This window comes from Pseudophryne corroboree, chromosome 3 (genome assembly GCF_028390025.1).
Source record: "Pseudophryne corroboree isolate aPseCor3 chromosome 3, aPseCor3.hap2, whole genome shotgun sequence".
Taxonomy (NCBI): Eukaryota; Metazoa; Chordata; class Amphibia; order Anura; family Myobatrachidae; genus Pseudophryne; species Pseudophryne corroboree.
The window spans coordinates 56,921,542-57,498,257 of record NC_086446.1 but is presented as its reverse complement, the minus strand read 5'-3'; the positions used below and the strand labels follow the sequence as shown (position 1 = coordinate 57,498,257).

The following is a 576,716-nucleotide window of genomic DNA, read 5'->3' as shown; positions in this document are numbered from 1 at the left end:
GTAGGGCTTCATAGTTAGGTAATAGGTACAGATGTGCACATACCCCCATGTATTGGTTTCGGTTTTGCCAAAACTACCCTCATTGGGGGGGGGGGTTCTGGTTTTGGATATGGATTTTTTATTTCGAAAATCAACTATAATCCTGTTTTTGTTACTACAATATTATTAACCTCAATAACATGAATGTCCAGTAATTTCTAGTTCATTTTGACCAGCTCATAATATTGTTAATCAATATTGGCCAAAGGCTGGCTAAACGAAGTGACAGAGCAGTTGTACAATCACACATCAATTACTTTAAGACTCTAGCACTTGATCTATTAAACATTGCAATATAACAGTGGCAGGCAGGATGACAGCTTTATAAAGTAACTATATGACCCCATAGAAAGAATGTTTTCAGTAGAAGAGGACCCAGGGCAGTGGGGGTGGAGAATGTATTGGCAGACAGGTAAAGCATTGATTGATTGATCAATTGATTAAAATGTACTTATTTAAATTAATTATTTTAATTTAAATAATGTATTACAAGGGAAAAGGCCATAAAATAATAAAATGTTAAATAGCCAAGAATTCTTCAGAATGGTAGAAACTGGTTTATTTATTGATTTATTTAATTGATTCATTTAGAATTAAGTAAAATCAGAATGTGTTTTTCAGGAACTAAGAAGAGAAAAGGGCATGAAATAATACAATGTTAAATGCGAAGGATGCCTGACAAGGGTTGAAACAGGAAGCCAAGAAAATGGTGGCCATACTACCCCAGCTCTTCCTAATTGTGTAAGACACCCATGTAGCACATTTATTTGGTGCACCAGAGAGTATTATATGTTTAACTACAGGGTCGTACTAGAAAACCATATTATACATATTAATTTGCCAGTGGTTATGATTAAAATGGATAGAAATTTATTAACAAATTCATATACACGTATTACACTTAAAAAATCGAAACTATAAACATAAACAGCACCAAATTGATACATACATATGTAACAATTAAATCATAGCAATCAGCCAACATTGATTGTTGCTAGAATGTTGCAAATCATTATTGCATGTATCTAAAAGCTTAACTAAGCATATAGCTGTCCCAAAATGTAGGAATCAAATGGGTTACAGGTGTTAATGGTGTTAATTGACCGTTTAGAGACTGGAGTCTACTGTAGAATATAGAAAGTATTGTCACTTGTAGTTAATTATATATCCGAACTTGAGCTTTGCTGAATTGTACTCCCTAGTGATACCTTATCAATTGCAAAATGCTAGATGACAATGAACTATACACCGTGCTGCTACTCACTCTAACCCGGTATACTGGACCTGTTCGAAAGGTGAGAGGAGGTAGTCACTCCCGAGCAGCCTCGGCAGTGGCGGAACTAGCGAGCGGTGGGCCCAGGTGCAACAAAATGCTTTGCCCCCCCCCCCCTCATCCTATCCAAGTCCACCCCCTCACCCCTGGAGAGACAGCGTCCCCTTTTTACACATAATGGCAGACAGCGTCCCCCTATTTACACATAACGGCAGACAGCGTCCCCCTTTTTACACATAACGACAGACAGCGTGCACTTTTTACACATAACAGCAGACAGCATGCCCTTGTTACACATAATGGCAGACAGTGTGCGCTTTTTACACATAACGGCAGACAGCGTGCCCTTGTTACACATAACGGCAGACAGTGTTCCCCTTTTTACACATAACGACAGACAGCATGCACTTTTTACACATAACGGCAGACAGCGTGCCCTTGTTACACATAACGGCAGACAGCGTGCGCTTTTTACACATAACAGCAGACAGCGTCCTCTTTTTACACATAACGGCAGACAGCGTCCCATTTTTACACATTACGGCAGACAGCGTCCCCCGTTTTACACATTACGGCATACAGTGTGCCCTTGTTACACATTACGGCAGGCAGATTCCCCCATTTTACACATTTCAGCAGACAGTCCCCTTTTTTGCACATGAAGGAAGAAAGAAAGAAAGAAAGAAAGAAAGAAAGAAAGAAAGAAAGAAAGAAAGAAAGAAAGAAAGAAAGAAAGAAAGAAAGAAAGAAAGAACGAATGAAAGAATGAATTATACTTACTGTCTCCGCTGGCTCAGGCTCCTCGGTGCAGCTTCCGGCAGAGATCACGATTCCTGGGCAGGAGAGAAGGAGGAAGAGGGAGGTGGAGGAGAGAGCCGCAGCAGCTCTGTGTTATTGGTGGAGGCGCTGCTGCTGCTGTCCCAGTCCTTCACCATAGGCTGTTCTCCGCCGCTGTGAATGCTGGGATGCGCTTCACAGCGGCAGAAGACAGCCTATAGTGAAGCAGAGGGACAGCAGCAGCGCCTCAACCAATTACACAGCACTGCTGCCGCTCCCTCCTCCACCTCCCTCCTCCTCGTTCCCCCAGTGTCCGCTGCACTCCTCTCCGGGCGGCTGTGTGCTGCGGGCAGTGGTTGCCCGCAGCACACAGCGGCATGTAATGGGTCAGTTTGACTCATTACATGCTTTGGGCCCCTGGACAGTGGCGGGCCCCAGTGCAATGCACTGGTCGCACTGGCAGTAGTTCCGCCTCTGATCCTCGGGTTCAGCTGTGTGAAGGTGTGTGGCAGCTCTTGCAGTTGGCAGCGGAGTCAGCTGCTGTATTAGGGATTACCAGCTGGAGACTTTGTAGTTAGCTCACGGCAAGAGTGTCCAGGGCTCGTTGTCCTAGGGTGCAGCGGCTCAGATGTTTGTGACGGCCCGTACTGCTACCCGCAGGATCAACAGCTATGTTCAAAGTGAGCGGGATTTGCTTAGTGGTTAGCTCACAGTGGGATATGCCCGTGCTCACCGGTCCAGACAGGGAGTCCTAGACACGTTTTGACACTTCCTATGACTTTATCTCTAGGTGATACCAGAGAGAATGAGGGATAATACCATGTTTATTCTCCTAAATCTAGTCCACAAGTGGTGCAAGATAAAATTGTCCTTGGGCTCTCCCACCCAGCCTTATGTTGTATATTAAGAAGAACATGCACAGTCTAACAAACCAAACACTCCAGTGACAAGTATTTGAATTGTTAGGGCCCCACAAAACATTTGTTTTGGAAGGTGTACCACCAATCAGTACTGAGAAGGTTTATGATGAGGGTGCTGGTGGTGGAAATTGCATGTGCTGGTCCAAACTGCTGGCAGCTGATACTGGACGGCTTGTTATTATTTTGCAGGATTTTTTCAGATTTTGATAAATAACTTGAATTATCTCGCTGCAAATGACATAAGAGCGAGGAGGTGCCTAGCTGGTTAACACCCCTAACTCTAATAACTTTGGCTTCACAAATAATACAGATACCTTAAAAATGTTATCAGGATTTGGGCATAAATAATTACACACGTGAGGTGGATTTTTTAGTTTTATGCTCAAGCTTGACATTGGCCTTCTTTTTATCACAAGCAAGAACTGCTGCCACTGGAGTCTGATTTACTTTAACACAAACAACATCCTCACCATTAACATCCTCATCATCACCATCCTCAATAGCATCAGATACACAAATATCCCCCCCCCATCCTGTTGCATTTCTTCCTTGCTAGCATCATCGATTTCTATTTCACCCTCTTTACTTCTACTGCTCAGCCACACATATCAGAATTTGCAGAAATTGTGGATGGAGGCTTTTCTACGAGTCCAATGTCAGAACTGTCAGACTCAAACATAGCTAACGTGGAAACTCCTGGACTTCCCTCGTGGACTTGTAAACACACAATTTGTTCTTCAGCCTTAGTGTTCCCTGGCACCTACCTGTTTGTTTTAAAGGTGACACCTCTACTAGACTCAGAGCAAGAAGATGTTGCATCATTGTCACAACCGGCCGGCTAATTTCCCAGATACTTCAATCTGAAATCGCCACCAGTGACTTATAGTTAACTCAGCATGTGTGGTTTATAAAATCCAGGTAACTGCCTCCAGAAAAAGAGTCTTTAGTGATGCCACACTAGAAGGTCAAAAAAGGAAGAAAAAGGGGATTCCCTATATTGGGCACACTCGGACTGTATTATTTTCATAAAGTCAAATATCTATCATGATAGATGACCACTAATCTAAAATATAACTTTTATTGAGATCTTTAAAACATAGGCGAAATATAGTGCATGTGAATAAATTGTGAAAACATAATAAAGTGAATTAAAAAGCTTAGTCACTGTAATTGTTGTGTTTCTTCACTGTCTCCAGTATCTAAACAATGTCACAATATCTGTAGCAATGCTAGTTGCCTTATGTCTGATAATGATACCTTTGTATCTAGGAGTGAAATACTCCTGTTACAATTTCAATATACCACCACTATTATGATTTTTATCCCATACTTGCAGTGTGCGCATCACTGACTAGTTATACTTGGGTGGTGGATTGTACTTTAGGTGCCTCCTGTTGTTAGGAATTTGCTGCTCCTAGGAGAATTCCCTGTGCTGCTGCTCTCTACATATGAAGCCTGAATTTGTAAATTTATTCAGGATGTTTTGCTCTATATGTCATTAAACTTTATTCATGATTTGTGTATCACCACCAAATATACATATATGTGACGTATGGGGAAGTTTTATATATCACATCCCACATAAAGTTTTTTAATATACTGCTGACATTAGAGCACTTGTTTTTTTATAAAATAATTTTTATTGTTAGAATTGCAACGCTCTTTTTCTGTGTGGTTATAATCCACACTTATTGATTTACCTGTCAGCACCTATCGCACACACGTGTGTAATATGTATGTGATATATAAAACTTCCCCATACGTGTGACCCATAGTGTGACCAAGGTTAGATGTTTGAAGATGAATGATGCAGTTTTCCACCCTGAAACTTTAATAACTGGTACAAGATAAGAGATTATTATCTGTTCCATGAACATACATTTATCCTTCTCCCCTATCCCTGGATAAAGCTAGGTCAATTTCAGGACAGAGCTTAGCAGTGATGTTGTTCCATGTTGTTTTCATGCAATAAGATACATTTCTGATACTGCTGTCTGTGTGTGAATGTAACATTCCCGTCAAAAACATCATAGGAGGTTACAGAAGATGATGCCTGACTAGGTTTGGCCCTGGATTCCACATTCCACAATAGGCATTTCTCTAATTCAAGAAACAGCAGTAGTACTGGCAGGAACATCACTCACAATCAAAAAACCCTGAACCCACACAAGTTTTATTATTTTCCTTTTTATATCAAACAACACACCGCGACTCTAGTAATGGTGGTTGCACAGCACCTACTGAACAATATTTTTTATCACAGTACCTGCACACACACACACATAGGTTTTACACACTGCCACTCACAGCACTTCTAATAATGGTGGCACGACACCTTCTGAACATTATTTTTAAACATAGTGGGGGTAATTCCAAGTTGATCGCAGCAGCAAATTTGTTAGCAGATGGGCAAAACCATGTGCACTGCAGGGGGGACAGATATAACATGTGCAGAGAGAGTTAGATTTGGATGGGTTATATTGTTTCTGTGCAGGGTAAATACTGGCTGGGTTTTTTAACACTGCAATTTAGATTTCAGATTGAACACACTCCACCCAACTCTAACTCTCTCTGCACATGTTATATCTGCCCCCCCCCCCCTGCAGTGCACATGGTTTTGCCCAACTGCTAACAAATTTGCTGCTGCGATCATCTCTGAATTACCCCCAGTGCCAGAACCAGAATATATGCAAGATTTCCCCCAAAAAAATATTATGCTTCTAATGGCATATTTTAAATGACACAGACAGTGCTTCGGCTTTACTAGAACAGCAACACATTGCTCCAGCACAAGAATGACTAGTCCGCCTCTGTGGCCGAACACAAGGGAGGGACTTTTATTTACAATCCAAAACATGTGAGATCCTGTGCCGGCAGATTATGTATTGCCTTGTTTTGAGATCCAAACCCAGGAGAAAAGGGCCCTACTCACTGGCCGACCCGCCGCCGAGCTGCCCGACGGCGGATACGGCCGACGAGCGACCCGGCGGTGGGGGGGCAGTGACGGGGGGAGTGAAGTTTCTTCACTCCCCCCGTCACGCAGCTGCATTGAAGTGCAGGCAAATATGGACGAGATCGTCCATATTGGCCTGCATGCACAGCCGACTGGAGACCAGCGATGAACGAGCGCGGGGACGCGCATCGTTCATCGCTTAGGTCTCCACACTGAAAGATATGAACGAGTTCTCGTTCATTTATGAACGAGATCGTTCATATCTTTCTAAAAATCGGCCAGTGTGTAGGGCCTAAAAGAGCCGAGCATTGACTTGTCACAACTCAGAAACATTAAGTACGAGTGGGTTTAGTTTCCAAGAGAAGGAGCCCAGTCATCTCTAGTAATAGGTAGCTGGCAAAGTGACATGGCCTCACACATTATTAGTATCGGGCATGGCCTGGTTATTTTATGGCTAATATTATGATACTGCAGTAAAATTCTGCAATATGACCACTGGTCAGTAAGTATTACATATCAGCACATCAGTTACGGCAGTGATGTATTGGGAGGTTAGACTATGTTGTCTTCTCCAGTAGATGTGCTGCCTCCAAGCATCATACAGGTCATTTTCTGTCATTCGGCTCCTGTTTGGCAATGTTATCCAGATTCAGTCCAGAGAAGAGTCATCAAAGGCTGTATATAAGAGATGTGGAAGATTAATTAATACAACAACCTGGTCTGAGATTCTCAGTGTCTGCAAACAGTTTCTTAGACAGTGGTGTCTTACATTGGTAGTATGGGGATACGATCAAAGCATGGAAAGTAGCATTTGGAACATACCATGCTGCAATACAGTAGGGGGGCAAACACAATTACATTATTTTTAGATGCAGGGTAAATACTGTCTGGTTTTGAAAGTAGCCTACAAATGCTGCACAGCTTTATTTTTAGACTGCAAATTAGATTTGAGTTTGTATATACCCCACCCACATCTGTCTCTGCACATGTTACATCTGACCCTGCAGTGCAGCATGGTTTTCTTACTTTGCTCACATCTCAGAATCCGTCCTTTTATGTCAAGTCTGACATTGGAGAATTCAGTCCCTGGTATGTATAGAGTACATGCCGGGAGATCCCTGATTACTGAAGACTTCGTCCAGACTTCCAGTGGAGCAGGACACTCCCAGATCACTACACTTCCCTATTAAAGTAGCCGGTGCAGGGGTTTATGATGCTGTTTGCACAGTGGACAGTGCTTGTGACTCTCATTATTTCGTCACCTAGGGGAGGTCTCGGAAGCAGGCAAGTATGAGCTACAGTTAGAACCATGCTTTTTGTGGCTCCGTCTGTGCCGCAGTGTGCCCGCCGAGTCCTACCGTAGTGTCTGGGACGCACGTGTGTGTGTGAGATGCGCACGAGCCCCATTCACTGCAATGGGAACGTCTCTGTGCACTCCCATAGCGCAGCCAGGTGCCGGATCACCTAGCCACGCTGGGAGTGCACATTTGCGATGGAGCTGCATTAGATGAGAGCGACTCCATCTGTATATGCAGACAGGCAGTACATTATTGTGGGGGCTATCACAAACCAAATTTAGTATGAGGGTGCTGCTATTGTGATCCTTAGAGCCGGAATCTTCCAGCGGAATCCTAGTACAGAGCTTCCAGTGTCACTATTACAGAATGTGTAAGACCTGAGAGCAGCAGTAGATAGGGGTGGAATCGGGGCAGACCTGATATACACCTCACAGTGCTGTCATACAGAGGCCAGGTAACAGTAAGAGGAAGGGGAGAGATCCTGCTCACATGTATCCGCTCAGTGTAACGCTGACATTACACCACACGCTCAGGGCTGATTCTTAGCGGTACACTAATATTACCACACATGTGATTTGTGTCTCAGAGGATGTGTATAAATATATTAATGTAACAGCCTCCGGGATTTGTAGTGAGATGCCCCCCGGAGCCCTCACAGCTGCCCGCTCCTGTATACACATTTACATCATCAACGCAGATCTGGAAAACATTGACTTCCCGAGTCTGTCTGTGGTTACTTAGAAAGTCCGTCGCAACTGAGACGCTGGAGAGGTGAGTCCTGGGTAATAGATCACAGTTGTCGGCTGATACAAAAAATCTGGACATGCCATGTTTTTGCCACCACTCCCCATTATCGCCCACAAGATGGCTGCTTCCTGTTAGTCTATTGCCAATGAATCATACTGCAACCGCAATCGCAATTCTATCGCAGTGTGTGCGCATAATTACAGTGACACACATGCAGTTTAACAATAGTCATTCAATTGCAAAAACTTCGGCATAGTGAATCACATTGGGGTGACTTAGAGCTACACTTGAGCACTGTGCATCAGTCCATGCTGAGCAGCACAACTAAGGGCGAATCATGTGTCATGAATGTGGGGGCATCGTGGGCATAGAGGAGGAATTGCAGCAATTCAGAGGTGGGTGTATACAGAGATCCGTCTCTTGCACTGAGGATAGAGCTGGTGTGAATGTGCGCTGATAGTGATGGTGGCTGCTCTCACAGACGTATGTATGAGTGGTGCAGCCACAGAGGTGCCCATCTCTGATTACCGGCTGAGACCTATAATTATCCCTTAGATCCCAGTATGGCTGACTTGTGAGCAAATCTGTATCATCCCCAATAAATGCTAATGCACTTTTCAAATTTCAGTATAACACAATCTTGTGGATGTAACTCAATAATCTTACACCAGAAGCTGCAGAGGCGGCCTCACACACTCCCGAAGTTTTATTCCAGAGTCCCCCAGAACATTCCCTATCAGCTCCAGTCTGGTCAGAGAGCGGTTTGTAGTAAGAACAGAGCGGAGATCATCACAGCAGGAGGAGGTCAGACCACAGCTCCATAACCTGATGAGAGAAGAGGGATCTGTATTAGGTCATTTCTTATCACTTACAGCCTCACATTCAGCATGACGCCATCACTGACAGAATAATACAGAGTACAGTAGATATAATTGTTGGTGTGCTGTGTATATCAGCTATTAGGCTATAGTTACTTATGTGCCAGTGAAAATGTTCTTGATTTACTGTATATAGATGATGGACAGTTATATGTGAGGCCAAAGAATGTTTCCATAAAGCAGAGGCAGCCAAATGTGCCCCCCCACCCCTCCTTACTGCAGATAAAGTCCAGCCCCACTCCCTGTCTGGGATTCTTCCAGAGATCCAGACTCCTCTACCTGGACTCTGGGGAGGGGGGAGGGGGGGTGGTGTAATAGGGGCTTGGTTTGCTGAGGTCTGGGATTTTGGCCAAAATTGCCCATATCTTTAAAGTAGCAATCATTTACAAGGCAAAGTTGTTCGCTCATTGCCGACTTTCGCAGTGCAGCGATCAAGTGAAAAAAACGTCAAAAAATGCACATGTGCATGGTACGCAGCGTGCATGCCCTAAGTACTTTCACACAAAACTTTTTAGATTTCCACAAGCTCAAGCGATTTTTTTTCATCGCTCCAGTGATCGTAATGTGATTGACAGGAAGTGGGTGTTTCTGGGCGGAAACTGGACGTTTTCAGGGAGTGTGCTAAAAAATGCAGGCGTGCCAGGTAAAAACGTGGGAGTGTCTAGAGAAACAGGGGAGTGGCTGGCCGAACGCAGGGCGGGTTTGTGATGTCAAACCAGGAACTAAATGGACTGAGGTGATCGCAGCCTAGGAGTAGGTCTGGAGCTACTCAGAAACTGCAGGGAATTATTTAGTAGCATTTCTGCTAATCTTTCGTTCGCTATTCTGCTAAACTAAGATACGCTCCCAGAGGGCGGCGGCCTAGCGTGTGCACTGCTGCTAAAAGCAGCTAGCGAGCAAATAACTTGGAATGAGGGCCAAAACCAGGTTGGTTTTACCTTGTAAATGATTGCCGCTTAAAAAATACGGGCAATCTCTGCCGAAATCCTGGATCTTGGCAAACTCGGCCCCTATTACATTTCCCCCCGGATGTGGTAAATGCTTTGCACAACTCAGCAATGTCACTGCTGGGCCGGCCCTCTCTACAGCTGCATGTGCCTAAGGGGGACATTTACTAAGCAGTGATAAGAGCGGAGAAGTGATCCAGTGGAGAAGTTGCCCCATCAACCAATCAGCTACTCTGTATAATTTGATAGTATGCAAATGATAGGTGTTACTTGCTGATTGGTTGCCATGGGCAATTTCTCCACTGGCTCACGTCTCTGCTCTTATCACTGCTTATTAAATGTCCTCCTAAGGGGTCTTATTTACTAAGCCTTGGGTGGAGATAAAGTGGACCCAGATAAAATACCAGCCAATCAGCTCCTAGCTGTCATTTTTTAAACCCAGCTAGTGACATGACAGTTAGGATCTGATTGGCTGGTACTTTATCTCCATCCAAGGCTTAGTAAATAGACCCCAAAATGACTGCAGTGCTGGGGACATGTAGTGGCAATGGAGGGGAAGACTATAGGAAGCTCTTCCAGACAAGAGACTGACCAGTGACATTCGGCAGGATGACATTTCTGAAAATGTAAGTAATATGAGGGGGCCTCTGGGCTGGCATATAGATACAAAGATGGGGGGGGGGGGGGGGGCACAGAGCCCTTAATTGCTTGGAGGCAAATTGAAAAATAAAATGTTGTCCCTCCAGTCAAAGTAATTTTCATAATATGACAGTCCAAGAAAAAGTTTGGAAGCCCCAATAATACATCTTGTGGCCATCGAATGGCTTTCCATAGACTACAGGGTCTTTTTTATTGCTCAGAAAACCAAATAAAGCCTATGGGAAATTACCCGCAGTATAATATCGCAGTCATTGATTCAGCCCACATTATCAGAGATTTTGTATCACCTGCCCAAAGGCAGGTGAAACAAAATGCCCAACAAATGACTTTTTTTGCATCCACAACATCAGGGATCGGGATAAATTCCTGGATCTCAGTATTTTCATGCGACAACAGATATTTTTTAGTCGTGAAAAAATGGGGGGTAATTGAATTGCCAAATAATGAGCATCGGGCAAAAATCGAGAATCCACCACTGACTGCGTCAAAAATACCACAATTAATTTAATTCATCTTTATATCTAAATTAAGCAGAGCTTTCTTAAATGATTCAATACACAAATATTAATCATATAAACATATTAATAATGGGTGATTTATAAATTAACATTTGAATAATAAAGATATCTATGGGCCTTTTTATCAAGCCTTAAATGATACAAAAATGGCTGTTGTCACATGATTAAGGCAAAAATGTAAGTGACAAAGCTATTTGACAGCAGCCTAACTCAGGAGATTTCCTGCATTTTTCAAGCTCACGCAGAATACTGCAGATCCCCAAATTCCCAATACGAACTTCAAAGTGGAGCTATTTATTAAGCTATATCTCCCCTCTCTTCCCCTCAAACATGGGAATCGGCAGCAGCAGGGTGTGAGCACTATACTAGGGGGCATTGTTTAACTGGCACTGCTGAGGGCATTGTGTATCTGGCACTGCTGGGGGCATTGTATAACTGGCACTTCTGGGGGCATTGTGTATCTGGCACTGCTGGGGCATTGTGTAACTGGCAATGCTGGGGGCATTGTGTAACTAGCACTGATGGGGCATTGCGTAACTGGAACTGCTGGAGGCATTGTTTATCTGGCAGTGCTGGGGGCATTGTGTATCTGACACTACTTTTAGCATTGTGTAACTGGCACTACTGGGGACATTATGTGTATCTGTCACTACTGGGGGCATAATGTGTATATATGGCACTCCTGGGGGCAGTATGTATTTAAATCGCACTACTCTGGGCATTATGTGTTTAAAAAAAAGTGTATGCACTAATTGATGCCCCTCCCCTTTGGTAGCTCCGCCAAAATCGCCACCCACATCTACCTCACCTACCTGAACCAATTTTCCTACTAAAATAACACTGGGCTTAGATGTAGAAATGTAGGTTTTGTGTACACACTGGTTCAGTGACTTGATAAGTTACCTGAAGAGGAGAATTTCCAGCTGGAATGTTATGAGACTAGAAGAAAGTCTTGAGTGTAGGAGGGCATTCCACAGAGCGTGTGCAGCCTGAAAACAGTCCTGTAACCGTGTATGGAATCAGATAATGAGTGTGGATGTGTTTCTGGGAAAAATGCATCTGGAAGGAGCAAAATATGTCAAATGGACAGTATAAGGCCCGATATCCACCACATTTAATTTCCCATATATATGAAGTTCTTATGAAAGGGGAAAACAGTGATGTGTCTTCCTTCAAATCATGCCCTTCTCTTCTCTGCCAAAAAAAAAATATTATACCCTCTCTTGCCCCATTATCTGAAATAATCTCATGCTATGGGACAATTTCAAGTTTTGGTAAATAAGTGTGAAAGTAGGTTGTTAAGGTAGTGAAAGCAGTTATATGTCTCTTTCCTATTCAGAACAGAACACTACCAATACACCCAGGTCCTTTTATTGGATGTACACTTGTTCAGCCATGCAAAGCATGTGACATTGAGCACAGACGTGAGATCAAAAATCTGAATTTGTGCTGTGGTTCTCCATGTGTGTGGTTCTACAATATATAAATAAAAATAAAAAAGAAGAATAAGATCATCACCCATCTGTCTTTGTGTCTCCAAACATCTGACCAGAGTAGAAATGTCCAGAGTTATAAAATAACTGGTAATAATTACAGATGTGTGGTTCAGTTTTGCTGAAAACCAAACACACAAGCACTTGGGGTTTCTGAGGAGAACTAATCATGGATTGTCTCATCCCCCCTAGTAAGGATCTCAAAGCAAAAAAAAATCATTTTACAAGAAATGTTTGACTCTTGTGTTTTGGAATTTATACTAGAACCTGATTCAGAGATGGATGATAATTCAAAGCTGCTTGTAAGTGGCTTTGAATTACTGTACCATCCAATTGTAGGAGATGTCTCAGTAGAAGAGATTGCAACCGACATCACAAGCTAGGATCCAACAGTTCATGCAGATGCAGCTGACCAATAGAAGGGGGGTCTGCGAGGCCAGGAAATCCGTGTGGTGACATGCAGACCCTGTACTCTCCCCTCCCAGAAAAATGGGGATGACACGCCCCCGCTTCCGGGAATGCAGGCCACCCCTGCCCCCTCAATGAGGGGAAGTACAGGTGACATTGCAAGCAAGGCCCATACTGCACATGCGCAGCTGCAGATTACCGATAATCAGGAATATTGAAGTATCAGGTCTTTGCATCCATCTCTGAATCAGGCCCTTAGTCCCTCCCTTGTGATCAGGTGACATGTCACACTGGATGGCAGAGGGAGAGGGTGTGGACTGTAGTTCTTCAACAGACACCATTATAGAGAGTTGTAGGTAGAAATAGTTGGCGGGAAGAGTGACTGCCGGTATGTTTGCACTGTGTATGTGTATGTCAGACATACTAGATTGTAACTGCAATCCAATGCACTCTGCAAACAGGCTACCGTCACTATGGGCCTTATTCAGATCTGATCACAGCAGCAAATTTGTTCTCTAATGGGCAAAACCATAGAGGTCATTCCGACCTGATTGTAGCTGTGCTAAATTTACACTTACACTGACATGCAGGGGGACGCCAAGCACAGGGCTAGTCTGCTCCACATGTCAGGCCGTCCCCCCCTCCCCACACAAGTACAAAAGCATTGCACAGCAGCGATGCTTTTGTACTTGAACAGTAGCTCCCAGCCAGAGCAGCTCCTGCGGCTGGTCGGGAGTTACTCCTCACTGCCCGGGACGCAGCGGCTGCGTGTGATGTTATGCAGCTGCTGTGGCCCGCCCCCTGCACAGCCCGGCAACGCCTGCATTGGCTGGACTGCGCCCACAAAACGGCAGCCAAATGCCGCCGTGCCACCCCCTCCCGCCCAGTGACCGCCTCTGCCTGATTGCCGTCGGCTGTTAGCCATGCGCCGGCGCATGCGCAGTTCTGACCTGAACTCTGCGCTGCTAAGAACAGCAGCGAGCAATCAGGTCAGAATGACCCCCATATGCACTGCAGGGGGGGCAGATATAACATGTGCAGAGAGAGTTAGATTTGGGTGGGTTATTATTTAGATTTCAGTTTGAACACGCCACACCCAAATCTAACTCTCTCTGCACATGTTATATCTGCCCCCCCCCCCCTCCCTGCAGTGCACATGGTTTTGCGCATCTGCTGCGTTAAGATCTGAATCTGAATCAGGCCCTATTTGTTTATCAGACACTAATAGCACCAGCAAACCAGTGCAGACAGGCTCTTGTGTATGTTTGATAGAACATAACAGTGACGTGCGGTGGGGTGAGGCAGGTGAGGCAGAACCTTTCCTGTCATACTAACGCATATGAGCCAGAGTTTTGACTATGTAAAGTATATGAAAAATACAAATAATTTATTTGAAATATCTTCTTTGCATTATTCTAATAATTTTTATAGCCAAAACTCTGGAGTAAAAAGTCTAATGTATTGCGTCACCTGCATATCTTTTCTGCACATATCTGACCAAAACTCTGGGAGTTTATAATATTGTACCTATGTATAATGCCCACATGTATATCAGGGACGTGCACTGAGGTAAATGGCTCAGGAGACACTGGCTAGCCGCAGAGCCAGATTTACATGCAATATATGAGCCAAAGCGTCCATCTGGGCATCATACACAGGTGCAGCAGTATATATATCTGTGCATTATACACAGGTGCAGCAGTATAAACTTCTGAAAATTTGATGAGTTTTGATCATAGATGTGCTGAAAAGATAGCCTGCCTCACCTGCCATAGACTTTTTACTCCAGAGTTTTGGCTATAAAAATGATTAGAATAATGCAAAGAAGATATTTCTAACATATTCTTTGTATTTTTCATATACTTTATACAATAAAAACTCTGGCACAAATGCTAGTATGACAGGAAAGGCTCTGCCTCACCCCACCGCACGTCACTGATGTATATACTACTGCATTTGCGTATAATGCCCACATGTATATACTGCTGCACCTGTGTATAAAGCCCACATGTATATACTGCTGCACCTGTGTATAATGCCCACATGTATATACTGCTGAACCTGTGTATAATGCCCACATGTATATACTGCTGCACCTGTGTATAATGCCCACGTGTATATACTGCTGCACTGGTGTAAAATGCCCAGATGTATATATTGCTGCACCTGTGCATAATGCCCAGATGTATATACTGCTGCACCTGTGTATAATGCCCACATGTATATACTGCTGCACCTGTGTATAATGCCCACATGTATATACTGCCGCACCTGTGTATAATGCCCAGATGTATATACTGCTGCACCTGTGTACAATGCCTAGATGTATATACTGCTACACCTGTGTATAATGCCCACATGTATATACTGCTGCACCTGTGCATAATGCCCACATGTATATACTGCTACATTTGAGTATAATGCCCACATGTATATACCCACATGTATAAGTTGGTTAAGGAGATATTTTGTAAGATCGAAATGTCCTCCATAGAGGCTACAAAATAGACACAAACACAAAGGGCAGGCATAGATGGTGCAGCCAAGGACTTCCAGTTCTTGGCGATCAAGGATTTAGCAGCATTACATGTGTGTACTATTAATTTATATTGTTTTTTATTGACCGTATGAACTGAGGCATTCAATAGTACCACTGTGACATCGCTCAATATGGGTGCACTCATAATCCTTGGTAGCAGTGTCTACACCTGCTTCCAAAAACCTTGTATTATTGGGCACATCCACCATGTGTGATAAAATGTGATAAACACAGTTTCTCCAGCATAGGTTTGAGGATGAAGAAACATGGTATGAAGTCTAGACGTTGGCAAATACCACCTGGTGTATACCTTACAGCATGTCTTTCTAATGGCCACGCTGAAGCTTTAACTATCCTAGATCTAATAACTGACCATTCCTCATCATCAAATGGAGTTGGGAGGTCTGCCTCCCATGCTATCTCATGAATTTCTCGGTTAGGGGGAGTTGGGGCTAAACTAGAACGATAAATGACAGACATGTTGCCTTTTCGGCCTATTGCGAATGAGCACAGGCGTTCAAATGGAGAGAGTATTCAGCGTTTACTGGTGGGAAACTGAGAGTCTTAGGTCCTCTGCTGTTCTCAATCTATACCTCCTCTCTTGGTAAACTAATCAGCTCCTTTGGATTTCAGTATCATTTGTACGCTGATGATACTCAAATCTACCTATCCTCCCCAGATTTATCACCATCTGTATTGGCTCGTGTGACTGGATGCCTGTCTGCCATTTCATCATGGATGTCCTCTCGCCACCTCAAACACAACATTTCCAAAACAGAATTATTTTCCCACTAGCCAAGAGTTGTTACCAACCTGATATATCCATAACTGTTGACAATGCAACTATCCACCATATCCCATAAGCTCGCTGCCTAGGTGTCACCCTTGACTCTGAACTGTCCTTTGTTCAACACATTCAATTTGACTCTAAATCATGTTACAAGCACCTTAAAAACATATCCAAAATATGCCCTTATCTTACACAAGACAATGCAAAAACTCTAATCCAGGCCTGGCCAACCTGTGGCTCTCCAGCTGTTGTAAAACTACAAGTCCCATCATGCTTTGCCACAGTTTTGCCATTAGGGAATGCTAAAACTGTGGTAGGGCATGCTGGGATGTGTAGTTTCACAACATCTGGAGAGCCACAGGTTAGCCAGTTAGTGTTCACTCTAGGAGTGAACTGGGGCAGGGCGCCGGGCTCAGCGGGGGCACACGTGTGCGCGCGGCGAAGCCGCGCGCGTGCCCGAAATGGGGGCGTGACCACGCAAATTAGGGGGCGTGGTCACGCCTCCGTCATTTTAGGGGGCGGTGCGGCCCACAGACGCTACTATAGAGAGCGTCTGTGGCCGGCGACGTCACTGTTGGGGGCGTGCCCAGCACCTCCGTCGGTGCTGGGCTTCCCCCAGCCCTCTCCCAATGCGTAAATGGATGCCGCGCGCATGCGCACGGCATCTATACACGCCGGGAGGGCAGGGAGCGGGCAGCTGTTATAGCAGGGCGCCGCAAAAGGGCAGGGCGGGTTTTGCCTGTTAAAAAACGGGCAGGGCGCGGCGCCCTGCTAAAACAGCCTAGAGGGAACACTACCAGTCCTGCTCTAATCCATGCTCTCATTATCTCCCGCATTGATTATTGTAATAGTCTCCTTACTGGTCTTCCCAAACATAGACTCTCACCACTACAATACATTTTAAATGCAGCTGCGAGGCTAATCTTCCTTGCCAGACGTTCTTCATCCGCTGATCCGCTCTGTCGGTCCCTCCGTTGGTTACCGGTATTCTACCATGTTAAATATAAAATACTTTTACTTACATACAAGGCTATTAACCAAACTGCACAATCATACATTTCCTCACTCATCTCAAAATATCTCCCTACCAGACCTCTCCGCTCTGCACAAGATCTGCCTCTCTCATCCATTTACCTGTTCCCACTCAAAATTACAGGACTTTACCCGGGCTTCACCCACTCTGTGGAATGCCCTCCCACGCACAATAAGACTCTCCTCTAGTCTCCAAACCTTTAAACGTTCCCTGAAAACTCATCCCTTCAGACAAGCCTACCAAATTCCAGACCCATCCACATAACCTTCAATGCTTCCCTATCCAGTTACATCCTCTCTGTACAGTCCACATAACCTCACATTTTGTCTTCCAACATTGCTGGGTGATCATATCATACAACCCATTAAGAACCTAGCAATCTGGGGGACCATTATGTAATGGGTAACATCTATCCTTCTGTCAATGCCTATTTCCCTATAGAGTGTAAGCTTGCAAGCAGGGCCTTCCTACCTGTATGTCTGTCTGTCTTTGCCCAGTTTTGTTCTATAACTGTTGTTCTAATTGTAAAGCGCAACGGAATATGGGCCCTCATTCCGAGTTGTTCGCTCGTTAGCTGCTTTTAGCAGCATTGCACATGCTAAGCCGCCGCCTACTGGGAGTGAATCTTAGCATAGCAGAATTGCGAACGTAAGATTAGCAGAATTGCGAATAGACACTTCTTTGCAGTTTTTGAGTAGCTCCACACTTACTCTGCCACTGCGATCAGTTCAGTCAGTTTCGTTCCTGGTTTGACGTCACAAACACACCCAGCGTTCGCACAGACACTCCCTCGTGTCTTCACACTCCCGCGTTTTTCCCAGAAACGGCAGCGTTTTTTCGCACACACCCATAAAACGTCCAGTTTCCGCCAAGAAACACCCACTTCCTGTCAATCACACTCCGATCACCAAAACGAAGAAATTTCTTTGTTAAGCCGTGAGTAAAATACCAAACTTATTAGCAAATTTACTTGGCGCAGACGCACTGCGAACATTGCACATGCGCATTAGCGACTAATCGCTCCGTTGTGAAAAAAAAATAACGAGCGAACAACTCTGAATGAGGGCAATGCTGCGCTATATAAGACACTGCTAATAATAAATAAATTTGAGTATATTGATATTGGCAAGAGGCGGGGATCAAGTACTTTGTTTGAAAGTAATCAAAAGTGGCCGAGGTAAATTGGCCTTTTACATGTTTAAACCGGCTGATTTGTAGGTTTCGCCAGTAAGAGGACTTGTGCTAATCACAACCTGGGGGGAAAAGAGGGTGATTCCAGTTAGGGGACATGGGAGAAGGAAACTGAGCAAAATCTATAGATGAGCAAAGTTTGTCGCATAGTCTGAGGGTAAAATGCACAGTCAGAATTTTAGTAGGCCGAGGCTGGTCTATGTGATTTAGGGAGCCACATTAACTTGTCTACTCGTCCACCTTGAATCATATCGTTTTCAAGATCTACCCATCTCCTGCATCCGTATTCGGAGTGCCACAAAATTACTTTATTGAGTTGGGCTGAATAGTAATATGAAGGGAGCACTGGGAGACGAAGGCCTCCATCAGGTACAGGTTTAGCTGAAACCATTTTACGGATACGAGGCTTACCTCATGCCCAAAAAAAACAATTACAAATCACTTGTGCTGAAATTGGGACAGGTATGGGCAGAGTTTGAAACAAATACAGTAGTCTTGAAAGAAGATTCATTTTAATTTAATTTATCCTGCCAAACCATGAGATGTAAAGGGATTGCCAACTTGCTCAGTATTTAGCTAATGTTTGAAACATAGGGGTATAATTATAAACAAACAAGAATATAGCGCGAATAGGTCAACAATGAGAAAGTTAGGTCATAAAAGCAACACAGTTTAATTTCATGTTAAAAGCAGAGAATAATAAACAACATGGGCCCTCATTCCGAGTTGTTAGCTCGTTATTTTTTTCTCGCAACGGAGCGATTAGTCGCTAATGCGCATGCGCAATGTCCGCAGTGCGACTGCGCCAAGTAAATTTGCTATGCAGTTAGGTATTTTACTCACGGCATTACAAGGTTTTTTCTTCGTTCTGGTGATCGTAATGTGATTGACAGGAAGTGGGTGTTTCTGGGCGGAAACAGGCCGTTTTATGGGCGTGTGCGAAAAAACGCTACCGTATCTGGGTAAAACGTGGGAGTGACTGGAGAAACGGAGGAGTGTCTGGCCGAACGCTGATTGTGTTAGTGACGTCAAACCAGGAACGACAAGCACTGAACTGATCGCAGTTGCCGAGTAAGTGTGGAGCTACTCAGAAACTGCTAAGAAGTGTCTATTCGCAATTTTGCTAATCTTTCGTTCGCAATTTTGATCAGCTAAGATTCACTCCCAGTAGGCGGCGGCTTAGCGTGTGCAACACGCGAGCGAACAACTCGGAATGAGGGCCATGGTGTACACTTAATACAAATTAAGGAATAAAATCTTCAAAATAAGTAAAAGAAAGTGCTACTCCCACTCGTATTTATGGAGATCAAAAAGGGATAGTTCAATCGACCTGTTCCATTTGAAATAGTCCCAATATCCACAGAGAGGACAATGCAAATCACACCTTTTTAATTACCACCAGTGTCTTTCAAGGTGTTTAAGCGAAATGGCGTCTGCAGGTGGCAGTTCCTTGTTCGGTGGTACGATGCAAAGTGAACGGTGTGAGAAGTGCTTTAAGGCACCGTGTGAGTGAGAAAAGCAGAAAGGAGTAATTAGCAGAAATTACTGCTCCAGGTCCTATATGCTGAGAAGAAGATAAAACACCCCCTACCGCCGATGGGACATCAAAGCTGCTGATAACACCCCCCAGCTATACTGCTGGAGGATGGGTAACGGCCCCAGTGCATTTCTTCACCCAGGGGCCTACACTGCTGTTAAGATGGCCCTGCTCCCTGTCGCCCTCTCACCATCACCCACTGTCTCTCCCTGTTACCTATCCCTATTACCCGCTGCTCCCTGTAACCCTTTCCCTGTTACCCTCTCCAGTGCCGTAACTAGGCATTTTAGCGCTGTGTGCAAGAAATGACATTGGCGCCCCCCCCATGCAAGATAGGGACAGTGCCCGTCGTAGGCGCGCAAAAAATATATAGGGGCATGGCTTCATGGGGAAGGGGCATGGCCACAAAATAATAGCAATTCATACTACGGTGCACAGTAGTCTCCATTATTCAAATTACGCTGCACAGTAGCGCCACTACACCAGGTAGAGCCCCTTTTATACATTACAGCAGACAACGTCCCCCTTTTTACACATTACAGCAGACAGTCCCCCTTTTTACACACTGCGGCAGCCAGTCCATCTGTTTTACACATTGCGGCAGCCAGGTCCCCTTTTTACACATTGCAGCAGCCAGGCCCCCTTTTTACACATTGCAGCAGCCAGGACCCCTTTTTACACATTGCGGCAGCCAGGCCCCCTTTTTACACATTGCGGCAGCCAGGCCCCCTTTTTACACATTGCAGCAGCCAGGCCCCCTTTTTACACATTGCAGCAGCCAGGACCCCTTTTTACACATTGCGGCAGCCAGGACCCCTTTTTACACATTGCGGCAGCCAGGCCCCCTTTTTACACATTGCAGCAGCCAGGACCCCTTTTTACACATTGCGGCAGCCAGGCCCCCTTTTTACACATTGCAGCAGCCAGGACCCCTTTTTACACATTGCGGCAGCCAGGCCAACTTTTTACACATTGCGGCAGCTAGGCCCCCTTTTTACACATTATGGCAGATGGTGTCCTCCAGAGAGAGCGAGAGAGAGAGAGAGAGAGAGAGAGAGAAAGAGAGAGAAAGAGAGAGAGATACATACTTACCTTCTCCCTGCTGACAGGCTCCTCGTGCTGGCATCTCCCTCGGTGCAGGCAGGTGAGAAGGAGGAGGAGGGAGGGGGACTGGAGCTGCAGCAGCGCTATGTCATTGGTAGTAAGCACCGCTGCAGCTGTCCCCTCTCCTTCCGAATTGGCTGCCCGGCGCTGCTGTGGATGCTGGGATGGAGGAACCGCATCCCAGCATCCACAGCAGCGCCGGGCAGCCTATACGGAAGGAGAGGGGGATGCTGCAGCGGCGCTTACTACCAATGAAATAGCGCTGCTGCGGCTCCCTGCTCCCCCTCCCTCCTCCTCCTTCTCACCTGCCCGGCGCTAGCCTGTAGCTCTCCTCCCTGCACAGCACGGCGGCGGCGCACGGCGCAGACTTAGAGGCGGCATGTAATGAGTCAATTTGACTCATTGCATGCCGCTGGCCGTGCGCCCTCAGGGCAACTGCGCTGTGTGCCAAGCCCATTTGGCACACACGTAGTTACGGCCCTGACCCTCTCCCTGTCAGCCACTACTTCTCCATCACACCTTTCTTGTCACCCTCTCTTTTTCCCCATCACTCTCTCTCTCTCTTCCAATCACCCACTGCCTGCTACAAAAATTGGGTTACCCAAAATAATTTTTTTCCTCTTTACACTCAAATTTTAACAAGTTGCATTTGTGGCCCACAAGCAGCACATCCAGTAAAGCCATGCCCCTTCTAGTGGGACCAGGCCCCCTTCTGGGATGCCTTCAGCACGTACAAATGTACCTCTCACTGCTGCTCAACACTTCCTCTATCATAGTGCCCCTCTGTCATTTTCTTCTGACTCCGCCCCTTTATGTGTGTCAGTGTTTTGTCAGTGCATAGTTGCTGACTTCTGGGCAGCCCGTCGGCTCAGCGGGGGGGGGGGGGGGCAGTGAGCTGACGTGACAGGGGGGCGGGCCAGAGGCGGAATGAAGGTGGAACAGGGCGTGGCTTCTGGACCGCATCATTTAAGCCACGCCCGCTGTGTAATGCCGCGATTACCGGCATTATACAGCAGGGGGCGTGGTTACGATGACGCGATTCAACAAGAATCACGTCATCGTCTGCGCGGACCGCCCACTTTACTCGTTAAGTAGACGGCGGGCAGGGGGTGACCCGCGGATATCGGGAGACTTGCCTGCACTTCCGGGGGGCCGGGAGGGTCACCCGTTATTCGGGAGCCTCCCGGCCATTCCGGGAGGGTAGGCAAGTATGTGTCAGTGTTATTGTCAATAGTTACTGTATGCTGTTTAGAACTTGTAATGTGTATAAGGGTATCTACCATGGCACTATATGTAAAAGGCAGTGACATGCAGTAACATCAGTGGCTGGGGAGGCACACATGGGATGGGTCTGAGGCAGTGGTCGAAGTGGAAATTTTGAAGTGGGGGTATGGAAAAGTGAAGGTTGTAATTATGCTCCAGAAAAGCGGGCATGGCCTACAGTGTAGTTTACCACACCATAGACCCCTTTTATACACAATAGTAGGACCCCCTTACTGGTGCCCCTTTCACATTATACCACACAGTATGAGCCGAAATTCACATTATACCACACAGTATGAGCCGAAATTCACATTATACCACACAGTATGAGCCAAAATTCTCATTAAAGCACACGGAATGAGCCGCTATTCACATTATACCACACAGTATGAGCCAAAATTCTCATTAAAGCACACGGAATGAGCCGCTATTCACATTATAGCACACGGTATGAGCCGAAATTCACATTATAGCACAAAGTATGAGCCGAAATTCACATTATAGCACACGGAATGAGACAAAATTGAGGGAGAGTGACAGCATGGACCTGGAGAGTGACAGAGAGACAGGGAAAGTGACAGCAGAGACAGGGAGAGTGACAGTAGGGACATGGAAAGTGACAGCAGGGACATAGGAACAGAGTGACAGAGAATGGGACAGCAGGGGCATACAGTAGGGACTAGGGAGAGAGAAAGGCAGCAGGGTAAGATTACCTGTTTAGTAGCCGCGGTGGTCTGCGGTGCGGTGAAGGAGGGGGCTGTGGTAGGCGCAGGGTGGAGGAGGTTGAGGGCCTCGGCGATAGTGCGGAGGAGGTGCCACAATTGGGTGGAGTTAGGAAGTGTGAGGTGACAGAGCAGGAGAGGGAACCTGTGTGGGGGAGGGTGGAAGGGGTCGGGGTGCAGAGAATAGGGGGAGGAGTTAGGAAATGTGAGGTGACAGAACAGGAGAGGGAACCTGTGTGGGGGAGGGGCTGCCAGGAATGGGGGTAGGAGTTAGGAAGTGTGAGGTTACAGAGCAGGAGAGGGAACATGTGTGGTGGAGGAGGGAGGGGTTGGGGGTGCCACGAATGGGGGGAGGAGTTAGGAAGTGTGAGGTGATAGGGCAGGAGAGAGAACCTAAGAGAGAGGGGAAGGGAGCCTGTGTTAGGGCTATCTTGAAGAAACAGCCACTCACCACTGTTTGTCACAAGGAGCTGCTATAGAAGGACTCTCACACATTCCCAGATGCTGTGGTTCTGCTGTATGTGCTCTGCAGTAGTTCTGTGCTCAGCTGCTGCCTGTGTGCCGGGAACTGGAAGAGCTCACCTCTGACACAGCACAGCAGCCTAAGCTCCTCCTAACTGGTGGCAGTGTGATCCAGCTGGCCAATCACATCTGCCTCGTTGACAGGGGGCGTGCTTTGTTGTGGCCTGCAGGCACGGCTATGTCAATGAGGCAGATGTACAGGTGCCACTTCTCCACATTTTTTTCAATGGGCTTTCCTGCCCGTGGCTTGGCCCCACACCCCGCTTCAGCCAGTTTACTATAGTCAGCAGGAGGCACCCGTTCTCCCTGCCTCATATTTGGCTGCAGTTTCACAGCATAAATTATTCAAATACCATAAAGAATATATTTATGACACAGAATATGTTACAAATATCTTCTTTGTATTATTTTAATCCTTACGACAGGGAAGGCACTGCCTCCCCTGCCTCACCTGACTGCACGTCCCTGGTAAAAGGAGCTTTACTGTGGTGTAACATATATAAGCATCTCTACTGTGGTGTGACATGCATAAGTGCTCTTCCATGGCATAATGTGTAAAAGGGGCTCTACTGTAGCGTAACATGTTTAAGAGGATTTACACTCTGTGGTGTAATGTGAATTGGTACTTTTCTGGGGTCACGCCCCTTCCCCATGAAACCAAGCCCCTAAATATTACACTGAGGAGCACCAAAATATATATTCGCTTATCCAAAAATGAGTTTTCAGCTGGCCCTGGTTGCACCCCAAAGTTGACATATTTTCCTGTTTAAAAATAATCTCCAGTCTTTTACAAATTAATTTAAATTGTAATTCAATAGTGTATGGTTTCAGGAGGCAGTGTATAGTACTGTATTGGGTGTCCCTATCAGCTGCAAGCAAAATAATAATTGCAAAATAAACTTTTTTTTCTGGTGTCTAAAAAATCTTTTATAATTCAATTGAAATTGTATTTCAAATGTGTGTGTTTTTGAGAGGTAATGAATATTACTGGATGTAGCTGTGTCCCTGTCAGCTGCACCTCAAAAAGTATAAGTGCAAAAAATACCTTTTTTATAATTCAATTTAAATCAAATTTCAAGGTAATATTGTATTTTTGAGATGCAGCGTATATTGTTAATGGTGTGGTAATGTCCATGTCAGCCGCACCCCAAAATAAAAAAGTGTAAAAAATACAGTTTTTATGGTGTCTAAAAAAATCAGAAGTCTTTTAAAATTCAATTAAAATCATATTTCAAGAGAATATTATGTGTTTTTGAGAGGCCACATATATTACTGTACTTACTGGGTGCGGTGACTCCATCAGCTGCACCCCAAATTAAGAAAAGTGTAAAAAAAGATTTTATATTTTTTTTACCGATGTAAAAAAAAAATCTCCAATCTTTTAATAAAACTGCATGGTAAAGGTAAAAGGCCCTCATTTCCCTATCACATTGTACACTCACTTGGTGTGGTGCCTACTAATTTCAACTTCAGTAGCTGTAGCTTTAATCCTGTCCTAGGCCAATATTTACTAAGAATTCGAGTTTGTCCGTTTTTTGTTTTTTTTCGAAGTCCCAATCCGGGAATTAACTAAGCACCAATCTCGGCAGTGTTTGGACTATTTGTAATGGTTTGATTATCAAAGTTCAGAAATACGAATGAATAGACCATCGGTCAAACGCAGCTGTTATTTCATAGAATACGGGCATTCACTATTCATTCGTATTTGGGTGTTAGTCTCTGAGTGCTCAAGTGCGGGTCTGTTTTTTTGCGATTCGTTAAAAAAAAGCAACAAAAAAATAGACCTGCTTTTTTCAGGCGAGTTTGGATAATCATGCACGGATCAGTGAGATCTGTGCATGGTTATCTATGGGAAAGGGTCTGTTTACTCTAAAAACGTGGGGAAAAAATTGCGTGGGGTCCCCCTCCTAAGCATAACCAGCCTCGGGCTCTTTGAGCCGGTCCTGGTTGATAAAAATATGGGTAAAGAATTGACAGGGGTTTCCCCATATTTGATCAACCAGCACCGGGCTCTGTGCCTGGTCCTGGTGCAAAAAATACGGGGGACAAAAAGAGTAGGGGTCCCCCGTATTTTTTGTACCAGCACCGGGCTCCACTAGCTGGACAGATAATGCCACAGCCGGGGGTCACTTTTATACAGCGCCCTGCGGCCGTGGCAATAAATACCCAACTAGTCACCCCTGGCCAAGGTACCCTGAAGGAGTGGGGACCCCTTCAATTAAGGGGTGTCCCCCCAGCCACCCAAGGGCCAGGGGTGAAGCCCAAGGCTGTCCCCCCCATCCAAGGGCTGCGGATGGGGGGCTGATAGCCTTGTAGAAAATGTCAGAATATTGTTTTTTGCACAAGAACTACAAGTCCCAGCAAGCCTCCCCCACAAGCTGGTACTTGGAGAACCACAAGTACCAGCATGCGGGGGGAAACGGGCCCGCTGGTACCTGTAGTTCTACTGCAAAAAAAATACCCAAAGAAAAACAGGACACAGACACCGTGAAAGTACAACTTTATTACATTCATTCCGACACACACATACTTACCTATGTTGACACGCCGACTCTGGCCACGTCTTCATCTGTCGACGTCTCCAAGTTGAATCCGGGGCACCTGAAAATAAAATGATACACACCTAAATCCAGTGTGTCCTGTTCTTTTTTTTGTAATCCACGTACTTGGCAAAAAAAAATACGGAAACCCGACCACGCACTGAAAGGGGTTCATGTTTTCACATGGGACCGCTTTCCCCGACTGCCAGGACCCCCCCCTGACTACTGTTAAAGAGGGTCCCTTCAGCCAATCAGGGAGCGCCACGTCGTGGCACTCTCCTGATTGGCTGTGTGCTCCTGTAGTGTCTGTCAGGCAGCACACGGCAGAGAAACAATGTATCGCCTATGTGCTACATTGTATCCAATGGTGGGAACTTTGCGGTCACCGCTGTTTCCTGTTTGATTCTTGTATTTACTTCTTCACCAGTTCAGGTTATCCCTCTGTTATTATTTCTGGACATTTCATTCCTCTTTCATACCTCCCAACTTTAGCCTACCTGAAAAGGGGCCTGGCCTCAATCATGGCCTTGTCCAACTTGGCGTGGCTTTACCAAATGGACCTTTTTTCAGCCTTTTGGGGGCGTGCCCAGCGCTCTCCTAGCGATGAATACATGCTGTGCGCACTCACTATTCAGTGATCGCCGGCTGCTTTGCAGGGCAGAGCAGCGGGTGATCAAAGCCTCCCCCAACTGCCACCCCGCCCGCGGGACACTGCTGCCCGCGGGTGCGACAGCTGGACAGGGTCTGAACAGCGGGACTGTCCTGCTGAAAACGGGACAGTTGGGAGGTATGCTTTTTATTCACATCAGGACTCCTGTTTATCAGTATGTCATCCCTGCATACTGTATACCAGCTTGTTTGCTTTCTGCCTTAATTCTTGACTTTAGTTTGCTACTAATTCATACCAGTTACCTGTCCTATCAGTTATTCATTTCAGATATCCCTGCTCCTGGGACCGTCTGTTTGTCAAGCATTATTTAGTATTACTGGTTTATCCACATACCCCTTTCTTGGAGTGTAGTAAATTATGCCAGTGCTTGGAATTCAGGTGCCCAGCATACAGGTGCCGGAATCCTGACCGTCGGCATGCAGGCAACGGGTTGAGTGCAAAAGAGCCCCTTGTGAGCTCGCTGCGCTCGCCATGCTGTGCTCGTTTATTCTCCCTCCAGGGGTGTCGTGGACACCCCAAGAGGGAAAATAGTTGTTGGTATGCCGGCTGTCTGTATGCTGGCTGTCGGGATTCCGGCACCGGTATACTGAGTGCCGGGATCCCGACAGCCGGCATATAAAATGCCTCTCCTTTCTTGTGAGTACCTGTAATAAACTGAATTTTGTGTTCACCGCCATTGCCAGTCAATTGTGGTTTCTCAGTTACCCAGGGGAGTTCGTAACAATATGGTACAGAACAGTGGAAATATTTAGCAGTTACTGGTACTGTTTGGGCTGACAGTACAATCACAAGCATCCAAGTACCACCTGCAAACAAGTACCGCCCTAGGCATATGCCTTATATGCCTAATGGGAAATTCACTACTGCTGACAGCCCACTGAGTGAATATATCACCTTCAACAGCAGGAGTATCTAATACCACAGCTCACTAACAGGCAGGCTTTGCTTAGAAGCATACCATGTTAATCTTGGAAACACTCAAGGATGTGATAGCAAATTGCCTTACCCTGCTAAGACTCTCCTCAGGATTTATAATTTCCGATAATTTCCGATAATATTGTACGGGCATTACAACTGGGTAAATTTCTACATGTACCATGTTTTGTGCACACAATAAACTTGGTGGTTCAGAATTTATTAAAATATGATAGCACTGTGCAGGATATGCTGATGGTGGACAAAATATTTCTGCCCATTTGGCAACCGCATATAGAAATTTACAGCAGCAACAAGAACAGTACAATTTGCCATGCCACCAACTGAAGCAAGAGGTCGTAACCAGGTTGACTTTCACCCCTTACAGTATATGCTTCAGTGATTGGAGGAATAGCTATAAGCCAACATATCAAGCCATGAGATAATGAGAGGGGGGTCGGGGACATGTTGCCCAACTGCAGCACACTGGAGAATATTCTTGGTTTTATGCAAGCTACTTGAACTATTTGAAATTGTATCCAATGTAGTGAGTTCAGGTAATGCCAGCCTAAGTCAAGTAATATCCTTAATAAAACTACTGGAAAATCAGCTAGAGAAGCTGAAGGAGGAAATTACATGATTCCTCAAACTACATTGCACTTGTAGATCAAATTCTTTATTCACTTTGAAAGGACAAAAGGATTTTACATATTTTGCAACTGGATCAGTACATTTTGGCAACAATGCTTGATCCTAGGTTTAAGTCCTATGTAATATTTTCTTTCCAAATGTCACAGGACTTAAGAGATGCAAAGAACTCCTTGCGAGCAAGTTGTCACCTCAAGTGGCACATATCATGACATCTTCTACAAATTGTCAGGAACCAGAGTTCTGTACCCCATGCCTTACCAGTCCGCAGCCTCTTCTGGCTTCAGGAATCCCGTGGGCATTATACCACTCGCCATTCTGCTCCCCAGTGTGCTTGCTACGGCACCCCAAGACGCTGCACAGGCTCTTAGCTATCTTTCCATTCAGCCGCATCTACTAGGTGCAGCCATATTGCTGCCGGTGTTATGCACACCAGTGCCTGCAGGAAAGTACTGGTGTCAGAACTGTTATGCACTCCAGTGTCTGCAGGAATGTACTGGTGTTTGAACTGTTATGCAAAACAGATGGACTCACAGACAAACTGGGGAATATGACATAATGTACACAGAAGGTGATAGGGTAACAAAATACACACAAAGTGAACAGAGAAGCCCAGAGGCTAAGGAACTGGGTATCTCCCTTGTATTAGAACTGCTCAGATGGAAAAGCAAGATGTTGTGTTTTAATACGTAGAGAACCCGAAATGCTGTTGCTAAGGGCAACAGCAAAACCCTAAAGGGTTACCAACGGGTGTGGCAGTAAACTCCTTGGTCAGAGATGGAATGATAGACACAAGGAGAATCTCCACAATCCTAATTCTCACTTGCAGTGCACAGGTTCAGCTTACTGCCACTAAACTGACCCCCGACACCTAGCACAGTGAGACAGGATTAGACAGGCAAGTCTTAGAATACAGCCGCAAACTTGCTAAGTTCACAGAGTAGTAACAGAACCCCAGCAAGCTAAACGACTGACTCCAGTCTTACTGCTAGGTCTGGATTGGCAGAGTGTAATACCAAATCCCCAGGCCTATTTGCAGTAAGCAACAAACAAATACAAAGCTACACAGTACTGGCTAACTTTCATGAACTGACTAACCAACAAAGATTCAGCAGCATCTGCTTACCCTGAAAAGAGGCCTTATAAAGCAGGTGCTGTCCACGCCCCACTCAGACCTCACAGACTGTGAGCACAAAAACCAGCACCGGATCCCCTGCCGTGCACAGAGCCTATAACCACTGCACAGCAAAAGACCCGAACCGGAGTATCTGCTGCGCTCAGGTTACTCCACTAGCACTTGTCTTCCGGTTGCCATGACGACGTGGCAGCACAGGGCAGGAGACCCTAACAGTACCCCCCTCTGACGAGGGGTCAAAGAACCCCTACCACCGGGTTTATCGGGGAACTGCGAGAAGAAAGAGCGTATCAGTCTGGGGGCATGAAGATCACAACTGCGCACCCACGACCGCTCCTCCGGGCTATACCCCTTCCAGTGCACCAAAAATGACAGCCGACCCCGAACCGCCTTGGAGTCAAGAATCCTTTCAACAACAAACTCCCTCTGGCCACGTATCAGAAGAGGGGAAGGTCTTCCACTGGAAGAAGGATTACTAATCGCCCGTTTTAAAAGGGAACAATGAAATGTTTTATTGATACCCAAAGAACGCGCAGATCTAACTGAAATGCCACCGGATTGATAACCCTGGTGATCTTATAAGGGCCGATGAACCGGGGCCCTAACTTATGAGATGGCTGTCTCAACTTCAAATTCTTGGTAGACAACCAGACAAAGTCTCCTAATTTGAAGCTGCAGGGTCTTTTCCGCTTATCAAAAACCCTTTTGGTCACTAATGACACAGACACAAGGGCTTTCTTCACTTTCCGCCAAATACCTCTAAGGACCGAAACCACAGAGGAACCACCAGGCGTGGAGTCCAGGGGGTCAAAAGAATTGGCCTTAGGATGATGCCCATACACACAAAGGAAGGGAGAGATCCCTGTAGCAGAGTGAGCCGCGTTGTTATAGGCAAACTCCGCCATGGACAGATGAGCAACCCAGTCAGTCTGACACTTGGAGACATAACACCTGAGGAACTGCTCCAAGGACTGGTTCACCCTTTCAGTCTGCCCATTAGACTGCGGATGGTAGCCTGACGACAAGCTGACAGAAATCTGGAGATCGGAACAAAATGCCCTCCAGAATTTGGCCACAAACTGGGATCCGCGGTCAGAGACCACATCAAGTGGCAACCCGTGGAGACGCACAACATGCAGCATAAATAATTCAGACAGGCGTCTGGCTGATGGCAGCCCAACCAGTGGAACGAAGTGCGCCATCTTCGAAAACCTGTCAACGACAACCCAGATGGCTGTCATCCCCGAGGATTTGGGCAAGTCCACCACAAAATCCATTGAAATGTGGGTCCATGGCTTAGATGGGATAGAGAGTGGATTCAATGGGCCAACAGGAACCCCTCTAGGAGTCTTATTTCGGGCACAGATGTCACATGCCCGAACCCACTGATCCACATCCTTAGCCACCGAGGGCCACCACACCGCCCTAGATAGCAACTCCCGAGTTCTGGCAATACCCGGGTGACCTGCCGACTTCTTGGCATGGAATTCCAGGAACACTCGCTGTTTTAACCTAGGAGGCACAAACAAAAGACCTACCGGAAGGTCTGGAGGAGCCTGCTCCTGTGCTCTAAGGACTAATGATAAGAGGTCCTGGGTAATGCCCACTTTAATACATGATGGGGAAACAATGGGCAACGGCTCCTCGGTGGTCTCCTGGATTGGAGCAAAACTCAGCGAGAGCGCATCAGCCTTGATGTTTTTTGACCCAGGGCGATATGTTATCAAAAAATTAAAGCGAGCAAAAAACAAAGCCCATCGTGCCTGCCTGGCATTGAGACGCTTCGCTGACTCTAAATATGCCAGATTCTTATGGTCAGTGAGAATTGAGACCACAAACTTAGCCCCCTCAAGCCAGTGTCTCCACTCCTCGAGTGCATCCTTAATAGCCAACAATTCCCGGTTACCCACGTCACAATTCATCTCGGCAGGCGAAAATTTACGGGAAAAGTAAGCACAGGTATGAAGGCGATTATCAGACACTCCCATCTGAGAAAGCACTGCCCCAATACCCATCTCAGAGGCATCCACCTCCACCACAAAAGGACGCTCTGGATCTGGGTGTCGCAGCACCTTGGCCGAAACAAATGCCCTTTTGAGACGGGCAAAAGCCGCTTTAGCCTCACAAGACCAGTGAGCAACATCCGCCCCTTTCTTAGTGAGTGCCACCAAGGGCGCCACTATAGACGAAAATCCAGCGATAAATCGTCTATAAAAATTCGCAAAGCCCAGGAAACGCTGAAGCGCCTTCAAACTAGTGGGCTGCACCCAATCCAGGACTGCCTGTACCTTGGAACCCTCCATTTGGAAACCTTCTGGGGAGATAATATATCCTAGAAATGCGATTTGCTGAACTTCAAATTCGCACTTCTCCAGCTTCGCCCCAAGCCGGTGGTCTCTGAGTTTCTGGAGGACTAAGCGTACATGCTTCTGATGTTCCTCCAGGGAATGGGAGAAGATTAGGATGTCATCTAAGTATACAACTAAGAATCTATCCAAATATTCCCTGAGCACATCATTCATGAAATCCTGGAAGACTGCCGGGGCATTACAGAGCCCAAAAGGCATCACCAAATATTCATAATGCCCTGAGTGGGTATTAAAGGCAGTCTTCCATTCATCCCCCTCTCTTATTCGGATTAGATTGTACGCACCGCGTAGGTCAATCTTAGAAAAAATGGTGGCAGTACGAAGCTGGTCAAACAAGACCGAAATGAGAGGCAGTGGGTATGAGTTTTTAATCGTGATACGGTTCAATTCCCTGAAGTCGATGCAGGGTCGCAACGAACCGTCCTTTTTACCCACGAAGAAGAACCCCGACCCAACTGGAGACTGTGAAGGTCTGATAAATCCCTTAGCCAAGTTCTCCTGAATGTACTCTGCCATAGCCTGAGTCTCAGGACGTGACAGGGAGTACAACCTGCTCTTGGGAAGCTTAGCATTTGGCAACAAATCAATGGCACAGTCATAGGGGCGATGGGGAGGTAGTACCTCTGCAACTTTTTTGGAGAACACGTCCGCAAAATCTGCATAACACCCTGGCAATCCTGGCAAACTTAGCTGCGAGAGCCTGACTGGAAGGCTCAAGCAACTCCTGAAACAATTAGTACCCCAACTAAGAATCTCCCCAGAGACCCAGTCAAATTGAGGATTGTGGGCCCTTAACCAGGGTAACCCCAACACCAATGGGGCAAAAGTACAGACAGTCACATAAAAGGACAATTTTTCAGAGTGTGTGGCTCCAATAAACAAAGAAATCTGGCTAGTGCAAGAGGTAATTTTACCTTGGGATAATGGTTCCCCGTTTAACCCACAAATCTCAATTTCCAATGCCAAGGGTACTAAGGGAACAGAGTGTTTCAGGGCGAATTGGCGGTCCATAAAAACCCCGTCGGCCCCACTGTCCACAAAGGCCTCAGTCTTGACAGTTTGACCGAGGATCTTCAAGGTCACCGGAATGATAAAAGTCTTCTTGGGAAATTCTGACTTCTGGCCTGACAGGATATTTCCCATCACCCTCAGGCCCTGAAGTTTTCCGGCTTTTCTGGGCATGATACTACCACATGACCTTTATTCCCACAGTACAAACACAACCCCTGCTGTCTCCTCCGCGTCTTCTCACGCGAGGAGAGGCGGGTAGCCCCAATCTGCATAGGCTCCTCAGAAAATTCCTCAGAGTCTGAGGTTCCCTTGGGAAGGAAGGAAATCTCTGTCTCCCTTTCAAGCCTACGCTCTCTCAGCCGTCTATCCACCCGGATGGATAACTGCATGAGCTGATCCAAGCTATCAGGCAAGGGATATTGTACCAGTTGGTCCTTTATCTGGTTAGAAAGACCTCTTCGGTACTGGTGTCTCAGGGCTGGGTCATTCCACTGGGTATCATGGGCCAACCTCCGAAACTCCGTACAGTAAACCTCAACTGGCCTTCGCCCTTGCTTAAGGATCGAAATCTGAGCCTCGGCTGAGGCCGTCTTGTCAGGGTCATCATACAACATGCCCAGTGCCGTAAAAAAAGCATCAACACTTTTAAGCGACGGACAGTCAGGCTGCAACCCATATGCCCAGACCTGTGGGTCTCCTTGTAGCAAGGAAATCACTATGCCCACCCGCTGAATCTCCGACCCAGAAGACTGAGGCCTAAGCCGGAAGTATAGCTTGCAGCTCTCCTTGAAACAAAAGAACTGCGAGCGATCTCCAGAAAAACGATCCGGGAGATTTACTTTCGGCTCCTTAACCCCTGCAGGTGCTGCTGCTGCGGGAGCTCCGCCAGCAGCCTGGGAGGTGTGCATTTTAATGGACAAATCATTAAATTGTCAAGTCAGGACCTGCACCTGATCGACCACCTGTTGCAACGTGTTTGAACTGTTATGCAAAACAGATGGACTCACAGACAAACTGGGGAATATGACATAATGTACACAGAAGGTGATAGGGTAACAAAATACACACAAAGTGAACAGAGAAGCCCAGAGGCTAAGGAACTGGGTATCTCCCTTGTATTAGAACTGCTCAGATGGAAAAGCAAGATGTTGTGTTTTAATACGTAGAGAACCCGAAATGCTGTTGCTAAGGGCAACAGCAAAACCCTAAAGGGTTACCAACGGGTGTGGCAGTAAACTCCTTGGTCAGAGATGGAATGATAGACACAAGGAGAATCTCCACAATCCTAATTCTCACTTGCAGTGCACAGGTTTTAGCTTACTGCCACTAAACTGACCCCTGACACCTAGCACAGTGAGACAGGATTAGACAGGCAAGTCTTAGAATACAGCCGCAAACTTGCTAAGTTCACAGAGTAGTAACAGAACCCCAGCAAGCTAAACAACTGACTCCAGTCTTACTGCTAGGTCTGGATTGGCAGAGTGTAATACCAAATCCCCAGGCCTATTTGCAGTAAGCAACAAACAAATACAAAGCTACACAGTACTGGCTAACTTTCATGAACTGACTAACCAACAAAGATTCAGCAGCATCTGCTTACCCTGAAAAGAGGCCTTATAAAGCAGGTGCTGTCCACGCCCCACTCAGACCTCACAGACTGTGAGCACAAAAACCAGCACCGGATCCCCTGCCGTGCACAGAGCCTATAACCACTGCACAGCAAAAGACCCGAACCGGAGTATCAGCTGCGCTCAGGTTACTCCACTAGCACTTGTCTCCCGGTTACCATGACGACGTGGCAGCACAGGGCAGGAGACCCTAACAGCCGGTCATCTGATCGCTACTCCACCATTCGCAAGCATAGGTCTGTTACCTGACTTTGCTGTATAAATCACTGACTGGCAAGGGGCTAAAAGGGATGCTGGGAGCACTAGCAAATGACCCAGAACAACATCACTGTCTCAGCTACGTCTAGGTTCCAGACTCCTGAGTTGAGTACCTGTTCCAGAAGCTCTGCCTTTCTCTCCAGTGATACTTAGGTGTTTGCTCCAGCGCTGAGCAGTATAACTAGCACTGTGCTCTAGCAAATGAACAACAAAATCCAGTGTGCTAATCTTGTGTGCTGCTGACACCAGACTCCTGTTCCAGTCCACTGGTTCCAGTCCAGCCCAAGTGCAAGTCTGCTTCCAAGTGGACTGCTGTTCCAGCTCGGCCCAAGTGCAAGTCAGATTCTAAGGTGACTCCTGTTCCATTTCCCACAGGTTCCAGTGTGGCCCAAATTCTAGTCAGTTCCTGCAAACTCTTTTTCCAGTACTCACCTGTCTAGTCAAGTTGAATCTAATTCCAGTCTCAGTAGCCCACAAACACAGTCTAATAATGTAAGAGCCATAACTAGACTTTTTGGTGCCCTGTGCCAGAGAGAGAATTCCCCCACCCCCCTCATTTTTTCCAATAGGGACATAAGGCGCATACCTCGTGGGGAAGGGGCATGACACGATTGATCCCAGAGAAAGCCCATGCTATGATGAACCTTCCCACATTTTTATAATACACACACATTTATAGACCACTGCAAGAAAATGGATTTGGACACAAATCCTCTTTTTACCACATTCATGCACTTAACTTGAGAGTTTGTTGTTATTCAGTTACAATACCCTTTATTAAATAACCCATTTCAATATACTGCCATACCCAGGATTCAAACCTATATTCTGTTGACTTCTAATCAAACACCCTACTGATTGTGCTATTTGATCCTGCATAAAAAATAAGAATTTACTCACCGGTAATTCTATTTCTCTAAGTCCGTAGTGGATGCTGGGAACTCCGAAAGGACCATGGGGAATAGCGGGCTCCGAAGGAGGCTGGGCACTCTAGAAAGATCTTAGACTACCTGGTGTGCACTGGCTCCTCCCACTATGACCCTCCTCCAAGCCTCAGTTAGGACACTGTGCCCGGACGAGCGTACACCATAAGGAAGGATTTTGAATCCCGGGTAAGACTCATACCAGCCACACCAATCACACCGTATAACTCGTGATATTATACCCAGTTAACAGTATGAAACAAGTGAGCCTCTCAACGGATGGCTCAACAATAACCCGATTTAGTTAACAATAACTATGTACAAGTATTGCAGATAAAACCGCACTTGGGATGGGCGCCCAGCATCCACTACGGACTACGAGAAATAGAATTACCGGTGAGTAAATTCTTATTTTCTCTGACATCCTAGTGGATGCTGGGAACTCCGAAAGGACCATGGGGATTATACCAAAGCTCCCAAACGGGCGGGAGAGTGCGGATGACTCTGCAGCACCGAATGAGAGAACTCCAGGTCCTCCTCAGCCAGGGTATCAAATTTGTAGAATTTTTGCAAACGTGTTTGCCCCTGACCAAGTAGCTGCTCGGCAAAGTTGTAAAGCCGAGACCCCTCGGGCAGCCGCCCAAGATGAGCCCACCTTCCTTGTGGAATGGGCATTAACAGATTTTGGCTGTGGCAGGCCTGCCACAGAATGTGCAAGTTGGATTGTACTACAAATCCAACGAGCAATAGTCTGCTTAGAAGCAGGAGCACCCAGCTTGTTGGGTGCATATAGGATAAACAGCGAGTCAGATTTTCTGACTCTAGCCGTCCTGGAAACATATATTTTCAGGGCCCTGACCACGTCTAGCAACTTGGAGTCCTCCAAGTCCCTAGTAGCCGCAGGCACCACAATAGGCTGGTTCAGGTGAAACGCTGACACCACCTTAGGGAGAAACTGGGGACGAGTCCTCAATTCTGCCCTATCCATATGGAAAATCAGATAAGGGCTTTTACAAGACAAAGCCGCCAATTCTGATACTCGCCTGGCAGAAGCCAAGGCCAATAACATGACCACCTTCCACGTGAGATATTTCAGATCCACGGTTTTTAGTGGCTCAAACCAATGTGATTTTAAGAAACTCAACACCACGTTGAGATCCCAAGGTGCCACAGGGGGCACAAACGGGGGCTGAATATGCAGCACTCCTTTAACAAATGTCTGAACTTCAGGTACTGAAGCTAGTTCTTTTTGAAAGAAAATCGACAGAGCCGAGATCTGTACCTTAATGGAGCCCAATTTTAGGCCCATATTAACTCCTGCTTGCAGGAAATGCAGAAATCGACCTAGTTGAAATTCCTCAGTTGGGGCCTTTTCGGCCTCACACCATGCAACATACTTCCGCCATATGCGGTGATAATGATTTGCTGTAACATCCTTCCTAGCTTTAATAAGCGTAGGAATGACTTCCTCCGGAATGCCCTTTTCCTTCAGGATCCGGCGTTCAACCGCCATGCCGTCAAACGCAGCCGCGGTAAGTCTTGGAACAGACAGGGCCCCTGCTGTAGCAGGTCTTGTCTGAGCGGCAGAGACCACGGGTCCTCTGATATCATCTCTTGAAGTTCCGGATACCATGCTCTCCTTGGCCAATCCGGAACCACGAGAATTGTGTTTACTCCTCGCTTTCTTATTATTCTCAATACCTTTGGTATGAGAGGAAGAGGAGGAAACACATAAACTGACTGGTACACCCACGGTGTCACTAGAGCGTCCACAGCTATCGCCTGAGGGTCTCTTGACCTGGCGCAATACCTCTCTAGTTTTTTGTTTAGGCGGGACGCCATCATGTCCACCTGTGGACGACCCCACTGATTTACAATCATTTGGAAGACTTCTGGATGAAGTCCCCACTCTCCCGGGTGGAGGTCGTGCCTGCTGAGAAAGTCTGCTTCCCAGTTGTCCACTCCCGGGATGAACACTGCTGACAGTGCTAGTACATGATTTTCCGCCCATCGGAGAATTCTTGTGGCTTCTGCCATTGCCATCCTGCTTCTTGTGCCGCCCTGTCGATTCACATGGGCGACTGCCGTGATGTTGTCTGACTGGATCAGCACCGGCTGGTGTAGAAGCAGGGATATTGCTTGACTTAGGGCATTGTAAATGGCCCTTAGTTCCAGAATATTTATGTGAAGGGAAGTCTCCTGACTCGACCATAGCCCTTGGAAGTTTCTTCCCTTTGTGACTGCCCCCAGCCTCGTAGGCTGGCATCCGTAGTCACCAGGACCCAGTCCTGTATGCCGAATCTGCGGCCCTCCAGAAGATGAGCCGACTGCAGCCACCACAGAAGAGACACCCTGGTTCTTGGGGACAGGGTTATCAAACGATGCATCTGAAGATGCGATCCGGACCACTTGTCCAACAGGTACCACTGAAAGATTCTGGCATGGAACCTGCCGAATGGAATTGCTTCGTAAGAAGCTACCATCTTTCCCAGGACCCGCGTGCAGTGATGCACCGATACCTGTTTTGGTTTTAGGAGGTCTCTGACTAGAGACGACAACTCCCTGGCTTTCTCCTCTGGGAGAAACACTTTCTTCTGGACCGTGTCCAGAATCATTCCCAGGAACATTAGACGTGTCGTCGGGACCAGCTGTGACTTTGGGATATTCAGAATCCAGCCATGCTGGCGCAGCACTTCCTGAGATAGTGCTACTGCCACTAACAATTGTTCCTTGGATCGTGCCTTTATTAGGAGATCGTCCAAGTACGGGATAATTAAAACTCCCTTTTTTCGAAGGAGTATCATCATTTCCGCCATAACCTTGGTAAATACCCTCGGTGCGGTGGAAAGTCCAAACGGCAGTGTCTGGAATTGGTAATGGCAATCCTGTACCACAAATCTGAGGTACTCCTGGTGAGGATGGTAAATGGGGACATGCAGGTAAGCATCCTTGATGTCCAGGGATACCATGTAATCCCCCTCGTCCAGGCTTGCAATAACCGCCCTGAGCGATTCCATCTTGAACTTGAATTTTTTTTATGTATGTGTTCAAGGATTTCAAATTTAAAATGGGTCTCACCGAACCGTCCGGTTTCGGCACCACAAATAGTGTGGAATAGTAACCCCAGCCTTGTTGAAGTAGGGGTACCTTGATTATCACCTGCTGGGAATACAGCTTGTGAATTGCCGCTAGCACTGCCTCCCTGTCTGAGGGAGCAATCGGCAATGCGGATTTTAGGAACCGGTGGGGTGGAGCCGCCTCGAATTCCAGCTTGTACCCCTGAGATACTATTTGAAGGATCCAGGAATCCACCTGTGAGCGAGCCCACTGATCGCTGAAATTCTTGAGGCGGGCCCCCACCGTACCTGGCTCCGCCTGGGGAGCCCCACCGTCATGCGGCAGACTTGGAAGAGGAAGCGGGGGAGGACTTTTGCTCCTGGGAACCTGCTGTCTGTTGCAGCCTTTTTCCCCTGCCTCTGCCTCTAGACAGAAAAGACCCTCCTTTTCCACGCTTGTTTTTCTGGGTCCGAAAGGACTGTACCTGATAAAATGGCGCCTTCTTAGGCTGTGAGGGGACATGGGGTAAAAATGCTGACTTCCCAGACGTTGCTGTGGAAACTAGGTCGGAGAGACCATCCCCAAATAATTCCTCCCCTTTATAAGGCAAAACTTCCATGTGCCTTTTGGAATCTGCATCACCAGTCCACTGGCGAGTCCATAAACCTCTCCTAGCAGAGATGGACAATGCACTTACTTTAGATGCCAGCCGGCAGATTTTCCTCTGTGCATCTCTCATATATAAGACTGAATCTTTGATATGTTCAATTGTCAGCAGAATTGTGTCTATGTCTAGTGTGTCAATATTTTCTGACAGTTTATCTGACCATGCAGCGGCAGCACTGCACATCCATGCTGACGCAATAGCTGGCCTAAGAATAATGCCTGAGTGTGTATATACAGACTTCAGGATCGCCTCCTGCTTTCTATCAGCAGGTTCCTTAAGGGCGGCCGTATCCTGAGACGGTAGTGCCACCTTTTTAGACAAACGTGTGAGCGCTTTATCCACCCTAGGAGGTGTTTCCCAACGTGACCTATCCTCTGGCGGGAAAGGGAACGCCATTAGTACCTTCTTAGGAATTACCAATTTCTTATCAGGGGAAGCCCATGCTTCTTCACACACTTCATTTAATTCATCTGACGGGGGAAAAACTACGGGTAGTTTTTTCTCCCCAAACATAATACCCTTTTTTGTGGTACCTGGATGTAAATCAGAAATATTTAACACCTCTTTCATTGCCTCAATCATGCAGTGAATGGCCCTAACAGGCATTAAATTTGACTCATCGTCGTCGACACTGGTATCAGTATCCGTGTCGACATCTACTTGTGTCATCTGAGAAAGCGGGCGTTTCAGAGCCCCTGATGACTTTTGAGACACCTGGACCGGCACGAGCTGAGAACTCGGCTGGCCCACAGTCGGCATGTCGTCAAATTTTTTATGTAATGAGTCTATACGTGCACTCATTTCCTTCCATAAGCTCATCCACTCAGGTGTCTGCCCCCCAGGGGGTGACATCCCTTCTAAAGGCATCTGCTCCGCCTCCACATCATTATCCTCATCAAACATGTCGACACAGCCGTACCGACACACTCCACACACACAGGGAATGCTCTATTAGAGGACAGGACCCACAAAAGCCCTTTGGCGGGACAGAGTGAGAGTATGCCAGCACACACCAGAGCGCTATATAATGCAGGGACTAACTGAATTATGTCCCTTATAGCTGCTTTTTATATATATATATTATATCCTGCGCCCAAATAAATGCCCCCCCTCTCTCTTTTTTACCCTTTTCTGTAGTGTAGTCTGCAGGGGAGAGCCAGGGAGCTTCCTTCCAGCGGAGCTGTGAGGGAAAAATGGCGCCAGTGTGCTGAGGGAGATAGCTCCGCCCCTTTTCCGCAGCCTATTCTCCCGCTTTTTTTTAGGATTCTGGCAGGGGTATTTACCTCATATATAGCCCCTGGGGCTATATATTGAGGTATTTTAGCCAGCCAAGGTGTTTTTATTGCTGCCTCATTTGTGATCGCAATATTGCGCATACATCGGTCGCACATTTAAGAACCTAGGCCCTCATTCCGAGTTGATCGCTCGCAAGGCGAATGTAGCAGAGTTACACACGCTAAGCCTACGCCTACTGGGAGTGTATCTTAGGTTCTTAAATGTGCGACCGATGTATGCGCAATATTGCGATCACAAACGAGTTAGCAGTTTCTGAGTAGCTTCAGACTTACTCTGCCTGTGCGATCAGTTCAGTGCTTTTCGTTCCTGGTTGACGTCATAAACACACCCAGCGTTCGCCCAGGCACTCCCACCGTTTCCCCGGCCACTCCTGCGTTTTTTCCGGAAACGGTAGCGTTTTCAGCCACACGCCCATAAAACGCCGTGTTTCCGCCCAGTAACACCCATTTCCTGTCAATCACAATGCGAACGTCGGAGCGATGAAAAAGCCGTGAGTAAACTTACTTTCTTCATAGTAAAGTTACTTGGCGCAGTCGCAGTGCGAACATTGCGCATGCGCACTTAGAGAATTCTCACTGCGATGCGATGAAAATCTCCGAGCGAACAACTCGGAATGAGGGCCCTAAGATACACTCCCAGTAGGCGTAGGCTTAGCGTGTGTAACTCTGCTACATTCGCCTTGCGAGCGATCAACTCGGAATGAGGGCCATTGTAAATAACTAATCAGCACTGCAATTGGGCAGATCTATGTAGTGTGCAGTGCAGCCCCACATCCAATCTCTTGCAGAGACACCCTACATAGATCTGCTCAGCCACAATGCTGATAATTTATTCACAAAGTACAAGGTAAGCTTCAAATAGTTAGAATTATATAGCTTAGAATTATCTACCTTTCTATATAAAGACAGATTTGCTCAATGAATAACTTGTCTGCCTGCAATGCCACAGGTAAAGGGTTCGTATCCAAGGTATGTTAGCAGTGTCGGACTGGGGCATGAAGGGCCCACCGGGGGAATGCAGTGATAGGGGCCCATACTTAGGGGTGTGGCCAACCTACAAAGGGGGTGTATCCTGCCTCCACAGAGGTTTGAAATACACAATTGTCTTGTGCAGTGTAATGCAACATATCTACCATGTATAATACAAGTGCACAGTCTGGAACCTGATCCCTAAAGGAAGGAGTGGGCCCTCAGGCAGTGGGGCCCACCGGAGGTTTCCCCTGTAACCCTGTATGTCAGCATCTTGAAATGAAATAAAGGACAATGTGACTGAATAAAAAAGAAATCTCAAGTTGAGTTCATGAATGTTGTATAGGTATTAGCGACAGATGGGGTCAGGGTAGGAGACACGGTCAGGAGATGCTGGTCTTCAAAAAGGAAGGAAGCTGCAAGTGAAAGTAATTAAAACAGATAACTGACAAGTGCTGCCAATAGCGCCCCCTACCCTGCAGCGCTGTGTGCGGTGCCCCCTCCGCACACACCTAGTTACGGCCCTGAATAATGTTATACTGAGTTTTATTCCTCCCTGTGCCATGTGCACCTCATACGCAAGAATTACTTTTGTCCACCCAGGTTCCTGCACAGAGCATCCCCTACAGAACTAACAGTAGCATTGAGCTTGAATTCACAAAAAAACAGAGTTTTGACACAAATGCTGCAGTTATGAAAAAGCTGACCTTTTCCAAGAGACCCACTAGTGATGATGATGACTCAATTCAGAGCGCCAGAGTGAAACATGACATCTGGTCAGGCTTAAAAAAGAAATTGCCCACATATACTGATACCATACAGCCAGAGCCAGCAGAACAGGCTCAGCAAAGGGATGCAAAGCAGGTAGGTACTGGGCTGGAGAGGCACTCTCCCTGCTCTGCATCTCTGCTGCTGTCCAGCCCAGTGTTGCTGCCGGCTGCCACTGCACCTGTCACACGGTATGTTGACAGGCAGCGGTGCTGGCAGTGTGAAGCTGGGGTGGGTAAGAATATCCCTACTTGGCCTTACACTGTAATCCTGGGAGCTGCTGTCTTGTGGTGCAGGGAAAGGGTCCATCTCGCTCATCCCATCTCCCAGCAGCAGCAGGCGTCCTAACTAAGGTCATTGTGGAAGACCTATGTTTCCAGAAAAACAGTAGCCCTGCCCCCCCAGGTCACCAGGCTCCACCAGGCAGAGACACCATAAGTGCCAAATGAGTGGCACAAGAGTTTTGTCCCTGGCTTTGCAGTCACGCAGCAGCTGATAACGAACTGCTCATCTCTCACTGCCACCAATGGGCTGCAGAGTGTATGCCTCTACTCCGTCCCAGCTCAGGCTGCATGAAGCCCCGCCCCTTTCTCTCCTCTACCCTATTTCTCAGCTTATCCTACTCTAGTCTCCACCCCTTCCTCTCCCCTCCTTACCCTGTCTGTGGCTGTCTCTCCTCGGCTTCTCCCCCTGAGCTCCAGCTCCGCAGTCTGCTGAGATGTTAAGAGGATGGGGTTGCAGTAACATATGGGGGGATATTATTGGTATCGAGTATCTGTAATGGTGGAGTCCAGTGGGGATGAGCTAATATTGTGTGCTGAAAATATTAACAAGAAATGAGGATAATTGTGTAATCTTCCAACTGGTAGCCTTAAGCCCGAGGGAGAAATTTAGACCTGATCGCTAGGCCGCGATTTTGGCACTGCTGTGATCAGATAGTCATCGCCTACAGGGGGAGTGTATTTTAGCTGTGCAAGTGTGCGATCACGTGTAGCAGAGCTGCACAAACTGATTTTGTGCAGTCTCTGCACAGACCAGGACTTACTCAGCCGCTGCGATCACATCAGCCTGTCTGGGAACAGAATTGACATCGGGAACCCTACCTACAAACGCTTGGACACGGCTGGGTTTTTCCAAATACTCCCAGAAAACGGTCAGTTGTAAGTTGCCACCCACAATCCTTGCGATTGCCCGTGCGATCAGAAATTTTGCACCATCCAGTCGCTGAATGGCGATCCCCATTGCTTTGGTCCATCGTGCTTGCGCATTGCAGTTCATACGCATGCACAGTTCAGATCTGATCGCAGGCTGTGAGAAAACGCAGCCTAGCAATCAGAGGCCTAATTCAGAGTTGATTGTAGCCATGCAAAATTTTGCACGGCTACTATCAACTTCCCTGACATGCGGGAAGCACAGGGCTAGTCCGCCCCGCATGTCAGGCCCTACCCCGCAGCACAAGTACAAAAGCATTGCACAGTGGCGATGCTTTTGTACTTGAGGAGTAGATCACTACCAGTGCAGCTCCTGTGCGCTGGCAGGGAACTACTCGTTACTGTCTGGGTCGCAGCACGCAGCTGTGCGGCCCGCCCCCAGCACGGTGCGGGAGCATGCGTTGCCCAGACCTCGCCCCTAAAATGGTGGCCAAATGCCGCCGGCCCTCTCCCTCCCATCCAGCGACCACTTCTGCCTATCAATCAGGTAGAGGCGATCTCAGGGCTGAGATGGCCGTCGGCTGTCGGGCATGCGCTGGCATTGGAACATGCACAGTTCAGACCTGATCGACTGCTGTGCGAAAACACACAGCAGCGATCAGGTCTGAATTGGCCCCCAAATCAAAAAGATGTTTTCTTTTGTGGGGGCCCAAAAGAACCAAGCACTTCAGCCCCTACTGCTGAAGTGCTTGGTTTGTTAAACTGTGCTTTTTTTTTATATAGAACAGTGGTGGCCAACGCGTGGCTCTAGAGCCACATGCGGCTCTTTCTTTATTGAAATGTGGCTCCCAACAGTCAAAGTCACGTGACCACAAGAGATCTGTAAACCGCTGCACTCCAGCCAGACATGCAGCAGCACTACGTAGACTGAGGGAGCCAAATACACACGGGGGAGCTGGCTGGAGTGACACAGGCGGGTGCTGGCTGGAGTGACACATAGGGGAACTGAAGTGTATTATGTGAATCTGGCTTTTCAACATATTTTTATACAAATCTGGCTTTTTCAATTATTTGATGTAGAAGTGGCTTTTTCATTGTATTTTATGTTGGATCTGGCTTTTTCAATGTATTTTATACCACGGGCGTGGTATAGCAGGCACAAGGACACACCCCTTTTTTGCAAGTGCTCCTTCGGCTCGAAGTCGGCTCTTTGATGTACCTAACAAGATTTCTTGGCTCTTTGGGGTATATTTACTAAGGTCCCGATTCTGACCGAGATGCCGTTTTTTCTTCAAAGTGTCATCTCGGTAATTTACTAAGCAAAAATCACGGAAGTGATGAGGGCATTCGTAATATTTTGGAAGTCCTAGGAAAAAACACGAATCAATACACCATCGGTCAAATACGCCTGCAATTTGGTAGAAATCGGTCATTTACTAAAAAGTGCAAAACACAAACACTGCCGACAATAGCGAAACACTGCCGTGATGAAATACAAATCGTGAAAAAGTGCTAAAAAAAAACAGACCTGCTTTTTTATCTCGTGTTTGTATATGCATGCACGGATCCATGAGATCCGTGCATGTTTTTCAGTGGGAAGGGGTGGGAAATGTTTTAATTTTCCCAAAAAATATGCGTGGGGTCCCCCCTCCTAAGCCAAACCAGCCTCGGGCTCTTTGAGCCGGCCCTGGTTGCAAAAATATGGGGGAAAAATTGACAGGGGTTCCCCCATATTTAAACAACCAGCACCGGGCTCTGCGCCTGGTCCTGGTTCCAAAAATACAGGGGACAAAAAGCATATTTTTGAAACCAGCACCGGGCTCCACTAGCTGGACAGATAATGCCACAGCCGGGGGTCACTTTTATACAGTGCCCTGCGGCCGTGTCATTAAATACCCAACTAGTCACCCCTGGCCGGGGTACCCTGGAGGAGTGGGAACCCCTTAAATCAAGGGGTCCCCCCCTCCAGCCACCCAAGGGCCAGGGGTGAAGCCCGAGGCTGTCCCCCCCATCCATGGGCTGCGGATGGGGGGCTGATAGCCTTTGTTGAAAGTTATGAATATTGTTTTTAGTAGCAGTACTACAAGTCCCAGCAAGCCTCCCCTGCAAGCTGGTACTTGGAGAACCACAAGTACCAGCATGCGGAGGAAAACCTGGTACCTGTAGTACTACTACTAAAAAAATACCCCAATAAAGACATAACACACACACACCCTGAAAGTATAACTTTAATGCATACATACACACCACCATATACACATACTTACCTTATGTTCACACGAGGGTCGGTCCTCTTCTCCATGTAGAATCCATGGTGTACCTATTGAAAAAATTCTACTCACCAAATCCAGTGTAGAGGGCTCCTCGGGTAATCCATTTGTAATCCACGCACTTGTAAAAATAAAAAAACGGACACCCGACCACGAACTGAAAGGGGACCCATGTTTTCACATGGGACCCGTTTCCCCGAATGCCAGAAACACCCTCTGACTGATGTCTAAGAGGGTTCCATCAGCCAATCAGGGTGCGCCACATTGTGGCACCCTCCTGATTGGCTGTGTGCTCCTGTACTGTATGACAGGCGGCACACGGCAGTGTTACAATGTAGCGCCTATGCGCTCCATTATAACCAATGGTGGGAACTTTGTGGTCAGCGGTTGACCGAATGTTAGTAAATTTACCCCTTTGTCTCTGACTGGTTGGCCACCCCTGATATAGAACATAAATGTGGGTGGGAGCACCCAAGGACAATTCCATCATACCCCACATTTCAGTACTAGCTTTGCAAAGACAGTGTGTGTGTGTGTGTGTGTGTGTGTGTGTGTGTGTGTGTGTGTGTGTGTGTGTGTGTGTGTGTGTGTGTGTGTGTGTGTGTGTGTGTGTGTGTGTGTGTGTGTGTGTGTAGTACTTGTTGGAGGTTTTAGCCCTATTTTAAGTGATATAGCTAGTAAAATTCTGATCACATGAAAACAAGGTTACAAGTCTCTATGCAAATATGTAACAAAAAGAATAAATAGAAAAATGGTTTCATAATAATGTACTCAGATAAAATAAAGGAAACAGGATGTAGTCATAATATTGATATAGTTGAAATGTTGACATTGAACCTATCAGCATGTGCAGAAGGTCGACATATTCACAATTTTGACATTATGCATGGATCAGCAGTGGAGAGTTATGCTGGCTATACACTTGTACAATTGCTTTCGACGCGAGATCGGGCCCGATTCCCCTTGAAGCTCACCTTGAGACAAATCTCATCGAAAGTGCATTTTTACTGCATTCGATGCGCATAGAATCCTGAGATTTATCTCATGCCCCTCACGACCGGAAATCGACTGGTATCATATGATCGAATTCGTCCTCATCTCATGCTGCCCAAAAGCACACCAGATTTATCTGCCAGATTTAGAAAAATTTAAATTGTGGGCTGGCCTATATGGGGATATAGATTGAAAGGCAGAGGCGGTTGATGGGCGGGAGGGGGCGGGACGGCGGCGTTTGGCCGCCATTATGAGGGCACGGTCCGGCCAACGCAGGTGTGGCCGGACCGTGTGGGGGCCAGGCTGCAGCGGCTGGGTGACATCACACGTACAAGTACAAAAGCATCGCCGCTGTGTGTCTGGGCGGCCAGACATGCAGGGCGGACTAGCCCTGTGCTGGGCATCCCACCGCATGTCTGAGAACATGATCGTAGCTGTGCTAAATTTAGCACAGCTACGAACAATTCGGATTGACCCACATTGCTTGTACACACCTGCAGATCAGCAAAAGATATATTGGACAACCAACTGATTGGCCAATAGATCTGCCAGTGTGTACCTAGCATTAGACTATGGGAAGAGGTGGGTTAGGGTTAGGCTATGGGAGGGGGAGGGCTGTGGTTATGCTATTGGAGGTTTAGGGTTAGGCTATGGGAGGGGGGGGGGTTAGGCTATGGAATGGGGGGTTAGGCTATGGGAGGGGGAGGGTCATGCCACAGGAGGGGATGTTAGCCACTAGGGGGAGGGTTAGGCCTAGCAATACTCACTGCTGGAAGCCATGCAGGATCCACCGGAAGTCATCATGATATCACTACCAGACCCAGAAAATGTTACGATTCCTGTACTCCAGACTGGAGAAGATCTTATGGCAGAGATCTGAGTACAGGAATGAAATACAGGTTGTGGGAGCTGGAAAGCCTAGTAACCCCTGGCACCCTAACTCCGTTGTCTCGCCCGTGTTATCAGAAATCCCCTGCGAGACTATGGTTGCTTGAGCCCATGGCAGCCGCGTTCGAAGGGCGGATTATGTCTGCCCAACCCCGATGCCCCCGCAGGTCTTAATGGGAGACAAGGGGAAGTCCGAGACAGGGTGATAACAAGGGGCCCTCTGACTAAGCAACCAAGCCAGGGGTTACAAGCTAACTTAACTAAATCAAAAGGTATGTGCGGACTAGCCGCCAGGGAAAAGGACAACCAAAGATCCACTGATCCGACACTCCTATCCGGCACCGCTGGACACCAGAGTGGATCTTGTGGAAGCGGAATCCTCCGCAAAGCTCCAGAACACAATATAAACAAAATAATAAATAATAGCGGACAAGCCGCAACACACGGCTGCGCCGCGACTCACGAACACCACCAGATGTTAAAGGTGCTCGATCAGACTCCAGGAACAGATGGTAACTTCCGAGTACAGGATCACTGAGAACAGGAACAAACGAACAGACCGGGACTGGGAACTCTCTCTGCAGCAGAATCAGGCAAACAGGAAGCTATCACCGGCGTCTGTGAGGAGTCCTGGGAGTGCTTTTAACAGAGAGTCCTAATTAAACAATCCAGAGCAGCTGGCCCACTGCATGATTCCAACTGACAAAATGCAATCAGCAGCCAGGTGAGGCTGAACACATGGAACAAGCTGCAATTACACAGACTAACCAGCGGCAGCAGACAAGAGCATACTAAAACAGAGCAACAGGAAATCCTGGCATGCAAGACAACTAATAAACATGAAATACCTAACAAAAATGCAGAAACAGGAATGAGCCACAGCCGTGGCTCATAACATTACCCCCCCCTTGAGGAGGGGTCAAAAGACCCCAAAATTCAGACTATCCAGAACAAGGGATACAACAAAAAAAAAACCTGACACATTGGTCTAACAGACCAGAAAACAAAAAACAAGCTGTAGCAACAACTTGTAACAGTGCCCTCCCCTTGATGGTGGCCACTGGACACAAGACAAGGAAAAAAAAAAAAATCTCTCTTTTTTTTTTTATCAAGGCAAGAGTCAAAAATTATTTCTTTTTCTTCTTCTTCTTTTTACAAAGCTCTTTAGGTCTGACCAAGGTAATTCCCCAAACATTGTCTGAACTGATGGTACCACCCAGCAAGGCTGCGTTCAAATCAGAGACAGGTCTCTTACCCTTGGGAGCTGAACTTTCTGGTAAAGTACTATTATTAGAAGAAGAAGTCAGAAAAGCACATCCTGCAGTCAAAGCAACGGGCTGGGACTCTTGTGCCGAGTTTACAGTATTTGGTGGACTCTCAGCAGACAAGACGGGTGACTTAGAGGAACCTGAACCAATTTCTTTGAAACCGTATCTTTTAACAATTGCATCACAGAATGCTTGGGGATCCTGAAGAATGGGATCTTCAGCTTTCATTAGGCTGGTTGCCCACTCAGAAGGCTCTCCTCTAAAAGAATAAATCAGATAGAGCCCAAGGTTTTCTGAAGTGATGCCCAGAAATGGTCTAGACAACATAATAGTGTAATAGTGTTTGAAAAGCGCCATAAATTGGGCGAAGTCCCCATCAAAGGTTATGGATGTTGAAATATCAGAGTCAGGATCTGTTTCCTTTTCATCTGACTGACTGGAGTGCTTTGCTAGGACCTGGTCACTATTGACCTTACTCGAGGCTGAGACTCTCTGAACCCCACCCGGGGCTGAGACTTTCTGAACCCCACCCGGGGCAGTGACTTTCTGAACCCCACACGGGGCAGTGACTTTCTGAACCCCACACGGGGCAGTGACTTTCTGAACCCCACCCGGGGCAGTGACTTTCTGAACCCCACCCGGGGCAGTGACTTTCTGAACCCCACCCGGGGCAGTGACTTTCTGAACCCCACCCGGGGCAGTGACTTTCTGAACCCCACCCGGGGCAGTGACTTTCTGAACCCCACCCGGGGCAGTGACTTCCTGAACCCCACCCGGGGCAGTGACTTCCTGAACCCCACCCGGGGCAGTGGCCTCCGGGAACCCCGCTAGGGCAGTGGCCTCCGGGAACCCCGCTAGGGCAGTGGCCTCCGGGAACCCCGCTAGGGCAGTGGCCTCCGGGAACCCCGCTGGGGCAGTGGCCTCCGGGAACCCCGCTGGGGCAGTGGCCTCCGGGAACCCCGCTGGGGCAGTGGCCTCCGGGAACCCCGCTGGGGCAGTGGCCTCCGGGAACCCCGCTGGGGCAGTGGCCTCCGGGAACCCCGCTGGGGTCAGCACCTCGGATTCTTTTACTGGGACCGGGCCGTTGGCCTCCCTGACTGGGATCGGGCCACCGGCCTCCCTCTCTGAGTCGATAATTATCGAAAGTTCTTCCGTGACTATGACTTCCGGGACTTTTGCTGAAGCAATAACGTTCAGATCCTCCACTAATGCTATGCTTCTTAAGTTCTTTCCTGGGGAAGCGACTTCTAGACCCTTCTTTGGGGCTGCGTCTCTCGAGACCCCACTTGGGGATATTACTTCAAAGATCCCTTCTGGGGTTTTGCTTCTCGAGTTCCCTTCAAGAACTATGGTTTTAGATACCCTTTCTGGGGTTGCGCTCCTCAAGTCCCTACCTGGGGTAACAGCTTCTGAGACCCCTTCTGGTATGGAAACCTGAGCTACAATATTTGATTTCCCTCTATAAGCTTGGGTATCGGGTACCGCTCCAGCACTCTGGACATCGGGTACCGCTCCAGCACTCTGGACATCGGGTACCGCTCCAGCACTCTGGGCATCGGGTACCGCTCCAGGACCCTGGGCTACGGGCACCACTCCAGGACCCTGGGCTACGGGCACCACTCCAGGACCCTGGGCTACGGGCACCACTCCAGGACCCTGGGCTACGGGCACCACTCCAGGACCCTGGGCTACGGGCACCACTCCAGGAACTTGCAACTCCGCTTCCACAGGAACCTCAAGAGAGGAGAGAAACATTCTCTTTTGATTCCTGAATCTATAATGGGGCTCCCTTGCCCAAGGACCCCAATTATAGGACAGAGAGCTTTTTTGTGTGGGTTGTGTGACAAGTACCTCTGCCACAGTAGAGACAGGAGTAGGTCTTGTATCATGACTCAACTTGGACAGAGGGCAAGACTCGTCACCACACTTTGGCTTGCGCAACTCACAGGTCTGCAGATAATGGCCTAAACCCCCACAATATAGGCATAAGTTTAAGTTTCTGCGACGCAGACGCTCCTCTTCTGAGAGCCTGGGCCGCAGAAAACTTTTAAACTTTTTCTCTTCAATTAAACCAGAGGATTCTCTTGTCACCATACTGTGAACAAGAGTCTCTTTAGAGATAGATGTACTCTCAACGACTTCTGGCAAAATAAGCAAGATTTTAGTCAGAAGGTTTTGCAGTTGCTTTAGGGATTGCTGAAAAGCTTCTAGTCGCTCTGGTCTCAAAGCACTGAATACAGAGTTCAGGGCTGCGAGAGATGCCTGCAGGGCTTGCATAGTAGACATAGGAGGATTTAAAACTAGACAAGACAAGACAAGGCAAGACAAGGCTAGGCAAGGCAAGGCAAGGCAAGGCAAGACTAAATTTTGCTAAACAAATCAAGACTTTTTTTTTTGTATTTTTTTTTTTTAAAACACCGGACTGGATTCTAAACTCCGGACTGGATTCTAAACTCCGGACTGGATTCTAAACTCCGGACTGGATTCTAAACACCGGACTGGATTCTAAACACCGGACTGGATTCTAAACACCGGACTGGAGTCTGCACACTGAATTCTATACAGGACTGGATTCTAAACACCGGATTGGATTCTGCACACTGAATTCTAGACAGGACTGGATTCTAGACTAGACACTGGACTGGGCCAAAAAAGAAAAAAAAGTTTTATTTCTTTTTTGTGGTAGGGCCGGTGATAATGTTACGATTCCTGTACTCCAGACTGGAGAAGATCTTATGGCAGAGATCTGAGTACAGGAATGAAATACAGGTTGTGGGAGCTGGAAAGCCTAGTAACCCCTGGCACCCTAACTCCGTTGTCTCGCCCGTGTTATCAGAAATCCCCTGCGAGACTATGGTTGCTTGAGCCCATGGCAGCCGCGTTCGAAGGGCGGATTATGTCTGCCCAACCCCGATGCCCCCGCAGGTCTTAATGGGAGACAAGGGGAAGTCCGAGACAGGGTGATAACAAGGGGCCCTCTGACTAAGCAACCAAGCCAGGGGTTACAAGCTAACTTAACTAAATCAAAAGGTATGTGCGGACTAGCCGCCAGGGAAAAGGACAACCAAAGATCCACTGATCCGACACTCCTATCCGGCACCGCTGGACACCAGAGTGGATCTTGTGGAAGCGGAATCCTCCGCAAAGCTCCAGAACACAATATAAACAAAATAATAAATAATAGCGGACAAGCCGCAACACACGGCTGCGCCGCGACTCACGAACACCACCAGATGTTAAAGGTGCTCGATCAGACTCCAGGAACAGATGGTAACTTCCGAGTACAGGATCACTGAGAACAGGAACAAACGAACAGACCGGGACTGGGAACTCTCTCTGCAGCAGAATCAGGCAAACAGGAAGCTATCACCGGCGTCTGTGAGGAGTCCTGGGAGTGCTTTTAACAGAGAGTCCTAATTAAACAATCCAGAGCAGCTGGCCCACTGCATGATTCCAACTGACAAAATGCAATCAGCAGCCAGGTGAGGCTGAACACATGGAACAAGCTGCAATTACACAGACTAACCAGCGGCAGCAGACAAGAGCATACTAAAACAGAGCAACAGGAAATCCTGGCATGCAAGACAACTAATAAACATGAAATACCTAACAAAAATGCAAAAACAGGAATGAGCCACAGCCGTGGCTCATAACAGAAAACAGCTGGAGCCACTGGACAAAGTGTACCAGGGAAGTTACCAATAGACCACCAGGGAGGTTTGGTCAACATCCTAATCATGTTGACATTATTGTTGACGTGATTTATGTCGACATGCCGACATTATGAATATCAATAAAACAAATGCTGATAATAGAAACTCCATTAGTTATGTTCCTTTGTCTGTGCCTTGTGAGGTCTATGACTTGTGCTGAGAGATAAAAAACATTAACAGAGAAAGGGATTACCTAAGACCCTGCAGGGTACAGGCCGGGTGTCTCAGTCCCTCACACAGAATCTTTATTCCAGAGTCCTGCAGAGCATTTTGTGACAGGTCCAGTCTGGTCAGAGAGCGGTTTGTAGTAATAACAGAGCGGAGATCATCACAGCAAGAGGAGGTCAGATTACAGTTCCATAACCTGATTAGAGATGAGGGATCTGCATTAGGTAATTTCTTACAAGCCAATGAGCAGTAAGCCAAATTGAAATGTTAACGTGGATACCACTATTTATATGTACTGTATATACTGTATATCAGCTATTAAGCTGTAGGTGTATGTCATGGAGAATGTTGTTATTGAGTAACTGATATAGATGTGGCCTCACAAATACTTCCAAATGTCATTGGTGCAAGTTTCTATGGTGCAACCCATAGTGGCATCTAAAGACCAGGTGATATTACAGTGTCTGAAAATGCTCAAAGTGGGCACCTCAGTCAGACGCACATTTGTACACCAGTGGAAGGGCTGATACAGGCATTAGCACATAGGTGGTCATTCCCAGTTGTTCGCTCGTTGCCGATTTTCGCTATGCTGCAATTTGCTGCTAACTGCGCATGCGCATGGTACGCAGAGCGCATGCGCTTAGTTATTTAAGTAAAAATTTACACAAGCTCGAGCTAAGTTGTTTCAACGCTCGAGTGATCGTAGTGTGATTGACAGGAAGTGGGTGTTTCTGGGTGACAACTCAGCGTTTTCACGGCGTTTGCTAAAAAACACAGGCATGCCAGGGAAAAACGCAGTAGTGGCTGGTGAAACGGGGGAGTGGCTGGCCAAACGCAGGGCTTGTTTGTGATGTCAAACCAGGAACTAAACGGACTGAGTTGATCGCAATCTAGGAGTAGGTCTGGAGCTACTCAGAAACTGGTAAGAATTATTTCGTAGCAGTTCTGCTAATTTTTCAATCGCTATTCTGCTAAACGAAGATTTACTCCCAGAGGGCGGCGGACTAGCGTGTGCAATGCCGCTAAAAGCAGCTAGCGAGCGAACAACTCGGAATGAGGGCCATAGTCACAGACACACGGCTGTACACCAGGGGAAGGGATGATACTGGCATTAGCACATAGTCATAGACACATGGCTGTACACCAGGGGAAGGGCTGATACCAGCATTAGCACATAGTCACAGACACACAGCTGTACACCAGGGGAAGGGCTGATACCGGCATTAGCACATAGTCACAGACACACTGCTGTACACCAGGGGAAGGGCTGATACCAGTATTAGTACATAGTCACAGACACATGGCTGTACACCAGGGGAAGGGCTGATACCGGCATTAGCACATAGTCACAGACACACTGCTGTACACCAGGGGAAGGGCTGATACCAGCATTAGCACATAGTCACAGACACACGGCTGTACACCAGGGGAAGGGCTGATACCGGCATTAGCACATAGTCACAGACACACTGCTGTACACCAGGGGAAGGGCTGATACCAGTATTAGTACATAGTCACAGACACATGGCTGTACACCAGGGGAAGGGCTGATACTGGCATTAGCACATAGTCACTGACACACAGCTGTACACCAGGGGAAGGGCTGATACTGGCATTAGCACATAGTCACAGACACATGGCTGTACACCAGGGGAAGGGCTGATACTAGCATTAGCACATAGTCACAGACACACGGCTGTACACCAGGGGAAGGTCTGATACTGGCATTAGCACATAGTCACAGACACACAGCTGTACACCAGGGGAAGGGCTGATACCGGCATTAGCACATAGTCACAGACACACGGCTGTACACCAGGGGAAGGGCTGATACTGGCATTAGCACATAGTCACAGACACACAGCTGTACACCAGGGGAAGGGCTGATACTGGCATTATCACATAGTCACAGACACACTGCTGTACACCAGGGGAAGTGCTGATACCGGCATTAGCACATAGTCACAGACATACAGCTGTACACCAGGGGAAGGGCTGATACTGGCATTATCACATAGTCACAGACACACTGCTGTACACCAGGGGAAGTGCTGATCCTGGCATTAGCACATAGTCACAGACACACAGCTGTACACCAGGGGAAGGGCTGATACTGGCATTAGTACATAGTCACAGACACATGGCTGTACACCAGGGGAAGGGCTGATACTGGCATTAGCACATAGTCACAGACACACGGCTGTACACCAGGGGAAGAGCTGATACCAGCATTAGCACATAATCACAGACACACGGCTGTACACCAGGGGAAGAGCTGATACCAGCATTAGCACATAGTCACAGACACACAGCTGTACACCAGGGGAAGGGCTGATACTGGCATTAGCACATAGTCACAGACACACGGCTGTACACCAGGGGAAGGGCTGATACCGGCATTAGCACATAGTCATAGACACATGGCTGTACACCAGGGGAAGGGCTGATACATGCATTAGCACATAGTCATAGACACATGGCTGTACACCAGGGGAAGGGCTGATACATGCATTAGCACATAGTCACAGACACACTGCTGTACACCAGGGGAAGGTCTGATACTGGCATTAGCACATAGTCACAGACACACGGCTGTACACCAGGGGAAGGGCTGATACTGGCATTAGCACATAGTCACAGACACACAGCTGTACACCAGGGGAAGGGCTGATACTGGCATTATCACATAGTCACAGACACACTGCTGTACACCAGGGGAAGTGCTGATACCGGCATTAGCACATAGTCACAGACACACAGCTGTACACCAGCGGAAGGGCTGATTCTGGCATTATCACATAGTCACAGACACACTGCTGTACACCAGGGGAAGTGCTGATCCTGGCATTAGCACATAGTCACAGACGCACAGCTGTACACCAGGGGAAGGGCTGATACTGGCATTAGCACATAGTCACAGACGCACAGCTGTACACCAGGAGAAGGGATGATACCAGTATTAGTACATAGTCACCGACACACGGCTGCACACCAGGGGAAGGGCTGATACCGGCATTAGCATATAGTCACAGACACACTGCTGTACACCAGGGGAAGTGCTGATACCGGCATTAGCACATAGTCACAGACACACAGCTGTACACCAGGGGAAGGGCTGATACTGGCATTAGCACATAGTCACAGACGCACAGCTGTACACCAGGGGAAGGGCTGATACTAGCATTAGCACATAGTCACAGACACACGGCTGCACACCAGGGGAAGGGCTGATACCGGCATTAGCATATAGTCACAGACACACTGCTGTACACCAGGGGAAGTGCTGATACCGGCATTAGCACATAGTCACAGACACACAGCTGTACACCAGGGGAAGGGCTGATACTGGCATTAGCACATAGTCACAGACGCACAGCTGTACACCAGGAGAAGGGATGATACCAGTATTAGTACATAGTCACCGACACATGGCTGTACACCAGGGGAAGGGCTGATACTGGCATTAGCACATAGTCACAGACACACAGCTGCACACCAGGGGAAGGGCTGATACCGGCATTAGTACATAGTCACAGACACATGGCTGTACACCAGGGGAAGTGCTGATATCGGCATTAGCACATAGTCACAGACGCACAGCTGTACACCAGGGGAAGGGCTGATACTGGCATTAGCACATAGTCATAGACACATGGCTGTACACCAGGGGAAGGGCTGATACTGGCATTAGCACATAGTCACAGACACACTGCTGTACACCAGGGGAAGGTCTGATACTGGCATTAGCACATAGTCACAGACACACGGCTGTACACCAGGGGAAGGGCTGATACTGGCATTAGCACATAGTCACAGACACACAGCTGTACACCAGGCGAAGGGCTGATACTGGCATTATCACATAGTCACAGACACACTGCTGTACACCAGGGGAAGTGCTGATACCGGCATTAGCATATAGTCACAGACACACAGCTGTACACCAGGGGAAGGGCTGATACTGGCATTATCACATAGTCACAGACACACTGCTGTACACCAGGGGAAGTGCTGATCCTGGCATTAGCACATAGTCACAGACACACTGCTGTACACCAGGGGAAGGGCTGATACTGGCATTATCACATAGTCACAGACACACTGCTGTACACCAGGGGAAGTGCTGATACCGGCATTAGCATATAGTCACAGACACACAGCTGTACACCAGGGGAAGGGCTGATACTGGCATTATCACATAGTCACAGACACACTGCTGTACACCAGGGGAAGTGCTGATCCTGGCATTAGCACATAGTCACAGACGCACAGCTGTACACCAGGAGAAGGGATGATACCAGTATTAGTACATAGTCACAGACACATGGCTGTACACCAGGGGAAGGGCTGATACTGGCATTAGCACATAGTCACAGACACACAGCTGTACACCAGGGGAATGGCTGATACCTGCATTAGCACATATAGGGCCTAATTCAGACTTGATCGCTAGGGTGCATTTTTTGCATCCCTGCGGTCTGGTAGTCGCCGCCTACAGGGTGAGGGGGAATTCGCTGTGCAGGGGTGCGATTGCATGTGCAGAGAGCTGCACATACAGAAGTTTGTATAGTCTCTGCACAAGTTAGGACTTACTCTTCCAGTGTGATTATCGCGGCCGGAGCCGACGTCAGAAACCCTTCCTTCAAACACCTGATCCTTCTTGCGTTTCTCTGGACACGCCTTAAAAATGGTCAGTTGCCACCCACAAATGGCCTCTTTCTGTCAGTCACCTTGCGATCGTCCATGCGATTGCTTTTCTCGCACCATCCCGTCGCTGCCCAATGCTCCCGTCGCTGCGTACCGATGCGCCTGAACATTGCGGTGCATATGCATGCACAGTTCAGATCTGAAAGCAGGCTGTATGAAAATGCAGCCTAGCGATCAGGTCTAAATTAGGCCCATAGATGGAGCAGCGCTCATCTAATGAGGCTCCATCGTAAACGTACACTCCCGGCGTGGATAGGAGATTTGACTCTACTGGAGTTCACAGAGTTGCTCCCATTGCAGTGAATCCCAGATGCTGCAATAGGTGGGACTTGGTTGGCGCACTGCGGCGGTGACAGAGCCACGATTAGCGTGGCTCTATCTGTAGTCACAGATGCATGACTGTACACCAGGGAAACGGCTGATACCAGCATTAGCACATAGTAACAGGCACACAGTCAGGGCCAGTGATAGGGTGTTCGGCGCCCCCTTGCAAACTATAAATTTATGCCCTCCCATACTTCACAAAGGGTCAGCTTGTGTCAGGAACAGGAATTTGGTCTTACAAGGAAGGGGCGTGGCCACACAATAGTACCCCATTTTAAATTATGCCACACAGTCGCACTATCTTATTCACATTACACAGCACATTGTAGTGCTGCTCATTCACATAATGCCCCCAGTAGTAATGAAGCTTATACACATAATGCCCACAGTAGTGCAACTTATACATACTATATATTGCTGACAGTAGTAATGCCCCTTATACATAATGCTCACAGTATGCTGTTTATACACATAATGTCCCGAGTAGTAGTGCCCCTTATACACATAATGCCCCCAGTAGAAGTGCTGCTTATACATAATGCCCACAGTAGAAGTGCTGCTTATACATAATGCCCACAGTAGTTGTGCAGCTTATACACAGAATTCCCATAGTGGTAATGCCGCTTATACACATGCTGTAATACCCACAGTAGTAGTGCCGCTTATACACATAGTGCCCACAGTAGTAGTACCGCTTATATACAGAATGCCCACAGTAGTAATGCCACTTATACACATAATGCCCACAGTAGTAGTGCCGCTTATACACATAATGCCCGCAGAAGTGCTTCTTATACATAATGCCCCCAATATGCCATTTATACGCATAGTGCCCCGGTAGTATTGTCCTTATACATTATGCCCACAGAATTGCCGCTTACACATTATGCTCCCAGTAGTAGTGTGCTTTTACATAATTTTCCCCAGTAGTAGTGTGCTTTTACATAATGCTCCCCAGTAGTAGTGTCCTTATACATAATGCCCCAAAGTATTAGTTTCATTATATATAATGCCCCAGTAGTAGCATCCTTATACATAATGCTCCCCAGTAGTAGCGTTCTTATACATAATGCCCCCCAGTAGTAGCATCCTTTTATGTATTGCCCCCCAGTAGTAGCATCCTTAAACATAATGCACCTCCAGTAGTAGCATCCATAAAGCGCACACACACACACACACACACATACCCCACACAACACACACACCCACCATACACAAACACACCACATACTGTATTTCTCTCTCACCCTCCATTTACCTGAGTGTGGCTGGCCGCCACTGTTTTCTCTCCCTCTGTACAGTAGCCTGGTAGTGTGTAGCTCTGCCACCTCAATCCCACGTGGCTCCGCCCCTCCTTGGGATCCGCACACTGCCGCTGTCACTAGTGAGGGAGGAGTAGGCTTTTCATGCTGCTGGCACCGCTCTCTGTCATACAGTGACAGGCGCAGCAGCCGGCAGCTGCAGGGGAGACAGGTGCAGCAGCAGGGATGCAGAGCATGGCGAGCGCCTCTCCAGCCTGGCACCTCCCTGCTATGCATCCCTTCGCTGATCGGGTAGCGGCAGGCCTGCACACAGCTGTACACCAGGGGAAGGACTGATACCGGCATTAGCATAATGTAACATATATACCTGCGACAACAGAAGCTAAAGCAGTTGCCACAGCATCAGAAAATTTATTGTAATCCCTTTCCTTCATTTACACTCCTAATATACTGCTCGGTATATCTAACACTAATCATGAGAGTGAGGGGACATGTTGGGTCAGTATCTAGCACAGTCTTGTTATGGGTAACTTCTCCTCTTCTCCATCTCCCACACTACCCTGACAGTAAATAATGGTGATACCAGGTATACTAGAAATGAGACATCAACATAGAATGATAAGAGTCATCAGATACAGGGGGAGGTGTAGCAAGCCTTGGAAAGAGATAAAGTGGAGGAGATGCTCTAGCAGAGTCTTTGAAATGAGAGAAGTTGATTTATGCACCTTCTCCACTTTATCTCTCTTAAAGGCTTGATACATCTCCCGACCATCCAACATCAAGACGGACACTTACAGAATAGTCTCTGCAGAGGTCAGGGGCTGGCACCAGAGCCACCTGTGTCATGGGCTTGTGTGAGCTGCACACCCCACACCCAGGGAGGATACACCACTAACACCAGTTACATAAAGTAAGTAGTTCCTGATATTTATACTTGGATGACCTAATAAGGAAATGATAATGAGAAATGTTTCTGTGATTTTGTCTCATGTGCCCCATGTCTGTACTGAGATGACAGATATATTACTGTGCTTACCATAGAACCTGCAGGGCACAGGTCGGGTGTCTCAGTCCCTCACACAGAAGCTTTATTCCAGAGTCCCCCAGAGCATTCTCTGATAGACCCAGTGTGGTCAGAGAGTGGAGTGTAGTAATAATGGAGCGGAGATCATCACAGCAGGAGGAGGTCAGACCACAGCTATGTAAACTGATAAGAGATGAGGGATCTGCATTAGGTCATTTCTTATTGCTAATTGAGCATTTACCAATCTATATGTCTGTTGTGAAAGGCAGAGAGGTTCCTGCATTAGGAGGAGGTGCAGGCCCTGACATGCCACATGGAGCATTATGGGGTTGCTCCAAGGTAGGTAGCTCTTAGCTTAGACATATTGTAGTAAGGAGCCATTATCATGTGGCTCCTTGCTGGTTAATATTAGAGGAAAAGAAAAGAAGACTCTTGTTTGGGGGCACTCATTAGATGTATTTACACCTGGACAGGGAAATAATATTGTCTTTAAAATATAACTTTTATTAGGTATTAATTTAAAATATTGTTTATATAGAAGATTTTTTCAAGATTGTATATCTGAATTGTGTATAGTCCACAAAAAATGCGGCAGTGAAATCATGCCTAGCAATTAAACCGGGTGAGAATTTATTTATTTTTCATCCCCATAGTGGGTATTTTCTAGGCTATGGGAGCCCACAAATACTAATTCACACTCATATTACGTTGTATCCACTCTAAAAATGAAATCTCTTCCTAGCTGTAAGAATTTCTTTCTTCCTTATAACCTGGTTCCTACTGTACTTCTACTCCTTTTGGTATGGGAGACCGGTGGCTAGTGATTATTACTCCATCCTAGTCACATGTAGGGAATTCTGAAGTTTTAAATAGGGCTGTATTGCGGGACATAAGTAGTTATGTTACACCTCCTATTTAATAAACAAAAAAGGGTCTTCTACTCAGTTGCTCCTACAAATTTTCAATAAAGGGGATAAGCAGATGGTCTAACTACTAAAATTAAACTCCATCCCCCAACAGATATCCAATCCGAGCCCGGAAGGGCCTATGATGGATAATCTCAAGATAATCAATCTGTCTGATCATGAGCTGACAACACTAGAGGAGAATGTTCTTGGTAGAGGTTTATCTTTCTCACCAACTGTCAATTTTGATCGTTTTTCCTTAGAAAAAGATCTAAAGCTTTTTGAGCGTAAACTTCTCCTTAAAAAGTTTTTTACAACCAGAAAGGAAAATTCCGAGACTGCAGTTGGTGAGGACCTTACGGAAGAGGAATCTATAGCACTATCCGCATTGGAGGAATTGAATGAGGAATCGGAAGACGTGACACCAACCAATTCAGGTAAAAATAAACCCATTTGCAGAAAGAAATCAACATTTTTTCCACCAGAGACTATTTGTCCAGAGATCAAAGTGTTTACCAACTTAGTATCCAAAGAATTTGACACCTTATATGCAAATCGGCATTTACACAGAGTGGATAGAAACCTTAGTAGAGAAGAGTGGGAGTGTTTAAAAAACATCAAAAGTTGGAATGATGTAACCATCAAACCATCAGACAAGGGTGGTAATGTGGTCATCTGGCCCAAAGAACAATACATGAAGGAGGCCTATCGGCAACTCCATGACGATAACTGTTATAAACATCTATTATTAAATCCTTTGGACTATATAAAAAGCAAATATAAAAGAATTTTGGAAGACTCTCTTGCTAATGGAACTATATCCAAACACGAGTACGAGTATCTTTGGACTGAGAATCCCACAATCTCTACCCTATACTTACTACCAAAAGTACACAAAGATCCGGGTACGCCTCCTGGAAGGCCAATAGTCTCCGGAATAAACAGTGTCTCTGAAAAACCAAGTCGATTTCTTGACCTCCATTTAAGAGATCTGGTAATAGGTCTTCCCTCCTACATACAGGATACAAGGGATATTCTCAAAAAGATACATGACATCAATTTGGGAGAGGGTTATCTGCTGGTTGGTTTGGATGTGGAGGCTCTATATACTAGCATCGATCACAATGCAGGTATTTCTGCAGTGAAATACTTTTTGAATATGGGTGAATTTGGTGACTTTCAGGAATTTCTTCTGGAGTTATTACATTTTGTTTTGAACCACAACTTTTTCACCTTTGACGACAAGTTTTTCCTGCAAATAAGGGGGACGGCGATGGGCGCGGCGTGCGCGCCAACCTACGCCAACTTATACTTAGGATGGTGGGAAAAAGAGAAAGTGTTTAGTGGCGATAATGAACAGTTTACGAAACATGTGGTCATGTGGTATCGATGACAAATTTATAATTTGGGATGCAGAGCAAGAACTTCTACTTCAGTTCATTGATAAACTCAACTGTAACAACCTAAACTTTTTCGAAAAACTACAGCCACTAATACACTACTCCACCAGATGAGTCATCATTTTCCACCAACTGTGGAAAATATACCAAAAGGCGAATTCCTGCGATTACGCAGAAACTGCTCTGATACTGGTATTTTCCAACAACAGAGTGAGGAACTTACACGGAGGCTCATAGAAAGGGGATATAGCCATAATTCTATCAAGAGAGCTAAACACTCTCTGAGAAATGTCAACAGGGAAACGCTAATTTTTGGGAGTAACAACACTGCAGTAAAACACAAAGAGGAAGTGAGATTCATTAGTAATTTCAATAGTGAATGGAGACTAATCAAGAACAGTCTCCAAAAACATTGGCACATCCTTTTGGCCGATACAGATCTCTCAGGACAACTTGGACCAAGGGTATCTATGAGCTGGCGTAGAGCTCCAAATTTACGCGATCACCTTGTCAAGAGCCACTTTACTCGTACCAAGCCCAGAAATCCCACCCTAGTAGGTTCCTTTGCATGTGGATCATGCAAGGCTTGCCAATTTATGACTAGAAAAAAGGAAATCATGGACAGATATGGCAATAACATCAAAATTAAGGATTATATCAATTGTAGAACAACTGGGGTGGTGTACTGTATCTTATGTGAATGTGGTGCCAAATACGTTGGAATGACCACAAGGATGCTAAAGCAACGCATCCTTGAACACATTGGAACAGTGAGGAATGCAATGTTGGATATGAGTAGAGGAAGACAACTAACCACTGTGGCCAGACATTTTCACTTTAAACACAAAGGTGATCTGAAGACTTTTAAGGCATTTGGCCTAGAGACAGTACACCTTGGCATCAGGGGGGGAGACCTTACCAGAGAATTACTCAAACGTGAAAGTCGTTGGACATTCGAACTGGATGCATTAACTCCGGGTGGACTCAATGAACACATTAATTATAGTCCCTTTTTGTAATAATACTCATACCCATTATCTGAATCCCCTCTTTTCTCCCCTATGACAAAAATTATTTATTCCTCTTCTTAACCACCCTTCCCCTCTCCAATAGTCCACCATCTATGAACCCTTGCTCCAACTTCTATTTGATTCAACCTTTAGCCTTTGAAATTTGGGTCCGTATCAATGTGGGAGTTATTTATGTACACACATTAAGAGGGATGTGTGGATGTGCACATATGGGTTTATACATGTGTGCACATTTAATACATTTTCAGACATCCGTGTGAACATACATAACTCTAACTCCCCTTATTATCATAGCAAATTTTTACATAAAGAAAAGGAAAATATGGTTTTATACATATTTACTGTCCTCCTTTATCCTCTTTATATAAATTCAACAATAAAAAAGAAAAAAGAAGAAAAAATAGTTAAAGAAAAATAATTTAAAAAATTAAAAATTAAAAAATATAAAATAAAAATATAAAAGTAAGGAAATATAGTCTTCTTCCTCATTTTTTAGAACAATTTTAAACAAGGAAAAGAAATGAGCACATGCACGTTTTTGTTCATGTATATGTGCATATGCTTGCATATATGTAACTCTATACATGTGTGCTCATAAAGAGAGAGTGAGATAAATATGTGTATATATACATTACCGATGTAGCTAGAAATACCTATTCACCTATATGCTTCATTTGTCTGCTACGGGCAGTTCGCCTATATGTGTAATTTATATCATGTGGGGGGCTGTCCCGGGGTCAAAAAAAGCATACAGCCATTTATATGTACGATATGGCCACAATGACTTCTGTCTAATATAGTAATAATTAAAGTATTAACAGCTACTTTATTATAAGATAAATCGGGATTTATAGGAGCAGATGCAATTATGCATACATAGAGTTATATTTCTTTCTTTCTATACTTCCATTGCTCTCTCTCTCTGGGCAAAATAACATTATAACAATTTCACAGGTGTTACTATTGCCCCAATGGCCTTTGTTTAATATTAATTGGTTTTGAACACACAAACCTTGTAACAGTTCACAGGTGTGAGTTGTTGATCTAATGATCCAGGTAATATTTGTTTTCTAGTGGTTCATATATCTGTCAATCTAATCTTCTTGACCATTGACCGTTAAGTACTCGCTATATAATGGTAGTGATAGTGGTGTGCTGTGGATGCTGCATGTGACAGGATGTGAACAAGCTTATGAGTGAAACGCGTTATCCATTCCACAGCTGAATCGGAGCTGATGCCGCTGCCAGTGGGAGGCTTGTGAGCCCACATACCCGCGATACGGTTTTTTCAAAATTTACTCCACACTCCTGTAATAAGTACTTGTTATTCCACTCGGTTAACTCTCATTCCTGATTGCGCTGCGGCTCCCTGCAATGTCTTTGAACACCAGGCAGCCGCATGCGCTCTAACAGGTACAGCAGAACGGCCGCTCTCTTCCTTCCTAACAGGTGGATTACCCGGCAACTCTCTCATCTTCCATCCGCTGATTACCATAGGCGCAGGTAAATCAAGATGGAAAGACAGCAGAAGTGGCAGGAATAATCCCCTGTTTGCTTTTACTTTCTCTCATACAAAGTTACCCTAAAAACCTGGGGAATTTTACAAACAATGATACATGCCAATAGAATGATACAGTTTGTTTAAATGATATGCTGTGATATCTGCTACTTATATTCATTCAAATTTATGGGTGTGTATGTTTGATGAGATATAATTAACACACTGTATCTAATATTATGTTTATCATGGGAATGTGAATGAAAAATCTACTGACCTGTGTCACAATTGAGATACATTGTAAATGTATCTCTGTTTTGTTTTTTCAGTCTGGGGCTGCGAGACATCCGCAGTGAATAATGTATATGGAGATTTAAGTAACACACTGTCTTTCTGATGTGTGATAACCTTAATCGAACGCTATCTATGTTATACACAGGTCTTTCACACTTTAGTATGAATCAATTGATCAATTAAGGCGGTCAATTTGCTACACCGTTTTTTTGATATGAGAGCACATTGTACCTTCTTATAAAGTAGAGTTCAACTTTTGCTCCTTTCTTTCTAGCTTGGTGTGCTAACATATTTGTATAGCATATGTATGATCTCTGCACACATTTTTATGTACTCTTTCTGAATATACTGGTTAGGATGCATTAATTGTTAAGTGCGGACAATAGGGCTAATTGGCTCTCAATACTATGTTTATCATGGGAAGGTGAATGAAAAATCTGTTGATTTATGTGACATTTGAGACACAATATATAGTGTGTCTTTGTTTGTTTTGTTTTTCTGGGGTTGCGAGACATCTGCAGGGAACAATGTGTGAACCTGTATGAAAGTATTAATACACATCTACCATTTAAGCATATAGATCATATGTTATTTTTCCAACGGTTAAATTTAAAGTCTTGTGGTGTAAACTGCTAACAGGCATAACGTTAAAAACCAGACAGAAGGTTTACATGGTATAAAGTTTAATTTTAGTAGTTAGACCATCTGCTTATCCCCTTTATTGAAAATTTGTAGGAGCAACTGAGTAGAAGACCCTTTTTTGTTTATTAAATAGGAGGTGTAACATAACTACTTATGTCCCGCAATACAGCCCTATTTAAAACTTCAGAATTCCCTACATGTGACTAGGATGGAGTAATAATCACTCGCCACCGGTCTCCCATACCAAAAGGAGTAGAAGTACAGTAGGAACCAGGTTATAAGGAAGAAAGAAATTCTTACAGCTAGGAAGAGATTTCATTTTTAGAGTGGATACAACGTAATATGAGTGTGAATTAGTATTTGTGGGCTCCCATAGCCTAGAAAATACCCACTATGGGGATGAAAAATAAATAAATTCTCACCCGGTTTAATTGCTAGGCATGATTTCACTGCCGCATTTTTTGTGGACTATACACAATTCAGATATACAATCTTGAAAAAAATCTTCTATATAAACAATATTTTAAATTAATACCTAATAAAAGTTATATTTTAAAGACAATATTATTTCCCTGTCCAGGTGTAAATACATCTAATGAGTGCCCCCAAACAAGAGTCTTCTTTTCTTTTCCTATACTATGTATTTCTGACTCTGGGGAGCACCACCAACAAATGAAATTTATCCAGGGTTATTTTCCTGTATTAAATGTTTTTGCAGTTGGTTATAATCTTTGAATTAGTCTCCTTTTGAAACATACCTCCTCTCTTAGGAGGTTTCTTTAGAGACGGGAGCGATCTAGTGCGGTTTGTCTCGCCACTCTTTTCCCTTTTTGGTTAATATTAGACCCAGATTGGGGTAATGGAGGTGTGAGGTGTGGTGCCTCTGGACTGGCTGAGCTGGATGGCTTTAGTGTGGCATACCTTTACATTCTATTAACACTTTTCACTTTTTAATTTTCTAACACTATTTCTCTATTTTAATTACATTTCATGTTTGTATCACCCCCTCTATAGCTTCGGCTTCCTAAATACTAATTTATTAACACTATAGTTTTTTACTCTGGTATGCCACGCTGGGCTTTCTGGCTCATTCTGGTGTTTTGGGGTGCCACACCTTGCACCTAGATATAGCGCTAGGGACCCCAAATATACAGAGAGGCCTTGATGCGGCTTTGGGGCTTAACCACACATTTGCGCAAATATGTGTAACGCAGATCTCTGAATTCTATTATCATGTGGGATTTATATCTGGTTACTGTTATCATTCAGGGTGCTGGGGAAACAATTGCTTTTTTTCTTGCTCAGAAATACCCCTTCCTTTCGAGCACCTGAATGATATCACTAGGCTAATTGAGCATTTACCAATCTATATGCTTATTGTCATAAACCAATGAGCATTAATTCAGAACTCCAGATGAAAAAAATCAAAACATGTAGATTATGGGGGGTATTCAATTGTTTGAAAAGTCGTTGGGTGTCTTTTTTTCCTATCTAACAGACAGGAAAAAAATAGACACCCAAACGACTTTTCAAACAATTAAATATCCCCCATGTGTATATCAGTGATGTGCGGTGTGGTAAATGGCTGGTGAGGCACACATGGTGATAGGTCTGAGTGCTGGGAGCCTGTCTTACCCCTACTCACTGTCACTCTCCCCTTACTACGCTAAGCTTCAGTGTCCATTGATTCTCTTACCTGCATCCCTGTGTCTTCTCTTCCTCTCCCTGCTGTTGCTGCTGACTGAGCTCTGGTCTCTATACACTACATTGCACTCCCTGGTCACGTGACACATTGCAGGTGTCCATCAGCGCTCATGGCACATCCCCACACTGAGGCGCGCCTCTATTAGCTCTGTTTCTGTGCAGCATGGTGTGGCTCTGCTCCCAGCTCCAGTCTGACTACACAGAAGCGAGGCAGAGCTGCTGCTGCTTCATCACTCTTTCTCCCAGCAGCTCCAGGGATCTCACACTACAAAGCTGGTTTTAACTATAAAAAGGATTGCAATAGACAAAGATGTTTATAAGTATATCTTCTTTGTTGTGTTATAATCATTTTTATATCAAATCTCAGTCAGGAGTAATACAGAGGTATGACATCCCCTGGCTGCACATCCCTGGTATATAAGTACCTGTGTTTGAAGACAGATGGCGCCACTGACGTCAAACCTGTAAATCATTGTTTAATGTCATCTGTCATACAACAACTGTCAGAATTTCAGATAAATTCATTGTGTATTTTTGTTTTGATAGCTGTTGGAAGTGAGCAAGTTTGAGATTTTTCTAACTATGGAGAAAGTGCAGTACCTATCGTTGATTAGATTCTTGTTTTTGGATGGGAAGATGTGTGAGAAAATCAAAGAAAGGTTGGAAGCCGTTTATGCGGACCTTTCTCCTTCGATGAAACCATCAGATAATGGTTCAATGAAGTCAAGAGTGGTCGTACATCCGTCCTCGATGAAGAGCATCCAGGTCGCCCAATTGAGGTGACTATGGATGAAATGATCAACAAAATCCATAATATCGTATTGGCAGACCGGTGAGTGAAGATCAGAGAGATTGTTGAGATCGTAGGCATCTCATATGAACACGTGCAGAACATCCTACATGAACATTTGGGCATGACAAAGCTATTGGTAAGATGGGTGCCGCGTTTGCTTACTGTGGACAACTAGCGGAATCGAATGACCACTTTGAAGCAGTGTTTGTACCTGTTTAAGCGCAATCCAAAGGAGTTTATGCACCGTTTCATGACTATTGATGAAACAGGGATCCATCACTACATGCCAGAAATGAAGGAACAGTCAAAACAGTGGACTTCACCCGGCAAACGTGCACCAAAGAAGGTAAAGACTGTTCCATTGGCTGGAAAGGTCATAGCCACCATTTTCTGGGATTCGAAAGGGATCTTCATCAACTATTTGTAAAATGGAAGAACGATCAAAAGGCAGTATTATGCTCAATTATTGGGCAGATTCGATGATGCATTGAAAAGAAAATGGCCCCGCTTAGCGAAGAAAAAATTGCTGTTCCACCACGACAATGCGCCGGCACACTCGTTCTACTTTGCCACAGCGAAATTAGTGGAAGGAATTGGGCTACAAATTGCTGCCTCATCCACCATATTCTCCAGACTTGGCCCCCTGCAACTTCTCCCTGTTTCCAAACATGAAAAAATGTCTTGGCGGAAAGAGATTTGCATCGAACGAGGAGGTCATCACCAAAACTGAAGACTATTTCACAGAGTTCAACAAATCCTATTTTTTGGAGGGCTTTAAAAAGTTGAAATATCGTTGGGCCAAGTGTATCGAGCTAAAAGGCGACTATGTTGAAAAATAAATCAATTTTCCCAGTATTTTTTTCTTTTCTTGCCTAACACATGTACTTATCAATCACCCTGTATATCAGCTATTAGGCTGCAGGTATAATGACTGATAATGTGATGCATTTTCTGAACACAGGAGGGAAGGTGGATATACAGCTATATATGTATTGTTTGTGAGTCACACACATGGGACGCTGATTTGAGTATAAGCATGTTTTATGAGCATACAGGAGCCTCCTACTGTTTCTCCATCTGCAATCACAGCCATCATCAATAACATTGGCACTTACACCCTCCCCATATTGGGTGTCAGGGCCATCTTAATGTATAGGCACAATGGGCAGCTTCCCATGGCCTCACTAGGGGCCTTCAAGTAAATGGCTATCAGCATGCTGATTGGTGGAAGGCTGGAGCTATCAGCCAATCGGAGTCCTGATAGCCAAATACTGTATGGAACCATGTGGAGAGATGGTGTGGGACCACAAGAGAGGCAAATTATTATTTAATTTATTTATGCACATGAATGGGTGTGTATGGGCCCCAGTGCATTGCTTTGCCCAGGGCCTACAATGATGTTAAGACAGTCCTGCTGAGTACAAGTGATAGACAGCATACACATTTGGTACCCTTGTCTTGGATACCCCTGTTGTATGCTATTGCAGCCATAATTGTAGCCAGTACTGCCTGAAGAGACCTACATTAATTTGTTCTGACAGGGTTATCTCCCTCCCTGGGAGTCGGACAACAGCTGGGACACTGGGACCCAGGGCAGTCTGGCCATCTTTCCTCAGAGCGTGAAGTCCTGGAGAGATGGGATTGGTCAAGAGGCGTGCGAGGAAAAGAGAGGAGAAGCAGGCCTGGTGAACAGGACAAGAGAGAGCGGCATCTGGAAAGAGGAGGTGTGACCGCTGCATGTGAGGAGAGTAAGCCGTTTCAGGGAGTACCTGGATGGAGCTTGCCTGCAGGAGAGGCAGAAGACCGGTGGTTTTGCTCCGTATGCGATGGTAAGTGTTCAGGAGGACGTCTGCGCAACTGAGAGGAAGAGAGATGCAGCTAGTGGCAGTGCAAAAGCCACCTGTTACCGCCGCACACAAGGACATAAGAGCCGGAGCCTCCTGGTGCATCACCACCATGCTGCAGAGGCGCTACAGTGAGAGGGTAAGCGCATTCAGCCAGGGCCGGTGGAGGGAATCAGTGGAGCGGGCTCCCAGCAGCGCTGTTATACAGGTACCTGATCACCCCTTTCCCCAGTCACCTTACACATGGCGTGGGGTCTGTTATTACCTGAGTTCCCGCCAGAAGTGAAGAGTAATCCGCCCTTACTCCTATTTTAGCAGTTAGAGACTCCTTATGAACTGGGTAACTGTGCAAAACCAGAGCCTTCCTATACTTGAGGTGCCTTACTTATGTTTCTCTTACATCCTACAGGATGCTGGGGACTCCGTAAGGACCATGGGGATAGACGGGCTCCGCAGGAGTCATGGGCACAAAGAAAAACTTTAGGTATGGGTGTGCACTGGTTTCTCCCTCCATGCCCCTCCTCCAGACGTCAGTTTATTACTGTGCCCAGAAGAGACAGGGTGCATTACAGGGAGCTCTCCTGAGTTTCCTGAAAATAAAGTATTTTGTTAGTTTTTTTATTTTCAGGGAGCCTGCTGGCAACAGACTCCCTACATCAAGGGACTGAGGGGAGAGAAACAGACCTGCTTTAATTAGAGATGAGCGGGTTCGGTTCCTCGGAATCCGAACCCGCCCGAACTTCAGCTTTTTTTACACGGATCCGAGCGACTCGGATCTTCCCGCCTTGCTCGGTTAACCCGAGCGCGCCCGAACGTCATCATGACGCTGTCGGATTCTCGCGAGGCTCGGATTCTATCGCGAAACTCGGATTCTATATAAGGAGCCGCGCGTCGCCGCCATTTTCACACGTGCATTGAGATTGATAGGGAGAGGACGTGGCTGGCGTCCTCTCCATTTAGATTAGAAGAGAGAGAGTGAGATTGAGACAGAGACACTTGATTTACTGGAGCTTAGGAGTACTAGAGAGTGCAGAGTTTACTAGTGACTGACCACTGACCAGTGACCACCAGTGCAGTTTTATTTAATATAATCCATTCTCTGCCTGAAAAAAAACGATACACAGTGACTCAGTCACATACCATATCTGTGTGCTCAGCCCAGTGTGCTGCATCATCTATGTATAATATCTGACTGTGCTCACACAGCTTAATTGTGGGGGAGACTGGGGAGCAGTTATAGGTTATAGCAGGAGCCAGGAGTACATATTATTAAAATTAAACAGTGCACACTTTTGCTGCAGGAGTGCCACTGCCAGTGTGACTGACCAGTGACCTGACCACACTGACCACCAGTATAGTATACTATATTGTGATTGCCTGAAAAGGTTAAACACTCGTCGTGTGACTTGTGTGGTGTTTTTTTTTTTTATTCTATAAAAAACTCATTCTGCTGACAGACAGTGTCCAGCAGGTCCGTCATTATATAATATATACCTGTCCGGCTGCAGTAGTGATATATATATAATTTTTATAACATTATTTATCATCCAGTCGCAGCAGACACAGTACGGTAGTTCACGGCTGTAGCTACCTCTGTGTCGGCACTCGGCAGTCCATCCATAATTGTATACCACCTACCCGTGGTTTTTTTTTCTTTCTTCTTTATACATACTACATCTCATTATCATCCAGTCTATATTAGCAGCAGACACAGTACAGTACGGTAGTCCACGGCTGTAGCTACCTCTGTGTCGGCACTCGGCAGTCTGTCCATAATTGTATACCACCTACCCGTGGTTTTTTTTTCTTTCTTCTTTATACATACATACTACATCTCATTATCAACCAGTCTATATTAGCAGCAGACACAGTACAGTACGGTAGTCCACGGCTGTAGCTACCTCTGTGTCGGCACTCGGCAGTCCGTCCATAATTGTATACCACCTACCCGTGGTTTTTTTTTCTTTCTTCTTTATACATACATACTACATCTCATTATCAACCAGTCTATATTAGCAGCAGACACAGTACAGTACGGTAGTCCACGGCTGTAGCTACCTCTGTGTCGGCACTCGGCAGTCCGTCCATAATTGTATACCACCTACCCGTGGTTTTTTTTTCTTTCTACTTTATACATACATACTACATCTCATTATCAACCAGTCTATATTAGCAGCAGACACAGTACAGTACGGTAGTCCACGTCTGTAGCTACCTCTGTGTCGGCACTCGGCAGTCCATCCATAATTGTATACCACCTACCCGTGGTTTTTTTTTCTTCTTTATACATACTACATCTCATTATCATCCAGTCTATATTAGCAGCAGACACAGTACAGTACGGTAGTCCATGGCTGTAGCTACCTCTGTGTCGGCACTCGGCAGTCCATCCATAATTGTATACCACCTACCCGTGGTTTTTTTTTCTTTCTTCTTTATACATACTACATTTCATTATCATCCAGTCTATATTAGCAGCAGACACAGTACAGTACGGTAGTCCACGGCTGTAGCTACCTCTGTGTCGGCACTCGGCAGTCCATCCATAATTGTATACCACCTACCCGTGGTTTTTTTTTCTTTCTTCTTTATACATACATACTACATCTCATTATCATCCAGTCTATATTAGCAGCAGACACAGTACAGTACGGTAGTCCACGGCTGTAGCTACCTCTGTGTCGGCACTCGGCAGTCCATCCATAATTGTATACTAGTATCCATCCATCTCCATTGTTTACCTGAGGTGCCTTTTAGTTGTGCCTATTAAAATATGGAGAACAAAAACGTTGAGGTTCCAAAATTAGGGAAAGATCAAGATCCACTTCCACCTCGTGCTGAAGCTGCTGCCACTAGTCATGGCCGAGACGATGAAATGCCAGCAACGTCGTCTGCCAAGGCCGATGCCCAATGTCATAGTACAGAGCATGTCAAATCCAAAACACCAAATATCAGTAAAAAAAGGACTCCAAAACCTAAAATAAAATTGTCGGAGGAGAAGCGTAAACTTGCCAATATGCCATTTACCACACGGAGTGGCAAGGAACGGCTGAGGCCCTGGCCTATGTTCATGGCTAGTGGTTCAGCTTCACATGAGGATGGAAGCACTCAGCCTCTCGCTAGAAAAATGAAAAGACTCAAGCTGGAAAAAGCACAGCAAAGAACTGTGTGTTCTTCGAAATCCCAAATCCACAAGGAGAGTCCAATTGTGTCGGTTGCGATGCCTGACCTTCCCAACACTGGACGTGAAGAGCATGCGCCTTCCACCATTTGCACGCCCCCTGCAAGTGCTGGAAGGAGCACCCGCAGTCCAGTTCCTGATAGTCAGATTGAAGATGTCAGTGTTGAAGTACACCAGGATGAGGAGGATATGGGTGTTGCTGGCGCTGGGGAGGAAATTGACCAGGAGGATTCTGATGGTGAGGTGGTTTATTTAAGTCAGGCACCCGGGGAGACACCTGTTGTCCGTGGGAGGAATATGGCCGTTGACATGCCTGGTGAAAATACCAAAAAATCAGCTCTTCGGTGTGGAAGTATTTCACCAGAAATGCGGACAACATTTGTCAAGCCGTGTGTTCCCTTTGTCAAGCTGTAATAAGTAGGGGTAAGGACGTTAACCACCTCGGAACATCCTCCCTTATACGTCACCTGCAGCGCATTCATAATAAGTCAGTGACAAGTTCAAAAACTTTGTCCGACAGCGGAAGCAGTCCACTGACCAGTAAATCCCTTCCTCTTGTAACCAAGCTCACGCAAACCACCCCAACAACTCCCTCAGTGTCAATTTCCTCCTTCCCCAGGAATGCCAATAGTCCTGCAGGCCATGTCACTGGCAATTCTGATGATTCCTCTCCTGCCTGGGATTCCTCCGATGCATCCTTGCGTGTAACGCCTACTGCTGCTGGCGCTGCTGTTGTTGCTGCTGGGAGTCGATGGTCATCCCAGAGGGGAAGTCGTAAGCCCACTTGTACTACTTCCAGTTAGCAATTGCCTGTTCAACAGTCCTTTGCGAGGAAGATGAAATATCACAGCAGTCATCCTGCTGCAAAGCGGATAACTGAGGCCTTGACAACTATGTTGGTGTTAGACGTGCGTCCGGTATCCGCCGTTAGTTCACAGGGAACTAGACAATTTATTGAGGCAGTGTGCCCCCGTTACCAAATACCATCTAGGTTCCACTTCTCTAGGCAGGCGATACCGAGAATGTACACGGACGTCAGAAAAAGACTCACCAGTGTCCTAAAAAATGCAGTTGTACCCAATGTCCACTTAACCACGGACATGTGGACAAGTGGAGCAGGGCAGGGTCAGGACTATATGACTGTGACAGCCCACTGGGTAGATGAATGGACTCCCGCCGCAAGAACAGCAGCGGCGGCACCAGTAGCAGCATCTCGCAAACGCCAACTCTTTCCTAGGCAGGCTACGCTTTGTATCACCGGTTTCCAGAATACGCACACAGCTGAAAACCTCTTACGGCAACTGAGGAAGATCATCGCGGAATGGCTTACCCCAATTGGACTCTCCTGTGGATTTGTGGCATCGGACAACGCCAGCAATATTGTGTGTGCATTAAATATGGGCAAATTCCAGCACGTCCCATGTTTTGCACATACCTTGAATTTGGTGGTGCAGAATTTTTTAAAAAACAACAGGGGCGTGCAAGAGATGCTGTCGGTGGCCAGAAGAATTGCGGGACACTTTCGGCGTACAGGCACCACGTACAGAAGACTGGAGCACCACCAAAAACTACTGAACCTGCCCTGCCATCATCTGAAGCAAGAAGTGGTAACGAGGTGGAATTCAACCCTCTATATGCTTCAGAGGTTGGAGGAGCAGCAAAAGGCCATTCAAGCCTATACAATTGAGCACGATATAGGAGGTGGAATGCACCTGTCTCAAGCGCAGTGGAGAAAGATTTCAACGTTGTGCAAGGTTCTGATGCCCTTTGAACTTGCCACACGTGAAGTCAGTTCAGACAATGCCAGCCTGAGTCATGTCATTCCCCTCATCAGGCTTTTGCAGAAGAAGCTGGAGACATTGAAGGAGGAGCTAACACGGAGCGATTCCGCTAGGCATGTGGGACTTGTGGATGGAGCCCTTAATTCGCTTAACAAGGATTCACGGGTGGTCAATCTGTTGTGATCAGAGCACTACATTTTGGCCACCATGCTCGATCCTAGATTTAAAGCCTACCTTGGATCTCTCTTTCCGGCAGACACAAGTCTGCTGGGGTTGAAAGACCTGCTGGTGAGAAAATTGTCAAGTCAAGCGGAACGCGACCTGTCAACATCTCCTCCTTCACATTCTCCCGCAACTGGGGGTGCGAGGAAAAGGCTCAGAATTCCGAGCCCACCCGCTGGCGGTGATGCAGGGCAGTCTGGAGCGACTGCTGATGCTGACATCTGGTCCGGACTGAAGGACCTGACAACGATTACGGACATGTCGTCTACTGTCACTGCATATGATTCTCTCACCATTGAAAGAATGGTGGAGGATTATATGAGTGACCGCATCCAAGTAGGCACGTCACACAGTCCATACTTATACTGGCAGGAAAAAGAGGCAATTTGGAGGCCCTTGCACAAACTGGCTTTATTCTACCTAAGTTGCCCTCCCACAAGTGTGTACTCCGAAAGAGTGTTTAGTGCCGTCGCTCACCTTGTCAGCAATCGGCGTACGAGGTTACATCCAGAAAATGTGGAGAAGATGATGTTCATTAAAATGAATTATAATCAATTCCTCCGCGGAGACATTGACCAGCAGCAATTGCCTCCACAAAGTACACAGGGAGCTGAGATGGTGGATTCCAGTGGGGACGAATTGATAATCTGTGAGGAGGGGTATGTACACGGTGATATATCGGAGGGTGATGATGAGGTGGACATCTTGCCTCTGTAGAGCCAGTTTGTGCAAGGAGAGATTAATTGCTTCTTTTTTTGGGGGGGTCCAAACCAACCCGTCATATCAGTCACAGTCGTGTGGCAGACCCTGTCACTGAAATGATGGGTTGGTTAAAGTGTGCATGTACTGTTTTGTTTATACAACATAAGGGTGGGTGGGAGGGCCCAAGGACAATTCCATCTTGCACCTCTTTTTTCTTTTATTTTTCTTTGCGTCATGTGCTGTTTGGGGAGGGTTTTTTGGAAGGGCCATCCTGCGTGACACTGCAGTGCCACTCCTAGATGGGCCCGGTGTTTGTGTCGGCCACTAGGGTCGCTTATCTTACTCACACAGTCAGCTACCTCATTGCGCCTCTTTTTTTCTTTGCGTCATGTGCTGTTTGGGGAGGGTTTTTTGGAAGGGCCATCCTGCGTGACACTGCAGTGCAACTCCTAGATGGGCCCGGTGTTTGTGTCGGCCACTAGGGTCGCTTATCTTACTCACACAGTCAGCTACCTCATTGCGCCTCTTTTTTTCTTTGCGTGATGTGCTGTTTGGGGAGGGTTTTTTGGAAGGGACATCCTGCGTGAACTGCAGTGCCACTCCTAGATGGGCCCGGTGTTTGTGTCGGCCACTAGGGTCGCTTATCTTACTCACACAGTCAGCTACCTCATTGCGCCTCTTTTTTTCTTTGCGTCATGTGCTGTTTGGGGAGGGTTTTTTGGAAGGGACATCCTGCGTGACACTGCAGTGCCACTCCTAGATGGGCCCGGTGTTTGTGTCGGCCACTAGGGTCGCTTATCTTACTCACACAGTCAGCTACCTCATTGCGCCTCTTTTTTTCTTTGCGTCATGTGCTGTTTGGGGAGGGTTTTTTGGAAGAGCCATCCTGCGTGACACTGCAGTGCCACTCCTAGATGGGCCCGGTGTGTGTGTCGGCCACTAGGGTCGCTTATCTTACTCACACAGTCAGCTACCTCATTGCGCCTCTTTTTTTCTTTGCGTCATGTGCTGTTTGGGGAGGGTTTTTTGGAAGGGCCATCCTGCGTGACACTGCAGTGCCACTCCTAGATGGGCCCGGTGTTTGTGTCGGCCACTAGGGTCGCTTATCTTACTCACACAGTCAGCTACCTCATTGCGCCTCTTTTTTTCTTTGCGTGATGTGCTGTTTGGGGAGGGTTTTTTGGAAGGGCCATCCTGCGTGACACTGCAGTGCCACTCCTAGATGGGCCCGGTGTTTGTGTCGGCCACTAGGGTCGCTTATCTTACTCACACAGTCAGCTACCTCATTGCGCCTCTTTTTTTCTTTGCGTGATGTGCTGTTTGGGGAGGGTTTTTTGGAAGGGACATCCTGCGTGAACTGCAGTGCCACTCCTAGATGGGCCCGGTGTTTGTGTCGGCCACTAGGGTCGCTTATCTTACTCACACAGTCAGCTACCTCATTGCGCCTCTTTTTTTCTTTGCGTCATGTGCTGTTTGGGGAGGGTTTTTTGGAAGGGCCATCCTGCGTGACACTGCAGTGCCACTCCTAGATGGGCCCGGTGTTTGTGTCGGCCACTAGGGTCGCTTATCTTACTCACACAGTCAGCTACCTCATTGCGCCTCTTTTTTTCTTTGCGTCATGTGCTGTTTGGGGAGGGTTTTTTGGAAGGGCCATCCTGCGTGACACTGCAGTGCCACTCCTAGATGGGCCCGGTGTTTGTGTCGGCCACTAGGGTCGCTTATCTTACTCACACAGTCAGCTACCTCATTGCGCCTCTTTTTTTCTTTGCGTCATGTGCTGTTTGGGGAGGGTTTTTTGGAAGGGACATCCTGCGTGACACTACAGTGCCACTCCTAGATGGGCCCGGTGTTTGTGTCGGCCACTAGGGTCGCTAATCTTACTCACACAGCTACCTCATTGCGCCTCTTTTTTTCTTTGCGTCATGTGCTGTTTGGGGAGGGTTTTTTGGAAGGGACATCCTGCGTGACACTGCAGTGCCACTCCTAGATGGGCCCGGTGTTTGTGTCGGCCACTAGGGTCGCTTATCTTACTCACACAGCGACCTCGGTGCAAATTTTAGGACTAAAAATAATATTGTGAGGTGTGAGGTATTCAGAATAGACTGAAAATGAGTGGAAATTATGGTTTTTGAGGTTAATAATACTTTGGGATCAAAATGACCCCCAAATTCTATGATTTAAGCTGTTTTTTAGGGTTTTTTGAAAAAAACACCCGGATCCAAAACACACCCGAATCCGACAAAAAAAATTCGGTGAGGTTTTGCCAAAACGCGGTCGAACCCAAAACACGACCGCGGAACCGAACCCAAAACCAAAACACAAAACCCGAAAAATGTCAGGCGCTCATCCCTAGCTTTAATGTTAGGCTCTGTTTCTTAAGCTACTGGACACCATTAGCTCCAGAGGGAACGGAACACAGGTCTCACCCTCGCCGTCCGTCCCAGAGCCGCGCCGCTTTCCTCCTCGCAGAAGATAGAAGCCGGGTGAGTATGAGAAGAAAGAAGACTTCAGAGGCGGCAGAAGACTTCAGATCTTCATAGAGGTAACGTACAGCGGTAACGCTGTGCGCCATTGCTCCCACACAGCTCACACACGGCAGTCACTGTAAGGGTGCAGGGCGCAGGGGGGGCGCCCTGGGCTGCAATATAAACCTCCATATCTGGCAAAAGTACATATATACAGGCTGGGCACTGTATATAAAAGAGCCCCCAACAGGTTTTTTTATATTTTAGCGAGACCGAAGCCCGCTGCTGAGTGGGCGGAGCTTGTTCCTCAGCACTCACCGGCGCCATTCTCTCCACAGCACAGCGCTGAGAGGAAGCTCCCCGGACTCTCCCCTGCTTACACGGTGAAAGATGGTTTAAAGAAGGGGGGGGGGCACATAAATTGGCGCAAAAATACATAATCACAGCGCTATCTGGGTAAACATATTGTGTGTTTTTTCCTGGGTCATTGGCGCTGGGTGTGTGCTGGCATACTCTCTCTCTCTGTCTCTCCAAAGGGCCTTGTGGGGGAACTGTCTCCAGATAAGAGAATTCCCTGAGTGTGTGGTGTGTCGGTACGCGTGTGTCAGCATGTCTGAGGTGGAAGGCTCTCCTAGGGAGGAGGTGGAGCAAATGATTGTGGTGTCTCCGTCGGCAACACCGACACCTGACTGGGTGGATATGTGGAATGTTTTAAGTGCTAATGTAAATTTATTGCACAAAAGATTGGATAAAGTTGAGCAAAGGAACAGGCAGGGAGTCAAACCCTGCTGGCCCCTATGTCGCAGAGACCTTCGGGGTCTCAAAAGCGCCCACTATCCCAACTAGTAGATACTAATACTGACACGGATTATGACTCCAGTGTCGACTACGATGATGCAAAGTTACAGCCAAGATTGGCCAAAAGTATTCAATATATGATTATTGCAATAAAATATGTTTTGCATATCACAGAGGAACCCCCTGTCCCTGACACGAGGGTACACATGTATAAGGTAAAGAAACCTGAGGTAACCTTTCCCCCATCTCATGAGCTGAATGAGTTATTTGAAAAGGCTTGGGACTCTCCAGACAAGAAACTGCAGATTCCCAAAAGGATTCTTATGGCGCATCATTTCCCAGCTAAGGACAGGATACGGTGGGAATCCTCCCCACGGGTGGACAAAGTGTTAACACGTTTATCCAAAAAGGTAGCGCTGCCATCCCAAGATACGGCTACCCTCAGGGATCCTGCTGATCGCAAGCAGAAGGCTACCTTGAAGTCCATTTACACACATTCTGGTACCTTACTCAGACTGGCGATAGCGTCGGCTTGGGTTTGTAGCGCTGTAGCAGCGTGGACAGATACCTTATCGACGGAGCTTGATACCCTGGAAAAGGATACCATTTTATTGACCCTAGGACATATTAAAGATGCTGTCTTATATATGAGAGATGCTCAAAGAGACATTGGAAGAAGAAAAAAGATTGGCTGCGCTTATAATGTTGTTAAAATACCGTGTTATTGGAGAGCTGACAAACACAATAATATGTAAAGGAATTTTTTATTAAAATGTTAATACACCAATAAAAATGTAAACTCAATATATAACAAGGTTATACGTTTATATATACTCTGAAAGGACAATAGTTGTCAATAAACAAATAACAGTATCCACAAGGTGAGTTAGTTGGTAATAATGTTAAAAAAATTTAACATCCATGTAACATTCGTATGGCTGCTCACTAGAATTGTATCATTCACATAAATCGTGAAACTGCAAGCTATCTATAAGTACAGAGGCAACATGCACTTTAAGATTGATGGAAGTCCCGGCAACAGGTGACTTAATTCAGGAAAATTGTATAGTTACCTCTCCTGGGCTATTAACACCGAGCGTCCCCGATGCAGTCCACTATAGCCCTCTCTTTGAGTTAATAAAAGATGGTAATTTGAGCAAATTGCTCTGATGAGGGCTGTTCCCGTGTAGTGAGAGGTATCTTTATATCAAGAAGATTTTTCCTGAAATCTCCAGGGGGCTGGTAGAAATCATTTGATGTGCCCACTCACATGCGGAGAAAGGTATGCCGTCCGGTGCCGTCAATTATGCTGCGTCAATTATGCTGCTATCAAGGTAGCTGTAAGCGCCGTGCATCGGCTTTAGCCAGGGCTGCCAGGTGTAGCGGGACAAGTCCTCTGGCTGAGGCAGGAGTCTCCTTAAGCGGTAACGGCCGCTAGCAGCAGAGAGGAGGCGCTGAATGAAAGCGCTGGCTGGAGCAGTCTCTGGTAAGTTGGAGCAGTACCAATATGAACGGGTCAGCGATCAGAGTATAGTGGGAGGAGACTAACGCATTTCGTGATCTACTATTATTATGCACAGTGCTATACAGGCTTCAGAGTAATGACATGTATATTGTACTTTATGCCCCCCACCCCAGGGTACACACTCACCCAGCATCAGCCTAGTCACATTGGATGGGAGAATCATGATGGCACCGTCTATCTGACATCCAGATCAGCCACTGCACAAAGCTCCTGCTGCCCTCCCGCACTGTCTGCTGCTTCTGTGTCAGAACATAATGCTTCCCCAGCGGACTCCACCAGCATACATACACTACATAGCTACCCGCCGTGGCTCAGGCTTGAGCAGCGGCAGTTGTAGTTAGTCCACATTGCGGGGGAGCACTGCAACGAAAGAAAGCAAGGGGGACCGGCCCACCAGCAAACAGTTCCAGAGTCCCGACAGACCAAACTGCCCCTGCAATTGCACAGTACATTGAGGCGGGGCACCCGTGATTAACCTGTGCTGAAACCAGTTGGGCAATAATGCAGTCCTGACAGGCGGAGGCAGGGGGGTGTGGGCAGTAGTCGGCAACCGGCGTGTCTCAGTAGGGGCTGCCAGACATTAGGAGCCCCGTGCGCAAGCCTATGACTGTTGCTGTGTTATATTTCAAATTACCCACCCTGCACGTCTTCCAACAAATACAAACCTGGTGTTCGTTGATTATATCTCAGGAATTTAGTGTTCATGTGCAGGTTGTACTAATCAGAGTCACTGATACAGGTGGAAGCCCAAGCACAGGAACTGAACATTATTATTTGGTATACAGCGCACCCCTGTGGACAGTTTAGATATTGTGCCATTTTGTGCCAGGTTAGAACTTGCCTTAGAATTACCTGAAGTGGGTAATCATACCTCAACGTTTGATGTTGCATGTGATTTATGTGATTGTTTGACTAAACCATCTCTGTGCCTTTCAAGTTTGTAAAATGTGATTGCTGCTATAAACTCTATTTTAACTGTATTGCAATAATGAGTAATATATGCAATTAATGTACAGCGGTGACTAGTATTTTGCTTTTCAATAAATGGTTGTCACCGTCCTCATGCACTTAGGTGTGCGCAGGGGGGGTGCCTGGTGTGCACAGGCACCCCCTAATGTCTGACACCTCAATCTCACATGCCTGATGCAGCAATCGCCGAGCAAGCTGATTACTGTCCCCTCTGCGCTGCACCCTGACAGGACCGCATTACTGACCAGACGCCTGGGTAAATCAAGGATGCCACCGCCCACCCGCCACATGCCCACCTCTCTCCTTCTATGCTATGCCTACAGCAGCCACTGATGAGGAGCAGCATGCAGCCAGTGTTCCTCTTAGGAAGACAAATTCAATACTGGCAGGCGGTCTGCAGCAGCATTGACACGTCACTCGTTTTTTCCAGCAGCAACAGCAGCAGTACTAGTCTGCGGCTGCAGCTTGCAGGGGAAAGAGAGGGGGAGCCAGACCAGGCTGAGGAGAAGCAGTGTAATAGCAGTGAGTGCCATCATGGGTGTTTGTTTGGTGCACACCACAACATCTGAAAATGTATCTGCTTTATTAGGATTGGCACAAGGGTGGATATTTTATATTGCGTTGACGTCAATAGATGGTGCTAGACACGCCCAAAAGGCTTTGCTAGTCACACCCCTCCAACGGTGCACCCCCTTATAAAATGTGCTGCGCACGCCTATGCTCATGCATGGTGATCCTTGAGTGTACAATGTTTGCGTTTTGTCTTCCCGGGGTTCTCCTTGCCCTTCTGCCTCAGTTATACAGGTGAGGAGAACAGTTACTGGCCTCAACATCGTTGAGAAGTGGATTCAGCTGACAACGAGCACAACCGAGCTCCAGATACTCATACCCTTCACCCACATTACCGATTTATCACACACAACTCAGACTAGGACGCAAATCTAGCTACAAGCTCAAAACACACCCACGGAGCAGTTCTTTTGCATGTTTTCACATTGTTGCCAACTTAATACCACTAAGAAACACCTGTTTATCAGACATAGGGCGGAATTCATATGTTTTGCAAGCCTGATCTCCTGTCTAAAGTGATGGGAGATTATGGGGCGCAATTTAATTAGTTTTTTTTGTCTAATCACCCCAAGAAAGGTTGGGTTTAGATGCGTAAAGCGGCTAAACCCAACCAAACTAATGGGCATAATGCAAATAGTCCAATTTGGGTGCCCAAATGGGTCCCCTTTGCGCATTTTTGCTCGCCAGCATGGGAGGCTGTGAGCAGAAATGTCAGTGCTAGCGGCCGTTCATGCCCAAGAAGAGCAACATTTGAATCTAGCCCATAGAGAACTGGCCAAGATCTGTCTGCCCCTTATTCACACAGAGATATATAGATGTATGTATTCACTACAGTGCCTGAGCAATTTGCTAAAATTAGCTAGATGCCGCCTTATACAGAGCTGCATGTGAATCAGGCCCATAATATCTCAGGAAAGTGCTCAGAGACAGATCATGTGACCTCAGAATATCTCAGACTGACTTTCTATGGACCAAAGACACTTTCAGTTTTATTGAAATTGGCATGAAAATAAAACATATTTAACAAAGACTAAATATTAATTACTAAAAGAATCAAACAAGAAATATAAAAGATATCAAAACATTATTTACAGATGCTATAAAAAGTCAAGAATACATGATAGACTAGCAGAATACATAGATAGAATACATGATAGACTAGCAGAATACATAGCTTACATGATAGACTAGCCATTGTACCGGATAGCTGGAAAAAAAGAACAAAAAGTAAATGATGGGAGGTATTCAATTACTGGCGAAAATGCACTTTCGCAGTAAAAAGCCGTGAAATTACCACAATTTGCGGTAATTTCACCAGACTTCTATTCAATTGACCACAAAAACGTTTTTGTGGTAATTTTACCACAGATTTCAAATTCACAACTCTGAGCAGGTGATAAACTTGGGGACAGTCCCTATTTTCATTTAAAAATGTCAGGATTTGGTTCTGAACCCCTGGAACAACCCGCTGAATGACTAATTACACACTTAGAAGTTGTTAATTATTTTTAATTGGACAATAATGACATTTCATTATGGGATGAAAAAATGCTAAATGATGGAAATTGGGGTACAATCTATAGGACAGGAATATTGAGGTGCTTTATGAGTGGGACAAGTGTTTTTAGATTTGCAGATGGCAGTAATTGTCTGTATCCACTTTTTTTTTAAAGTCCCTTAAAATGACCAAATATATACTCATACCTATTTTTATGTAGCCCAAGTTTCATTTTAGCTCTTATTTTGCTAGAAAAAAAATTGCTACATTTTTTTTTACATTTAAAAAAAATGCATTTTACCCAATTTAAGTACCAGAAATACTTTTATTATATCAATAATAAACTTTTATATTGTTATCTGATGTTAGTTTAGCTTTTTGGGGGGTTATGGGGGTTATGGACAGATTTACCCATTTTTGACTATTCACTGTTTGGCACCAATTTTCGCGGCAATCCCATTTTAGCTAATTTGCATATGAATAGGGCATAAACTTACTGCAAAAACGCAAAAATTGCAAAAGTGGAAATCGTGATTTCGGTGCTAATTGATTATCCCCCATAAACCACTACTTAAACTCCTGGTGGTTTAAAATAAATGTAATTAAAGTTAAGATGCGTCGTCAGCGACATCATCTGTCATCCTCCATGAAGGTCCGATGGACGACATTGACAATTGGGCTGATGGAGCTGCACCTCAAGACCCACTGTCCAAATAGGCCCACAGCATCAGCGCATTTTTGTTCTGCAGCACACAGGAAATAAAAATTCCTTCTACTGCAGTCTCTAGCGACAGTCTGAGGTCCCGTAACTCCAGCCGCAACACCCGCAACCCTTCCACCAGGCTGGGTGCCTCAGCACACTTGCAGGGGTGCCCTGGGTTGAAGGTCCAGGAACAATTACAATTATTTATAACTGAATCTAAGGATGACATAAAAACACAATTTACTTAATTTAATATTTATTTTTAAATTTCTCAAAAAAACTTTTGGCCTAGGGGTGTTGTGAGAAAAATTCTGATACTTTAGGGCGCCGTGATTCAAAATAGTTTGAGAAACTCTGGTTTAATCCTTATGGCCATTGTATTGTCACTTAGCGAAGGTGTAGGGCAATCAGCCTCTCAGATGAATTGCTGTTTATCAGCTTAATGGGGCAGTGAGGGTAAAACTCCAGTTTTTCTTTATTCACTGCTTATGATAGGTATACCCTAGACCAGGGCTGGCCAAACCGGTCCTCAAGATCTACCAACAGTTCACATTTTCCAGACCACCTAGCTAGTACACAGGTGTAGTCATTACTAATTAAGATGTGCTGCATTCATTCCTAACTGACAATTCTACAGATCTCCAGGAGGCCTGGAAAACGTGACCTGTTGGTAGATCTCGAGGACCGGTTTGGCCAGCCCTACCCTAGACAATATATAATGTAAGAAATGGACAATATTGGCTGGATCGTACTAAATATATAGTCCACATCGTGTAGTGCAGCGGTGGCCAACCTGTGGCTCTTGAGCCACATGCGGCTCTTTCTTTCTTCAAATGTGGCTCCTAACACACAAAGTCACATGACCACAACAGATCCGGTAACCACTGCTCTCCAGAAAAACACGCAGCAGCATTACGGGGACTTAGAACTGAGGGAGTCAGATGCTAGAGATGAGACACCCACCAGCAAACAGAAGACACATAAGGGGCTGCTGCAGTGGCATGATTTGGGGGAAGCTGAAGTGACACAGGAGGGTGCTGGCTGAAGTGACAGGAGGGTGCTGGCTGAAGTGACACAGGAGGGTGCTGGCTGAAGTGACAGGAGGGTGCTGGCTGAAGTGACAGGAGGGTGCTGGCTGAAGGGACAGGAGGGTGCTGAGTGACAGGAGGATGCTGGCTGGAGTGACAGGAGGGTGCTGGCTGGAGTGACAGGAGGGTGCTGGCTGAAGTGACAGGAGGGTGCTGGCTGGAGTGACATGAGGGTGCTGGCTGGAGTGACAGGAGGGTGCTGGCTGGAGTGACAGGAGGATGCTGTCTGAAGTGACAGGAGGGTGCTGGCTGGAATGACAAGAGGGTGCTGGTTGGAGTGACACATGGGGGAGCTGAAGTGTATTATGTGAATCTGAATTTTTCAATATATTTTATGTGGATCTGGCGTTTTCAATGTATTTTATACCAGGGGCGTGGCCTAGAAGGCACAAAGCCACACCCCATTTTTGCATGTGCGCCTTCGGCTCGATGTCGGCTCTTTGACGTACCTAACACATTTTTTGGGGCTCTTTGTCTCTGACTGGTTGGCCACCCCTGGTGTAGTGTGTAGTGTGTAGGCATGTGTGTTCAATATGTGCTAACGCGCTGTCGTCCTCCATGCAGGTCCGATGGACAACATCGCCAGTAGGGACTATGCTTCTGAATGCAGCATGGGCCTATTCCCTTCTCCCACCGCTCCGTTGTTGCCGACATTGGCAGGTGTGTACGGTATGTACCCTGCCACTGCCGCCGGGTTCCAATATCGGCAGGTACACACATCGTGTAGTGTGTACTCTGCTTTAGTGTATGTCGCTGATTAGGATTCGTGGGTCTGATTCAGATGTGGATGGAGGTTCTATCTCATATGCTTCCTTGGTAGCAGGAGAGACACGCTAAATTATAATTCAGGAGGAGGCGTCTTATGTAAGTAGATGCCTCCTGCTGATCCATGATCCATGCTGTGTCCTAGGATGCAACATTAGATAACCTGCAACACCATTGGCTGGCTGCATGACCAATGGGGTTGTGCGAGTGTGCTGCTGCAGTTCCTACAAAGAGGCATCTTCCAACGGAGATCCTGGCCTTGTCACTACCAAAACAGGCAACATTTCTGCAGCCATAATGCATCCAACCATGCAGGACCCTTACTGCACAAGCAAGTATGGGTCCAGCGCATGCACAAAGTACAGAAATTGGTACTTTGCAGCACGTGCCATAGATACAACGGGACCTGAATCACACCCTGTGTCCAGAGAATATCAGCCAGGAGGTTATCTGGTCTCTTCTTACCGGCAGCAGATGTAGGTTACACAGCCCTACAATGAATTGTTGTTAATGGTTGCCTGTGGAAACATGATGATGCATTTGGGACAGCACCCAGCTTTCCCTGCACACACCATGGTAGAATGCACACTATGTGGTAAATGCCTTAGAGCAGGGGTGGCCAACCAGTCAGAGGCAAAGAGCAAGAAAAGATCTGTAGTCAAGGGTAAGAGCCACTATCATGCATGTGACTAAGGCACACATGTAAAAATGGGGGCATGGCCTAATTGTCACAAAGCCACACCCCATTTTTGTGCACACACCTTTTGGTATGACATTTGTAGGAGTATGACCTTGTGTCATAACCCCGTTTTTAGTCATGTTGTACAGTGCCAAATACATATAATGCCCCAGTACAGTGCCACATACATATAACAACACCAAAGAATGGGTGCCTCCACAGGGCCAGATACATATATGCCCCACAGTGCCAGATACACATATGTCCCCACAGTGCCAGATACACATATGTCCTCACAGTGCCAAACACATATATTCTCTACAGTGCCAAATACATCTATGCCCCAAAGTGCCAGATACACATGTCCCCACAGTATCAGATACATATATGCCCCACAGTGCCAGATAAATATATGCCCCCAGTGACAAATACACATATACCCCCAGTGCCAGATACATATATGTCCACAGTGCCAGATACATATATGCCCCCAGTGCCAGATACATATATGCCCCCAGTGCCAGATACACATGTCCCCACAGTGCCAGATACACATGTCCCCAGTGCCAGATACATATATGCCCCCAGTGCCAGATACACATGTCCCCACAGTGTCAGATACACATATGCCCCACAGTGCCAGATACATATATGTCCCACAGTGCCAGATACATATATGCCACTACAGTGCCAGGTACACATATGCCCCAGTGCCAGATACACATGTCCCCACAGTGCCAGATATGCCCCTAGTGCCAGATACACATGTCCCTACAGTGCATGATATTCCCCAAGTGCCAGATACACTTGTCCCCACAGTGCCCCCCCAGGTGCGGCCCACCAAAATGCTGCTGTTTGTGAGGGAAGGAGAGCGCAGCGTGCACCTCTCCTGCCCCTCAATCTCCAGCGGTGTGTCTATTTTCAACTAAATGTAAATACAACTTCATAATTTATATATCATAAGAAGTAGGTTTGTCTTCTACTTATATTATGATACTTTGTTTGATTTTTTCTTTGATTACCATGCAACAATGTTACCAGGTGCTAATCAGCCACCATATTGGAAGGGGTATATAAACCCCACATACCCAAACAACTGACACCTTTGAAAAAGCTGCTGGTTGAACGCAGCGAAATGCGTCAGGTTTACAAGGGACCCAGAGCTGAAGATTATCTACTGGAAGACCGAACCATCCCCCACCTAAAATCCGGAATACTATATAAAGTCGGAGGATACAAATAGCAGATTGGACCGATTGATCTGATCATCCGCATCGCATGAGGAGCTCGCCATTTAAGATCTAGGAGCACCAATTCCTCTAGCGGACACTTCCACCCTACGGGACACTGCTTATCTCCTACTAAATATCTACACCGGATACAGAACCATTTGGGGGAATAATCTGGAACGGACACTTCCACTAATCATATTTACAGCTCTGACCATTGGGTAACCCTTTTTCAACAATATCCATATTGTATGGTTTTACATATTTTGTTTTATGTTGCATGCATTTTATGATCTAATGATCACAAAAGTACAGTGATACTATATATTTTATAATAAATTGTATTAACTACATACAGAGATTACATTGTCCAGTTCATCAAAACAGCGCAGCCTTCCTTCTCTTTTTTTGTATTTTCTTGTGGGGGTGACTCCCCGTATTTAAGGCAGCAGCTTGGTGAAACACCTTGTCCCCTAAGCGCCCGAATACCCTTGGGTAACCATTTTTCACATTTACACATAGTCTCCTTTGGGCTGCTGGGATATGAGTTGTTTCACCAAATTTGATGAACGAATCAATAGAAGACAAACCTACTTCTCTAGATGGGATACAGGCAATGAAGACAGGGGTGAAAAGTCTGAACCTGATTGTAGATTGACAGAAGAATTCTTTAAATTAGAGAATTTGTTAAAATCTGAAATGAAACAATGGTTAGATGGTGTAAACCTACAAAAATATATTGACAAAAAAATGATCCCGAGAGGTCTCAGACTATTCAAACCCTCGATCTTCCAGGAAAATAAAATTTTCCAAGAACAGTGGGAGAATACATTGGATAAATGTTCCTTCTCCCTTATGGAGTTGGTAATTTCATATCGAATAGAAAAAGCCAAAGAATTAGAGGTAGAAATTGAGGGAATCAAAAAAAGACTAGAATCATTTACAAATACATTGGAGTTTAAGGAGAGAGACAGAATAACCACTGAAAAAGTAGATAAATTTGAACAGACAATTTTAGATATGAAATGTAAAAAATTCAAACGTGACTTTGAAGATTATAGAAGAGGGACTGTAAGAACATATCGTACAAAAAACAAAGAAGAATCTAGAGACCCAAGAGGTAGACCCCATGATAGAAATAGAGGTCGCTTATTTTCTAAGACCCAATCAATCTCTCAAAGACGCAGAAACACCTCATACAGAATAACTCAGTTCTCCCCCCAGAAGGATGACACCACCACTAGGAATGGAGGGAGGTCTACTACTAGAGATGATCAGCGTACCAGTACACCCCCATCTAGAAAATCTAAAGATGATGGGGATAACACTCGGTTCTACTTGAACCAACATCCATCACCAAGATCTAAGATACAAGAAAGAAATACAGTAACTAGCCCCCAGGAAAACCAGCACAGGGGAGCAAGACCAAAAGAGAGAGATATAAGAAACCAGAAACAAGAGAACACCTCAGAGGTTTTTTTAGACAAACGCATAAACAAATCCCACCAAGAGCCATTCCACAATCCAAACGACCATCAGGGGGCATCAAAAAGAGGGAGAAGAAGTACAGACTCAGAGGGGGAAGAGGGGGCAAGAAGGAAAAACTTAAGAAATTAAGCAGAAATAGAACTAGATCAAGAAAAAACAATATGGCCATATTCAATCTGTCCTCTAAAGTTTTGACAGATGCAGAGGTCACAATCTTAAATAAGGGTCTCAAATTTTCACCCTCCGCACCCCCCAATATTTTTACATTATTTGTTGAGCTCAATAGATACATTAGAACACTCTGTCGCAAGAGATTTTTTGCTAAACAGAGCATTAAACGTAATGATGAGGAAGCAATTCCAATAGTACTCGATCAGAGTGACCAATTGGCCCTCAATATATTGGAGGAATTGAGTAAAGACAATCCATCCAACACACAGACTGAAAAAATATATGATGTTTCTAGAAAAAAGTTTAAACAAAAATCTGAATTTTTCCCCATTAAGTCTAAGGGTGCCAGTATAGAGACATTCTATAAGGTAACCCTAGAAGATCTTAAAAGAATGTGCTTAAACATCGATATTACTTCACAGAATAAAAAATCTAATCTTTCCAAATATGAGAAAAGAGCTATAAAGAACTTAACAAAGGATACCTCCATTATAATCAAGGAGGCAGATAAGGGAGGGGGACTAGTGATACAAGATAAAAATGAGTATATTTCTGAGGCTATGAGACAGCTGGGCAACTCTAAATTTTACACCAAACTATCAGGTGATCCCACACAAAAATTCCTGGGGGAACTTGCGATTCTACTAGGAGAAGGGATAGACACAGGTGTCATCTCTAAGGAGGAATATTCATTTCTATATTCACCACACCCTGTCACACCTGTATATTATCACTTACCTAAAATACACAAATCCCTCACCTCACCCCCTGGACGCCCTATAATTTCAGGTATTCACTCCCTCACATCTAATTTATCATTTTATGTAGATTCTCACTTACAACCACGGGTGTCCACACTCAGGTCCCACATCAGGGATACTACCCATTTTCTGTCTCTCATTAAGGATCTAGAATGGAGGGATTCCTATATATTCCTTACTCTAGATGTACAAAGTTTGTACTCCAATATACCCCACAAAAAGGGTATACAAACTATATCAAATAGACTAGACCTGGATGGAGACCTGAGTGTGGCACACAGAAAATTCCTTATAAATTCTATCACCTATATCCTACGACACAACTACTTTTTATTTTTGGATGATTATTACCTACAAATCAATGGGACTGCCATGGGGACCAGGTTCGCGCCCAGTTATGCCAACCTATATATGGGGGAGTTGGAGGACCATCTTATTTGGGGGGGCGGCTGGGGCGCGAGCCTGGTCCTCTATGGCAGGTACATTGATGACCTATTTATTGTTTGGGATGGGGATTCACTTTCTGCACAAAGATTTGTTGATAGCCTTAATTCTAACACATATGATTTAACCTTCACTCACCAACATCACCCTCACTGTATCAACTTCTTAGATATAACCTTACAGGTTAAAAACAACAAAATATATACTATGAATTATACCAAGGAAGTTGATACTAGTGCATATCTACACTATTCCAGTGCACACTACCCCCCCTGGAAGAAAAGCATCCCCCGGGGACAACTTATACGCCTAAGACGGAACTGTTCCGATCTAGAGTCCTTTGAGCTACAAGCACAAGGGATGATTGAGTCTCTTAAACAGAGGGGCTATCCAGAAGCCCTCCTGGAGAAGGCATTCGAAGACACCAAAAAGATGGAAAGAAAAACACTACTATCCAAAAGGATAAAAGAAAACAAAGAAGAGTCAGATATTTCCAATAACAAACAGATAGCTTTCATCTCTACGTACAATAACCATTGTCCCCAAATTAAACAAATCATAAAGAAGAATTATAATATACTTAAACAGGATTATTTACTAGCACCAATATTACCCCCTGATCCCACTTTTATTTTTAGAAAAAATAGATCCCTTAAAAACACACTTGCACCAAGTTTTTTGAAATCAGAACCAAAGGAACAGAATCATACCAATTCTTGGCTCAAAATGGAAACCAAAGGGTTTTTTAAATGTGGAGCTAGTAGATGTATTACGTGCAACTATGTAGACAAAACCAAATACATCAAAACAGAAAATAATGACGAATCATATGAAATTAAACATCTTATTAATTGCAACTCCACGTATGTCATATACATCTTAATATGCGAGTGTGGTCTCAAATATGTAGGACGAACAACTAGGAGACTAAAAGTCAGATTCCTTGAACACCGCAGAAACATCATTAAGAAGTTGGAGTCCCACAGTGTCTCCCAGCATTTCCATATGGTCCACAATGGAAACCCCAAAAATATTAGACTAATTGGCGTGGAACACATCCCCCTGACCAATAGAGGAGGGGATAGATACAAAAGATTATGCCAACAAGAAGCCTATTGGATGTTCCGGATGGGAACAATCTATCCGAGTGGTCTAAACGAAGCCATAGAACTCAATACTATAATCTAGCGTAATATATACACATTTTTTTCCCTTATTATATCATGAGCTAAATTTATAGACATGATTATTCAACTCGATTTGCATACAATATAACAGAAAATAATAATAATAATAAAAAATAATAAAAAATAAAAAATAATAAAAAATAAAAATAAGAATTTACTTACCGATAATTCTATTTCTCGTAGTCCGTAGTGAAACATAGAAACATAGAATTTGTCGGCAGATAAGAACCACTTGGCCCATCTAGTCTGCCCCTTTTTTTTTTTTTTATATATTATTTTTTTTTATCACTAACCTTATTTGATCCTTATTTCTTTGTAAGGATATCCTTATGTCTATCCCATGCATGTTTAAATTGCTCTACTGTCTTAGCCTCTACCACCTCTGATGGGAGGCTATTCCACTTGTCCACTACCCTTTCTGTGAAATAATTTTTCCGCAAATTTCCCCTGAACCTCCCCCCCTCCAGTCTCAGTGCATGTCCTCGTGTCCTATTGCTTCTCTTCATTTGGAGAATGTTTCCCTCCTGGACTTTGTTAAAACCCTTCATATATTTGAAAGTTTCTATCATGTCGCCCCTTTCTCTTCTCTGCTCCAAACTATACATATTGAGATTTCTTAGTCTTTCTGGGTATGTTTTGTGATGTAGGCCATGCACCATTTTAGTTGCCCTCCTTTGTACAGTTTCTAATGTATTAATATCCTTTTGAAGATATGGCCTCCAGAACTGAATACAGTATTCTAGATGAGGCCGTACCAATGACCTATACAGTGGCATTATTACTTCTTTCTTTCTGCTGCTGATTCCTCTCCCAATGCAGCCAAGCATCTGACTAGCCTTCCTCATTGCCTTGTTACATTGCTTACCTGCCTTTAAGTCATCTGAAATAGTGACTCCTAGATCCCTTTCCTCCTCAGTAGTTTCCAGTATAGTGCCATTAATACTGTATTTAGCTTTAGGATTTTTGAGACCCAAGTGCATGATTTTGCATTTTTTGGCATTAAACTGTAATTGCCAGACTCTTGACCATTCCTCTAGTCTACCTAGATCCTCAATCATTTGTTTTACCCCACTTGGTGTGTCTACCCTGTTGCATACCTTTGTGTCATCTGCAAAAAGGCATACTTTCCCTTTAATCCCATTTGCAATGTCACCAATAAAGATATTGAAAAGCACTGGTCCAAGTACAGATCCCTGGGGTACTCCACTGGTAACATTTCCCTCCTGTGAATGCACTCCATTTACCACAACTCTCTGTTTTCTATCCTTCAACCAAGATCTTATCCATTCAATAATCCTAATATCCAATCCCAAACTTTCAAGTTTATTTAGCAGTCTGCGATGTGGAACTGTGTCAAAAGCCTTACTAAAGTCAAGATAAGCTATATCCATGGCTCCACCTTTATCCATCACTTTAGTCACACAATCAAAAAAGTCAATAAGATTTGTTTGACATGATCTTCCCCCAGTGAATCCATGCTGTTTGGGATCCAGTAAATTGCCGGATTTGAGATGATCTACAACTCTTTCTTTTAAGAGTGTTTCCATCAATTTCCCTACTACTGATGTAAGACTCACTGGTCTGTAGTTGTTTGTCTCTTCCTTGCTTCCACTTTTGTGCAGTGGGACTACGTTTGCTCTTTTCCAGTCCCCTGGAATTTCTCCTGTAGCTAATGACTGGTTGAATAATTCTGTCAATGGTGCTACCAGCACCTCTTTAAGTTCTTTTAGTATCCTTGGATGTATCCCATCTGGCCCCATAGATTTGTCCACTTTCAGCTGGACAAATCTATGGGGCCAGATGGGATACATCCAAGGATACTAAAAGAACTTAAAGATGCTGGGGACTCCGTCAGGACCATGGGGAATAGCGGGCTCCGCAGGAGACAGGGCACATCTAAAAAGCTTTTTAGGTCACATGGTGTGTTCTGGGTCCTCCCCCTATGACCCTCCTCCAAGCCTCAGTTAGGTACTGTGCCCGGACGAGCGTACACAATAAGGAAGGATCTTGAATCCCGGGTAAGACTCATACCAGCCACACCAATCACACCGTACAACTTGTGATCTGAACCCAGTTAACAGTATGATAACAAAACGAAGTAGCCTCTGAAAAAAATGGCTCACAACAATAGTAATAACCCGATTTTTGTAACAATAACTATGTACAAGCATTGCAGACAATCCGCACTTGGGATGGGCGCCCAGCATCCACTACGGACTACGAGAAATAGAATTATCGGTAAGTAAATTCTTATTTTCTCTAACGTCCTAGTGAATGCTGGGGACTCCGTCAGGACCATGGGGATTATACCAAAGCTCCCAAACGGGCGGGAGAGTGCGGATGACTCTGCAGCACCGAATGAGAGAACTCCAGGTCCTCTTTAGCCAGAGTATCAAATTTGTAAAATTTTACAAACGTGTTCTCCCCTGACCACGTAGCTGCTCGGCAAAGTTATAATGCCGAGACTCCTCGGGCAGCCGCCCAGGATGAGGCCACCTTCCTTGTGGAATGGGCATCTACATATTTCGGCTGTGGCAGGCCTGCCACAGAATGTGCAAGCTGAATTGTACTACAAATCTAGCGTGCAATAGACTGCTTAGAAGCAGGAGCACCCAGCTTGTTGGGTGCATACAATATAAACAGCAAGTCAGACTTTCTGACTCCAGCCGTCCTAACTATATATATATATATATATATATATATATATATATATATATATATATATATATATATTTTTAGGGCCCTGACAACGTCTAGTAACTTGGAGTCCTCCAAGTCCCCAGTAGCCGCAGGCACCACAATAGGTTGTTTCAGGTGACAACGCTGACACCCCTTTAGGAAGAAACTGGAGACGAGTCCCAGTTCTGCCCTGTTCAAATGGAAAATTCTAATATGGGCTTTTGTAAAACAAAACCGCCCATTCTTTTTGACAATCGCCTGGCCGAGGCCAGGACTAACAACATGGTCACTTTCCATGTGAGATATTGGTCAACAGCATGGTCACTTTCCATGTGAGATATTTCAAATCCACAGATTTGAGCGGTTCAAACCAATATGATTTTAAGGAATCCCAACACTATGTTGAGATCTCACGGTGCCCCTAGAGGCACAAAAGAACTGTATATGGAATACACCCTTTACAATCTGGACTTCAGGAACTGAAGTCAATTTTTTCTGGAAGAAAATCTACAGGGCCGAAATTTAAATCTTAATGAACCCCAATTTGAGACTCAAAACACTCCTGTTTTCAGGAAGTGCAGAATCGACCTAGTTGAATTTCCTTCGTGGAGCCTTCCTGGCCTTACCCACGCAACATATTTTCACCACATGTGGTGATGACGTTGTGCGGTCACCTCCTTCCTGGCTTTGACCAAGGTAGGTATGACCTCTTATGGAATGCCTTTTTCCCTTCAGAATCCGGTATTCAACCGCCATGCCGTCAAACGCAGCCGCGGTAATTCTTGGAAAAGACATGGTACTTGCTGAAGCAAGTCCCTTCTTAGCTCCCCAGGCCCTTAGTCCTCTGTGAGCATCTCTTGAAGCTCCGGGTACCAAGTCCCTCTTGGCCCATCCGGAGCCACTAGTATAGTTCATACTCCTCTATGTCTTATAATTCTCAATACCTTGGTTATGAGAAACAGAGGAGGGAACCCATACACTGACTGGTACACCCACGGTGTTACCAGAACATCCACAGCTATCGCCTGAAGGTCTCATGACCTGGCGGAATACCTGTCCCGTTTTTCGGGCGGGACGCTATCATGTCCACCTTTGGTCTTTGCCAACGGTCCACAATCATGCTGAAAAACTTCCCTATGAAGTTTCCACTCTCCCGGGTGGAGGTCATGCCTGCTGAGGAAGTCTGCTTCCCAGTCGTCCACTCCCGGAAAGAACACTGCTGACAGTGCTATCACATGATTTTCCGCCTAGCGAAAAATCCTTGCAGTTTTGTCACTGCCCTCCTGCTTCTTGTGCCGCCCTTTCTGTTTACGTGGGCGACTGCCGTGATGTTATCCCACTGGATCAATACCGGCTGACCTTGAAGCAGAGGTCTTGCTAAGTTTAGAGCCTTATAAATTTGCTCTAAGCTTATTTATGCAGAGAGAATTCTCCAGACTTAATCACACTTCCCTGGAAATTTTTTTTTCCTGTGTGACTGTTCTCCAGCCTCTCTGGCTGGCCTCCGTGGTCACCGGCATCCAATCCTGAATGCCAAATCTGCGGCCCTCTAGAAGATGAGCACTCTGTAATCACCACAGGAGAGACACCCTTGTCCTTGGATATAGGGTTATCCGCTGATGCATCTGAGGATGCGATCCGGACCATTTGTCCAGCAGATCCCACCGAAGAGTTCTTGCGGGAAATCTGCCGAATGGAATTGCTTCGTAATAAGCCACCATTTTTACCAGGACTCTTGTGCAATGATGCACTGACACTTTTCCTGGTTTTAGGAGGATCCCGATTAGCTCGGAGAACTCCCTGGCTTTCTCCACTGGGAGAAACACGTTTTTCTGGACTGTGTCCAGAATCATCCCTATGAACAGTAGACGTGTCATCGGAAAAAGCTGCGATTTTGGAATATTTAGAATCCACTCGTGCTGACGTAGAACTACTTAAGATAGTGCTACTCCGACCTCCAACTGTTCTCTGGACCTTGCCCTTATCAGGAAAGCGTCCATGTTTCCTTTTAAGAAAAATCATCATTCCGGCCATTACCTTGGTAAAGACCCGGGGCGCCGTGGACAACCCAAACGGCAGCGTCTGAACTGATAGTGACAGTTCTGTACCAGGAACCTGAAGTACCCTTGGTGAGAAGGGCAAATTTGGACCTGTAGGTAAGCGTCCCTGATATCCAGTGACACCATATCGTCCCCTTCTTCCTGGTTCGCTATCACTGCTCTGAGTGACTCCATCTTGATTTGAACGCTTGTATGTAAGTGTTCAAATATTTCAGATCTCACCGAGCCGGTTGGCTTCAGTACCACAATATAGTGTGGAATACTACCCCCTTCCATGTTGTAAGAGGGGTACTTTGATTATCACCTGCTGGGAATACAGCCTGTGAATTGTGTGAGGGGGAGATGTCTCGAATTTCCAATGTACACCTGGGATACTACATGTAGGATCCCGGAGTTCCCTTGCGAGTGAGCCCCCTGCGTACTGAAACTCTTGAGATGACCCCCTACCGCACCTGAGTCCGCTTGTACGGCCCCAGCGTTATGCTGCGGACTTGGCAGAAGCTGTGAGGGGCTTCTGTTCCTGGGAATGGGCTGCTTGCTGCAGTCTTCTTCCCTTTCCTCTACCCCTGGGCAGATATGACTGGCCTTTGCCCGCCTGCCCCTATGGGGACGAAAGGACTGAGACTGAAAAGACTGTGTCCTTTTTTGCCGATATGTGATTCGGGGTAACAAAAAGTGGATTTTTCAGCTGTTGCCATGGCCACCAGGTCCGATGGACCGCCCCTTTATACGGCAATACTTCCACATGCCGTCTGGAATCTGCCTCACCTGACCACTGTCGTGTCTTCGTCTGGCAGATATGTAAATCACATTTACTCTTGATGCCAGAATGCAAATATCCCTCTGCGCATCACGCATATATAGAAATGCATCCTTAAAATGCTCTATAGTCAATAAAATCTTGTCCCTGTCAAGGGTATCAAAATTTTCAGTCAGGAAATCCGACCAAGCCCCCTCAGCGCTGCACATCCAGGCTGAGGCGATTGCTGGTCGTAGTATAACACCAGTATGTGTGTATATACTGTCATGATATTTTTCAGCTTCCTATCAGCTGGCTTCTTGAGGGCGGCCGTATCTAGAGACGGTAACGCCATGTTTTTATAAGCGTGTGAGCGCCTTATCCACCCTAAGGTGTGTTTCCCAACTCGCCCTTACTTCTGGCGGGAAAGGGTATACCGCCCATAACTTTCTATCGGAGGAACCCCACGTATCATCACACACTTCATTTAATTTATCTGATTCAGGCAAAACTACAAGTAGTTTATTCACACCCTACAAAATACCCTTATTTGTGGTACTTGTAGTATCAGAAATATGTAACAGCTCCTTCATTGCCCTTAACATGTAACTCGTGGCCCTAAAGGAAAATTACGTATGTTTCTTCACCGTCGACACTGGGGTCAGTGTCCATGTCTGTGTCTGTCGACCGACTGAGGTAAATGGGCGTTTTTACAAGCCCCTGACGGTGTCTGAGACGCCTGGACCGGTACTAATTTGTCCGCCGGCCATCTCATGTCGTCAACCGTCTTGCAGCGTGTTGACATTATCACGTAATTCCATAAGTAGACCATCCATTACAGGCAATTTGCTCCGCCTCCTCACCAACATTTTCCTCATACATGTCGACACACACGTACCGACATACAGCACACACACAGGGAATGCTCTGATAGAGGACAGGACCCACTAGCCCTTTGGGGAGACAGAGGGAGAGTTTGCCAGCACACACCAAAAGCGCTATAATGTATATAACAACCCTAGAAGGTGTTGTTTCTATATATGCGCTCTTAATATATCATTATATCGCCAATTTATGCCCCCCTTCTCTTTTAACCCTGTTTCTGTAGTGCAGTGCAGGGGAGAGTGGGAGCCTTCCTCACCAGCGGAGCTGATCAGGAAAATGGCGCTGAGTGCTGAGGAGAATAAGCTCCGCCCCCTTTTCGGCGGGCTTTTCCTCCCGGTTTTTTAATAACTGGCCTGGGTTAAAATACATACATATAGCCTTAATGGCTATATGTGATGTATTTATTTGCCAAATAGGTATTTATATTGCTGCCCAGGGCGCCCCCAGCAGCGCCCTGCACCCTCCGTGACCGTGTCAGTGAGCCGTGTGACAACAATGGCGCACAGCTGCAGTGCTGTGCGCTACCTCTCTGAAGACTGTGAAGTCTTCTGCCGCCTGTTTCCGGACCTCCGTTCCGCCGTCTTTCTTCAGCGTCTGTAAGGGGGATCGGCGGCGCGGCTCCGGGACGAACCCCAGGCTGACCTGTGTTCCGACTCCCTCTGGAGCTCAGTGTCCAGTAGCCTAAGACTTCAATCCTCCTGCACGCAGGTGAGTTGCCAGTCTCTCCCCTAAGTCCCTCGTTGCAGTGATCCTGTCGCCAGCAGGAATCACTGATTAGAAACCTAAAAAAAACTTTACTAAATAGCTCCTTAAGAGAGCCATCCAGTTTGCACCCTTCTCGGACGGGCACAAAAACCTAACTAAGGCTTGGAGGAGGGTCATAGGGGGAGGAGCCAGAACACACCATGTGACCTAAAAAGCTTTTTAGATGTGCCCTGTCTCCTGCGGAGCCCGCTATTCCCCATGGTCCTGACGGAGTCCCCAGCATCCACTAGGACGTTAGAGAAAAACAATGATGAAGATAGAGATGGGTATATATTGCGCTAGATTACATATTTATAACATAATCTTCCCCCTCTTAGACTATACATCAAGAGTCAACCAACAGTCAAAAGAATGACTGAAATACCAAAGTTTTCTAAATTGCTGTGGATATGCTAAAAATAGATACTAAGTGCTACAATTTATTAATATCACTATAGAACTCTAGCTATATTGTTACATTATTACATGATCTCACCTAAGGAATACACCAACCTTCCATATATGTATATCGATTTATATCCATGTACTATATAGATTTGTTTAATTTATCACTAATAATATTATTTGGCACCTCTCTCTCTATATTTTAAGTCAGGATTTATATTTAATATTATTGATACTATCCCATATCAATTTTTCAAAGTAACAGAAAACTTCTAATATCCATATTCACCTCTGACTATCTAACTAAGTGTATACTAGACTTCTTATTTAAAGAAAGACGCAGGATGAATGAGAAGATTCCGAGTCTAGATATTGCATTTAAGGTTTCCAGTGGTTGGCGGAAGTGCTGGGATTATACTACTTGCAATAAACCATTGGTTGGCGGAAGCTCTATTGCCGGCGCTTCCGTCCAGGGAAATAAAACCTCTACTTGAGTGTATCGTCAGCGGTCACATGGTTTTATCACATGACCATGCGATCGTGACGATACTCCTGCCACACACGTTCTGCCCTCATCAGCGCCGAATAGAGCTCCGATCACGTGACGCAAGACAGTCACGTGATCGGACTAGCAAGATCTCCTCCCTCTTCCTCCTTACCTTCACTACTTTAGCTACGTAAGAATTATATGACTGACAGCTTAGGGGGCGGTCAGTGTGCTACCTCCATCTCTGCTCCCCCCCAATAACAATCCTACAATTGGATAACCATAGTAACAACACAGAAAAACAAACAAAATGATTGGCTAGTCATCACACACACACTTCCTGTCTCCTCCCTCTAACTACAGAATAAACAAAATTGATTCCACCCTGAAATGGGAATATTAATATAAAAAATAAAAATGTAAATACAACTTCATAATTTATATATCATAAGAAGTAGGTTTGTCTTCTACTTATATTATGATACTTTGTTTGATTTTTTCTTTGATTACCATGCAACAATGTTACCAGGTGCTAATCAGCCACCATATTGGAAGGGGTATATAAACCCCACATACCCAAACAACTGACACCTTTGAAAAAGCTGCTGGTTGAACGCAGCAAAACGCGTCAGGTTTACAAGGGACCCAGAGCTGAAGATTATCTACTGGAAGACCGAACCATCCCCCACCTAAAATCCGGAATACTATATAAAGTCGGAGGATACAAATAGCAGATTGGACCGATTGATCTGATCATCCGCATCGCATGAGGAGCTCGCCATTTAAGATCTAGGAGCACCAATTCCTCTAGCGGACACTTCCACCCTACGGGACACTGCTTATCTCCTACTAAATATCTACACCGGATACAGAACCATTTGGGGGAATAATCTGGAACGGACACTTCCACTAATCATATTTACAGCTCTGACCATTGGGTAACCCTTTTTCAATAATATCCATATTGTATGGTTTTACATATTTTGTTTTATGTTGCATGCATTTTATGATCTAATGATCACAAAAGTACAGTGATACTATATATTTTATAATAAATTGTATTAACTACATACAGTGATTACATTGTCCAGTTCATCAAAACAGCGCAGCCTTCCTTCTCTTTTTTTGTATTTTCTTGTGGGGGTGACTCCCCGTATTTAAGGCAGCAGCTTGGTGAAACACCTTGTCCCCTAAGCGCCCGAATACCCTTGGGTAACCATTTTTCACATTTTCAACTAGGTGCCTGCCCATAAGCCAATCAAAGCTCACGGTCCGGCAGCCAATCAGGAGCTTTAGCTGCTGGTCCATGAGCACTTATTGGCTCATGGGCCAGTGCTGAATTGAAGATGGACACCGCCGCTGGAGTCCTAAAAGTATGTATGGCGGGCAGCGGTGGCCAGGAGCCGACCGAGCCGCATGTGTGGGTTGGCCACCGCTGCCTTACAGAGACAACAAGGCTTCTTGTGATGGATAAGTTTGTGTATATCCAGAGCCATGTAGCTGTGGTAATATAAGCAGGTAATGCTGCTGATGAAGGTGACACACACCCAGTGGGCTGCCACAGTCATGTAATCTTTAGTTTCCCCAGTAACACTTGTCCACATATCTGTAGGTAAGTGGGAAGCCTGTACAATAGCATTTCCTAGGGAAAGAATATTTGTGTTTAACATTCCTGTACCAGGTGAGGAATTGCTGTTCTTATTAAACAGAATCAAGATGGAATTTGGTAGCAGGGGCACATGACCTCAACTAGTAATCTAAAACCAGATGCATTTATGGTGGATATTGGATGCAGATCTAATGCTAGCATGCTAACATATCTGTCATTGCTTTACTATACCATTGCCAAGAAGACTAAGGGGTCTATTTATGAAGCAGTGAAAACAGTGGAGAAGTGAGCCAGTGGAGAAGAGCCAATCAGCACTGGAGTAACATTTAGAATTAGCATACTGTAAAATTATACAGAGAAGCTGATTGGTTGCCATGGGCAACTTCCCCAGTGGCTCACTTCTCCACTCTTTTCACTGCTTCGTGAATAAAACCCTAAATGTGTTGATGTCTAGTACCTTACTAAACTGCCTGCACCTGCTCTGCTCCTATACAACAGCTCATTCACAGGCAAGCTACTCTCTGTATCACTGCCATCACTAAGAAGCATTCTGGTGTCAATCTATTGGAAAAACTCAAGGATGGGTTAACAAATTGGCTTACCCTGCTAAGACGCTCCTCAGGATTGGTAATTTCCAATAATGCAAGTAACACTGTACAAGCATTCTGACTGGGGGGATTTTAACACATACGATGTTTTGTGCACACATTAAATGTGGTTGTTCATTTTTTATTTTATTTTTATTATAGGTATATGCAGGAGTTTGTGGCTGTGGCTCAAATAATGTCTGGGTATTTGACAACCGCATGTAGAAAATTGCAGCAGCAGCAAGAACAGTTCAGTTTGCCATGCCACCAACTGAAGCAAGAGATTGTAACCAGGATCACTTCCACACTTTATATGCTTCAGTGATTGGAGGAACAGCCATGAGCCATCATGACATACATATCAAGCCATAAGATCAGGACATATTGCCCTACTGCAGTACACTGGAGAATACTCTTGGACAGAAACTATTTGAGATTTTAACCAAATGAGTTCAGGCAATGCCAGCCTGAGTCAAGCCATAACCTTTATTAAACTACTGGAAAATCAGCTAGAGAAGCTGTAGAAGGAAATTAAACTAAGTGATTCCTCTAAGTACATTGCACTTGTAGATCAAGTTCTTTATTCACTTTGGAAGGACTAAAGGGGTTGTCCAATCTTGCAATTGGATCAGTACATTTTGGAAACCATGCTTGATCTTAGGTTTAAGTACTATGTAATATGTTCTTTACGAATGTCAGAGAACTTAAGAGATGCAAAGAGCTCCTTGTGAGCAAGTTGTCATCTCAAGTTGTACATAACATGACGTCTTCTGCAAATTGTCATGAACTGGAGTTCGGTGCCCCATGCCTTACCAGTCTGCAGTCTTGTCCAGCTTCAGGTATACATGGGTGTTATATAGCTTGTCATTCCGTTTCCCAGTGTGCTTGCTCTGGCACTCCAAGATGCTATCCAGGCTCCCCGCTATCTTTCCAGCCCGACGTGTGTAGTGGGTGCTGTCATATTGCTGCTGGTCATCTGATCGCAACCCTACCAATTGCAAGCATTGGTCTGGTCAGCTGACTTTGCTGTCCAATCACTGACTGTGCAAAAAAATGGTGAACTGCTCAATCAGATAGTGATGTCACTCAGGTGCTAAAAGGGAGGGGTAATTCTGTGAAGGAAAAAACAATGGTTCCCTAATGCACACTGAGTGAATAATATTCCTACATAATAGTCAGATAATACGGAGATCTTGGTTGCGTATATCTGCAGATATAGGGTTAAGCCCCCAGGCCGATCGACAAGGCCTCTCCGTCACTGGGGGTCCCTAATATTAGGTATGGGTCCGGGGTGCAGGACCCCATAATGTCGGCACAGGTCGGCTACCCCAGGTCAGCACACAGGTGAGAGTTAATAGGGTTAATAAGAAGCACAGAAGTGCTATGTGAGTGGTGTGATTAAAATAATACAAAAATATATACAAAGTGATAGGGAAACTCATAAGTGTTAATAAAGTGTTAGGGTGTGCCGACCTGAAGCAGCCCAGCGATACCGACACAGGGGCCACCACACCCCACACCCACCCCATAAATAATTCCAAATATGTCTGGGTTGAATTCCCAGTGTAAGGCCACATGGTAATGGCTCCTACAGCATCTGAGAGCCAGCTTACCTGGGGATACCCCTGACTTCCCCCTATGGCAGTCTAGAGTCAGCAATCCCTCCTAATGCTGACCCGTTCATGCCTCTCAATACAATGCAAAAAAATGGTGAACTGCTCAATCAGATAGTGATGTCACTCAGGTGCTAAAAGGGAGGGGTAATTCTGTGAAGGAAAAAACAATGGTTCCCTAATGCACACTGAGTGAATAATATTCCTACATAATAGTCAGATAATACGGAGATCTTGGTTGCGTATATCTGCAGATATAGGGTTAAGCCCCCAGGCCGATCGACAAGGCCTCTCCGTCACTGGGGGTCCCTAATATTAGGTATGGGTCCGGGGTGCAGGACCCCATAATGTCGGCACAGGTCGGCTACCCCAGGTCAGCACACAGGTGAGAGTTAATAGGGTTAATAAGAAGCACAGAAGTGCTATGTGAGTGGTGTGATTAAAATAATACAAAAATATATACAAAGTGATAGGGAAACTCATAAGTGTTAATAAAGTGTTAGGGTGTGCCGACCTGAAGCAGCCCAGCGATACCGACACAGGGGCCACCACACCCCACACCCACCCCATAAATAATTCCAAATATGTCTGGGTTGAATTCCCAGTGTAAGGCCACATGGTAATGGCTCCTACAGCATCTGAGAGCCAGCTTACCTGGGGATACCCCTGACTTCCCCCTATGGCAGTCTAGAGTCAGCAATCCCTCCTAATGCTGACCCGTTCATGCCTCTCAATACAATGCAAAAAAATGGTGAACTGCTCAATCAGATAGTGATGTCACTCAGGTGCTAAAAGGGAGGGGTAATTCTGTGAAGGAAAAAACAATGGTTCCCTAATGCACACTGAGTGAATAATATTCCTACATAATAGTCAGATAATACGGAGATCTTGGTTGCGTATATCTGCAGATATAGGGTTAAGCCCCCAGGCCGATCGACAAGGCCTCTCCGTCACTGGGGGTCCCTAATATTAGGTATGGGTCCGGGGTGCAGGACCCCATAATGTCGGCACAGGTCGGCTACCCCAGGTCAGCACACAGGTGAGAGTTAATAGGGTTAATAAGAAGCACAGAAGTGCTATGTGAGTGGTGTGATTAAAATAATACAAAAATATATACAAAGTGATAGGGAAACTCATAAGTGTTAATAAAGTGTTAGGGTGTGCCGACCTGAAGCAGCCCAGCGATACCGACACAGGGGCCACCACACCCCACACCCACCCCATAAATAATTCCAAATATGTCTGGGTTGAATTCCCAGTGTAAGGCCACATGGTAATGGCTCCTACAGCATCTGAGAGCCAGCTTACCTGGGGATACCCCTGACTTCCCCCTATGGCAGTCTAGAGTCAGCAATCCCTCCTAATGCTGACCCGTTCATGCCTCTCAATACAATGCAAAAAAATGGTGAACTGCTCAATCAGATAGTGATGTCACTCAGGTGCTAAAAGGGAGGGGTAATTCTGTGAAGGAAAAAACAATGGTTCCCTAATGCACACTGAGTGAATAATATTCCTACATAATAGTCAGATAATACGGAGATCTTGGTTGCGTATATCTGCAGATATAGGGTTAAGCCCCCAGGCCGATCGACAAGGCCTCTCCGTCACTGGGGGTCCCTAATATTAGGTATGGGTCCGGGGTGCAGGACCCCATAATGTCGGCACAGGTCGGCTACCCCAGGTCAGCACACAGGTGAGAGTTAATAGGGTTAATAAGAAGCACAGAAGTGCTATGTGAGTGGTGTGATTAAAATAATACAAAAATATATACAAAGTGATAGGGAAACTCATAAGTGTTAATAAAGTGTTAGGGTGTGCCGACCTGAAGCAGCCCAGCGATACCGACACAGGGGCCACCACACCCCACACCCACCCCATAAATAATTCCAAATATGTCTGGGTTGAATTCCCAGTGTAAGGCCACATGGTAATGGCTCCTACAGCATCTGAGAGCCAGCTTACCTGGGGATACCCCTGACTTCCCCCTATGGCAGTCTAGAGTCAGCAATCCCTCCTAATGCTGACCCGTTCATGCCTCTCAATACAATGCAAAAAAATGGTGAACTGCTCAATCAGATAGTGATGTCACTCAGGTGCTAAAAGGGAGGGGTAATTCTGTGAAGGAAAAAACAATGGTTCCCTAATGCACACTGAGTGAATAATATTCCTACATAATAGTCAGATAATACGGAGATCTTGGTTGCGTATATCTGCAGATATAGGGTTAAGCCCCCAGGCCGATCGACAAGGCCTCTCCGTCACTGGGGGTCCCTAATATTAGGTATGGGTCCGGGGTGCAGGACCCCATAATGTCGGCACAGGTCGGCTACCCCAGGTCAGCACACAGGTGAGAGTTAATAGGGTTAATAAGAAGCACAGAAGTGCTATGTGAGTGGTGTGATTAAAATAATACAAAAATATATACAAAGTGATAGGGAAACTCATAAGTGTTAATAAAGTGTTAGGGTGTGCCGACCTGAAGCAGCCCAGCGATACCGACACAGGGGCCACCACACCCCACACCCACCCCATAAATAATTCCAAATATGTCTGGGTTGAATTCCCAGTGTAAGGCCACATGGTAATGGCTCCTACAGCATCTGAGAGCCAGCTTACCTGGGGATACCCCTGACTTCCCCCTATGGCAGTCTAGAGTCAGCAATCCCTCCTAATGCTGACCCGTTCATGCCTCTCAATACAATGCAAAAAAATGGTGAACTGCTCAATCAGATAGTGATGTCACTCAGGTGCTAAAAGGGAGGGGTAATTCTGTGAAGGAAAAAACAATGGTTCCCTAATGCACACTGAGTGAATAATATTCCTACATAATAGTCAGATAATACGGAGATCTTGGTTGCGTATATCTGCAGATATAGGGTTAAGCCCCCAGGCCGATCGACAAGGCCTCTCCGTCACTGGGGGTCCCTAATATTAGGTATGGGTCCGGGGTGCAGGACCCCATAATGTCGGCACAGGTCGGCTACCCCAGGTCAGCACACAGGTGAGAGTTAATAGGGTTAATAAGAAGCACAGAAGTGCTATGTGAGTGGTGTGATTAAAATAATACAAAAATATATACAAAGTGATAGGGAAACTCATAAGTGTTAATAAAGTGTTAGGGTGTGCCGACCTGAAGCAGCCCAGCGATACCGACACAGGGGCCACCACACCCCACACCCACCCCATAAATAATTCCAAATATGTCTGGGTTGAATTCCCAGTGTAAGGCCACATGGTAATGGCTCCTACAGCATCTGAGAGCCAGCTTACCTGGGGATACCCCTGACTTCCCCCTATGGCAGTCTAGAGTCAGCAATCCCTCCTAATGCTGACCCGTTCATGCCTCTCAATACAATGCAAAAAAATGGTGAACTGCTCAATCAGATAGTGATGTCACTCAGGTGCTAAAAGGGAGGGGTAATTCTGTGAAGGAAAAAACAATGGTTCCCTAATGCACACTGAGTGAATAATATTTCTACATAATAGTCAGATAATACGGAGATCTTGGTTGCGTATATCTGCAGATATAGGGTTAAGCCCCCAGGCCGATCGACAAGGCCTCTCCGTCACTGGGGGTCCCTAATATTAGGTATGGGTCCGGGGTGCAGGACCCCATAATGTCGGCACAGGTCGGCTACCCCAGGTCAGCACACAGGTGAGAGTTAATAGGGTTAATAAGAAGCACAGAAGTGCTATGTGAGTGGTGTGATTAAAATAATACAAAAATATATACAAAGTGATAGGGAAACTCATAAGTGTTAATAAAGTGTTAGGGTGTGCCGACCTGAAGCAGCCCAGCGATACCGACACAGGGGCCACCACACCCCACACCCACCCCATAAATAATTCCAAATATGTCTGGGTTGAATTCCCAGTGTAAGGCCACATGGTAATGGCTCCTACAGCATCTGAGAGCCAGCTTACCTGGGGATACCCCTGACTTCCCCCTATGGCAGTCTAGAGTCAGCAATCCCTCCTAATGCTGACCCGTTCATGCCTCTCAATACAATGCAAAAAAATGGTGAACTGCTCAATCAGATAGTGATGTCACTCAGGTGCTAAAAGGGAGGGGTAATTCTGTGAAGGAAAAAACAATGGTTCCCTAATGCACACTGAGTGAATAATATTCCTACATAATAGTCAGATAATACGGAGATCTTGGTTGCGTATATCTGCAGATATAGGGTTAAGCCCCCAGGCCGATCGACAAGGCCTCTCCGTCACTGGGGGTCCCTAATATTAGGTATGGGTCCGGGGTGCAGGACCCCATAATGTCGGCACAGGTCGGCTACCCCAGGTCAGCACACAGGTGAGAGTTAATAGGGTTAATAAGAAGCACAGAAGTGCTATGTGAGTGGTGTGATTAAAATAATACAAAAATATATACAAAGTGATAGGGAAACTCATAAGTGTTAATAAAGTGTTAGGGTGTGCCGACCTGAAGCAGCCCAGCGATACCGACACAGGGGCCACCACACCCCACACCCACCCCATAAATAATTCCAAATATGTCTGGGTTGAATTCCCAGTGTAAGGCCACATGGTAATGGCTCCTACAGCATCTGAGAGCCAGCTTACCTGGGGATACCACTGACTTCCCCCTATGGCAGTCTAGAGTCAGCAATCCCTCCTAATGCTGACCCGTTCATGCCTCTCAATACAATGCAAAAAAATGGTGAACTGCTCAATCAGATAGTGATGTCACTCAGGTGCTAAAAGGGAGGGGTAATTCTGTGAAGGAAAAAACAATGGTTCCCTAATGCACACTGAGTGAATAATATTCCTACATAATAGTCAGATAATACGGAGATCTTGGTTGCGTATATCTGCAGATATAGGGTTAAGCCCCCAGGCCGATCGACAAGGCCTCTCCGTCACTGGGGGTCCCTAATATTAGGTATGGGTCCGGGGTGCAGGACCCCATAATGTCGGCACAGGTCGGCTACCCCAGGTCAGCACACAGGTGAGAGTTAATAGGGTTAATAAGAAGCACAGAAGTGCTATGTGAGTGGTGTGATTAAAATAATACAAAAATATATACAAAGTGATAGGGAAACTCATAAGTGTTAATAAAGTGTTAGGGTGTGCCGACCTGAAGCAGCCCAGCGATACCGACACAGGGGCCACCACACCCCACACCCACCCCATAAATAATTCCAAATATGTCTGGGTTGAATTCCCAGTGTAAGGCCACATGGTAATGGCTCCTACAGCATCTGAGAGCCAGCTTACCTGGGGATACCCCTGACTTCCCCCTATGGCAGTCTAGAGTCAGCAATCCCTCCTAATGCTGACCCGTTCATGCCTCTCAATACAATGCAAAAAAATGGTGAACTGCTCAATCAGATAGTGATGTCACTCAGGTGCTAAAAGGGAGGGGTAATTCTGTGAAGGAAAAAACAATGGTTCCCTAATGCACACTGAGTGAATAATATTCCTACATAATAGTCAGATAATACGGAGATCTTGGTTGCGTATATCTGCAGATATAGGGTTAAGCCCCCAGGCCGATCGACAAGGCCTCTCCGTCACTGGGGGTCCCTAATATTAGGTATGGGTCCGGGGTGCAGGACCCCATAATGTCGGCACAGGTCGGCTACCCCAGGTCAGCACACAGGTGAGAGTTAATAGGGTTAATAAGAAGCACAGAAGTGCTATGTGAGTGGTGTGATTAAAATAATACAAAAATATATACAAAGTGATAGGGAAACTCATAAGTGTTAATAAAGTGTTAGGGTGTGCCGACCTGAAGCAGCCCAGCGATACCGACACAGGGGCCACCACACCCCACACCCACCCCATAAATAATTCCAAATATGTCTGGGTTGAATTCCCAGTGTAAGGCCACATGGTAATGGCTCCTACAGCATCTGAGAGCCAGCTTACCTGGGGATACCCCTGACTTCCCCCTATGGCAGTCTAGAGTCAGCAATCCCTCCTAATGCTGACCCGTTCATGCCTCTCAATACAATGCAAAAAAATGGTGAACTGCTCAATCAGATAGTGATGTCACTCAGGTGCTAAAAGGGAGGGGTAATTCTGTGAAGGAAAAAACAATGGTTCCCTAATGCACACTGAGTGAATAATATTCCTACATAATAGTCAGATAATACGGAGATCTTGGTTGCGTATATCTGCAGATATAGGGTTAAGCCCCCAGGCCGATCGACAAGGCCTCTCCGTCACTGGGGGTCCCTAATATTAGGTATGGGTCCGGGGTGCAGGACTGACAAGAGGATAAAAGGGCTGCTCAGAGCACTAGCAAGTGGCCAGAACAACGTCACTCTCTCAGCTGTGTCTTGCTGAGTTAAGTACCTGTTCAAGAAGCTCTGCCTTTCTGTCCAGCGATACTTAGCTATTTGTTCCAGTGTTCAGCAGTATAACCAGCACTGCATAACAACAAAGGAGGTCATTCCGAGTTGATCGCTAGCTGCATTTGTTCGCAGCGCAGCGATTAGGCTAAAAAATGGCAGTTCACATGAAATCAAGGTTACAAGTTTCCATGCAAATATCACCACTATGCTCCTATAACTTATTAATTACCAACCTCTTGTACTAGCCTGTTACTCTGGCTTGAAACACTTCTATTGGCCTGAGGACTGTGATTTGAAATTTGGAATGGATTCAATTTCCTGGTTAGAGATGTTTGCTATTATTTATCAATGTATTAATTTATTATCAATTTTTAATGTACCATCTGTTACTCTGCTATTACTCTGTCTTGAATCACATGTATTTACCTGTGATTTCTGAATTGCTGGTTTGAGAAGTGTTTTAGTAATATATTTTTATTTTCTACTGCTCTTTTCATTTTAGGCTATTAGCATACCCTCCAACATTTTACACAGAAAAATCGGTACAAATCCGGAAAAGGGGCGTGACCGCGGGTAAAGGGGGCGTGGCCACACCCATTTTCCTATACTTTCAATGGAAGTTTGGAGAGCCAAAAATCGGTACAGACCATGAAAAAAAGGTAATGTACCTATTAAAAAGGTATGTATTAGTTCTTGACTAATGAAGGCATTGTGTTGGGTCATAAAGTTTATTGAACTGCCATCTTGTCTGCCACTTTTGTGCCACTGTTTCATAGATGTGCTGCAGGGATCAGTATGTGATACCACCGCACGGGATGCCGAATGTCAGTATACCAACATTGGCATCCCATGCACCAGAATGCCTGGTATGGGGGTGAGCACAATGAAACCCCTTGTGGGCTCACAATTCTCGCCATGCTGCAGGCCTGGTGGCGAGCTTTGCACGCCACAGGTTCCATTCTCCCTCTGTGGGTGTCATGAACACCCATAGAAGAGGAATCTCCTACCTAACCGGTATACCGGAGGAGGTATCGTACCCCCGTCGTGATCCCGGCATTGGTATGAAGACAGCCAGGATTCCGATGGGCAGTATGTTAACCGCATACCATGCTACAGTGTATTCTTTTAAACTGCCATGTGTTTATGCTCCTGCTCTGTTGCTTAGCTTGGCAGTTTTGGGCCAATATTGATAAAAACAAATTTGTGAGCTGTGACGTGGCCAAAATTAACTGGAAAATATTATTATTGATGTTAATACTATAGATAAAAAAACAGGACCAAATTATATGATTTTAGCTGTTTTTATACATGTTTACAGATATCATAAAGCAAAACATTTGGGGGTAGTTTTGCCAAAACAAAGATTTAGAACAAAAAACAAAACATGGGGATCTGCGCACATCTCCAGTAATAATAGGCTAATAACGAATGCAAAAAACTTGTTCTCATGGGGAAAATATTATAACAGAGCAAAGCAACAGGTGTAACACAACAATAGATTGAATAATAGTTCCATAAAAATGTACTCAGATAACATAAGAGAAATAGGATGTAGTCATAATATTGATATTGTTGAAATGTTGACATTGAACCTGTCAGCATGTGAGAAGGTCAACAAAATTTTTACATTGTGCACAGATCAGCAGTATATAACCAAAGAGGGGTCTTACGTAAGATCCTGAAGGGCACAGGCCGGATGTCTCAGTCCCTCACACAGAAGTTTTATTCCAGAGTCCCCCAGAGCGTTGTATGACAGGGCCAGTCTGGTCAGAGAGCGGTTTGTAGTAATAACAGAGCGGAGATCATCACAGCAGGAGGAGGTCAGATCACAGACCAGTAACCTGGTGAGAGATGAGGGATCTGCATTATGTCATAAACCAATGAGCAGTAAGTCAAATTGAAATGTTAAAAGTGGATACCATTATTATTACATACTGTATATTAGTGATGAGCGGGTTCGGACCCTCGGGATCCGAACCCGCCCGAACCTCACATTTTTCTGAGCGCCTCGGATCCTCCCGCCTTGCTCGGTTAACTCGAGCGCGCCCGAATGTCATCATCCCGCTGTCGGATTCTCGCGAGATTCGGATTCTATATAAGGAGCCGCGCGTCGCCACCATTTTCACACGTGCATTGAGATTGATAGGGAGAGGACGTGGCTGGCGTCCTCTCCGTTATATTAGAAAAGAAAATGGTAAACTGACTCAGTGACTTAGTTATAATTGTGGGGAGGATTGGGGACGGGGAGCAGCTGTTAGGGACTCGGAGTACAGTGCAGTGAGTTTAATCCTTTGTTTCTCTGCCTGAAAAAAACGCTCCACCACATCTGTGCTCAGTGTGCTGCACTGCTGCATGATATATCTGTGCTGAGTGCACTGCTCACACTGCCTAATTGTGGGTACTGGGGAGCAGTTATAGCAGGAGTACAGTGCACAGTTTTGCTGACAGTGACCACCAGTCCAGTATACGTTTGTCTGCCTGAAAAACACTCCTGTGGTGGCTTTTTTTTTCTTCATACTAGTTTAGCAGTTTGCTGACAGTGTCCACCAGGTCCGTTATATACAGTATATATTATATATATATAAGCAGTACGGTAGGCCACGGCTGTACCTACCTCTGTGTCGTCAGTGCACTCGTCGTCCATAAGTAATATAATACTATACTATCCATCCATCTACATTGTATACTTGTGGTGTTTTTTTTTCTCTTCATACTAGTTTAGCAGTCTGCTGACAGGGTCCGCCAGGTCCGTTATACAGTATATTATATTTATAAGCAGTACGGTAGGCCACGCCTGTACCTACCTCTGTGTCGTCAGTGCACTCGTCGTCCATAAGTAATATATAATACTATACTATCCATCCATCTACATTGTATACCTGTGGTGGTTTTTTGTTTTCTTCACACTAGTTTAGCAGTCTGCTGACAGTGTCCACCAGGTCCGTTATACAGTATATTATATATATAAGCACTGCAGTACGGTAGGCCACGGCTGTACCTACCTCTGTGTCGTAAGTGCACTCGTCGTCCATAAGTAATATATAATACTATACTATCCATCCATCTACATTGTATACCTGTGGTGTTTTTTTTTTTTCCTTCATACTAGTTTAGCAGTCTGCTGACAGTGTCCACCAGGTCCGTTATACAGTATATTATATATATAAGCACTGCAGTACGGTAGGCCACGGCTGTACCTACCTCTGTGTCGTCAGTGCATTCGTCGTCCATAAGTAATATATAATACTATACTATCCATCCATCTACATTGTATACCTGTGGTGGCTTTTAGTTGTGTGCATTAAAATGTGGAGGTTAAAAAAAACAGGGAAAGATCAAGATCCACTTCCACCTCGTGCTGAAGCTGCTGCCACTAGTCATGGCCGAGACGATGAAATGCCATCAACGTCGTCTGCCAAGGCCGATGCCCAATGTCATAGTACAGAGCATGTAAAATCCAAAACACAAAAGATCAGTAAAAAAATGACCCAAAAATCAAAATTAAAAGCGTCTGAGGAGAAGCGTAAACTTGCCAATATGCCATTTACGACACAGAGTGGCAAGGAACGGCTGAGGCCCTGGCCTATGTTCATGGCTAGTGGTTCAGCTTCACATGAGGATGGAAGCACTCATCCTCTCGCTAGAAAAAAGAAAAGACTTAAGCTGGCAAAAGCACAGCAAAGAACTGTGCATTCTTCGAAATCCCAAATCCCAAAGGAGAGTCCAATTGTGTCGGTTGCGATGCCTGACCTTCCCAACACTGGACGGGAAGAGCTTGCGCTTTCCACCATTTGCACGCCCCCTGCAAGTGTTGAAAGGAGCACCTGCAGTCCAGTTCCTGATAGTGAAATTGAAGATGTCAGTGTTGAAGTACACCAGGATGAGGATATGGGTGTTGCTGGCGCTGGGGAGGAAATTGACAAGGAGGATTCTGATGGTGAGGTGGTTTGTTTAAGTCAGGCACCCGGGGAGACAGCTGTTGTCCATGGGAGGAATATGGCCATTGACATGCCTGGTGAAAATACAAAAAAAAAAAAATCAGCTCTGGGGATTTGTGGCATCGGACAACGCCAGCAATATTGTGCGTGCATTACATCTGGGCAAATTCCAGCACGTCCCATGTTTTGCACATACCTTGAATTTGGTGGTGCAGAATTATTTAAAAAACGACAGGGGCGTGCAAGAGATGCTGTTGGTGGCCAGAAGAATTGCGGGCCACTTTCGGCGTACAGGCACCGTGTACAGAAGACTGGAGCACCACCAAAAACACCTGAACCTGCCCTGCCATCATCTGAAGCAAGAGGTGTTAACGAGGTGGAATTCAACCCTCTATATGCTTCAGAGGATGGAGGAGCAGCAAAAGGCCATTCAAGCCTATATATCTGCTCACTATATAGGCAAAGGAGGTGGAATGCATCTGTCTCAAGCGCAGTGGAGAATGATTTCAACGTTGTGCAAGGTTCTGCAACCCTTTGAACTTGCCACACGTGAAGTCAGTTCAGACACTGCCAGCCTGAGTCAGGTCATTCCCCTCATCAGGGTTTTGCAGAAGAAGCTGGAGGCATTGAAGGAGGAGCTAAAACAGAGCGATTCCGCTAGGCATGTGGGACTTGTGGATGGAGCCCTTCATTCGCTTAACCAGGATTCATGTGTGGTCAATCTGTTGAAATCAGAGCACTACTTTTTGGCCACCGTGCTCGATCCTAGATTTAAAACCTACGTTCGATCTCTCTTTCTGGCAGACACAAGTCTGCAGAGGTTCAAAGAACTGCTGGTGAGAAAATTGTCAAGTCAAGCGGAACGCGACCCGTCAACATCTCCTCCTTCACATTCTCCCGCAACTGGGGTGCGAGGAAAAGGCTACGAATTCCAAGCCTACCCGCTGGCGGTGATGCAGGGCAGTCTGGAGCAACTGCTGATGCTGACATCTGGTCCGGACTGAAGGACCTGCCAACGATTACTGACATGTTGTCTACTGTCACTGCATATGATTCTCTCACCATTGAAAGAATGGTGGAGGATTATATGAGTGACCGCATCCAAGTAGGCACGTCAGACAATCCGTACGTATACTGGCAGGAAAAAGAGGCAATTTGGAGGCCCTTTCAGAAACTGGCTTTATTCTACCTAAATTGCCCTCCCTCCAGTGTGTACTCCGAAAGAGTGTTTAGTGCCGCCGCTCACCTTGTCAGCAATCGGCGTACGAGGTTACTTCCAGAAAATGTGGAGAAGATGATGTTCATTAAAATGAATTATAATCAATTCCTCCATGGAGACATTCACCAGCAGCAATTGCCTCCAGAAATTACACGGGGATCTGAGATGGTGGATTCAAGTGGGGACGAATTAATAATCTGTGAGGAGGGGGATGTACACAGTGAAAGGGGTGATGAATCGGAGGATGATGATGAGGTGGACATCTTGCCTCCGTAGAGCCAGTTTGTGCAAGGAGAGATTGATTGCTTCTTTTTTGGTGGGGGCCCAAACCAACCAGTCATTTCAGTCACAGTCGTGTGGCAGACCCTGTCGCTGAAATGATGGGTTCGTTAAAGTGTGCATGTCCTGTTTTTACAACATAAGGGTGTGTGGGAGGGCCCAAGGACAATTCCATCTTGCACCTCTTTTTTCTTTCATTTTTATTTGCATCATGTGCTGTTTTTGGAGTACTTTTTGGAAGGGCCATCCTGCGTGAGATGGGCCAGGTGTTTGTGGCGGCCACTAGGGTCGCTTAGCTTACTCACACAGCTACCTCATTGTGCCTCTTTTTTTCTTTGCGTCATGTGCTGTTTGGGGAGTATTTTTTGGAAGGGCCATCCTGCGTGACACTGCAGTACCACTCCTAGATGGGCCAGGTGTTTGTGTCGGCCACTAGGGTCGCTTAGCTTACTCACACAGCTACCTCATTGCACCTCTTTTTTTCTTTGCGTCATGTGCTGTTTGGGGAGTATTTTTTGGAAGGGCCATCCTGCGTGACACTGCAGTGCCACTCCTAGATGGGCCAGGTGTTTGTGTCGGCCACTAGGGTCGCTTAGCTTACTCACTATTATGCACACCAGTGCCTGCAGGAATGTACTGGTGTCTGAACGGAGAGGGATGCAAAACAAATGAACTCACAGACAGACTGGGGAATATGACATTACGTACACAGAAGGTGATAGGGTAACAAAATAAACACAAAGTGAACAGAGAAGCCCAGAGGCTAAGAAACTGGGTGTCTCCCTAGTATTAGGAATGCTCAGATGGAAAGAAGCAAGATGTTGTGATTTAATACGCAGAGAACCCGAAATGCTGTTGCTAAGGGCAACAGCAAAACCCTAAAGGGTTACCAACGGGTGTGGCAGTAAACTCCTTGGTCAGAGATGGAATAATAGACACAAGGAGAGTCTCCACAATCCTAGTCCTCACTTGCAGTGCACAGGTTCAGCTTACTGCCACTAAACTGACACCTGAACACCTTGCACAGTGAGAAAGGATTTTGGCAGGCAAGTCTGAGAATACAGCCGCAAACTTGCAAAGTTCACAGAGTAGCAAAAGAACCCCAGCAAGTTAAACGACTGACTCCAGTCTTACTGCTAGGTCTGGATTGGCAGAGTGTAGTACCAAATCCCAAGGCCTATTTGCCGTAAGCAACAAACAAATACAAAGTTACACAGTACTAGCTAACTTTCAGGAACTAACTAACCAACAAAGATTCAGCAGCATCTGCTTAACCTGAGAAGATGGTTTATAAAGCAGGTGCTGTCCACGCCCCACTCAGAACTCACAGACTGTGAGCACAAAAACCAGCACCGGATCCCCTGCCGTGCAGAGAGCCTGTAACCACTGCACAGCAAAAGACCCGAACCGGAGTATCAGCTGCGCTCAGGTTACTCCGCTAGCACTTGTCTCCCGGTTGCCATGACGACGTGGCAGCACAGGGCAGGAGACCCTAACAGTACCCCCCCTCTGACGAGGGGTCAAAGAACCCCTACCACCGGGTTTATCGGGGAACTGCGAGAAGAAAGAGCGTATCAGTCTGGGGGCATGAAAATCACAACTGCGCACCCACGACCGCTCCTCCGGACCTTACCCCTTCCAGTGCACCAAAAATGACAGCCGACCCCGAACCATCTTGGAGTCAAGAATCCTTTCAACAACAAACTCCCTCTGGCCACGTATTAGAAGAGGAGAAGGTCTCCCACTGGAAGAAGGATTACTAATTGCCCGTTTTAAAAGGGAACAATGAAATGTTTTATTGATACCCAAAGAACGGGGCAGATCTAACTGAAATGCCACCAGATTGATAACCCTGGTGATCTTATAAGGGCTGATGAACCGGGGCCCTAACTTATGAGATGGCTGTCTCAACTTCAAATTCTTGGTAGATAACCAGACGAAGTCTCCTAATTTGAAGCTGCAGGGTCTTTTCCGCTTATCAAAAACCCTTTTGGTCACTAATGACACAGACACCAGGGCTTTATTCACTTTCCTCCAAATACATCTAAGGACCGAAACCCCAGAGGAACCACCAGGCGTGGAATCCAGGGGGTCAAAAGAATTGGCCTTAGGATGATGCCCATACACACAAAGGAAGGGAGAGATCCCTGTAGCAGAGTGAGCCGCGTTATTATAGGCAAACTCTGCCATGGACAGATGAGCAACAAAGTCAGTCTGACACTTGGAGACATAACACCTGAGGAACTGCTCCAAGGACTGGTTCACCCTTTCAGTCTGCCCATTAGACTGCGGATGGTAGCCTGACGACAAGCTGACAGAAATCTGGAGATCGGAACAAAATGCCCTCCAGAATTTGGCCACAAACTGGGATCCGCGGTCAGAGACCACATCAAATGGCAACCCGTGGAGGCGCACAACATGCAGCATAAATAATTCAGACAGGCGTCTGGCCGATGGCAGCCCAACCAGTGGAACGAAGTGCGCCATCTTCGAAAACCTGTCAACGACAACCCAGATGGCTGTCATCCCCGAGGATTTGGGCAAGTCCACCACAAAATCCATTGAAATGTGGGTCCATGGCTTAGATGGAATAGAGAGTGGATGTAATGGGCCAACAGGAACCCCTCTAGGAGTCTTATTTCGGGCACAGATGTCAAATGCCTGAACCCACTGATCCACATCCTTAGCCACCGAGGGCCACCACACCGCCCTAGAGAGCAACTCCCGAGTCGGCAGTTCTGGGTGACTTCTTGACATGGAATTCCAGGAACACTCGCTGTCTTAACCTAGGAGGCACAAACAAAAGACCTACCGGAAGGTCTGGAGGAGCCTACTCCTGTGCTCTAAGGACTAATGACAAGAGGTCCTGGGTAATGCCCACTTTAATACATGATGGGGACACAATGGGCAACGGCTCCTCGGTGGTCTCCTGGATTGGAGCAAAACTCAGCGAGAGCGCATCAGCCTTGATGTTTTTTGACCCAGGGCGATATGTTATCAAAAAATTAAAGCGAGCAAAAAACAAAGCCCATCGTGCCTGCCTGGCATTGAGATGCTTCGCTGACTCTAAATATGCCAAATTCTTATGGTCGGTGAGAATTGAGACCACAAACTTAGCCCCCTCAAGCCAGTGTCTCCACTCCTCGAGTGCATCCTTAATAGCCAACAATTCCCGGTTACCCACGTCATAATTCATCTCGGCAGGCGAAAATTTACGGGAAAAGTAAGCACAGGGATGAAGGCGATTATCAGACACTCCCATCTGAGAGAGCACTGCCCCAATACCCATCTCAGAGGCATCCACCTCCACCACAAAAGGACGCTCTGGATCTGGGTGTCGCAGCACCTTGGCCGAGACAAATGCCCTTTTGAGACGGGCAAAAGCCGCTTTGGCCTCACAAGACCAGTGAGCAACATCCGCCCCTTTCTTAGTGAGTGCCACCAAGGGCGCCACTATAGACGAAAATCCAGCGATAAATCGTCTATAAAAATTTGCAAAGCCCAGGAAACGCTGAAGCGCCTTCAAACTAGTGGGCTGCACCCAATCCAGGACTGCCTGTACCTTGTAACCCTCCATTTGGAAACCTTCTGGGGAGATAATATATCCTAGAAATGCGATTTGCTGAACTTCAAATTCGCACTTCTCCAGCTTCGCCCCAAGCCGGTGGTCTCTGAGTTTCTGGAGGACTAAGCGTACATGCTTCCGATGTTCCTCCAGGGAATGGGAGAAGATTAGGATGTCATCTTAGTATACAACTAAGAATCTATCCAAATATTCCCTGAGCACATCGTTCATGAAATCCTGGAAGACTGCCGGGGCATTACAGAGCCCAAAAGGCATCACCAAATATTCATAATGCCCTGAGTGGGTATTAAAGACAGTCTTCCATTCATCCCCCTCTCTTATTCGGATTAAATTGTACGCACCGCGTAGGTCAATCTTAGAAAAAATGGTGGCAGTACGAAGCTGGTCAAACAAGACCGAAATGAGAGGCAGTGGGTATGAGTTTTTAATCGTGATACGGTTCAATTCCCTGAAGTCGATGCAGGGTCGCAACGAACCCTCCTTTTTACACACGAAGAAGAACCCAACTGGAGACTGTGAAGGTCTGATAAATCCCTTAGCCAAGTTCTCCTGAATGTACTCTGCCATAGCCTGAGTCTCAGGACGTGACAGGGAGTACAACCTGCTCTTGGGAAGCTTAGCATTCGGCAACAAATCAATGGCACAGTCATAGGGGCGATGGGGAGGTAGTACCTCTGCAACTTTTTTGGAGAACACGTCCGCAAAATCTGCATAACATCCTGGCAATCCTGGCAAACTTAGCTGCGAAAGCCTGACTGGAAGGCTCAAGCAACTCCTGAAACAATCAGTACCCCAACTAAGAATCTCCCCAGAGACCCAGTCAAATTGAGGATTGTGGGCCCTTAACCAGGGTAACCCCAACACCAATGGGGCAAAAGTACAGACAGTCACATAAAAGGACAATTTTTCAGAGTGTGTGGCTCCAATAAACAAAGAAATCTGGCTAGTGCAAGAGGTAATTTTACCCTGGGATAATGGTTCCCCGTTTAACCCACAAATCTCAATTTCCGATGCCAAGGGTACTAAGGGAACAGAGTGTTTCAAGGCGAATTGGCGGTCCATAAAAACCCCGTCGGCCCCAATGTCCACAAAGGCCTCAGTCTTGACAGTTTGACCGAGGATCTTCAAGGTCACCGGAATGATAAAAGTCTTCTTGGGAAATTCTGACTTCTGGACTGACAGGATATTTCCCATCATCCACAGGACCTGAAGCTTTCCGTCTTTTCTGGGCATGACCTTTATTCCCACAGTACAAACACAACCCCTGCTGTCTCCTCCGCGTCTTCTTACGCGAGGAGAGGCGGGTAGCCCCAATCTGCATAGGCTCCTCGGAAAATTCCTCAGAGTCTGAGGTTCCCTTGGGAAAGAAGGAAACCTCGGTCTCCCTTTCAAGCCTACGCTCTCTCAGCCGTCTATCCACCCGGATGGATAACTGCATGAGCTGATCCAAGCTATCAGGCAAGTGATATTGTACCAGTTGGTCTTTTATCTGGTTAGAAAGACCTCTTCGGTACTGGTGTCTCAGGGCTGGGTCATTCCACTGGGTATCATGGGCCAACCTCTGAAACTCCGTACAGTAAACCTCAACTGGCCTTTGCCCTTGCTTAAGGATCGAAATCTGAGCCTCGGCTGAGGCCGTCTTGTCAGGGTCATCATACAACATGCCCAGTGCCGTAAAAAAACATCAACACTTTTAAGCGACGGACAGTCAGGCTGCAACCCATATGCCCAGACCTGTGGGTCTCCTTGTTGCAAGGAAATCACTATGCCCACCCGCTGAATCTCCGACCCAGAAGACTGAGGCCTAAGCTGGAAATATAGCTTGCAGCTCTCTTTAAAACAAAAGAACTGCGAGCAATCTCCAGAAAATCTATCTGGGAGATTTACTTTCGGCTCCTTAACCCCTGAAGGTGCTGCTGCTGCGGGAGCTCCGCCAGCGGCCTGGGAGGTAAGCATTTTAATGGACAAATCATTAAATTGTCGAGTCAGGACATGCACCTGTTCGACCGCCTGTTGCAAAGTATTTTGAGGGGTATGCTCCATATTCCCACAAAATTTCAACAGGAGTATTAGGCTGCTGAATATGTTATGCACACCAGTGCCTGCAGGAATGTACTGGTGTCTGAACGGAGAGGGCCACTAGGGTCACTTAGCTTACTCACACAGCTACATCATTGCGCCTCTTTTTTTCTTTGCGTCATGTGCTGTTTGGGGAGTATTTTTTGGAAGGGCCATCCTGCGTGACACTGCAGTGTCACTCCTAGATGGGCCAGGTGTTTGTGTAGGCCACTAGGGTCACTTAGCTTACTCACACAGCTACCTCATTGCGGCTCTTTTTTTCTTTGCGTCATGTGCTGTTTGGGGAGTATTTTTTGGTAGGGCCATCCTGCGTGACACTGCAGTGCCACTCCTAGATGGGCCAGGTGTTTGTGTCGTCCAGTAGGGTCGCTTAGCTTACTCACACAGCTACCTCATTGCGCCTCTTTTTTTCTTTGCGTCATGTGCTGTTTGGGGAGTATTTTTTGGAAGGGCCATCCTGCGTGACACTGCAGTGCCACTCCTAGATGGGCCAGGTGTTTGTGTCGGCCACTAGGGTCGCTTAGCTTACTCACACAGCTACCTCATTGCGCCTCTTTTTTTCTTTGCGTCATGTGCTGTTTGTGGAGTATTTTTTGGAAGGGTCATCCTGCGTGAGATGGGCCAGGTGTTTGTGTCGGCCACTAGGGTCGCTTAGCTTACTCACACAGCTGCCTCATTGCGCCTCTTTTTTTCTTTGCATCATGTGCTGTTTGGGGAGTATTTTTTGGAAGGGCCATCCTGCGTGACACTGCAGTGCCACTCCTAGATGGGCCAGGTGTTTGTGTCGGCCACTGGGTCGCTTAGCTTACTTACACAGCTACCTCATTGCACCTCTTTTTTTCTTTGCATCATGTACTGTTTGGGGAGTATTTTTTGGAAGGGCCATCCTGCGTGACACTGCAGTGCCACTCCTAGATATTAAAAATAATATTGTGAGGTGTGAGGTGTTCAGAATAGACTGGAAATTAGTCTAAATTATGGTTATTGAGGTTAATAATACTATGGGATCAAAATGACCCCCAAATTCTATGATTTAAGCTGTTTTATAGGGTTTTTGAAAAAAACACCCGAATCCAAAACACAACCGAATCCGATAAAAAAAAATTTGGTGAGGTTTTGCCAAAACGCGTTCCAACCCAAAACACGGCCGCGGAACCGATCCCAAAACCAAAACACAAAACCCGAAAAATTTCCGGTGCATATCACTACTGTATATACTGTATATCAGCTATTAAGCTGTAGGTGTATGTCATGGAGAATATTGATTAACTGATCTACATGTAGCCTCAGAAATACTTCCAAATATCATTGGTACAAGTTTCTAGGGTTAATTAGTAATGACAAAAGCAATAAAATGTTAATTGGAGCACTTGTTGTATTGAACGCACATACCTGTAAAAAAAGAGGTTAGTATTTAATGTTACAGCTCTTTTATGAATGTAATAAATAGGAGATGGTTGAGGGTATTTTTCCAATCCGGGTAAAGTTCACAGTTTAGGTGTGGATAACTATCCCTGCTGTCCCTAGGGTCCTAGTTAAAGGGTGTGAAGCACAAAACGCGTTGGGGAAGTCACGGAGAGTAATGGAGGAGTTATGCCAGTGTGTGCTATCGCTGGTGCTCTGAAGCCAGAAGCCGTATGAGGAGATTTAACCGGGGCAACAGTAAGACGGGACCTGTTGAATCCGCGGCAGCCGTTCAGGCTGAACTGACATCGAGCCGCGAGAGGTACAGGTAGGGACAGCAGGGATAGTTACCCGCACCTAAACTGTGAACTTTACCCGGATTGGAAAAATACCCTCAACCATCTCCTATTTATTACATTCATAAAAGAGCTGCAACATTAAATACATACCTCTTTTTTTACAGGTATGTGCGTTCAATACAACAAGCTTCTCCAATTAACATTTTATCAAGTTTCTATGGTGACCGATAATGGCACCTAAAGACCAGGTGGTACTACAGTGTCTGCAGATGCTCTAAGTGGGCACCTCAGTCAGATGCTCACTTTTACACCAGTTGAAGGGCTGATACAGTCATTAGCGCATAGTCACAGACACACAGCTGTACACCAGGGGAAGGGCTGATACCGGCATTAGCGCATAGTCACAGACACACGGCTGTACACCAGGGGAAGGGCTGATACTGGCATTAGCACATAGTCACAGACTCACGGCTGTACACCAGGGGAAGGGCTGATACTGGCATTAGCACATAGTCACAGACACACGGCTGTACACCAGGGAAAGGGCTGATACTAGCATTAGCACATAGTCACAGACACATGGCTGTACACCAGGGGAAGGGCTGATACAGGCATTAGCACATAGTCACAGACACACAGCTGTACACCAGGGGAAGGGCTGATACTGGCATTAGCACATAGTCACAGACACACCGCTGTACACCAGGGGAAGGGCTGATACCGGCATTAGCACATAGTCACAGATGCATGGTTGTACACCAGGAGAAGGGCTGATACTGGCATTAGCACATATTCACAGTGTACGGCTGTACACCAGGGAAGGGCTGATACTGGCATTAGCACATAGTCACTGACACACGGCTGTACACCAAGGGAAGGGCTGATACTGGCATTAGCACATAGTCACAGACACACCGCTGTACACCAGGGGAAGGGCTGATACCGGCATTAGCACATAGTCACAGATGCATGGTTGTACACCAGGAGAAGGGCTGATACTGGCATTAGCACATATTCACAGTGTACGGCTGTACACCAGGGAAGGGCTGATACTGGCATTAGCACATAGTCACAGACACACAGCTGTACACCAGGGGAAGGGCTGATACCGGCATTAGCACATAGTCACATACACACAGCTGTACACCAGGGGAAGGGCTGATACCGGCATTAGCACATAGTCACAGACACACGGCTGTACACCAGGGGAAGGGCTGATACCGGCATTAGCACATAGTCACAGATGCATGGCTGCACACCAGGGGAAGGGCTGATACCGGCATTAGCACATAGTCACAGACACACGGCTGTACACCAGGGGAAGGGCTGATACTGGCATTAGCACATAGTCACAGACACATGGTGGTACACCAGGAGAAGGGCTGATACTGGCATTAGTACATAGTCATCACAGATGCACGGCTGTACACCAGGGGAAGGGCTGATACCGGCATTAGCACATAGTCACAGACACACGGCTGTACACCAGGGGAAAGGCTGATACCAGCATTAGCACATAGTCACAGGCACATGGTGGTACACCAGGGGAAGCGCTGATACTGGCAATAGCACATAGTCACAGATGCACGGCTGTACACCAGGGGAAGGGCTGATACCGGCATTAGCACATAGTCAAAGATGCATGGCTGCACACCAGGGGAAGTGCTGATTCCGGCATTAGCACGTAGTCACAGACACACGGCTGCACACCAGGGGAAGGGCTGATACCGGCAATAGCACATAGTCACAGACACACGGCTGTACACCAGGGGAAGGGCTGATACTGGCAGTAGCACATAGTCACAGACGCACGGCTATACACCAGGGAAGGACTGATACCGGCATTAGCACATAGTCACAGATGCATGGCTGTACAACAGAGGAAGGACTGATACCAGCATTAGCACATAGTCACAGACACACAGCTGTACACCAGGGGAAGGACTGATACCGGCATTAGCACATAGTCACAGATGCATGGCTGTACACCAGGGGAAGGACTGATACCGGCATTAGCACATAGTCACAGACACATGGTTGTACACCAGGGGAAGAAATGATACCGGCATTAGCACATAGTCACAGACACATGGTTGTACACCAGGGGAAGAAATGATACCGGCATTTGCCCATAGTCACAGACACATGGCTGTACACCAGGGGAAGGGCTGATACTGGCATTAGCACATAGTCACAGACACATGGTTGTACACCAGGGGAAGAAATGATACTGGCATTAGCATATAGTAACAGATGGAGTTATGTCAACAGAAGCTAAAGCAGTCGCCGTAGAATCAATCAATCTATTATAATTCCTTCCTTCATTTACACTCCTAATATACTGCTCGGTATATGTAACACTAATTGTGACAGTGAGGGGACATCTTGTTTGGGTCCATATAAGTTTTGCTGTGGACACACCCGTACAGATATATGCATTGATTCATTTACAGAATCTACATTTGAATATGGCCTCAATAGCCGTGCAGCCTTGGTACTGTCTGAACCTGATATATTGATTTGGTCGAGTAAGTGTGCTGAGTTATAGGAATTATGCTTGATGCACTTTACTTAGGGTCTTGAACACAGTATATCGGAATCTAGTGAGTCACATGTCTGGTGTAGGTGTCCACCTTTAGTGATTACCTATAGAGAACTGGTGTTTTGAGCTTGAAACACACTTGGTGACAAAGAAATTGGAGGGACGTGGTGGTCTTCGCATATGTTTATATATATTTATATATTTTTTTTGTTTTTTTGTTTTGAGTCTTAGTATGTGTTCTGATTTTATTTATTTATTGTTCATTGTTTTGTAGAAATCAATATATGATGCTTTCAAAGTATTGTCTATAACTGGAAGCTTGTCTTGATAAAGATCCTAAAACTGAGGATCGAAACGTCGACTGAATAAGCCGAATCTCTACCAATAAAGTCATTGTGAATAAGAAAAATTGTTGGAAAATTATTGAACCGGAAAAAATACATAGGGGTGTGGCATCATGGGGAAGGGGTGTGGCCACAAAATAATATTAATTCATAAAACAGTGCACAGTAGTCTCCATTATTCAAATTATGCCGCACAGTAGCACCACTACACCAGGTAGAGACCCTTTTACACCTTACGGTGGCCAGATTCCCCTTTTTACACATTACGGCAGACAGCGTCCCCTTTTTACACATTACGGCAGACAGCATCCCCCTTTTTACACATAACGGCAGACAACATCGCCTTTTTACACATAGCGGCAGACAGCGTGCACTTTTTACACATCATGGCAGGCAGCGTCCCTTTTTTACACATCACGGCAGGCAGATTCCCTCTTTTTACACATTACGTCAGGCAGATTCACCCTTTTTACACATTGCAGCAGACAGCATCCCCTTTTTACACATCACGGCTGGCAGATTCCTCCTTTTTTACACATTACGGCAGACAGTCCCCCATTTTGCACATGAAGGAAGGAAGGAAGGAAGGAAGGAAGGAAGGAAGGAAGGAAGGGAGGGAGGGAGGGAGGGAGAGAGAGAGAGAGAGAGAGAGAGAGAGAGAGAGAGAGAGAGAGAGAGAGAGAGAGAGAGAGAGAGAGAGAGAGAGAGAGAGAGAGAGAGAAAGAGAAAGAGAGAGAAAGAGAAAGAGAAAGAAAGAAAGAAAGAAAGAAAGAAAGAAAGAAAGAAAGAAAGAAAGAAAGAAAGAAAGAAAGAAAGAAAGAGAAAGAAAGAAAGAGAAAAAGAAAGAAAGAAAGAAAGAAAGAATTATACTTACCCTCTCCACTGGCTCAGGCTCCTTGGTGCAGCTTCTGGCAAAGATCCCGGGCAGGAGAGAAGGAGGAGGAGGGAGCCGCAGCAGCGCTGTGTTATTGGTGGAGGCGGCGCTGCTGCTGTCCCTCTGCTTCACTATAGGCTGTTCGCCACTGTGAATGCTGGGTTGCGCTTCACAGCGGTGGAAGACAGCCTATAGTGAAGCAGAGGGACAGCAGCAGCAGCGCCTCAGACAAAGTAACAAACCGCTGCTGCGGCTCCCTCCTCCACCTCCCTCCTCCACCTCCATCCTCCTCCTTCCCCCGTACCGCTGCACTCCTCTCCTCTCCGGGCGGCTGTGTGCTGTGAGCAGCGTTTGCCCGCTGCACACAGCTGCATGTAATGAGTCAGTTTGACTCATTACAGGCTTTGGGCCCCTGGACAGTGGTGGGCCTCAGTGCAACGCACTGGTTGCACTGGCGATAGTTCCGCCTCTGTATATATATCGAAATTACCAGAACACACACAAAAACAAACATGCAAAAAGTTAAAAATCTATAAAAATAATAACTGGGAAACCCAGTACAGGATAATGACTAATTTAGCTAGCTGCTAATAGAACCATAAGCAATGAGGACTTTGTTGACTATATTGGAGCACCCCCATACCAACATTTCATACATCCACCCCAGAGTTGCTACAAGAGCACATTATTGACCTTCTGATCATATACACACACAGACATATGAATCCCACCTCGCTCTGACACTATGATACTACACCTGTGATAACAATTGACAGCACAAGGAGACGGTCACGGACTACATGAGATACTAGCTGCGGCGGCTGCTGCCCCTATAAACATACATGTCAAGTTGTATGTAACATATGTGCTGGCTTCCTTACCTGGGGATTAGCATCCACCACAGCACGGGAGACAGGCACACACTGCTCATCCTTTCTATCTTCAATAAGCCCGCCAACAAACTCCTGTGAAACCAGCCAATGGGAGTTTGGGGGCAGACTTATTAAAGATAGACAGGCTGACCCAGGGGCAAAACTAGAGCTATGAGGGACACATAGCAAAATCTTGAAAAGACCCCCATCCCCTGCCATTGTCACTACAATGCCCCTTAAGGGAGCAGGAAAGAGTGAGGGGAGTGTGAGAGAGTACATAAAGGTGTCGGGGAAAAACAGGGAGAAAGAGGGGTCAGACAGAGAGAGAGGGTGTTTCATGGAAATAGATGGAAAGAGATAAATGAGCGAGAGAGGGGGTTCAGGGAGAAAGAGAGAAAAAGGAGTGAGAGGGGAAGAGAGAGGGACAGAGGGAGTGAGTATGTCAGGGAGGGAGAGTGAAAGAGAAGGGGAGCAAAAGAGAGTGAGAATGTCAGAAAGAGACAGACAGGGACAAGAAGAGGGTGTCAGAGAGTGAGAGTCATGGAGAGAGACACACACAGTCACTATCAGGGAGGGAGAGACAGTTCAAAGGAGAAAGACAGTGTCGGGGAGAGAGAGGGAGAGAGAGACATTGTCAGGAAGAGAGGGAGGGGTAGACAAACAGTGTCAGGGGGAGAGAGGGAGTGCCAGAGAGAGAGAGAGAGAGAGACAGTATCAGGGAAAGAGAGACTGTCAGGGGGAGACAGAGTGTCATTGAGAAGGAGAGACAGTTCCAGGGAGAAAGACAGTGTCAGGCCATGAGAGATGGAGAGACAGTGCCAGAGAGAGAGAGAGATAGTATCAGGGAGAGAGAGTGACAGTGGGAGAAAGGGAGACAGAGATAGTGTCAGGGAGAAAGAGAGACAGTACCAGAGAGAAAGACAGTGACATGGCATGAAAGAGGGAGAGTCCAGAGAGAAAGAGAGAGAGAGACAGAGAGAGAGAGAGAGAGAGAGAGAGAGGGAGACAGTGTCAGAGAGAGATTGTCAGGGAGAGTGTCCGGAAAGGGGAGATGAAGAGAGAGAAAGTGTCAGGGAAAGAGCGAGGATAGAGAGAGAGGGAGAGCGAGCAGGAGATACATTACCTGCTACAGCAGAGGTCTCTGATGGGGTGGGCAATTCACGGCATTAGGCTTTGCCAACCCTAAATTCTCATGAATCGTGGTACTACACTGCTCTGCTGCTCAGAGCCTGCCAGGTAGGGCCACTCACCCCAATGCCACATACAGTACTCCACACGGCATTCAGCATCCTGGCAGACGAGATGACGGCGGTCATGTAACCAGCGCCGGAATTCTAACACCACTCAGGAGACCCATCCCCCAAGAGTTAGGGTGAGGGTAGGGCGCAGGAGAAGGATAAAATACTTACCCCTGCCAAGTGTTGGGATCCTCATTGCCGGGATGCCGTGGTCAGTCATGTGACAGCTGGCATCCCGACCATCTGTATTTCATACCGAACCACAGTGGAGCACTGTGTATAGAATGGTGTCTCTCTAGGAGTAATGGGGGGTTCACATTCAGAATTTTCCTCTGGGTTCTACAAAGTTCTAGTTACTCTACTGCCTTAATCAGGGACTTGCAGTCAGGGGAGGCAGTGCCTCCCCTGTGAATAATTCTTAAAATAATATAAAGAAGATACTTATGACACTGTCCAATCACCCACACACGACGCTGGAGGTGGCGGGTCCCGGTGGTGAGTGGCGTTGGAGGTAGCCGGGAGCAGCAGTGGCCCTGCGGTGTGTGCGGCTCTCCCCCTGTCCTCCTCCGCTGGCTTCGTCCTCCCGCTGACAGGAGCAGAGGTGTGTAGCTCTCTTCCGACCTCCTCTGCCGGCTCCGTCCTCTTGCTGACAGGAGCAGCGGTGTGCGGCTCTCCCCTGTGCGGCTCTCCCCTGTCCTCCTCCACCGGCTACGTCCTCCCACTGACAGCCAGCAGCAGCAGCAGGTTAGTGTGTGTGTGTGTCCTTCTCTCTGTCTGTCTCTCTCTCTCTCTCTCTCTCTCTCTCTCTTCCCCCCTTGTGGATTGAAGTTTGTAAGTATAATGTACATTTTTACAGGTACAACTATTGGATTCTACTGGACAGGTGAACGTGATCGGCGTGGGATGTAGGTAAGTATGTGTGAGTGTGTTTTAATAAATGTTTACTTTCACGGTGTCTGAGTTGTGTTTTTATTTGGGTATTTTTGTTGTTGTAGAGCTACAGGTACCAGCGGGCCCATTATTTCCCCGCATGCTGGTACTTGTGGTTCTCCAAGTACCAGCAAGCCGGGGAGGCATTGTAATTCCACAACAAAAAACAATATTCTTTTTTTTTTACACACATGGCTATCAGCCTGGCACCCACTGCCCAGGGGTGCTGGGGACAACCTCGGGATCCACCCCTGGCCCTTGGGTGCCTGGAGGGGGGGATCCTTGATTTAAGGGGTCCCCACTCCTCCAGGGAACCCGGTCCAGGGTTGACTAGTTGGGGGGGGGGGGGTAATGCCATGGCCGCAGGGACCTACATAAATGTGTCCCCCGGCTGTGGCATTATGTCCCTGACTAGTGGAGCCCGGTGCTGGTTTTAAAAATACGGGGGACCCCTACATCTATTGTTCCCAATATATTTAGAACCAGGACCGGACTAAGAGCCCGGTGCAGGTTGTCTAAATACAGATAACACCTGTCCAATTTTTTCCCCAGTATTTAAACAACCAGGAATGGCTCAAAGAGCCCAAGGCTGGTTATACTTAGGAGGGGGACCTCACGCATTTTTCCCTCCCGTTTTTTAACCCATTCAGACCTTTCTCCATTAAGTTAATGGAAGCCCTGGACAACAAAATTGCATTCATGTCCTCCGCCTACTCCCTTCCCAGTCCCAAACACTAAGTTTTTTTTTTTTTCTATAAAAATGTACAATATATCACAAGTATGATGAGCAGGCAGGCAGTGGGCATTGGCGGCATCAGACTGAGATGCAAATTAGTGGCTGGGTCAGTTGATGGTGGGCGAATTTGTAAGCAATTGGCGGTGGCAGCAGGCATCGGCTCAGAGGCAGTAGCGTACATTGGCTCAGTGGCGGTAGGAGTCATCGGCAGGATTCGGCGGACATTATGGCTGTAGTGCCTCACCAGCCACTGACCTCACCGCACGCCACTGGCCTTAATGTGTCTCCACATTTTTAATGGACTGGGCCTGCTGTGAATGATTTTGTTGTTTGCCGTGTCTTGCACTATAACTACTTACTCTAGTTCCTCAATATGACATTGTCCAAATAGTCCAAATAAACTGGATCCATCCTGAGTCACGTCCTCTGTAACAGGGAACCTGCAGTCCTCGAACCTGCACAAAATACAGGCACAATGCTTACTGTAAGTAATGAAATGAAGACTTAAAGCATATGGCAAGATAATACATCATATAAACCACTGACACATAGATGAATGTGACCTGTAATCTATAGGTGAGATACAACAGGGCAACTCCCTGACGGTTCCTTGGTGAGAAATAGCTTTACATAAAAGCCTTTGCCCTTATCATCTATGGAAACTATGGCAATTGCATTACGTAGCTCTAATTAAGTTGTATAAATGGACCTTCAGTTCTGCTGCATGTGTAGTAGTACCTCTTGGGTGCTGGGGCCAGTAGCCATTTGTTATAATACCTAGAACTAAGGAAGATAGGGTTCAGATCTCCGAGATCCACACCTCCCCCCGGACTTCAGAATCCGAGCCCAGATGTGAGTCCGGCTCAGGACTTCCTGCCAGACTCGGACTCCAGAACAAGGCAAAACATCATCAACCCACTATCGGATTCTTGTGGGTTTTGGATTCCATATAAGGTGCCGTTGCCATTTTCAGTCCGGACTTGGAGAGTGAGGGAGACATACCTCTGTCTCACGGTGGGTGGTGGCGTCGGGTGGGGTCAGTGTGTTCTCATGTGGGGTGCTTTCCTGTGTGCTGTTAGGGGTGCAGTACAGGGGTGTTATCCTGTTCTGTTAGGGGTGCTGTACAGGGTTGCTGTCCTGGGGTGTCTTGTGCAGTTTGGAAAGCTGTACAGGGATGTTGCTGTTCTGTGCTGTACAGGGGTGCTTTCCTGTGCTGTTAGGTGTGATGTCTTGTGTGATGTAAAATAAAAGGGCACTGTCCTGTAAAAATAAAGGAAAGCTGTTGCCCTGTCCTGTATGTTGTAAAAATATAGGGATGCTGTAAAAATAAAAGAACGCTGTGGCCCTGTCCTGTATGCTGTAAAAACATAGGGGTACTTTAAATATAACACAATGCTTTGGCCCTGTCCTGTATGCTGTAAAAATATAAGGGTGCTGTAAAAATAAAGGAACACGGTGGCCCTGTCAGGTGCTGAAAAAATAAAGGAACACTGTGGCCCTGTCGGGTGCTGTAAAAATAAAGTAATGCGGTGGCCCTGTCGGGTGCTGTAAAAACAAAGGAATGCTGTGACCCTGTCGGGTGCTGTAAAAATAAAGATGCATTGTGGCTCTGTCATGTATGCTGTAAAAATATTTGGGTGGTGTAAATATAAAGGAACACTGTGGCCCTGTCGGGTGCTGTAAAAATAAAGGAATGCTGTCGCCCTGTCCTGTATGCTGTAAAAATATAGGGGTGCTGTAAATATAAAGGAATGCTGTGGCCCTGTCCTGTATGTTGTAAAAATATAGGGGTGCTGTAAAAATAAAAGAACAATGTGGTCCTGTCCTGTATGCTGTAAAAACATAGGGGTACTTTAAATATAACACAATGCTTTGGCCCTGTCCTGTATGCTGTAAAAATATAGGGGTGCTGTAAAAATAAAGGAACACTGTGGCCCTGTCGGGTGCTAAAAAATAAAGGAACACTGTGGCCCTGTCGGGTGCTATAAAAATAAAGTAATGCTGTGGCCCTGTCGGGTGCTGTAAAAACAATGGAATGCTGTGACCCTGTTGGGTGCTGTAAAAATAAAGATGCATGTGGGCACAGCAATGCACTGTGGCCAATACCCATCCTCCAGCAGTAGGGGTGGGGGGTGCTATCAGCGGCAGCTTTGATGACCCGCGAGCGGTAGTGGGTGTTCTATCTTCTAATTACTCTTTTACTGCACAGACGGTGGGAGATACGGTGAGAGGGAGAACACTAAACTGTAGAAGTGGGCAATGCACTGAATTAAAGGGCCCCAGTACTTGACTTGCAGGGTGGTAGGGGTTGTTTAATACGCAGGGGAGGGGTAGATAGTGGAGGGGGCTTAATATTCATAATTTTCTGGTGAGAGGGCAGCTTACTTGATTGCAGATATCTCAAATTTCTGGAAAAGATTTCTGAGCTTTTAATGGGATATAAAAGTAGAGAGTCCCACCTTTCAGGAGGTACTGGGGACTTGGGGATCAGAGATCAGGAGCCAGAGCAATCCACCAACGAAAATTATAAAACTGCATACCAGGCAGGGACCAGCTGCTGGAAGGCTGATATCTCTGGTTCTGGGCCTAGTAGAGACAAGCTGCCAGTGTCCAGTGAAAGGGGAGAGTCCCAGCTTTTGGAGTATACCAAAAGAACTACTCTAAGTCAGACAGAGCCCGAGATATCTGGGGGGGGGGTCAATTAACAGGCTTGGATGGGGACCACTGCTTTGAAGATGGATATCTCTGGCTCACCAGGGCCGATTTTCAAAAATCTGGTACCCTTGTAAAGAGCGGACCCTCAGCTATCAGCAAAGGGCCCTAATACTACTGGGGCCCTTGGGAAAGTGCCCATACGAAAAGACGGCCCTGAACATCCTCCATTATGCGTCACCTACTGCATATTCATCATAAGTCAGTGTCAAGTTCAGAAACTTTGGGTAAGAGCATAAGCAGTCCACTGACACCTAAATTCCTTTTTCCTGTTATATCCAAGTGTATGCAATCCACAGCACTGACTCCCTCATCAATAATTTCCTCCTCAGTCAGGATCGGAAGAAGTTCTGCAGGCCATGTCACTGGCATGACTGAGTCCTCTCCTAACCGGGATTCCTCTGGAGGATCCTTGAGTGCTATGATAACTGCTGCCGCTGCTGTTGTTGCTGCTGGGAGTCGATCGTAATCCCAGAGAGGAAGTCGGAAGACCACTTGTACTACTTTAACTAAGCAATTGACTGTCCAACAGTCCTTTGAGAGGAACATGAAATATGACAGCATTCACCATGTTGCAAAGCAGATTACTGAGGCCATAACAAACATGCTGGTGTTAGATGTGCGTCCGGTATCCGCCATTAGTGCAGTGGGATTTAGATAGTTGAGTGGAATCTAGACGGGATTTAATACCGGGGACACAGTACGTGTCCCCGGTACCAAATCCCGTCTAGATTCCACTTCACTAGGAAAGCGATTCCCGGACTGTACAGGGACATTAAGAAAAGTGTCCTCAGGGTCCTGAAAAATGCGGTTGTACCCAATGTCCAGTTAACCACGGACATGTGGACAAGTGGAGCAGAGCAAACTGAGGACTACATAACTGTGACAGCCCACTGGGTAGATGTATTGCCTCCCGCAACAACAACAGCAGCGGTACCAGCAGCAGCATTTCACAAATGCAAATCGTTCCTAGGCAGGCTGCACTGTGTATAACCGGTTTCCAGAAGAAACATACCACTGAGAACCTCTTACAGAAACTGATGGACATCATCGCACAATCGGCACTGATGAGGGCAGTGCTGAGCTAATTGCATTTTAGGACCCCGCCCACTCGCTGGGAAAAGTCCGCAATTGGGTAATATTTTCATAGGGGAGGAGCTAAAATGATGTGATTAGCATATTATCGAATCATTAGTCTACACCCGCTCTACCGGGTCCGCGATTTTACTGTATTTTTCTTCCCATTCTGCCCACTTCACTAGGAAGTGGGCAGAATGCTGTAGGGGAGCCCACTCTACCGTGGGTGCGGGGGGACTACTCAAGAAACTGGGGGTCTCCCACAGAATATGGGAGAGTAGGCAAGTATGTATTGGGCTTGGTGATGTGAGGCTTGAATACAGCTGCTCGGCCATAAAAACCCATTCAATTAAGCTCCTGCAGCACAGTTTTTGTGCTTACATTAATGCCAGTGGAAGTTCAGAACTCTTCAGCTATGGAATCAGTAGAGCGTTGGTGACTTTTACACACCATGCACCTTAGCAGTCGTTGACTCCACTCCGTGATTTTATGTGATCCATTGCTTTGTGACTGAGTTGCTCTTGTTCCTAAACACTACCACTTCAGAATGATACATTTTGTATCACAAATGTTTGCAGTTGGAGAATGGATGGCTAGATGCTTGATCTGGATACACCTGTGGCAACGGATCTTATTGAAACACCTGAATTCAATAATTGACAGATGTGACCAAATACATTAGTCCATATAGTGAGTATATATATATATATTATATATATATATATATATATATATATATATATATTTCTCCAAAAGCGGCATAAACGGCACTCACAGGGTTTGTATATATGCAGAAAAAGCTGGTATATTTTATTGATGTGACGTTTCGGAGCTGCTGCTCCTTCTTCCAAACACCAGACAGAATAAACACATGGAAAGCACTTACCCCCTCTCTTAACACACCCGAATCAGACGCCGCTCATCTGCACCTGGGCTCACCTGCAGATCGGTTCCTAACGATGACGAACTTCCTGGCCACGGCTTCCGGCCATTGCCATGGCAACAGCCGGCTTGCGTTGCAGCCTCGGTTGTCACCATGGAGACGCAACCACCGGCTCCCTGTTCTTACAGACAGGCGGCGCTGGAAATAAAAAGAATAAAAAGAATATGAAAAAGAATATAACAATGCTTGCAGTGATTACAATTAAAACATAAATGAGCATAATGGACATACACTCCAGATTTGTTGAGAGCAATCCAACATTAATAGCTCCAAACAAAAATACAAAATTAAATAAAATTAATAAACAATAACACAGTGGTATATTACATGATAGTATTCCAGTTAATCTTCTCGTTTAAGCCAAGTGGAGTCATGGTGTTTAACCTGAATATCCACCTGGCTTCAGACAACAATAATGTTCTATTCCGGTCTCCCCCACGTGGAGATTCCGGAACATGGTCAATGATGAAATAACGCAATTGAGATAATACATGTCCCTTATGCTTGAAGTGCCTAGCTACAGGCTGATCAATACTTCTCCCAGCCAATGATAGATCGATGTTGGACCTGTGTAGGGCCATTCGTTCTCTAAAGCTGCGGATAGTTTGCCCCACGTAATATAAGCCACAAGGGCAATATATTACATACACCACATGTGTGCTTTTACATGTCAACACGTGGCGAATATCAAATATTTTATCATTATGGGGGTGCTTGAAATTTTTGCAAGGAGACATATATTTGCAGGTAACACAGCTGTAACAGCTGTAGCAGCCGGGTTTCTTAAAGGATACATTAGGGGGTCTAGGAATCCCTCTACCCGAGATATCTGTTTTTACTAACCTATCTCTAAGGTTACGGCCCCGTTTAAATGCAGCCATGGGTCTATGTTCTTTAAAGCAACCCAGATCCTCGTCTGTTTTTACAATTGGCCAGAGTGCTTTGGTGGCCTGATTAATTACTGGGCTTGCTACCGTAAAGGTACTGACCCATGGAATAACCTTTTTAGCTCTACGATTTGAAGGTTCAAGCAATTGAGACCTCGGCATTGTTAATACCTGTCTTTTTTGTTGTTGAAGTAAATCCTGATCATAACCACGAGATTTAAATTTATCAATTAGCAGATCCAACTGCTGTGGAATCATAGATTTTTCACTCGTCACCCTGGCTACCCTCATCATCTGAGACAAGGGTAGTCCCTGTTTTAATGGAATAGGATGATGGCTTCCGGCCAAGAGGAATGAATTGCGCTCAACATCCTTAAAATGGACATTGGTCACAATCCTGCCCTCATTGACCCGAATGTTTACATCCAAAAAATGAATTTCACTTTCACTCACTAAATGGGTGAACTTAATCGTGGTATCCATTTGATTTACCTCCAGCATTAACTTTTCAAAAGCATCAATACCCCCAGTCCATAACATAAAAATATCATCGATATAGCGGGTATATGTAAGTATTTTACAATTAACTTCAGGTCTATTAAGGAACATTTGTTCTTCTATGTCAAACATATATATGTTTGCATACGCTGGGGCTACTGCTGACCCCATTGCGCAGCCACGGAGTTGTAAATAATACTGGCTATCATGTAAAAAATAGTTATTCAGCAATGTTAGCTCAAGAAGTTGCAAAAACAAATCATGATTAAACACAGAAGTATCTAAATGATTGACCAAAAATTGCTTCATAGACGCCAGCCCCCCAATGTGGGGGATTGACGTGTATAAGCTGGTCACATCAAGGCAACACATCAATGTCCCGTCAGGTATTGTATCAATCCCCATTAATAATTTAATAAAACTCGTCGTATCCTTAAGAAAGGATTTTTTCAGGGGTAACAATGGTTGAAGTATAGAGTCTAATAGTTGAGCAGTAGTTTGGAAGAGTGAATCACGAGCAGAAATTATTGGTCGACCTGGTGGGTCAACCTTGTTCTTATGAAGCTTTGGCAGCGTATACAGAACCGGTATTTTTGGAAGTTCTTTGCATAAAACTTTCTGAAGAGCTGATGAAATGAGTCCACTTTGGACTGCCTCATTCAGTAGTGATCGCAATTGTAGCTGAAATATTTTTGTCGGATCACCCGGGAGCTTTTTATATACCTCTGTATCTGCCAGCTGTCTCTCAATTTCCCGTCGATATTCATTGATACCTTGAATAACTATGGCCCCGCCTTTATCGGCGGGCCGAATAGTTATATCTTCATAACTGGCAAGATCTTTTAGTGCCATAGTTTCCGCTCTAGAAAGATTCTTCTGCACTTTACCTGCTGCTGATGTGTATCTGGTTACAGAATCATCCAGGAGTCTGTTAAATGTCTTTAACGAGGGGTTGGTTGAAGGTGGATCATAGGTAGACTTTGCAACCGCTTGAATAAATTTCTCCACCGGAGTTTTCTCCTTGATGGGAGATTTATGCTGAAAATGTTCTTTTAAGCGCAATTTCCGTGCAAATTGATGATGTTCTCTCTTCCATTCGAACTCATTGTGGAGATTGGTTGGCACAAATGAAAGGCCTTTTTGCAATACCTCCATTTCTATTGCTGTCAACACCCTCGATGAAAGATTCACTATGGCTGTTTGTTCTTTGCTGCTTTCCTGGTGGTGGCCCCTTTTGTTTTGTCCGCCCCTGCGGGTGGTCGTTCTTTTATAACTTTTGAAGGTTCTGGTGGATTCCCTAAAGGGACACCAGCTGATGTACTGGGATCATCTGATTCTGATATACCAAAATCACTATCACTATGACTCGCTGAGGTATCAGTTTGATTCTGGGTTCGTGATGGATCTTTTTGCCATGGTCTGCGTCTGCGTCCTTTATCGTTGCCGCGAGTAACTGTTTCACTGCCAGATAGCCAGCGATAGACTTTATTATCCTCATAGTCATTGTCTACTGCATGCTTTTTATTCCTTTTAAACTTGAGAAGATCACGTTTGTATTGTTCACATTTTTGATCTAATTTAGTGATCCAGCTTGCATTTATCGGATCCTCAAGTAGTACTTTGGCATCATGCTGAAGTTTGTCAATCTTTTGACGGGTCAGATCTAATTCACGGCGTGACTCTTCGATTACTAGAACCATCAAGTCCAATGCGCATCTATTTAAGATGCCCACCCACTTACGGACAAACTCAGGATTATTACGGCCAATAGTAGGAATGTTTCTGGACCGGAAACCTCGCGGAATTTTTCTCTCCCTGTAGTACTCTGAGAGAGAAGAAGCATGTAAAAGGTAATCTGTTTCACGTCGTCTCAGCTTAAACAGCTGAAAATAGATGTCCTCCATAATTAGTGTGGTCTCTTTACCACCTGTGTTTTCCTGAAGCAAGATTGCCTCAATTTGTTCTGGAGTGAATCCAAATGTCTCACATGGTGGAAAAATAAAATTAAGACATCCCGTTGCCTCCTGCGAGGTCAGTGTTCCCCTCGGTGCCTCCATTATAAAAGCTTTCTAATATACAATGCTGTCCTGGCATATAAGCAGTAAAAGCGATTGGGCACAGGAACACACTTGGTGATGTCTTGTTAGAGAGATTAAGAGACTGGTAATAGTTAAAAAGTTTTAGGTGCCATACCACAAGCTGCTTGCAGGCAGCAAATATATTCCTCCAATTCAGTCGGCACTCAGGTCCTAAATGTTGAGCAGCTTCCCCCGGTGCCAGAATCCTTAGATAAATATTTCTCCAAAAGCGGCATAAACGGCACTCACAGGGTTTGTATATATGCAGAAAAAGCTGGTATATTTTATTGATGTGACGTTTCGGAGCTGCTGCTCCTTCTTCCAAACACCAGACAGAATAAACACATGGAAAGCACTTACCCCCTCTCTTAACACACCCGAATCAGACGCCGCTCATCTGCACCTGGGCTCACCTGCAGATCGGTTCCTAACGATGACGAACTTCCTGGCCACGGCTTCCGGCCATTGCCATGGCAACAGCCGGCTTGCGTTGCAGCCTCGGTTGTCACCATGGAGACGCGACCACCGGCTCCCTGTTCTTACAGACAGGCGGCGCTGGAAATAAAAAGAATAAAAAGAATATGAAAAAGAATATAACAATGCTTGCAGTGATTACAATTAAAACATAAATGAGCATAATGGACATACACTCCAGATTTGTTGAGAGCAATCCATAATGTTGGATTGCTCTCAACAAATCTGGAGTGTATGTCCATTATGCTCATTTATGTTTTAATTGTAATCACTGCAAGCATTGTTATATTCTTTTTCATATTCTTTTTATTCTTTTTATTTCCAGCGCCGCCTGTCTGTAAGAACAGGGAGCCGGTGGTCGCGTCTCCATGGTGACAACCGAGGCTGCAACGCAAGCCGGCTGTTGCCATGGCAATGGCCGGAAGCCGTGGCCAGGAAGTTCGTCATCGTTAGGAACCGATCTGCAGGTGAGCCCAGGTGCAGATGAGCGGCGTCTGATTCGGGTGTGTTAAGAGAGGGGGTAAGTGCTTTCCATGTGTTTATTCTGTCTGGTGTTTGGAAGAAGGAGCAGCAGCTCCGAAACGTCACATCAATAAAATATACCAGCTTTTTCTGCATATATACAAACCCTGTGAGTGCCGTTTATGCCGCTTTTGGAGAAATATTTATCTAAGGATTCTGGCACCGGGGGAAGCTGCTCAACATTTAGGACCTGAGTGCCGACTGAATTGGAGGAATATATTTGCTGCCTGCAAGCAGCTTGTGGTATGGCACCTAAAACTTTTTAACTATTACCAGTCTCTTAATCTCTCTAACAAGACATCACCAAGTGTGTTCCTGTGCCCAATCGCTTTTACTGCTTATATGCCAGGACAGCATTGTATATTAGAAAGCTTTTATAATGGAGGCACCGAGGGGAACACTGACCTCGCAGGAGGCAACGGGATGTCTTAATTTTATTTTTCCACCATGTGAGACATTTGGATTCACTCCAGAACAAATTGAGGCAATCTTGCTTCAGGAAAACACAGGTGGTAAAGAGACCACACTAATTATGGAGGACATCTATTTTCAGCTGTTTAAGCTGAGACGACGTGAAACAGATTACCTTTTACATGCTTCTTCTCTCTCAGAGTACTACAGGGAGAGAAAAATTCCGCGAGGTTTCCGGTCCAGAAACATTCCTACTATTGGCCGTAATAATCCTGAGTTTGTCCGTAAGTGGGTGGGCATCTTAAATAGATGCGCATTGGACTTGATGGTTCTAGTAATCGAAGAGTCACGCCGTGAATTAGATCTGACCCGTCAAAAGATTGACAAACTTCAGCATGATGCCAAAGTACTACTTGAGGATCCGATAAATGCAAGCTGGATCACTAAATTAGATCAAAAATGTGAACAATACAAACGTGATCTTCTCAAGTTTAAAAGGAATAAAAAGCATGCAGTAGACAATGACTATGAGGATAATAAAGTCTATCGCTGGCTATCTGGCAGTGAAACAGTTACTCGCGGCAACGATAAAGGACGCAGACGCAGACCATGGCAAAAAGATCCATCACGAACCCAGAATCAAACTGATACCTCAGCGAGTCATAGTGATAGTGATTTTGGTATATCAGAATCAGATGATCCCAGTACATCAGCTGGTGTCCCTTTAGGGAATCCACCAGAACCTTCAAAAGTTATAAAAGAACGACCACCCGCAGGGGCGGACAAAACAAAAGGGGCCACCACCAGGAAAGCAGCAAAGAACAAACAGCCATAGTGAATCTTTCATCGAGGGTGTTGACAGCAATAGAAATGGAGGTATTGCAAAAAGGCCTTTCATTTGTGCCAACCAATCTCCACAATGAGTTCGAATGGAAGAGAGAACATCATCAATTTGCACGGAAATTGCGCTTAAAAGAACATTTTCAGCATAAATCTCCCATCAAGGAGAAAACTCCGGTGGAGAAATTTATTCAAGCGGTTGCAAAGTCTACCTATGATCCACCTTCAACCAACCCCTCGTTAAAGACATTTAACAGACTCCTGGATGATTCTGTAACCAGATACACATCAGCAGCAGGTAAAGTGCAGAAGAATCTTTCTAGAGCGGAAACTATGGCACTAAAAGATCTTGCCAGTTATGAAGATATAACTATTCGGCCCGCCGATAAAGGCGGGGCCATAGTTATTCAAGGTATCAATGAATATCGACGGGAAATTGAGAGACAGCTGGCAGATACAGAGGTATATAAAAAGCTCCCGGGTGATCCGACAAAAATATTTCAGCTACAATTGCGATCACTACTGAATGAGGCAGTCCAAAGTGGACTCATTTCATCAGCTCTTCAGAAAGTTTTATGCAAAGAACTTCCAAAAATACCGGTTCTGTATACGCTGCCAAAGCTTCATAAGAACAAGGTTGACCCACCAGGTCGACCAATAATTTCTGCTCGTGATTCACTCTTCCAAACTACTGCTCAACTATTAGACTCTATACTTCAACCATTGTTACCCCTGAAAAAATCCTTTCTTAAGGATACGACGAGTTTTATTAAATTATTAATGGGGATTGATACAATACCTGACGGGACATTGATGTGTTGCCTTGATGTGACCAGCTTATACACGTCAATCCCCCACATTGGGGGGCTGGCGTCTATGAAGCAATTTTTGGTCAATCATTTAGATACTTCTGTGTTTAATCATGATTTGTTTTTGCAACTTCTTGAGCTAACATTGCTGAATAACTATTTTTTACATGATAGCCAGTATTATTTACAACTCCGTGGCTGCGCAATGGGGTCAGCAGTAGCCCCAGCGTATGCAAACATATATATGTTTGACATAGAAGAACAAATGTTCCTTAATAGACCTGAAGTTAATTGTAAAATACTTACATATACCCGCTATATCGATGATATTTTTATGTTATGGACTGGGGGTATTGATGCTTTTGAAAAGTTAATGCTGGAGGTAAATCAAATGGATACCACGATTAAGTTCACCCATTTAGTGAGTGAAAGTGAAATTCATTTTTTGGATGTAAACATTCGGGTCAATGAGGGCAGGATTGTGACCAATGTCCATTTTAAGGATGTTGAGCGCAATTCATTCCTCTTGGCCGGAAGCCATCATCCTATTCCATTAAAACAGGGACTACCCTTGTCTCAGATGATGAGGGTAGCCAGGGTGACGAGTGAAAAATCTATGATTCCACAGCAGTTGGATCTGCTAATTGATAAATTTAAATCTCGTGGTTATGATCAGGATTTACTTCAACAACAAAAAAGACAGGTATTAACAATGCCGAGGTCTCAATTGCTTGAACCTTCAAATCGTAGAGCTAAAAAGGTTATTCCATGGGTCAGTACCTTTACGGTAGCAAGCCCAGTAATTAATCAGGCCACCAAAGCACTCTGGCCAATTGTAAAAACAGACGAGGATCTGGGTTGCTTTAAAGAACATAGACCCATGGCTGCATTTAAACGGGGCCGTAACCTTAGAGATAGGTTAGTAAAAACAGATATCTCGGGTAGAGGGATTCCTAGACCCCCTAATGTATCCTTTAAGAAACCCGGCTGCTACAGCTGTTACAGCTGTGTTACCTGCAAATATATGTCTCCTTGCAAAAATTTCAAGCACCCCCATAATGATAAAATATTTGATATTCGCCACGTGTTGACATGTAAAAGCACACATGTGGTGTATGTAATATATTGCCCTTGTGGCTTATATTACGTGGGGCAAACTATCCGCAGCTTTAGAGAACGAATGGCCCTACACAGGTCCAACATCGATCTATCATTGGCTGGGAGAAGTATTGATCAGCCTGTAGCTAGGCACTTCAAGCATAAGGGACATGTATTATCTCAATTGCGTTATTTCATCATTGACCATGTTCCGGAATCTCCACGTGGGGGAGACCGGAATAGAACATTATTGTTGTCTGAAGCCAGGTGGATATTCAGGTTAAACACCATGACTCCACTTGGCTTAAACGAGAAGATTAACTGGAATACTATCATGTAATATACCACTGTGTTATTGTTTATTAATTTTATTTAATTTTGTATTTTTGTTTGGAGCTATTAATGTTGGATTGCTCTCAACAAATCTGGAGTGTATGTCCATTATGCTCATTTATGTTTTAATTGTAATCACTGCAAGCATTGTTATATTCTTTTTCATATTCTTTTTATTCTTTTTATTTCCAGCGCCGCCTGTCTGTAAGAACAGGGAGCCGGTGGTCGCGTCTCCATGGTGACAACCGAGGCTGCAACGCAAGCCGGCTGTTGCCATGGCAATGGCCGGAAGCCGTGGCCAGGAAGTTCGTCATCGTTAGGAACCGATCTGCAGGTGAGCCCAGGTGCAGATGAGCGGCGTCTGATTCGGGTGTGTTAAGAGAGGGGGTAAGTGCTTTCCATGTGTTTATTCTGTCTGGTGTTTGGAAGAAGGAGCAGCAGCTCCGAAACGTCACATCAATAAAATATACCAGCTTTTTCTGCATATATACAAACCCTGTGAGTGCCGTTTATGCCGCTTTTGGAGAAATATTTATCTAAGGATTCTGGCACCGGGGGAAGCTGCTCAACATTTAGGACCTGAGTGCCGACTGAATTGGAGGAATATATATATATATATATATATATATATATATATATATATAAAACAATTTCCCAAGTGCGCTAAATAAAAACGTATTTACAATGGTTCTTCCAGTGTTATTTCCATAGGTATGAATTGGATACTGGAGAAAGTTTGTATCTGGGGACCTGTAACAGACACCCCTCACCAAATAGTCACCCAAACAAGAGGCCCAAGGCCAATTAGTAAAAAAATATTTTAATAACATACATTTGAACAAATGGAATTTTTACACAAAGTTCATTATGTAATGTTCACAAAGATGTGTTTTAAAAAATAATGTCAGTAAAATACACCCAATATGTTTGTTATATAGTATTAACTCTAGATACTCCCTCACCTTTTACTGTCACTTCCACACACAGCCAAGATCCTCCAGGATCCATGTGAGATTTATTGAGGAAGTTACATTGCGTTGTGATTGTCAAACCAGCTATATACTTTTTGAGTTATATGGGCTAACACCTGAATCGGAAACAGTCTTGATTACAAGATCTGGATATCTTATTCAGGCAGTTTGCCAAAACATCGACATATGACTGCCAGTATTCCTAAAGGGAACTTCAACCAATAGTTCCTGACAAGGAACCTCATAAAGGAGTTTTTATTATTATTTTTAAGGCAGCCTGTAGAAACATCGATCTAGGATTACCAGTATTCCTAAGAGGAACCACCAATAAAGCTCCTATCAGGAGCCAGCATAAGAGATTCAATTATTCTTATTTCTAAGGTTGTGATCCTCCACATATAAATCTACTAATGGCAAATAAGCCTGTTTTTTTATATTTGTTACCCCTGATGCAGTCGACAAGACGAAACGTGTTAGGTTTGTCAATCAGAAGTCTCCAACCTAGTTTGTGATGATACTCCCTCTCGAGCTCGCACCTTGTAAAAGGTGAGGGAGTATCTAGAGTTAATACTATATAACAAACGTATTTGTTGTATTTTACTGACATTATTTTTTAAAACACATCTTTGTGAACATTACATGATGAACTTTGTGTAAAATTCCATTTGTTCAAATGTATGCTATTAAAATATTTTTTTACTATTTGGCCTTTGGCCTCTTGTTTGGGTGACTATTTGGTGAGGGGTGTCTGTTACAGGTCCCCAGATACAAACTTTCTCCAGTATACAATTCATACCTATGAAAATAACGCTGGAAGAACCATTGTAAATACGTTTTTATTTAGCGCACTTGGGAAATTGTTTTTTATCTTGTATGTAATTTAGGTCTTTCAACAGGAACCTCTCCCGTTGTGCTGCTCCCAGCTTGGCGCAAGATAAGGATACTGTTGTGTTATATATATATATATATATATATATATATATATACGCTTTCAGGCAGCACACCTTTCCATAAGCAAAATTTCATAATGACACATTAAATCTAAACATTAAAAAATAATAATTGGTCAAAATGTTATTGATCAAAAAATGCATTTTGCATTGGCTGGGCATTCTATTGCCAGCCTCAAGCGTATGTTAATTGATCACATGCCACCCAATGTCAGAGGGGGTGATCGGCTTCATGAATTGAAGAAACGCGAATCGAGATGGATTTATGGTCTTAACACAATTTCCCCACGTGCATTAAATGAGAATAATCCGCTTAATATCTTTTTGATATAATTGAATTATTTTTTCTCCAGGGGTGACCAGCCTTTTTGATCTTTTTTGATCAATAACTTTTTGATCATTTATTATTTTTTAATGTTTATATTTAATGTGTTATTATGATATGTCCTTGGATTATGTATTTCTATGTACATTGTATAAGTTTTATAACTGTATGGGTTTTTTTTGTAACATGTCTATGTCTTAATATTTTATTTGTCACATCTGTCCCTGGGCTTCCCTGTCTTTTAACTGTAATTATTTTACTACCGATACACTCTATAATATTTGAGTGTATAAAGTTTTGATTACGATTCATAGTGTTGCCGCTGATGTGCACGGGAGGTCCAGGCTAATGCCGCTTGTACCAGTGATTAAGTACAGGCTTTGTTTAGTGTGGAATGCAAGGTATTTCCGGATGCGTTCCACCTTGTTGCTAGGATACACTGATACTAACACAGATCCATTTCCTATAATCTATCTATTGCTGTAAACTCCACTCTCTATCCTTTGGTGCACTCTCATTAGTGCGTCAGAGACACAATATATGCCATTTTTATCTACTACCATACCCCACCGCCTGTGTCCAATCTCGTCTGATCTTGGAAGCTAAACGGTGGTGGGCTAGGTCAGTACCTGGAAGGGTGACCCCCAGGGAATACCCAGTGTTAGTAGTATGGCAATTTGTCAATTCTGACAAAAGCACTAACAGCAGGATTACCAACATCTTTCCTTCCTTCATCCTGGTATATCCATATGTCTTGAAAACAGGATTATTATCAATGTGAGAAATCTTCAATATCTCAGTGATAATTATCCATAAGAGAATATATTTATATGCAAATCAGGCTCACATATTGTGACTATGAAATAAATCTGCATGATCAATTTAGATATTCATTAATATACAGGGCAAGCTTGTACTGGTGTGCTGGAATATGGATGTGATACTGTCAGTGTGCACATTCTTCCACCAATCTATGTGGATATAGATAAACCAGAACACAATATACATTTTAAACATATATATATTTTCTTTATATAAACTTTATTTTTCTCGGCAAAGTAAAGTAAAGTTTGGTTATTAACAAGGTTTGGCTCAAACTATTTATGTACATCTACTCATCTTAGTAATGGGATACAAAAAGGAAAATTCATTTTATTTAATATAACAACAAAAGTTATGTCTTAATCACCTAATATATACACACACATTTCTATTATTTATAAATATAAAGAGTGCGCCCACCCAAGAGTCTTCTTTCCCTTTTCCCATCCTCTGCCATAGATTAATACTGACTGTGTGTGCACCACTAGATCAAGTCAATTAGGAATAATCCCTATAGATATTTGTTATTTCTGGTATACACAAATTAAAAAAAATAAAATACTTTGATTGTCCGGAAGATTGTTGATTCTGAACTAGTCACAAAACATCAGATCCTGGTGACAACTGCAGAGTTAGAGGACCCATTAAGAGGCGGCACTATGGGGGAGTAATAATGGACTGACTCCTCCCCTTTATTATGGCCTGTGGTTGCCAGTCTAGCTCATTATTAGTACCTAGTTGGTACAGCCGGCTGCAGATGCCTTTATAAGGAGGGGCGAGGCTGGTGCAATGCATGGGCTGCACCTCTGCTAGTCCAACCTCTGGACAGAGAGAGAACAGGGTAGGGGAACCTTCACCAAATGCCTCATCTTGCAATTTAGTGATAGCATAACCAGTTTGTTTGTGCAAGAAAACGCAGCATTACTGGTTCTACCAAATGTTACCCGCATCATTCTTCTTTATGGTTTTGATTAGAGCCATTTGTAGCCAATCTACGTGGAAGAGATTGCTGAAAATCACTCATTATACATGGAAAATACTTTAAAAAAAAATTAAATTGTAAAACCAAACCGCATAATAGGACAATTCTACTATAAATGTATATTTATTCAGCATTCCCGCTACAGAAAACAAACACAAGTAGCAAAACACTGTGGTACCTCCTTATTGACAACCAGTGCCAGACTGGGGCATGAGGGGCTTATCTGGAAATGCAGAAATAGGTGCCCAGGCTTAAGGTATGTGGTCAGCAACTAAAGGGCAACTATTAGAGAGTACATGCAAAAAATACTGTAGGGCTTTCTAAGGCAGGAGAGTCCACCAGGGATTTCCCTTGTATACCTGGTCCAGTTTGACCCTGTTGACAACAATCAGGAGTGATGTGAAAGTGGCTTTCTCACAGTACCAATAACTGGACAGAACTTTGTCTCTCTCAGTTCATATTGGTTTAAATGATTTCTAATTGGGAAAGAGTGAAAACTTCTTCCCTATTATTCTGCCAACTCTCAATTAATTAAATTATATTCCTATAGACCTACAGAATGGTCTGTTCCCACCGTGTCCTCTCATATACAAATAAGTACTGTAACATAAATAGTATCTCACAACAGAATCAGTATGATTTACCGGCAGGCAGGATGCCGGCTGTCCATATCCCGACAGCGGCAGCCGGCTGGCAACAAAGTGAGCACAAAGAGTCCACTTGTGGGCTCGCTACGCTCACCATGCTGTGGACTCGGTGGCTCACTGTGCTCGCTACAGGATCTATTCCCACTCTATGGGTGTTGTGGACACCCACGAGTGGGAATAGTCCTGTTTTGCCGGGATTACGACTGGTGGCATTATCGGCTGTCAGGATTCCAGCATCGGTTTCCTGACCACCAGGATCCCTACAGCCTCACAACTTATATTAGGTTTAAACCTTTGATTTGCTTACTGAACATTCATAGGCCACAAGACAACATTGTCAGTAATGTGTCAAATACGTACCTAAGCTGTGAGCACTTAGAAAGTGGTTTAGACAGAACACTCCGAACCTTTGGTCCGATTACGCAACCAATAAAAGTAACACCATGTTGTATTGTGCTTCTCTCCAAGCAGTAGGCCACAGCCTGGTAACCAATGTTCTCCTGGTTTTCGTTTTTATAATATTTATTGTTAATTGCAACGTGAAGTAAGTGAGACATCATTCTCTCCACAAAGTCCTCGTCCTGTGTCTCATACAGGCAGCAGAGTATCTCATTATGGCAGACTAATGACTTCCTCTTCAGCCATTCCTCCAAGACAGATTTTTCTCTGAAGGAAATGGGACAAACAATGGTTCTCTGAGTCTCCAGGATTTGTTTTTCTCTTGAAAGACCAAATAGAAATCGTACAGTTAATGTTAAATGTAGTTGGTCTTTTGATGCCTTCAGTAATTTTTCCACTTCCCAAGTCTTCAGGAAAAGAAAGTATTTTTTCCATGATTTCTCATCCAGGACATAGTAGAGAGCAGCAAAGAACTCCTGCACACTCAGATGGATGAAGCTGTAGCAGGTTCGGGTGTCAACATCCCTGTGGAAGATGTTCTCATTCAGAAACACAGACTCCACCTCTGACATAGAGAGTCCATGTCTTACAAGATCTGATTCTTCAAACAGAATTCTCTGGTCCCACACTCCTTCATTGGCCAAAGCACTCAGCTTCTGTATACATGTGCTTATATGCTGGGCAGAGTCTCTTCCATGATACATTATTAAACTTTTTACGTAAAGCAGGTAAATGGATGTGGATGTCTTGCAACTGATTGTGTGTAATCCCTCTTGTAATTGCTGTTTCATTACAGTACAGACAATCCAGCAAATTACAGGAACAGCGCACATGGTGTACAGAGTGTCATTGTCCTTTATTGTACTAATGACCAGGTCTGCTTGTTCTTTGGTTTGAAAGAAATTATAGAAATATTCCTCACGCTGATCTCCTGTAAACCCCAGAATCTCCACATATCGAGTACATTTTGCAAAGTCCTTTAGTACCATTAATGACAATGGCCGTGTGGTGATGATTAGGGAACTTTTGAGAATTTTTTCTTTAAATAAACTATTTAGAAGGATTTCTTTGGAGACCTCCTGAAATGGGTCATCACAAACCTTAGCATCTCTTTTTGGTGACCATTTCAATTCATCAAAACCATCAACAATGAAAAGTATTTCTTCAGAGTGATGGAAGATTGTCTGCAACAGATCAGATGGACAGGTCAGGCCACAAAACCTGGATAAATATCCAGCCAGGCTTATGTTACCAGTGATGGTGTTGACTTCTCTACAGTTTATATAGAACACAAACTGAAACTTGTCCTTATACAGATTCCCAGAGGCCCAGTCCAGCATGATCTTCTGGGATGTCATAGTCTTTCCTATCCCAGCTGGTCCCTGTAACACCACAGTCTTGGGAATAATTCCATTATCAGCAGGATCAAACAGAGCCTGTATAGTGGTTGGGGAATACTTATCTGATGATCTGTCTTCCATAATCTGTAGATGCCTCTGTCCTGAAGCTGTTAACTCATGTTGTCTCTCCGCTTCTTCCCGATAATTATGTATCAGTAAAAGTGTTACGTATCTCTTCCCCAGTTTGATATACTCCCCTAACCTTGCGTTATGATCTTCAAAAACTTCATATTTCTCTCTAATGTATTTCAGATATTTTATCCTGTAGCCTGTAGAGGATTTAAACATATGTAATTAAAACATTATAATAGATATATTGATCAGGTTTACAGTCTCAGTACAGTTCTATAGATATAATTGAGCTGTGGGCGACATTATAATAAAACAGTGCATACAGTAAACTGAGAAGAGCTCTCAGGATACGTTAAAAACTTTTCAAGAATTCAGAAATAAAATATATACACTTATTAAACGGCTTTTACCAACAGGAACCAGGGGTTCTTTAAGAAAGTAGGAGGTCCATGCACAGTCTCCTCCATCCAGGGCCCCTCCTCTCTAGCAGGTGTAGATTCTGAGCACTAGGGGCTGAGACTTTAATACTCATGTGCATATCTCCACTTACCCAGTGATTTTTCTACTGAGCATGTGCAAAACTCTGGAAAAATGGCCACTGTGCCATTTTCCCATGACTTCTCCAGTGCTGCAGAGATTGCCGCAGGACTCCAGAAAGGTAAGTGTTCAAGAAATGGGAGCAGTGTTTGTGATATGTGTCCCGCTGGACACACTGCACCTATTATAAATATGACAGACATACACTGTACGCCTTGTGTAAGATGCATCTCATACAGTTATATTAGAGATGTAAAGACCACGGCTGCCATAGTATCTCCACTATTCTGGCGTGTGGGTGGGTGGAGAATTCACTGACATTTAACAACAGAAATGCTTAGGCTATGTTTCAGATAGATCTACATAAAACCTGGATACTTATTCTTAATTAATGTAACTTTGTACCTTAGCAAATCCCTGCTGCACTGCAGGGCGTGCAGATCTAAAATGGGCAGAGAGAGTCAAGTGAAGTAAAGAGCAATATCATTGTTGGCCCGAACACCTGATATTGGGCGATCGGATGATGATTGTACAGGGGTGTATGAAGTACCATTGCAGAAACTTTAGACGATAAGCGAGAGTTATAATGCTCCTGCAATAATCAGGATTGGGAGGTCGCATCTTATGTTCTGCATAGGTGAGATCCCAAGCACAGAGAGGAGCCGTGTGAGACAGTCTCACCCTCATTCCCGGCTCTGCTGCTGCCGCCTCCTATCAGATGGGGTCATGCTGGGTGATCGGTGGACCGGGAGAGTTTAACCTAATCAGCCGAGGATCGGGAATGTGTGTACCCAGCTTTAGGTGTGAGAGACGCGTGTCCAAACTCAGATCTAAACTGCAATGTAAAAATAAAGCTGCCCAGCGTTTGTGGGCGACATGCAAAAGCAGCCAGTATTTACCCTGCATGCATTATCAATAATGTGTTTGAACCCCTGTTACAGAGCATTTCCTCATATCCAACAAACATTACTTATATATAGTAATTGGCAAATTTTCTGATGTTTGTTAAGAAAACCATACTTTACATAGGAAGGCATTTAGCACCAATGTGAAGCATGATTTCAGCTTACTGCACCTTCTGTTGTTTTGCTCAAAGTTTTAGCACCAACAGAAAGGTAGGGATTGTTTACAGTACACAAGATCCAAGAAAACAGGGATCTGTAGCATACTGTACAGCAGCACAGAGCACACACTACACTCACTCAGTATCGATCTGCCCTCCAGACTAGAAAGATGGACCTCTCATCATCAGAACCTGAAAGCGTTTCCTCACTATGGCTTAGTATTGAACACACATGGCTAGAAAAGGAAATATAACAATAGAATAGCTAAATATGTGTTTGTGGTAGTTCTAGTTTGTTACAAGTTTGTTGTAGATCTGGGAATCTGAAATGGTAGCTGGGACATTAGACAGCCTGTAGCATAGCATTTGTGGTATTCATTTGTGGATGGTGATTTACAGATGGAGCCTCGCTCATCTATACCATTTATGGTGTTTGTCTTGATCATGGAGTCGTAGTGTGCCTGGTTGCAGGGTGGTGCATAGAGCTTAGCGTGGCATATGGCATTACCAGTGAGTGTAATACCAGCGATCATCCACCAGATGTCACTTTTGAAAATCACCATTGTGCATGCTTGAGGTATCCAATAAAATACTACAGTGCAAGAATCACCATTGCACATGAGTGAGGTCTCCATTGAAATACACTATAGTGCAATAACTACTTTACTGTACATATCTGTGGCTATGTTGGCCTAGTGGTATCACCAAAGGTTACCATGCACTTCACCATTTTGTGTGTAATAGCGGCTCAATCTGCATCAGAAATGAAACGTTAGTGTTTTCCAGGAAAACACTATCGCAGAGCATTTTGTATGCAAATACAGTCGCAGTCACACACAGAATAAAGGCTTGCTGCATGTCATTTTAATCAGTAGAAGCTGCTTGTGTGTCCTATTATATTACTTTGAGTATAAGACACATTTCTGCAGAACAAATGCAAACAAACATGATCGGCGCTACTGAATCCCGTAGCGGATGGTGTGACTTCAAGGGCTGTTTAGAATAACTGCAGCAAGGATGTAGGAGGACACATCTGTAGATTGGCTCAGCGTCTCCAATGCACAAAAAGAAAAGCATAGTTCAGAGTTCTACACAGCTTGGCATAGTGGTATCAGCGATGGTTGCCATGCCCGTGAGCTAGAGTTTGATAGCTGCAAAGGACACACTTGTATTGTATACCTGTGTAAAGTTTAGCACCCACAGTTTTTTTTATTTTGCCAAAACAAGTCCCGTCATACTTTGAATACAGCCTCAGACTTGCACACAGATATACAGTCAAAATTAGAAAAAAACGTAGGTGCTACTTATTATTACACAAATATACAAGTGTGACTTTTCAAATTATGAGAGTCTAATCTTTATGAGACTAAGGGGTATATGCAATTGCGGTTGAATTGCCGAAAATGTAGAAAAACGGGTCATATTCCACACAAAAAACCTGTCGAATTTGATTCGACAATGCAATACAGTACTTTTCGACAAAAAAACTGCCGTTTCATTTTCAACTTTTGGCAATTCGAAATTTTTTCAATTCGACATTTCTGCAATGCTAAAATGCGGCTTTTCGGCAAAAGTATATTCAGTTGAAGAATGTCGATTCGACAACAGTGCTTTTCGACAGTCATTTCGTCAATTTCATTCTGCCTCATTTTCCTGTCGTGATCTAATAACATTTTTTAAAAACATGAATTTTTTGGTGCTTTTTTTATTGCTAATAGCATATCTATTTATATTAGAATATGGATGCAACCACACCATGAGGCTCCAGCTGGGGCTATGTTGTAGATGAGACCAGCACTCCAAATATAGTCAAACGTTTTTATGCCATTTAATAACACATCACAAACTGGTTCTCTGTGCAAATTCAGCAATTTGTACCATCACAAACGGGTTCATTGTGCAAATTCAGCAATTTATGAACATGACTTTAGTAGTATCAGGTATCAAGTATCTCACACGTCCTGTGTATACTGGGGATGTGCATCCTACCCAGCCGAGTCTCCCAACAGCTGTTTCGGCTACCGCCGTCGTCAGGGGAGCTGTTACCATCAGTCTGCTAATCTTGTCACTTTTATAACCCATAAACACTTAAAAACCGTGCTCACCTGTCTCTTCGTTCTTAATCATCCCCGCCAACTGGAGTTGAAAGGCGCGCTCGCCCTTCCGCCCGGATACCGCGGCGCCTAGCTCTGACGTCATCCGGCTCAGTCCCCTGCTAGCGGGCCACTCCCAGCATTTTCCTCCGTCGCCTAGGTAACGGAGGACACCATCTCCCTGCGTCACATGATCGTGACGCGAGTCCAGTATTCCCCGCCCTGTTAGCGAATGGAGGTAAGCTGGTTGGTCCGTCCCCGCAAGGGATCCGCCTGTCATGACGTCTACCGCCGGCCTCCTCGTCTCCCAGCAACCGAGCTGCATCGCCTTCCCACACCTGTAGCAGGGAATCAAAAGAAACATAGTGTATCTACATATGAAAACCTATTCTATCATTAAACTATATGCCCCCCCAAAAAACTGTCCAACTCTGACATATAACGGGTATTCATAAATTATTTATATTAGAAGGGATTATCTACTTGGTTTGTCCTTAGGAGCCACAAGTATTATTTAATCGATTTTTTAAAAGAATATTTTTTTTTTTTTTACTAACTACAATAATATGGAGAGATCAGTGCATGTTTTTAGGTTGGAAGGGGTGTGAAAGTGTTAAAATTCCTGAAAAAAAATGCGTGGGGTTCCCCCTCCTCAGCATAACCAGCCTCAGGCTCTTTGAGCCGGTCCTGGTTGTAAAAATACGGGGGAGGGAAATGACAGGGGTTCCCCGTATTTTAACAATCAGCACTGGGCTCTGCGCCTGATCCTGGTGCCAAAAATATGGGGGACAAAACACGTAGGGGTCCCCCCTATTTTTCACACCAGCACCGGGCTCCACTAGCCAGAGAGATAATGCCACAGCCGGGTGACACTTTTATATTGGTCCCTGCAGCCGTGGCATTAAATCCCCAACTAGCCACCCCTTAAATCAAGGGGTCCCCTCCTCCAGCCACCCAAGGGCCAGGGGTGAAGTCCGAGGCTGTCCCCCCATCCAAGGGCGGAATATTGTTTTTTTGTTGCAGAACTCCAAGTCCCAGCAAGCCTCCCCCGCAAGCTGGTGATGTCAATCAGGCAGAGGCGATCGCAGCCCAGCTATGGCCTTCGGCCGTCTGGCATGCGCCGGCGCACTACAGCATTGGCGCATGCACAGTGGGTACCCGTTTGCTCGGCTGCAATAAAAAGCAGCGAGCGAACGGGTCAGAATGACCCCTATATTCTGTGTGTAATAGCGTCTCTATCTGCATCCAAATTAAACGTTATGCAAATGTTGTATTCAAATACAGTCGCAGTCATATACAGACTATAGGCATGCTGCATATATTTTTAATCAGCAGAAGCTGCTTGTGCGTCCTAGTACATTACTTTGCACATAAGATGCATTATTGCAGAAAAAATGCAAAGAGTTTCATCGCTACTGCGTCCCGCTGCAGCATGATGTTACTTCAAGGGCTGGTTAGCATTCCTGCAGCAAAGATATAAAAGAGAACATCTGCAGATTGTCTTAGAATCTCCAATGCACACAAAAAAAGCACAGTTCAGATTTCTACACAGCTTGGCATAGTGGTATCAGCGATGGTTGCCATGCCCGTGAGCTAGGGTTTGATAGCTGCAAAGGACACACTTGTATTTTATATCTGTGTAAAGTTTAGCACCTGCAGTTTTTTTTTATTTTGCCAAAACAAGTCCCGTCATACTTTGTATACAGTCTCAGACTTGCACACAGATATACAGTCAAAATTAGAAAAAAAACTGTAGATGCTACTTATTACACAAATATACAAGTGTGACTTTTCAAATTATGATAGTCTTATCTTTATGAGACTGAGCAATGGACCATTGCTTTAACGCGTAAGTTTGCATCTGTATACACTAGTTTTATTTATTGTTTAATGGGGGGGGGGGGTTTGGTCCCCACAGAGAATAAATATTTACTACAGCGTCCCTTTATTTACAATACACTATACACTTCAAGTTTCTGATTGACTCTCTCTGTCTGACCATTGGTCTGTGTGTATAACATTACAGTGATCACTGTCCTTTTGCCAGGGCTTGCTAAGAGTACACTATTACAGTTTGTTTACTGTACAGTATATCCATCCGCTGCTATTCACACTACAGTACTGGATTAGTGGAGCATTAGCCACCCAGTGGTGAAGATGTGTATTGCATGCTGTGTATGTTGTCGCACCTCAACAAGCCTCTCCGTGCAACACCTCAACAACCTGAGCTATAGGAAAGGTGTTAAAAATACTCTGTTTAGGTGGAGAAACTGCAATGATGAGGGAGGCTCCATCTGTATAATAGATTGTACTGGTTTGTTATAGTATATCTTGTTAAGCATTAATACCACCATGCTGTTACTTGAGAATGTGTGTTTTGTAGCAATGGCATGCTGGGATGTGTGGTTACATTGCAATCTGGTTTTGTCATGGTTCGTATAACATGGACAGCATGCAATACACTGTGTTGGTTTTTGAAAGGCTGGAATAAATTGATTCTAGGCCTGAATAAGTTAGTATAATGGAGGATGTGTTTATTTTCAATGGTACAGACTGAGATTGGTATATAATTACTGGCTACATTATTTAGCATAGCCAGCATACAATATGTTCTGGTTATTGAGGTACGGTATTGTAATTTAATTGTGGATACATGTGTTAGAGATGGATAGTGAAATCAGTGTATATGTATTTTACACTGTTTCTGTAAATTTATACTTTACCAAGATGGCTGCTGCCATCTGTTTTCCCCACACACACACACACACACACACACACACACACACACAACCAAAAATCTATACTCCCTTTAGATGTTTCTTCAATATATGTTCTACAGCATGTATTAATCAGTCTAGGATTTGAATAAGTCTGTGATTTTCTGCAGTGCATTTATTTATTTTATTTATTAGCAGTTTCTTATATAGCGCAGCATATTCCATTGCACTTTACAATTAGAACAACAGTAATAGAACAAAACTGGGTAACAACAGACAGCCATAGAGGTAGGAAGGCCCTGCTCACAAGCGCATGAAGTAATATTTCCCCAGTAATATGTGTATTATACACACACACACACACACACACACACACACACACACACACACACACACACACACACACACTTCTCACATGTGTCATTCATACTATTTCATTCTTATATAGTTTAAACTTGTGAAAATATTATGTGTTGATGACTTACATTGTATTTGACTGATACTGTTTAATGATTAATGTGAACTTTAGGACTATTAATTGTTTATGGAAATACATTCCTATGTTTTACATTCTATATAACTGGCGTGCATTCATTTCATGAATAGACTATTCCTAATGACTTAAAGGAATATTTCTAGATACAATCTTTTGTGAGTATGTTATTAAAAGGTACATAATTAATTAGTGATTCATTATTATAAATCACTAAATGGTTAAATTATACATTTGTTTCGAAAATATGAGCTAAGTAATATAATGTGAGGAATAGGAACAGGAGAGGGAGAAACACCTTATCAACCCCCGCATTCCAAAATAGTTTGTGTTCTTTCTGCTTTGCATCCAGTTGATTATCAGCCCTACATGTGCATTGGTCTGTGTGTGATGGGAAATGTGCTATAGAATATGCTGGACTGACAGAAGACTCATGTTATACCATCTGTGTTTTGGGGCATAAGCCACAGTGCAGTCCTCTGGTGTAGCAATGAGACGTGGGGCCCTGCTGTGCACAGTATTGTTACACTGATTCCCAACCAATGTGTCAGGTCACTTTTCCGTTTTACGATACCAGGCTGAGGGCCTCATTCACAGTCGCTCACAATGCCAAAGTTAAGAGTTGGGCGATTGTTAACGACTGCGCATGCGTGAAAATCCATAAAACCTCCTACGGTGTATGTGTTACCCAGTGTGTGCACACAGAGGCGTTGTTGCCATTGATTGATGCATGGCATCAGAGGTGTATTAGAAAAGTGCTGTGTCCTGGGCAGTGACTGGGAGGAGGGAAAGTGAAGTGATTGCTCAGTCAGTCACTGTGGCGGCCACACTCAGATGAACAATCTGCTCCTGCTATAAGGATGGTGAAGGCTACTATCCAGGGGTGTATCTAGGGGTCCAAGTGCTCCAGGCAAAGTAATAGGCTGGTGCCCCCACACAGATACAGTATTTGAAATAAAGAAGGCGTGAGTGATGAAAAAATCCCCAATAAACTGGGGCTTGCACTAGCATTTTGGGGATAATTGGATAGTTTGGGGCGATAATTGGATAGCTTTGGTAATTAACCACAGCTAATTGGATACCACCCAATGTAGCACACATATATACACCTGACACATATAACATTTATCAGCACAGTCTCCTGGTGCATACTACACACATCACATTGTGACTAAGGGGCCCTACTCACTGGCCGACCCGCCGCCGAGCTGCCCGACGGCGGATACGGCCGACGAGCGACCCGGCGGCGAGGGGGGCAGTGACGGGGGGAGTGAAGTTTCTTCACTCCCCCCGTCACCCGTCTGCATTGAAGTGCAGGCTAATATGGACGAGATCGTCCATATTGGCCTGCATGCACAGCCGACGGGAGACCAGCGATGAACGAGCGCGGGGACGCGCATCGTTCATCGCTGGAGTCTCCACACTGAAAGATATGAACGAGTTCTCGTTCATTTATGAACGAGATCGTTCATATCTTTCAGTATATCGGCCAGTGTGTAGGGCCTATAAGATAAAGACTCCCAGCGCTAGCAGAGTCTCATGGGACCTGGTGGCTCACTCCTGATAGCCATCTCGTGCCACATGGTATATAGAGGGTAGATGTACAGTATGAGGACACATCTGTAGATACATATTACATGCTTGTTAAATTACTCAAATAAAATATTTTCCAACCTTCCACTGTTTTATCTGTAGATGTCTTCTCTGAGGTAGCTGGAAAAATAAAACCTGAAACAGAAAACGGGCATTATAGGCAGTAACATAACCGCAGTGTTAGTAATACCGCTTTCACATCGCAAATGCCGGGTCACACCAGGGAACTGGAAACGGCTCCTTCCTGGGTGTGACCAGGCATTGGACCCTTTTCAACTGGCTTCCCAAGCCAGCAATATGCCAGGTCGGGTTGCCATTGGGGAAGGGGTCTGCGGTGGCATCGGGGGTGGGTGTGGAGGCAGCGCTGGGAGATTAGAACATTTGCACGCGTCCTCTGCCTATACTGTGAATTGGTCCCGGGTCGCATCAACCCAACAACCCGTTCACACTGCACCTGACCCGGCAATAACCCTTCTTTATTCCAGAGTTGAATTTCTGGGTCAGGTGACCCGGGAATTCGGGAATGACCCTTTTCCCACCACACAGGGACCCATGTCAGCTTGGCAATATACGGGTTCGATACCCGGTTATTTGTGTGGTGTGAAAGGGGTATTAGTAAAATCACTCAGGATTTTGATAACCAGAAAAAAGTGATAAGGCAGCAGGTGATCCGTGTTATGCAGCACAATGAGGTCACGCCATTTACACATACTGCCCACTGTAACCTATAGTGACATCATTCAGGAGTTATGTGATAATGGGGCATTACAGTATATTTGTGGTAAATCCCCCAAAACACCCATTTCTATGAGGGCTGCTGCACTGACAAGTCTACCAAGCATTCCAGAGCTTAGCCCTGCCCACTAACACCTTCTGATAGCATTAACCTATAGCAGCCTATGGACTATCTTTTTCATATATCCCAACTCTTGAATGACTAGATGTAGGATCTGCTGCGCCGTAGCGGGCTTCAGGAGAAGGGGACTCAACAGAAGGGTGGTGTCTCAACACATAGCCCCCATTCTCATCATTTTGGGGGGGGGGGGTGCCCAGCGCTCCCTGAGCAACTGGGCAGCCCCACTTAACTCCCTGCACTGTTTAGATGCCATGCACATGAGCACCGCATCTAATTCAGTGATCACTGGTTGATTGCAGAGCAGAACAGCGATGATCACTGGCTCTCCCAACTGCCCCACTGCTGGCGAGACACTGCGACCCGAATCAGGACAGTTAAGAGGTATGCTTTTGGGATTAGAATAATTGCCCTGTGTGTGATGTGTCCTCCTGCAGTCAGTATACGAGGAAGTGCACAGTGACTGTCCTGTGTGTGATGTGTCCTCCTGCAGTCAGTATAAGAGGAAGTGCACAGTGACTATCCTGTGTGTGATGTGTCCTCCTGCAGTCAGTATAAGAGGAAGTGCACAGTGACTGTCCTGTGTGTGATGTGTCCTCCTGCAGTCAGTATAAGAGGAAGTGCACAGTGACTGTCCTGTGTGTGATATGTCCTCCTGCAGTCATTATAAGAGGAAGTGCACAGTGACTGTTCTGTGTGTGATGTGACTTCCTGCAGTCAGTATAAGAAGTGCACAGTGACTGTCCTGTGTGTGATGTGTCCTCCTGCAGTCAGTATAAGAGGAAGTGCACAGTGACTGTCCTGAGTGTGATGTGTCCTCCTGCAGTCAGTATAAGAGGAGGTGCACAGTGACTGTCCTGAGTGTGATGTGTCCTCCTGCAGTCAGTATAAGAGAAAGCCTACAGTGACTGTCCTGTGTGTGATGTGTCCTCCTGCAGTCAGTATAAGAGGAAGTGCACAGTGACTGTCCTGTGTGTGATGTGTCCTCCTGCAGTCAGTATAAGAGGAAGTGCACAGTGACTGTCCTGTGTGTGATATGTCCTCCTGCAGTCATTATAAGAGGAAGTGCACAGTGACTGTTCTGTGTGTGATGTGACTTCCTGCAGTCAGTATAAGAAGTGCACAGTGACTGTCCTGTGTGTGATGTGTCCTCCTGCAGTCAGTATAAGAGGAAGTGCACAGTGACTGTCCTGAGTGTGATGTGTCCTCCTGCAGTCAGTATAAGAGGAGGTGCACAGTGACTGTCCTGAGTGTGATGTGTCCTCCTGCAGTCAGTATAAGAGAAAGCCTACAGTGACTGTCCTGTGTGTGATGTGTCCTCCTGCAGTCAGTATAAGAGGAAGTGCACAGTGACTGTCCTGTGTGTGATGTGTCCTCCTGCAGTCAGTATAAGAGGAAGTGCACAGTGACTGTCCTGTGTGTGATGTGTCCTCCTGCAGTCAGTATAAGAGGAAGTGCACAGTGACTGTCCTGTGTGTGATGTGTCCTCCTGCAGTCAGTATAAGAGGAAGTGCACAGTGACTGTCCTGTGTGATGTGTCCTCCTGCAGTCAGTATAAGAGGAAGTGCACAGTGACTGTCCTGTGTGTGATGTGTCCTCCTGCAGTCAGTATAAGAGGAAGTGCACAGTGACTGTCCTGTGTGTGATGTGTCCTCCTGCAGTCAGTATAAGAGGAAGTGCACAGTGACTGTCCTGAGTGTGATGTGTCCTCCTGCAGTCAGTATAAGAGGAAGTGCACAGTGACTGTCCTGTGTGTGATGTGTCCTCCTGCAGTCAGTATAAGAGGAAGTGCACAGTGACTGTCCTGTGTTTTATGTGTCCTCCTGCAGTCAGTATAAGAGGAAACGCACAGTGACTGTCCTGTGTGATGTGTCCTCCTGCAGTCAGTATAAGAGGAAGTGCACAGTGACTGTCCTGTGTGTGATGTGTCCTCCTGCAGTCAGTATAAGAGGAAGTGCACAGTGACTGTCCTGAGTGTGATGTGTCCTCCTGCAGTCAGTATAAGAGGAAGTGCACAGTGACTGTCCTGTGTGATGTGTCCTCCTGCAGTCAGTATAAGAGGAAGTGCACAGTGACTGTCCTGTGTGTGATGTATCCTCCTGCAGTCAGTATAAGAGGAAGTGCACAGTGACTGTCCTGTGTGTGATGTGTCCTCCTGCAGTCAGTATAAGAGGAAGTGCACAGTGACTGTCCTGTGTGTGATGTGTCCTCCTGCAGTCAGTATAAGAGGAAGTGCACAGTGACTGTCCTGTGTGTGATGTGTCCTCCTGCAGTCAGTATAAGAGGAAGTGCACAGTGACTGTCCTGTGTGTGATGTGTCCTCCTGTAGTCAGTATAAGAGGAAGTGCACAGTGACTGTCCTGTGTGTGATGTGTCCTCCTGCAGTCAGTATAAGAGGAAGTGCACAGTGACTGTCCTGTGTGTGATGTGTCCTCCTGCAGTCAGTATAAGAGTAAGAGCACAGTGACTGTCCTGTGTGTGATGTGTCCTCCTGCAGTCAGTAAAAGAGTAAGAGCACAGTGACTGTCCTGTGTGTGATGTGTCCTCCTGCAGTCAGTGTAAGAGGAAGTGCACAGTGACTGTCCTGTGTGTGATGTGTCCTCCTGCAGTCAGTATAAGAGGAAGTGCACAGTGACTGTCCTGTGTGTGATGTGTCCTCCTGCAGTCAGTATAAGAGGAAGTGCACAGTGACTGTCCTGTGTGTGATGTGTCCTCCTGCAGTCAGTATAAGAGGAAGTGCACAGTGACTGTCCTGAGTGTGATGTGTCCTCCTGCAGTCAGTATAAGAGGAAGTGCACAGTGACTGTCCTGAGTGTGATGTGTCCTCCTGCAGTCAGTATAAGAGAAAGCCTACAGTGACTGTCCTGTGTGTGATGTGTCCTCCTGCAGTCAGTATAAGAGGAAGTGCACAGTGACTGTCCTGAGTGTGATGTGTCCTCCTGCAGTCAGTATAAGAGAAAGCCTACAGTGACTGTCCTGTGTGTGATGTGTCCTCCTGCAGTCAGTATAAGAGGAAGTGCACAGTGACTGTCCTGTGTGTGATGTGTCCTCCTGCAGTCAGTATAAGAGGAAGTGCACAGTGACTGTCCTGAGTGTGATGTGTCCTCCTGCAGTCAGTATAAGAGGAAGTGCACAGTGACTGTCCTGAGTGTGATGTGTCCTCCTGCAGTCAGTATAAGAGAAAGCCTACAGTGACTGTCCTGTGTGTGATGTGTCCTCCTGCAGTCAGTATAAGAGGAAGTGCACAGTGACTGTCCTGTGTGATGTGTCCTCCTGCAGTCAGTATAAGAGGAAGTGCACAGTGACTGTCCTGTGTGTGATGTGTCCTCCTGCAGTCAGTATAAGAGGAAGTGCACAGTGACTGTCCTGTGTGTGATGTGTCCTCCTGCAGTCAGTATAAGAGGAAGTGCACAGTGACTGTCCTGAGTGTGATGTGTCCTCCTGCAGTCAGTATAAGAGGAAGTGCACAGTGACTGTCCTGTGTGATGTGTCCTCCTGCAGTCAGTATAAGAGGAAGTGCACAGTGACTGTCCTGTGTGTGATGTGTCCTCCTGCAGTCAGTATAAGAGGAAGTGCACAGTGACTGTCCTGTGTGTGATGTGTCCTCCTGCAGTCAGTATAAGAGGAAGTGCACAGTGACTGTCCTGTGTGTGATGTGTCCTCCTGCAGTCAGTATAAGAGGAAGTGCACAGTGACTGTCCTGTGTGTGATGTGTCCTCCTGCAGTCAGTATAAGAGGAAGTGCACAGTGACTGTCCTGTGTGTGATGTGTCCTCCTGCAGTCAGTATAAGAGGATGTGCACAGTGACTGTCCTGTGTGTGACGTGTCCTCCTGCAGTCAGTATAAGAGGAAGTGCACAGTGACTGTACTGTGTGTGATGTGTCCTCATGTAGTCAGTATTACAGGAAGTGCACAGTGACTGTCCTGTGTGTGATGTGTCCTCCTGCAGTCAGTATAAGAGGAAGTGCACAGTGACTGTCCTGAGTGTGATGTGTCCTCCTGCAGTCAGTATAAGAGGAAGTGCACAGTGACTGTCCTGAGTGTGATGTGTCCTCCTGCAGTCAGTATAAGAGAAAGCCTACAGTGACTGTCCTGTGTGTGATGTGTCCTCCTGCAGTCAGTATAAGAGGAAGTGCACAGTGACTGTCCTGAGTGTGATGTGTCCTCCTGCAGTCAGTATAAGAGAAAGCCTACAGTGACTGTCCTGTGTGTGATGTGTCCTCCTGCAGTCAGTATAAGAGGAAGTGCACAGTGACTGTCCTGTGTGTGATGTGTCCTCCTGCAGTCAGTATAAGAGGAAGTGCACAGTGACTGTCCTGTGTGTGATATGTCCTCCTGCAGTCATTATAAGAGGAAGTGCACAGTGACTGTTCTGTGTGTGATGTGACTTCCTGCAGTCAGTATAAGAAGTGCACAGTGACTGTCCTGTGTGTGATGTGTCCTCCTGCAGTCAGTATAAGAGGAAGTGCACAGTGACTGTCCTGAGTGTGATGTGTCCTCCTGCAGTCAGTATAAGAGGAGGTGCACAGTGACTGTCCTGAGTGTGATGTGTCCTCCTGCAGTCAGTATAAGAGAAAGCCTACAGTGACTGTCCTGTGTGTGATGTGTCCTCCTGCAGTCAGTATAAGAGGAAGTGCACAGTGACTGTCCTGTGTGTGATGTGTCCTCCTGCAGTCAGTATAAGAGGAAGTGCACAGTGACTGTCCTGTGTGTGATGTGTCCTCCTGCAGTCAGTATAAGAGGAAGTGCACAGTGACTGTCCTGTGTGTGATGTGTCCTCCTGCAGTCAGTATAAGAGGAAGTGCACAGTGACTGTCCTGTGTGATGTGTCCTCCTGCAGTCAGTATAAGAGGAAGTGCACAGTGACTGTCCTGTGTGTGATGTGTCCTCCTGCAGTCAGTATAAGAGGAAGTGCACAGTGACTGTCCTGTGTGTGATGTGTCCTCCTGCAGTCAGTATAAGAGGAAGTGCACAGTGACTGTCCTGAGTGTGATGTGTCCTCCTGCAGTCAGTATAAGAGGAAGTGCACAGTGACTGTCCTGTGTGTGATGTGTCCTCCTGCAGTCAGTATAAGAGGAAGTGCACAGTGACTGTCCTGTGTTTTATGTGTCCTCCTGCAGTCAGTATAAGAGGAAACGCACAGTGACTGTCCTGTGTGATGTGTCCTCCTGCAGTCAGTATAAGAGGAAGTGCACAGTGACTGTCCTGTGTGTGATGTGTCCTCCTGCAGTCAGTATAAGAGGAAGTGCACAGTGACTGTCGTGAGTGTGATGTGTCCTCCTGCAGTCAGTATAAGAGGAAGTGCACAGTGACTGTCCTGTGTGATGTGTCCTCCTGCAGTCAGTATAAGAGGAAGTGCACAGTGACTGTCCTGTGTGTGATGTATCCTCCTGCAGTCAGTATAAGAGGAAGTGCACAGTGACTGTCCTGTGTGTGATGTGTCCTCCTGCAGTCAGTATAAGAGGAAGTGCACAGTGACTGTCCTGTGTGTGATGTGTCCTCCTGCAGTCAGTATAAGAGGAAGTGCACAGTGACTGTCCTGAGTGTGATGTGTCCTCCTGCAGTCAGTATAAGAGGAAGTGCACAGTGACTGTCCTGAGTGTGATGTGTCCTCCTGCAGTCAGTATAAGAGAAAGCCTACAGTGACTGTCCTGTGTGTGATGTGTCCTCCTGCAGTCAGTATAAGAGGAAGTGCACAGTGACTGTCCTGAGTGTGATGTGTCCTCCTGCAGTCAGTATAAGAGAAAGCCTACAGTGACTGTCCTGTGTGTGATGTGTCCTCCTGCAGTCAGTATAAGAGGAAGTGCACAGTGACTGTCCTGTGTGTGATGTGTCCTCCTGCAGTCAGTATAAGAGGAAGTGCACAGTGACTGTCCTGTGTGTGATATGTCCTCCTGCAGTCATTATAAGAGGAAGTGCACAGTGACTGTTCTGTGTGTGATGTGACTTCCTGCAGTCAGTATAAGAAGTGCACAGTGACTGTCCTGTGTGTGATGTGTCCTCCTGCAGTCAGTATAAGAGGAAGTGCACAGTGACTGTCCTGAGTGTGATGTGTCCTCCTGCAGTCAGTATAAGAGGAGGTGCACAGTGACTGTCCTGAGTGTGATGTGTCCTCCTGCAGTCAGTATAAGAGAAAGCCTACAGTGACTGTCCTGTGTGTGATGTGTCCTCCTGCAGTCAGTATAAGAGGAAGTGCACAGTGACTGTCCTGTGTGTGATGTGTCCTCCTGCAGTCAGTATAAGAGGAAGTGCACAGTGACTGTCCTGTGTGTGATGTGTCCTCCTGCAGTCAGTATAAGAGGAAGTGCACAGTGACTGTCCTGTGTGTGATGTGTCCTCCTGCAGTCAGTATAAGAGGAAGTGCACAGTGACTGTCCTGTGTGATGTGTCCTCCTGCAGTCAGTATAAGAGGAAGTGCACAGTGACTGTCCTGTGTGTGATGTGTCCTCCTGCAGTCAGTATAAGAGGAAGTGCACAGTGACTGTCCTGTGTGTGATGTGTCCTCCTGCAGTCAGTATAAGAGGAAGTGCACAGTGACTGTCCTGAGTGTGATGTGTCCTCCTGCAGTCAGTATAAGAGGAAGTGCACAGTGACTGTCCTGTGTGTGATGTGTCCTCCTGCAGTCAGTATAAGAGGAAGTGCACAGTGACTGTCCTGTGTTTTATGTGTCCTCCTGCAGTCAGTATAAGAGGAAACGCACAGTGACTGTCCTGTGTGATGTGTCCTCCTGCAGTCAGTATAAGAGGAAGTGCACAGTGACTGTCCTGTGTGTGATGTGTCCTCCTGCAGTCAGTATAAGAGGAAGTGCACAGTGACTGTCGTGAGTGTGATGTGTCCTCCTGCAGTCAGTATAAGAGGAAGTGCACAGTGACTGTCCTGTGTGATGTGTCCTCCTGCAGTCAGTATAAGAGGAAGTGCACAGTGACTGTCCTGTGTGTGATGTATCCTCCTGCAGTCAGTATAAGAGGAAGTGCACAGTGACTGTCCTGTGTGTGATGTGTCCTCCTGCAGTCAGTATAAGAGGAAGTGCACAGTGACTGTCCTGTGTGTGATGTGTCCTCCTGCAGTCAGTATAAGAGGAAGTGCACAGTGACTGTCCTGTGTGTGATGTGTCCTCCTGCAGTCAGTATAAGAGGAAGTGCACAGTGACTGTCCTGTGTGTGATGTGTCCTCCTGTAGTCAGTATAAGAGGAAGTGCACAGTGACTGTCCTGTGTGTGATGTGTCCTCCTGCAGTCAGTATAAGAGGAAGTGCACAGTGACTGTCCTGTGTGTGATGTGTCCTCCTGCAGTCAGTATAAGAGTAAGAGCACAGTGACTGTCCTGTGTGTGATGTGTCCTCCTGCAGTCAGTAAAAGAGTAAGAGCACAGTGACTGTCCTGTGTGTGATGTGTCCTCCTGCAGTCAGTGTAAGAGGAAGTGCACAGTGACTGTCCTGTGTGTGATGTGTCCTCCTGCAGTCAGTATAAGAGGAAGTGCACAGTGACTGTCCTGTGTGATGTGTCCTCCTGCAGTCAGTATAAGAGGAAGTGCACAGTGACTGTCCTGTGTGTGATGTGTCCTCCTGCAGTCAGTATAAGAGGAAGTGCACAGTGACTGTCCTGAGTGTGATGTGTCCTCCTGCAGTCAGTATAAGAGGAAGTGCACAGTGACTGTCCTGAGTGTGATGTGTCCTCCTGCAGTCAGTATAAGAGAAAGCCTACAGTGACTGTCCTGTGTGTGATGTGTCCTCCTGCAGTCAGTATAAGAGGAAGTGCACAGTGACTGTCCTGAGTGTGATGTGTCCTCCTGCAGTCAGTATAAGAGGAAGTGCACAGTGACTGTCCTGAGTGTGATGTGTCCTCCTGCAGTCAGTATAAGAGAAAGCCTACAGTGACTGTTCTGTGTGTGATGTGACTTCCTGCAGTCAGTATAAGAAGTGCACAGTGACTGTCCTGTGTGTGATGTGTCCTCCTGCAGTCAGTATAAGAGGAAGTGCACAGTGACTGTCCTGAGTGTGATGTGTCCTCCTGCAGTCAGTATAAGAGGAGGTGCACAGTGACTGTCCTGAGTGTGATGTGTCCTCCTGCAGTCAGTATAAGAGAAAGCCTACAGTGACTGTCCTGTGTGTGATGTGTCCTCCTGCAGTCAGTATAAGAGGAAGTGCACAGTGACTGTCCTGTGTGTGATGTGTCCTCCTGCAGTCAGTATAAGAGGAAGTGCACAGTGACTGTCCTGTGTGTGATATGTCCTCCTGCAGTCATTATAAGAGGAAGTGCACAGTGACTGTTCTGTGTGTGATGTGACTTCCTGCAGTCAGTATAAGAAGTGCACAGTGACTGTCCTGTGTGTGATGTGTCCTCCTGCAGTCAGTATAAGAGGAAGTGCACAGTGACTGTCCTGAGTGTGATGTGTCCTCCTGCAGTCAGTATAAGAGGAGGTGCACAGTGACTGTCCTGAGTGTGATGTGTCCTCCTGCAGTCAGTATAAGAGAAAGCCTACAGTGACTGTCCTGTGTGTGATGTGTCCTCCTGCAGTCAGTATAAGAGGAAGTGCACAGTGACTGTCCTGTGTGTGATGTGTCCTCCTGCAGTCAGTATAAGAGGAAGTGCACAGTGACTGTCCTGTGTGTGATGTGTCCTCCTGCAGTCAGTATAAGAGGAAGTGCACAGTGACTGTCCTGTGTGTGATGTGTCCTCCTGCAGTCAGTATAAGAGGAAGTGCACAGTGACTGTCCTGTGTGATGTGTCCTCCTGCAGTCAGTATAAGAGGAAGTGCACAGTGACTGTCCTGTGTGTGATGTGTCCTCCTGCAGTCAGTATAAGAGGAAGTGCACAGTGACTGTCCTGTGTGTGATGTGTCCTCCTGCAGTCAGTATAAGAGGAAGTGCACAGTGACTGTCCTGAGTGTGATGTGTCCTCCTGCAGTCAGTATAAGAGGAAGTGCACAGTGACTGTCCTGTGTGTGATGTGTCCTCCTGCAGTCAGTATAAGAGGAAGTGCACAGTGACTGTCCTGTGTTTTATGTGTCCTCCTGCAGTCAGTATAAGAGGAAACGCACAGTGACTGTCCTGTGTGATGTGTCCTCCTGCAGTCAGTATAAGAGGAAGTGCACAGTGACTGTCCTGTGTGTGATGTGTCCTCCTGCAGTCAGTATAAGAGGAAGTGCACAGTGACTGTCCTGAGTGTGATGTGTCCTCCTGCAGTCAGTATAAGAGGAAGTGCACAGTGACTGTCCTGTGTGATGTGTCCTCCTGCAGTCAGTATAAGAGGAAGTGCACAGTGACTGTCCTGTGTGTGATGTATCCTCCTGCAGTCAGTATAAGAGGAAGTGCACAGTGACTGTCCTGTGTGTGATGTGTCCTCCTGCAGTCAGTATAAGAGGAAGTGCACAGTGACTGTCCTGTGTGTGATGTGTCCTCCTGCAGTCAGTATAAGAGGAAGTGCACAGTGACTGTCCTGTGTGTGATGTGTCCTCCTGCAGTCAGTATAAGAGGAAGTGCACAGTGACTGTCCTGTGTGTGATGTGTCCTCCTGTAGTCAGTATAAGAGGAAGTGCACAGTGACTGTCCTGTGTGTGATGTGTCCTCCTGCAGTCAGTATAAGAGGAAGTGCACAGTGACTGTCCTGTGTGTGATGTGTCCTCCTGCAGTCAGTATAAGAGTAAGAGCACAGTGACTGTCCTGTGTGTGATGTGTCCTCCTGCAGTCAGTAAAAGAGTAAGAGCACAGTGACTGTCCTGTGTGTGATGTGTCCTCCTGCAGTCAGTGTAAGAGGAAGTGCACAGTGACTGTCCTGTGTGTGATGTGTCCTCCTGCAGTCAGTATAAGAGGAAGTGCACAGTGACTGTCCTGTGTGTGATGTGTCCTCCTGCAGTCAGTATAAGAGGAAGTGCACAGTGACTGTCCTGTGTGTGATGTGTCCTCCTGCAGTCAGTATAAGAGGAAGTGCACAGTGACTGTCCTGAGTGTGATGTGTCCTCCTGCAGTCAGTATAAGAGGAAGTGCACAGTGACTGTCCTGAGTGTGATGTGTCCTCCTGCAGTCAGTATAAGAGAAAGCCTACAGTGACTGTCCTGTGTGTGATGTGTCCTCCTGCAGTCAGTATAAGAGGAAGTGCACAGTGACTGTCCTGAGTGTGATGTGTCCTCCTGCAGTCAGTATAAGAGAAAGCCTACAGTGACTGTCCTGTGTGTGATGTGTCCTCCTGCAGTCAGTATAAGAGGAAGTGCACAGTGACTGTCCTGTGTGTGATGTGTCCTCCTGCAGTCAGTATAAGAGGAAGTGCACAGTGACTGTCCTGAGTGTGATGTGTCCTCCTGCAGTCAGTATAAGAGGAAGTGCACAGTGACTGTCCTGAGTGTGATGTGTCCTCCTGCAGTCAGTATAAGAGAAAGCCTACAGTGACTGTCCTGTGTGTGATGTGTCCTCCTGCAGTCAGTATAAGAGGAAGTGCACAGTGACTGTCCTGTGTGATGTGTCCTCCTGCAGTCAGTATAAGAGGAAGTGCACAGTGACTGTCCTGTGTGTGATGTGTCCTCCTGCAGTCAGTATAAGAGGAAGTGCACAGTGACTGTCCTGTGTGTGATGTGTCCTCCTGCAGTCAGTATAAGAGGAAGTGCACAGTGACTGTCCTGAGTGTGATGTGTCCTCCTGCAGTCAGTATAAGAGGAAGTGCACAGTGACTGTCCTGTGTGATGTGTCCTCCTGCAGTCAGTATAAGAGGAAGTGCACAGTGACTGTCCTGTGTGTGATGTGTCCTCCTGCAGTCAGTATAAGAGGAAGTGCACAGTGACTGTCCTGTGTGTGATGTGTCCTCCTGCAGTCAGTATAAGAGGAAGTGCACAGTGACTGTCCTGTGTGTGATGTGTCCTCCTGCAGTCAGTATAAGAGGAAGTGCACAGTGACTGTCCTGTGTGTGATGTGTCCTCCTGCAGTCAGTATAAGAGGAAGTGCACAGTGACTGTCCTGTGTGTGATGTGTCCTCCTGCAGTCAGTATAAGAGGATGTGCACAGTGACTGTCCTGTGTGTGACGTGTCCTCCTGCAGTCAGTATAAGAGGAAGTGCACAGTGACTGTACTGTGTGTGATGTGTCCTCATGTAGTCAGTATTACAGGAAGTGCACAGTGACTGTCCTGTGTGTGATGTGTCCTCCTGCAGTCAGTATAAGAGGAAGTGCACAGTGACTGTCCTGAGTGTGATGTGTCCTCCTGCAGTCAGTATAAGAGGAAGTGCACAGTGACTGTCCTGAGTGTGATGTGTCCTCCTGCAGTCAGTATAAGAGAAAGCCTACAGTGACTGTCCTGTGTGTGATGTGTCCTCCTGCAGTCAGTATAAGAGGAAGTGCACAGTGACTGTCCTGAGTGTGATGTGTCCTCCTGCAGTCAGTATAAGAGAAAGCCTACAGTGACTGTCCTGTGTGTGATGTGTCCTCCTGCAGTCAGTATAAGAGGAAGTGCACAGTGACTGTCCTGTGTGTGATGTGTCCTCCTGCAGTCAGTATAAGAGGAAGTGCACAGTGACTGTCCTGTGTGTGATATGTCCTCCTGCAGTCATTATAAGAGGAAGTGCACAGTGACTGTTCTGTGTGTGATGTGACTTCCTGCAGTCAGTATAAGAAGTGCACAGTGACTGTCCTGTGTGTGATGTGTCCTCCTGCAGTCAGTATAAGAGGAAGTGCACAGTGACTGTCCTGAGTGTGATGTGTCCTCCTGCAGTCAGTATAAGAGGAGGTGCACAGTGACTGTCCTGAGTGTGATGTGTCCTCCTGCAGTCAGTATAAGAGAAAGCCTACAGTGACTGTCCTGTGTGTGATGTGTCCTCCTGCAGTCAGTATAAGAGGAAGTGCACAGTGACTGTCCTGTGTGTGATGTGTCCTCCTGCAGTCAGTATAAGAGGAAGTGCACAGTGACTGTCCTGTGTGTGATGTGTCCTCCTGCAGTCAGTATAAGAGGAAGTGCACAGTGACTGTCCTGTGTGTGATGTGTCCTCCTGCAGTCAGTATAAGAGGAAGTGCACAGTGACTGTCCTGTGTGATGTGTCCTCCTGCAGTCAGTATAAGAGGAAGTGCACAGTGACTGTCCTGTGTGTGATGTGTCCTCCTGCAGTCAGTATAAGAGGAAGTGCACAGTGACTGTCCTGTGTGTGATGTGTCCTCCTGCAGTCAGTATAAGAGGAAGTGCACAGTGACTGTCCTGAGTGTGATGTGTCCTCCTGCAGTCAGTATAAGAGGAAGTGCACAGTGACTGTCCTGTGTGTGATGTGTCCTCCTGCAGTCAGTATAAGAGGAAGTGCACAGTGACTGTCCTGTGTTTTATGTGTCCTCCTGCAGTCAGTATAAGAGGAAACGCACAGTGACTGTCCTGTGTGATGTGTCCTCCTGCAGTCAGTATAAGAGGAAGTGCACAGTGACTGTCCTGTGTGTGATGTGTCCTCCTGCAGTCAGTATAAGAGGAAGTGCACAGTGACTGTCGTGAGTGTGATGTGTCCTCCTGCAGTCAGTATAAGAGGAAGTGCACAGTGACTGTCCTGTGTGATGTGTCCTCCTGCAGTCAGTATAAGAGGAAGTGCACAGTGACTGTCCTGTGTGTGATGTATCCTCCTGCAGTCAGTATAAGAGGAAGTGCACAGTGACTGTCCTGTGTGTGATGTGTCCTCCTGCAGTCAGTATAAGAGGAAGTGCACAGTGACTGTCCTGTGTGTGATGTGTCCTCCTGCAGTCAGTATAAGAGGAAGTGCACAGTGACTGTCCTGAGTGTGATGTGTCCTCCTGCAGTCAGTATAAGAGGAAGTGCACAGTGACTGTCCTGAGTGTGATGTGTCCTCCTGCAGTCAGTATAAGAGAAAGCCTACAGTGACTGTCCTGTGTGTGATGTGTCCTCCTGCAGTCAGTATAAGAGGAAGTGCACAGTGACTGTCCTGAGTGTGATGTGTCCTCCTGCAGTCAGTATAAGAGAAAGCCTACAGTGACTGTCCTGTGTGTGATGTGTCCTCCTGCAGTCAGTATAAGAGGAAGTGCACAGTGACTGTCCTGTGTGTGATGTGTCCTCCTGCAGTCAGTATAAGAGGAAGTGCACAGTGACTGTCCTGTGTGTGATATGTCCTCCTGCAGTCATTATAAGAGGAAGTGCACAGTGACTGTTCTGTGTGTGATGTGACTTCCTGCAGTCAGTATAAGAAGTGCACAGTGACTGTCCTGTGTGTGATGTGTCCTCCTGCAGTCAGTATAAGAGGAAGTGCACAGTGACTGTCCTGAGTGTGATGTGTCCTCCTGCAGTCAGTATAAGAGGAGGTGCACAGTGACTGTCCTGAGTGTGATGTGTCCTCCTGCAGTCAGTATAAGAGAAAGCCTACAGTGACTGTCCTGTGTGTGATGTGTCCTCCTGCAGTCAGTATAAGAGGAAGTGCACAGTGACTGTCCTGTGTGTGATGTGTCCTCCTGCAGTCAGTATAAGAGGAAGTGCACAGTGACTGTCCTGTGTGTGATGTGTCCTCCTGCAGTCAGTATAAGAGGAAGTGCACAGTGACTGTCCTGTGTGTGATGTGTCCTCCTGCAGTCAGTATAAGAGGAAGTGCACAGTGACTGTCCTGTGTGATGTGTCCTCCTGCAGTCAGTATAAGAGGAAGTGCACAGTGACTGTCCTGTGTGTGATGTGTCCTCCTGCAGTCAGTATAAGAGGAAGTGCACAGTGACTGTCCTGTGTGTGATGTGTCCTCCTGCAGTCAGTATAAGAGGAAGTGCACAGTGACTGTCCTGAGTGTGATGTGTCCTCCTGCAGTCAGTATAAGAGGAAGTGCACAGTGACTGTCCTGTGTGTGATGTGTCCTCCTGCAGTCAGTATAAGAGGAAGTGCACAGTGACTGTCCTGTGTTTTATGTGTCCTCCTGCAGTCAGTATAAGAGGAAACGCACAGTGACTGTCCTGTGTGATGTGTCCTCCTGCAGTCAGTATAAGAGGAAGTGCACAGTGACTGTCCTGTGTGTGATGTGTCCTCCTGCAGTCAGTATAAGAGGAAGTGCACAGTGACTGTCGTGAGTGTGATGTGTCCTCCTGCAGTCAGTATAAGAGGAAGTGCACAGTGACTGTCCTGTGTGATGTGTCCTCCTGCAGTCAGTATAAGAGGAAGTGCACAGTGACTGTCCTGTGTGTGATGTATCCTCCTGCAGTCAGTATAAGAGGAAGTGCACAGTGACTGTCCTGTGTGTGATGTGTCCTCCTGCAGTCAGTATAAGAGGAAGTGCACAGTGACTGTCCTGTGTGTGATGTGTCCTCCTGCAGTCAGTATAAGAGGAAGTGCACAGTGACTGTCCTGTGTGTGATGTGTCCTCCTGCAGTCAGTATAAGAGGAAGTGCACAGTGACTGTCCTGTGTGTGATGTGTCCTCCTGTAGTCAGTATAAGAGGAAGTGCACAGTGACTGTCCTGTGTGTGATGTGTCCTCCTGCAGTCAGTATAAGAGGAAGTGCACAGTGACTGTCCTGTGTGTGATGTGTCCTCCTGCAGTCAGTATAAGAGTAAGAGCACAGTGACTGTCCTGTGTGTGATGTGTCCTCCTGCAGTCAGTAAAAGAGTAAGAGCACAGTGACTGTCCTGTGTGTGATGTGTCCTCCTGCAGTCAGTGTAAGAGGAAGTGCACAGTGACTGTCCTGTGTGTGATGTGTCCTCCTGCAGTCAGTATAAGAGGAAGTGCACAGTGACTGTCCTGTGTGATGTGTCCTCCTGCAGTCAGTATAAGAGGAAGTGCACAGTGACTGTCCTGTGTGTGATGTGTCCTCCTGCAGTCAGTATAAGAGGAAGTGCACAGTGACTGTCCTGAGTGTGATGTGTCCTCCTGCAGTCAGTATAAGAGGAAGTGCACAGTGACTGTCCTGAGTGTGATGTGTCCTCCTGCAGTCAGTATAAGAGAAAGCCTACAGTGACTGTCCTGTGTGTGATGTGTCCTCCTGCAGTCAGTATAAGAGGAAGTGCACAGTGACTGTCCTGTGTGATGTGTCCTCCTGCAGTCAGTATAAGAGGAAGTGCACAGTGACTGTCCTGTGTGTGATGTGTCCTCCTGCAGTCAGTATAAGAGGAAGTGCACAGTGACTGTCCTGTGTGTGATGTGTCCTCCTGCAGTCAGTATAAGAGGAAGTGCACAGTGACTGTCCTGAGTGTGATGTGTCCTCCTGCAGTCAGTATAAGAGGAAGTGCACAGTGACTGTCCTGTGTGATGTGTCCTCCTGCAGTCAGTATAAGAGGAAGTGCACAGTGACTGTCCTGTGTGTGATGTGTCCTCCTGCAGTCAGTATAAGAGGAAGTGCACAGTGACTGTCCTGTGTGTGATGTGTCCTCCTGCAGTCAGTATAAGAGGAAGTGCACAGTGACTGTCCTGTGTGTGATGTGTCCTCCTGCAGTCAGTATAAGAGGAAGTGCACAGTGACTGTCCTGAGTGTGATGTGTCCTCCTGCAGTCAGTATAAGAGTAAGAGCACAGTGACTGTCCTGTGTGTGATGTGTCCTCCTGCAGTCAGTGTAAGAGGAAGTGCACAGTGACTGTCCTGTGTGTGATGTGTCCTCCTGCAGTCAGTATAAGAGGAAGTGCACAGTGACTGTCCTGTGTGTGATGTGTCCTCCTGCAGTCAGTATAAGAGGAAGTGCACAGTGACTGTCCTGTGTGTGATGTGTCCTCCTGCAGTCAGTATAAGAGGAAGTGCACAGTGACTGTCCTGTGTGTGATGTGTCCTCCTGCAGTCAGTATAAGAGGAAGTGCACAGTGACTGTCCTGTGTGTGATGTGTCCTCCTGCAGTCAGTATAAGAGGATGTGCACAGTGACTGTCCTGTGTGTGACGTGTCCTCCTGCAGTCAGTATAAGAGGAAGTGCACAGTGACTGTACTGTGTGTGATGTGTCCTCATGTAGTCAGTATTACAGGAAGTGCACAGTGACTGTCCTGTGTGTGATGTGTCCTCCTGCAGTCAGTATAAGAGGAAGTGCACAGTGACTGTCCTGAGTGTGATGTGTCCTCCTGCAGTCAGTATAAGAGTAAGAGCACAGTGACTGTCCTGTGTGTGATGTGTCCTCCTGCAGTCAGTATAAGAGGAAGTGTACAGTGACTGTCCTGTGTGTTATGTGTCCTCCTGCAGTCAGTATAAGAGGAAGTGCACAGTGACTGTCCTGTGTGTGATGTGTCCTCCTGCAGTCAGTATAAGAGGAAGTGCACAGTGACTGTCCTGTGTGATGTGTCCTCCTGCAGTCAGTATAAGAGGAAGTGCACAGTGACTGTCCTGAGTGTGATGTGTCCTCCTGCAGTCAGTATAAGAGGAAGTGCACAGTGACTGTCCTGTGTGTGATGTGTCCTCCTGCAGTCAGTATAAGAGGAAGTGCACAGTGACTGACCTGTGTGTGATGTGTCCTCCTGCAGTCAGTATAAGAGGAAGTGCACAGTGACTGTCCTGTGTGTGATGTGTTCTCCTGCAGTCAGTATAAGAGGAAGTGCACAGTGACTGTCCTGTGTGTGATGTGTCCTCCTGCAGTCAGTATAAGAGGAAGTGCACAGTGACTGTCCTGTGTGTGATGTGTCCTCATGTAGTCAGTATTACAGGAAGTGCACAGTGACTGTCCTGTGTGTGATGTGTCCTCCTGCAGTCAGTATAAGAGGAAGTGCACAGTGACTGTCCTGTGTGTGATGTATCCTCCTGCAGTCAGTATAAGAGGAAGTGCACAGTGACTGTCCTGTGTGTGATCTGTCCTCCTGCAGTCAGTATAAGAGGAAGTGCACAGTGACTGTCCTGTGTGATGTGTCCTCCTGCAGTCAGTATAAGAGGAAGTGCACAGTGACGGTCCTGAGTGTGATGTGTCCTCCTGCAGTCAGTATAAGAGGAAGTGCACAGTGACTGTCCTGTGTGTGATGTGTCCTCCTGCAGTCAGTATAAGAGGAAGTGCACAGTGACTGACCTGTGTGTGATGTGTCCTCCTGCAGTCAGTATAAGAGGAAGTGCACAGTGACTGTCCTGTGTGTGATGTGTTCTCCTGCAGTCAGTATAAGAGGAAGTGCACAGTGACTGTCCTGTGTGTGATGTGACCTCCTGCAGTCAGTATAAGAGGAAGTGCACAGTAACTGTCCTGTGTGTGATGTGTCCTCCTGCAGTCAGTATAAGAGGAAGTGCACAGTGACTGTCCTGTGTGATGTGTCCTCCTGCAGTCAGTATAAGAGAAAGTACACGGTGACTGTCCTGAGTGTGATGTGTCCTCCTGCAGTCAGTATAAGAGAAAGCGCATAGTGACTGTCCTGTGTGTGATGTGTCCTCCTGCAGTCAGTATAGAGGAAGTGAACAGTGACTGTCCTGTGTGATGTGTCCTCCTGCAGTCAGTATAAGAGGAAGTACACAGTGACTGTCCTGAGTGTGATGTGTCCTCCTGCAGTCAGTATAAGAGAAAGCGCATAGTGACTGTCCTGTGTGTGATGTGTCCTCCTGCAGTCAGTAAAAGAGGTAGTGCAGAGTGACTTTCCTGTGTGTGATGTGTCCTCCTGCAGTCATTATAAGAGGAAGTGCACAGTGACTGTCCTGTGTGTGATGTGTCCTCCTGCAGTCAGTATAAGAGAAAGCGCACAGTGACTGTCCTGTGTGTGATGTGTCCTCCTGCAGTCAGTATAAGAGGAAGTGCACAGTGACTGTCCTGTGTGTGTGATGTGTCCTCCTGCAGTCAGTATAAGAGGAAGTGCACAGTGACTGTCCTGTGTGTAATGTGTCCTCCTGCAGTCAGTAAAGGAGGAAGCGCACAGTGACTGTCCTGTGTGTGATGTGTCCTCCTGCAGTCAGTATAAGAGGAAGTGCACAGTGACTGTCCTGTGTGTGTGATGTGTCCTCCTGCAGTCAATATAAGAGTAAGTGCACAGTGACTGTCCTGTGTGTGATGTGTCCTCCTGCAGTCAGTATAAGAGGAAGTGCACAGTGACTGTCCTGTGTGTGATGTGTCCTCCTGCATTCAGTATAAGAGGAAGTGCACAGTGACTGTCCTGAGTGTGATGTGTCCTCCAGCAGTCAGTATAAGAGGAAGTGCACAGTGACTTTCCTGTGTGTGATGTGTCCTCCTGCAGTCATTATAAGAGGAAGTGCATGGTGACTGTCCTGTGTGACTTGTCCTCCTGTAGTCCGAGCAGTGAAGTGACAGTGGAGAGGAGGTACTGATAGGCTTCAGGTCCTGAATAAACTCTTCTCACATTTTGAGACCCCCAGAACGCTCTCCAACTTTCATAACCACTGAAGGCCTGACTCAGAGTCGCATATACAGTGGGTGCTTTTTTAGCCTCTTTCCATGTTCTAATGAACTGCATATCTCTGCCTACATTCAGAGTCAGCCACATCTATATAATTGTATTGGCTGCATTCATCTACTGGTTAGAGCAATCATTGTCATCGTCAGCACACATATGTTAATGCCCCTCTTCTTGGTACAAGGGAACCAACATGAAGTCTGCCTGTTACCTCAATATGGCACCTTTGGTTAGCCAACATTTGCATCTACACAACCACAGAGCACTAAGCCTACATGTACACCCACCTGCTGCCCAGTTATGCTCTGTCAGCTACAAGTTTAGCTATGACTAAAATCTGAGTAACTCAGAATTTTCTGTAAGTACAGTAAGCTGTATATTCAGGTTGCGGTGCCTGAGCTGTATGCTGTATACTGTGATATTTGTACATGGGCAGAATTGCAGTGTACTGTATACAGGATCAGGCCCTGATTGCTCTCACCATTGTCACCACCACCAGTGATTCTGGGTCATTTTACTCCTACTGTATGTAAACAATTGCTGACAAGTTACATGGCAGGAATTGCCCAATTGGAACTCACCATGTTGTGTCACTTTGTGCTGGAGATCCTCTGCCGGTCCCATAAGGCCAATCAGTTGGAGGACCTGTATGGTCAAATCCAGCACTGCTTCCTCCCCATAAACATCTATGAGAAAGTTCTTTGTGGTAACATAATCAGCAGTTTCCAGGTGCCCGCGTAGGATGGGGCCTCGCCCTCCACTGGAGAAATCAGACAACTTGTCCTTAAACCGTTTGAAGTCATCACGTGTTAGATCTGCCAGAGCCTCATACAGAATGTCTCCAGCCGTCCTGTTCCTCTCATACCGAGCCCCTGCAGAGAACAGAGATACATCATCACCATCTGATTATGAATTTAATCCACTGGCATCAACATAATCCCCACAACTCATGCTAAGTACATGCTTGTCTTCCTTCTGTATCATACCTGCTCTGTCTCCTGGAATGTCTGGGAGAGTTGTCTAGAGCGGCTTCATCTTAAAGTGTGGATCAGCATGAGGTAATATAGAAATCCACAGACTTTACAGATGATCACACACGAATAAAGAACAGGAGAGGCTCTTGCCGCAGGCAAGCAGGATTCTTACTCGGGGCGCCGCATCCTGAAGGGCGCCGCCGCTGCGCTGCCTACCCTCCTGAGTCTCTGCTCCCCGAGTCCCGGATTAGTTTGTATGCTCCGCCTCTTCCCTGTCATTATTACTCCGTTCGGGGCTGGAGATTTGTGCAATGATGCATTTGCGTCATGCCGTCACAACGCAAATGCGTCATTACGTGAAACGCCACCCCCAGCGGAGTACTCATAATGGGGAGGAGGGGGAGCTGCTTGGGAAGCAAGCAAGCTAGTAGGAGGAAGGAGAGATGGGTTGGCGCGGGCTGAAGAGCGGGAAGCGGGATGGAAGAGGACTGCTGCAAACGTAAATATAACTTTCCCTCTCACTATCTCTTTCTTTGTAGAAGGGGACTCTGTCTGCTATAATGTGTAAAATGGGGACTCTTGCCTGCCGTAATGTGTAAAATGGGGACTCTTGCCTGCAGTAGTGTGTAAAATGGGGACTCTTGCCTGCTGCAATGTATAAAATATGGACTCTTGCCTGCTGTAATGTATAAAATGGGGACTCTTGCCTGCCATAATGTATAAAATGGGGACTATTGCCTGCTGTAATGTGTAAAATGGGGAGACTTGCCTGTCGTAATGTGTAAAATGGGGATTTAATGTATCAAAGCCAATGCGGTGTGTGGCATAATATGGTGAAGGGGGCATTACTGTGGGGCTTATTTTTTTTGTTTTTTCCTGTGGTGGCCGTGATCTGTTGGTGCAGGGTCAAAACCTGGGGTGTATGGCAGTATTTTCAGATGAGGCCATGGCCATTTTAACAAGGCCACGCCTCTTGCCGGGAGCGCGCGTGCCAATTCTTTTTTGTATATCTATATGGGATTGGGGTGGCACCAAAATAAACTTTCGCCCTGGGCGCCACAAGGTCTAGAACCGGCCTTGATAAAGAGTTATGTTTCAGCTGGTGAACTGCTGTATATTATGGGCCTCATGTAGAGCTGGATGTATATGCATTTTGCAGGGTTTTTTTTTCCAGGGACGTGCAGTCAGGGGAGGCAGGGGAGGCAGTGCCTCCCCTGTAATAATGATTGAAGTAATACAAAGTAGATATTTATAACACGTTCTGCGTCATAATTATCCTCTTTGCATTCTTCTAATGAGACTTGTTGCAGCCAAATGCGGGTGGGAGGCAGATGAGAGCATTGCCTCACACCGACAATAATAAAGTGCCTGAGGCTGGGGGTGGGCAGGGGACAGGGCCAAACGGAGGGCAGGAAAAGCCCATTGAAAAAAATGTAGTAGAGGCACCAGCAGATCTGCCTCAGTGACAGGTGCGTGCCTGCATCCCTGTCAGTGTGGCAGATCTGATTGGTCAGCGGCTGCAGCACTGAGCAGTGGCTGTTTCCTGGTGTCACCAGGGGCGGAACTGTGGGAGGCAGTGGAGTCGGCTGCCGCCGGGCTCCTGACCACAAGGGGGCGCATCTCCTCCACTGTCTCCCGCAGCCTGAGAACTGCGCTGCTATTGTGGACGGAGGAGCTGTCACTGACACGGAAGCTGCCTCCTGTAGGGAGAGATGGCACTTGCTGCAGCTAGGGGGAGCTCCAGAGCACAGCTCCTCTTCTAGCCAGCCGAGGGAAGCTCTCTGCTCCGTCAGCCTGATGATGAAAGCCAAAGGTAGGCACTGTGTGGGGGGTAGGGGAGAGGTGTATTTGGAGGGAAGCACTGTGTTTGTGTGTGCTTGTTTTTAAGTGAGGTGTGTGTGTGTTTTTAGTGAAAGTTGTGCATTCAAGTAAAAGGCATGTGTGTGAGTGATGTGTTGTGTGTGTGTGTGTAAGTGAGAGACATGTGTATGTAAGTGAGAGGCATGTATTTGTGTGTAAGTGGGAGGCATGTGTATGTAAGAGAGACATGTGTGTGTTAGTGAAAGAGACGTGTGTGTGTGTGTGTTTAAGTGAATGAGGCGTTTGTGTTTTTTTTATATATATATCTAGTGTTCACGCTAGGTGTCTGCACCTTTTTTAGACAGATGAATCCCGCCCTGCCCGTTTTTGTGCGCCCTACCGACCCGCCGTTTTCTGCCTGCCGTACCCCGCCACGCCGCCGGACCCAGCCGTGCGCCGCCGGACCCGGTAAGCACATGAGAGTCCCCCTGGGCTAAATTAACCTTGTAAGTATTTTGCAGCTGTAAACTTCAATCTCAGTGCTCTCTACCTGGTGCAGTGTGCCTCAGTGCTCTCTACCTGGTGCAGTGTGCCTCAGTGCTCTCTACCTGGTGCAGTGTGCCTCAGCAGGGGCGTATCTACCCATTGGCCAGGATGGCACTCGCCAGGGGCGCTGGCCAATGGGGGGGCGCTTCCTGGAGGTGCCTCCCACGGCCAAGGGGTAGATTTATAGTAGTGCCTGGCTGCCTCACAGAGCAGCAGAAGTCAGGAGAATAGGCGCCTGCACAGTGGTGTAGTGCACCCGTCATTTCAGCGGCAGGTGCAGACAGTGTGCACAACAAGAGGACCCATCAGTTCATCCCCTGTTGTTTCCGGAGCTGCTGTGGCTGATGAGGACTGGAGGAGCTAGCAAGCTGGACAGGGGCAGGTCAGCGTCTGCCGTGGTGACTGGTGAGTACATGGAGGGCCAGAGGCAGGGCGGCGCCAGGGACCCTCAAACTGCATCAACATAATTTCCCCAGACTGGCCCACTCTGTCCCTACCTATCCAGCCAAGCCTTCTGGTAGCACAGAGCCGCAAATCGCGGTTGTTTAGGGGGCGGGGCCTAAATCCGTGAGTGCCCGCCCCCATCACAGAGCTCTGTGTGTAGTCAGGTAGTGTCTCTCCCCCCTCTCTTTCTCTCTGCCTGGCCCTCTCCCTCGCCTTGACACTTTCTCTGTCTCTCCCTCACACTCTCACTATCTCTCTCCGACACTGGGGGTCATTCCGGTCCGATCGCACGCTGCAGGTATTTTGCAGCGGTGTGATCAGGTCCAAACTGACTCTGTCTTTATCCATTACACTGTCTCTCCCTCTCTCCCTGACATGGTCTCGCTCTCTCTTCCTGAAATCTCTAGCTGACACTGTCTACTGTATCTCTCTCCCTCTCTATCTCCTTAACTATCTTTCTCCCCCTCTCTTTCTTCCTGAAACTGTCTCTCTCTTCCTCTCTCTATCTCCCTGACTTTCTCTACCTCCCTGTCACTGTCTCTATCCCCCTCTTTCCCCCTCTCTCTCCCTGACACAGTCGCTCATTCCCTCCCTCTCTCTCTCCCTGACAATGTCCATCTCCCTGACACTATATCTCCCTCTCCGACACTGTCTTTCTCTCCCTTTCTCTACCTGACACTCTATCTCTCTCTGTGACAGTATCTCTCTCTCACTCTCCCTCCCTGACACTTTCTCTCTCTCTCTCTCTCTCTCTCGCTCTCCCTCCCTCTCCCTCCCTCTCTGACACCCACTTTCTTTCTTTCTTTCTTTCTTTCTGCTGCCCTCTCTCTTCTTCTCTCATTTGTTTCTCTCTTTCTCCCTGACACCCTCTTTCCCGATCATCTCTGTCCCTCTCTCTTTCTCTCATTCCCTCTTCCCATTAAACCCCCTCTCTCTCTCTCTCTCTCTCCCTGACCCATCTGTCTCCCTCCTTCTCTTTTTTTTTACTCCTTTCTGTTTCGCACCCTGACATCCTTTTCTCTTGCTCTTCTCTTTCTCCGATATTCTCTCATTCTCTCTCTCTCTCTCTCTCTCTCTCTCTCTCACCCTGACACCATTTTCTCTCGCTCCTCTCTTCTCCCTGATATCCTCTCATTCTTTCCTTTTCTTTCCCTCTCTCTCTCCCTGACACCTTATTTGTCTCACTCTCATTCCCCTCACTCTCTCCTGCTCCTATAAGGGGCATAGTAGTGACAGTGGCGGTGGTGAGGGAATACTCAATTTTATTGGTGGGGGCCCCCTCTAGCCTTAATATGGCCCTGACCAGGGGTCAAGTGATGGTGCAGCCATAGATCAGGACAGAGGGAGCTGTAAGACATCACTTACTCATCAGGTATGAGCTGCAGGAGAGCATTGGGCAGAGTGAAGCCGCTGCGTAGAGGGCTCTGGAATCCAGATGGTGCCAGCAGAAAGCAAGAAAGAGTAGAGATACAGTGACCAGGAAGGCTCTGAAGCCCTCTCGGTCACTTTTCTATAGATCAATTTTTTTATACGGAACTGACTAGCCACCATGAAGGTCTAGATGCCATAGGCCCAGGGACCTGACTGTCAGGGCTTATGAATAGCAACTGAATAGAAGGAGCCGGGCACACCGCAAGTGACATACATGGCAGTGTGTGCCTGGCAAACGGAGTTTGCAGCTGCATCCAGTTCCGCCCTAGAGCATCTTGTGCTCTGTGCTGTGGCACAGGCTGCACCGCCCTATCATAGCGGAGATGACCTGGAATCTAGAGAGAAGAGGAGTCTGAGGGGCGACAGCAGCAGAAGAAACTTAGAATTGAAAGAAAGCCCCTAGGGAATCCAAACGGGAGAAGCAGGAAAGGGTTAGTGTTTATATCATTATAATATATCCATCATAAAATACTTTAAAAAAAATATATATATTAAATTAATCTCGTAATTTTTTTGTGTTTTTATGCGTGTTAACGGGAAAAAACAGGCAAGGTAGAATATGGGGGTGGGGGGCGCCAGACCCTTACTTTGCCAGGGGCGCTTGGACCCCTAGATACACCCCTGTGCCTCAGTGCTCTCTACCTGGTGCAGTGTGCCTCAGTGCTCTCTACCTGGTGCAGTGTGCCTCAGTGCTCTCTACCTGGTGCAGTGTGCCTCAGTGCTCTCTACCTGGTGCAGTGTGCCTCAGTGCTCTGCCTGGCGCAATGTGTATAACGTGCTCTATCTGTCGCAGTGTGTATAGGAGGTTCTATCTGGTGCAATGTGTATTAGGTGCACTACCGTGTGGTGTAATGTGAATTGCCACTATTATGTGGCCACGCACCTTCCCCACGAAACAACGCCGCTAGATTTTTGGAGCGCGCCTTCGGCGCGCACTGTCCATGTTTTGGCCCATAGGTATGGGAGCACCAAGCATTATAGTATGTACCTAAGTTTGCCCATCTAACTTAAAAATGTGCCCTCCCAAATGGAGAAATGTGCCCTCCCCGTGATCAGCACCCTGCCGTAAAAAAAAAATCCTACAGTGAACACTAATTATATCGGCACACCACTGCGCCAAAGCATCTCCATGGAGACCTGCTGGCGGGTGAGGGAGCACTGTAGGTGTACTATAATGGTGTGCTGGTGTCTGTTTTATTGTAATAACTGACTTGGTGTGCATCCACTTTGTATGTGTATCTATATTACTACTGGGAAAGGTACCTGAGCACGCTGCTACTGTTCACCCTTAGTGCCGGATAGCTACATATGGTATGTGTGTGTATGTGTATATGTAGGGGGGCACCAACATTTATCATGCCTCCGGGCGACTGGGACGAACTTACGCCACTGGGTGTCACTGCTAGTGTGGATCTCTCTCTCCAGGTGCTGGTCACAGCAGTACAGATGGTGAGGTAAGGAGATGAGGTTGTACAATTCCACATATCTATAGCTGGTGTAGCACTGTTATAGGGGGTGGGCGGGGGGGAGGGGGCTCTGATTCCCTGCACCTGGCTGCTATAGCCATGAACAGTATTGTCAGGCTGCTGCTGTCAGGGTCAGAGCTACGGCAGGAGCAGGCTGCGTGTCACTGTCTGCTCCTGCCTTTTGTTTTCAATCCCTCAGCTGCTGCCTGTGGATGTGTTAGGCAGGGGTGTATCTACCTATTGGCCAGGATGGCACTCGCCAGGGGTGCCAGGCAAGAGGGGGCGCCGCCTGTCTGTGCCACTCGCAGCCAAAGGATAGAAAAGCAGTATTGTCAGACTGTACCTGGTGAGAGTCTATTACTGCTGGAGCGGCACTGGTGTCCGGCAGCACCGCACTTGTAATCAGACTCAAAATAAACTACAGCTTCCAGCAGCCCTTGTTGGTGGGAGCTCCTGGCAGCAAGGGCTGCTGGGAACTGTAGTTTATTGTGAGTCAGATTACAAGTGCGATGCTGCTGGACATTAGTCTGATCACTAGTGCAATGCGGTGCTGCCGGATACTAGTCTGATCACTAGTGCAGTGAGTGCGTTGCTGCCGGACACTGGCTCTGCGCCGGCAGTGACAGACTGTCACCAGGTACACAGCAATTGTTATATAGCACAGTGCTATAGATCTATTTGTTGTTGAAGAGAATATAAAAGTGTCAGTGTTTGGGAGAAGGGACTGTGGTACCTGGAATACTACACGATTTTCATGCATGTTAGATGTAAGTAAGTAGTAAGTAAGCGAAAACTTTAACTTGTTGAGTGTAATAAAGAAGATACATATCTTACCTATTTCAAGGCCAGGTTCAAGGAAATGTATATCAGTTAATTGTATAATTGATAGTGATGAGGGGGTTCGGTTTTTCGGAAACCGAACCCCCCCGAACTTGAGCATTTTTTACACGGGTCCGAGCCGTACTCGGATTCTCCCGTGTGGCTCGGGTAAACAGAGCGCGCCCGAACGTCATCATCCCGCTGTCTGATTCTCGCGAGATTCGGATTCTATATAAGCAGTCGCGCGTCGCCACCATTTTCACACGTGCATTGAGATTGATAGGGAGAGGACGTGGCTGGTGTCCTCTCCGTTTATATTAGTAGTTACTGATCTGATTGCTACTGCTTAGCTTATTGTGGGGAGGATTGGGGAGCAGCTGTTAGGAGGAGTACAGTCAATGCAGAGTTTTGCTAGTTTTTTTTTATCCGTTCTCTGCCTGAAAAAAACGCTCCATACCATATCTGTGCTCAGCCTCAGTGTGCTGCATGATATATCTGACTGTGCTGAGTGCTCACAATGCTTAATTGTGGGGGAGACTGGGGAGCAGCTATAGCAGGAGTACAGTGCACACTTTTGCTGACAGTGACCACCAGTATACGTTTGTCTGCCTGAAAAACACTCCTGTGGTGTCTTTTTTTTTTATACTATAAACGCAGTCTGCTAACAGTGTCCACCAGGTCCATTATACTGTATATAGCAGTACAGTAGGCCACTGCTGTACCTACCTCTGTGTCGTCACTCGTCGTCCATAAAAAATATACTATCCATCCATCTACATTGTATACCTGTGGTGTCTTTTTTTTTTTATACTATAAACGCAGTCTGCTGACAGTGTCCACCAGGTCCATTATACTGTATATAGCAGTACAGTAGGCCACTGCTGTACCTACCTCTGTGTCGTCACTCGTCGTCCATAAAAAGTATACTATCCATCCATCTAAATTGTATACCTGTGGTGTCTTTTTTTTTAATACTATAAACGCAGTCTGCTGACAGTGTCCACCAGGTCCATTTTACCGTATATAGCAGTACGGTAGGCCACTGCTGTACCTACCTCTGTGTCGTCACTCGTCATCCATAAGTATACTATCCATCCATCTATATTGTATACCTGTGGTGTCTTTTTTTCTTTATACTATAAACGCAGTCTGCTGACAGTGTCCACCAGATCCATTATACTGTATATAGCAGTACGGTAGGCCACTGCTGTACCTACCTCTGTGTCGTCACTCGTCATACATAAAGTATACTATCCATCCATCTACATTGTATACCTGTGGTGCCTTTTAGTTGTGCGCATTAAAATATGGAGAACAAAAATGTGGAGGTTAAAAAAATAGGGAAAGATCAAGATCCACTTCCACCTCGTGCTGAAGCTGCTGCCACTAGTCATGGCCGAGACGATGAAATGCCATCAACGTCGTCTGCCAAGGCCGATGCCCAATGTCATAGTACAGAGCATGTAAAATCCAAAACACAAAAGATCAGTAAAAAAATGACCCAAAAATCAAAATTAAAAGCGTCTGAGGAGAAGCGTAAACTTACCAATATGCCATTTACGACACGGAGTGGCAAGGAACGGCTGAGGCCCTGGCCTATATTCATGGCTAGTGGTTCAGCTTCACATGAGGATGGAAGCACTCAGCCTCTCGCTAGAAAAATGAAAAGACTTAAGCTGGCAAAAGCACAGCAAAGAACTGTGCGTTCTTCGAAATCACAAATCCCCAAGGAGAGTCCAATTGTGTCGGTTGCGATGCCTGACCTTCCCAACACTGGACGGGAAGAGCTTGCGCCTTCCACCATTTGCACGCCCCCTGCAAGTGCTGGAAGGAGCACCCGCAGTCCAGTTCCTGATAGTCAAATTGAAGATGTCAGTGTTGAAGTACACCAGGATGAGGATATGGGTGTTGCTGGCGCTGGGGAGGAAATTGACAAGGAGGATTCTGATGGTGAGGTGGTTTGTTTAAGTCAGGCACCCGGGGAGACACCTGTTGTCCGTGGGAGGAATATGGCCATTGACATGCCTGGTCAAAATACAAAAAAAATCAGCTCTTCGGTGTGGAATTATTTCATCACAAATGCGGACAACAGGTGTCAAGCCGTGTGTTGCCTTTGTCAAGCTGTAATAAGTAGGGGTAAGGACGTTAACCACCTCGGAACATCCTCCCTTATACGTCACCTGCAGCGCATTCATCATAAGTCAGTGACAAGTTCAAAAACTTTGGGTGACAGCGGATGCAGTCCACTGACCAGTAAATACCTTCCTCTTGTAACCAAGCTCCCGCAAATCACACTACCAACTCCCTCAGTGTCAATTTCCTCCTTACCCAGGAATGCCAATAGTCCTGCAGGCCATGTCACTGGCAAGTCTGGCGAGTCCTCTTCTGCCTGGGATTCCTCCGATGCATCCTTGAGTGTAACGCCTACTGCTGCTGGCGCTGCTGTTGTTGCTGCTGGGAGACGATCGTCATCCCAGAGGGGAAGTCGGAAGACCACTTGTACTACTTCCAGTAAGCAATTGACTGTCCAACAGTCCTTTGCGAGGAAGATGAAATATCACAGCAGTCATCCTGCTGCAAAGCAGATAACTGAGGCCTTGGCAGCCTGGGCGGTGAGAAACGTGGTTCCGGTATCCATCGTTACTTCAGAGCCAACTATAGACTTGATTGAGGTACTGTGTCCCCGGTACCAAATACCATCTAGGTTCCATTTCTCTAGGCAGGCGATACCGAAAATGTACCCAGACCTCAGAAAAAGAGTCACCAGTGTCCTAAAAAATGCAGTTGTACCCAATGTCCACTTAACCACGGACATGTGGACAAGTGGAGCAGGGCAGACTCAGGACTACATGACTGTGACAGCCCACTGGGTAGATGTATTGCCTCCCGCTGCAAGAACAGCAGCGGCGGCACCAGTAGCAGCATCTCGCAAACGCCAACTCGTTCCTAGGCAGGCTACGCTTTGTATCACCGCTTTCCAGAATACGCACACAGCTGAAAACCTCTTACGGCAACTGAGGAAGATCATCGCAGAATGGCTTACCCAAATTGGACTCTCCTGGGGATTTGTGGCATCGGACAACGCCAGCAATATTGTGCGTGCATTACATCTGGGCAAATTCCAGCACGTCCCATGTTTTGCACATACCTTGAATTTGGTGGTGCAGAATTATTTAAAAAACGACAGGGTCGTGCAAGAGATGCTGTCGGTGGCCAGAAGAATTGCGGGCCACTTTCGACGTACAGGCACCGCGTACAGAAGACTGGAGCACCACCAAAAGCACCTGAACCTGCCCTGCCATCATCTGAAGCAAGAGGTGGTAACGAGGTGGAATTCAACCCTCTATATGCTTCAGAGGATGGAGGAGCAGCAAAAGGCCATTCAAGCCTATACATCTGGCCACGATATAGGCAAAGGAGGTGGAATGCACCTGTCTCAAGCGCAGTGGAGAATGATTTCAACGTTGTGCAAGGTTCTGCAACCTTTTGAACTTGCCACACGTGAAGTCAGTTCAGACACTGCCAGCCTGAGCCAGTTCATTCCCCTCATCAGGCTTTTGCAGAAGAAGCTGGAGACATTGAAGGAGGAGCTAAAACAGAGCGATTCCGCTAGGCATGTGGGACTTGTGGATGGAGCCCTTCATTCGCTTAACCAGGATTCCTGGGTGGTCAATCTGTTGAAATGAGAGCACTACATTTTGGCCACCGTGCTCGATCCTAGATTTAAAACCTACGTTGTATCTCTCTTTCCGGCAGACACAAGTCTGCAGAGGTTCAAAGACCTGCTGGTGAGAAAATTGTCAAGTCAAGCGGAACGTGACCCGTCAACATATCCTCCTTCACATTCTCCCGCAACTGGGGGTGCGAGGAAAAGGCTACGAATTCCGAGCCCACCCGCTGGCGGTGATGCAGGGCAGTCTGGAGCGAGTGCTGATGCTGACATCTGGTCCGGACTGAAGGACCTGCCAACGATTACTGACATGTCGTCTACTGTCACTGCATATGATTCTCTCACCATTGAAAGAATGGTGGAGGATTATATGAGTGACCGCATCCAAGTGGGCACGTCAGACAGTCCGTACGTATACTGGCAGGAAAAAGAGGCAATTTGGAGGCCCTTGCAGAAACTGGCTTTATTCTACCTAAGTTGCCCTCCCTCCAGTGTGTACTCTGAAAGAGTGTTTAGTGCCGCAGCTCACCTTGTCAGCAATCGGCGTACAATGTTACTTCCAGAATGTCACAACTGAGGGCCTGAGCTGACGGAAGGCAGCCTCAGTTGTAGGGGCTGAGATGTACCGGAACCTGGGAGGTTGTATCAGACCCCTGGACATGTAAGTAACATGAGGAATAACCGCCCGAAGGCGTGACCACGACAACTTGAATAAAAGTCAATGATGTTTATTTATGACAAACTCCATGCATCACAGTAGCAGTAAAAGAAACATAAAAATCAGCAGAGAAATAATAATACAGTTCCTGGGTACTATAGGGTGGCAGGGGCCACAGAGCTCTGGTGGTATGAGACAGTTCTTATTATCTGCAAGTTGGAAAGTCCTTACCAGGCTCAACTGTAGCAATGAGGAAAGCCCAGGGTCGTACCAGCTGGTGTTCCAGGGAAAGCTGGACTGCTGTAGGTAAAATGCTGCTGTGGGTACTGGTTAGAACCAGACAGGTGTTGGCACGGAGTGGATACTGGCTGGAACCAGTTAAATAATAAATAGAGCTTGAGAGCGATGCAATATAGATGAAATGTAGAATTTGAGAGCGGAGAAATAATAATACCGGTGGAGAGAGGTAAACTGTAGAAAGGACACCGGCCCTTTAAGAGAAGCTGTACACTGCTGGAAGCTGAGCTGGAAGCAGGTGATTGTTGTAGCTGGAAACAGGTGAGTCCAGAATGGATCGGAGAGTCAGGCTACACCGCAGATGGAATGCTGGTGCGGGTCTCTATAGCAGAAGTCTGGAGACAGGAGCTGGAACCTGGAAGACATTCACAGGAGAGAGACAAACTGGAACAAGGTTTGACAACCAAAGCACTGACGCCTTCCTTGCTCAGGCACAACCTATTTATACCTGCAGCAAGGAAGGCATTGGCTAGGCAATTATGCAAATAATAATACAGACAGCAGATTGGTGAATATGATCAGATGACAGAATCCAAGATGGCTGCGCCCATGCAGACACTTGGAGGGAAGTTTGGTTTGTAATCCATGTGGTCTGGAAAACAGTAATGGCGGCGCCGGCCACCGGAGACAGGAGACGCCAGGCTGACAGGTGCACATCCAACCACGCGGACACAGCGGAGGCCGCGGCTGACGTAATCGCCACTCTGAATGCAGAAGCTCAGGGACGGCGGCGGAGGCCGCGGGAGACGCCATGCCAGATGTATAAGGCGTACTGTGACTGCGTCCAGAGAGACAGGAGAGGATACGGAGATGTGCACATCAGGGTAACAGATGGGATCCGGTCCTGGAGCGCTGAGCCAGCCTTAGGAGGCATCTGATAGGTAAGAAATGGCGTCCAGATACCCGGATCGTGACAGCACCCCCCCCTTTAGGAGTGGCCCCAGGACACTTCTTTGGCTTTTGAGGAAACTTGGAATGGAATCTCCGGACCAAGGCAGGAGCATGGACATCAGAAGCATTGGTCCATGAACGTTCCTCAGGGCCATAACCCTTCCAGTCAATAAGATACTGAAGTTGACCGTAACGGTGACGTGAGTCCAGGATCTTGGCCACTTCATACTCAACGCCTCGTTGAGTTTGGACTTTCGGAGATGGAGGAAGTGAGGAATGAAACCGATTCAAGATTAGCGGTTTCAACAGAGAAACATGGAATGTCCTGGGTATTTTTAAAAAAGGAGGTAACTGGAGTCTGTAAGCAACAGGATTGATGACTTGATCAATTTTAAAAGGACCGATGAAGCGAGGTGCAAACTTCATACTGGGAACTCTCAACCTCAAATTCTTCGTGGATAACCATACCCGATCACCCACCTTGAGAGCAGGAACTGCTCGACGCTTCTTATCCGCAAACTTCTTGTACCTGAACGATGCCTTGAGCAGAGCTGATCGTACGCTCTTCCAGATATTGGCAAACTGATGCAAGGTGATATCCACTGCGGGAACAGAAGTTGCTGGAAGCGGTTGGAACTCAGGGACTTTAGGGTGGAATCCAAAGTTGGTGAAGAATGGTGTTGAAGAAGATGAAGAATGATACTGGTTGTTATGACAGAACTCGGCCCAGGGAAGTAATTGAACCCAGTCATCTTGAGAGGAGGACACATAGATGCGGAGGAAGGACTCCAAGTCCTGATTCACCCTCTCAGTTTGACCATTGGTCTGAGGATGGTAAGCCGTGGAAAACTTTAGCTTGACTTGGAGGACTTGACATAAACTTCGCCAGAATTTGGCTGTGAATTGAACTCCTCGATCTGAGATAATTTCTTCTGGAAGACCGTGGAGTCGGAAGATCTCTTGTATGAATACTTGAGCCAACTTGATAAGCTGACGGAAGACCGGTGAGAGGAATGAAGTGTGCCATCTTGGTGAACCGGTCAACTACCACCCAGATGGTATTAAACTTGTTGCACATGGGCAAATCTGTAATAAAGTCCATCGACAAATGGGTCCATGGTCGACGGGGAACAGATAGTGGAACCAGTTGCCCCGCAGGCGCCTGCGGGATACCTTATGTTGAGCACACTTTGGGCAAGATGCAATAAACTCCAAAACGTCTTTTTTCAGAGTTGGCCACCAATAGGACCTAGAGATAAACTCCAGGGTTTTTTGGATACCTGTATGTCCGGCAAAGCGGGAAGCATGGGCCCAATGCATGAGCTTCTTCCTTAGTGTCGGCTTCACAAAACTTTTCCCTGATGGGGGCGTAGAGTCCATCCCTACCGTGGAGAATGCCAACGGATTTATAATAGGATGCTTGTCTGAAGACTCTGACTCATTTTCTTGCTCCCATGAGCGGGAAAGGGCATCGGCCTTGCGATTCTGAGAGCCCGGACAGAACTGGAGTTTAAAGTCGAACCTGGAAAAGAAAAGTGCCCATCTGGCTTGACGAGGGTTGAGACATTGTGCGCCTTTCAGATATAGAAGGTTCTTGTGGTCTGTAAGGATGGTGATTGAATGAGAAGCTCCCTCCAACAGATATCTCCACTCCTCTAGAGCGAGCTTGATGGCTAGCAACTCTTGGTCGCCAATGGCATAGTTGCGTTCCGCTGGGGAGAACTTCCGTGAGAAGAAACTGCAAGGATGTAAATGGCCATCTTTAGCCCTCTGAGATAACACCGCTCCTACTCCAACGGAGGAAGCATCCACCTCTAAGATGAAAGGAGAGTCGATGTCAGGCTGTTTCAGGACAGGCGCAGAGATGAACCTCTGTTTTAAAAGATGAAAAGCTTGCATGGCTTCTTCAGACCACTTGGACGGGTTAGCACCCTTCTTGGTGAAAGCAGTAATAGGCGCCACAATGGTGGAAAAGTCTCGTATAAACTTTCGGTAATAATTGGCGAACCCTAAGAACCTCTGGACCCCTTTGAGGGTTAAGGGTACCGGCCAATTCTGGATTGCTTGTAGTTTCTCAGGATCCATCTCTAGTCCGGAACCGGACACAATGTACCCTAGAAACGGAATGGACTTGACTTCAAAGACGCATTTCTCTAATTTGCAATAGAGATGATTGACACGGAGACGGGACAGAACCTCCTTTACCCAAAAACGATGTTCCTCTAAATTGTTGGCAAAAATGAGGATATCATCTAGATAGACCACGACATGACGGTATAGAGTGTCTCTGAAGATCTCATTGACGAAATGCTGGAAGACAGCTGGAGCATTGCTCAATCCGAAGGGCATGACGAGGTACTCATAATGTCCGTCACGGGTGTTAAATGCGGTCTTCCACTCGTCACCCTCACGGATCCGGATGAGATTGTATGCACCTCTCAAGTCCAGCTTTGTAAAGATGGTAGCTCCGCTAACTCTGTCAAAGAGCTCAGTAATCAGGGGTAAAGGATAACGGTTCTTGATGGTAATGTCGTTCAAACCTCTGTAGTCGATGCACGGCCGCAGACCACCATCTTTCTTTTTTACAAAAAAGAAGCCTGCGCCGGCTGGAGAAGAAGAAGGTCGAATGAATCCCTTTGCTAGGTTCTCTTTAATGTATTCCTCCATAGAATGCGTCTCAGGCAGAGACAACGGATAAGTTCGGCCTCGAGGTGGAACCTTCCCTGGAACGAGATCAATCGGGCAGTCCCATTCTCTATGAGGAGGAAGGATATCAGCAGAAGCTTTACTGAACACATCCGTGAAATCTTGATATGGAGGAGGTGGAACATCAGACGACCTGGGGGAGGAAGAACAGACAGGCAACACTTTAAACAAACATGTCTCAGCACAGGAGGAACCCCATGCCAGAATTTGCGTAGTCGTCCAATCAATTGTAGGATTGTGAAGACGGAGCCATGGAAGGCCCAGGACCACAGGATGTGTGGCTCTTGGAATCACTAAAAGTGAAATAAGTTCGGAATGAAGAACTCCCACTCTCAGACGAACTGGTAGAGTCCTTAGAGCAATAACTGTATCGAAAATTTTACTGCCATCCACGGCAGTTAAGGAAAAGGAGGAAGGAAGTCTCTCGGTGGGTAGGGACCACCGTTTAACATAGGCTTCGGTAATAAAGTTCCCAGCTGCTCCGGAATCAAGGAGGGCAATAACGTTCCGATAACGTTGAGCAACTTGAAGCGAGACTGGGAGATTACAATCTTGAGGAGATGGAGAGGAGATCATTACTCCTAGCCGGCCCTCTCCTTGGCGAGCTAGGATTTTGGAGTTTCCCAGACGTTTGGGACAGGCATTAATGGTGTGAGACGGAGCTGCACAATAAAGACAGAGAGACTCGGAGAGACGTCTTCGGCGCTCAGCAGGAGTTAAACGGGAACGGCCAATTTGCATGGGTTCATCTTTGGTTGGTGACAGTTGGCGAGGAGGAGGAGCAGAAGATTTTGGAGCAGATGATCTTCCACGCTCAGTTGCTCTCTCTCTGAAACGTAAGTCAACTTTCGTACAAAGTGAGATTAGCTCATCTAACTTGGAGGGTAAGTCTCTGGTAGCTAACTCATCTTTAATACGCTCGGATAAACCATGCCAGAATGCAGCATACAGGGCCTCGTCGTTCCATGCCAGTTCAGATGCCAGGATCTGGAACTGTATAAGATATTGTCCTACAGTACGTGATCCCTGGCGTAAACGGAGAATCTCAGACGAGGCTGAAGTTACCCGGCCTGGCTCGTCGAAGATGCGCCTGAATGTTGACACGAATGCGGTGTAAGAAGATAGCAGGGTGTCGGACCTCTCCCATAACGGTGATGCCCAGTCAAGGGCTGAGCCACTGAGAAGAGAGATGATGTAGGCAATTTTTGTACGGTCACTGGGAAAATTGCCAGGTTGTAGCTCAAACTGAATCTCGCACTGGTTGAGAAATCCCCTGCAGAATCTTGGAGATCCGTCAAATTTTGCTGGCGTTGGAAGATGAAGACGTGGAGCAGAAACGGGTAAGGTGGGTGGGGTTATAGTTGGAGTCACTGTGGTTGACGCCCCAGATGCGCCTGATCCACGGAGAGTTGTCTGAATCCCATCCAGCCGAGTAGAGAGATCCTGGAGACAGCGGATGATGTGGCCCTGTGCAGCCTCCTGATGTTCAAGTCGGGCTGCCAGTTCTTGCATCGGCCTGGCCGCTTGATCCTGGTCTCCGGCTGGATTCATTAGGTCAGTGCTTACTGTCACAACTGAGGGCCTGAGCTGACGGGAGGCAGCCTCAGTTGTAGGGGCTGAGATGTACCGGAACCTGGGAGGTTGTATCAGACCCCTGGACATGTAAGTAACATGAGGAATAACCGCCCGAAGGCGTGACCACGACAACTTGAATAAAAGTCAATGATGTTTATTTATGACAAACTCCATGCATCACAGTAGCAGTAAAAGAAACATAAAAATCAGCAGAGAAATAATAATACAGTTCCTGGGTACTACAGGGTGGCAGGGGCCACAGAGCTCTGGTGGTATGAGACAGTTCTTATTATCTGCAAGTTGGAAAGTCCTTACCAGGCTCAACTGTAGCAATGAGGAAAGCCCAGGGTCGTACCAGCTGGTGTTCCAGGGAAAGCTGGACTGCTGTAGGTAAAATGCTGCTGTGGGTACTGGTTAGAACCAGACAGGTGTTGGCACGGAGTGGATACTGGCTGGAACCAGTTAAATAATAAATAAAGCTTGAGAGCGATGCAATATAGATGAAATGTAGAATTTGAGAGCGGAGAAATAATAATACCGGTGGAGAGAGGTAAACTGCAGAAAGGACACCGGCCCTTTAAGAGAAGCTGTACACTGCTGGAAGCTGAGCTGGAAGCAGGTGATTGTTGTAGCTGGAAACAGGTGAGTCCAGAATGGATCGGAGAGTCAGGCTACACCGCAGATGGAATGCTGGTGCGGGTCTCTATAGCAGAAGTCTGGAGACATGAGCTGGAACCTGGAAGACATTCACAGGAGAGAGACAAACTGGAACAAGGTTTGACAACCAAAGCACTGACGCCTTCCTTGCTCAGGCACAACCTATTTATACCTGCAGCAAGGAAGGCATTGGCTAGGCAATTATGCAAATAATAATACAGACAGCAGATTGGTGAATATGATCAGATGACAGAATCCAAGATGGCTGCGCCCATGCAGACACTTGGAGGGAAGTTTGGTTTGTAATCCATGTGGTCTGGAAAACAGTAATGGCGGCGCCGGCCACCGGAGACAGGAGACACCAGGCTGACAGGTGCACATCCAACCACGCGGACACAGCGGAGGCCGCGGCTGACGTAATCGCCACTCTGAATGCAGAAGCTCAGGGACGGCGGCGGAGGCCGCGGGAGACGCCATGCCAGATGTATAAGGCGTACTGTGACTGCGTCCAGAGAGACATGAGAGGATACGGAGATGTGCACATCAGGGTAACAGATGGGATCCGGTCCTGGAGCGCTGAGCCAGCCTTAGGAGGCATCTGATAGGTAAGAAATGGCGTCCAGATACCCGGATCGTGACACAGAAAATGTGGAGATGATGTTCATTAAAATGAATTATAATCAATTCCTCCGTAGAGACATTCACCAGCAGCAATTGCCTCCAGAAATTACACGGGGACCTGAGATGGTGGATTCCAGTGGGGACGAATTAATAATCTGTGAGGAGGGGGATGTACACAGTGAAAGGGGTGATGAATCCGACGATGATGATGATGAGGTGGACATCTTGCCTCTGTAGAGCCAGTTTGTGCAAGGAGAGATTGATTGCTTCTTTTTTGGTGGGGGCCCAAACCAACCAGTCATTTCAGTCACAGTCGTGTGGCAGACCCTGTCGCTGAAATGATGGGTTCATTAAAGTGTGCATGTCCTGTTTATACAACATAAGGGTGGGTGGGAGGCCCCAAGGACAATTCCATCTTGCACCTCTTTTTTCTTTCATTGTTCTTTGCGTCATGTGCTGTTTGGGGAGTATTTTTTTGAAGGGCCATCCTGCGTGACACTGCAGTGCCACTCCTAGATGGGCCAGGTGTTTGTGTCGGCCACTTGGGTCGCTTATCTTAGTCACATAGCTACCTCATTGCGCCTCTTTTTTTTTCTTTGCGTCGTGCTGTTTGGGGAGTATTTTTTTGAAGGGCCATCCTGCGTGACACTGCAGTGCCACTCCTAGATGGGCCAGGTGTTTGTGTCGGCCACTTGGGTCGCTTATCTTAGTCACACTGCTACCTTATTGCGCCTCTTTTTTTCTTTGCGTCATGTGCTGTTTGGGGAGTATTTTTTTGAAGGGCCATCCTGCGTGACACTGCAGTGCCACTCCTAGATGAGCCAGGTGTTTGTGTCGGCCACTTGGGTCGCTTATCTTAGTCACACAGCGACCTCATTGCGCCTCTTTTTTTCTTTGCGTCATGTGCTGTTTGGGGAGTATTTTTTTGAACGGCCATCCTGCGTGACACTGCAGTGCCACTCCTAGATGGGCCAGGTGTTTGTGTCGGCCACTTGGGTCGCTTATCTTAGTCACACAGCTACCTCATTGCGCTTCTTTTTTTCTTTGCGTCATGTGCTGTTTGGGGAGTATTTTTTTGAAGGGCCATCCTGCGTGACACTGCAGTGTCACTCCTAGATGGGCCAGGTGTTTGTGTCGGCCACTTGTGTCACTTAGCTTAGTCATCCAGCGATCTTGGTGCAAATTTTAGGACTAAAAATAATATTGTGAGGTGTGAGGTGTTCAGAATAGACTGGAAATGAGTGTAAATTATGGTTATTGAGGTTAATAATACTATGGGATCAAAATGACCCCCAAATTCTATGATTTAAGCTGTTTTTAGGGTTTTTTGAAAAAAACACCCGAATCCAAAACACACCCGAATCCGACAAAAAAACATCGGTGAGGTTTTGCCAAAATGCGTTCGAACCCAAAACATGGCCGCTGAACCGAACCCAAAACCAAAACACAAAACCCGAAAAATTTCCGGTGCACATCACTAATAATTGATCATTTTATCTTGGAAGTGATGGCACCCTGATGTTTTTTCTAACAGGAAGCACTTCTACCATCCAACTAATGGTGTTTGGTTAATGGCTGGGTCCATTTGAGTCTCATCTCACAGCAGCTCATTAGCATTTCATTCAGGATACAGTCAAGATGCCGGTGTTTGTCATCCCGGCGGTCGGAAAGCTGACGCCCGCATCCCGAAACTGCTCGGGATGCTGATGCTGGCATCCCAACATACTGTGGATAGTGATGCAGAATGCTAAAATCCAGATCGAGTTGATGCCAAAGTGTCCACTGGCAAGCCACGTTAGAGGGTTAGGGTTAGGCTGCGGGGGTGGGAGTGTTAGGCTGCACGGATGGAGATTAGGAAGGGTGGGTTAGAGTTAGGCACCACTGAAGTGGCTGGGGGGCAGGGCGGGGCGGGGCGGGTTAAGGTCATGCTGTGGGAAAGGTGGGTTAGGGGGAGGGATGGTGTAATGTGAATACGAGACACTACAGTGCGGTGTAATGTGAATGAGGGACACTACTGTGTGGCATAATTTGAATTGGAAGTACTATTGTGTCCACACATTTCCCCCACAAGACCAAGCCCCATTTCCAATACTCACACTTTATTCCAAATGTGTGTAGGGTGGTGCCAGCCCCTTACTTTGCCAGGGCTGCACGGACCCCTACATACACCCCTGGTGTTAGGCTGCAGGGAAGGGGGGTTAGGCACCCATGGGTAGGGTTAGGGAGGGGGGTTAGGCACCCATGGGGAGGGTTAGGCTGTGGGGACAGGGGGTTAGGCACCCATGGGGAGGGTTAGGCTGTGGGGATTGGGGGTTAGGCACCCATTGGGAGGGATAGGCTGCGGGGAGTAAAGGGTTAGGTTTAGGCAATGCAGCAGGAATGTTAGGATTAGGCATTAAATGAGGAGGCAGGTCCGCGACTAGGTGTGTGCCGATGGTGCCTTGCCCATCAGCAGCACACTACCCCCATCCCGCCTATGGCCGCAGCCACTGTCACATTCAGTACTCACTGTCAGTAATGCAGCGCTGCTGCCTGTCTCCCGCCAGCCGCTGGAACCCGCCTGTCTCCCGTCTGTCTCCCGCCGGGACTCTGAGCGCCGCATTCACCCCTTCCCTCACTGCTGTGATCTTAGGGCTCCTCTGAGTCCTGCCTGCCGCTGCCGTCTCTGCAGGGGACTCAGGAGTGCCACTGACAGCCTGCCAAGGATGCAGGATCAGAGGTAACAGATGAAGGTGAGTATAACCCACTCTTTTCTCTCTCCCTCTCTCTTTCTCTCTCTCTCTCCCTCCCACATAAAAGGGGGACTACCTGCCATAATGTGTAAAAAATGAGGATTCCGCCTGCCTAATGTGTAAAAAAGGGGGACTGCATACCATATTGTGTAAAAAAAAGGGGGCTTCCTGCCATAATGTGTAAAATAGAGGACTCTGCCTGTCTAATGTGTCAAAGAGAGGGAATCTGCCTGCCGTAATTTCTAAAAGGGGGCTCTACCTGCCTAATGTGTAAAGGAGACTCTACCTGCCCTGCCGTGTAATAGGGACTACTACTTGCCGTACTGTGTAAAAGGGGACTCTGCCTGCCGTAATGTATAAAAGGGAGCTCTGTGGCCATGCCCCTTCCCCATGAATCCACATCCCTATATTTTTGGCGCGCGCCTGCTGCATGCACTGGCTCTTATTTGTATATGGGGGGGGAGGGTTGCGCCGATATTGTTTCTTGCACACTGTGCTAAAATGTCTAGTTACAGCACTGGGGGGAGGTTAGGGTTAGGCTACGTGAAGGGAGGGCTGGGGGATGGAGAGAAGGAAAATACACCCCCTACTCACCCCAAGCTGTATGTTGGTGTAAATCCAGTATCTCTTATGTCCTAGAGGATGCTGGGGTCCACATTAGTACCATGGGGTATAGACGAGTCCACCAGGAGCCATTGGCACTTTAAGAGTTTAAGAGTGTGGGATGGCTCCTCCCTCTACGCCCCTTCTACCAAACTCAGTTTAGAAAATGTGCCCGGAGGAGCCGGTCACAGCTACGGGCGCTTCATAGGAGTTCTTCCAGTTTTATTGTTTTATTAGAGTTTTATGCACAGGGAGGCTGCTGGCAACAGCCTCCCTGCTTCGTGGGACTAAGGGGAGAGTAGTGCCCGCCCTGAGGGGTCTGAGCCACTATCTCCGCTGACAGAACACTGAGCTCCTGAGGGGAATAATCGTTCGCCGCCACAGGTGATCGCTCACCCCCGCAGCATGCCGCCACCCCCTTACAGAGCCAGAAGATTTAAGTGGCGAGTGAGTCACTGACTCCTAGCAAGCGGGGGAGCCGTTATGAAGATGGCAGCAACAGGGTGGGAGCGCAGTACTAACTGCACTCTGGATGCTTAGCGGTACTTAGTGCCGCACTGTTGGGGGTGCACTGAGCCAGCGCCGTACCCTACACTGGTGTTGAAGTCTGTCAGGGGCCTCAGTTACACTGCCAGCGATTTACTCAGGCCAGTATAAAGAACAGTGGAGTGGGAAGCAGCGCCATGAAAGGGGGCGGTGCTTCTCCTCAGAGTGGACCCAGCAGCATTCAGCGCTATTTTCCTGCCTGCAGATCACAGTGGAGACGCTGACAGGGAGAGCTGGCCCTCCAGTTCAACTCCAGCTATCTTGTATGGCACCAGGGGGTTGTAGAAGGGGAAGGAAGGCTGTGTAAATACTGTGTAGCCTTTTAAGGTACACAGTAAGCGCTAGGTAGTGGCTTCCCTCTATCTAAAAAGTGATGTGTGGGTTGGCTCCGATCTCTGTTACTCTCTTGGTATTCTTGGGGGGGAAACTGTATCTGTCCTTTCTCTGTGTGTGTGGAGTGTTTGCTGTCTCCAAAAGCCATGTCTAGGGACTCTGTGTCGTATGCTGCAGAGGGTAATTTCTCTCAGGACGATCCCATTCCATGTACTCAGGATTGTACTGTTTTATCACAGATCCCTGCAAAGGAGCCTGAGTGGTTAGCCTCACTTAAGGGTATGATTTCTCAGATTTCTACTAGGGTAGCACAGACTGAGACTGCAACTCAGGTTTTACAGACCTCTATGGCGGTTTCGTCTGGTGCTGTTCCTTCAGGGCCCCCTACAGTACACCCTCAAAAACGTGCTCTTGTCCAGATTATGCAAAATGACACGGATACCGATTCTGACACGGCAGACGGTGATGGGGATGTGCTGCGGGGGGTGGCATCTCTTGCAAAAGGGGTGCAACTGATGATTAAGGCCATTAGAGAGTAAGCCTCCTCAATACCTGAGCAGGTTGAGGAGGCTTACTTCACGGATAATAAGAAAGCCTCGCTAACCTTCCCTGCATCTAAAGAATTAAACGCTATATTTGAAAAATCCTGGGAAAACACGGAGTAAAAAATCCAGATCCCCAGAAAGGTTCTGGTTGCTTTTCCCTTCCCAGAGCGGGATAGAAAGAAATAGTTGATGCATCTGTTTCCAGACTGTCAAAGAAGGTGGTTTTACCTGTCCTGGGATCTACCACATTAAAAGAACCGGCTGATTGCAAAATTGACACTACGCTCAAATCCATAAACACGGCTTCAGGGGCGACACTATGGCCTACTATTGCCTGTGCATGGATCTCTAAAGCTATTGTAAAGTGGTCAGGCACGTTACTTGAGGAATTGGATACAATGGATAAAAGTGAAGTTAAATTGTTTTTACGTAACACACAGGATTCTGCAGGATTTATGGTGGAATCCATGAAAGACCTTGGTTCGATGGCTGCAGGGATATCTCCCATGTCTGTCTCAGCTCGCAGAGGACTCTGGCTACACCAATGGTCTGCTGATGCGGAATACAGGAGACGTGTGGAGAACCTACCCTACACAGGTCAGGCTCTATTTGGGGAAGCGTTGGATGTGTGGATTTCCACGGCAACCACGGGTAAGTCACCTTTTCTTCCCTCAGCTGTGCCTGCTATGAAGAAACCCTTTTCTTCAGCTACGTCACAGTCCTTTCGGACAGCTAAAACAAGAAAGACCAAGCCGTCTAACACCTTCTTAAGACGAGGTCAGGCAAAAAAAAAAAAAAACCTGCTACTGCAGTTTCCCAGGACCAGAAGTCTGCTTCTGGTACATCAAAATCCTCAGCATGATGTTGGACTGCATGGCCTGGAGGAGGGGCCGGTGGGGGTGAGGCTCAGACGGTTCAGCCACGTCTGGGTGTCATCCGGCCTGGATCCCTGTGTGCAGGACATTGTGTCCCAGGGGTACAGGCTGGAGTTTACCAGGGTTACCAGCTTTGCTGGCAGACAGGGCTGTCCTACAGGGAGCCCTTTTGTGGGACTGGCACAGATGCTAGGGGTCATGATTGACCTCTAGTGTCTATGCTGTGCTATGGGAGAGATGTCATGACGTCTCTCCCATAGATCGGAGGAGAGGAGCGGCGCCGGCGGAGGTCTGCAGCAGTCGGGACTCAGGAGTGGGGATTGTAAGTATTTTTTTATTTTTTTTTTAAGGGCACTACTGGGGGCACAACTCTACAGGGGGCATGACTGACCACGCCCCTGTATGAAGCCATGCCCCTATTTTTCACTCGGGGCGCCACAAGGTCTAGAACTGGCCCTGGCCAGTAGCTACTGACTCCTCAATTCCATTAAAGTCCTTGGATGTTGTGAGGGCTTTGAAGAGCTATGTGAAGAGGACGGCTCATCACAGAAAAATGGACCCTTCTGTTTGTCCTGTATGACCCCAAGAAAATTGTGTAAGCAGATGATTTCACGCTGGATCAGGTTCACTATCCAGCATGCATTTTCTACGGCAGACTTGCCATGTCCAAAATCTGTTATGGCCCACTCTACTCGTAAGGTGGGTTCTTCCTGGGCGGCTGCCCGAGGTGTCTCGGCTTTACAACTTTGCCGTGCGGCTACTTGGTCAGGGTCGAACACGTTTGCTAACTTCTACAAGTTTGATACTTTGGCCTCTGATGACCTAAAGTTTGGCCAATCAGTTCTGCAGGAGCCTCCACGCTCTCCCTCCCGTACTGGGAGCTTTGGTACATCCCCATGGTACTAATGTGGACCCCAGCATCCTCTAGGATGTAAAAGAAAATAGGATGTTAATTACCTTCCGGTAAATCATTTTCTCGTAGTCCTTAGAAGATGCTGGGCGCCCGCACAGCGCTTCGTGATCCTGCATTGGTTACTTGGTTCACTGCTGCTTTGTTCTTGGTTAAGTACTATTTTGTTACTTGGTTAAGTATTCTGACATCTGGGCTGTCCCCAGTGCCAACTCTTGCATTGGCAGCATGGGATGGGGGCGAGGAACACTGGGAGAGAGAGAGGCTGCTGAGGTTGTGCTGCAGCCAGGCAGGAAAGTGTGAGCACAGGCCACGCCGCCCTCCTGAGGCAGCTCTGATACAGCCTCACAGGGTCCATTTTCTATGCAGCATTATTGGCTGCAGCTCGGCCCTGTCCCCAGCTCCAGGCAATTCCTGACATAAGCAAGGCACATTACTGTGTGGAATTATGTGTATTCTGGGCATTAATGTGGGGCATACGTGTAAGGTGCATTACTGTGTGGAATTATGTGTATTATGGGCATTACTAATGTGGGGAATATGTGTATTCTCAGAATATGGCCCCAGTAATGGGTTCATCATTGGTTCCACAATTAGTCTCCGGAGTCTACACTATATACAGTAGGTGAGCAGCACTGTGATGTTTGCATATGTAAGTAATGGCCAGGGATCTGCAGTCAGGGCAGGCAGTGGCGGCAGTGCCTTCCCTGTCATACTGCACAGTTTTGACTATAAAAATTAGTGGAACAATGCAAAGAAGATAAAATAAATATCTTCTCTGTATTATTCTACTAATAACTAAATGTCATGGTGATATGTCACCAAATATGCTTAGCTGCAGGGAGAGAATCCAGGGAGAGGCAGTGACCAGATCTGCCTCCCTCCCGTTGGAATTCCAAATTCTACCCACATAGGGAATAAAATGTATCCTTATCATAGATATGTAAAGCAAGAGTGTGCCAGATATATAATGACATATGGCAGGATGCAATAGCACAGTTCAAAAAGGCGTACCTTTACACACATACAGTATATGAGTACACTAACAATGCAAAATTATGCTAGAAGAAGTTATGTTTAATATATGGTGCAAAATTGGTACTTTATGGAATTCCTGTGCAATACCGGCCCTAGCCAATTTGATGCCCTAGGCAAGATTTTGTCTGGTGTTCCCCTAGCACCACCGCCAGTTCTCCATCTGACCCAGCAACACTTGGGCAGTGGGGCCCACCGGGGGATTACCCTGTGGGCCAGTTCAACTATGCATAATGCCACACAGTGATGCACATTACACATATGCCCCATAATAGTAATGTCCATAATACACATAATTACACACAATAATGCACTTTACACATATGGCCCACATTAGTAATGTCCATAATACACATAATGCCACACAGTAATGCACCTCACACATATGCCCCATAATAGTAATGTCCATAATACACATAATTACACACAATAATGCACTTTACACATATTCCCAACATTAGTAATGCCCATAATACACATAATGCCACACAGTAATGCACCTTACACATATGCCCCACATTAGGAATGCCCATAATACAAATAATTACACACAATAATGAACCTTACACAGATGAACCACATTAGTAATGTCCATAATACACATAATTACACACAATAATGCAGTTCTGGTATGAATGGTCGACCATGTTAAGGTGGACATTCATTAGGTCGACGACTATTGGTCGACATAGACATGGTCAACATGTATTAATAGTCGACACACAAAAATGGTCGACACTGGACAGGTCAAGGCAGGAAAAGGTCAACCTAGATTTTTAAACAGTTTTTGGTGTAATTTTTTCCATAACATGACCAGGAACCCCGATTAGTGTAGAGATGTGCACCGGAAATTTTTCGGGTTTTGTGTTTTGGTTTTGGGTTCGGTTCCGCGGCCGTGTTTTGGGTTCGAACGCGTTTTGGCAAAACCTCAGCAAATTTTTTTTGTCGGATTCGGGTGTGTTTTGGATTCGGGTGTTTTTTTCAAAAAACCCTAAAAAACAGCTTAAATCATTGAATTTGGGGGTCATTTTGATCCCATAGTATTATTAACCTCAATAACCATAATTTACACTCATTTTCAGTCTATTCTGAACACCTCACACCTCACAATATTATTTTTAGTCCTACAATTTGCACCGAGGTCGCTGTATGGCTAAGCTAAGTGACCCAAGTGGCCGACACAAACACCTGGCCCATCTAGGAGTGGCACTGCAGTGTCACGCAGGATGGCCCTTCCAAAAAACACCCCCCAAACAGTTTACGCTTCTCCTCCGACGATTTTAATTTAGATTTTTGAGTCCTTTTTTTACAGATTTTTTGTATTTTGGATTTTACATGCTCTGTACTATGACATTGGGCATCGACCTTGGCAGACGACGTTGATGGAATTTCATCGTCTCGGCCATGACTAGTGGCAGCAGCTTCAGCACGAGGTGGAAGTGGATCTTGATCTTTCCCTATTTCTCTATCGTCCTAAGTGGATGCTGGGGTTCCTGAAAGGACCATGGGGAATAGCGGCTCCGCAGGAGACAGGGCACAAAAAAGTAAAGCTTTACTAGGTCAGGTGGTGTGCACTGGCTCCTCCCCCTATGACCCTCCTCCAGACTCCAGTTAGATTTTGTGCCCGAACGAGAAGGGTGCAATCTAGGTGGCTCTCCTAAAGAGCTGCTTAGAGAAAGTTTAGTTTAGGTTTTTTTTCTTTACAGTGAGTCCTGCTGGCAACAGGATCACTGCAACGTGGGACTTAGGGGGAAAGTAGTAAACTCACCTGCATGCAGAGTGGATTTGCTGCTTGGCTACTGGACACCATTAGCTCCAGAGGGATCGAACACAGGCCCAGCCGTGGAGTCCGGTCCCGGAGCCGCGCCGCCGACCCCCTTGCAGATGCTGAAGCGTGAAGAGGTCCGGAAACCGGCGGCTGAAGACTCCTCAGTCTTCATAAGGTAGCGCACAGCACTGCAGCTGTGCGCCATTTTCCTCTCAGCACACTTCACTGGGCAGTCACTGAGGGTGCAGAGCGCTGGGGGGGGGCGCTCTGAGAGGCAAATATAAACCTTATACAAGGCTAAAAATACCTCACATATAGCCCATAGGGGCTATATGGAGATATTTAACCCCTGCCTGACTGGAAAAATAGCGGGAGAAGAACCCGCCGAAAAAGGGGCGGGGCCTATCTCCTCAGCACACGGCGCCATTTTCTGTCACAGCTCCGCTGGTCAGAACGGCTCCCAGGTCTCTCCCCTGCACTGCACTACAGAAACAGGGTAAAACAGAGAGGGGGGGCACATTAATGGCTATATATATATATATTAAAGCAGCTATAAGGGAGCACTTAATATAAGGATATCCCTTGTATATATAGCGCTTTGTGGTGTGTGCTGGCAGACTCTCCCTCTGTCTCCCCAAAAGGGCTAGTGGGTCCTGTCTTCATTAGAGCATTCCCTGTGAGTTTGCGGTGTGTGTCGGTACGTGGTGTCGACATGTATGAGGACGATATTGGTGTGGAGGCGGAGCAATTGCCAAATATGCAGATGTCACCCCCCAGGGGGTCGACACCAGAATGGATGCCTTTATTTGTGGAATTACGTGATGGTTTATCTTCCCTTAAACAGTCAGTTGAGGACATGAGGCGGCCGGACAATCAATTAATGCCTGTCCAGGCGCCTCAAACACCGTCAGGGGCTGTAAAACGCCCTTTGCCTCAGTCGGTCGACACAGACCCAGACACGGGCACTGATTCCAGTGACGACGGTAGAAATTCAAACGTATTTTCCAGTAGGGCCACACGTTATATGATTTTGGCAATGAAGGAGACGTTACATTTAGCTGATACTACAGATACCGTAAAACAGGGTATTATGTATGGTGTGAAAAAACTACAAACAGTTTTTCCTGAATCAGAAGAATTAAATGACGTGTGTGATGAAGCGTGGGTTGCTCCTGATAAAAAGTTGATAATTTCAAAAAAAGTTATTGGCATTATACCCTTTCCCGCCAGAGGTTAGGGCGCGCTGGGAAACACCCCCTAAGGTGGACAAGGCGCTCACACGCTTATCCAAACAAGTGGCGTTACCCTCTCCTGAGACGGCCGCACTTAAGGATCCATCAGATAGAAAGATGGAAGTTATTCAAAAGAATATATACACACATGCAGGTGTTATACTACGACCAGCTATAGCAACTGCCTGGATGTGCAGTGCTGGAGTAGTTTGGTCAGAATCCCTGATTGAAAATATTGATACCCTAGATAGGGACAATGTTTTACTGTCGTTAGAACAAATAAAGGATGCATTTATCTATATGCGTGATGCACAGAGGGATATTTGCACACTGGCATCTCGGGTGAGTGCTATGTCCATTTCAGCCAGAAGAGCCTTATGGACACGACAGTGGACAGGCGATGCGGATTCAAAACGTCACATGGAGGTTTTGCCGTATAAAGGGGAGGAGTTATTTGGAGTTGGTCTATCAGACTTGGTGGCCACGGCTACTGCCGGGAAATCCACTTTTTTACCTCAAGTCACTCCCCAACAGAGAAAGGCACCGACCTTTCAACCGCAGCCTTTTCGCTCCTACAAAAATAAGAGAGCAAAGGGCTTGTCGTACCTGCCACGAGGCAGAGGAAGAGGGAAGAGACACCAACAGGCAGCTCCTTCCCAGGAACAGAAGCCCTCCCCGGCTCCTGCAAAAACCTCAGCATGACGCTGGGGCCTCTCAAGCGGACTCGGGGACAGTGGGGGGCCGTCTCAAAAATTACAGCGCGCAGTGGGCTCACTCGCAGGTAGACCCCTGGATCCTGCAGATAATATCTCAGGGGTACAGGTTGGAATTAGAGACGGATCCTCCTCATCGTTTCCTGAAGTCTGCCTTACCAACCGTCTCTTCCGAAAGGGAGAGGGTGTTGGAAGCCATTCACAAGCTGTACGCTCAGCAGGTGATAGTCAAAGTACCCCTATTACAACAAGGAAAGGGGTATTATTCCACTCTATTTGTGGTACCGAAGCCGGATGGCTCGGTAAGGCCTATTCTAAATCTGAAGTCCTTGAACCTCTACATAAAAAAGTTCAAGTTCAAGATGGAGTCACTCAGAGCAGTGATAGCGAACCTGGAAGAAGGGGACTTTATGGTATCCTTGGACATCAAGGATGCGTATCTACACGTTCCGATTTACCCCGCACACCAGGGGTACCTCAGGTTCATTGTTCAAAACTGTCACTATCAGTTTCAGACGCTGCCGTTCGGATTGTCCACGGCGCCTCGGGTCTTTACCAAGGTAATGGCCGAGATGATGATTCTTCTTCGAAGAAAAGGCATATTAGTTATCCCATACTTGGACGATCTCCTAATAAGGGCAAGGTCCAGAGAACAGCTGGAGACAGCTTTAGCACTATCTCAAGAGGTGCTAAGACAACACGGGTGGATTCTGAATATTCCAAAATCCCATTTAATCCCGACAACTCGTCTGCTGTTCCTAGGAATGATTCTGGACACGGTTCAGAAAAAGGTTTTCCTTCCAGAGGAAAAAGCCAAGGAGTTATCCGATCTGGTCAGGAACCTCCTAAAACCAGGAAAAGTGTCAGTACATCAATGCACAAGAGTCCTGGGAAAAATGGTGGCTTCTTACGAAGCAATTCCATTCGGCAGATTCCATGCAAGAATATTCCAAAGGGATCTGTTGGACAAATGGTCAGGGTCGCATCTGCAGATGCACCTGCGAATAACCCTGTCACCAAAGACAAGGGTGTCACTTCTGTGGTGGTTGCAGAAGGCTCACCTATTAGAAGGCCGCAGATTCGGCATTCAGGATTGGATCCTGGTGACCACGGACGCCAGCCTGAGAGGCTGGGGAGCAGTCACACAAGGAAGAAACTTCCAGGGAGTATGGACGAGTCTGGAAAAGTCTCTTCACATAAACATTCTGGAACTAAGAGCAATCTACAATGCTCTAAGCCAGGCGGAACTTCTCCTGCAAGGAAAGCCGGTGTTGATTCAGTCGGACAACATCACGGCGGTCGCCCATGTAAACAGGCAGGGCGGCACAAGAAGCAGGAGTGCAATGGCAGAAGCTGCCAAGATTCTTCGCTGGGCGGAGAATCACGTGATAGCACTGTCAGCAGTGTTCATCCCGGGCGTGGACAACTGGGAAGCAGACTTCCTCAGCAGACACGATCTTCATCCGGGAGAGTGGGGTCTACATCCAGAAGTCTTCAACATGTTAATAGACCGTTGGGAAAGACCAATTGTAGACATGATGGCGTCTCGCCTCAACAAGAAACTGGACAAATATTGCGCCAGGTCAAGAGATCCACAGGCAATAGCTGTGGACGCACTGGTAACTCCTTGGGTGTACCAGTCAGTGTATGTGTTTCCTCCTCTGCCGCTCATACCAAAGGTATTGAAGATCATACGGCAAAGAAGAGTAAGAACAATACTAGTGGTTCCGGATTGGCCGAGAAGGACTTGGTATCCGGAACTTCAAGAGATGCTCACGGACGAACCGTGGCCTCTACCTCTGAGAAGGGACCTGCTACAGCAGGGTCCCTGTCTTTTTCAAGACTTACCGCGGCTGCGTTTGACGGCATGGCGGTTGAACGCCAGATCCTAAAAGGGAAAGGCATTCCAGAAGAAGTCATTCCTACCTTGATTAAGGCACGGAAGGAAGTCACCGTGAAACATTATCACCGCATTTGGCGAAAATATGTAGCGTGGTGCGAGGATCGGAGGGTTCCGACGGAGGAATTCCAACTGGGTCGTTTCCTACATTTCCTGCAATCAGGATTATCTATGGGTCTCAAATTGGGATCCATTAAGGTTCAAATTTCGGCCCTGTCAATATTCTTCCAAAAAGAATTGGCCTCTGTCCTTGAGGTCCAGACTTTTGTCAAGGGAGTACTGCATATACAGCCTCCTGTGGTGCCTCCGGTGGCACCGTGGGATCTAAATGTAGTTTTAGATTTCCTCAAATCCCATTGGTTTGAACCATTGAAAAAGGTGGATTTGAAATATCTCACATTGAAAGTGACTATGTTACTAGCCCTGGCCTCTGCCAGGAGAGTATCTGAATTGGCGGCTTTATCTTATAAAAGTCCTTATCTAATCTTCCATTCGGATAGGGCAGAACTGCGGACTCGTCCGCATTTTCTCCCTAAAGTGGTATCAGCATTTCATCTGAACCAACCTATTGTGGTGCCTGCGGCCACTAGCGACTTGGAGGACTCCAAGTTGTTGGACGTTGTCAGAGCCTTAAAAATATACATTGCAAGGACGGCTGGAGTCAGAAAATCTGACTCGCTGTTTATATTGTATGCACCCAACAAGTTGGGCGCACCTGCTTCTAAGCAGTCGATTGCTCGTTGGATTTGTAACACAATTCAACTTGCACATTCTGTGGCAGGCCTGCCACAGCCTAAAACTGTAAAAGCCCACTCCACAAGGAAGGTGGGCTCATCTTGGGCGGCTGCCCGAGGGGTCTCGGCATTACAACTCTGCCGAGCAGCTACGTGGTCGGGGGAGAACACGTTTGTAAAATTTTACAAATTTGATACCCTGGCAAAGGAGGACCTGGAGTTCTCTCATTCGGTGCTGCAGAGTCATCCGCACTCTCCCGCCCGTTTGGGAGCTTTGGTATAATCCCCATGGTCCTTTCAGGAACCCCAGCATCCACTTAGGACGATAGAGAAAATAAGAATTTACTTACCGATAATTCTATTTCTCGGAGTCCGTAGTGGATGCTGGGCGCCCATCCCAAGTGCGGATTATCTGCAATACTTGTACATAGTTATTGTTAACTAATTCGGGTTATTGTTAAGGAGCCATCTTTAAGAGGCCCTTTCTGTTGTCATACTGTTAACTGGGTTTAGATCACAAGTTGTACGGTGTGATTGGTGTGGCTGGTATGAGTCTTACCCGGGATTCAAAATGCCTCCCTTATTGTGTATGCTCGTCCGGGCACAGTACCTAACTGGAGTCTGGAGGAGGGTCATAGGGGGAGGAGCCAGTGCACACCACCTGACCTAGTAAAGCTTTACTTTTTTGTGCCCTGTCTCCTGCGGAGCCGCTATTCCCCATGGTCCTTTCAGGAACCCCAGCATCCACTACGGACTCCGAGAAATAGAATTATCGGTAAGTAAATTCTTATTTTTTGGAACCTCAACATTTTTGTTCTCCATATTTTAATAGGCACAACTAAAAGGCACCTCAGGTAAACAATGGAGATGGATCGATACTAGTATACTTATGGATGACGAGTGACTGACGACACAGAGGTAGCTACAGCCGTGAACTGCGTCTGCTAGTATAGATAATATACTAAATATATAACTACTGTAGGTATATAATATAATGACGGACCTGGTGGATACTGCCAGCAGACTCCTAAACTACTAGTATGAAGATAGAAAAAAAAACCCCACCACAGGTAGGTAGGTATACAATTATGGGCGAGCACTGACGACACAGAGATAGCCACAGCCGTGGACTACCGTACTGCGTCTGCTAGTATAGATAATATACTAAATATATTACTACTGTGGGTATATAATATAATGACGGACCTGGTGGACACTGTCAGCAGACTCCTAAACTACTAGTATGAAGAAGATAGAAAAAAAAACCCCCACCACAGGTAGGTAGGTATACAATTATGCACGAGCACTGACGACACAGAGATAGCCACAGCCGTGGACTACCGTACTGCGTCTGCTAATATAGAGATGATAAAGATGATAGAGATGAAAAAAAAAAAATATAACACTACTGTAGGTAAATATTTATATAATATAATGAATGACGGACCTGCTGGACACTGTCAGGAGAATGCGTTTATAGTTAGAATAAAAAAAAAAAAAAAACACCACAGGAGTGTTTAACTTTTTCAGGCAGACAATATACTGGTGGTCACTACCTGGCAGCAAAAGTGTGCACTGTACTCCTGCTATAACTGCTCCCCAGTCTCCCCCACAATTAAGCTGTGTGAGCAGTGACTGAGCACTCAGCACAGTCAGATATACATAGATGATATATCATGCAGCACACTGAGACTGAGCACAGATATGGTCACTCACTGGCAGCAAAAGTGTGCACTGTACTCCTGCTATAACTGCTCCCCAGTCTCCCCCACAATTAAGCTGTGTGAGCAGTGAGCACTCAGCACAGTCAGATATACATAGATGATATATCATGCAGCACACTAAGGCTGAGCACAGATATGGTATGTATCGTTTTTTTCAGGCAGAGAACGGATTAAAATAAAACTGTCACACTATCAGCAAAACTCTGCACTGTACTGAGTACTCCTAATGCTCCCCAAAATTAGTAGTAAATCAATCAACTCAAGTGTCTGTAATCTAATCTAAACGGAGAGGACGCCAGCCACGTCCTCTCCCTATCAATCTCAATGCACGTGTGAAAATGGCGGCGACGCGCGGCTCCTTATATAGAATCCGAGTCTCGCGATAGAATTCGAGTCTCGCGAGAATCCGACAGCGGGATGATGACGTTCGGGCGCGCTCGGGTTAACCGAGCAAGGCGGGAAGATCCGAGTCTGCCTCGGACCCGTGTAAAAAGGGTGAAGTTCGGGGGGGTTCGGATTCCGAGGAACCGAACCCACTCATCTCTAGATTAGTGTACCGAGTTACCTACTGCTGCACTCGGCACAGGTTAACGTTCCCAATCATAGTCCACATGGATGTAAAGTATGAAAAAGTTAAAAATCTATTTCTTTTTTAAAAAAAGCCATGTCTACTTTTTCATGTGTCGACCTGTCCTGTGTCAACCATTTTCACGTGTCGACCATTTGTCCATGTCAATGTCAACAATAGTGGTTGACCTATTCACTGTCAACCTTAACATGGTTGACCATTCAAATAGATACCCAATAATGCACATTACACATATGCCCCACATTAGTAATGCCTAAAATACACATAATGCCACACAGTAATGCACCTTACACATATGCCCCACATTAGTAATGCCCATAATACACATAATTCCACACAGTAATGCACCTTACACAAATGCCCCACATTACTAATGCCCATAATACACATACCTCATAAATAAGGCTGGCATATCTTTACAGTGCCCTGGCACTGCCCGCAAACCCCCGCCAGGTTAAACATGAAAAAATAAGCAAGAAGCGCGCCATGTTGGGGGCAGGGCTTCTTCCTCCAGGCTCACTCGGCGCCATTTCCTCCTCCAAACAGCAGCGCTGGTCCTTCCTCACAGCAGCAAGTACCAGGGGCTATAAAACGAGGGGGGGCAGATTATTTACATACATATTATAGCGCTGCAGCTCTGTGACACTTGAGGGTGTTTTTCAGTCCTGCACTTTGGCGCTGGGGTGTGAGCTGGCTCCTTTCCTTTTGTTCCCTCACAGGCTTTCTTTTGGGTGCTGTTAGGGAGACAACATGTCTGAGGCAGAATTTTCCTCTCAGGGGGATCATTTATTGGGGACACCAAATGTTTTGGGGGTCCTGTCGGCACTGCCGACTGCTGATTGGTTAACTGCTTTAAATGCTTTAAATGCAAATGTTACTCTATTAAATCAAAAGTTTACTGAATCTGACTCTCAACTGCAGATTTGGAAGAGGTCAGTAGATGACGCTTTATTACAAGGGTCACTAAAACGTGGTGTTGACCAATTAGATGACACAGATACCGACACAGACTCTGATACCGGTGCCGATTATGTTGATTCTAGATTAGATCCTAAATTGGCTAAGAGTATTCAATATATGATTGTGGCTGTCAAAGATATATTACGTATTGACGAGGACCCCTTTACACCAGAAACGAGGGTCCTTATTTACAAACAAAAGGGACGCTCGGTTTCTTTTCCTCCTTGTTTTGAATTAAATGACCTTTTTGATGGCATTTGGAATACACCTGATAAGAAATTTCTCATCCCTAATAGGATCAAGGTGGCATACCCCTTTCCAGCAGCGGATAGGGATAAGTGGGAAATACCACCCACAGTAGACAAAGCCCTAGCACGCTTGTCTAAACAGGTAGTGCTCTATGTGGCTCAGTCGACGACTCTTAAGGAGTCGGCTGATCGTAAGCAGGAGGCTACTTTAATAGCTATTTTTACTACCACGGGGACGCAGCTTAGACCGCTTATTGCGTCAGCATGGGTTAGTAGCGCCATTGAAAAATGGGCTGAAAGTTTATCTGCGGATTTAGATACTCTGGATAGGTATAGCATCCTAGTGACACTTGGTTATATCAGGGACACGGCTGCGTACTTGAAAAAGGCTGCAAGAGATGCTGGCCTCCTGAGGGCTAAGGCTAATGCTATGTCAATTGCGGCTAGGCGTGCGCTATGAACTCATCAATGGAATGCTGACGCTGATTCCAAGAAAAATATGGAGTCCCTTCCCTTTAAAGGTGGGGAACTGTTTGGTGACGGCCTTACTGCTTTAGTATCAGCAGCCACAGAGGGCAAATCTACTTATTTACCTAATGCTCCTGCGAAACAGAAGAAACCGCACTATCAAATGCAGTCCTTTCGCACAATAAATATAGATAAGGCCGAGGTAACTTCTACCTCGCTACCAGAGGTAGAGGAAGGAGAAAGAAAACTTCCTCCTCCTCGAGTTCACAAGAGCAGAAGTCCTCCCCGGCTTCTGCCAAATCCACTGCATGATGCCGGATCTCCCTTACAGGAGACCGCACCGGTGGGAGCACATCTAAGGCTTTTCAGTCAGGTTTGGGTTCGTTCGGACCTGGACCCTTGGGTGTTACAAATTGTGACCCAAGGGTACAAACTGTAATTCCAAGACATTCCCCCTCGCCGTTTTTTCAAATCACCCTTACCAGTTTCGCTTCCAGACAGAGTTCTAGTCTGTGGTGCAATACAAAAATTATGTCAAAATCAGGTTGTGATCCCAGTCCCCCGGGCTCAACAAGAAGAAGTGTTTTATTCAAGCCTATTTGTAGTGCCGTAGCCAGATGGCTCAATACGACCAATCCTCAACCTAAAATCTCTAAAGTTTTTCCTGAAGAAATTCAAATTCAAGATGGAGTCTCTCCGAGCGGTGATCTCCAGCCTGGAGGAGGGAGAATTCATGGTGTCTTTGGACATAAAGGATGCCTACCTTCATGTTTCCATTTATCCCCCTCATCAGAGTTATCTCCGGTTTGCAATCCAGGATACACATTACCAATTTCGAACGTTGCCGTTTGGCCTGGCCACGGATCCAAGGATTTTCACAAAAGTCATGGTAGAAATGATGATTCTCCTCAGAAAATGTTAGGGTCTCCTGCCCTGTGCTGCCACGTCGTCATGGCAACCGGGAGACAAGTGCTAGCGGAGTAACCTGAGCGCAGCTGATACTCCGGTTCGGGTCTTATGCTGTGCAGTGGTTATAGGCTCTGTGCATGGCAGGGGATCCGGTGCTGGTTTTTGTGCTCACAGTCTGTGAGGTCTGAGTGGGGTGTGGACAGCACCTGCTTTATAAGGCCTCTTTTCAGGGTAAGCAGATGCTGCTGAATCTTTGTTGGTTAGTCAGTTTCTGAAAGTTAGCCAGTACTGTGTAGCTTTGTATTTGTTTGTTGCTTACTGCAAATAGGCCTGGGGATTTGGTATTACACTCTGCCAATCCAGACCTAGCAGTAAGACTGGAGTCAATCGTTTAGCTTGCTGGGGTTCTGTTACTACTCTGTGAACTTAGCAAGTTTGCGGCTGTATTCTAAGACTTGCCTGTCTAATCCTGTCTCACTGTGCTAGGTGTCAGGGGTCAGTTTAGTGGCAGAAAGCTGAACCTGTGCACTGCAAGTGAGAATTAGGATTGTGGAGACTCTCCTTGTGTCTATCATTCCATCTCTGACCAAGGAGTTTACTGCCACACCCGTTGGTAACCCTTTAGGGTTTTGCTGTTGCCCTTAGCAACAGCATTTCGGGTTTTCTATGTATTAAAACACAACATCTTGCTTTTCACATCTGAGCAGTTCTAATACAAGGGAGATACCCAGTTCCTTAGCCTCTGGGCTTCTCTGTTCACGTTGTGTGTATTTTGTTACCCTACCACCTTCTGTGTACGTTATGTCATATTCCCTAGTCTGTCTGTGAGTCCATTTGTTTTGCAAAACAGTTCAAACACCAGTACATTCCTGCAGGCACTGGAGTGCATAACAGTCCTGACACCAGTACTTTCCTGCAGGCACTGGTGTACATAACATATTCAGCAGCCCAATACTCCTGTTGAAATTTTGTGGGAATATGGAGCATACCCCTCAAAATACGTTGCAACAGGTGGTTGATCAGGTGCAGGTCCTGACTCGAAAATGTAATGATTTGTCCATTAAAATGCACACCTCCCAGGCTGCTGGCGGAGCTCCCGCAGCAGCAGCACCTGCAGGGGTTAAGGAGCCGAAAGTAAATCTCCCGGATCGTTTTTCTGGAGATCGCTCGCAGTTCTTTTGTTTCAAGGAGAGCTGCAAGCTATACTTCCGGCTTAGGCCTCAGTCTTCTGGGTCGGAGATTCAGCGGGTGGGCATAGTGATTTCCTTGCTACAAGGAGACCCACAGGTCTGGGCATATGGGTTGCAGCCTGACTGTCCGTCGCTTAAAAGTGTTGATGCTTTTTTTACGGCACTGGGCATGTTGTATGATGACCCTGACAAAACGGCCTCAAACGAGGCTCAGATTTCGATCCTTAAGCAAGGGCGAAGGCTAGTTGAGGTTTACTGTACGGAGTTTCGGAGGTTGGCCCATGATACCCAGTGGAATGACCCAGCCCTGAGACACCAGTACCGAAGAGGTCTTTCTAACCAGATAAAAGACCAACTGGTACAATATCCCTTGCCTGATAGCTTGGATCAGCTCATGCAGTTATCCATCCGGGTGGATAGACGGCTGAGAGAGCGTAGGCTTGAAAGGGAGACTGAGATTTCCTTCCTTCCCAAGGGAACCTCAGACTCTGAGGAATTTTCCGAGGAGCCTATGCAGATTGGGGCTACCCGCCTCTCCTTGCGTGAGAAGACGCGGAGGAGAAAGCAGGGGTTGTGTTTGTACTGTGGGAATAAAGGTCATGTGGTAGTATCATGCCCAGAAAAGCCGGAAAACTTCAGGGCCTGAGGGTGATGGGAAATATCCTGTCAGGCCAGAAGTCAGAATTTCCCAAGAAGACTTTTATCATTCCGGTGACCTTGAAGATCCTCGGTCAAACTGTCAAGACTGAGGCCTTTGTGGACAGTGGGGCCGACGGGGTTTTCATGGACCGCCAATTCGCCTTCAAACACTCTGTTCCCTTAGTACCCTTGGCATTGGAAATTGAGATTTGTGGGTTAAACGGGGAACCATTATCCCAAGGTAAAATTACCTCTTGCACTAGCCAGATTTCTTTGTTTATTGGAGCCACACACTCTGAAAAATTGTCCTTTTATGTGACTGTCTGTACTTTTGCCCCATTGGTGTTGGGGTTACCCTGGTTAAGGGCCCACAATCCTCAATTTGACTGGGTCTCTGGGGAGATTCTTAGTTGGGGTACTGATTGTTTCAGGAGTTGCTTGAGCCTTCCAGTCAGGTTCTCGCAGCTAAGTTTGCCAGGATTGCCAGGGTGTTATGCAGATTTTGCGGACGTGTTCTCCAAAAAAGTTGCAGAGGTACTACCTCCCCATCGCTCCTATGACTGTGCCATTGATTTGTTGCCAAATGCTAAGCTTCCCAAGAGCAGGTTGTACTCCCTGTCACGTCCTGAGACTCAGGCTATGGCAGAGTACATTCAGGAGAACTTGGCTAAGGGATTTATCAGACCTTCACAGTCTCCAGTTGGGTCGGGGTTCTTCTTCGTGGGTAAAAAGGACGGTTCGTTGCGACCCTGCATCGACTTCAGGGAATTGAACCGTATCACGATTAAAAACTCATACCCACGGCCTCTCATTTCGGTCTTGTTTGACCAGCTTCGTACTGCCACCATTTTTTCTAAGATTGACCTACGCGGTGCGTACAATCTAATCCGAATAAGAGAGGGGGATGAATGGAAGACTGCCTTTAATACCCACTCGGGGCATTATGAATATTTGGTGATGCCTTTTGGGCTCTGTAATGCCCCGGCAGTCTTCCAGGATTTCATGAATGATGTGCTCAGGGAATATTTGGATAGATTCTTAGTTGTATACTTAGATGACATCCTAATCTTCTCCCATTCCCTGGAGGAACATCGGAAGCATGTACGCTTAGTCCTCCAGAAACTCAGAGACCACCGGCTTGGGGCGAAGCTGGAGAAGTGCGAATTTGAAGTTCAGCAAATCGCATTTCTAGGATATATTATCTCCCCAGAAGGTTTCCAAATGGAGGGTTCCAAGGTACAGGCAGTCCTGGATTGGGTGCAGCCCAATAGTTTGAAGGCGCTTCAGCGTTTCCTGGGCTTTGCGAATTTTTATAGACGATTTATCGCTGGATTTTCGTCTATAGTGGCGCCCTTGGTGGTACTCACTAAGAAAGGGGCGGATGTTGCTCACTGGTCTTGTGAGGCTAAAGCGGCTTTTGCCCGTCTCAAAAGGGCATTTGTTTCGGCCAAGGTGCTGCGACACCCAGATCCAGAGCGTCCTTTTGTGGTGGAGGTGGATGCCTCTGAGATGGGTATTGGGGCAGTGCTTTCTCAGATGGGAGTGTCTGATAATCGCCTTCATCCCTGTGCTTACTTTTCCCGTAAATTTTCGCCTGCCGAGATGAATTATGACGTGGGTAACCGGGAATTGTTGGCTATTAAGGATGCACTCGAGGAGCGGAGACACTGGCTTGAGGGGGCTAAGTTTGTGGTCTCAATTCTCACTGACCATAAGAATCTGGCATATTTTGAGTCAGCGAAGCGTCTCAATGCCAGGCAGGCACGATGGGCTTTGTTTTTTGCTCGCTTTAATTTTTTGATAACATATCGCCCTGGGTCAAAAAACATCAAGGCTGATGCGCTCTCGCTGAGTTTTTCTCCAATCCAGGAGACCACCGAGGAGCCGTTGCCCATTGTTTCCCCATCATGTATTAAAGTGGGCATTACCCAGGACCTCTTATCATTAGTCCTTAGAGCACAGGAGCAGGCTCCTCCAGACCTTCCGGTAGGTCTTTTGTTTGTGCCTCCTAGGTTAAGACAGCGAGTGTTCCTGGAATTCCATGCCAAGAAGTCTGCAGGTCACCCGGGTATTGCCAGAACTCGGGAGTTGCTATCTAGGGCGGTGTGGTGGCCCTCGGTGGCTAAGGATGTGGATCAGTGGGTTCGGGCATGTGACATCTGTGCCCGAAATAAGACTCCTAGAGGGGTTCCTGTTGGCCCATTACATCCACTCTCTATCCCATCTAAGCCATGGACCCACATTTCAATGGATTTTGTGGTGGACTTGCCCAAATCCTCGGGGATGACAGCCATCTGGGTTGTCGTTGACAGGTTTTCGAAGATGGCGCACTTCGTTCCACTGGTTGGGCTGCCATCAGCCAGACGCCTGTCTGAATTATTTATGCTGCATGTTGTGCGTCTCCACGGGTTGCCACTTGATGTGGTCTCTGACCGCGGATCCCAGTTTGTGGCCAAATTCTGGAGGGCATTTTGTTCCGATCTCCAGATTTCTGTCAGCTTGTCGTCGGGCTACCATCCGCAGTCTAATGGGCAGACTGAAAGGGTGAACCAGTCCTTGGAGCAGTTCCTCAGGTGTTATGTCTCCAAGTGTCAGACTGACTGGGTTGCTCATCTGTCCATGGCGGAGTTTGCCTATAACAACGCGGCTCACTCTGCTACAGGGATCTCTCCCTTCCTTTGTGTGTATGGGCATCATCCTAAGGCCAATTCTTTTGACCCCCTGGACTCCACGCCTGGTGGTTCCACTGTGGTTTCGGTCCTTAGAGGTATTTGGCGGAAAGTGAAGAAAGCCCTTGTGTCTGTGTCATTAGTGACCAAAAGGGTTTTTGATAAGCGGAAAAGACCCTGTAGCTTCAAATTAGGAGACTTCGTCTGGTTGTCTACCAAGAATTTGAAGTTGAGACAGCCGTCTCATAAGTTAGGCCCCCGGTTCATCGGCCCTTATAAGATCACCAGGGTTATCAATCCGGTGGCATTTCAGTTAGATCTGCCCCGTTCTTTGGGTATCAATAAAACATTTAATTGTTCCCTTTTAAAACGGGCAATTAGTAATCCTTCTTCTAGTGGAAGACCTTCCCCTCTTCTGATACGTGGCCAGAGGGAGTTTGTTGTTGAAAGGATTCTTGACTCCAAGGTGGTTCGGGGTCGGCTGTCATTTTTGGTGCACTGGAAGGGGTATGGCCCGGAGGAGCGGTCGTGGGTGCGCAGTTGTGATCTTCATGCCCCCAGACTGATACGCTCTTTCTTCTCGCAGTTCCCCGATAAACCCGGTGGTAGGGGTTCTTTGACCCCTCGTCAGAGGGGGGGTACTGTTAGGGTCTCCTGCCCTGTGCTGCCACGTCGTCATGGCAACCGGGAGACAAGTGCTAGCGGAGTAACCTGAGCGCAGCTGATACTCCGGTTCGGGTCTTTTGCTGTGCAGTGGTTATAGGCTCTGTGCATGGCAGGGGATCCGGTGATGGTTTTTGTGCTCACAGTCTGTGAGGTCTGAGTGGGGCGTGGACAGCACCTGCTTTATAAGGCCTCTTTTCAGGGTAAGCAGATGCTGCTGAATCTTTGTTGGTTAGTCAGTTTCTGAAAGTTAGCCAGTACTGTGTAGCTTTGTATTTGTTTGTTGCTTACTGCAAATAGGCCTGGGGATTTGGTATTACACTCTGCCAATCCAGACCTAGCAGTAAGACTGGAGTCAATCGTTTAGCTTGCTGGGGTTCTGTTACTACTCTGTGAACTTAGCAAGTTTGCGGCTGTATTCTAAGACTTGCCTGTCTAATCCTGTCTCACTGTGCTAGGTGTCAGGGGTCAGTTTAGTGGCAGAAAGCTGAACCTGTGCACTGCAAGTGAGAATTAGGATTGTGGAGACTCTCCTTGTGTCTATCATTCCATCTCTGACCAAGGAGTTTACTGCCACACCCGTTGGTAACCCTTTAGGGTTTTGCTGTTGCCCTTAGCAACAGCATTTCGGGTTTTCTATGTATTAAAACACAACATCTTGCTTTTCACATCTGAGCAGTTCTAATACAAGGGAGATACCCAGTTCCTTAGCCTCTGGGCTTCTCTGTTCACGTTGTGTGTATTTTGTTACCCTACCACCTTCTGTGTACGTTATGTCATATTCCCTAGTCTGTCTGTGAGTCCATTTGTTTTGCATAACAGTTCAAACACCAGTACATTCCTGCAGGCACTGGAGTGCATAACAGTCCTGACACCAGTACTTTCCTGCAGGCACTGGTGTGCATAACAGAAAAAGAGGAGTTACAATTATCCGGTACTTGGACGATTTCCTGATAAAGGCGAGGTCCAAGGAAAAACTGGTACAGGACATTGCACTCTCTATGTCACTTCTACAACAGCACGGCTGAACATGCCGAAATCACACTTAATTCCAACAACACGGTTGGCATTTTTGGGTATGATTCTGGACACTGTCCAGCTGAGAGTGTTCCTCCCTCCGGAGAAAGCACTGGAAATTCAGAGTTTGGTAAAACTCATTCTGAAACCACCAACTGTCTCCATTCATTAATGCATTCGATTGCTGGGGAAGATGGTGGCGGCATATGAGGCCCTCCAATTCGGGAGGTTCCATGCCAGAGTGTTTCAGTGGGACCTGTTGGACAAATGGTCCGGATCCCACCTTCATATGCACCGGAGGATAGTTTTATCCCCCCACACCAGAATCTCACTCTTACAGATTCGGGATCCAAGACTGGATCCTAGTGACCACGGATGCAAGTCTCCGGGGTTGGGGAGCAGTCACACAAGGGGTGACCTTCCAAGGAAGGTGGTCAAGTCAGGAAACTCTTCTTCACATAAACGTGCTGGAGTTGAGGGCCATTTACAATGGCCTTCTACAAGCGGAACATCTTCTTCGAAACCGGCCTGTCCTGACCCAATCGGACAATGTGACAGCAGTAGCGTACATAAACCGCCAAGGCGGCACAAAGAGCAGAACAGCAATGGCAGAAGCCACAAGGATTCTTCGCTGGGCAGAGACTCGGGTAAGCGCTCTGTCTGCAATTTTCCTTCCGACAGTGGACAACTGGGAAGCAGACTTCCTCAGCAGACACGATCTACATCCAGGAGAGTGGAGCCTCCATCAGGAGGTCTTCTCCCTACTAACAAATCTATGGGGGATTCCCCACATAGACATGATGGCGTCCCGCCACAAAAAAAACTACTAAAGTATTGTTCCCGGTCCAGGGACCCTCAGGTGGCGGCAGTGGATGCACTGACGTCACCTTGGGTGTATCTGTCGCTGTACGTTTTCCCTCCACTTCCTCTCATTCCAAAGGTTCTGAGAATCCTAAGAAAATCACAGATTCCAGCACTCCTTGTAGTTCCAGACTGGCCAAGGAGAATTTGGTACCCGGATCTTCAGGAGTTGTTAGTCGAAGATCCATGGCCTCTTCCTCTTCGCGAGGATCTGCTGCGGCAATGGCCGTTCATCTATCAAGACATACAGCGGCTACGTTTGAAGGCATGGTGGTTGAACACCAGATTTTAGCCCGTAAGGGTATTCCCGATGAAGTCATCCCCACTCTTATCCTTGCTAGGAAGGGTGTGACGTCGAAACACTATCACCGTATTTGAAGGAAATATATTTCCTGGTGTGAGTCCAAGAAAGCTCCAGTGGAGAAGCTTGACCTTGGACGTTTTCTCCATTTTCTACAAAATGGAGTTGATGCGGGCCTTAAATTAGACTCCATAAAAGTGCAGATTTCTGCTTTGTCAATTTTCTTTCAGAAACAATTGGCCTCACTTCCTGAGGTGCAGACCTTTGTAAAAGGGGTCCTGCACATCCAAACTCCTTTTGTGCCACCTGTGGCACCTTGGGATCTTAATGTAGTTTTGACATTCCTAAAATCACATTGGTTTGAACCTTTAAGTAAAGTGGAGTTAAAAATCCTCACTTGGAAGGTTGTCATTTTGTTAGCATTGGCATCCGCAAGGCGGGTGTCTGAATTGGCGGCCTTGTCTCACAAGAGCCCTTATTTGATCTTCCATGAAGATAGGGCAGAATTGAGAACTCAGCAACAATTTCTGCCAATGGTGGTTTCCTCTTTTCATATTAACCAACCTATTGTGGTGCCAGTGGCTACTGGCACTTTGGCTGAGGAAAAGTCTCTGGATGTCGTCAAAGCTTTGAAAATTTACGTTGCTAGAACGGCTCCAGTTAGAAAAACAGAGTCTCTGTTTGTGCTATATGCTCCCAATAAAATTGGGTATCCTGCTTCAAAGCAGACCACTGCCCGCTGGATATGTCACACGATTCAGCAGGCTCATTCCACAGCAAGTTTGCTGTTACCTAAATCGGTAAAAGCCCATTCGACTAGGAAGGTGGGCTCGTCCTGGGCAGTTGCCCGGGGTGTCTCGGCATTACAACTTTGTCGAGCTGCTACTTGGTCGGGGTCAAACACGTTTGCTAAGTTTTACAAGTTTGATACCTTGGCCGATGAAGACCTAAAATTTGGTCAATCGGTGCTGCAGAGTCATCCGCACTCTCCCGCCCATTATAGAGCTTTGGTATAATCCCATGGTTCTTTTGGTGTCCCCAACATCCTCAATGACGTAATAGAAAACAGGATTTTAATACCTACCGGTAAATCCTTTTCTAGAAGTCCGTAGAGGATTTTGGGCGCTCATCCCAGTGCGTACTGTATCTGCAGTTTAGTTCTGGTTACACACAGGTTGTGTTAAGGTTTCTTCAGCTTGTTGCTGATTTTAGTTCATGTCCGTTGGCATGTGTTCAGTTGAATGCCATGTTATTCGGCATGTTTATGGCGTGAGCTGGTATGATGCTCACCTTGTTGTTAATTCCTTTCCTCAAAATGTCCATCTCTCCGGGCACAGTTCCAAACTGGGTCTGGGGAGGGATATAGAGGGAGGAGCCAGGTCACGCCCCCCTTTGAAAGTCTTAAAGTGCCCATGTCTCTTGCGGATCCGTCTATATCCCATGGTTCTTTTGGTGTCCCCAACATCCTCTTCGGACTTATAGAAAAGGATTTACTGGTAGATATTAAAATCCTGTTGTTTTTTTTTAATAAAACTTACTTTTGCTTGCTGGAAGTCACTGTGTGCGCCCATACAGCTTCCTGGATCTGTGAATGCGCTTTGTGAAATGGGGGTGGCAGGATGGGTGGGTGTGTGCTTGCACTTGCAACCGTTAAAGGGGCACCCGAACAAGTGAAGTGACCTCACAGTGTATGCCATCCTTTGCAAGCCTCACCCATTTATTTCTCTGACGTCCTAGTGGATGCTGGGGACTTCGTAAGGACCATGGAGAATAGCGGGCTCCGCAGGAGACTGGGCACATCTAAGAAAAATTTAGGACTACCTGGTGTGCACTGGCTCCTCCCACTATGACCCTCCTCCAGACCTCAGTTAGAATCCTGTGCCCGGCTCGAGCTGGATGCACACTAGGGGCTCTCCTGAGCTCCTAGATAGACAGTATAATTTAGGTTTTTTATTTTACAGTGAGACCTGCTGGCAACAGGCTCACTGCAATGAGGAACTAAGGGGAGAAGAAGCGAACCTACCTAACTGTGGGTAGTTTGGGCTTCTTAGGCTACTGGACACCATTAGCTCCAGAGGGATCGACCGCATGGAACCGGCCATTGATGTTCGGTCCCGGAGCCGCGCCGCCGCCCCCCTTACAGAGCCAGAAGCAAGAAGAGTCCGGAAAATCGGCGGCTGAAGACATCAGTCTTCTCCAAGGTAGCGCACAGCACTGCAGCTGTGCGCCATTGCTCCTCATACACACTTCACACTTCGGTCACTGAGGGTGCAGGGCGCTAGGGGGGGGCTCCCTGAGCTGCAATAAATACACCTTGGCTGGCAAATATATCACAATATATAGCCCCAGGGGCTGGGGGGCAGTCACGCTGGGAAGAAACTTCCAAGGACTTTGGACAAGTCAGGAGACTTCCCTACACATAAATGTTCTGGAACTGGGGGCCATTTACAATGCCCTGAGTCAGGCAAAGGCCCTGCTTCAAAATCAACCGGTTCTGATCCAGTCAGACAACATCACGGCGGTCGCCCATGTAAACCGACAGGGCGGCACAAGAAGCAGGGCGGCGATGGCAGAAGCCACAAGGATTCTCCGATGGGAGGAAAATCACGTGTTAGCACTGTCAGCAGTGTTCATTCCGGGAGTGGACAACTGGGAAGCGGACTTCCTCAGCAGACACGACCTCCACCTGGGAGAGTGGGGACTTCATCCAGAAGTCTTCCAACAGATAGTAAATCATTGGGAAAAGCCACAGGTGGACATGATGGCGTCCCGCCTAAACAAAAAACTAGAAAAATATTGCGCCAGGTCAAGGGACCCTCAGGCGATAGCTGTGGACGCTCTAGTCACACCGTGGGTGTACCGGTCGGTTTATGTGTTCCCTCCTCTTCCTCTCATACCCAAGGTACTGGGGATAATAAGGAAAAGAGGAGTAAGAACTATACTCATTGTTCCGGATTGGCCAAGAAGGTCTTGGTACCCGGAACTTCAAGAGTTAATCTCAGAGGACCCATGGCCTCTGCCGCTCAGACAGGACCTGCTACAGCAGGGGCCCTGTCTGTTCCAAGACTTACCGCGGCTGCGTTGCACGGCATGGCGGTTGAACGCCGGATCCTAAAGGAAAAGGGCATTCCGTAGGAAGTCATTCCTACGCTGATTAAAGCCAGGAAAGATGTAACTGCAAAACATTATCACCGCATATGGCGGAAATATGTTGCTTGGTGTGAGGCCAGAAAGGCCCCAACAGAGGAATTTCAACTGGGTCAATTTCTACACTTCCTACAAGCAGGAGTGACTATGGGCCTGAAATTAGGCTCCATTAAGGTACAGATCTCGGCTCTGTCGATTTTCTTCCAGAAAGAACTAGCTTCACTACCTGAAGTTCAGACATTTGTAAAAGGCGTGCTACATATTCAGCCCCCTTTTGTGCCTCCAGTGGCACCTTGGGATCTCAATGTGGTGTTGAGTTTCCTAAAATCACATTGGTTTGAGCCACTAAAAACCGTGGATCTAAAATATCTCACGTGGAAAGTGGTCATGTTATTGGCCTTGGCTTCGGCCAGGCGTGTATCAGAATTGGCGGCTTTGTCATGTAAAAGCCCTTATCTGATTTTCCATATGGATAGGGCAGAATTGAGGACTCGTCCCCAGTTTCTCCCTAAGGTGTGTCAGCTTTTCACTTGAACCCAACCTATTGCAGTGCTTGCGGCTACTAGGGACTTGGAGGATTCCAAGTTACTGGACGTAGTCAGGGCCTTGAAAATTTATGTTTCCAGGACGGCTGGAGTCAGGAAAACTGTTTTTTATCCTGTATGCACCCAACAAGATGGGTGCTCCTGCTTCTAAGCAGACTATTGCTCGCTGGATTTGTAGCACAATTCAGCTGGCGCATTCTGCGGCTGGACTGCCGCATCCTAAATCAGTAAAGGCCCATTCCACAAGGAAGGTGGGCTCATCTTGGGCGGCTGCCTGAGGGGTCTCGGCTTTACAACTTTGCCGAGCTGCTACTTGGTCAGGGGCAAACACGTTTGCAAATTTCTAGAAATTTGATACCCTGGCTGAGGAGGACCTGGAGTTCTCTCATTCGGTGCTGCAGAGTCATCCGCACTCTCCCGCCCGTTTGGGAGCTTTGGTATAATCCCCATGGTCCTTTCGGAGTTTCCAGCATCCACTAGGACGTCAGAGAAAATAAGATTTTACTCACCGGTAAATCTATTTCTCGTAGTCCGTAGTGGATGTTGGGCGCCCGTCCCAAGTGCGGACTGTCTGCATTACTTGTATATAGTTATTGTTAACTAAACGGGTTCTTGTTGAGCCATCTGTTGAGAGGCTCTGTTATGTTCATACTGTTAACTGGTATAATATCACGAGTTATACGGTGTGATTGGTGTGGCTGGTATGAATCTTACCCGGGATTCAAAATCCTTCCCTATTGTGTCAGCTCTTCCGGGCACAGTATCCTAACTGAGGTCTGGAGGAGGGTCATAGTGGGAGGAGCCAGTGCACACCAGGTAGTCCTAAATCTTTCTTAGATGTGCCCAGTCTCCTGCGGAGCCCGCTATTCCCCATGGTCCTTACGGAGTCCCCAGCATCCACTACGGACTACGAGAAATAGATTTACCGGTGAGTAAAATCTTATTTTTCACTTGCTGGATGGACACAGATGGCAGCAATGTCCAGATACTGCGATACATGCTGGTTATACAACCAGACCTATACCTAGGTTTTTTATTTTACAGTGAGACCTGCTGGCAACAGGCTCACTGCAATGAGGAACTAAGGGGAGAAGAAGCGAACCTACCTAACTGTGGGTAGTTTGGGCTTCTTAGGCTACTGGACACCATTAGCTCCAGAGGGATCGACCGCATGGAACCGGCCATTGATGTTCGGTCCCGGAGCCGCGCCGCCGCCCCCCTTACAGAGCCAGAAGCAAGAAGAGTCCGGAAAATCGGCGGCTGAAGACATCAGTCTTCTCCAAGGTAGCGCACAGCACTGCAGCTGTGCGCCATTGCTCCTCATACACACTTCACACTTCGGTCACTGAGGGTGCAGGGCGCTAGGGGGGGGCTCCCTGAGCTGCAATAAATACACCTTGGCTGGCAAATATATCACAATATATAGCCCCAGGGGCTGGGGGGCAGTCACGCTGGGAAGAAACTTCCAAGGACTTTGGACAAGTCAGGAGACTTCCCTACACATAAATGTTCTGGAACTGGGGGCCATTTACAATGCCCTGAGTCAGGCAAAGGCCCTGCTTCAAAATCAACCGGTTCTGATCCAGTCAGACAACATCACGGCGGTCGCCCATGTAAACCGACAGGGCGGCACAAGAAGCAGGGCGGCGATGGCAGAAGCCACAAGGATTCTCCGATGGGAGGAAAATCACGTGTTAGCACTGTCAGCAGTGTTCATTCCGGGAGTGGACAACTGGGAAGCGGACTTCCTCAGCAGACACGACCTCCACCTGGGAGAGTGGGGACTTCATCCAGAAGTCTTCCAACAGATAGTAAATCATTGGGAAAAGCCACAGGTGGACATGATGGCGTCCCGCCTAAACAAAAAACTAGAAAAATATTGCGCCAGGTCAAGGGACCCTCAGGCGATAGCTGTGGACGCTCTAGTCACACCGTGGGTGTACCGGTCGGTTTATGTGTTCCCTCCTCTTCCTCTCATACCCAAGGTACTGGGGATAATAAGGAAAAGAGGAGTAAGAACTATACTCATTGTTCCGGATTGGCCAAGAAGGTCTTGGTACCCGGAACTTCAAGAGTTAATCTCAGAGGACCCATGGCCTCTGCCGCTCAGACAGGACCTGCTACAGCAGGGGCCCTGTCTGTTCCAAGACTTACCGCGGCTGCGTTGCACGGCATGGCGGTTGAACGCCGGATCCTAAAGGAAAAGGGCATTCCGTAGGAAGTCATTCCTACGCTGATTAAAGCCAGGAAAGATGTAACTGCAAAACATTATCACCGCATATGGCGGAAATATGTTGCTTGGTGTGAGGCCAGAAAGGCCCCAACAGAGGAATTTCAACTGGGTCAATTTCTACACTTCCTACAAGCAGGAGTGACTATGGGCCTGAAATTAGGCTCCATTAAGGTACAGATCTCGGCTCTGTCGATTTTCTTCCAGAAAGAACTAGCTTCACTACCTGAAGTTCAGACATTTGTAAAAGGCGTGCTACATATTCAGCCCCCTTTTGTGCCTCCAGTGGCACCTTGGGATCTCAATGTGGTGTTGAGTTTCCTAAAATCACATTGGTTTGAGCCACTAAAAACCGTGGATCTAAAATATCTCACGTGGAAAGTGGTCATGTTATTGGCCTTGGCTTCGGCCAGGCGTGTATCAGAATTGGCGGCTTTGTCATGTAAAAGCCCTTATCTGATTTTCCATATGGATAGGGCAGAATTGAGGACTCGTCCCCAGTTTCTCCCTAAGGTGTGTCAGCTTTTCACTTGAACCCAACCTATTGCAGTGCTTGCGGCTACTAGGGACTTGGAGGATTCCAAGTTACTGGACGTAGTCAGGGCCTTGAAAATTTATGTTTCCAGGACGGCTGGAGTCAGGAAAACTGTTTTTTATCCTGTATGCACCCAACAAGATGGGTGCTCCTGCTTCTAAGCAGACTATTGCTCGCTGGATTTGTAGCACAATTCAGCTGGCGCATTCTGCGGCTGGACTGCCGCATCCTAAATCAGTAAAGGCCCATTCCACAAGGAAGGTGGGCTCATCTTGGGCGGCTGCCTGAGGGGTCTCGGCTTTACAACTTTGCCGAGCTGCTACTTGGTCAGGGGCAAACACGTTTGCAAATTTCTAGAAATTTGATACCCTGGCTGAGGAGGACCTGGAGTTCTCTCATTCGGTGCTGCAGAGTCATCCGCACTCTCCCGCCCGTTTGGGAGCTTTGGTATAATCCCCATGGTCCTTTCGGAGTTTCCAGCATCCACTAGGACGTCAGAGAAAATAAGATTTTACTCACCGGTAAATCTATTTCTCGTAGTCCGTAGTGGATGTTGGGCGCCCGTCCCAAGTGCGGACTGTCTGCATTACTTGTATATAGTTATTGTTAACTAAACGGGTTCTTGTTGAGCCATCTGTTGAGAGGCTCTGTTATGTTCATACTGTTAACTGGTATAATATCACGAGTTATACGGTGTGATTGGTGTGGCTGGTATGAATCTTACCCGGGATTCAAAATCCTTCCCTATTGTGTCAGCTCTTCCGGGCACAGTATCCTAACTGAGGTCTGGAGGAGGGTCATAGTGGGAGGAGCCAGTGCACACCAGGTAGTCCTAAATCTTTCTTAGATGTGCCCAGTCTCCTGCGGAGCCCGCTATTCCCCATGGTCCTTACGGAGTCCCCAGCATCCACTACGGACTACGAGAAATAGATTTACCGGTGAGTAAAATCTTATTTTTCACTTGCTGGATGGACACAGATGGCAGCAATGTCCAGATACTGCGATACATGCTGGTTATACAACCAGACCTATAACAAACGTATGAACTGACCATTCTCTTCACTGTTCAGTGTGTTTACTGGTGTCAGTTACTCCTGGTAACTGCATGCCTTTCATTTTATACTGTGGGAACGATATGCTCTACCCTCCATTCTGACACGTGTGAAAGTCATGCTGCACTGATGTTTCATATAGAAATAGCACAACGCAACTTATTAACCATGTTACAGTGCTGAGTGACAGGGGAATTTTATGGTATGTCCCTGCAGACACCTGGGGTTTTCACAGGAATAAGGGACACACACAGGATGGCAGGGTTCCACTGCCTCATGTGCACACTTTAAGCACAAGCAATATAGATGATTTCAGTATTATGTCGAGCAGTCTTCCAAAATACACATGGTATCATAAGGAGCCATTAAGTAATAACCTTATATAGTCAGTGAAAATGTCACAGGTCCAGGAGTTGCAGTTACTAGGCTTCTGCTGTCTGAGGTCTCACAAGTCCAGGGCATTCAAGCATGTCAGCAGGATCTAATATTAGTTTAAGGGACTGTCTTCAATCTACTTGACAAATGTAACTAGCAGTGTATACAAGTAGTGACTGAACACATTTGGAAAGTAACAAATAGTTTGCAGACTGTCCCTCCCAGCATAAGATCCTGCAGAGACATGCTTGGAAGCCCTAGGCAAATGCTTAGTCTGCCTATAGCTAAGACCGGCTCTGTACCTGTACATAACAGTGAGCTCAAGAGTGGCTCAAGGTCGTATATAGCAAACTGAGTCACCAGTATTAGTTCTAGAAACTGCTGTGCACAAATGAAAATAATATCACATAGAATAATTAATTTACAGTGTGAATGACATCATACAAAAGTTGTGCATAGAAAGTAAAAAATCATTGTATCCAGGACTAGGAATTCCAAATATTACCCACACAGGAAATTAAATTTTCCTTGTCACAAATACTGTAAGTAGTACACAAGTGTGTCAGACATATAGTTAATTATGACAGGATACAATATTACTTAGCTCTAATCAGGGTCGGTGCTAGGGTGTTTGGCGCCCTCCTGCGAACTATAAATTTGCGCCCTCCCTCCCATACTTCACAAAGGGACAGCATCGCAAATAGGAGTGTGGTCTCACAAGGAAGGGGCCTTACACACATTATGCCACACAGTAATGCCCCTTTGAACACATTATACCACACAGTAATACCCCATACACACTATTTCACACACAGTAATGTCCCTTACACATTATGCCTCACTCAGTAATGCCCCTTACACATTAGAAAACACACAGTAATGCCCCTTACACATTATGGAATGCCTGTTACTCATTATGCCATATACAGTAATGCTGTTTACACATTATGCCACATCTGGCGCAGTTTGTGAGCCACTGCAGCAATTCCTGATTAGCTGCCCGTGCACAAGCTTCAAGATGACTGGGGTGGAGGTGACACAGTGACTGGCACAAAACAAAAAGGATGTGTGTGACACAGTGACTGGGATAGAACACACATGGGGGTGACACAGTGACTGGGACAGAACATGGGGGGGGGGGACACCGTGACAGGGACAGAACACAGGGGGGTGACAATGGCTGATACAGAATACAGAGGGGAGTGACATCATGACTGGGACAGAACACAGAGGGTCAGTGGTGACAAAGTAAAAAGTCACTGTGTCCCAGAGGGCTGGTGATCATCACCCCACAATTACCTATGAGCCCCTTCTGACCTCACCTCCCAGAATCCAATGGGTCCATCTCCTGGGTCCCTCTCCTGTGACTGTGGTAACTACCAGCTACCTGCAATAATGCAAGATCCTGGAGTCTCTGTATGAATGTTATGCTGGCCTCAGCCACAACATTCCCTACCCCTGCCAAGTGACAAGAAAACACAACGGCAACAACCTGCTGGTGATGCGGGGTTTCTGGCTCCGAGTCAGACGCTGCCCACTGTCTCTGTGGCTCTGCCCACAAACTGTGCAGTGACACTCGCCGCTGTAAGCCTTGTCTGGGCACGTCTGGCGGCCGCGCGGGAGAAGAGGGCGGGAGGGTGAGTGGCCGCAGCAGCAGCAATATGAGGCGCTGTAGTGTAGTGCAGAGCGAGATGGCCCGGGGCAGAGCTTACTGTATATTTCACTAGAGGGCCGGGGGTTGCTGAAGTCAGTCAGGTGCTCTCTATCCGCACAGCTGTCGGCGCCGCTGCCTGACATACAGGCGCAGCTGCCGGCAGCAACAGGAGGGACAGGGATGCAGAGCAGGGAGAGCGCCTCTTCATCCAGGCGCCTCCCTACTTTGCATCCTTTTGCTGAGTGGGATGTGCCGGGCCTGGCTCTAATAGCCTATTGATGGGTATCCGTACACATGCACAAGTTTGTTCAAACTTGGTTCAAAGAGAATGCAGTTAATTTGCCGGCTGTCGGGATCCCGGCACTCACAATACCAATGCCAAAATCTCGACAGCTGACAATGCCAGCAACTGGCAACAGGGCTATTCCCAGTCGTGGGTGTCCACTGCACCCATAGAGCCACCGCAAGCGCAGCGAGCCACCGAGCCCGCAGAGTGACAAATGCAGTGAGCCCACAAGAGGACTCTAAGTCCTCGCCCCACTGACGGCATTCTGGTGGGTGGGATGCCCCTGTTGGGATATTGACAGTCAGCATACCGTTTGCTGGGAAATACCAATAAAGCACTTTTAGAGGAGCATTGTTACTTTGGAAACACAAACGGTGCTGCTCACATATGCAGACAGCAGTGACCCCATTACTGGGGGCATATTCTGAGACTGAAGGTCTCCGTCATCAGGTGAACTTTCTTCTCACCACCACCACCACCATTTTTTTCACATTTCAAATGGGTGAGTCACCTAGAACAATATTGTCCAATTGTACATTAATGCTTGGTCACTTCTATGGAGCATTGTTTCATTGTTTCATTGTTTCACCGTCCAGTTTTGGCAAGGTCAGGCATCGCAACCGACACAATTGGACTCTCCTTGGGGATTTGTGATATCGAAGAACGCACAATTCTTTGCTGTACTTTTGCCAGCTTAACTCTTTTAAGTTTTCTTGCAGGAGGATGAGTGCTTCCATCCTCATGTGAAGCTGAACCACTAGCCTTGAACATAGGCCAGGACGTCAGCCGTTCCTTGCCACTTCGTGTCGTAAATGGCACATTGGCAAGTTTACGCTTCTCCTCAGACAATTTGGATTTAGATTTTTGGGTCATTTTACTGAGCTTTATTTTTTGGGATTTTACATGCTCTCTACTATGACATTGGGCATCGGCCTTGGCAGACGACGTTGATGGCATTTCATCGTCTCGGCCATGACTAGTGGCAGCAGCTTCAGCACGAGGTGGAAGTGGATCTTGATCTTTCCCTATTTTACCCTCCACATTTTTGTTCTCCATTTTTTAATGTGTGGAATTATATGCCAGTAATATATCAATAGCAATGGCCTACTACTATATATACTGCTCACAAGTGAAATGCACCACAGGTATGGATGGATAGTATACTTGACGACACAGAGGTAGGTAGAGCAGTGGCATTCTGTACCGTACTGCTATATAGTATATACTGGTGGTCAGCAAACTGTGCAAAACTCAAATGCACCACAGGTATGTATGGATAGTATACTTGACGACACAGAGGTAGGTAGAGCAGTGGCCTTCTGTACCGTACTGCTATATAGTATATACTGGTGGTCAGCAAACTGTGCAAAACTGAAATGCACCACAGGTATGGATGGATAGTGTACTTGACGACACAGAGGTAGGTAGAGCAGTGGCCTTCTGTACATAGCTCTACCCGTGAGTGGATGGGAAAAGCTTTTTCCACTGATCATGAATTGACATGTGGTGCATGTGCATCTAATGCACCCTCTGGAATTGGCCTGCAATAATCTCTGTGGATTAGGGGAGATATCTGCTTTAACAAGCATATCCCTAATATTGTAATAATGTACATTAATTACACACTAACCTGTTCCTCGAAATTTGTAGTATACCAGATACTGTGCCCATGTGGGTTGTCATACATAGGCAAAACAGAAAGAATGTTTAAAGAGCGTATGGCAGCCCACCGGTCGGCCATTAAGGCGGCTATTGTTAAAGGCTCGAGCGACCAGCCGGTCGCACGACACTTTGCGGTGGCACGACACCCGTTGGTGTCGTTGCGTTACCGGATGATCGATCACGTTCCCCCCCTTATCCGGGGTGGTGATAGATGCCTCAAATTGCTCCAATCCGAAACCAGGTGGATTCACCGACTGGGGACTCTGCATCCCAGAGGCCTTAATGAACACCTAGGTTTAAATGCATTTTTATAAGCTCCAGGCATAGCTGATACTCTGCAGCCATAGCGATCTATTAGTATTGTATACCTTTAACATTTGTGCCATATTGTCCGTTGTGCTTATGTATACTGGGTTTCCATGCAGTATGATCCTATATAGATGCCGCATAGTTTGATTGTCATTACTAATGTGATGCGGTCTCTAGATATATGGTGCAGGTAGATGCCACCCGTTATATATGTTTATGGTATCATGTCACATCCTTAACAAGTTCATATTGTTGGTCTTGCTATAGATCGACCTACACTCATGTTGATCGATATGGCTGCTTTACTATGCACTGTAATGATGTTCATGTTGCACTGTGTACTGTTGTCGCTATAGCAACCGGCTGTGGGCAATGATGTCATGTGGGAGCGCCGACGGACCGGGCGTGTGCCTGTGCTCCGGAAGCGTGGTGATGGCGTCTGCACACACTATTTAGGTAAGCACTTTGACTGTTGTTCACTTGACCTGATGAAAATGCACAAGTAAAAGCATTGAAACGTTGTCTTCATTACAGATGTAAGTGTCTTTGTATTACGTCATTTGGAGTGCCGCACTATCAGCTGTGTTTATATATATATATATATATATATATATATATATATGCAGAAGTCAGCGGCACTCAGCAGTCGGAATAAAGCAGTGAAGATTCTTTATTTAAGTCCTACGCCGTTTCGGGGGTTCACCCCCGTCTTCAGGGACAAGTCATATACAAGTCTTGTATATGACTTGTCCCTGAAGACGGGGGTGAACCCCCGAAACGGCGTAGGACTTAAATAAAGAATCTTCACTGCTTTATTCCGACTGCTGAGTGCCGCTGACTTCTGCACATATTTGGATCTTGCCATAGATCACAGAGGGCACCGCAGCAAGTACCACGTCACATACCCCACAGAGTGCCGAACCTATCCGCTACATATATATATATATATATATAGTTATACTGGTGGTCAGCAAACTGTGCAAAACAGAAATACACCACAGGTATGGATGCATAGTATACTTGACGACACAGAGGTAGGTAGAGCAGTGGCCTTCTGTACTGTACTGCTATATAGTATATACTGATGGTCAGCAAACTGTGCAAAACTGAAATGCACCACAGGTATGGATGGATAGTATTCTTGATGACATAGAGGTAGGTAGAGCAGTGGAATACTGTACCGTACTGCTACATATATAGTTATACTGGTGGTCAGCAAAATTCTGTACTGTCCTCCTACTAGTATATATATACTACAATGCAGCACAGATATGGAGCGTTTTTCAGGCAGAGAACGTATAATACTGGTGGTCACTGGTCAGCAAAACTCTGCACTGTCCTCCTACTATATAATACTCCTGGTCCCCAGTCCCCACAATAAAGCAATTAGCACACTGAGCACAGATATTTGCAGCACACTGAGCACAGTCAGATATGGAGCGTTTTTCAGGCAGAGAACGTAGATATTTGCACTTGCAGCACACTGAGCACAGATATTTGCAGCACACTGAGCACAGATATTTGCAGCACAATTTGCAGCCCACTGAACATAGAAACTGAGAGGACGCCATCCACGTCCTCCCACGATCATCTCCAATGTACAAGTGAAAAATGACGGCGAAGCGCGGCTCCTTATATAGAATACGAATCTTGCGAGAATCCGACCGCGGGATGATGACGTTCAGACACGCTCGTTTTAACCGAGCAAGGCGGGAGGATCCGAGTTGCTCGGACCCGTGCAAAAAAAGGTGAAAATCGGGCAGGTTCGGATCCCGAGGATCCGAACCCGCTCATCACTACTTTATAGTATTACCTCCCTGTATAGTGTTACCTTCCTTTATAGTGTTACCACCTTGTATAGTGTTACTACCCTGTATGGTGCTGTCCCCTGTATAGTGTTATCCCCTGTATGGTGCTGCTGCTCTGTACAGTTCTGCCCCCTGTATAGTATTGCCTCCCTGTATAGTGCTGCCCCCTTTATAGTGATGCCTCCCTGTATAGTGTTGCCCCTGTATAGTATGGCCTCCTTTAAAGTGCTGCCCCCCTGTATAGTGCTGCCTCCCTGTATAGTTCTGCCTAATTCATAGTGTTACCCCCCTGTATAGTACTGCCCCCTGTATAGTAGTGATGAGCACCGGAAATTTTTCGGGTTTTGTGTTTTGGTTTTGGGTTCAGTTCCGCGGCCGTGTTTTGGGTTTGAACGCGTTTTGGCAAAACCTCACCGATTTTTTTTTTGTCGGATTCGGGTGTGTTTTGGATTCGGGTGTTTTTTCAAAAAACCCTAAAAAACAGCTTAAATCATAGAATTTTGGGGTCATTTTGACCCCAAAGTATTATTAACCTCAATAACCATAATTTCCACTCATTTTCAGTCTATTCTGAACACCTCACACCTCACAATATTATTTTTAGTCCTAAAATATGCACCGAGGTCGCTGGATGACTAAGCTCAGCGACCCAAGTGGCCGACACAAACACCTGGCCCATCTAGGAGTGGCACTGCAGTGTCACGCAGGATGGCCCTTCCAAAACCCCCCCCCCCCAAACAGCACATTACGCAAAGAAAAAAAGAGGCGCAATGAAGTAGCTGTGTGACTAAGATAAGCGACCCAAGTGGCCGACACAAACACCTGGCCCATCTAGGAGTGGCACTGCAGTGTCACGCAGGATGGCACTTCCAAAAAACACCCCCCAAACAGCACATGACGCAAAGAAAAAAAGAGGCGCAATGAGGTAGCTGTGTGACTAAGATAAGCGACCCAAGTGGCCGACACAAACACCTGGCCCATCTAGGAGTGGCACTGCAGTGTCACGCAGGATGGCCCTTCAAAAAACGACTCCCCAAACAGCACATGACGCAAAGAAGAAATAAAAGATGCGCAATGAGGTAGCTGTGTGACTAAGATAAGCGACCCTAGTGGCCGACACAAACACCTGGCCCATCTAGGAGTGGCACTGCAGTGTCACGCAGGATGGCCCTTCCAAAAAACACTCCCCAAACAGCACATGACGCAAAGAAAAAAAGAGGCGCAATGAGGTAGCTGTGTGAGTAAGATAAGCGACCCTAGTGGCCGACACAAACACCTGGCCCATCTAGGAGTGGCACTGCAGTGTCAGGCAGGATGGCCCTTCCAAAAAACACCCCCCAAACAGCACATGACGCAAAGAAAAAAAGAGGAGCAATGAGGTAGCTGTGTGACTAAGATAAGCGACCCAAGTGGCCGACACAAACACCTGCCCCATCTAGGAGTGGCACTGCAGTGTCACGCAGGATGGCACTTCCAAAAAACACCCCCCAAACAGCACATGACGCAAAGAAAAAAAGAGGCGCAATGAGGTAGCTGTGTGACTAAGATAAGCGACCCAAGTGGCCGACACAAACACCTGGCCCATCTAGGAGTGGCACTGCAGTGTCACGCAGGATGGCCCTTCAAAAAACGACTCCCCAAACAGCACATGACGCAAAGAAGAAATAAAAGATGCGCAATGAGGTAGCTGTGTGACTAAGATAAGCGACCCTAGTGGCCGACACAAACACCTGGCCCATCTAGGAGTGGCACTGCAGTGTCACGCAGGATGGCCCTTCCAAAAAACACTCCCCAAACAGCACATGACGCAAAGAAAAAAAGAGGCGCAATGAGGTAGCTGTGTGAGTAAGATAAGCGACCCTAGTGGCCGACACAAACACCTGGCCCATCTAGGAGTGGCACTGCAGTGTCAGGCAGGATGGCCCTTCCAAAAAACACCCCCCAAACAGCACATGACGCAAAGAAAAAAAGAGGAGCAATGAGGTAGCTGTGTGACTAAGATAAGCGACCCAAGTGGCCGACACAAACACCTGCCCCATCTAGGAGTGGCACTGCAGTGTCACGCAGGATGGCCCTTCCAAAAAATACTCCCCAAACAGCACATGACGCAAAGAAAAAAAGAGGCGTAATGAGGTAGCTGTGTGAGTAAGCTAAGCGACCCTAGTGGCCGACACAAACACCTGGCCCATCTAGGAGTGGCACTGCAGTGTCACGCAGGATGGCCCTTCCAAAAACTACTCCCCAAACAACACATGACGCGAAGAAAAATTAAAGAAAAAAGAGGTGCAAGATGGAATTGTCCTTGGGCCCTCCCACCCACCCTTATGTTGTATAAACAGGACATGCACACTTTAACCAACCCATCATTTCAGTGACAGGGTCTGCCACACGACTGTGACTGAAATGACGGGTTGGTTTGGACCCCCACCAAAAAAGAAGCAATTAATCTCTCCTTGCACAAACTTGCTCTACAGAGGCAAGATGTCCACCTCATCATCATCCTCCGATATATCACCATGTACATCCCCCTCCTCACAGATTATCAATTCGTCCCCACTGGAATCCACCATCTCAGCTCCCTGTGTACTTTCTGGAGGCAATTGCTGCTGGTGAATGTCTCCACGGAGGAACTGATTATAATTCATTTTAATGAACATCATCTTCTCCACATTTTCTGGATGTAACCTCGTACGCCGATTGCTGACAAGGTGAGCGGTGGCACTAAACACTCTTTCGGAGTACACACTTGTGGGAGGGCAACTTAGGTAGAATAAAGCCAGTTTGTGCAAGGGCCTCCAAATTGCCTCTTTTTCCTGCCAGTATAAGTATGGACTGTCTGACGTGCCTACTTGGATGCGGTCACTCATATAATCCTCCACCATTCTTTCAATGGGGAGAGAATCATATGCAGTGACAGTAGATGACATGTCCGTAATCGTTGTCAGGTCCTTCAGTCCGGACCAGAAGTCAGCATCAGCAGTCGCTCCAGACTGCCCTGCATCACCGCCAGCGGGTGGGCTCGGAATTCTGAGCCTTTTCCTCACACCCCCAGTTGCGGGAGAATGTGAAGGAGGAGATGTTGACAGGTCGCGTTCCGCTTGACTTGACAATTTTCTCACCAGCAGTTCTTTGAACCCCAGCAGACTTGTGTCTGCCGGAAGGAGAGATCCAAGGTAGGTTTTAAATCTAGGATCGAGCACGGTGGCCAAAATGTAGTGCTCTGATTTCAACAGATTTACCACCCGTGAATCCTTGTTAAGCGAATTAAGGGCTCCATCCACAAGTCCCACATGCCTAGCGGAATCACTCTGTGTTAGCTCCTCCTTCAATGTCTCCAGCTTCTTCTGCAAAAGCCTGATGAGGGGAATGACCTGACTCAGGCTGGCAGTGTCTGAACTGACTTCACGTGTGGCAAGTTCAAAAGGTTGCAGAACATTGCACAACGTTGAAATCATTCTCCACTGCGCTTGAGACAGGTGCATTCCACCTCCTATATCGTGCTCAGTTGTATAGGCTTGAATGGCCTTTTGCTGCTCCTCCAACCTCTGAAGCATATAGAGGGTTGAATTCCACCTCGTTACCACTTCTTGCTTCAGATGATGGCAGGGCAGGTTCAGGCGTTTTTGGTGGTGCTCCAGTCTTCTGCAAGTGTCCCGCAATTCTTCTGGCCACCGACAGCATCTCTTGCACGCCCCTGTCGTTTCTTAAATAATTCTGCACCACCAAATTCAAGGTATGTGCAAAACATGGGACGTGCTGGAATTTGCCCATATTTAATGCACACACAATATTGCTGGCGTTGTCCGATGCCACAAATCCACAGGAGAGTCCAATTGGGGTAAGCCATTCCGCGATGATCTTCCTCAGTTGCCGTAAGAGGTTTTCAGCTGTGTGCGTATTCTGGAAAGCGGTGATACAAAGCGTAGCCTGCCTAGGAAAGAGTTGGCGTTTGCGAGATGCTGCTACTGGTGCCGCTGCTGCTGTTCTTGCGGCGGGAGTCCATACATCTACCCAGTGGGCTGTCACAGTCATATAGTCCTGAGCCTGCCCTGCTCCACTTGTCCACATGTCCGTGGTTAAGTGGACATTGGGTACAACTGCATTTTTTAGGACACTGGTGAGTCTTTTTCTGAGGTCTGTGTACATTTTCGGTATCGCCTGCCTAGAGAAATGGAACCTAGATGGTATTTGGTACCGGGGACACAGTACCTCCAACAAGTCTCTAGTTGGTTCTGCAGTAATGATGGATACCGGAACAGCGTTTCTCACCGCCCAGGATGCCAAGGCCTCAGTTATCCGCTTTGCAGCAGGATGACTGCTGTGTTATTTCATCTTCCTCGCAAAGGACTGTTGAACAGTCAATTGCTTGGTGGAAGTAGTAAAAGTGGTCTTACGACTTCCCCTCTGGGATGACCATCGACTCCCAGCAGCAACAACAGCAGCGCCAGCAGCAGTTGGCGTTACACGCAAGGATGCATCGGAGGAATCCCAGGCAGGAGAGGACTCGTCAGAATTGCCAGTGACATGGCCTACAGGACTATTGGCATTCCTGGGGAAGGAGGAAATTGACACTGAGGGAGTTGGTGGGGTGGTTTGTGTGAGCTTGGTTACAAGAGGAAGGGATTTACTGGTCAGTGGACTGCTTCTGCTGTCGCCCAAAGTTTTTGAACTTGTCACTGACTTATGATGAATGCGCTGCAGGTGACGTATAAGGGAGGATGTTCCGAGGTGGTTAACGTCCTTACCCCTACTTATTACAGCTTGACAAAGGCAACACACGGCTTGACACCTGTTGTCCGCATTTCTGTTGAAATACTTCCACACCGAAGAGCTGATTTTTTTTTTTTTTTTCACCAGGCATGTCAATGGCCATATTCCTCCCACGGACAACAGGTGTCTCCCCGGGTGCCTGACTTAAACAAACCACCTCACCATCAGAATCCTCCTTGTCAATTTCCTCCCCCAGCGCCAGCAACACCCATATCCTCCTCATCCTGGTGTACTTCAACACTGACATCTTCAATCTGACTATCAGGAACTGGACTGCGGGTGCTCCTTCCAGCACTTGCAGGGGGCGTGCAAATGGTGGAAGGCGCATGCTCTTCACGTCCAGTGTTGGGAAGGTCAGGCATCGCAACCGACACAATTGGACTCTCCTTGTGGATTTGGTCAGCTTGAGTCTTTTCATTTTTCTAGCGAGAGGCTGAGTGCTTCCATCCTCATGTGAAGCTGAACCACTAGCCATGAACATAGGCCAGGGCCTCAGCCGTTCCTTGCCACTCCGTGTGGTAAATGGCATATTGGCAAGTTTACGCTTCTCCTCCGACAATTTTCTTTTAGATTTTTGAGTCCTTTTTTTACTGATATTTGGTGTTTTGGATTTTACATGCTCTGTACTATGACATTGAGCATCGGCCTTGGCAGACGACGTTGATGGCATTTCATCGTCTCGGCCATGACTAGTGGCAGCAGCTTCAGCACGAGGTGGAAGTCGATCTTGATCTTTCCCTATTTTTGGAACCTCAACATTTTTGTTCTCCATATTTTAATAGGCACAACTAAAAGGCACCTCAGGTAAACAATGGAGATGGATGGATACTAGTATACTTATGGATGATGAGCGACTGCCGACACAGAGGTAGCTACAGCCGTGGACTACCATACTGCGTCTGCTGCTAGCATAGACTGGATGTTAATGATATAAAAAATATATATATATCACTACTGCAGGACAGGTATATATTATATAATGACGGACCTGCTGGACACTGTCAGCACTGCAGACTCCTAAAGTAAACTACTAGTATGAAGTAGATAGAAAAAAAAAAACACCACAGGTAGGTATACAATTATGGATGGACGAGCAATTGCCGACACAGAGGTAGCTACAGCCGTGGACTACCGTACTGCGTCTGCTGCTAGTATAGACTGGATGATAATGATATAAAAAATATATATATATATATATCACTACTGCAGGACAGGTATATATTATGTAATGACGGACCTGCTGGACACTGTCAGCACTGCAGACTCCTAAAGTAAACTACTAGTATGAAGTAGATAGAAAAAAAAAAAACCACCACAGGTAGGTATACAATTATGGATGGACGAGCGACTGCCGACACAGAGGTAGCTACAGCCGTGGACTACCGTACTGCGTCTGCTGCTAGTATAGACTGGATGATAATGATATAAAAAATATATATATATATCACTACTGCAGGACAGGTATATATTATATAATGACGGACCTGCTGGACACTGTCATCAGAATGCGTTTATAGAATATTATATAATGACGTTCGGGCGCGCTCGGGTTAACTGAGCAAGGCGGAAGGATCCGAGCCTGCTCGGACCCGTGTAAAAAAAGCTGAAGTTCGGGCGGGTTCGGATTCCAAAGGAACCGAACCCGGTCATCACTACTGTATAGTGCTGCCTCATGTATAGTGTTACCTTCCTGTATAGTGCTGCCTCCCTGTATAGTTCTGCCTAATTCATAGTGTTACCCCCCTGTATAGTGCTGCCCCATGTATAGTGTTACCTTCCTGTATAGTGCCATACCCTCCAACATTTTACACTGAAAAATCGGTACAAATCCGAAAAAGGAGCGTGGCCGCGGGTAAGGCCACACCCCTTTTCCTATACTTTCAATGGAAGTTTGGAGAGCCAAAAATCGGTACAGACCATGAAAAAATTGTACTGTACCTATTAAAAAGGTACAGTTGGATGGTATGTAGTGCTGCCTCCCTGTGTAGTGCTACCTCCCTGTATAGGTTTGCCTCACTGCATAGTACTGCCCCCCCTGTATAGTGTTACCTCCCTGTATAATTCTGCTTACTTGTATCAGAATCAGAATCCCTGTAAAGTGCTGCCTCCCTGTATACTGTTACCTCCCTGTATAGTGCTGCCTCCCTGTATGTTGATCACCCTGTATATAGTGTTGTGCCCGGTATAGTGTTACCTCCCTGTATAGTTTTACCTCCCTGTATAGTGTTGCCTACCTGTATAGTGCTGCCCCCTGTATAATGTCTCACTGCATAGTACTGCCCCCCTGTATAGTGTTACCTCCCTGTATAATTCTGCTTACTTGTATCAGAATCAGAATCCCTGTAAAGTGCTGCCTCCCTGTATACTGTTACCTCCCTGTATAGTGCTGCCTCCCTGTATGTTGATCCCCCTGTATATAGTGTTGTGCCCGGTATAGTGTTACCTCCCTGTATAGTTTTACCTCCCTGTATAGTGTTGCCTACCTGTATAGTAATGCCCCCTGTATAATGTCTCACTGCATAGTACTGCCCCCCTGTATAGTGTTACCTCCCTGTATAATTCTGCCTCCCTGTATAGTGTTGCCTCCCTGTATAGTGTTGCCTCTGTATAGTGCTGCACCCTTTAAAGTGCTGCCCCATGTATAGTGCTGCCTCCCTATATAGTGCTGTCCCCTGTGAAGTTTTGACTCCCTGTATAGTTGCTGTCCTTTGTATAGTTTTTCCTCTTGTATATTGCTACCTCTGTGTATAGTGATGCCCTGTGTACACTGTTACCTTCCTGTATAGTGCTACCTCCCTGTATAGTGCTTCCTCCTTGTATAGTGCTCCCTCCCTATATAGTGTTGCCCCTGTATAGTTTTGCCTCCCCGTATAGCGCTGCCCTGTGTATAGTGCTTTCTCTTGTATAGTTTTGTCTCCCTGTATAGTGCTACCTCCCTGTATAGTGTTACCTCCCTCTATTGTGCTGCCTACCTGTATAGTGTTACCTCCCTGTATAGTGCTACCTCCCTGTATTGTGCTGCCTCCCTGTATAGTGCTGCTTCCCTGTATATTGCTACCGCCTTGTATAGTGCTTCCTCCCTGTATAGTGTTGTCTCCCTGTATTGTGCTGCCTCCCTGTATAGTGTTGTCTCCCTGTATTGTGCTGCCTCCCTGTATTGTGCTGCCTCCCTGTATAGTGCTGTCCCCTGGGAAGTTTTGACTCCCTGTATAGTGCTGTCCCTTGTATAGTTTTTCCTCTTGTATATTGTTACCTCTATGTATAGTGATGCCCTGTGTATAATGGCCCTCATTCCGAGTTGATCGCTCGCAAGGCGATTATAGCAGAGTTACACACGCTAAGCCGCCGCCTACTGGGAGTGAATCTAAACTTCTTAAATGTGCGACCGATGTATGCGCAATATTGCGATTACTAACGAGGTAGCAGTTTCTGAGTAACTCCAGACTTACTCTGCCTGTGCGATCATTTCTGTCCTTTTCGGCCCTGGCTGACGTCAGAAACACTCCCTTCGTCGTCACAAACACACCCAGCGTTTGCCCAAGCACTCCCACCGTTTCTCCAGACACGCCTGCGTTTTTTCCGGAAACGGTAGCGTTTTGAGTCACACGCCCCATAAACGCCGTGTTTCCGCCCAGTAACACCCATTTCCTGTCAATCACAATGCGATCGCCGGAGCGATGAAAAAGCCGTGAGTAAAATTACTATCTTCATAGTAAAGTTACTTGGCGCATGCGCTGTGCGAACATTACGCATGCGCACTAAGAGAATTCTCACTGCGATGCGATGAAAATCTACGAGCGAACAACTCGGAATGAGGGCCAATGTTACCTCCCTGTATTGTGCTACCTCCTTGTATAGTGCTTCCTCCTTGTATAGTGTTGCCTCCCTATATAGTGTTGCCCCTGTATACTTTGCCTCCCTGTATAGTGCTGCTCCCCTGTAGAGTGTTACCTCCCTGTATTGTGTTGCCTCCTTATATTGTGCGGCCTCCCTGTATAGTGCTGCCTCCCTGTATAGTGCTGCCCCCCTGTATTGTGTTACCTCCCTGTATTGTGCTGCTTCCCTGTATATTGCTACCTCCCTGTATTGTACTGCCTCCCTGTATAGTGTTGTCTCCCTGTATTGTGCTGCCTCCCTGTATAGTGTTACCTCCCTGTATTATGCTGTCTCTATGTATTGTGCTGTCTCTATGTATTGTGTTGCCTCCCTGTATAGTGTTGCATCCCTGTATAGTGCTGCCTCCCTGTATATTGTTACCTCCCTGTATTGTTCTGCCTCCCTGTATATTGTTATCTCCCTGTATAGTGTTGCCTCCCTGTATAGTGTTACCTCCCTGTATATTGCTGCCTCCCTGTATAGTGCTGCCTCCCTGTATAGTGTTGCCTCCCTGTATAGTGCTGCCTCCCTGTATAGTGCTCTCTCTTGTATAGTTTTGCCTCCCTGTATAGTGTTTTTCTTTGTACCGATTACAATTACAAATTACAATTTAAAAGTACAAGCACGGGCATGATCTGGCTAAAAACAAAAAAACAAATAAACACTAGATGCTGCTAGTTTCTCTGTTAGGAGAAACACATGACAAATTACAGATATGCCGCTGTCATCGCACCCGTGACTATTCGTGGGTGCGACTTGATTGACAGACTTAGAGTGCCTGCTCACTTGCATGTGCAAATTGTGTCACCCGCAATCCATAGGAAATACATTGTGCAACCGCGAGTGCAACTATGCACACCCAAGTGCCAGGGCCGTTTCTAGACCTTGTGACGCCCAGGGCGAAAGTTTCCTTTGGCACGAACCCACCCCCCCGACAGGAAACCAGGGTTAGTGCGCGCCTTTGGCACGTGGCAAAAAATATGGGTGTGGCTTCATAGGGAAGGGGTGTGGTCACAGTTATGCCCCCCTGTAGCTGTGCCCCCTATAGTTTTGGCCCCAGCAATTGTGCCCCCAGTACTTTTGCCCCCTGTAGCTGTGCCCCTAGTAGTTTTGCCCCAGTACTTTGCCCCATGTAGCTGTGACCCCAGTAGTTTTGCCCCCAGTACTGTACCCCCAGTATTAATGCATCCTGTAGCTGTGCCAGCAGTATTAATGCCCCCTGTAGCTGTGCCCCCAGTATTAATGCCCCCGGTAGCGCCGCTTACACATAATAAATAAATAAATAAATATTCACCAGCCCCGCTCCTGCTTCCCGACTGCTGCTGTCCTCCATCTCTGGTCGCTGGCACCGCTCCTCGGATCTATGGGGGAGACCTCATGGCATCTCTCCCATAGCAGCGCATAAACACTAGAGGTCAATTATGACCTCTAGTGTCTACAGCCGCTCCCACAATGTCAAGCGGTGCGCGATGACATCAGGTGCACCGTGGTGCACCAGTAGCGGCTCCTGCCACGGTAGCGCCCTCGGGACGGCTGGGTGCCTCAGGCGAAAAGCCTGCTTGCCCAAGGCAAGAGCCGCTACTGCCAGGTGCGTGTAGTCACTGCCACAATGCAGCAACAATGACAGTGGGTTACATCTGTACTTAGAAATGGCAATTCACTCCTATACACAAAGCAGGGCTGTCTCACTGTCTGCGTCAGACCACTGTAGACCTGAGGCAAAAGCAGAAGATCCACACTGCATTGTATATCACACAGGGCAGAGTACTTACATTACCACAAATATCCATTTTGCATACAGTAATGCCATCAAATCATACCCAAGCAGGAGGGGGCAGCCAGTTCGGTATTACAGGGGGAGTGGCCTTGTTGTAGGTGGGCGGCAAGGGGGAGTGGACGCACAATTGCGTCATCATAGCCCGCTAGGCAATACAATGAGTTCTGCCAATGACCAGGGCCGTTTCTTGGGGCAGGCGAGCAGTGCAACCGCACTGGGCGCAAGCCGCGGCACTTACTGTGGCTCCCTACTTCCCCTCCTATTTCTCCCCGAGTAACCCGCTCGGGGGGCGGAGTTTCACAGAATGACGCAGTTGCGTCGTTACGTCACTCCGCAGCCCCGTCACTCCGCGAAACTCCCCCCCCCCCTGCTGAGCGGGGTACAGAGGGGGATCCAAGTTAGGAAGAGGGAAAGGCCAGGCGCGAGGAGCGACTGATGAGGCGGGCTGAAGAGCGGTAATCGCCTCTGTAAGTATTCTCTATCTCTCTCTCTCTCTCGATGTGCAAAATGGGGACACCTGCCGTAATGTGTGAAATGGGGACTCTTGCCTGCCGTAGTGTGGGGATTTAATGTGTCAAGGGCATTGCGGTGTGTGGCATAATATGGTGCAGGGGGCATTACTGTGTGGGGCTTAATATAGTAGAATTTTTTTTTCCTGTGGTGGTCGTGATCTGTTGGAGCAGGGTCAAAAACTGGATTGTGAGGTAGTATTTTCAGACGAGGCCATGCACATTTAGATGAGGCCACGCCTCCTTGCCGGGTGCGCGTGCACATTTTTTTTTATCTAGGTGTGTGTGTGGGGGGGGGGGGGCACATTTTTTAATGTCATGGGGGGGCGCATTTTTAAATCTCGCACTGGGAGCCAAATTGGCTAGAAACAGCCCTGCCAATGACATCGGGCGGTTGGACTACGATGATGTGATTCAGTGCAAATCACGTCATCGGACCGCTCACTATGAAAGGGGGCTGTGGGGGTGCTGCGGAGGTCTGGCCGCATTTGGAAGACTTGACTATCATTCTGTGGGGCCCGAAACACCACTCGATTTTAGCAAGTTGTTCTTGCCAGATGGGTAGTCAAGTATGCCGCAGATACATGCATCTGAATACTGAGCAAATTGCATATATTTAACATTATTTATGGCTAGGTTCTTGGTGTCAATTACATTCAGCTCTGCATAAACCCTATGCATGGAATGGCTAATATGATTAATAATTATAAGTGATTATAAAAGCTGACACTCACTTGTGAAGGAGGAAGTGGCCATCACGCAGCAGGCAATGAGATCTTACATGTCCTAGGAGGAAATAAAATGCAGATTATTGCACATAAATCTGGATACTTTCCAGAGGCTTCATTATTACTGACTACTGCAGAGGTTACTTTATACACATCAGCCAATCAGCAATTAGGATGAATTACCGGTAACCTCTCTATAATGCTTAAATTATAGGATCTCTATTTAGGACAGGGGCAGTTATCTTGTGGCACGCCTGCTGTTGTGGAACTACACATCCCAGCATGCCATGACACTGTAGTAGTATGCCCTAACAGAAAAACCATTGCAGTGCATGCTGGGATGTGTTGTTCCATAGCAGCTGGAGGGCCACAGGTTGCCTACCCCTGATTTAGAAGATAGTTCAGACATTTACGTCTGATGAGTCTTACCTGAGAAGTTGCAGACATGAGACTACACAACCGGCTTTGTACTGACTTCGTTATTGCAGATGGATGAGAAATACTGTATGTCAGGAGGAAACTGAACAAGAATATATAGGAAAGAAAAAGACAAAAGCTGCCATTACACAGATGTGAGAGAGAAAAATACAGACACAAGGCAGTGAGTCCTACACAACAGTCATTTCCTGAAATTTGCAGAACTAGCATCTGATGACAGAGCACTTTCTCATAATGGCATTACCGGAGAGTGTATTACCAGCGAAAATCCACAAGATGTCGCTTTTAAAAATCACCATTGTGCATGCATTAGGTGACCGCTAATGGGGGTAATTCCAAGTTGATCGCAGCAGGAAATTTTTTAGCAATTGGGCAAAACCATGTGCACTGCAGGGGGGGAAGATGTAACATTTGCAGAAAGAGTTAGATTTGGGTGGGTTATTTTGTTTCTGTGCAGGGTAAATACTGGCAGCTTTATTACACTGCAAATTAGATTGCAGATTGAACACACCACACCCAAATCTATCTCTCTCTGCACATGTTACATCTGCCTCTCCTGCAGTGCACATGGTTTTGCCCAACTGCTAAAAAATTTCCCGCTGCGATCAACTTGGAATTACCCCCAATATACTATAGTGCAAGAATCACTGTTGCATATGAGTGAGGTCTCCATTGAAATACACTATAGCGCAAGAACTACTTTACTGTCCAGTATGTTAAATAGACATGTTTCTCAGAATGTCATAAGTGATGTAAAGTCATGATAATTATTACACTCTACGATATGTGCGCTGCAATATGTGCATCATAATACAGTATGCAGTGATCTCACAGAATGCTGAACATGCCTTAAAGATGAAGGCTGGGCCCCACGATCATTTTATAAAGTCATCAGTACCCCAACTAAGAACACTAACCCCAAAAAAGAACTGATTCTAGTAAGCTATCTCTGCTTCACAGACGCGTACAAAAGCACAGTGCATAACCATTAGTAAAAACTGCAGTAGTTATGCCTTAAGAAATATATATATATATATATATATATATATATATATATATATATATATTTTTTTTTTGTATTAAATATACTGTATACTGGGGGTAATTCCAAGTTGATCGCAGCAGGAAATTTTTTAGCAGTTGGGCAAAACCATGTGCACTGCAGGGGGGGGGAACGGGGGGCAGATATAACATTTGCAGAGAGAGTTAGATTTGGGTGGGTTATTTTGTTTCTGTGCAGGGTAAATACTGGCTGCTGGATTCGACTTTCAGTGAATATACCCCATAGACAAATACATTTTTGATATTTTTTTAATAATGCATACATTAAAACTTAATACAGAAATTCCCATGTACAGTACTACATAACAGTGGTTTGACCATTTCTTTCACCTATAACAGACAATACCTTATACAGATGATTTATATAATTATTACAATGTTCAGGTGTAAGTACATAGGCCCTCATTCCGAGTTGTTCGCTCGCAAGGCGAATTTAGCAGAGTTACACACGCTAAGCCGCCGCCTACTGGGAGTGAATCTTAGCATCTTAAAATTGCGAACGATGTATTCGCAATATTGCGATTACACACCTCGTAGCAGTTTCTGAGTAGCTTCAGACTTACTCTGCCAGTGCGATCACTTCAGTGCTTGTCGTTCCTGGATTGACGTCACAAACACACCCAGCGTTCGCCCAGACACTCCTCCGTTTCTCCAGCCACTCCTGCGTTTTTTCCGGAAATGGTAGCGTTTTTTCCCACACGCCCATAAAACGGCCTGTTTCCGCCCAGTAACACCCATTTCCTGTCAATCACATTACGATCGCCAGAACGATGAAAAAGCCGTGAGTAAAATACCTAACTACATAGCAAATTTACTTGGCGCAGTCGCAGTGCGAACATTGCGCATGCGCACTAAGCGGAAAATCGCTGCGATGCGAAGATTTTTGCCGAGCGATCAACTCGGAATGAGGGCCATATTCCCATCATTTTCTGATCCCTTCCAACAGCTGTTGTTTTGTTCAATTGAGCCCACACCAATTCAATACGACAATACAATTCATGTCCGGTGATCTAAAGTAAACCGTATACTGTATAAAAAAAACATTTGTTAATGAAATTAAAAAGTTAAAAAAATAAAACATATTGTCCTGTTTATTAGGCCAATAAAAACATTTACTACTGTACCAGCATTACTTTTAGTAAAACAATACTGTACAGTATATGCATTTTTTTTTTAAACACAGGGACAGAATAAAGTACCTTCAATTAATAAAAGGGGACCGGTTCCAAATCATGATATAGCTCCCCATACATGGATCTTCAACGGATGCTATGGATGTGTCTTTAATGAGATATGTTGACATTTGGGAGAACCTCTCAAGTACAACAGATTATTCGGGATCCGGTCTGAAGATCGACAGTGCCTAGGTCGACAATGTTTAGGTCGACCACTATAGGTCGACAGTCACTAGGTCGACATGGATGGAAGGTCGACAGGGTTTCTAGGTCGACATGTGCTAGGTCGACAGGTCTAAAGGTCGACATGAGTTTTTCACATTTTTTTTCTTTTTTTGAATTTTTTCATACTTAACGATCCATGTGGACTACGATTGGAACGGTAATCTGTGCCGACCAAAGCGGTAGCGGAGCGAAGGCACCATGCCCGAAGCATGGCGAGCGAAGCGAGCCATGCGAGGGGACGCGGTGCACTAATTTGGGATCCCGGTCACTCTACGAAGAAAACGACAAAAAAAAAAAAAACTCATGTCGATCTTTAGACCTGTCGACCTAGCACATGTCGACCTAGAAACCCTGTCGACCTTCCATCCATGTCGACCTAGTGACTGTCGAACTATAGTGGTCGACCTAAACATTGTCGACCTAGGCACTGTCGATAAAACGAACCACACCCGATTATTCATCCATAAAATGTTTCAGCACTCTTAATCCACCAATGTGCCCGATCAATTCTCTTTTCTTTATTCACATCTCTAATCATGGGAGATTGTCTGTGAAGAGCCAAACAATATAATTAAATATATTATAAAATGAAATATATTTTATATATATATTTTATATATATATATATATATATACACACACACACACATATATATATTTAATTTTATAATATATTTAATTATATTGTTTGGCTCTTCACAGACAATCTCCCATGATTAGAGATGTGAATAAAGAAAAGAGAATTGATCGGGCACATTGGTGGATTAAGAGTGCTGAAACATTTTATGGATGAATAATCTGTTGTACTTGAGAGGTTCTCCCAAATGTCAACATATCTCATTAAAGACACATCCATAGCATCCGTTGAAGATCCATGTATGGGGAGCTATATCATGATTTGGAACCGGTCCCTTTTTATTATTTGAAGGTACTTTATTCTGTCCCTGTGTTTTAAAAAAAAAATGCATATACTGTACACATATACTGGTGATTGATTTGTCCAGGTCATACTTGGAATGGAGAATGTGTTTTATTTGTGAAGAAGTACACTCCTCATCCTCACGCGTTAGTTCCTCCACAATTTCTCGCACTCTCCTACAATACAGTATGAAAAATACAATGAATGAACAGAACAGTGACATGAAGATAAAATATTACTTTTTCCCCCTATACTATTACAATAGTTTATTACTATATACCATAAGTCAGTTATACAGTACAGTATGTACCATGTGCATTTTGAAGGAAATACTAATCTGGGCAGGGTTCTCTCAAAAACATGATAGCACAGTTTGTAAACTGACTATAATGCCACTTTTCTTGAGTCATGCCTGGATCTTTGATAGTTTTATTTTCTTTTTTCATGTTAGCAGTTATCTTGCTCATAGGGGGGTAATTCATTGTTGATCATAGATGTGCTAAATTTAGTACATCTATGATCATTTATTCTGACATGCGGCAATACGCCTATCACAGGGCTAGTCCCCCCCGCATGTCAGGCCCTACCCCCCGGACAGGTACAAAACCATCCCACGACGGTGATGCTTTTGTACTTGACAAGTAGTTCCCTGCCAGCGGAGCTATCCGCCGCATCCCAGGTCGCAGCAGCTATGTGTAATGTCACACAGCGGCCGCAGCCCGCCTCCCAACGGTCCAGATATGCCTCCATTGTCCGAAACCGCGTCCCATCAACGGCACTCTAATGCCATTGGCATGCTCCCTACCGACCCGCGACCGCCTCTGCCTGTCAATCAGACAGAGGCGATCGCAGACCAGAGGTGCTGATAGCATCTCACTAGGCTCCTGGGGTGCGTGTGCGCACTCCACAAAATAATTCAGACTGCGATCTCTTCAGCGATCCAGTCTGAATTACACCCCTTAGTTTTGTTGATAGTTACTGGCATGTTGTTCAACAGAACTCCTGTGTGGTGAAAATACATTTGTGATTACTGTTTTCAGGTTTAAAAAATTTCCACATTTTAAAATTTGCAGGACAAATTATAAACCAAAATGAGTAAATTATTAATTTCATTATTAAATATAAAAAACTTACGGTACATACACAAAGAGCACCACTTACACAGTGGAATGCATTGGTTTTATGCTTAAAGCAAATACATCTTTCCAGTACTTGATGTTCAAATGTAAGTACAGTATAATGAAAATACCACATCAGTGTTAAGGACTGCTATTAATTATTGTCCTGTAGAAAACAGTTGACTATCCCTCCTTGTCAGTGCATGGGCCCTGTGATACTTACAGTACTGTATAAGAGATGACTGAGTTCTAATTGTTCCAGCATTGCATGTCACTACACAAGCTCTACTGTATGTACAGTAAATTCTTTAGTATTGCCTACCAGCAGAGTTGCTCATACAGTATAGTGAATAGTAGTGATGAGCAGTGCCGTAACTACACATTTTAGCGCTGTGTGCAAGAAATAGCATCGGCGCCCTCCCACAACCCCCTCCCCTCCCCACAACCCCACAATATTTAAAACAGGGCCAGCGTGCATCGTAGGCACGTGCCAAAACTATAGGGGCATGGCTTCTATGGGAAGAGGTGTGACCACAAAATAATACCAATTCATATTACGCTGCACAGTAGTCTCCAGTACTCAAATTACACCGCACAGTAGCGCCACTTACACACATTACACCAAATAGAGTCCCATTTTACACATTACTCCAGGTAGAGAAATATAAAATAACATTCTTGTTTTATACATCACTCACCACCCGAAGCTCCGTGACTGACGGCAGGTGGGGAAAAGGTCACCGGAGGTCTGACTCCGGACTCACTGGGCTGCTACTGCTGCACTGTGAGCTGGAATGCCTCCTCCTCAACCCTCATGTCATCATGCCTCTCCCTAGAGACACTGCAGGGGGGCGGAGCATCATATCCAGGAGAAAGGTGGCGCTGTTATACAGAGGGAGCGAGAATGAATGAGAAAGTGTTATACAGAGGGAGAGATGAGGAAGAGAGTGTTATACAGAGGGAGCGAGAAGGAATGAGAGAGTGTTATACAGACGGAGAGAGGCGGAAGAAGAGGTGTTATACAGAGAAGGAGACGAGAAAGGAGAGAGCGTTATACGAAGGGACCATGGAGGAAGGAGAGAGTGTTATATGGAGGGAGCGCGGACGAAGGAGAGAGTGTTATACAGAGAGAGTTATACAGAGGGAGGGAAGAGGAAGAAGAGGGTGTTATAAAGAGGGAGAGAAGTTGAAGGAGAGAGTGTTATACAGAGGGATGGACGAGGAAGAGTGTTATGTGGAGGAAGGAGAGAGTGTTATACAGAGGGAGAGAAGAGGAAGAAGAGGGTGTTATAAAGAGGGAGAGAAGATGAAGGAGAGGGAGTGTTATACAGAGGGAGAGATGAGGAAGACTGTTATACGGAGGGAGCGCAGAGGAAGGAGAGAGTGTTATACGGAGGGAGTGCGGAGAGGGTGTTATACAGAGGGAGAGACGAGGAAGACTGTTATACGGAGGGAGCGCAGAGGAAGGAGAGAGTGTTATACAGAGAGAGAGAGAGGGGAGGAAGAAGAGAGAGAGAAGATGAAGGAGAGTGTTATACAGAGGCAGAGACGAGGAAGAGAGTGTTATACGGAGGGAGCACGGAGGAAGGAGAGAGTGTTATACAGAGAGAGAGAGGGGAGGAAGAAGAGAGTTATACAGAGGGAGAGAAGAGGAAGGAGAGGGTGTTATACAGATGGAATGAGGAGGAAGAAGAGGGTGTTATACAGGGGGAGAGATAAGATAGGGGAAGTGTTATACAGGGTAAGAGATAAGGTAGGGGAGAGTTATATAGGGGGAGAGATAAGGTAGGGGAGAGTGTTATATGGCGGGAGAGATTTTATGGGGAGAGTGTTTTACAGGCGGAGATATACGATAGGGGAGATTATACAGGGGGGAGATAAGATAGCGGAGAGTGTTATACAAGAAGGTGAGAGATAAGGTAGGGGATAGATAGTGTTATATAGGGTGAGAGATAAGGTAGGGGAGCGTGTTATACAGGGGGAGAAAGAAGGTAGGGTGGGTTACACAGGTGGAGTAATAAGGTAGGGGTCAGAATTACACAGGGAGAGAGATAAGGTAGGGGGAGAGTTACACATGGGGAGAGATAAGGTAGGGGAAGTGTTACACATGGGGAGAGATAAGGTAGGGGAAGTGTTACACAGGGGGAGAGATAAGGTAGGGGAGAGTTACACAGGGGGAGAGATAAGGTAAGGGTGAGAATTGCACAGGGGAGGTGTTACACAGGGGGAGAGATAAGGTGGGGGGAGGGTTATACATGGGGAGAGATAAGGTAGGGGGAGAGTTACACAGGGGGAGAGATAAGGTAGGGGAAGTGTTATACAGGGGGAGAGATAAGGTAGGGGGGAGAGTTATACAGGGGGAGAGGGTTACACATAGGGAGAGATAAGGTAGGGGAAGTGTTACACAGGGGGAGAGATAAGGTAGGCGGGAGAGTTATACAGGGGGAGAGGGTTATACATGGGGAGAGATATGGTAGGGGAAGTGTTACACAGGGGGAGAGATAAGGTAGGGGGAGAATTATACAGGGGTAGAGGGTTACACATGGGGAGAGATAAGATAGGGGAAGTGTTACACAGGGGGAGAGATAAGGTAGGCGGGAGAGTTATACAGGGGGAGAGGGTTATACATGGGGAGAGATATGGTAGGGGAAGTGTTACACAGGGGGAGAGATAAGGTAGGGGGAGAATTATACAGGGGTAGAGGGTTACACATGGGGAGAGATAAGATAGGGGAAGTGTTACACAGGGGGAGAGATAAGATAGGGGCAAGAGTTACACAGGGGAGAGATAAGGTAGGGGGGAGTTACACGGGGGAGAGATAAGGTAGGGGGGGTTACACAGGGGGAGAGATAAGGTAGGGGGAGAGTTACACAAGGGGAGAGATAAGGTAGGGGAAGTGTTACACAGGGGGAGAGATAAGATAGGGGGAGAGATAAGATAGGGGGAGAGTTACACAGGGGGAGAGATAAGGTAGGGGGGAGAGTTACACATGGGGAGAGTTACACAGGGGAGAGATAAGGTAGAGGGGAGAGTTACACAGGGGGGAGAGATAAGAAAGATAAGAGAGAGTGTTAATCAGAGGTAGAGATGAAGGAGAGAGCTAGTAGAGACAGACAGACAGACTTACACACTTCCTGTCACCTCTGCTCCTCCGGAGCGTGGGCCTTCTGGGCGGGATGTACTATATGTCATCGCCGCCCCTCGCCGCCTACCGCAGTGATACTAATCGCATATGTACTAATATATGCGATTAGTATCGCAATGCGGTATAGGTGGCCCCCGCGATGATGTGTGCAGGGGTCGGCGGGGGGCAGCATGGGTCTTCGTCACCTCCCATATCCGGGAGGTGACGTGTTCAGGGAGTCCCCGGGCTCCTCCTCCTCCCCCAGCATCTCGTTGAAGCCCACATCTATGGAGCGAACGACAGCATAGGGTTTTACATGTCTAAGGGCAATGCTACTTGTGCATCTCATTACGCTAGTTAAAACATACAGTTGCTATGGGGATAAGCGAGCTACAGTATGGGCGACTTACGTAGCAGGCCAGACTCGATCATAGAGTGGGCTATCAAAATGGCTGCCGCCCCATGAACCAGTGCCTCATGGAGGCCCACATCGATGGAGCGAGCAACGGCATAGGTTTTACATGTCTAAGGGCAATGCTGCTCGTGCATTTCATTACGCTAGTTAAAACACACATAAGGCTATGAAATTAAATATATTAATAAACGAATACAGCAAATTATAGAAATTAAAAAAAAAAACAGATCAAGAACTGTATTAACTGTAGAAATGAGCTGGAACAGGTGTAGCCAGCAAAGATTTCAACTGCAGGAATACAACAGCAAATTAGCAGGAGATTTCTGAAAGATAAGCGATGACCCAAACAGCAAGTCTGCTCATGAAGAAACAGCTTTGCATAGTGATTAGTGGGCTGCCTCCGAGATGTTTTTTTTTTTTTTTTATTCTGATTCAAAGGAAATTGGTGCCTGTGTACATGCATTCATCAATAGACCAATGTCACCAGTCACAGAGTATGCTGAGTACACAGAGTAATCTGCAGCAGGAATGCCCCTTGGATCACACTCTGCAATAGTAATGCCTCTTAGAATACATTACGCTTTTTACCCAGGGATGTACTGGGCGCTCCGTCTGGCCTTGACATACGAACAGGGGCATGCACGCTGTGTAAAAGGGTGCATGGATACTGCAAATGGGGGCGTGTCATGAGTCAGGGGGCGTGGACTCGTGGCACGCCCCCATATTGCTTAGCAACGGGGCACATCTGGCAGCGGCGGCAGCTTGGGACAAACCAGAGACCTCACTCTGGACCGGAGCGGCCCACCAGCCCTTTCGGCCCTTCTGGCATTAGCCAGAAGTGCCTGGTGGCCAGTCTGGCCCTGCCCTTACATCATGATGTACGACATCGGCATTCTGGGAGATTGACTACTAGTGATGAGCGCGTTCGGTTCCTCGGAATCCGAACCCGCCTGAACTTCACCTTTTTTTTACACGGGTCCAAGCGACTCGGATCCTCCCGCCTTGCTCGGTTAACCCGAGCGTGCCCGAACGTCATCATCCCGCTGTCGGATTCTCGCGAGACTCGGATTCTATATAAGGAGTCGCGCGTCGCCGCCATTTTCACACGTGCATTGAGATTGATAGGGAGAGGACGTGGCTGGCGTCCTCTCCGTAATAGAAAAGACTAAGAGTGACATTGTTATAGTTGTGGGGAGGATTGGGGACGGGGAGCAGCTGTTAGGGAGTACAGTGCAGGGTTTTGATTATACCACCTGTGAGTTTAATCCTTTGTTTCTTTGCCTGAAAAAAACGCTCCACCATATCTGTGCTCACTCAGTGTGCTGCACTGCTGCATGATATATCTGTGCTGAGTGCACTGCTCACACTGCCTAATTGTGGGGACTGGGGAGCAGTTATAGCAAGAGTACAGTGCACAGTTTTGCTGACAGTGACCACCAGTCCAGTATACGTTTGTCTGCCTGAAAAACACCCCTGTGTATTTTTTTTTCCTTCATACTAGTTTGTTTAGCAGTCTGCCGACAGTGTCCACCAGGTCCGTTATACAGTATATTATATATAAGCACTAAGCAGCAGTACGGTAGGCCACGGCTGTACCTACCTCTGTGTCGTCAGTGCACTCGACGTCCATAAGTAATATAATACTATACTATCCATCCATCTACATTGTATACCTGTGGTGTTTTTTCTTTCTTTCTTCATACTAGTTTAGCAGTCTGCTGACAGTGTCCACCAGGTCCGTTATACAGTATATTATATATATAAGCACTAAGCAGCAGTACGGTAGGCCACGGCTGTACCTACCTATGTGTCGTCAGTGCACTCGTCGTACATAAGTAATATAATACTATACTATCCATCCATCTACATTGGAAATTTTTCGTGTTTTGTGTCTTGGTTTTGGGCTCGGTTCCACGGCCGTGTTTTGGGTTCGAACGCGTTTTGGCAAAACCTCACCGACTTTTTTTTGTCGGATTCGGGTGTGTTTTGGATTCGGGTGTTTTTTTCAAAAAACCCTAAAAAACTGCTTAAATCATAGAATTTGGGGGTCATTTTGATCCCAAAGTATTATTAACCTCAATAACCATAATTTCCACTCATTTTCAGTCTATTCTGAACACCTCACACCTCACAATATTATTTTTAGTCCTAAAATTTGCACCGAAGTCGCTGGGTGGCTAAGCTAAGCGACCCAAGTGGCCGACACAAAAACCTGGCCCATCTAGGAGTGGCACTGCAGTGTCAGGCAGGATGGCCCTTCCAAAAAATACTCCCCAAACAGCACATGACGCAAAGAAAAAAAGAGGCGCAATGAGGTAGCTGTGTGAGTAAGCTAAGCGACCCTAGTGGCCGACACAAACACCTGGCCCATCTAGGAGTGGCACTGCAGTGTCACGCAGGATGGCCCTTCAAAAAAATACTCCCCAAACAGCACATGACGCAAAGAAGAAAAAAAAGAGGCGCAATGAGGTAGCTGTGTGAGTAAGCTAAGCGACCCTAGTGGCCGACACAAACACCTGGCCCATCTAGGAGTGGCACTGCAGTGTCACGCAGGATGGCCCTTCAAAAAACTACTCCGCAAAAAGCACATGACGCAAAGAAGAAAAAAAAGAGGCGCAATGAGGTAGCTGTGTGAGTAAGCTAAGCGACCCTAGTGGCCGACACAAACACCTGGCCCATCTAGGAGTGGCACTGCAGTGTCACGCAGGATGGCCCTTCAAAAAACTACTCCCCAAACAGCACATGACGCAAAGAAGAAAAAAAAGATGCGCAATGAGGTAGCTGTGTGACTAAGATAAGCGACCCTAGTGGCCGACACAAACACCTGGCCCATCTAGGAGTGGCACTGCAGTGTCACGCAGGATGGCCCTTCCAAAAAAACACTCCCCAAACAGCACATGACGCAAAGAAAAAAAGGCGCAATGAGGTAGCTGTGTGAGTAAGATAAGCGACCCTAGTGGCCGACACAAACACCTGGCCCATCTAGGAGTGGCACTGCAGTGTCAAGCAGGATGGCCCTTCCAAAAAACACCCCCCAAACAGCACATGACGCAAAGAAAAAAAGAGGCGCAATGAGGTAGCTGTGTGACTAAGATAAGCGACCCTAGTGGCCGACACAAACACCTGCCCCATCTAGGAGTGGCACTGCAGTGTCACGCAGGATGGCCCTTCCAAAAAATACTCCCCAAACAGCACATGACGCAAAGAAAAATTAAAGAAAAAAGAGGTGCAAGATGGAATTGTCCTTGGGCCCTCCCACCCACCCTTATGTTGTATAAACAGGACATGCACACTTTAACCAACCCATCATTTCAGTGACAGGGTCTGCCACACGACTGTGACTGAAATGACGGGTTGGATTGGACCCCCACCAAAAAAGAAGCAATTAATCTCTCCTTGCACAAACTGGCTCTACAGAGGCAAGATGTCCACCTCATCATCATCCTCCGATTCATCACCGTGTACATCCCCCTCCTCACAGATTATCAATTCGTCCCCACTGGAATCCACCATCTCAGCTCCCTGTGTACTTTGTGGAGGCAATTGCTGCTGGTGAATGTCTCCATGGAGGAATTGATTATAATTCATTTTAATGAACATCATCTTCTCCACATTTTCTGGAAGTAACCTCGTACGCCGATTGCTGACAAGGTGAGCGGCAGCACTAAACACTCTTTCGGAGTACACACTTGTGGGAGGGCAACTTAGGTAGAATAAAGTCAGTTTGTGCAAGGGCCTCCAAATTGCCTCTTTTTGCTGCCAGTATACGTATGGACTGTCTGACGTGCCTACTTGGATGCGGTCACTCATAGAATCCTCCACCATTCTTTCAATGGTGAGAGAATCATATGCAGTGACAGTAGACGACATGTCCGTAATCGTTGGCAGGTCCTTCAGTCCGGACCAGATGTCAGCATCAGCAGTCGCTCCAGACTGCCCTGCATCACCGCCAGCGGGTGGGCTCGGAATTCTGAGACTTTTCCTCGCACCCCCAGTTGCGGGAGAATGTGAAGGAGGAGATCTTGACAGGTCGCGTTCCGCTTGACTTGACAATTTTCTTTGAACCCCTGCAGACTTGTGTCTGCCGAAAAGAGAGATACAACGTAGGTTTTAAATCTAAGATCGAGCACGGTGGCCAAAATGTAGTGCTCTGATTTCAACAGATTGACCACCCGTGAATCCTGGTTAAGCGAATGAAGGGCTCCATCCACAAGTCCCACATGCCTAGCGGAATCGCTCTGTTTTAGCTCCTCCTTCAATGTCTCCAGCTTCTTCTGCAAAAGCCTGATGAGGGGAATGACCTGACTCAGGCTGGCAGTGTCTGAACTGACTTCACGTGTGGCAAGTTCAAGAGGTTGCAGAACCTTGCACAACGTTGAAATCATTCTCCACTGCGCTTGAGACAGGTGCATTCCACTTCCTATATCGTGGTCAGATGTATAGGCTTGAATGGCCTTTTGCTGCTCCTCCAACCTCTGAAGCATATAGAGGGTTGAATTCCACCTCGTTACCACTTCTTGCTTCAGATGATGGCAGGGCAGGTTCAGGCGTTTTTGGTGTTGCTCCAGTCTTCTGTACGTGGTGCCTGTACGCCGAAAGTGTCCCGCAATTCTTCTGGCCACCGACAGCATCTCTTGCACGCCCCTGTCGTTTTTTAAATAATTCTGCACCACTAAATTCAAGGTATGTGCAAAACATGGGACGTGCTGGAGTTTGCCCAGATATAATGCACGCACAATATTGCTGGCGTTGTCCGATGCCACAAATCCACAGGAGAGTCCAATTGGGGTAAGCCATTCTGCGATGATCTTCCTCAGTTGCCGTAAGAGGTTTTCAGCTGTGTGCGTATTCTGGAAAGCGGTGATACAAAGCGTAGCCTGCCTAGGAAAGAGTTGGCATTTGCGAGATGCTGCTACTGGTGCCACTGCTGCTGTTCTTGCAGCAGGAGGCAATACATCTACCCAGTGGGCTGTCACAGTCATATAGTCCTGAGTCTGCCCTGCTCCACTTGTCCACATGTCCGTGGTTAAGTGGACATTGGGTACAACTGCAATTTTTAGGACACTGGTGATCCTTTTTCTGAGGTCTGTGTGTTAGGCGCCGGGGTCCGCTCGTCGGTGCGGCCCGGCGCCTAACAACCAGGGACGCCGTGCGCGTACAGCCGCCGGCTCCCTGGCAACGCTAGACGCCGGGCGCACGGAGCCGCACGGACCCTAGCAACAGGGACGCCACTTACGGACTGCGTTTCCCCGTTGCTGGGTTCAATTTAGTTAATGAGATATCTGTTTTCCTGTCCATGCAGCTTGGCAGCTGTATGGCATCTTATCCAATCAGCCTCCAAACAGCTGATTGGAGGACTCCCTGTTAAATACACTTCCTGGGCTTCTCACAGACGCCGGTAATAGCTTCCTGCATGCATAATCTGTTTGCTGTGAGTGTTTCCAGTCCTGCTGTATCCGGTCGTTCCTGTTCTCAGTTGTCCTGTACTCGGAAGTCGTCATCTGTTCCTGGAGTCCTGACTGAGCACCTTTGAACATCCAGTGGTGTTCGTGAGTCACGGCGTAGCCGTGTGTTGCGGCTTGGGCCGCTTTATTATTTATCATTTATTATTTGTGTTTCGGAGCTTTTGCGGAGGATTCCGCTCCCACAGATCCACTCTGGTATCCAGCGGTGCTGGGTAGGAGTACGGACTAGTGGATTTTGGTTGTCCTTTTCCCTGGCGGGTTACCGCACATACCTCAGGTTAAGTCAGTTAGCTTGTAGCCCCTGGCCTGGTTGTTTAGTCAGAGAGCCCCTTGTTATCACCCTGTCTCGGATTTCCCTTTGTCTCCCATTAAGACCTGAGGGGGCATCGGAGTTGGGCAGACATAATCCGCCCTTCAAACGCGGCTGCCATGGGCTCAAGCAACCATAGTCTCGCAGGGGATTTCTGACAACACGGGCGAGACAACGGAGTTAGGGCGCCAGGGGCTACTTTCTATTCCCGCTCCCTTCCCCAGCATTCCGTTCCAGTACTCCGGTCCTTACAATAAGATCACCTCAGACCAGAGTGCTGGAATCATAACATCTGTGTACATTTTCGGTATCACCTGCCTAGAGAAATGGAACCTAGATGGTATTTGGTACCGGGGACACAGTACCTCAAACAAGTCTATAGTTGGCTCTGCAGTAATGATGGATACCGGAACCACGTTTCTCACCGCCCAGGATGCCAAGGCCTCAGTTATCCGCTTTGCAGCAGGATGACTGCTGTGATATTTCATCTTCCTCACAAAGGACTGTTGGACAGTCAATTGCTTGGTGGAAGTAGTAAAAGTGGTCTTACGACTTCCCCTCTGGGATGACCATCGACTCCCAGCAGCAACAACAGCAGCGCCAGCAGCAGTAGGCATTACACGCAAGGATGCATCGGAGGAATCCCAGGCAGGAGAGGACTCATCAGAATTGCCAGTGACATGGCCTGCAGGACTATTGGCATTCCTGGGGAAGGAGGAAATTGACACTGAGGGAGTTGGTGGGGTGGTTTGCGTGAGCTTGGTTACAAGAGGAATGGATTTACTGGTCAGTGGACTGCTTCCGCTGTCACCCAAAGTTTTTGAACTTGTCACTGACTTATGATGAATGCGCTGCAGGTGACGTATAAGGGAGGATGTTCCGAGGTGGTTAACGTCCTTACCCCTACTTATTACAGCTTGACAAAGGCAACACACGGCTTGACACCTGTTGTCCGCATTTCTGTTGAAATACTTCCACACCGAAGAGCTGATTTTTGGGGTATTTTCACCAGGCATGTCAATGGCCATATTCCTCCCACGGACAACAGGTGTCTCCCTTGGTGCCTGACTTAAACAAACCACCTCACCATCAGAATCTCCTTGTCAATTTCCTCCCCAGCGCCAGCAACACCCATATCCTCCTCATCCTGGTGTACTTCAACACTGACATCTTCAATCTGACTATCAGGAACTGGACCGCGGGTGCTCCTTCCAGCACTTGCAGGGGGCGTGCAAATGGTGGAAGGCGCATGCTCTTCACGTCCAGTGTTGGGAAGGTCAGGCATCGCAACCGACACAATTGGACTCTCCTTGTGGATTTGGGATTTCGAAGAACGCACAGTTCTTTGCTGTGCTTTTGCCAGCTTAAGTCTGTTCATTTTTCTAGCGAGAGGCTGAGTGCTTCCATCCTCATGTGAAGCTGAACCACTAGCCATGAACATAGGCCAGGGCCTCAGCCGTTCCTTGCCACTCCGTGTGGTAAATGGCATTTTGGCAAGTTTACGCTTCTCCTCCTCCGATTTTAATTTAGATTTTTGAGTCCTTTTTTTACTGATCTTTTGTGTTTTGGATTTTACATGCTCTGTACTATGACATCGGGCATCGGCCTTGGCAGACGACGTTGATGGAATTTCATCGTCTCGGCCATGACTAGTGGCAGCAGCTTCAGCACAAGGTGGAAGTGGATCTTGATCTTTCCCTATTTTTGGAACCTCAACATTTTTGTTCTCCATATTTTAATAGGCACAACTAAAAGGCACCTCAGGTAAACAATGGAGATGGATGGATACTAGTATACTTATGGATGACGAGTGACTGACGACACAGAGGTAGCTACAGCTGTGGACTACCGTACTGCGTCTGCTAGTAGAGATAATATACTAAATATATTACTACTGTAGGTATATAATATAATGACGGACCTGGTGGACACTGTCAGCAGACTCCTAAACTACTAGTATGAAGAAGATAGAAAAAAAAAACCCACCACAGGTAGGTAGGTATACAATTATGGGCGAGCACTGACGACACAGAGATAGCCACAGCCGTGGACTACCGTACTGCGTCTGCTAGTATAGATAATATACTAAATATATTACTACTGTAGGTCTATAATATAATGACGGACCTGGTGGACACTGTCAGCAGACTCCTAAACTACTAGTATGAAGAAGATAGAAAAAAAAACCCCACCACAGGTAGATAGGTATACATTTATTGACGAGCACTGACGACACAGAGATAGCCACAGCCGCGGACTACCGTACTGCGTCTGCTAGTATAGATATTAATATACTAAATATATTACTACTGTAGGTATATAATATAATGACGGACCTGGTGGACACTGTCAGTAGACTCCTAAACTACTAGTATGAAGATAGAAAAAAAAAACACCACAGGTAGGTAGGTATACAATTATGGGCGAGCACTGATGACACAGAGATAGCCACAGCCGTGGACTACCGTACTGCGTCTGCTAGTATAGATAATATACTAAATATATTACTACTCTAGGTATATAATATAATGACGGACCTGGTGGACACTGTCAGCAGACTCCTAAACTACTAGTATGAAGAAGATAGAAAAAAAAACCCCACCACAGGTAGGTAGGTATACAATTATGGACGAGCACTGACGACACAGAGATAGCCACAGCCGTGGACTACCGTACTGCGTCTGCTAATATAGAGATGATAAAGATGATAGAGATGAAAAAAATAAATATATAACACTACTGTAGGTAAATATTTATATAATATAATGAATGACGGACCTGCTGGACACTGTCAGGAGAATGCGTTTATAGTTAGAATTAAAAAAAACAACACCACAGGAGTGTTTAACTTTTTCAGGCAGACAATATACTGGTGGTCACTACCTGGCAGCAAAAGTGTGCACTGTACTCCTGCTATAACTGCTCCCCAGTCTCCCCCACAATTAAGCTGTGTGAGCAGTGAGCACTCAGCACAGTCAGATATACATAGATGATATATAATGCAGCACACTGAGGCTGAGCACAGATATGGTCACTCACTGGCAGCAAAAGTGTGCACTGTACTCCTGCTATAACTGCTCCCCAGTCTCCCCCACAATTAAGCTGTGTGAGCAGTGAGCACTCAGCACAGTCAGATATACATAGATGATATATCATGCAGCACACTGAGGCTGAGCACAGATATGGTATGTATCATTTTTTTCAGGCAGAGAACGGATTAAAATAAAACTGTCACACTATCAGCAAAACTCTGCACTGTACTGAGTACTCCTAATGCTCCCCAAAATTAGTAGTAAATCAATCAACTCAAGTGTCTGTAATCTAAACTAAACGGAGAGGACGCCAGCCACGTCCTCTCCCTATCAATCTCAATGCACGTGTGAAAATGGCGGCGACGCGCGGCTCCTTATATAGAATCCGAGTCTCGCTATAGAATCCGAGTCTCGCGAGAATACGTGTCAGGTCTGGTCTCGTCTGTGTCCCCAGAGGGGGCGCTAGTGGGTCAGTGGAGGTAGATGGGAGGAAACGAGGAGGCTGGATGATGTTTTTGCGCATCAGTGCAATGATATTTATTAGCAGACGATTTAACAGAAATGGTAGCAGAAAATAATAATACAAATGGAAATGTCAATCACACAGCGTAATAGCTGAAAGTCTATGGCAACTGGATGACAGATGATTGAAGAAATAATAACCGGAAATATAATAAACTGAAGAACGGGTGCTTGTGAAATGGTTCTGGTTTGGAAACCAGTGCAGGTTTTAAAACAGGAACTTAGGCAGTAAGATGTGGAAATGGCAAACCTGGTAGCAGAGGCAGGAGTCTGACTTCACAGTGCAGGTAACGAAGCACTGGCAGCAGCAAGCTGTATCACAGGTGGAAGAATGAGACACACCTGGAGTCAGTCTCAACTGCAGGCTGAAGCACACAAGGTGGTGATAAGTGTGAAGCCTGTTGGAGGTTGCAGGTATTGCTGGGCCTTGAAGTTCCACGGAGCTGTGCAGATAACCAGGAGTACAAGTCTTTAGACAAAGAGCCAGGAACACGGGAGTAACCGGAACAGATCCTTTCACATGGGTCGCAGGAGTGACACAAAGTCCAGGATGCCTGCAGACTGATCCTGCAGTCTCTTATGTACCCCTGGGTTAACAGGCATTGGATGAGTGAGGGAAAGTGGGTGCGGCCAAGCACCGGATTGGCCGCTGTATACTGGTTGTTTGCAGACTGTCATGGCGGCGCCCACGCCGCGGCCCAGCGGGAACGCGGCGCGCTACACGCCCGCTGTCACAGGAGCGCTCCCAGGCCCGTGATGGTGTCCTACGGCAGGGACACAGATGACAGGCGACCGCAGGGAGCCAGGACGGACGCCAGCTTGGTGAGTCGATTCCTGACAGTACCCCCCCCTTTAAGGGTGGACACCGAACACCCACGTGGCTTGGAAGGATGAGTGCTGTGGAAAACACGGACCAACCTTGGAGCATGGACATCAGATGAGTTTACCCAACTCCTCTCCTCTGGGCCATAACCGGACCAATCGACCAGGTACTGGAGACGTCCATACCGGCAACGGGAGTCCAGAATTTTGCCGATCTCGAATTCCACGCCCCGCTGAGTTCGAATTTTGGGGCCAACTGGAAGAGAACTCTGAAAACGGTTCAGGACTAGAGGTCTGAGGAGAGAAACATGAAAAGCGTTAGGTATACGAAGAGAAGGTGGTAACTTCAGTTTGTAGGCCACAGGGTTGATGACTCTTTCAACAGGGAAAGGACCAATGAAACGGGGTGCAAACTTCATGGACGGAACCCTAAGACGGAGGTTACGGGTTGATAGCCAAACCTTGTCCCCAGGTTTCAGGTGAGGAACCGCACGTCTCTTGCGGTCGGCAAAGTATTTGTACCGGCTGGAGGCCTTTTTGAGAGACACGTGAATTTTTCTCCAAATTGATGAGAACTGAGACAGAGCAGTAGTGGCAGCAGGAACATCCATATGAGGGAGTTCTTGGAAGTCAGGAACACGGGGATGTTGCCCATATACTGCAAAGAATGGTGTTGTTTCAGTAGCAGTATGGTATCGGAAGTTGTGGGCAAACTCGGCCCATGGGAGCAGATCGAACCAGTCATCCTGGGAAGATGAAACATATAATCTTAAAAACGTCTCTAGTTCTTGATTAACTCTCTCTGTCTGCCCATTCGTCTGAGGATGGTATGATGACGAAAACTTCAGTTTGACCTGCATGGCAGCACAGAGGGCCCTCCAAAACCTCGCTACAAACTGTACCCCCCGATCGGATATTATTTCTGAGGGTAGACCATGTAAGCGGAAAATCTCCCGTAGGAAGATTTGGGCAAGTTTCGGGGCAGAAGGGAGACCCTGGAGAGGAACAAAATGAGCCATCTTGGTAAATCTGTCCACTACAACCCAGATGGTATTATATCCTTGGGAAGGAGGAAGGTCGGTGATAAAATCCATGGACAGGTGTGACCAGGGACGACTAGGAACAGACAATGGTTGTAACTGACCTGCTGGAGACTGACGAGGAGTCTTATGCTGCACACACTTAGGACAGGATGCCACGAAATCCTTGATGTCAGCCTTCATCTTTGGCCACCAGTACGTCTCAGAGAGAAACTTGAAGGTCTTCAAAACACCAGGATGACCGGTGAACTTGGATTGATGAGCCCAAGATAGCAACTTGGGACGGAGCTCTGGGGAAACAAAAGTCTTACCAGGAGGAGGAGCTGGGGAGACTTGAGATGCAGCGAATACCACTGGACTCAGGATGGAATGAGGCACTGAGTCAGGCGTTTCCTCTTCGGATTCCATGGATCGGGATAGAGCGTCAGCTTTAACATTCTGCGAACCTGGGCGGAAATGAAGCTTAAAATTAAAACGTGAGAAAAACATAGCCCACCTGGACTGGCGAGGATTAAGGCACTGAGCTGCCTTTAAGTATAGCAGGTTTTTATGATCCGTGTAGATATTAAACGGATGTTTGGCCCCTTCTAGGAGGTATCTCCATTCCTCGAGAGCCAGCTTGATCGCCAGTAGTTCTTGGTCTCCAACGGAGTAGTTAGCTTCTGCAGGAAGGAATTTGCGAGAATAAAACCCACAAGGGTGGACTTTCCCATCGGTTCCCTTCTGGGAGAGAACAGCTCCAACCCCAACTGTAGAGGCGTCCACCTCCAATTCGAACGGTTTGTTAACATCTGGCTGAGACAGAACTGGGGCAGACATAAAGGCCAGCTTGATCTTCTGGAAGGCTGCTAAGGCTTCTTCTGACCAGTTGGAATGGTTTGCCCCTTTCCGAGTCAGGTTGGTAATAGGAGCGATGAGAGTGGAGAATCCCCGAATAAATTTCCTATAGTAGTTGGCAAAACCCAGGAACCGCTGGATAGACTTGAGAGAATTTGGAATGGACCAATTGGCAATAGCTTCCAATTTTGTCGGGTCCATCTGAAGATCCGATCCGGAAATTATATAACCCAGGAAGGGTATAGAGGGTACTTCAAAGGTGCATTTAGATAGTTTTCCGTAAAGACGGTTCTCACGAAGACGTCGGAGAACTTCTCGGACTTGTAGACGATGAGATGGAAGGTCTTGGGAGAAGATGAGGATATCATCCAAGTAAACAACGAGGTACTTATACAGGACATCACGAAAAATTTCGTTCACAAAGTGCTGGAACACTGCTGGAGCATTACTCAACCCGAATGGCATTACCAGGTATTCGTAATGGCCATCTCGAGTGTTAAAAGCTGTCTTCCACTCGTCACCACTCCGGATTCTGATGAGATTGTAAGCACCGCGGAGATCTAGCTTGGTGAAGATGCGGGCTCCTTTAACTCTGTCAAATAATTCGGTAATGAGTGGTAACGGATAACTATTTTTGATGGTAATGTCATTGAGACCCCGGTAGTCAATGCATGGTCGCAGACCTCCATCCTTCTTTTTAACAAAGAAGAAACCTGCACCAGCGGGTGATGAAGAAGGACGGATGAATCCCTTCTGTAGATTCTCCCTGATATAGTCGCTCATCGCCTCAGTTTCAGGAACAGACAACGGGTAGGTGCGCCCCCTAGGTGGCTTCTTGCCAGGAAGGAGATCGATGGGACAATCCCATTCCCTATGGGGCGGTAGGACATCAGCAGCCTTCTCACTGAAAACATCTGAGAAATCTTGATAAGCTGCTGGGAGACTTGACTGTGTCTTAACTTCGGTAGACTTTATGGGACACACTTGGGCTAAACAGGATTGATGACACTGTGAACCCCAAGAAGTAAGCTGCAACGTTGACCAGTTAAACTGTGGATTATGTAGCTGGAGCCAGGGCATGCCCAAGACGATCTCCTGGGTGGCTTGAGGGATGACCAAGAACTTAATCAGTTCAGAGTGTAGGAATCCAACTCCCAGGACCACTGGGGCAGTTTGATGGGAAATATTCCCCTTGGAGATTCGACTTCCATCCACAGCGGTAATATAAACTGGACAGGAAAGTTCACAAGTAGATAGGCAGAATTTATTTACCGCAGCTTGGGTGATGAAATTTCCTGCAGCTCCACAGTCCACTAATGCTGATGCGGACTGGAGCCCAACTGAAGTCTCTAACGTCACAGGAAGGATAAGGTCTGGATTAGAAGGAGCTTGACAAAAAGATCCCAACTTGACTCCTCCTTTACAAGTCAGGATCTGGCGTTTCCCGAACGCACTGTGCAGGAGTTAATCTGGTGGCCCGCAGCCGCACAGTACAGACAAAGTCTCTCACGCATTCTTCTTGCCCGCTCTTCAGGAGTTAGGCGGGACCTATTTATCTGCATAGGCTCGTCAGAAGAGGGAGACTGGAACTGTACAGAAGGTATTATCCTTGATCTGCGTGGCTCACTCCGAGCGCGTTCATTATTGCGTTCGCGGATGCGAGAGTCCAACTTAATGCACAAGGAGATCAGGTCAGACAATTGAACAGGAAGGTCGCGGGTCGCCAGTTCATCCTTGATCCGGTCAGAAAGTCCATGCCAGAAGGCTGCTACCAGGGCCTGATTATTCCACTGAACCTCAGCGGCCAACGTCTGGAACTGAATAACATATTGTCCCATACTACGGGTACCTTGGCAGAGTTGAATCAGGTCAGCGGAAGCTGATGTTGCACGACCAGGCTCGTCAAAGATCCGTCTGAAAGTTGACACGAAGTCTGTGTAGCTGTTAATCAGAGGGTCAGCACGTTCCCACAGAGGAGACACCCAGCTCAGAGCAGATCCAGAAAGTAAGGAGATGATGTAGGCAACCTTGGATCTTGGCGAGGGGAAATTATGTGGCAATAACTCAAACTGAATTTCACATTGGTTGAGAAACCCGCGACATAACTTTGGACTGCCATCATACTTGCTCGGCACGGGCAGGTGCAGATGAGACACTGGAGCTGATGCAGTCGGCATAGCGGAACTCACAGCACTGGCAGGTGCTGGAGTAACAGGAACAATAGGAGTGAGTACACTAGGCAGGGATTGCTGTAGTGTATCTATCCGGGAGGACATCCCTTGCAGAAATTGAAACATCTGCTGCTGCGCAGCCTCTTGACCATCCAGACGGGAGACCAGGTTTTGCAAGGCCTCTGACCCCACACTCCGTCCACCATCTGAGTCCATCGATCCTGGACTTACTGTCAGGTCTGGTCTCGTCTGTGTCCCCAGAGGGGGCGCTAGTGGGTCAGTGGAGGTAGATGGGAGGAAACGAGGAGGCTGGATGATGTTTTTGCGCATCAGTGCAATGATATTTATTAGCAGACGATTTAACAGAAATGGTAGCAGAAAATAATAATACAAATGGAAATGTCAATCACACAGCGTAATAGCTGAAAGTCTATGGCAACTGGATGACAGATGATTGAAGAAATAATAACCGGAAATATAATAAACTGAAGAACGGGTGCTTGTGAAATGGTTCTGGTTTGGAAACCAGTGCAGGTTTTAAAACAGGAACTTAGGCAGTAAGATGTGGAAATGGCAAACCTGGTAGCAGAGGCAGGAGTCTGACTTCACAGTGCAGGTAACGAAGCACTGGCAGCAGCAAGCTGTATCACAGGTGGAAGAATGAGACACACCTGGAGTCAGTCTCAACTGCAGGCTGAAGCACACAAGGTGGTGATAAGTGTGAAGCCTGTTGGAGGTTGCAGGTATTGCTGGGCCTTGAAGTTCCACGGAGCTGTGCAGATAACCAGGAGTACAAGTCTTTAGACAAAGAGCCAGGAACACGGGAGTAACCGGAACAGATCCTTTCACATGGGTCGCAGGAGTGACACAAAGTCCAGGATGCCTGCAGACTGATCCTGCAGTCTCTTATGTACCCCTGGGTTAACAGGCATTGGATGAGTGAGGGAAAGTGGGTGCGGCCAAGCACCGGATTGGCCGCTGTATACTGGTTGTTTGCAGACTGTCATGGCGGCGCCCACGCCGCGGCCCAGCGGGAACGCGGCGCGCTACACGCCCGCTGTCACAGGAGCGCTCCCAGGCCCGTGATGGTGTCCTACGGCAGGGACACAGATGACAGGCGACCGCAGGGAGCCAGGACGGAGTCCGCAGCGGCGGACGGACGCCAGCTTGGTGAGTCGATTCCTGACAATACGACAGCGGGATGATGACTTTCGGGCGCGCTCGGGTTAACCGAGCAAGGCGGGAAGATCCGAGTCTGCCTCGGACCCGTGTAAAAAGGGTGAAGTTCGGGGGGGGGTTCGGATTCCGAGGAACCGAACCCGCTCATCTCTAATATATATATATATATATATATATATATATATAGCGAAATGAGAGGCAGCACTTGGAGTCTTCAAACAGCAAGAAAATGCATATTGAGGTGCTATTGAGGTGCTGCATCAATGTTTCGGGGACCACCGTCCCCTTCATCAGAATCCCCAAAATGTTGATGTAGCACCTAAATAGCACCTCAATACACGTTTTCTTGCTGTTTGAAGACTCCGAGTGCTGCCTCTCATTTTGCCAGCAATACAGAGGGTTTTACCTTGGGGAGGGCACCGGAGCAAGACGATCCTGCTGGGGATGCAACATATATATATATATATATATATATACACTGCTCAAAAAAATAAAAGGAACACTAAAATAACACATCCTAGATCTGAATGAATGAAATATTCTTATTAAATACTTTGTTCTCTACGTAGTTGAATGTGCTGACAACAAAATCACACACAAATTGTCAATGGAAATCAAATTTATTAACCCTTGGAGTTCTGGATTTGGAGTCACACTCAAAATTAAAGGGGAAAAACACACTACAGGCTGATCCAACTTTGATGTAATGTCCTTAAAACAAGTCAAAATGAGGCTCAGTAGTGTGTGTGGCCTCCACGTGCCTGTATGACCTCCCTACAACGCCTGGGCATGCTCCTGATGAGGTGGCGGATGGTCTCTTGAGGGATCTCCTCCCAGACCTGGACTAAAGCATCCGCCAACTCCTGGACAGTCTGTGGTGCAATGTGGCATTGGTGGATGGAGCAAGAAATGATGTTACAGATGTGCTCAATTGGATTCAGGTCTGGGGAACGGGCGGGCCAGTCCATAGCATCAATGCCTTCATCTTGCAGGAACTGCTGACACACTCCAGCCACATGAGGTATAGCATTGTCTTGCATTAGGAGGAACCCAGGGCCAACCACACCAGCATATGGTCTCACAAGGGGTCTGAGGATCTCATCTCGGTACCTAATGGCAGTCAGGCTACCGCTGGCGAACACCAAAAGGGAAAGGAAAGACAAAAGAAATCCTTTTTGGGAGCACTCTTAATTGAAAATTATAATGATATTAGATCATGATATACAGTATGATGATGTGAAAATGAATAATCAAAAACTTAACATTTATTCTGTTCCTTAAAATATCGACCAATTATGGTCCAAATATTTCTATCTATAATATAATATACAGATAGGAGGGTGAAAATAAGAGTGAGTAGTATAGGACTGCTCCACCAGTGTTAAATGAGCATTAAGGTGATCATCTTGATGATATCCACAGTGCCTGGTATTCCTAAGTGGTCCCCCTTCAAAGTACTAGCCAGGTCTATCCTATCAGCTTCCGAGATTGAAGATCGGGCTACTTTCAGGATTGTCAGGAATCGACTCACCAAGCTGACATCTGTCCGCCGCTGCGGACTCCGTCCTGGCTCCCTGCGTTCATCTGTCGTCCGCGTCCCTGCCATCGGACGCCGTCCTGGGCCTGGGAGCGCTCCTGTGACAGCGGGCGTGTAGCACGCCGCGTTCCCGCTAGGCCGCGGCATGGGCGCCGCCATGACAGCTTTCCACAGTCAGCATACGGCGGCCAATCCGGTGCTTGGCCGCACCCACTTTTCCTCACTCCACCAATGACTGTATAACAAGGGGTATATAAGAAGCTGCAGGATCAGTCTGCAGGCATCCTGAACTTTGTGTCACTCCTGCCACTCATGTGTAAGGATCTGGTTCCTGTTTCCTCCGTGTACCTGGATACCTACCTGCTGTTCCGTGTTCCTGGCTTTCTACCTGAGACTCTGTACTCCTGGTTACCTTTTACAGCTCTGTGGAACTTCAAGCCCCAGCAATACCTGCATCCATCTACAGGCTTCACACTCATCACCATCCCTGTGTGCTTCAGCCTAGCAGTAGAGACTGACTTCAGGTGTGTTCCATCTCTCCACCTGTGATACAGCTTGCTTGCTGTCAGTGCCCCATCACCTGCACTGTGGACATAGTCAGACTCCTGCCTCTGCTACCAGGTTTGCCAAACAACATCATCTCTGCTAAAGTTCCATGTTTTAATCTGCTCTGGTTCCCATACCAGATTACTCTCCACCAAGTTATCACTCATCTGTTATCATCTCTACCGGTTATCATTTCTTCAGTCACCATTCCTTCTGTTCCCATAGACTCTCAGCTGTCACGCTGTACAATTGACATTTGCATTATCTGTTATTATTTTCTGCTGCCGTTCTTTGAATCATCTGTTTAATAAATATCATTGCGCTCATGCGCAGAAACATAATCCAGCCTCCTCGTTTTCTCCCATCCACCTCCACTGACCTACTAGCGCCCCCTCCAGGGACACAGACAAGACCTAGTCTGACAGTAAGTTCAGGATCGATGGACTCGGACGGTGGACGGAGTGTGGGGTCAGAGGCCTTGCAAAACCTGGTCTCCCGTTTGGATGGTCAAGAGGCTGCGCAGCACCAGATGTTCCAGTTCCTGCAAGGGATGTCCTCCCGGATAGATACACTACAGCAATCCCTGCCTAGTGTACACACTTCTACAGTTCCTGCTACTCCAGCACCTGCCAGTACTGTGAGTTCCTCTATGCCGGCTGCATCAGCTCCAGTGTCACGTCTGCACCTGCCTGTGCCAAGCAAGTATGATGGCAGTCCAAAGTTGTGTCGCGGGTTTCTCAACCAATGTGAAATCCAGTTTGAATTGTTGTCACATAACTTCCCCACGTCAAGATCCAAGGTTGCCTACATCATCTCTCTGCTTTCTGGATCTGCTTTGAGTTGGGTGTCTCCTCTGTGGGAACGTGCCGACCCTCTGATTAACAACTATACAGAATTCGTGTCAACCTTCAGACGGATCTTTGACGAGCCTGGTCGTGCAACATCAGTTTCTGCAGCCCTAATCCAACTTCGTCAAGGTACCCGTAGTATGGGACAATATGTCATCCAGTTCCAGACGTTGGCCGCAGAGATTCAGTGGAACAATCAAGCCCTGGTAGCAGCTTTCTGGCATGGACTCTCTGATCGGATCAAGGACGAACTGGCAACCCGTGATCTTCCTGTACAATTGTCCGATTTAATTTCCTTGTGCATCAAGTTGGACTCTCGCATCCGCGAACGCAACAATGAACGTGCTCGGAGTGAGCCACGCAGATCAAGGATGATACCTTCCGTACAGTTCCAGTCTCCATCTTCTGATGAGCCTATGCAAATAAATAGGTCCCGCCTAACTCCTGAAGAGCGGTCAAGAAGAATGCGTGAGAGACTTTGTCTGTATTGTGCGGCTGCAGGTCACCAGATTAACTCCTGCACAGTGCGTTCGGGAAACGCCAGATCCTGACTTGTAAAGGAGGAGTCAAGTTGGGATCTTCTAGACAAGCTCCTTCTAATCAAGACCTTATCCTTCCTGTGACTTTAGAGACTTCAGTTGGGCTTCAGTCTGCATCAGCATTAGTGGACTGTGGAGCCGCAGGAAATTTCATCACCCAAGCTGCGGTAAATAAATTCTGCTTGCCTGTATGTGAACTTTCTTATCCAGTCTACATTACCGCCGTGGATGGTAGCCGAATCTCCAAGGGAAATATTTCTCACCAAACTGCACCAGTGGTTTTGGGAGTTGGGTTCCTACACTCAGAATTAATAAAGTTCTTAGTCATTCCTCAAGCCACCCAAGAGATCGTTTTGGGCATGCCCTGGCTCCAGCTACACAACCCACAGTTTGACTGGTCAACGTTACAACTTACTTCATGGGGTTCACATTGCCATCAGTCCTGTTTAGCCCAAGTTTGTCCAATCAAGTCTACTGAAGTGAAAACCCAGTCAAGTCTTCCTGCGGCTTATCAAGATTTCTCCGATGTCTTTAGTGAAAAAGCCGCGGATGTCCTGCCGCCCCATAGAGAATGGGATTGTCCCATCGATCTCCTTCCTGGCAAGAAGCCACCAAGGGGGCGTACCTACCCATTATCTGTTCCCGAAACTGAAGCGATGAGCGACTACATCAGGGAGAATTTACAGAAGGGATTCATCCGTCCTTCATCATCACCCGCTGGTGCAGGCTTCTTCTTTGTTAAAAAGAAGGATGGAGGACTGCGTCCATGCATTGACTATCGGGGTCTCAATGACATTACCATTAAAAATAGTTATCCGTTACCACTCATTACCAAACTATTTGACAGAGTAAAAGGAGCCCGCATCTTCACCAAGCTAGATCTCCGCGGTGCCTACAACCTCATCAGAATCCGGAGTGGTGACGAATGGAAGACAGCTTTTAACACTCGAGATGGTCATTACGAGTACCTGGTAATGCCATTCGGGTTGAGTAATGCCCCAGCAGTGTTCCAACACTTTGTGAACGAAATCTTCCGTGACGTTCTGTATAAATACCTCGTTGTTTATCTGGATGATATCCTCATCTTCTCCCAAGATCTTCCATCTCATCGTCTACAAGTCCGTGAAGTTCTCCGACGTCTTCGTGAGAACCGGCTCTACGGTAAACTGTCCAAATGTACCTTTGAAGTTTCCTCTATACCCTTCCTGGGTTATATAATTTCCGGATCGGATCTCCAGATGGACCCGACAAAGTTGGAAGCCATTGCCAATTGGTCCATTCCAAATTCTCTCAAGTCTATTCAGCGATTCCTGGGATTTGCCAACTACTATAGGAAATTTATTCGGGGATTCTCCACTCTCATCGCTCCTATTACCAACTTAACTCGGAAAGGGGCAGACCATTCCAACTGGTCAGAAGAGGCTTTAGCGGCCTTCCAGAAGATCAAGCTGGCCTTTATGTCTGCTCCAGTTCTGTCCCAGCCAGATGTAAACCGTCCATTCGAGTTGGAGGTGGATGCCTCTACAGTTGGAGTTGGAGCTGTTCTCTCCCAGAAGGGAACCGATGGGAAAATCCACCCCTGTGGATTTTATTCTCGTAAATTCCTCCCTGCAGAAGCTAACTACTCCGTTGGAGATCAAGAACTACTGGCGATTAAGCTGGCCCTCGAGGAATGGAGATATCTCCTGGAAGGGGCCAAACATCCGTTCAACATCTACACGGATCATAAAAACCTGCTATATTTAAAGGCAGCCCAGTGCCTTAATCCTCGCCAGTCCAGGTGGGCTATGTTTTTCTCACGTTTTAACTTTAAGCTTCATTTCCGCCCAGGTTCGCAGAATGTTAAAGCTGACGCCTTATCCCTATCTATGGAATCCGAAGAGGAAACGTCTGACTCAGTTCCACATTCCATCCTGAGTCCAGTGGTATTTGATGCATCTCAAGTCTCCCCAGCTCCTCCTCCTGGTAAGACTTTTGTTTCCCCAGAACTCCGTCCCAAGTTGCTGTCTTGGGCCCATCAATCAAAGTTCACTGGTCATCCCGGAGTTCTGAAAACCTTCAAGTTCCTCTCTGAGACATACTGGTGGCGTAAGATGAAAGCTGACATCAAGGATTTCGTGGCATCCTGTCCTAAGTGTGTGCAGCACAAGACTCCTCGTCGGTCTCCAGCAGGTCAGTTACAACCATTGTCTGTTCCTAGTCGTCCCTGGTCTCACCTGTCCATGGACTTTATCTCCGACCTTCCTCCTTCTCAAGGATACAATACCATCTGGGTTGTAGTGGACAGATTTACCAAGATGGCCCATTTTGTTCCTCTCCAGGGTCTCCCTTCTGCCCCAAAACTTGCCCAAATCTTCCTACGGGAGATTTTCCGCTTACATGGTCTACCCTCAGAAATAATATCCGACCGAGGTGTACAGTTTGTAGCGAGGTTTTGGAGGGCTCTCTGTTCTGCCATGCAAGTTAAACTGAAGTTCTCGTCATCTTACCACCCTCAGACGAATGGGCAGACAGAAAGGGTTAATCAAGAACTAGAGACATTTTTAAGATTGTATGTTTCATCTTCTCAGGATGACTGGTTTGATCTGCTCCCATGGGCCGAGTTTGCCCACAACTTCCGCTACCACACTGCTACTGAGACAACTCCATTCTTTGCAGTGTATGGACAACATCCTCGTGTCCCAGACTTCCAAGAACTCCCTCACGTGGATGTGCCTGCTGCCACCACTGCCCTGAGTCAGTTTTCTTCCATCTGGAGGAAGATTCACACTTCTCTCAAAAAGGCCTCCAGCCGGTATAAATACTTTGCTGATCGCAAAAGACGTGCAGTTCCTAGCCTGAAACCTGGGGACAAGGTTTGGCTGTCTACTAGGAACCTCCGTCTTAGGGTCCCGTCTATGAAATTTGCACCACGTTTCATTGGTCCCTTTTCTGTCGAAAGAGTCATCAACCCTGTGGCCTACAAGCTGAAGTTACCACCTTCCCTGCGAATACCTAATGCTTTTCATGTTTCTCTCCTCAGACCTTTAGTCCTGAATCGTTTTCAAAGAGCTCTTCCAGTTGGCCCCAAAGTTCGAACTCAGCGGGGCGTGGAGTTCGAGATTGGCAAGATTCTGGATTCCCGTTGCCGGTACGGACGTCTTCAATACCTTGTCGATTGGTCCGGTTATGGCCCAGAGGAGAGAAGTTGGGTAAATTCGTTGGATGTCCATGCTCCAAGGTTGGTCCGTCTCTTCCATAACACTCATCCTTCCAAGCCACGTGGGTGTTCGGTGCCCACCCTTAAAGGGGGGGGTACTGTCAGGAATCGACTCACCAAGCTGACATCTGTCCGCCGCTGCGGACTCCGTCCTGGCTCCCTGCGTTCATCTGTCGTCCGCGTCCCTGCCATCGGACGCCGTCCTGGGCCTGGGAGCGCTCCTGTGACAGCGGGCGTGTAGCACGCTGCGTTCCCGCTAGGCCGCGGCATGGGCGCCGCCATGACAGCTTTCCACAGTCAGCATACGGCGGCCAATCCGGTGCTTGGCCGCACCCACTTTTCCTCACTCCACCAATGACTGTATAACAAGGGGTATATAAGAAGCTGCAGGATCAGTCTGCAGGCATCCTGAACTTTGTGTCACTCCTGCCACTCATGTGTAAGGATCTGGTTCCTGTTTCCTCCGTGTACCTGGATACCTACCTGCTGTTCCGTGTTCCTGGCTTTCTACCTGAGACTCTGTACTCCTGGTTACCTTTTACAGCTCCGTGGAACTTCAAGCCCCAGCAATACCTGCATCCATCTACAGGCTTCACACTCATCACCATCCCTGTGTGCTTCAGCCTAGCAGTAGAGACTGACTCCAGGTGTGTTCCATCTCTCCACCTGTGATACAGCTTGCTTGCTGTCAGTGCCCCATCACCTGCACTGTGGACATAGTCAGACTCCTGCCTCTGCTACCAGGTTTGCCAAACAACATCATCTCTGCTAAAGTTCCATGTTTTAATCTGCTCTGGTTCCCATACCAGATTACTCTCCACCAAGTTATCACTCATCTGTTATCATCTCTACCGGTTATCATTTCTTCAGTCACCATTCCTTCTGTTCCCATAGACTCTCAGCTGTCACGCTGTACAATTGACATTTGCATTATCTGTTATTATTTTCTGCTGCCGTTCTTTGAATCATCTGTTTAATAAATATCATTGCGCTCATGCGCAGAAACATAATCCAGCCTCCTAGTTTTCTCCCATCCACCTCCACTGACCCACTAGCGCCCCCTCCGGGGACACAGACAAGACCTAGTCTGACAAGGATAGTACGACCTTGAATAGTAAAAGATGATATATGAAGGAAGAAGAACCCACTTCTGCTGTCTGTACTAGGCCTGCTGACGCCGCTGGAGAGAATTACCCCCAGGCTTTTCCAGATGAGAGAGTGCTGGAAAAGAGAACCTGTTAGGGTCTCCTGCCCTGTGCTGCCACGTCGTCATGGCAACCGGGAGACAAGTGCTAGCGGAGAAACCTGAGCGCAGCTGATACTCCGGTTCGGGTCTTTTGCTGTGCAGTGGTTATAGGCTCTGTGCATGGCAGGGGATCCGGTGCTAGTTTTTGTGCTCACAGTCTGTGAGGTCTGAGTGGGGCGTGGACAGCACCTGCTTTATAAGGCCTCTTCTCAGGGTAAGCAGATGCTGCTGAATCTTTGTTGGTTAGTCAGTTCATGAAAGTTAGCCAGTACTGTGTAGCTTTGTATTTGTTTGTTGCTTACTGCAAATAGGCCTGGGGATTTGGTATTACACTCTGCCAATCCAGACCTAGCAGTAAGACTGGAGTCAGTCGTTTAGCTTGCTGGGGTTCTGTTACTACTCTGTGAACTTAGCAAGTTTGCGGCTGTATTCTAAGACTTGCCTGTCTAATCCTTTCTCACTGTGCTAGGTGTCAGGGGTCAGTTTAGTGGCAGTAAGCTGAACCTGTGCACTGCAAGTGAGAATTAGGATAGTGGAGACTCTCCTTGTGTCTATCATTCCATCTCTGACCAAGGAGTTTGCTGCCACACCCGTTGGTAACCCTTTAGGGTTTTGCTGTTGCCCTTAGCAACAGCATTTCGGGTTCTCTACATGTTAAAACACAACATCTTGCTTTTCCCATCTGAGCAGTTCTAATAGAAGGGAGATACCCAGTTCCTTAGCCTCTGAGCTTCTCTGTTCACTTTGTGTGTATTTTGTTACCCTATCACCTTCTGTGTACGTTATGTCATATTCCCCAGTCTGTCTGTGAATCCATTTGTTTTGCATAACAGTTCAAACACCAGTACATTCCTGCAGGCACTGGAGTGCATAACAGTTCTGACACCAGTACTTTCCTGCAGGCACTGGTGTGCATAACATATTCAGCAGCCTAATACTCCTGTTGAAATTTTGTGGGAATATGGAGCATACCCCTCAAAATACGTTGCAACAGGTGGGCGATCAGGTGCAGGTCCTGACTCGTCAATTTAATGATTTGTCCATTAAAATGCACACCTCCCAGGCTGCTGGCGGAGCTCCCGCAGCAGCAGCACCTGCAGGGGTTAAGGAGCCGAAAGTAAATCTCCCGGATCGTTTTTCTGGAGATCGCTCGCAGTTCTTTTGTTTCAAGGAGAGCTGCAAGCTATACTTCCGGCTTAGGCCTCAGTCTTCTGGGTCGGAGATTCAGCGGGTGGGCATAGTGATTTCCTTGCTACAAGGAGACCCACAGGTCTGGGCATATGGGTTGCAGCCTGACTGTCCGTCGCTTAAAGGTGTTGATGCTTTTTTTACGGCACTGAGCATGTTGTATGATGACCCTGACAAGACGGCCTCAGCCGAGGCTCAGATTTCGATCCTTAAGCAAGGGCGAAGGCCAGTTGAGGTTTACTGTATGGAGTTTCGGAGGTTGGCCCATGATACCCAGTGGAATGACCCAGCCCTGAGACACCAGTACCGAAGAGGTCTTTCTAACCAGATAAAAGACCAACTGGTACAATATCCCTTGCCTGATAGCTTGGATCAGCTCATGCAGTTATCCATCCGGGTGGATAGACGGCTGAGAGAGCGTAGGCTTGAAAGGGAGACTGAGATTTCCTTCCTTCCCAAGGGAACCTCAGACTCTGAGGAATTTTCTGAGGAGCCTATGCAGATTGGGGCTACCCGCCTCTCCTCGCGTGAGAAGACGCGGAGGAGACAGCAGGGGTTGTGTTTGTACTGTGGGAATAAAGGTCATGTGGTAGTATCATGCCCAGAAAAGCTGGAAAACTTCAGGGCCTGAGGGTGATGGGAAATATCCTGTCAGGCCAGAAGTCAGAATTTCCCAAGAAGACTTTTATCATTCCGGTGACCTTGAAGATCCTCGGTCAAACTGTCAAGACTGAGGCCTTTGTGGACAGTGGGGCCGACGGGGTTTTTATGGACCGCCAATTCGCCCTGAAACACTCTGTTCCCTTAGTACCCTTGGCATCGGAAATTGAGATTTGTGGGTTAAACGGGGAACCATTATCACAAGGTAAAATTACCTCTTGCACTAGCCAGATTTCTTTGTTTATTGGAGCCACACACTCTGAAAAATTGTCCTTTTATGTGACTGTCTGTACTTTTGCCCCATTGGTGTTGGGGTTACCCTGGTTAAGGGCCCACAATCCTCAATTTGACTGGGTCTCTGGGGAGATTCTTAGTTGGGGTACTGATTGTTTCAAGAGTTGCTTGAGCCTTCCAGTCAGGCTCTCGCAGCTAAGTTTGCCAGGATTGCCAGGGTGTTATGCAGATTTTGCGGACGTGTTCTCCAAAAAGTTGCAGAGGTACTACCTCCCCATCGCCCCTATGACTGTGCCATTGATTTGTTGCCAAATGCTAAGTTTCCCAAGAGCAAGTTGTACTCCCTGTCACGTCCTGAGACGCAGGCTATGGCAGAGTACATTCAGGAGAACTTGGCTAAGGGATTTATCAGACCTTCACAGTCTCCAGTTGGGTCGGGGTTCTTCTTCGTGGGTAAAAAGGACGGTTCGTTGCGACCCTGCATCGACTTCAGGGAATTGAACCGTATCACGATTAAAAACTCATACCCACTGCCTCTCATTTCGGTCTTGTTTGACCAGCTTCGTACTGCCACCATTTTTTTTAAGATTGACCTACGCGGTGCGTACAATCTAATCCGAATAAGAGAGGGGGATGAATGGAAGACTGCCTTTAATACCCACTCAGGGCATTATGAATATTTGGTGATGCCTTTTGGGCTCTGTAATGCCCCGGCAGTCTTCCAGGATTTCATGAATGATGTGCTCAGGGAATATTTGGATAGATTCTTAGTTGTATACTTAGATGACATCCTAATCTTCTCCCATTCCCTGGAGGAACATCGGAAGCATGTACGCTTAGTCCTCCAGAAACTCAGAGACCACCGACTTGGGGCGAAGCTGGAGAAGTGCGAATTTGAAGTTCAGCAAATCGCATTTCTAGGATATATTATCTCCCCAGAAGGTTTCCAAATGGAGGGTTCCAAGGTACAGGCAGTCCTGGATTGGGTGCAGCCCACTAGTTTGAAGGCGCTTCAGCGTTTCCTGGGCTTTGCGAATTTTTATAGACGATTTATCGCTGGATTTTCGTCTATAGTGGCGCCCTTGGTGGCACTCACTAAGAAAGGGGCGGATGTTGCTCACTGGTCTTGTGAGGCTAAAGCGGCTTTTGCCCGTCTCAAAAGGGCATTTGTTTCGGCCAAGGTGCTGCGACACCCAGATCCAGAACGTCCTTTTGTTGTGGAGGTGGATGCCTCTGAGATGGGTATTGGGGCAGTGCTTTCTCAGATGGGAGTGTCTGATAATCACCTTCATCCCTGTGCTTACTTTTCCCGTAAATTTTCGCCTGCCGAGATGAATTATGACGTGGGTAACCGGGAATTGTTGGCTATTAAGGATGCACTCGAGGAGTGCAGACACTGGCTTGAGGGGGCTAAGTTTGTGGTCTCAATTCTCACTGACCATAAGAATCTGGCATATTTAGAGTCAGCGAAGCTTCTGAATGCCAGGCAGGCACGATGGGCTTTGTTTTTTGCTCGCTTTAATTTTTTGATAACATATCGCCCTGGGTCAAAAAACATCAAGGCTGATGCGCTCTCGCAGAGTTTTGCTCCAATCCAGGAGACCACCGAGGAGCCGTTGCCCATTGTTTCCCCATCATGTATTAAAGTGGGCATTACCCAGGACCTCTTATCATTAGTCCTTAGAGCACAGGAGCAGGCTCCTCCAGACCTTCCGGTAGGTCTTTTGTTTGTGCCTCCTAGGTTAAGACAGCGAGTGTTCCTGGAATTCCATGCCAAGAAGTCGGCAGGTCACCCGGGTATTGCCAGAACTCGGGAGTTGCTATCTAGGGCGGTGTGGTGGCCCTCGGTGGCTAAGGATGTGGATCAGTGGGTTCGGGCATGTGACATCTGTGCCCAAAATAAGACTCCTAGAGGGGTTCCTGTTGGCCCATTACATCCACTCTCTATCCCATCTAAGCCATGGACCCACATTTCAATGGATTTTGTGGTGGACTTGCCCAAATCCTCGGGGATGACAGCTATCTGGGTTGTCGTTGACAGGTTTTCGAAGATGGCGCACTTCGTTCCACTGGTTGGGCTGCCATCGGCCAGACGCCTGTCTGAATTATTTATGCTGCATGTTGTGCGTCTCAACGGGTTGCCACTTGATGTGGTCTCTGACCGCGGATCCCAGTTTGTGGCCAAATTCTGGAGGGCATTTTGTTCCGATCTCCAGTTTTCTGTCAGCTTGTCGTCAGGCTACCATCCGCAGTCTAATGGGCAGACTGAAAGGGTGAACCACTCCTTGGAGCAGTTCCTCAGGTGTTATGTCTCCAAGTGTCAGACTGACTGGGTTGCTCATCTGTCCATGGCGGAGTTTGCCTATAACAACGCGGCTCACTCTGCTACAGGGATCTCTCCCTTCCTTTGTGTGTATGGGCATCATCCTAAGGCCAATTCTTTTGACCCCCTGGACTCCACGCCTGGTGGTTCCTCTGTGGTTTCGGTCCTTAGAGGTATTTGGCGGAAAGTGAAGAAAGCCCTTGTGTCTGTGTCATTAGTGACCAAAAGGGTTTTTGATAAGCGGAAAAGACCCTGCAGCTTCAAATTAGGAGACTTCGTCTGGTTGTCTACCAAGAATTTGAAGTTGAGACAGCCATCTCATAAGTTAGGCCCCCGGTTCATCGGCCCTTATAAGATCACCAGGGTTATCAATCCGGTGGCATTTCAGTTAGATCTGCCCCGTTCTTTGGGTATCAATAAAACATTTAATTGTTCCCTTTTAAAACGGGCGATTAGTAATCCTTCTTCCAGTGGAAGACCTTTCCCTCTTCTGATACGTGGCCAAAGGGAGTTTGTTGTTGAAAGGATTCTTGACTCCAAGGTGGTTCGGGGTCGGCTGTCATTTTTGGTGCACTGGAATGGGTATGGCCCGGAGGAGCGGTCGTGGGTGCGCAGTTGTGATCTTCATGCCCCCAGACTGATATGCTCTTTCTTCTCGCAGTTCCCCGATAAACCCGGTGGTAGGGGTTCTTTGACCCCTCGTCAGAGGGGGGGTACTGTTAGGGTCTCCTGCCCTGTGCTGCCACGTCGTCATGGCAACCGGGAGACAAGTGCTAGCGGAGTAACCTGAGCGCAGCTGATACTCCGGTTCGGGTCTTTTGCTGTGCAGTGGTTATAGGCTCTGTGCACGGCAGGGGATCCAGTGCTGGTTTTTGTGCTCACAGTCTGTGAGGTCTGAGTGGGGCATGGACAGCACCTGCTTTATAAGGCCTCTTCTCAGGGTAAGCAGATGCTGCTGAATCTTTGTTGGTTAGTCAGTTCATGAAAGTTAGCCAGTACTGTGTAGCTTTGTATTTGTTTGTTGCTTACTGCAAATAGGCCTGGGGATTTGGTATTACATTCTGCCAATCCAGACCTAGCAGTAAGACTGGAGTCAGTCGTTTAGCTTGCTGGGGTTCTGTTACTACTCTGTGAACTTAGTACGTTTGCGGCTGTATTCTAAGACTTGCCTGTCTAATCCTTTCTCACTGTGCTAGGTGTCAGGGGACAGTTTAGTGGCAGTAAGCTGAACCTGTGCACTGCAAGTGAGAATTAGGATTGTGGAGACTCTCCTTGTGTCTATCATTCCATCTCTGACCAAGGAGTTTACTGCCACACCCGTTGGTAACCCTTTAGGGTTTTGCTGTTGCCCTTAGCAACAGCATTTCGGGTTCTCTACGTATTAAAACACAACATCTTGCTTTTCCCATCTGAGCAGTTCTAATACAAGGGAGATACCCAGTTCCTTAGCCTCTGGGCTTCTCTGTTCACTTTGTGTGTATTTTGTTACCCTATCACCTTCTGTGTACGTTATGTCATATTCCCCAGTCTGTCTGTGAATCCATTTGTTTAGCATAACAGTTCAAACACCAGTACATTCCTGCAGGCACTGGAGTGCATAACAGTTCTGACACCAGTACTTTCCTGCAGGCAATGGTGTGCATAACAGAACCCAAATCTGTCTTAGAGGTAAAGTAGAATTAAATGCAGACATTTTCTCTCCCCCCTTGAGAAAGAGTTGATGTGTCATGTTTAAGTATTATACCATACAGGGTGTGTTTCAGTGAGGCCATTGGAATGAAAAATAATTTATTCAAGAAACGCACTGAAATTTATGTTCTCATTCAGACCTCTTGGTATCAGTGAATGTAACTTGAAAATCCACTCTGATTCTTTTTTCTGTAGTCTATTCATTAGGTCTCCTCCTCTAAGGCCCATTTTAAGGTGTTCCAGGCCAAAGATTCTTAGATATTGGGTTCTACTGTTATGGGTCTGTAAAATATGTTTTGCCACAGTAGTCAGGGTCTTGAACTTAGAGGCATCTGACCTGGCATTACGAGAGAGATGGAAGTCCCCCCAACCACATCGATACCCATCCAGGCGAAGGAAATGAACAACTCCACCGTAACAGCAACTAAACTCAAAATTATTAACCTTTCCTCCCATATTTTGACTCCTGATCAGATTTCAGTTCTAGAAAAGGGTCTCTCATTTTCCCCAACATCTGCATTTGATCCATTCAAATGGGAAACCAGTTTAAGACTCTTTGGTCGTAAATTGTTACTAACCAAGTATTTCAATCAGAAAAAGGAAGAACTAACAATTACATCCACACCTATTGACGCATTATCACAACAAGAAATTGAAGCAATCAGGACTTTAGAAGAACTGGCTGACGAACAGGTGGACCTGACTGAAGATCAAGATCCACAATACAAACAACCCATATGCAAAAAGAAATCCACCTTTTTTCCAGGGGATCATATTTGACCAGAAATCAAAGTTTTTCTTAATCTAGTGTCCCGGGATTTCGAGAAACTATACAAAAATCAGAAATATCATCAAAAAGTCGGCAATTTAACTCACTCACAGAAACAGGCTCTCAAACAAATCCGAAGTTGGGATGATATCCTAATTAAACCCTCGGACAAGGGTGGAAATATTGTTATCTGGCCAGTTGATCTCTACCTGAGGGAAGCCAACCGCCAACTAAATGACACTTCCTGCTACAAAATCACGCTGTTTGATCCTACTCAAAACTTTCTCATAAAATATAAGAGAATAATTGAGAGACGACAACAATTGGGAATCATCACAAAAGGAGAATGGGAATACCTAACCACGCCACATCCACGAACACCAACCTTCTACTTGCTGCCTAAAGTACATAAAAATGTCAAAAATCCACCTGGGAGGCCCATTATATCAGGCAACGGGGGCTTGCTGGAGAAAGCCAGTTGCTTCCTAGATGTACACCTCAGACATCATGTTTTGACTCTTCCCTCATACATCAAGGACACTACTGATGTATTGAAAAAGGTACATGATGTACATTTGGAGGAGTCATACTTATTGGTGAGCCTCGATGTTGAGGCTCTATACACCTCCATAAGACATGATTTGGGGATTATGGCGATAAGATATTTTCTATCAATAGAAGGAATAGGTGAATTTCAAGAATTCCTGTTGGAATTATTGGAGTTTGTACTATACCACAACTACTTCCTGTTCAATAACAGTTTCCATATTCAACTAAGGGGTACGGCTATGGGGGCAGCTTGTGCCCCCACATATGCCAATCTCTTTTTAGGTTGGTGGGAGCGAGAAATTGTCTTTAACGACAACCAAGAGCAATACACTGATCATATCGTTACATGGATGCGTTTCATAGATGACATCTTTATGATATGGGACGGTCCAGAAACAAAACTGGAAGAATACATTCAAACTCTCAACAACAATGATATTAATTTGAAATTCACCTACAGCAGTAGCCGAGTAAGTGTCCCTTTTCTTGATCTCAGGATTTATCGAGATGATAACAACAAAATTGCCACAGAGATCTTTAGGAAAGAAACATCAACCAATAGTCTCCTCCATTCCTCCAGTGGACATTTCCCACCGACCATCAGAAATATTCCTAAAGGGGAATTTCTTCGGCTGAAACGGAATTGCTCAGACGAACAGAGCTTACGGGCCAAATGTATAGAATTAAGCAGCCGACTCAAAGAACGTGGCTACAGCAATCGCCTGATTAAGAAGGCCCAATATGAGGTGAGCAAGGTAGAACGTGAATCTTTGATATTTTCGGATTAAAAGAACTTAGATTCACCTAAAACAGGGGTGATGAGATTCATTGGGGATTTCTGTGGAAGTTGGAAGGAAGCCAGTCAAATTCTCCAAAATCATTGGCATGTATTACTAATGGATGATGATCTATCCAAAAACATAGGAGATAAGATCAACATGAGTTGGCGGCGGGCACCCAATCTTAGGGATCAACTGGTGAAGAGCCATTTCTCACAAACATCCAGATCTCATATGTTATTACAGGGCAGTCATCCCTGTGGGAATTGCAAGGCCTGCCCACATATCCATAATCAAACAACCATTGTGGATAGATACAATCAATCCATCCAGATCAAAGACTACTTCAATTGTAAGACAGAAAATGTAATCTATTGCATTACATGTCCTTGCGACTTGAAATATGTGGGCATGACCTCGCGCATGCTCAAGGACAGAGCACTAGAACATGTGGGCAACGTTTGTAATGCCAGGTCAGATGCCTCTAAGTTCAAGACCCTGACTACTGTGGCAAAACATTTTTTACAGACCCATAACAGTAGAACCCAAGATCTAAGAATCTTTGGCCTGGAACACCTTAAAATGGGCCTTAGAGGAGGAGACCTAATGAATAGACTACAGAAAAAAGAATCAGAGTGGATTTTCAAGTTACATTCACTGATACCAAGAGGTCTGAATGAGAACATAAATTTCAGTGCGTTTCTTAAATAAATTATTTTTCATTCCAATGGCCTCACTGAAACACACCCTGTATGGTATAATACTTAAACATGACACATCAACTCTTTCTCAAACTTACCATACACCATTACTATCCTCACATGCATCTCTCTTTATGCACATCATTTATACACTTTATCTCTTTTACCTAGCAGGGACATGTAGACCTAATATAGTTCATTGTCATCCATATCACTTAGTATCACTAGTTCATAATTTTCAATATTTTAGTTCATATCTCATGTCATTTTAGGTTGCAGTCATTACTCTTCCTGTTTCAACACGTTATTTCTTCACAATTGTTTCTAACTTTACATTCATATTCATTGGCACCTTCATATTCATTTCACCTTATTTCCTAATCTTTTTACTCCCCAGCACTTTAGTATCGGCCACTATTTTTATTTTTTATTTTTACTCTATTTTATTCAAATCCTATATCTACTCCTATTTATCACCACACTGTTCCAACAGGGTATATATGTGTGTATATGTATACATGCATACATTCATACAGGTTAATTACCACCATCTTTCAGAAATATGTTCGTATAGAGGGCATTTAGAAACTAACCTATAGTATCACTATATTTCTGTATATTTACTCTATATCAATTTACTTGTATATTCATATCCCCCTTTTTTCTAGTAATAAGTTTATACATCAAATGTGTCCCAATAATGTAATATTAAAAATTTCAAAATATAAATAACTCAGATTTAATTTGAGTAAAAATTGACATTATGAAATTAGATATGCCTAGAGTTATAGATTAATGCCCAAGTCTATACATACATATTTCCCTCTTTTTGACAGCTTTATAGAGCTAGTCATTTTAACATCCACTTCATGCAGTCCTATTTATATTTACATATGGTCACTAATGATAATCTCCTCCTGTATTAACTCTGTGGGTATATACATGGGTCTTTGCATAGAGGTAATAATCATTGTGTAATGACGAACACCTCTTCCTTTTGACTGTGTAGTCTAATCCCCTAATTGATTTGTACTTGCTTGTTATAGGCCCTACACACTGGCCGATATACTGAAAGATATGAACGATCTCGTTCATAAATGAACGAGAACTCGTTCATATCTTTCAGTGTGGAGACTCCAGCGATGAACGATGCGCGTCCCCGCGCTCGTTCATCGCTGGTCTCCCGTCGGCTGTGCATGCAGGCCAATATGGACGATCTCGTCCATATTAGCCTGCACTTCTATGCAGCCGGGTGACGGGGGGAGTGAAGAAACTTCACTCCCCCCGTCACTGCCCCCCCGCCGCCAGGTCGCTCGTCGGCCGTATCCGCCGTCGGGCAGCTCGGCGGCGGGTCGGCCAGTGAGTAGGGCCCCTTAATCTAACTGACAGACCAATTTACTAATTACGGTGGAGTTATGTGTGTATATATATGAAATTTAGCGCAATATTATCCTATATAATGATATTCAATATCCTAGAATTTTTCTGGAATCCAAACTACATAAAATCAAACAGAAGTATATCTTGATTAAATGATTGAACTCAATTACAGGTATTCGCTTATTAACTCACGGCTGGGCTTGTGGGATTGAGGCTCCCGTGAACAAGCCCAGCGGTGAAACGTACGTCGTGGATTGACGTCATCAAGGACGTCGTGCGGCCACGCCCCCTGTCTTCGGACTGGGCAGCCGCTGCACCACGCGGTGTGTGTGAGAGGCGTATGAGATCGGGAGAAGCAGGTCACGCTGAATGAGCAGATGAGACCAACAAACGCCGGCATCTAAACAGGTTTAGAGCAGCGAGTGGTAAAGTTATACCTGTTGCCACCCAGTGCTCATACACGGTTATATCTGTCCCTGCACTCTCCTCCCTCAATCTATACTTAGGACAAGCGTTGGAGCTTCATGCCCAGTTGCACATATTATATAGAGGTGCTTTGTTAAATATGTTGCTATTTGCGGTTATACCCTTTCTTTCAGGCAGCCGCTGCACCAATATATGTGTAAAGGGCATGTGAGGTTAGGTGAAAGCTGGTAATGCCGAATGAGGGGAGGAGATTGATAAATGCCGATATCTAAATGGGTCTGAGCGGCAGGTGATAAAGTAATATATATATGTCACTCCCCAGTACACATATACGGCTATATTTGCTCCTGCTCTCCCCTCCCTTCTCCCACATTATATATTTAGGACCACCATTGGAGTCCCATGTCTATTTCCATACACCCCTCACCACTATTGAGGTGCTTTATCATATTGTTGCATATAATGCACTTGTCTTACTAATGAATTTGTTCTAGGATTGTTTTATTCTCGTAATGATGCATATGCTGCGTTTGTCTTGTAAAAGACAAGCATTTTAGGACTGCTTATTTTGCAGATCAGCATTGTGTTAGTGTCAACTTTCTTACAAGACTTAACTTATGATTTGATGAACATTAATCAAGTTCTTTTGTGTTACATATGTTGCACTTGTCCTGCAAAAGATTTTGTTTTAGGATTGTGTATCTTCATACTGCTACATATGATACATTTGTCTTGCTTAAAACTTAATTTTGTTTTTGGATTGTGTATCTTCATACTGCTACATATGATACATTTGTCTTGCTTAAGACTTTGGTTTAGGACTGTTTATTTTGGCACCCTTACAAATGTTAAAATCCTCACCAGATCTAATTTATGATCTGATGAACATCAATTAGTCTAATGATCTTGAAATTTGACACTGACCTATTACAGGTGATTCAATGAATTATTTTCTTGCAGATCATATGTTTGAGGAAATTTCCTCTTGATTTATTATTTAAATGAAATGTAGGTGAATTCTAGCTTGTATATTTCCACAAAAATTGTTAGAAAAATTGTTACCCTCTGTCTGATTAGCCGATGGGATCATTAATAATAATATTATATGGATGATATAACAGAAATTATTAGTGTGTGAATAACAGTGATTCTCTTTGTAACACCAGCATAATAAAGGCTATCCTCCATGCTATTCAGCACCAATTAGAACATCTCCTATCTGCTATAGTTTTCCTTTTTATCCCTCTTTTCTCCTCTTTTTCTATCACTCTCTCATCTGGTTGACAGCAGTGCTGGAAAGGGCTCTGTCTCTTTAGCGTACATTTTGCTGTCACAACAGAAAGCAGAAGTGCTCCTGTCTTCCTTCTTTCTTTAGCCCCCACTCAAGGGGGGAGAGAAAATTTCTGCATTTAATTCTACTTTACCTCTAAGACAGATTTGGGTTCTGTTTTCCAACACTCTCTCATCTGGAAAAGCCTGGGGGTAATTCTCTCCAGCGGCGTCAGCAGGCCTAGTACAGACAGCAGAAGTGGGTTCTTCTTCCTTCATATATCATCTTTTACTATTCAAGGTCGTACTATCCTGAAAGTAGCCCGATCTTCAATCTCGGAAGCTGATAGGATAGACCTGGCTAGTACTTTGAAGGGGGACCACTTAGGAATACCAGGCACTGTGGATATCATCAAGATGATCACCTTAATGCTCATTTAACACTGATGGAGGAGTCCTATACTACTCACTCTTATTTTCACCCTCCTATCTGTATATTATATTATAGATAGAAATATTTGGACCATAATTGGTCGATATTTTAAGGAACAGAATAAATGTTAAGTTTTAGATTATTCATTTTCACATCATCATACTGTATATCATGATCTAATATCATTATAATTTTCAATTAAGAGTGCTCCCAAAAAGGATTTCTTTTGTCTTTCCTTTCCCTTTTGGTGTAGTTAATCTACAAAAGTATTTGGGAGCACCACCAATAAGTAAAATGCCATCTTAAAAATTGATGATTAGCATTGTGTATATTGGTATTCTTATATTCATAACCATATTTGTTGACATTAAGGTGTGGCTATACAGCACACAGCTAGTGCAGAACTGACAAACCTTTTTACTACCGCTGGCGAGCACATGGAGGGCTGTGCGGCCCCCCAAAGAAATGCCACCCCACACCATTACTGACCCACTGCCAAACCGGTCATGCTGGAGGATGTTGCAGGCAGCAGAACGTTCTCCTTGGCGTCTCCAGACTCTGTCACGTCTGTCACATGTGCTCAGTGAGAACCTGCTTTCATCTGTGAAGAGCACAGGGCGCCAGTGGCGAATTTGCCAATCTTGGTGTTCTCTTGCAAATGCCAAATGTCCTGAATGGTGTTGGGCTGTAAGCACAACCCCGACGTGTGGGCGTCAGCCCCTCATACCACCCTCATGGAGTCTGTTACTGATCGTTTGAGTAGACACATGCACATTTGTGGCTTGCTGGAGGTCATTTTGCAGGACTCTGGCAGTGCTCCTCCTGTTCCTCCTTGCACAAAGGCGGAGGTAGCGGTCCTGCTGCTGGGTTGTTGCCCTCCTACGGCCTCCTCCACGTCTCCTGATGTACTGGCCTGTCTCCTGGTAGCGCCTCCATGCTCTGGACACTACGCTGACAGACACAGCAAACCTTCTTGTCACAGCTCGCATTGATGTGCCATCCTGGATGAGCTGCACTACCTGAGCCACTTGTGTGGGTTGTGGAGGCACGTGGAGGCACGTGGAGGCCACGCACACTACTGAGCCTCATTTTGACTTGTTTTAAGGACATTACATCAAAGTTGGATCAGCCTGTAGTGTGTTTTTCCCCTTTCATTTTGAGGGTGACTCCAAATCCAGACCTCCATGGGTTAATACATTTTATTCCCATTGATAATTTTTGTGTGATTTTGTTGTCAGCACATTCAACTATGTAAAGAACAAAGTATTTAATAAGAATATTTCGTTCACTCAGATCTAGGATGTGTTATTTTAGTGTTCCCTTTATTTTTTTGAGCAATGTATATATATATATATATATATATATACACACACACACACATATACAGACATACATTCACCTCAACAACCTGAGCTATAGCTAAGGCGGGACAGATACTCCGTTTAGGCGGAGAGGCTGCAACAATGAGGGAGGCTCCATCTGTACCAGCCAATCAGCTGCTAACTACTATGTTACAGGCTGTACTTGAAAACTGACAGTTAGGAGCTGATTGGCTGGCGACTTATCTCTCTCCATTGTATTACTCTTCAAGTGATGACACAATTAGCCCTAATGTAACTTTGGGTTTTGAGACAAACCGAGTTCTGGCTCGGATCACTTTAGGGTTCTGAGTAGAACCGAGCCTGGGCTCAGGTCTTCCTGCCAAGTTCAGATCTCAAAAACAGATCTGGCAAGATTTGGATTGCATGCAAAAAAAGTCAGGAATGATCTCACACAGAAGAGTGTATGGAGAGGGTGTGGGCTGTAGTGTATGCTGCATTGCAACTAGGAGTGGTTTTAGTCATGGGCAAGCTGTGCCTGTGCCTGGGGCACTGCGGCCTTTGGGTGTGGCCACAGTCACCTTCAGGCACCAGGCTCACCCACATCCCGCTCTTCGGCTGCAGCAGGCGCAGAGGGCTGTGTAGGCATCCGCTGCTGCCGGCACCAATCAGACACTAGAAGTCATAATTGACCTCTAGTGACTGTGCGCAGGGCCGTCTTTCCGTATGGGCTCAATGGGCTCTTGCCCAAGGGCCCCAGGAGTATAAGGGCCCCTAGGCTGATAGCTGAGCTGTACCAGATTTTTTAAAATCGGCCATGGGGAACCGGAGATATCCGACCTCAAAGTAGTGGTCCCCATCCAAGCCTGTTAATTGCTCTTCCCATCCAGATATCTCGGGTTTTGTCTGAGGCTATAATCCAAAAGCTGGGACTCTCTCCTTTTGGTGGACACTGGCAGCTTGTCTCTACTATGCCCAGAACCAGAAATATCAGCCTTCAAGCAGCCGGTCCCTGCTCCAGCTCCACACGCCTAATATGCAGTGTTAGGTTTTCATTGGTGAATTGCTCTCGCACCTGAACTCTGAGCCCTAATTCCCCAGTACCTTGTGAAAGGTGGGACTCTCTAGTTTTTTATCCCATTCAAAGCTAAGAAATATATTTTCAGGAACTTGAGATATCTGCAGTCAAGCAAGCTGCCCTCCCACCAGAAAATTATAAATATTAAGCCCAGTCCACTATCCACCCCTTCCGTACGTATTAAACACCCCCTACCACCCTGGAAGTCACGTACCGGGGCTTCTTCATTCAGCACAATACCCCTTTCTACAGTTTAGCCCCATTTGTGCAGTAAAGGAGTAATTAGCAGAAATGACTGCTCCAGGTCCTACATGCTTAGCGGAAGATAGAACACCCCCTACCACCTGCGGGACTTCAAAGCTGCCACTGATAGCACCCCCCTCCCCTACCACTGGAGGATGGGTAGGGGGCCCAGTGCATTGCTGTGCCCAGGGGCCTACACTGCTGTTAAGACAGCCCTGTCTGTGCGGCACTATGGGAGAGACGTCATGATGTCCCTCCCATAGATTCAGGGCGAGAAGCGTGCGGCCAGAGATGGAGGGCAGCGGCAGCAGCGGTCCGGAAGCAGGAGCGGTGCTGGTGAGTATTGTGTGTTTATTTGTTCTTATTGTGTGTGTAAGCAGCGCTAATAGGGGGCACATCTACTGGGGGCATAACAACAGGGGGCATAACAACAGGGGTCACATCTACTCTACTGGCGGCAAATCTACTGGGGGCATATGTACTGGGGGCAAATTTACTGAGGGCACAGCTACTAGGGGCTACTTTACAGGGGGCACATCTACAGGGAGCAAATCTACAAGGAGCAAATCTACAAGGGGCACATCTACAGGGGTCACATCTACTGGGAAGCCACACCCTATTTTTTGACATGTGCCACCGGCGCGCACTAACCCTATTTACCTGTCGGGGGTGGGGGGTTTAGCTATTTTGCATCAATGTTTTAATAAACCCAGATCCAAATCCCAAATACTTCAGGGTGGGAGTTAAAAAATTTTTTATTTACAGCCGATACCTAAACCAAGACTTGGGGTTTGTACACATCTCTACTTTACATACGTACAGAAGATGCACTTATACATGCCTCCCAACTGTCCCAATTTTAGTGGGACAGTCCCATTTTTTGGGCACTTTCCCACCTACTGACAAGTATCCCATGGTGAGGAGGGGGGGGGGGGTAGTTGGGAAACCCTCTCTCACTTGCTTAACAGAGCAGTAGTGAATAGATGCTGTGTGCATGTGCGATGGGAGAGAGGGACAGGGAGCATGCCAGCAGTTCACAGAGCGCTGGGAATGCCCCCACAGTGACAAAAACGGGGGCGGATGCGGCACTTCCTGTGAGGCCATGCCCACTCTCCATAATACCCCACCCCCTATCTGGAGCGCATGCCTATGGCGGCAAGGGTCCCGATCCCCTGGACCCAAAAGTTGGGAGCTATGACTTATGTATGCATGATTGCAGGGGCGTTTCAACAGGGGAGGGGGCCCGTGTGTACCGCATACATTGCACATTATAGAAACATTATAGAAACGCAAATGCATGATTGCATGTCTGTATTGTTGTGTATATTGCGTACTTCCTAACAGCTGTGATTCTAAAGTCAGAACCCCTCATGCACTGGAAAAGGGGATGTTTTTTCCTCATGACATGCTCTTATTTCCAGCACTTTGGGCTTCCCCCAGATACTTTCCCCGCTCTGTGCTGGGAGCATCTACTCTCCCACTGCAATGCTATACTATACTGTGCTGTGCACAGAGTAGTGATGAGCGGGTTCGGTTCCTCGGGATCCGAACCCCCTTGAACTTCACCCATTTTACACGGTTCCGAGGCAGACTGGTATCCTCCCGCCTTGCTCGATTAACCCGAGCGCGCCCGAACGTCATCATCCCGCTGTCGGATTCTCGCGAGATTCGTATTCTATACCGTTATTTTTCACTCGTGCATTGGAGATGATAGCGAGAGGACGTGGCTGCGTTCTCTCAGTTTCTGTGCTCAGTGTGCTGCAAATATCTGTTCTCAGTGTGCTGCAAATATCTGTGCTCAGTGTGCTGCAAATATCTACGTGCTCTGCCTGAAAAACTCTCCATATCTGTGCTCAGTGTGCTGCAAATATCTGTGCTCAGTGTGCTGCAAATATCTGTGCTCAGTGTGCTGCAAATATCTGTGCTCAGTGTACTAATTGCTTTATTGTGAGGACTGGGGACCAGCAGTATTATACAGTAGGAGGACAGTGCAGAGTTTTGCTGACCAGTGACCACCAGTATTATACGTTCTCTGCCTGAAGAACGCTCCATATCTGTGCTGCATTGTAGTATATAGTAGGAGGACAGTGCAGAATTTTGCTGACCACCAGTATATATATAGCAGTACGGTACAGTAGTCCACTGCTCTACCTACCTCTGTGTCATCAAGTCTACTATCCATCCATACCTGTGGTGCATTTAAGTTTTGCACAGTATATATATAGTAGGAGGACAGTGCATCATTTTGCTGACTACCAGTATATAATATATAGCAGTACGGTACAGTAGGCCACTGCTCTACCTACCTCTGTGTCATCAAGTATACTATCCCATCCATACCTGTGGTGCATTTAAGTTTTGCGCAGAATATATATAGTAGGAGGACAGTGCATTATTTTGCTGACCACCAGTATACAAAATATAGCAGTACGGTATAGTAGGCCACTGCTCTACCTACCTCTGTGTCATCAAGTATAATATCCATCCATACCTGTGGTGCATTTAAGTTTTGCACAGTATATATATATAGTAGGATCACAGTGCATTATTTTGCTGACCACCAGTATATAATATATAGCAGTACGGTACAGTAGGCCACTGCTCTACCTACCTCTGTGTCATCAAGAATACTATCCATCCATACCTGTGGTGCATTTAAGTTTTTGTGTGCTGTTTGGGGACTATTTTTTGAAGTGCCATCCTGTCTGACACTGCAGTGCCACTCCTAGATGGGCCAGGTGTTTGTGTCGGCCACTTGGGTCGCTTAGCTTAGCCATCCAGCGACCTTGGTGCACCTCTATTTTTCTTTGCATCATGTGCTGTTTGGGGACTATTTTTTGAAGTGCCATCCTGTCTGACACTGCAGTGCCACTCCTAGATGGGCCAGGTGATTGTGTCGGCCACTTGGGTCGCTTAGCTTAGTCATCCAGCTACCTCATTGCACCTCTTGTTCTTCTTTGCATAATGTGCTGTTTGGGGACTATTTTTTGAAGTGCCATCCTGTCTGACACTGCAGTGCCACTCCTAGATGGGCCAGGTGTTTGTGTTGGCCACTTGGGTCGCTTAGCTTAGTCACACAGCTACCTCATTCCGCCTCTTTTTTTCTTTGCATCATGGACTATTTTTTTGAAGTGCCATCCTGTCTGACACTGCAGTGCCACTCCTAGATGGGCCAGGTGTTTGTGTCGGCCACTTGGGTCGCTTAGCTTAGTCATCCAGCGACCTTGGTGCAAATTTTAGGACTATAAATAATATTGGGGCAGATGTATTAACCTGGAGAAGGCATAAGGAAGTGATAAACCAGTGATAGGTGCAAGGTGATAAAGGAACCAGCCAATCAGATCCTAACTGTTAATTTACATATTGGAGCTGATTGGCTGGTGCCTTTATCACCTTGCACATATCACTGGTTTATCACTTCCTTATGCCTTCTCCAGGTTAATACATCTGCCCCATTGTGAGGTGTGAGGTGTTCAGAATAGACTGGAAATGAGTGGAAATTATGGTTATTGAGGTTAATAATACTATGGTATCAAAATGACCTCCAAATTCTATGATTTAAGCTGTTTTTGAGGGTTTCTTGTAAAAAAAACACCCGAATCCAAAACACACCCGAATCCAACAAAAATTTCAGGGATGATTTGCCAAAACGCGTCCGAATACAAAACACGGCCGTGGAACTGAATCCAAAACCAAAACACAAAACCCGAAAAATGTCCGGTGCACATCATTAGCACAGAGGCGGATTGGCCATAGGGTTTACAGGGAAGATCCCCGGTGAGCCGATGCACCCGCGGGACCTGTTTAGTTTGAGGACATGTGGTCCTATTTATAGACATAGTGAATAAGATGCAAAATAATTTGCTTATATGAAAATAACTTTGCCACTTAGCCTGTGATTGCAGATGATCTAGTGTATGCTCTGTCTGCCTGCTTGGCTGACATATGAGATTGAGTGAATAGTGATTGGGATACGTTTGGTGTAATAAGCTAGAAAATGTATCTTTCTAAAGAATTATATTGTTTCCTAAATTCTGAAGGTGTATCATATAATGTGCTCATAATATTTAATTTTATTTATTTTTCCCTTGATGCTGGACATGGCCACTATCTGGAAAGTCTTGGGGGGAGGGTGCTGCTGCCATGGCCCTTGGCTAGACCTTACACCTCTGGTGCTGCCCATGTGGGGCCACTAGTACAAATTTTTCCTGGGCCACTTTTTGTTCCCAATCCACCCCTGGCTGTGCAGGACAGTAGTGTGTGTTGGCCCCAATTTACCCCACCCTGTGGACACTGAGGAAAAGGAATGTATGATGGTGGTCATTCCGAGTTGTTCGCTCGTTACCGTTTTTCGCAACGGATTGATTAGGTGGAAAATGGGCATGCACATGGTATGCAGCGCGCATGTGTTCATTAATTTAACACAAACCTGTGGAGATTTACACAAAGTCGAGCAACGTTTTTCAATCGCTCGAGTGATCGTAGTGTGATTGACAGGAAAGGGGCATTTCTGGGAGGTAACTGACCGTTTTCCGGGAGTGTGCTAAAAAACACAGGCGTGCCAGGGAAAAACGCAGGAATGGCTGGAGAAACGGGGGAGTGGCTGGCCGAACGCAGGGCATGTTTGTGACGTCAAACCAGGAACTAAACGGACTGAGATGATCGCAATCTAGGAGTAGGTCTGGAGCTACTCAGAAACTGCATGAAAATTTTTAGTAGCAATTCTGCTAATCTTTCATTCGCCATTCTGCTAAGCTAAGATACACTCCCAGAGGGCGGCGGCCTAGCGTGTGCAATGCTGCTAAAAGCAGCTAGCGAGCGAACAACTCGGAATGAGGGCCGATATTGGAACAAAGGGGATGCAGTCAATTTACCTACAATCAAAATCCCGAAGGTCAAAATACTGACATGGTCAAAATATCAACATTAAAAATGTCGACACGGTCAAAATACTGACATTTAAAATGTCGACAGGCAAAAAAATTTACATGATTTCATGATTTTTTCATTAAAACTGACTTGTTCATACTTTACTATCCCAGTGGACATGGAGCCGGAGATATATAATAGTGTGCCGAGCGCAGAAAGGCACTGTGCCTGAAGTACACTTATACAGAGGGGACTCGGTACACTTATACAGTGTACATGTCAACCTATGTCGACATACACACCATCTATTTAAAAAAATTTTTTTTGATCTGTTGACCATGTCAACAATTTAAATGTTGGTATTTTGACCGTGTCGGTAGTTCGACCGTAGGGGTTTTGATGGTTGGTAAATCATACTGATCCCGGAACAAAGATCACAGTGAGAGACAGGCTGCACAGATGTAGTAGAAATGAGGCTTGGAGTAAGGGAACCTCAGGCACATGCAGGGCTGAGAAACAGAAATTACGCTTGGGGTCAGGGAACGTCAGCTAGGTGGGGCTGAGATACAGAAATGAGGCTTGGAGTTAGGGAACGTCAGCCAAGTGGGGCTGAGATACAGAAACGAGGCTTGGAGTATGGGAGTGTCAGTGAGATGGGAATACACAAATAGACGTGAGGTACAGTGAGTAGTTGCAGTGTCATGCAGGAGGGGAAGAGAATCAATTTAGGGTTAAAAGCAGACGTACTGTCCTGTGGGCAGGGCGTGGAAAACCAGTCTATCTGGTAACTCTGTACAGGAAGTACAGATGTATTAGCAACATTTTCTTTTCTTAACAGCCTGCTGTGTACGAGATACACAATGTAACTTCTACTGACACAGACATACATCTGGGTAAGTCACAGTGCAGGAAGTTGGCTGAGCTGCAGGAGGTAATATAATATCTTGTTATATATTGTTGTATATTCTATTATTATTCACTAATATACAACATATATGTACTTCAATCTACACACAGACAACCAGAAATGTGATTACTGACCTGTATGATACTATATCAAATAGTATTAATATTTAATATACATATCTATGAATGTATTATCTCTATATCTCTCTCAAAGGGGGCATATTTATCACAATCCACATCTCAGATGCAGTTGTGATGTGATAAAATTGCCCCAATCCGCAATGCAGTAATTGAATGCATCGCAGGAACATATCAGTTATCGCATGCTGGAGCAGAGCTTTTGTTGGAAAGCTTTGCCCCTGTGAATGCACTCCGCAGCTTTCTCACAAAAAACACACGTTGTGCATATGCCGCTGGTGACACTGCTGCCACCTTCATCTGTGTCCAAGTGCACTCCTCTGGATTCTGTCATCTGATCACCAGATTCCTGCACTGTAACCCAGTCATCTGATGCTGCTGTAAACTGAGTTCCAATTTTAAAGCAGACATCAGATGATTGAGGTCACAGGGCAGGAATCTGTCAATCAGATTACTGGTGGCACCAAGGAGCTCACCAGTAAATCTTAAAAAATAAAATACACCTCTTTTTCTTTGTTAAATGTATACACAGGGGAGTGTTTCTGATTGCCTGGAAAGCCCCCTCCTATTAGCCAGCAGCTCAAATGATAACAACAATAGTATATAATACAAGTTTTGTCAGGATCCTGATGAAGGAGAGCATATCCCCGAAACGTTGATATGTGATGCATTGGAACAAAGATCCCAGTGAGAGACAGGCTGCACAGATGTAGTAGAAATGAGGCTTGGAGTTAGGGAACCTCAGGCACATGCAGGGCTGAGAAACAGAAATTACGCTTGGGGTCAGGGAACGTCAGCCAATCAATACACTTGATTTTTCTGCACAAGTCTCCAAGTGTTGCCTCAGTTTTGTTGTATGTATGTGTGTATATATATATATATATATATATACACACACACAAATGCAACCGCTCTAATCGACAAAATGGCAGCGGGACTCCTGTCGTCGCAGCCAGCATGCACTGGCAGGAGGCTTCCATAGTTTCTGTGACCATGCTCTAATTGCGGTGCAGTCGCAATTACAGCGTGACTGCACTTGGTGGGCAGCGGGTAGCATGCTGGGTGACCTTGCCCTGCGATGGGAGGCCCCCAGGATGCAAAAGAACATGTCAAATTCTGCTTTTTAGCAGAATTTGCAATCTGCACTGAATATAGTCGCTAATCCAGTGTCAATTTGATCCCCTTTCCTTCTGGAAATCTGACGAGAATCTGTGGTGATGTAAGCACATATTATTAGGATCACTATGACCTGTGCAGACTTTGCCATTTTACTTTTTTTTTATTTTTATAAAGTGTGATATTTAGAAAAAAAGATTAGTGTAGGATCCCTGTCTAATTGACAACCAGCCCTAGGTCTCTGAGCCTAGTCTGGTATTAAACTATGGGGGGAAACAAAGTATGTGGGGTCCCCCTTATTATCCAATAACCTGCTGGGGCTGCTCATGCTATAGTGGGGGACACAGCTATAACAGCATCCAGCCCTCAAATGGTCAACCTAGGACTGGAATCCTGAAGTGGGGACCCCTCCAAAACAATGTCCCCTCCCAAGGATGAATCCTGGGCTCAGGGTGCAAAGGTAATAGCATTAATAAAATAAAAATAACATTGATCTCAACAGGTGGACTACAGGTCCTATTAAGCCTGCCAGGGCATGATGGTACTTTGGGAACAGCAAGAGCCAGCATGCCTGGATATCAAATCCCTAATTTACTGATTTATTGCTTACTAAATAAAGGGGACATGTCTGTAGGAATGAATGGGGCCATGCTGATTGGTCTGTTCACAGCAGTTGACATGCTACGGCCGAGACACCCTCCATAGGAATGATTGGGGCAATCTTATTGGTTAATTTACGGCAGTTCCCACACTCTGATCAAGTCACACTCCATAGTAATGATTGGGGATGTGATGATTGGTCAGTTCATGGCTGTTGTCATAAACATACTAGTGATGAGCGGGTTCGGTTTCCGAGAAACCGAACCCCCCCGAACTTCACCCTTTTTGCATGGGTCCGAGCCATACTCGGATTCTCCCGTATGGCTCGGTTAACCCGAGCACGCCCGAACGTCATCATCCCGCTGTCGTATTCTCGCGAGATTCAGATTCTATATAAGCAGCCGCACGTCGCCGCCATTTTCACACGTGCATTGAGATTGATAGGGAGAGGACGTGGCTGGCGTCCTCTCCGTTTATAATTTTAGAAGAGACAGTTGATTGCTTGTTTTATTACTAATTGTGGGGAGGATTGGGGAGCAGCTGTTAGGACTCGGAGTAGAGTGCAGAGTTTTGCTGATAGTGACCACCAGTTTTTTTTTATCCGTTCTCTGCCTGAAAAAAATGCTCCATACCATATCTGTGCTCAGTGTGCTGCATGATATATCTGTGCTGAGTGCTCACACTGCTTAATTGTGGGGACTGGGGAGCAGCTATAGCAGGAGTACAGTGCACAGTTTTGCTCACAGTGACCACCAGTATACGTTTGTCTGCCTGAAAACCACTCCTGTGGTGGCTTTTTTTATACTAGTTTAGCAGTCTGCTGACAGTGTCCACCAGGTCCATTATACTGTATATAGCAGTACGGTAGGCCACTGCTGTACCTACCTCTGTGTCGTCACTCGTCGTCCATAAGTATACTACCATCCTGTGGTGGCTTTATTTTTATACTAGTAGTACTAGTTTAGCAGTCTGCTGACAGTGTCCACCAGGTCCATTATACTGTATATAGCAGTACAGTAGGCCACTGCTGTACCTACCTCTGTGTCGTCAGTCACTCGTCATCCATTAATAATAAGTATACTATCCATCCATCTACATTGTATACCTGTGGTGGCTTTTTTTCTTTATACTAGTTTAGCAGTTTGCTGACAGTGTCCACCAGGTCCATTTATTATACTGTATATAGCAGTACGGTAGGCCACTGCTGTACCTACCTCTGTGTCGTCACTCGTCGTCCATAAGTATACTATCCATCCATCTACATTGTATACCTGTGGTGCCTTTTAGTTAGTTGCATTAAAATATGGAGAACAAAAATGTGGAGGTTAAAAAAATAGGGAAAGATCAAGATCCACTTCCACCTCGTGCTGAAGCTGCTGCCACTAGTCATGGCCGAGACGATGAAATGCCATCAACGTCGTCTGCCAAGGCCGATGCCCAATGTCATAGTACAGAGCATGTAAAATCCAAAACACAAAAGATCAGTAAAATGACCCAAAAATTAAAAGCGTCTGAGGAGAAGCGTAAACTTACCAATATGCCATTTACGACACGGAGTGGCAAGGAACGGCTGAGGCCCTGGCCTATGTTCATGGCCAGTTGTTCAGCTTCACATGAGGATGGAAGCACTCATCCTCTCGCTACAAAAAAGAAAAGACTTAAGCTGGCAAAAGCACAGCAAAGAACTGTGCGTTCTTCGAAATCACAAATCCCCAAGGAGAGTCCAATTGTGTCGGTTGCCTTCCACCATTTGCACGCCCCCTGCAAGTGCTGGAAGGAGCACCTGCAGTCCAGTTCCTGATAGTCAAATTGAAGATGTCACTGTTCATGGCTAGTGGTTCAGATTCACATGAGGATGGAAGCACTCATCCTCTCGCTAGAAAACTGCAGTGCCACTCCTAGATGGGCCATGTGTTTGTGTCAGCCACTTGGGTCACGTAGCTTAGCCACACAGCTACCTCATTGCACCTCTTTTTTTCTTTGCATCATGTGCTGTTTGGGGACTATTTATTAAATCTGCCATCCTGTCTGACACTGCAGTGCCACTCCTAGATGGGCCAGGTGTTTGTGTCGGCCACTTGTGTCGCTTAGCTTAGTCACACAGTGACCTTGGTGCACCTCTTTTTTTCTTTACATCATGTGCTGTTTGTGGACAATTTTTTTGAAGTGCCATCCTGCCTGAGACTGCAGATGGGCCAGGTGTTTGTGTCGGCCACGTGTCACTTAGCTTAGCCATCCAGCGACCTCGGTGCAAATTTTAGGGCTAAAAATAATATTGTGAGGTGTGAGGTGTTCAGAATAGACTGAAAATGAGTGGAAATTATGGTTATTGAGGTTAATAATACTATGAGATCAAAATGACCCCAAAATTCTATGATTTAAGCTGTTTTTTAGGGTTTTTTGAAAAAAACACCCGAATCCGACAAAAAAATTTCGGTGAGGTTTTGCCAAAACGCGTCCGAACCCAAAATAAGGCCGCGGAACCGAACCCAAAACCAGAACACAAAACCCGAAAAATTTCCGGTGCACATCACTAAAACATACCAATCAACACTACCTCATTCATTAATGTCGATGGAGATTGTCTCCGAGTGAACTTTAATTCATGACGGGGTTCTGAGACGAGCATTGTTCTTGATTTGCAAGATTGAGGGATGTCTCGGGGTCCAGAGAGGACATGAACCCTTTACTATGCTAAGTAATAAATGGATAAACACTGGATGTATCAGGGCTGCTTTTATTTGGTGTGTGTGTGTACTGTGTTATGTTTTTTTTGTTTTTTGCAGAACAGGTGCCAGTTGCTATGATGTCTGTGCATGCTGGTCCACTAACTGCCATCATGCAGTCTAGATGGGACTAAAGAAAAATGTTATTCTAGTTTATTAATAAGAATACCTCTGTTCCCAAAGCACAGGGCTGGTTGTTGAGTAGGGAAGTCCCCACTTCCTTAGGGATTACAGCCTTGGGCAGATTGAGGACTAGGTTGCCCTGTGGCAGTATCATTATATATATACATTTTATCAGTTGTTACACAGCAAAGCCTACACAGATCACTATGCTTCACACACACTCATCTGCCAGAGGCAGGTCTATTATTTGGATGAGTTTGACATTGGCTTTTCAGTGGGTTCTAAACCCACCACATAGAAAATACAGTATTTCTTTTCTTCTAATAAAGAAAACACTGGTGGTGAACCGATGTTCAGTAGCTTTCTAAAGTCTGTACTTGCAGATTGCAAACCAATGGAAAACCCCAAACCTCTTCCCACTTATTTTTAGGGTTATACAGAATAATATTTTTGATTTGCAGGCAGCCTGTGAATGACGAGCAGTACTTGGGTATAATCATTGGCACTGGCGGGCCCCATTCTTAGTCCAGGCCCTTGCTGTAATGGGAGTGATTATCACATGTGCTGATCTGGGCCTGAGTCACACACAATCAGCATTGAATGCCAATATTGCCATAGCTGAGCAGGTCATTGAGGCTGTCCATGCACTCTGTTTATGCGTCTTTGGGGTTTTCAGAACTTTTGGCACACGTGTAAAGATGCTGTTGTGATTCATTCAGATGGTATCAAAAAGGTGGCAGAAAAGTGATGGCCACTTGTAGGCATGGCTGGGAGGTGGCTTGTAGTGCATGTAAAAATAGGCCATTCAGTGGGCAGTTCATTGCAAGCAGCTGTGTTCCCAGACACACAGCCACAAATATAGGAGGAGGCCATGGTCAGAAAGAGAAACTGCACATGCCATGGGGCTGGTGCAAATTTTTAGAGTGCAACCCATGGTGGTATATAGGGACGTTTTAAGAGAGGAGGGGACCTGCATGCAGCCTCTGTTGCCAGAGTCTACTGCGCATGCACAGGTCTCTGTGAACATGGTTCTCACACCTTGTTCCCGGGGACATCTACAGTGCACATGCGCAAATCACTCAAGGAATGGCCGCGACGGCCATTTTTCAAGTGGTTTGTGTCTGTGCTGCAGGGCCACTGCCGTGGGACTCCCAGAGGGGTAAGTGTAATATATGGGTGCAGGGTGTGTGGTGTGGGCCCCCTGTACCCAGGGACCCATGTGCACACACCGCACCTGTTACAGAAATGCCTATGGTGGCAGAGAAAGATGCACTAATTGGTATTACAGCACGGGCCCTAAAATAGGGCATTTCAGTCCTTGCCCATTCAGCTGCACGAATGTACACCAGGGAAGGGGTGTGTATGCCATTTGTGTAAACTCGCAGATGGGCGACCACCAATACATACTGCTGCATTTGATTGTGTATGTTACTCAGACCCTCTGCGAGTAATGGTGGCAGAAGTGGGGAAATTTAAACCTTATTAAATACAGCTTGGCCACTATTTCTTGTTTTCAGATGTTTCTAGCATGAGTATAACCTGATGTTTGTAGGTTCTGTCTTTATGATACAGGAACAGATGTAATACAAGTCTGGTTTGGCTGAGTAGTAAGTCACAGCACCCTTCCCAATCCTATTATTACTATGTGTTACCGATGTTATCTCTGATAAGTGATGGCATTGCTAGGCTTACACTGTGCTGCCAACGCCATAACATTTCCTATATTATCTGCTTTATATTGATCCTTTGGAAGCATTTCTGATTTATTGAAATTGTTATATAAAAGGTTTATTTTTAATTTAGAAAACCATCAACATAATGGCACAAGGTCGGAACAAGACACCTGGAGACATTCTGTATGAGGCTCTGGCAGATCAGACACAATATGACTTCAAGAGATTTAAGGACAAGCTGTCTGATTTCTCCTATGAAGGGAGAGGCCCGATCCCATGTGGGCATCTGGAGAAGGCAGATTATGTTACCGCAAAAAATGTTCTCATAGATATTTATGGAGAGGAGAAAGCTCTGGATGTGACCATACAGGTCTTCAAGCTGATAAATCTTATGGGTCCTGCAGAGGATCTCCAGCACCAAGTGACACAACATGGTAAGTTCTAGTAAGGTGCACATATAAAGGCGGAGTTCTCTCATGTAACTAATGCCCCTTTCATAATAATAACACAGGTCGTGGCTTTGTGTGAAAAGGCCCCGAAAAATAACCCTGGTCCAGTTATCCAGGAATCCAACCAAGATAGCAAGCAAAGAAAGAGAACCAGGAACTAGCGCTGCATAGTACACATAAATCTGGGGATGATCCTTTGTAGTTTCTGTATGATCCACTACTTCATCTCTCTGTGGAATTGCACTTACAGAAAATTTCTGTCACGCGTGTCCATAAAGGTATCTTTATATCTGAAACAATATGTTGTCCACTCCCCACACAAACAGAAGCGATACACACTTACAGAATATTTCTATCTCGCGTGTCCGTAAAGGTATCTTTTACTGTATGCAGATATTCAGTAGCGGAAAGACCCCCAAGAAGACTTCACATGATATATATGCAGGACAAACTTACATTAGCTTCCTTTCCCGCGTGCCCATAAAGGTATCTTTTATCTGGTACGTCGTCTCAAAGGAGGATTCCACAAGATGATTTCCACAGAAGAAAGTATTTATTACACACAGTTAAAAGAATGAACAAAGTCCAAACGAAGGAACCCAGGTATCGGCAGCTGATGGAAGACTTGTTCTCTCACCGGCCGGCTGCAGACAGGTAAGCGAGCAGAAACAAAGTCCGAGTCACCGTGTCCCAGGATTCCACACTAACGACAGACGGCTTCCGTTAGTGTGGAATCCTGGGACACGGTGACTCGGACTTTGTTTCTGCTCGCTTACCTGTCTGCATATATATCATGTGAAGTCTTCTTGGGGGTCTTTCCGCTACTGAATATCTGCATACAGTAAAAGATACCTTTACGGACACGCGAGATAGAAATATTCTGTAAGTGTGTATCGCTTCTGTTTGTGTGGGGAGTGGACAACATATTGTTTCAGATATAAAGATACCTTTATGGACACGCGTGACAGAAATTTTCTGTAAGTGCAATTCCACAGAGAGATGAAGTAGTGGATCATACAGAAACTACAAAGGATCATCCCCAGATTTATGTGTACTATGCAGCGCTAGTTCCTGGTTCTCTTTCTTTGTATAATCCATGGTCTAAGAGGTTTCTGGGTGTAACCTCTATTTCCTAGGAACTAGCAGCAGCTAGTAAGCGCAGGGCTGCTACCTTTTTGCTTTTTCCAAGATAGCAAGCAAAGTTGGTCCTAGAATGGACCCAGTTTATGCGGCAGTATAAATGGGTTACCTGGATCATCCAATGCGGGTTCATTTACGATTTATGGAGATCCAGCTCAATTGGACTTGGAGATTATGTCATCTCCAAGCACTGGCATAACAGAAGCCCTGGCAATAACCTGAGTACAGCCTGCAGCACGAATGGGGTTTTCTAACTGTTGTGACATTGCTTGAAACCCGTGTTCAATGACCCTGACTGGACCTTGGGATTCGGTTTGAATGAGGAATTACTTGTGCTTTTTATACATAGGAGTAAAGTTTCCTATGGAATCATGCACTTCTCAATGGTGAGCACATTCAGTGTTTATGACTGTTAAGAAGAATGGGGGGGGTGTTGGAAGCCTGACAGCGTTGGTAGTGTTTAGGCAGGACCTGCAAACCTCCGAGTGCCTCTAATTCCAATGTAATTTCACTATTCGTACTGCATGAATGGAAGCAAACCATTTGCAGATATATTTATAAGTATGTACCCAGATCCAGAATCAGACCTATAACCCATACAAGGGTGCTGATGATTTTTGTTTGTGCGTGTTTTGTAAATACTAAGGGGCAGTGATGTAATCATATACATGGAGATATACTGTAAGATACATTCAGGCATGAGAGGAATTGACAGGACTACAAATAATATAATGTACAGACAGAGGTGAGTTATTTATGACCTAGTACAGAAAACATATTACTGTATGTATAATAAAAAATGATTCTAATATATGGATAATCTGTTTGCCATCATTTTAAGTTTTCTTTAGGTAGACTGAGCCTAAATGTCACAGAATTCCTCAGTGACATGTAATGTGCCTATACTTTACATTAGGGAGTACATAATACTATGTATAAGTGCCATTAGCATCTGCATAAACAGTGAGTGAACATTTACATAATTGCTAATTAGTGTTGTCACCACTTACACATTTGTGGTGCCTAATCCTTGTTTTCTGGCCCATGATCTCCTTAGGGACTCCTAGTACTCTTATTACTTACAGTACTTACACTGGGGTATATGTTACTTATATAATGAGTGTGTTCCATTTTTTGGCACTTATCTTTACAGGTAAATCACAGAAGATGTCTACAAATGTTACACTTGAAGGTTAGTAAAATATTTTTTTTGAATACATTAAAATGAAGCCTATATATGAGCTGTATCAACATCTAGATACGGAATCCCCAAACAGATAGAAAGTAGCTTTTTGAGGCAAATCCCTAAAACAAGGGTGTTTTATTTATGCACTGCTATATTGGGAGGGTGGCTATAGTGACAGTGTGCCCTTCTCCAATACTGTGGACAGGCTGGCACAAGTGATGCCCGGGGCACAGTTGCAGCCACCCACCAGTGCTGTCTAGTCTATCAGTACATGTGCAAAGCTGCACTGTCATACCAGGGCTGCACTGCACACTATGCTGGCCATGCCCTGATCATGCAGCTTAACCAATGATGGGGGCAGGGACACTGAAGGATGCTCGTGCCATCGCTGCTGCTGCAATATTGGTTACAGGGTGCAGTTCTGGGCACCCTGCTAGCCAGATGCACGAAATGTGTTCTCACTGTGGTAATCAAACGGGAGGTTTTTTTTTTGCCATCATTTTACCCACAAATTATGGAAGAATCAGAGAAGAGTCTGCAGTAGTAGATGTGGTGGCAGCCACCATTATATATTTATCCAGGACAGAGGGTTTTAGAAATATTGAAGCTCTATTTATTATTCCTACAGGACCTCGGAAAGGTCCCTTCCCAGAAACAAAAAATCCAGATGATTCCAAGAAGTGATCATACAGGCAGACAAGGGATATTAGCACAAGGTGCCAGAAACTCTAAGAACTCATTCTATTTTAGTGGTGGCAACATCTTGAGCAAAAAGGTCTCAGGATTCAGTGATGGAGCTCTGCAAGGCAGCAAGAGGAACATCTACCCCATACCTTGTCTAGTCACTCTCATATGAATATATTATACTGATACACCCTTAGAAAGAACCATGTCCTCCACACGGTCATTGATATAAACTGTTGACTATGCTGCATATCTGGCGTTGTTTTCTTTGTAGACCTGGCTACTACATTGCTTGGGTAAAACCTATTGCAATAGCTGCCATGGGGGATTGAAGAGGAAATAGCAAATGATACTTACAGATAATCCTTTTCCATGAAATATCTTACGGTACCCTGGATTTACCCAGTCTGTCTCTATCTTGCCTGGAAAGTAAGGTACCCATTGTATTATACTGTTATGCAATATTTTGAGGAAAAGGAATAACTGGTAATTATACTGATTTTCTGTCCTTAATTTAAATAGATGGAGATGACTATTACTATGGAACTGTTAAAAATTTGTTTTATAAATTTCCCACTCCAATACAGAATTGACCTCTGCATATCCCCCCCCCTTCCCCCGACCATAGTCCTACTTTCTGCTTCATACCCCAACTGCAGCCAGTAACATCATGGCTCATACAGAATTTCTATAGCACACTGCCAACAGGATCCAACCACTGGGCTTGGCCATGTTCTGTAGATCTTCTGTTGCAAGAAATACCTATATACAGTATGTTCTACATAAAGGAAATGCTTGCTTCCAGTAATCAATAGAGACAGATAGTTTGTAACAGTCAAGTTTACACTCGATATCATGGCCATTTAATGTACAAATTGTGTTTGTTTGCAGGGAGCAGCACATCCACAATATATGTTTTGGGACCCCAATTTCAGTTACAGTATCTTCATTTCTGATTTACATGCAGAAAATGCATAGATACATTTTAAACAAAGTTTAAAATACACAATTCATTTTTGAGTTTGTTCCTCTAAGTAAATAGCCATACAATTAACAAATGCATCTATCTTTGAATTATTGGTAACATTCATTGTATATTGAGTCCATTTCTTGGTTTATAGAACAAGGTGTGTTTTTACAGTATATACTTGTGAAACAAAGCCTCACTGGGGTATATTTACTAAGGTCCCGATTTTGACCGAGATGCCGTTTTTTCTTCAAAGTGTCATCTCGGGATTTTACTAAACTCAAATCACGGCAGTGATGAGGGCATTCGTATTTTTTTTTAAAATTTGTTTAAAATTACGAATGAATACACCATCAGTCAAAACGCGGCTGTTTAGGTATGAATCTCGGTCATTTACTAAAAAGTGCAAAGCAAAAAAAAACCAAACACTGCCGTGAAAAAATACAATTCGTAATAAAGTGCTAAAAAAAAACAGACCTGCTTTTTTGTACCGTGATTGGATAGGCATGCACGGATCCCTGAGATCCGTGCATGTATATCAGTGGTAAGGGGTGGGAAAGTGTTTTTTTTCCTTAAAAAATTGCGTGGGGTCCCCCCTCCTAAGCATTACCAGCCTCGGGCTCTTTGAGCCGGTCCTGGTTGCAGAAATATGGGGAAAAAATTGACAGGGGTTCCCCCATATTTAAACAACCAGCACCGGGCTCTGCGCCTGGTCCTGGTTCCAAAAATACGGGGGACAAAAAGCGTAGGGGTCCCCCGTATTTTTGAAACCAGCACCGGGCTCCACTAGCTGGACAGATAATGCCACAGCCGGGGGTCACTTTTATACAGTGCCCTGCGGCCTTGGCATTAAATATCCAACTAGTCACCCCTGGCCGAGGTACCCTGGGGGAGTGGGGACCCCTTCAATCAAGGGCCCCCCCCCCAGCCACCCAAGGGCCAGGGGTGAAGCCCGAGGCTGTCCCCCCCCATCCAAGGGCTGCGGATGGGGTCTGATAGCCTTTGTGAAAAGTGTTTGATATTGTTTTTAGTAGCAGTACTACAAGGCCCAGCAAGCCTCCCCCGCAAGCTGGTACTTGGAGAACCACAAGTACCAGCATGCGGCGGAAAAACGGACCCGCTGGTACCTGTAGTACTACTACTAAAAAAATACCCCAATAAAGACATCACACACACACACCTTGAAAGTATAACTTTAATACATACATGCACACCACCATATACACATACTTACCTATGTACCCACGCAGGTCGGTCCTCTTCTCCAGTAGAATCCATGGTGTACCTGTTGAAAAAATTATACTCGCCAAATCCATGGTAGAAGGCTCCTCGGGAAATCCTTTTGTAATCCACGTACTTGTTAAAATAAAAAAACGGATACCCGACCTCGAACTGAAAGGGGCCCCATGTTTTCACATGGGACCCCTTTCCCCGAATGCCTGGAACCCCCTCTGACTTAAGTCCAAGAAGGTTCCATCAGCCAATCAGGGAGTGCCACGTTTGGCACCCTCCTGATTGGCTGTGTGCTCCTGTACTGTATGACAGGCGGCACACGGCAGTGTTACAATGTAGCGCATAGGCGCTACATTGTAACACTGCCGTGTGCCGCCTGTCATACAGTACAGGAGCACACAGCCAATCAGGAGGGTGCCAAACGTGGCGCTCCCTGATTGGCTGATGGAACCTTCTTGGACTTAAGTCAGAGGGGGTTCCAGGCATTCGGGGAAAGGGGTCCCATGTGAAAACATGGGGCCCCTTTCAGTGCGTGGTCGGGTATCCGTTTTTTTATTTTAACAAGTACGTGGATTACAAAAGGATTTCCCGAGGAGCCTTCTACCATGGATTTGGTGAGTATAATTTTTTTCAACAGGTACACCATGGATTCTACTGGAGAAGAGGACCGACCTGCGTGGGTACATAGGTAAGTATGTGTATATGGTGGTGTGCATGTATGTATTAAAGTTATACTTTTAAGGTGTGTGTGTGTGATGTCTTTATTGGGGTATTTTTTTAGTAGTAGTACTACAGGTACCAGCGGGCCCGTTTTTCCGCCGCATGCTGGTACTTGTGGTTCTCCAAGTACCAGCTTGCGGGGGAGGCTTGCTGGGTCTTGTAGTACTGCTACTAAAAACAATATCAAACACTTTTCACAAAGGCTATCAGCCCCCCATCCACAGCCCTTGGATGGGGGGGACAGCCTCGGGCTTCACCCCTGGCCCTTGGGTGGCTGGGGGGGGAACCCCTTGATTGAAGGGGTCCCCACTCCCCCAGGGTACCCCGGCCAGGGGTGACTAGTTGGATATTTAATGCCACGGCCGCAGGGCACTGTATAAAAGTGACCCCCGGCTGTGGCATTATCTGTCCAGCTAGTGGAGCCCGGTGCTGGTTTCAAAAATACGGGGGACCACTACGTTTTTTGTCCCCCGTATTTTTGGAACCAGGACCAGGCGCAGAGCCCGGTGCTGGTTGTTTAAATATGGGGGAACCCCTGTCAATTTTTTCCCCATATTTCTGCAACCAGGACCGGTTCAAAGAGCCCGAGGCTGGTTATGCTTAGGGGGGGGGACCCCACGCAATTTTTTTTTTATTTGACACTATTTTATTTAATAAAAAAAGATGCACAATGAACCCCAGCACGGATCTCACAGATCCGGCCGTGATTCATTATGTTAAAGTCGGCAGTGTTTTGCTAATCACTCCCGTAAAACACTGGGAAAAAAAACGAATGACATCGACATCGGAAAAAACGAAAATGCAGAATACGACAGCTTAGTAAATTAGCCGTAATCAATTCAAAAAGTTGCAGTTTTACACTTTCGATGTCATTCGTGTTAGATCTTTAACCTCATTCTGAAAAATACGAATGTTAGTAAATATACCCCACTGACTCTGAAAATATGTAATTTAGGTTGTGCATGTCAAAGAATTTACTCTTTTATTAATATATACTTTTAAATATTATACAGATTGCAGATTGAGATACATGGATCAGATGAGAAGGAAATTCCATGTTATTAAACATCATGATAAAAGATTAGGTAAAGGTCTGAATATGAAGAAAGACTACACCAGTCTTCTACTGATCAAGAATCATCGGGATGAAGGGGAGAGACTACATGAGATAATATCTTCAGGCCAGAGGCATCTACAGATTATGGAGGACAGATCATCAGATAAATATTCCCCAACCACTGTACAAGCTCTGTTTGATCCGGATAATGATGGGTCTATTCCCAAGACTGTGGTGCTACAGGGACCTGCTGGGATAGGAAAGACTATGACATCCCAGAAGATCATGATGGACTGTGCCTCCGGGGATCTGTATAATGACAAATTTCAGTTTGTGTTCTACATAAGTTGTAGAGAAGTGAACACCATCACTGGTAATATAAGCCTAGCTAGATATCTATCCAGCTTTTGTGGACTGACCTGTTCATCTGATCTATTCCAATCAATCTTCCTAAACTCTGAAAAAATACTTTTTATTATTGATGGTTTGGATGAATTGAAATGGTCATCAATGAATGATACAAAGGTTTGTGTTGACCCATTTCAGGAGCTCTCAAAAGAAATCTTTCTAATGAGTTTGTGTAAGAAAACACTGCTCAGTGACAGCTCATTAATCATCACCACAAGACCACGCTCATTAATGAAGTTGATGGATTTTGCTGAATGTCTTCGATATGTGGAGATTCTGGGGTTTACAGGGAAAGACCGCCAGGAATATTTCTATAATTTCTTTGAAACAAAAGAACAAGCAGACCTGGCTCTCAGTGCAATAAAGGACAATGACATACTGTACACCATGTGTACTGTCCCTATAATATGCTGGATTATATGTACAGTTATGAAACCACTACTTAAAGAGGAATTATCTGTGATTGATTGCAAGACATCCACATCCATTTACCTGTTGTACCTAAAGAATTTAATAAGGTATCATGGAAGGGACTCTGACCAGTCTATAAGCACATGTATACAGAAGCTGTGTGCTCTAGCAAATGAAGGAGTTTGGGACCAGAGAATTATATTTGAAGAATCAGATCTTGTAAGACATGGACTCTCTGTGTCAGAGGTGGAGTCTGTGTTTCTGAATGAGAACATCTTCCAAAGGGAGACAGACACCTGCACCTGCTACAGCTTCATCCATCTGAGTGTGCAGGAGTTCTTTGCTGCTCTCTACTATATCCTGGATGATACATATGTAAAACAATCTTTTCTCAACTTCCTGACTGGAAATAAGAAGAATGTACTGAAAAGTAATAAAGTGAAACATTTACTGGAGGCATCAGAAGACCGGCCACATCTAACATTAACTGTAAGATTCTTATTTGGTCTTTCAAGTGAAAAACAAATTCAGGAGACTCAGAGAACCATTGGTTGTCCCGTTTCCTTCGGGGAAAAACCTGTCTTGGAGGAATGGTTGATGAGAAAATCATTATATTGCAGTAATGAGGTACTCTTCTGCCTGTACGAGACACAGGATGATGATTATGTAGAGAAAATGATGTCTCCATTTCTTAATGTGGAAATTAAAGGTCTTTATAATAAAAAAGGGAACCAGGAGAACATTGGTTACCGAGCTGTGGCCTACTGCTTGGAGAGAAGCACAGTACAACATACTGTTACATTTGATGCCTATATAATAGGACCAAAGGCTCGGAGGGTACTATCTAAAGCACTTTCTAAGTGTTCACAACTTCGGTATGTATTTAACACAATACCAAGATTTCTGTTTGTGTGTGTGTGTGTGTGTGTGTGTGTGTATGTATGTGTATATGCCTGTAGATGTTCAGGAAGCAAATCAAAGGTTTGATCCTAATTTATGATGTGTTATGTTACTTAACTTTGTACATGAGAGGATATTGTGGGAATCAACTAATATTCTGGAGGTCTTTAGCAGCATAATTTCATTGAGAATTGGCAGCATAAAAGAGAACAATATTTCCATCCTTCCCAAATACAAATGATTTGAAACTAAGTTCTGCTCTATTACAGATGTGTCCTACTCATACATCTTGCCTCAATACACCATGCAGCAGGAGATGACTGGCGTGAGTTAGCCGATAGCTCATGGGCAGCTCTTCTAATGTCAGGTGTCTTTTATCTGCATCGCTATGCAAATAGTATGTGCATAGTATGCATGTGACTTGTGGCCTAATTCAGACCCTGACGCAGATGTACTAAAATCACCATGAAGTTAGTTCTGCACATCTGCACATGCGCACGCTGGTACGCGCATATGCAAGGTCTTAAACTGCATTCTCTTCAGAATGCAGGTTAAGACCTGGAGGGCAGGAATGGGGCGTAGACGCAGCATTTTGTGGACGTCAATGCTCTGTTTCATGGGCGCGGTCCAGGCAATACAGGCATGTCTAGTCCATTTGCGGGGTGGGCCACGGCGGCTGTGTGATGTCACACGCAGCCGCTGCGACCCTTAATATGGTGGGAAGCTATCTGCCTTTGCAGATATGCTACACAGGCAGATGGCTACTCAAAACATGCAAAAGCATCACTGCCATGCGATGCTCTCGCATGTCTGCCGGGGGAGGGGGGCTGGATGCGGCATGCAGGGCGGACTTGCCCTGTGCTGTGCGTCCCCCTGCATGTCAAAGATATTGATCGTAGATGTGCATTTTCTCACACATCTACGATCAGATCTGAATTAGGCCCTTGGACACATTTAAACTGAAAAAGCCACACAAAATAAGACACACGGAGGTACTGAGTCACACCACGGCATGGCGTGACTAGAAAGGCTGTTTAACATGACTGCAGCAAGGATGTCGGAGGACACATCTGTACTCTAATATGAACTGAGAGAACCACTGCTCTGTTCAGTTACTGGCACTGAGAGAAAGCCACTTTTTAAATGACTCCTGGTTGTTGTCAGTAGGGTTGGACTGGACAACAGATGTACAGGGGAAATCCTGCGGGCCCCACTGCCTGTGGATCACATCCCTGCCTTTAAGGGTCAGTAAATTAGTAAAGTAGGGTAGTCAATGAACTTGGGTGCTTCGTTTGCTTCTATGGAAACTACACCAAGATTAACCCTCCTGCCAATCATAGTGGGAGGTCATGACACACCTTTGTCACCTCCTTTATGAAGGGGCCCTGTTCTTTACATGTATTCTCTAGTGGAAGGCCAAGTACCTCTCTGGTGAAGTCCACACTTATTTGGTGGCTAACCACACCCATTATGCTTGGGTCAATACCACTGCTTTCCCTGTTGGGCGCTTCCTGCCTCAGTTTGACACTGGTTGCCAATAAGAAGGTACCACAGCATTTTTCTACATGTGCTTTTATTTTGTAGAGGTGATGCCAAATAAGTATAATTTAATAGAGAATTGTCTTAGTTTGTTGTTTGGTTGTACAATTTCCTTAAAAAAATGGCTACCCCCTTTATAATGAGGGATCTTCAGCAGCTTCTTCAAGGGGTTGGAAGTATAGTAAAAGGCTTCCCTATTGATTGGCTGCAAATAGCTTAGATACTTGACAACTTGTCTTTATCATGCTATCAGTAAAAAGGATTATTATGGCAAGTTAGTAAGTGGACACACACACAAGTATGGTGTTCCAGCAATACTCATTTAATAAGTGTAAGGGGTTTATATACCTTTTTGAACAAGCATCATATCAGTTTAAGAGCATGCATTAAGTTTTGCCAAAAATGTTATCAAATTCACGTACACACTATTGCCCTCAGTCCGAGTTGATCGCTAGCTGCCGTTGTTCGCAGCACAGCGATCAGGCTAAAAATGGGCTGTTCTGCGCATGCGTTTGGGCCGCAGTACGCACGCGCGAAGTACTTTTACACAAAACTATGCCGTTTTACACAAGGACAAGCGACTCTTTTTAGTCGCTATGTTGAATAATACATTTTATGATGGAACATGTTACCACCATGTTTTGACTCTTAAAGGTGTGAATCATAAGTGCCTTTTGTAACACAGGGTGTTGACTTAACCCTCAGGCGCCAGCTCACCCATTGGTGTATATGTGTATATGTTTTATTTAAAATCACACATTTCTTAGCAGTCATACACAGAATTAGAACCCATGACCTGTTACACAGAAGGCAGACACCTTACTCATGTAGCTATTTGCTCCTGTCTGGGAAGCATGAGAATTCTAACAGTATGAAGTTACATGTAATTGTCAAAGAAGTAACTTCATATAGTTAGAAATCTTATGCTTCATATACAGGAGCAAATAACTCCATCAGTAAAGTGCCTGCTTCCAGTGTGTGCAATGTGCATCTATAATAAAAAGGGTGTGACTTGTAAGGTATACGGACTAGTGGGAAGTGGATTCGGCCACGAAAGAGATAGTGGCAGCTGTCAATTAACTTAATTGAATGGTGTCACTGAACACGGAATGGAAGAGGAGCCCCCTAAAGAGGAGGAGCCAAGCGGCAGCCGACTCCATTGCCTCCCATAGTTACGCCTCTGGTTTGTACTGCTTTGTGCATTGTACCCCAGTGTAACTTTGTTTACATATAAGGAAATCGCTTTGAATTCCTGCAGTGTGAGCTGATCAGGCATCTTGGGACATAGCTGCCTTAAGCCCATTATTAACTGTAGCTTGTTTTGAGGGGCACACTCAAACCCAACATACAGTATCAGCACAAAAGTGTCAGTCCTTGTCACTGAAGTGCTTGGTTTGTTAAACTGAGCATGTCATTTTTAATATTAAACATAACGGTTGGTGGGAGAGACCAAAAGACAATTCCATCTTGTGCCACTTTTCATTTCTGCCATGCTGAGTGGCAATGTTTCATAGATGTGCTATAAACTGCCATGGGTTTGTGCCGTTGTCTTGTCGCTTAGTAATCGGCCAGCTCTCTGCAGCCTTTGTCCTAAACTGGGTGAAACAATATTGTGAGATGTGAGTCTGTCAAAATTTACTGGAAATGACTGGAAATTAATGTTATTGAGGTTAAAATACTGTAGGAACAAAAAAAGGCTACCAGAAACAAAGCCAAAATCAGTGTGGCGGTTTTTGCACAACCAAGCCCAAACTCCTGACAACGATTTAGAACCAAAACTAGCAAAAATGGGCTGGCACATATCTCTAATTGCAAGATCAGGCATCTGTGTAGCTTCTCTCTCACTCTGTCCATCTATTTACCTCATCCATAGTGCCTATTGGGGAGATATATCAAACCCAGTGACATGCGGTGGGGTGAGGCAGAGCCTTTCCTGTCATAAAAACGTGTATACCAGAGGTTTGGCTATATAAAGTATATGAAAAACGCAAAGAATATATTACAAATATCCTCTTTGTATTCGTATTCTAATAATTTTTATAGTCAGAACTCTGGAGCAAAAAATCTATGGCAGGTGAGGCAGTGCCCCCCCTTCCGCCTATCTTTTCTGCACATCTCTGATCAAAGCTCATCAAATTTCCAGGAGTTTTTACTGCTGAATCTGTGTATAATGCCCACATGTATATACTGCTGCATCTGTGTATAATGCCCACATGTATATACCGCTGAATCTGTGTATAATGCCCACATGTATATACTGCTGCATCTGTGTATAATGCCCACATGTATATACCGCTGAACCTGTGTATAATGCCCACATGTATATACCGCTGAATCTGTGTATAATGCCCACATGTATATACTGCTGCACCTGTGTATAATGCCCACATGTATATACCGCTGAATCTGTGTATAATGCCCACCTGTATATACTGCTGCATCTGTGTATAATGCCCACATGTATATACTGCTGCACCTGTGTATAATGCCCACATGTATATAGTGCTGAACCTGTGTATAATGCCCACATGTATATACTGCTGCACCTGTGTATAATGCCCACATGTATATACTGCTGCACCTGTGTATAATTCCTCACACACATTTTTTATTCCCAAAGAAATACGGCAGCGCAACTGCCATAGACCAGCGCACAGAGACAATGTGACCATCTGACAGGTGTTAAAGGGACAGCAGCCATAGACCAGTGTACAGCGGCAATGTGATTATCAGACAGGTGTTACAGGGGCAGCAGCCATAGCCCAGCACACAGCAGCAATGTGATTATCAGACAGGTGTTACAGGGGCAGCAGCCATAGCCCAGGCCACAGCTGCAATGTGACTGTCAGACAGGTGTTACAGGGGCAGCAGCCATAGTCCAGCACACAGCTGCAATGTGACTGTCAGACAGGTGTTACAGGGGCAGCAGCCATAGCCCAGCACACAGCAGCAATGTGGCTGTCAGACAGGTGTTACAGGGGCAGCCATAGCCCAGGCCACAGCTGCAATGTGACTATCAGACAGGTTTACAGGGGCAAGAAAAAAAGCAATTGTTTCCCCAGCACACTGAATGGATAACAGTAACCAGATATAAATCCCACATAATAATAGAATTCAGAGATCTTCGTTACACATATTTGCGCAAATGTGTGGTTAAGCCCCAAAGCCGCATCAAGGCCTCTCTGTATATTTGGGGTCCCTAGCGCTATATCTAGGTGCAGGGTGTGGCACCCCAAAACACCAGAATGAGCCAGAAAGCCCAGCGTGGCATACCAGTGTAAAAAACTATAGTGTTAATAAATTAGTATTTAGGAAGCCGAAGCTATAGAGGGGGTGATACAGACATGAAATGTAATTAAAATAGAGAAATAGTGTTAGAAAATTAATAAGTGAAAAGTGTTAATAGAATGTAAAGGTATGCCACACTAAAGCCATCCAGCTCAGCCAGTCAAGAGGCACCACACCTCACTCCTCCATTACCCCAATCTGGGTCTAATATTAACCAGCAAGGAGCCACATGATAATGGCTCCTTACTAAAATATGTCTAAGCTAAGAGCTACTTACCTTGGAGCAACCCCATAATGCTCCATGTGGCATGTCAGGGCCTGCACCTCCTCCTAATGCAGAAACCTCTCTGCCTCTCACAACAGACATATAGATTGGTAAATGCTCAATTAGCTTAGTGATATCATTCAGGTGCTCGAAAGGAAGGGGTATTTCTGAGCAAGAAAAAAAGCAATTGTTTCCCCAGCACACTGAATGGATAACAGTAACCAGATATAAATCCCACATAATAATAGAACCACACATTTGCGCAAATATGTGTAACGAAGATCTCTGAATTCTATTATTATGTGGGATTTATATCTGGTTACTGTTATCCATTCAGTGTGCTGGGGAAACAATTGCTTTTTTTCTTGCTCAGAAATACCCCTTCCTTTCGAGCACCTGAATGATATCACTAAGCTAATTGAGCATTTACCAATCTATATGCAGGTTTACAGGGGCGCCAGACATAGCCCAGCACACAGGTGCAATGTGACTGTCAGACAGGTGTTACAGGGGTAGCAGCCATAGCCCAGCGCACAGCAGCAATGTGACTGTCAGACAGGTGTTACAGGGGCAGCAGCCATAGCCCAGCGCACAGTGACAATGTGACTGTCAGACAGGTGTTACAGGGGCAGCAGCCATAGCCCAGCACAGAGCAGCAATGTGACTGTCAGACAGGTGTTACAGGGGCAGCAGCCATAGCCCAGCACAGAGCAGCAATGTGACTGTCAGACAGGTGTTACAGGGGCAGCAGCCATAGCCCAGCACACAGCAGCAATGTGACTGTCAGACAGGTGTTACAGGGGCAGCAGCCATAGCCCAGCGCACAGTGACAATGTGACTGTCAGACAGGTGTTACAGGGGCAGCAGCCATAGCCCAGCACAGAGCAGCAATGTGACTGTCAGACAGGTGTTACAGGGGCAGCAGCCATAGCCCAGCACAGAGCAGCAATGTGACTGTCAGACAGGTGTTACAGGGGCAGCAGCCATAGCCCAGCACACAGCAGCAATGTGACTGTCAGACAGGTGTTACAGGGGCAGCAGCCATAGCCCAGCGCACAGTGACAATGTGACTGTCAGACAGGTGTTACAGGGGCAGCAGCCATAGCCCAGCACAGAGCAGCAATGTGACTGTCAGACAGGTGTTACAGGGGCAGCAGCCATAGCCCAGCACAGAGCAGCAATGTGACCATCAGACAGGTGTTACAGGGGCAGCAGCCATAGCCCAGCACAGAGCAGCAATGTGACCATCAGACAGGTGTTACAGGGGCAGCAGCCATAGCCCAGCACAGAGCAGCAATGTGACCATCAGACAGGTGTTACAGGGGCAGCAGCCATAGTCCAGCACACAGCTGCAATGTGACTGTCAGACAGGTGTTACAGGGGCAATGTGACTGTCAGACAGGTTTACAGGGGCGGCAACCATAGCCCAGCACACAGGGGCAATGTGACTGTCAGACCGGTGTTACAGGGGCAGCAGCCATAGCCCAGCACACAGCAGCAATGTGACTGTCAGGCAGGTGTTACAGGGGCAGCAGCCATAGCCCAGCGCACAGCAGCAATGTGACTGTCAGACAGGTGTTACAGGGGCTGCAGCCATAGTCCAGCACACAGAGACAATGTGACTGTCAGACAGGTGTTACAGGGGCTGCACCCATAGCCCAGCGCACAGCAGCAATATAACCATTAGGCAGGTGTTACAGGGGCAGCAGCCATAGCCCAGCACACAGCTGTAATGTGACTGTCATACAGGTGTTACAGGGGCAGCAGCCATAGCCCAGCACACAGCAGCAATGTGACTGTCAGACAGGTGTTACAGTGGCAGCACCCATAGCCCAGCGCACAGCAGCAATATAACCGTTAGGCAGGTGTTACAGGGGCAGCAGCCATAGCCCAGCACACAGCTGTAATGTGACTGTCAGACAGGTCTTACAGGGGCAGCAGCCATAGCCCAGTGCACAGCTGCAATGTGACTGTCAGGCAGGTGTTACAGGGGCGGCAGCCATAGCCCAGCACACATCAGCATAGTAAAATTGATGGTAAACTCTCAGCACCCTCCATGCACCATTAAAAAAAAACCTCACAGACTCACACACTCACTTGACACAGTAGGGTTGTCTGTCCACGCACTGCACCACCTGCACACATGTCCGGATCATACTCAGTGTCTGGAATTTACTTCCCTATACTGTAAAACTCACTAGAGACACAGGATTGTTGTAGCGGTCACTGAAACCGCTAAAGGGGGATTCTCCACTTTACGCAGCAGTGTCTGGAGGCCCCTAATCTGTGGGGGCCCTGGGATGACTGCCCCTGTCGCCCCTTCTTTAGTCCATCTCTTGCCTGCAGTATCCAAAATGTTATTAAGCCCTTATTATAGTATGTTATAAATACCCCATTTAGCAGCATATTACCTATGTCTCGTCTATCACGATTCTGCTTTTATCTTCTACCAGTATTTCTCTGGCACTCCATGGTAGCTCTTATATTGGGTTATCTGCATTGTAGACAGATAACAGAAACCCCTCCCCCACATATAGTCTCTGAGCTTCTCTTCTTCCCCAGTGGCTTTCCCTGTCTCTTCATAGGCAGGCAGATAGTGTGTTTTGTGTTTTGCAGAGCTTTAAGGGCTCACTGTTCCATGGACACAACATTCCACGCTGCAAAACCTAGGATGGGCTGACTACCCAGGATCACCAATCTGCCATCTAATGGAGAAGTTTTAGTAGCTCATATTTTAAGTAGGGGGGCTTCTGCATATGTCATTATTAAGTATGGCTGGCCTTGCCTTAGAATACAAGAGAATCCAAAACGGATACTCAGAGTTCTCGGGAGGAAAAACATCAATGGAGCCAATGTTTTTTGTATTGCTTTAGCCTGATCCCAAACAGCCCATAAATTAGTTTTCCCAAAGATTTTTAGGATGATTACTCCATATTGTAATTATGTCCTCAAAAGGTTCTGCTCACCCCTTTAGCCTGGCCTTCACCAAAGTACTATTGACCAGGGATGGTGAGGAGAGGTGGGCCCATGTACCATCTAACTGGTGACAATGCTAAATTCCTTGTCGTATAAACAACCCTTTATGAAGCTAAGAACACTGTACGCTGTTTACTTAAGAAGTACCGTAATGGTACGCTATTGGCGTAGCGATCGCTCAGCCGTAGGCGAGACGCTCAAGCGTCACGTTCGCTCACGGCCCAGTGATCACAGGACACGTTATTGGCTATGTCTAGGGGAATGATTCGCTGTAGCGTAGCGTACGCTCGAGACCACGAGGAGGTCACCAGCGATGCAGACGCTCACAACACTATACCTTTATGTTAAAACCTTATACCAATGAAATACGCTGAATACCTTAATGTGAGTACAGGGTGTAAGTGCAACCTTGTGTAACCTGACTAACTACAAAGCTGCTTGAGCGTCACCGACGCTCAAGTGAACACTTAACACTATAGAAAATACACAGATACTGGTTTAGGTTCCAAAGCCTATTAACTGTATTATATCTAATATGCTTGTAAAAAGGGGATAACAGTACAAATGATACACTACAATATAACAGAGACTTCCTAACCACAGAACTAAACAATAAATACAAAAAGACAATACTACTCTGACCTAAATGAAATACAATACAATACTATAATACTATGGGAGATATAAGAGAAAAGAGGAGAGAGAGAGAGAGAGAGAGAGAGAGAGAGAGAGAGATGGAGAGAAATTGGCTCACAGAAAGACAATGATTACGGAGAGAAACTTACGCACAAAGGGTATGATCGCCTGCGCCTCGATATCCAGCTCCCGGCTATCAGCAGATAACCGTTGATGAGAGAGTGAGAGCTGGATGTGGTCGGCCTGCCTATTTATGCCCCACACACAATGCAATCTCATAGTCCCTACAATCCCATTGTCCATTGGCCGAAGGAATTCGGCCCTGCATCATAACAAAAGGTCATAGGGTGATTCATACAGGTGGGCTGTGACGATTTCCAACAGCTCAGGTGGGTGGGAAACTGGGTTTCCCGCCGCATACCTGAGTATGTGTAAATAATAGAAATGGACATAAACTTCTTATGTCCATAACTATTCGCACGAGCGATTAATACGCTCCAAACCAACACCGGAATATTGCTAATTAAATACTCTTCCGATGGGTACCAAACACTGCTGTATGATTCCTGTTAGACCCTTCGTACGATATAAAGAGGGATTCCTCAGCTCTGGGACATTGTATTTTAACCAAACTTTCAGAATCTATCAAAGGGACCATGATCTATAAACTACATTAATTGTGAAAATATGTAACGAATGAGTCGCACGCTACGACCACATAAACTCTACCGTAAATACGCATACCGCGCCTGCGAGTGCACGCTATTGCGGGTATGCGCTTCCACGGGAGAGCGTACGCACGCGCAGCGCGGACCAGTGTGCAGTGCAAATATGGCAACGTGCATTGAGACATTTTTCTGACTTTGACAGTCCACCCTTTGGCAGTCAATAATAACTGCCACAAAACATTTAAGGAGAAAAATGTAAGTCAGGGGTTAATTGATTTCCATGGTTGGGTAAGGAAGAAGAGAGGAGTAGGTGTGAAAAGGGTATGACCTAGTGAGAAAGTAGAAGCATGTGTGTATGAGTCCATGTTTGGAGGGTCATGTATCATCGTGCCGTACGTGTGGTAAATCAAGCTTCGAGGTATTGCGAAGTATACATTTGAATTCCTTCTTGTCCTGTGGTACAGGTCTGTGGATGGGCTGTCAAACTCTACCGAGCTCATTTCGGCTGTGGTTGTAACAAAATGGGGATGCACATTTTAGTTGATGATACATGAATGGGGGAGGTATGTGGTTGCTGCTATCTGTGCCTGTATTCCCTATCGTCTATGTGTGTCGTTACCTGGGGGTTGTAGAGATGAAGATAAAGAACACTTACGAAAAATGCAATGATATTCTATGTCAGGGAAATGTACATCTGTTGTTGAAGTTGTGTTCGGTATCTGTTGAGAGTCGTCTTCTTTGCGCTGTATTGCTCCTTGGGCATGAGCAAATAGCTTTGTCTGAGCCATCAGATTTACAAAAAAATGTTGGGCTAGCGTGAGTTTAAAAATACTAGGGAAACTGGGGATCCATGGCAAAGTTCATCAAGTGTCCATATTTAAAGTTGTCAAATCTTCTTCTTTGGTGCTTGTCTGTTGTCTGTATAGCGTCTCGTCAACTTCCTCGTCCAAGGGGGTCTTTGTATCTTGGAGAAAAGCAGAAAAACAGGTGAAAGAAACGGACCGTATAATCGCATTTTCATCACATTCTGGTTTCTATCATTGGGTCATAAATCAAATCCAGGTTAATTACGGTTTCCTCACTCCTCAAGCTCATCACTTTTGTACTTTGTTTGCACCTCATTAAAGCCTGCCCGCATCTAAATATCAATCCAATCGATATAACGACACCCAGGATACATAGTAGAAACTTTCCAACATCCATTATGACTCCTTGAGCCCAGTCTCCTAAACCGGAGAACCAATTTCGCGGGTTCAACCATGACACCCAACCAGTCAGCTCATTACCTACAGCAGCAAGGGTGAGATTGTGTTTTCGACGAAATTCCCACTTTAATTGCAGAATATCGTCCATCTTTTGGTCTATGACCTCTACCGGATCCTCGGTGCTATTTGTGATATACGTGCAACACTTTATGCCGTACTGTGTTGCCAATGTAACACAATATCCGCCTGTTACTGCTGTAAGATAATTAAGAACCATCCTATGCTGAACTAGTTCTGTTTTGTAAGCTTGAAGTTCTCTTCCAGTGTATCTAAACGTGTCATCATACATTTCAGTGATATTATCTAACAAATTGGCGAGTGCGGAAATGTATCTATAATTCATCACACCTCGAGCGGTGCGAGTGAAATCTAACGCTACCAGAACCTGAATCCCGGTGGATTCATGGATAAGATCAGAGGCCGGATGCTCTAACCTTTCTGACAGTTGTCTTTTAACTCGGTGCTCGTAATGAGTGTGAGTATAAGGAGCTTGGGCACCACGGTGTATGTCCTTCATTTTGTCATGTGTAACAGTCATCACTTCAGGCAATACTTTTCCAATATAACACAATCCTTCAGAGTTTGGGGCAAGCCACTTGTACGCCTTTCTCCCGCATATGAAATATGCATCATCGGGGAGAACATATGGGACGGAGAAGGACATGACCATGTTACAAACCTTCCAGGTGAAATCTCCTGACCCTAATTCTTCCATCTGCCTAATGCACGTATCGGTTTGTACGATATGTGCACAGTATCCTGGTGATACCTCTCCAACTCTAGTAATCCTATTTCCTAAGGTATATCGATACCGGAAAGATTTTCCTCTACTGGCTATGTGGCGTACGAGCTCTGTATCTGTAGGCATTCTATCTGCTCTGTGTGAAAAGGTCATGGTAAGGTTGCTCCATGACACTTCCCAATTTCCCGGTTTTCTGGGATTGGAGATGTTAAAACATAAGAGGGACCTATCCACATGGTATTGGTGGAGCTTCAAACTAGGAGGGCTGGAGATGTTAAACCTCCGGTCCACCGGTCTCCCACCACTTAGCTCAAGTACCTCCCCTAACGTTAAAGGAAATGGTACTAGCCCTGATTTACTGTGACCCTGAGGTACTTGAGAGCATACCCAACAATCTATTTGGTTTAACACGTTACCCACTAGAGAGTGATAGTCACTCAATGGATGCCGGTCCATATGGATATTAAAACTAGATTGGCATTTCTTTATGCATCCATCTTCAACCAGATTATCACAGAGCCTACAGATACAATTTTCTTCAGCTAACAATCCATCACAATTTCTTCTATCGGATCGTTTTCTGATACTCGCCTTTGCTTGTTGGTTTGGTTGATCTTGGAAAACTACGCCTCCATCATCATAATCGGAACCCATTCCAGAACCTCTCTCGACCTCTATGGTACTCTCGCCGGAACAGACTGCTCTGGTCAACATCATGGTTAACATCAAAATCCGGATCACAGTCTCTTGGGGCAAGTCCATCTTTGAGGAGGAAATAGAGAAGAATGAGAAGGGGGAAAAAGAAATTTTAAGGGAGAGGGGCTGGGAAGTGGAGAAAAACAATAAAAGGGAGAGGGGAGTCGACAGCTGCTTTCGATCTTCAAGGCTCAGGTGCCGCCTCAGTCCTCCTGGAACAGACACTCCAGTGATACAACCTCTACCGTCTGTTCCTTGTCACGGGACTTCTCGGGATCAGCAACCTTTTTGCAGTGGGATGAATGGACCCAAGTCTCTCTCTCAGCAACCTTCAATGCTGTGGTGCTGGTCAATAAGACCTGGTATGGTCCTTCCCATCTATCAATAAGACAACCTGAGCGTAGAAAATTTCGTATCATTACATAATCCCCAGGTTCAATGTCATGACAATTACTACCTGGTAAATCAGGAATCACCAACTTCAGATTATCATTTTGATTCCTCAACTGCTTACTCATGTTAATCAAGTATTTTACAGTTACTTCATTGTTACATTTCAAATCATCCTGAGGGTTAATCATGACATGCGGTTGTCGACCAAACAGAATTTCAAAAGGAGACAGATTAAGAGGGGACCTGGGAGTGGTTCTGATGCTATACAAAACAATGGGTAAAGCTTCTGGCCATGTCAATCCTGTCTCTGCCATTACTTTACTCAATTTATTTTTAATAGTGCTGTTCACTCTTTCGACCTTCGCACTCGCCTGTGGACGGTACGGAGTGTGCAGCTTGCTATCAATTCCCATCAACTTACACATTCCTTGAAAGACATCACCTGTAAAATGGGTACCCCTATCACTTTCAATGATTCTAGGGATACCATATCTACATACAAATTCCTGCACAATTTTCTTAGCTGTAAACATAGCGGTATTTGTAGCTGCTGGAAAAGCTTCGACCCAATTCGAGAAAACATCTATACAGACAAGTACATATTTCAAATTTCTACATGGGGGTAATTGAATGAAGTCAATTTGTATTACTTGGAAAGGGCCGCCGGCAGGTGGGATATGGGATGGTTCTGTAGGTATTGCTTTTCCAATATTCTTTCTCAGACAGGTAAGGCATGACATTGCTCTTTTACCCGCATGAGAGGAGAATCCTAGGGCGCACCAGTATGCTCTTACCAATTTGCACATCCCCTCCTTGCCTAGATGAGTCAGCCCGTGAGCTGCTTCAGCCAGACATGGAAGGTATGCCCTGGGGGCCACTGGTTTACCATGTCCATCCGTCCAGAGCCCTGAGGACTCCTGGCCATATCCCTTTGCCTTCCAGACTGCTCTTTCCTGTGTGGAACACAAATTCTGCATCTCACACAACTTCTGTGTGTTGATGGTATTAAATACCATCAACTGTGTGGTGTCTGTCCGTGTGGGGGTAGCAGCTGCAAGCTTTGCGGCTTCGTCTGCTCGGCTGTTACCAAGGGATACTGGGTCTTGACTATATGTATGTGCTTTACATTTGATAACAGCCACTCTGTCGGGTTCCTGTATCGCTGTTAGAAGCCTTTTTATGTGAGCTGCATGCGCTATCGGTGTACCAGCCGCCGTCATGAAATTTCTGAGCCGCCATAGCGCTCCGAAATCATGGACTACCCCGAAGGCGTATCTAGAATCGGTGTAGATATTGGCAGACTTACCCTTAGCCAATTCACATGCTCTGGTTAGGGCGACCAGTTCAGCAACCTGGGCTGAGTGAGGTGGGCCTAGCGGTTCCGCTTCTATGGTGTCTTGGTCATCTACGACTGCGTATCCAGTACACAAGTCTCCCGAGTCTGACTGTCTGTGACAACTACCGTCCGTGTAGAACGTGAGTTCTGCATCTTCCAGTGGATTGTCACTGATGTCAGGCCTTGCGGTAAAATTTTGGGTCAAATATTCCATACAATCATGTGCATCTTCCTTTGCATTAAATCCTCCTTCCCCATCACTCTCACCTTCCACCCTTTGTGCCTGACCAGGCACACCTGGGAGAAATGTTGCAGGGTTTAATGCACTGCATCTCCTTATGGTGATGTTTACGGGGGCCATTAATGCCAATTCCCATCTTGTAAACCTTGCTGATGAGACGTGTCTGGTTTGGGCAGAATTCAATAAGGCAGATACCGCATGCGGTGTATGGATTGTGAGATTGTGGCCTAGCACGACATCTTCGCTTTTCGTCACTAGCAATGCTATCGCCGCAACGCTACGCAAGCATGTGGGGAGGGATCGCGCTACCGTGTCTAGCTGAGCGCTGTAGTATGCAATTGGCCTGCTGGCATCACCGTGTTTTTGTGTTAGTACACCTGCTGCGCACCCAGCACTTTCTGTTCCGTATAGTTCAAAGGGTTTCCCATAGTCTGGCATACCTAGTGCTGGTGCCTGCGTTAGGCACTGTTTGAGTCTCTCAAATGCTGTTTCAGATTCGTCTGTATGCGAAATCCGATCAGGTTTGTTTGAAGAGACCATTTCCTGCAAAGGTAGCGCCAATATGGAAAACCCTGGGATCCAATTACGGCAATACCCACACATTCCTAAAAACGTCCTGATCTGTTGCTGGGTTTGTGGCAGTGTCATGTCTCTAATGGCTTGGATTCTATCAGCGGTCAGGTGTCTCAGTCCTTGTGTTAGACAGTGTCCCAAATATTTTACCTTAGCTTGGCATAATTGCAACTTGTCTTTGGAAACCTTGTGACCTGTGTCTGAAAGATGAAACAGGAGCTGTTTCGTATCCTTCAGGGATGCCTCCAATGAATCAGAACACAGTAGTAGATCATCCACGTACTGTATCAACACTGATCCACTCTCCGGTTGGAAAGACTGTAAACAATCATGCAAAGCCTGAGAAAATATACTTGGACTATCTATGAAACCTTGGGGTAACCGAGTCCACGTGTATTGGACTCCTCTGTATGTGAATGCAAACAAATATTGGCTGTCAGGGTGCAGAGGTACCGAAAAGAAAGCGGAGCAGAGGTCAATAACAGTGAAAAATTTGGCAGTGGGAGGAATTTGCATTAGGATGACAGCTGGATTAGGCACTACGGGGAACTGACTCTCAACTATTTTGTTAATCCCCCTTAGATCTTGCACTAGCCTGTAACCCCTCCCCCCACTCTTTTTAACAGGGAAGATGGGACTATTTGCTGTGCTGGACGTTCTTACTAGAATGCCCTGTTGTAGCAAGCGCTCTATTACAGGAAAAACTCCTAACTCCACCTCTGGCTTCAGAGGATACTGTGGGATTTTTGGAGCTATCCTACCATCTTTTACTTGTACAACTACTGGAGCTACGTTTGCCATTAATCCAGTGTCCTGTCCATCTTTTGTCCAAAGTGACTCTGGTATCTGAGATGTCATCTCTTCTACTTGGGATGGATTCCTATTTGTCATAATGGAATGTGACATTAATTTTGATGGGGAGTCTAACATGTCTCGTACTTCCTGAGCGTGATTCTCAGGAATGTCCAAGAATACACCTTCAGGAGTACAATAAATGACGCAACCCATTTTACATAGTAAGTCTCTACCCAGGAGATTAGTTGGTGCCGATGCAGCCAGCAAAAAGGAATGCTTGGTATGCAAAGGCCCTATTGTAATCTCGGCTGGTTTGCTAACAGGGTAGTGCTGGACTACTCCTGTTACTCCCATGGCTGGAATTGTCCTACCAGTGGTTCTCATGCCCACTGTCGAATTTATCACTGACTTGGCCGCCCCTGTGTCTACAAGAAAGTTTAAAGTTTTACCAGCCACATTGATTGCAATCTCTGGTTCGCTTCCAAGACTGGCAATCAACTTAACTGGCTGCAGATTACAGGTATGGCCACACCCCTATTGGGTATGCTGACCTCCCTGAATCCCATTGGCAGCAACTACTTGTGGGGGAGTTAGCTGGGAACTACCAGAGGCATGCCAATCTCTGTTCGGGGGATATCTTTTTGTTTCCCCTGTATGTGGCTCAAAACTCCGCCTCTGTGGACCCTGCTCCCAATGTCGTGTGTTGTGTTGTTGTCTAGGGGGTTGAAAAGATCTTTGTACATTCTTTGTTCTACATTCTCGTGCAAAGTGTCCCGGTCTGTTACAAGAAAAACATGTTATTACACTTGCCTTACCCACAGGATTCGGTGGTACATACGCAGGCTGCCTTGTGGTCAGCGCCTGTATACTTACGGACATCAACTTATCACTTTGCGATTCCCTGTGCCTAGTGATGTTTCTGTCGTGATCAATAGCAGCCTCTCTCAATGTGGACACTGACAGACCTCGCCAACATGGCTGCGTGGTCTGTACCCTAGCTTTTAATGTTTCTTTCAAACCATCCATCAGTACAGATACTGCTACTTCTCGATGGTTTGGGTTGGTCTTAATGTCTTCTATACCAGTGTACTTTGCCATTTCTAATAGTGCCCGGTGAAAATATTCTGTTGCCGTTTCGGACTCCTTTTGCTTAATGGAAAATATTTTATTCCATTTAACAACGGCTGGGAAATACTCTTTTAGCTGTAAATTTATCCTTTTTACATTATCCTTGTTGTACACGTCTGTAAGCGGTACATCTTTATCCAATGCACAATCAGCTAAAAACTGAGTTGCATCAACATTGGAAGGTAAACAAGCTCTTAGCAGTATCTGCCAATCCTTGTTGTTGGGTTCTACAGTGTTACCTAAATCCCTGATGTATTTTTGGCTAGCAACTAAATCCTTCCTGGGGTCAGGAAATTCGGACACTATTGTTCTTAATTCCATTCGGGAAAATGGAGTGTACATGGCAATGTTCCTTATGGGAGTGGCTCCAGACACATCTGTTTTTCCATTGGGAACTGCTATTACCCTTACAGGAGCAATTCTAACAGCCTCTTCCTGTGTAGATTCTACAGCTTGTTGTGGTACAATTGTTTCAGTGTAGTGCATGGTGCCGTACTTACCCGTTGACACGACCTCACCTATCCCTCCGCTAGGGGCTTTCACTAATCTCGTGGGTGTTGCTGTGCCTACTGTGGTCTCTGCTATGGTGGCCGCAAGAGAGAGAGCTGAAATTGTTGCCGAATCTTCTTCTTGATCACACTCCTGAGGAAGGTTCAAAACAGGGTACAACTTGCACGGGTTAATACTTGCATGAGTTATTTGGTTAACATCATTAACATTTACAGTGTTACTAAGAGTTTGTGTTTTACAACCCAGTGCGTTTCTCTCCGCAATCAACTTCTCTCCTGCAATGTATGGTGGGGGAGGAGCTGTGGCAATCAACTTCCTGACTGCCCCAGATCCTGCCGCCAGAGCCAAACCTCTCTGTATCTCACCTTCCTGGTGCCATAACTGTAAACAATCATGATGCTGAATTCGTCTCTTTGTTGATTTTACGAGACATATCCTCCTCCTTAAATTTTGTAACACTTCTGGACTGAAGCTACCTATTCTTGGGAATTTGTCCCTGTCTTGTACAGTCATTCTCTCCCATTCATCACATAAAACCTCTGTGTGACTACCGTATTTTTCACACATTACATATCGTGCCGACCCAACTGGTCGGTTCTCTGAATCAACCCGAACCGAGGTTGATCGCCCCCTACCGGAACAAATGGCCCCCATAATCTGCAGGCGTTGCTTATTCCTCCTTGGATCTTTACCTCAAGGTTTTCAGCGAACCCTTACAAACAAACCAAGATGTCCTTGGGCAGGCCGGCGGTGGTGGTTTATCAAGTACCCCACTTACTTCTCGCCCACGTTGGCCTGTGCTGCAATCACTGTAACCAGAGCTGCGGTACCCAACCCAGGGCCCCTGTGAACCTTTATTTACTGGGGCGCGTTCCCCAGCAAGTATCGGTTGTTGGATAGTTCCTGAGTGACCAGCGAACTTCCCTTCCAAAAATAAAAAATTACACAAATCACGTCAGAATGTACAAATAGCGTTTGTGACCACTTTACTCTAATGGTATTAGGTCAGATTACTAACTACTGCACACAATTACGTGCGGTCCAATCGTTCAGTACACGAGCACTACTTGTCATGTACTGAAAGATCAATGGAATCGATGTTTCCGGCCGCGATTCCTTCAGCAAGAGCTTATGGCCTATATGGGTTCTGCACCAACACCCCAGGCGTTGTGCCACTGGACTTTTATAGCGGACCTTTTACCTTACGACCTCCTGGTCTTGTTCCTTATGACCTCCTGGTCTTGTTACCTTATGACCTCCTGGTCTTGTTACCTTATGGTCCGCTATACTCTAATGCTCAAATATTATTTAACCAGGGATGCCTCCCTAGCCACCGTATATGTCACTTACACGTATGTCCCTTGACGAGTACCCGGCTTTCCTTTTGGTTCCACCTTAAAGTTATATAAACTTTTGTATACAAAACACACTCACTCAACACATGTACACTTTGTTTCTATATCTATTTCTGCGCAGAAATTGTCTTTAGGCCAAAAGTGTTACCAATTAGGAGCAGGATCTGTTAAACTAAATTTCAGATTTTTCCAAAAATAGATTTGCGTTATTTACCGCGTCGCGTTATCTACCGCTGTGCGTTACTTATCGCCTTTGCGTTACTTCACTTTGCGCTAATTCAACTTTTCGTGACGAGCTACGTGGGCGTAACCAGACGCTACGTTGCGTAATGTACGCTGCGTGCGTCTGCCTTTGGATTGCGTACGCTAGTCTTTGTTAGTGACACGTGTACGCAATGCAAAGATCCACCGTAACACAATATATACTTTTATCAATGTAAATGATCCCTGATCATCTACCGCAATCCACACTGACTGCCTTATCTCCTAGACAAACCGTGTGTTGTTCTATACTTTAACTATTACCTCTACTATTAAATAACAGCAAATCTCTTTTTAGCACTTTCTATCAACTATAAAAATTGGCAAACAGGAATAGTGATATACGAAAATGAAACAGAAATGCAGATATATGCGTGCGTACGCAAGACAAAAGAAAAATAAACAGTTTTAAAAGACACAAGCGTTTTGTTCTTACTTCCGGTTCCCGGATTCCTTCAGCACTCTTTATCTAAGCGAAGCAGACGCTTATCCCGTCAGCAACTGCGAGACAACCTCCCACCCTTTTGCTGGAGGGATAATGTCTGCTGATCTACCTAGTGCAGATATGAGAAGGATAGGACGAGTCCCCAATTGACAATGCTAAATTCCTTGTCGTATAAACAACCCTTTATGAAGCTAAGAACACTGTACGCTGTTTACTTAAGAAGTACCGTAATGGTACGCTATTGGCGTAGCGATCGCTCAGCCGTAGGCGAGACGCTCAAGCGTCACGTTCGCTCACGGCCCAGTGATCACAGGACACGTTATTGGCTATGTCTAGGGGAATGATTCGCTGTAGCGTAGCGTACGCTCGAGACCACGAGGAGGTCACCAGCGATGCAGACGCTCACAACACTATACCTTTATGTTAAAACCTTATACCAATGAAATACACTGAATACCTTAATGTGAGTACAGGGTGTAAGTGCAACCTTGTGTAACCTGACTAACTACAAAGCTGCTTGAGCGTCACCGACGCTCAAGTGAACACTTAACACTATAGAAAATACACAGATACTGGTTTAGGTTCCAAAGCCTATTAACTGTATTATATCTAATATGCTTGTAAAAAGGGGATAACAGTACAAATGATACACTACAATATAACAGAGACTTCCTAACCACAGAACTAAACAATAAATACAAAAAGACAATACTACTCTGACCTAAATGAAATACAATACAATACTATAATACTATGGGAGATATAAGAGAAAAGAGGAGAGAGAGAGAGAGAGAGAGATGGAGAGAAATTGGCTCACAGAAAGACAATGATTACGGAGAGAAACTTACGCACAAAGGGTATGATCGCCTGCGCCTCGATATCCAGCTCCCGGCTATCAGCAGATAACCGTTGATGAGAGAGTGAGAGCTGGATGTGGTCGGCCTGCCTATTTATGCCCCACACACAATGCAATCTCATAGTCCCTACAATCCCATTGTCCATTGGCCGAAGGAATTCGGCCCTGCATCATAACAAAAGGTCATAGGGTGATTCATACAGGTGGGCTGTGACGATTTCCAACAGCTCAGGTGGGTGGGAAACTGGGTTTCCCGCCGCATACCTGAGTATGTGTAAATAATAGAAATGGACATAAACTTCTTATGTCCATAACTATTCGCACGAGCGATTAATACGCTCCAAACCAACACCGGAATATTGCTAATTAAATACTCTTCCGATGGGTACCAAACACTGCTGTATGATTCCTGTTAGACCCTTCGTACGATATAAAGAGGGATTCCTCAGCTCTGGGACATTGTATTTTAACCAAACTTTCAGAATCTATCAAAGGGACCATGATCTATAAACTACATTAATTGTGAAAATATGTAACGAATGAGTCGCACGCTACGACCACATAAACTCTACCGTAAATACGCATACCGCGCCTGCGAGTGCACGCTATTGCGGGTATGCGCTTCCACGGGAGAGCGTACGCACGCGCAGCGCGGACCAGTGTGCGGTGCAAATATGGCAACGTGCATTGAGACATTTTTCTGACTTTGACAGTGGTGCATGTGCTGAGTAGAGTCCAGCACTGGGCCAGGGTATGCTTTACACGTGCAGATCTCCGGTGAAATGGCCGGTACAATTTTTCCCAGTGATTTCACTATTATGCTTGCCCAGATATTTGGAACCATTTCCTCTGTGATTTCTCTGGTGCCAGCAGAAAGGTAAGTATAGTCTGTGAGTGCACCCATTAGATATACCCATACTAGCGACAATAGAGGGGTGGTTCTGAGTTGGGAGTAAAGCAAGTAGCTTTGTGTTTGCAACAAATCATGTTGCAATTCAATGGGTACAAATACATGTATATGTTGCAAGTAGGCTACATACTGATAATAGAGTGGTTACAGTAATAATGGAAGTGGGACGGGGGGCAGGGATCTTGGGGGAAAGGCCCTAAGGGTTTTGTTGTACCTGTACTGATTAGACCCAGTATGATGCAGATAGTTCCTTTAGAAAACTCTTTTCAAAAAGCTTGTTGCGTTATACCCCACTGGTGAGCCCTGTTGTGTGTGTGTGATTTAGCTGAGATTTATTGAGATTTGCTAAGGTCCATGCATGAAGTCATTAGGTGATAAGGGATAGCAGCGTCCCGCATTAATGCTCTTACCAGTAAGAGGGTATTTGCATTCCATTGTCTGATGGCTGCTGTAGTTTGGCCCATACATCCAGAGATCCCCAGGGGTTGTGACAGTTGGTAGTTTGCAGTGCAGATGTTTGCAGTGCAACCAGACAGCATTTGCACAAAGGTTAAAGTGTTTATGAACCTGGTGCCTAAAGACATAGATGGCATTCAAGAGAAAAAAACAAAGGCATAGAAACACCACAACTTTAAATACAAAGAAAAATCAGCCATCCATGAAATCCAATCTTGGAATTACGTCATAAGCAAACCATCAGACAAAGGTAGGAATATAGTCATCTGGCCAAAGAACTAGACAATAAAGAAGACTCGATAATATTAACTGCTAGGAGAAATCTATCTTTAGCCGCATGGATCACTTTCTACAATACACCTGCATCATTGACAAAGCATTGGGAGTTGGGATTATAACTAAACCAAAACAAGAATACCTAGCATTTATGAATCCAAAAGTACAAACATTTTACTTTCTTCCCAAGATCCATAAAAACCAATAAGAACCACTAGGAAGGCTGGTATGTATTGGACTATTTGCAAGAACCAGTACCTTCATTGACATTCAACTTTTGCCACCATGTCTACAGCTTTCCCTCCTGCATTCAGGATACAACCGACGTCCTGAAAAAACTTCATGATGTTAAACTCGAAAACACTCAAATACTAGTGAGTATGGACATGGAGTCACTGTATACATCAATAAATCACCAAAAAGGGATTCAAGCCATCACATACTTCCTAACCATGGAAAGATTTAACAATTTTAACTATTTTTAATTGAACTCTAGCAGTTTGTACTGTACAATTACTTTACAATCGATAATGTACTGATGATTTGGGAAAGGGGTACTGACTCTCTTAAGTTGTTCAGTAATAAACTACACCAGAGTCATCTGAACATGAAATTCACCAAGGACAATATCTAATTTTTGGACCTGATCATCTACAGAGATATAGAAAACAATTTGGCCATGGAACTGTTTAGGAAACCATCAGCTACTAACAATCTTCTGCACCAATCATGTTCTCATTTCCCTTTCACCATCAGATACATTCTGAAAGGAGAGTTCCTGAGACTAAAGAGGAATTGCTCAGACAATAAAACTTCCCTCTAGACTAAGGGCAATAGGCTATTTAGGAGAGCAAAGACAGACATCTGAGAAGTAACAAGAGACTCTCTCATTTTCAAAGATAAAAAAACAAAAACAAGGAGATCAGATTTGTTGGTAGATTCAGTCAGAATGGAGACAAGTCACTGACCAGAGGCAGAACTCTGGGAGGCAACGGAGTCATCTGCCGTCGGGCTTCTGCTCTGAAGGGGCGCACCTCTCCTCCCTTTCTGTGACACCATTGAATTAAGTTAATTGATAGCTGTCGCTGTCTTTTCAGTGGCCGACTTCCTCCCTGGTCCCTGCACCTTACAAATCACACCCTCTTTATTATACTGAATATACACATTTTACAATTAGGATTAGAAACCACAACCTATTACACTGGAAGCAGAAACCTTACTGATGAAGCTGTTTGTTCCTGTATAGGAAATATGAGAATTCTAACTATGTGAAGTTACTTCGCTGACAATTACATGTAACTTCATATAGGGGGTTATTCCGAGTTGTTCGCTCGTTGCTGATTTTCGCAACGGAGCGATTAAGGCAAAAATGCACATGCGCATGGTACGCAGTGCGCATGTGCTAAGTAATTTAGCACAAAACTTAGTAAATTTACTTACGTCCGAACGATGAATTTTCCTCGTTGAAGTGATCGTAGTGTGATTGACAGGAAGTGGGTGTTTCTGGGCGGAAACTGTCCGTTTTCTGGGAGTGTGCGGAAAAACGCAGGCGTGTCAGGGAAAAACGCGGGAGTGTCTGGAGAAATGGGGGAGTGGCTGGCTGAACGCTGGGCGTGTGTGTGACGTCAAACCAGGAACGAAACTGACTGAACTGATCACTATTTGTGAGTAGGTCCGAAGCTACTCAGAAACTGCTAAGAATTTTCTATTCGCAATTCTGCTAATCTTTCGTTCGCAATTCTGCTAAGATAAGATACACTCCCAGAGGGCGGCGGCCTAGCGTGTGCAATGCTGCTAAAATCTGCTAACGAGCGAACAGCTCGGAATGACCCCCATAGTTAGAATTCTCATGCTTCCTCTACAGCAGCAAATAGCTCCAGGTCATGGTTTATAATCCTGGGTATGACTGGTAAGAATTGTGTGATTTAAAATAAAAGACAATTAAATGTATAAATTCAGTATATACTTTTTTTTTCAGAACAGTCCACACACACACACACACACACACACACACACACACACACACATATGTATGCATATATATATTAGAGATGAGCGGGTTCGGTTCCTCGGAATCCAAACCCCCCCGAACTTTAATAATTTTTCACGGTTTCGAGCAGATTCGGATCCTCCCGCCTTGCTCAGTTTACCCGAGCGCGCCCGAACGTCATCATCCGGTTGTCGAATTCTCGCGAGATTCGTATTCTATATAAGGAGCCGCGCGTCACCGCCATTTTTCATTGGTGCATTGGAGATGATAGTGAGAGGACGTGGCTGGCGTTCTCTCAGTTTCTGTGTTCAGTGTGCTGCAAATATCTGTGCTCAGTGTGCGGCACATATCTGTGCTCAGTGTGCTTTATTGTGGGGACTGGGGACCACCAGTATTATATAGTAGGAGGACAGTGCAGAGTTTTGCTGACCAGTGACCACCAGTATTATACGTTCTCTGCCTGAAAAACGCTTCATATCTGTGCTGCATTGTAGAACATAGTAAGAGGACAGTGCATGATTTTGTTGACCAGTGACCACCAGTATATAATATATAGCAGTACAGTACAGTAGGCCACTCCTCTACCTACCTCTGTGTCATCAAGTATACTATCTATCCATACCTGTGGTGCATTTAAGTTGTACGCAGTATACATATAGTAGTAGGACAGTGCATAATTTTGCTGACCACCAGTATATAATATATAACAGTACGGTACAGTAGGCCACTGCTCTACCTACCTCTGTGTCGCCAAGTATACTATTACTATCCATCCATACCTGTGGTGCATTTAAGTTGTGCACAGTATATATATATAGTAGTAGGACAGTGCATAATTTTGCTGACCACCAGTATATAATATATAGCAGTACAGTACAGTAGGCCACTGCTCTACCTACCTCTGTGTCGTCAAGTATACTATCCATCCATACCTGTGGTACATTTAAGTTTTGCGCAATATATATATAGTAGTAGGACAGTGCATAATTTTGCTGACCACCAGTATATAATATATAGCAGTACAGTACAGTAGGCCACTGCTCTGCCTACCTCTGTGTCGTCAAGTATACTATCCATCCATACTTGTGGTGCATTTAAGTTGTGCGCAGTATATATATAGTAGTAGGACAGTGCATCATTTTGCTGACCACCAGTATATAATATATAGCAATTACGGGGTACAGTAGGCCACTGCTCTACCTACCTCTGTGTCATCAAGTATACTATCCATCCATACCTGTGGTGCATTTAAGTTGTGCGCAGTATATATATATATATATATATATATATATATAGTAGTAGGACAGTGCATAATTTTGCTATTGATATAGTACTGGCATATAATTCCACACATTAAAAAATGGAGAACAAAAATGTGGAGGGTAAAATAGGGAAAGATCAAGATCCACTTTCACCTCGTACTGAAGCTGCTGCCACTAGTCATAGCCGAGACGATGAAATGCCATCAACGTCGTCTGCCAAGGCCGATGCCCAATGTCATAGTAGAGAGCATGTAAAATCCAAAAAACTAAAGTTCAGTAAAATGACCCAAAAATCAAAATTAAAAGCATCTGAGGAGAAGTATAAACTTGCCAATATGCCATTTACGACACGGAGTGGCAAGGAACGGCTGAGGCCCTGGCCTATGTTCATGGCTAGTGGTTCAGCTTCACATGAGGAAGGAAGCACTCATCCTCCCGCTAGAAAAATGAAAATACTTAAGCTGGCAAAAGCACAGCAAAGAACTGTGCATTCTTCTAAATCACAAATCCCCAAGGAGAGTCCAATAGTGTCGGTTGCGATGCCTGACCTTCCCAACACTGGACGGGAAGAGGTGGCGCCTTCCACCATTTGCACGCCCCCTGCAAGTGCTGGAAGGAGCTCTCACAGTCCAGTCCCTGATAGTCAAATTGAAGATGTCACTGTTGAAGTACACCAGGATGAGGATATGGGTGTTGCTAGCGCTGAGGAGGAAATTGACAAGGAGGATTCTGATGGTAAGGGTGGTTTGTGTAAGTCAGGCACCCGGGGAGACACCTGTTGTCCGGGAGACAAATATGGCCATTGACATGCCTGGTCAAATTACAAAAAAAATCACCTCGTCGGTGTGGAATTATTTTAAAAGAAATGTGGACAACATTTGTCAAGCCGTGTATTGCCTTTGTCAAGCTGAAAATTAGTAGGGGTAAGGACGTTAACCACCTAGGAACATCCTCCCTTATACGTCACCTGGAGCATATTCATCAGAAGTCATTGACAAGTTCAAAAACTTTGGGTGACAGCGGAAGCAGTCCACTGACCACTAAATCCCTTCCTCTTGTAACCAAGCTCCTGCAGACCACACCACCAACTCCCTCAGTGTCAATTTCCTCCTTAGACAGGAAAGCCAATAGTCCTACAGGCCATGTCACTGTCAAGTCTGACGAGTCCTCTCCTGCCTGGGATTTCTCCGATGCATCCCTGAGTGTAACGCCTACTGCTGCTGGCACTGCTGCTGTTGCTGCTGGGAGTCGATCGTCATCCCAGAGGGGAAGTTGGAAGACCACTTGTACTACTTCCAGTAAGCAACTGACTGTCCAACAGTCCTTTGCGAGGAAGATGAAATATCACAGCAGTCATCCTGCTGCAAAGCGGATAACTCAGGCATTGGCAGCCTGGGTGGTACCAAATACCATCTAGGTTCCATTTCTCTAGGCAGGCGATACCGAGAATGTACACAGATGTCAGAAAAAGAGTCACCAGTGTCCTAAAAAATGCAGTTGTATCCAATGTCCACTTAACCACAGACATGTGGACAAGTGGAGCAGGGCAGACTCAGGACTATATGACTGTGACAGCCCACTGGGTAGATGTATTGCCTCCCGCAGCAAGAACAGCAACAGCGGCACCAGTAGCAGCATCTCGCAAACGCCAACTCGTTCCTAGGCAGGCTACGCTTTGTATCACCGCTTTCCATAAGAGGCACACAGCTTACAAACTCTTATGGAAACTGAGGAATATCATCTCAGAATGGCATACCACAATTGGACTCTTATGGGGATTTGTGACATCAGACAACGCCACCAATATTGTGCGTGCATTACATGTGGGCAAAGTCCAACACGTCCCATGTTTTGCACATACATTGAATTTGGTGGTGCAGAATTATTTAAAAAACAACAGGGGCGTGCAAGAGATGCTGTCGGTGGCTCGAAGAATTGCGGCCCCCTTTCGGCATTCAGCCACCGCGTGCCGAAGACTGTAGCACAAGCAAACACTCCTGAACCTGCCCCGCCATCATGTGAAGCAAGAGGTGGTAACGTGGTGGAATTCAACCCTCTATATGCTTCAGAGGATGGAGGAGCAGCAAAATGCCATTCAAGCCTATACAGCTACCTACGATAGAGGCAAAGGAGGGGGAATGCACCTGACTACAGCGCAGTGGAGAATGATTTCAATGTTGTGCAAGGTTCTGCAACCCTTTGAACTTGCCACACATGAAGTCAGTTTAGACACTGCCAGCCTGAGTCAGGTCATTCCCCTCATCAGGCTTTTGCAGAAGAAGCTGGAGAGATTGAAGGAGCTAAAACAGAGCGATTCCGCTAGGCATGTGGGACTTGTGGATGGAGCCCTTAATTTGCATAACCAGGATTCACAGGTGGTCAATCTGTTGAAATCAGAGCACTACATTTTGGCCACCGTGCTCGATCCTAGATTTAAAACCTACGTTGTATCTCTCTTTCCGGCAAACACAAGTCTGCAGAGGTTCAAAGACCTGCTGGTGAGAAAATTGTCAAGTCAAGCGGAATGTGACCCGTCAACAGCTCCTCCTTCACATTCTCCCGCAACTGGGGCTGCGAGGAAAAGGCTAAGAATTCCAAGCCCACCCGCTGGCGGTGATGCAGGGCAGTCTGGAGCGAGTGCTGACATCTGGTCCGGACTGCAGGACCTACTAACGATTACTGACATGTCGTCTACTGTCACTTCATATGATTCTGTCACCATTGAAAGAATGGTGGAGGATTATATGAGTGAACGCATGCAGGAAAAAGAGGCAATTTGGAGGCCATTGCAGAAACTGGCTTTATTTTACCTAAGTTGCCCCCCCCCCCCCCTCCCCTCCAGTGTGTACTCCGAAAGAGTGTTTAGTGCCGCCGCTCACCTTGTCAGCAATCGGCGTACGAGGTTACTTCCAGAAAATGTGGAGAAGTTGATGTTCATCAAAATGAATTATAATCAATTCCTCCGTGGAGACATTCACCAGCAATTGCCTCCAGAAAGTACACAGGGACCTGAGATGGTGGATTCCAGTGGGGACGAATTAATAATTTGTGAGGAGGGGGATGTACACAGTGAAAGGGATGAGGAATCGGACGATGAGGAGGAGGTGGACATCTTGCCTCTGTAGAGCCAGTTTGTGTAAGGAGAGAATGATTGCTTCTTTTTTGGTGTGGGCCCAAACCAACCAGTCATTTCAGTCACAGTCGTGTGGCAGACCCTGTCGCTGAAATGATGGGTTTGTTAAAGTGTCTATGTCCTGTTTTTACAACATAAGGGTAGGTGGGAGGGCCCAAGGACAATTCCATCTTGCACCTCTTTTTTCTTTCATTTTTCTTTGCATCATGTGCTGTTTGGGGACTATGTGCCTGACACTGCAGTGCCACTCCTAGATGGGCCAGGTGTTTGTGTCGGCCACTTGGGTCGCTTAGCTTAGTCACACAGCTACCTCATTGCACATCTTTTTTTTTTTTTTTTTGCATCATGTGCTGTTTGGGGACTATTTTTTTGAAGTGCCATCCTGTCTGACACTGCAGTGCCACTCCTAGATGAGCCAGGTGTTTGTGTCAGTCACTTGGGTCGCTTAGCTTAGCCATCCAGCGACCTTGGTGCACCTCTTTTTTCTTTGCATCATGTGTTGTTTGGGGACTATTTTTTAAATCTGCCATCCTGTCTGACACTGCAGTGCCACTCCTAGATGGGCCAGGTGTTTGTGTTGGCCACTTGGTTCGCTTAGCTTAGCCATCCAGTGACCTTGGTGCACCTCTTTTTTTCTTTGCATCATGTGCTGTTTGGGGACTATTTTTTAAATCTGCCATCCTGTCTTACACTGCAGAGCCACTCCTAGATGGGCCAATCGTTTGTGTCGGCCACTTGGGTCGCTTAGCTTAGTCATACAGCGACCTCGGTGCAAATTTTAGACCTAAAAATAATATTGTGAGGTGTGAGGTGTTCAGAATAGACTGGAAATGAGTGGAAATTATGGTTGTTGAGGTTATTAATACTATGGGATCAAAATGACCCCCAAATTCTATGATTTAAGCTGTTTTTGAGGTTTGTTTTTTTGTAAAAAACATCCGAATCCAAAACATACACGAATCCGACAAAAAATTTTCAGGGAGGTTTTGCCAAAATGCGTCCGAATCCAAAACACATCCGCGGAACCGAATCCAAAACCAAAACACAAAACACAAAAAAATGTCCGGTGCACAGCTCTAATTTATATATATATATATTGACAATGCTAAATTCCTTTGTCGTATAAACAACCCTTTATGAAGTCTAAGAACACTGTACGCTGTTTGCTTAAGAAGTACCGTAATGGTACGCTAGTTGCGTAACGATCGCTCAGCCGTAGGCGAGACGCTCAAGCGTCACGTTCGCTCACGGCCCAGTGATCACAGGACACGTTATTGGCTATGACTAGAGTAATGATTCGCTATGGCGTAGCTTACGCTCGAGACCACGAGGAGGTCACCAGCGGTGCAGACGCTCACAATGCTATACCTTTATGTTTAAACCTTATACCAATGAAATACACAGAATAACTTAATGTGAATACAGGGTGTAAGTGCAACCTTGTGTAACCTGACTAACTACAAAGCTGCTTGAGCGTCACCGACGCTCAAGTGAACACTTAACACTATAGAAAATACACAGATACTGGTTTAGGTTCCAAAGCCTATTAACCGTATTATATCTAATATATTTGTAAAAGGGGATAACAGTACAAATGATACACTACAATATAACAGAGACTTCCTAACCACAGAACTAAACAATAAATACAAAAGGACAATACTACACTGACCTAAATGCAATACAATACAATACTATCTAATACAATACAATACTAGCCTAGTCTAGGGGAGATATGAGAGAACAGAACAGGGAGAGAGAGAGAGAGAGAGAGAGAGATGAGAGAAATTGGCTCACAGAAAGACAATGATTACGGAGAGAAACTTACGCACAAAGGGTATGATCGCCTGCGCCTCGATATCCAGCTCCCGGCTATCAGCAGATAACCGTTGATGAGAGAGTGAGAGCTGGATGTGGTCGGCCTGCCTATTTATGCCCCACACACAATGCAATCTCCTGGTCCTACAATCCCATTGTCCATTGGCCGAAGGAATTCGGCCCTGCATCATAACAAAAGGTCATAGGGTGATTCATACAGGTGGGCTGTGACGATTTCCAACAGCTCAGGTGGGTGGGAAACTGGGTTTCCCGCCGCATACCTGAGTATGTGTAAATAATAGAAATGGACATAAACTTCTTATGTCCATAACTATTCGCACGAGCGATTAATACGCTCCAAACCAACACCGGAATATTACTAATTAAATACTCTTCCGATGGGTACCAAACACTGCTGTATGATTCCTGTCAGACCCTTCGTACAATACAAAGAGGGATTCCTTTAAACAGGGACCTTCTATTTTAACCAAACTTTCAGAATCTATCAAGGGGACCATGATCTACAAACTACATTAATTGTGAACATTTGTAACGAATGAGTCGCACGCTACGACTGCATAAACTCTACCGTAAATACGCATACCGCGCCTGCGAGTGCACGCTATCGCGGGTATGCGCCTTCACGGGAGAGCGTACGCATGCGCAGCGCGGACCAGTGTGCGGTGCAAATATGGCAACGTGCATAGAGACATTTTTCTGACTTTGACAGTCCACCCTTTGGCAGTCAATAATAACTGCCACCTTCTAAAATACTTAAGGAGAAAAATGTAAGTCAGGGGTTAATTGATTTCCATGGTGGGGTAAGGAAGAAGAGAGGAGTAGGTGTGAAAAGGGTATGACCTAGTGAGAAAGTAGAAGCATGTGTGTATGAGTCCATGTTTGGAGGGTCATGTATCATCGTGCCGTACGTGTGGTAAATCAAGCTTCGAGGTATTGCGAAGTATACATTTGAATTCCTTCTTATCCTGTGGTACAGGTCTGTGGATGGGCTGTCAAACTCTACCGAGCTCATTTCGGCTGTGGTTGTAACAAAATGGGGATGCACATTTTAGTTGATGATACATGAATGGGGGAGGTATGTGGTTGCTGATATCTGTGCCTGTATTCCCTATCGTCTATGTGTGTCGTTACCTGAGGGTTGTAGAGATGAAGATAAAGAACACTTACGAAAAATGCAATGATATTCTATGTCAGGGAAATGTACATCTGTTGTTGAAGTTGTGTTCGGTATCTGTTGAGAGTCGTCTTCTTTGCGCTGTTTTGCTCCTTAGGCATGAGCAACAAGCTTTGTCAGTGCCATCAGATTTACAAAAATGTTGGGCTAGCGTGAGTTTAAAAATACTAGGGAAACTGGGGATCCATGGCAAAGTTCATCAAGTGTCCATATTTAAAGTTGTCAAATCTTCTTCTTTGGTGCTTGTCTGTTGTCTGTATAGCGTCTCGTCAACTTCCTCGTCCAAGGGGGTCTTTGTATCTTGGAGAAAAGCAGAAAAACAGGTGAAAGAAACGGACCGTATAATCGCATTTTCATCACATTCTGGTTTCTATCATTGGGTCATAAATCAAATCCAGGTTAATTACAGTTTCCTCGCTCCTCAAGCTCATCACTCTTGTACTTTGTTTGCACCTCATTAAAGCCTGCCCGCATCTAAATATCAATCCAATCGATATAACGACACCCAAGATACATAGTAGAAACTTTCCAACATCCATTATGACTCCTTGAGCCCAGTCTCCCAAACCGGAGAACCAATTTCGCGGGTTCAACCATGACACCCAACCAGTCAGCTCATTACTTACAGCAGCAAGGGTGAGATTGTGTTTTCGACGAAATTCCCACTTCAATTGGAGAATATCGTCCATCTTTTGGTCTATGACCTCTACCGGATCCTCGGTGCTATTTGTGATATACGTGCAACACTTTATGCCGTACTGTGTTGCCAATGTAACACAATATCCGCCTGTTACTGCTGTAAGATAATTAAGAACCATCCTATGCTGAACTAGTTCTGTTTTGTAAGCTTGAAGTTCTCTTCCAGTGTATCTAAACGTGTCATCATACATTTCAGTGATATTATCTAACAAATTGGCGAGTGCGGAAATGTACCTATAATTCATCACTCCTCGAGCGGTGCGAGTGAAATCTAACGCCACCAGAACCTGAATCCCGGTGGATTCATGGATCAGATCAGAGGCCGGATGCTCTAACCTTTCTGACAGTTGTCTTTTAACTCGGTGCTCGTAATGAGTGTGAGTATAAGGAGCTTGGGCACCACGGTGTATGTCCTTCATTTTGTCATGTGTTACAGTCATCACTTCAGGCAATACTTTTCCAATATAACACAATCCTTCAGAGTTTGGGGCAAGCCACTTGTACGCCTTTCTCCCGCATATGAAATATGCATCATCGGGGAGAACATAAGGGACGGAGAAGGACATGACCATGTTACAAACCTTCCAGGTGAAATCTCCTGACCCTAATTCTTCCAACTGCTTAATGCACGTATCAGTTTGTACGATATGTGCACAGTATCCTGGTGATACCTCTCCAACTCTAGTAATCCTATTTCCTAAGGTATATCGATACCGAAAAGATTTTCCTCTACTGGCTATATGGCGTACGAGCTCTGTATCTGTAGGCATTCTATCTGCTCTGTGTGAAAAGGTCATGGTAAGGTTGCTCCACGACACTTCCCAATTTCCCGGTTTTCTGGGATTGGAGATGTTGAAACATAAGAGGGACCTATCCACATGGTATTGGTGGAGCTTCAAACTAGGAGGGCTGGAGATGTTAAACCTCCGATCCACCGGTCTCCCACCACTTAGCTCAAGTACCTCCCCTAACGTTAAAGGAAATGGTACTAGCCCTGATTTGCTGTGACCCTGAGGTACTTGAGAGCATACCCAACAATCTGTTTGGTTTAACACGTTACCCACTAAGGAGTGATAGTCACTCAATGGATGCCGGTCCATATGGATATTAAAACTGGACTGGCATTTCTTTATGCATCCATCTTCAACCAGATTATCACAGAGCCTACAGATACACTTTTCTTCAGCTAACAATCCATCACAATTTCTTCTATCGGATCGTTTTCTGATACTCGCCTTTGCTTGTTGGTTTGGTTGATCTTGGAAAACTACGCCTCCATCATCATAATCGGAACCCATTCCAGAACCTCTTTCGACCTCTATGGTACTCTCGCCGGAACAGACTGCTCTGGTCAACATCATGGTTAACATCAAAATCCGGATCACAGTCTCTTGGGGCAAGTCCATCTTTGAGGAGGAAATAGAGAAGAATGAGAAGGGGGAAAAAGAAATTTTAAGGGAGAGGGGCTGGGAAGTGGAGAAAAACAATAAAAGGGAGAGGGGAGTCGACAGCTGCTTTCGATCTTCAAGGCTCAGGTGCCACCTCAGTCCTCCTGGAACAGACACTCCAGTGATACAACCTCTACCGTCTGTTCCTTATCACGGGACTTCTCTGGATCAGCAACCTTTTTGCAGTGGGATGAATGGACCCAAGTCTCTCTCTCAGCAACCTTCAATGCTGTGGTGCTAGTCAATAAGGCCTGGTATGGTCCTTCCCATCTATCAATAAGACAACCTGAGCGTAGAAAATTCCGTATCATTACATAATTCCCAGGTTCAATGTCATGACAATTACTATCTGGTAAATCAGGAATCACCAACTTCAGATTATCATTTTGATTCCTCAACTGTTTACTCATGTTAATTAAGTACTTTACAGTTACTTCATTGTTACATTTCAAATCATCCTGAGGGTTAATCATGACATGCGGTTGTCGACCAAACAAGATTTCAAAAGGAGACAGATTAAGAGGGGACCTGGGAGTGGTTCTGATGCTATACAAAACAATGGGTAAAGCTTCTGGCCACGTCAATCCTGTCTCTGTCATTACTTTACTCAATTTATTTTTAATAGTGCTGTTCACTCTTTCGACCTTCGCGCTCGCCTGTGGACGGTACGGAGTGTGCAGCTTGCTATCAATACCCATTAATTTACACATTCCTTGAAAGACATCACCTGTAAAATGGGTACCCCTATCACTTTCAATGATTCTAGGGATACCATATCTACATACAAATTCCTGCACAATTTTCTTAGCTGTAAACATAGCGGTATTTGTAGCTGCTGGAAATGCTTCGACCCAATTCGAGAAAACATCTATACAGACAAGTACATATTTCAAATTTCGACATGGGGGTAATTGAATGAAGTCAATTTGTATTACCTGGAAAGGGCCGCCGGCAGGTGGGATATGGGATGGTTCTGTAGGTATTGCTTTTCCAACATTCTTTCTCAGACAGGTAAGGCATGACATTGCTCTTTTACTCGCATGAGAGGAGAATCCTGGGGCGCACCAGTATGCTCTTACCAATTTGCACATCCCCTCCTTGCCTAGATGAGTCAGCCCGTGAGCTGCTTCAGCCAGACATGGAAGGTATGCCCTGGGGGCCACTGGTTTACCATGTCCATCCGTCCAGAGCCCTGAGGACTCCTGGCCATATCCCTTTGCCCTCCAGACTGCTCTTTCCTGTGTGGAACACAAATTCTGCATCTCACACAACTTTTGTGTGTTGATGGTATTAAATACCATCAGTTGTGTGGTGTCTGTCTGTATGGGGGTAGCAGCTGCAAGCTTTGCAGCTTCGTCTGCTCGGCTGTTACCAAGTGACACTGGGTCTTGACTATATGTATGTGCTTTACATTTGATAACAGCCACTCTGTCGGGTTCCTGTATCGCTGTTAGAAGCCTTTTTATGTGAGCTGCATGCGCTATCGGTGTGCCAGCTGCCGTCATGAAATTTCTGAGCCGCCATAGGGCTCCGAAATCATGGACTACCCCGAAGGCGTATCTAGAATCGGTGTAGATATTGGCTGACTTACCCTTAGCCAATTCACATGCTCTGGTTAGGGCGACCAGTTCAGCAACCTGGGCTGAGTGAGGTGGGCCTAGCGGTTCCGCTTCTATGGTGTCTTGGTCATCTACGACTGCGTATCCAGTACACAAGTCTCCCGAGTCTGACTGTCTATGACAACTACCGTCCGTGTAGAACGTGAGTTCTGCATCTTCCAGTGGATTGTCACTGATGTCAGGCCTTGCGGTAAAATTTTGGGTCAAATATTCCATACAATCATGTGTATCTTCCTTTGCATTAAATCCTCCTTCCCCATCACTCTCACCTCCCACCCTTTGTGCCTGACCAGGCACACCTGGGAGAAATGTTGCAGGGTTTAATGCGCTGCATCTCCTTATGGTGATGTTTACTGGGGCCATTAATGCCAATTCCCATCTCGTAAACCTTGCTGATGAGACGTGTCTGGTTTGGGCAGAATTCAATAAGGCAGATACCGCATGCGGTGTATGGATTGTGAGGTTGTGGCCTAGCACGACATCTTCGCTTTTTGTCACTAGCAATGCTATCGCCGCAACGCTACGCAAGCATGTGGGGAGGGATCGCGCTACCGTATCTAGCTGAGCGCTGTAATATGCAACTGGCCTGCTGGCATCACCGTGTTTTTGTGTTAGTACACCTGCTGCGCACCCAGCACTTTCTGTTCCGTATAGTTCAAAGGGCTTCCCATAGTCTGGCATACCTAGTGCTGGTGCCTGCGTTAGGCATTGCTTGAGTCTCTCAAATGCTGTTTCAGATTCGTCTGTATGCGAAATCCGATCAGGTTTGTTTGAAGAGACCATTTCCTGCAAAGGTAGCGCCAATATGGAAAACCCTGGGATCCAATTACGGCAATACCCACACATTCCTAGAAACGTCCTTATCTGTTGCTGGGTTTGTGGCAGTGTCATGTCTCTAATGGCTTGGATTCTATCAGCGGTCAGGTGTCTCAGTCCTTGTGTTAGACAGTGTCCCAAATATTTTACCTTAGTTTGGCATAATTGTAACTTGTCTTTGGAAACCTTGTGACCTGTGTCTGAAAGATGAAACAGGAGCTGTTTCGTATCCTTCAGGGAAGCTTCCAATGAATCAGAACACAGTAGTAGATCATCCACGTACTGTATCAACACTGATCCACTCTCCGGTTGGAAAGACTGTAAACAATCATGCAAAGCCTGAGAAAATATACTTGGACTATCTATGAAACCTTGGGGTAACCGAGTCCACGTGTATTGGACTCCTCTGTATGTGAATGCAAACAAATATTGGCTGTCAGGGTGCAGAGGTACCGAAAAGAATGCGGAGCAGAGGTCAATAACAGTGAAAAATTTGGCAGTGGGAGGAATTTGCATTAGGATGACAGCTGGATTAGGCACTACGGGGAACTGACTCTCAACTATTTTGTTAATCCCCCTTAGATCTTGCACTAGCCTGTAACCCCTCCCCCCACTCTTTTTAACAGGGAAGATGGGACTATTTGCTGTGCTGGACGTTCTTACTAGAATGCCCTGTTGTAGCAAGCGCTCTATTACGGGAAAAACTCCTAACTCCACCTCTGGTTTCAGAGGATACTGTGGGATTTTTGGAGCTATCCTACCATCTTTTACTTGTACAACTACTGGAGCTACATTTGCCATTAATCCAGTGTCCTGTCCATCTTTTGTCCAAAGTGACTCTGGTATCTGAGATGTCATCTCTTCTACTTGGGATGGATTCCTATTTGTCATAATGGAATGTGACATTAATTTTGATGGGGAGTCTAACATGTCTCGTACTTCCTGAGCGTGATTCTCAGGGATGTCCAAGAATACACCTTCAGGAGTACAATAAATGACGCAACCCATTTTACATAGTAAGTCTCTTCCCAGGAGATTAGTTGGTGCCGATGCAGCCAGCAAAAAGGAATGCTTGGTATGCAAAGGCCCTATTGTAATCTCGGCTGGTTTGCTAACAGGGTAGTGCTGGACTACTCCTGTTACTCCCATGGCTGGAATTGTCCTACCAGTGGTTCTCATGCCCACTGTCGAATTTATTACTGACTTGGCCGCCCCTGTGTCTACAAGAAAGTTTAAAGTTTTACCAGCTACATTGATTGCAATCTCTGGTTCGCTTCCAAGACTAGCAATCAACTTAACTGGGTGCAGATTACAGGTATGGCCACACCCCTATTGGGTATGCTGACCTCCCTGAATCCCGCTAGCAGCGACTACTTGTGCGGGGGTTAGCTGGGAACTACCAGAGGCATGCCAACCTCTGTTCGGGGGGTATCTTTTTGTTTCCCCTGTATGTGGCTCAAAACTCCGCCTCTGTGGACCCTGCTCCCATTGTCGTGTGTTGTGTTGTTGTCTAGGGGGTTGAAAAGATCTTTGTACATTCTTTGTTCTACATTCTCGTGCAAAGTGTCCCGGTCTGTTACAAGAAAAACATGTTATTACACTTGCCTTACCCACAGGATTCGGTGGTACATACGCAGGCTGCTTTGTGGTCAGCGCCTGTATACTTACTGACATCAACTTATCACTTTGCGACTCCCTGTGCCTAGTGATATTTCTGTCGTGATCAATAGCAGCCTCTCTCAATGTGGACACTGACAGACCTCGCCAGCATGGTTGCGTGGTCTGTACCCTAGCTTTTAATGTTTCTTTCAAACCATCCATCAGTACAGATACTGCTACTTCTCGATGGTTTGGGTTGGTCTTAATGTCTTCTATACCAGTGTACTTTGCCATTTCTAATAGTGCCCGGTGAAAATATTCTGTTGCCGTTTCGGACTCCTTTTGCTTAATGGAAAATATTTTATTCCATTTAACAACGGCTGGGAAATACTCCTTTAGCTGTAAATTTATCCTTTTTACATTATCCTTGTTGTACACGTCTGTAAGCGGTACATCTTTATCCAATGCACAGTCAGCTAAAAATTGAGTTGCGTCAACATTGGAAGGTAAACAAGCTCTTAGCAGTATCTGCCAATCCTTGTTGTTGGGTTCTACAGTGTTACCTAGATCCCTGATGTATTTTTGGCTAGCAACTAAGTCCTTCCTGGGGTCAGGAAATTCGGACACTATTGTTCTTAATTCCATTCTGGAAAATGGAGTGTACATGGCAATGTTCCTTATGGGAGTGGCTCCAGACACATCTGTTTTTCCATTGGGAACTGCTATTACCCTTACAGGAGCAATTCTAACAGCCTCTTCCTGTGTAGATTCTACAGCTTGTTGTGGTACAATTGTTTCAGTGTAGTGCATGGTGCCGTACTTACCCGTTGACACGACCTCACCTATCCCTCCGCTAGGGGCTTTCACTAATCTCGTGGGTGTCGCTGTGCCTACTGTGGTCTCTGCTATGGTGGCTGCAAGAGAGAGAGCTGAAATTGTTGCTGAATCGTCTTCTTGATCACACTCCTGAGGAAGGTTCAAAACAGGGTACATCTTGCACGGGTTAATACTTGCATGAGTTATTTGGTTAACATCATTAACATTTACAGGGTTACTAAGAGTTTGTGTTTTACAACCCAGTGCGTTTCTCTCCGCAATCAACTTCTCTCCTGCAATGTATGGTGGAGGAGGAGCTGTGGCTATCAGCTTCCTGACTGCCCCAGATCCTGCCGCCAGAGCCAAACCTCTCTGTATCTCACCTTCCTGGTGCCATAACTGTAAATAATCATGATGTTGAATTCGTCTCTTTGTTGATTTTACGAGACATATCCTCCTCCTTAAATTTTGTAACACTTCTGGACTAAAGCTACCTATTCTTGGGAATTTGTCCCTGTCTTGTACAGTCATTCTCTCCCATTCATCACATAAAGATTCGGTGTGACTTCCATATTTTTCACACATTACATATCGTGCCGACCCAACTGGTCGGTTCACAGAATCAACCTGAACCAAGGTTGATCGCCCCCTACCTGAGCAACTGGCCCCCATAGTCTGCAGGTGTTGCTTAGTCCTCCTTGGATCTCTGTATCAAGGTTTTCAGCAAGCCTTTTCAGACAACCAAATTACTCCACAGTAGGCCGGCGGTGGCGGTTTACCGAGTACCCCACTCACTCGCCCACCTCGACCAATACGACCTGATCACACCGACGTGGTGCTGGCGTACTCGATACAGGGCCCCTATGGAACCTTCAGTTTACTGGAACATATGAGGGTTACCCGCAGGACACTTACTCTTTCCAGTAAAGGTGGGGTTGTTAGATAGTTCCTGAGTGACCAGCGAACTTCCCTTCCAAAAATAAAAAATTACACAAATCACGTCAGAATGTACAAATAGCGTTTGTGACCACTTTACTCTTTTGGTATTAGGTCAGATTACTAACTACTGCACACAATTACGTGCGGTCCAATCGTTCAGTACACAAGCACTACTTGTTATGTACTGAATGATCAATGGAATCGATGTTTCCGGCCGCGATTCCTTCAGCAAGAGCTTGTATGGCCTATATGGGTTCTGCACCAACACCCCAGGCGTTGTGCCACTGGACTTTTATAGCGGACCTTTTACCTTACGACCTCCTGGTCTTGTTACCTTATGACCTCCTGGTCTTGTTACCTTATGGTCCGCTATACTCTAATGCTCAAATATTATTTAACCAGGGATGCCTCCCTAGCCACCGTATATGTCACTTACACGTATGTCCCTTGACGAGTACCCGGCTTTCCTTTTGGTTCCACCTTAAAGTTGTATAAACTTATGTATACAAAACCACACTCACTCAACACATGTACACTTTGTTTCTATATCTATTTCTGCGCAGAAATTGTCTTCAGTCCAACAGTGTTACCAATTAGGAGTAGGATCTGTTAAACTAAATTTCAGATTTTTCCAAAAATAGATTTGCGTTATTTACCGCGTCGCGTTATCTATCGCCTTTGCGCTAATTATCGCTTTGCGCTAATTCACCTTTTTCGTGACTTGAGCTACGTGAGCGTAACCGGACGCTACGTTGCGTAATGTACGCTGCGTGCGTCTGCCTTTTGGATTGCGTACGCTAGTCTTTGTTAGCGACACGTGTACGCAATGCAAAGATCCACCGTAACACAATATATACTTTTATCAATGTAAATGATCCCTGATCATCTACCGCAATCCACACTGACTGCCTTGTCTCCTAGACAAATCGTGTGTTGTTCTATACTTTAACTATTACCTCTACTATGAAATAACAGCAAATCTCTTTTAGCACTTTCTATCAACTATAAAAATTGGCAAACAGGAATAGTGATATACGAAATTGAAAAAAAAGAAATGCAGATAAATGTATGCGTGCGTGTATACGCAAGACAGAAGAGAAATAAAACAGTTTTAAAAGACACAAGCGTTTTGTTCTTACTTCCGGTTCCCGGATTCCTTCAGCACTCTTTATCTAAGCGAAGCAGACGCTTATCCCGCCAGCACTGGGAGACAACCTCCCACCCTTTGCTGGGGGATAATGTCTGCTGATCTACCTAGTGCAGATATGAGAAGGATAGGACGAGTCCCCAATTGACAATGCTAAATTCCTTTGTCGTATAAACAACCCTTTATGAAGTCTAAGAACACTGTACGCTGTTTGCTTAAGAAGTACCGTAATGGTACGCTAGTTGCGTAACGATCGCTCAGCCGTAGGCGAGACGCTCAAGCGTCACGTTCGCTCACGGCCCAGTGATCACAGGACACGTTATTGGCTATGACTAGAGTAATGATTCGCTATGGCGTAGCTTACGCTCGAGACCACGAGGAGGTCACCAGCGGTGCAGACGCTCACAATGCTATACCTTTATGTTTAAACCTTATACCAATGAAATACACAGAATAACTTAATGTGAATACAGGGTGTAAGTGCAACCTTGTGTAACCTGACTAACTACAAAGCTGCTTGAGCGTCACCGACGCTCAAGTGAACACTTAACACTATAGAAAATACACAGATACTGGTTTAGGTTCCAAAGCCTATTAACCGTATTATATCTAATATATTTGTAAAAGGGGATAACAGTACAAATGATACACTACAATATAACAGAGACTTCCTAACCACAGAACTAAACAATAAATACAAAAGGACAATACTACACTGACCTAAATGCAATACAATACAATACTATCTAATACAATACAATACTAGCCTAGTCTAGGGGAGATATGAGAGAACAGAACAGGGAGAGAGAGAGAGACAGAGAGATGAGAGAAATTGGCTCACAGAAAGACAATGATTACGGAGAGAAACTTACGCACAAAGGGTATGATCGCCTGCGCCTCGATATCCAGCTCCCGGCTATCAGCAGATAACCGTTGATGAGAGAGTGAGAGCTGGATGTGGTCGGCCTGCCTATTTATGCCCCACACACAATGCAATCTCCTGGTCCTACAATCCCATTGTCCATTGGCCGAAGGAATTCGGCCCTGCATCATAACAAAAGGTCATAGGGTGATTCATACAGGTGGGCTGTGACGATTTCCAACAGCTCAGGTGGGTGGGAAACTGGGTTTCCCGCCGCATACCTGAGTATGTGTAAATAATAGAAATGGACATAAACTTCTTATGTCCATAACTATTCGCACGAGCGATTAATACGCTCCAAACCAACACCGGAATATTACTAATTAAATACTCTTCCGATGGGTACCAAACACTGCTGTATGATTCCTGTCAGACCCTTCGTACAATACAAAGAGGGATTCCTTTAAACAGGGACCTTCTATTTTAACCAAACTTTCAGAATCTATCAAGGGGACCATGATCTACAAACTACATTAATTGTGAACATTTGTAACGAATGAGTCGCACGCTACGACTACATAAACTCTACCGTAAATACGCATACCGCGCCTGCGAGTGCACGCTATCGCGGGTATGCGCCTTCACGGGAGAGCGTACGCATGCACAGCGCGGACCAGTGTGCGGTGCAAATATGGCAACGTGCATAGAGGCATTTTTCTGACTTTGACAATATATATATATATATATATATATATATATATATACACACACACCCACACACACATACATATATTTATCTTAATATAGGAAATAGGGGGGCACCAATATTTTTCTTGCCTCCGGGCAACTGTGATGAACTTACACCACTGTCACTGACATAGGGGGTTATTCAGAGATGAACGCAGATCGCTGCGTAAGCAGTCAGATCTGTATTCATCTCTGCACATGCTGGGGGCCACCCAGCCGCCGATGCATCCGCAATTAGATTGTAGAGGCATTGAATCTAAAGTTGACCCCTGGCAGCGCAACCTGACTGTGCTGTCAGTGCCCATTTCTCCCCCCGAAGTGGCTGTGTGTGACATCACGCAGCCGTCTCAAAAAACGGTCCTGGCCCACCCCCGTTTTTCTGCCACCACTCTCTCAATGCCGTAACCCCACCCCCGCAACATCGTGACTTGTCAATCACAATGCAGTTGCATCCATCTGGGCCTGTACTACTCACTGATCCCGACCATGGGGAAGTACTAAAATAAAAAGTATCTATGAGTTGGAAAAGGTCCCTCAACTTAATAGACACACTAGTTAAGAGCCACTAAATGTGAAATCCTCCCCAACATCCTTAAAAACCAGGTACATATCTGTGTGGGTCTTGCAAAGTATGCAAACATATCCTAAACATTTTTAGGGATAAATACGGTCAGAGACATCAAATCAAACAATTCATCAACTGCAGGAAAAGCAATGTAATGTACTGCATTATATGCCCGTGCAATATTTATTATGTGGTCATGACGTCTAGAATGCTCAAACAAACTGCCCTGGTCACTTACATAACTACTAATGAGATATTTACATTAGTGTCTGGGAATCACCCTGTATGATATAATTGAAGCATATATATATTTTCTGCCTGTCTGAGTTTACATTAACAACTATAACCAGAGCTCCATTTGAAAATTAGACCCTGGGGAATTATCATAGATATTGACAGCCAGGGCCGTAACTACGTGTGTGCCAAGTGGGCTTGGCACACAGCGCAGTTGCCCTGAGGGCGCACGGCATGTAATGAGTTAAATTGACTCATTACATGCCGCCTCTGAAGTCTGCGCCGTGCACCGCCACCGCACTGGGGAGGAGAGCTACAGCGCCGGGCAGCGGAGAAGGAGGAGAGAGGGGGACTGGAGCCGCAGCAGCGCTATTTCATTGGTAGTAAGCGCCACTGCAGCAGCCCCCTCTCCTTCCGTATTGGATGCCCGGTGCTGCTGTGGATGCTGGGATGGAGGAACCGCATCCCAGCATCTACAGCAGCGCCGGGCAGCCAATACGCAAGGAGAGGGGGCTGCTGCAGTGGCGCTTACTACCAATGAAATAGCGCTGCTGCGTCTCCAGTCCCCCTCCCTCCCCCTCCTTCTCTGATGCCTGCACCGAGGGAACTGCACGAGGAGCCTGACTGCCAGCGGGGAGATGGTAAGTATGTCTCTCTCTCTCTCTCAGGGGGACACCGTCTGCCATAATGTGTAAAAAGGGGGCCTGGCTGCCGCAATGTGTAAAAAGGGGGACTGGCTGGCGTAATGTGTAAAAAGGGGGACTGCCTGCCACAATGTGTAAAAAGGGGGTCACCGTCTGCCATAATGTGTAAAAAGGGGGACTGGCTGCCGTAATGTGTAAAAAAAGGGGGACTGGCTGCCGCAATGTGTAAAAAGGGGGACTGGCTGCCGTAATGTGTAAAAAAGGGGGACTGGCTCCCGCAATGTGTATAAAGGGGGACACCGTCTGCCGTAATGTGTAAAAACGGGGACGCTGTCTGCTGTAATTTGTAAAAAGGGGGACTGGCTGCCGTTATATGTAAAAAGGGGACGCTGTCTGCCGTAATGTTAAAAAAGGGGACGCTGTCTGCTGTAATGTGTAAAAAAGGGGACGCTGTCTGCTGTAATGTTAAAAAAGGGGACGCTGTCTGCCGTAATGTGTAAAAAGGGGGACGCTATCTGCCGTAATGTGTAAAAAGGGGACGCTGTCTGCCGTAATGTGTAAAAAGGGGACGCTTTCTGCCGTAATGTGTAAAAAGGGGGCGCTTTCTGCCGTAATGTGTAAAAAGGCGGGCTGTCTGCTGTAATGTGTAAAAAGGGGAACACTGTCTGCTGTAATGTATAAAAGGGTCTCTACCTGGTGTAGTGGCGCTACTGTGCAGCGTAATTTGAATAATGGAGACTACTGTGCACCGTATTATGAATTGCTATTATTTTGTGGCCACGCCCCTTCCCCATAAAGCCACGCCCCTATATATATTTTGCACGCCTACGAGGCACACTGCCCCTATCTTGCATGGGGGGGGGGGGCGCGGCGCCAGTGTAGTTTCTTGCACACAGCGCTAAAATGCCTAGTTACAGCACTGTTGACAGCACTGGGTGTGGGTAACTACCTACACGAGATTGTTACCTTTTAGCAATTGGTATAGATACAAATAGAGCTGTGCAATTTAATTGTATCCACATAATTTGATACATTGAATCAACTACCATAGCCACCAAGAAGGCTGTCTCTATTTCACCATGTCTAGTGATAGACTGTGATTCTCATAGTAAAATAAGTGGCTCAGATAGGAGCAGCGTGAGTTTAGTTATACCGCTTTCACATCGCTAATGCCGGATCCCACCCGGTAAAAGAAACGTGTCCTTACCGGGTGGGATCCGGCATTTGCTCCCTTCTGCTGGCTTTCCGACCCGGCAATATACCGGGTCGGTTGCCATAGCAGCGGGGGAACGCAGCAGCAGCAGGGGCGGGGGTGGAGGCGGCGCTGGGAGATGAGCTCATCTCCTGCGCCGCCTCTCCCTATGCTGTGAATGGGAACCGTGTCGCATCGACACGGCTCCCATTCACACCGCACCTGACCCGGTAATCAACCCGGGTATAATCCTTCTTTTATACCGGGTTGAATTACCGGGTCAGGCGACCCGCTAATTCAGAGAAAGTGCTTTCACATCGCACACTGACCCGTGTCGACACGGCAATTTGCCGTGTCGATACCGGGTTATTTGTGCGATGTGAAAGGGGTATTACATTGTAACAGATAAAATGTCAACATCCATGAGTCATAAGGCAGCTGCAGGATCTAGCAGGGTATTGAAGTAGCTACTTCGGTAAATTGTTACAAGGCGTTTTAGCTCACAATGTCTACATAATATTGACACAGTGTAATTTTCTTTAGCATTTAAACAGCCTTGACAGGAATAACATCTAATAAAGTATATTACAGCATCAAGTGGTAATAGTAATGAGCAAATTAGCAGCTGCATGACACAATAGGATGTAGAGACAGCCTTATCTGCAAGAATATATTCAGACGTAAAGAATGCTATTATTGTCAATGTCTATGGGGATCAGGACACATAGCAATACTTATAGAGTGGGAATTACATATTAATTCTTCCTGATGTAAAAGAAGATACTAATCGGTGGGAGACACAGACACTATAGCCTGTTGGATTCAACATATCACTGTGAAGTTATTCACATATATATTACGATAGAAGATATATGAGATACTTCTAACACTAACGCACAGCACCAACCTATACCATCTGTTGAATTACACAGTGGTAATTTCATATCCCGAAAGATTAGGTTGCATTGGGGTCAATTTACACTTATAGTGGGATCGCTATATCCCCAAACTCTTTATATTTTCTAATGAATTTAACATCAGACAGTAAGATGAATCTGTTCTGATATATTGAAGTGTGCATTCTAGTAAGAACGTGACTTCGATCTATACAGACGAATACCGCACTACCAGTGGGGTTGCGACACCCCTAAGGGAAATTATATTCTCTATACTTTAGTCTGTTACAATAGGACCAAGAAAAGGTCCGATATATGTGGGCTGATAGATAAATTTAGGATTGCCACATCCTTTAAAGTCCCACATTAGTACTGGAATGTATATGTTCCCTCGATAATCTTTCCCCACATGCATGATTAAATTTTCCACTGTGGGTATCAACGTGGATAGTGGATGCAAAATATTTGTGTTATACAGAAGTGTGTTTCCCACGTGATTCTATTTAAGATTATACATCTAAGGGAACCACAGTGATAACAGTGAATTATTATACCAACAGTGATAGCTGATATTGAACTAATTGTGAAGATCAATAGTGATTACTTTTGGATAGCACTGGGATAGATACAGTAACCCTATGAGTGCTTAATACACAAGAAACACACGCGGACACGCCTTTTAATTCTTTATTCACATTCTCAATCTTTTAGGATTCACATACATGTTAGTTTGTTGGATTTTAACTCTTATGTTTCACTGTAGTTTGGGTCGACTAAATTTAACATATTCTAATGTATACTTAATAAAGGTTAAATTTTATGAATAATCAATTTTTCTTTAGTGCATCAATTATACAGTTTCCTTCTCTCTTTTAGTCCTAACTTGGAATCTCCTCCACAAAGAAACAAAACGTTGTTATTATATTTAGGCATAGAGGCATAGTGAGTTTTAAGGATTTCTTTTCCCTTGAAGATGGATTTGTTTTTTGCAATTATGTTAATTCTGTTATGGAAGCACTTGATCATGAGTACAAAACAGAGGATTTGCATTTATTTATTGATTATTCTAAAGTTAGCTTGAAATCTGTGCTTCTCCACAATGGAAATAAGTTTCCATCAGTACCACTAGCTCATTCTGCTGCTGCTATGAAATAAACTTATGAGAATGTAGAACTCCTGCTCCATAAAGAATACAAATGGAATGTCTGTGGTGACTTAAAAGTCATTGTTCTTTTGCTTGGACTTCAACTTGGTTTCATAAAGTACTGTTGCTTTCTTTATGATTGGCACAGCAGAGACCACAGAAATCACTACACTCAGAAGAAGTGGCCAAAGCGAATATCATTAATCCCTGGAAAGAAAAATGTTGCCAGTATATCTTGTAGATCCAGAAAACATATTGCAAAAAATAAGATTTTACTCACCGGAAAATCTATTTCTTGTAGTCCGTAGTGGATGCTGGGAACTCCGTAAGGACCATGGGGAATAGACGGGCTCCGCAGGAGACTGGGCACTCTAAAAGAAAGATTAGGTACTATCTGGTGTGCACTGGCTCCTCCCACTATGACCCTCCTCCAGACCTCAGTTAGGATACTGTGCCCGGAAGAGCTGACACAATAAGGAAGGATTTTGAATCCCGGGTAAGACTCATACCAGCCACACCAATCACACCGTATAACTCGTGATACTATACCCAGTTAACAGTATGAAATATAACTGAGCCTCTCAACAGATGGCTTAACAATAACCCTTAGTTAGGCAATAACTACATACAAGTATTGCAGACAATCCGCACTTGGGATGGGCGCCCAGCATCCACTACGGACTACGAGAAATAGATTTACCGGTGAGTAAAATCTTATTTTCTCTGACGTCCTAGTGGATGCTGGGAACTCCGTAAGGACCATGGGGATTATACCAAAGCTCCCAAACGGGCGGGAGAGTGCGGATGACTCTGCAGCACCGAATGAGAGAACTCAAGGTCCTCCTCAGCCAGGGTATCAAATTTGTAGAATTTAGCAAACGTGTTTGCCCCTGACCAAGTTGCAGCTCGGCAAAGTTGTAAAGCTAAGACCCCTCGGGCAGCCGCCCAAGATGAGCCCACTTTCCTCGTGGAATGGGCTTTTACTGATTTAGGATGCGGCAATCCAGCCGCAGAATGCTCCAGCTGAATTGTGCTACAAATTCAGCGAGCAATAGTCTGCTTAGAAGCAGGAGCACCTATTTTGTTGGGTGCCTACAGGATAAAAAGCAAATCAGTTTTCCTGACTCCAGCCGCCCTGGAAATATACATTTTTAAGGCCCTGACTACGTCCAGTAACTTGGAATCTTCCAAGTCCCTAGTAGCCGCGGGCAGTACAATAGGTTGGTTCAAGTGAAAAGCTGATACCACTTTAGGGAGAAACTGGGGACGAGTCCTCAATTCTGCCCTATCCATATGGAAAATCAGATAAGGGCTTTTACATGACATAGCCGCCAATTCTGACACACGCCTGGCCGAAGCCAAGGCCAATAACATGACCACTTTCCACGTGAGATATTTTAGATCCACGGTTTTAAGTGGCTCAAACCAATGTGATTTTAGGAAACTCAACACCACATTGAGATCCCAAGGTGCCACTGGAGGCACAAAAGGGGGCTGAATATGCAGCACGCCTTTTACAAATGTCTGAACTTCAGGTAGTGAAGCTAGTTCTTTCTGGAAGAAAATCGACAGAGCCGAGATCTGTACCTTAATGGAGCCTAATTTCAGGCCCATAGTCACTCCTGCTTGTAGGAAGTGTAGAAATCGACCCAGTTGAAATTCCTCTGTTGGGGCCTTTCTGGCCTCACACCAAGCAACATATTTCCGCCATATGCGGTGATAATGTTTTGCAGTTACATCTTTCCTGGCTTTAATCAGCGTAGGAATGACTTCCTACGGAATGCCCTTTTCCTTTAGGATCTGGCGTTCAACCGCCATGCCGTCAAACGCAGCCGCGGTAAGTCTTGGAACAGACAGGGCCCCTGCTGTAGCAGGTCCTGTCTGAGCGGCAGAGGCCATGGGTCCTCTGAGATTAACTCTTGAAGTTCCGGGTACCAAGACCTTCTTGGCCAATCCGGAACAATGAGTATAGTTCTTACTCCTCTTTTCCTTATTATCCCCAGTACCTTGGGTATGAGAGGAAGAGGAGGGAACACATAAACCGACCGGTACACCCACGGTGTGACTAGAGCGTCCACAGCTATCGCCTGAGGGTCCCTTGACCTGGCACAATATTTTTCTAGTTTTTTGTTTAGGCGGGACGCCATCATGTCCACCTGTGGCTTTTCCCAATGGTTTACTATCTGTTGGAAGACTTCTGGATGAAGTCCCCACTCTCCCGGGTGGAGGTCGTGTCTGCTGAGGAAGTCCGCTTCCCAGTTGTCCACTCCCGGAATGAACACTGCTGACAGTGCTAACACGTGATTTTCCGCCCATCGGAGAATCCTTGTGGCTTCTGCCATCGCCGCCCTGCTTCTTGTGCCTCCCTGTCGGTTTACATGGGCGACTGCCGTGATGTTGTCTGATTGGATCAGTACCGGCTGGTTTTGAATCAGAGGCCTTGCCAGACTTAGGGCATTGTAAATGGCCCTCAGTTCCAGAATATTTATGTGTAGGGACGACTCCTGACTTGACCAAAGTCCTTGGAAATTTCTTCCCTGTGTGACTGCCCCCCAGCCTTGAAGGCTGGCATCCGTGGTTACCAGGACCCAGTCCTGTATGCCGAATCTGCGGCCCTCTTGAAGATGAGCACTCTGCAGCCACCACAGTAGAGATACCCTGGTCCTTGGAGACAGGGTTATCAGCCGATGCATCTGAAGATGCGATCCCGACTACTTGTCCAAGAGGTCCCACTGAAAGGTTCTTGCATGGAACCTGCCGATTGGAATTTTGCTTCGTAAGAAGCTACCATTTTTCCCAGGACTCGTGTGCAGTGATGCACCGATACCTGTTTTGGTTTCAGGAGGTCTCTGACTAGAGATGACAGCTCCTTGGCTTTCTCCTGCGGGAGAAACACTTTTTTCTGTTCTGTGTCCAGAACCATCCTCAGGAACAGTAGGCGTGTAGTAGGAACCGGCTGTGACTTTGGAATGTATAGAATCCATCCGTGCTGTTGTAGCACTTCCCGAGATATTGCTACTCCGACCAACAACTGCTCCTTGGACCTCGCCTTTATAAGGAGATCGTCCAAGTACGGGATAACTAAAACTCCCTTTTTTCGAAGGAGTATCATCATTTCTGCCTTTATCTTGGTAAAGACCCTCGGTGCCGTGGACAGTCCAAACGGCAGTGTTTGGAATTGGTAATGGCAATCCTGTACCACAAATCTGAGGTACTCCTGGTGAGGATGGTAAATGGGGACATGTAGTTAAGCATCCTTGATGTCCAGGGATACCATGTAATCCCCCTCCTCCAGGCTTGCAATAACCACCCTGAGCGATTCCATCTTGAACATGAATTTTTTTATGTATGTGTTCAAGGATTTCAAATTTAAAATGGGTCTCACCGAACCGTCCGGTTTCGGTACCACAAACAGTGTGGAATAGTAACTCCGTCCTTGTTGAAGTAGAGGCACCTTGACTATCACCTGCTGGGAATACAGCTTGTGAATTGCCTCTAGCACAGCCTCCTTGCCTGAGGGAGTTGTCGGCAAGGCAGATTTGAGGAAACGGTGGGGAGATAGACGCCTCGAATTCCAGCTTGTACCCCTGAGATACTACTTGAAGGATACAGGGATCCACCTGTGAGCGAGCCCACTGATCGCTGAAATTTTTGATGCGGCCCCCCACCGTACCTGGCTATGCCTGTGGAGCCCCCGCGTCATGCGGTGGACTCAGAGGAAGCGGGGGAAGAATTTTGATTCTGGGAACTGGCTGACTGGTGCAGCTTTTTCCCTCTTCCCTCGTCTCTGTGCAGAAAGGAAGCGCCTTTGACCCGCTTGCTTTTCTGAAGCCGAAAGGACTGTACCTGATAATACAGTGCTTTCTTAGGCTGTGAGGAAACCTGAGGTAAAAAATTTTCTTCCCAGCTGTTGCTGTGGATACGAGGTCCCAGAGACCATCCCCAAACAATTCCTCACCCTTATAAGGCTCTATGTGCCTTTTAAAGTCAGCATCACCTGTCCAGTGACGGGTCTCTAATACCCTCCTGACAGAATGGACATTGCATTAATTCTGGATGCCAGCCGGCAAAATATCCCTCTGTGCATCCCTCATATATAAGACGACGTCTTATGTTCGCAAAATAGTATCCCTGTTTGACAGGGTTACAGACCACGCTGCAGCAGCACTATCTGCAGGTCTCAGTCTAGTACCTGAGTGTGTAAATACAGACTTCAGGATAGCCTCCTGCTTTTTATCAGCAGGTACCTTCAAAGTGGCCGTATCCTAAGACGGCAGTGCCACCTTTTTTGACAAACGTGTGAGCGCCTTTTCCACCCTAGGGGATATCTCCCAGCGTAACTTATCCTCTGGCGGGAAAGGGTACGCCATCAGTAACTTTTTAGAAATTACCAGTTTCTTATCGGGGGAACCCACGCTTTTTCACACTTCATTCACTCATTTGATGGGGGAACAAAACACTGCCTGCTTTTTCTTCCCAAACATAAAACCCTTTTTTAGTGGTACTTGGGTTAATGTCAGAAATGTGTAACACATTTTTTATTGCCGGGATCATGTAACGGATGTTCCTAGTGGATTGTGTATATGTCTCAACCTCGTCGACACTGGAGTCAGACTCCGTGTCGACATCTGTGTCTGCCATCTGAGGGAGCGGGCGTTTATGAGCCCCTGATGGCCTTTAAAACGCCTGAGCAGGCGCGGGCTGAGAAGCCGGCTGTCCCACAGCTGTTACGTCATCCAGCCTTTTATGTAAGGAGTTGACACTGTCGGTTTATACCTTCCACCTATCCATCCACTCTGGTGTCGGCCCCACAGGGGGCGACATCACATTTATCGGCATCTGCTCTGCCATCACATAAGCCTCCTCATCAAACGTGTCGACACAGCCGTACCGACACACCGCACACACACAGGGAATGCTCTGACTGAGGACAGGACCCCACACAGCCCTTTGGGGAGACAGAGAGAGAGTATGCCAGAACACACCAGAGCGCTATATAATTTAGGGATTAACACTATATTGAGTGAATTTTTCCCAATAGCTGCTTGTATATACAATATTGCGCATAAATTTAGTGCCCCCCCACTCTTTTTAACCCTTTGAGCCTGCAAACTACAGGGGAGAGCCTGGGGAGCTGTCTTCCAGCTGCACTGTGAAGAGAAAATGGCGCCAGTGTGCTGAGGGAGATAGCTCCGCCCCTTTTTCACGGACTTTTCTCACGCTTTTTTATGGATTCTGGCAGGGGTATTTATCACATATATATAGCCTCTGGGGCTATATATTGTGATATATTTGCCAGCCAAGGTGTTTTTATTGCTGCTCAGGGCGCCCCGCCCCAGCGCCCTGCACCCTCAGTGACCGGAGTGTGAAGCAGTGGCGTAACTACTGCCCCCGCAGTCCTCGCGGTGGCTTTGGGGCGAGGGCTGCGGGGGCGCCACTGATTTACAGCAGACTGACATGCGGACGAGCGTCCGCATGTCAGTCTGCTTTCTCCGTCCCTCCGCCGCTTGTTGGAGGGACACGGAGGGCACAGCCTCTCCTTTGTCCCTCCTGCTGCATCATCTCCGGCGGCCGCTGGTCTGATAGGGAGAAGTGCCGTCCGTGAGCTCTAATTGGCTCACGAACCGGCACTTCCCCATATTAGACCCGCGGCCGCCGGAGATGATGCAGCAGGAGGGACACAGGAGAGGCTGTACCCTCCGTGTTGCTCCAAAAAGCGGCGGCGGCGGGGGGGGGGGGGATGATATCTGGCACTGGGGGGAATATCTGGCACTGGGGGGAATAACTGGCAGGGGAGGGATATCTGGCACTGGGGCATTGTCTGGCACTGGGGGCATATATGGCACTGGGGGGGGATATCTGGCACTGGGGCATTATCTAGCACTGGGTGGAATATCTGGCGGGGGGGGTGTGGATGTCTGGCACTGGGGGGAATAACTGGCAGGGGGGGGATATCTGGCACTGGGGCATTATCTGGCACTGGGGGGGAATAACTGGCAGGGGGGGGATATCTGGAACTGGGGCTTTATCTGGCACTGGGGGCATATATGGCACTGAGGGGGAATATCTGGCAGGGGGGGGATATCTGGCACTGGGGCATTATCTGGCACTGGGGGCATATATGGCACTGGGGGGGAATATCTGGCACTAGGGGCATATATGGCACTGGAGGGGGGGAATATCTGGCACCGGGGGCATATATGGCACTGGGGGGGGGATATCTGGCACTGGGGGCATATATGGCACTGGGGGGGGGGGCATATCTGGCACTGGGGGCATATTTGGCACTGGGGGGAATATATGGCACTGGGGGCATATTTGGCACTGGGGGGGAATATATGGCACTGGGGGCATATCTGGCACTGGGGGCATATGTGGCACTGAGGGGAATATCTGGCACTGAGGGCATATGTGGCACTGGGGGGGTATATGTGTACCTGGCACATGGGGGGGGGCTATATTTGGCACTGGGGCATGTGAGTACCTGGCACCGTGGGGGAATATCTGGCACTGGGGACATATGTGGCACTGGGAGCACAGCCCTAGCAACGAGCATGACACACAGTGCATGAAACACCTGGCAACGAGCATGACACACAGTGCATGAAACACCTGGCAACGAGCATGACACCCAGTGCATGAAACCCCTGGCAACGAGCATGACACCCTGAGCATGAAAACCCCTGGCACCGTGCATGGAACCAAGAGCATGAAACCCCTGGCAACGAGCATGACACACAGTGCATGAAACCCCTGACAACGAGCAGGTAATTGAAAAGTAATTAGAAGCCTTACTGTAGGACTTAATGTGTAATGGGCATTACGGTGTGTGGCATAATGTATCACGGACATTGCGGTGTGTGTCATAATGTGTCAGGCATTACGGTGTGTGGTATACTATATCACGGGCATTGTGGTATGTGGTATAATGTCTCAGGGTCATTGCAGTGTGGCATAATACATAACGGGCATTGCGGTGTGTGGCATAGGGTGTAACGGGCAGGGCATTGCGGTATGTGTCACAGGCATTACGGTGTATGGTATACTATATCACGGGCATTGTGGTATAATGTATCACGGACATTGCGGTGTGTGTCATAATGTGTCACAGACATTGTATGTGCTATAATGTATCAGGGGCATTGCAGTGTGTAGCATAATGTATAACTGGCATTGCGATTCCTGTCATAATGTGTCACAGGCATTACGGTGTGTGGCATAATGTGTCACGGGCATTACGGTGTGTGGCATGATGTGTCGGGGGCATTACAGTGTGTGCATATTGTGTCGTGCATTATTGTGTGTGGAATAATGTCTAAGGGCATTGCAGTATGTGGCATAATGTATACTGGGCATTACTATAATGAGGAAAAATGACAAATAATGTAAGAGGCATGAATCAGGATTATTTTTCTTTCCTGTGGTGGCCAACGTATGGGCGTGCAGGTTGCAGAACTGGGGTATAAGGTAGTCTTTTCCTGCAATGCCACGCCCCTTTATGCGAAACCACGCCCATTCCAACGAAATCACACCCCTTATTTTGCCGCGCGCGCATATTTATCCCTTACTTGCTCCCAATTATGTAGCATGGAGGAGGGGGGGGGGGCGAATAATTTTTTGGCTTGGGGGAGAAAAATTTCTAGTTACGCCACTGGTGTGAAGTGTGTATGAGGAGCAATGGCGCACAGCTGCAGTGCTGTGCGCTACCTTGGTGAAGACTGATGTCTTCTGCCGCCGATTTTCCGGACCTCTTCTTGCTTCTGGCTCTGTAAGGGGGACGGCGGCGCGGCTCCGGGAACGAACACCAAGGCCAGTTCCATGCGGTCGATCCCTCTGGAGCTAATGGTGTCCAGTAGCCTAAGAAGCCCAAGCTAGCTGCAAGCATGTAGGTTCGCTTCTTCTCCCCTTAGTCCCTCGGTGCAGTGAGCCTGTTGCCAGCAGGTCTCACTGTAAAATAAAAAACCTAAAATAAACTTTCTTTCTAGGAGCTCAGGAGAGCCCCTAGTGTGCATCCAGCTCGGCCGGGCACAGAAATCTAACTGAGGTCTGGAGGAGGGTCATAGTGGGAGGAGCCAGTGCACACCAGATAGTACCTAATCTTTCTTTTAGAGTGCCCAGTCTCCTGCGGAGCCTGTCTATTCCCCATGGTCCTTACGGAGTTCCCAGCATCCACTAGGACGTCAGAGAAATATGTTTTAGCTCCCAGGCCACCTCAAGGTGTCTCTGTTCTAGAAGTCTGTAATACTACACAATAATAGCACCCACTTTAGGTCATATAATTGCATATTGTATGCTACATGATAATACAACATGCATGAATATACTGTATCTAAATTGAGAGCCAACTCACCTGGAGTCATCCTAAGATCCTCGCCCCACAGGTCCATACCTCTTTTGGGCATGCACCTTTGGCATTTGCAAAAAGGTCTTCATTTGAACTTACATATTATAGGAGATATGACAAATGTGTTCTGCCTTTTTTTTTTTATAATAGAGCTTTGGATGTGCCTGTCCTATTACAGTTTCATTATTATCAATAGGCTGATAACACAGCAACATCAATATAAGGGACAAACAATGAGTGATATCATCATCTATCTTAATATAGCCAGCTACAAGGGTCCCGACAAACATACGCAGCTCACTAAACGTCTTCCCCCTGTACTCCCATCTCCCTTCCAATATGCACTCATACTCCCCTGGATGCTGATGATTTTGTTTTCTATTTCAATTTGACACTCCAGCCTTTCATGCTGATTCAATTATTGTAGGAAGTTTGTGATTTCATATCACCAGACATTTGCAATGTAACCCGCCCCCCTACCAGGCCCCACCTCATAAATAGACCCAACCTACATTAGGACTGCTTCCAAAAATTTTCCCAGCTGAATTCCCAATCCCAATTTGCCCCTGGCTCTGTACACACTATAGGAATGGTCAATGACCATCTATGGTTACAAACTATCAATGGTTGACAACCAATGTCAGATAGTTTTGACGTTGATGGAAAAGAACCAATAGATCTCCATCATCGATGGTACAGAGCCCCCTATTTTTTAGTGTGACTTGGACATGGAACTTAGCCCCCCCCCGCCCCACCATGCACTTTCAAAGTTCCACCACCAGGTTCTCATTGGTTCATAGTCCAGTAAGTCATAAGAGCAGGAATGGCTATCGTGGGTAAAACCATCAATGGATACCCTATGCATGGTTTATACCATCAAGGTTAACCATTCGATGGCCATCCCTAACACACTGTACTTGTAATTGACTGAACAGCTGTGAATTGGCTCATTGGCACGGTCAATGGCACAATGGTCGGTCACTGGCATAGTGAGTACCCAGCTTACCTATAACATAACAGATATATGCTAATCAGCATATTGGACCTCATTCAGGTCCAGTTGTTCTTGCTCCCTGATGCACAAAGTACCAGTGTTTAGTACTTTGCATATGTGCAGGACCCATACTGCGTAGGCGCAAATGGGTTCCCGTGACACAGGACGTAAGGACGTCATCAGACTGTCAGTGACTGACAGTCTAATGCCATTTGTGGGTGGAGAGGGCGCAGCGACTGCCTCCAGTTGTCAAAACAGAGGCATGTTGCCATTGTTTAGGGGGAGGGAAGAGGCCAGTCATCTATCATTGCACAGAGGTTTCCTGGCCTCAGTGATGGCCGGCTTACACATCCCCATGGGTGCATCAAGCCAGCTGATGATGCTGGGGAAGATCCAATATTGGGTCCTTGGATGCAGTTCGTATCTGTGATGCTGTAGGAGGAGTGACACCTTCTGCTTCATTACCATATTAGTGCATCACTGCTGCTTCTATGTGATAGCACCTCCAGCCACATCACAATGAGGACCATTGTCTCTTCTAAAAAAAAAAAAGGGTGTTTACAGTGATCTGCTGAAATAATCAAAAGATTACAGGTTGAATCCATTTATGTGTCAGTGATTTCCATGTGTATATGTTATCTGGGTATATGCATTCATTACTTACAGTAAGCATTGTGTCTGTGTTTTGTGCAGGTTCGTGAGATGCAGGTTTCCTGTTACAGAGGACATGACTGAGGCTGGATCCAGTTTATCTGGACTATTTGGACAGTGTCAGATGGAGGAACTACAGTAAGTGGATTGTAGTGTAAAATGAGGCAAACAACATAATCTTTCACAGCAGCCCAGTAAACCAGTGAGGCATACATAATAAGGCAGGGAAATATCTGCACCTTTGTGGACCCTTTAGGAATATTCTGGAAGTGACTCCATAGCCCCTGTGGAGCCACCTCTCCCTCTGTGCAGTGTCCTCCGGAGTGGGTGTGCCTAGTATCTTATGTAGTCAGTGATTGGCTGCTTGTGCTGTCAGTTGTGATCACAGGTGCAGTATCATAGTGTCAGTATCATGCAAGATATGTAGGTGTGTGACAAAGCCCACCCAACTCTGACACCATGACACTGGCCTGCACATGTGATCATGGCGTCAATATATTATCATTCATCATATCGACACTGAACAAATGTCAACTTGGTCAGAACGCTGACAATGTGCTTTACAGTAAGTCTATCGCTAACACTAACCCTAATACATTCTTACAATGTAGACATTATGCCCATGTTGATATTTGCCAGGCATTGACATATCAATAATGTTGACATCACAACCGTCGACATTCTAGTGTCGGCATTATGAATGCTGACTGCATACCTGTGATCAAACAATCGGTTTCAGGCACACTAAAACCATTAATTAATTGGATTTTATTAATATAAAACTTGTTTACCCATAAAATGAACAAAAAACAACAACGTGGTCTCCTACTGTGACTTGTTCCATAATAGGAAAAACTATATATACACTGCTCAAAAAAATAAAGGAAACACTAAAATAACACATTCTAGATCTGAATGAATGAAATATTCTTATTAAATACTTTGTTCTTTACATAGTTGAATGTGCTGACAACAAAATCACACAAAAATGATCAATGGAAATCAAATTTATTAACCCATGGAGGTCTGGATTTGGAGTCACACTCAAAATTAAAGTGGAAAAACACACTACAGGCTGATCCAACTTTGATGTAATGTCCTTAAAACAAATCAAAATGAGGCTCAGTAGTGTGTGTGGCCTCCACGTGCCTGTATGACCTCCCTACAACGCCTGGGCATGCTCCTGATGAGGTGGCGGATGGTCTCCTGAGGGATCTCCTCCCAGACCTGGACTAAAGCATCCTCCAACTCCTGGACAGTCTGTGGTGCAATGTGGCGCCGTACTGATTACACTGCATTGTAGTTTTCACAAGTCTTCTGAGTGCCGCCTCTTATTCATCTGTGGTAATACAAGGGTTTTGCCCTGATGAGGGCACCGGAGCAAGTTACACCCATTTGGGGAGGCCAAGAGTGCCGGAGTGGTGTGTGTGTTCATATATATATCATCTCAGTCACGTCTGTGACGGGCTGGGGGCGTGTTTTTTCACTTGATGGGTGTATTTAAATGTTGGATGTGCTACCTGTCTGTATCCTGACGAAAATCTGTGAATAATATTGAAACGTTGATCTTGATGCTGGGGTCCGTGTGATTTTTACAAGTCGTCCTGAGTGCCGCCTCTGCTTGGTATGTTTGGTGATCGACCGTTTATGGCCTAATACACCTGGAAGGCACCGGATGCAAGTTACCTGCTTTGGTACAGAGGGGAGTGCCGGCTTCACGTTTTGATATATATATATATATATATATATATACATATATATATATATAGTCCAGCACAGACTCAGCACTCCCATAGAGAGACAAAGCTTGGTCCGGTGCCCTCATAACTGCATGGCAGCAGTAAATATAGAATCCTCATCAGCGGCACATAGGACACAATCACAGAGGCATTGGATGGATATCGATGTGTGTATATATATACTGTACATTTATATCTATAAAAGTTAAAGTATGTATGTTTTTTCTTCATGGGCTCCTACATGGCTTGATGAACTTGGTACACATACCCTTCATTATCCAACTTAAAAAACTGGTGGGATTTAAACTAAAAAAAATCCATCCCTTTAGGGGCCATATATATATATATGTGGAAAGAGTGTGCAGGAGCGCTTCACGGTGATCTGCAGTTATCAAAGTTCTGAGAAAATCATCCACTGGATATATCCGCACTAAGTCTCCTAAATTCAGACTGCAGCTGCCTCTTAAAAACCTGGGATGATTTGTCTAGAAAGAAGAATTAGAGGAGCGCTTCATAGTGCAATATTGTTTATTCACAAACAATTTTTAAAACAGCAAGTGACAGAGTAATGCTTTTCTTAATACCTCAGATTTCATCTGAGTGTGCTTAAAATACCACTTGGTTTAAACAGATTATCCTTTGATATCACCTCCACCGGCCACCAGTAAAGCGTCAGATCCCTTTGCCTCGTGCCGCCTACCTCGCACTCGCGAACTCCAGCACGCCGGGACACTGCTGCTATCTACATGGGGGGGGGGGGGGGGAGGATGATTCAGGATACAACGATGATGTCACCAGGCCATGCCCCAACGCGTTTCGTCATAAGACTTCATCAGAGGGTTGGCCTTGGTGACAAAAAACCTCTCTTTTATGCCAGCAATGGCCAATCCATGCACGCAATCAGTAAATCAACTCAGTAGCGGATCTTGCCACGGGCAAGCAGTACTTTTGCCCGGGGCGCCGCCTTCCGGAGGGCGCCGCACCAGGGCAAGATCCGCTGCTGGTGTGTGCCCCCTGCTGCCCGCTGCCCCCGGCCGCTACCGCTGGGAAGGGAAACTAGACGCGTACGCGTCTAGTTTCCCTTCCTGGAGAGGTCCTTTGCTGTGCGGTGCGCGATGACGTCATCGCGCACCGCACAGCAAAGGTCCTCTCCACGAAGGGAACTAGACGCTCGCGTCTAGTTCCCTTCGTGGAGAGGACCTTTGCTGTGCGGTGCGCGATGACGTCATCGCGCACCGCACATCAATTCAGCTGTACAGGGGGCGTAAATGACCACGCCCCCTGTACAAGGCCACGCCCCCTAAAGCCGCCCGGGGCGCCACAAGCCCCGGAGCCGGCCCTGAATCAACTACACATGTGTGGTCTTTCTTTCCAGACAGCATTAAAATACAATTCATTTGTTTTCAAACACTTGTAACATATTTTATAAAAACCTACAGACTTAAAATAGAGAGACATCATTACCATAATGCAAAAAATTCATAGTAAACAACTTTTACACACTTTATAAGAACATAGAGAAGTGTGATTTGGAATAAGGCTCAGGTGTTTGCTATTTCCATGCTATACAAGCATTAAGGATCTCCCAGTTTCTAAAGACCTCCAAAGATAAGGAACGAAACACAAAATACATATATTTTTCTACAGATCAACTGAGAAAATACTCAGTTGATCTGTAGAAAAATATATAGGCAGGCAGCACAAGGCAAAGGGATCTGACGCTTTACTGGTGGCCGGTGGAGGTGATATCAAAGGATAATCTGTTTAAACCAAGTGGTATTTTAAGCACACTCAGATGAAATCTGAGGTATTAAGAAAAGCATTACTCTGTCACTTGCGGTTTTAAAAATTGTTTGTGAATAAACAATATTGCACTATGAAGCGCTCCTCTAATTCTTCTTTCTAGATATATATATATATATATATATATATATATATAGATATATATACAACAAGCAGGTGCGGCACTCGGAAGAAATGACAGACTCAGGAGTTTTCTATATCAACGTTTCGGTGTATTACCGTCTTCAGGATATAAATTACAATAAACACACTCTTACCTTAAATTGCTACAGCACCCAGTGAAAGACAGGCTGTGACTGACGGGCGCCCGCTGCCGCCACCGGACCGCAAGCGAGGTGCAGCTCCCGCCAGCGTTGCCCACAATAGCATGCCGGCACTACAGCTGAGCGGCGCATGCTTGTGACATCACCATCACCATAACAACCGCAAACACAGACATCGAAATCACTAAAAAAAGAGATAACATGCCATGTAACATCACAACATCTGTGTAATCATATCACATATGCATTTCTGTATCCCTAGCTTCATTATGAATATTAAGTTATGATTATTAACACTATAATCTACCATAACAAAAACACTGTAAGATTCATCTGATTGCATCATGTGAACATAGACCATGAAATCGTTTCATTGAGTCCGCGTGGACTCAATGTATCCAGCCTGTGAATCCATTCTGTTTCACGTTTAAGTAATAGACGATTACGATCACCTCCCCTACGCAGGGAGGGAATGTGATCAATCATTCTGTACCTAAGACTTGACAGGCTGTGTCTATTTGCAGAAAAATGCCTGGCTACCGGTTGTTCACTTTTACCACTGTTAATAGCAGCTCTAATTGCCGATCTATGTGCCGACATTCTCTCTTTACATTTACATTGGGTTTTCCCAATATAAGAAAGCCCACAAGGGCATATGATCTGATATACTACAAACATGCTATTACAGGTGAGATGATGTCTGATCTGATACATTTTACCTGAGTGTGGGTGAGGGAACTTATCACCCGGTATCATGAAGCTACATGTAGCGCACGTGCACCTAAAGCATCCCCATTTTTTGTTAGCTAGAAAATGAATGGCTCTATTGGGGTCGCTGATGTCCGTGCGCACAAGTAGATCCCTGAGGTTCCTATCATGAGTATAACATGGCATAATTGTCTGTTGTCCAAGATGAAGGGACATATCTGACTGTACGATGGGCCATCTGTTTTTAGTGATTTTCTTAATTTCAGGAGATAAATCGTTGTATCTACTAACAAAGGGAAATCTGTCTGATAATTTCACTTTTTCCTTTTTCTGCAATAGCAGACTCCTATCCAGTTTAAGGACCTTCTCCTTGATATTACATAAGCTCATGTAATCATAACCTCGCTCCATAAATTTTTGTACTGTTTCATCCAGTTGTCTACATACCACATCTGGATCAGAATGAATTCTACGCACTCTTACCATCTGGGAGTATGGTAAACCTAACTTGAGTTCACGTGAATGATTGCTATTAATATGTAGGATGGTATTACGGTCATTCGGCTTATTAAAAACCGACGTGATCAAACCATCTTGAGTCAACGTAATCTGAACATCCAAAAAATGGATCTGAGATTGACTCATCTCCAACGTTAGTTTTACTGGACAACCAAAGTCATTGTGTCGTGTAACTAATGATCTGAGACTCTCCTCGGTACCCTGCCATATTAGAAACAGGTCGTCTATATACCGCATATAAAAGAGAATCTCACCTCTTGATCAGAAAAAAATAAATCCTGTTCAATCTCGAACATGTAACAGTTCGAATATGCAGGGGGCTACAAAAGACCCAATAGCACACCCCAACCTCTGTATATATGCGGTCTTCTGAACCTGCTCAGACCTAATGGACAGCCTAATCAGAGGACTGATGGAGGAAACTAGAAATCCGTACCAACAAGGAGCAACATGATGCAAAACAAGGCTATGGGCACTCCAACAACCAGCTTAAGGACGCACAACAGATTCTCGACCTTGCAGAGATACGGCTCAAGCAGTGACCAGGATTTTTTATCCCTAAGAACAGGGGCAAGACAAAAGAACAGTATAAGAAACACACTGAAAGAGGACATACGTCATGCATCACCCCTAAAAAGGAGACACGTAGAAGAAGAGGATCCCGAGGAGGCAGGAGGGAGGGAGCACAACAACAAAAAAAGACAATTGTAACAACCAACCCAAGAGACAAAGGAATATTCAACCTATCCCAACATACCCTAACAGAACCGGAAATATCCCTCTTCGATAAAGGACTCACTTTTGCACCAACAGAAGGCCTTAACAAGTTTGAGACATTTATCGACCTTAACAAGTTCGTTAGGAAACTTACATTGAAAAGGCATTTCCTAAATAAAGAGGACGCAGTAATAGCCAATTATAAAAGCCTTTCAAAATCAGGCGTTAAACCCACCTCTAAGTACTACCCTTTAGAGTCCAAAGGGAGTAACATTAGTATGTTCTACGAACTGGTAAAGAAGGACCTGTGTGACATGGACCAGGAAAGAATTAAGGAGAAAAATATCAACAATAGAGAAAGTGAAGCCCTAAAAAACCTACAAAAGAACAAAGGGATTATTATAAAACAAGCTAATAAAGGGGGGGACTGGTCATCATGGATCGGGATAAATACATCGCAGAGGCAGAAAGACTACTATCAGATAAAGAGTCGTACAAAAAACTGACAGTGGACCCGAACGATGAATATATTGAAGAATTGAGGACATTACTTCTGCACGGTCTAAGAACAGAAATCATCACCAAAGCGGAGTATCAATTTTTAATGAGATCAGACCCCACTACCCCCATCTTTTATTTTTTACCAAAAACCCATAAAAGCTTGGAGAACCCGCCCGGAAGACCTTTTGTAGCGGTAATAGATTCACTTACCTCAAACTTGTCCGAATATGCTGATGTCTTTTTAAAACCATATGTAAAGGATCTTCCATCATACATCAAGGATACAACGTCGGTATTGAGCCTTCTCAAAGACATTGAGTGGAAGGACACATATATGTGGGCCACAATAGATGTCCAATCACTGTACACATGTATCGAACATGAGAAAGGAGTAAAAACTTGTAAAGAATTTTTGGACAAAGATACCACGCTAACAAATAACCATAAAGATTTTATCTGTGACATCATGTATTTTATTCTTCATCATAATTATTTTAAATTCCTGGACCAATTTTACCTACAGCAGTGCTACACCGCAATTGGTACTATTTTTTCGTGCCCAGCTTCGCGAATCTTTTTTATGGGTTGTTGGGAAAAATCTTTTCTATATGATCACCAAGTTTTTAACAGCAATATCATCTTTTATCGTAGGTACATAGATGATATTTTAATAATCTGGGATGGAGACATGGAATGTTTTAACCAATGTTTTAAACATATCAGTACCAATGAAATGAATCTTGCTTTTACATCTAATACAAGCAGGGAGTCCATTGAGTTCTTGGATTTGATTCTCACAGGAGAAAATGGGAGAATTACCACCAAAAACTACGTGAAACACGTGGATACCAATAGCTATCTCCACTATAAAAGCAATCACCTCAAAAGTTGGAAGAACAATATCCCATTCTCCCAATTCAGTAGAATCAAAAGAAACTGCAGTAAACCTGAGGACTGTCAATCACAACTGGAGATGTACAGAAGCAGATTCAAGCAAAAAGAGTACCCAGACACCATCCTGGAAGAAGCCATCACCAGAACCAATGAAACTGAAAGATCAAAACTGTTGGAATACAAAACAAGGGAAAAGACTAAGAACTCCACAGCATTCATAACAACTTTCAATCGACATGAAAAATCAATCCGGGAATCATTCAGGAACCATTGGAAAATTCTACTCATGGATCCCATTCTAAAAGAAATCCTCCCTACCCGTCCGGAAATAATATTCAAGAAATCACGGAACCTCAAGGACATATTAGCCCCAAGCATGCTAATACCCAACCAGGAAAAAGACCACACTTGGCCTAAATGTGTGGGCGATGCAACGTATGCAGATATTTACACCCTAACAGGAAAACCTTCACAGATGCAGAAAGAAAGAAGGAGTACAAGATCAAAGAGTACATGAACTGCAACACACAGTCAGTTATATACCTTCTGGAATGCGACTGCGGAAAACAATACATCGGGAAGACAAAGAGACCACTAAAACTAAGAATACAAGAACATGTGAGGAATATTAAGAATAAAGTGGAAAGCCATGCGGTCTCCAAACACTTCACGGCAATACACAACTCCAATCCGGAGGCATTGACATTCAAAGCCATTGAACTGGTTAAATTGTGAGACAGAGGTGGCGACCTGGCCAAAAAAAAGGTCACTTCGTGAGATGTATTGGATTTTCCAACTACAGACATTACAACCAAAAGGATTTAACGACAATTACGAGATCGCCCCCTTCTTGTGAAAATTGGAAGTACATTTTTTAGCCGTATCTTTTGCATATCACCCCCTCCCACCCAACCCCCCCATCCTTCCCTCACACCCACCCCCACCCCCACTCCACTTTCTTCCCTGGAGCCTGCATCCTGCTTACAATCATTTTTAAGTTTATTTTTAATGATAATTACGTTTTACACACTTCTTTTTTTCTTTTTTTTTCTTTTTTCATGGGAACATTATAAATAATATACAGGAATGTCCCACAATACGATCCACTTGAAGATGGCCGCCGCACAGTGTTTAAACTACAAATCCCCACTGGAAAATGGCCACCGTGATCAAAGAACTGCTTTCCACAGTCCTGCTCCTTCGGCCCGCGGCGCGCGCATGCGCAGTAACTAAACCGGAAGTGGGACGGAAGTCGTGAATGCGTCCGGATACCGGAAGAAGGGCGGAAGTCACCGCTCTCACAGCAATGAACTTAGAACTAACTGCATTTTTAACCCCAAGGAACAATCGTTTTTATGTACTAACTGTGGGTAATAGCCCCACTATATATGTAGCTATGTTTTAGCACTGTATGATCTGTTTATAAAAACGCAGCATGTGACAGTCAGTTCCTAAACAGGAAGTGATGTCATAATTGTTTCCTGATTGCTACCACTATATATAGTCAGCTTGTCCCATTCTACCCTAGCCCTGTGATGAAGTCCAAGTGACGCAACGCGTTGGGAGACCTGTACCTACCTTATACCACAGATAAGGAAAAATCTGCTTACTTGATTCATTGTAGTTTCATATTCATTTAAGTGTTTTAGATCAGTTGTGATTGTGTTTTTGGTCCCATTTTATATATATGTCTTATCTTTTACAGTAAATAAATATTCTTTTATACTTATATTATTGGCAATTTTTTACTTTGACACCGGTGGTCGCTAATTATCCCTCATCCCCCCATTCCATTGCATTTTTCAGGGAATTACCACCCCTGTTTAGTTTGAGGGACACAGCTGACACCCCATCAATAACATATGGGAGTGTCACAAATACATTGCCTTGTTCTTAAACATATCTGAATATATATATATATATATATATATATATATATATATATATATATATATATGGAAAAGATGTCGCGCAATCCCACACAAAGTCTTTGAAATATATCAGTCCAAATGTACTTTTGCAGCAGTCCTCCTCTAGGAGTAAACCCGTACTCCTCAGCACATGTGAAAAAAAGAAATAATGGAGGGCGCAATGGTGAGTATAGAATTACAAGTTTTTACTGGCATCAGTATCACTCACGTACATTTAAAGTAAAAGTTAACCAGCGCGATGTAGATCATCAGTGGAGCCTCCGGAAAACCGCACCAATGAACCCCGTCGCTCACAGGATAACAGCAGCCGCTAAATCCTTCTAGCTGCACGGACTTGAATCACAGACCACACGCGCTGACAATGGATCCTTGAACCTCGTCCTGCTGGCCATGCCCAACGCGTTTCGTCGTAAGACTTCGTCAGGGGGGGTGTCAAAAACTTGTAATTCTATACTGACCATTGCGCCCTCCATTATTTCTTTTTTTCATATATATATATATATATATATATATATATATATAATAGCACAAAATGGGCGGCACTCCGAGACTTAATTGACGGTGAAAAAATAAAGTGCTAAGACTTTTATTAGTCACATAAGCATGATCTACGTTTCGGGGTCGCAGCCCCGTCGTCATCCTGACGACGGGGCTGCGACCCCGAAACGTAGATCATGCTTATGTGACTAATAAAAGTCTTAGCACTTTATTTTTTCACCGACAATTAAGTCTCGGAGTGCCGCCCATTTTGTGCTATTATATTTCTGGGATGCAACCTGGAGGGAAGGCACCGTGAGCATATTTTACCATACCAAGGACGGGTGAGTGCCGGGTCATTCTGGACTTATATATATATATATATATATATATATATATATACATTAGTCTATGTGACTGTCCATTTATGCATTTGGACACCCCCGAATGGGAATAAACCAACGTGAGGTGGTCCAGTTGGATCCTGGTCAGGTTTTATGGGGGTTAGGGTTCTGGTCAGATCTCACGACAGAATGCACCAGGCAGAACTTTGACCCAGGGAGCCTGTTCTGGGCCTTTCACTGGATGACTTTGGAAGAGTGGTAACATTGGATCCAAGTAGACATGCTATGGGGCCCCAGTCAGTCGGATCTCAAGGCAGAATGTGCTGGGCAGAACCTCATGATGGAATGTGCTGGGCAGAACTACTACTACTAGGGTGTCAGGGTCACAGTCAGACCTCCCATTGGTGTATGTTGGGCAGAAATTTGACCCAGGGAGCCTGTTCTGGGCCTGTCACTAGATGGATTTGGATGAAAACTTCACAGAGTGGTTTCAATGGATCCCAGAAGACATACAAGGGGGTCGGTGTTCTGGTCAGACATCCTGTTGGCGTACGCTGGGCAAATCTTTGATCTATTGAGCCTATTCTGGACCTTCCACTGGATGAATTTTGAGGAAAACTTCACAGAGTGGTAACATCGGGTCCCAGAAGACATACAAGGGGATTGGTGTCCAGGTCAATCCTCCTCTTGGTGTACGCTGGGCAGCCTAGGATTAGCAACATAGATAATAGAAGAAAATCTTTAAACCCATCTTGCAATGGAAAGGTGATTAAAAAACTGAACAAAAAGAAAAGCTGTGGATGAGTGCTACTGGTGGCCCACCAGAATCACAAATAACACTGGACAGCTACCTCATGGGTATGGTGGAAGAGCTAATAAGCTACTAATTAATTTTTATATGTAATTCGGTTAGTATATATATAGTGGTGAAAGTGGTTGTCTCTCACCTGAATTGCCCACTTTCCTGTGGTATATTCTCCCTCCAAGGGAAAGGAAAACAAAGTCTATGCACTCTGCAGCACCATTGGTGGTTTGGAATTCTGGGTTTTTCAGGTTGCCCAGAGTCAGCTGGGAATCATCACCAGAGAACAGGAAGAGTTTAAAACTCCCATTCACCCAGAGTTCTGGGCACTAATGCTGATTAGCATCCAGTAAGCAGGCAGAGTCTCCATAGTGCCAGGGACTGATGATATTGGCTGTGTCAGTGGAGCATAGCAGTGCTGGGACATTTACTTTGACCTGTCTGTTTATTGTATGTGCTAGTTTGTCCAGGCCTGTGTCTGTATATGTTACGTTACAGTGTCTGCTACCATTAAAAGACACTGGTTCACAGTATATTTGACTGCCGTGAGTCCTCATTCCTACAACCCTGTTACACTATATATATATATATATATATATATATATATATATATATACATACACAGAGATATAGCCATACTCATTGTGGATGTGATGCTGCTGACCATGCACTCCTGGCCCACCTAGTCACAACCACGCCAGGCCGCTATTGCCGCTCAATACAATGTTAATGGTCTCGGGCGTGACAATTTTCCGACTCCAGTCTGGTTCATGTTCCCAATTCCGGTCTAGCTACTATTACTTCAACTTTCCAGCTCATTCTCTCCTACCAGCTTGTTCTGCATTCATTATACTGAGTCCTACATAATTCCAGCTAAGCTCCTGCCTTTTAAAAGACTCACCAGCCCAGTCCCAGCGTGCAGATCCAGGAACACAAAATCTGCAAACAGAAAACCAGACCTGCAGAGCAGGTAACAAGGCAAGTCCTATGGCAAGTGCTAGAACATGAGGGCTGGTAGTCAAGATAGTGACACCTTTCCTGGAGTGAGCAACAGAATTCTAAACCTTGTCTGTTCCTGGGGGTGATTCAGACCTGATCGTTGATGTGCTAAATTTAGCACATCTATGATCAGTCACACAGACATGTGGGGGAATGCCCAGCACAGGGCTAGTCCACCCGCATGTCAGTCCCTGCCCCGTCGCACAAGTACAAAGGCATCACACAGCGGCGATGCATTTGTACTTCAGGAGTAGCTCCCAGCCAGTGCAGCTCCTGAGCGCTGGCAGGGAGCTACTCATCGCTCCCCGGGTCGCAGCGGCTGCATGTGACGTCACGCAGCCGCCATGACCCGCCCCCCCCCCCCCCCCCAACGGTCTGGGCATGCCTGTGTTGCCCGGACCGCGCCCTCTAAACAGCGGCTAAATGCCGCTGGCCCACCCCCTCCTGTCCAGCGGCCACCTCTACCTGTCAATGAGGCAGAGGCGATCGCTGGGCTACGACAGCTGTTGGCTGTCTGCCATGCGCAGTTCAGACCTGATCGTTGCTGTGTGAAAACGCACACCACCAATCAGGTCTGAATCAGCGCCCTTGTCCCTTGGAGTGAGAACTGATCTGAGCAACAGAACATGGCAAAGTACCCTCTTTGCGACATACCCTTCCCCTTAGCTTTGCCATACTTTGTGTAACGGACAAGTTTTCTGGAAAAGACTAGAGATGAGCGCCGGAATTTTTTCGGGTTTTGTGTTTTGGTTTTGGGTTCGGTTCCGCGGCCGTGTTTTGGGTTCGAACGCGTTTTGGCAAAACCTCACCGAATTTTTTTTGTCGGATTCGGGTGTCTTTTGGATTCGGGTGTTTTTTTTAAAAAAAACTAAAAAACAGTTTAAAACATTGAATTTGGGGGTCATTTTGATCCCATAGTATTATTAACCTCAATAACCATACTTAACACTCATTTTCAGTCTATTCTGAACAGCTTACACCTCACAATATTATTTTTAGTCCTAAAATTTGCACCAAGGTCTCTGGATGACTAAGCTCAGCGACCCAAGTGGCCGACACAAACACCTGGCCCATCTAGGAGTGGCACTGCAGTGTCACGCAGGATGGCCCTTCAAAAAACACTCCCCAAACAGCACATGACGCAAAGAAAAAAAGAGGCGCAATGAGGTAGCTGTGTGAGTAAGCTAAGCGACCCTAGTGGCCGACACAAACACCTGGCCCATCTAGGAGTGGCACTGCAGTGTCACGCAGGATGGCCCTTCAAAAAACACTCCCCAAACAGCACATGACGCAAAGAAAAAAAGAGGCGCAATGAGGTAGCTGTGTGAGTAAGCTAAGCGACCCTAGTGGCCGACACAAACACCTGGCCCATCTAGGAGTGGCACTGCAGTGTCACGCAGGCTGGCCCTTCAAAAAACACTCCCCAAACAGCACATGACGCAAAGAAAAAAAGAGGCGCAATGAGGTAGCTGTGTGAGTAAGCTAAGCGACCCTAGTGGCCGACACAAACACCTGGCCCATCTAGGAGTGGCACTGCAGTGTCACGCAGGATGGCCCTTCAAAAAACACTCCCCAAACAGCACATGACGCAAAGAAGAAAAATTAAAGAAAAAAGAGGTGCAAGATGGAATTGTCCTTGGGCCCTCCCACCCACCCTTATGTTGTATAAACAGGACATGCACACTTTAACCAACCCATCATTTCAGTGACAGGGTCTGCCACACGACTGTGACTGAAATAACGGGTTGGTTTGGACCCCCACAAAAAAGAAGCAATTAATCTCTCCTTGCACAAACTGGCTCTACAGAGGCAAGATGTCCACCTCATCATCATCCTCCGATATATCACCGTGTACATCCCCCTCCTCACAGATTATCAATTCGTCCCCACTGGAATCCACCATCTCAGCTCCCTGTGTACTTTGTGGAGGCAATTGCTGCTGGTCAATGTCTCCACGGAGGAATTGATTATAATTCATTTTAATGAACATCATCTTCTCCACATTTTCTGGATGTAACCTTGTACGCCGATTACTGACAAGGTGAGCGGCGGCACTAAACACTCTTTCGGAGTACACACTTGTGGGAGGGCAACTTAGGTAGAATAAAGCCAGTTTGTGCAAGGGCCTCCAAATTGCCTCTTTTTCCTGCCAGTATAAGTACGGACTGTCTGACGTGCCTACTTGGATGCGGTCACTCATATAATCCTCCACCATTCTTTCAATGGGGAGAGAATCATATGCAGTGACGGTAGACGACATGTCCGTAATCGTTGTCAGGTCCTTCAGTCCGGACCAGATGTCAGCATCAGCAGTCGCTCCAGACTGCCCTGCATCACCGCCAGCGGGTGGGCTCGGAATTCTGAGCCTTTTCCTCGCACCCCCAGTTGCGGGAGAATGTGAAGGAGGAGATGTTGACAGGTCGCGTTCCGCTTGACTTGACAATTTTCTCACCAGCAGGTCTTTGAACCCCAGCAGACTTGTGTGTGCCGGAAAGAGAGATCCAAGGTAGGTTTTAAATCTAGGATCGAGCACGGTGGCCAAAATGTAGTGCTCTGATTTCAACAGATTGACCACCCGTGAATCCTTGTTAAGCGAATTAAGGGCTCCATCCACAAGTCCCACATGCCTAGCGGAATCGCTCTGTCTTAGCTCCTCCTTCAATGCCTCCAGCTTCTTCTGCAAAAGCCTGATGAGGGGAATGACCTGACTCAGGCTGGCAGTGTCTGAACTGACTTCACGTGTGGCAAGTTCAAAAGGTTGCAGAACCTTGCACAACGTTGAAATCATTCTCCACTGCGCTTGAGACAGGTGCATTCCACCTCCTATATCGTGCTCAGTTGTATAGGCTTGAATGGCCCTTTGCTGCTCCTCCAACCTCTGAAGCATATAGAGGGTTGAATTCCACCTCGTTACCACCTCCTGCTTCAGATGATGGCAGGGCAGGTTCAGGCGTTTTTGGTGGTGCTCCAGTCTTCTGTACGTGGTGCCTGTACGCCGAAAGTGTCCCGCAATTCTTCTGGCCACCAACAGCATCTCTTGCACGCCCCTGTCGTTGTTTAAATAATTCTGCACCACCAAATTCAAGGTATGTGCAAAACATGGGACGTGCTGGAATTTGCCCAGATTTAATGCACACACAATATTGCTGGCGTTGTCCGATGCCACAAATCCACAGGAGAGTCCAATTGGGGTAAGCCATTCCGCGATGATCTTCCTCAGTTGGCGTAAGAGGTTTTCAGCTGTGTGCGTATTCTGGAAAGCGGTGATACAAAGCGTAGCCTGCCTAGGAAAGAGTTGGCGTTTGCGAGATGCTGCTACTGGTGCCGCCGCTGCTGTTCTTGCGGCGGGAGTCCATACATCTACCCAGTGGGCTGTCACAGTCATATAGTCCTGAGCCTGCCCTGCTCCACTTGTCCACATGTCCGTGGTTAAGTGGACATTGGGTACAGCTGCATTTTTTAGGACACTGGTGAGTCTTTTTCTGAGGTCTGTGTACATTTTCGGTATCGCCTGCCTAGAGAAATGGAACCTAGATGGTATTTGGTACCGGGGACACAGTACCTCCAACAAGTCTCTAGTTGGCTCTGCAGTAATGATGGATACCGGAACCACGTTTCTCACCACCCAGGATGCCAAGGCCTCAGTTATCCGCAGGATGTCTGCTGTGATATTTCATCTTCCTCGCAAAGGACTGTTGGACAGTCAATTGCTTGGTGGAAGTAGTAAAAGTGGTCTTACGACTTCCCCTCTGGGATGACCATCGACTCCCAGCAGCAACAACAGCAGCGCCAGCAGCAGTAGGCATTACACGCAAGGATGCATCGGAGGAATCCCAGGCAGGAGAGGACTCGTCAGAAATGCCAGTGACATGGCCTGCAGGACTATTGGCATTCCTGGGGAAGGAGGAAATTGACACTGAGGGAGTTGGTGGGGTGGTTTGCGTGAGCTTGGTTACAAGAGGAAGGGATTTACTGATCAGTGGACTGCTTCCGCTGTCGCCCAAAGTTTTTGAACTTGTCACTGACTTATTATGAATGCGCTGCAGGTGACGTATAAGGGGGGATGTTCCGAGGTGGTTAACGTCCTTACCCCTACTTATTACAGCTTGACAAAGGCAACACACGGCTTGACACCTGTTGTCCGCATTTCTGTTGAAATACTTCCACACCGAAGAGCTGATTTTTTTGGTATTTTGACCAGGCATGTCAATGGCCATATTCCTCCCACGGACAACAGGTGTCTCCCCGGATGACTGACTTAAACAAACCACCTCACCATCAGAATCCTCCTGGTCAATTACCTCCCCAGCGCCAGCAACACCCATATCCTCCTCATCCTGGTGTACTTCAACACTGACATCTTCAATCTGACTATCAGGAACTGGACTGCGGGTGCTCCTTCCAGCACTTGCAGGGGGCGTGCAAATGGTGGAAGGTGCATGCTCTTCACGTCCAGTGTTGGGAAGGTCAGGCATCGCAACCGACACAATTGAACTCTCCTTGTGGATTTGTGATTTAGAAGAACGCACAGTTCTTTGCTGTGCTTTTGCCAGCTTGAGTCATTTCATTTTTCTAGCGAGAGGCTGAGTGCTTCCATCCTCATGTGAAGCTGAACCACTAGCCATGAACATAGGCCAGGGCCTCAGTCGTTCCTTGCCACTCCGTGTGGTAAATGGCATATTGGCAAGTTTACGCTTCTCCGACAATTTTCTTTTAGATTTTTGAGTCCTTTTTTTACTGATATTTGGTGTTTTGGATTTTACATGCTCTGTACTAAGACATTGGGCATCGGCCTTGGCAGACGACGTTGATGGCATTTCTTCGTCTCGGCCATGACTAGTGGCAGCAGCTTCAGCACAAGGTGGGAGTGGATCTTGATCTTTCCCTATTTTTGGAACCTCAACATTTTTGTTCTCCATATTTTAATAGGCACAACTAAAAGGCACCTCAGGTAAACAATGGAGATGGATGGATACTAGTATACTTATGGACGGACTGCCGAGTGCCGACACAGAGGTAGCTACAGCCGTGGACTACCGTACTGTGTCTGCTGCTAATATAGACTGGATGATAAATAATGAGATAAAATTAAAATATATATATATCACTAGTACTGCAGCCGGACAGGTATATATTATGTAATGACGGACCTGCTGGACACTGTCAGCTCAGCACTGCAGACTCCTAAAGTAAGCTACTAGTATCAAGAAGAAAGAAAAAAAAACCACGGGTAGGTGGTATACAATTATGGATGGACGAGCGACTGCCGACACAGAGGTAGCTACAGCCGTGGACTACCGTACTGTGTCTGCTGCTAATATAGACTGGATGATAATGAGATAAAATTAAAATATATATATATCACTAGTACTGCAGCCGGACAGGTATATATTATGTAATGACGGACCTGCTGGGCACTGTCAGCTCAGCACTGCAGACTCCTAAAGTAAGCTTCTAGTATCAAGAAGAAAAAAAAAAAACCACGGGTAGGTGGTATACAATTATTGATGGACGAGCGACTGTCGACACAGAGGTAGCTACAGCCGTGGACTACCGTACTGTGTCTGCTGCTAATATAGACTGGATGATAATGAGATAAAATTAAAATATATATCACTAGTACTGCAGCCGGACAGGTATATATTATGTAATGACGGACCTGCTGGACACTGTCAGCTCAGCACTGCAGACTCCTAAAGTAAGCTATTAGTATCAAGAAGAAAGAAAAAAAAAAAAAAACACGGGTAGATGGTATACAATTATGGATGGACGAGCGACTGCCGACACAGAGGTAGCTACAGCCGTGGACTACCGTACTGTGTCTGCTGCTAATATAGACTGGATGATAATGAGATAAAATTAAAATATATATATATCACTAGTACTGCAGCCGGACAGGTATATATTATGTAATGACGGACCTGCTGGACATTGTCAGCTCAGCACTGCAGACTCCTAAAGTAAGCTACTAGTATCAAGAAGAAAGAAAAAGAAAAAAAAAACACGGGTAGGTGGTATACAATTATGGATGGATGAGCGACTGCCCACACAGAGGTAGCTACAGCCGTGGACTACCGTACTGTGTCTGCTGCTAATATAGACTGGATGATAATGAGATAAAATTAAAATATATATATATCACTAGTACTGCAGCCGGACAGGTATAAATTATGTAATGACGGACCTGCTGGACACTGTCAGTTCAGCACTGCAGACTCCTAAAGTAAGCTACTAGTATCAAGAAGAAAGAAAAGAAAAAAAAACCACGGGTAGGTGGTATACAATTATGGATGGACGAGCGACTGCCGACACAGAGGTAGCTACAGCCGTGGACTACAATACTGTGTCTGCTGCTAATATAGACTGGATGATAATGAGATAAAATTAAAATATATATATATATCACTAGTACTGCAGCCGGACAGGTATATATTATGTAATGACGGACCTGCTGGGCACTGTCAGCTCAGCACTGCAGACTCCTAAAGTAAGCTACTAGTATCAAGAAGAAAGAAAAAAAAAAAACCACGGGTAGGTGGTATACAATTATGGATGGATGAGCGACTGCCGACACAGAGGTAGCTACAGCCTTGGACTACCGTACTGTGTCTGCTGCTAATATAGACTGGATGATAATGAGATAAAATTAAAATATATATATATCACTAGTACTGCAGCCGGACAGGTATATATTATGTAATGACGGACCTGCTGGACACTGTCAGCTCAGCACTGCAGACTCCTAAAGTAAGCTACTAATGTCAAGAAGAAAGAAAAAAAAAACCACGGGTAGGTGGTATACAATTATGGATGGACGAGCGACTGCCGACACAGAGGTAGCTACAGCCGTGGACTACCGCACTGTGTCTGCTGCTAATATAGACTGGATGATAATGAGATAAAATTAAAATATATATATATATCACTAGTACTGCAGCCGGACAGGTATATATTATGTAATGACGGACCTGCTGGACACTGTCAGCAGAATGCGTTTATAAAAACACCACACGACGAGTGTTTAACTTTTTCAGGCAGACAATCACAATATACTGGTGGTCAGCAGACAATCACAATATACTGGTGGTCAGTGGTCACTGGTCAGTCACACTGGCAGTGGCACTCTGGCAGCAAAAGTGTGCACTGTACTTAAAATATGTACTCCTGCTATAACTGCTCCCCAGTCTCCCCCACAATTAAGCGGTGTGAGCAGTGAGCACTCAGCACAGTCAGATAATGATATACAGTATTACATATGATGCAGCACACTGGGCTGAGCACAGATATGGTATGTGACTGTGTCACACTGTGTATCGTATTTTTTCAGGCAGAGAACGGATTAATTAAACTGGTGGTCAGTCACTGGTCACACTATCAGCAAGTAGTACTCCTAAGCAGACAATCACAATATACTGGTGGTCAGTGTGGTCACTGGTCAGTCACACTGGCAGTGTGGCACTCTGGCAGCAAAAGTGTGCACTGTACTTAAAATATGTACTCCTGCTCTAACTGCTCCCCAGTCTCCCCCACAATTAAGCTGTGTGAGCAGTGAGCACTCAGCACAGTCAGATATACAGTCACACTATCAGCAAGTAGTAGTACTCCTAATATGCTCCCCAAAATTAGTAAATCAAGTGTCTCTAACTCTCTACTCTCTTCTCTAGTCTAAACGGAGAGGACGCCAGCCACGTCCTCTCCCTATCAATCTCAATGCACGTGTGAAAATGGTGGCGACGCGCGGCTCCTTATATAGAATCCGAGTCTCGCGATAGAATCCGAGCCTCGCGAGAATCCGACAGCGGGATGATGACGTTCGGGCGCGCTCGGGTTAACCGAGCAAGGCGGGAGGATCCGAGCCTGCTCGGCCCCGTGTAAAAAAAGCTGACGTTCGGGCGGGTTCGGATTCCGAGGAAGCGAACCCGCTCATCACTAGAAAAGACTTCCCTTTGCCCAAATTCCCCTCTCAGCTTCGTCAACTTTAGCAACATTAGGAGACTGGATGACCATCGGTGTTTTGGACAGTGCTTGCAGGGACGCCTGATAATACCATACTAATGCCTGTTTGTCTGCTTTGCAAAGTGGACCATTACATCCGGTGAGAGTCTAGTACTTCTGCCTGTACATATTTTAATGTTTTATGCTTTTTGATATTAAATCATTTGGTACGCTATGGTGGATTCTCTCCATTGTTTTTTGAGGACATGTGGATGCTATTTGTCGGTTGATTGAAACCTTCTCCAAACACATGCGCTGTTGTCTACTTTCCAGGTAGACCAATACACATGGTAGGAGTCCATTTCTAGCATTATTATCTTAAACTACAAGAACATACACCTTTTGCCCTATGAAGTGTTTCTCTCTTTTATATGTTTGAGTACACCTTAAGGACAGAAGATATTCCACATTTTTAAGGATGCCAGTTGTTGGTTGACTGAAACCTTCTACAAACACATGCGCTGTTGTCTACTTCCCAGGTAGACCAATATACATGGTAGGAGTCCATTTCTAGCATCATTATCTTTAACCACAAGAACATACACCTTTTGCCCTATGAAGTGTTTCTCCCCTTTCTATGTTTGAGGACACCTTAAGGACAGAAGATATTCCACACTGGATGAGATCTGACATACATCTCACCCTTCAAAGCGCCGAGGGATTCTGCATTGGTGATATCACTGTTTTTATATTATTTTCCCTTCAACTCCTTCTATGGTCTGAGGTGGGGCTTGATGAAGGAAGGGTCTGCATAAACCATGACAACAACCTTCAAGGTGGAAGCCTTTGCTGAGTGCGGACATGGTTGGGGAGCACAAAATCTGGCAGGGAGAGGTCGAGGGCCTTCCTCATCACAATAAGTTTTGTTTGGACATTTCATCATTTTTTTCTGCTTTGATTCATTTGGATTTGTTATTCATTTTGCTTGTTTAAGTAAATTGTTTTTTAAAAATGTGTTTGTGTATTTTTTACAGAACTTAAGTTAGAAGTATAATTTTTTGGGGGGAATGTCTATTTCAATTGTATGTACACTATAAGTGGGAAAACTATGCACTTAGGGGGTACATTAAGGTAATTAGGTATTTAAACACATGTAGGAACACTATTTATGGGCTATATTTTAGCTATTATGGTTACGTAATGTGCTGTTACACATTCATGTAAGGAGACTATATATATATTTTTTTTCTGTTTATTGTAAATGTGTTTTAAATGTGCACTTCTAATTGTTTCCCACATTGACACATACAACTCACCTAAAGAAAAACACCTCTATTTTTTTGACAGTTTTTAGTAGAGATGAGTGGGTTCGGCTCCCTGAGAACCGAACACCCCCGGAACTTCATGTCACGAGCCCGGATCCGAGTCAGGCTCTGGTTTTCCCGCCTGACTCAGAAACCAGAACGAGTCAAAACTTCATCATCCCGCTGTCGGATCCTCACAGGGTTTGGATTCCATGTCAGGAGCTGCGTGGTGCCACCATTTTCACTCCGGCATTGGAGATTGTAGAGAGAGGATGTGTCTCCGTCCTCAGTGTCCTACATTAATACAGTGGTAGTGTCTTGTGCTCTCATCAGTCCAGTCACAGTGGTGGTGTCCTCTGCTGCCATATGTCCAGTGCTGCTGTATAAGTCCAGTCCATTGCAGTAGTGCTGTGTTGTTCTGCATCAGTCCAGTGGTGGTGTCCCTGTGCTGCTGTATAAGTCCAGTGGTACTGCCGTATATGTCCATTTATACTGCCGTATATGTCCAGTAATACTGCCGTATATGTCCAGTGATACTGCCGTATATGTCCAGTGGTACTGCCGTATAAATCCAGTGATACTGTCATATAAATCTGGTGATATTGCCATATAGTTCCAGTGATACTGCCGTATATGTCCAGTGGTACTGCCTTATAAATCCAGTGGTACTGCTGTATATATCCAGTGATACTGCCATATATGTCCAGTGGTACTGGGGTATAAATCCAGTCCAGTGGTACTTCCATATAAATCCATTGATACTGCCGTACATGCCCAGTGGTACTGTCGTATAAATCCTGTGGTACTGCCGTATAAATCCAGTCCAGTGATACTGCTGTATAATTCCAGTGGTACTGCGTATAATCCCAGTACAGTGATACTTCCGTATATGTCCAGTGGTACTGCCATATAATTCCAGTGATACTGCCATATATGTCCAGTGGTACTGGCATATAAATCCAGTACAGAGATACTGCCGTATATATGTCCAGTGGTACTGCTGTATAAATCCAGTGGTACTGCCATATAAATCCAGTCCAGTGATACTTCCGTATGTCCAGTGGTACTGCCATATAATTCCAGTGATACTGCCATATATGTCCAGTGGTACTGCCGTATAAATCCAGTGGTACTGGCATATAAATCCAGTACAGTGATACTGCCGTATATATAGGGTCAAATCCCCAAAGAGAGGGGAAAGAAAGGAGAAATCAGTTACTAATGCGGTGCACACTACCCAATATACATATAATTTTAAAATTAAATTCTTTATTGTAAATTCATTAAAACCCCTGTAATATCCTCAAATATAGGCAAATTGCCACTATGGAAGTTTATTTATTTTGTGTATAATTAAATTGATTTACTAGACTAATATTGTCCTTTATTCAGAATCAAGCGAAGTATTTAAAAAAATAGTAAGGAAAGTGAACAGACTAGAAAATGAAGTGAATAAAGATTAAAAACAAGGCTAGTGTGTCATGTTCATTATGTACTACAGGGATACTCAACCTGTATTGATATTGAATAGTCCAAATATGTATGGACCGTTTTGCTCTCTCTATGATATGCCAAAGCTAAATATTCACAGAGAGAGGTCTATGGGTGAACAGTTTATAGTAGACTTTCATGAGGATGTAATACCAAAATACAGCATGACAAAATGTTACATGTCGTAATAAATATCGACATTTAATACTATATATCGTCTTCCAAATAGCTTGACATATGAGGGTTGCTGTATTACAAGAAATTATCAAGTATCTCTAGTAATCCTCCCCATAGAATATAAAATACTATGCCTGCATCGTACTAATGCTTAAAGTGAGCACGTGTGTTTTGCTGTTATAAGTAAATCACATATAATGTGAACAACAGAGACACTAGATATATGTCTGTTGGAATTCTTATATCCAGGTCATTCGTAACTGTTGTGAACGCAGACTGTCAATTCTTACTTGTGGTATTAATCATGCGGTCTCATATTAGTAATGACTGTACACTGTTACTACGAGCAGCTCACACCGTCAGACCGTTAATATGCTGGGGTGGTTCTAGTGTAATAGCATGTATGGTATAGCCAGAAATATCCAATTATATAACCATGTATTGGAATGTAATTTTAATAGTCAAGGCCACCGTCCCTCAGACAGCCTGCCGTGGTAGATCCTAATGACAGGGTGTCTAAGTATGCTCCGCAACTCTGCAAGATACAAACACTCTCAGTTTGCTAGATACTTCTGTCACTGTATCACAGTAAAGTGCAATTACACAGGATACGTAATGGTACTTAATTTTTATGGTCACTGTGATATAATCAAAGATGCCGTGAAAGGTATGTATTGTCGGATACCCGTATATAATTTACGGCTGTACGCGGCACCTCCGTAATCAAATTATTAAGCTATTGCAGCCAATGCCGCAAGATTCACAGTGCTATCATAAACATCTAACTTAACATATCACTGTGTACTGTGCGGCTGAACGAGCTGTTAAGCCGCTCGTCTGGTACGATGCTAAATACTGGCTATATCTATCTGCATAGTCTAACCTATATCAATCGGTACAATGCATATCTTAGTCGGACATTAAAATTTGTATTAGACACATAAAACACACTAGCTAATAGCCAATGCACATTTCGCTCATAGGCTTCCTCAGGGCACTATACTGCCGTATATATGTCCAGTGGTACTGCTGTATAAATCCAGTGGTACTGCCATATAAATCCAGTCCAGTGATACTGCCATATATGTCCAGTGATACTGCCGTATATGTCCAGTGGTACTGCCATATAAATCCAGTGATACTGCTGTATATGTCCAGTGGTACTGCCGTATATGTCCAGTGTTATTGCCGTATATGTCCAGTGGTACTGCCGTATAAATCCAGTGGTACTGGCGTATAAATCTAGTCCAGTGTTACTGCCATATGTCCAGTAGTACTGCCATATAATTCCAGTAATACTGCCATATATGTCCAGTGGTACTGACGTATAACTTCAGTGGTACTGGCATAAAAATTCAGTCCAGTGATACTGTCGTATATGTCCAGTGGTACTGACATATAAATCCAGTGATACTGCCGTATATGTCCAGTGGTACTGCCATATAATTCAAGTATTACTGCCATATATGTCCAGTGGTACTGCCGCATAAATCCAGTGGTACTGGCGTATAAATCTAGTCCAGTGATACTGCCGTATATGTCCAGTGGTACTGCCATATAATTCCAGTGATACTGCTGTATATGTCCAGTGGTACTGCCATATAATCCCAGTTAATTGATACGGCCATATATGTCCAGTAGTACTGCTATATAATTCCAGTGATACTGACGTTTATGTCCAGTGGTACTGCCGTATAAATCCAGTGGTACTGGTGTATAAATCCAGTCCAGTGATACTGCCGTAAATGTCCAGTGGTGCTGCCGTATATGTCCAGTGGTACTGGCGTATAAATCCAGTCCAGTGATACTGCCATATATGTCCAGTGGTACTGCCGTATAAATCCATTGATACTGCCATATATGTCCAGTTGTACTGCCATATAAATCCAGTGGTACTGCCGTATAAATCCAGTCCAGTGATAATGCCGTATGTGTCCAGTGGTACTGCCGTATAATTCCTGTGATACTTGCGTATAATTCCCGTGATACTGCTGTATAATTCCTGTGATACTGGCGTATAATTCCTGTGATATTGCCATATAATTCCCGTGGTACTGGAGTATAATTCCAGTGATATTGCTGTATAATTCCAGTGGTACTGTCGTAAAAATCCAGTCCAGTGGTACTGCCGTATAAATCCAGTGGTACTGGCATATACAGTAAGTCCAGTGATCCTGCAATATAATTCCAGTGGTACTGGCGTATAAATCCAGTGATCCTGCCATATAATTCCAGTGGTACTAGCGTATAAATCCAGTGTTCCTGCTGTATAATCCCATATAAATCCATATAATTTAGTGATGAGCACCGGAAATTTTTCGGGTTTTGTGTTTTGGTTTTGGGTTCGGTTCCGCGGCCGTGTTTTGGGTTCGAACGCGTTTTGGCAAAACCTCACCGAATTTTTTTTTGTCGGATTCGGGTGTGTTTTGGATTCGGGTGTTTTTTTAAAAAAACCCTAAAAAACAGCTTAAATCATAGAATTTGGGGGTCATTTTGATCCCAAAGTATTATTAACCTCAATAACCATAATTTCCACTCATTTTCAGTCTATTCTGAACACCTCACACCTCACAATATTATTTTTAGTCCTAAAATTTGCACCGAGGTCGCTGGATGGCTTAGCTAAGCGACACAAGTGGCCGACACAAACACCTGGCCCATCTAGGAGTGGCACTGCAGTGTCACGCAGGCTGTCCCTTCAAAAAACTACTCCCCAAACAGCACATGATGCAAAGAAGAAAAAAAAGAGGCGCAATGAGGTAGCTGTGTGAGTAAGCTAAGCGACCCTAGTGGCCGACACAAACACCTGGCCCATCTAGGAGTGGCACTGCAGTGTCAGAAAAAAAACTGTGTTCCCTAATGCACACCGAGTGAATAATATTACTATATAATAATCAGATAATACGGAGATCTTAGTTGCGTATATCTGCAGATATAGGGTTAAGCCCCCAGGCCGATCGACAAGGCTTCTCCGTCACTGGGGGTCCCTAATACTAGGTATGGGCCTGGGGCGCAGGACCCCACAATGTCGGCACAGGTCGGCCACCCCAGGTCAGCACACAGGTGAAAATTAATAGGGGTTAATAAGAAGCACAGAAGTGCTATGTAAGTGGTGTGATTAAAATATACAAAGTGATAGGAAAAATAATAAGTGTTAATAAAGTGTTAGGGTGTGCCGACCTGCAGCAGCCCACCCATACCGACACAGGGGCCACTGCACCCCACACCCACCCCATAAATAATTACATATATATATATCTGGGTTAAATTCCCAGTGTAAGGACACATGGTAATGGCACCTACAGCATCTGAGAGCCAGCTTACCTGGGGATACCCCTGACTTCCCCTATGGCACTACTAGAGTCAGCAATCCCTCCTAATGCTGACCCATTTGTGCCTCTCTATATACAATACACATGGTGGGAAGCTGCTCAATCAGATTGTAATGTCACCCAGGTGCTAAAAGGGGAGGGGTAATTCTGTGTAGGAAAAAAAACTGTGTTCCCTAATGCACACCGAGTGAATAATATTACTATATAATAATCAGATAATACGGAGATCTTAGTTGCGTATATCTGCAGATATAGGGTTAAGCCCCCAGGCCGATCGACAAGGCTTCTCCGTCACTGGGGTCCCTAATACTAGGTATGGGCCTGGGGCGCAGGACCCCACAATGTCGGCACAGGTCGGCCACCCCAGGTCAGCACACAGGTGAAAATTAATAGAGGTTAATAAGAAGCACAGAAGTGCTATGTAAGTGGTGTGATTAAAATATACAAAGTGATAGGAAAAATAATAAGTGTTAATAAAGTGTTAGGGTGTGCCGACCTGCAGCAGCCCACCCATACCGACACAGGGGCCACTGCACCCCACACCCACCCCATAAATAATTACATATATATATCTGGGTTAAATTCCCAGTGTAAGGCCACATGGTAATGGCACCTACAGCATCTGAGAGCCAGCTTACCTGGGGATACCCCTGACTTCCCCTATGGCACTACTAGAGTCAGCAATCCCTCCTAATGCTGACCCATTTGTGCCTCTCTATATACAATACACAAGGTGGGAAGCTGCTCAATCAGATTGTAATGTCACTCAGGTGCTAAAAGGGGAGGGGTAATTCTGTGTAGGAAAAAAAACTGTGTTCCCTAATGCACACCGAGTGAATAATATTACTATATAATAATCAGATAATACGGAGATCTTAGTTGCGTATATCTGCAGATATAGGGTTAAGCCCCCAGGCCGATCGACAAGGCTTCTCCGTCACTGGGGGTCCCTAATACTAGGTATGGGCCTGGGGCGCAGGACCCCACAATGTCGGCACAGGTCGGCCACCCCAGGTCAGCACACAGGTGAAAATTAATAGGGGTTAATAAGAAGCACAGAAGTGCTATGTAAGTGGTGTGATTAAAATATACAAAGTGATAGGAAAAATAATAAGTGTTAATAAAGTGTTAGGGTGTGCCGACCTGCAGCAGCCCACCCATACCGACACAGGGGCCACTGCACCCCACACCCACCCTATAAATAATTACATATATATATCTGTCACGCAGCTGGCCCTTCAAAAAACTACTCCCCAAACAGCACATGACGCAAAGAAGAAAAAAAAGAGGCGCAATGAGGTAGCTGTGTGAGTAAGCTAAGTGACCCTAGTGGCCGACACAAACACCTGGCCCATCTAGGAGTGGCACTGCAGTGTCACGCAGGCTGGCCCTTCAAGAAACTACTCCCCAAACAGCACATGACGCAAAGAAGAAAAAAAGAGGCGCAATGAGGTAGCTGTGTGAGTAAGCTAAGCGACCCTAGTGGCCGACACAAACACCTGGCCCATCTAGGAGTGGCACTGCAGTGTCATGCAGGATGGCCCTTCCAAAAAACACTCCCCAAACAGCACATGACGCAAAGAAAAATTAAAGAAAAAAGAGGTGAAAGATGGAATTGTCCTTGGGCCCTCCCACCCACCCTTATGTTGTATAAACAGGACATGCACACTTTAACCAACCCATCATTTCAGTGACAGGGTCTGCCACACGACTGTGACTGAAATGACGGGTTGGTTTGGACCCCCACCAAAAAAGAAGCAATTAATCTCTCCTTGAACAAACTGGCTCTACAGAGGCAAGATGTCCACCTCATCATCATCCTCCGATATATCACCGTGTACATCCCCCTCCTCACAGATTATCAATTCGTCCCCACTGGAATCCACCATCTCAGCTCCCTGTGTACTTTGTGGAGGCAATTGCTGCTGGTGAATGTCTCCACGGAGGAATTGATTATAATTCATTTTAATGAACATCATCTTCTCCACATTTTCTGGATGTAACCTTGTACGCCGATTGCTGACAAGGTGAGCGGCGGCACTAAACACTCTTTCGGAGTACACACTTGTGGGAGGGCAACTTAGGTAGAATAAAGCCAGTTTGTGCAAGGGCCTCCAAATTGCCTCTTTTTCCTGCCAGTATAAGTACGGACTGTCTGACGTGCCTACTTGGATGCGGTCACTCATATAATCCTCCACCATTCTTTCAATGGGGAGAGAATCATATGCAGTGACGGTAGACGACATGTCCGTAATCGTTGTCAGGTCCTTCAGTCCGGACCAGATGTCAGCATCAGCAGTCGCTCCAGACTGCCCTGCATCACCGCCAGCAGGTGGGCTCGGAATTCTGAGCCTTTTCCTCACACCCCCAATTGCGGGAGAATGTGAAGGAGGAGCTGTTGACTGATCAAGTTCCACTTGACTTGATAATTTTCTCACCAGCAGGTCTTTCAACCCCTGCAGACTTGTGTCTGCCGGAAAGAGAGATACAACGTAGGTTTTAAATCTAGGATCTAGCACGGTGGCCAAAATGTAGTGCTCTGATTTTAACAGATTGACCACCCGTGAATCCTTGTTAAGCGAATTAAGGGCTCCATCCACAAGTCCCACATGCCTAGCGTAATCGCTCTGTCTTAGCTCCTCCTTCAATGTCTCCAGCTTCTTCTGCAAAAGCCTGATGAGGGGAATGACCTGACTCAGGCTGGCAGTGTCTGAACTGACTTCACGTGTGGCAAGTTCAAAAGGTTGCAGAACCTTGCACAACGTTGAAATCATTCTCCACTGTGCTTGAGACAGCTGCATTCCACCTCCTATATCGTGCTCAGTTGTATAGGCTTGAATGGCCTTTTGCTGCTCCTCCAACCTCTGAAGCATATAGAGGGTTGAATTCCAACTCATTACCACTTCTTGCTTCAGATGATGGCAGGGCAGGTTCAGGCGTTTTTGGTGGTCCTCCAGTCTTCTGTACGTGGTGCCTGTACGCCGAAAGTGTCCCGCAATTCTTCTGGCCACCGACAGCATCTCTTGCACGCCCCTGTCGTTTTTTAAATAATTCTGCACCACCAAATTCAAGGTATGTGCAAAACATGGGACGTGCTGGAATTTGCCCAGATATAATGCACGCACAATATTGCTGGCGTTGTCCGATGCCACAAATCCACAGGAGAGTCCAATTGGGGTAAGCCATTCTGCGATGATCTTCCTCAGTTGCCGTAAGAGGTTTTCAGCTGTGTGCATATTCTGGAAAGCGGTGATACAAAGCGTAGCCTGCCTAGGAAAGAGTTGGTGTTTGCGAGATGCTGCTACTGGTGCCGCCGCTGCTGTTCTAGCGGCGGGAGTCAATACATCTACCCAGTGGGCTGTCACAGTCATATAGTCCTGAGTCTGCCCTGATCCACTTGTCCACATGTCCGTGGTTAAGTGGACATTGGGTACAACTGCATTTTTTAGGACTCTGGTGAGTCTTTTTCTGAGGTCTGTGTACATTTTCGGTATCGCCTGCCTAGAGAAATGGAACCTATATGGTATTTGGTACCGGAGACACAGTACCTCAAACAAGTCTATAGTTGGCTCTGCAGTAATGATGGATACCGGAACCACGTTTCTTACCGCCCAGGCTGCCAAGGCCTCAGTTATCCGCTTTGCAGCAGGATGACTGCTGTGATATTTCATCTTCCTCGCAAAGGACTGTTGGACAGTCAATTGCTTGGTGGAAGTAGTAAAAGTAGTCTTACGACTTCCCCTCTGGGATGACCATCGACTCCCAGCAGCAACAACAGCAGCGCCAGCAGCAGTAGGCGTTACACTCAAGGATGCATCGGAGGAATCCCAGGCAGGAGAGGACTCGTCAGAATTGCCAGTGACATGGCCTGCAGGACTATTGGCATTCCTGGGGAAGGAGGAAATTGACACTGAGGGAGTTGGTGAGGTGGTTACAAGAGGAAGGGATTTACTGGTCAGTGGACTGCTTCCGCTGTCGCCCAAAGTTTTTGAACTTGTCACTGACTTATGATGAATGCGCTGCAGGTGACATATAAGGGAGGATGTTCCGAGGTGGTTAACGTCCTTACCCCTACTTATTACAGCTTGACAAAGGCAACACACGGCTTGACAAATGTTGTCCGCATTTCTGTTGAAATACTTCCACACCGAAGAGCTGATTTTTTTGGTATTTTGACCAGGCATGTCAATGGCCATATTCCTCCCACGGACAACAGGTGTCTCCCCGGGTGCCTGACTTAAACAAACCACCTCACCATCAGAATCCTCCTGGTCAATTTCCCCCCCAGCGCCAGCAACACCCATATCCTCCTCATCCTGGTGTACTTCAACACTGACATCTTCAATCTGACTATCAGGAACTGGACTGCGGGTGCTCCATCCAGCACTTGCAGGGGGCGTGCAAATGGTGGAAGGCGCATGCTCTTCACGTCCAGTGTTGGGAAGGTCAGGCATCGCAACCGACACAATTGGACTCTCCTTGTGGATTTGTGATTTCAAAGAACGGACAGTTCTTTGCTGTGCTTTTGCCACCTTAAGTCTTTTCATTTTTCTAGCGAGAGGCTGAGTGCTTCCATCCTCATGTGTAGCTGAACCACTAGCCATGAACATAGGCCAGGGCCTCAGTCGTTCCTTGCCACTCCGTGTGGTAAATGGCATATTGGCAAGTTTACGCTTCTCCTCCGACGATTTTATTTTAGATTTTTGAGTCCTTTTTTTACTGATATTTGGTGTTTTGGATTTTACATGCTCTGTACTATGACATTGGGCATTGGCCTTGGCAGACGACGTTGATGGCATTTCATCGTCTCGGCCATGACTAGTGGCAGCAGCTTCAGCACGAGGTGGAAGTGGATCTTGATCTTTCCCTATTTTTGGAACCTCAACATTTTTGTTCTCCATATTTTAATAGGCACAACTAAAAGGCACCTCAGGTAAACAATGGAGATGGATGGATACTAGTATACTTATGGATGACGAGCGACTGCCGACACAGAGGTAGCTACAGCCGTGGACTACCGTACTGCGTCTGCTAGTATAGACTGGATGATAATGATATAAAAAATCTATATATATCACTACTGCAGGACAGGTATATACATTATGTAATGTCAGACCTGCTGGACACTGTCAGCAGACTCCTAAACTACTAGTATGAAGAAGATAGAAAAAAAAAAACCCACCACAGGTAGGTATACAATTATGAACGAGCGACTGCCGACACAGAGGTAGCTACAGCCGTGGACTACCGTACTGCGTCTGCTAGTATAGAGTAGACTGGATGATAATGATATAAAAAATATATATATATCACTACTGCAGGACAGGTATATATTATATAATGACGGACCTGCTGGACACTGTCAGCAGACTCCTAAACTACTAGTATGAAGAAGATAGAAAAAAAAAAACCACCACAGGTAGGTATACAATTATGGACAAGCAACTGCCGACACAGAGGTAGCTACAGCCATGGACTACCGTACTGCGTCTGCTAGTATAGAGTAGACTGGATGATAATGATATAAAAAATATATATATATCACTACTGCAGGACAGGTATATATTATATAATGACGGACCTGCTGGACACTGTCAGCAGACTCCTAAACTACTAGTATGAAGAAGATAGAAAAAAAAAAACCACCACAGGTAGGTATACAATTATGGACGAGCGACTGCCGACACAGAGGTAGCTACAGCCGTGGACTACCGTACTGCATCTGCTAGTATAGAGTAGACTGGATGATAATGATATAAAAAATATATATATATCACTACTGCAGGACAGGTATATATTATATAATGACGGACCTGCTGGACACTGTCAGCAGACTCCTAAACTACTAGTATGAAGAAGATAGAAAAAAAAACCCACCACAGGTAGGTATACAATTATGGACGAGCGACTGCCGACACAGAGGTAGCTACAGCCGTGGACTACCGTACTGCATCTGCTAGTATAGAGTAGACTGGATGATAATGATATAAAAAATATATATATATCACTACTGCAGGACAGGTATATATTATATAATGACGGACCTGCTGGACACTGTCAGCAGACTCCTAAACTACTAGTATGAAGAAGATAGAAAAAAAAACCCACCACAGGTAGGTATACAATTATGGACGAGCGACTGCCGACACAGAGGTAGCTACAGCCGTGGACTACCGTACTGCATCTGCTAGTATAGAGTAGACTGGATGATAATGATATAAAAAAAATATATATATATCACTACTGCAGGTATATATTATAATATAATGAATGATGGACCTGCTGGACACTGTCAGCAGAATGCGTTTATAGAATAAAAAAAAAAAACACCACACGAGTGTTTAACTTTTTCAGGCAGACAATATACTGGTGGTCACTGGTCAGTCACAGTGGCAGCAAAAGTGTGCACTGTTATGTACTCCTGCTATAACTGCTCCACAGTCTCCCCCACAATTAAGCTGTGTGAGCAAGCAGCAGTGAGCACTCAGCACAGTCAGATATACTACATAGATGATATTATCATGCAGCACACTGAGGCTGAGCACAGATATGGTATGTGACTGTGTATCGTTTTTTTTCAGGCAGAGAACGGATTATATTAAATAATAAATAAAACTGGTGGTCACTAGTATAACTATCATCAAAACTCTGCACTCTCTGAGTACTCCGAGTACTAATGCTCTCCAAAATTACTAAAATTAAATTAATAGTAAATCAAGTGTCTCACTCTCTATCTAAACGGAGAGGACGCCAGCCACGTCCTCTCCCTATCAATCTCAATGCACGTGTGAAAATGGCGGCGACGCTCGGCTCCTTATATAGAATCCGAGTCTCGCGATAGAATCCGAGCCTCGCGAGAATCCGACAGCGAGATGATGACGTTCGGGCGCGCTCGGGTTACCCGAGCAAGGCGGGAAGATCCGAGTCTGCCTCGGACCCGTGTAAAAAGGCTGAAGTTCGGGGGGGGTCGGTTTCCGAGATACCGAACCCGCTCATCACTAATATAATTCCGTATAAATCCAGTCCATTGGTGCTGCCATATAAATAAGTTCAGTGGTGCTGTCATGTGCTGTATATTATTTTTTTAAATTCAACAGTTTTTATTGAAATTTTTCATAACATACAAAAACAATTACAACAAACTATAGACCCTCCCCAGCAACTGTTGAAAAGTTTGACAATAGTATTACATTTGATACTTACAACGAAAGTGTAGACATAAGTGGCAAATAAACAATTTTATGTGGAAGAATTTAGCAATTCGTGTGGTTCTTGTGCAGAAGTGCATGCCAGAGTGCGCCGGCACGGCAGAGCCACTGAGTCAGAGAAACACCAATCGGTATATAGTTAATAACCCCATTCAGCCATTATCATCCAAACATGGTCACTCAACTATCGGTGTATATATGGTGAGTTTAACCATCTTTCCCAAATACAATAGTATTTTGTTTCAGCACGTCTACTCATGTACACGTACCTTTCGTGTTTAACAACCTCGTTAGTGAGGGTTATCCAGGCTGCAGTGCAAGGAGCGCTAGTGGCCATCCATAGTCTAGCTATGCAGACCTTGGCCAGCATACATAGGTTGGAAATGTATCGTTGCATATTTTTATCGAGGGCATCATCATCAAAAGCAGCTAGTGAACATACAGCAGGCGTACATGTAACCAAGGGTATCCCGGTATCATTCATGACTCGAATAACCTCACTCCAGAATACCTTAACCATAGGGCATTCCCATAATAGATGCCAGAACGTGCCTTCCATCGATCCGCATTTAGGGCACTTGGAATCCCCCCTACCCCCCATCTGTAGCAGGCGCATAGGGGTAATGTACACTCTGTGGAGTATAAATAGTTGAATCTGTTGGAATCTTGCTGAAGTGGAGGAAACGCGGGGACCTCCCAGAGCGGCATCCCAAGCGTCCTGGGACAAGGACCGCAAATCTGCCTCCCATTTTAAACGAAGGAGTGGCATGTCAGTTGGGTGTTGTAAAGTGAGCAGACCAGAATATATCCGGGAAGTGAGGTGGGAGCCATCCAGGGACTGCAACATCAGTCTAACAGGGGATTGCTGCAGCTGAATTGAGTTGTCAGGGAATTGATCAGAGCAGGCATGTCGCAACTGTAAATATCTATAAAAGTAGGTATGGGGAATTGGATATTCTGATTGTAGTTGCGAAAAGGATTTAAACACATTCCCAGAGTATAACTGACCAATAGCATATACCCCCCATCTGCCCCATACGTCACGGATCCCTAGGCTCCTCAGCTCCCTGAATCCAGTGGTTCCATCTAATGGTGCATCCGGATCCCAGCCCTCACTTAAAAGCAGTGTACCAGCCTGCTTCCAAATCATCACTGCCTGCTTGAATATTGGTAGGCCAATTAAGTTGTTATTGCCAGATAGCAGGCAGTTCAATGGAGTGAGCCCAGGAGCCAATGTCGATACCACCAGTGAGGGAAGAGCCAGCCCAGATTCGTCTTTAAGCCAGTCGTAGATATGTGCTAGTTGAGTGGCCCAGTAATACAGTCTGAAAGATGGTACCGCCATGCCCCCAGAGTCCCTATCCCGCGTCAGGGTATTTAGTTTAATCCGTACTCTCTTGCTAGACCATATTATGGAGGATATATAACTATCCATTTGTTTAAATATCGCTTGGGGGATATAAATCGGGGAGTGTTGCAGTATATACAATATCTTAGGTTGTGCCGTCATTTTAATTAGACTAATTCTCCCGGTGACAGTCAGTGGGAGCCTGCCCCAGGTCGCTATCCGTGATTTCAAATATTCCAACTGGGGTTGTACATTAAGGTTTACATAACGGGACGGGTCGTTAGATATCCAAATTCCCAAGTACTTAAAGGCCTCCACCCACTGAAGTGGGAGAGATATTTTGGGAGTCTCTGGGCACCGGCCCCTGAATGGCAGTATACATGATTTATCCCAGTTTATCATGAGCTCCGAGTACACCCCAAAGTCGTTAATTATAGTAAGGATAATAGGCATGGTGACAGGGTAATTGGAGACGAACAGTAATATGTCATCTGCGTATAAAGCTATTTTATCCTCTCTCGAGCCAATTTTAAAACCGGGTACAGTGGCAGCACTTCTAATGAGACACGCCAACGGTTCTACCACCAGTGCGAATAGGGCAGGGGACAGGGGGCAGCCCTGCCTGGTCCCCCTCTGCAGTGGGAATGAGGAGGAGATAAATCCGTTAATCGATACTCTAGCCCTAGGGCTCGAGTACAGCAATTTAACCCATTTTACAAAGCCAGGACCTATCCCAAATTTCTCCATGGTCCCCCAGAGAAATCTCCACTCCACAGAGTCAAATGCTTTAGCAGCGTCCAGTGAAACAATAATCGAGGAGTGGTCATCCCCATGGGGGACCTGCAGTTGGGTGAATAATCTCCTAAGATTGATTAGCGTGGATTTCCCAGGCATGAACCCGGTCTGATCGTCATGGACCAGCTGGGCTATAACTGAATTAAGTCTAACCGCCAGTATTTTAGCTAGGATTTTGATATCAGTAGGTAACAGGGATATGGGTCGATAGGATTCCACCCTGGTGGGGTCCTTGTCAGGCTTCAGCAAAACAATAATCAGTGCCTCAGACATAGATTCTGGTATCTTTCCCTCCCCAAACATTCCCTCATACAGAGCTAGCAATCTAGGCGCGCAGAATTCCCTGTGTTTCTTATAGAATTCTGCTGGTATACCATCCAACCCTGGCGCTTTACCACCAGGGAAGGACTGTATGGCCCTTTCTACCTCGGCTAAAGAGATCGGAGAGTCGAGGAATTCTCGTGCATCTGGGGTCAGTGATGGCAAGGGGATGGCGTCAAGGTATGACAAGAGATCTTCCTCCGTGCGGGTCAATCTAGTATTATATAAATGGGTATAGTAGTCAAGAAATTGGTTGACTATATCTGGGGTATGGTCATATACAATGTCGTCGTGATCTCTAAGGCTAATCACAGTATTAGACGGTTGCTCAGTACGTGCCAGTCTAGCGAGGAACCCACCCGGTCTGTCCCCCATAGCATAAAGTGAGTGTTTAGTAAAGAGTATACTGTACTTAGCCTTGTCAGTTAGACAGTCGGTCCATTCCCTCTGTGCTCTCAGCCAAGCCTCCTTAGAGGAGGACAAATTATCAGACAAGTAGGCAAGTTCCAGGGACCTACAGGAAGCCTCCAGAGTTGCCTCTTTTTCCCTATATGATTTCTTCAGAGTCGAGATCGCCCGTATAAGGGTGCCTCGTAGATGGGACTTAAATGCGTCCCAGAGTATAGGTAGAGGAGCAGTGCCCTCATTAAACTGTAGAAATTCCGTCCACTGTCCCTCTAGCGTCTCATCAGCATCCAGCCTAGTAAGCCAAAAAGGGTTTAACTTCCAGAAAGCCTGGCCTCTCAACCCTCCCATGTCGAGAACCAGGGAGACCGGTGAGTGATCAGAGATCCCCCTGGTTTCGAGCTGGACCGAGCGCACCCGCGGTAGCAATTCAGGAGAAATCAGAGCGAGATCTATTCTAGAGAAAGCAGAATATGTAAGTGAGAAGCAGGAAAATTGTTTGGTACCAGGGTGTCTTTGACGCCACACATCTACCAGCCCCATGCCCTCCACCATAGCTCTAAATGAGCCACCTCCACGTCCAGTAGGTGTCCCGGCAACTGTAAGCCTATCTAAAGTCGGATCTAAGGTGTTGTTGTAATCTCCCAGGCTAATAACGGGAGCTTCAGGGAACAAAGCTATAAACTCTGCAGCCTTTTTAAGGATTTCCGGGGAGTATGGAGGGGGTATATAGAGCGCTATCAGCACGAGTGACATTGCATGAATCTGGCACTTAATAAAAACCGACCTACCCCATGGATCAGTCTGTACCTGCTCTATCACGAACGGGATATGCTTCTTAATTAAGATGGAGACTCCCCGAGAGGAGGAGGTATGGGTTGAATGGTAAGACCACCCCACCCAAGGTTTCTTTAGCGATAGAACTCTAGCCCCAACTAGGTGAGTCTCCATCAGGCATACAATGTCCGCCCCCAATTGTTTGATCTGTCTAAGGACCAACGTCCTTTTGACCTTGTCGTTTAGGCCCCGCACGTTTCAGGAGAGAAATTTGACTAAGTTATTTGACATTGGATCGCTGTGTACCAAGCAGTTAAGACTCTGTCAGCCCGCACAACATCCAGCAGGCACCACACCGCACATCCAATAATATAACAATTCGCATCCTCCACATACCACGATACAGTTAAGGAGAGAAAACAAAAACAGTTCAGCAGTTGCATAGTAATCCTAAAAACTAATCCCCCAGTTATCATCCCAAAACTTAGGGAACCTTTACCCCCGAGTCCCACACCCCCCTCCCTGTACACCACCCCGAACATTAGCATACTTGGATCCCTACAACAAGAAATTATCCCCACTCCACCGTCTATAGAGAAAACAACCTCTCTAAAATCCTAACTATTCAATAGAGAACCGGTAGGCAAAAAATACAGTGGCGACTAGACATGTCACAGCGCCCTCCGAACATTTAAGGCATCCTCCCACTTATAGAAGAAAAAATTCCCCCCCCCCCCCCCCGGCAAAAACATTCCCTGTGTCACTGCATTGTGGCATGAAATTCAACTTTTAAGCTGTTCCCAACTCAAAAGCAAAAGCCCCTTCCCCAGTAAAACAGTATGAGGTCTGCCCTTTCAAGGCAGACTCCCCGATCATCCCCTCCCCCCCCCAGCCACCCATTAACAGAGGGGCGGTTTATGAAGCCCGTTCCGAGCTCCCGGTCACAATAATATCACAGGGCAGTAATAAGTATATGTGTCACAGTTATAGCATGCACCCCCCCAACTCCCCCAGAAGTTGCAACCAGAAGTGAGCGTCCAGGTGTAGGAGAGAGCGTTCATAGCAGGAGAGTAAGCATGTGTCTTCTTTAATCATCTGCCATTGCCCGTCTAGCCGGCCTAGCAGTGTCCAGCCACGCAGAAGCCTCCCGAGGGGTTGCAAAGAATTTCGCCTCACCATCCACCACCACTCTCAATTTAGAGGGGAACAGCATGGCATAGGATATGTTGAGTTCACGAAGACGTCTCTTAACCGGGGTGAATTGGGCCCTATTCTTTTGGACTTCCACCGCGAAGTCAGGAAATACGGATACTCGGGTGCTATTCCACATCAGTGGGCCTTTAGTACGATTCAACCTCAATAAAGCATCCCTGTCACGGTAGTTGAGGAGTTTGGCTATCAAGGTGCGGGGAGGCGCCCCAGGTGGAGAAGGGCGGAAGGGGACCCGGTGGGCTCTTTCCACAGTGAAAAAAGGTGAAAAGGATTCCATCCCGTAGTTGTCCGTGAGCCATTTTTCCACAAATTTTTCAGGAGCCTGGCCTTCCTCGCGTTCCGGGAGGCCCACAAAGCGCACGTTGCACCTTCTCAAACGCCCCTCCATATCTAACAGTTTGTGTTGTACATCCGTCATTTGGGTATTGATATTAGTAATCTTGGTTCCCAGTGGCTTCACTAAGTCCTCAAGGGAGGATGTGCGGGCCTCCACTTCACCCACCCGCTCACGGACCCTCTGCAGATCATGATGTATGATAGATAGATCAGATTGAACTTGGCCGATTTTGTCTGCCAACCTAGCCTCGCTAGCCACCACAGCCTCCAGGACTTTCTGTAGGGCAGCGTCAGGAGGAGCGTCCGGGATGGCCGAGTCTCGCAGGGGTTCAGGCGGAGGCGATGAGGTGCGATCAGGGGTCAACTCTTTACGAGCAGGAGTAGATGACCGGGAATACTTCTCCAGCTTGGCAGCGGCGGCAGATTTATTCACCATTGTGTTGTAGAGGGAGGCAGCCAGGCAGAAGCCAATGGTATAGAACAAAGTAGCTAAGGTATATTGCAGGGTGTATATCGGGTCTGGCACCCGTCCGAATTTAGCAGGCAGCCCCACTTCAGATGCGCGCGGAGACTATATTGCAGGGTTTAAAACAGATCAAATCAGACTCCGGACCTTAGGGTACTGTATTGCAGGATATTTGTCAGATCAGATCAGTCTCTAGTCAGCGGGGGGCAGGCAGCCACACTCCACAGGTGTACAGACGTCATTTCGCAGGGTATACAACAATACAACAGATCAGACTCCGGTCCGCAGGGAGCAGGCAGCCGTGCTGCAGAGGCACACAGGCACTAAATTGCAGGGTAAACGGCAGATCAGACCCCGGTCAAGGGGAAGCAGGCATCCACTTCTAAGGGTACACAGGCACTGTGTTGCAGGGCAGATATCGGATCAGACTCCAGTTAAGAGGGGACAGACAGCCGCACCTCAAGGTATACAGGCACAATGTATGTAAAATGCCTCCTGCTATTGTCCGCACTGCAGGCTTTATGGAGTGTGGGTGTCAGCAGGGGGATCAGGGCAGACACGTCTAGGCTGGGAGGTGTTGGGGCCAGCGCACTCTTCCCTTTCCAGCAGCCCTCGGTCACGCTCCACCCGTCGGTCTCGGGCACTAATGGCAGCAGGCTGAAATCTCAGTAGGGGGCATAGCAGGGCCCTTTCTCAGTGTTAAGCTTACCCCACCGCTGACTCCGTCTTCTGCCGAGCCCGGCGTCGTCCCGCGTGTGGGTCACCTCTGCAGTTCCGGCGTCTCCTCCTCGCAATGGCGCCGGCTCCTTCCCGCGCAGTGACGCCTGCAGTACTTTTCGGGCTCTTGCGGGCACGGCAGCCGCCGTACACAGCCGGGGGGAGAATCACCGCAGTCAGGGCTAGTTCCCCCACACTTAGATGCCTCGGAAAGTGTAGGTGGGAGATCAGGAGGTGTTATGCAGGATATTATGGACGGAGAGCGCCGATCAGATGCAGCTACTCCATGTCCGCGAAGCCACGCCCCCGCTGTATATTATTTAGTACAAATAAAGGGGTTATTAATTTTTAATCCAAATAATTTTCACAAGGTTTGCCCGGTGTGGTGTAGAGGTACGCTCTACTGTACCACATATTGTTATATAACTCCAGAAAAATAATGGAGAACAAAAATTTGGAGGATAAAATAAGGAAAGATCAAGAACCACTTCCTCCTAGTGCTGAAGCTGCTGCCACTAGTTATGACATAGATGATGAAATGCCATCAACGTCGTCTGCCAAGGCTGATGCCCAATGTGATAGTAGAGGACATGTAAACTCCAAAAAGCCAAATTTCAGTAAAAAGACCCCAAAAAATACATTTAAATGATCTGAGGAGAAACGTAAACTTGCCAATATGCCATTTATGACACGGAGTGGCAAGAAACGGCTAAGGCCCTGGTCTATGTTCATAACAAGTGGTTCAGCTTCACATGACAATGGAAGCCCTCATCCTCCAGCTAGAAAAATGAAAAGAGTTAAGCTGGCAAAAGCACAGCAAAGAACTGTGCGTTCTAAGATGGTATCATAAATCCCCAAGGAGAGTGCAAGTGTGTCTGCGGTTATGATTCCTGACCTTCCCAACACTGGATGGGAAGAGGTGGCTCCTTCCACCATTTGCACGCCCCCTGCAAGTGCTGGAAGGAGCACCCACAGTCCAGTTTCTGATATTCAAATTGAAGATGTCACTGTTGAAGTTCACCAGGATGAGGATATGGGTGTTGCTGGTGATGAGGAGGAAGTTGACGAGGAGGATTCTGATGGTGATGTGGTTTGTTTAAATCAGGCTCCGGGGGAGACACCTGTTGTCCGTGGGATGAAGAAGCCCATTGTGATGCTTGGGCAAAATACCAAAAAAGCCACCTCATCAGTGTGGAATTATTTCTCCACAAATACAGATAACAGGTGTCAAGCCGTGTGTTGCCTTTGTCAATCTGTAATAAGTAGGGATAAGGATATTAACCACCTAGGAACATCTTCCCTTATACATCACCTGCTGCACATTCATCAGAAGTCAGTGTCAAGTTGTGAAACTTTGGGTAAGAGTGTATGCAGTCCACTGACACCTAAATCCCTTCTTCGTCTTGTACCCAAGCTCCTGCAAGCCACACCACCAACTCCCTCAACGTCAACTTCCTCAGTCAGGAATGTCAGTAGTCCTGCAGACCATGTCACTGGCAAGACTGAGGAGTCCTCTCCTAACCGGTATTCCTCCAGAGGACCCTTGAGTGGTACGCCTACTGCTGCGGTTGCTGCCACTGCTGTTGTTGCTGCTGGGTGTCGATCGTCATCCCAGAGGGGAAGTCGGAAGCCCATTTGTACTACTTGCAGTAAGCAATTAGCTGTCCAACAGTCCTTTGTGAGGAAGATGAAATATGACAGCAGTCATCCTGTTGCAAAGTGGATAACTGAGGCATTGACAGCTGTTTTGGTGTTAGACGTGCATCCGGTATCTGCTATTAGTTCAGTGGGATTTAGAGAATTGATGGAGGTAGTGTGTCCATGGTACCAAACCCCACCTAGGTTCCACTTCACCAGGCAGGCGATACTAAGAATAACAGAGAAGTCAGAAAAAGTGTCCTCAGTGTCCTAAAAAATGCAGTTGTACCCACTGTCCACTTAACCAGGAAAATGTGGACAAGTGGAACAGGGCAGACTAAGGACTATATGACTGTGACAGCCAACTGGGTAGATGTATTGCCTCCAGGAGCAATAACAGCAGCGGCACCAGTAGCAGCATCTCGCAAACGCTAACTCGTTCCTAGGCAGGCTGCGCTACAGATGGGTCCACGTTTATCTTAACCTTTGATAGGATTAACTGAAACTGGCCAATCGGACTTAATCCCCTGCTGTAATGAATTAATCCCCTGCTGTATTGTTCTCTGTATTGTATTGCAGCTGAGAACAATAGATGAAGGGCTTATGTTAATAAACCATTTTCAGAATCAGAATCAGAATCAGCTTTATTGGCCAGGTGTACTCACGTACACTAGGAATTCTTTGTGGTACAATGCATTGCCAAGCAGCAACATGGAGGACAAAAAAAAAAGTAGCATACATTACAAACATTACACATATGAGTTCATACTGCACATATGCAACTGTACAGTAGACATATTATACATTTAAGACTAAAAACTAAGGCTGCTTGGCAGAGCAGCACCGAGGCAGCCATCCGCGGCGCCAACTAGAACTCACACAATGCACATAATACAGAAGATTTAAGCATTACATCAAAAGATAAACCACACAGACAAAGACACAGAAGGAATAATGCATGATTGGTGTAGGCATTTTGAGTAATAACCTCCAGGGGTTGTGTATTCCACCATCACAAGGCACCAGGTGCGGCAGCCATCTTAGGCGCACTGCGTAGGATTACCCACGGTGGAATAGTCCACCCCTAGAAGAGAACACAAAATGGGGAGATTGCAGAGTCCTTAAGTTCAGAGTAGGGTTCCAATAGAAACATCAGGTCCACAGGTGCAACTAGTCAAGATAACCATGGACCCATCTGTATGTATCACCGCTTTCCGTAAGAGGCACACCGCTGACAACCTCTTACGGAAACTGAGGGACATCATCGACCAATGGCTTATCCCACTTAGACTCTCCTGGGGATTTGTGATATCGGACAACGCTACCAATATATATTATGCGTGCATTACATCTGGGCAAATTCCAGCACGTCCCATGTTTTGCACATACAATTCATTTGGTGGTGCAGATTTTTTTTAAAAATTACAGGGGTGTGCAGGAGATGCTGTCGATGGCCCAAAAATGTGTGGGCCACTTTCGATATTCAGCCACCGCGTGCCAAAGACTGGACTGCCAGCAATCACTCCTGAACCTGCCCCGCCATCACCTGAAGCAAGAGGTGGTAATAAGGTGGAAATCAACACTCTATATAGAGGAGCAGCAAAAGGCCATTCAAGCCTATATATACACCTACGATGTAGGCAAAGGAGGGGAAATGCACCTCACTCAAACGCAGTGGAGAATGATTTCAGTCTTGTGCAAGGTTCTCCAACCCTTTGAACTTTCTACACGTGATGTCAGTTCAGACGCTGCCAACTTGAGTCAGGACATTCCCCTCATCAGACTTTTGCAGAAGCAGCTAGAGAAATTGAAGGAAGAGCTAAGACAGAGCGATTCCGCAAAGTATGTGGGACTTGTGGATGGAGCCCTTCATTCACTTTGCCAGGATTCAAAGGTGGTCAATCTGTTGAAATCAGAGCACTACATATTGGCCACCATGCTCGATCCTAGGTTTAAGGCCAACGTTGTATCACTCTCTTCGGCAGACACAAGTCTGCAGAGGTTCAAAGACCTGCTGGTGAGAATATTGTCAACTCAAGCTTGTCAATTCAAGCGGAACGTGACCTGTCACCAGCTCCTCCTTCATTTTCTCCCGCAACTAGAGCTGCGAGGAAAAGAATAAGATTTCCTAGCCCACATGCTGGCGGTGATGCAGAACAATCAGGAGTGAAAGCTGACATCTGGTCCGGACTGAAGGACCTGCCAAAGATTACTGATATGTCTACTGTCACTGCATATGATTCTGTCACCATTGAAAGAATGGTGGACGATTATATGAGTGACAGCATCCAAGTAAACATGTCAGACAGTTCATACGTATACTGGCAGGAAAAAGAGGCAATTTGGATGTCCTTGCACAAACTGTCTGTGGAGAAGATGATGCTCATTAAAATGAATGATAAATTCCTCCGGGAAGACCTTTACCAGCAATTGCATCCAGAAAGTACACAGGGACCTATGATGGCGGATTCCAGTGGGGATGAATTAATACTCTGTGAGGAGGGGGATGTACACAGTGAAAGGGGTGAGGAATCGGAGGATGAGGAGGAGGTGGACATCTTGCCTCTGTAGAGCCAGTTTGTGCAAGGAGAGATTGATTGCTTCTTTTTTGGTAGGGGCCCAAACAAACCACTCATTTCTCTGACGTCCTAGTGGATTCTGGGGACTCCGTAAGGACCATGGGGAATAGCGGCTCCGCAGGAGACTGGGCACAAAAGTAAAGCTTTAGAACTACCTGGTGTGCACTGGCTCCTCCCCCTTTGACCCTCCTCCAAGCCTCAGTTAGATTTTTGTGCCCGAACGAGAAGGGTGCACACTAGGTGGCTCTCCTGAGCTGCTTAGTAAAAAGTTTAGTTTTAGGTTTTTTATGTTCAGTGAGACCTGCTGGCAACAGGCTCACTGCATCGAGGGACTAAGGGGAGAAGAAGCGAACTCACCTGCGTGCAGAGTGGATTGGGCTTCTTAGGCTACTGGACATTAGCTCCAGAGGGACCGATCACAGGCCCAGCCATGGATAGGTCCCAGAGCCGCGCCGCCGGCCCCCTTACAGAGCCAGAAGACAGAAGAGGTCCGGAAAATCGGCTGCAGAAGACGTCCTGTCTTCAACAAGGTAGCGCACAGCACTGCAGCTATGCGCCATTGCTCTCAGCACACTTCACACTCCGGTCACTGAGGGTGCAGGGCGCTGGGGGGGGGGCGCCCTGAGACGCAATAAAAACACCTTGGATGGCAAAAAAATGCATCACATATAGCTCCTGGGCTATATGGATGAATTTAACCCCTGCCAGAATACACAGAAAAACGGGAGATAAGGCCGCCGAGAAGGGGCGGAGCCTATCTCCTCAGCACACTGGCGCCATTTTCCCTCACAGCTCTGTTGGAGGGAAGCTCCCTGGCTCTCCCCTGCAGTCACTAACACTACAGAAAGGGTTAAAAAAGAGAGGGGGGCACTAATTACGCGCAGTATAAAAAATACAGCAGCTATAAGGGGAAAAACACTTATATAAGGTTATCCCTGTATATATATATATATATAGCGCTCTGGTGTGTGCTGGCAAACTCTCCCTCTGTCTCCCCAAAGGGCTAGTGGGGTCCTGTCCTCTATCAGAGCATTCCCTGTGTGTGTGCTGTGTGTCGGTACGTTTGTGTCGACATGTATGAGGAGAAAAATGATGTGGAGACGGAGCAGATTGCCTGTAATAGTGATGTCACCCCCTAGGGGGTCGACACCTGAGTGGATGAACTGTTGGAAGGAATTACGTGACAGTGTCAGCTCTGTATAAAAGACAGTGGTTGACATGAGACAGCCGGCTACTCAGCTTGTGCCTGTCCAGACGTCTCATAGGCCGTCAGGGGCTCTAAAGCGCCCGTTACCTCAGATGGCAGATATAGACGCCGACACGGATACTGACTCCAGTGTCGACGGTGAAGAGACAAATGTGACTTCCAGTAGGGCCACACGTTACATGATTGAGGCAATGAAAAATGTTTTACACATTTCTGATAATACGAGTACCACCAAAAAGGGGTATTATATTCGGTGAGGAAAAACTACCTGTAGTTTTCCTGAATCTGAGAAATTAAATGAGGTGTGTGATGATGCGTGGGTTTCCCCCGATAACAACTGATAATTCTAAAATGTTATTGGCATTATATCCTTTCCCACCAGAGGTTACGGTGCGTTGGGAAACACCCCCTAGGGTGGATAAAGCGCTCACACGCTTGTAAGAACAAGGGCTCTACCCTCTCCTGAGATGGCCGCCCTTAAGGATCCTGCTGATAGAGAGCAGGAGGGTATCCTAAAATGTATTTACACACATACTGGTGTTATACTGTGACCAGCAATCGCCTCAGCCTGGATGTGCAGTGCTGGGTTGGCGTGGTCGGATTCCCTGACTGAAAATATTGATACCCTAGATTAGAGATGAGCGGGTTCGGTTTCTTTGAATCCGAACCCGCACGAACTTCACTTTTTTTTTCACGGGTCCGAGCGACTCGGATCTTCCCGCCTTGCTCGGTTAACCCGAGCGCGCCCGAACGTCATCATGACGCTGTCGGATTCTCGCGAGACTCGGATTCTATATAAGGAGCCGCGCGTCGCCGCCATTTTCACTCGTGCATTGAGATTGATAGGGAGAGGACGTGTCTGGCGTCCTCTCCATTAGAATAGAGATAGATAGATAGATTAGATAGAGAGAGATTGTGCAGAGTCGCAGACAGAGTTAGTTTACCACAGTCAGTGACCAGTGCAGTTGCTAACTTTTATTTAATATAATATATCCGTTCACTTCTCTCTGCTATATCCGTTCTCTGCCTGAAAAAAAAAACGATACACAGCACAGTCAGTCACACAGTGTGACTCAGTCTGTGTGCACTCAGCTCAGCCCAGTGTGCTGCACAGTCATCAATGTATAAATTAAAAGCTTATAATTAATTGTGGGGGAGACTGGGGAGCACTGCAGGTTGTTAGCAGGAGCCAGGAGTACAATTATATTAATTAACAGTGCACACTTTTGCTGCAGGAGTGGTGACCAGTGCCTGACCACCAGTATAGTATTGTTGTATACTACTAATATCTCTTTAAATATCAACCAGTCTATATTAGCAGCAGACACAGTACAGTGCGGTAGTTCACGGCTGTGGCTACCTCTGTGTCGGCACACGGCAGGCAGTCCGTCCGACCAGAATTGTATTATTTATTATATACCTACCACCTAACCGTGGTTTTTTTTTCATTCTTTATACCGTCATAGTGTCATCCTAATTGTTACGAGTATACTGCTATCTCTTTATCAACCAGTGTACAGTGCGGTAGTTCACGGCTGTGGCTACCTCTGTGTCGGCACACGGCAGGCAGTCCGTCCGACCAGAATTGTATTATTTATTATATACCTACCACCTAACCGTGGTTTTTTTTTCATTCTTTATACCGTCATAGTGTCATCCTAATTGTTACGAGTATACTACTATCTCTTTATCAACCAGTGTACAGTGCGGTAGTTCACGGCTGTGGCTACCTCTGTGTCGGCACACGGCAGGCAGTCCGTCCGACCAGAATTGTATTATTTATTATATACCTACCACCTAACCGTGGTTTTTTTTTCATTCTTTATACCGTCATAGTGTCATCCTAATTGTTACGAGTATACTACTATCTCTTTATCAACCAGTGTACAGTGCGGTAGTTCACGGCTGTGGCTACCTCTGTGTCGGCACACGGCAGGCAGTCCGTCCGACCAGAATTGTATTATTTATTATATACCTACCACCTAACCGTGGTTTTTTTTTCATTCTTTATACCGTCATAGTGTCATCCTAATTGTTACGAGTATACTACTATCTCTTTATCAACCAGTGTACAGTGCGGTAGTTCACGGCTGTGGCTACCTCTGTGTCGGCACACGGCAGGCAGTCCGTCCGACCAGAATTGTATTATTTATTATATACCTACCACCTAACCGTGGTTTTTTTTTCATTCTTTATACCGTCATAGTGTCATCCTAATTGTTACGAGTATACTACTATCTCTTTATCAACCAGTGTACAGTGCGGTAGTTCACGGCTGTGGCTACCTCTGTGTCGGCACACGGCAGGCAGTCCGTCCGACCAGAATTGTATTATTTATTATATACCTACCACCTAACCGTGGTTTTTTTTTCATTCTTTATACCGTCATAGTGTCATCCTAATTGTTACGAGTATACTGCTATCTCTTTATCAACCAGTGTACAGTGCGGTAGTTCACGGCTGTGGCTACCTCTGTGTCGGCACACGGCAGGCAGTCCGTCCGACCAGAATTGTATTATTTATTATATACCTACCACCTAACCGTGGTTTTTTTTTCATTCTTTATACCGTCATAGTGTCATCCTAATTGTTACGAGTATACTACTATCTCTTTATCAACCAGTGTACAGTGCGGTAGTTCACGGCTGTGGCTACCTCTGTGTCGGCACACGGCAGGCAGTCCGTCCGACCAGAATTGTATTATTTATTATATACCTACCACCTAACCGTGGTTTTTTTTTCATTCTTTATACCGTCATAGTGTCATCCTAATTGTTACGAGTATACTACTATCTCTTTATCAACCAGTGTACAGTGCGGTAGTTCACGGCTGTGGCTACCTCTGTGTCGGCACACGGCAGGCAGTCCGTCCGACCAGAATTGTATTATTTATTATATACCTACCACCTAACCGTGGTTTTTTTTTCATTCTTTATACCGTCATAGTGTCATCCTAATTGTTACGAGTATACTGCTATCTCTTTATCAACCAGTGTACAGTGCGGTAGTTCACGGCTGTGGCTACCTCTGTGTCGGCACACGGCAGGCAGTCCGTCCGACCAGAATTGTATTATTTATTATATACCTACCACCTAACCGTGGTTTTTTTTTCATTCTTTATACCGTCATAGTGTCATCCTAATTGTTACGAGTATACTGCTATCTCTTTATCAACCAGTGTACAGTGCGGTAGTTCACGGCTGTGGCTACCTCTGTGTCGGCACACGGCAGGCAGTCCGTCCGACCAGAATTGTATTATTTATTATATACCTACCACCTAACCGTGGTTTTTTTTTCATTCTTTATACCGTCATAGTGTCATCCTAATTGTTACGAGTATACTACTATCTCTTTATCAACCAGTGTACAGTGCGGTAGTTCACGGCTGTGGCTACCTCTGTGTCGGCACACGGCAGGCAGTCCGTCCGACCAGAATTGTATTATTTATTATATACCTACCACCTAACCGTGGTTTTTTTTTCATTCTTTATACCGTCATAGTGTCATCCTAATTGTTACGAGTATACTACTATCTCTTTATCAACCAGTGTACAGTGCGGTAGTTCACGGCTGTGGCTACCTCTGTGTCGGCACACGGCAGGCAGTCCGTCCGACCAGAATTGTATTATTTATTATATACCTACCACCTAACCGTGGTTTTTTTTTCATTCTTTATACCGTCATAGTGTCATCCTAATTGTTACGAGTATACTACTATCTCTTTATCAACCAGTGTACAGTGCGGTAGTTCACGGCTGTGGCTACCTCTGTGTCGGCACACGGCAGGCAGTCCGTCCGACCAGAATTGTATTATTTATTATATACCTACCACCTAACCGTGGTTTTTTTTTCATTCTTTATACCGTCATAGTGTCATCCTAATTGTTACGAGTATACTGCTATCTCTTTATCAACCAGTAACAGTACACATTTTCCGGATCACCTAGCTGGTGCACAGGTGTAGTCATTACTAATTAAGATGTGCTGCATTCATTCCTAACTGACAATTCTACAGGTCTCCAGGAGGCCTGGAAAACATGAACTGTTGGTAGATCTTGAGGACCGGTTTGGCCAGCCCTGTTATATACCACCTAACCGTGGTTTTTTTTTCATTCTTTATACCGTCATAGTGTCATCCTAATTGTTACGAGTATACTACTATCTCTTTATCAACCAGTGTACAGTGCGGTTTTTTTATACCGTGGTTTTTTTATACCGTGGTTTTTTTATACCGTGGTTTTTTTATACCGTGGTTTTTTTATACCGTGGTTTTTTTATACCACCTAACCGTGGCAGTCCGTCCATAATTGTATACTAGTATCCAATCCATCCATCTCCATTGTTTACCTGAGGTGCCTTTTAGTTCTGCCTATAAAATATGGAGAACCAAAAAGTTGAGGTTCCAAAATTAGGGAAAGATCAAGATCCACTTCCACCTCGTGCTGAAGCTGCTGCCACTAGTCATGGCCGAGACGATGAAATGCCAGCAACGTCGTCTGCCAAGGCCGATGCCCAATGTCATAGTACAGAGCATGTCAAATCCAAAACACCAAATATCAGAAAAAAAAGGACTCCAAAACCTAAAATAAAATTGTCGGAGGAGAAGCGTAAACTTGCCAATATGCCATTTACCACACGGAGTGGCAAGGAACGGCTGAGGCCCTGGCCTATGTTCATGGCTAGTGGTTCAGCTTCACATGAGGATGGAAGCACTCAGCCTCTCGCTAGAAAAATGAAACGACTCAAGCTGGCAAAAGCACAGCAAAGAACTGTGCGTTCTTCGAAATCCCAAATCCACAAGGAGAGTCCAATTGTGTCGGTTGCGATGCCTGACCTTCCCAACACTGGATGTGAAGAGCATGCGCCTTCCACCATTTGCACGCCCCCTGCAAGTGCTGGAAGGAGCACCCGCAGTCCAGTTCCTGATAGTGAGATTGAAGATGTCAGTGTTGAAGTCCACCAGGATGCGGAGGATATGGGTGTTGCTGGCGCTGGGGAGGAAATTGACCAGGAGGATTCTGATGGTGAGGTGGTTTGTTTAAGTCAGGCACCCGGGGAGACACCTGTTGTCCGTGGGAGGAATATGGCCGTTGACATGCCAGGAGAAAATACCAAAAAAATCAGCTCTTCGGTGTGGAGGTATTTCACCAGAAATGCGGACAACAGGTGTCAAGCCGTGTGCTCCCTTTGTCAAGCTGTAATAAGTAGGGGTAAGGACGTTAACCACCTCGGAACATCCTCCCTTATACGTCACCTGCAGCGCATTCATAATAAGTCAGTGACAAGTTCAAAAACTTTGGGTGACAGCGGAAGCACTCCACTGACCAGTAAATCCCTTCCTCTTGTAACCAAGCTCACGCAAACCACCCCACCAACTCCCTCAGTGTCAATTTCCTCCTTCCCCAGGAATGCCAATAGTCCTGCAGGCCATGTCACTGGCAATTCTGACGATTCCTCTCCTGCCTGGGATTCCTCCGATGCATCCTTGCGTGTAACGCCTACTGCTGCTGGCGCTGCTGTTGTTGCTGCTGGGAGTCGATGGTCATCCCAGAGGGGAAGTCGTAAGCCCGCTTGTACTACTTCCAGTAAGCAATTGACTGTTCAACAGTCCTTTGCGAGGAAGATGAAATATCACAGCAGTCATCCTGCTGCAAAGCGGATAACTGAGGCCTTGACAACTATGTTGGTGTTAGACGTGCGTCCGGTATCCGCCGTTAGTTCACAGGGAACTAGACATTTTATTGAGGCAGTGTGCCCCCGTTACCAAATACCTTCTAGGTTCCACTTCTCTAGGCAGGCGATACCGAAAATGTACACGGACCTCAGAAAAAGACTCACCAGTGTCCTAAAAAATTCAGTTGTACCCAATGTCCACTTAACCACGGACATGTGGACAAGTGGAGCAGGGCAGGGTCAGGACTATATGACTGTGACAGCCCACTGGGTAGATGTATGGACTCCCGCCGCAAGAACAGCAGCGGCGGCACCAGTAGCAGCATCTCGCAAACGCCAACTCTTTCCTAGGCAGGCTACGCTTTGTATCACCGGTTTCCAGAATACGCACACAGCTGAAAACCTCTTACGGCAACTGAGGAAGATCATCGCGGAATGGCTTACCCCAATTGGACTCTCCTGTGGATTTGTGGCATCGGACAACGCCAGCAATATTGTGCGTGCATTAAATCTGGGCAAATTCCAGCACGTCCCATGTTTTGCACATACCTTGAATTTGGTGGTGCAGAATTTTTTAAAAAACGACAGGGGCGTGCAAGAGATGCTGGCGGTGGCCAGAAAAATTGCGGGACACTTTCGGCGTACAGGCAGCACGTACAGAAGACTGGAGCACCACCAAAAACGCCTGAACCTGCCCTGCCATCATCTGAAGCAGGAGGTGGTAACGAGGTGGAATTCAACCCTCTATATGCTTCAGAGGTTGGAGGAGCAGCAAAAGGCCATTCAAGCCTATACAACTGAGCACGATATAACAGGTGGAATGCACCTGTCTCAAGCGCAGTGGAGAATGATTTCAACGTTGTGCAAGGTTCTGATGCCCTTTGAACTTGCCACACGTGAAGTCAGTTCAGACACTGCCAGCCTGAGTCAGGTCATTCCCCTCATCAGGCTTTTGCAGAAGAAGCTGGAGACATTGAAGGAGGAGCTAAGACAGAGCGATTCCGCTAGGCATGTGGGACTTGTGGATGGAGCCCTTAATTCGCTTAACAAGGATTCACGGGTGGTCAATATGTTAAAATCAGAGCACTACATTTTGGCCACCGTGCTCGATCCTAGATTTAAAACCTACCTTGGATCTCTCTTTCCGGCGCACACAAGTCTGCTGGGTTTCAAAGACCTGCTGGTGAGAAAATTGTCAAGTCAAGCGGAACGCGACCTGTCAACATCTCCTCCTTCACATTCTCCCGCAACTGGGGGTGCGAGGAAAAGGCTCAGAATTCCGAGCCCACCCGATGGCGGTGATGCAGGGCAGTCTGGAGCGACTGCTGATGCTGACATCTGGTCCGGACTGAAGGACCTGACAACCATTACGGACATGTCGTCTACTGTCACTGCATATGATTCTATCACCATTGATAGAATGGTGGAGGATTATATGAGTGACCGCATCCAAGTAGGCACGTCACACAGTCCGTACTTATACTGGCAGGAAAAAGAGGCAATTTGGAGGCCCTTGCACAAACTGGCTTTATTCTACCTAAGTTGCCCTCCCACAAGTGTGTACTCCGAAAGAGTGTTTAGTGCCGCCGCTCACCTTGTCAGCAATCGGCGTACGAGGTTACATCCAGAAAATGTGGAGAAGATGATGTTCATTAAAATGAATTATAATCAATTCCTCCGCGGAGACATTGACCAGCAGCAATTGCCTCCACAAAGTACACAGGGAGCTGACATGGTGGATTCCAGTGGGGACGAATTGATAATCTGTGAGGAGGGGGATGTACACGGTGATATATCGGAGGATGATGATGAGGTGGACATCTTGCCTCTGTAGAGCCAGTTTGTGCAAGGAGAGATTAATTGCTTCTTTTTGGGTGGGGGTCCAAACCAACCCGTCATTTCAGTCACAGTCGTGTGGCAGACCCTGTCACTGAAATGATGGGTTGGTTAAAGTGTGCATGTCCTGTTTATACAACATAAGGGTGGGTGGGAAGGGCCCAAGGACAATTCCATCTTGCACCTCTTTTTTCTTTTATTTTTCTTTGCGTCATGTGCTGTTTGGGGAGGGTTTTTTGGAAGGGCCATCCTGCGTGACACTGCAGTGCCACTCCTAGATGGGCCCGGTGTTTGTGTCGGCCACTAGGGTCGCTAATCTTACTCACACAGCTACCTCATTGCGCCTCTTTTTTTCTTTGCGTCATGTGCTGTTTGGGGAGGGTTTTTTGGAAGGGCCATCCTGCGTGACACTGCAGTGCCACTCCTAGATGGGCCCGGTGTTTGTGTCGGCCACTAGGGTCGCTAATCTTACTCACACAGCTACCTCATTGCGCCTCTTTTTTTCTTTGCGTCATGTGCTGTTTGGGGAGGGTTTTTTGGAAGGGCCATCCTGCGTGACACTGCAGTGCCACTCCTAGATGGGCCCGGTGTTTGTGTCGGCCACTAGGGTCGCTAATCTTACTCACACAGCTACCTCATTGCGCCTCTTTTTTTCTTTGCGTCATGTGCTGTTTGGGGAGGGTTTTTTGGAAGGGCCATCCTGCGTGACACTGCAGTGCCACTCCTAGATGGGCCCGGTGTTTGTGTCGGCCACTAGGGTCGCTAATCTTACTCACACAGCTACCTCATTGCGCCTCTTTTTTTCTTTGCGTCATGTGCTGTTTGGGGAGGGTTTTTTGGAAGGGACATCCTGCGTGACACTGCAGTGCCACTCCTAGATGGGCCCGGTGTTTGTGTCGGCCACTAGGGTCGCTAATCTTACTCACACAGCTACCTCATTGCGCCTCTTTTTTTCTTTGCGTCATGTGCTGTTTGGGGAGGGTTTTTTGGAAGGGACATCCTGCGTGACACTGCAGTGCCACTCCTAGATGGGCCCGGTGTTTGTGTCGGCCACTAGGGTCGCTAATCTTACTCACACAGCTACCTCATTGCGCCTCTTTTTTTCTTTGCGTCATGTGCTGTTTGGGGAGGGTTTTTTGGAAGGGACATCCTGCGTGACACTGCAGTGCCACTCCTAGATGGGCCCGGTGTTTGTGTCGGCCACTAGGGTCGCTAATCTTACTCACACAGCTACCTCATTGCGCCTCTTTTTTTCTTTGCGTCATGTGCTGTTTGGGGAGGGTTTTTTGGAAGGGACATCCTGCGTGACACTGCAGTGCCACTCCTAGATGGGCCCGGTGTTTGTGTCGGCCACTAGGGTCGCTAATCTTACTCACACAGCTACCTCATTGCGCCTCTTTTTTTCTTTGCGTCATGTGCTGTTTGGGGAGGGTTTTTTGGAAGGGACATCCTGCGTGACACTGCAGTGCCACTCCTAGATGGGCCCGGTGTTTGTGTCGGCCACTAGGGTCGCTAATCTTACTCACACAGCGACCTCGGTGCAAATTTTAGGACTAAAAATAATATTGTGAGGTGTGAGGTGTTCAGAATAGGCTGAAAATGAGTGGAAATTATGTTTTTTGAGGTTAATAATACTTTGGGATTAAAATTACCCCCAAATTCTATGATTTAAGCTGTTTTTTAGTGTTTTTTGAAAAAAACACCCGAATCCAAAACACACCCGAATCCGACAAAAAAAAACCGGTGAGGTTTTGCCAAAACGCGGTCGAACCCAAAACACGGCCGCGGAACCGAACCCAAAACCAAAACACAAAACCCGAAAAATTTCAGGCGCTCATCTCTACCCTAGATAGGGACAGTATATTATTGCCTATAGAGCATTTAAAAGATGCATTTCTATATATGCGTGATGCACAGCGGAATATTTGCCGACTGGCATCAAGTCTAAGTGCGTTGTCCATTTCTCCCAGTAGAGGGTTATGGACACGACAGTGGTCAGGTGATGCGGATTCCAAACGGCATTTGGAAGTATTGCCTTATTAAGGGGAGGAGTTATTTTGGGTCGGTCTTTCAGACCTGGTGGCCACGGCAACAGCTGGGAAATCCACGTTTGTACCCCAGGTCGCCTCTCAACATAAGAAGACGCTGTATTATCAGGCGCAGTCCTTTCGTGGGCAAGCGGGCAAAAGGTTCCTCATTTCTGCCCCGTGACAGAGGGAGAGGAAAAAGGCTGCAGAAATCAGCCAGTTCCCAGGAACAGAAGCCCTCTCCCGCCTCTGCCAAGCCCTCAGTATGACGCTGGGGCTCAATGAATTTCAGCGCGCAGTGGGCTCACTCGCAAGTAGACCCCTGGATCCTTCAGGTGATATCTCAGGGGTACAAATTGGAATTCGAGACGTCTCCCCCTCGCCGTTTTCCTAAAGTCGGCTTTACCAATGTCTTCCTCTGACAGGGAGGCAGTTTGGAAGCCATTCACAAGCTGTATTCCCAGCAGGTGATAATCAAGGTACCCCTCCTGCAACAGGGAACGGGGTATTATTCCACACTGTTGTGGTACCGAAGCCGGATGGCTCGGTGAGACCGATTCTAAATCTAAAATCTTGAACACTTACATACGGAGGTTCAAATTCAAGATTGAGTCACTCAGAGCAGTGATTGCGAACCTGGAAGAAGGGGACTACATGATGTCTCGGGACATCAAGGATGCTTACCTTCATGTCCCAATTTACCCTTCTCACCAAGGGTACCTCAGGTTTGTGGTACAGAACTGTCACTATCAGTTTCAGACGCTGCCGTATGGATGGTCCACGGCACCCGGGTCTTTACCAAGGTAATGGCCGAAATGATGATACTCCTTCGAAGGAAGGGAATTTTAGTTATCCCTTACTTGGACGATTCCCTGATAAGGGTAAGATCCAGGGAACAGTTGGAGGTCGGTGTAGCACTATCTCAGGTAGTGTTGTGGCAGCACGATTGGATTCTAAATATTCCAAAATCGCAGCTGATTCCGACGACTCGTCTTCTGTTCCTAGGGATGATCCTGGACACAGTCCAGAAAAAGGTGTTTCTCCCGGAGGAGAAAGTCAGGGAGTTATCCGAGCTAGTCGGGAACCTCCTATAACCGAGCCAAGTTCTCAGTACATCAATAAAAGGGTTCTGGGAAAAATGGTGGCTTTCTACGAAGCAATCCCATTCGGCAGATTCCACGCAAGAACTTTCCAGTGGGACCTGCTGGACAAATGGTCCGGGTCGCATCTTCAGATGCATCAGCGGATAACCCTTTCACCAAGCACAAGGGTGTCTCTCCTGTGGTGGTTGCAGAGTGCTCATCTTCTAGAGGGCCGCAGATTAGACATTCAGGACTGGGTCCTGGTGACCACGGATGCCAGCCTGCGAGGCTGGGGAGCAGTCACACAGGGGAGGAATTTCCAGAGCTTATGGTCAAGCCTGGAGACATCACTTCACATAAATATCCTGAAGCTAAGGGCCATTTAGAATGCTCTAAGCTCAGCAAGACCTCTGCTTCAAGGTCACCCGGAGTTGATCCATTCGGACAACATCACGGCAGTCACCCACGTAAACAGACAGGGTGACACAAGAAGCAGGAGGGCAATGGCAGAAGCTGCAAGGATTCTTCGCTGGGCGGAAAATCATGTGATAGCACTGTCAGCAGTATTCATTCCGGGAGTGGACAACTGGGAAGCAGACTTCCTCAGCAGACACGACCTCCACCCGGGAGAGTGGGGACTTCACCCAGAAGTCTTCCACATGTTTATAAAACTCGACAAGTATTGCGCCAGGTCAAGGGACGCTCAGGCAATAGCTGTAGACGCTCTGGTAACACAGTGGGTGTACCAGTCAGTGTATGTGTTCCCTCCTCTGCCTCTCATACCCAAGGTACTGAGAATTATAAGATGGAGAGGAGTAAGCACTATATTCGTGGCTCCGGATTGGCCAAGAAGGACTTGGTAACCGGAACTTCAAGAGATGCTCACGGAGGATCCGTGGCCTCTACCTCTAAGAAGGGACCTGCTCCAGCAAGGACCCTGTCTGTTCCAAGACTTACCGCGGCTGCGTTTGACGGCATGGTGGTTGAACGCCGGATCCTGAAGGAGAAAGGCATTCCGGATGAAGTCCTTCCTATCCTGATCAAAGCCAGGAAAGATATAACCGCAAAACATTATCACCGCATTTGGCAAAAATATGTTGCGTGGTGCGAGGCCAGTAAGGCCCCGACGGAGGAATTTTTCAACTAGGTCGATTCCTACATTTCCTGCAAAGCAGGAGTGTCTATGGGCCTAAAATTGGGGTCCATTAAGGTTCAAATTTCGGCCCTGTCAATTTCTTCCAAAAAGAACTAGCTTCAGTCCCTGAAGTTCAGACGTTTGTGAAAGGGGTACTGTATATACAGCCTCCTTTTGTGCCTCCAGTGGCACCTTGGGATCTAAATGTAGTTTTTGGGTTCCAAAAGTCACATTGGTTTGAACCACTTAAATATGTGGAGTTGAAATATCTCACATGGAAAGTGGTCATGCTGTTGGCCCTGCCCTGGGCCAGGTGCGTGTCAGAATTGGCGGCTTTATCTTGTAAAAGCCCTCATCTGATTTTCCATTCGGACAGGGCGGAATTGAGGACTTGTCCTCAGTTTCTCCCTAAGGTGGTTTTCAGCGTTTCACCTGAATCAACCTATTGTGGTGCCTGCGGCTACTAGGGACTTGGAGGACTCCAAGTTGCTAGACGTTGTAAGGGCCCTGGAAATATAGGTTTCCAGGACGGCTGGAGTCAGAAAATCTGACTCGTTGTTTATTCTGTATGCACCCAACAAGCTGGGTGCTCCTGCTTCTAAGCAGAGTATTGCTAGTTGGATTTGTAGTACAATTCAGCTTGCACATTCTGTGGCAGGCCTGCCACAGCCAAAATCTGTAAAAGCCCATTCCACAAGGAAGGTGGGCTCATCTTGGGCGGCTGCCCGAGGGGTCTCGGCTTTACAACTTTGCCGAGCAGCTACTTGGTCAGGAGCAAATACGTTTGTAAAATTCTACAAATTTGATACCCTGGCTGAGGAGGACCTGGAGTTCTCTCATTTGGTGCTGCAGAGTCATCCGCACTCTCCCGCCCGTTTGGGAGCTTTGGTATAATCCCCATGGTCCTTACGGAGTCCCCAGCATCCACTAGGACGTCAGAGAAAATAAGAATTTACTTACCGATAATTCTATTTCTCGTAGTCCGTAGTGGATGCTGGGCGCCCATCCCAAGTGCGGATTGTCTGCAATACTGGTACATAGTTATTGTTACCAAAAAATCGGGTTATTGCTGTAGTGAGCCATCTTTTCTAGAGGCTCCTCTGTTATCATGCTGTTAACTGGGTTTAGATCACAAGTTATATGGTGTGATTGGTGTGGCTGGTATGAGTCTTACCCGGGATTCAAAATCCTTCCTTATTGTGTACGCTCGTCCGGGCACAGTATCCTAACTGAGGCTTGGAGGAGGGTCATAGGGGGAGGAGCCAGTGCACACCAGGTAGTTCTAAAGCTTTACTTTTGTGCCCAGTCTCCTGCGGAGCCGCTACTCCCCATGGTCCTTACGGAGTCCCCAGCATCCACTACGGACTACGAGAAATAGAATTATCGGTAAGTAAATTCTTATTTTCAGCCACAGTCGTGTGGCAGACCCTGTCGCTGAAATGATTGGTTTGTTAAAGTGTGCATGTTCCTATTTATACAATATAAGGGTTGCTGGGAGGGCCCAAGGACAATTCCATCTTGCACCTCTTTTTCTTCTTTGCATCATGTGCTGTTTTGGGACTAGTTTTTTAAAGTGCCATCCTGTCTGACACTGGAGTACAACTCCAGGGGTACTGCCGTATAAGTCCGGAGGTACTGCCATATAAGTCCAGTCCAGTGGTGCTGTCTTGTGCTGCATCAGTCCAGTGGTGGTGTCTCATGGTTCCAAAAGTCCAGTGGTGGTGTCCTGTGCTGTATATTATTGACTCCAAATAAAAGGGTTATATATATTACTTATTTTATTATCCAAATAATGTTTACAGGGTTTGCCCTGTGTAGTGTAGGGGTACACTCACCTGTGCTGCATATTATAATAATTGCTTCAAATAAAAGGGTTATTATTATCCAAATTAATTTTACAGGCTTTGCCGTGCGTGTGTTTGGTTTAGGGTTACGCTATCCTGTGCCACCAATATTGTGCGTGTATTACATCTGGGCAAATTCCAGCACGTCCCATGTTGTTTGTGCTGCACACTTGGGTCGCTTAGCTTAGTCATCCAGCTACCTCATTGCACCTCTTGTTCTTCTTTGCATGATGTGCTGTTTGGGGCCAAAACACAAAACACGAAAAGTGCCCGCCGCACATCTCTAGTTTTTAGACATGTTTTATGTGGGAGTTTCAAACTCTCACTTTATTACATTGGGCGAGTTGTATGTGCAACATGGGAAAACATCTGGATGAGAGTTTAAATCATGACAGTTTTTCTAGACCAGAAAATGTGCGACCTTACATGAACTCAGATTCTATTTTATTTGCTGAGTTTAAAAAGTTCTGCTAAACGCTCACATTTTCAAAACTCTCACCCTCTTACATTTGGCACTACATGTGTTTTATTATTATTTTTTACATTTCAATTATGATTTAATGCTTAGAGGTTTATCACAATAAAAAATGTCCTAATGAAGATCCCTCATCTCTCATCAGGTTATGGATCTGTGGTCTGACCTCCTCCTGCTGTGATGATCTCCGCTCTGTGATTACTACAAACCGCTCTCTGACCAAACTGGAGCTGATAGAATACAAGCTGGGGGACTCTGGAATAAAACTTCTGTGTGAGGGACTGAGACACCCAGCCTGTACCCTACAGGATCTTAAGTAAGTACAGTGAGACAAAATCACAACCAGGTACAGTATCAATTTCTGGAACTCTCCTTTTTTTTGTTTTTCCCCATAGCAACTAATCAGCTAATGGTCCCTACACACTGGCAGATTTCACTGAATGTTATGATGACGTGTAGTCATCAACGATGAACAATGCGTGGCCCCGCGCTCTTTCATCTTTGGTGCTCCGTCGCTTATGCATGTAGGCCAATATGGACATTCTCGTCCATATTAGCATGCAGTGCTATGGAGCCGGCTGACGGGGGCAGTGAAGAAACTTCACTCCCCCGTCACTCTCCCCACACCACCGGGTCGCCTGCCGGCCATATCGGTCGTCGGGCACCTCGGCGGCACAGCGCCATATGTGTAGGGCCCTTAAGAGGTAGCATTTATCAAGAACATTCTTGAGAACTACTGAACCAATTTTGATCAGATTTTCACTGAAATGTTCCTTGAGATTCTTCAAGCAACACAGGCTATGAATCATCTCACTAGCATGTTAATTAGAAAACAAAATCATCAATGCTGGTAATGCGGTGGTTAGGAGCCTGTCAGGACCCTGAGCAGCCAGCCAGAAGCCTCAAGATGGACAAACAGTATTAGTTTCCTCAGTGGACTGCAACCCAACACTGACTGGTACACCCACCTCCACCATACCAGCACACGGCTTTGCACACTGTGCTGCAGCAATTGGATAGAATAAAATAAAACGTACCTAAATTATGAATGGGACAAGTACCTTGGTGCCACCACTGAATCTGCTGAATATGCATGCGTACTGGTAAAGTCAACGCATTTGTGTGAGTCAAACTTAAGTCTACTTCTGCAGTATGGTGCTCCCAGTTACATGGGCTCTGAGTGAGCAGGCTCTTTATGCATTGGACGGGTCCATGCAATCTAAGAATTTTCATATTACAACATCACTGAATAAAATTAATAATCACTTGGCAATGACGGAAAAGCACAGCTAGTATAATATATTGTAGGATTGTATTTCACCTACAATAACTATGCTTATATATGTTATATTGCTGGATTGTACATCACCTGCCATTACTATGCTTATATGTGTTATATTGCTGGATTGTACATTACCTACCATTACTATGCTTATATGTGTTATATTGCTGGATTGTACATCACCTGCCATTACTATGCTTATATGTGTTATATTGCTGGATTGTACATCACCTGCCATTACTATGCTTATATGTGTTATATTGCTGGATTGTACATTACCTACCATTACTATGCTTATATGTGTTATATTGCTGGATTGTACATCACCTGCCATTACTATGCTTATATGTGTTATATTGCTGGATTGTACATCACCTGCCATTACTATGCTTATATGTGTTATATTGCTGGATTGTACATCACCTACCATTACTATGCTTATATGTGTTATATTGCTGGATTGTACATCACCTGCCATTACAATGCTTATATGTGTTATATTGCTGGAATGTACATCACCTGCCATTACTATGCTTATATGTGTTATATTGCTGGATTGTACATCCCCTGCTATTACTATACTTATATGTGTTATATTGATGGATTGTACATCACCTGCCATTACTATGCTTATATGTGTTATATTGCTGGATTGTACATCACCTGCCATTACAATGCTTATATGTGTTATATTGCTGGATTGTATATCACCTGCCATTACTATGCTTATATGTGTTATATTGCTGGATTGTACATCACCTACCATTACTGTGTTTATATGTGTTATATTGCTGGATTGTACATCACCTACCATTACTATACTTATATGTGTTATATTGCTGGATTGTACATCACCTGCCATTACAATGCTTATATGTGTTATATTGCTGGATTGTACATCACCTGCCATTACTATGCTTATATGTGTTATATTGCTGGATTGTACATCACCTACCATTACTATGCTTATATGTGTTATATTGCTGGATTGTACATCACCTACCATTACTATGCTTATATGTGTTATATTGCTGGATTGTACATCACCTGCCATTACTATACTTATATGTGTTATATTGCTGGATTGTATATCACCTGCCATTACTATACTTATATGTGTTATATTGCTTGATTGTACATCTTCTGCCATTACTATGCTCAGTGTCGTAACTAGACATTTTAGCGATGTGTGCAAGAAACCGCATTGGCGCCTTCCCCCATTATGTAAAATAGGGGCAGAATGCACCAAATTATAGGGGCGTGGCTTCATGTAGAAGGGGTGTGGTCATAATATAATATAATTCATATTATGGCGCACACTAATCTCCATTTTTCAAATTACACAACACAGTAGCGCCGCTACACCAGGTAGAGCCCCTTTTACAAATTACAGCAGGTAGAGTTCCCTTTTTACATATTACGGCGGACAGAGTCCCCTTTTTACACATTACGGCAGACAAAGTGCACCTTTTTACACATTACGGCGGACAGAGTCCCCTTTTTACACATTACAGCAGATAGAGTCCCCTTTTTACACATAACGGCAGACAGAGACAACCTTTTACACATTACGGCAGACAGAGTCCCCCTTTCACACATTACGACACACATAGTCGCCTTTTTACACATTATGGTGGACAGAGTCCCTCTTTTACACATTACAGCAGAGTCCCCCTTTTTACACATTATGGCAGACAGTGTCCCCCTTTTTACACATTATGGCAGACAGTGTCCCCCTTTTTACACATTATGGCAGACAGTGTCCCCCTTTTTACACATTATGGCAGACAGTGTCCCCCTTTTTACACATTACGGCAGACAGTGTCCCCCTTTTACACATTAAAATAGGCATATGTATTGTGTGACACCTAGTTACGGCCCTGGATAAATAGACAGACAGACAGACAGACAGATTAGATAGATAGACAGAACAGATAGATAGAGAGAGATAGTCAGAATAGATGATAGATACTTACTGTCTCTCCTCTGGCTCAAGCAGTCAGGCTCCTCGGTGCAGCTGCTGGCAGATCCCAGGCAGGGGAGAAGGAGGAGGAAGGGGGACTCGGGAGCTGCAGCAGCACACTGTAATTGGTGGCGGCATCACTGCAGCTGTCCCTCTCCTTCCACATTGGCTGGCCACTGTCGCTGTGAATGCTGGGATGAGGGCAGCTCCCAAGTCCCCCTCCTTCCTCTTCCTTCTCCCCTGCTCCCTGAGCTGCTCCTCTCCTCGATCTGGCACACACAGGCGGCTTGAAATGAGTCAGTTTGACTCATTACTATGCTGTTGACTAAAGTCCCCTTGGAACGAGGATGTGGGCAGTTGCGCCCTCAAGGCGACTGCGCTGTGTGCCTGGCACCCCTGGCACACACGTAGTTATGGCCCTGACTATGCTGATATGTATTATATTGCTGGATTGCACATCCCCTACCATTACTATGCTTATATGTGTCATATTGCTCGATTGTACATCCCCTACCATTACTATGCTTATATATGTTATGTTGCTGTATTGTACATCACCTGCCATTACTATGCTTATACAGTATGTGTTATATTGCTGGATTGTACATCACCTACCATTACTGTGCTTATATGTGTTATATTTCTGGATTGTACATCACCTACCATTACTATGCTTATATGTGTTATATTGCTGGATTGTACATCACCTGCCATTACTATGCTTATACAGTATGTGTTATATTGCTGGATTGTAAATCACCTACCATTACTGTGCTTATATGTGTTATATTTCTGGATTGTACATCACCTACCATTATTATGCTTATATGTGTTATATTGCTGGATTGTACATCACCTACCATTACTATGCTTATATGTGTTATATTGCTGGATTGTAAATCACCTACCATTACTGTGCTTATATATGTGTTATATTTCTAGATTGCACATCAGCTACCATTACTATGCTTATATGTGTTATATTGCTGGATTGTACATCACCTACCATTACTATGCTTATATGTGTTATATTGCTGGATTGTACATCACCTGCCATTAAAATGCTTATACTGTATGTGTTATATTGCTGGATTGTACATCACCTGCCATTACTATCCTTATATGTGTTATATTGCTGGATTGTACATCACCTACCATTACTATGCTTATATGTGCTATATTGCTGGATTGTAAATCCCCTGCTATTACTATGCTTATATGTGTTATATTGCTGGATTGTACATCACCTGCCATTACTATGCTTATATGTGTTATATTGCTGGATTGTACATCACCTACCATTATTATGCTTATATGTGTTATATTGCTGGATTGTAAATCACCTACCATTACTGTGCTTATATGTGTTATATTTCTGGATTGTACATCACCTACCATTACTATGCTTATATGTGTTATATTGCTGGATTGTACATCACCTACCATTACTATGCTTATATGTGTTATATTGCTGGATTGTACATCACCTGCCATTACTATGCTTATACTGTATGTGTTATATTGCTGGATTGTACATCACCTGCCATTACTATGCTTATATGTGTTATATTGCTGGATTGTACATCCCCTGCTATTACTATGCTTGATTGTACATCCCCTGCTATTACTATGCTTATATGTGTTATATTGCTGGATTGTACATCCCCTGCTATTACTATGCTTATATGTGTTATATTGCTGGATTGTACATCACCTGCCATTACTATGCTTATACTGTATGTGTTATATTGCTGGATTGTACATCACCTGCCATTACTATGCTTATACTGTATGTGTTATATTGCTGGATTTTACATCACCTGCCATTACTATGCTTATATGTGTTATATTGCTGGATTGTACATCCCCTGCTATTACTATGCTGGATTGTACATCCCCTGCTATTACTATGCTTATATGTGTTATATTGCTGGATTGCACATCACCTACCATTACTATGCTTATATGTGTTATATTGCTGGATTGTACATCACCTACCATTACTATGCTTATATGTGTTATATTGCTGGATTGTACATCACCTGCCATTACTATGCTTATATGTGTTATATTGCTGGATTGTACATCACCTACCATTACTATGCTTATATGTGTTATATTGCTGGATTGTACATCACCTGCCATTACTATGCTTATATGTGTTATATTGCTGGATTGTACATCACCTACCATTACTATGCTTATATGTGTTATATTGCTGGATTGTACATCACCTACCATTACTATGCTTATATGTGTTATATTGCTGGATTGTACATCACCTGCCATTACTATGCTTATACTGTATGTGTTATATTGCTGGATTGTACATCACCTGCCATTACTATGCTTATACTGTATGTGTTATATTGCTGGATTGTACATCACCTGCCATTACTATGCTTATATGTGTTATATTGCTGGATTGTACATCCCCTGCTATTACTATGCTGGATTGTACATCCCCTGCTATTACTATGCTTATATGTGTTATATTGCTGGATTGTACATCCCCTGCTATTACTATGCTTATATGTGTTATATTGCTGGATTGTACATCACCTGCCATTACTATGCTTATACTGTATGTGTTATATTGCTGGATTGTACATCACCTGCCATTACTATGCTTATACTGTATGTGTTATATTGCTGGATTGTACATCACCTGCCATTACTATGCTTATATGTGTTATATTGCTGGATTGTACATCCCCTGCTATTACTATGCTGGATTGTACATCCCCTGCTATTACTATGCTTATATGTGTTATATTGCTGGATTGCACATCACCTACCATTACTATGCTTATATGTGTTATATTGCTGGATTGTACATCACCTACCATTACTATGCTTATATGTGTTATATTGCTGGATTGTACATCACTTGCCATTACTATGCTTATATGTGTTATATTGCTGGATTGTACATCACCTACCATTACTATGCTTATATGTGTTATATTGCAGGATTGTACATCACCTGCCATTACTATGCTTATATGTGTTATATTGCTGGATTGTACATCACCTGCCATTACTATGCTTATATGTGTTATATTGCTTGATTGTACATCACCTGCCATTACTATGCTTATACAGTATGTGTTATATTGCTGGATTGTACATCACCTGCCATTACTATGCTTATATGTGTTATATTGCTGGATTGTACATCACCTGCCATTACTATGCTTATATGTGTTATATTGCTTGATTGTACATCACCTACCATTACTATGCTTATATGTGTTATGTTGCTGGATTGTACATCCCCTGATATTACTATACTTATATGTGCTATATTGCTGGATTGTACATCCCCTGCCATTACTATGCTTATATGTGTTATATTGCTGGATTGTACATCACCTGCCATTACTATGCTTATATGTGTTATATTGCTGGATTGTACATCACCTACCATTACTATGCTTATATGTGTTATATTGCTGGATTGTACATCACCTGCCATTACTATGCTTATATATGTTATATTGCTGGATTGTACATCACCTACCATTACTATGCTTATATGTGTTATATTGCTGGATTGTACATCACCTGCCATTACTATGCTTATATGTGTTATATTGCTTGATTGTACATCACCTACCATTATTATGCTTATATGTGTTATATTGCTGGATTGTACATCACCTGCCATTACTATGCTTATATGTGTTATATTGCTGCAAACAAAAATGCAATATGTACACCTGGCGCTATCACCCACAAAGTGAGGGCAGCTTGACTTAGGGGACTAGATCCCGAGTTTCCCCATAAAGATAAAATGACTAACCAAACAGATAAGACAGCGCTTCTCACTTTGTAAAAACAATTTTTACTTTATATCTATTTTTAATACAATGAGGCACCGGCCAGTGCTAAATTATTAAAACATACAAAATAATATTATAATAACATGTGTTTTGTCATATACAATTGCTATGTTTTTTATATGAATAAAAATGCACTATATAAATATTTGTGCTCCCTGTATGGCTTTAATTAAAAAGAACACACAGTATACAAATAGGCTTTAAGTTATTTGCACAAAACAGGCTTATATAAACCGTTCTTAATTAATTAATGTGTCCCACTTGTGAAATATGGGAGATAGGTTTAGCAAGCAACATGAAACAAAAAAGTCCACATGCAGGTAAGTTTACGATGTTAATCGGACAGATGTCACTGATTAAAGTCCATCCAAATTGGTACTTTAAACTGTTGTTAGTGTAACCAATAAGTAACAGATAATGTTGAATTCTGTTAATATGAAAGCATATAATTAAGAGGCAGTAATTAAACACTGCAGTCCACAGTCCACCTAAGGTACATTAGCTCTGCACCTCGGATTAATACCTCTCCATAATTGATGAAAAGACTTTGCAGCCTGATTCCAGGAGATCGGTGGACGTATAAAGACCAGCACAGTGTTCCCTTGTCGGAAAAAGCCTCTCTCCAGTATAATGATGACGGCCAGGTAACTGTAGTAGCAGAATGCAGTATCCAGACGGCCAAAGAGTAACCACAAACGCGTTTCTCCGCCTACCCTCCGGCCTCAGCGGCTTCCTCAGTGTGCAAGATAACTTTCCTCCATTGATAGGGCTTTATATACCGGGTTGCCGGTTTGCGCATGCGCAGTGCGCTCGCGTTTCAAGCCTCGTTTTCACAGCTTTTCATTTGTACGGACACATTGTTACTTTGTGCATGGCTCGTAATTAAATTATATCCATTTTTAAAAACAATATTAGAGCTGTCCTAGACATCATATATTAAACATTTTGTGCACTATGTATCTTTGTATCATTTTACTTAATATACTCGGGTCCACCTTCTAATTAATCAACCAATATAAGGGACACAACTGACCTACATTTTTCAAATAAATTTGGATAAAAACATTTTATACCAAGAGGTTTATCCATACACCACAAAATATATCTATAACGCACAAAGCATGCTTTGACTTTTGCATTGCTTTGTGTGAATTATGCGTACATCTTTAGTCTCAATTTATTTAAAAGTGTCTATAATTGTTGAGTATATTGATTAATAATGCAATGCTATTAATTTATACCATTATAAATATAATGGTTCTATGATAAACACCTATCTCTTAACATTTTGCACATAATGATCTTATATCATTATTACGTATATGTACGGTAGTCACAATAATAATATTATATATCTCTCAATATGTGATACCATGGATCTCTTTTTCATAATTTATTTCCTTTATTATAGTCATTGTCTTCCACGTTTCCTATTTTTACCACACAGGACACATACCAGCCCTGGTCTTACAACCTGAGACATACTATAGAGACGGATGTTACAGAGAATATAGTCAGGGGCCAATAAATTTTACTTTCTTTCTATTAATTAATTAATTATACTTAATAGATCATAAATAATATTAGATTGCATTAAGTTCTACAGTGTCATTTAAACCAATCGGAGTTAGTGTATTTATTTTATATATCCAGTAAGCTTCTCTTTTGTATAATTTATTAAATCGATCACCCCCCCTTGCAGTGTTTTTGATTTGTTCTATTGCTATCATAGTACAGTTATTGAAGTTGGAATTCTGACAACATATAATATGATTAGATAATGGATGTTTGGCTCCTTTTAAGATATTTCTCCTATGTTCCATATATCTGATGTGCATGGTGCGTGTAGTTCTCCCTATGTATTGGGCACCGCATCCACAGGTAATTAAATATATAATATATGTTGATATACAATTAAGAAAATCTTTGATTTGGAATATCTCCCCCGTATTACTCGACGTGTATGTCATAATTTTTCTAGATAGATATTTACAAGAAAGGCAGTTTTGTTTCCCGCATTTATGAAATCCTGGGGGTTTTATAGGCATCCATATATCCTCACTCATTGATTTCTTTTTTGTTCTTTCAAAATGACTAGGCACCAAGATAGAGCGTAAATTATCGCTCTTACGAAAGATCATGCCACCTCTTTGGTCTAATTGTGGTTTTAATACTTCATCAAGCATTAAGAGGGACATGTTTCTTTTTACAGTTTGTTGGATCTTATAAGCACAACTATTATACTGTGTGACGAACATCATATTTCTTTTTTGTTTTTTATCTTCCATCAAGGTATTCCTATTCTTTTCTTTGGGTTTTAATAACGTGGCCCTGTCTAATTTTTCTACTTCACATAGGGCCTTTTCAAGTGCTGTAGACGGATATCTCTGCTCTATAAATGAATTCATGAGTTTCCTTGCCTGTACTCTATATAATACTACAGATGAACAATTTCTACGTAAACGGACAAATTGGCCCCTGGGGATATTTTCTTTCCACTCTCTTTTATGAGAGCTATTATAATGAAGATAATTATTCTGATCAACCTGTTTGATATAGGTTTTAGTGGTTAATTTTCCTTCCTCTACTGTTAGAGCTATATCCAGAAAATTTAGTGCAGTGTGACTATACGTGTAAGTAAATTTAAGTCCATATTCATTATTATTCAAACTACTGGTGAACCTGATTAAGTGCTCTAAAGTGCCCCCCCCAAATAATAAATAAATCATCTATATAACGGCCATAATACACCAGATTCTCACCGAGTCCGCCTCCCCACACATGTTGGTCCTCAAAGACCCCCATATATAAGTTAGCCAGACTCGGTGCGAATCTGGCTCCCATGGCCACACCCTGTGTCTGTAAATAATATTGTGAATCAAAAAGAAAATAATTATGTGTCAAAATGAATTGTATAGAATTAAGTATAAAGGCACGTAGAGACTCAGAGACCCCATCCTGTGACAGATATTTTTCTGCTGCTTTAATCCCACCAATGTGGGGAATATTAGAATAAAGTGATTCAACATCACATGTGACTAAATAATAATGTTGTTTCCAAATAATTTTATTAATAATATTAAGAAAATGCTGTGTATCTTTAATATGGGATCTCAGACCCTCCACGTGCCCCTGTAGAAAGTGATCAACAAAGAAGGATAAATTATTAGTTAAAGAACCCACTCCAGAAATAATAGGACGCCCAGGTGGATTAATGAGTGTTTTGTGAATTTTGGGCAAACAATAAAAAGTGGCAGTGATGGGGTAAGGACAAAGTAAAAATGTGAATATTTCTTTAGATATAGCTCCAACAGCCAGGGCCTCATCCAATAATGCTACATATTCTCTCTGGAATTTGGCGGTGGGATTGCCCCCCAATTTTGTGTAAAATATACCATCATTTAGCTGTCTAAGACATTCATTTGAATAGTCATCCACATCAAGTACGACAATCCCACCGCCCTTATCCGCTGGTTTTATTATTATCTCTTTATTTTTCAAAAGATTTTTCATAGCTTTACGTTCCCCAGGGGTCAAATTGTCCCCGTATATATTTTTCTCGGAATCTTCACAGATCTTTCTAAAGCTTGCCAGGGTGGATTTATAGAAGCTTTCAACATAAGGTCCTTTATAATTTAATGGATAAAATTCCGATTTTTTTCTAAAGGAGTTATTCACATTGTAAATTTGGGTTTCTGATTTGCAATCTAAATCTAAGTTATCTCCTGTTTCTTTTTGTAATGATTCGAGGATCTCAACAGCAATATCATCATCCTGATCCAACAAAATTGGTTTATCATCAGTATTTTTAGCTCTAAACGCCTTTAATGCGAAATAGCGCTTACGGCTAAGAGTCCGTACATATCTGTTGAGATCCACGAATAACCTAAACAGGTTGGGTTTGGACACAGGTGCATAGTTCATGCCCTTTTCTAATAGGTCAATCTCTTGTTCTGTCAGAACTTTTTTTGACAGATTATAAATACCCTTGCCTTTTCCTATTTTTATTTTTTGTTTTATTTATATTTGAGTTAATGGTTATCTTCAGCATGGAGTTTTTTTCCTGTTTTCTTCTACCTCCTCTACATCCTCGATGTCTCTGTTTCTGTATCTTTTTCTTTGATCTTTCACTAATTGCCAACTGGCATGATCCTGATGTCTGCCTGTCTCTAAAAAAACATTTTTACCAGGGGTGGTATCATAATCATCTTCTGTTTCAGATGGTCTGGTCCTATTTAGAAATCCAGCCCTAGGGGTAAAAGTCTGGACTTCCCTGAGATTATGTCGCTTAGATTTATTAGTATAATATTCATGAACCTTGGGTCTCCTTCTCTCATTTTCAATTTCTCTATCTCTCCATTCCTGTCTGGGGTATCTCTGAGTATTTTGATACATACGTGGTCTTTCTCTATGATCCTGTGTTCTATAATAATTGTTATTAGAAGTACGATCATTAAATTTAATTCTATTATATGTACGTATATTTCCACTTTGGTAATCCACCACATCTCTTTCCATCTTATTCTCTTTTTTGATAATTAGGGACTGTTCAAACTCCTCTAATTTTCTGTTAACTTTTGAGTCTCTCTCCTTATAATCTTCTGATTTCTCAAATGTTTTCAATAGGGTTTGGGTCTTTTCTGGGTCTGTTGTAATTCTTTAACTCTCTGTTCCCTATATTTAATTAACATTTTAATTAGGTTTTTTGAACAATTATCCAGGCAGTTATCCCAATCCTCTGTAAATGATTTGTCTTCTTTAAAGGGGGATTCTTTAAGTATCCTCAGACCTCTAGGTATAAGATTTTTATCAATATATTTCTGTAAGGAAATTTGGTCCCACCATTGTTTGGTTTCCATTATACACAGTTGTTCTAATTTATTAAACAACCTATGCATATCTGTAACATCCTCTTGATAATCGTCTACAGTCGTTATCTTCCTACCCTTTAAATAATGATCACGCCTTTCCAATCTATTAGTAATGCAGGTCAGTTGTGCCATGTTCACCACAAAGAAAACAATTAAGAAAACACTTAAAATATTACTTTTAGATGACAGCAGCTTGTGTACGGGATCAAAAAAGACACAAACAAAAATGCAATATGTACACCTGGCGCTATCACCCACAAAGTGAGGGCAGCTTGACTTAGGGGACTAGATCCCGAGTTTCCCCATAAAGATAAAATGACTAACCAAACAGATAAGACAGCGCTTCTCACTTTGTAAAAACAATTTTTACTTTATATCTATTTTTAATACAATGAGGCACCGGCCAGTGCTAAATTATTAAAACATACAAAATAATATTATAATAACATGTGTTTTGTCATATACAATTGCTATGTTTTTTATATGAATAAAAATGCACTATATAAATATTTGTGCTCCCTGTATGGCTTTAATTAAAAAGAACACACAGTATACAAATTGGCTTCAAGTTATTTGCACAAAACAGGCTTATATAAACCGTTCTTAATTAATTAATGTGTCCCACTTGTGAAATATGGGAGATAGGTTTAGCAAGCAACATGAAACAAAAAAGTCCACATGCAGGTAAGTTTACGATGTTAATCGGACAGATGTCACTGATTAAAGTCCATCCAAATTGGTACTTTAAACTGTTGTTAGTGTAACCAATAAGTAACAGATAATGTTGAATTCTGTTAATATGAAAGCATATAATTAAGAGGCAGTAATTAAACACTGCAGTCCACAGTCCACCTAAGGTACATTAGCTCTGCACCTCGGATTAATACCTCTCCATAATTGATGAAAAGACTTTGCAGCCTGATTCCAGGAGATCGGTGGACGTATAAAGACCAGCACAGTGTTCCCTTGTCGGAAAAAGCCTCTCTCCAGTATAATGATGACGGCCAGGTAACTGTAGTAGCAGAATGCAGTATCCAGACGGCCAAAGAGTAACCACAAACGCGTTTCTCCGCCTACCCTCCGGCCTCAGCGGCTTCCTCAGTGTGCAAGATAACTTTCCTCCATTGATAGGGCCTTATATACCGGGTTGCCGGTTTGCGCATGCGCAGTGCGCTCGCGTTTCAAGCCTCGTTTTCACAGCTTTTCATTTGTACGGACACATTGTTACTTTGTGCATGGCTCGTAATTAAATTATATCCATTTTTAAAAACAATATTAGAGCTGTCCTAGACATCATATATTAAACATTTTGTGCACTATGTATCTTTGTATCATTTTACTTAATATACTCGGGTCCACCTTCTAATTAATCAACCAATATAAGGGACACAACTGACCTACATTTTTCAAATAAATTTGGATAAAAACATTTTATACCAAGAGGTTTATCCATACACCACAAAATATATCTATAACGCACAAAGCATGCTTTGACTTTTGCATTGCTTTGTGTGAATTATGCGTACATCTTTAGTCTCAATTTATTTAAAAGTGTCTATAATTGTTGAGTATATTGATTAATAATGCAATGCTATTAATTTATACCATTATAAATATAATGGTTCTATGATAAACACCTATCTCTTAACATTTTGCACATAATGATCTTATATCATTATTACGTATATGTACGGTAGTCACAATAATAATATTATATATCTCTCAATATGTGATACCATGGATCTCTTTTTCATAATTTATTTCCTTTATTATAGTCATTGTCTTCCACGTTTCCTATTTTTACCACACAGGACACATACCAGCCCTGGTCTTACAACCTGAGACATACTATAGAGACGGATGTTACAGAGAATATAGTCAGGGGCCAATAAATTTTACTTTCTTTCTATTAATTAATTAATTAATTATACTTAATAGATCATAAATAATATTAGATTGCATTAAGTTCTACAGTGTAATTTAAACCAATCGGAGTTAGTGTATTTATTTTATATATCCAGTAAGCTTCTCTTTTGCATAATTTATTAAATCGATCACCCCCCCTTGCAGTGTTTTTGATTTGTTCTATTGCTATCATAGTACAGTTATTGAAGTTGGAATTCTGACAACATATAATATGATTGGATAATGGATGTTTGGCTCCTTTTAAGATATTTCTCCTATGTTCCATATATCTGATGTGCATGGTGCGTGTAGTTCTCCCTATGTATTGGGCACCGCATCCACAGGTAATTAAATATATAATATATGTTGATATACAATTAAGAAAATCTTTGATTTGAAATATCTCCCCCGTATTACTCGACGTGTATGTCATAATTTTTCTAGATAGATATTTACAAGAAAGGCAGTTTTGTTTCCCGCATTTATGAAATCCTGGGGGTTTTATAGGCATCCATATATCCTCACTCATTGATTTCTTTTTTGTTCTTTCAAAATGACTAGGCACCAAGATAGAGCGTAAATTATCGCTCTTACGAAAGATCATGCCACCTCTTTGGTCTAATTGTGGTTTTAATACTTCATCAAGCATTAAGAGGGACATGTTTCTTTTTACAGTTTGTTGGATCTTATAAGCACAACTATTATACTGTGTGACGAACATCATATTTCTTTTTTGTTTTTTATCTTCCATCAAGGTATTCCTATTCTTTTCTTTGGGTTTTAATATATATTGGTTGATTAATTAGAAGGTGGACCCGAGTATATTAAGTAAAATGATACAAAGATACATAGTGCACAAAATGTTTAATATATGATGTCTAGGACAGCTCTAATATTGTTTTTAAAAATGGATATAATTTAATTACGAGCCATGCACAAAGTAACAATGTGTCCGTACAAATGAAAAGCTGTGAAAACGAGGCTTGAAACGCGAGCGCACTGCGCATGCGCAAACCGGCAACCCGGTATATAAGGCCCTATCAATGGAGGAAAGTTATCTTGCACACTGAGGAAGCCGCTGAGGCCGGAGGGTAGGCGGAGAAACGCGTTTGTGGTTACTCTTTGGCCGTCTGGATACTGCATTCTGCTACTACAGTTACCTGGCCGTCATCATTATACTGGAGAGAGGCTTTTTCCGACAAGGGAACACTGTGCTGGTCTTTATACGTCCACCGATCTCCTGGAATCAGGCTGCAAAGTCTTTTCATCAATTATGGAGAGGTATTAATCCGAGGTGCAGAGCTAATGTACCTTAGGTGGACTGTGGACTGCAGTGTTTAATTACTGCCTCTTAATTATATGCTTTCATATTAACAGAATTCAACATTATCTGTTACTTATTGGTTACACTAACAACAGTTTAAAGTACCAATTTGGATGGACTTTAATCAGTGACATCTGTCCGATTAACATCGTAAACTTACCTGCATGTGGACTTTTTTGTTTCATGTTGCTTGCTAAACCTATCTCCCATATTTCACAAGTGGGACACATTAATTAATTAAGAACGGTTTATATAAGCCTGTTTTGTGCAAATAACTTAAAGCCTATTTGTATACTGTGTGTTCTTTTTAATTAAAGCCATACAGGGAGCACAAATATTTATATAGTGCATTTTTATTCATATAAAAAACATAGCAATTGTATATGACAAAACACATGTTATTATAATATTATTTTGTATGTTTTAATAATTTAGCACTGGCCGGTGCCTCATTGTATTAAAAATAGATATAAAGTAAAAATTGTTTTTACAAAGTGAGAAGCGCTGTCTTATCTGTTTGGTTAGTCATGTTATATTGCTGGATTGTACATCACCTGCCATTACTATGCTTATATGTGTTATATTGCTTGATTGTACATCACCTACCATTACTATGCTTATATGTGCTATATTGCTGGATTGTACATCACCTACCATTACTATGCTTATATGTGTTATGTTGCTGGATTGTACATCCCCTAATATTACTATACTTATATGTGCTATATTGCTGGATTGTACATCCCCTGCCATTACTATGCTTATATGTGCTATATTGCTGGATTGTACATCACCTGCCATTACTATGCTTATATGTGTTATATTGCTGGATTGTACATCACCTACCATTACTATGCTTATATGTGTTATATTGCTGGATTGTACATCCCTTGCCATTACTATGCTTATATGTGTTATATTGCTGGATAGTACATCCCCTGCTTTTACTATGCTTATATGTGTTATATTGCTGGATTGTACATCACCTGCCATTACTATGCTTATACTGTATGTGTTATATTACTGGATTGTACATCACCTGCCATTACTATGCTTATACTATATGTGTTATATTGCTGGATTGTACATCACCTGCCATTACTATGCTAATACAGGTTGAGTATCCCTTATCCAAAACGCTTGGGACCAGAGGTATTTTGGATATGGGATTTTTCCGTATTTTGGAATAATTGCATACCATAATGAGATAACATGGTGATGGGACCCAAGTCTAAGCACAGAATGCATTTATGTTACATATACACCTTATACACACAGCCTGAAGGTCATTTTAGCCAATATTTGTTGTAAGTTTGTGCATTAAACAAAGTGTGTCTACATTCACACAATTAATTTATGTTTCATATACACCTTATACACACAGCCTGAAGGTAATTTAATACAATATTTTTAATAACTTTTAGTATTAAACAAAGTTTGTGTACATTGAGCCATCAAAAACAAAGGTTTCACTATCTCACTCTCACTCAAAAAAGTCTGTATTTCGGAATATTCCGTATTTCGGAATATTTGGATATGGGATACTCAACCTGTATGTGTTATATTGCTGGATTGTACATAACCTACCATTGCTGTGCTTATATGTGTTATATTTCTGGATTGTACATAACCTACCATTACTATGCTTATATGTGTTATATTGCTGGATTGTACATCACCTGCCATTACTATGCTTATATGTGTTATATTGCTGGATTGTACATCACCTACCATTACTATGCTTATATGTGTTATATTGCTGGATTGTACATCACCTGCCATTACTATGCTTATATGTGTTATATTGCTGGATTGTACATCACCTACCATTACTATGCTTATATGTGTTATATTGCTGGATTGTACATCACCTGCCATTACTATGCTTATATGTGTTATATTGCTTGATTGTACATCACCTACCATTATTATGCTTATATGTGTTATATTGCTGGATTGTACATCACCTGCCATTACTATGCTTATATGTGTTATATTGCTGGATTGTACATCACCTGCCATTACTATGCTTATATGTGTTATATTGCTGGATTGTACATCACCTGCCATTACTATGCTTATATGTGTTATATTGCTGGATTGTACATCACCTGCCATTACTATGCTTATATGTGTTATATTGCTGGATTGTACATTACCTACCATTACTATGCTTATATGTGCTATATTGCTGGATTGTACATCACCTACCATTACTATGCTTATATGTGTTATGTTGCTGGATTGTACATCCCCTAATATTACTATACTTATATGTGCTATATTGCTGGATTGTACATCCCCTGCCATTACTATGCTTATATGTGCTATATTGCTGGATTGTACATCACCTACCATTACTATGCTTATATGTGTTATATTGCTTGATTGTACATCACCTACCATTACTATGGTTATATGTGTTATATTGCTGGATTGTACATAACCTACCATTGCTGTGCTTATATGTGTTATATTTCTGGATTGTTATATATTCTGGATGTTATAATTCTGGATTGGTCAATTTAAGAATACACTTGATTAGATAAGTGAATGATAAGGCGCCTGCAGTTCATGGACAGTCATTTGGAAATGTGTCTGAGGGTACACCAATATTCAGTAACGCAATGACATACTTACACCTACATCCTACTTGTTGACATATATATGAACTTATATATTAACTAGCTGAATACCCTTGCTTTGCTATGGAATTTAAAGTATAATCACAAAGAGATGAAAACAGAATATCAGCAATTAGACATATAACTGGACATGCTCCACCGCTGCCAATCTTTGTGAGGCCGCACCTCTGGGCCGGCCTTCCCTATTTTGATGCTGTCAAAAGACTGGCGCTGAGGAGAATCATCTTCCTCCTTCTCTGCTCCGTCCCACCTCTGATGCTGCCTTGCTCTGTGCTTTAAAGGCTGGGACGACAGGCCAAACTCTGCCCGCTGTATGTTAAATATGTAAAGTTTGCCGGGATAAGCTGACTCTATTTCAAAGGGCCCCATGTCTCCTTACTTAGCTTCTCACTCTCCTTAGGGCTCCTCATTTGAGGAAAAAGGTAAATATTTCTGCACAACACTAAAGGTCACTGGGAGAGCTGCCTGTACCCTTTACACAGCAGATAAGCAGTTGCTGACTATCAAGCTTTCCTTTAATGTATTTAAGAGTCAACATATCTAATGCTGCATTTAGATCGCAAATGCCGGATCCTACCCGGTAAGAGAAACGTTTCCTTACCGGGTGGGATCCGGCATTTGCGCTCCGTTGCAGGCTTTCCGACCCGGCAATATACTGGGTCGGTTGCCATAACAACGAAGCGCGCAGCAGCAGCAGGGGCAGGGGTGGAGGCGGCGTCGGGAGATGAGCTCATCTCCTGCGCCGCCTCTCCCTATCTTGTGAATGGGAAGGTGTCGCATCGACACGGCTCCCATTCACATCGCACCTGACCCGGTAATCAACCCGGGTAAAACCCTTCTTTTTTACTGGGTTGATTTACCGGGTCAGGCGACCGGCTAAATCGCCCAGTGTGCTTTCACATCGCACACTGACCCGGGTCGACACGGCAATATGCCGTGTCGATACCGGGTTATTTGTGCGATGTGAAAGGGGTATAACTCTCCTTTCCTCCTATTGCTCTCTGAGAGGTTCAGCAATGTTTAGTTTAAGTGTAACCTCTGATAATTGAGACACTATCTTCTCCTGACTGAAAATAGGTTAGTTAAGTACTTATATCTGAAATCTATATATATAAAAGGCAAATACCACTGACCAAATCTCCAGAACCATAAGGCTGGACTTCCTTGTCAGCAACTGTTGCAGAGCAGTCCATTATTCAAATAGGGGAGCCTCACCCAGCGATGTTTGCCTATTTGAAAAATGGACTGCTCTGCAACTGGCACTGGCAAGGAAGTCCAGGAACAGAGCATTGTGTCCTCCCCCTTCGTGGCTTGTTATCACAATGCACTCTTTATACGCCGGCTGGGTGGCCTGTCTTAACTCTCTGTGTGAGGGGGAATTCCCAATAATCAAATCACCCCTTTTAACCCCTTTGTGGGTGGAATTTTTAAAAATCCCTTCTTAGTGGGTGCCTATGTCACAAAAGCAAACCACTGTCCAAATTTCAAGTTCCTAGTCCTTATGGTTCAGGAGATTTTTTGATGAGTCAGTTGTATTTGCCATTTCATATATAAATAAATGTTTTCAACATTTATTTATTTATTTATTTATTTTCAAATTCAATTTGTCACCTTCAGCTCAGGGGTTTCTGAAAAAAATAAAATAACCTAATGCATAGCTTTCATTTTCGATCAGGTTATTGGACTGTAGTCTGACCTCCTCCTGCTGTAAAGATCTCCGTTCTGTTATTGCTACAAACCGCTCTCTGATCAGACTGGACTTGACATGGAATGCTCTGGAGGACTCTGGAATAAAGCTTCTGTGTAAGGGACTGAGACATCCGGCCTGTACCCTACAGGATCTGAGGTAAAATATGTCCTCGTGTTAATATAACTTTTCTCTCAGTACATGTCGTAGACCATACAAGGCACAAACACATGAAAATAGCCATTGGAGTTTCTCCTGTGTTATCTGACTGAGTATACATGTTTATGAACTATTATTCTATTCATTGTTACATTTCAACCAATGCTTTATTTTAATATATTTTCTTTCCTTCAGAACATTTTTTTTTGCATAAGTTATTAGCCTATATTTACTAGTTCTGTTATAAATTCTGGACTTTTCCACTCCCATTAAATGTTCGGAGATACCGACAGACAGTCAGATGGGTGACATTTTATTCTTTGTACTTATTTTTTTTATAAATAAAACATATTTAATATATGTGTATTTGGTGCCCTGTTCCAGAAAAAGAATTGGTGCCCCATCACCCTCACATTTAAAATAGGGACAGTGTGCAACAAAAATATAGGGGTGTGGCCTCATGGGGAAGGGGCATGACCATAGAACAGTAGCAACTCACATAAAACTGCACAGTAATGCCCATTATTTATATTATACCACACAGTAGAGCCCCATTTACCAATTACATAACAGTAGAGCCCCTTTTACACACTAAGCCATGGTAGAGCCCCTTACACACATTATACCATGGTAGAGTCCCTTATACACACTAGGCAAGGTAGAGCCCCTTATACACATTATGCCAGGTAGAGCACCATATACACATTATACCATGGTAGATCCAATTACACACATTACACCATGGTTGAGAGACTTACACACACTATGCCAGGTAGAGCCCCTTATACACATCATGCCTGGTAGATCCCCTATATTTCAGTCCTCTCCCCCTACAGGTGTAGTGTCAGTGAAAAAAAAAGTGTGTGTGAGACCCATCCCTAGTGCAAATCTGTAAATTACATGCTCCTCTCTGTAGCACTCACTGGCCTACTCCAAAACTTGCATTTCCACAGACTGCAGGCCAGGCCAAGAGTGACAGAACACATGGGGGATAGAATGACACCCAAACTACCCAGAGCTGCCTTCTGAACTATGCACAGCTACATGTCACCGCGTACTGTCATAGATAGATACATAGATAGTCATTCAGTAAAGATGCAGACTGTGCACCCACAGGAAAAATGCACGGTGTGCGAGGCACCATCTGCACTACCCTAGTTTCAGCCCTGTTCTCCAAAAAGTACTGCACTTCTCTTGGGAGATTCCATTATTAGAGGAATACATCTGGGAAATGCAAATGAAGTAGAGAAACAAGTAAGGTGCTTACCTGGAGCCACAGCTCCAAGGGATAAAGAGCGCATGCTAAGAATTATGAAGGCAGCAAGAAAAGATGGGGAGGTGGATGTCATTGTCCACCTAGGGACAAATGACCTGGCAAATGCTGAACTCATGGCTGTAAAAGATGAATTTAGGAAGTTAGGGACTGCTCTGAAGCAGGTGGCAACCACTGTATCTTTTTCAGAAGTATTGCCAGTACACAGTGGGGAAGACAGAACTCATTGCATCAGAAACTTCAATGTTTGGCTAAGGACATGGTGCAATGAGGAGAGATTTGGATTTATAGGCCATAGTCACACCATCTGGCAAGATAGGAGCTTATACAAAAGTGACGGCCTGCACCCATCTTCAAGGGGAACGAGAATACTAACTGAACAGTTTGGATGCTTCATCAAGAACTATTTAAACTAACAAAGGGGGGCAGTGAACCAAATAGGAATAAAGAAATCTGCTCCCCCAACACAGAGGTATTGTTTCTGCAGGCAAAGGGAATAGGAAGCATATCCACAGCAACAGAAGATAATTCAGATCAAAACCAAATAAAAATAGGCAGAGAGAAGAACATAGCTAGGAATAGAAAAAGCACAAACAAAACTCTAAAAGCTATGTGTGCAAATGCTAGGAGCTTAGGAAATAAAATCCCAGAACTAACTGCAATAATGACAAGGGATGATCTAGACATTGTGGCAATTACAGAGTCATGGTACAATGAAAATCATGACTGGGACATAGCTATACCGGGATATACTTTATTTAGGAAGGACAGAATTGGAAAAATCGGAGGAGGGGTAGCAATGTATGTAAAAAATGCCATAAATACTACATTAATACAAAGTATTGAAGAAAAAAATGAGGCCCTTTGGGTGACCATAGAAACAGGGGAAAAGTTGATTATTCATATTGGCGTGATATACAGGCCACCAGGTCAGGAAGAGGAACTTGACAAGAACCTATTGCAGGACATAACTAAAATGGCATTAAAAGGAGAGGTAATAATCATGGGAGACTTTAATCTTCCTGATATAAACTGGGAGGAACTTGGAAACAGTGCAGGAGAGGTGGAAAACATTAAAATGTGCAATATTGAAGGCAACAGACCTTTGTATCAAAACTGTTAGGAAAAACACAAGGAAAAGGAAGCCAGTGTGGTTTGCAAAAGAAGTAGCAAATATTGTGAGAGCAAAAAAGATGGCTTTTAGGAAATATAAGCAGACACAAAATAATGAAGACAAAAAGATATATCTTGTTAGACAGAAGGAGACAAAGAAGGTAATCAGATGTGCAAAGGCACAAGCTGAGGAGAAAATGGCCCAGTCAGTGGGTAAAGGAGGCAAAACTTTTTTTAGGTATATAAGCAAAAAGAGAAAAACAAAAGGCAGTATTATAAAACTAAAGACGGACACTGGGAGTCTTGTTGAAGGAGACAATTTAATAGTAGATCATCTTAATGATTATTTTTGCTCAGTATTTACTACTGAAAGAGAGGGGAAGGGACCACAGTTAAGTTGCAGGGATATTCAGGAAAATGAAACAAGTACATTTACAGAGGAGAAGGTCCTAACAGAACTCTCAAAGCTGAAAGTGGACAAATCTATGGGGCCAGATGGGATACATCCAAGGATATTAAAAGAACTTAAAGAGGTGCTGGTAGCACCATTGACAGAATTATTCAACCAGTCATTAGCTACAGGAAAAATTCCAGGGGACTGGAAAAGAGCAAACGTAGTCCCACTGCACAAAAGTGGAAGCAAGGAAGAGGCAAACAACTACAGACCAGTGAGTCTTACATCAGTAGTAGGGAAATTGATGGAAACACTCTTAAAAGAAAGAGTTGTAGATTATCTCAAATCCGGCAATTTACTGGATCCCAAACAGCATGGATTCACTGGGGGGAGATCATGTCAAACAAATCTTTTTGACTTTTTTGATTGCGTGACTAAAGTGATGGATAAAGGTGGAGCCATGGATATAGCTTATCTAGACTTTAGTAAGGCTTTTGACACAGTTCCACATCGCAGACTGCTAAATAAACTTGAAAGTTTGGGATTGGATATTAGGATTATTGAATGGATAAGATCTTGGTTGAAGGATAGAAAACAGAGAGTTGTGGTAAATGGAGTGCATTCACAGGAGGGAAATGTTACCAGTGGAGTACCCCAGGGATCTGTACTTGGACCAGTGCTTTTTAATATCTTTATTGGTGACATTGCAAATGGCATTAAAGGGAAAGTATGCCTTTTTGCAGATGACACAAAGGTATGCAACAGGGTAGACACACCAGGTGGGATAAAACAAATGATTGAGGATCTAGGTAGACTAGAGGAATGGTCAAGAGTCTGGCAATTGCAGTTTAATGCCAAAAAATGCAAAATCATGCACTTGGGTCTCAAAAATCCTAAAGCTAAATACAGTATTAATGGCACTATACTGGAAACTACTGAGGAGGAAAGGGATCTAGGAGTCACTATTTCAGATGACTTAAAATCAGGTAAGCAATGTAACAAGGCAATGAGAAAGGCTAGTCAGATGCTTGGCTGCATTGGGAGAGGAATCAGCAGCAGAAAGATAGAAGTAATAATGCCACTGTATAGGTCATTGGTACGGCCTCATCTAGAATACTGTATTCAGTTCTGGAGGCCATATCTTCAAAAGGATATTAATACATTAGAAACTGTACAAAGGAGGGCAACTAAAATGGTGCATGGCCTACATCACAAAACATACCCAGAAAGACTAAGAAATCTCAATATGTATAGTTTGGAGCAGAGAATGGAAAGGGGGGACATGATAGAAACTTTCAAATATATGAAGGGTTTTAACAAAGTCCAGGAGGGAAACATTCTCCAAATGAAGAGAAACAATATGACACGAGGACATGCACTGAGACTGGAGGGGGGGGAGGTTCAGGGGAAATTTGCGGAAAAATTATTTCACAGAAAGGGTAGTGTACAAGTGGAATAGCCTCCCATCAGAGGTGGTAGAGGCTAAGACAGTAGAGCAATTTAAACATGCATGGGATAGACATAAGGATATCCTTACAAAGAAATAAGGATCAAATAAGGTTAGTGATAAAAAAAATAAAAAAAAGCGGGAAGACTAGATGGGCCAAGTGGTTCTTAACTGCCTACAAATTCTATGTTTCTATGTTTCCCCAACCATGACGATTATGGGGGAGGGGCATTCTATTACCAGTTTAGCAGATGAATAGATGACACACAGTGCCTGAGGCTGCTTGGGGAACACAGAATATGTCCCCAGAGATACAAGAAATGGGGGCATTGCCACAAGACCATGCCCAGTTTTAATATGCACCTCTTTGGTGTATGCAGAGATTGCCGACGCCAAGGTATTGGAAGGTATATTTATTCAATGTCCTCACTCACACAAGACTGTTGTATAGCCTAGATAAACCTTATGTGTAATGTGAGAACTCGCCCCTTCAGGCAGCTTATCACATCCTAGTACCACCCACAACCTCCCTAAGCTATCCTACTGTTTACCTCCCACTGCTCTGTGTGCATATAACTGACATGTGTTCTCTTTCTATGCCTAAATCTCACACCAGAAGAGGCCCCTGATACTGTCCCAGCCAGGGGTGTATCTAGAGAGGAGGAGACCCGTGTGCAGTCTCCGGGTGTGGTCCCCCTCCTCTCCCGTTCCATAGCCGGCAACAGCGCTGTTAACACTCTATCTGAGCACTCGAGTCTCTGGCACAGTGCCATAGTCTACAGCGCTTGCGCAAGTCTCTGAAAAAAATGTTATGGCAGCCATTTTTTTGGAGACCTGCGCATGCGCTGTAGACTCTGGCTCTGTGCCAGAGTCTCTAGTGCTCATATGGAGCGCTAACAGCGCTGCTGCGGCTGCCGGCCATGGTGACGAGAGAGCAGTGGGCCCACGTACGGTCACCAGAAAGGTAAGTATATAGAAGAAATGAGTGCAGTGTGTGTGGTGTGGGCCCCCTCTGTACCCAGGGGCCCGTGTGCACTGCACACCCTGCACTCATTATAGATACACCACTGGTCCCAGCACTGACTGCTCCCACTGAGAATTTATTTGACACCTGTTTATCAGAATGGCAGAGGAAAGAACTTCCAAGTTCTGACCCACTGTCTTAATTGCACAGGTGCAGCCATCATTTGGCACATGCACACAGATATATTAGCCAGAGGAAGGAAAGGATGATCATCTAGCCTGTCAGGGAAGGGATCAGGAGATCCTTCTCCAGTTGTACTGTAGCTATATCCTAGACCTGCTAGTACCATCTGCAGATGATGTTAGGAATTGGAGACAAGCTACCCAAAGTTCAGGGGTCTTATGTGATTGATAAATAGCTCCACTTTGCAGTTCCCTTTGGGAATTACGGTATGTGCATAGTCTGCATTAGTTTGCATAATGTAGGAGATATATTTGACATCTTCTGCATTACTGTTGTTAAATAGCCTTGTTACTCGGGGGGCGATTTATCACCATCGGCATCTGATGATGCGGATGTGATGTGATGATATCGGCCAAATACGCATGGATGTATCAATTATCACAAGCAGGGACAGAGCTTGGGAGAAAGCTCTGTCCCTGCGATGCCTCTCTGCAGCATCATCAGCGCTGCTGCTGGGATTTCCCCCCATTGAAAGTGCCGCAAAAAGCACCCCCCCCCCAGATTTTATACTTACTAGTCCCAGGAGCCGGTGTCTACTGCTCCGGGGGGGCTGCTGTGCGCTGGATCCTGCAGCTGTGTGTGACCCCCGGTCAGGGGCGGGTTAGGATGTAAAATCAGCCTGGGAAATTTATGGAAGCAGCCTTATTTGGGGTGCGTTCTGATGAAGGGGTGGGGTCAGTTGAGGGGGGGGGATCCCTCCTCATAGGGCCTGATTGTATGCAATTGTGCGCTTCCTTACGTCTTTTGCTGCAGTTGTGACTGAGACCAGGGATGGATTGAGAACTAAAAGCAGCCCTGTAAAATTATGTAGACGTGGCCCGACGTGGGCAGCACAAGAGGTAAAACATCCCGTGTAGCCATGGCAGCAACACTGGATGGCAGAGCTGCTGTACTGCAGAGATGGAATAACAGAATGAATGGGGACAATGCAGTGTAATGGGTGTGGTGGGCTGCCCGGTCATGTGGGGGGTGGGGCCAAATGACCACACACAAACCAGGCCCCACAGACACATCAGCCTACCAGGAATCTTCCTGGTGAGCACTCTGGCCAATCCGCTCCTGCCCTCGGTGCTGTAAAGTGAGCTGCTGCTTTGCAGAGTCACTTTACTGTAAAGGGGTTACAGTGTAGCACATGGAGGACCCGATGCCCAGCAGCACTTACCGGAGCACCAATCACTGGCTCCCTGGACTGGTAAGTATGGTTTGTTTGTTTGTTTGTTTGTTTGTTTTCTTACCTTTTTTTTTTAACCAGTGATCAGCTTGTATGTCCATTGGACACACATAGCTGATCACACTGGCTAGGTCCTGCACAGCTTTCTCTCCCAGAGGGCAGAGAGAGCTGGTCAAAGGATGCTCATCACAGTGCTGCCCTGTGATTGGCTGGCGAAATTATCACAGGGCACACTGCTGTGTTTCTTTACATTTTTTTTAGTAAATTTGGCCATATCCCATTTTCCATTATAAGTATGGGAAATACAATGTGGGTTACTAAAAAAAAAATGACAATTAAAAGGTTTGGAGCAGTTTTTCACGAAAACTGCTCCAAATACCCTTTAATACTTTGGAGTGATACTAAATGAAATGTGAAAAGTATGTGAAAACACCCTTTTTCACATTATTTTAGTAAAAATAATGTTAATAAATAGGCCACTTAGTCCCTTACTTTTTCCCTCAGTCATTTGGAAACAGATATTTTTAATTGAATTGTGTACAGTAAGTGTAAGACATGATCAAAAAAATGTGTAAATGTTCAGTGATGACATCATGCTGAGTGTGAGGCTGTAGGTTATAAGAAATAAACTAATGCAGATCCCTCATCTCTCACCAGGTTACATAGCTGTGGTCTGACCTCCTCCTGCTGTGCTGCTCTACGCTCTGTTATTACTACAAACCGCTCTCTGACCAGACTGAACCTGTCAGACAATGCCCTGAGGGACTCTGGGAATAAACTTCTGTGTGAGGGACTGAGACACCCGGGTTGTGCCCTGCAGGATCTTAAGTAAGATCTGCCTCAATGTTAATATATATGTTCTCTCAGTACTAGACATAGACCATACAAGGAACAAAGGGATATTTGGTTACAATACTGCGCTCCACAAACTAGAGCCGCTGGTGATCTATATAGGAACCACACCTGTTCCCAAATACTACACAAACAAAACCAAGCATAGATCCCTGCGCTAAGAATATGAATGTATCACTTTTTTTCTTTGAGTTCTCTAATATATCTAACAACTGTGTGCATCTGGTACCAAGAGGAAGATGCCCTCGTAAGGCCACTTCTCAAACTATTTTACACGGTGTTTCTGAGTGAAATCTTACTTACATATTATTTCACTCTCGAATTCACATAAAGGTATCTTTTCAACTTCCACTCTACCAAACGCTTCACTCTGCTTCCAGATCATAAACACTTACATTATCTTTCTTTTCCGCATGCACGTAAAGGTATCTTTTCCAATCTTTTTCCAATTCTTCAATAAAAACTTCTTTAATGTCCACAACAATAGCCCATAAAACTTTGACACTTTTAAAAATTATAAAAAGATGTGTGTAACACTTTCTTATACAATTGAACCGGGCCAGACCTCTGAGATCGAAGACAAGGAATCACCGACTAAGTAACCGCCTCTGTAGTCAGCGGCTACAGGTGGCTGATGGAAATACTGGTCCAACATCTCCTCTCCTTGGTCTGCCGTCACTGAGTGTACAGGATCATCAACGCGTTTCAGAGATGTCGCTCTCTTGACAAAGCCGCTGACTGCAGAGCCGCTGCATTCAGCGTAACAGGTCATGGGGGCACCAATTTTTATCTTGCCTCCGGGCAACTGGGACAAACTGCCTGAGAACTATGCCATCATTACTTTAATCTGCCATCAGTAATGTTGGACAGGTCTCAGTTTAGGTGCCAGAGACAAACCACTGAAGAAAGGCCTGGCAATCTTCTGACTTATCTAGCCCTGGAAACATTGTGGAGAGTTCTAAAAAATTTTTAATTTGATAGAGTGCTGAAGGATGAGACCCTCAGGGCAGAAAGCACCCAACACTCACCAAGCGATCTTTCATAGTAAAGTGTGTATTTATGATGTGGTTGTACCAAAGCCTTGAGAACATATAACTGCTGATGCCACCATGCATGAAATGAGAGTTAGAAGCTGCAAATATACTTTAAACATAAGGACATGGAATGTACAAAGCATAAACCAGGGAAAGTTGGATGTGGTAAAGAATGAAGTGGGACAATAAAAACTTGACGTGTTGGGTGGGAGGGAACTGAAGTGGACTGGATTTAGACGTTTTGAATCAGATGAGCATATGGCATATTATGCTGACGATAAAAAGAACAGAAGAAATGGTGTTGCATTTATAATGAAGGAACGTCTAGCAAGAACTGTAATGATGTACAATTCAGTCAGTGAACAGTTAATATCAATTCACCTAAGAGGTATACCCATCAATATAACTAGAATCCAAGTTTATGCACCTACAGCAGAGGAAGATGAAATGATTCAGTTCTATGAACAAGTACAAGCTGAAATTGATATAACCTGTAAATAAGATCTATTGATAGTCATGGGTGATTGGAATGCAAAAATAGGAAAAAAGTATGTAGACAAGATGGTTGGTAAATATGAGCACAGTGCAAGAAATTAAGCTGGAGAGAGTCTGAAATATTTGTGCAAGAACAACAGCCTGTTCTTCTCAGAAACCTTCTTCCAGGAACACAAACGGCATTTGTACACATGGACTGCACCTGGCGGACTGTAGAAAAACTACATTGATCACATTTGTGTAAACCAATGGTGGAAAAGCCCAATAGTCTCAGCAAAGGTGAAACCTGGAGCCAAATGGTGTATGGATTCTCTTATGTTAGTACTGTATATAAAAACAAATAAAAGCTTAAAAAGTACAACGCAATCATAAAACGATCAAAATATGTTTTTGAAAACATACATCAAAATTCAAACAGAAGAATTATGGGAAGATATCAAAAAAGTTGTATTTGATTAGTGTGAAAATTCACTGCAAAAAGTTTAAAAAAACTGGAATAGGCCAAAATGGATGTCTGATGAAGCGTCACAAATTGGCCGAACACACAGAGTTGCTAAGGCTCGGGGTGACAAAGATACAGTTATGGTACTTAATCGAAAGGCAAGACAAAGAAAAGTACTACAATGATGAATGCAAGGAGGTAGAACCAGAAAAAATTAAAGGAAGAATAAGATAAGACTTCAGAAAGCTAGAAGAGCTAAGTAGAAGATTCCAACTTTGAATAGATCTACTGAAAGATGCTTGTGGATCCATGTTGAATGACCCACAAAAGATCAGGAGCAGATGGAAAGAATATACAGAGTCTTTGCACTGCAAAGATCAAGGTGTAATCAACATTTTCCATATGATCAGGAACCGTCAGTAATGAGGGAAAAAGTTGAAGCAAATTAAAGCTTTATCAGAGAATAAAGCACCAGGCACTGATGGTATTCCTATCGACGTGCTGCAGAACTCAGTATCAGCTGTCACACTTACAGATGGGTCCTCCGTTATCTTGACTGTTTCTGCGACTAGATGGAGGTTTAGTCACGCCTAGGCAATAGCTTAGGTTGCTGAGTTTAATCACGGACAGGCACGTTGAGGCACAAGCATGCAATACACATCTCCACCACTGGGTGGCTAATGCTCCACTAATCCAGTACTTAGATTGAATAGCGGCGGATTGATCTACAGTACAAGCTCTAGCAAATGGTCAATGATGACTCTAATGTTAATATACAGTCCTGTACTGCATAGTGTACACACAGATGGTGACCAATAATCAGACGGAGAGAGTAAAAAAAACAAAAAATGTTTGTTCAGACACAAACGAACATGTTAAAACACTTGTGTATGAAGACGCAACTAATGTGTGAAAGGAATAATGTAGCTCATTGGCTTTAAAGTATGTACAGTGCACTAAATACCGTGTTTTGTTATATGAGCGTTCGAGTCCCCTAACAGCATAAACAAACACCAATGGTAAGGAATCGCTGCTTGCATTACTTTTACACATGAACTTGTATAACTTCCATGCAGCGACGTGAGTGAGCAAGTGGTGAAGGCTCCTGCCTCCCATGCTGAGAGTCCCGGGTTCGATTCTCAAAGTGCCAATCTATGTATATTTTTTCCCCTGACATTCACTTTATTAATTTTTTTTCTTTGTAATACATTTAATTGAAGGGTGCACACAGGTTTCACATAAATCAGAGTAAATCTGCAGGATCGACTCATTACGCTATATAAAATACACAGCGGTAATGAGCACCCATAGACATACAGTACCAGTAAATATAAATTAGTGTATTCTGACGCAACTAACTGTTTGAGCAACACAGGAGCTTTTATCTCTCTCGATTGTTATCTTTATAAGTATAATGGAGAGAGATAAAAGCTCCTCCCTAAGTTCCTTGATGCCAAATCGCCGTCCTTAGTATCTCTGTACAGTATGTTGTATTGGAGTACTAAATAGCACGAACAGCTTGTAATGTTCCTGGATGCCAAATCACCGTCCTTAGTATCTCTGTACAGTATGTTCTATTGGAGTACTAAATAGCATGAACAGCTTGTAATGTTCCTGGATGCCAAATCACTGTCCTTAGTATCTCTGTACAGTATGTTCTATTGGAGTACTAAATAGCATGAACAGCTTGTAATGTTCCTGGATGCCAAATCACTGTCCTTAGTATCTCTGTACAGTATGTACTATTTAAGTACTAAATAGCACGAACAGCTTGTAACATACAGTGGCAAGAGTAATACTTCTATGTATAATAGGGAGAGATAAAAGCTACTCCCTAAGTTCCTAAATGCCCAATCACCATCCATAGTATCTCTGTACAGTATGTTGTATTAGAGGACTAAATAGCATGAACAGCTTGTAACCTACAGCGGCAAGTGTAATATTTCTAAGTATAATGGAGAGAGATAAAAGCTCCTCCCTATGTTACTGGATGCCAAATTACTGTGCTTTGCATTTCTGTACAGTATTTTATATCTAGCCAGAAACCCCGCGTTCCCGTGCAAGCTGGGCGGACAACTGGAGGTGACCTGAGACACGGTTGCTTGCTGTCTCCCTTTGCAGTGTCACATACACTAGTGGTTGGTCTGTCCCGAAATCCAAGAGTCTCCTCTTTTGTATGGTACCAGTCCTGAATCTCTGGGACACCCAGAACCAGAGATATCAATATGCAAATTGGACTCATTTTCCCATAGACTATAATGGGCCCATTAATTCAGACCCACCATGGGTTTCTGATGCTTGCCATGAGCCTTGTGGGGGTCACAGAAAATTGAGGTTGGTATACTCCAGTAGCTAATTGTCTCCACTTCCATATCAACCTGATTCTGATCTGATTGGAACCTCAGAACCGGAGATATTAAGCTTTAAACCCATTTGAATTGAATTTAATAGCTCACATAAACCGAACGTCAATCAATGGACCATTGCTTTAACACGTTCGTTTGTGTCTGTCCACACTACTTTTATTTATTGATTTATTGGTTTATTTTTTGGGGTCCCGAAAGACAATTAATATTTTCGACAGCGTCTCTGACCTCCGCTGGTTAATCCCCACCTTAGGTAAACGTTTGGATTCTACATGGAGAAGGGGACGTGATTCTCGGCGTGGGATGTAGATAAGTATGTATGAGTGTGTAAGCGTGTTTGAATAAAATTATACTTTCAAGGTGTATGTGTTTTGTTTTTATTTGGGTATTTTTTTGTGGTTGAACTACAGGTACCAGCAGGCCCGTTATTTCCTGCATGCTGGTACTTGTAGTTCTCCAAGTACCAGCTTGTGGGTTAGGCTTGCTGGAACTTCTAGTTCTATGACAAAATACAATATTCGTCATTTTACACAAAGGCTATCAGCCCCCCATCCACCGCACAAGGAAGGGGGGACAGCCTCAGGCTTCACCCCTGCTCCTTTGGTGCCTGGGGGGGAACCCCTTGATTTAAGGGGTCCCCACTCCCCCAGCCATGGGTGACTAGTTGGGGGTGGGGGGTAATGCCACAGGGACCAGTATAAAAGTGTCCCCCAGCTGTGGTATTATCTTCTCGGCTAGTGGAGACGGTTCTGGTTTTAAAAATACGGGGGACCCCTACATCTTTTGTCCCCCATATTTTTGGAACCAGGACCGGACGCAGAGCCCGGTGCTGGTTGGTTAAATACGGGGAACCCCTGTCCAATTTTTTTCTGGTATTTAAACAACCAGGGCCGGCTCAAAGATCCAGAGGCTGGTTATGCTTAGGAGGGGGGACCCCACGCACATTTTATTTTTACACTTTTAACTCTTTTAATACTGTACACAATGAAGCCCTGCACGGATCTCACTGATCCGGCCGGGTTTCATTGTGTTATGTCCGGCATAACACAATGATGTGGGATCGGGGTAGGGGGATGCCGTGGAAAGGGGGATGGGGGTAGGGGGAGGCTGTGGAAAATACTGTGTTTTGAATATGAGCGTCCGAGTCCCCTCAGCATAAAGGGGAGGGGGAATGGTGAGGGGGAGGTGAGGATTAACCAGCAGAGGTCAGAGACCCTGTAAAAATATTGTCTGTCGGGATGCAAAAAAGAAAACAATAAATAAAAGTAGTGTTGACAGACACAAACGAACGTGTTTAAGCAATGGTCCATTGACGTTTGGTTTATGTGAGCTATTAAATTCAATTAAAATGGGCTTAAAGCTTAATATCTCTGGTTCTTAGGTTCCAATCAGATCAGAATCAAGTTGGTATGAAAGTGGAGACAATTAGCTACTGGAGGATACCAACTGCATGTTTCTGTGGCCCCCACAAGGCTCATGGCAAGCGTCGGAACTCATGGTGGGTCTGAATTAATGGGCCCATTATAGTCTATGGGAAAATGTGTCCACTTTGCATACTGATATCTCTGGTTATTGTGTCCCAGATGTTATGATTCCAGCACTCCTGGCCAGAGGAGATCTTATGACAATGACCAGAGCACTGGAATGGAATGCTGGTAACGGGAGCAGGAAAGAATAGTTGTCCCTGGCGCCCTAACTCTATTGTCTCACCCGTGCTATCGGAAATCCTTTGCGAGACTATGGTTTCTTGAGCCCCTGGCAGCCACGTTTGAAGGGCGGATTATGTCTGCCCAACTCCGGTGCCCCCCGGTCTTAATGAGAGACAAAGGGAAATCCGAGGCAGGATGATAACAAGAGGACCTCTGACTAACAACAGGCCAGGGGCAACAAGCTAACTAACAAAACCTGAAGTATGCGCGGAAAAACCGCCAGGGAAAAGGACAACCAAAATCCACTTGTCCAATACTCCTACCCAGTACTGCCGGATACCAGAGTGGACCTGTGGAAGCGGAACCCTCCGCAAAATGCTCCAAAACACAAATAATAAATGATAAAGCGGCCAAGCCGCTACACACGGCAAAGCCGCGACTCACGAACACCACTGGATGTTAAACGGTGATAAGTCAGGACTCCAGGAACAAGATGACAACTCCCGAGTACAGGACTACTGAAGACTGGAATGACCGGATACAGCAAGACTGGAAACAGACTCTCAGCAAACAAAGACAGCATGCAGGAAGCTATTACCGACGTCTGTGAGAAGCCCTGAGAGTGCATATAAACAGGAGTCCTCCAAACAGCTGCTGACAGGGCTGATTACATAAATGCCATGCAGCTGCCTTGCTGCACGGCCAGAGAACAGGTGCACAATAATTTTAAATGGACCCAGCAACGGGGAACGCGGTCCGCCAGTGGCGTCCCCGTTGCTAGGGTCCGTGCGGCTCAGTGCGCCCGGCGTCTAGCGATGCCAGGAAGCCGGCGGCTGTACGTGTACGGCGTCCCTGGTTGCTAGGCGCCGGGCTGCACAGACGAGCGGACCCCGGCGCCTAACAGTACCCCCCCCTTGATGAGGGGTCAAGGAACCCCTACAGCCAGGTTTCCGAGGAAATTCCCGAAAAAATGCCCTCTTGAGCCTCGGGGCATGAAGATCCTTATCCAGGACCCAAGACCTTTCCTCTGGACCATAGCCTCTCTAGTGAACCAGAAAATAAAGCCGGCCCCGGGACAATTTGGAATCAAGAACCTTCTCCACCAAGAACTCCTTTTGTCCCTGTACATCCACTGGAGATCTACCCTGAGAGATCTTCCGAGGAAATCTACTGGAAGAAACGTATGGTTTCAACAGGGAGCAATGAAACGTATTTCCAATCCGGAGAGATCTTGGTAAACGTAACCGGAAAGCAACTGGGTTGACTTTTTTAATAATATGAAATGGTCCAATAAATTTGGGTCCCATTCTAGCCGGGGATTGTCGAAGCCTAATGTTACGAGTCGACAACCATACCCTATCTCCCACCTTAAAAGTGCAAGGACGTCGGAGCCTGTCAGAAAAGTTTTTCTCTCGAAAGGCCGCTTTTCTGAGAGCAAGGTGCACTTTTTTCCAAATGGCTCTGAGATGGGAGGTTAAGGTTAGCGAGGAAACGGAGGAATGTTGAAAAAAAGAATTAGCTCTGGGGTGAAAACCAAAAACTGAAAAGAATGGAGACACATTAGTGGAGGAATGACAAGAATTATTGTAAGCAAACTCCGCCAATGGAAGAAACTCGGACCAATCATTCTGGAGTTTGGCTGAGTACAAACGCAAATACTGTTTCAATGATTGGTTAACTCGCTCGGTTTGCCCGTTGGATTGGGGGTGGTAACCGGATGTTAATGACAATCTCATCTTTAATGAAGCACAAAAACACTTCCAGAATTGTGCAATGAATTGTGGACCCTGATCAGAAACAATATCAGTGGGCAACCCATGAAGTCTGAAAACATGGCGGAAAAACAAAACTGCCAATCCTTGGGCAGATGGCAGTCGGGGAAGAGCAATGAAATGAGCCATCTTGCTAAAACGGTCCACTACCACCCATATGACTCGGAATCCGGCTGAAAGGGGAAGGTCTACCACAAAATCCATGGAAATATGAGACCATGGCCTGAGAGGGACATTTAAGGGCATAAGTTGCCCGATAGGCAAGGAACGGGGAACCTTATGCTGTGCACAAACCTGACATGAAAAAACAAACTCCTTAACGTCTTTAGAAAGACCAGGCCACCATACTGAGCGGGAAACTAACTCCAAAGTCTTAGAGATCCCCGGATGCCCGAAACTTTGTTATCATGAAACTCAGTCAAAACAGTAGCTCTCAAAAACTCAGGGACGTAAAGACGACCAGCAGGAGTATTTCCAGGAGCTTGGTGTTGAAGCTGTTTTAACTGGGTAAATAAATCTTGTGTGAGGCCTGCCCAAATGACTGAAGATGGAAGTATGGGAGTAACAGGACTGTTATTGTGAACCGGAAGAAAACTGCGTGACAGGGCATCCGCCTTGGTATTCTTGGAACCTGGCCTGAAAGTGATAATAAATTTGAAACGAGTAAAGAATAAAGCCCAACGAGCCTGCCGGGCATTCAGCCGCTTAGCTGATTCAATGTATTGCAGGTTTTTATGGTCAGTCAATACTGAAATAGTATGTGTTGCTCCCTCCAGCCAATGCCTCCACTCCTCGAAAGCCCCTTTTATTGCCAGTAACTCCCGGTTACCAACGTCATAGTTGGATTCAGCGGAGGAGAATTTACTAGACATAAAGGCACAAGGATGTAGTTCCAGAGACTCCGGATCCTTTTGAGATAGGATAGCCCCCACTCCAACCTCCGAGGCATCAACCTCCACAACGAAGGGCAATTCTGGATTGGGATGTCTGAGGACTGGAGCCGAGTCAAAAGCTTGTTTCAAGGCCCGAAAGGACAACTCAGCTTCACGCGACCAGTTGGTAGGATCCGCTCCTTTCTTTGTCAGAGCTACAATGGGAGCAACCAGGTCAGAAAAAGAATGAATGAACCTCCTATAATAATTCGCAAACCCTAAAAAGCGCTGAATTGCTTTTAAATTGGTGGGTTGCGCCCAACTAAGGATGGCCTGGAGCTTCTTAGGTTCCATGAAAAATCCCCGAGGGGAAATAATGTACCCTAAAAAAGATACCTCACATTTCTCCAGCTTGGCATATAAATGATTCTCACGTAACTTTTGAAGAACCTGACGCACCTGGGTAACATGTTGTTCAATTGAGTCAGAATAAATCAGGATGTCGTCTAAGTAAACGACCACGAATTTCCCTAGGAAGTCACGGAGCACATCGTTAATGAGGTCCTGGAAAACTGCTGGAGCGTTAGACAAGCCGAACGGCATCACCAGGTACTCGTAGTGACCCGACTGAGTACTGACGGCCGTCTTCCACTCATCTCCAGACTTGATTCGGATGAGGTTATACGCTCCTCTTAGGTCAATTTTAGAAAAAATCACAGCCGAACGCAGCTGATCAAACAGGACAGAAATCAGCGGCAGAGGATAAGTATTTTTAACTGAGATCTTATTCAGGGCTCTAAAGTCAATGCAAGGTCTAAGCGAGCCATCCTTTTTCTCCACAAAGAAGAAGCCTGCACTTAAAGGAGATTTTGATGGCCTAATAAATCCTTTCCCTAGGCTCTCCTTAACATAATCATTCATGGCCGCAGTTTCTGGCCCGGATAAAGCATATAACCTTCCCTTTGGCAATGCGGCACCAGGAATTAGCTCAATAGCACAATCATAAGTCCGATGGGGAGGCAGAATGTCCGCATTGCCCTTGGAGAACACATCAGCAAACTCCTGGTATTACACGGGAATGAGTTCAGGAATGGCAGCTGCTATTCTGACTGGAAACGTAATACATTCCTTATCACAGAAGGTACCCCATTGTGAAATCTCCCCCGACCGCCAATCAATGGTGGGATTATGAAAGGCCAGCCAAGGGTGACCCAGAACTACTGGAACTGCTGGGCAATGGGTAAGGAAGAACTCGGTTTTTTCAGAATGAAGAGCTCCTACTGTAAGTAATACAGGGGGTGTACAGAGGGAAATAACCCCATTGGACAGTGGACTCCCATCTAAGCCATGCATGGTGACACACCTACCCAAAGATAACTGAGGAATGCCTAAGGCCTTAGCCCAAGTTAAATCCATAAAGTTTCCTGCAGCTCCACTGTCAACAAAAGCCGACACCGAAGAACTGAGGCTGCCAAAGGAAACCTTAGCTGGGACTAAAAGGGAGTTATTCGAGGAGATAAGCTGCAGACCTAGGTGAACCCCCTCACAATTCACCTGGTCGAGGCGTTTCCCGACTTGTTCGGACAATTACCCTTACCCCCACAGTACAAACAAAGACCAGAGTTTTGCCTTCTGGCTCTTTCTTCAGGAGACAGCCGGGAGAGACCCATCTGCATGGGCTCCTCTACGTCCTCAGGAATGGAATATACACATGGAGTTGACCTGACAGGTGCTCCTTTTTCAGCCCTCCGCTCTCTGAGACGACGATCAATCTTAATAGAAAGCTCCATGAGTTTATCGAGAGTCTCAGGAGCGGGATACTGAAGGAGACTGTCTTTTATAGACTCTGATAAGCCGAGGCGAAACTGATTGCGCAGGGCTGGGTCATTCCAGCCACAGTCGTTCGACCAATGGCGAAACTCCGTACAATAAAAATCTGCAGGATTTCTACCCTGTCTGAGAGCGCGCAACTGACTTTCAGCGGATGCCTCTCTATCAGGGTCATCATACAAAGCCCTAAAGACCCAAAAAAAGCGTCCACTGACAACAACGCCGGATCCTCTGCTTTTAAACCAAATGCCCAGGTCTGAGGATCCCCCTGGAGCAAAGAAATAATAATCCCGACCCGCTGAGATTCAGTACCCGAGGAGATCGGTCTTAAACGAAAAGAAAGTTTACAGGATTCTTTAAAATTAAAAAACTCTTTCCTATCACCAGAAAAACGGTCAGGCAAATGCATCTTTGGTTCAGGGACTACCCTCGGGGAAGTTCGCAAAAGATCTTCCTGCGACTTCACCCGAAGAGAAAGATCCTGAACCATCTGAGTAAGTTCTTGAATCTGGCTGACTAAGAGCTGACCAGGATTTGGCCCTAAACCTGTTGGATTCATGATGCCGATATACTCTTACAAAACTGAATGAGAAAAAATTAAACCCTGTTTAATGTTTAAGTTTTGGTATTGGCCGGTAATAATGTTATGATTCCAGCACTCCTGGCCAGAGGAGATCTTATGACAATGACCAGAGCACTGGAATGGAATGCTGGTAACGGGAGCAGGAAAGAATAGTTGCCCCTGGCGCCCTAACTCTATTGTCTCACCCGTGCTATCGGAAATCCCTTGCGAGACTATGGTTTCTTGAGCCCCTGGCAGCCACGTTTGAAGGGCGGATTATGTCTGCCCAACTCCGGTGCCCCCCGGTCTTAATGAGAGACAAAGGGAAATCCGAGGCAGGATGATAACAAGAGGACCTCTGACTAACAACAGGCCAGGGGCAACCGCCAGGGAAAAGGACAACCAAAATCCACTTGTCCAATACTCCTACCCAGCACCGCCGGATACCAGAGTGGACCTGTGGAAGCGGAACCCTCCGCAAAATGCTTCAAAACACAAATAATAAATGGTAAAGCGGCCAAGCCGCTACATACGGCAAAGCCGCGACTCACGAACACTACTGGATGTTAAACGGTGATCAGTCAGGACCCCAGGAACAAGATGACAACTCCCGAGTACAGGACTACTGAAGACTGGAACGACCGGATACAGCAAGACTGGAAGCAGACTCTCAGCAAACAAAGACAGCATGCAGGAAGCTATTACCGGCGTCTGTGAGAAGCCCTGAGAGTGCATATAAACAGGAGTCATCCAATCAGCTGCTGACAGGGCTGATTACATAAATGCCGTGCAGCTGCCTTGCTGCACGGCCAGAGAACAGGTGCACAATAATTTTAAATGGACCCAGCAACGGGGAACGCGGTCCGCCAGTGGCGTCCCCGTTGCTAGGGTCCGTGCGGCTCAGTGCGCCCGGCGTCTAGCGTTGCCAGGGAGCCGGCGACTGTACGCGTACGGCGTCCCTGGTTGCTAGGCGCCGGGCCGCACAGACGAGCGGACCCCGGCGCCTAACACCAGAGACCCAGGATTGGTACCATACAAAAGAGGAGACTCTTGGCTTTCGGGGCAGACCAACCACTAGTGTATGTGACACTGCAAAGGGAAATGGCAAGCAACCGTGAGTTGGGTCCCTTCTAGTTGTCCGCATAGCTTGCACGGAATGCAAGGTTTCTGGCTAGATAGAAAATACTGTACAGAAATGCACAGCATGGTAATTTGGCATCCAGGAACTTAGGGAGGAGCTTTTATCTCTCTCTATTAGACTTAGAAATATTAAACTTGTCGCTGTAGGTTACACGCAGTTCGTGCTATTTAGTACTCTCATAGAACATACTGTACTCCAGGAACTTAGGGAGGAGCTTTTATCTCTCTCCATTATACTTAGAAATATTACACTTGCCACTGTTTGTTACTAGCTGTTCGTGCTATTTAGTACTCAAGTAGAACATACTGTACAGAGATACTAAAGATGGTGATTTGGCATCCAGGAACTTACGGAGGAGCTTTTATCTCTCTCCATTATACTTAGAAATATTACACTTGCCGCTGTACGTTACTACCTGTTCGTGCTATTTAGTACTCAAATAGAACATACTGTACAGAGATACTAAGGATGGTGATTTGGCATCCAGGAACTTAGGGAGGAGCTTTTATCTCTCTCCATTATACTTAGAAATATTACACTTGCCTCTGTACGTTACAAGCTGTTCGTGCTATTTAGTACTCTCATAGAACATACAGTACTGTACAGAGATACTAAGGACGGTGATTTGGCATCCAGGAACGTTACAAGCTGTTCGTGCTATTTAGTACTCAAGTAGAACATACTGTACAGAGATACTAAAGATGGTGATTTGGCATCCAGGAACTTAGGGAGGAGCTTTTATCTCTCTCCATTATACTTAGAAATATTACACTTGCCGCTGTACGTTACTACCTGTTCGTGCTATTTAGTACTCAAATAGAACATACTGTACAGAGATACTAAGGATGGTGATTTGTCATCCAGGAACTTAGGGAGGAGCTTTTATCTCTCTCCATCATACTTTGAAATATTACACTTGCCGCTGTATGTTACAAGCTGTTCGTGCTATTTAGTACTCTTATAGAACATACTGTACAGAGACGCTAAGCACAGTGATTTGGCAATCCATGTTCTTAGGGAGGAGCTCCATTATACTTAGTACTACGGGATTTGGACGCTCACATATTCCTAACATCAATAGACCATACTGTACCTGTAACACGTTCGTTTGCATCTGTATATGCTGTACTATTTGCGTCTGTACTTTATATACTAATATATACTGTATGACATATTGTAGCTCAATGTAGCATAATGAGACACACCAGTAAAGTAGCTCTTACACTGTAGTTCAGTATTGTAATTTAATGGAGGCCACACGCATGCGCAGTGGTCATTTTAAAAAGCAACATCTGGTCGCTGGTCTTAGGTATTACACTCAAAGGTAACGCCAAAAGCACTATGCGCCTCCCTTGGACTAGGCTCGCCTACTTGCGCCCAGGCACGCTGCGTATGCCCGAACGCTACTAATGCCTCAGTCAGCCAAGATAACGGAGGACCCATCTGTACAAACCTTTGCCAGCAAATTTTGAAGACATCATCATGGCCTAAGAACTGGTAAAGATCTGTGTTCATATCAGTACTGAAGAAGGGTGACCCTACTGACTGTGGAAATTATCAAACAATTGATCTTACTTCAAATGGTAGCAAGATCCTGCTTACTATCATTCAGAGGAAATTACAATTGTAAATGGAGCATGAATTGCCTGAAATATAAGCAGGGTTTAGAAAAGGAAGAGGCACAAGAGACACTATAGCTGATGTAAGGTGGATACTCGAAAAGACAAAGGGATAGCAAAAATACATCTGCATGTGTTTCACTGACTACAGTAAGGCTTTGACTGTGTCAATCATGAAAAGCTCTGGAAAACATTAAGAAATATGGGCATATTAGAATTTCTGATTATCCTCCTACATATTCTCTACATACTGTAGATCAAGAAGTTTTAGTTCAGGTGAAACAGATTGATTCTAATCAGTGCTATTTTTCTAAGAAAATACAGTAGGTGCAGGAACTGTGGGCGGGGCAGAGGTGATCACAGATGTGGGTGGAGCTACCAAGGGGTGAGGTAATCAATTGGTGCGTAAACTTCTTTTTTTTTTTTTTAAACAAGTTTAGGCTATGTGGGTGGACATATGCACGCTTTAATGCATGCACTGCAAAAAACGGTGTGGTCTCACAAGGAAGGGGCATATTTTGCCCTACACAGTAATGCCCCTGACACCATATTAAGCCCCAGACAGTAATGCCCCTAACACCAGCCCCAGACTGTAATGCCCGACACCATATTAACCCCACACACTAATGTCCAACACCATATTAACCCCACAGTGTAATGCCCGACACCATGTTAACTCCACACGGTAATGATCGACACCATATTATGCCCCATGGAGATAGAGGCCAGTATCTCACCCCTATGTCATGGTGCTTCTGCCACCTACGACTGACTGCTCAGGTCTTAAATGCTATCAAGTATGCAGAGCACTGCACGGGGCTGCGCTCTTGGTCCAGGGGCTGGCTGTCTGGGGTCTCCACTGGTCCCAGCAGCAGTCTTCTCTGCCTTTTCCTGGCCACGCTGTTTCCTGTTCTCTCCCAGGGTCCTTGAGCCGGGTAGTTAGGGGCAATCTGCAGTTTTGAGTCCTTCCTGCTGGATCCTGATAGGGCTTGTGGCTACCAGGGGACTCCTCCTTCTTCCCCGCTGCTTTCACTGCCTCCCTAATGTCCTCTCTACTTTCTCTTCTGTGAATCCTGTACCACCGGGCAATATCGCGAGCGGCTCCTTCCACCGGGGTCCTCTACTTTTCCTCCTGTGTCAGTCTGGAGTATTCTATGGAGGTCCTCACTCCACCTGGGGTACGGAGCTGAGCTGCCTTGGAGAAGGTAATGGAACGGGGCAGGGAATTTAAAAGTGTCGGCGGACCTGCTGACAGGAGGTTCCAGAATGCCATTCCTGATGATGTCATTTTCCCTAGGACCTTCAGGAATGTACCATTCCAGCTGAAAAATAGCCCTGATTCTAATCAAACACCCTAGTCATTGAGCTATTTTATCCTGCATAAAACTATGAACACTATATGAAGCTACTGGTAATTTGTAAAAGAAATAATAATCTATGTAGTGTGCAGCCACACATCCAGTCTCTTGCAGCCACACACTACATAGATCTGCTCAGCTGCAATCAGTGGCGTAAGTTTTTCCAAGTTGCCCGGAGGCAAGATAAATATTGGTGCCCCCCATATATTTAAATAAATATATGTATGTGTGCGTATATATATATATATATATATATATATATGCGTGTGTGTGTATGGAGTGTTCTGAAAATAAAATTTATATACTGTATATATACATTTTAATGTCTTTTAAGTTGAATCACACATTTATTAGCAGTCATACCCAGGATTAGAACCCATGACATGTTACACTGACAGCAGACACTTTACTGATGGAGCTATTTGCTCCTGTACAGGAAGCATGAGAATTCTATGAAGTTACATGTAATTGTCAGAGAAGTAATTTCATATAGTTAGAATTCTCATATTTCCTATACCGGAGCAAACAGCTTCATCAGTAAGGTGTCTGCTTCCAGTGTAATAGGTCGTGGGTTCTAACCTGGGTAAAAGGTGAATCTACAGTATGATTAAAAGGGTGTGATTCTCACTGAAGTTGCCCACTCAAAAGATAGCGGCAGCTATCAATTAACTTAATTCAATGGTGTCACAGAATGGGAGGAGAGGTACCCCCCTTCAGAGCAGGAGCCCGGTGGCAGATGACTCTGTTGCCTCCCAGAGTTACGCCTCTGGCTGCAATGCTGATCATTTTTTCACAAAGGTAAAATGTAATCTTCACATAATTAGAATTCTCTAGCTTAGCAGAACGCTCAATGAATGGATTGTCTTACTGTAATGCCACAGGCAATGGGTTTGAATCCTGGGTATGTCAGCATCTTGAAATGTAATAAAGGACAGTGTGACTGTATAACAAAGAAATCTCAAGTTGAGTTTATGAATGTTGTATAAGTATTAGCAACAAAAGGGGTTAAGGTAGGAGGCAGGGGCGGTCAGGAAATGCTGGGCTTCAAAAAGGGGGGAAGTTGCAAGTGAAATTAATTAAAACAGATAATTGCAAGTGTCACCAACAGCGCCCCCTTACCTTTGCTGCGCTATGTGCAGTGCCCCTTCCGCACACACCTAGTTATGGCCCTGATAGTCAGCATATACAAATGTTGCTGAACTGTTGAAAATCCCAAAGGGGAATATTAGATGTAGTGACCAGAGATTGATATAGAGAAGAGTGGCTCCTGCATACCCTGACTGCTAAACCCACACAAGGCTAAGCCCACATTATGGCTATCACTAGTCTAATGTACATAAAAGTATGGCCGTAGGAAGAGCCGTGTGCAGCAGAATAACGCCAATGTACGTTTCACTGCTTAGCTCCTTTGTTCAAGGCAAATAGATTGCCCATCGGACCCAGTTTATATTCTGAAGTGTTTGAAAAGTAACCAGTCATAGACACACATTTTTCAGGTTTCCACATCCAATCATATGTTACGTAACATCAGGGCATACATCTTCCCTGCTATCTCCAGTCATAACTAGCACAGTGGGTGACAACTCCTGGATGTTGGGAGGTATGTCTATGGAGTGCCCCGCTCTGCAGTATTCTGTATTCATTTGCATAATGCAGGAGCTATCTCTGCATATCACCTGTGTTAGGCTATTGTTTAATAGAATCATTACTTAGATTTTAGTTTAAATAATTTGCTAAGTCATTTTTGCAATATGGAAGGCTTGCTAAAAAAGTTAGTAAATGTTCAGTTATGACATGCTGAGTGTGAGCCTGTAAATATTATAAGACATAAACTAATGCAGATCCCTCATCTCTCATCAGTTTGAATAGCTGTGGTCTGACCTCCTCCTGCTGTGATGATCTCCGATCTGTTTTCGCTACAAACCATTCTCTGACCACATTAAACCTGTCAGACAATGCTCTGGGGGACTCTGGAATAAAACATCTGTTTGACGGACTGAGATTCCCAGCCTGTGCCCTACAGGAACTTAGGTAACGTGTCTCAGTGCTAATATTAATGTTATCTCAGTATGGTACATACTGTAGACCACACAAGGCACAAACAGAGGAAAATAGCTATTAGCTGTTATCTGAGTAAATTTTTTCTTGAACTATTTAATTTATTGTTGCATTACAACCATTGCTTTGTTTTAATATTTTCTTTTTACTTAAGAACAAGTTTCTTGCGTATGTTATTAGCCTATTATTATTATTATTACTAGTTACTGTATATTATAAATTCTGGACATTTCCACTGTCATTAGATCCTGGGAGACACAGACAGATTAGACAGATGGGTGACATCCTATTCACCCTTATTGTACTTATTTTTAATTAAACAAAGTGTATACAAATGTAGAACTGCACACACGGAAACTACAGCACAGATACAGATATCGCTGTGTGGTGTCAACTCTTGCACAATAGGGGGTCATTCTCAGTTGTTCGCTCGCTAGCAGTTTTTAGCAGCCATGCAAACGCATTGTCGCCTCCCACTGGGGAGTGTATTTTCGCTTTGCGAACGCCTGTGCAGCAGAGCGCCTGCAAAAACATTTTGTGCAAAACAAGACCAGCCCTGTACTTACTCTTCGTGTGCACTGATTCTAATGTTGGAGGGTTGGATTTTGACGTCACACACCCGCCCAGTGTTCGCCCAGCCACGCCTGCGTTTTCCCTGGCACGCCTGCGTTTTTCCAAACACTTCCAGAAAACGGTCAGTTGACACCCAGAAACGCCCCCTTCCTGTCAATCTTCCTGCTTTGTGCTGTGCGACTAAAAGCTTCACTAGAACCTGTGCAAAACCACAAAGCAGGGGCGTGCAGTGAGCTAAATAGCTCAGGAGGCACTGGACAGCACCGGAGCCAGATTTACATGCAATATATGAGTCAAAGCTTACATCTGAGCATTATACACAGGTGAGTTTTGATCAGAGATGTGCGGAAAAGTTAGCCAGGTGAGGCACTGCCTGACTTGCCATAGACTTTTTACTCCAGAGTTTTGGCTATAAAAATGTTTAGAATAATGCAAAGAAAATATATCAAACATATTCTATGTATTTTTCATGTACTTTATACAGTCAAAACTCTGGCACAAACGTTAGTATGACAAGAAAGGCTCTGCCTCACCTGCCTCACCCCACCGCACGTCACTGCTACAAAGGGCTTTGTACCCATACGTCGCGCGTGCGCATTGCGGGGCATATGCATGCGTAGAAATGCCGGGTTTTTTTTTGCCTGATCACTGCGCTGCGAACAACGGCAGCTAGCAATCAACTCAGAATGACCCCCAATGTCGCATGCTTTGCATCGTGGAGCAAGTGGAAGCCCAATAAAAGAACTTGGGTGTATGAATAGGAATTAGACATGAAACTGCTACAACTTTCACACTCATTTAACAAAACTAGCATGTATACTGCAGCATTGAGATTTATTTGAGAAACAGGGGCAAAAAAGGGTGCATTTTGGGTAGAGGGGTACTTCCTGAAGACATGCTGCTATTTTCTCCCTTTATCCAAACTTGATGTTTCTGGGAATTGAAATGCGGTGTCAATTAGGTCTCATACTGTCCTTATGACACATTTGGCTCCTTCCAGATGCAATTTTTCTGTAAACACATCCAGGGCTGCAATCAGAAATTGTGAGGCCCGGGACTGACAAAATAGACAGGGCCCCCCCACAGAAATAAAAGATTCTGCCACACTGTTCCACTCCTATATGATGTGTCACATCATGACTTTACCTATGGGTGGAGCATTGCGGACCTGCAGGAACAATTCACAGAGCTGATGCGCATGGAAGACTTGTATTAAGTCCTCCCTGCGCATCAGCCCGCTGATGTTGCGCTGGCTGTGTAGCTCTTCAGGTACTAGCTGTATGATCAGGGGTGAGCCCCCCTCTCTATAAGGGCCCAGGACTCTAGTCCCCGCAGTACCCCCCTATGGCTGCCCTGAACACATCTACACTTATAACCTGCTCCCATTCCAGGTAACAGAATTGTTTTTGTGACACAACTGTACTATGCATATCCCCCAACATCATTATTTTGTTGGTATAGTCCCACCTGCAGGATGCAGTGTCTCATGGGGGGGGAAAGGTTGTGGGACACTCTGTCACTGCTGCTAAGCATAGCAAAGCAGTACATAAATAGCTGCTGTGTGCAGCATCTACACAGCGCCGGAGATGTAGGAGGCAGCTTTGGGAACATGCCCGTAGTGACATGGGCATGTTTAATGCTCACCGCTTTGGCATACACAGAGGGCGATGACTCCCGGATGTTGGGAGGTAGTTCTATGGGATGCCCTCACTCACACCACAAGACTTTCCTCTAGTCTCCAAACTTTCATACATTCCCTCAGTACTCCCCTCTTCAGACAGCTTGTCATATCCCAGCATCATCCACATAACCTCCCTAAGCTATCCTACTAATTACCTCCCACCACACAATGGGGGTCATTCCGAGATGATCGTAGCTGTGCTAAATTTAGCACAGCTACGATAATTCACACTGACATGTGGGGGGATGCCAAGCACAGGGCTATCCCGCCCCGCATGTCAGTGCTGCCTCTCCCCCCCCTGCTGAAGTGCAAAGGCATCACACGGCGGCGAAGCCTTTGCACTTCAAGAGTAGCTCCCAACCAGCGCAGCTTTAGCGTGCTGGCCGGGAGCTACTCATCGCTCCCTGGCTCGCAGTGGCTGTGTGTGACGTCACACAGCCGCTGCGGTCCGCCCCCCATTCAGTCCGGCCATGCCCGCTTTGGCTGGACCGCACCCACGAAACAGGGTCCAAACACCGCCGTTCCGCCCCCTCCCAGCCGACCACCTCTGCCTGATTGACTTCGGACGTCTGGCATGTGCCGGCGCACTGTGGCGCCGGCGCATGCGCAGTTCTGACCCGATCGCACCGCTATGATAAACTGCAGCCTGCGATCGGGTCAGAATGACCCCCCCCCCCCAGTGTACATATAAGTTGTGTTCTCTTTCTATGCCTATATCTCACACCAGGAGAGACCTCTGATACTGTCCTGGCACTGACTGCTCCTACTGAGAGTTCTTTTGCCACTTGCTTATCAAAGCAGCAAAGGAATATACTTCAAAGCTCTGACCCGGTCACGGTGTCTTTTTTGTGTAGGTGCAGCCATGGAATAGCACATGCACACAGATATATTAGTGAGAGGATGGAGGAACATCCACTCTACCTGGGAAGGGATCACATGATCCTTCTCCAGTGGCAGTATAGCTCTATCCTAGACCTGTTAATGCCATTCACAGATGCTGTTAGCCATTGGAGACAAGCAAGAAAAACGTATTTTCTCTGACGTCCTAGTGGATGCTTGGGACTCCGTAAGGACGATGGGGAATAGACGGCTCCGCAGGAGACTGGGCACATCTAAAGAAAGATTTAGGACTATCTGGTGTGCACTGGCTCCTCCCCCTATGACCCTCCTCCAAGCCTCAGTTAGATTTCTGTGCCCGGCTGAGCTGGATGCACACTAGGGGCTCTCCTGAGCTCCTAGAAAGAAAGTATAATTTAGGTTTTTTATTTTCAGTGAGACCTGCTGGCAACAGACTCACTGCAACGAGGGACTAAGGGGACAAGAAGCGAACCTACCTAACTGGTGGTAGCTTGGGCTTCTTAGGCTACTGGACACCATTAGCTCCAGAGGGATCGCACACAGGACCCGACCTCGTCGTCCGTTCCCGGAGCCGCGCTGCCGTGCCCCTTACAGAGCCAGAAGCAAGAAGGTTCGGAAAATCGGCGGCTGAAGACTTCTGTCTTCTCCAAGGTAGCGCACAGCACTGCAGCTGTGCGCTATTGCTCCTCATGCACACCACACACTGCGGTCACTGATGGGTGCAGGGCGCTGGGGGGGGGGGGGGGGGCGCCCTGAGCAGCAATAATAAACACCTTGGCTGGCAAACTGACACCATATATAGCCCCAGGGGCTATATAGGTGTAAATTAACCCCTGCCAGAAGTTTTAAAATAGTGGGAAAAAGCCCGCCGAAAAAGTGGCGGAGCCATCTCCCTCATTACACTGGCACCATTTTTCCTCACAGCTCCGCTGTAAGGATCGCTCCCTGGCTCTCCCCTGCAGTCCTGCACTACAGAAAGGGTAAAAAAGAGAGGGGGGGGCACAAATTTAGGCACAGTATAGATTATATATGCAGCTAAAAGGGAAAACACTTTTTATAGGTGATATCCCTGTGATATATAGCGCTCTGGTGTGTGCTGGCATACTCTCCCTCTGTCTCCCCAAAGGGCTTTGTGGGGTCCTGTCCTCTGTCAGAGCATTCCCTGTGTGTGTGCTGTGTGTCGGTACTGCTGTGTCGACATGTATGATGAGGAAAATGATGTGGAGGCGGAGCAAATGCCTGTGAATGTGATGTCACCCCCTGCGGGGTCGACTCCTGTGTGGATGGACTTATGTAAGGAATTACGTGACAGTGTCAACTCCTTACACAAAAGGTTTGACAACATAGGACAGCCGGCTACTCAGCTTGTGCCTGTTCCAGCATCTCAAATGTCATCAGGGGCTTTAAAACGCCCGCTACCTCAGATGACAGATACAGATGTCGACACGGATACCGACTCCAGTGTCGACGACGATGAGATTAGTGTACCCTCCATTAGGTCCATCCGTTACATGATTGAGGCAATGAAAAATGTATTACACATTTCTGATAATACCCCAGGTACCACAAAAAAGGGTATTATGTTTGGTGAGAAAAAACTACCAGTAGTTTTTCCTGCATCTGAGGAATTAAATGAGGTGTGTGAGGAAGCGTGGACTTCCCCCGATAAGAAATTGATAATTTCTAAACGGTTATTGGCAGCGTACCCTTTCCCGCCAGAGGATAGGTCACGTTGGGAAACACCCCCGTCTCCGGATACGACCGCCCTAAAGGAACCTGCTGATAGAAAGCAGGAAAATACCCTTAAAGCTATATACACACACACGGGCATTATATTGAGACCCGCTATTGCATCGGCATGGATGTGCAGTGCTGCAGCTGCGTGGTCAGATTCCCTGTCAGATAATATTGATACTATGGATAGGGACAATATTTTGCTGACGATAGAGCATATAAAAGACGCCGTCTTATACATGCGTGATGCACAGAGGGATATTTGCCGGCTGGCATCAAAAATAAGCGCTATGTCCATTGCCGCCAGAAAGGGGTTATGGACTCGGCAATGGTCAGGCGAGGCCGACTCGAAACGGCACATGGAAGTTTTGCCCTATAAGTGGGTGGAACTGTTTGGGGATGGTCTTTCAGACCTTGTTTCCACAGCTACTGCTGGGAAATCGACTTTTTTGCCACAGGCTACCCCACAGCAAAAGAAGGCACCGTATTATCAGGTACAGTCCTTTCGGCCCCAGAAAAGCAAGAAGGCTAGAGGCTCATCCTTTCTGCCGAGAGGCAAAGGTAGAGGGAAAAAGCTGCAGCACACAGCTAGTTCCCAAGAGCAGAAGTCCTCCCCTGCGTCCGGTAAGTCCACAGCATGACGCTGGGGCTGCTCAGGCGGACCCGGGTATGGTGGGAGCCCGTCTCAGAAATTTCAGCGCACAGTGGGCTCTCTCATAGGTGGATCCCTGGGTCCTTCAAGTAGTATCTCAGGGGTACAGGCTGGAATTTGAGACGTCTCCCCCCCGCCGTTTCCTAAAATTTGCCTTACCGGCAACTCCCTCTGCCAGGGAGGCAGTGTTGGTGGCTATTCAAAAACTGTATTCACAGCAAGTGATTGTCAAGGTACCCCTCCTTCAACAAGGAAGGGGTTACTATTCCACAATATTTGTGGTACCTAAACCGGACGGTTCGGTGAGACCCATCTTAAATTTAAAATCCTTGAACACATATCAAAAGATTCAAGTTCAAGATGGAATCGCTCAGGGCGGTTATTGCGAACCTGGACGAGGGGGATTACATGGTCTCCCTGGACATCAAGGATGCGTACCTGCATGTCCCCATTTACCCTCCTCACCAGGAGTACCTCAGATTTGTAGTACAGGACTGTCACTATCAGTTCCAGACGCTGCCGTTTGGGTTATTCACGGCACCGAGGGTCTTTACCAAGGTAATGGCTGAAATGATGATACTCCTTCGCAAGAAGGGAGTTTTAATTATCCCGTACTTGGACGATCTCCTGATAAAGGCGAGGTCCAAGGAACAGTTGATGGTGGGGGTAGCACTTTCTCGGGAAGTGCTGCAACAGCACGGCTGGATTCTCAATATTCCAAAGTCACTGCTGGTCCCGACGACACGTCTTCTGTTCCTGGGAATGATTCTGGACACAGACCAGAAAAAATGTTTCTTCCAGTGGAAAAAGCAGAGGAGTTGTCATCTCTAGTCAGAAACCTCCTAAAACCAGGACAGGTGTCGGTACATCAATGCACACGAGTCCTGGGAAAAATGGTAGCTTCGTACGAAGCAATTCCATTCGGAAGGTTCCACGCAAGGATTTTCCAGTGGGACCTGTTGGACAAATGGTCCGGGTCCCATCTCCAGATGCAGCAGCGGATAACCCTGTCGGCAAGGACCAGGGTGTCGCTGCTGTGGTGGCTGCAGAGGGCTCATCTACTAGAGGGCCGCAGATTCGGAATACAGGACTGGGTCCTGGTGACCACGGATGCCAGCCTTCGGGGCTGGGGGGCAGTCACACAGGGAAGAAATTTCCAAGGACTGTGGTCAACTCAGGAGATTTCACTTCACATAAATATTCTGGAGCTAAAGGCCATTTACAATGCCCTAAGCCAAGCAAGGCCCCTGCTTCAGAACCAGCCGGTACTGATCCAATCAGACAACATCACGGCGGTCGCCCATGTAAACAGACATGGCGGCACAAGAAGCAGGAGGGTAATGGCAGAAGCACTGACAGCAGTGTTCATTCCGGGAGTGGACAACTGGGAAGCAGACTTCCTCAGCAGGCACGACCTCCACCCGGGAGAATGGGGACTTCATCCAGAAGTCTCCCAAATGCTGGTAAACCGTTTGGAAAGACCACAGGTGGACATGATGGCGTCCCGCCTCAACAAAAAGCTAAAAAGATATTGCGCCAGGTCAAGGGACCCTCATGCGATCGCTGTGGACGCTCTAGTAACACCGTGGGTGTACCAGTCAGTTTATGTGTTTCCTCCTCTGCCTCTCATTCCCAAGGTACTGAGAATAATATGAAGGCGAGGAGTGAAAACTATACTCGTGGTTCCAGATTGGCCAAGAAGAGCTTGGTACCCGGAACTTCAAGAGATGCTTTCAGAGGACCCATGGCCTCTACCGCTACGGCGGGACCTGCTGCAACAGGGGCCCTGCCTGTTCCAAGACTTACCGCGGCTGCGTTTGACGGCATGGCGGTTGAACACCGGATCCTGAAGAAAAAGGCATTCCGGAGGAAGTCATCCCTACCCTGATCAAAGCCAGGAAGGATGTCACTGCAAAACATTATCACCGCATTCGGCGGAAATATGTTGCTTGGTGTGAGGCCAGGAAGGCCCCAACGGAGGAATTTCAACTGGGTCGATTCCTGCATTTCCTGCAAGCAGGGGAGACGTTGGGCCTCAAATTGGGGTCCATTAAGGTCCAGATTTCGGCTCTGTCGATTTTCTTCCAGAAAGAGCTGGCTTCACTGCCTGAAGTTCAGACTTTTGTCAAAGGAGTTCTGCATATTCAGCCTCCTTTTGTGCCCCCAGTGGCACCTTGGGATCTCAATGTGGTTTTGGAGTTCCTGAAATCACATTGGTTTGAGCCACTTAAGACTGTGGATTTGAAATATCTCACGTGAAAAGTGGTCATGCTGTTGGCCCTGGCTTCGGCCAGGCGTGTATCAGAATTGGCGGCTTTGTCTTGTAAAAGCCCTTATAGGCCCTACACACTTAAAGATTATCTGTCCAATCTGGCTGATTGGAAAGAAAATATGGCAACGTCTGGGAGTAAATGACAATCAACCATTTGCTCCCAAAATCCAGAAAATAAACAAAAACTGTTGTTCAGATAAATTGGTTTAATGAAAGAAACTTAACTAATTTGTCTAAAAGACCATTTTTGTCTGTTTTCCAGTATTTGAGAGCAAATGGTCAATTGTCATTTGCTCCCATACATTACCAGATTTTTGTTCCAACCAGAAAGATTGGACAGATAATCTTTAAGTGTGTAGGGCCCTTTATCTGATTTTCCATATGGATTGGGCAGAGTTGAGGACTCGTCCTCAGTTTCTCCCTAAGATGATATCAGCTTTTCACTTGAACCAACCTATTGTGGTGCCTGCGGCTACTAGGGACTTGGAGGATTCCAAGTTACTGGACATAGTCAGGGCCCTGAAAATTTATGTTTCCAGGACGGCTGGAGTCAGGAAAACTGACTCCCTGTTTATCCTGTATGCACCCAACAAGCTGGGTGCTCCTGCTTCTAAGCAGACTATCGCGCGCTGGATTTGTAGCACTATTCAGCTGGCGCATTCTGCGGTGGGATTACCGCATCCTAAATCTGTAAAAGCCCATTCCACAAGGAAGGTGGGCTCATCTTGGGCGGCTGCCCAGGGGTCTCGGCTTTACAACTTTGCCGAGCTGCTACTTGGTCAGGGGCAAACACGTTTGCAAAATTCGTCAAATTTGATACCCTGGCTGAGGAGGACCTTGAGTTCTCTCATTCGGTGCTGCAGAGTCATCCGCACTCTCCCGCCCGTTTGGGAGCTTTGGTATAATCCCCATGGTCCTTACGGAGTCCCCAGCATCCATTTGGACGGCAGAGAAAATAAGAATTTACTCACCGGTAATTCTATTTCTCGTAGTCCGTATTGGATGCTGGGCGCCCATCCCAAGTGCGGATTGTCTGCAATACTTGTAAATAGTTATTGTTACACAAATCGGGTTGTTATTGCGAGCCATCTTTTCAGAGGCTCCATTGTTATCATACTGTTAACCGGGGTTCCTATCACGAGTTATATGGTGTGATTGGTGTGGCTGGTATGAGTCTTACCCGGGATTCAAAATCCTTCCTTATTGTGTCAGCTATTCCGGGCACAGTGTCCTAACTGAGGCTTGGAGGAGGGTCATAGGGGGAGGAGCCAGTGCACACCATATAGTCCTAAATCTTTCTTTAGATGTGCCCAGTCTCCTGCGGAGCCGTCTATTCCCCATGGTCCTTACGGAGTCCCCAGCATCCACTACGGACTACGAGAAATAGAATTACCGGTGAGTAAATTCTTATTTTTTTCAAGCTTGATAAACAGATCCACTCTGCAGTCCCCATTATGTATTCTGGGATCTGCACTATTCTGTGTTACTTTGCATAATGCAGGAGATATCACTGACACCTCCAATGTTAAGCCTTGTTACTTAGGTTTTTGCCTTAATCATTTGGAAATAGCCATGTTTACATGATGTAAGGCTTGTTATAAAGTTAGTAAGTGTCCAGTTATGACATCATGCTCAGTGTGAGGCTGTAAAATTCGAAGGAATAAACTAATGCAGATCCTTTATCTCTCATCAGTTTATCTAGATGTGGTCTGACCTCCTCCTGCTGTGATGATCTCCGCTCTGCTCTTACTACACTCCGCTGTCTGATCACACTGGTCCTGTCATACAATGCTCTGGAGGACTCTGGCATAAAACTTCTGTGTGAGGGACTGAGACACCCGGTCTGCACCCTACAACATCTCATGTAAGATCTAAGTGTTAATATGGGATCAGTATGATTTTCTGACTGACGGGATCCCCACCTCGAGTGCAGTGTGTCCCCTCGCGGGCTCACTGCGCTCGCCACATGTCGGTCGCCACAAGGTTCTATTTCCCCTTGGGTGTTGGTGTGGACCAACACCCAAGTAGGATTCCTACCCGGCGGTCGGGATTCCAACTGTCGGCATTTCAATGGCTGTCAGAATTTTGGCATCGGGATTTCAACCGCCGGGATCTTGACAGTCAGGAATATAACTGCATGCCATTAATATAACTGCTGTGACTATATAGGTTCCTTCTGTTTACCTGCCCTGGTGCGATATACAATCATGGGTAAATTACTCTCTCCCTAAAAGATGTCCAAGTATAAATAATAACGAGCTTTATGGTAAGAACTTACCTTTGTTAAAACTCTTTCTGCGAGGTACACTGGGCTCCACAAGGATAGGCATAGGGGTGTAGAGTAGGATCTTGATCCGAGGCACCAACAGGCTGAAAAGCTTTGACTGTTCCCAGAATGCAAAGCGCTGCCTTCTCTATAACCCCGCCCCCCTGCACAGGAGCTCAGTTTTTAGTTAACCAGCCCAATGCAGTAGCAGGAAAAGAGACGACAATGGTTAGTAGCCACATACACCACACTCTCACGACAGGAGAAGTGTCAGCGGCTAATGCCATACCAACCCAAAGAAGCTAAGTGCGTCAGGGTGGGCGCCTTGTGAAGCCCAGTGTACCTCGCAGAAAGAGATTTAACAAAGGTAAGTTCTTACCATAAAACTCGTTTTCTGCTTCGGGGTACATTGGGCTCTACAAGGATAGACATAGGGGATGTCCTAAAGCAGTTCCTTATGGGAGGGGACGCACTGAAGCGGGCAAGAGAACCCTGCATCCAAAGGAAGCATCCTGGGAAGCGGCAGTATCGAAGGCATAGAACCTTATGAACGTGTTCACAGAGGACCACGTAGCCGCCTTGCACAATTGTTCAAGGGTCGCACCAAGACGGGCCACCCAAGAAGGTCCAGCAGACCGAGTAGAATGGGCCGTAATGTGAGCAGGAGCTGATAGACCAGCCCTCACATAAGCATGTGCAATCACCATTCTAATCCATCTGGCCAAAGTTTGCTTGTGAGCAAGACAGCCCCGTTTGTGAAAATCCAAGCAGCAGAGAATCAGATTTTCTAATAGAAGCAGTTCTCTTCACAGAGATACGGAGAGCCAGTACCACATCCAAAGACCGGTCTTTGGGAGACAGATCAGGAGAAACAAGTGCCGGAACCACAATCTCCTGGTTAAGGTGGAACGAAGAAACCACCTTAGGTAAATATCCGGGATAAGTCCTAAGAACCGCCCGGTCATGGTGAAATATCAGATATGGGGAACTACAGGACAAGGCACCCAAATCCGACACTCTTCTAGCTGAAGCAATAGCCAGCAGAAACACCACCTTAAGGGAAAGCCACTTAAGATCAGCTGAACCAAGAGGTTCAAACGGAGACTCTTGTAACGCCTCCAAAACCACCGACAAGTCCCAAGGAGCCACAGGCGGGACATAGGGAGGCTGGATACGCAACACACCCTGAGTAAAGGTATGCACATCAGGTAAGGTCGCAATCTTTCTCTGAAACCACACCGACAAGGCAGATATTTGAACCTTGAGGGAGGCCAGCCGCAGACCTAAGTCCAGTCCCTGCTGAAGAAAAGCCAATAACTTGGCTATACTAAACTTGGAAGTGTCATAATCGTTAGATGTGCACCAAACAAAGTAAGAGTGCCAGACCCTATAGTAAATCCGAGCTGAAGCCGGTTTCCGGGCCCGCAACATAGTTTGAAAGACCGCCTCAGAAAAACCCTTTAGTCCTTAAGACGGAAGCTTCAAGAGCCACGCCGACAAAGACAGCCGGGCTAGGTCCTGGTAGACACAGGGGCCCTGAACGAGGAGGTCTGGGCGTTGTGGAAGTAGAATTGGACGCTCTGACGATATGCCTTGCAGGTCTTAGAACCAGTGCCGTCTGGGCCACGCTGGAGCTATGAGAAGCAGATTTCCTTTTTCTTGCTTGAACTTCCGAATTACCCTGGGCAGGAGTGACACCAGAGGGAACACGTTCGGCAGCCAAAACCTCCACGGCACCGCCATCACATCCACGAATGCTGCTTGAGGATCCCTTGTCCTTGCTCCGAAGGCCGGACCCTTGTGATTGTGTCGAGACGCCATCAGATCTACATCTGGAAGACCCCACTTTTCCACTAGGAGTGGAAACACTTCTGGATGGAGGCCCCACTCGCTGGCATGTACGTCCTGATGACTGAGAAAGTCCGCTTCCCGGAATGAATATCGCCGATATGGCAGATGGTGTTCCGCCCAATGTAGAATCCGTGAGACTTCCTTCATTGCCAAACGGCTTTGAGTGCCGCCTTGATGATTCATGTAAGCCACTGTGGTGGTGTTGTCCAACTGTACTTGAACAGGATGGTTCTGAATTAAATGCTGGGCCAGGTTCAACGCATTGAAGACCGCCCGCAATTCCAGAATGTTGATCGAGAGGAGGGATTCCTCCTTGGTCCACCGACCCTGAAGGGAGTGTTGCTCCAGCACCGCGCCCCAACCTCTTAGACTGGCATCTGTCATCAACAGGACCCAGTTGGATATCCAGAAGGGACGGCCCCTGCACAATTGTCGGTCCTGGAGCCACCAGAGCAGCGACAGATGGACCTCCGGAGTCATTGTGATCATGTGAGACCTGATCCGGTGAGGCAGGCCGTCCCACTTGGCTATAATCAGCTTCTGGAGGGGGCGAGAATGGAATTGAGCATACTCCACCATGTCGAATGCTGATACCATGAGCCCCAGCACCTACATCACCGAATGTACCGACACTTGCGGACGAGAAAAGAAGCAACGAATCCTGTCCTGAAGCTTCAGGACTTTTTCCTGAGACAAGAACAACCTCTGGTTGTGAGTGTCCAATAGTGCTCCCAGGTGCACCACGATTTGAGCAGAGACCAGGGAAGATTTCTTCCAGTTGATGAGCCACCCATGGGCTTGTAGAAACCGGACAGTCATAACCAGATGACGTAGGAGAAGTTCTGGGGAATTTGCCAGGATTAACAAGTCGTCCAGATACGGCAGTATCCTGACCCCTTGACGGCGTAGTACCACCGTCATCACCGCCATAACTTTGGTGAAGACTCGCGGAGCCATAGTTAAACCAAAAGGTAATGCCAGAAACTGATAATGGAGGTTGCCAATCACAATCCTCAGGTATTGCGGATGTGACGCTGCATTAGGAATATGCAGGTAAGCATCCTGTATGTCCAGGGAGAACATGTAGTCCCCAGGTTCCAAGGCCAGAACTATAGAGCGAAGGGTTTCCATGCGGAACTTGGAAACCTTCACAAACCTGTTCAATGCCTTTGAGGTTGAGAATGAGCCGGGAGAACCCATTCGGTTTCGGGACTAGAAACAGCAGAGAATAGTACTCTATCCAGGAGGGTCTGTACCACCGAATGTAGAGTGTTTGCCTTTGTCTGGTCCAACGGGACATTTGTCCAGAAAAATTGATGAGGTGGTCGGTTTTTGAAGGCTATGGCGTAACCTCGAGTGGCGACTTCCCATACCCAGGCATCTGAAGTGGTCTTCAACCATTCCTGGGTATACCCTAGAAGCCGGTCCCCCACACTGTGATCCCCCAGGGGGAGGCCCGCCCCGTTATGCGGCAGGCTTATCGGTCTTGGAAGCTGGCTGACGGGCAGCCCAGGCTCTTTTGGGCTTTGGCTTAGCAGGTTTAGAAGTGTGGGCCTGCTTGTTGTACGCCTGACCTTTTGCTTTACCTGAAGGACGAAAGGGGCGAAAGAAAGTACCTTTAGCCTTCGACACAGAAGGAGCGGTACTTGGCAGACAGGCAGTTTTGGCAGTAGCCAAGTCAGCCACAATCTTATTTAAGTCCTCCCAAAACAGAATATCTCCCTTGAAAGGGAGTACCTCCAGGGTTTTTCAAGAGTATAGATCCACAGACCAGGATCTCAGCCACAATATCCGGTGAGCCAGGACTGATGTAGTAGAGGCCTTGGCTGCTAGGATACCGGCATCAGAAGCTGCCTCTTTAATATTGTGAGAAGCTGTGACAATATATGACAAGCATTGTCTAGCATGGTCAGAAGAGAATTCAGCTTCTAACTCCAAGGCCCATGCTTCAATAGCCTCTGCAGCCCAAGTAGCTGCAATAGTGGGCCTTTGTGCAGCACCCGTGAGGGTGTAAATCGCTTTCAGCCAACCCTCCACATGTTTATCCATAGGCTCTTTTAGAGACGTGACGGTAGTGACAGGTAGAGCTGAGGAAACCACCATCCTAGCCACATGTGAGTCTACTGGAGGAGGTGTTTCCCAATTTTTAGACAGCTCTGGCATGAGGGGGATAGCGAGCCAGCATCTTCTTTTGAGGCACAAACCTCTTACCTGGATTTTCCCAGGGTTCCTGACATTTATCCACTAGATGATCAGAGTGAGGTAAAACTTGTTTAACCACCTTCTGACGCTTGAACCAATCTGGTTTCTTAGGAGGGAAGGATGGCTCAGGATCATCCGTAATCTGTAAAATCAACTTAATAGCCTCCAAAAGATCAGGAATATCCACATGTGAACCACCCTCCCCATCAGCAGTATCTGTGTCAGAATCTGTGGGGTCAGTGTAAGTGCCGTCTTCATCAGACGAGGTGTCAGTGACAGCAGTGGATTGTGAGGAGATAAGAGCTCGCTTTAAGGACCCCTTGGGCTTGGGCGAGCGAGGGTCAGACTTTTTAGTGGTCAGGGACTGGTTCAACTTCTTCAATTCAGCAGATAAATTGTCCGCCCACGGCGGGTTAGCTGCAGGGACCACATACATTTGCACCGGCATAGGGGGTCCCATAGGGGGTGTTAGTTTATTAACTACCGTATGCAGAAGCGTGGGAAAAGCAGCCCACGGTTGGTCATTATGTACCTCTGTTGCCACAGTCCCACTGGGGTGCAAGGAGCCCCCAGAACCAGAGCCCACAGCTGCTATATTCTCCTCATATGGATCTGTGGCTTTAGCAACACCGGCAGTGTGCTCAGCCCCAGAACTGTTACCTTCAGAAGCAGACATGATATAACTTGCAGTATCAGGTAACACAGTACAATTGGCAGCAGCACAATACCTCTTACCCAAACCCCTGCGCAGTGTAGTCAGCACAAGCAGAGATATAAGAGAGATATGGTGACCAAAATCACAGAGAAAAATACGTATTAAAGTATATCTTGTGAAAATCCTATATAAATATAAAACCTGACGCACCAAGCCCCCTCAGGTTATAGAATATAGGGGGTAATTCCAAGTTGATCGCAGCATGATTTTTGATAGCAAATGGGCAAAACCATGTGCACTGCAGGGGAGGCAGATATAACATGTGCAGAGAGAGTTAGATTTGGGTGGGTTATTTTATTTCTGTGCAGGGTAAATACTGGCTGCTTTATTTTTACACTGCAAATTAGATTGCAAATTGAACACACCACACCCAAATCTAACTCTCTCTGCACATATTATATCTGCCTCCCCTGCAGTGCACATGATTTTGCCCAGTTGCTATCAAAAATCCTGCTGCGATCAACTTGGAATTACCCCCCATAGGGATAGCAATTTGAGTGAGAGACACGAAATGGAAACCACTCGGCAAGCTAATGCTCACACATATAGTCACAGTTGTTCAATGCAGAGGTTATTACTAACAATAATACTGCACTGGACCAGCATATATAGCTATGTAGTCAATAGATATAACACTGCACAGTAAGAACTGGATGTATATCACAGGGTAATTGTACTAGAACACAGGTTCTCAAACTCGGTCCTCAGGACTCCACACGGTACATGTTTTGCAGGTCTCCTCACAGAGTCACAAGTGAAATAATTTGCTCCACTTGTGGACCTTTTAAAATGTGTCAGTGAATAATGAATACACCTGTGCACCTGCTGGGTAACCTGCAAAACATGCACTGTGTGGGGTCCTGAGGACCGAGTTTGAGAACCACTGTACTAGAAAACCCTGACTAAATGCACTCTTTCTTAACTAACACTGTCTAATAGGCACATAGAATACATAAGTGTCATGTAAAGTCACAGCGCTGACAACCAGGCAGCTTTACACAGGAGGATTTGCCCAAGCAGTCCCAGGAACAGTGTAGCTGAGAGAAATGGCGCCCAGACACTGACAGGGAATGAGGGAGAGACAGATATGCAGCTCCAGGGCGGGAACATTTGCGGGAAATGGCGCCCTGGGGCTGGGGGAGTGGCTCCAGGTCTAAGCCTTATCCCCCTGCTGGCAAAACCACCGGGTACTGTGGGCTACTATTAAAATGGTTTTAAGGGAAAACCTGACCTGCACCCATGCCCTGGTGATCTAATGGGATCGCCTGTACTGCCACAGTGTCCACCGCCAGCGCGCACGGCCTGCCTCCTACTGACCGCGCCGGATCGCAATAAATTACGAATCACTCACCATCTCCCGAAGCGCGGCCACGCGATCCCGGAGAGCCCCCCATCGTGTGTGCCTTACCATGGAAGAAAACCGAAGGCTCCTGCTGTAGTTACACGGCAAACAGGGCTCGGGAGTGTACAGCGCCACTGGGGAGAGCTGGATCTGCAGCATTGAATGTCTTCTGACATTTACACACTGCTGCAGCCCTTGAAGTCTTCACTTTTTCTTCAAAAAAGCTCTTCTTAAGGCTGCCTGGAGCAGCCCCTCTGATATGTGCCTGCTATCTGCAGCACCAACTACAAAACTGAGCTCCTGTATGGGGAGGCGGGGTTATAGAGGAGGCGGAACTATGCATTCTGGGAACAGTCAAAGCTTTTCAGCCTGTTGGTGCCTCGGATCATGATCCTACTCTACACCCCTATGTCTATCCTTGTGGAGCCCAGTGTACCCCGCAGCAGAAATGAAGGTTTATTTTTGAAAAAAATAAACCCGTAGGCATAACAGTTAAGAACAGCATATACTGTACAGGCATAGACAAGCACTGGCACATATAGCAATAAGCACACGTTACCCTTCCTAGATAAGCACTGTGATAACCAGTCCAGTTATGGTTCATCCCAAAGGCAACTGTAAGACTTGGAGAGGCCTCTAATCTGGTCCCGCTGTCACTCCACTATTAGTAGACACATTGCATCACCGCGCTTTCTGTAGATTCTCCAGTGAGGACAATTCTTGCACAAAGATTCTTATATTCTTCCACTGCTAGGGATCATTTCAATCCCAGTCTTTGCTCACATTCTCCTACTCCCGTGTGTGTGTCAGAACCAGCCACCTTCTGGAGAATCCTCCCCTGGGATAGTTCTACACTGTCTGGCTCTGGTTACTGTACATAATATCCTCACTGTTCTCACAGTCTGTACTGTTATTATTTACTAGAGATGAGCGCCTGAAATTTTTCGTTTTTTGTGTTTTGGTTTTGGGTTCGGTTCCGCGGCCGTGTTTTGGGTTCGACCGCGTTTTGGCAAAACCTCACCGAATTTTTTTTGTCGGATTCGGGTGTGTTTTGGATTCGGGTGTTTTTTTTAAAAAAACACTAAAAAACAGCTTAAATCATAGAATTTGGGGGTCATTTTGATCCCAAAGTATATTAACCTCAAAAACCATAATTTACACTCATTTTCAGTCTATTCTGAATACCTCACACCTCACAATATTATTTTTAGTCCTAAAATTTGCACCGAGGTCGCTGTGTGAGTAAGATAAGCGACCCTAGTGGCCGACACAAACACCGTGCCCATCTAGGAGTGGCACTGCAGTGTCACGCAGGATGTCCCTTCCAAAAAACCCTCCCCAAACAGCACATGACGCAAAGAAAAAAAGAGGCGCAATGAGGTAGCTGACTGTGTGAGTAAGATAAGCGACCCTAGTGGCCGACACAAACACCGGGCCCATCTAGGAGTGGCACTGCAGTGTCACGCAGGATGTCCCTTCCAAAAAACCCTCCCCAAACAGCACATGACGCAAAGAAAAAAAGAGGCGCAATGAGGTAGCTGACTGTGTGAGTAAGATAAGCGACCCTAGTGGCCGACACAAACACCGTGCCCATCTAGGAGTGGCACTGCAGTGTCACGCAGGATGTCCCTTCCAAAAAACCCTCCCCAAACAGCACATGACGCAAAGAAAAAAAGAGGCGCAATGAGGTAGCTGACTGTGTGAGTAAGATAAGCGACCCTAGTGGCCGACACAAACACCGTGCCCATCTAGGAGTGGCACTGTAGTGTCACGCAGGATGTCCCTTCCAAAAAACCCTCCCTAAACAGCACATGACGCAAAGAAAAAAAGAGGCACAATGAGGTAGCTGACTGTGTGAGTAAGATAAGCGACCCTAGTGGCCGACACAAACACCGTGCCCATCTAGGAGTGGCACTGCAGTGTCACGCAGGATGTCCCTTCCAAAAAACCCTCCCCAAACAGCACATGACGCAAAGAAAAAAAGAGGCGCAATGAGGTAGCTGACTGTGTGAGTAAGATAAGCGACCCTAGTGGCCGACACAAACACTGGGCCCATCTAGGAGTGGCACTGCAGTGTCACGCAGGATGTCCCTTCCAAAAAACCCTCCCCAAACAGCACATGACGCAAAGAAAAATAAAAGAAAAAAGAGGTGCAAGATGGAATTGTCCTTGGGCCCTCCCACCCACCCTTATGTTGTATAAACAGGACATGCACACTTTAACCAACCCATCATTTCAGTGACAGGGTCTGCCACACGACTGTGACTGAAATGACGGGTTGGTTTGGACCCCCACCAAAAAAGAAGCAATTAATCTCTCCTTGCACAAACTGGCTCTACAGAGGCAAGATGTCCACCTCATCATCATCCTCCGATATATCACCGTGTACATCCCCCTCCTCACAGATTATCAATTCGTCCCCACTGGAATCCACCATGTCAGCTCCCTGTGTACTTTGTGGAGGCAATTGCTGCTGGTCAATGTCTCCGCGGAGGAATTGATTATAATTCATTTTAATGAACATCATCTTCTCCACATTTTCTGGATGTAACCTCGTACGCCGATTGCTGACAAGGTGAGCGGCGGCACTAAACACTCTTTCGGAGTACACACTTGTGGGAGGGCAACTTAGGTAGAATAAAGCCAGTTTGTGCAAGGGCCTCCAAATTGCCTCTTTTTCCTGCCAGTATAAGTACGGACTGTGTGACGTGCCTACTTGGATGCGGTCACTCATATAATCCTCCACCATTCTATCAATGGTGAGAGAATCATATGCAGTGACAGTAGACGACATGTCCGTAATCGTTGTCAGGTCCTTCAGTCCGGACCAGATGTCAGCATCAGCAGTCGCTCCAGACTGCCCTGCATCACCGCCAGCGGGTGGGCTCGGAATTCTGAGCCTTTTCCTCGCACCCCCAGTTGCGGGAGAATGTGAAGGAGGAGATGTTGACAGGTCGCGTTCCGCTTGACTTGACAATTTTCTCACCAGCAGGTCTTTGAAACCCAGCAGACTTGTGTGCGCCGGAAAGAGAGATCCAAGGTAGGTTTTAAATCTAGGATCGAGCACGGTGGCCAAAATGTAGTGCTCTGATTTCAACAGATTGACCACCCGTGAATCCTTGTTAAGCGAATTAAGGGCTCCATCCACAAGTCCCACATGCCTAGCGGAATCGCTCTGTCTTAGCTCCTCCTTCAATGTCTCCAGCTTCTTCTGCAAAAGCCTGATGAGGGGAATGACCTGACTCAGGCTGGCAGTGTCTGAACTGACTTCACGTGTGGCAAGTTCAAAAGGTTGCAGAACCTTGCACAACGTTGAAATCATTCTCCACTGCGCTTGAGACAGGTGCATTCCACCTCCTATATCGTGCTCAGTTGTATAGGCTTGAATGGCCTTTTGCTGCTCCTCCAACCTCTGAAGCATATAGAGGGTTGAATTCCACCTCGTTACCACCTCCTGCTTCAGATGATGGCAGGGCAGGTTCAGGCGTTTTTGGTGGTGCTCCAGTCTTCTGTACGTGGTGCCTGTACGCCGAAAGTGTCCCGCAATTCTTCTGGCCACCGACAGCATCTCTTGCACGCCCCTGTCGTTTTTTAAGTAATTCTGCACCACCAAATTCAAGGTATGTGCAAAACATGGGACGTGCTGGAATTTGCCCAGATGTAATGCACGCACAATATTGCTGGCGTTGTCCGATGCCACAAATCCACAGGAGAGTCCAATTGGGGTAAGCCATTCCGCGATGATCTTCCTCAGTTGCCGTAAGAGGTTTTCAGCTGTGTGCGTATTCTGGAAACCGGTGATACAAAGCGTAGCCTGCCTAGGAAAGAGTTGGCGTTTGCGAGATGCTGCTACTGGTGCCGCCGCTGCTGTTCTTGCGGCGGGAGTCCATACATCTACCCAGTGGGCTGTCACAGTCATATAGTCCTGACCCTGCCCTGCTCCACTTGTCCACATGTCCGTGGTTAAGTGGACATTGGGTACAGCTGCAATTTTTAGGACACTGGTGACTCTTTTTCTGAGGTCTGTGTACATTTTCGGTATCGCCTGCCTAGAGAAATGGAACCTAGATGGTATTTGGTACCGGGGACACAGTACCTCCAACAAGTCTCTAGTTGGCTCTGCAGTAATGATGGATACCGGAACCACGTTTCTCACCACCCAGGATGTCAAGGCCTCAGTTATCCGCTTTGCAGTAGGATGACTGCTGTGATATTTAATCTTCCTCGCAAAGGACTGTTGGACAGTCAATTGCTTGGTGGAAGTAGTAAAAGTGGTCTTACGACTTCCCCTCTGGGATGACCATCGACTCCCAGCAGCAACAACAGCAGCGCCAGCAGCAGTAGGCGTTACACGCAAGGATGCATCGGAGGAATCCCAGGCAGGAGAGGAATCGTCAGAATTGCCAGTGACATGGCCTGCAGGACTATTGGCATTCCTGGGGAAGGAGGAAATTGACACTGAGGGAGTTGGTGGGGTGGTTTGCGTGAGCTTGGTTACAAGAGGAAGGGATTTACTGGTCAGTGGACTGCTTCCGCTGTCACCCAAAGTTTTTGAACTTGTCACTGACTTATTATGAATGCGCTGCAGGTGACATATAAGGGAGGATGTTCCGAGGTGGTTAACGTCCTTACCCCTACTTATTACAGCTTGACAAAGGGAACACACGGCTTGACACCTGTTGTCCGCATTTCTGTTGAAATACCTCCACACCGAAGAGCTGATTTTTTTGGTATTTTCACCTGGCATGTCAACGGCCATATTCCTCCCACGGACAACATGTGTCTCCCCGGGTGCCTGACTTAAACAAACCACCTCACCATCAGAATCCTCCTGGTCAATTTCCTCCCCAGCGCCAGCAACACCCATATCCTCCTCATCCTGGTGGACTTCAACACTGACATCTTCAATCTGACTATCAGGAACTGGACTGCGGGTGCTCCTTCCAGCACTTGCAGGGGGCGTGCAAATGGTGGAAGGCGCATGCTCTTCACGTCCAGTGTTGGGAAGGTCAGGCATCGCAACCGACACAATTGGACTCTCCTTGTGGATTTGTGATTTCGAAGAATGCACAGTTCTTTGCTGTGCTGCTTTTGCCAGCTTGAGTCTTTTCATTTTTCTAGCGAGAGGCTGAGTGCTTCCATCCTCATGTGAAGCTGAACCACTAGCCATGAACATAGGCCAGGGCCTCAGCCGTTCCTTGCCACTCCGTGTGGTAAATGGCATATTGGCAAGTTTACGCTTCTCCTCCGACAATTTTATTTTAGGTTTTGGAGTCCTTTTTTTTCTGATATTTGGTGTTTTGGATTTGACATGCTCTGTACTATGACATTGGGCATCGGCCTTGGCAGACGACGTTGCTGGCATTTCATCGTCTCGGCCATGACTAGTGGCAGCAGCTTCAGCACGAGGTGGAAGTGGATCTTGATCTTTCCCTAATTTTGGAACCTCAACATTTTTGTTCTCCATATTTTAATAGGCACAACTAAAAGGCACCTCAGGTAAACAATGGAGATGGATGGATTGGATACTAGTATACAATTATGGACGGACTGCCTGCCGAGTTCCGACACAGAGGTAGCCACAGCCGTGAACTACCGCACTGTACACTGGTTGATAAAGAGATAGTAGTATACTCGTAACTAGTATGACTATAAAGAAAGAAAGAAAAACCACGGTTAGGTGGTATATACAATTATGGATGGACGGACTGCCTGCCGAGTTCCGACACAGAGGTAGCCACAGCCGTGAACTACCGCACTGTACACTGGTTGATAAAGAGATAGTAGTATACTCGTAACTAGTATGACTATAAAGAAAGAAAAAAAAACTACGGTTAGGTGGTATATACAATTATGGATGGACGGACTGCCTGCCGAGTTCCGACACAGAGGTAGCCACAGCCGTGAACTACCGCACTGTACACTGGTTGATAAAGAGATAGTATACTCGTAACTAGTATGACTATAAAGAAAGAAAAAAAAACCACGGTTAGGTGGTATATACAATTATGGATGGACGGACTGCCTGCCGAGTTCCGACACAGAGGTAGCCACAGCCATGAACTACCGCACTGTACACTGGTTGATAAAGAGATAGTAGTATACTCGTAACTAGTATGACGACTATAAAGAAAGGAAAAAAAAACACGGTTAGGTGGTATATACATTTATGGACGGACTGCCTGCCGAGTTCCGACACAGAGGTAGCCACAGCCGTGAACTACCGCACTGTACACTGGTTGATAAAGAGATAGTATACTCGTAACTAGTATGACGACTATAAAGAAAGAAAAAAAAACCACGGTTAGGTGGTATATACAATTATGGATGGACTGCCTGCCGAGTGCCGACACAGAGGTAGCCACAGCCGTGAACTACCGCACTGTACACTGGTTGATAAAGAGATAGTAGTATACTCGTAACTAGTATGACTATAAAGAAAGAAAAAAAAACCACGGTTAGGTGGTATATACAATTATGGATGGACGGACTGCCTGCCGAGTTCCGACACAGAGGTAGCCACAGCCGTGAACTACCGCACTGTACACTGGTTGATAAAGAGATAGTAGTATACTCGTAACTAGTATGACTATAAAGAAAGAAAAAAAAACCACGGTTAGGTGGTATATACAATTATGGATGGACGGACTGCCTGCCGAGTTCCGACACAGAGGTAGCCACAGCCGTGAACTACCGCACTGTACACTGGTTGATAAAGAGATAGTAGTATACTCGTAACTAGTATGACGACTATAAAGAAAGAAAAAAAAACCACGGTTAGGTGGTATATACAATTATGGACGGACTGCCTGCCGAGTTCCGACACAGAGGTAGCCACAGCCGTGAACTACCGCACTGTACACTGGTTGATAAAGAGATAGTATACTCGTAACTAGTATGACGACTATAAAGAAAGAAAAAAAAAACACGGTTAGGTGGTATATACAATTATGGATGGACGGACTGCCTGCCGAGTGCCGACACAGAGGTAGCCACAGCCGTGAACTACCGCACTGTACACTGGTTGATAAAGAGATAGTAGTATACTCGTAACTAGTATGACTATAAAGAAAGAAAAAAAAACCACGGTTAGGTGGTATATACAATTATGGATGGACGGACTGCCTGCCGAGTTCCGACACAGAGGTAGCCACAGCCGTGAACTACCGCACTGTACACTGGTTGATAAAGAGATAGTATACTCGTAACTAGTATGACTATAAAGAAAGAAAAAAAAACCACGGTTAGGTGGTATATACAATTATGGATGGACGGACTGCCTGCCGAGTTCCGACACAGAGGTAGCCACAGCCGTGAACTACCGCACTGTACACTGGTTGATAAAGAGATAGTAGTATACTCGTAACTAGTATGACGACTATAAAGAAAGAAAAAAAAAACACGGTTAGGTGGTATATACAATTATGGACGGACTGCCTGCCGAGTTCCGACACAGAGGTAGCCACAGCCGTGAACTACCGCACTGTACACTGGTTGATAAAGAGATAGTATACTCGTAACTAGTATGACGACTATAAAGAAAGAAAAAAAAACCACGGTTAGGTGGTATATACAATTATGGATGGACGGACTGCCTGCCGAGTGCCGACACAGAGGTAGCCACAGCCGTGAACTACCGCACTGTACACTGGTTGATAAAGAGATAGTAGTATACTCGTAACTAGTATGACTATAAAGAAAGAAAAAAAAAACACGGTTAGGTGGTATATACAATTATGGATGGACGGACTGCCTGCCGAGTTCCGACACAGAGGTAGCCACAGCCGTGAACTACCGCACTGTACACTGGTTGATAAAGAGATAGTATACTCGTAACTAGTATGACTATAAAGAAAGAAAAAAAAACCACGGTTAGGTGGTATATACAATTATGGATGGACGGACTGCCTGCCGAGTTCCGACACAGAGGTAGCCACAGCCGTGAACTACCGCACTGTACACTGGTTGATAAAGAGATAGTAGTATACTCGTAACTAGTATGACGACTATAAAGAAAGAAAAAAAAAACACGGTTAGGTGGTATATACAATTATGGACGGACTGCCTGCCGAGTTCCGACACAGAGGTAGCCACAGCCGTGAACTACCGCACTGTACACTGGTTGATAAAGAGATAGTAGTATACTCGTAACTAGTATGACGACTATAAAGAAAGAAAAAAAAAACACGGTTAGGTGGTATATACAATTATGGATGGACGGACTGCCTGCCGAGTGCCGACACAGAGGTAGCCACAGCCGTGAACTACCGCACTGTACACTGGTTGATAAAGAGATAGTAGTATACTCGTAACTAGTATGACTATAAAGAAAGAAAAAAAAACCACGGTTAGGTGGTATATACAATTATGGACGGACTGCCTGCCGAGTGCCGACACAGAGGTAGCCACAGCCGTGAACTACCGCACTGTACTGTGTCTGCTGCTAATATAGACTGGTTGATAAAGAGATAGTATACTACTAATATTATATATACTGGTGGTCAGGTCACTGGTCACTAGTCACACTGGCAGTGGCACTCCTGCAGCAAAAGTGTTCACTGTTTAATTTTAATATAATATTATGTACTCCTGGCTCCTGCTATAACAACCTATAACTGGCACTGCAGTGCTCCCCAGTCTCCCCCACAATTATAAGCTGTGTGAGCTGAGCACAGTCAGATATATATATACATTGATGCAGCACACTGGGCTGAGCAGTGCACACAGATATGGTATGTGACTGAGTCACTGTGTGTATCGTTTTTTTCAGGCAGAGAACGGATATATTAAATAAAACAAACAACTGCACTGTCTCTGGTGGTCACTGTGGTCGTCAGTCACTAAACTCTGTCTGCACTCTCTTCTACAGTATCACAGCAATCTCTCTCTCTCTCTCTCTCAACCCTAATCTAAATGGAGAGGACGCCAGCCACGTCCTCTCCCTATCAATCTCAATGCACGTGTGAAAATGGCGGCGACGCGCGGCTCCTTATATAGAATCCGAGTCTCGCGAGAATCCGACAGCGTCATGATGACGTTCGGGCGCGCTCGGGTTAACCGAGCAAGGCGGGAGGATCCGAGTCTGCTCGGACCCGTGAAAAAAAACATGAAGTTCGTGCGGGTTCGGATTCAGAGAAACCGAACCCGCTCATCTCTATTATTTACCTGAGAGGGAATACAATAAAATACCACACAATAACACTATTAATTTCTCCATCCAGCAGGACAAGGTGACAGGGGTTTATCTTACATGGGGGAATCCCTGTTTAAATCTGGAGAGTCACTTAAGGTATTGCTAAAGGACAGTAAACACACTCCTGTAAGACTGTAACAGGATTGTACAGCAGGGGCATATCTACTCATGGGCCAGATTGGCACTCACCAGTGGCGCCAGCCAAGGAGGGACTCTGCCTGACTGTGCCACTCATAACCAAGGGGTAGATTTACTTTGTAGATGCATCACCTGTCTACCTCTGCCCAGACAGTTCATCACCTGCAGTGATGCCAAACATAGAAGGCAGCAGCAACAGCCACTGGTCCTGGTGCCAGGGACTGGCACCGCACTGCACTAAGATCAAGAAACTCTGCATAAACTACAGCTCCCAGCAGCCCTTGCTGCTGTGAGCTCCCGGAAGTAAGGCAGCTGTAGTTTATACAGAGTTTCTTGATTTTAGGGCTGTGTGGTGCCAGTTCCTGGCACCAGGAACAGTGGCGGCTGCTGCTGCTGCCTGTTGTGGTCATTGCCAGGTGTCACTGCAGGTGAGGAACTACCCAAGGGGGAAGGGGGACAGTTGCTGCCTCTACAGAGTGACATTTTTATATATATATGTGTATATAGTAGAGATGAGCGGGTTCGGTGTCTCTGAATCCGAACCTGCACGAACTTCATGTTTTTTTTCACGGGTCCGAGCAGACTCGGATCCTCCCGCCTTGCTCGGTTAACCCGAGCGCGCCCGAACGTCATCATGACGCTGTCGGATTCTCGCGAGACTCGGATTCTATATAAGGAGCCGCGCGTCGCCGCCATTTTCACACGTGCATTGAGATTGATAGGGAGAGGACGTGGCTGGCGTCCTCTCCATTTAGATTAGGGTTGAGAGAGAGAGAGAGAGATTGCTGTGATACTGTAGAAGAGAGTGCAGACAGAGTTTAGTGACTGACGACCACAGTGACCACCAGAGACAGTGCAGTTGTTTGTTTTATTTAATATATCCGTTCTCTGCCTGAAAAAAACGATACACACAGTGACTCAGTCACATACCATATCTGTGTGCACTGCTCAGCCCAGTGTGCTGCATCAATGTATATATATATCTGACTGTGCTCAGCTCACACAGCTTATAATTGTGGGGGAGACTGGGGAGCACTGCAGTGCCAGTTATAGGTTGTTATAGCAGGAGCCAGGAGTACATAATATTATATTAAAATTAAACAGTGCACACTTTTGCTGCAGGAGTGCCACTGCCAGTGTGACTAGTGACCAGTGACCTGACCACCAGTATATATAATATTAGTAGTATACTATCTCTTTATCAACCAGTCTATATTAGCAGCAGACACAGTACAGTGCGGTAGTTCACGGCTGTGGCTACCTCTGTGTCGGCACTCGGCAGGCAGTCCGTCCATAATTGTATATACCACCTAACCGTGGTTTTTTTTTTCTTTCTTTATAGTCATACTAGTTACGAGTATACTATCTCTTTATCAACCAGTGTACAGTGCGGTAGTTCACGGCTGTGGCTACCTCTGTGTCGGCACTCGGCAGGCAGTCCGTCCATCCATAATTGTATATACCACCTAACCGTGGTTTTTTTTTCTTTCTTTATAGTCGTCATACTAGTTACGAGTATACTACTATCTCTTTATCAACCAGTGTACAGTGCGGTAGTTCACGGCTGTGGCTACCTCTGTGTCGGAACTCGGCAGGCAGTCCGTCCATAATTGTATATACCACCTAACCGTGGTTTTTTTTTTCTTTCTTTATAGTCGTCATACTAGTTACGAGTATACTACTATCTCTTTATCAACCAGTGTACAGTGCGGTAGTTCACGGCTGTGGCTACCTCTGTGTCGGAACTCGGCAGGCAGTCCGTCCATCCATAATTGTATATACCACCTAACCGTGGTTTTTTTTTCTTTCTTTATAGTCGTCATACTAGTTACGAGTATACTACTATCTCTTTATCAACCAGTGTACAGTGCGGTAGTTCACGGCTGTGGCTACCTCTGTGTCGGAACTCGGCAGGCAGTCCGTCCATCCATAATTGTATATACCACCTAACCGTGTTTTTTTTTTCTTTCTTTATAGTCATACTAGTTACGAGTATACTATCTCTTTATCAACCAGTGTACAGTGCGGTAGTTCACGGCTGTGGCTACCTCTGTGTCGGAACTCGGCAGGCAGTCCGTCCATCCATAATTGTATATACCACCTAACCGTGGTTTTTCTTTCTTTCTTTATAGTCATACTAGTTACGAGTATACTACTATCTCTTTATCAACCAGTGTACAGTGCGGTAGTTCACGGCTGTGGCTACCTCTGTGTCGGAACTCGGCAGGCAGTCCGTCCATCCATAATTGTATATACCACCTAACCGTGGTTTTTTTTTCTTTCTTTATAGTCATACTAGTTACGAGTATACTACTATCTCTTTATCAACCAGTGTACAGTGCGGTAGTTCACGGCTGTGGCTACCTCTGTGTCGGAACTCGGCAGGCAGTCCGTCCATAATTGTATACTAGTATCCAATCCATCCATCTCCATTGTTTACCTGAGGTGCCTTTTAGTTGTGCCTATTAAAATATGGAGAACAAAAATGTTGAGGTTCCAAAATTAGGGAAAGATCAAGATCCACTTCCACCTCGTGCTGAAGCTGCTGCCACTAGTCATGGCCGAGACGATGAAATGCCAGCAACGTCGTCTGCCAAGGCCGATGCCCAATGTCATAGTACAGAGCATGTCAAATCCAAAACACCAAATATCAGAAAAAAAAGGACTCCAAAACCTAAAATAAAATTGTCGGAGGAGAAGCGTAAACTTGCCAATATGCCATTTACCACACGGAGTGGCAAGGAACGGCTGAGGCCCTGGCATATGTTCATGGCTAGTGGTTCAGCTTCACATGAGGATGGAAGCACTCAGCCTCTCGCTAGAAAAATGAAAAGACTCAAGCTGGCAAAAGCAGCACAGCAAAGAACTGTGCATTCTTCGAAATCACAAATCCACAAGCAGAGTCCAATTGTGTCGGTTGCGATGCCTGACCTTCCCAACACTGGACGTGAAGAGCATGCGCCTTCCACCGTTTGCACGCCCCCTGCAAGTGCTGGAAGGAGCACCCGCAGTCCAGTTCCTGATAGTCAGATTGAAGATGTCAGTGTTGAAGTCCACCAGGATGAGGAGGATATGGGTGTTGCTGGCGCTGGGGAGGAAATTGACCAGGAGGATTCTGATGGTGAGGTGGTTTGTTTAAGTCAGGCACCCGGGGAGACACCTGTTGTCCGTGGGAGGAATATGGCCGTTGACATGCCAGGTGAAAATACCAAAAAAATCAGCTCTTCGGTGTGGAGGTATTTCAACAGAAATGCGGACAACAGGTGTCAAGCCGTGTGTTCCCTTTGTCAAGCTGTAATAAGTAGGGGTAAGGACGTTAACCACCTCGGAACATCCTCCCTTATACGTCACCTGCAGCGCATTCATAATAAGTCAGTGACAAGTTCAAAAACTTTGGGTGACAGCGGAAGCAGTCCACTGACCAGTAAATCCCTTCCTCTTGTAACCAAGCTCACGCAAACCACCCCACCAACTCCCTCAGTGTCAATTTCCTCCTTCCCCAGGAATGCCAATAGTCCTGCAGGCCATGTCACTGGCAATTCTGATGATTCCTCTCCTGCCTGGGATTCCTCCGATGCATCCTTGCGTGTAACGCCTACTGCTGCTGGCGCTGCTGTTGTTGCTGCTGGGAGTCGATGGTCATCCCAGAGGGGAAGTCGTAAGACCACTTTTACTACTTCCACCAAGCAATTGACTGTCCAACAGTCCTTTGCGAGGAAGATTAAATATCACAGCAGTCATCCTACTGCAAAGCGGATAACTGAGGCCTTGACATCCTGGGTGGTGAGAAACGTGGTTCCGGTATCCATCATTACTGCAGAGCCAACTAGAGACTTGTTGGAGGTACTGTGTCCCCGGTACCAAATACCATCTAGGTTCCATTTCTCTAGGCAGGCGATACCGAAAATGTACACAGACCTCAGAAAAAGAGTCACCAGTGTCCTAAAAAATGCAGCTGTACCCAATGTCCACTTAACCACGGACATGTGGACAAGTGGAGCAGGGCAGGGTCAGGACTATATGACTGTGACAGCCCACTGGGTAGATGTATGGACTCCCGCCGCAAGAACAGCAGCGGCGGCACCAGTAGCAGCATCTCGCAAACGCCAACTCTTTCCTAGGCAGGCTACGCTTTGTATCACCGGTTTCCAGAATACGCACACAGCTGAAAACCTCTTACGGCAACTGAGGAAGATCATCGCGGAATGGCTTACCCCAATTGGACTCTCCTGTGGATTTGTGGCATCGGACAATGCCAGCAATATTGTGCGTGCATTACATCTGGGCAAATTCCAGCACATCCCATGTTTTGCACATACCTTGAATTTGGTGGTGCAGAATTATTTAAAAAACGACAGGGGCGTGCAAGAGATGCTGTCGGTGGCCAGAAGAATTGCGGGACACTTTCGGCGTACAGGCACCACGTACAGAAGACTGGAGCACCACCAAAAACGCCTGAACCTGCCCTGCCATCATCTGAAGCAGGAGGTGGTAACGAGGTGGAATTCAACCCTCTATATGCTTCAGAGGTTGGAGGAGCAGCAAAAGGCCATTCAAGCCTATACAACTGAGCACGATATAGGAGGTGGAATGCACCTGTCTCAAGCGCAGTGGAGAATGATTTCAACGTTGTGCAAGGTTCTGCAACCTTTTGAACTTGCCACACGTGAAGTCAGTTCAGACACTGCCAGCCTGAGTCAGGTCATTCCCCTCATCAGGCTTTTGCAGAAGAAGCTGGAGACATTGAAGGAGGAGCTAAGACAGAGCGATTCCGCTAGGCATGTGGGACTTGTGGATGGAGCCCTTAATTCGCTTAACAAGGATTCACGGGTGGTCAATCTGTTGAAATCAGAGCACTACATTTTGGCCACCGTGCTCGATCCTAGATTTAAAACCTACCTTGGATCTCTCTTTCCGGCGCACACAAGTCTGCTGGGTTTCAAAGACCTGCTGGTGAGAAAATTGTCAAGTCAAGCGGAACGCGACCTGTCAACATCTCCTCCTTCACATTCTCCCGCAACTGGGGGTGCGAGGAAAAGGCTCAGAATTCCGAGCCCACCCGCTGGCGGTGATGCAGGGCAGTCTGGAGCGACTGCTGATGCTGACATCTGGTCCGGACTGAAGGACCTGACAACGATTACAGACATGTCATCTACTGTCACTGCATATGATTCTCTCACCATTGATAGAATGGTGGAGGATTATATGAGTGACCGCATCCAAGTAGGCACGTCACACAGTCCGTACTTATACTGGCAGGAAAAAGAGGCAATTTGGAGGCCCTTGCACAAACTGGCTTTATTCTACCTAAGTTGCCCTCCCACAAGTGTGTACTCCGAAAGAGTGTTTAGTGCCGCCGCTCACCTTGTCAGCAATCGGCGTACGAGGTTACATCCAGAAAATGTGGAGAAGATGATGTTCATTAAAATGAATTATAATCAATTCCTCCGCGGAGACATTGACCAGCAGCAATTGCCTCCACAAAGTACACAGGGAGCTGACATGGTGGATTCCAGTGGGGACGAATTGATAATCTGTGAGGAGGGGGATGTACACGGTGATATATCGGAGGATGATGATGAGGTGGACATCTTGCCTCTGTAGAGCCAGTTTGTGCAAGGAGAGATTAATTGCTTCTTGTCAGATTGTGTTTTGACTGTGTCCCCGGAGGGGGCGCTAGTGGGTCAGTGGAGGTGGATGGGAGAAAACGAGGAGGCTGGATAACGTTTCTGCGCATGAGCGCAATGATATTTATTCAACAGATGGTTAACAGAACGGCAGCAGAAATAATAATAATAATAAATGCAAATGTCAATCACACAGCGTAATAGCTGAAAGTCTATGGCAACGGAATGAATGATGACTGGGAAATGATAACCGGTAAGATGATAAACAGATGAAATGATAACTTGTAAAGATGATTCTGGTATGGAAACCAGTGCAGGTTAAAACATGGAACTTGGCAGTGAAGATGTTAAATGGCAAACCTGGTAGCAGAGGCAGGAGTCTGACTAAGTCCACAGTGCAGGTGGTGAAGCACTGACAGCAAGCAAGCTGTATCACAGGTGGAGGAATGGAACACACCTGGAGTCAGTCTCTACTGCAAGGCTGAAGCACACAAGATGATGATGGGTGTGAAGCCTATTGATGAATGCAGGTATTGCTGGGACTTGAAGTTCCACGGAGCTGTGTAAATAACCAGGAGTACAAGTCTTTAAGTAGAGAGCCAGGAACACGGAGGAAACAGGAACAGATCCTTTCACATGGGTCGCAGGAGTGACACAAAGTCCAGGATGCCTGCAGACTGATCCTGCAGTCTCTTATGTACCCCTTGGTTCACAGGCATTGGTGGAGTGAGGGAAAGTGGGTGCGGCCAAGCACCGGATTGGCCGCTGTATGCTGACTGTTGGAAACTGTCATGGCGGCGCCCATGCCGCGGCCTCGCGGGAACGCGGCGTGCTACACGCCTGCTGTCACAGGAGCGTTCCCAGGCCCATGATGGCGTCCGATGGCAGGGACACGGACGACAGGTGACCGCAGGGAGCCAGGACGGAGTCCGCAGCAGCGGACAGATGTCAGCTTGGTGAGTCGATTCCTGACAGTACCTCCCCCTTTAAGGGTGGACACCGAACACCCACGTGGCTTGGAAGGATGAGTGTTATGGAAGACACGGACCAACCTTGGAGCATGGACATCCATTGAATTTACCCAACTTCTCTCCTCTGGGCCATAACCGGACCAATCGACCAGGTACTGGAGACGTCCATACCGGCAACGGGAGTCCAGAATTTTGCCAATCTCGAATTCCACGCCCCGCTGAGTTCGAATTTTGGGGCCAACTGGAAGAGCACTCTGAAAACGGTTCAGGACTAAAGGTCTGAGGAGAGAAACATGAAAAGCATTAGGTATTCGAAGAGAAGGTGGTAACTTCAGTTTGTAGGCCACAGGGTTAATGACTTTTTCGACAGGAAAGGGACCAATGAAACGTGGTGCAAATTTCATAGACGGGACCCTAAGACGGAGGTTACGGGTCGACAGCCAAACCTTGTCCCCAGGTTTCAGGCTAGGAACCGCGCGTCTTTTGCGGTCAGCAAAGTATTTATACCGGCTGGAGGCCTTCTTGAGAGAAATGTGAATCTTCCTCCAGATTGAAGAAAACTGAGTCAGAGCAGTAGTGGCAGCAGGAACATCCATATGAGGGAGTTCTTGGAAGTCTGGAACACGAGGATGCTGCCCATATACTGCAAAGAATGGTGTTGTCCCAGTGGCAGTGTGGTAGCGGAAGTTGTGGGCAAACTCGGCCCATGGGAGCAGATCGAACCAGTCATCCTGGGAAGATGAAACATACAATCTTAAAAACGTCTCTAGTTCTTGATTTACCCTCTCTGTCTGCCCATTCGTCTGAGGATGGTAAGATGACGAAAACTTCAGCTTGACTTGCATGGCAGAGCAGAGAGCCCTCCAAAACCTTGCTACAAACTGTACACCTCGGTCAGATATTATTTCTGAGGGTAGACCGTGTAAGCGGAAAATCTCCCGTAGGAAGATTTGGGCAAGTTTTGGGGCAGAAGGGAGACCCTGGAGAGGAACAAAATGGGCCATCTTGGTAAATCTGTCCACTACGACCCAGATGGTATTGTATCCTTGAGAAGGAGGAAGGTCGGTGATAAAATCCATGGACAGGTGTGACTAGGGACGACTAGGAACAGATAATGGTTGTAACTGACCTGCTGGAGACTGACGAGGAGACTTGTGCTGCACACACTTAGGACAGGATGCCACGAAATCCTTGATATCAGCCTTCATCTTTGGCCACCAGTATGTCTCAGAGAGAAACTTGAAGGTCTTCAGGACACCAGGATGACCGGTGAACTTGGATTGATGGGCCCAAGATAGCAACTTGGGGCGGAGTTCTGGGGAAACAAAAGTCTTACCAGGAGGAGGAGCTGGGGAGACTTGAGATGCAGCGAATACCACTGGACTCAGGATGGAATGTGGAACTGAGTCAGGCGTTTCCTCTTCGGATTCCATAGATCGGGATAAAGCGTCAGCTTTAACATTCTGCGAACCTGGGCGGAAATGAAGCTTAAAGTTAAAACGTGAGAAAAACATAGCCCACCTGGACTGGCGAGGATTAAGGCACTGGGCTGCCTTTAAATATAGCAGGTTTTTATGATCCGTGTAGATGTTGAACGGATGTTTGGCCCCTTCTAGGAGATACCTCCATTCCTCGAGGGCCAGCTTGATCGCCAGTAGTTCTTGATCACCAACGGAGTAGTTAGCTTCTGCAGGAAGGAATTTACGAGAATAAAATCCACAGGGGTGGATTTTCCCATCGGTTCCCTTCTGGGAGAGAACAGCTCCAACTCCAACTGTGGAGGCATCCACCTCTAACTCGAACGGTCTGTTTACATCTGGCTGAGACAGAACTGGAGCAGACATAAAGGCCAGCTTGATCTTCTGGAAAGCTGCTAAAGCTTCTTCTGACCAGTTGGAATGATTTGCCCCTTTCCGAGTCAGGTTGGTAATAGGAGCGATGAGAGTGGAGAATCCCCGAATAAATTTCCTATAGTAGTTGGCAAATCCCAGGAACCGCTGGATAGACTTGAGAGAATTTGGAATGGACCAATTGGCAATGGCTTCCAATTTTGTCGGGTCCATCTGGAGATCCGATCCGGAAATTATATAACCCAGGAAGGGTATAGAGGGAACTTCAAAGGTGCATTTGGATAGTTTACCGTAGAGCTGATTCTCACGAAGACGTCGGAGGACTTCACGGACTTGTAGACGATGAGATGGAATGTCTTGGGAGAAGATGAGGATATCATCCAGATAAACAACGAGGTATTTATACAGGACATCACGAAAGATTTCGTTCACAAAGTGTTGGAACACTGCTGGAGCATTACTCTACCCGAATGGCATTACCAGGTACTCGTAATGACCATCTCGAGTGTTAAAAGCTGTCTTCCATTCGTCACCACTCCGGATTCTGATGAGATTGTAGGCACCGCGGAGATCTAACTTGGTGAAGATGCGGGCTCCTTTAACTCTGTCGAATAATTCGGTAATGAGTGGTAATGGATAACTATTTTTAATGGTAATGTCATTGAGACCTCGGTAGTCAATGCATGGACGCAGTCCTCCATCCTTCTTTTTAACAAAGAAGAAGCCTGCACCAGCGGGTGATGATGAAGGACGGATGAATCCCTTCTGTAGATTCTCCCTGATATAATCGCTCATCGCCTCAGTTTCAGGAACAGACAACGGGTAGATGCGCCCCCTAGGTGGCTTCTTGCCAGGAAGGAGATCGATGGGACAATCCCATTCCCTATGGGGCGGCAGGACATCTGCGGCCTTCTCACTAAAGACATCAGAGAAATCTTGATAAGCAGCAGGTAGACTTGACTGTGTCTTTACTTCAGTAGATTTTATGGGACAAACTTGGGCTAAACAGGACTGATGGCAATGTGAACCCCATGAGGTAAGCTGTAACGTTGACCAGTCAAACTGTGGATTATGTAGCTGGAGCCAGGGCATGCCCAAGACGATCTCCTGGGTGGCTTGAGGAATGACTAAGAACTTAATCAGTTCAGAGTGTAGGAATCCAACTCCCAAGACCACTGGTACAGTTTGATGAGAAATATTCCCCTTGGAGATTCGACTACCGTCCACGGCGGTAATATAAACTGGACAGGAAAGTTCACATATAGGCAAACAAAATTTATTTACCGCAGCTTGGGTGATGAAGTTTCCTGCAGCTCCACAGTCCACTAATGCTGATGCGGACTGGAGCCCAACTGAAGTCTCTAATGTCACAGGAAGGATAAGGTCTTGATTAGAAGGAGCTTGTCTAGAAGATCCCAACTTGACTCCTCCTTTACAAGTCAGGATCTGTTGTTTCCCGAACGCACTGTGCAGGAGTTAATCTGGTGGCCTGCAGCCGCACAATACAGACAAAGTCTCTCACGAATTCTTCTTGCCCGCTCTTCAGGAGTTAGGCGGGACCTATTTATTTGCATAGGCTCGTCAGAAGAGGGAGACTGGAACTGTACGGAAGGTATCATCCTTGATCTGCGTGGCTCACTCCGAGCGCGTTCATTATTGCGTTCGCGGATGCGAGAGTCCAACTTGATGCACAAGGAAATTAATTCAGACAATTGTACAGGAAGGTCGCGGGTCGCCAGTTCGTCTTTGATCCGGTCAGAAAGTCCATGCCAGAAAGCTGCTACCAGGGCCTGATTGTTCCACTGAATCTCTGCGGCCAACGTCTGGAACTGAATGACATATTGTCCCATACTACGGGTACCTTGACGAAGTTGGATCAGGTCAGCAGAAGCTGATGTTGCACGACCAGGCTCGTCAAAGATCCGTCTGAAGGTTGACACAAATTCTGTGTAGTTGTTAATCAGAGGGTGAGCACGTTCCCACAGAGGAGACACCCAGCTCAGAGCAGATCCAGAAAGTAAGGAGATGATGTAGGCAACCTTGGATCTTGGCGTGGGGAAATTATGTGACAACAACTCAAACTGGATTTCACATTGGTTGAGAAACCCGCGACATAACTTTGGACTGCCATCATACTTGCTTGGCACGGGCAGGTGCAGACGTGACACTGGAGCTGATGCAGCCGGCATAGAGGAACTCACAGCACTGGCAGGTGCTGGAGTAACAGGAACATTAGAAGTGGGCACACTAGGCAGGGATTGCTGTAGTGTATCTATCCGGGAGGACATCCCTTGCAGGAACTGAAACATCTGCTGCTGCGCAGCCTCTTGACCATCCAGACGGGAGACCAGATTTTGCAAGGCCTCTGACCCCACACTCCGTCCACCATCCGAGTCCATCGATCCTGGACTTACTGTCAGATTGTGTTTTGACTGTGTCCCCGGAGGGGGCGCTAGTGGGTCAGTGGAGGTGGATGGGAGAAAACGAGGAGGCTGGATAACGTTTCTGCGCATGAGCGCAATTATATTTATTCAACAGATGGTTAACAGAACGGCAGCAGAAATAATAATAATAATAAATGCAAATGTCAATCACACAGCGTAATAGCTGAAAGTCTATGGCAACGGAATGAATGATGACTGGGAAATGATAACCGGTAAGATGATAAACAGATGAAATGATAACTTGTAAAGATGATTCTGGTATGGAAACCAGTGCAGGTTAAAACATGGAACTTGGCAGTGAAGATGTTAAATGGCAAACCTGGTAGCAGAGGCAGGAGTCTGACTAAGTCCACAGTGCAGGTGGTGAAGCACTGACAGCAAGCAAGCTGTATCACAGGTGGAGGAATGGAACACACCTGGAGTCAGTCTCTACTGCAAGGCTGAAGCACACAAGATGATGATGGGTGTGAAGCCTATTGATGAATGCAGGTATTGCTGGGACTTGAAGTTCCACGGAGCTGTGTAAATAACCAGGAGTACAAGTCTTTAGGTAGAGAGCCAGGAACACGGAGGAAACAGGAACAGATCCTTTCACATGGGTCGCAGGAGTGACACAAAGTCCAGGATGCCTGCAGACTGATCCTGCAGTCTCTTATGTACCCCTTGGTTCACAGGCATTGGTGGAGTGAGGGAAAGTGGGTGCGGCCAAGCACCGGATTGGCCGCTGTATGCTGACTGTTGGAAACTGTCATGGCGGCGCCCATGCCGCGGCCTCGCGGGAACGCGGCGTGCTACACGCCTGCTGTCACAGGAGCGTTCCCAGGCCCATGATGGCGTCCGATGGCAGGGACACGGACGACAGGTGACCGCAGGGAGCCAGGACGGAGTCCGCAGCGGCGGACAGATGTCAGCTTGGTGAGTCGATTCCTGACACTTCTTTTTTGGTGGGGGTCCAAACCAACCCGTCATTTCAGTCACAGTCGTGTGGCAGACCCTGTCACTGAAATGATGGGTTGGTTAAAGTGTGCATGTCCTGTTTATACAACATAAGGGTGGGTGGGAGGGCCCAAGGACAATTCCATCTTGCACCTCTTTTTTCTTTTATTTTTCTTTGCGTCATGTGCTGTTTGGGGAGGGTTTTTTGGAAGGGACATCCTGCGTGACACTGCAGTGCCACTCCTAGATGGGCCCGGTGTTTGTGTCGGCCACTAGGGTCGCTTATCTTACTCACACAGTCAGCTACCTCATTGCGCCTCTTTTTTTCTTTGCGTCATGTGCTGTTTGGGGAGGGTTTTTTGGAAGGGACATCCTGCGTGACACTGCAGTGCCACTCCTAGATGGGCACGGTGTTTGTGTCGGCCACTAGGGTCGCTTATCTTACTCACACAGTCAGCTACCTCATTGCGCCTCTTTTTTTCTTTGCGTCATGTGCTGTTTGGGGAGGGTTTTTTGGAAGGGACATCCGGCGTGACACTGCAGTGCCACTCCTAGATGGGCACGGTGTTTGTGTCGGCCACTAGGGTCGCTTATCTTACTCACACAGTCAGCTACCTCATTGCGCCTCTTTTTTTCTTTGCGTCATGTGCTGTTTGGGGAGGGTTTTTTGGAAGGGACATCCTGCGTGACACTGCTGTGCCACTCCTAGATGGGCACGGTGTTTGTGTCGGCCACTAGGGTCGCTTATCTTACTCACACAGTCAGCTACCTCATTGCGCCTCTTTTTTTCTTTGCGTCATGTGCTGTTTGGGGAGGGTTTTTTGGAAGGGACATCCTGCGTGACACTGCAGTGCCACTCCTAGATGGGCCCGGTGTTTGTGTCGGCCACTAGGGTCGCTTATCTTACTCACACAGTCAGCTACCTCATTGCGCCTCTTTTTTTCTTTGCGTCATGTGCTGTTTGGGGAGGGTTTTTTGGAAGGGACATCCTGCGTGACACTGCAGTGCCACTCCTAGATGGGCACGGTGTTTGTGTCGGCCACTAGGGTCGCTTATCTTACACAGCGACCTCGGTGCAAATTTTAGGACTAAAAATAATATTGTGAGGTGTGAGGTATTCAGAATAGACTGAAAATGAGTGTAAATTATGGTTTTTGAGGTTAATATACTTTGGCATCAAAATGACCCCCAAATTCTATGATTTAAGCTGTTTTTTAGTGTTTTTTAAAAAAACCACCCGAATCCAAAACACACCCGAATCCGACAAAAAAAATTCGGTGAGGTTTTGCCAAAACGCGGTCGAACCCAAAACACGGCCGCGGAACCGAACCCAAAACCAAAACACAAAACCCGAAAAATTTCAGGCGCTCATCTCTAGTATATAGTTTCCCCAGCTTCAGCACTCAAATGCTCGCAAATATTGCTGTGTTGGGTGCCCTCCAATACATACTGCCAAAGGCAATACTTGTCATGTGCAAGTCCCAAAAGGCGCAACTTTGCTGTTAGAAACATTTCAGCACTTTACTGCGCTTTTGTCAAGCGTAAAACAAACAATGTGTACTCACCAATATCGAAAGCAAACCCTCCACCAGCCATCAAAAGGTGCTGGTTCTCTCTTCCGGTCAACATGTGTATATGTGTATGTATATGTGTTTTATATATATATATATATGTGATAGCCGGGGAGGGGCCGGATCCATCAGTGTTTTTAAAAAGCATTGACACGCCAGGCCGTCTCATCACATAAGAAAGCAGTTTATTCACAGTTCAGACAGGGTTATCACGACAGTAACATTTAACTCCTTGTTCTCCTCTCCAGCGCAATATTAATATGGGTTACATCAGGTTACATCTCCTTTCATTTGCTTCACGGGCAATAACAGCATTTACAGTGATGTGACATCATTACAGTACAGTACATACCAGCGCAGTCTCTGGGAATCAGTAGTGCGTGCTTCCGCAAACTGAGAGTCATTTCAGTGTGCTCTCCCCCATTCGCTAGGGGCTCTATCTAAACGGGATCTCATGTATACGTTACTGGGGGCCTTCCGCCAAACGTGGTTCCTACCACTCACCCAGCTCGTCCTATCCCGCAGACTCACACCTCCCGTCCTGCTTCTTGGGTACCCCTGAAGGTCCTTTGTTCCTGGTTCCTTCCACTGTACTCTGCATACTGTGGCTTTCACACTGCACTCTCCATCTCTCGCTGAAGCTGCTGGCTTTCATGTCACACTGCAGATATGGGCTCTCCGCAGTGGCGTAACTAGAAATTTATCTCCCCCAAGCCAAAAAATTCTTCGGCGCCCCCCATCCCCCATAATTGGGAGCAATAAATGGCTAAATATGAGCGCCGAAGGTGCGCGCATCAAAGGGGGCGTGGCTTTGTTGGAATGGGCGTGGCTTTGTTGGAATGGGCGTGGCATTGCAGGAAAATACTACCTTATACTCCAGTTTTGCAACCTGCACGCCCAGACGTTGGCCACCACAGGAAAGAAAAATAATCCTGATTCATGCCCCTTACATTATGTGTCATTTTTCCTCCTTATAGTAATGCCCAGTATACATTATGCCACATACTGCAATGGCCCTTAGACATTATGCCGCACACAATAATGCACATGACACAATATGCACACACTGTAATGCCCCCGACACATTATGCCACACACTGTAATGCCTGTGACACATTATGACAGGAATCGCAATGCCCGTTATACATTATGCTACACTTGGCAATGCCCCTGATACATTATAACACATACAATGTCTGTGACACATTATGACACACACTGCAATGTCAGTGATACATTATACCACACACTGCAATGCCCGATACATTATAGCACATACAATGCCTGTGACACATTATGCCACACACGGCAATGACCTTGAGACATTATACCGCAACCCTATGCCACACACCGCAGTGACCGTTATATATTATGCCACACTGCAATGACCGTGAGACATTATACCACATTCCACAATGGCCGTGATATAGTATACCACACACCGTAATGCCTGACACATTATGACACACACCGCAATGTCCGTGATACATTATGTCACACACTGCAATGACCCTGAGACATTATACCACATATCAGAATGCCTGCGATATAGTATACCATACACCGTAATGCCTGTGACACATTATGACACACACCGCAATGTCCGTGATACATTATGCCACACACCGTAATGCCTATTACACATTAAGTCTTACAGTAAGGCTTCTAATTACTTTTCAATTAACTGCTCGTTGTCAGGGGTTTCATGCACTGGGTGTCATGCTCGTTGCCAGGGGTTTCATGCTCTTGGTTCCATGCACGGTGCCAGGGGTTTTCATGCTCAGGGTGTCATGCTCGTTGCTAGGGGTTTCATGCACTGGGTGTCATACTCGTTGCCAGGTGTTTCATGCACTGGGTGTCATGCTCATTGCCAGGTGTTTCATGCACTGGGTGTCATGCTCATTGCTAGGAGGTAGTCCTTGTTGCTAGGGCTGTGCTCCCAGTGCCACATATGTCCCCAGTGCCAGATATTCCACCACGGTGCCAGGTACTCACATGCCCCCAGTGCCAAATATAGCGCCCCCCCCCCCATGTGCCAGGTACACATATACCCCCCCAGTGCCACATATGCCCCCAGTGCCAGATATTCCCCCACAGTGCCACATATGCCCCCAGTGCCAGATATTCCCCCCCCCCCAGTGCCATATATGCCCCCGGTGCCAGAAATCCCCCCCCCCAGTGCCACATATGCCCCAGTGCCAGATATTCCCCCAGTGCCAGATATTCCCCCCCAATGCCATATATGCCCCCAGTGCTAGATATTCCCCCCCCCCAGTGCCACATATGCCCCAGTGCCAGATATTCCCCCCAGTGCCATATATTCCCCCAGTGCCAGATATTCCCCCGCAGTGCCATATATGTCCCCAGTGCCAGATATTCCCCCCCCCGTGCCAAATATGCTCCCAGTGCCAGATATTCCCCACCAGTGCCAGATATGCCCCCTCAGTGCGTGCCCCCCGCTTCCGCCACCGCCGCTCCCCGCTCCCCTGCTGTAAGGAGGGACACGGAGGGCACAGCGCGCGCCTCTCCTGTGTCCCTCCTGGGTCTCCGGCGGCCGCGGGTCTAATAAAGGAAGTGCTCACGAACGGCACTTCCTTTATTAGACTCGCGGCCGCTGGAGACCCAGGAGGGACACAGGAGAGGCGCGCTGTGCCCTCCGTGTCCCTCCTAACAGCAGCGGAGGGAACGAGACCGCAGACTGACATGCGGACGCTCGTCCGCATGTCAGTCTGCACTAAATCAGTGGCGCCCCCGCAGCCCCTCGCCCCCAAGCCACCGCGAGGGCTGCGGGGGCAGTAGTTACGCCACTGGCTCTCCCTCTCTTCATAGCAACACCCACACACTGATCTTCTCTCTATCATGCCAGGGACTGTGGTGTACCATATTTGTTCCACAGTCCCCAGCCTGCGTTTCTCCTGGACACTAGCCTGTGCCCTCCATCCTCAGTCTTCAGCTCACACTGAACTGTCCTGTGCTTTGTTACTTTTGCTAAAATCCCCCTGCACTTCCTGTCCTAACCCCCTACATGTGGCAGGGTCTGCAAGAACTGGATTTTGGGGCCATAAAACTCCCCCACTCACTGATAAGAATTAAATGGCTTTTGGAACTTTCCAATATCTCTTGTCTCCTAACATTCCAGCATGCCACATATATATATATATATATATATATACAGTGCATCTGGAAAGTATTCACAGAGCTTCACTTTTTCCACATTTTGTTATGTTACAACCTTATTCCACAATGGAAAAAAATAAGTTTTGTCCCTCAAAATTCTACGCACAATACCCCATAATAACAACATGAAAAAAGTTTTTTTTTAGATTTTTTTTTTAAATTCATTAAAAATAAAAAACTAAGAAATCACATGTGCATAAGTATTCACAGCCTTTGCCATGAAGCTCAAAATTGAGCTCCGGTGCATCCTGTTTCCACTGATTATCCTTGAGATGTTACTACAGCTTAGTTGGAGTCCACCTGTAGTAAATTCAGTTGACTGGACATGATTTAGAAAGGCACGCACCTGTCTATATAAGGTCCCACACTTGACAGTGCATGTCTGAGCACAAACCAAGCAGGAAGTCAAAGGAATTGTTTCGCACAAGCGCAGTAGGAAAAACACTTGGAAAATGGCCACCGCGCCATTTTCCCAGAGATCTGCGCAAGTGCTCTAGACTCTGAGACAGCACTAGGGTCACCTGGGGACCATAGTGCACAGAATCACAGCGCGGCCGCAGGTTAGAGAGGAGGGAGCTTGGAAGGAGCCTGCACATGGGCCTCCTCCTCTCTAGAAACGCCCCGGATGAGGGGTAACATGAATAACGGGCATTACTGTGACATTATTGTGTGGTGTATATTGAATCAAGGGTACTTTTGTACATGCCCCTTTTTCTGACACACACTCCTTCCCTATTTCAAATATTGGGGGGCGCAAGTCCCTTACTTTGCCTGGGGTAGTCGGATTAATTAGATGATAGATTCTAAAATACAGGGATAGCTACTCGTGCTGGTGCCTGCCCTACATCTGTATGGGATCGGTATGATATATCGCCGGGCAGGATGCCAGCTATCAGCATACTGACAACAGCATCCCAGCTGGCACTATGCCGGCAGCGGGCGAACACAAACAGTCCTTTTGAATATGAGGGGGCAGCAGGGCGAGGGTTCCCAGAGAGTGAAGAGAAAGATTGCAATATGGATTGCAGAGTAATAAAACACTGGCTCTAAGTTCACAAGATGCGTGCTAATAGAGTGACCTTTTTCACTTTGGTGACCGAAACATGTTGAAGGTCTGATGACATGCTGTGAGGACTTTGTCTGAAACGCCGGTGACTACGTGTCTTTTGAGGATTAAGCTCTGTGTGGTGGTGCCAGGCTCCACAGCCCGGGACCAACTATCAGCTATTTAAGCTAAGCCCACCGCACCCTCTCATTTTGGTGAGGTTATCAAATTCTCCTAGCACCAGTCTCTTTAGTTGTGGGTGAGAATATATTGTGGATGAGAATATATATTTCTCCCAGCACCAGTCATTTTAATTATTTATATCAGTTTTTTCGTGTACAGATATGTATTGTCTCATGTTTGAGTGTAATAAAGTGTATTTACTTATGCCTAAAACCAAAGTCGGTTCATCATTTCAGACTGTGGTTTAATAAAATGGCTTATTGTTAACAGCAATCACTTTCACTCTATCAGCACGCATCTTGTGAACTTAGAGCAACACTGGGGGTAATTCCAAGTTGATCGCAGCAGGAATTTTTTTAGCAGTTGGGCAAAACCATGTGCACTGCAGGTGGGGCAGATATAACATGTGCAGAGAGAGTTAGATTTGGGTGGGTTATTTTGTTTCTATGCAGGGCAAATACTGGCTGCTTTATTTTTACACTGCAATTTAGATTGCAGATTGAACACACCCCACCCAAACCTAACTCTCTCTGCACATGTTATATCTGCCTCCCCTGCAGTGCACATGGTTTTGCCCAATTGCTATCAATAATCCTACTGCGATCAACTTGGAATTACCCCCAGTGTTTTTTCACTCTGCTATCCATATTGTTAATTAAGGGATTGTGGGGGTAATTCAGAGTTGATCGCTAGCTGAAAATGTTCGCTGCGCAGCCATGAAGCAAAAAAAAATGCACTTCTGCGCATGCGTATGTGGCGCAATGCGCACGTGCGACGTACTCTCACAAAGGCCGATGTAGTTTTGCACAAGGTCTAGCGAAGCATTTAAGTCGCACTGCTGGATGCACAGTGATTGACATGGAGTGGGCGTTTCTGGGTGTCAACTGACCGTTTTCAGGGAGTGTTCGGAAAAACGCAGGCCTGCCAGGAAAAACGCAGACGTGGCTGGCCGAACGCAGGGCGTGTTTGTGATGTCAAATCCAGAACTGAGCAGTCTTAAGTGATCGCAAGCACTGAGTAGGTTTGAAACTACTCTGAAACTGCACAAAATTATTTTGCCGCCGCTCTGTGATCCTTTCGTTCACACTTCTGCTAAACTAAAATACACTCCCAGTGGACGGCGGCATAGCGTTTGCACGGCTGCTAAAAACTGCTAGCGAGCGAACAACTCGGAATGACCCCCAGTGTTTGTCCCCACTTGTGTTAAAACTAGGCTGCTTGGTGAATTTGATTGCGCAAACCAGGTGTGGGTCTCCTTTGTCTATTAAGGGAAAGATTGTAGCCAGTGTCTTACCTTAAAAGGTACTTATCAAAATCAGCAGAGGATAGGGAAAAGTGGATTGTAACTGAGCAAAGGACAAGTATATCATCTAAATACAAATCTTGGCAGTTCAAATGCCTGTAGCAACCCAAGAAGACAGATTTAAATGAGGGGTAAGGTTAGTCAAACTATGCAAAGATAAATTCACTGAAGGTAGGTTAATAATATTTAATAATATTTTTTAGCTGTTCAATAATATTTATTAGCTTGTTTTATGCTTTAAGAGTCACAAGTGTTGCTCGAGATCAGTAGTTCCCAAACTCGATCCTCAAGAACCCCCAATAGTTTATATTTTCCAGGTCTCCTCACAGAATCACAAGTGAAATAATTAGGCCCCCCTGTGGTTCTTTTAAAAGGTGACAGTGAGTAATGAATACACCGGTGTAGCTGCTGGGTGACCTAGAAAATGTGAACTGTTGAAGGTCCTTGAGAACTGAGTTTGGGACTCACTGCTCTAGGGCCCTCATTCCGAGTTGTTCGCTCGGTATTTTTCATCGCATCGCAGTGAGAATTCTCTTAGTGCGCATGCGTAATGTTCGCACTGCGCATGCGTCAAGTAACTTTACTAAGAAGAAAGTAATTTTACTCACGGCTTTTTCGTCGCTCCGGAGAACGCATTGTGATTGACAGGAAATGGGTGTTACTGGGCGGATGTACGGCGTTTTAGGGGCGTGTGGCTGGAAACGCTACCGTTTCCGGAAAAAACGCAGGCGTGTCTGGAGAAACGGTGGGAGTGCTTGGGCGAACGCTGGGTGTGTTTATGACGTCAGCCGGGACCGAAAAGCACTGAATTGATCGCACAGGCAGAGTAAGTCTGGAGTTACTCAGAAACTGCTAACTCGGTTTTGATCGCAATATTGCGAATACATCGGTCGCACATTTAAGATGTTTAGATTCACTCCCAGTAGGCGGCGGCTTAGCGTGTGTAACTCTGCTATAATCGCCTTGCGAGCGAACAACTCGGAATGAGGGCCTAGATTCAGAAGTTAGCAAGGGTTTAGAGGTGGCCAGGATACATATTAAATCCCATGAGAAACTTGCCTAACCTTTACCCCTGTAGCATAACCCAAGGTTTGGGACTAGAGGTATCAGACCAATTGCTCAGCTGATTGATCAAGCAAGAGATTTGGCATAATTCTAAATTAGGGAGGGCCATTCCCTCCTGTGATTTAGGTATTTATTTATTATTTTTTAGCCACTCTGTGGGGTAAATTTACTAACATTCGTAATTTTCGGAAAAAGGTCAAAGTTCAATCACGAATGACATCGAAAGTGTAAAACTGCAACTTTTTGAATTTATTACGACTAATTTACTAAGCTGTCGTATTCGGGTTTTTATTTTCTTCCGATGTCGATGTCATTCGTGTTTTTATTTTTATTTTTACGGCAGTGATTAGCAAAACACTGCCGACTTTTTTTACAATGAATCTCGGCCAGATCTGTGTGATCCGTGCTGGGGTTCATTTTTTTTAAAATAAAAATTAAACAATGTAAAATCATTAAAAAAAATTGCGTGGGGTCCCCCCTCCTATGCATAACCAGCCTCGGGCTCTTTGAGCCGATCCTGGTAGCAGAAATATGGGGGGGGAAATGACAGGGGTTCCCCCATATTTAAGCAACCAGCATCAGGCTCTGCGCCTGGTCCTGGTTCCAAAAATACGGGGGACAAAAAGAGTAGGGGTCCCCCGTATTTTTAAAACCAGCACCGGGCTCCACTAGCTGGACAGATAATGCCACAGCCGGGGGTCACTTTTATATAGTGCCCTGCGGCCGTGGCATCAAAAATCCAACTAGTCACCCCTGGCCGGGGTACCCTGGGGGAGTGGGGACCCCTTCAATCAAGGGGTCCCCCCCCCCCAACCACCCAAGGGCCAGGGGTGAAGCCCGAGGCTGCCCCCCCCCATCCAATGGGCTGCGGATGGGGGGGCTGATAGCTTTTGATGTAAATGAAAAGATATTGTTTTTAGTAGCAGTACTACAAGTCCCAGCAAGCCTCCCCCGCATGCTGGTACTTGGAGAACCACAAGTACCAGCATGCGGCGGAAAAACGGGCCCGCTGGTACCTGTAGTACTACTACTAAAAAAATACCAAAAAAACACAAGACACACACACCTTGAAAGTATAATTTTATTACATACATACACACAAACATACATACATACTTACCTATGTTCCCACGCAGGTCGGTCCACTTGTCCAGTAGAATCCAAGGGTACCTGTTGAATAAATTATACTCACGAGATCCAGGGGCCCAGGGTCCTCGTCGCATCCATTTTTAATCCAGGTACTTGAATAAAAAAACAAAACGCAGAGCCGAGCCACGAACTGAAAGGGGACCCATGTTTTCACATGGGTCACCTTTCCCCGAATGCCAGAAACCCACTCTGACTTCTGTCTAAGTGGGTTTCTTCAGCCAATCAGGGAGCGCCACGTTGTAGCACTCTCCTGATCGGCTGTGTGCTCCTGTCCTAACTGACAGGCAGCACACGGCAGAGTTACAATGTAGCGCCTATGCGCTACATTGTAACCAATGCTGGGAACTTTCTGCCCTGCGGTTGACCTAAAGTGACGTCACCGCTGAGCAGAAAGTTCCCAGCATTGGTTACAATGTAGCGCATAGGCGCTACATTGTAACACTGCCGTGTGCTGCCTGTCATTCAGTACAGGAGCACACAGCCGATCAGGAGAGTGCTACAACGTGGCACTCCCTGATTGGCTGAGGAAACCCACTTAGACAGAAGTCAGAGTGGGTTTTCTGGCAGTCGGGAAAAGGGGATCCATGTGCAAACATGGGTCCCCTTTTAGTTCGTGGCTCGGGTCAGCGTTTTGTTATTTTTTTCAAGTACGTGGATTACACCTGGATTCCCCGAGGAGCCTGGACCCCTGGATCTCGTGAGTATAATTTCTTCAACAGGTACCCCTTGGATTCTACTGGAGAAGAGGACCGACCTGCGTGGGAACTTAAGGTAAGTATGTATGTATGTGTGTATGTATGTAATAAAATTATACTTTCACGGTGTGTGTGTCTTGTGTTTTTTTGGGTATTTTTTTAGTAGTAGTACTACAGGTACCAGCGGGCCCGTTTTTCCGCCGCATGCTGGTACTTGTGGTTCTCCAAGTACCAGCATGCGGGGAGGCTTGCTGGGACTTGTAGTACTGCTACTAAAAACAATATCTTTTCTTTTACAACAAAGGCTATCAGCCCCCCCATCCGCAGCCCATTGGATGGGGGGGGACAGCCTCGGGCTTCACCCCTGGCCCTTGGGTGGCTGGGGGGGGGGGACCCCTTGATTGAAGGGGTCCCCACTCCCCCAGGGTACCCCGGCCAGGGGTGACTAGTTGGATTTTTGATGCCACGCCCGCAGGGCACTAGATAAAAGTGACCCCCGGCTGTGGCATTATCTGTCCAGCTAGTGGAGCCCGGTGCTGGTTTTAAAAATACGGGGGACCGCTACTCTTTTTGTCCCCCGTATTTTTGTAACCAGGACCAGGCGCAGAGCCCGATGCTGGTTGCTTAAATATGGGGGAACCCCTGTCATTTTTATTCCCATATTTCTGCAACCAGGATCGGCTCAAAGAGCCCGAGGCTGGTTATGCTTAGGAGGGGGGACCCCACGCAATTTTTTTAGAAAAAATAAGCACTTTCCCACCCCTTCCCACTGATATACATGCACGGATCTCATGGATCCGTGCATGCCTATCCAATCACGATAAAAAAAAAAAGGTCTGTTTTTTTTTAGCACTTTTTTACGAGTTGTAATTTTTCACGGCAGTGTTTGTTTTTTTTTTGCTTTGCACTTCTTAGTAAATGACCGAGATTCATACTTAAACAGCCGCGTTTTGACCGATGGTGTATTCATTCGTGATTTTTTTCCTAGGACTTCAAAATATTACGAATGCCCTCATCACTGCCGTGATTATTGCTTAGTAAATTCCCGAGATGACACTTTGAAGAAAAAACGGCATCTCGGTCAAAATCGGGAGCTTAGTAAATTTACCCCTGTGTCTCTTACTGTTCGAGATATATTTATTAAGATGGTGTTTTATGTTTAAAACCAGATTGGAGGGAGAATTTTCTGTATGGATCAAAATAGATATATTTTCAAAAGGAAGGACATTTTGACAACTGCCATTCGTCTCATCCAGGAAACCTCATGACTCATCCAATCTTTCATATAAACTGTACGCTGTTTTAGTTATGGGCCATAATTACAAACCAGAACATTTTCATCATTAGCTGTGGGCAAGATCCAAATATATATAAAGGTAATGTGATTTCCAAGAATATTTATGGTTTGCTTTAAGCATCAAAAGTATTGCAGGAGAGACAATCAGGGCGTCACAAATCAGGGTCTTAGCCTCACTTACCATACTGCTGCCACATCATTGTGCTCCCCAGTGTCCAAAAAGCTACCCAGCTTTCCACAGCACATGTGCAAACAAACAAGGCGGCTGCATGGGGCACGTCCGTGATGGATTTCCCAAATGACTGTCCAGTCCAATCCCTGTGCTGCAGCAGTGCTCACATGATTCTGGCAGCCTATGGACTTCCATTGTTTCCTATTTAAATCCCTTCAGTAGAACAGCACATTTCCAGAGCAATGTCTTCAAGATTAATTTCTGTGCTGTTCCTGTTTTTGCTATTGTGCTTCTGTTGTATGACCATCTACAGTTTTCCACCTGCTATTTGTATCCTACTGAATGACTTCTGTTATCTACCAGTAATCCTGTGTCTACAGTCCTCAGCAGTCTGCTGCTGTTCTGCCTTCCTAATCTGCACCCACTGTTTCCATCTGCTGTAGTTGTTCCTGGAAGTCCTCCAGCATTGAGTACATATCTGGACTCTCACTTCATCCCTCTGGCTGATAATCATAGGTCGGTACTGGAGTTTAGTTTCTCCTATTGTGAGTTTTTACACTGGGGCTCTTCCTGAGTGTCAAGGTCAAAAACCACTGTTGAGATGGGCTGCAGTTTCCAGACACTCTCGGCTCGGTCAGTCGGGGTCTGGAATGCCTCATCTCTGCTTTCAGTTTCTCGGTGCCAGATTTTGGATCCAGTTCCAGGCCTGTGAATTAGTGCATGGGTTCCAGGATGATTTGAGCCTTGTGAAAATGCAAAAAAGGAAATAAATTACCCTGGTGCTCAGTGAGGAAGTTCAACACAGCAGCTGAACAAATTAGGTTGGTAAGACCTCAGAGAAATTGTATACACAGGGAAATATACAGCACTAATGGATCAATAATGAGATGAGTAGGTCATCACAAAAAACACATTATTTAATAATTAGAGCAAAGAATTAGTAAAACAATGAAAACACAATGGCCCTCATTCCGAGTTGTTCACTCGCAAGCTGCTTTTAGCAGCTTTGCACACGCTAAGCCGCCGCCTACTGGGAGTGAATCTTAGCTTATTAAAATTGCGAACGAAAGATTAGCAAAATTGCGAATAGACACTTCTTAGCAGTTTCTGAGTAGCTCCACACTTGGCATCTGCGATCAGTTCAGTGCTTGTCGTTCCTGGTTTGACGTCACAAACACACCCAGCGTTCGCCCAGACACTCCCCCGTTTCTCCAGCCACTCCCGCGTTTTTCCCAGAAACGGTAGCGTTTTTTCGCACACTCCCATAAAACGTCCAGTTTCCGCCCAGAAACACCCACTTCCTGTCAATCACATTACGATCACCAGAACGAAGAAAAAACCTTGTAATGACGTGAGTAAAATACCTAACTGCATAGCAAATTTACTTGGCGCAGTCGCACTGCGGACATTGCACATGCGCATTAGCGACTAATCGCTCCGTTGCGAGAAAAAAATAATGAGCGAACAACTCGGAATGACCCCCAATGTGCATGTGAAACTAAGTTAAAAACTGTGAAAATGAGGAAGTGTTGCTCTCAAATGGATAACACGTGGAACATGAGGATTTCCATCAGACCTGTTCCATATAAACAGTCCCCTTAGTCCCCACTGGACCAATGCGATTTGTAACCAGATTTGATAGTTACCACATCCGTATTCCAAGTCTTTTAAGCAGTACAGCGTCCCGAAAGGTGGCAGTCCCTTAATGAATAGTATAACGGAATTCCACAATGGGAAAATCTCCAGCAGGGATCGATGTGATGTCGTGTAAGGGACATGGTCCAGGTCGCAGTCTCCTATTGGCAAGTGTCCACGGAAGTATAGCAGCAACTCCCACCAAGACAGCAGCTTTCACCAAGCTTTCAGACATGGGTTCTGAGTTTCTAGGCTACATACAGTATTTGGTACTATGCACATCTGAACTACACCTGTTGTGTTTGTCTGAGTTCCCAGTAGTGGACTCTAGTCTTTAGCTCCTGTGCCAGGGGATGGGGTTGAGTTCTGTACAACAGACTGTCTTGGCTGGTGTTCCAGTTTTGTATCCTAGTGCAGAGTCTAGTCCAGATTGTTGGGATTGCCATGGAAGTCTGAGTTTGTCAGCTATAGCCATATGGCTCTATGAGCATGCCATTCATCAAGACCCCTAGTTTTACCCACACTCCTTCTTCAGCTGGTCCCAAAGGTCCCAATACTGGTCCTAATTCTGAGTTGATCGCAGCAGCAAATTTGTTAGCAGTTGGGCAAAACCATATGCACTGCAGGTGGTGCAGATATAACATGTGCAGAGAGAGTTAGATTTGGGTGGTGTGAATTCAAACTGAAATCTAAATTGCAGTGTAAAAATAAAGCAGTCAGTATTTACCCTGCACAGAAACAAAATAACCTACCCAACTCTAACTCTCTCTGCACATGTTATATCTGCCCCCCTGCTGTGCACATGGTTTTGCCCAATTGCTAACAAATGTGCTGCTGCGATCAACTTGGAATTACCCCCACAGATCTGAAATCTGTGTTTCCCATGACACAAGAAGAGCACTTCAATTTTGGTCATGCTTAATTTCTAATAGGAAAATTTAGTGTTACCATACAATTTCTAGGTGGGTACTGAAAAGGAGATTGGCATCAGCAAATAGACAAATTCTATTTTGTGATGTATTAAATGAGGGCCCAGTAATCATGCATGCTATGAGACACATTCCACTAAGGGTTCAATATCCAATTCAAATATAAGAGGGTATAATGGATACCCCTGTCAGGTATCATTGCTACTGGAAAATCTAGAGGTCAAAAAAAACATTACTAAATGAATAGCCCCCAGGGGCTCAATTCAATGCAAGTATAACATCTATAAACCTCCTGGGGAAAAAAAAAAAAAATTCCAAGGATCGCCTTTATGTATCCCCATTGGACCACATCAAATGCTTTTTTCTCATCCTGTGAGAGTGCCTGAAAAGGGTTCCCTCTGCGATTATCGAATATTGTCAGGGGCTTGCCTTCCTATAGCAAAACTGACTTGATCTGTGTTCATCAAGTCTGGTAACAAGGGGATCAGCCATGTTGCAGCTAGTTTGGCATGGAATTTAATAATCCAGTACAATATTGCCCAACATATTACTTAGGCTGGGTACATTCTATGCAGTATATCAACTGTTCAGCTGATGAACGATATATTGCATACTGTATTGCATCTGTGTGAGTACAGAAGATATGTCTTTGAATGACATCAATTACAGACATATCTGCTAGGCCCTGCTGCACAGATGATGATGATGATGGTATATCTTGCAGATATATTGTTTCATCTGCGTATGTATGCAGGCAACCCACCGATACATCCCATTAGGTGGCCTCACGGGCTGCTGACAATGACATTACAACTGGGCAGGCAATTGTAAAAGCCCACCCATTTATGATACAGTATCTGCCCAAATATATGAAGCAGCTGATTGGAAAGTGGGCATAGGTTACCAAATCAGTCACTCAGTTGGTGCAACGGGCTGTCTGCAGACAAATCTTTCAAGTGTGTAGCCAGCCTAATGACATCAGAAATGTAACTATTAAACATACAAAATGGCAATGGATAGATCCCATGAAACAAAACACAGATGTCCTAGTCACAGGATTTGTGTGGAAATACCAAGTTCTGAAAATGTAAAACAGGTTAGGAGCACCTCTGCAGGTTTTGCGATGATTTGTGGTAATTTGGCCTCTTTTCCCCTAGAGGAAAAAAGCTAGTGTAGATGATGCTTTTCAGCTTCCATCTGTGGAGTTTTGGCTTGGTCTCTGGTTGCTCCAAGTTAATTCCAGGTCTTGTCTCTGATATTCCCTGAAATTCCCTTGTATACCGTAGCACAGAATATAATTAGCTGCACTTACCTAAACTGTTTGGCTCAAACACCATTCTCCTGTCCTGTAGTGATGCAACATGGCTTCCTGGTCTGTTCAGTGTACAGTCCCTCAAAGTGGATTCCATGACTCGAACGCTCCATCCTCTGATTCAGTTGCTGACATGGCATATCTACTTTGTTCAAAACTCCAAATACCAGGATGCATTGCTGGCAACTTCCTAGGAGCATATCCTGATTGAACAATCTCAGCACCTCACATGATCAGCAGATGTTGCATTGTCTTCCAGTGCTTCTATATGGGACATTAACACCTCTGCTGTGTATCCAAACTCTCTGGAGATACCAATAACTGGCTGTGATAAGCCACAGAGGTTTATCACTGACCCTCGTCTGTCACCCTATATAATGAGGATTGATCCTGGTCCCATTGACATGATGACAGTATTAATATCTACTCCTCCTTACACTGGCCAACCCTAATATTTTTGTCCCAAAACAAGTCTTGCAATGTCTTACTTTCTGCTACTAAGGCTCCAGTGCCTTAAACTTCATTCTGTACTGCTCCCACTATAAGGACCACCTGACTGTGGCACATCTTATCTATACAGCATACTACTGAGAAAAAAATGCAAAAGCCTCTCTTAAGCCTGAATCGTCCGGCTTTCACTCTTAGGGGGTCATTCTGACCTGATCATAGCTGTGCTAAATTTAGCTCAGCTGTGATCATATTCCAAGACATTGGGGGGGGACCCAGCACAGGGCTAGTCCGCCCCGCATGTCAGGCTGCCCCCCCTTCCTCTCCACACAAGTACAAAAGCATCACACAGCGGCGATGCTTTTGTACTTGAAGAGTAACTATTGGCCAATGCAGCACCTGCGGCTGGCCGGGAGTTACTCGTCGCTGCCAAGGTTCGTTGTGGCTGCGTGACATCACACAGAGGCAGAGAGGGGTCATGCTGCAGCTGCGGAGGTCCGGGATCGGCGCCACCATCTTGGATAGATCAGCTGACCTGTCAACTCCAATCACCTACTGGTGCTGCTCAACCAATGGATTCCAGTCTGCATGTACAAAGCTGGGGATTTCTGGGTAAGAGATTGCGAGTGCAATGTCTTACACACAGCAATGTGTGCATCTGTTCTCTGTGCTCTACAGTGCTGTTTGTGCAGTATCCAGTTTCTCTCATAACTCTCTTCAGTAACACAGGATTCACAGCCAGAGTATCTGAACTTTCCCATACTGCTAATTTGCCAAACCCTCACTCCTCTCAGTGAACCCAGCCTTGTTTAGCCCACAGTTACTCGCTATCAAAGCCTCCCAGGCGTATGTTTGTGGCATCCAGTCTCCTACTGCCAGTCCTCGCCTTACCATCTGATGTACTGTACCTCCTATTCTGCTGTATTTGATCCGTAAATTATGAAAAAGACTTTCATACGGCCCACCCAGCTTATTTACAAAAAACCCGCTGGTTCCGAACCTCAAATCAAAGTTCCAGATTCAAAAACTCCAACAGCCCTGACAGTTTGCACTGGCTCAATGAATCCGGAGGGTGGTCAGAGTTCCGGTATGGAGGTATCCCAGCGTCAGCTGGCCAAGTTCCTTCAGGAAATGTCATCCCACCAGGACTCCATGCAAGCTAACATTGCAAACATTTCCGCCGGTCGGCAAACTAAAGTCCAGCAGTCACCATCTGTCACCGCACCTATGATGGCGTCTCCTTCATCCTTACGTTTACCCACGCCCGCAAATTTGATGGAAATCCTAAGATGTGCCATAGGTTTTTGAACCAGTGCGAGATCCACTTCTCGTTACAGCCATTCAACTTTCCATCACAGAAAGCAAAAGTAGCCTACATTGTTTCCCTCCCCGATGGTCTGGCACTGGATTGGGTTTCCCCCTTGTGGGAGAGAGTCAACTCCCTATTGGACAGTCACTCTGAATTCTTAGTTACTTTTCGGAAATTTTTTGATGAACCCGAAAGAACCACTTCGGCATCAATTGAGATCATGCGCCTTTGACAGGGCGATCAGTCAGTTAGACAGTATATCATACAGTTCAAGACTTACGCCTCAGAACTCCAATAGAATGAGGAGGCCCTGGTGTCCGCTTTTTGGAATGGTCTCTCGGACAGAATCAATGATGAATTGGATACTCAAGATCTTCCAACTAAGCTGGACGACTTGATTTCATTATGCACCAAAATCGATTTGCATTTCAGAGAATGCCAATCGGATAAAAGTCAGTGAGAGTGCCTAAGATTTCACCCACCACCTCCTTCTACTTCAGATCCACTTGTTGAGGTATCTCAGGAAGAGCCAATGCAAATTAATAGGGCACGTTTGACTCCGGAGGAGCGACAGAGAAGGCAACGGGAGAACCTGTGTCTGTAATGTGGGGCTTTGGGACACCTGGTAGCCTCCCACACCCAGCGTACGGGAAACTAATCCTCCTAACCAGCAGAGGAGATGCTAGGTTAAGAGTGCTAAACTCGTCTCAGGCAGAACCTGTTCTAAAGTTCAGTCTGACCTTATTGGAAGGCTATAAAGACTTTTTCTCTCTCCTAGATTCAGGGGTCGCTGGGAACTTTATCACGGCAGATGTCGTCCAATAGTTAGATTCCTGTGGTCGATCTTCCCTGTCCAATTTTGCTTTCTGCTGTAGATGGAAGTCGAATCTCCAGTGGAGTGGTCACACACCAGACTCTCCCTCTTCAGTTGTGCATAGGAGCACTTTATAAGGAGTTAGTTTCTAAGTATTATGTTAGGGTTTCCTTGGCTGCAGAAACACAACCCAAGAATTCATTGGGAGAATATGCAAGTTTTCTCCTGGGGAGAGGCTTGTTCCTTTTCTTGTTTACCCTGTGTTAGACCACTGAATAACAGCCAATTCAAGTCCAATCCCCAAGTTCCATCTCAGTATTCATCATTGACATATGTTTTTAGCAAACAAGATGCAGAAACCTTACTGCCTCATATACCTTGGGATTGCCCAATTCAACTAATACTGGGGAAAACCCCTCCAAGAGGCCGAACCTATTCACTTTTGGCACCAGAGACTGAGTCTATGTCAGAAAACATCAAGGAAAACCTCACTAGAGGTTTCATTTGTCCCTCTACATCTCCAGCCAGGACAGGGTTCTTTTTATTCAGAAGAAGGATGGAGGCCTTCACCCATGCATCAATTATCGTAGCTTAATTGAAATAACCATAAAGAACTGATACCCATTACCCCTGATAACAGAATTATTTGACCGGGTCAAAGGAGCTTCCATATTTAACAAGCTAGCTCTTAGGGGAGCTTATCATCTGATCCGAAACTGAGCCAGGGACGAATGGAAGACGGCATTCAATACTTGAGATGGACATTTTGAGTACCTCATTATGCACTTTGGCCTCAGCAATGTGCCAGCAGTGTTTCAGAATTTTGTAAATGAGGTCTTCAGAGACTTACTATATAGGTCAGTCGCCGTTTACTTAGATGACATATAAATTTTTTCAGCCAACCTGGAGGAACATCTTCGTTAAGTTCTAGAGGTACTATGAAGACTTCACCAAAACCATCTCTTTTGCAAATTAGAAAAATGCGTCTTTGAGCAACTCTCCGTGCCGTTCCTGGGCTATATAATATCAGGTTCAAGGTTAGAGATGGATCATGCCAAGGTACAGGCAGTCCTCGACTGGTCCAAACTCACAACCTTGAAAGCAATTCAGCGCTTTTTGGGTTTTGCTAATTTTTAAAGGAGATTTATAAAGGGGTTTTCTACTCTAGTAGCGCCCATCACCGCCCTCACCCGAAAATACGCCAATCCTAAACTGTGGTAGACAGCCATTGACTCGGCATTCCAGCTCTTGAGACAGGCCTTCACAACTGTTCCAGTTGTAAGACAACCCGACATCAATAAGGCCTTCTTTTTGGAAGTAGGTGCATCTTCTAAAGCCGTGGGAGCAGTCCTCTCCCAACATTCAGAGGAAAACAAGCTTCACCCTTGTTTTTTCTTTTCCTAAAAAATTTCTACCTGCGGAGATGAATTTTATGATAGGGGAGCAGTAGCTATGAGCAGTCAAGTTGGCACTGGAGGAGTGGTGATATCTTCTGGAGGGAGCCAAGTTTCCAATCACTATATTCACCGACCACTAAAATTTGATCTTTCTTAAGAACCTCCAGTGTTTGAATCCCTGTTTGGCCCGATGGGTTATGTTCTTTTCAAGGTTCAACTTTTCATTGACTTTTCATCCTGGATCTCAAAATCAAAAAGCAGATGCTCTTTCACGATCATTTTCTTCCGAAGAAACCAAGAAGTCGTTATACTCTCAGCCTGTATTGGAGACACAAAACTTTGCTACTACAAAGAGCCAACCCCCAATGAGGAAATTGTTTGTTCCTCCTCATCCTCAGAAAAAACTAATAACCTGGACCCATACTTCTCGGTTCGCTGGACACGCCAGTATCCATAAAACTACCGACTTTATTCTACGCTCCTACTGGTGGCCCTCATTAAAGGCTGATGTCTCCACTTTTATTGTCTCTTGCACGAAATGTGCACAACATAAAATGTCATGTCAGTGTCCTGCAGGTGAATTGATACCCTTATCTATTCCACAACAGCCATGGACTCACCTCTCTATGGACTTCATTAAAGATTTACCATCTTCAAAGGGATTTACTACCGTCTGGGTAATTATTGATCACTTCTCTAAGATGGCTCGTTTTGTGACCCTCAATGGTCTTCCTACAGCACCAGAATTGGCCCAGCGTTTCAACACAGAAATCTTCAAAAATCACGGTATTCCCTCGGAGATCATCTCAGATCATGGAGTCCAGTTTGTGGCCAAATTCAGGAGAGCTCTCTGTACTGCTCTACAGATACAATTGAAGTTTTCCACTGCATACCATCCTCAGACCAATGGTAGTACAGAGAGGATCAACAAAGGTTTGGAAATGTTCCTTAGAATTCATGTCTCTTCCTCTCAGGATTATTGGCTTGAATACTTCTTGTGGCCAGAGTTTGCCTATAATAACTCTTATAATTCCTCTACTGGTCATACACCATTTTACACTGTATATGGTCTTCATCTATGAGTTCCTCAATTCCAATATCTACCCGCTTTCGACCTTCCTGCGGTTCAGGATTTCCTCAAGGGATTCTCTGGGATATGGAGAAGAGTCCATCAAAACTAAAAAAAAGCCTCTGTTCGCTACAAGTTTTGTGCAGATAAGAAGAAGAGAATAGTTCCCAAACTGACAGTTGGGAGTGAGGTTTAGCTGTCAACCTATAATTTAAGGTTACGAGTGTCGTCGATGAAAGTTGCACCCCGTTATATTGGGCCCTTCCCGATGGAAGAAGTAATTAACCCTGTAACTTACAAGCTCAAATTGCCTCCTTGCTTAAAAGTTTTCCCAACCTTTCATGTTTCTCTACTAAAGCCGTTAGTGCTAAACATGTTTTTTAAAGCTCTTCCTTATTCTCCAAGAGTCATTATGGATCGTGGGGTTGAGTTTGAAATCAAGAAAATCTTGGATTCTCGAGTTAGATATGGTCATTTGCAGTATCTTCTGAAATGGAAGGGTTATGGTCCTGAGGAACGTTCCTGGGAGAATGCTGTTGATGTACAAGCAGCTGCCTTACTCCACAAATTACATGAAGAGAATCCTGACAAACCCAGCTGCTGTCCAGAGGCCATCCCAAAAAGGTGGGTAATGTCATGGCTCAGCGGGTCAGGCCATGGGTGTGCCAGCACTTACCCATCTGGTCGCTCTGGCGGGGTCCCTCTGAGGGGGTGCGGGCTGCTGGCAGCAAGCGCAGGCTGCAGGCATCACTGGGGGAAACAGGGAGTAGAAGCAGAGAGGGGTCATGTTGCAGCTGCAGAGGTCCGGGATTGGCTCCACCATCTTGGATAGGTCAGCTGACCTGTAAACTCCAATCGCCCGCCAGTGCTGCTCAACCAATGGAATCCAGTCTGCATGTACAAAGCTGGGGATTTCTGGGTAAGAGATTGCCAGTGCAATGTCTTACACACAGGAATGTGTGCATCTGTTCTCTGTGCTCCACAGTGCTATATCCAGTTTCTCTAAAAACTCTCTTCGGTAACACAGGATTCACATCCACGGTATCCGAGCTGTCCCATACTGCTGATCTGCCGAACCCTTGCTCCTCTCAGTAAACCCAGCCTTGGTTAGCCCACAGTTCCTCGCTATCAAAGCCTCCCAGGCATCAGTTCATGGCATCCAGTCTCCTATTGCCAGTCTTTTGCCTAACCATCTGATTTACCTCCTATTCCACTGCATTTTATCCGTGACTTATGAAAAAGACTTTCATATGGCCCGCCCAGCTTATTTACCAAAACCCTGCTGGTTCCGAACCTCAAATCACAGTTCCGGATTCACAAACTCCAACATCCCTGACAAAGGTTTATTTAAAAAAACAAAAACACACATAGGCATTAAAGTGTAGAACAGCATATACAGGCATAGACAAGTACTGGCACATACTGTATACTGCAGCAATTGGTATACTTTACCCTTCCTAGCAGTGGTGTAATTGTAGAGGGTGTAAGGGATGCAGCGGCTATGGGGCCAAGCAGCTTGTAGGTCCCAAGGCCCAGCATGAAATCCCACTGCAGCATTTTAACCTAGTTATTTTTTGTATGTTTTACTAGTGTGCCGCTTGGCTGTTTACTTCTTGGTAGAAGGGGGGTATGGGAGGGGTGTCACCTGGACTGTCACTGTACAACAGAGCAGAGCCACTCTCCCCCTCAGTCAGCACCCAGAGCATGCTTATAGAAAGACTCACAAGATGATGACATCATTATCCCGCAAGTCCGGAAGGTGGAAGTGTAACTGCAATGCGGCTGATGAATGGTCATGGATCTAGGCTTGGCACTATTGTTCAGAGAGTGAGCAGTGGAGACTGGAGTCCCGCTGTCAGTGAGCTGTGAATGTAATGTACCAGGATTTGGCACCAAAACTAAATGCAGGATCATCGATCACTGTAGATTGTATTATTCATGTTGTGTATAAGTCATTCTGTCTGTGCCACCTTAAAGCACTCAGGTGTGTAACATCTGCTATGACATGCACAGCTCAGTGTTTGCACATCGCCAATACACAGATAAATAACAGTGTGCTAAGCATCTGCAGAACAGTTCTTAGTAGGTGTAATGACAGTGTCGTAACTACCATGGCTGCAAGGGGTGCAGCTACCATGGGGCCCCGGGCTGACTCCAAGGCCCACTGCTCCCACCCCACGCATTACACATGTACTGGGCAGCCAAGTATAGCTCTGAGAGAAAAGATCTGTAGCATAGCTGGTCCATTGGGAAGAGCAGCACTGGAGGTGAGCATGTGTACGGGGAAGCATGTCTGCCTGGCCCGCTATCTGCGCCTCTATGCTATCTGAGCACGCTGAAGTGCACGGAATGCAGGCCGACAGAGAGAGACTACTGTACCTTTACCCTCTTATCCCTGTATACACTACTGTACTCTTACTCCCTTCCCTGCATACACAACTGTATCCTTACGCTCCCAACGCGGCACACACTACTGTATCCTAACTATTTAACCCTTCACACACTACACACATATCTGAAGTTCTGTCAGAATTAGAGTTTTTTTTAGAGGGTATAATCCAGAAGCTGAGACTCCCCTTTCGGTGGACACTGGCAGCTTGTCTCTACTATGCCCCGAACCAGAGATATCAGCCTTCCAACAGCTGATCCCTGCTCCAGCTCTACACACCTGCTATGCAGTTTTATATATTTATTGGTGAATTGCTCTGGTTCCTGAACTCTGATCCCCAAGTGCCCAGTACCTCCTGAAAGGTGAGACTCTCTAATTTGTTAGCCCATTAAATGCTAATAAATCTATATCCAGGAACTGGAGATATCCGCAGTAAAGCAAGCTGCCCTCATACTGGAAAATGAGGAATATTAAGCCCACTCTACTATCCACCCATCTGCTGCATATTAAACACCACATACCACCATGAAAGTCATGTACCGGTGCTCCTCCATTCAGCCTAATTCCTCCTTCAGCAGTTTAGTGTTCTCCCTCCCACCTCATCTCCCACCATGCAGAAATGGAGTACTGTAGTTAGCAGACATTACTGCTGAGCGGATGATAGAACTCACCCTACCACCCGCAGGACATCAAAGCTGCGGCTTATAGCAACCCCACCCCTACTGATGGAGGATGGGTAGTGGCCCCAGTGCATTGCTTTTCCCAGGGGCCTACACTGCTGTTAAGACAGCCCTGCCTTGCTGACAGAATCAGCTTGGCAATAATGGTGAAAAAGTAGGTGGACACTGTAGACCATAGTGCATCTGCACCCATTTCTTCCCCTGTAGTACCATAAAATCTCAGCAGATAGCACCTCTTATTACAACCACTAGGGTGTGCATTCTAGACCCATTTCCTCTGTATAGTCTATACTATGTGTATAAATACACACCTGCAGTCTGAGATGACTTCATTCTTGAGTAGCACCCCTCCCCCACTTTCCCAACTGGTTTTAAGCAGGGATCTACATCTGACTGCACATCAATGATTCAGGCATAATACAAAGTAAGTCCTGTTATTTTCATATAGTGTGCGTTTATTTGGGGGTAAGCATTGGGACTTGGGGTCCCCTGAACTGTTCTATCTGGGCCATTCCGGGGCATCACACCCTAATGCTTATAGTCACTATTTTTTTCACTAACTCCTATATGTGTTATTTTATCCATGTATATTTTTTTCACCCACTTTATATCTAATTTTAAAACACTTTCTACACTCAATAACTACCTCTGTCAAAGTGGGTCTCAAAGATGCTTGGCATACCAGCCCTCCATGTAGTTTCATCAGGTTTGAGGTTTTTGGCCTTGGAGACTTTTTGTCTACAATTCTTCAGTACAGTTTTATATGCACTCATGGTTTGATATACAATGTTATTCACCTGTTGGGTCACATCCCCTCTCTTGCTATAGCCTGCTGTTATTGTTAACATATGTTGACCTTTACGCTTCCATCAGAGGCAGAACTCTGGGAGGCAACGGAGTCATCTGCCGCCGGGCTCCTGCTCTGAAGGGGGCACCTCTCCTCCCATTCTGTGACACCATTGAATTAAGTTAATTGATAGCTGTCGCTGTCTTTTCAGTGGCCGACTTCCTCACTGGTCCCTGCACACTACAAATCACACCCTGTTTTATTATACTGTAGATACATATTTTTACAAGTATCACACCCAGGATTAGAAACCACGACCTATTACACTGGAAGCAGACACCTTACTGATGAAGCTGTTCGATCCTGTATAGGAAATATGAGTATTTTAACTATATGGATACTTCTCTGATAATTACACGTAACTTCATATAGAATTCTCATGCTTCCTCTATAGGAGCAAATAACTCCATCAGTAAAGTGTCTGCTGTCAGTGTAACAGGTCATGGGTTCTAATCCTGGGTATGACTGCTAAGAAATGTGTGATTTAAAATAAGACAATTAAATGTACAAATACAGTATATAATATTTTTTTCAGAACACTCCATACATACACACACACACACACACACACACATTTTATATATATATATATATATATATACACACACACACACACACACACATATATATATATATATATATATATATAAACACACACACACACACACACATACATACATACATACATACATACATACATAATTACATATGTTTATCCTAATATAGGAAATAGGGGGGCACCAATATTTATCTTGCCTCCGGGCGACTGTGACGAACTTACGCCACTGGCTTCCATAATCATTGACCTACAGTATTTGGCCTTCTCACCCTTATTTCCTTGTTAGTGAAGAACTCCAAAGAGGTTATATTTACCTTAGTCTTAGTCTAGAGTACCCTATTATGTTTTGATGTCATCTCCTATCTACAGTACTGGAAGGAGGATATCACAAAAGGAACAATCTGTACATCCATAAGGAACTTAACCTCCAATATTGTATAGGAGGCTGTTGTCTTCGAATGTTTCTTTATGATTAAGGACACTTGTCATTTTAATAATTTTTATTAAAAATCCTGTGTATCGGAACTCACTGTTTATTGTTATGCCTGTAACAAGGTATACTTAAAGTGTCATTAAAAAATAGGGACTAGACTTGCACTACCCTTAGGGCGCCAATTCCACAATTGTTGTGTATATACACTGCTCAAAAAAATAAAGGGAACACTAAAATAACACATCCTAGATCAGAATGAATGAAATATTCTTATTAAATACTTTGTTCTTTACATAGTCGAATGTGCTGACAACAAAATCACACAAACATTATCAATGGAAATCAAATTTATTAACCCATGGAGGTCTGGATTTGGAGTCACACTCAAAATTAAAGTGGAAAAACACACTACAGGATGATCCAACTTTGATGTAATGTCCTTAAAACAACTCAAAATGAGGCTCAGTAGTGTGTGTGGCCTCCATGTGCCTGTATGACCTCCCTACAACGCCTGTGCATGCTCCTGATGAGGTGGCGGATGGTCTCCTGAGGGATCTCCTCCCAGACCTGGACTAAAGCATCCGCCAACTCCTGGACAGTCTGTTGGTGGATGGAGCGAGACATGATGTCCCAGATGTGCTCAATTGGATTCAGGTCTGGGGAACGGGCGGGCCAGTCCATAGCATCAATGCCTTCGTCTTGCAGGAACTGCTGACACACTCCAGCCACATGAGGTCTAGCATTGTCTTGCATTAGGAGGAACCCAGGACCAACTGCACCAGCATATGGTCTGAGGATCTCATCTGGGTACCTAATTGCAGTCAGGCTACCTTTGGCGAGCACATGGAGGGCTGTGCGGCCTCCAAAAGAAATGCCACCCCAGACCATTACTGACCTACTGCCAAACTGGTCATTCTGGAGGATGTTGCAGGCAGCAGAATGTTCTCCATGGCATCTCCAAACTCTGTCACATGTGCTCAGTGAGAACCTGCTTTCATCTGTGAAGAGCACAGGGTGCCAGTGGCGAATTTGCCAATCTTGGTGTTCTCTAGCAAATGCAAAACGTCATGCACAGTGTTGGGCTGTAAGCACAACCACCACCTGTGGGCGTCGGGCTCTCATACTACCCTCATGTACTCTGTTTCTGATCGTTTGAGTAGACACATGCACATTTGTGGCTTGCTGGAGGTCATTTTGCAGGGTTCTGACAGTTCTCCTCCTGTTCCTCCTTGCACAAAGGCGGCAGTAGCGGTCCTGCTGCTGGGTTGTTGCCCTTCTACGGCCTCCTCCATGTCTCCTGATGTACTGGCCTTTCTCCTGGTAGCGCCTCCATGCTCTGGACACTACGCTGACATACACAGCAAACCTTCTTGCCACAGCTCGCATTGATGTGTCAACCTGGATGAGCTGCACTACCTGAGCCACTTGTGTGGGTTGTAGACTCATGCTACCACTAGAGTGAAAGCACCGCCAGCTTTCAAAAATGATCAAAACATCAGCCAGAAAGCATAGGAGCTGAGAAGTGGTCTGTGGTCACCACCTGCTAACAACTCCTTTATTGGGGGTGTGTTGCTAATTGCCTATAATTTCCACCTGTTGTCTATTCCATTTGCACAACAGCATGTGAAATTGATTGTCAATCAGTGTTGCTTCCTAAGTGGACAGTTTGATTTCACAGAAGCGTGATTGACTTGGAGTTACATTGTGTTGTTTAAGTGGTCCCTTTATTTTTTTGAGCTGTGCGTGTGTGTGTGTGTGTGTGTGTGTGTGTGTGTGTGTGTGTGTGTATACATATGTACACAGTATATATATATGTGTGTGTGTATGTGTGTATATATATATATATATATATATGGGATAGGAAAAGGATCTTGTGGGAGCCAATCAGCCTTCAGAATAACAATTTTATAAAAATAATTTTTTTATTTATACACAAACGAAAGGTATTTATAACCTAAAAGTTTGTCCTAGGTACAAATATCTAAAAATTCAATAAAACAATTAAACAATCTTATACATAGATATTTTTAGTTGATGTGAGGAAGTTACAGTCAGGTTGTCACAGTCAGAACTTGGAGGGGACGTGCATCCAACCAGGTGCTTGTAATATAGCTTTGTTAGCTCAATAGTGCAAACCCAACGCGTTTCGTCCGTTAGGACTTCATCAGGGGTTGATAATCAGCTTTCATGATAAAATGATTTACCACTGATTAAGACAGGTTTAAATTCTTAATGTTACATCCAATCACAAGTTCTTTTCAAATGATTTGGTATCTAAATAGACTTCATCAAAACAGAAAATGTACAATTAGGTTGAAGTCAGAAGTAGTATTTATCCCTAATCAAGGAGAGTAGAATCCTACAATCCAACTCTGCTCCAAAAAAATCACCACAATGGGAGTCTTTAGAAATTTCCAATCCTGAACCGCACTATTCCTTTTTCACTGGAACAGGCACAACCTCACAGGATCACAACTACCTAAAGACTCCCATTGTGGTGATTTTTTTGGAGCAGAGTTGGATTGTAGGATTCTACTCTCCTTGATTAGGGATAAATACTACTTCTGACTTCAACCTAATTGTACATTTTCTGTTTTGATGAAGTCTATTTAGATACCAAATCATTTGAAAAGAACTTGTGATTGGATGTAACATTAAGAATTTAAACCTGTCTTAATCAGTGGTAAATCATTTTATCATGAAAGCTGATTATCAACCCCTGATGAAGTCCTAACGGACGAAACGCGTTGGGTTTGCACTATTGAGCTAACAAAGCTATATTACAAGCACCTGGTTGGATGCACGTCCCCTCCAAGTTCTGACTGTGACAACCTGACTGTAAATTCCTCACATCAACTAAAAATATCTATGTATAAGATTGTTTAATTGTTTTATTGAATTTTTAGATATTTGTACCTAGGACAAACTTTTAGGTTATAAATACCTTTCGTTTGTGTATAAATAAAAAAATTATTTTTATAAAATTGTTATTCTGAAGGCTGATTGGCTCCCACAAGATCCTTTTCCTATCCCATATCTATTTTAGATACCTTATCTGACAGAGGGTATTTCTTGTTGGTTAGAGACTAGTGGTACAGCGCAAAAATAGGGTTACCTTTTGTTTTGTATATATATATATATATATATATATACACACACAGGTTGAGTATCCCATATCCAAATATTCCGAAATACGGAATATTCTGAAACACAGAATTTTTGGAGTGAGAGTGAAATAGTGAAACCTTTGTTTTCTGACGGCTCATTGTACACAAACTTTGTTTAATACACAAACATTAAAAATATTGTATTAAATGACCTTCAGGCTGTGTGTATAAGATGTACATGAAACATAAATGAATTGTTTGAATGTACACACACTTTGTTTAATGCACTAAGTTATACAAAATATTGTCTAAAATTACATTCAGGCTGTGTGTATAAGGTGTATATGTAACATAAATGCATTCTGTACTTATATTTAGGTCCCATCACCATGATATCTCATTATGGTATGCAATTATTCCAAAATACAGAAAAATCCGATATCCAAAATACCTCTGGTCCCAAGCATTTTGGATAAGGGATACTCAACCTGTATATGGATCGTGTAATGGTTAGCATTACTGCCTTACAGCACTAATGTCATGGGTTCGATTCCCACTATTCTCTGTGTGGAGTTTGTATATGCTTCCCTTACTTGCGTGGGTTTCCTCCGGGTACTCTGGTTTCATCCCACAATTCAAAAATATACTGGTAGGATAATTGGCTTCAAACAAAAATTAACCCTAGTTTGTATGTGTGTGTGTACATTGCTTTAATAGGCAGCCTCCCCCAGTCTCACTCCCATGAGATTTGTGATTTCACGGACTGGGTGCACTGCTTAGTTAATGACAAACACAACATGGCCGGTACACTACTGTATATAAATAAATTGCTTGTGCTGTCCTTTACTAAGCAGTACACCCAATCCGTGAAATCACAAGTCTCACGGGGGGTGGGATTGGGGCAGACTGCCTTTTAAAGCAATGGGGAGGCCCAGGAAGAAGATAACACTCTTGTAATTTGAAAAGTCACACTTGTATATTTGTGTAAAAAGTAGCACCTATTTCTATTTTTGACTCTATATGTGTGCGCATGTCTGAGTCTGTATACAAAGTATGACAGAACTTGTTTTGGGAAAATTAGAAAAAAACTGTGTGTGCTAATTTTTACACAGATACACAATACAAGTGTGTCCTTTGCGGGAATCAAACCCTAGTTCACAGGCATGGTAACCATCAGCGATAACAATATACCAGTAGAGCCTTGGAGATAGGTTATTGACACCTGCAGCGACATAGTGATGTCACTCATTGTACTTTTTTTATAGTGCTTTGTGTCCCAACTCTATAGCTCATTGTAAAGATTTTTTTTCTTTTAGAGAGCTGTGTAGAACTCCGAACTGTGCTTTTTCTTTGTGTGCATTTGTACATATTTTGGGGAAATTAGATAAAAAACTGTGTATGCTAATTTTTACACAGCTGTAATGCTACTTTATACACAAATATACAAAGTTTGGCTTTTTAAATTATGAGAGTGTTATCTTTATAAGACTGAGTTTACCGTACTTCTTCCTGGGCCTCCCCATTGCTTTAATAGCCAGCCTCTCCCACCCCCAATCTCATTGTCCGTAAAACTTGTGATTTTACAGAGAACCAAACCCAGTTAATTAGAAAACAAAAAATTGGAAACCGCACTGGTATAGTGGATGTATATGTATAATGATAATTATCTATATAAACTGATAATTGAATTTAAGGTTCAAATCCTCATTTTGGGAAGCAGATACGTAAGGTAACGCATTCCTTATTTTTATGTATCAGAAAGCTGCCCATCAGTGGTGCTCCCCCGAGTCAGTTATTCACAGTGTAAACATAGAGAAAAAGAAAAAAAGAAGACTCTTGTTGGGAAGCACTCATATACAGATAATGTTATATGACTGAATGTCACAATAGCTAACTAAAATGCTATATTTTATTAATTCTCATTAAAATTGATTATTGAGGAGTTCAATGAGCGCCCATATTTGTTAAATAGTGACATTGCGAAAATATAGAAAGTGATATATAAATTGCAAGGTGCAAATACCTAATACAGGCCGAAGTGGGTATATCTATAATTTTGTTGATAATCACATTCCAACTATAGGACAACCTGTGACAAAAAGTTACTCATTCAGTGTATATATATATGACCGTCATTTATAAACTGCTATATATCCCAAATGGGATTTTTAATCCTAGCAGATGGTTGAATCATAGGTCATAACCGAGATGTAAGACAATGCTCTATATTGGTGACAGGTGGGTGGCAAATATTTGCAGTACCAGGGTGTTCCTTGGTAGTCTCCCATCCAAGTACTTAACCCGGCCCTCCACTGCTTGGCTTCCAAGATCAGATGAGATTGGGCATCTCCAGCGGGGTAAGACCGCAGACCTTATGCTCACCCTTGTCACACTGTGTCCAAATTGGGCACAGATAAGAGCCAATTTGCGTTATTATGTGAGCCACAGGTAATAATTTTAACAGATGATTACAGCATTTAAAAATATATTAACTGCCACGTGTTTGCTGCCCACTGCTGTTGCTTAGCTTAGTCATCCAGCTACCTCAGTATAACCTTTTGGCCTAAACTGGATAAAAACAATATTGTGAGCTGTGAGGTGGAAATGAATGTTATTGATGTTAATACAGGTTGAGTATCCCATATCCAAATATTCCCAAATACGGAATATTCTGAAATACAGACTTTTTTGAGTGAGACTGAGATAGGGAAACCTTTGTTTTCTGATGGCTCAATGTACACAAACTTTGTTTAATACACAAAGTTACTAAATATATTGTATTGAATGACATTCAGGCTGTGTGTATAAGGTGTATATGAAACATAAATGAATTGTGTGACTGTAGACACACTTTGTTTAATGCACAAAGTTATAAAAAATATTGTCTAAAATTATTTTCAGGCTGTGTGTATAAGGTGTATATGAACCTTAAATCCATTCTGTGCTTAGATTTAGGTCCCATCACCATGATATCTCATTATGGTATGCAATTATTCCAAAATACAGAAAAATCCCATATCCAAAATACCTCTGGTCCCAAGCATTTTGGATAAGGGATACTCAACCTGTAATACTGTAGGAACAAAAACACCCCCAGATGCTGTTATTATAGCTGTTTTTATGTTGTTTTTTAAAATCCAGATCCAAAACCAAAACCCACAAGGGCGGTTTTGGTAAAACTCCAAAACACAAAGGAAATCCAGGTCCAAAACCAAAACACAAAACCTGAAAATTGACCTGGCGCACACCTCTATGTTAAATGAATGACACTGTCTGCTGTTCGGGTCATGTCTACAGTATGTCATGGTTTTTGTAAGCATTTTATGGCCTTTGTGTTTTGACATGCTTGTACCTGCTTGCCTTGATCTATCATTCCAATTCCAAATAAAGTATTTTTTAAAAGAAAAAGAAAAATAGATCCACTTTGCAATCACTATTGGGAATGATGGGATCTGCAGTATTCTGCATCACTTTGCATAATGCAAGCGATATCTCCGACATCTCCTGCATTAAGCTGCATTAAATCACCTTGTTACTTTGCTTTTGCCCTTAAACATTTTGAAAAAGCCATTTTTGCATGATGTAATGTTTGATAAAAATAGTAACTTTTACGAGTGTGAGATTCATAATGACAAGAAATGACCTAATACAGATCCCTCATCTCTCATCAGGTTATGGGAATGCGGTCTGACCTCCTCCTGCTGTGATGATCTCCGCTCTGTTCTTACTACACTCCGCTCTCTGACCAGACTGGACCTGTCAGTGAATGCTCTGGGGGACTCTGGAATAAAGCTTCTGTGTGAGGGACTTAGACATCCAGACTGTGCCCTGCAGGGTCTTACGTAAGATATGTCTAAGTGTTACTATAACTATTAGTATATTCATTGTTACGTTACAAACATTGCTTTGTATTTTTCTTGAAGAACCAGTTTTATGCAAAATTTATTATGCTAATATTATTAGTTTTATTATAAATTCTGGACATTTCCACTCTCGTCAGATGTTTGGAGACACAGATTAGACAAATGGGTGATGCGCAATTCTTTGTACATATTTTTTATATAAAACAAACTTTCATGTAATTGTAGAACCGCACAGATGGAGACCGCAGCACAGATAGCGCTGTGCGATGTCACTTAATGCCCAATGTCACAGGCTGTGTATGGCGAACAAGTGGACATGGACTTGGGTGAATGAGTGGTGTCCACTACTGAATAGGAATTAGACAAATAATTACTCTGACTTTCACACTCATGTAACAAAACTAGAATATGTTCCACAGCACTGAGATTATTTGAGATACAGGGGTGAAGACGGGTTTAGTCTGGGGAGAGGGAAAGTCTGGAGGACACCACTATTTTCTCCATTCATAAGGCCTTGATGTGTCTGGGAAGAGAAATGTGGTGGAAATGAGCCCTCATACTATCCGTATAACAGGACACATTTGGCTCCTTCCAGATACTTACTTTCCAGAAACAAATCCACACTCATAATGGTTACAGGAATTTTTTGGGCTGCACCTGCATTAATGAGTAGATGTATAGAATAGACGTTGTGCACGGCAACCGCACAGTGGTGCAAGACACATTGGGTCAGCTTGGGGAACATCCCTAATGTTATAATAAATTTGGTATCGCCAAGAGACCCTGTCCATTTTTCATGCTCATATACCTTCAGCATATGCAGAGTGTCAACACCCAGATGTTGGAGGTACGTCTAATGTCCTCACTGGCAGAATAAGACTTTCTGCTAGCCTCCAAACCTTCAGACGTTCTCTGAGAATGCCCCTCTTCAGGCAGCTTATCACATCCCAGTACCACCCACATAACCTCTCTAAGCTATACTACTAATTACCTCCCACTACATAGTGTACAGGGTTGCATTCAATATACCGGGAACACTAGTGTTGGAAACCCAACAGCCAGTGAAATGCCGGCAGTCCAATTCCCGACCCCTTTCCCATATTGCCCCTCAGGTGGTGGCCACGCAACCACCCGAGGGGGAATAAAATAGTGTGGCGACCTAAGGTCACCATCAGGCCCAATGTGTGGTGAGAGACGATATTCCGGCTCCTGGCTGGGATATCAAATCCAACTCAGTGTACGTATAACTTACAGTACATGTGTTCTCTTTCTGTGCCTAAATCTCACACCAAGAGAGGCCTCTTGCATCCCATTGAGAACTATTTAGCCAATTGGCCATCAAAGCAGTGAAGGAAAAATAGTTTTGAGCCGGTGTCTTTATTGGTCAGCGCAGCCATGGATTAGCACATGCACACAGATATATCAGTGAGAGGAAGGAGGGGAGGACCATCCAGCCTGCCAGGGGAGGGATCAGGAGATCCTACTCCAGGGGAGGGATCAGGAGATCCTACTCCAGGGGAGGGATCAGGAGATCCTACTCCAGGGGTATCATAGCTTTATCACAGACCTGCTAATGTCATCCACATATGGTGTTAGCAATGGGAGTATAGGTTTTTATATGCTTGATAAATAGCTCCACTGAATGATATAGAATTTGCAGTAATCTGCATAATGCAGAAGGTATCTCTGATATGTTCAACTTAAAGCTGTTGTTAAATAGCATCGTTACTTAGATTATTGTCTTAATCATTTGGAAGCAGCCATGTTTGCATGATGTAAGTCTTGCTATATAGTTTATAAATGCTCAGTAATAGCGCCATGCTGAGTGTGAGCCTGTAACTGATAAGTAATGATCTAATACAGATCCCTCTTCTTTTATCAGGTTACAGTTCTGTCGTCTGACCTCCTCCTGCTGTGATGATCTCCGCTCTGTTCTTACTACAAACCGCTCTCTGACCAGACTGGACCTTATAGGGAATACTCTGGGGGACTCTGGAATAAAACTTCAGGAGTGTGTAAAGCCGCCTCTGCAGCTTCACATGTAAAATGATTGTGTTACATCCACAAGATTGTGTTATATTCAAAACTGCATTTACATTTGTACTGAATGGAGATGATTCAGAGTTGTGTAAGTGGGCTGCATTGGCCCCCCGAGATAACTGTGAGTGTCGGCCTGTCCTCATTGATGGGTCTTCCTCTGTGGCTGCATCACTTACCCATCTGCTTGCATTGGGTGTTCCTGAGTGGTGACTAGGAGGTGTCTATGTGAATGCATGGAGATGTTATGGTAGTGTCTATGGCATGTCACTGAGGTGGCTGCAGACTCAGACACATAATCGCTCACACTGGAGGCCACGCTCTGATTGAGCATCTGCTCATAGCAGGGGGCTGGTACAAGCTTCGACGATGCACCCAATGGTGGCGTCTACAGATGCTCAGAGTGGGCGTCTCAGTTATTGCACAGTCAGACTCCTGGGAAGGGGCCCTGGCTGTACCCCAGGGAAGGGCTCATGGTGGCTATCTGCATGTGATTCAGAATCAGCCCCAATGTGAGTGACCTCCTGTATAACATGGGACACTGCAGCTATTTATATACAATGGACTTTAACAGATGGGAAAATATGTTATTCTCTCTTAGCGGTGAATGAGAGTTTCTGGATTTGTTTTATACAATTTTAAACGTTATATAAAAAAACTCTTCTGTGTGTTTTTTTTTAACTTATTCTCACTGTATATAATATATTGGCAAGGGGTCCATAGTGCTGGGATCAGTGGGGGTGGGGACATAGTGCACATGTGCAGAAAGGGTCCTGCATCCCACTATACAATAAATCCCAGCAACATGCCCCCCAAGATGGCAGCTGAGTACACCCTCATGAGCACCACCGCTTACTGTACATAACACAATACAAAATATGAGCGGCCCCTTGGATAGGATGTATATGTCCTATCCAACTACTCTGGTATTCTTGCTGTTGGAATAAACGCTTTTCCTGGGAAACAAGATGAAACAACTAAACATTTGATTAATCCATAATAAATCACACCACAATCATAGGGAAGATTCCTTATCTTAACTCAACCAATCACAGTGAGATGCGTGCACATAAAGGTATCTTTCGGGAACTTCAAACTGTCATTGCTATCAGATCTCAATCAGCCATGGACCAATGTACATTCCTTTCGGGTATCGACTCACCTGGGAATAGGTAAACATGTTCCTTAACAGGTTTCTTTAACACTGGGCTAGGACTCATCTACCAGCCAATCCTCATACAGGTGTGCATGCACAAAAATAATAACAATAGAGAGGAATTATTTCTCCGAATGGGTGGGTTTATTCCAGCATCCAAATAAAAAAAGTTACAAATTTCCAATCACAAAATGTATTCCAGATATGACTAGGACAAACTAAAAACAATAAAAAAAATGGACCTCCAATGAGCATATGGACTCACTGAACAAACTAAGACCTTTTCATCCAGAATGAGCAGGAGCAGGAATGTTCTTGTGAATGAATATAATGCAAGGGCACTGTCAGAGAGAGTCCATAATCACCACCAATGCATTTCTGATCTATATGGTCCTTCCATAGGTTGTATATGGGTTCTCACCAAGTACAGATTTATGTACCCCTGCCTGTATCACATGACTAAGGGAGGAATTACTAAACAAACTAAAACCTGGCAAAACATAAACAACATATGTTTCTATCCTATGTTATACTTGTTAATCTAAAGCCACCTATATATTCATTCATTATTAAAATATATTAAAAACAAACTAACATCATGATTACATAAAATACATTAAAAAAAAATTTGATATTAAACAAAATCGAGTCAATGATTTCCACTCTGTCCATAAGGGTATGGCACCAAAGTAATTCCAACTAGGGAGGCCAATCCCGAGCCGTTTTTTCAATCCGGGGATTCGGGATTGAAAAACGGTCAATCCCGGGATTCCCAGGATCCCGGGATTGCAGTAGGGATCAGTGAAGGTTGTAGGGAGCAGCGCTGGAGGGAGGGTGTAGGTAGCGGTGCGGGAGGTAGGGAGGGTGTAGGTAGCGGTGCGGGACTTGGGAGGGTGTAGGTAGCGGTGCGGGAGGGAGGGTGTAGGTAGCGGCGCGGGAGGGAGAAAGGCTGTAGGGAGCTCTGACTGCCCGGAGAGAGGGTGGGTGTAAGTAATACTACTTATTATTAGGCGGGCGGCAACCCTGGACAAGCCAATCAGAGATGACGGACCGGCAGCCAATCAGGGAAGCAGCCGCAGCAGTCTCTTATTCTTGGGAGTGTGCGCACCACTCTTTTCCAAGTTTTATAATCAGGCACTCATGCCCTGTGTAATACCTGTAATAAGTCCTTTATTGTGGCTATCTGTTTTACAGAATAATCCTTTATAGCCCCCTATTATTCAATTTCTATTTCTTTGTAATATCTTCGACTGTATTAGACTTTACTTGTAGTTCATCCGATTAAACATTTCAATATAGATGGAATATTAATGTGATGAGACTGAAGATAGTCGTACCATATAACACTACTGAGTTGACAATCTACACATGCTGTTTTTGCCTGTCTGTATTATTGATCTTAATTCATGTTAAATACATTCAAAGGACAATTGTGTTCCCTGCCAATTGTTCAGGAATATTGCCAGTTTATTTTCTATAACAAGCACTATGCTAATAGGTGATTTTTGCCCCCCGATTGTGGCTTATACTCCCACATCCAAATTAAGGTGTATATCCGTGTTAGCACCTGAGTCTTATACCTCGCCCACTAAAAAGGTATGATAATGGTATGTTATAAATGCACTATGTCGTATAATATTTGGACAGAGCTAATATATTGTCCTTCTCTTACATACCCCAGCTAATACCTGCTGGTCGTGGCGATGATATATTATAGGTAGTGTGTTATATCATATACTGTTTAAGGTAAAGCTAAAATATTATCCTTCTGTTACGTGACCCAGCTTATACCTGCTGGTCGTAGCTTATGCCTGCAGTTCCACACATATGGTCAGGGGTCCACATAGCATTCCCTATCAGGGTAATAACACTATGTCCCACACAATTATTAGTGTTTATTACTCAGGTTAAGTTCCTAGTGTAGACAGGTGTGTTAGATAATACAGAGGTGTAGCGGCTACCTGTTTATAATACCTTTCACATCTCCCATTTATAAATCTTGTTAGACAATACTAATATAATAAAGTAGATAGATATATCTTTATATGGAGATGTATTGTATTATAACATGCACCCAATTTCCAGCTTATATACAGTGTGATAGGGAGCCGTCTAGAGCACAGCTTGCTAGAACCGCAAGCTGTACTACCGTGCAGCCGCTGACCCCCGCTTCCCGTTACCCAGGGTGCGGTTACCAATGGTGGTATCAGTCAGTGCGGGCCGCCGGGTGAGTGTCCCGCTACGGCCGCTGACCGCCGCTTCCCGTCTAACAGGTCACACACACTGCTGATAATATCCGTCAGTACGAGGCCGCCGGGTGTATGTCCCGCCTCGGCTGCAGCTGCGGCTTTGCAATACGCTACAAGATTGTATCACAACTTACAATATATAAGGAACATTTTTATTAAACAATGGATATTTCTATATGCAGTGACTGAACATTAAAAAAAAAGCTAATTGACAGACACACTGCCGTGTGAGCTGTCTCCTAACGATCGTTTCGCATGAGCTTAATCATAGGAAACCCGATTGTCGGGTCTGAAGGAGCTAAGTACCCAGTCAATCTCTCTCATTGGCCACACAGTTTGATTGACACATCTTGTGCCCAATCTTAGATTATTTTTATACAGGAACTGTTTATTATTACATCGGCTGCCAGGAGGAGTATATTGTTGATAGTTTACCACTTATATTTTTTGACTTGACATTTTCACCTACTACATAGATTAATTTTTGCCCTTCTGTGAGTTTTATTTATTTATTATAGTTCTTACTAGTTTAGTTGATAATTATTATTGTTATATTTTAAATATTATTATTTATTATTATTATTATTATTATTTGATCATCATGCTTCCTGAGAGACGTGATTGTGCCCCAGTGTATCAGGGGTGCCATATATTATTGTTGTGTTCTCTATATCTATTTGATATAGAATATATGTGTACAGGTGGAGGGAAAATATTATTTAGTGATAAAACTTACTATCTTAGGTGCCATTACCGAATCTCTGAAATAGTTGTTGACGTGATCCATTTGTGTATTATTACCCATGTACTTGTGTGGGTGTGTTCAATTTATGTACGGATATTAGGACAGTAAGTCCCCAAAGAAAAAAGAAAATAAAAAAATATATGTGCTGATCAATATAATGAATATAAGTGTAAAAGTGTACAACCGTGTACCAATAAAACAAAACGTGAGGGGCTTAACTGCGTGTACATACACTCTATTTAACATGGTGTAGTCAATTGCTATGACCAATCCCATATTTCCAAACATGGATTCTTTAATTATTACATTTTGAGGGAAAATTCATCCAGTTAGAAAGGGTGAAAAATGTATATGTTCATTCATGCCGTTTGGTTGTAAACCATCTAGTAGGAAAGTCCATCGACTTTCCTTTCTCAGCAGCTCTTGTGTTATACTGCCTCCTCTTATTCCCAGATGTACTCGTTCTATCCCAAATGCCTTAAGGTCTGTTGCTTTTCTGGCATGTTTTTCATGGAAATGTTTTGCAACCGTTGTCAGTGGTTTGAATTTATTATAATCCTTTTGGCAACTTTCTGATCGAACCAACATGCTCCAGAACCCTCTGTTTCAATGGTCTAGTTGTCATACCAATATATATTTTCCCACATGTGCAGACGAGACAGTATACAACTCCAGATGTCATACAGTTTATGTAGTCCCTGATCTTATGTATTTTGTGATATTTATCTTCAAATTCCGTTGTTTTTGTCATATAATCACATGCTTTACATCCTCCACATTTGTATGACCCCGTGAGAGCTCTGTTTGATATTTTTGAACTGTAGTGGCTATGGACTATTTCATCCCTGAGGTTGTTCGCTCTCCTCCAACTCATGGATGGTTTGGTTCCAAGTTCTTTAGCCAAATCTGGATCCAAGGTCAAAATTGACCAATGTTTATTAATAATTATTTGCAGTTCTTCCCATTCTGAGCAAAAGTCGCCCACAAATCTGATAACATCTGACTTTTTGGTTATCTTGCTTTTCTTGGGAAAGAGCAGCTGATTGCGATCCATTTGTTGTGCCTGATATTTGGCTTTTTTAATGGCCCTTTTCGAATAGCCTCTCCTTAAAAGTCTCTCACTCAGTTCCATAGCTCTCTGTTCGAATTCTGCTAGCCCGGAGCAATTTCTCCTCATTCTCAGGAACTCCCCTCTGGGGATTCCTTTAAGGACCGGGGGGAAGTGTGCACTTGATCTATGTAGGACACTGTTAGTTGCTGTGTGTTTTCTATGTAGATCTGTACTTATTCTGCCATCTTCCAGTTTTCTCACCCCATGGAGGTATATAAAAAACAGTACGATTGAATAATTATGACAGCCTATGAGACGGGCATTATAAATAAAACAGAACTCAAATTCCTGGAGGTAGAAGAACCAAAGACCCCCACATTTTATTTACTCCCCAAAGTTCATAAGAACGAACAAATACCCCCTGGCCGCCCCATAGTCTCGGGGATAGAGGGGTTGACTGAACAAGCCAGCATATTTTTGGATACCCACCTCAGGAAGTTTGTAACTTCATTACCGTCCTATACAAAGGACACAACAGACGTACTGTGCAAACTGAATGAAATCCATACTGATAGGCAAGTTTTTCTTGCCACATGTGATGTTGAATCACTCTATACCAGCATTCAGCATGAGAAAGGCATTCAGTCTGCTGAATATTTTCTCCAGAAAGAGGATAAAACGGAATTTGGAGAATTCCTGTTAAAACTTCTGACGTTTGTACTTCAGAAAAATTTCTTTGTCTTTGATGACAAATATTATTTGCAGGTGCGGGGCACAGCTATGGGGGTGGCCTGTGCCCCCACATATGCTAATATATATTTGGGCTGGTGGGAGGAGTCCATTCTCTTTCATGAGACAATGGAAGAGTATACCCAACACATCCTAATTTGGAGGAGATATATAGATGACCTGCTCATCCTGTGGGACGGTCCCAGAGATAAGTTTAGAGAATTGATTGATATACTTAACAATAACAACCTCAATCTCAAACTTACCTATGAAATCAGTGAGACTGAAGTGACATTTCTGGACCTGAAGGTGAGAAAACTGGAAGATGGCAGAATAAGTACAGATCTACATAGAAAACACACAGCAACTAACAGTGTCCTACATAGATCAAGTGCATACTTCCCCCCGGTCCTTAAAGGAATCCCCAGAGGGGAGTTCCTGAGAATGAGGAGAAATTGCTCCAGGCTAGCAGAATTCGAACAGAGAGCTATGGAGCTGAGTGAGAGACTTTTAAGGAGAGGTTATTCGAAAAGGGCCATTAAAAAAGCCAAATATCAGGCACAACAAATGGATCGCAATCAGCTGCTCTTTCCCAAGAAAAGCAAGATAACCAAAAAGTCAGATGTTATCAGATTTGTGGGCGACTTTTGCTCAGAATGGGAAGAAATACAAATAATTATTAATAAACATTGGTCAATTTTGACCTTGGATCCAGATTTGGCTAAAGAACTTGGAACCAAACCATCCATGAGTTGGAGGAGAGCGAACAACCTCAGGGATGAAATAGTCCATAGCCACTACAGTTCAAAAATATCAAACAGAGCTCTCACGGGGTCATACAAATGTGGAGGATGTAAAGCATGTGATTATATGACAAAAACAACGGAATTTGAAGATAAATATCACAAAATACATAAGATCAGGGACTACATAAACTGTATGACATCTGGAGTTGTATACTGTCTCGTCTGCACATGTGGGAAAAGATATATTGGTATGACAACTAGACCATTGAAACAGAGGGTTCTGGAGCATGTTGGTTCGATCAGAAAGTTGCCAAAAGGATTATAATAAATTCAAACCACTGACAACGGTTGCAAAACATTTCCATGAAAAACATGCCGGAAAAGCAACAGACCTTAAGGCATTTGGAATAGAATGAGTACACTTGGGAATAAGAGGAGGCAGTATAACACAAGAGCTGCTGAGAAAGGAAAGTTGATGGACTTTCCTACTAGATGGTTTACAACCGATTTTCAACCTTTCTAACTGGATGAATTTTCCCTCAAAATGTAATAATTAAAGAATCCATGTTTGGAAATATGGGATTGGTCATAGCAATTGACTACACCATGTTAAATAGAGTGTATGTACACGCAGTTAAGCCCCTCACGTTTTGTTTTATTGGTACACGGTTGTACACTTTTACACTTATATTCATTATATTGATCAGCACATATATTTTTTTATTTTCTTTTTTCTTTTTTCTTTGGGGACTTACTGTCCTAATATCCGTACATAAATTGAACACACCCACACAAGTACATGGGTAATAATACACAAATGGATCACGTCAACAACTATTTCAGAGATTCGGTAATGGCACCTAAGATAGTAAGTTTTATCACTAAATAATATTTTCCCTCCACCTGTACACATATATTCTATATCAAATAGATATAGAGAACACAACAATAATATATGGCACCCTGATACACTGGGGCACAATCACGTCTCTCAGGAAGCATGATGATCAAATAATAATAATAATAGATAATATTTAAAATATAACAATAATAATTATCAACTAAACTAGTAAGAACTATAATAAATAAATAAAACTCACAGAAGGGCAAAAATTCATCTATGTAGTAGGTGAAAATGTCAAGTCAAAAAATATAAGTGGTAAACTATCAACAATATACTCCTCCTGGCAGCCGATGTAATAATAAACAGTTCCTGTATAAAAATAATCTAAGATTGGGCACAAGATGTGTCAATCAAACTGTGTGGCCAATGAGAGAGATTGACTGGGTACTTAGCTCCTTCAGACCCGACAATCGGGTTTCCTATGATTAAGCTCATGCGAAACGATCGTTAGGAGACAGCTCACACGGCAGTGTGTCTGTCAATTAGCTTTTTTTTTAATGTTCAGTCACTGCATATAGAAATATCCATTGTTTAATATAAATGTTCCTTATATATTGTAAGTTGTGATACAATCTTGTAGCGTATTGCACAGCCGCAGCTGCAGCCGAGGCGGGACATACACCCGGCGGCCTCGCACTGACAGATATCATCAGCAGTGCGTGTGACCTGTTAGACGGGAAGCGGCGGTCAGCGGCCGTAGTGGGACACTCACCCGGCGGCCCGCACTGACTGATACCACCATTGGTAACCGCACCCTGGGTAACGGGATGTGGGGGTCAGCGGCTGCATGGTAGTACAGCATGCGGTTCTAGCAAGCTGTGCTCTAGACGGCTCCCTATCACACTGTATATAAGCTGGAAATTGGGTGCATGTTATAATACAATACATCTCCATATAAAGATATATCTATCTACTTTATTATATTAGTATTGTCTAACAAGATTTATAAATGGGAGATGTGAAAGGTATTATAAACAGGTAGCCGCTACACCTCTGTATTATCTAACACACCTGTCTACACTAGGAACTTAACCTGAGTAATAAACACTAATAATTGTGTGGGACATAGTGTTATTACCCTGATAGGGAATGCTATGTGGACCCCTGACCATATGTGTGGAACTGCAGGCATAAGCTACGACCAGCAGGTATAAGCTGGGTCACGTAACAGAAGGATAATATTTTAGCTTTACCTTAAACAGTATATGATATAACACACTACCTATAATATATCATCGCCACGACCAGCAGGTATTAGCTGGGGTATGTAAGAGAAGGACAATATATTAGCTCTGTCCAAATATTATACGACATAGTGCATTTATAACATACCATTATCATACCTTTTTAGTGGGCGAGGTATAAGACTCAGGTGCTAACACGGATATACACCTTAATTTGGATGTGGGAGTATAAGCCACAATCGGGGGGCAAAAATCATCTATTAGCATAGTGCTTGTTATAGAAAATAAACTGGCAATATTCCTGAACAATTGGCAGGGAACACAATTGTCCTTTGAATGTATTTAACATGAATTAAGATCAATAATACAGACAGGCAAAAACAGCATGTGTAGATTGTCAACTCAGTAGTGTTATATGGTACGACTATCTTCAGTCTCATCACATTAATATTCCATCTATATTGAAATGTTTAATCGGATGAACTACAAGTAAAGTCTAATACAGTAGAAGATATTACAAAGAAATAGAAATTGAATAATAGGGGGCTATAAAGGATTATTCTGTAAAACAGATAGCCACAATAAAGGACTTATTACAGGTATTACACAGGGCATGAGTGCCTGATTATAAAACTTGGAAAAGAGTGGTGCGCACACTCCCAAGAATAAGAGATTGTCAACTAAGAATGTCAATCTAGTCCTTTACAGCTCTCACAGTAGCACTTACAAAGGATACATTTGTTTCCAATAGGATGGTAAAGAAATGATTTCTGTAACAAAAATGGATACATTCTAAACACTTGAGAGAGTGAAAAATTAAAGGCAGCAGTGACTAAATTTTTAGCTTTATTTCACATTTTGTTTATAATTTTTGCACTTGTTTTCATTTGCACAATATTTTCGCACATGTTTTAAGATAATAAATAAAAGTTATATTTTATCATTAGTGGTCAAATATCATTCAAATATTTGACTTTAAGTATAGTGTCACAAAGTCCGAGTGTGCCCATAATTGGGAATACTTCCTTCTTCTGGTTTCTACCTTTCTCCATCTTCCTGCGTCAAACAGAAGCCTTGCATTGTTTACTTTAATTCTTTCGAATGCAAGCCGATGATGACTTCTGGTAAGTTGAACGCAAACCAGGAATCACATACATAGAAATAGCTTTGACCTTATAGTGTTTGGTACAGGCCATTTTGTTCTGGTTCCAATTCCATTAAAACAGGTTGTAGTTTCCCAAAATGCAGGTAGTATCCGGTCTTAAGGTTGACAGCACTTAGGTTGACACTCATTAAGTTGACCACTATTGGTCAATGTGCATTAGGTCGACATGGTCATTAGGTCAACATGGTCACTAGGTGAACACATGAAAATGTCGACATGAGTTTTTAAAAAATATATTTTTGTAACTTATTTATACTTTACGATCCACGTGGACTATGATTAGGAATAGTAACCTGTGTCGAGCGCATCGGTAGCGGAGCAAGGCACCTTGCTGGAAGCATGGCGAGTGAAGCAAGCCATGTGAGGGGACACGGTGCATTAATTTGGGTTCCCGTTCACTTTATGAAGAAAACAACACCAATTTTTTTTTTTTTAAACTCAAGTTGACCTTTTTCCATGTCGACCTAATGACCATGTCAACCTATTTCAGGTGTCGACCTAGTCACTATCAATCAATAGTGGTCAACATAATAACTGTCGACCTAGTTACTGTCTACCCAATGATCCACACCCAATGCAGACCATGACATCTGGAGTACATATAATTGAAATGAAAACTTATTAATGCTCATATACTGTATATAATACTTCTTTTAGTAGTATCCACATATACATCATCAAATGGTAATCCATAGATATCATTTAATTTAAAAGTCAGCATTCAAGCTTTTCAGGCATTGGGGTTTCAATGTATATAGTGATTTCATTTGAATCCTAGCCAATCTTATATCCTTATAATTAATACTCCAGTTAGGATTAACTACCTTAATACCACAGAATGATACCAAGTGTTTAAGGTCACAATGGTAAACTTGTTTTCAAAAGTAAGGAAACATTATGCGTTTCCAATACTTTTTTTTAGCATTCCTAACATGCTATGTGAGTTTCTCATTACACATTCTTGTGGTTTTTTTACATTTATTTTACCCTTAGAGATTGATGGCCTAGATATAACTTCAGATCTATTAAGGTCCCCCCACTTATTTAACTCTTCTACCATAATGTTCTCTGTATCATTATTTAGGTACTGACAAAAATGGGTAAGAGATTCCTAATCCCCACTCCAAATAAAGACAATATCATCAATATAGCATCACCATTTCACCAGCCTGTACTAAGAGTGTGCTCACTCCATATCGAGCAGACCTCCCACCATGCTATAAACAAGTTGGCATAATATGGGGCCAGTCAGGTACCCATGGCGGTGCATGTTAACTGCAAATAAAGTGCATCCCCAAATCAAGAATAGTTTTTAAGATAATGGCAAAACCTTTCAAAACAAACTTCTGTTCTATGACATCTTTTCTATCTAAAGAACTACATCTAGACTACTGTATATCCAGGTTATGCTATATCCAATTTTCCATTATATTTCTGAAAGTTCTATAATAATTGCTATCGTATCCTTGATACAGGATGGGGTGTCTTGTACCAAAGGCTATAACAGATGATCAAAATAATGGGATAGATTAGATAATAATGAATTCATAACCACTACAATGGGACATACAGGGGAATTATACATATTTTTGAGAATTTTGGATGATGTATAAATTACCGGTATAGATGGTTGGTCTATTTTTATATAGTCATGTATATGCTCTGTAATTGCCTCCTTAGTATACATATTAAGAAAAGTTTGTAAATTTCTTAGTAATAGTATCAGTTGGGTTACCCCATCAATTGTCATATAATCTCCATATTGCAATTATCCACAACCATAATCACAATACTCCCCCCCCCCCCTTTATCTGCTGATTTAATTACTATGTGTTTATTCTCTGTTAATATTTTTATGGCCAGATGTTCCTCTTTAGACAAATTTGTGCTCTTTACAGGTTTTAAATCTAGTGTTTCTAAATCCTCTCTCACTAACTGTTTATATGTTTCTATAAAACAACCTTTTTTGTGAGTCAGGAAGAAGTGGACTTTTTCTTAAATACAGAAAATTTTTCCCCTTCTGGACTACTCCCTTTGTGATCTGAATTATCACTAAAAAATCTCTTTAGAGTTATTCTTACTATTTTTTGCAGGTCTAGATGGGGCAAATTTGAGACCTTCTTTTGGTTCAACGACATGTTCTATCTGCAAAGCACAGGGACCGCTACGGGAACTAAATTTGCACCGTCATACACCAACTTGTTCCTAGTGCAATGGGAAATGATAACATGCAGTGCCACCCTGACTACGGAAACAAACTACTACTATTGACAAGATATACAGTATTTATGATATCACCATAATCTAAAAATAAGAGCAAACAGACCTAGAACAGTTCATTCAAGAGATCAATGGGAACACAGTCAACTTGGGGTTTACTAGCAGCATCAGTCAACTTTAGTCTACTCAACTCAATCAACTTTTTGGATTTCAAGATTGGATTTCAGAATCTATTCACCACTGTTCTGCTAAGCAGAGCAGCGAGTGATAGAGCCTCCCAACTGCCTCAACCATGGGACACTGCAGCCTGGGGGTGGTACAGTCCCCAAAAAACATGATTGTCCCATGAAAATCAGGACAGCTGGGAGGTATGATCAGGTGTAAACTAATAGCCCTGTAGGATGGCTGTGTAAATGGCTTGTGCTTGTTTCACAATCAGCAGCAATCAGGCTGGCTCTCAGCTACGAATGCTGCACTGAACATTGTAAGGCTACATAATCTTGTTGGTAGAGCAGCGGCTCTCAAACGCAGTCCAGAAGGCACCCCAATGGTCCAGGTATTAGGCATATCCATAGCTCAGCACAGTTGGTAAATCATATTGCCTGAGGTGATAATTAAGTCACCTGTGGCCAAGCATGGATAAACTTAAAACCTGGACCACTGGGGTGCCTGAGGACCACCTTTGAGAACCAGGGGCATAGCCAGAACTTTGTGGGCCACATAGCAACATTTTGAAAGGGGTCCCTGACCCAATGTTTCCAGAGAGACACTTCTCTGCAGCAGTTGTTAATTTTATGTCCTATAATAGTGCCCTATTTCATTTTCTGAACCATAGTAGAGCTTTATTTAACATTATGCCCCATATTAGTGCCCTAGTTTCTTTTATAAATCGCAGTAGTGCTTAAGTTCACTCTAAGTTACATTTCAGAGCTGCCAGTGCACATTATGCCGCACAGTACCCCCAATTCACATTATAATATATAGTGCTCCCTGTTTATATTGTGCCCCATTACAGTGCCCCAGTTCATATTATATAACATTAAAATGCCCTCCAGTTCATTTTATACCACACTACAATGAGCAGGTCCAGAGGCATACCTAGATATACTACAGGACCTAAGGAAAAAGTTTGAAAATACCCCTACGTACCACCCAATGGCGAAAAATGTATATAACACATGTAACTTTGACAGGGAAGGTGGCCCCTCTCAGCTCTGGGCCCCATAGCAAATGCACTGCCTGCACCTATAGCTATGCCCATGTTGAGAATCTTCGGTTAGAGGTTTGTTTCAGGGAGCAGGCCTATAGCAAGGTACTTATTTATGTACTTGGGTTTTTGGTCTCAATGTACACTTGTGTGCCTCAGCTGTATGTGTAAAGATGCAATGAAAATGTCTAATGCTGGATACACACTAGAGCAGGCCTGGCCAACCTGTGGCTCTCCAGCTGTTGCAAAACTAAACATCCCAGCATGACCAGTCACAGTTTTAGAATCCCCTAATAGCATAAATGTGGCAGGGCATGCTGGGACTTGCAGTTTTACAACAGCTGGAAAGCAACAGGTTGGCCAGGCCAGCACTATAGGATGTGTTTGTCATGTCCTGTGTCCCTGTGTACTCAGTTGATGGTCTCTGTGATGAGATTGGGGGATCAGACTGCCACACTAAGCTATGAGGACGAATATAGGACTTCCTCATGTGTTGCTATAACTGGGTGTTGGAGAGTCTAACCCACTGGAAGGTTTTCACCAGTGACCCCTCCAATGTGGATTTGGGTTTCACTGCTTCTGATTGGCAGGCCACGGCCCTCTGGAAAGGTACCTGGAAATAGATGAGGAATCCTAAAAGAATAATTAACGGCAGACTGAATAATGAGAGAGTCTCTGAAGAGATTGAAGCAACCACACTTGGAAACAAGGAAATCCACTAGAGGAAACAATGATGACTGACTGAGAACACTCGGTGCTTGAGAATTGGTGAACTTGAAATACTCTAAGAAATAAATGACATTAAAGAAATGAATGAAGCTTGACCAGTGGCACACAATACTTGCAAATAGGTGAACTTGAGATACTTGAAGAAATGAATGAAGCTTGAAGAAATGAATGAAGCTTGAAGGAATGAATTAAGCCACGGTACTTGCATATAGATGAACATTAGATACTTGAAGAACTGAATGAAGCTTGACCGATGGCACACAGTCCTTGAGAATAGGTGAACTTGAAGCGCTTGCAGCAATGAAAGATACACACAAAGAGATGCAATAGAGAAACGTGGAAACACAGAATGGAGTCAGGAACCTGGAGCTTCAGTGTACAGCAGCATGCACTGTAGAAAGAAGAAGTTGTACAAGTGGCTTCCTGTTCCCAGGATACTACAGGTATACCCAGAGACAGACAGCCATTGGATAAAGTAGTCAGCTGAGTACTTCCAGGACTCCCACTGGACATCGCTGCGGTCAGCTGACACTGAACATGGCTGCCATCATTATGCAGACTCCAAGCATTTCCCAACAGTGTGATCTAAGATGAGAACAAGAGCATGCATCATGGTCATGGCCGGTACTGCAGCTGACGACTGAAAGCACCCCTGAGCCACGGAAACTGGAATAATGGTGATAAACTGCAGACTCTAGTCTGAATACTGACAGTGTGTACCCATCCAATCTGACAGGCAATGGGACCTGGCATGCGGCAAGTGAATACACACTTGCTGATTTTGGGTCCAATGGGGGAGAGCCACATCACATGACATGCTGCATTTTAAAATACAGGCAGAGGTTTTTTTACCTATAACATGCCTCCCAACATGACACATTCCAGGATGGACAAATTGGTTTGTTCCTGGACTTCCCTCATAATTTAGGATTTTGAAAAGGTTAATTGATAACAAAGGTGTTTCAACACAGGTGAGGGCAATCTTAAATTAAGAGAGAAGACCAGGAACCCAGCAGTTTGACCCTCCTGAAAAGGGTCATGTTGAGAGATATGGCTATGATAATATAATAACATTGCCACAGCACGCAACAAAATACTTAAAATTGTTGATTTTACAACACTATCTGCAGCTGTATTATGCGCAGACTGGCCGTCTTCATGTAATTTAGCTAAAAATATCCCTGCCAAAATGGCCGGTCCTACTACACCTCTAGTAACAGGGAATTGATACAGGAGCTCAGAGTGGTACTCAGAAGTGGCGGGATTGCGCTGACATTCCGGCGGCCGGAAGGAGGGGAAGTTGTGGGCACCAACCCCTGACAATGAGCAGTCACTTTAAAAGTAAGTAGCCTGAAAGTGCCATAATTTGCGGGGGGCATTACTATGTGCAGCATATTATGGTGTCAGGGTGATAACTGTGGAGCATAATGTGTAAGGGGCATTATTTTGTGGGGCATTATATAGTGTAAGAGACACAACTGGGGTGTAAGGTAATCTTTTCCTGCTAGACCATGCATAAATTATCAAGGCCACACTCACTTTATTTTTTTGCATGTCTTCGGAGCGCAAAAATGCTTTTTTTTTAAAACAATGTTGTGGCGGGGGGGATGGGGGGGGCACACATTTTTTAATGTTTGCACTGGGAGCCAGATTGCCTAGAAATGACCCTGAGCTCCATGCGGGAAATGCCAGAGTGGAGCAGTGACATGCGGTGGGGTGAGGCAGAGCCTTTCCTGTATTACTTATGTATAGTCAAGTTTTGAAAATATAAGGTGTATGAAAAGCACAAAATCTATAATAGAAATATCTTGTTTATATTATTCTAACTATTTTTACAGTTAAAAGTCTATGGCAGCCTATCTTTCTGCACATCTCTGATCAAAACTAACCAAATTTCCAGTATTATATACTGCTGCACCTGTGTATAATGCCCACATATATACACTGCTGCACCTGTGTATAATACCCCCATGTATATACTGCTGCACTTGTGTATAATGCCCACATATATAAACTGGTGCACCTGTGTATAATGCCCCATGTATATACTGCTGCTCCTGTGTATAATGCCCACATATATATACTGCTGCACCTGTGTATAATGCCCACATATATATACTGCTGCACCTGTGTATAATGCCCCCATGTATATACTGCTGCACCTGTGTATAATGCCCACATATATAAACTGCTGCACCTGTGTATAATGCCCCCATGTATATACTGCTGTACCTGTGTATTATACCTACATGTACGCTGCAAGCCAGGACTTTTATGACTCTGTCTCCAACTTTATGACCCTGCAGCCTGCTCAATACTAGCTCTTACAAAAACTAAAGCCACACTGCCCCCTTGGAACAGGTCAAGGAAGTAATTGAACTGGAAGTAAAAGTAAATGATCTGCTCTGTGTAATGAACCAATTGGCTTTAGATTGATGTATGCCAAATGTACTAACTGTATGTATACTGCCATATGCAAACATGCTAACCAAATGTTATCTTGAGGCAACACTGTGGTAACTGAAGTTATATTGCATTCTAACCCTGACTTTATATGTGTGAAATGTATTTGATGTAGTCAGCAATTGTGTACATTATTAGCATAGTGATTCCCTTACCATTTTAAATAAAACCTTAGTCACTGTGTTAACCAGTCGTGACTTTCTGTAAGGGGGTTCTTTGGGGATGCCCTCATCTCTCTGCCAACCCATCTGGAGGGCGCCACCTGGAGGCTTTCAAGCGGCTGCGGCAGACGAAGGCAGGAAGATACAGGTACGACTCGCACCACATACAGCTGTACCACAATTGGTTAGCGGTATCACACTAACATCAGATGTACGAGCAGATGTGGTCAATTAAATGATAAAGAGTGCAATATAATCCCTCTGCTAAACAATATATCAAATTATTTGTATAATTCACCACATTAAACATACCTCAATGGGTGATCAGAATACTTTATGTTGTGATCTGATAGGATGAGGGGCACATTTTAATAGGGATAATATAAAGTGTAAATTACATGATAAACTGCATGTGAATTAAATAGTAACATTGTATTAACTGGGGTGTGGTATTGAAAGTCGACAGTAACTAGGACGACAATGTTTAGGTCGACCACTATTGGTCGACAGTAACTAGGTCGACAGGGTGTCTAGGTCGACAGGGTCTTTAGGTCGACACGTTCTAGGTCGACAGGTCAAAAGGTTGACATGAGTTTTTTATGTTATTTTGGTGTTGTGTTCTTCGTAGAGTGACCGGGAACCCCAATTAGTGCACCGCGTCCCCTCGCATGGTGCCTTCGCTCCGCTACTGCTTAGCTCGGCACAGATTACCGTTCCAATCTTAGCCCAGGTGGATCGTTAAGTATGAAAAGGTTCAAAAAAAGAAAAAAATTGTGAAAAACTCACGTCGACATTTTGACCTGTCGACTTAGAACATGTCGACCTAAAAACCCTGTCGACCTTGTTACTGTCGACCAATAGTGGTCGACCTAGACATTGTCAACCTAGTTACTGTCGACTTTCAGTCCGGATCCCACCTAACTGGGTGTCACATTACAGTCCCCTCTGTCCTATTATGAGCTCTTCTGAAAAGGGAAGAGACCGAGCTGCATAAACTATAGCAGTGTTACAGTGTTAGGCAACAGATCAGCAACATTGTATAACTACTGTATCATGTTGCAGTGAGGCTTTTTTCAATTAACTCTCTACAGCCCTCAATAGCAGGCTCCGCAAGATACATGTTCCTGCTATTGTGCTTACACTCAATTATTTTTCTGTGGTTAAAACAACACTAGCAGTTCTTCTGCTCTGATTATTTATGGACAATGCGCTGTGTTCGGCTAAGTATGACTTATGAGATAATTCATACTATTTAGGGGTATATTCAATTGGTGCGAATGTCTTTATTTGTCGAAAAACTGGGCTTTTTCATAAAAAAAAAAAACATGTTGAATCGGATTTGATAATTCAATATTGCACTTATCGTCAAAAAACCTGTTGGATCAGTTTCGACTTTTGACTATTCGACAGTCAAATGTCTGTAATGTTAAAAATGCAGCATTTCGACAAAAGTATATTCAATTGAAGAATGTCTAATTGGTATCAGTGCTTTTTGACATTACTTTCGTCAATTTCATTGCGCCAAGTTTTTCTGGCATTAGCTGATAAGAAATCTTAAATAGTTTTATTTTTTTGGTGCTTTTTTGATTTCTAATAGTATATCTATTTATATTTGAAAACAAATCCATCGAAGTGGAGGTGCACTCTCGCAATGATAGAATCGTACACAGTGTTAAAATCAATCGTCACCAAAGGTTTATTCGTGTCGTGTCAACGTTTCGGTCCGTAACCGGACCTTTCTCAAGACAGGTGACACATCAGTTCAGTCGAGTCATCATATGGTACAAATACATCTGAAAGGACAATGTACATGGTTATGATCACAAGCCTCACCGGTCCCTGGAAAAACCCCGCACCAACAGGGAAAAGATAAACGCCACCAAAAAGGTGAATATAAACTACACCAATAGTGTCCCCAGTGGACTAAGTTACAGAATACGGGTTCACTACGGCTGGCCGGCGGTCGGGCTCCCGGCGACCAGCATACCGGCGCCGGGAGCCCGACCGCCGGCTGACCGACAGTGTGGCGAGCGCAAATGAGCCCCTTGCGGGCTCGCTGCGCTCGCCACGCTACGGGCACGGTGGCACGCTATTCTCCCTCTATGGGGGTCGTGGACCCCCACGAGGGAAAATAAGTGTCGGTATGCCGGCGGTCGGGCTCCCGGCGCCGGTATACTGAGCGCCGGGAGCCCGACCGCCGGCATACAGAAGACCACCCACAGAATACAACAACTCGTACTCCCGTACCTAGAACGTTCAGCAGGGCCGTAACTACGTGTGTGCCAAGAGGGCTTGGCACACAGCGCAGTTGCCCTGGGGGCGCACGGCCAGCGGCATGTAATGAGTCAAATTGACTCATTACATGCCGCCTCTGAACTGTGCCGTGCGCCGCGCTGGAGGAGAGAAGACAGGAGCGCCGGGCAGCGGAGGAGGAGGGAGGGGGAGCAGAGAGCCGCAGCAGCGCTATTTGATTGGTAGTAAGCGCTGCTGCAGCATCCCCCTCTCCTTCTGTATTGGCTGCCTGGCGCTGCTGTGGATGCATCCCAGCATCCACAGCAGCGCCGGGCAGCCAATACAGAAGGAGAGGGGGATGCTGCAGCAGCGCTTACTACCAATCAAATAGCGCTGCTGCGGCTCTCTGCTCCCCCTCCCTCCTCCTCCTTCTCAACTAACTTCACACTGCACCGAGAGGGAGATGCACGAGGAGCCTGTCAGCGGGGAGAAGGTAAGTATACCCCCCCCCTCTCTCTCTCTCTCTCCTGCAATGTGTAAAAAGGGGTCCCATCTGCCGCAATGTGAAAAAGGGGTCCCGTCTGCCCCAATGTGTAAAAAGTGGTCCTGGCTGCCGCAATGTGTAAAAAGTGGTCCTGGCTGCCGCAATGTGTAAAAAGTGGGACTGGCTGCCGCAATGTGTAAAAAGGGGGACTGGCTGCCGTAATGTGTAAAAAGGGGTCCTGGCTGCCGCAATGTGTAAAAAGTGGTCCTGGCTGCCGCAATGTGTAAAAAGTGGTCCTGGCTGCCGCATTGTGTAAAAAGTGGTCCTGGCTGCCGCAATGTGTAAAAAGGGGGACTGGCTGCCGCAATGTGTAAAAAGGGGGACTGGCTGCCGCAATGTGTAAAAAGGGGGACTGGCTGCCGCAATGTGTAAAAAGGGGGATGCTGTCTGCTGTAATGTATAAAAGGGGCTCTACCTGGTGTAGTGGCGCTACTGTGCAGCGTAATTTGAATAATGGAGACTACTGTGCACCGTAGTATGAATTGCTATTATTTTGTTGCCACGCCCCTTCCCGTGAAGCCACGCCCCTATATATTTTTCACACGCCTACGCCGCGCACTGCGCCTATCTTGTACGGGGGGGGGGGGCGCCAATGTCAGTTCTTGCACACAGCGCTACAATGCGTAGTTACGGCACTGACGTTCAGTACATATCCACTGTAGTAGATTAACGTAACGGACTCCAAAGTCTATCAAACTGTTGTCAACAGAGAAAGAGAGAACATATAATTATATAAACCAGCAAACACTGTGTTATAGAGTAACACCAATACTGCAGGTAATCACCCCCACACACGGTGCAAAATATCTGTATATCGGACATCTTCATAAAATGATGCAGCCACAGGTGTAGTATACACCCATAGTGCAGCTGATGCTGTCAAAAAAATTTGGGTTCACCCGGCACCCTGATCTATACTTAACTTGTGCGCATTACAACAGTATCTGTTTGTATGCGCACCTGTATTTGTATAATTGACATCATGAGCTTTAGTTTATTATTTGTAAGCTTCGTATGTTGGTTCCCTGAATAAGTTACATGTGTTTTGTGAAAGCACTCTGCCTGACCACATATCAGCGTTGTTTAGACGTTTTTTGTGTCATCACGGCACTGTAGGTTGAGCAGGAAGTAGTGAGCAGCGGTTGTGCATTCCACCACTACTTCCGGGACGGTGGAACGCAAACTGGCGTCACTTCCGGCCCGTGGACCACAGTTAACGAACAGCGGCCGCGGTGGCCTACAGCGGTGAGTGAGCGGTTACAGTGTCTTGTACACTGGTAAACCGCGTTGTTTGTGATGTGTAGGAGCATTATTGAGGCCCCATGGAGGGGGACTATGTATTTAGTGGGGCATTTCCGGTTTTACGGATACTTCCGGCCGGCGCATTATTTATCTTTGAATTTTGTGTTTATTCACTTTCAGGTACCAGCATAACATTGATATTGAATTGTGTAAAAAATTTTTGACAGCATCAGCTGCACTATGGGTGTATACTACACCTGTGGCTGCATCATTTTATGAAGATGTCCGATATACAGGTATTTTGCACCGTGTGTGGGGGTGATTACCTGCAGTATTGGTGTTACTCTATAACACAGTGTTTGCTGGTTTATATAATTATATGTTCTCTCTTTCTCTGTTGACAACAGTTTGATAGACTTTGGAGTCCGTTACATTAATCTACTACAGTGGATATGTACTGAACGTTCTAGGTACGGGAGTACGAGTTGTTGTATTCTGTAACTTAGTCCACTGGGGACACTATTGGTGTAGTTTATATTCACCTTTTTGGTGGCGTTTATCTTTTCCTTGTTGGTGCGGGGTTTTTCCAGGGACCGGTGAGGCTTGTGATCATAACCATGTACATTGTCCTTTCAGATGTATTTGTACCATATGATGACTCGACTGAACTGATGTGTCACCTGTCTTGAGAAAGGTCCGGTTACGGACCGAAACGTTGACACGACACGAATAAACCTTTGGTGACGATTGATTTTAACACTGTGTACGATTCTATCATTGCGAGAGTGCACCTCCACTTCGATGGATTTGTTTTCATATCAGTAGTGGACCTTATGGCCCATTAGGAGCACCCGCCTGCTGAATAAAAATTTTGTGATGTGAGTGCAGGACAATCCATGGATATTTATATTTGAAGTAATTATCTACTTGTTTTTTGTATTTATGACCTACAATATTATATTTAGATTTTTTTTAAAGAATATTTTTTCCTGTACTCGGCTGAGGGAAAGTAACCCATGATTCCACAGTTTTACCCAGGTAACACTTCTCCAAAGCCGTTCCTCTCTCCTCATTCCCGTGTTTGAGACTTCAGGGAGACGAGCAGCCATTACAGTCAGCTCTCTTGTGGAATCGTTTTTTTTAGGACAATCTCTGCGTTTTTAACATATATATCCTATTTTTTTAAACTGACTACAATAATGGAGCCTTTTTCTTACCAGATTGTGATGTTTTTGCTGATGGCAAACAGGCTGTGGAACATCAGGATCGTGGTCAGCAAATGTCTGCATGGGTGAGTCAGTGCGTGCATCATTTCCACATCCACGCCAGTATCGCAATAGATGTGTACTGGAGGATCTCTCCGAGTTCAAGATGATGCAAAATTATCGCTTATCAGCTCGCGAAATATATTCGCTGTACGATCTGTTGGAGGCCAACCTGGATCCTCGGGCATGGAGCAATCACGCAGTCAGTGGCTTCCAGAAACTGCTGGCTAGGATACAATTTTTGGCGCCAGGCACATTCCAGCCTACTGTGTCTGAAACATGCGGTTTTTCACAGCCGATACTGTCGCGCTGTATAACCCAGGTCATTAAGGCGTTCCGCAAATTAATGACGCAGTTCATCAGATTCCCAGATATGGACAGCGGATGGCGTGAGATCAAATTAAGCTTTTACAATTCATTTAAATTTCCCAACGTTCTGGGCGTGATTGACTGTACTCATGTGCACATCAGGCTGCCACGGAATTCGGAAGAATGTTTTCGGAACCAAAAGCGCTTCCATTCCATGAATATTCAGGTGGTCTGTGATGCCGATATGAAATTTACAAATCTTTTGGTGGGATTTCCTGGGTCATCTCACGACTCCTTCATCCTAAGCCAGTCATCGCTGTTTCAGGATTTTGAGACAGAAAAAATGCCGGGTGGTTGGTTGTTAGGTAAGTGGATTTTTTTTTTTAATTATAATTTTTTTTTATATTTTTTTATATTAACCATCATTTTTCTTTTTCCCATAAGCAATGCGGGTTATCCCAACAAACCTTGTCTAATCCTGTTTGTGAAGCCCAAGAACAGTACCAACAGACACACATTGCATCACGGGGAGTAATTGAGAGTGCCCTCTGTGTATTTAAAAGCCGGTTTCGATGTTTAGCCTCTTCCGGTGGTGCTCTTTTATACTCACTGTCGAAGGTTTGCGGCATAGTAAATGCATGTCGTATTCTACACACCATATGTGTCGCAAACCGTTTGCCAGTGACTCTTCATCTCAGGCTTTCCTCAACAGGAACAATTCTGCTCCACCGGTGGGTATGGACGAAGGAGATGAAGCTTGAAGAATTGATTGAGACGTATTTTTCCTCATCCTGTGTGTATACGTGTAATATTTGTATTTTCATGTAAAATCAGTGGGTCATATTTTTAATTAAATAGTTTTTAAAAAATCTATTACAGAGTTGTCCCGTTGATGTCCTGTTGACATCCTGTCATCCACAAGTTGCTTCCTGTTGATGGGTTGTCACAGTTCTTCTGCCAGTTTACCCCCCTCTACCATGGACGGCCTACTTGTGATGTGGACCTGCCCCACCGCCATGTTACAAAGACACCGTTCAGGTGAGATGTATTGGCCAAAACTCCCTATTGTCGGTGTAACCTATGTGTATGTGCCGGGTTGCTGGTACTGGTTGTTCTTTTCCAGGAAGTATGACATGCTTCCAAATACCATGAACTTAATCCTTTTTCTCTTCCATGGGTCCTACAGAGTAGCCCATCCAAAGTTAAAAGTACCTTCTCTGGATGTAAAGTGACACTACAGTACCCCAGCTACAGTATACTATGGATGGCCTACTTGTGATGTGGACCTGCTCCACCACCATGTTCCAAAGACACCCTTCAGGTGAGATGTATTGTCCAAAAATCCCTCTTGTCGGAGTAACCCAGGCATGTCCAAACTTTGGCCCTCCACCTGTTGTGAAACTACATATCACATTGTGCCCTGACACAGTGTCAGGGCATGCTGGGATGTGTAGTTTCTCAACAGCTGGAGTGCCGCAGTTTGGACAATGCCTGTGTGTATGTGCACTGTTGCTAGTGACGGTTGTTCTTTTCCAGGAGGGATGATACGCTTCCAAATATCTTGAACTTAATCCTATTTCTCATCCATAAGTCCTACGGAGTAGCCCTCCCAAAGTTAAAAGTAACATCTCCAGAAGTAAAGTGACACTACAGTACCCCAGCTATACCATGGACGGCCTACTTGTGATGTGGACCTGCCCCACCGCAATGTTACAAGGACACCCTTCGGGTGAGATGTATTGGCCAAAACTACCTCTTGTTGGAGTAACCCAGGCATGTCCAAACTTCGGCCCTCCAGCTGTTGTGAAACTACATATCACATCGTGCCCTGACACAGTGTCAGGGCATGCCTGGATGTGTAGTTTCTCAACAGCTAGAGGGCCGCAATTTGGACATTGCCTGGTGTAACCTGTGTGTGTGTGCACTGTTGCTGGTACCAGTTGTTCTTTTCCAGGAGGGATGACACGCTTCCAAATACCATGAACTTAATTATTTTTCTCTTCCACAGGTCGTACGGAGTAGCCCTCCCAAAGTTAAAAGTAACATCTCCAGAAGTAAAGTGACACTACAGTACCCCAGCTATACCATGGACGGCCTACTTGTGATGTGGACCTGCCCCACCGCAATGTTACAAGGACACCCTTCAGGTGAGATGTATTGGCCAAAACTACCTCTTGTTGGAGTAACCCAGGCATGTCCAAACTTCGGCCCTCCAGCTGTTGTAAAACTACATATCACATCGTGCCCTGACAAAGTGTCAGGGCATGCCTGGATGTGTAGTTTCTCAACAGCTAGATGGCCGCAATTTGGACATTGCCTGGTGTAACCTGTGTGTGTGTGCACTGTTGCTGGTACCAGTTGTTCTTTTCCAGGAGGGATGACACGCTTCCAAATACCATGAACTTAATTATTTTTCTCTTCCACAGGTCGTACGGAGTAGCCCTCCCAAAGTTAAAAAAGTACACTCTCCGGATGTAAAGTGACACTACAGTACCCCAGCTATACCATGGACGGCCTACTTGTGATGTGGACCTGCCCCACCGCCATGTTACAAATACACCCTTTAGGGGAGATATATTGGCCAAAACTCCCTCTTGTCGGAGTAACCCAGGCATGTCCAAACTGTGGCCCTCCAGCTGTTCTGAAACTACATATCCCATCGTGCCATGACACAGTGTCAGGGCATGCTGGGATGTATAGTTTCTCAACAGCTGGAGGGCCACAGTTTGGACAATGCCTGGTGTAACCTGTGTGTATGTGCAGTGTTGCTGGTACCGGTTGTTCTTTTCCAGGAGGGATGACACGCTTCCAAATACCTTGATCCTTTTTCTCTTCCACAGGTCCTTCGGAGTAGCCCTCCCAAATATAAAAGTACCCTCTCCGGATGTAAAATTACACTACAGCCATACCATGGATGGCCTACCACAAGACCTTCAATACCACCACATTCCTGAAATGCCCTACTGTAAATTTCATTTACTATAATGTAAAGAAAAAACACAAAACTTCTAAATTTAAAATTTTATGGAAGAAAATTAAACAGTGTTATTTTCTATTGTTCTGAAAAAATAAATTGTAATAAAACAAAAAAGAAGTGTATGTTCTTCATACATTTCTTGTTCTTGTGTAAATATCTGTTGAAAAAAATAGAAAATCATACTTAAGTAAAGGGCACTGTAATGATGTCACGTTCACATTCCTTTTCATATAACATTTGTGGAACCACACAGTCCAGCAATGAGTTTTGCTGGACTGTGTGGTTTCCCAAGGGCACGCAGGCCAAAGTGGAAAAGTCGGGGTGTCCGTATTCTGCACTTTGCCACGCCTGCATTTGTGGAACCACACAGTCCAGCAATGGGTTTTGCTGGACTGTGTGTTTCCCCAAGGGCAGGCGAACCAAAGTGGAAGAGTCGATGTGTTAGTATTCTGCACTTTGCCATGCCTGCACTTGTGAAACCACACAGTCCAGCAATGGGTTTTGCTGGACTGTGTGGTTCCCCAATGGCAGGTGGGCCAAAGTGGAAGAGTTGGTGTGTCAGTATTCTGCACTTTGCTACACCTGCACTAGTGGAACCACACAGTCCAGCAATGGGTTTTGCTGGACTGTGTCATTCCCCAATGGCAGGCGGGCCAAAGTGGAAGAGTTGGTGTGTCAGTATTCTGCACTTTGCCATGCCTGCACTAGTGGAACCATACAGTCCAGCAATGGGTTTTGCTGGACTGTGTGGTTCCTCAAGGGCAGGCGGGACAAGTTTTGTGTAAGTGTATGTATAGTGAAACATGGCATTACTCACCTTTGTAAGCACAACATGAACTACGTTCCACGACTCTTTATCAACCATCCCTATGAAGAATTTAAAAAATATACTAGTGAATGGTCAAGCAACACAAAAGTGAATTAATAATTTACACAACTTTTCACCAAAGTGGTATTAGATTTGCTCTTTGGCCCATCATATATGTAACCACAAGGACCTTTCATCAGTTACCACACTCATACATGCCTGCGCATGTATGACTAGACATAGCTTCTTGGTAGTATCAGGTTAGGGGTGGGGCTGGGAGAAAAGAACACATATTAAATTAAAACAATACAAAGAAGAAAAAAAAACTAATGGGAGGGAGAAAAGGGGAAGCAGAAAAAAATAACATTAGAAATAATGAAATAATACGACCGCGCTATAGTGTTTGGGGCTGTCCTGATCCTCTTCCTCCGAAGGTGGTGATGGTGTCCTTAGCGGCTGTTGTGTACGCTGTTTTGGCCTTGGTGGCCATGCTGGTGTAGATGTTGAGGCCAGTGTTGGTCGTAGAGGCATCTGGTAAGTGGAGTACATCCCTGTATATCCTTGGTACTGCTGTGACTGTCCACACCAGGATTGTGGTGGAGCAAGGGCAGGAGTCGTCAGTTTGGCTTGTGGTGGCGGATGTGGTGGTTGACCAGCATGTTGATAAGCTGGCTCTGGGAGTTTGTAGTAGATCATCTGTAGCGTTGTTGCGATTATCTGTTGGCTGGCTGCGGAATGTCGCTGGCTTTCCGACATGTTGTGAACGCTGTGTGACTGGCATGCCGTGTTGTCCACCAGCCGGTTGATGGATGTGACCAGAACGTGAAGGATGTCCATAGTCTCCCTGTGATCTGCCTGCCTGGTCTTGAGGCTCTTGGGTCACAGTCTCTGAGCTCCTGTAGAGTAAATCAAGAGCTGGGGATGCCCTGCGCGCAGGTGATGTATTGCCTGCTGTTGAAGTTTGGCACCAGTGTGCAGGTGATGGTCTGCACGCTGGTGATGTCCTGCGCGCAGGTGATTTCCTCTGGGCAGGCGTGTCTAGGGGAAAGAACAAACACATTAGCAAATAAAAAAATAATAGTTTAGTACAGCTCATCTGAATGTATTCTTACCATCACGCCTCCTTTTGGACTGCTGGGCGCCCGCTGTCTTCAGTCTTCTGGGTGGTTCTTCCTCCTCGGGAAAGCCAGCAGGATGGGTGGAGTCCACACCTAAACAAACTCCTTGGACCATGACAGGGTTCATGCGCCTTTTTATAACTTCCTCCCAGGGCAGCCACTTGAAATTGATAGGTGGACCACCTCCGGTTCCTGTCTCATGTCGGTGCTGAATCCCCATCACTGTACCGCTTCATGCAGTTTCTAGTGCTGCGGCGGTTTCCAGATACTGCAGTGACTTGACCCATGATGGTGTCCCAGATGTTGCCCTTGGTCCATACTGAACGTCGTAGGACCTGTTGATGCCATCCACTAGGGCACAGTTTTCCGCCTTGGTGTATCAGGGTCCACGTGGAATCTTCCATCCTGTGTCTTTTCCAGAGGCTTCCTCCTCTGACTGATCCTCTGGCTGGCTTCTTGACTTTTAGGGTGTCAAAGTCGAAAAATATCTAAACCTACATTGCCTTGTTTTCTCCCCATGCGTGTGCACGCTGCACGTGCATGAACCCTCCCGTGCGTGCGCATACTCGCCATCACGGGCGCATGGTATGCGCATTTACGGTAGAGTTTGTGTGCGTCCAGCATGCGACTCGATCGTTACATATTTTAGTCATATAATGTATTTTGTAAATTATGGTCCCTTTGATAGAATCTGAAAGTTTAGTTAATATAGCATGTTCAGAGACAAAGAGATCCCTCTTTGTTGGATATGAAGGGTCAGACAGGGGTTACGCAGTGGTGTTTTGTATCCATCGGAAGAGTATATAATTAGCAATATTCCGGTGTTGGTTAGAAACCGATTAATCGCTCGTGCGTATAGTTATGACTATAAGAAGTTTATGGACATTTACTATATTCGCAGTTCATTACCCATGCGGCGGGAAACCTGAGTTTCCCTCCCACCTGAGCAGTTTGAAATAGTCACAGCCCACCTGTATGAACCAACCTATGACCTTTTGTTATAATGCGGAGACGGATTCCTGTGTCCAATGAACAATAAGATTGTAGGGACCATTGTACTGTACTGTGTGTAGTGTATATAAGGACAAGCCGACCTGGGCCAGCTCCACTCTACTCTTCTCAACAGTTCTCATCACTGATAATCGGGAGCTGGATATCCAGGAAGGCGCTTGCGATTGTTTCCCCTTGTGCATAAGTTCTCTGCAGCCACTTTATCTCCTATTTGTTGTAAGCCATTCTCTCTCTCCTTCCCCTTAAATGTAATTGTGCCACTATTGTATTTTAACGTGTAGTAATTCTGTTAGGTATTTATGTTAGCCTGGTAGTGTATAAACTGTATTGTATATTCTTCTGCAATGGAACGTTCATTCTCTCCCTTAAAGGTGTTAGAACCTTAGACCGGTATTTGAGTGTTTATTATATTGCTAAGGGTTCTCTGAGCGTCTCAGTCGCTCATACAGCTTTTAAACTAACAAGGTTATACTGCATTGCATCTACACATTATCACTGCACAAAGGTTTACAGTATAAGTACTTTCGTTAAGGTATCGTTATTAAGGTTTAATTCTGTAAACGTCCGTGCCGCTTGTGTTCGTTTCCTGTTCACAAGCGTCCGTTACGCTATTAGCGTAACATTACGGTGATCAGCCGCCTATAGTGTGCCCGATACCAACAGCGTATTCTCGCGAGCGTTTGTGTCGCTCGAGCGGCTCGCTCCCGATACAGCATCCGCTACGCTAAGGGCGTACCCTTACGGTACCTCATGCGCCAATTGCGTACTGTGTCTCTTAACCTTTTATAGTGTTTAATATAGGATAAATATTAGGCTTTATCAATTGGGGGCTCCTCCGCTCTTCACATATCTGCACTAGGTAACTTTAGCAGACATTATCGGTCAGCAAAGGGCGGGAAGGTGGTATCCCTCGTAGTGCTGACCAGATAAGCGTCTGCTTCGCTTAGTAAGGAGTGCTGAGGGAATCCAAAACCGGAAGGTAAGAACAGTACGTTATTGTCTTTTAAAACTGTTTAGTTTCTGTTTTGCGTACGTACG

General features: G+C 45.6%; 2 protein-coding genes, 1 long non-coding RNA gene and 2 pseudogenes across 4 annotated transcripts; 2 read left to right on the top strand and 3 right to left on the bottom strand.

Annotated features, from left to right (window-relative positions):
* Positions 1 to 5,622: 5,622 nt before the first annotated feature.
* On the bottom strand, positions 5,623 to 21,256 carry LOC135057482 (uncharacterized). The gene is made up of 3 exons (XR_010244150.1): positions 21,094 to 21,256; positions 8,674 to 8,832; positions 5,623 to 6,637 (listed from the first exon to the last, which is right to left on the bottom strand). It is a non-coding gene; the product is annotated as an uncharacterized LOC135057482 (long non-coding RNA).
* Positions 21,257 to 112,358: 91,102 nt separating this feature from the next.
* On the bottom strand, positions 112,359 to 256,335 carry LOC135057156 (NACHT, LRR and PYD domains-containing protein 12-like). The gene is made up of 8 exons (XM_063963055.1): positions 256,314 to 256,335; positions 256,110 to 256,188; positions 251,728 to 251,837; positions 178,442 to 178,732; positions 158,860 to 158,913; positions 148,772 to 150,479; positions 131,392 to 131,487; positions 112,359 to 112,533 (listed from the first exon to the last, which is right to left on the bottom strand). Exons 1-8 carry the CDS (start codon positions 256,333 to 256,335, stop codon positions 112,359 to 112,361), a joined length of 2,535 nt encoding a protein of 844 aa, XP_063819125.1.
* On the top strand, positions 146,512 to 146,631 carry LOC134897634 (5S ribosomal RNA; annotated as a pseudogene).
* Positions 180,491 to 549,431, top strand: LOC135054718 (NACHT, LRR and PYD domains-containing protein 3-like). Of its 2 annotated transcripts, XM_063958007.1 has the most exons (13): positions 180,491 to 180,647; positions 180,996 to 181,102; positions 306,933 to 307,236; positions 309,545 to 309,583; positions 314,195 to 315,932; positions 372,364 to 372,459; positions 431,484 to 431,654; positions 450,849 to 451,019; positions 458,282 to 458,452; positions 475,477 to 475,647; positions 485,138 to 485,308; positions 545,235 to 545,405; positions 547,309 to 549,431. In XM_063958007.1, the coding sequence occupies exons 3-13, from the start codon at positions 306,948 to 306,950 to the stop codon at positions 547,469 to 547,471; spliced, it is 3,351 nt and encodes a 1,116-aa protein (XP_063814077.1). In that variant the 5' UTR covers positions 180,491 to 180,647; positions 180,996 to 181,102; positions 306,933 to 306,947; the 3' UTR covers positions 547,472 to 549,431. The 2 variants fall into 2 exon arrangements, with proteins under 2 accessions (XP_063814077.1, XP_063814076.1); XM_063958006.1 differs by lacking the exons at positions 180,491 to 180,647; positions 180,996 to 181,102 and adding an exon at positions 300,172 to 300,413 and having other exon boundaries at positions 547,309 to 549,430.
* LOC134897845 (5S ribosomal RNA) lies at positions 543,814 to 543,934 on the bottom strand (annotated as a pseudogene).
* Positions 549,432 to 576,716: the final 27,285 nt, after the last annotated feature.

Coding starts and splice junctions, on each gene's coding strand:
- LOC135057156 (XM_063963055.1), bottom strand. CDS start 256,335: ATGATCGAGTCTGGCCTGCTAC. Junction 158,914..178,441: donor GCACAAAGTGACACAACATG/GTGAGTTCCAAT, acceptor TTTCTGTTTCAG/GTTTTATTTTTCCAGCTACC. Junction 131,488..148,771: donor TCTAAGTGCTCACAGCTTAG/GTACGTATTTGA, acceptor TATTTTGTGCAG/GTTCGAGGACTGCAGGTTCC.
- LOC135054718 (XM_063958007.1), top strand. CDS start 306,948: ATGGCACAAGGTCGGAACAAGACACCTGGAGACATTCTGTATGAGGCT. Junction 307,237..309,544: donor GCACCAAGTGACACAACATG/GTAAGTTCTAGT, acceptor TTATCTTTACAG/GTAAATCACAGAAGATGTCT. Junction 372,460..431,483: donor TGTCAGATGGAGGAACTACA/GTAAGTGGATTG, acceptor ATCTCTCATCAG/GTTATGGATCTGTGGTCTGA.